The sequence below is a fragment of the Athalia rosae genome, chromosome 2 (assembly GCF_917208135.1).
Source record: "Athalia rosae chromosome 2, iyAthRosa1.1, whole genome shotgun sequence".
NCBI classification, from domain to species: Eukaryota; Metazoa; Arthropoda; class Insecta; order Hymenoptera; family Athaliidae; genus Athalia; species Athalia rosae.
Genome location: NC_064027.1, coordinates 14143631 through 14646990, shown reverse-complemented (window position 1 = coordinate 14646990; position 503360 = coordinate 14143631). Strand labels below are relative to the sequence as shown.

Genomic DNA, 503360 nt, shown 5'->3' with positions numbered 1-503360 from the left:
GATCTCGAATTATCATATTGAGAACGTCGAAGACCACAGTCTTTGGTGTTTATTGACTTTGGGATCTCAGAAAATCACATAGGAACGTCGAAGACTATAGTATTTGGTGTTTTTCGAATTAAGGATCTCAAATTATCGCATCAATAACGTCAAAGACTATAGTCTTCGGAGTTTTTCGGATTCGGGATCTCAGAGAATCACATGGGAACGTCAAAAACTATGGATTTTGGTGTTTTTTGACTCTGGAATCTCAAATAATTGCATCAATAACGTTGAAGGCTATAGTCTTTGGTGTTTTCCGACTTTGGGATCTCAGAGAATCACATAGGAACGTCAAAGACTATAGTATTTGGTGTTTTTCGAATTTGGGATCTCAAATTATCGCATCAATAACGTCAAAGACTATAGTCTTCGGTGTTTTCCGACTTTGGGATCTCAGAAAATCACATGGGAACGTCGAAGACTATAGAATTTTGTGTTTTTTGACTTCGGGATCTCGGAAAATCGCATCAATAACGTCAAAGACTACAGTTTCCATTTTTTTCCGACTTTGGGATCTCAGAAAATCACATAGGAACGTCAAAGGCTATAGTATTTGGTGTTTTTCGGATTCGGGATCTCGAATTATCGCATCAATAACGTCAAAGACTATAATCTTCGGTGTTTTCCGACTTTGGGATCTCAGAAAATCACATGGGAACGTCAGAGACTATAGAATTTGGTGTTTTTCGAATTTGGGATCTCAAATTATCGCATCAACAACGTCAAAGACTATAGTCTTCGGTGTTTTCCGAATTTGGGATCTCAGAGAATCACATGGGAACGTCAAAGACTATAGAATTTGGTGTTTGTCGAATCTGGGATCTCAAATAATCGCATCAAAAACGTCAAAGACTATAATGTTCGGTGTTTTTCGACTCTGGGATCTCAGAAAATCACATGGGAACGTCGAAGACTATAGAATTTGGTGTTTTTTGACTTCGGGATCTCGGAAAATCGCATCAATAACTTCAAAGACCATAGTCTTCGTTGTTTTTCGACTATGGGATTTCGGATAATCATATTAAGAACGTAAAAGACTATAGTCTTTGGTGTTTATTGACTCTGGGATTTCGGATAATCATATTAAGAACGTCAAAGACTATAGTCTTCGTTGTTTTTCGACTCTGGGATCTCGGATAATCATATGAAGAACGTCAAAGACCATAGTCCTTGATGTTTTTCGACCTTGGAATTTCGAATAATCGTATTAGAAATGTCAAAGACTACAGTTTTCGGTTTTTTCCGACTTTGGGATCTCAGAAAATCACATAGGAACGTCAAAGACTATAGTATGTGGTGTTTTCCGAATTTGAGATCTCAAATAATCGAATCAATAACGTCAAAGACTATAAAATTCGGTTTTTTTCGACTTTGGGATCTCGGAAAATCACTTAAAAACGTCAAAGACTATGGTTCCTGGTGTTTGTCGACTCTGGGATCTCAAATAATCGCATCAATAACGTCAAAGACTATAGTCTTCGGTGTTTCCCGACTTTGAGATCTCAGAGAATCACATAGGAATGTCAAAGACTATAGTATTTGGTGTTTTTCGAATTTGGGATCTCAAATTATCGCATCAATAACGTCAAAGACTATAGTCTTCGGTGTTTTCCGAATTTGGGATCTCAGAGAATCACATGGGAACGTCAAAGACTATAGAATTTGGTGTTTGTCGACTCTGGGATCTCAAATAGTCGCATCAAAAACGTCAAAGACTATAATGTTCGGTGTTTTTCGACTCTGGGATCTCAGAAAATCACATGGGAACGTCGATGACTATAGAATTTGGTGTTTTTCGACTTTGGGATCTCAGAGAATCACATAGGAACGTCAAAGACTATAGTATTTGGTGTTTTTCGAATCTGGGATCTCAAATTATCGCATCAATAACGTCAAAGACTATAGTTCCTGGTGTTTTCCGACTTTGGAATCTCAAATAATTGCATCAATAACGTCAAAGACTATAAAATTCGGTTTTTCTCGACTTCGGGATCTCAAATAATCGCATCAATAACTTCAAAGACCATAGACTTCAATGTTTTTCGATTCTGAGGTCTCGAATAATCGCATCAATAACTTCAAAGACTATAGTCTTTGGTGTTTATTGACTCTGGGATCTCGAATTATCATATTGAGAACGTCAAAGACCACAGTCTTTGGTGTTTATTGACTTTGGAATTTCAGAAAATCACATAGGAACGTCGAAGACTATAGTATTTGGTGTTTTTCAGATTAAGGATCTCAAATTATTGCATCAATAACGTCAAAGACTATAGTCTTCGGTGTTTCTCGGATTTGGGATCTCAGAGAATCACATGGGAACGTCAAAGACTATAGATTTCGGTGTTTTTTGACTCTGGAATCTCAAATAATCGCATCAATAACGTTGAAGGCTATAGTCTTTGGTGTTTTCCGACTTTGGGATCTCAGAGAATCACATAGGAACGTCAAAGACTATAGTATTTGGTGATTTTCGAATTTGGGATCTCAAATTATCGCATCAATAACGTCAAAGACTATAGTCTTCGGTGTTTTCCGACTTTGGGATCTCAGAAAATCACATGGGAACGTCGAAGACTATAGTATTTGGTGTTTTCCAAATTTGAGATCTCAAATGATTGCATCAATAACGTCAAAGACTATAAAATTCGGTTTTTTTCGACTTTGGGATCTCGGAAAATCACTTAAAAACGTCTAAGACTATGGTTCCTGGTGTTCGTCGACTCTAGGATCTCAAATTATCGCATCAATAACGTCAAAGACTATAGTCTTCGTTGTTTTCCGACTTTGGGATCTGAGAGAATCACATAGGAACGTCAAAGACTATAGTATTTGGTGTTTTTCAAATCTGGGATCTCAAATTATCGCATCAATAACGTCAAAGACTATAGTTTCTGGTGTTTTCCGACTTTGGGATCTCAAATAATTGCATCAATAACGTCAAAGATTATAAAATTCGATTTTTTTAGACTTTGGGATCTCGAATAATCGCATCAATAACTTCAAAGATCATAGACTTCAATGTTTTTTGATTCTGAGATCTCGAATAATCGCATCAATAACTTCAAAGACTATAGTCTTTGGTGTTTATCGACTCTGGGATCTCGAATTATCATATTGAGAACGTCGAAGACCACAGTCTTTGGTGTTTATTGACTTTGGGATCTCAGAAAATAGAATAGGAACGTCGAAGACTATAGTATTTGGTGTTTTTCGAATTAAGGATCTCAAATTATCGCATCAATAACGTCAAAGACTATAGTCTTCGGAGTTTTTCGGATTCGGGATCTCAGAGAATCACATGGGAACGTCAAAAACTATGGATTTTGGTGTTTTTTGACTCTGGAATCTCAAATAATTGCATCAATAACGTTGAAGGCTATAGTCTTTGGTGTTTTCCGACTTTGGGATCTCAGAGAATCACATAGGAACGTCAAAGACTATAGTATTTGGTGTTTTTCGAATTTGGGATCTCAAATTATCGCATCAATAACGTCAAAGACTATAGTCTTCGGTGTTTTCCGACTTTGGGATCTCAGAAAATCACATGGGAACGTCGAAGACTATAGAATTTTGTGTTTTTTGACTTCGAGATCTCGGAAAATCGCATCAATAACGTCAAAGACTACAGTTTCCATTTTTTTCCGACTTTGGGATCTCAGAAAATCACATAGGAACGTCAAAGGCTATAGTATTTGGTGTTTTTCGGATTCGGGATCTCGAATTATCGCATCAATAACGTCAAAGACTATAATCTTCGGTGTTTTCCGACTTTGGGATCTCAGAAAATCACATGGGAACGTCAGAGACTATAGAATTTGGTGTTTTTCGAATTTGGGATCTCAAATTATCGCATCAACAACGTCAAAGACTATAGTCTTCGGTGTTTTCCGAATTTGGGATCTCAGAGAATCACATGGGAACGTCAAAGACTATAGAATTTGGTGTTTGTCGACTCTGGGATCTCAAATAATCGCATCAAAAACGTCAAAGACTATAATGTTCGGTGTTTTTCGACTCTGGGATCTCAGAAAATCACATGGGAACGTCGAAGACTATAGAATTTGGTGTTTTTTGACTTCGGGATCTCGGAAAATCGCATCAATAACTTCAAAGACCATAGTCTTCGTTGTTTTTCGACTATGGGATTTCGGATAATCATATTAAGAACGTAAAAGACTATAGTCTTTGGTGTTTATTGACTCTGGGATTTCGGATAATCATATTAAGAACGTCAAAGACTATAGTCTTCGTTGTTTTTCGACTCTGGGATCTCGGATAATCATATGAAGAACGTCAAAGACCATAGTCCTTGATGTTTTTCGACCTTGGAATTTCGAATAATCGTATTAGAAATGTCAAAGACTACAGTTTTCGGTTTTTTCCGACTTTGGGATCTCAGAAAATCACATAGGAACGTCAAAGACTATAGTATGTGGTGTTTTCCGAATTTGAGATCTCAAATAATTAAATCAATAACGTCAAAGACTATAAAATTCGGTTTTTTTCGACTTTGGGATCTCGGAAAATCACTTAAAAACGTCAAAGACTATGGTTCCTGGTGTTTGTCGACTCTGGGATCTCAAATAATCGCATCAATAACGTCAAAGACTATAGTCTTTGGTGTTTCCCGACTTTGAGATCTCAGAGAATCACATAGGAACGTCAAAGACTATAGTATTTGGTGTTTTTCGAATTTGGGATCTCAAATTATCGCATCAATAACGTCAAAGACTATAGTCTTCGGTGTTTTCCGAATTTGGGATCTCAGAGAATCACATGGGAACGTCAAAGACTATAGAATTTGGTGTTTGTCGACTCTGGGATCTCAAATAGTCGCATCAAAAACGTCAAAGACTATAATGTTCGGTGTTTTTCGACTCTGGGATCTCAGAAAATCACATGGGAACGTCGAAGACTATAGAATTTGGTGTTTTTCGACTTTGGGATCTCAGAGAATCACATAGGAACGTCAAAGACTATAGTATTTGGTGTTTTTCGAATCTGGGATCTCAAATTATCGCATCAATAACGTCAAAGACTATAGTTCCTGGTGTTTTCCGACTTTGGAATCTCAAATAATTGCATCAATAACGTCAAAGACTATAAAATTCGGTTTTTTTCGACTTCGGGATCTCAAATAATCGCATCAATAACTTCAAAGACCATAGACTTCAATGTTTTTCGATTTTGAGGTCTCGAATAATCGCATCAATAACTTCAAAGACTATAGTCTCTGGTGTTTATTGACTCTGGGATCTCGAATTATCATATTGAGAACGTCAAAGACCACAGTCTTTGGTGTTTATTGACTTTGGAATTTCAGAAAATCACATAGGAACGTCGAAGACTATAGTATTTGGTGTTTTTCAGATTAAGAATCTCAAATTATTGCATCAATAACGTCAAAGACTATAGTCTTCGGTGTTTCTCGGATTTGGGATCTCAGAGAATCACATGGGAACGTCAAAGACTATAGATTTCGGTGTTTTTTGACTCTGGAATCTCAAATAATCGCATCAATAACGTTGAAGGCTATAGTCTTTGGTGTTTTCCGACTTTGGGATCTCAGAGAATCACATAGGAACGTCAAAGACTATAGTATTTGGTGATTTTCGAATTTGGGATCTCAAATTATCGCATCAATAACGTCAAAAACTATAGTCTTCGGTGTTTTCCGACTTTGGGATCTCAGAAAATCACATGGGAACGTCGAAGACTATAGTATTTGGTGTTTTCCAAATTTGAGATCCCAAATGATTGCATCAATAACGTCAAAGACTATAAAATTCGGTTTTTTTCGACTTTGGGATCTCGGAAAATCACTTAAAAACGTCTAGGACAATGGTTCCTGGTGTTCGTCGACTCTGGGATCTCAAATTATCGCATCAATAACGTCAAAGACTATAGTCTTCGGTGTTTTCCGACTTTGGGATCTCAGAGAATCACATAGGAACGTCAAAGACTATAGTATTTGGTGTTTTTCAAATCTGGGATCTCAAATTATCGCATCAATAACGTCAAAGACTATAGTTCCTGGTGTTTTCCGACTTTGGGATCTCAAATAATTGCATCAATAACGTCAAAGATTATAAAATTCGATTTTTTTAGACTTTGGGATCTCGAATAATCGCATCAATAACTTCAAAGATCATAGACTTCAATGTTTTTCGATTCTGAGATCTCGAATAATCGCATCAATAACTTCAAAGACTATAGTCTTTGGTGTTTATCGACTCTGGGATCTCGAATTATCATATTGAGAACGTCGAAGACCACAGTCTTTGGTGTTTATTGACTTTGGGATCTCAGAAAATCACATAGGAACGTCGAAGACTATAGTATTCGGTGTTTTTCGAATTAAGGATCTCAAATTATCGCATCAATAACGTCAAAGACTATAGTCTTCGGTGTTTTTCGGATTCGGGATCTCAGAGAATCACATGGGAACGTCAAAAACTATGGATTTTGGTGTTTTTTGACTCTGGAATCTCAAATAATCGCATCAATAACGTTGAAGGCTATAGTCTTTGGTGTTTTCCGACTTTGGGATCTCAGAGAATCACATAGGAACGTCAAAGACTATAGTATTTGGTGTTTTTCGAATTTGGGATCTTAAATAATCGCATAAATAACGTCAAAGACTATAGTCTTCGGTGTTTTCCGACTTTGGGATCTCAGAAAATCACATGGGAACGTCGAAGACTATAGAATTTTGTTCTTTTTGACTTCGGGATCTCGGAAAATCGCATCAATAACGTCAAAGACTACAGTCTTAGGTGTTTTCCGACTTTGGGATCTCAGAAAATCACATGGGAACGTCGAAGACTATAGTATTTGGTGTTTTCCAAATTTGAGATCTCAAATGATTGCATCAATAACGTCAAAGACTATAAAATTCGGTTTTTTTCGACTTTGGGATCTCGGAAAATCACTTAAAAACGTCTAAGACTATGGTTCCTGGTGTTCGTCGACTCTGGGATCTCAAATTATCGCATCAATAACGTCAAAGACTATAGTCATCGGTGTTTTCCGACTTTGGGATCTCAGAGAATCACATAGGAACGTCAAAGACTATAGTATTTGGTGTTTTTCAAATCTGGGATCTCAAATTATCGCATCAATAACGTCAAAGACTATAGTTCCTGGTGTTTTCCGACTTTGGGATCTCAAATAATTGCATCAATAACGTCGAAGATTATAAAATTCGATTTTTTTAGACTTTGGGATCTCGAATAATCGCATCAATAACTTCAAAGATCATAGACTTCAATGTTTTTCGATTCTGAGATCTCGAATAATCGCATCAATAACTTCAAAGACTATAGTCTTTGGTGTTTATCGACTCTGGGATCTCGAATTATCATATTGAGAACGTCGAAGACCACAGTCTTTGGTGTTTATTGACTTTGGGATCTCAGAAAATCACATAGGAACGTCGAAGACTATAGTATTTGGTGTTTTTCGAATTAAGGATCTCAAATTATCGCATCAATAACGTCAAAGACTATAGTCTTCGGTGTTTTTCGGATTCGGGATCTCAGAGAATCACATGGGAACGTCAAAAACTATGGATTTTGGTGTTTTTTGACTCTGGAATCTCAAATAATCGCATCAATAACGTTGAAGGCTATAGTCTTTGGTGTTTTCCGACTTTGGGATCTCAGAGAATCACATAGGAACGTCAAAGACTATAGTATTTGGTGTTTTTCGAATTCGGGATCTCAAATTATCGCATCAATAACGTCAAAAACTATAGTCTTCGGTGTTTTCCGACTTTGGGATCTCAGAAAATCACATGGGAACGTCGAAGACTATAGAATTTGTGTTTTTTGACTTCGGGATCTCGGAAAATCGCATCAATAACGTCAAAGACTACAGTTTCCAGTTTTTTTCGACTTTGGGATCTCAGAAAATCACATAGGAACGTCAAAGGCTATAGTATTTGGTGTTTTTCGGATTCGGGATCTCGAATTATCGCATCAATAACGTCAAAGACTATAATCTTCGGTGTTTTCCGACTTTGGGATCTCAGAAAATCACATGGGAACGTCAGAGACTATAGAATTTGGTGTTTTTCGAATTTGAGATCTCAAATAATTGCATCAATAACGTCAAAGACTATAAAATTCGGTTTTTTTCGACTTTGGGATCTCGAAAAATCACTTAAAAACGTCAAAGACTATAGTTCCTGGTGTTTGTCGACTCTGGGATCTCAAATAATCGCATCAAAAACGTAAAAGACTATGATGTTTGATGTTTTTCGACTTCGGGATCTCGAATAATCGCATCAATAACTTCAAAGACCATAGACTTCAATGTTTTCCGATTTCGAGATCTCGAATCATCGCATCAATAACTTCGAAGACTATAGTCTTTGGTGTTTATTGACTCTGGGATCTTGAATTATCATATTAAGAACGTCGAAGACCACAGTCTTCGGTGTTCATTGACTTTGAGATCTCAGAAAATCACATGGGAACGTCAGAGACTATAGAATTCGGTGTTTTTTGACTTTGGGATCTTAAATAATCGCATAAATAACGTCAAAGACTACAGTCTTAGGTGTTTTCCGACTTTGGGATCTCAGAGAATCACATAAGAACGTCGAATACTATAGTATTTGGTGTTTTTCGAATTTGGGATCTTAAATTATCGCATCAATAACGTCAAAGACTATAGTCTTTGGTGTTTCCCGACCTTGAGATCTCAAAGAATCACATAGGATTGTCAAGGACTATAGTATTTGGTGTTTTTCGAATTTGGGATCTCAAATTATCGCATCAATAACGTCAAAGACTATAGTCTTTGGTGTTTTCCGACTTTGGGATCTCAGAGAATCACAAAGAAACGTCAAAGACTATAGTATTTGGTGTTTTTCGAATCTGGAATCTTGAATTATCGCATCAATAACGTCAAAGACTATAGTTCCCGGTAATTTCCGACTTTGGGATCTCAAATAATTACATCAATAACGTCAAAGACTATAAAATGCGGTTTTTTTTGACTTTGAGATCTCGAATAATCGAATCAATAACTTCAAAGACTATAGTCTGTGGTGTTCATTGACTCTGGGATCTCGAATTATCATATTAAGAACGTCGAAGACTAAAGTATTTGGTGTTTTTCGGATTCGGGATCTCAAATTATCGCATCAATAACGTCAAAGACTATAGTCTTCGGTGTTTTCCGGATTTGGGATCTCAGAGAATCACATGGGAACGTCAAAGACTATAGATTTTGGTGTTCTTCGAATTTGGAATCTCAAATTATCGCATCAATAACGTCAATGACTATAGTCTTTGGTGTTTTCCGACTTTGGGATCTCAGAGAATCACATAGGAACGTCAAAGACTATAGTATTTGGTGTTTTTTGACTTCGGAATCTCGAATAATCGCATCAATAACGTCAAAGACTATAGTTTTTGTTGTTTTTCGACTTTGGGATCTCAGAGAATCACATGGGAACGTCAAAGACTATGGTATTTGGTGTTTTTCGAATTTGGGATCTCGAATTATCGCATCAATAACGTCAAAGACTATAGTCTTTGGTGTTTTCCGAATTTGGGATCTCAGAGAATCACATGGAAACGTCAAAGACTATAGAATTTAGTGTTTGTCGACCCTGGGATCACAAATAATCGCATCAAAAACGTCAAAGACCATAGTCTTCGTTGTTTTCCGACTCTGGGATTTCGGATAATCATATTAAGAACGTCAAAGACTATAGTCCCTGATGTTTTTCGACCTTGGGATTTCGAATGATCGTATCAGAATTGCAAAGACTATAGTATTTGGTGTTTTTCGAATTTGGGATCTCGAATTATCGCATTAATAACGTCAAAGACTATAGTCTTTGGTGTTTTCCGAATTTAGGATCTCAGAGAATCACATGGAAACGTCAAAGACTATAGAATTTAGTGTTTGTCGACCCTGGGATCTCGAATAATCGCATCAATAACTTCAAAGATCATAGACTTCAATGTTTTTCGATTCTGAGATCTCGAATAATCGCATCAATAACTTCGAAGACTATAGTCTTTGGTGTTTATCGACTCTGGGATCTCGAATTATCATATTGAGAACGTCGAAGACCACAGTCTTTGGTGTTTATTGACTTTGGGATCTCAGAAAATCACATAGGAACGTCGAAGACTATAGTATTTGGTGTTTTTCGAATTAAGGATCTCAAATTATCGCATCAATAACGTCAAAGACTATAGTCTTCGGTGTTTTTCGGATTCGGGATCTCAGAGAATCACATGGGAACGTCAAAAACTATGGATTTTGGTGTTTTTTGACTCTGGAATCTCGAATAATCGCATCAATAACGTTGAAGGCTATAGTCTTTGGTGTTTTCCGAATTTGGGATCTCAGAGAATCACATGGAAACGTCAAAGACTATAGAATTTAGTGTTTGTCGACCCTGGGATCACAAATAATCGCATCAAAAACGTCAAAGACCAAAGTCTTCGTTGTTTTCCGACTCTGGGATTTCGGATAATCATATTAAGAACGTCAAAGACTATAGTCCCTGATGTTTTCCGACCTTGGGATTTCGAATGATCGTATCAGAATTGCAAAGACTATAGTATTTGGTGTTTTTCGAATTTGGGATCTCGAATTATCGCATCAATAACGTCAAAGACTATAGTCTTTGGTGTTTTCCGAATTTGGGATCTCAGAGAATCACATGGAAACGTCAAAGACTATAGAATTTAGTGTTTGTCGACCCTGGGATCACAAATAATCGCATCAAAAACGTCAAAGACCATAGTCTTCGTTGTTTTCCGACTCTGGGATTTCGGATAATCATATTAAGAACGTCAAAGACTATAGTCCCTGATGTTTTTCGACCTTGGGATTTCGAATGATCGTATCAGAAATGCAAAGACTATAGCATTTGGTGTTTTTCGAATTTGGGATCTCAAATTATCGCATCAATAACGTGAAAGACTAAAGACTTCGGTGTTTTTCGACTTTGGGATCTCAAATTATCGCCTCAATAACGTCAAAGACTATGCAATTCGGTGTTTTCCGAATTGAGGATCTCAGAGAATCACATGGGAACGTCAAAGACTATAGAATTTGGTGTTTTTTGACTTTGGAATCTCGAATACTCGCATCAATAACGTCAAAGACTATAGTCTTTGGTGTTTCCCGACTTTGAGATCTCAGAGAATCACATAGGAACGTCAAAGACTATAGTTTCCGGTGTTTTCCGGATTTGGGATCTCAGAGAATCACATGGAAACGTTGAAGACTATAGATTCTGGTGTTTTTTGACTCTGGAATCTCGAATTATCACATCAAAAACGTCAAAGACTATAGTCTTCGGTGTTTTCCGACTTTGAGATCTCAGAGAATCACATAGGAACGTCAAAGACTATAAAATTTCGTGTTTTTCGAATTCGGGATCTCAAATTAGCGCATCAATAACGTCAAAGACTATAATTTTCGGTGTTTTCCGATTCTGGGATCTCAGAAAATCACATGGAACGTTAAAGACTATAGAATTTGGTGTTTTTTGACTTTGGGATCTCAAATAATCGCATCAATAACGTCAAAGACTATAGTTTTTGATGTTCTTCGACTCCAGGATCTCGGAAAATCTCATAGGAATGCCACTGACGATAGTTTCTGGTGTTCTTTGACTTCAAGATCTCAAATAATTGCATCAATAACGTCAAAGACTATAGTTTTCGTTGTTTTCCGACTCTAGGATCTCGGATAATCATATTTAGATCGTCAAAGACTATAGTCCTGGATGTTTTTCGACTTCGGGATTTCGAATAATCGTATTAGAAACGTCAAAGACTACAGTTTTCGGTCTTTTCCGAATTTGGGATCTCAGAAAATCACATAGGAACATCAAAGACTATAGTATTTGGTGTTTTTCGAATTTGGAATCTCAAATTATCGCATCAATAACGTCAAAGACTATAGTCTTCGGTGTTTTCCGATTTCGGGATCTCGGAAAATCACATAAAAACGTCAAAGACTATGGTTCCTGGTGTTCTTCGACTTTGGGATCTCAAATAATTGCATCAATAACGTCAAAGACTATAGACTTCGGTGTTTTTCGACTTTGGGATCACAAATAATTGCATTAATAACGTCAAAGACTATGAAATTCGGTGTTTTCCGACTTTAGGATCCCGGATTATTACATTTAGAACGTCAAAGACTATCATTTCCAATGTTTTTCGACTTTGGGATCTCAGAAAATCACATGAAAACGTCAAAGACTATGGTTTCTCGTGTTTGTCGACTCTGGAATCTCAAATAATCGCATCAAAAACGTCAAAGACTATAATGTTCGATGTTTTTCGATTTTGGGATCTCGAATAATCGCATCAATAACTTCAAAGACTATGGTATTTGGTGTTTATTGACTCTGGGATCTCGGATTATCATATTAAGAACGCCAAAGACCACAGTCTTTGGTGTTTATTGACTTTGAGATCTCAGAAAATCACATGGGAACTTTAGAGACCGTAGTTAATGGTGTCAATCGACTCTGTGATCTCGAATTATCACATCAAAAACGTCAAACACTATATTCTTTGATATTTTTCAACTTCGGAATTTCAGATGATCACGTAAAACGTAGTAGACTATGTTGATCGGTGTTTTTTGACCTCAGGATCTTAGTTAATCGCATCAATAACTACAAAGACTATAGTATTTGGTGTTTTCCGACTTTGGTATCTCAGAGAATCACATAGGAACGTCAAAGACTATAGTATTTGGTGTTTTTCGAATTTGGGATCTGGAATAATCGCATTAATAACGTCAAAGACTATAGTCTTTGGTGTTTTCCGACTTTGGTATCTCAGAGAATCACAAAGCAACGTCAAAGACTACGGTTCCTGGTGTTTGTCGACTCTGGAATATCGAATAATCGCATCAAAAACGTCAAAGACTATAGTCTTCGATGTTTTTCGACTCCGGGATCTCGGAAAATCCCAAAGAAATGCCACTGACGATAGTTTCTGGTGTTCTTCGACTTCGGGATCTCAAATAATTGCATCAATAACGTCAAAGACTATAGTATTAGGTGTTTTTCGACTCTTGGATCTCGGATTATCATATTAGGAACGTCGAAGACCATAGTCTTTGATGTTTTCGACTTCAGTCTTACTTGTTTTTCCAACTTTTGGATCTCAAATAGTCGCATGACAAATTCTGAAGACAGTCTCCGGTGTTTTTCAACCCTGGGATTCTAAAAATTGCATAGAGAATTTCGAAGACTATGATCTTCGGTGTTTTTCTGAGCCTTGGATCTGGATAATTGCATGAAAAATGTCAAAGATTATAATCTTTGGTGTTTTCCTAACATTTGGATTTCAAATAATCGCATGAGAAATGTCGAAGACTATAGTCTCTAGTGTTTTCGAACCCCGGGATCCTTTATAATCGCATAGAGAATGTCAAAGACTATGATCTCTGGTGTTTTTCTAACCTTTGTATACTCAATAATCGCATGGAAAATTTTAAAGACTATATTCCTTAGTGTTTTCGAATCCTGGGATCCTCAATAATCGCATAAGAAATGTCGAAGACTATGATCTTTGGTGTTTTTTTGAGCTTTGGATCTCGAATAATCGCACGGAGAATGTCAAAGACTATAGTCTTTGGTGTTATTTGACCATTTGGATCTCAAATAATCGCATGGAAAATGTCAAAGACTATAGTCTTCGGCTTTTTCCAACCCTAGAATCCTAAATACTCGCATGGAAAATGTCAAAGCCTATAGTCTTTGGTGTCTTCCAACTTTGGGATCTCAAATAATCGCATCCAAAACACCAAAGACCATAGTTTTTTACATTTTTCCTGCGAATTTTCGAGATCTCAAGGTTGGGAAAACACCCAAAGACGATAGTCTTTGACATTTTTTATGCGATTATTCGATTGCCTACGTTTGGAAAACACCAAAGACTGTAGTCTACGATATTTTTCATGCGATTATCTTCAGGTCCTCAGGTTGAAAAACACGAAAGACTATAGTCTTTTCACATTCCGTGGTGTGAAATACACCAAAGACTGCTCATGATGGATGAAGCGTTTCATACCGTTTGTTGCAGTTGCAGCCGTGAAAGCAGGTCGCACGGATGTCTGCAGTTGTTACATAAAAAGTTTTTTTATCGACGGTAACTAACACAAACATTAACAACGGTCGGCTACCGCATGGCGGTCTACTTTTGAAACTATTGATAGATACCGTTTGTTTCATCGTCAGTTGCAGCTGTGAAAGCAGGTCGCACGGGTGTCTGCCGTTGTTGCATAAATAGTTTTTTCATCGACAGTAACTAACATAAACATTAACAACGGTCGGCTACCGCACGGCGATATACTCTTGAAACTAGCAGGGGTACACCAAATGCAAGGAGTCTTTAACATGCTTTACAAGAATTTGTCTTCATATTGCAATGTACCAGATCTGTACAATCTAAACATGGGAGATGGCTTCTCCCTCGGCTTTGACGTAATATGAATTGGAATGACAATAAAAACGTCTTGTTTTTACCGGGGATAGCAGCTAGAATTCATACGTATTACAAGACACGAATCCTCGCTGGACGTCAATGATAGAATGAATTTCGTGTGAATTTGAATAAAATAAATTCAATTCATAAATAAATATTGTTCAGTTCGATTGCGAATCACGTATACCTGACTGCTACTTGAAATTGAATCGGAAGTTATGATCTGACCCGCTCACGTCTTGTATCTGGTAGCATAACGTGATTGTTCCGCTATAATTGCGTCTATCAATTATGTCGCCTACGTGCAGTGCAAACTACACTCCATACCTATCTTAGATTGTTTAATTTATTGGGTCGCACATGTATGCACGTAGGATACATACACTTATATGTGTGTATAAAATACTCAGGTACTTGCAAAGGCTACACTATGCAGGAGTAACCGACCTTATTGATCGTACGCAACAACCCGCTATCGTGCGTTGCTATATTGACAATCGTTCTACCTGCAGATATTAACAATCTACGCATTACCATATATTATGTACGTACCAGGTCTCCGTAACTATGCGGAATATCGCGTTCAAATTCACCATTAAGTGCGGAAGAGTGACCCGTTAATTTCTTCTTTATCAATATCATCTATGGGTGTTGTACGGTGTAATTTATGTGTTGAAATATGATAAATTATCCCGCGTGCTCGTAATGAGCATCGAATTAAAGAGGATTCGAAAACGTATAATGTAGTTTTTTTCCTTCTTTTTTTGTGAATTCGTTTTAATCTCTTCAATTGCGAGAAAAATCGATTTGGAACACAGAAGTCCGGTGAAAGTACGTAAGACGATCCGTTATGAGTCGGAGACCATAATTTCCAAATAACAAACCATATCGAAGGCACCGGAGCGCGAAATAGTTAAAAATCAACCATTTATCAGGCTCGTCAGACTCGATCGCAGAATAAAAGTGGATAATTTTTCGCCGCGGCGATTCTGTTATCTTAATTTCAAATATAGTTATAACTTTCGAGTGACACAAAGAGGTATTCTTTCATAGAAGATCCGCGGTTTTTTCTCATTGTCTAGCCATCTAACTATTTACACTCAGATTTTATGGGAACAAGAGACAAGAGAACTCACACGACGTAGATTCTCAAGCTAAAATATGAGCCGCATATTTTCTCTTAATTAAAAATTTCGCCTCTGCATGCCTCTGTAACGAGGTACGCATACGTTGTATGTTCACATAGGTGTTTATATATAATATAGATGAAAAAGATCGAAACAACATCCCACGCAATCGCAAATGATCGGTAAAATTCGTCAACGTCGCGTAGCCGCTGCGATGATTTTTTATTCTTAGTCAAATGAAAAATACCTCCTCATATCATAGATATTTCATACGTATTATACACGTGCAAATAATCTCGTTGGGTTTCCCGCCGTAAAGCTGCGTACAGAGACAGAAGTTTTCCATTAATTAACATGAGAGCGAGTATTCTGTTCTGTGGACCCTGAAATGCTATCCCCATGGATACTATACCTTCGCTCATATCGGTGCACCTAATCCCAGGTGCATATGTATTACGTGTGTGTTGTGGAGAGCGTTTTGTGAAGTTATACGAAATAATTTTATTTCCGATGTACGTCGATTCATCGGTTCAAACACGTGTGTTTTACAAATGGCGAGTGGGACACGTGTATTTCGTAGAAACATGGATAATGGTATAGAAATATGAAATGAGCGATTGTTTCTAGTACGTGGGACGACACCTAACATCGACGTGTTCTTTCGATGAAATGTAACGCGATATTCAATGTTCTGGTTGAAAATACCGTCTCGAAGTTCGGGTGCCGATAGAAAGGGATAAATGCCAATCACACGTTTATTCGAACGTCTGCAGCGGCGGCACGGTGATTCTTTTTTTCTTTTGGCGTCTAATCGCTTGGCGTTTAATAACGAGAATCGGACGAGGCATGAAAGCTGAATTAATAAATTTTTTACGGTAGGTACAACCGGTAACAAATAATTTGTTAAATTTGCTGTATTTCACAGGGGGAATTTAAACACGCGATCGTACTTGTGACTGCAGGTGGTACGAGGATATCTAATATGAGTCACACTCTCCTCGTCTTTTATCTTTATTTTATTTTATTTAGTACGCCTTAACAAGTGGACCCCACTAAACGCACCGAGCACGCATCGGGCGAAGGGAAAACTTGTAAATTCTGACCAATGTTTGATGCTCTTCGTGTCATGCATGGCAACTAACTGACTCCGTACCTAATTGGCAGTGAAATCGTTCCGATTCACTTTTTTCTAATTTGTTTTTTGAGTATACTTTTCTCTATTTCGCCTTTTCCTAACGTTAAATTGCGCTCAGTTTTTTTACTGTTTAGTTTTTATTTCTCATGAACCGACGTGCGTAAACAACGCTGTCGTACATGTATTCACAGTTGATTGTACTACCAGGTAAAAAGGTGTAAGAAATTATCTCAGATGAAACCCATGTGGGAAAATCGGAACTTCATCCGTGCAGCCATGTCGATTAACCATATCCGTTCTATTCCGTTGAATCAGTGAAGGGACCGAATTGGACGGTTTGTATCGTTAGCGTGTTTCAACTTTTAAGGCTCCATTATTTGTTTGATTAAGCTTTGTAGTCCAGTCATCGTTCGTTATTCTAACCAATTAGCTTATGCCGGAATAAGGAATCGGAAGACCGACTGGAACGCGAGTCTTTGTCTCTTCACTTCCACCACGTTTCAAACTTTATTTATGCTACATCAAATCGTACCAAAAACTGTCTGGTCGGAAGTTATTTTCTTGGCGTGTGCAGATTCTTCCAGGACCAAGATGATATGATGATGAGTTGACCAGAGTTACGAAATGAAATCTTCTGGTTTTTTGACCCTGTGGAAGCATCCGAAGTTTCAGTAGCGGCTTTGGATTCCTAGAATTTCAGAAGATTTATAAAATGCCTCGACAAAAAGGCGGCTTTGTCGTTGAGCCATGGTATCCGAATTGTAATACGTACACCATATTCAAATTGGAATGGTCAAACCAAGGGGAATTTGGAAGGGACACGGTGATTTGGCAATTTTATATTCTTATATTTCTATGGCACACAATTTTTGACAGATTCTTCGGAATTGTGACCTGCCGTGTTGCAGTGACGTTATAGCGCGGGTAATCCAAGTTCCGTGTAATCTTTTAGACAGTTGAGATTTTATTCGTTTCGATGTGTCTTACTATTATTACATGAATTTAGTGTAACGGAAAACTAAAATTGTCCGTATTCATTTGCGGACCTACATCAATTAGCTCTTGATATTGGAACAAATTGGGCTGAAACGGGAGCAAGAAACGCTGAAAATCCGGTTTTGAAGATGATCCATGTGATTTCCATAAAACCAGCAGTATTTCGGTATAAGACCAGGAGAACCTCCACCGAATGGATTCCTGGAAAACGATAATGTTATTATGCTAATCGATTTAGCCTATGGTACACGATGAAGGAAACGAGGCGGATCGAAGGAGCGAAATATATCGACTTAAAGGGTATGCAGAAATACCTCTATAGGTAAATATATAACGTTCGTCGCTTGAAATACACGAACCAATAAAAACGTGAATAAACAAATGAATGAATACATTGCCAAATAAATTAATAAATGAATAAAAGAGTTGGGGATTCGAATTCAGGACGTAGATATATGAACGCTATGTACAGTCGAAAAATCATCAAAATTACCGCGGAGTGTGTCCAATTAGGACATTCACGGTATGCTTAGAAGATTGTAGAGCTGAAAAAATGCTTTTTAAATTACATAATCGTCAAGATATTAAACTAAATACTTGACAACGGTGAAATTATTTTCATACAATCACCTAAGGGTAATTATTGATGGATCGATCCGAGTGTCTACGGGATATCGGTGTGTATAAACTCACAATTTACCGTAAGAAATGGAAATCATTGAAACGTAACGGGTCCCGAAAGTCCGCAAGGATAACGCTCGGGCAAAAATCTCCTGTCGTCTGGTGTTTGCGGAGTTGGTATCGGACCGTTTCGCACAAACACATAATAATTTTGCCTCGGCTTCAAGAAAGCTAATTTGTAACGACGACGCGGGCTTATAATCTGCAATAAAAAATTACGTCTAAAGGCTACTCATATACTCCTCGAATACACGCATAGTTAATCTTTGGCGATTCAATTTTCTATTTAATTTTCTAACGTAATTATCCCGATCGAACATCGAACGTCCGATTTTCAAATCGTCGGCCTGATGGTTTGGAAGAAAAATATTATAAAATAAAAAATAAAATCGAATAAAAAATATTGTCGAAAACCGGTTGGAGTCCAGTGCGCAGGTAAGCAAGCACGCTCGACGTTTCGCCGTGAAAAAGTGTATGGGTACACCTCACCTATAAACTCACGAGTATAGCTGCCGGCCTACAATACATGATACAGGTAGGTATATACCTATCCAGGTGAGCACATTGGTCTTCTATTCAGCGTATTTTCTGATAGTTCGAAAGACCACCACAAGGGAGGGTTTCAGCTGAGGCGGGTTCTTCAGTTAAGCGGTGGACACGACGCCGTGAGCATGTTAAAGTGCGGGACGTAGCTGGGCGAAAATCCGCGTTAATTGAGTAAACGTTGCATAAAATGGAACGAAAATTACCCGAGAACGGTGCATGCCCGTTTAAAAATTACCGCGCAAGTGCGTGTTGAAAGTCAGGTATTTAACCGTTAACTACAAAGTTCGATATACGTTTACTGTTCCTTTTCTTTTAGTTTTTATCTTCGTTATTCTCATCGTGTCTTTCTATTATCTCCGATACTGTGATATAGTATTACGTGTTTTTTACCATCGCAATTTTGTTAATTAGCTAAAAAGAAAAACAAAGTTATCTCTATCGAATTTTTAATGCACAGTGAACCACGATTCGAATACAACGGATTATAATCCGTACTCTATATGAAATTTGTGATACTCTTCAATCAACCAATTTAACTCGATTAATCACTCTCCCTTTCAAATTTAAGTGGTTTCACTTTCCTCGTCGACTTCCTCATTATTGCGCTATTAAAATTAAACTCTGACAGAAGAGCTACAAAATCATTTGTGCGCCAGAATTCGAAGTGAAAAGTCGACCGTCATTTTTATTTTCACTGACAATGAAAACCAATCGTTGACAGTGAGAGTGTTAACGTTTGTAGATTGTTTTTTAAAGTCCAATCAGTGAACGGCGCGGGAAGCTTGGAATAAATTTGAAAAAAAAAGAACGAAAAGAAGCACAGTTCAAGACATTTATCGAGCAAACAAGTTCCGAAAAAAGTTTCTTCAAGGTATCGATTGTATTCAGCGGCAAAAGCGGCGACAGACGATCGTTTTTAAAGTTCTCGTATTCCGGGATAGATGTAATGAGGGGAAAACAATGGCCGAATATCTATGACAGTTTTACATAATTTTTTCTCTATGGGTCACACGTGCCTCGTTGCGTAACCCGTAATTACCGAATGTTATCATCGTGAATATATGCAACGTTAATGTTTGCATCTTTATGTACGCCCGAAGGCTCCATCGGAGTAACAGGACTTTGAGTCTCTGTGCGTCTCTGAGAGAGAACGGGACCTACGGCTTATAAGAGAACGCCAAACCGACGTCTTATAGTATCTCCTCACTGCTGAGAAAATTATTATATTCTCCGCAGAGCACTTGATTTTTTCAGTCAACGCGTAAACGCGATATCCCGGAATTCAACACCTGCGCAGCGACGAAGGGAAGTCGGGGAAAGAATAAGAACAAGAAGAGGATCTTCGTTGCTCTAATTCGCGGGAACGTTTTACCTCTGGAAATCTCAAACACACCGCAGCGTGGCCTAACGCGAAAACGAAGACCAAGAAGAAGAAGAAAAGGATGGAGTAGGAGTAGCAGTATAATACCTTTGTAAAAAGATCATATTCTTTCGTTTTTCCGAATCCCCACTACTTCCACCTCCCCTTAAAAGTATCATAAGGCCTCCTTTGATAAATTATCCTTGATAAAAACAAGTGATGCGTTAATTGATCGTGAGTGATGGTTTTCCAGCGGAAACACCAGCGATATAATCGTCACAGTTTTTGGTACAGCACATGAAATCTGTGTAACGATCAAACGGGGCTCTGGTAATCAATTTTTCGAAAAGACAGGACGAAAAAAAATGTGGACATTCATGTGGAACGAACTTTTCCATTATCCTATCGAACGAATTTTAAACGTCTGATTTTGGAGGGTGAAAACGTTCACCGTTTTGAGAAAAAAAATTTTCTATTTTATACTCGTTGATTTAGATTCCGTTAGTGCGTACGCGATGAAATCATTTCGCTGATAATGTTTTCCGATATTGACTATCGAGATTACGTTGTAGAGGTGACTCTGTAATTTTGGATATAGAGACGAACCGTTGGATTATAACGATATGTAAAAGTGTTTCGCTCGATATATCAAATCGTGCGAATTCTGGTGGAGCATTTGTCATTAAATAGTGAGTGTCATGGGATCGAGTGTATGAAAGGTGTATTGCCGGTCCGTTTTCGTTTTTTTGTTTTTCGTATCTGAAATACACACGTCGATATACCTTACATGTTATATTTATTTTATTTTATACACGAACATAAACGCTGTATATTATTATCGGAGAGTTAGTTAATTAATGCTGTTATTCTTATAATCCACCTATAGTTATTCGGTTTTTTCGCCGTGTGATTTTTATCGTTTTATCGGATCGATGGATAAACATTGAGAAGTTGTTTGGCAGCTCATGCAGAGATGAAGACCACGCACAGAGCTCTCAGGTAAAATTCATACATTCTTGTTCTTCTATGATCGTATAAATCGCAAAATTCACGTATTACACACCTACGTGAGTGACCAGGGTAAGTTTTTTTCAAGCCTTACTAACAAATTTCTCGATGCTGAAGATGTTTCCGGAGTATTTTTGAGACAAAAGTTGCAAGATCGACGATGCCACGGATGCGGTGGTGGGATCGCGCATGAGGTTTTTCAAGGGGTGACTTTTCCCTTCAAAGGAAACTTGGGACTTTCATTTTTCAAGCAAAAACTAGAGCTGCTAAAGAAATTTTGCAACGGCGCTCTCAATCGTCGCTGCATGATATTCCGTGTCAAGATAATCGAAGATCTTATCGGGAGAATTTATATCTAATCGATTGGAATCGCCCGGTCGATGTTTACAACAACGAGAAAGTAATTACTGGTGTAAAGTAGGCGAATCGTTCGTTTACGGAATAACAATTATCACCTGCTGTTGAAAACTTTCGATCGCTCCTGAGTCATGATTCAATTATAATCGAGCAGCTGTATGGTTGCAATGTGCAACTATCGATTAAAATGAAATACAAACCTATTCGTATTAATGTATTTTCGAAATATTGTAAACTAGATCAGAGGACACTATATATTCATATTAATTATTCGCTGACGAAGGTGCATTTTATGCATGCGTACCAACCAAACGATCCTATATAGTTCACGTGCACAGCCCACAAAAGCGGAGGTCTGTTTGTGCGCTTGTATGCGTGACACATGCACACCTATTCATACACAAAGGTAATATGAGAGCTGCCTAAATTATATGGTCTGTTCGCAAGCAGGTTTATATTCTTTGCTGCGCACCTGTAGCGAATTCAAATTCAAATGTAAATTTAAACAGGACACAATTGCAGCTAGATACCTATGTAACTTCTAGTTCCATACACAACGAGAATTCTTCGCTACTTATTCAATAAAGCGGGTGTAGCGTATATACGATGGGTTCAAAAAAAGTTATGTGTTATATTTATACCATTCCTTACACAAATGTTTTTCGATGCTAATTAAATGCGTTGTTTTCGGAGGGGGCGTGGAGGTATCTACGTATATATATGAGGCATTTCTTGCCAATTCGAGTGATTAGCTTTCCTCAATAATTCGAAAACTCATTCATGACCAGTTTGAACGAAACAGTTTTTAGACAGCAGGAGTAAAAAATAAAAAATGTAGAAGGCAGATTTCGGAAGGATTTTGCTCATGTGTGGTATGAAATACGAGATCAATTTGCTAACTGTCCTCTCGGCTTTGCTGTGCGAATTTTCTTGACAATTTCTCTAATTTAAATATTGTGCAACATTATACATTTCTATAGAATAGTCTTTCCATTTTGTTTTTGTTAATGTTATTCTCTTCTCTATAATCACGATCAAACAATAATGCCGCTACATGGGAAACGAGGATGAGTCTGTGCAGACCTAATAGTCGAAAATTCCCACGCGACGAGAAATTCATTGAAATGAAAAAGAAAAAATAAGATGGCAAATGTATCAGGTATACAAGGAAGGAAATCATCTCGAAAAACGTATTGTCGTTGAAATGAGTTGAGAAAGCAAAGTCAACATTGAATGCGAATAACCTATATCCCTCGCCGTATTCTATACATCGTACGTCTGAAGTGAAGTTTAATTTTCACGGTTAGTCGGCATTTTTAAGAAATTAACTTTAATTAGCCGAAAGCGGACACTGGTATATATACGTATGTTTTACACAAATTCAATGCTGTACCTAACAGCAGAATGAAAAATAGCTGAGGATGAGGAGAAAGAGATCACTAAACGAAAAGTAAATTGAATGGATAAAATAAAACACAACCGCGGCCAGATAGGTTTCTGTATACCTATGAGGGGATTCCATTTATTTCCGCCATGGAGAACCATATTATGTAGGCGTACATGAGTATAAATTAAGTCCATCTAGACAATTAACTGTGGAATCAGCCCGTCGTTAACGGCTTCGCAATGAAAACCGTGTACTAGAAAAAAAACAAAGATGAACGACCACTTCTGAGTGCTTCAAGGGGGAACGTGATGCTAGCGAAATTTGGAAGGAAGTCGTTTTTGGTTTTTTCGTTTATCAAAGCGTCAAATATTGGAGTCTCATATAACCAGATGCCAACATAAAATCTGGCGGTGATCGGATATCGTCCTTTTCATGCTTATAAAAATAGAAAAATCTCATTTTTCACCGCGAAATCTTCGTCTGCCTTCGAAACGCGAGTCGCATTTCACTCGTGAAAAAACAGCTAATCGGCTGATAAAAATACAATGTCCCGCGTGAGGTCTCGCGATAGCTGTCCGTATGTACAGAAATTTGGGAAAAGAGCTTATCTGCAAGGCCTACGATCACGGCGAACCACGTCCTCGCGGAAAATATCGTAGATTACGGTCTACGGGGGAAGAACTTTGTCTCTTTGTATTTCAGATAAGAATAAACGTATGGAAAATAAAGTTTTTTTTCTTGTTTCCTTCGTCAGCATAATTTCGCGATTCTTCTCGATGCGCACTTATCCGTGTCGTTTATTTACTGTGCTTAACTAATTCAAACAGTGGCATAGCTCGCTTATATTTTCCCATGCCTAAGTAGGTCAGTTAAATCAACAGTTAATCCGAATCCTTGCACCACCGGATTCGGGCGCGTTGTAGAGCCCCTAACATTGATCTTTCTCCGCCGTACGATCAGGGTCGGATCACCCCATTAATGTACAAAGTTTGCACAGTCGTCGTAACGATATGTAAGTATTATTGTTTATTGTAATAACGAAGGTTCGGTTACACGCAAAATTTAGATACGTTCATTGGCTTTTGTCGTGTACTCCCGGCAATGTTGAAACTGTAAAAACGTTGAGTCTAGAGACCAACATCATCGATGATGCTGACGCTTCTCACCGCCGACGGTTGGCACTGTTTTGCTCTAATAATCACGAGCTATTCTCATCGTATTGTCTAGAGAACGTTCTGTGTACGGGTATTTTATGTATGCACGAACTACTGCAGCTAACAAGATTAACCTTAAAGTGTAATTTAGTTGTACCAACCCACCGAGTACATAGCTATGTACCCGAAGGTGCTTGATTAACTTCAGCTATTGGGAAAACCGGAGGCTTTCTTTTCCGCGCAAAAAAACGTTATTGAGTTTCGCTGCAAATTGATATTTCATTTTCCTTATCATCGAAACTATCCCGAAATGGTGGGATTCTGATTCCTCTCAACAGAATCATTGAAATAAAGTATAATGTCGCATCGTGAGTCGTGAGCGAAATCAATTTGGATTGAGATATCTGGCGGGCAGGTAAATGAAATCGAGTAATTTCCATCCATTGGTGATTTGACTACACCGCGTGTGCCTGCGATATGAACATTTATTACGCGTACAAGATAGGCATACCTGTAGAGCTAAGCGAGCGATTTAATCGATGCGGAAACGCGTGCACCGAACGTAACAAAGCATTAATACTTGCAATAACGAAATGTGGCAGGTCTTTGGACTTGGCTTAACTGCTGCAGAAGTTACACAACAATCCCCGTCATAAATAACACGTTAACAAGCCGTTAGCAATTGATACAGAATAGCTGGCTTTGGCGGTCCTTTACAGCAGGCGAACGCTTTTTGCCATTTGATTTACTGCAATCTCGATATTATATTTATACACGGAGTACAGTACTGGGGAATCACGAGCCAACTCCTTCCAGATAAAGTCAAATTGCACGACCGACCGAACAACGAATGATGCGCTTTGAGAAGAGAAAAATAACAAAAATTAATTCCATCTCTTCATTTCCACAATTATAAAACATCGTCGCAGCCTCTGTATAGCTGCTGAATTCAAACAATAAATCATCACGAATCGGATGATCGGCCCGTTAAATATGCACGCGGACGACGAGTCGATGCTGCCTCAGAAATTTACTATACATACGAATTGTAATATATCTTGTCAAAATTTAATCTATGAATCATGTCATCGGACACTTATCCTCCTCCTCCCCCCAAATCCCCCGACGCCTCTGTACTCGTACAAAAGTGAGCCCTGCAGGTGATAAAAAATGAGGCACGATGATCGATCGTATCGATTAAAATTTGCATACCGTTTCGGACGGGCGCAGGTGTTAATGAATTTCACATGTATCTACTATACCTACTTATACGCCGCGTTTCACAGCTATGTTTGCTTTTCTTTCGAATAGTTGTACGCATAGTTCGTATACATGGATATATCGATGTGTGATATGGATATCAGGTAATTTCCCACGTCCGTTGCGAAGGTGATGGGTTCAAAGTTTTTTAAAGTTAAACTAGTCTGCGGAGTAAAATGGATTTCCGGCGGAGGATTCCGTAACAACGGCAGCTTTCGGCTTCCTGTATTTATAACCAGGTGATAATAGGTCCATTTTAGGCATCCCCACACCTGGGATTATGATAGTATTATATCGGAACGAGTAAACGTATTTCAGTTTTCTTGGGAACAACGAATTTCTTTCATGAAATTAGCGTGTCAGCATTTATTCAATGCGTCGATGGCGGAGATGAAGAGTCAAATCGATAAAAAAAAAGATGAATTTTTGCGAAACGAGTTTTCAAAATTAAGTCGCGCGCTGCTGGGGATGGTCGAAACTTTCCGCGTGTCGCGCCCTTCTGTTTCTTAGCTCTGAAGATGAGTTGATTAGTGGAATGAGAGGAGATCCCACTCAGTCGTTTAGATATTTTATGCATGACCCAGTGGTGCGAACGTGATTAAGTCCCTGCTGCACCCGACAAGAGGATTCCGCGGCCCCCGCCGGCCACTCAACTTTTCATAACTTAACGGCATATTATCAGCCTGAGCGCGAGACAAAAAGTATCCAACGCGAGCCAGCTCTCGCCATCTTTTCTTTGAATTATTAAAAGCCATTCTCCCGTAAGAAATACACCTCAAGTTTTTAAATACTTCAAAGTTTCGCATGCGACAGTTGCGTCGCTGTCAATGAGTCAGGCGAATTTTTTCCATTATTCAACGAGTGACTATTGCTAGGGATAAATTTTTACAAATTATTGGCAGGATATTTTTTTCTTCATTCCATAAATCGGATTTCGTTTTTGTAATTTGTTTGTTTACTTATTTGCCTAAGATTTTTGAAAACCCGTTTGAAGAGCGAGATTCTTTTCATTGATTGCTTGCGAACTTTTGAGCTTTTAGGAGCATCAAAATTCGGAGGTATCCAGAATAATAAATCGTCGCCGACGAGGATTGCACCCGCTGCGACTTTACCTCGCAGCATTGTCGCGATCAATTTCAATTAATGAAAACCACTCGGTAGAAATTGCAGTGTCCGCGGAGATAACGGAGCTCTACATTCGTACGTGGTACAATGGGTGGAAATTTTCCGTAATCCTTCACCCCGCAAACACGTTGCGGAGTGCATTTTGAAGTAGGTCGGTGCATGTGATCGGCGGCTTCCAAATACACTACGCACAAAAATTAGCGGACCACCCTATTTTCGCTCCGAAAAACGTCCGATTTCTAAGCGTCATAACTGCTCGAGAAATTGAGGTAGGAAGTTGCAAAAAAAAGCATTTTAAGTCGACAAAAAGCCTCTGAAAGGTGAAGCTTCAAGCTTTAAAATGCTCACTTTTGCAACTTTCTACCTCAATTTCTTGAGCAGTTATGAGGCTTCGAAATCGGACGTTTTTCGGAGCGAAAATAGCATGGCCCACTAATTTTTGTGCGTAGTGTATTTCGTTATCTCCTTATATCTTGTCATATCTACGAGTCTCCTCATTCAACCTTCGTTCGGACATCGCGCGCCAATATAATTGTTCATCTTCTTCATTTTTGGCAACAAAATCTCGTATATTTGCGAAGTGATATATTCCTTCGATCTCCGCTCATCGGAGCGACAAACGATTATCATCTGGCTCTGCAGCTGCTGATAAGACACTCTATGGGTACATTTCGCTAATTTAATTTTCGCTGAGCCATCGAAATTCTGTCAAATCACGAGTAGGTACCCCGCTACGTCGTCACTTCAGGGGCCTAGATATATCCGGGAGGACTCTAACAGATCGGCTTTCAGTCACCATTTTTTATATCTTTTCATTTTTCTTTTTCACCAACTTTTTTCGATTCTTTTACTCTATTTCCGGTCGTTCCCTTATGTTTACCTACACGTCGTCAGTGTAAGACTGCAAAGAAAAAAGAATAAAGAGGAAAGAAATGAAAATTTCAACCGATTATAAGTTCGGTATAATCACGAAATTATTATCGAATAATTGGGGATGGAGGAAGTCGTTCGTAATTAGGTATATCGATCTCCTATATCGTCGCGAACAAACCGGGGGTTGGATTTGTCAACTTTTTCATCCCCCTCGCGTCACACCGCCCACCTACCGCGAGTAATAAATTAACTTACCTAACAATAATTCTACGTATTCTAGCATGCAAACGTGACACGTGTCTTCCACGATAATTTCACCTCTAATTTCCCCGGATCGATTGCGACGTGTTTCATTATTATAAACATTAAATTGATTCCGCGTGCACGAATTACCCTGAGTCTGCAATAAAAAAATTTCTTTTTCAAATCAGCGCATCTCGACTGCTCGTTCCGAACAGAATCATCGATGATTTTTCACTTTTATTTTCTCGTTCAGATCGCCCAACGATTTGGGCGCGAAATGTTCGACTGGAAAGTTTTAACAAACGAGGCACCGCGTATAATATCGTCTCCCGCACGTATGTGTACATGAATACATACGAACGGTGTGGGTGAAATTTGTCTGCAGTACAAGCTCGAGCAACCTTTATACGTCCAACCTAATATCCGAGCTAACCCAAAGTCGTCTATTGCAGAGCGAACAAAACTGTACAGACTCTAGAATGGTTGTTTCGATCGCGTTTTATGTTGGACGGTTTCTGCTCGCCATAGCGTTTCCCTCGTACACTCTCTTCAAAAGTAAACTTTGGGGTATAATTTTTATCGTTGACTGTACCCGACTGACTCAGTTATCCGCAGGTGCTGCATCATTTAGTATAGGGCTTCTTAGGGCGACGTTTAAATAGTTTATTTCGGATTTCCTGCGCCTCTGTTACTGCAGGAATCACACTTTTTTTTTTCCTATTTACTCTTTTTTCGTTCTTATCTTCCACCCTTATACTTTTATTCGTTCGATTTTTCTCTTTCTTCGCTCTGCCCCCCTTCGTAAATAATTTTTTCCTCCATTTTTTTCATCTTGTACTACTCAAATTGTTATACGTGTAAATAATTTTTTAGCAAGTTCCTTCAGCTTCGTCTTATTTTTAATTCAAAACTTCGAACGACTGGCATATAAAGCGTGCAGCGGAATTTTCCTACGCTATATACCACTGAAATCTTATAATTTGAGTCATGAATATTCAAACTCCTTTGTATAATCGTCACGTCGTCTTTTTTTCGAACTCGTTGAAACTCGGTAAAAATTTTCGATCAATTTTTTTTTCAAGTTTTCTTTCGACCGTTTCAGGATATCGTCTGAAAAAAAACCTGCAACTGGGTCCGCTAATTTGAAATACGAGAAAAATCTTGCGAGCGCCCCAAAATTTACTTCGATTCGAACTTTTTACGCACACCTGGTTTCAGCTGCCTAGCAAATCAACTGTTCTCCTTATGGGAATTGAATTCAAATCTGTATATAGTTTGTGTATCCAATACGTAGGTATATACCTGTTATAAACTGTAATATACATGTTTCACGAGTACAGGATTCACCGTCGTGTATAATTTCTATGGTTAATCGGAACGTCCTGCCAATTTGTTCAGTCATTCGTGCAGAAGTATAAATTGCACGAGTGCACCGTGCGGTTGCTCGCGCGCTTGTCAGTCACAGATAAATTGTAGAGGTCTATGAATTCAGAGTGGAATAACAGAACCTAAATATTATACCACTCAATTTACGTTTAGTTCGAGTGGAATGTAAAAATTTTTATTTTTTATTCCAACGGAGAAGAGACGCACCGTATATCCATCTATCGATCGCTGCTTCAATCGTGATCCCAATGAAATGTTTTCATTCATTTCATTTCATTCAACTAGCACGTCATTGCGGAAGGGCAATTCGGATGACGGTATCGGTGCGGTGTTTGATTTGTTTTTGTTTACACTCGGTACGTCAATTCGATATTTCTACATCCGGGTGTTGTATACATGAACCCAGTTGGTTTGATAATCGCACTCGTTCAGCCTGCACAAAATGTTGAAGTTTAAATGTCACGAAGATGCATCGTATAATACCTATGCGGGTTCAGATAAGAGTTTCAGCTCCGTAGCTGCGTGCGCAACTTTACAGATAAGTCGAACGAGTTTTCTCGCACCCGCAACCTGCACGGGCTATAACGCGTAAACTTGAAAGACTCCATCGCGCCTGCAAAGGTCACGATGGCCGGGGGACACCTGCGCGGTCGGAACTCTGCTGCGATCTTTTCTTTTCTCCTTTTTTACGTATTCTTATTCTCATTTTTTTTTTTTTTTTTTTTCTTCAACAGCTTCCTTCTATTTGTTCTTCCATTTTTCTCGCCTCTTGCCTTCGGCACTTTCCTCCGACCGTGAGTGTAACGATGAGCTTAAACGGAACCAAAGTACCCCTGCGACGTACCCGGGTTTCCTAAGATCACGTGACAGTAGCCATGTGTCGCACGGTTGACTATTTTGGATAACAACTTGGGTGACTCTTTGAACTCGAGACATGCAGAATTGATCTGAACGATTCTTCGAGCTTACAGCTCCCTACAGCCGTGGGGTGGAGGTCGATTGTTTGGCTTTCAAACGCTTCCTTTTTCAAAACTGTCGTACATATTGGGCAAAAATGGACCCGAAGAAATCGGCTAGGCGCAACGAGTTGAGTTTATATTAACGAGTGAAATTACGTGTAACGATTAGCATGAAACGTTGTGGAAGAAATGACGACACGGCCACCATGACTGCGAAATAAATAACGATGAGATGTCGCCGTGATCACGTAGTATAGGAAAGTATATTATGAGAATACATTCCGGTATGCAACGGGCAACATCACCCCCTATGGCTAACGTATATATCCCGTGTATATGCGGTTCCGTGAGCATGTAAACAGGTGTTAAAAATTTCCTGGAGAAAATTCTTCTTCGATTTTTCAATCCACGAGATTTTTTTTCCTATCATCTCACGCCTGAAATGTTACGTAACAGCCAGCTTGCTTATTAATAGACGATCTTCAACATTCCCCGATACACTTGGTGCTTATATTGCTCTGATTGGTCGATTTGGGGGCTTCTAGAGCTTTGTGATACCATCGCCGTATTTCGGATCGGAGCCTTCTCGCTGCGTTCTCCCTTTTTTTTTTCTTCCTTTTTTGATCCTTCTATTTCGCTCAGCGATGGCGTCCATGAATATCGTATCAACATATATATTCCTGTATATACGCATATGTAGATGTATCCCAAGTGAAATTATGTAACTTGACTAGCCCACGGCTCATATGCATACGACGTGCAGGCTGCGTATCCTGTCATGAAATGCGAAAAATCCATCGATTTATTACACTGGAAGGAATTCAATTTTATACACATATCTTTACATCGCCCCCTCCCCATCTCACTGCCCCTTTTTCCTTCTCGGCCCCCATATGGGCTATTTATAAACCTGCGGTACAAACACATAAGTTACAGATCCAGCATCCGCGTGTAGATATCGGCGCTTCTCTCACGTGCCGCGGAGGTACGTAATATCTGTAGTCTTTCTATATGATTTTTAATAAACTTGCAATTCTCGAAAAGAATTTTTGTCTCTTTTGTTTCATGAATGACCTAGAAGAAAGGGCAATTGATTAAGAGTTTGAGAAAGATGAATTTCGTATTTCGTTTAAATGACTTATCATCATTACAATGAGAACGTCGACCATACGAAATGGATGGTATTGAGCAATGAGGTCTCAATGAATAATTTTTGAAAAAATCGTGCAACCGGCATATTTTTATGGCGTGGGTAGCGCCAATTAAGACTGCGCCTCAAGCAATGGCTTGAAAAGAATCTTTTTTTTCTCGGTCAAGACGTTTTTGCTTATCGCCGTCGAAATATCGATAGAACGAACGGCGAGCTTCCGCAAAACTTGTCGGTGTTGCGAGAACACGTGTCTAGTGCAGTGTCTGGAATATCTGACGTAATCGTTAGCCAACTTCACGGTTAATTAACGACGATGCTGCAGCGCCTTTATGCAGTAGATGTTAACTTCGCGGTGAGGATGAGTTTTTGTTCTCTCATTAAAATCTCCGTTCGTAATTAGAAAAATGTCATGAAATAGAAAAGAAGAAAAAGAAAAGAGAGGAGAAACCTATCGAAACGAGTTTGCAGAAGTACCCGCAGCGCGGAGGCGGTTGGAGTCGGGAAGATTTTTTTCAGGGACACGTCTTTAAGGGACGCACCGCGAATCGCGCCAGGTTTTGTACTTGTATACTTTTAGGTTTCGAGTGGTTTAAGTCGAAGGTCGATTTTAATGGCGACTCCGCGGTATATAAGAATGTTTTATTGCCAAGGGGGCATTATTTTTAATTGCAACTGCCAACTGACGCCGTAGTGTGGTATACGTACAAGGAGGTACGTGCCGTGGTCGATCGGATTCTATTCCTTCTGCCGCTAGCTGATCCTGCTCCGCTGCATTCGTTCCTCCCGCGTGGTACGCGCCAATTAAGATTGTCCAAAGCGAAGAAGGCGGTCCTCGTAAAAAGGAAAAATATATTTCATATAAAGGCATACGCACCCAGATACTTCTTTACACCGCTTTTTTCAAAGCTCTTTGCCCACCTAATCCCCGGCTCGTGTCGTCAAAAACGTTCAGACGTATTTTTTTTTTTTTTCTTTGTTTTGTTCTTTCAAGTGATTCTCTGCACCTGAAACTTTGGCTTACCTATATACCGTTTCCAGTAAATCGCAAAACTCATGACGAGAATTTGAATTTGCACGAATAATTTCTACGTATTTATCGATTATCATACATGAATATTTCCACGACACTGTATACATGTAGTTACAGGTGTACTACATGGATGTGAGCGTGGAAGATATGTTCGCCTTAGGATACTGTGACTGGTCACTAGGTCGAAGCTCGAATGCCGGAGGAATGTAAAATAGGGCACAGGATTTTTTCGCCTTCGGTTTTTTTCTTTTCTTTTTTTTTCTCTCTGTACGAAACTAGCGCAAAATTGGAACGGCGTACATCCATGTACAGGTATACCGCACTAGCAGTAGAAAAATACATTGTAGATTTATTTGTATCGGCAGCGTTAAAGGTTTAAACTCGGAACCGGGCTTCCATGAATAAGGCGGGATAAAAATGGAAAAAAAAACGACACAGGTCCTGCTCTGGTCACACGGTCGGATGTTCGAGCGGTATGGATTTTCAGTTTTTCAACAAATGCACGTCGTGACGAAAAGAAAGATTGATCAGTTTTGGGTTGCTCGAATGACTGGAAAGGATATGATCGAAAAATACTTTTTACAAAATTTTCACCATGTTGGAAAACTAACTTGTGAAAAAATAATTGAAATCGACCTCGATCAAATTGGATCTGATGAACGAGCTTTTCGCAGTTTTACCAAAGAATGGGATCATCCCGCTGACTCGGTTGAATTATACTCTGAAAATATACTTATAGACTAACGAGAGAAAAAAAAACTAGAAAATTGAATTGGTTGATGATTAATTTTGGGAATACATTTTCCGCACGCACAGTGCTGTAAGTGTACAAGAACCTTGAAAATTGATACTTCATTCGACTCGACGGAATTATCGTGACAATATTCGTTCGAAAAACTCAATCCGCAACTGAACTCTAAAATCAATTCAACTTCGGGCGTGAACATCGTGTAACTATGTCCATACGGCATATGAGATTAAGGTGGAAATTGACTCGGAGCGGCGTCGACGGCTCGGCTGACCAATGGACTGGTCAACCGGTTTTTAGGCTGACCTGAACTAACACCCAAATGATGCGCGGCACTCGGCCGCAAAGTCTCAGAAGCTCACTTCGTACGTACGCAACTTCCAAGTCCGGAGTCCTATTTCTGTACATACACGGACGCACGTATGTCAATGTATACCGCAGGACCACCAGGACGTTCCGTGCAACCTACACCCCTCTTGGGATCACTGTAGACCAAATTTTTTGCTCGTGTAAATTCAGTCAAAAGATAATTCATCGCTCGAATCTCATACGATCCTGTGACCGGCAGTAGCGTGGATTACTTTTTTGAACTCGAGGTCATAAAAATCGTTGAGAATTCAAGGGTCGTAATTAAAAAAAAAATCTTGAGTTTTGTCTTCAGCGGGTCATTAATCAGACGAGCTATAAAATTTTCTCAACGTTCCATCCGATTCTGACAATGAGCGAAACTTATATTTAAAATTATACAGCAGACTAGGATAATTAGTCGAAATTCCTGAACGGCGTTTTTTATTTCAGAAAGAACAACTAATCAAATAATTCGAATAATTTCACGAAGCGGTATTGTTCAGATTTCAAATTAAGGATCGCAGCTTCTTCTTTTTTTGTTTCTCATTTGGCTCTTGTGTAGAGAGTATACCTAATTTTCTTTCCTCGTTTATGGCCTTCTTCTTCTTTCGCTTCTTCTGTTTCTTCGCACTTCCGGCACTCGGGTGTTGATTAAATTTACTGAAACTCTGAGGCAACGGGTAAAATACTTTTGATATTGCTTTCGCTGGGATATCTTACAAACGCATAATTCGTTCGCCTCGAAGTATTTAACAGTAGAGGATCTATTAATTCTGGCGCAATGATCAATTATTAAAAAAAATTTCGCTTTCATGGTACACCTTACAATTTTGAAGAAATATACAGGAAGTCAACGCTCTAGAAGATCGAAGAAATCTAAAAAAATAGGACAAAATTCAAAAAGTTCTGAAATTGAGAACTCGAAGACAAAAACAAAAAAATTTGTAGAACATTGGAAAAGTGTACTTAACCAAGGACAAGGTCACTTTTTTGACTTGTTGAAATGACGTGGAATTCCCCACATGCACATATATGCTCTCACTATACCGTAGTTCAAACGTCCTTCACCTTTTTCATCGTTCTTGAGACGATTGTGACAATTTACTATAATTTCTTTCCTTTGCCGAAAATCCAGCAAGGATCGTCGCGGCACCCGCGATTATACGATCCTCCAAAACTGTTTATTTTAATCGCCTCCGACCTGCTCCACTAAGGTGGCCATCTCGCGAAATATATCCTCTTTAATTGACTCTATAATCGTTATCCGATCCATAGACTGCAAAATTTAACGGCCTATTACTCTTTAATGGGAATGATGACACCCCATTTTTTTTTTTTTTTCTAATTTGCGAAATATGGGAGAGAAGTTGAACCGCGTCTTGACCTACTTGAGAATGAAAATAACACATTGATTTGATTGTTAATTCGGTTCTTAATAATTCTGATGTGATTGAATTTGATCAAACTACAAATCACGGTTATATCGCAACGGCGAATGTATGGAAAATAGACACTTTTTTTTTTTTTCGTCAAAGAAGTTCTCGTTGCAATTTTTTTTGTTTTTTTTCCGCGATGATGAAGCATTCGAATTACCTAAGAACATAATGTGATATAACGATGGAAGCTATGATTTTCCGCAAAGATCTGCACGCCCTCGTAAAAAACTTATAAATCACTTTCAGTATCTCGGAGACTCGGTAAACGCGGATATAAGCATATCGACAGACCGTATAACCATGTAGGTTTTTTTAAAAAAGTGAACTTGTTTAGAAAGCTAATAAGTTAACTAACGAGCACAACTTGTGGGTTTCATGTATATATAGCAATGTAATGTACACATTACCACGTATATAAAATAACGGCCGAACCGATGGAGTATCCAAATTGAATTTACACCTTCTCTTTGTTTATTCATTCTTATTGCGATGCATTTGTAAATTATTCTTGTAATTTGTACATAATTTTTTTTTTTTTTCGTGTAACATGTGTAATTATAATAATAACCAAATCGAGGACCGTTCAAATCATTGATTCATCGATCTGGGAGAAATGGAGTTATGGAAAAAATCCTCTCTCCTTGGTGCAACAGTGGAATTCTTTGCTTGATTGATTTTTTTTTTTTTTGTTTTCGTTTTCACCTACAATTGCAATAATCATCGATCTATGCCTATGCAGTGCCCAAGGAAATGACAAAAGAGAGATAGCCGTGGTGGCGCGATAAATAAATTGCGAAATGTTAAGTGGTTTTCAAATTTCCAACTTCGACGCGTGAACGCCACTTTTTCAAGATAGAATTCGGGCGCACGTGAAATTCCAATAAAACTGGCTGCATGAGTTAGGGGGAGTACCCACGTACGTACGCACAATAGATGCCTCACAGTTTGAATACGTACTTGTTACGAAAAGTAGGTCAGTTTATATCGAAGGTTGGGTTACAGTTAGATATACGTGCTCCGTGTAGTCACTGCAGGGGCTATTTCGAAAATTAGTTAGTATTTAGTGGTCTGCACTCACCCAAATTTGCTACAGCTCGTCGAAACCCCCTGCAACGTAACGAGAGGATCTATACGATATTCAATATCCAAATCATTTCTATCCAATTATCATTCTATCTGTTGGGAAAAAAATAGCGTAATTGGTGTGCGCTTTTTTGGTAAAATTTTTTTTTTTTTTTTCCATCTCGAATTTGACAGGCTATGTTTTCCCTCATTGTCCTGATAGTTCGACCGCGATTGTGAAAATAAAAGAATGAAAAAAAGAAAGAAATCTTCACGATTAATCGAGGTACAGATCGAGGAGCGTTGAGGAGAATATTTTTGCAGCCCCAAATGCTTCTCAACCTAATAGTTAGGTATCTACCAGGTATTAGGGATCCGGACTACGGCGTGCAGACCGAATGTAAGCCCCAATCGCGTGTTCGCGTTCGATGAGAGAGTGAGTCTCACTTACCACAATACTCCGAATCTTATGGTCTACCGAATTTTAATGTTCGATGTATCCCTACGGGGCATATCGGAGAAGAGCTTCAATATTGCCCTTGCTTTTATTTCAGGTGCCTCGCCGCCGTTACGACCGGGGCATTTTATATTCGTTCTCATTGTGAAAGCTCCGCTGTTTGGTGCGGCGCAGGTAAACGAGATGTGAAAAAAAATTAAACTTACCGCAGCTGCGAGTTATGGTCCGAAAAAGGATTTGAAAGAATATAACAGAAAACATCTTATAGCCAACTCCGGTATTTAATCGAGCTCAACTTTTTGCCGTTTTCAGTCTCGAACTTATTGTGTCTTTCTTCTGCCTCCCCATCTCTCTCTCTCTCTTTTTTCCCCACAAGTCAGGAGCATTATTTCATTCTTCATTTTCCTTGTTTCATTCTCTAGCCTTTCTTTCTACCCCCGTGTGTGCATGCGTAAATGCAATATATACGCCTATAAAAAGATTAATAGTGGTTAATATGGTACCTACGTTCACGGTGCGTGAATAATCCGGGTAACTTGATTTCTGTAATTTCATAGAGGCCTTGGGCATTTATCATACGGAATGTGTATATGTATAACAGGTATACAAGCGCACTGTGAACACACGTGCGTGTACACCTACTGATGTTTCATGGTTTTACGATATATTAACGCGAATCCAAAATTATAATTTTCATTTTCCTGTAATTATTTCAACCGCGGAGGATAATCCTGCTCGCATACGTGAAACACCGGCGATTTTTATCTCGAGAGCCCGCGCTGCTTGCCATCCTACCTCTAGTTACCGATTTCAAGCAATAATGCCAAAAAAAACTCATCAATTGAGAATCGTCGTCAAAATGGCGAAGTCAAGCTGCACCGAACAGACGCACCTGTTCATAGCCGCGTATCATATGTAGTCACAAAACTCACCTCGTTGACTGTTGATATTAATCTAGGAGCAGATGGAGATCGCGATATGAATTCTTACGGGTATTTCCCTGAGTATTTCGCATCGCTTAATCACGCTCTTGTAGAAGGATTCCGCGTTCATTGTATATCCTCGAATTAGGTGCACGCGGGGGAGAGCCAATTACCCGTTTCGAAACCAGCTCTGCAGTAAAACGAGAGAACTGAGAGTAATGAGGAGCCAACTGCGGACGGGAATGGGCGATCCAATCGTTATATCGCATCTGCATATCTCACGAGATTTCCATCCAAATAATTCCTAAATAATATGGAGGTATACGCGTGTATGACCTGTGGCGTAGGTATATGTATGTGAAAAATTCTTCGCCAATTCGACCGGTCTCGGTGACCCTGACCATTTTTTTTTTTTGCCGAATAGTTGCTCTGTTTTTTTTTTTACTCAATTTCGAAAGCGCTGAAATTATCTTGATGAATTTTCGAAAATAGCACATTTCAGCGTTCGCGTTACTGAATTTGTGATGAGCACATGCATATTATGATGATTTTGAGCTTTGAAACCAGGTCAATTTGTCCGGAGTCGATGCTGATTTTCAATGCATGTTATAGCAGCGTGATTTTTGCCAAATTTATCAGAGAAATTGAACAACGAAAACGGAAAACTATTCAACGGCACATGAATGTTCGGAGATCGCCATCTTATATTTTGCCCCTACGCATGAAATACGATCGTGGAGGTAAACGCAAAAAGGGTGTAAGAAACAAACGAAAAATTTTTTTAATTTCCTTTCTTTTTATTTCTGCGGAAAATTGAAATTAATTTTCCCCCGAATTTCCGACCCTGCACGTGTAACCTTTTCATCAAGGTTGTATCTACTGTACATAATTATTAAAGCACCGTGTGAGCAAGTGATCGTTATTAAAAAACTTATTGCGCCTCTACGGTTTCGCAGGGTTATAAATTATTACGCCTGCAAACTTTGTACATACATACTGCGTACGACTGGAGGAGAGAATTTGGCTTGTGTACGTATATAAAATGTACGACGAAGATGTATAATTGTGTCTACACGCGTATCGCACAGTTTGCATACAAAGGTGTATCGAGATAATGCGAAAATTCTAAAATTTACTTCGAACGCTTTGGATTCGCTAAAAATTCTGCCGAAAATTTTGGACCCGGTACCATCGCTGATTTGAATTTTCGATGTTCGAAATGGCTAGAATAAAAGAACAAAAACCAGCGACAGCTTTCGAGCGCGATGAACATTATTTTCTCAAAAAATTCGAGTCGTTTTCTACAAAAAAGAAATTTCCTGTGACAAATGCAATTGGCAGACTTTCCAGCGACGTTCGACGGTGAATTTCAAACAATTACCCATAACTTGTAACTCAACATTATAGCTCAATTAACCTCACGTTCACTATACACATGCACAACCTCTTAATTATGCATGAAATTTTTCGAATTGGACACGCATTTTTTCCATTTTAATGGTATCGTATTTCCATATCTGAATGTCGTAATACTACAGCAGCCGTGTATGATCCATATAATTGATGAGACATAAAGTGAGTCATTATAAAGTTGAAAAAAAGAAGAAACCATGTTATTAGACGGTGATAAACCATCGTTCAAGGTTTAAATGTCGGTGTTATTATATAATAAAGAATCCACTTCGAATCGTGGCAGCTCTTGATATTTCAATGAATTCGTCAGCGATTTATAGTTCGTCGTGTTATACTCGTGTTATGCTAATACGATTCCAAATCGCGAATCAGATAACGCGACATCCGCGTAGAGAGGATTATAAGTCTTCTTTTTTTTTTTTCACCAGAAATCAAAGTCGGTCCGGTCATAGAACGTCGTGGGTTCTCGCACTTTTTGAGAACGCCTTTTTCACAACGACCACCGCATGCGGGGGCAAGACAAGCGATGACATTTCCTCGGGTTGTTTGCCAGTTTTTGGAAAAAAACATTTGCATACCCGATAACGACGTGAGATGAATCTGCGTTCGAAAAGTTTTGAATTTTCGTAGCACCAACCCAGCGCATTGCGTATGCATACCCGAGCCTAAATTCTGATAATCCATTCACCGAGGCTCGGATATAAGCGACATTATTCAACTCGTCGTCGCTTCAAATTCGCAAAATCTCCAGTGGAATCGTTGAAAAAGCTGCGGACGGTTGTTGCCTCGGAGTTGTTTTCTGCGGCAGGTACGAAAGGTGGAGGTTGACGAGGTTTTACGGTCGCTTAATTCCGAAGCCAGCAAACTCAAAATATTACCTCGCCACTTTCGGTCTCGTTCATTCGCTTGGGACGTGCTTGATATATTGGGTAGAAATAAATGAGTGCTCATAGTTAAGAATAACAGATTTTTCAACCGACTTTTGAATCGAAAGAAGAGGCGTTCGTTTCCGCGCGTCGGTGGACGGGGATCAAAAAAACTATAGGGCGTAAAAAGGGCCTTGAAATTCAACTCGAACTTGCGCGATACCCGATAGAATTAACTCGGTATTTCTGATACGCTGAACCAAGAAACGTCGAGCCGTGGCGGTCAGCTGACCAGAGGTGATAAATTTGTCTGAAACTTATCAAGAGCGTGAGATCTGTAACTCGTTATTCCGGCAGTCGCTGTGTGACGACAGTGCGCCGTTCAACGAAAACAGAAAAGGAGTGAAAAAAAACTGAAAAAAAAATCAACGAAGAAAAAAGAGTATCCTTGCGTTTCATGCATACGTACGTACGTACGCTACCGCGGCTCTCCTCCCGCACATTACGCCTTGTTCCGATTATGTGAATGCAGGAGAAAACGTTGGTGGTGGTGTGTGTCCGCGACGACGATACCACGCGGTGAAAAATTAAGGCTGTGACACACTGACCTAGAAAATAACGCCCCACGTTCTAGATATCAATGCAAAACTAGATCTGCCAATATAAAAACCACCCGCCGTGTATTTCTTTGCGTAAAGTTACGCACCTAGGGATGGACCCTATGGTAGCGTTAGTGTCAAAATTTAAGTGGACGAAGACCAGAAAAGTACAGCATAAGGTCAAGGCATTTTTTGTCGAAACGCGATCTGTGAAATAACTGCAGATAATCTTGGAACAAATGAGAACGAGGGTAAGCAATGACGCGCTTTTTTGCGCGTGGTCTTAGGTGGGCGGCCAGGTGTGCGAGCGTAAAAAAGAAGTAGGAAGATTTTCGACATTTCTCCGCAGTATCTCCCCATTCGCTATTATTATTCAGGTCCAGGGTCAGGCGAATCATTGGACGTTCAGCTCACGATGTGGGGTGTACGACGGAGAACGTAGTCGTAGTCGTCGTCGTCGTCGTCGTCGTCGTCCGGGAGTCAAGGGCGGCAGACTCGGAGGCGCCGCTATTTCACGTGCAACCCCCGACGCTCGAACCCCCACCCTTCCTCGCCGCCCTCATATCATCGCGGACTTTGGCGAAGACTTAGAATCGATATAGCGATCCGCTGACAAAGTTAGCGCAAACCAGAAGCCACAGCGGTGGGCATCTGCTGCCGCTTATGCCACCTAGATACTATTTTTACATCCTCGTGTACGTTCCGTCTACGGCCGTGCGTTGTATTTTTCCAGGGCTCCCAAAGGGCCCTCGTAGGACGTGCTAAAAATTTCAACACTAGCTTTTCTTTCCACCCACATCTCGCACCGAGTAATTCGAAGATACATCGGGCGCAAAACGTGAACGACTGAACAATCTGGATAGCAAATACAGATTTTGTTTTTCACAATTGTTTCAACACTCTGCTGGTTTTTGAGGGATGTCAGACATTGAAATTCTCCCTTCCAGGACTTCCTAATTCTATGTGTACTATAGGTATATGACAAGGGCTTCCTCTTTTCAGGGGCTTTGTACCTTCGCTCGGTATTGAACGTGAAGATATCCCTTACGCCCGATTAATCGGATATGTGTACTGGCTGCTTTCTTTTCATGGCAACGCGTGTGTGTCCAGTCTGTGTTTTTCATTTTGGTTTTTTTTACTTTCATTTCAAAACGACCAAGCGGTTGTTTCATGTGGTATGCGTCCACGTAAGACTCGGAGGAAGAACGGCACTTTGCAGTAATAATCGAAGTTGATCAGTTTCTGTATCGAAAGATTAAGAATACCGGAGTTCCTGTACAATATTATAAGGGGTGCATTTCAGCGGTAGGGCGGACGAGGATCGAGGCAATAGCTCCTGGGCACGGTGTTGAGAGAAAAGAAGCGCCGCAGTCGCGGTTGTAATTTTCGTGTTCAGTCTCAAAGGAAGCAAAAAGGTGGAAACTGAGACGGAAGATAGATCGGGAAAGAGAATAAAAAAAAAAAAAACTAAAAAAGATGAAAAGAAGATACCTAAGAGTAAAAATGTCGCGGGGAATCGACGTTGAGCAACTCGAGCTGCATCAGGAGTAGACTTTTTCTCAGTTCACGTCGCGAGGCAGACTTTGAAATTTGATTGGCATTGGATAATTGAGTTGCTACACTTCCAGTAGATAGCTGGTTCTTTTGTTACAAAAGTGACGTTCACTCGTACATGACGTTCATTGCATAAACGTTATTTTAGTTGAAGCGAATACGGGCGTCGAAATTCTTCGTTCGGGTAGCGGAGAAAAATTGGATTTTTTCAAACTACGTGGGAGCCGTTCGTCAAAAGGGCGTGCCCCTGAGTAATGAAAACGATCCGTATACGAACTTTTCGTATAAATTTCCTTCGAGGTAACTTATTTTTCATATTTCTTCAATTTTCTTCACTTTTCGGCGGATTAGGCAAGCGCGAATAACGGCAGCGTCACCACTTCTCCGTGAGTTACACCCTCCGTTGTATACATGTATACGTATGCCTCGAAACGTATGTTTACAAGTTGTTTAACTTTGGAACAACCACTTCACAATTATCTTACCGTATCCCGAAAGATAAACAACAGCTCGATCGTTCCGCTTCGTAAATCACAAGATTTCAGCAGGTAATTATATAATAACGAAATGGAAAAAAAAATATATTGTACAACGTCGCAGGATAAAATAACGAAACAGCAGACGACGAATATGATGGATGAAGAAAAAAACTGCTCAGCCGAGAATTATCGTCAAAAGTGATGTATAATCAAAATTGGTCGTGGCGGAGAACATGAAAGAAAAAAGAACGAATTTCAAAAAATTACCAAAGTCCCCCAAAGTTCTTATCAAATCTTTGGATGGAACTGGGAGTCCCCTCATCGGATGATTCTCGAGTTCAAGTCGATTCATCTCAGAGAAATCTTCTGAAACAACTTTTTCATTTTTCAGTTTTCCATTTAATTTTATTCGATGTACGTTCTATTCCAGTCTCCTCCATGCAGGTGCGAGGTGACATGTGCTCGGTGAACCAATCGATTTGGATTCTCTTTACCCCCATTATGAACGCATTTGTTTCTTTCATATCAAAGATGATATTTGGGTTGCGATTATTTTGGAGCGTTCGATGTGCCCGGTGAATTTTTGTTTTTTTTTGCACCGCCGCTGCCTTTTGGGGGGATAGGATAGTTTTACGCAACGAGCTGCGCCGATGCCGAGTGTTGCACCGTGGGTTTATTATTAACCAAGCTCTTAGTAAAAGTGAAGGTTGTCTGGTATAACCTTTGCGCCACTCGCGGAGTCCAGGCCATAGTGAATTCTCCACTAAACCTCACCTTACCTTATATATTATTTTGCCTCTCCTCGCATACACACACGGCAGAGATACCATTCTCAACAGCCAATTCGTATCCTGCTCAAGTGATTCCATTATCAAGTAACAATGGATCGTTAACTTAAATTGTTAACCCGGAATTATTGTTATCATTATTATTATCACATCTCCCTGAACAATAACTTACAGTCTTAACATGTACAACGTACAAATAGGTATCCGTATAATGGTCGGTATTTTTTGGTACTTCGAATCCCGGCCACCCTCTTCTCTTTTGTTCCAGATGAAATCGGTAGTGAAAATTTTTTTTCACCTATTACAATTTTCAGTATGAACTAATTTGTTTTGACGAGGTAAAAAAATCGTATCGATCAGAGAGAAAAAGAAATAATCAAAAGTTGCCTAAGAGTGAATTTATTTGATAACGTGTGAGAAATTGTTTAAAAAATTTGAGCGTTGACGATGAGGTTTATTTTACGTGCAGAGGAGAGCGAATAACACGTATTCGGATGTTTAGAAAGGCGTGAGAAAACGCGGTGCGAGTTTCGTAGGAGATGCGATCGATATAATCGTTGCTCTGTGGCGAAGATGTCTGTAACTTATTCAAACCACGTACAATATGGTCTGAGGTTATAAATGATACGTAGACTGCCGTGCGGTGTGTGTATTAAGAGGCGGGAGTCACATCAGAGGCAAAAGTAAGCACCACCTGAGATAAGTTAGCTGCTGTTTTCTATGGTTACGTGAATGCGTGTGACCGCATTAATATTATATCTGATAAGATTCAGTGTTGAAAATGAGAGAAATTTAACAGAAATATGATACCACCAGAGGTACCGTCATTTCAAGAATCACAGAAACGGAAATAATGAAATTTTTTTATTCATTTGAAAAGCTCCGCGATATCAAAATGAATTATCCTAGTTCAAACGGATGGGACGAACAATGAGATTCACAACGAATCAGACAGATTCGAATTCAACATTTTTTCTTCCATATAAAACCCAGACTTCCGCGCAGTGCAGTTTTCCAGCTAGGTGAAAGTCAGTATATCGCTTGCCTGGTACTCGCACGTGCAAATCTAGCCGCAACACAGGTATAAAATGCATGTACGGTATAGAGGCTGAAACAAATCCCCTGAAATCGTTCAATGACAAACATAAATCAAACAATCGAAGGTTGACAAGATCTGTCCAAATAATCCAGCTTTCACGATGTCATCATTTCAAATTCAGCGCGGGGTCCCTTTTTTTCTCTCTCGCAATCAGATCGGCGGTGAACAATTCATTTGTTCAACGGTGTAGAGTTTCCTTCTCAGATGCGATAAAATTATCAGGATCTGGGCCATCTCGTAATGAGGTATAATCCATCTACGACCATTACACATATCTTCCAGGCATGCAGCAATATTTTCACGCCGCTGACTGAAAATTATCAGAGTAAAACAAAGTTGTGCGGGGATTATGTGTAGTCGCTTTTACGCGATGAGAAAGATCAGTGAAAGTTAATAATCGACTGGAATAATAATCCTCGCCTTCATTGTCGGTCTAACGTAATCAATCAACCGTTGCGAGTTACGAAGATTCAATATCAAACGATTTTTAAAGACGGAGCTTCGGCTGAAAACGCCGTGCGTTCCTCGGGAACAAAGATGATTCTTCAGCCACAGATCGACCCTAAAATTGTACGCGAATCATACGAAAATCTCGCAATTTGAAAACTACGACGACGCCTCGACGAGGAGTTGACGCTGGTGCGGTTACTGTAGTTATAAATCACCCAGATAATAGTCTATATTGCGAAGTATCTAATATAATTGCTGCGGTAATCAGAGATCGAAAAGGTAGTCTCCTTTCCGAGCAGCTGACCGGGGGGACCGCTTTGTACCGAGTCCGCGTTCGTGCGCGTTACATGGATGTGTGCTACGTGGCGTCTTACGGGCGAGAAAATGAATCGCCATAAGCTCGAGGCCAAGGCAAGGCGACGACTATATTTTTCACAGCGAGGCACACCCACGTTAGGGTACATAATATACGCGGTGTACGCGTAAAATAAGATCTCGAGCTCGGTACGCCTCGCGTCGCGTTGTATCGGTGCGGGTATGTGCACGTATCACGGCTCACACCTTCGCCTGCAAGAGATATACGATCTCGGCGGTATACGGTGTCTACATAGAAACGCGCGAGGGATGCTGCGGCGGAGAAGATGTTGGCCAATAGATAGCGGAACACACCGAACTCGCTAACAGATTTTCAGAGATCTCGAACCGACGATACAACTCGATCGCCGGGACTCGTCGGCATGCGGATCGCGGTCTATCCCCTGCGAAGACGTCAGATTCCACGCTGTTAGTTTCCGTCGCGTTAAATATGCCTCATAGTTTTTTTTTCTCTCCTATTTCGGGGGGATGTCAGGGCGGGAAAACTTCGAATGTTTTAGGGGTGTGTTTGCGGGGGAGACGTCCCTTTTTGTATCGATCGTAACTACGGCGATACACCGCAGTGTTCTCGAAACACTTTTGTCCAACAATTTCGACAGGCTTCTGCTCGTATCTCGTGGAGAAATACCTACCTGTTTCAGCGTGTAACAACGAAACTCCGGAGGATGACATTCTCGTAAACAGTCGATATCGCGATAACCTTTGCGAGGCTGCTTCCGTTACGCGCCTCGGAAACGCGTATCACTTTTATCGCTATTATAAAATTATCTATCGCCCGCGCCTTGTCAATTGTCAGCTAAGAGGGGTCATGGCGGATGTCACAGCCGTGGGAAATCGGAGTACTGGAAACCGAATTATTGCAGCCTTTTCAGTCAGCGGTTGACCCTGGTTTTCGCGAACCCCTTCCTCCTTCTCTCGCCGCCGGTGCGAATTTGGGTCCGCTTCCTCGATGCCCAAACATAGTCCCGATTGCCCAAGGATAGACGAAGACATGCGAGCGTTACCAAGAATACCCGAGGATTTCTGAAGATCCTGAACCAAATCCGGGACTCCTCAGGTCCGCCATGGGAAGGATTTTCATAAACTTGGTAGAAACTCGAAAGAAGGCTATAAACTTCAATGAAACCCTCGCGGAATTCTGACGAAAACGTGAATGGAAAGCGAGAAATCGACTCATGCATGTTTCACGGACATACGGATTCGTGTTCCATAGAAACCTTACAATCGGAAAAATCAATGAATACGACGAGGTAACTCCGCGTCTCGTAGAAAAATCATCGACCGCCAGAACCGAAAGAAGTAAAATTATAAAATGCTTACCACGTTTTTCTCATCACTCTGCTTTCGTCTTTCTGCAGCCTGGATAAGGAAGAAGCAAATTATATCCCTCGTCAAACTCCTTATCCAACATTTTCTCAACACGTAACGGTTGAATCATCTCGTCAGCGGTCTTCTCCGGCAACCTTGATCGGCCGAGCTCGGGTCGAGTTGGATAAGGTCATGGCTGAATTATTCGCCGTTGAATTGCTTAAGCTCGCAAATGAATAAGATCGCGAGTGATAATTTTTTTTGATTTTCGAACGAGTCGTACCGGAATTCTTTCCCTCCTGCGGCTAGTCCGTTCGTTTCTCGTTAAGTTACAACACGTTTTAAATGGGACTCAAATCTCACAGACGATCCATACACTCGACCCTCTTCATCGTCATTCGCTCACGATCGCGGATGATTGTCTTCGGTATACGGTGCGGTGCTCCCGCGCTGCAATCTGTTTTCTCGCGTAGTGCACGCTTATAAATTTATAGGGTTCCACAGTGTGTACATTACACGTATGGCATAGGCGCGGGTGTCTGTATGTTATGCATGCTATATTTACAATAATCTAGCAGCTTGTAGTCGGAGGTAAACTTGCATCTGTCTCACAGTTTCGTACCTCCACTTTCCGTACCGCGGCCATTAACCAGCGATTTATGAAATTGCCAACTCGCGGATTCTTCTATCGCCATTCTTATAAAACACGCGTACATGTGTTCGTACATTATTATGTATCTAGGTATATAAAGTAAGCCTAGATATCGCGGGCTATACATACGAGAACAACAAAAGACCGTACGACGACAACCTTGTTTTGCTTGTAACAAAAAATAAAAAAAAAATAAAAAAAAATATATTGAAATTGAAAAAAAAAAAAAAAAATTAAGACAAAAAAAATCACGCCGGTTAACGTCGCGTTGCCTCCCACACCGGCGGAAAAGTGAAAGCTAGTATACGTATACCGACGTAAACTATATCTTGTTTTAACCAATATAGATAATACATATATATATACATGGGTATGTAAATATACAGGCATGTGTAGAACGTTCGAAGACTTTTAGTCGGTGTTCCGAAGTTGCCATGTATACCCTATATACCTTATGTATTATTATACCTCGCAGACGATATTCCTGCGCACTATTGAACTATCGAATCTAGACCATGAAATATGTCGCAACTTTTTTCCACCGTTTCTCGTAACAAATCTTTCGATTCGATGCAACACGTTGTATTCCGATTAAGTTTACGTGTAATTTTTCGACCGTGTAGTACACCGTGCGGATCGACACCTCCGCCGCCGATTCTCACGCGTTTTACGCCGGACAAAATTCCTGTGAGGGGAAAAAAAAAGGTCAGGATTTCTGATTTTCGTAGGTGTACGAACGAGCGAGGGATTTGAAAAAATTGGAATTGGAAGATACAAAATGCCCGGGATATCGCCACCTCGTGCATACCGGGTGGCAGGTGCAATATTTTCTATGTCCTTCGAACGTAGGTGGAATTTTTCCGCGATCGTGGATATCCCGGCATCATCATCCGTGCCCGTTCAGGCGCTCGTTATCTGCGGTATATCCTCGAGCTTTTGTTGCACGGATCCTTTCTATGCGACCATAGAATATCTCCGGTAGTGTATACCGAGATCGTGCGGCGTGGCGAGAAGCTATAACTGCATAAATTCGCTCGGGACCAGCTGGCTCTGTGTGTGCGCTACGCTTGGTTTGTTGCTGCGATACATCACGATTCCGCGCACATAGCTTTCCTACCGCACAAAGGACTCGCGCTGCAAAGTAGCGGAGATTTCAGAAGCACACAAAGTACCGAGCGACGCGGTTGCATCCGCACATGCCCGAGGTAAACGTGTCAAGGGCTCGCAACTGGAAAGACGCAACCCGCGAAAAGGGGCGGAGGTATCGCGCCTCGGGGGGCATGAAAATTTGAAAAAAATTTTACCGGAACCTGCGCCCTGCGATACGGAAAAGTGGATCGCTGGCCGCGGCTCGGTTACAATTAAGTAATTGCAAAGTCACCTGCGCGAAAATTTTACTCACCACCGGCGGTTAAGAACAATGCCGAACAGACGGAAGTGAGATTGCGTGACGCTAATGTTGCGTGTCGTAACCCTGTCTCTTAACTATCTGTGTGGATATACAAGATACGTTTACCCGAGATGGGCGTGGCGTGGACACCCGTTATATGTATATAAAAGTGAAAACAATGTAATATACCGAATAAATGGTGGAAAGATGACGATGAAGTTTGACGTGAACACGACCCGCTCGGTCTTTAATCTTGATCGCGGGATCCTTCGAAGCATCTGGCAGGGTTTGAGCATATCGATTTTTCAAGAAAATCGTCACGCCGATCCGACCTGGGTGGAATTGAGTAATTAGGGGGAGAAAAACTGCACAGTGAATGTGATCCGGTAGAAGGCGATTCTGTTGACGTAAGGTCGTTCGAATTTTTTTCACCGTCATTCGCTGTGTAGAAATTTTTCTACTCGAATCTTGGGAGTTGTACGGAGATTCGCTCCGTTTCGGAGTTTAAAACGGAAGTCTATAACACAATCGTATTATGACGATGGTAACGAATCTCTCTTTCTCTCGAGTTTTCAGTACACCGCCAGTCCACATTTCTAGCTTATCTTCAAAGCGACGCATTCAGCAAGTGGCGACCGTCGCGCCCGACTGGACGGCAGGTATAAAGGGACTGCTGGAGGTATAAATACGGTGTGGGTGGATAGGAGCCGTGGTATCAATTTCATCTAGAGAAAATGGTCGCTATTTTGTATTTCAGTAATCGCCGAGATAGCCATAGAAGTGCCGCTCGTGTAAATCAATGTTGTGAAACACCCGGCTGATTCGTCGGATACCTGCACGTGGCACGTGTGGGTACGATTTGTGCGCTGGAATGGCCCAACAAAATATAGTAAAAAATAGAAAATCACCGCTCCAATCTTCTCTAAATTTCGGGAGTCTTGAAAATCGAGACTAACACTCTTCGACATCGCCTTCTTCCAATTAAAAATTTTTATTTTCAAATAATAGTCGAACTACTTCACACTTCGTTCTCACCTCATAATGAACTTTCATTCGCATCTCGAAACTAGATTTTTCCCCCTTCTTCGGTCACCCGGTATACATTCAGTTGTATGCTTAGGTTTGTTGATCTATCCAAAAACCTGTGTTACCGGAACCTCGTCTCACGGCCTTCCGCCTCTTGGATAACCTCGAGTTACATTTTATTGTGTGACTTTTATAATATGAATACTTTACGTAACAACCTGACCAAATGCCATCTTATCAGGCCATTACGTCCATTACACACATGGGGCCTTCCGCGTCAAACTGGCCACTTTTTCCATGATATTTTTTCGACGTCTCCCAAATATGTTGCGATTAGTATCATTTTTGCATCTATGCATCTACGTGTGTACAAATGAGTGAAATTTTTCACCTACAATGAATTTGGAAACGCTGGTGCGAGAGCGAGAGCGAATTATAGTCCCGACGGTGCACTGCGAATCGTCCTGTGCTAATTACCTTACGAGCACAAACCGCCACTTATAAATATTGCCGGCAATTCGGAGCACACCGTATTACGGGTAGCGTTTTACCTTATTAATTAGCCATGCGATGAGTGCGATTAACCACGCGAGTATACAATATAATCGTCCTAGAAGTAATTATACGAAATTGCGATCGTTACGTACACACCGCGTTCGAAAGGATATGATTCAATCGAATCGTTCGATTCACTTTTTTCCCGGATCCGAAATTTGTTTTCAATCGATGACCGAAGTAGGAAGCAAACGAACGAGTAAAAAATTAAATTTTCGAAGACCGCAACGCGTGCGATCGCTCGAAGACAAGCACGGTGGTCGATCGCTGCTGATGTTCTGAAACAGGTCTGCGTGCCGTTTTTTAGCACGAGGATTTGATACTTGTCGGTTACGGGCCGAGAAAGGACGCTTAAATTCGAGAAAGGGTCGACGTACCATCGTGGGAATGTCCCTTTTGAGGAAGAGGTTCCTGTCTTGCGGAGCGACCGCCTATGGAAGCCGTCGACTTTTTGAATATTTCTTCCCCGCGATCTCCTTCTCCCTTATACCGTACTTTCGTTTATTTATTTTTTTCATTGTTTTTTTTCATCCGTCGTTTTAACCTCCCGTCTTTCGTTTTTCTTACTCGCTCTTTATTCGCTGAATTCCAATGGGTCCTTTGTCCTTCCTTTCGTTTTCCTGGTCGAACGTACATATCCCGATGCGCTACGTCGACGGATTCTCGAATCTCCGGCGTAACACGATATTACTTCGAACCGCTACCGATGTATCTACTCGCGATCGCAGTCGAGTTATCGTTATTTTCAACGCTTCCCGATCACCCGTCATTCGTAATAACTGTGTTTACTCGTTTTAATAACAATTCATCTGAATAATAATTGAAACCCCTGAGTCGTTCATCTTTCGCACGCGCCTTTCGTACCGCTTACCGTACCCACTGACGCTGTACGCGTGCTACGGGATCACCTCAAAATGTGCAGATAATCGATGCAGAGATTAGCCCCGGCACAAAAGGGCAGAGTCATCAATCAGCCAAGTCTAACGATCCGGTCAAATATTGGCCCCGCACGTCCTCGTCGCCTACCTTCTGATCCTTTATTAGGAATGTTAACGTTTTTCCTTCCAATCTGGACCGTCAAACGACACCCCATCCAATTTGCGGGCTAATTGTCATCCGATCGACCGCGTTATCGTCACCGAGAGTTCACCGGACGATTTTCACTCAAGAACGAGACCTTCGGAAACTGCAGAAATGTAAGAAAATTTTTCTGCTACAGGTAGAATGTCGACTATTATCGCTTGATCTGAAGTTTTCTATTTCCTCGATAAAGTACGTTTTAAAATGACTCGGAGGTATCCTTCGGAACTCGTACAGAAGCAGCAGGTGTTTTATTCACTAATCATTCGAATAACTCATACGGGAGCAATTCAACGTTCGTTGGAACCGATTTCATGTAACATGAAGCGCGCGCAAAGATCCAACGCGGACGATGATTATCCGTGATAAATGTGTTTCACCGTCGCGTGCAGCGGAACGAGGTTCACAATGCTTCTCAGGTGTTCGTCTTCTCGCGCCAATATACCTCGGTATATCCCGTCGCGAGCTGAAACTGCATCTCGATATGTACCGATACCCGTATCGCGTCGGATACGTCGAAGGCGCGGATGCGCGTCCTTCGAAACTACGGCGATTAAAAAAAAAAGAGTAACAAGGGAAGTAAAACACAATGAAAAACGGAATCAATCGTCATCGCACTCTCGGTACCATAATTTTACGTGGACACGTACATAAATTATTCCTAGATACTTATCTAGGTGTTCAAACTGCCGCGGGGGTTTCACGTAGACGCGGATACCTACGTAGCTAGTGCGCTTAGATGCGCACGAGAACGTTGCAGGGGACTGCAAGACCAAAAAAGGTATCGAGATGACTTTGCGACGCGAGATGCGTACATGTTCCGCAAGAGAGTAACGGGCGAGGACGACGAATATCTCGTCGTCCTCGGGGTTCGAGGATCGTCGCGACACGATTCAGTGGGCATTGTCCGGATTCGCCGTTCTCGCGAAACACGATGCAGTTGGCGATAATTCGTCAAAGAGAATTAACCGGGTCGGTCGGAAAACTCAACGGCGATGACGAGGCCCCGGATTGCAGTGGAATGAAAAACGAAACGCGGTTCAACGATTCCGCGAGACGCTTCACACGGAACGGTCAAAACGATGTGGGAAAAGCTGAAAAATCGGACTTGCAAAGGACTCGGGTATACATACATATATGAGTAAAATTCAAATGAACTGTGAACCGAATTCACCGACTGTATAATAATATACATCGTGCAGCGGCAATCGTCCTCTTCGTTTATTCATTTTGTAATCTCGTGAATTCGAAAATTCATTTTTTCATTCCTCGCACAACGGATAACGGATGAAAAAAAAAAACGGTTTGATCGAACCGGGAACCAGAAAATATATACTTTCCCGGTGATGTATTTGACTTCTCGATTTTCGCTGCGGTTTTTTTAGAAAGCCAGAGTTTTGAGAAAATGCTTTCGGAGTCGATTATAGATTTTGGGCCTTGCGAGGCGCTTCGAAATTGCGAGAGGTTCTTCTTTGGGTGCCGCGTGGCCGATTGCGAGCTGACACAATCTCGAAGATCAAAGGCGCAGGAATCCGATCGCTTCTCATCACCTTCTTCGATGTGGAGTGTAACGATGATCGCACGTAATACGGAGGAACGACGACTTTTGAAGTGAATAACTGGCCTTTATACGTGTGATAATTTTCGGCAGTCTCGAGAAATGAAAAAGATAAGGTATACAAAACGGAGGCGAGAAAATATCGTTTTATTCTTTAGATATCGGAATCGTATGTGACTAGGATGTATAAACAGATCATTGGAAGAGATATACATGTACTCGCATACGTATAAATATCAAACTACCTCGGGGAGTGCTGAGAGTACGCGAGAGAAGCTACGACATGTAACCCTGGCAACAGCTCTAAAAGCAGATATGGCGAGTAAATAATGGTTGGCAAAGGAGGAACTACCTTGGCTACCAGTCCCGGTCATAATCACCGGGTAATATTTTATGGAGGAGAGATAATATTGCTAAATGCAAATCGCCTTATATATACAGCTCGTACTAAATTCAAATTCGCTCGCGCAGCTAACCAGAGATTACACACTTTCGTGCGGTGCGGCGCGGTGTGGTTTTTTTTTTTTTCCTCTCATTCATTTGCCTTCTTTCTGTTTTTTATTTTCTAATCTTTTCTCACTTTTCACTCGGCCGCTTCCTTATTAGATCGTATTTGTATAGAAGGGTGCAAAATTCCCGCGGTTCAAAGAGCACCCGCTACATATGCCACGTATTAACGTGTGCGGTGTAATATAATTTTGCAGCGTTATAAATATTTGATAATATCGTGCACGCCATCGCCCTCCATTGTCGATGAGTGCGGGGAGTTGAATGGCGTAATGAATTTCGTACTCTCTATTATATCGAGAATATTTTATGGTGATGCTTTGTAAGTCTATATGCCTCGTAAACTAGCCCATTAAACGTTAATACCAACTTACTTACTTACTATTACTTTATACTTACTTACTTACTCGCTCCTGTACTTATACTTCGATTATATTGCAACTTCTGTTACATGCAGAATTTCTGGAATAGCCACACGTTATATATGCGGTCTCTATAAACATCCGCTCTTTTTACAGGCTTATCAGTTTACATCACGTGTGCGACGTTGAAAAAAAAAAAAAATCAGGTAGATTCTGAAGAATAATTTTTTCAGCGAGCCGTGATTAACGACACCGAAAATAAAACGATACGCCGGTCAAGAAATGCGAAGAAAATAAGACGATGACCGAAACACAAGATGAAGATGGAAAAAAAAAGAAATGTAGAATTGCAGTTCATTCGGCGATCCTCCATCAGCTTTTCTCGCACATCCGAGGCATAATTCACACGGGATTTCAAAGAAATGGGAGAAAGAAGTGGCAAATAGAAGGGACAAGTTCGAACCGTCGGAAATTTGCATAAAGATCATGCGGGTTAGACGCAAACTGCAGCTCAAAGAAAACGAGCGGAGAAAAGGTGGAAATATTTATCGTCGGAATTCCGCGGACGGCGCGGTATTCTAATAACGTTAAAATGCGCATAAACCAAAGTTTTTTTTTTTACCTCACAAAATTCAGATGCGTTTCAGTTATTGTGGTCCTCGGCCTCGAGCTCCGCAGTTCGCTTCGGACCTTTGTAACGTATATCAAGTCTCCGTGTGAGATGACCAAAAAGAGATTGTGAGAAAGTAAGTTAAATACCCGCTTGTCGTACGATATAACTTTGCAAACCTTTTGAATGCAACCGGTGATAACTCACTCCGTCGTTCTACATGTCTTACATTAATTCAACGTCGCACGATGGGTCCTGCAGGATCCGAATAATTTCTTCGTCACTCCGGACAACCTCAAACTTCCACTTGATTCGAGAATCTGAATCATACCTCCGAAGATGAGAAAAAATGAACGGTCTAATTTCAGATCCGGTTCATCGTCGTCGAGACGTGAAAACTCCGCTTTTTGTAGCCCGAATTCATTTCGGGGAATCTTTTTTTTTTTTCAACAACCAAATATTGAGATCGGCGGCAAGGAGAATCGGATAATAATTATACTCTATGGAATATTAGAAAGCCCTTTTCAATGAACCAGTTATTACACTGATTCGAAGGTAGCATACTTCTGAGAAGAAAATTGAAAATCAAAAGCGCATACAAGAGCGCATAGGTATCCCGATATCCGTGGATCGGATGCGTTATAGACACCTACGTAGAGATACGTATTGTATATCGTACGTGTAGCTACGTACGTACGTCGCGTTACTTCATTATTCACAAGGGAGTACCGGACGGGCTGTACCGATGGCTATTTATATAAAACCAGATCCCGCACAATGGCAACTTTCTACACCCACACAAACGTAAACGGACGCGTGCGGTGCCCTAACGCGGACGCCGCGCTGACCGCATCCGGTGCACGAAAACAACAACCAGTTCTTTCGCTCTCGCCTGATCTGATCTAATTCCGGGAAAGGGTGCTGCTCTTGCTGCTGCCTCATTGACACGACCTGATGTACGCAGATATTATCGTCGGCTGATGCCCCCCCTCGTTCTCGATCACGGGAATCACGAATCTCCATCACCTAAAAACAATCGTCAACGGAACGCTCTTTCGAAGATAGTAAAAATCGGTGATATGTGGTAAATTATTGTATATTAAATTTCATCCTCTTTTAACCGACGCGTTTCTGACGTTTTAATGATCAGAAAATTATGCAAATCGTTCAATTTCGATCCGTGACCGGATACGAGCAAGGATAACAGCGAACGTCGACCCGGAAGTGCACCTCGTGAACTACGAAACACGTATGGTTGAATTATGCTTAAAATATGCCTATCCTGTCCGTACATTATACGTGCAATCGGTTTACCCAATCGAAGGTGAAAAGCTCGATGATTTCACGCACGCCTCTAAACGGAACCATTCTCCAAGGTCCGTTTTGTTAAAATTGGGAGCTATAATGATTTGAATTTAAAGTTGACTCTCTAATTCGTCCGGATACGGGAACAAATACAATCGACTAGCGTTGGTCATTATTTGGACAGAAGGGGGACGGGGGGAAAAGTTGAATTGGGAAGAAACTTGTCGAATATAATTCGGGTTTCGTTGTTTGACCGTTCCCTTGCATTCCTTCTACCCACCACTCGTATTTTTGTTTGTCCGTTCATTGAGAAGAGACAGTCCACCACCTCTCGAAGTATATTTCTTCTCCGGGTAAATATGCTCCATCCAAATGAATTCGATGAACATTGAAAATAACGAAATTCCAGGAAGGATGCCGCAGACGTGAAAACTTTTCTCAATGACTCAAAGCTCCGCGTGCAAGTTCAAGGTTTATCGCTCTTTTTCGAAGGGATAAAAGTCGCGTGGCCGAATCCGTTGCGAGTTTTCACTCGCACTTGCGGTTTATCGGGAGAGCGATGATAAAAATCCAGGAAACGTAACGAGGACGCGAACGCACGTGGATATGTCGAGAGACGGGAAATCCTCGCGGTATATGTACAATAGTCGGCGCGAATTTTCATCAATTTTTTTTCACCATGAAAGTTTTAGGTGACGAGCTTTTTTCACCGCGCGTAAAGTAATCGACTTTATACGGCTACAGGATCCACTTAACGGAACGGAAATTGGAGAAAGCCAACCCTCCGATAATACGCCAGCGAAGAGGTGGTACGGAATTACACCGACGCGATGTTGTTGGCCCCGACGTTTCCAGGAAACGTTGCGAACTTTAATCAAATGTTCGCAATTTTTATAGAAAGAAAAAAATAAAAGAAAACTTCAACGACTTGCACCGCGGCAGAAGAGATACGGAAACGCATCGCGCGCGCGCGCACGTGGTGTCTAAACCGGTGTATAGGGTCATCGATGAGTACCTCGATCGATTATTGTATAATCGGACCGTCGCCGCATCCAAGCCCCGGTTTCGACTTGACTTGCATTTTTCTTTTCCTTTTTTTTTTCTTTTATCGCGTGAAATTCTGACACCGGCGAATTCTAAGCGGCTTACACGCAACCCCATTATCGGCTTAGCGCTACACATCCGACAAAAGGATTCGAATGATTTCGGATTCGGTAGGAGAAGAAAAAAAACACTCGAACTTCAGAGGCCGTCCGGATTTCAGTACCTCGTGAAAAAATAAAATAAAAGCTTAAGCCCGGAGGATTTGGCCTGCCGGAGACATTCATTTTTCAAATGGCGCGACGTGTCGCGTATAATTGAAAGGTCGAACTCGTTAATAAAGCCCGTTGTCGAAACTGAATCCGAAGTACGACAAAAATTGAGCTCTGCAAAACATTCGTCCGATCGTTAGTCTTTTTTTCCCCCGCAACAAAAGTCCGACGCGGCAACAGCTGCTCAATGCGGTAGGACATTTTTCGCGATAGCGAATCTACAAGGTACTTGAATTACGAACGATGGTGCCTAAAAGAAAGGCGCGAGAAGGGTGAAAAACAATCTATTCACGCGGTCGTCCGTTCGTGTGCGAAGCTCACGGGATTGGTAAGATGAGTGCATCTGGTATACCATGGATCTGGTACGTCAATACCTCATTAATGTTCCTTCTGCTGCTGCAGGATGTAACAACATCTCCGAAGTCTACACCGGTGTTCATTACGTAGGAGTAACTATGCAAGGTGCTTGCAGTATCCGAAGAGTATAACAATGGGTGCTACACACAGCGATGTACTTATACCTCGGGCTACAACATCCGCGTCATATAGTCTGGCTGGGAGTACTTCTATACCATAGTATAGCTTTCATGGTGAATCCCTTCCGAGATGGAAACGATCTCATAAGGTTTGCCCGCGCGGCGTCGTATTCGTAAAAGACTTTTACTGCAGACGCAACTCGACTCGCGCTCGAAAACTTTCGAAGAAGATGACTTTTACACTCCGCGGACGATCCGACGCGTTCAAAGACACGCGAGATGGGCGTCTTCTTCGGATCTTCGCTCGACGATATCATTTTTCTACCGAATGCTCGTAGAAAGAAATTGAAGAAATCGAGCACCTGACTTCCATATAAACGCTGAATTTGGTTGAAAATAATTGAGTAGCCGCATCCGGTGAGATGTGAAAAAAATCCATCGAGATGTACCGTTGCGGAACTAATGAAAGTGAACTTTGTTCTGGATATAAAAATAGTTCGGACATTGCGCTGTCGGCGCTATCGGCCGGGATGGTTTTTAGTCCAGAGTTGAATACTTGACTGATTGTGAATTGCCTATTCCGTACTCGTGGCACGAAGTTACGGTGAAGAGAGCTCGATCGAGTTTCGAGTATTGTCGGTACCTGCATAGGCCGTTTACGTTAGCCTATAAATCAACTCTAGCTGCAGCCGAGCTTGCCTCTCCGCTGCCAGTCACAATTTATTTTTACCATTCACACGGTATGTAATAGATGAACCGCGAGGCGAACCGTAACTTCAATATTCCCGGTCTCATTTCTCAGCGGGTTTTATTGCTCGTGTTTATAGCGTTGTCAGAAATATATCGTTACTTTTCTCTTCGTACTCTCCCCGAATTCGCCGGCCAGATTGACCCGGCCGATCCTTGGATCCGATGGTCCTGTGGAAGAAAATTATGAAACACACTTCGAACATCGTTCAGCCGAGTCTTGCGAAATATGGATCTTGTTTTTTCGACGACTATACACGTCTTGCACATTAGGATGGATGTATTTTGTCAACAGAAAAAAGAAAACAAACAAAAAAAAATACCAAAACATCTTCACGTAGCATATCTGGATGTTTTTGTTCCTTTTTCTTTTCGTTTCACGTTTGTATTTAAAGCAGTTTTTATACAACGAAAAAAAAAAGAGGTCATATTTTCCGGCTTACCGCCCCTATGCGTTTTCATGCATCCATGAACAACGTTATAACGCAACGGTTATAATAGCGCACTTTTCAACTCCGGCAACGATGAATTTCTTATAGCAGTAAAAATTTTTACCCCGCGTACACCCATTCGTCGTTTCGCGGAAAGTAAAAGATGTTTATTGCGAAAATTAATAAGATACCACAGTGTCGAATAAAGCGAAGTTGTGCCCGTAACGTAATCGTGTTTGTTCCTTCGTCGAGTCGATGGAAAGTTCCAATTACCCAGTGGTCTTTCAGATCCCTTCTCTGACCGCTGGTGATGCTGACTGTGACTATCTATTTTTAGACCTTCCTTCGGTACTTTCGATGCGATGCAAAGTCAATGCTTTTGTGGTTTGATGCGCGTGTACACGTGTACTTTTTAAACCGCAAGTATGGATCCTAGGCGGACTCGTATTCGCCGAGAGCAGTAAACATCATCGCAGTCGCTGCGTGCAGTAGACGCTGGTATAAGATTATCGCTGGAGAACTTCATCTTCGCAAAACTCCCACGATTAAAATCACTCTCCGCAACGGCATGGCGTATAGAGGCTGAAAGCGCAAACGCGCACAAAATTCACGTCCTCAGGCTCCGTGGCTGAAATTGCGGCAAATTATTAAATCCGGCCGATTCTCGGGCCAGCGAGACCATCGAACGGAAAAAGAATAATAATCACGCGGACGACAAAGCGAAGAAAAGAACGTCATCCAAAAAAGCATTTCGGGTCGCTGTCCGGGCGTCGATGCGAACGTAATATCTCCGAATACGGATAGACTCGGGGGACCGGCTAACCGAAGAGTGAATAGGAAATGACGGGGGTAAAAAATTGATGAAACAAGACCAAAAAATGGCGACACTCGTGTCTTAGGAATCCCGCTTGGCAAGGCCAAGGAACGGCCTAGCCGCCGGCTATGTAAAACCGCGTTCGTCTTTCTTCTTGCTGCAGCACGTCCGCGTCAGTTGCGGCTATTCTACAACATATCTGTACGTATTTCACGACACCGACACATCCCGCGTATGGACTCCTCCGTACCGTACGATAATGTAGGGCATTCCGTGCGAAATTAGCTAAAAATCTTCAAGTTTTTTTGTCGAACAATTTTGCCAAACTATCGAGTTCTTTACAATCCTCGAAATGAGTATGATCGTTTTCATTCGGGAACCTATGAATCGCGCGTGTAACGCGTCGAAGAATTTTAATGTCAAAACCGAAACGGTGTTGGATTTCACTTTTTTTACGAACTATAATTATTCCCCTGACTTCTGATGTGCGGAATTGAGCAAAAAAAAATGGAAATGAAAATTTATAACATAACAGAACATCGCGATGCGGCGCGCGCGTGCGATCCCAGGTATCTACGTAAATTATACGTGCAGTACATTTTGTAAATGCGTACCTTGCACGACAGCCTCGGCTATTTCAATTTATTTTATTTTCTTTTATTTTCTATAGACAGTTATGTGCCTAACATAGACTTGCAGCTACTGCGTTACCGGTCTCCCATCACGCTGCGAGAACCGTATGGCGTCATATGGGTATATGGTTATTATATGTAATATATAGGTATAGGATGTGCGCCGAATAACCGGTGCACTTGCATCGCAGCACGGAATGAAATGGTTGCTAGGTAGTCGAGCCTGGCATTGGTGATATTATTGCCTACGTTCTGGTTTAAAGGGCGGACCTTCAACTAGCGTAATTACTATAGACGCGAAGAGAAAATGAGAGAAAAAGAAAAATCAAGAGGAGAGGATAGGTGTACGGCGAAAACGTACAAAAGGTTCAATGGTCCGGTGCAATTTCTAAATTGACCTCTACCGGAATTCGTGAATCTCTTGACTTTCTCCCCAAGAAGATTTGGGGGGGAGGGAGGGAAGTACCCTCCGCGGGTTTACAGCCGCTAAGATTTTCCTCCTTTTTGAGAACGACAAGTTAACTTCGCGGAGCTTTGGGCGAACTGTATGCCGACGGAAGTGCAGTCTTCGACGTATTTTTCCCTTCCAACTTTGCTCGATTCCTCAGCGCCAAATATACCGTTACAATTTTTATTCAATGATAATATGCAGAAAGGAGAGTCCATTAACTCCTGTATCATACGTATACGAAACGAGAGAAGATTATTGGAAGCCTTTGAATAAAATTGCACGGCATCCCAGTGGGTCGATGCAAAGGTCAACTAGTTTTTTCTTTCTCTCTCTTTGCCCCTCGCTCTCCCTCTTCCGCTGGCGCTTTTTATACTGCACTGATAGAGAAGTTTGCGTGCTATTCGAAACTGTGCAGAGCTTATGAGAGGTCCCGTTACACGTTAATATGCTATATGTTTTATCATTTCACACAAAAAAAGTCAAAATACACGTACGATATGTTACTTTTTTTCAACTCAGACGAAACAAAAAGTCGCACAGTTGGCAAAAAAAAAATTCACGTCTCGAAAGTCCCGGACAAATTTCACGACCCTGACGAATTTTTCCCTCAACTTCACCCTTCGAAATTCGTTGTCGTCGATTAAAATAAAAAAATTACAAAAGCTGCCTCGCAAAGATTTTGGAGCGTGTTTTGGTCGCGCTGTTCTCATCATTTCGTTGCATATTCCGTGAGCTACCTGTAGAATATTGTCATCGTACGTAACGTATAGGATATCTCATTTGTACGCAGGCAGCTGGAGATCCGACCCCAGCGTTTCCTCTCTGTTATAACTATATGCATGTGTACAAATTGGTATCCGATTATGTAGAGCACACGACAAGCTGCTGCTGGTTGCGATTACAGGAAAGCTTCCGTACAAGCTGCCTAAGCGCAGTTATCTAATACAAAGAGGAGTACATGTACGGATGTATGCACATCAACCACACGGTATATAACTACAATTTTGATTGTCTCATTTTACCTAAGACGTGAAATTTCAGGAAGATGAGACTGTCGAGAGCAGCAGTTACGAACGGTTTTGACGTTATGAGAACGTGGAAACGAGAAGCTTTTTTTACATCACACTGTTAAAACCAATAAACCGTAGTATGACAAATACCAGCTGTAGCTTTTTGGTAATTTTTATCCTCTGTCGCTGTCATGATTCTTCGACGTTTTCTTTTTTAGGTACATGACTCTGATTTTTAGCCAACGACTCTTGAGGCATCATTTTCCTTCCTACGGTCGCAGCTATCAATCACAACTGAATATCCGCGTGAAATTTATCTTCGATTTTCGCGGGTCATCAATTGCGGATCAATTGCCTTTCACAGATGAAAATTGAGAGTCCCTGTGTATTCCTTTCACCGGTAATTTGTCTGATTTCACATCAAGGAATCGAAAATTTTGGGCTTCAATTTTTTCATGCATAATGTATACATACTACAGAAGTGATGTTCATTCGATTACTGCCGGTAATGAGGTTTCAGATTTTTTAATCATTGACTTTTTTATCTCCCTAGGCTTGATGAATGGAGTATTATTGTGTCGAGGAATAGGAGGTGAATAATTAGTTGTGATCAAACGACGATTCGTAATTCGAGTTTTTGAAAATACGTCGTTTTTCTCATGAGAAATGATAAAGTCTTGCGGTATTTGGGTAACGGGATGTTTGGTTTGATCTGTAAAAAGTAACTTTCTTCTATTTGACATAAATCGCGAGATGTAAAAGCGAAGACCATTCCGATACATCCGATTAGGAGTAATTTTAAAACCTGTTACAGGATAATCTCAGTCATTAAGGAATCACTATGTGGGCATCCTTTAAAAAAGTTAAAAAAAAAATGTTCGCAATTTGTAAGTATATAGTACGATGGAAATGAGGCTAAACCGGATGCCCAATTGGACCCAACCTTCGACCTCAAAAATCGAATGGTATGTCATTAAAAGTTCTACTAGATCGTGACCTCGGCACAGTAAACTCTTTTTATAACGCTCGAATAAGTTCATATACACCGAGTTCCCTGCATTACATTGCTGCAGTTTCTATACACGGAGTGTTTCGTTACAACTTGTGGTTAAGAATAACTCAGAAAAATGAGGTTTTAAAGTATGGATATCTTTGCTACAGAAGTTGTAGATATTTCGAAGAATGAAAAAATCGACATTAATTGCTTCATCGTTGTCAGAAAATTGAAATCTACATCCGACCAAAATGTGGATGGTTTTCGAACCGAAGAAATGTTCAAATTTTAAAATTGCATTTCATAATGTCGTGAATGAATCTGTACAGGGTGAACCGTTCTAAACTCCGAAAATGGGAGGAGCTTCCTGCGGGTTTCTCACCCAATCAGCGTGCCATGCATGAGGAAAATGAAAAGAACGTAGATCGATCAAAAGATACAGCAAGTCGAGTCGAGGTCGAGTGCATATATTCCAAATCAAGCTCCCCCCTGTCTCGGACGTTTGGAAAAACTCACCCTGTATAATAAATATACATATAATAGGTCTGCGTTACCGGAGCAAATCGTGCAACTGTGTCATGGTCATCGGATCAGTTTGAGATCATCGCACGTAGCTGACTTCTCCGCGGGTGTTGAATATCTGGCATTATAAATTTGTAGTAAAAAAAATCTCTCCCGATTAAAGAAACATTTAGAAACAAAAGAGAATATACAAACGAGACGATTGAAATGATTCGTACTACGTGAACGAAAGTGCGGAAGAGAAATAGAAGCCACGGAAAAATTCTTTAACATTTGTGCAAGTATGCAGAAAGTGTATATGCATTTGTATACATGTACCAGTACTATACGTATAATATGCTAGAGCACGAGTCGCATGTCCGGGAGTCTAGACTCGTTGAGAGGGACCATATAACTGATACGTGATGCGTCGATACGTACGTTCCGCAATTCAGGGAGGCTGGATTGCCATCTTAATTGCACTGTAAATGGATTTCAAGTCCCTGTGCAGCCTCCGTTTTATGGAGAAGCGTCTCTCCCCTTCGCGGCTCGCGAGCTAATCGTAGCTGTAAACACCGTCATTTTTTTGTTCTTTTTGCCTTTTTTCTTTTTGTGCTCGCGCCAATAGCCAGTGCGTCAGCTTTTTCATTTTATATACTGCCTAAATACGCTACTTTTCATATCTAAGCGAGCAATTAGCGAGCGATGTTAAACACGCTGCAATTTTTTTTTTCTCCTCTTTTTTCGTCTACACCTCGTGATGTGCATGTTATATGTACGTAACATTGTTACATGCCTAGACGTAACGTGGTTTGATTTTTTTTCATTGTTTTATTTCCTCGCGGTGAAAATCGTAAAGTTTGGGTTTTACTTTACATCTCTACTTCAGTACGGAATCCATGAAGGACATAGAAACTTTTAGTAGAAATATTGAGAACTTTTACGATTTTTGAAATAAAGTTTGGAACAAACGCGGGCAGAACGTCCGTATCGTGCAAAAATTTTTGCCCAAAAATTTCACCAACGTCTCGACTTGGTGGAGAGCTATTCAGGATTTTTGACAAACGAGAATTTTCGGAAAGCTTCAGCGAGCTCCAAAACTTTTTTCTTTCGCTAGAATTGTGACCAGGGTTGTTTGTCCTTAACCGTATAGACCGGTAGATTGATGATTTCAGGGGTGAGACTTGAAAGTCAAGAGTGGGGCTCACATTTTTATACCATTCCTACACAGCTGTCTAGGTAGCCGAGGGTCATTTTTCAACCGCAAATTTCAACTAATTCGACTAAGGTTTGACGTACGATTATTCAACGGTTGGAACTTGGAACAAAAACCTTTCCTACTTTGCCAGAACTCGCCATACGATGCATCGTCGAACCGGAAACGGGGTGGCACTAGTCCGAATCAGCTGTCACTCCGGAAGTACCGATGCGCTCAATGCCTTACTTCCTGTTACCACAAGCGGCAAACCTACGAGTCCGGAGCATACCCTGCGTGCTCATTGGTGCGTAAGATCAAAGTCTGTACGGCATACCCACAAGGTTGACAAAAATGAATCGGACCATTCCCGAAAACATGAAAAACTTTTATACAATTTTTCTATGAGGTTTTCCAGTTGTGCGAATACGTAAAGTTATGAGGATATGTAATTGCAGTCGGGCTGAAAGTGAATGTTTCTAATAATATGCTCGGCAATTTTCCTTCGGATATGCAGGGGAAAATTTCCGGCCTAGACGAGTTATTTATTACCCACCTCTACGAGACGTATTCTCGTGTATACAACGTATTAAACATTAAGCAATCCGCCACATAACAAACCAGAAATTTCAGGCTCATGCCCCGCAGAGAAGCCTTGGACAATGCGGTACCGTAGGCACGGTTGTGGCTAATGTAACAAGCGTAAAGGTGATTTTAGATTTTCCACGTACGCCGGGAATGCGACGCTCGTAGGTAATCATCGTACCGCGACTTGATCGCTTTACACGAGTAAAAAGTTACGCATTATTCACACTGTGACATAAAAAATGTTGAAGACGAAGATCTGCGGTTGCTCAACTCGCGTTGAATTCAATATAAATTGTCATCGCGCTCAATTATTTTCCTTGCGACAACGAACGCCCGGATTCGACGGTCGGTTTGGTAACCCGATGCGAAGGATTCTCGTGAATTTCGTACAGTTTACTAGTCAAATATAACGTAATTTAATTACTGTTTGCTAGCTTCGCCGACCGGACACACGCGTGTACGTACATAGCGAATGACACGTACTCAATAGTTTCGAATTTTCGACAGCGCGAATATTGAATTAATATACGTTGATATGATTTGTAGAATCGAATAGCGGCTTCATCAAATTCCAGATATTTATCAAATGAAACTCGATTCGAAAAGGATTAATACGAGGATTAAACGTATACGCCGACGCGACGTCTGTAAAATGGAAATTATTTCGCGGTGGAATTCTGGATGAAAACTGGCATTATATTCCAAATCCTGTATGTATAATTCAGAGGGAATTACGAAAATCAACGAAATAACAAATTTTTCATATCTCTCAATTTTATCCATTTTCGGAGTAATCACGTTTCCCCTGTAATAGACTCATTCGACAACTTCAATTCGGCTTTGGCTCAACGATCTCGATTAATAAACCAGTCTCTCCGGTACCTCCGACATCGATAGGTATATAAAGCTAGGTAGTTTCGGGATGTTCGTTAATTACTGACCCTTATATAAATAATCAGACAACTCCCGTGTCCTAATTCCGGAACTTTGCGGAATACTTGACACATTAAACGAAGGTATATTTGCAGCTCGTTTCTCGATAAACAAGACTTTCCTTTCAAATTAACTGATAAAAATAAATGTCTATTTGTGTCTGAGAAAAAAGATGGTCATCGTCGAAGCGTCGCCAAAGTATTCTCAGCACAAATAAATTATCCACAATGTACAACTTGATAAGCACAAGTCTATTGAACCGAATTTTTCGGCAGCTCGGAGAATTATCCGTCGTATAACGTATCATATTGTTATGTATTCAAATAAAACTTTTTTCGCGTCATACGCTAAATATATGTGTACCTAATGTTCACGTATTTGAGAGAAAATGTGAAAATGAGGTCAGCCACGTGCGCAAAATGACTAATTGTAAGCTGACTCCTGGTGCATTACTATCGCTTCACATGAAGCTGCGCTCACGACGCGCGACGTCCGGTGTATATCAGAAATCAAAGCGGGTTCGCTTAGGGTTCGACCTCTGAAGCTCCCAAAACATATACGTCGCCTGGTACCTCCTGTTATACCTTCCTTCCTCGTAATTCTAAACCGGGAAGGCCACAACAGGAACTGTACCATTTTTTTATTAATTTCTGACGAACCTCTTCCTGCAGTCTAACCTGCAGACGATTTCCGGGATGTACATCTATTGCTAGATTATTTATTCAACTGCCAATCGGAAGTGGAATATTACGAACGTACATGCACCCTGATACCTTTAACTGTGCTGAGTTTAGTTTCCATCGGTAATATGTTTTAGCTGCAATTGCGAGATGCAAAGGCAGAGCCAGTTTGTTGGAAAAGAATAAAAATTCGCCACAAAATGTAAAAGTCACGAGCTCGTTGACTTGGCATTGAATACCCTATACATACATATCAACGAATATGCATATCTCGTTCCGTCGTCACCTGACCGTAGATCCTATGCGATGGGGAAACTTGGGTCTGCGTTTTTCCCGACAATAAACCAAGTGACGTACCGGTACCAAAATGGCAATGCGTATAAGTTAAAAGTATAGCCAAACAAATAATCACCGCTGCCAAACAAATGGTCAAAATCATTCGCAAAGCTGGATTAAAGTAATCCACAAGGATTTGTATGCACTGGAATGATTCATATGCGGTTATTACGACCGCTCAATACATAGGCATTGAAAAGTGACTAATTTTACCATTGGAATTGGTTTAATGAAAGACCAATATATCTATGGAAAGACTGTAATTGTACATAAGTACTCAATTTGTTCCTGCATACGGTAATGAAAGTTTATACGATTATGATTCTTATGAATTGTAATGGTGTGAAATGTTACATTGCCTGCACAGGTACTACATCGATATGCTGTAGAAGACATTCAATATCACCATAATTACACAACGAACGTATACACCTATTCACCACAGTTTTTAAATCCTTGGAGTGCTGATTACGTTTCATATAATATACCCATAATATATTAAATTTAACCTCAATTGACAGGTAGATCCACTTTCGCAAGATTAATACATCATATAACACCTCCTATATGGATGTGATATAATTATATTGAATCGAAAATATTCAAATAATTTGCGCAAGATTTTCGGTGCTCGATGAAAGGCCTGAAAATGTGCTAAAATACAAATCACCCTGCGTATATAGTTGATCCTCGAATATCGTTCGAGAATTATTAACAATCGTTCTTTACAAGAAAGAATTTCCCGCTAGAAACAATCAAGCTGATCGATCATGTGTATCTGTAAATGAATTTGTCAATAACAATTTCTAGATGTTTGTATTTTCTCTTTTCAGTTTCGATGAGACGTCGATGGACAGCGGAACTCCTTTGACAACGCTCACGGAGGGTTTCGTTAGCAGTTCAAAGGGCGATGTGGTGCAGTGCAAGATATCCGCCGACGCGGTCACTTCCCTGGACGAAGCTAAATCGGTTATCAAGGCTCTCATGGCAAGACAACGGGCGCAGGCGCACCAGATGCTGGACTGGCGAAGGGCTCTCAAATTACAGGTATAAAGAGGCAACCGTCTAATGTACGAATGGTGCAAGATGTTCGTCTCAGCAATTTTACAACCTGTTTCTGGATATCCATGAAATATATTTCGCGTCTCTAACGGTATGCACCGTATAATGCGATTCAAAAATGCGATTTTGAAAGTACGATATGGTATATCACGTTTGTTTCGCAACGGCATTAACTGCAAAACTACCCTAAACGCTTAGGGTGATTATTTTTCAAATCTCATAAATTTTTACGCCGTAAGGAAACCGAATTTGATATAGAGTCCGCACGTACGTTCGAATTAACTCGGGGTAATGATTATTGATGGATTGGTTGAATATATGAATGAATAAAATCCTTCATTGTGCAGGATGTAATTTCCGGTTGCGAGACACACCTTATAATAATGTTTTGCATGAGTTGCCATCTCCGCTACCGCACGCGTATAATACGTATAAGCGATATGTATAGTATACATATATAGCTCGCAAGGAGGCGATTATTATGAATGAGAGAAGGCATTGTCATTCGTAGATGGTCATCTGGGAAAGCCAAATTGTTTGTATGATAAGGTATGCTCGTTCAGTCCCATCAATAAAAGCACCGCGTCGAATGACGTTCGGCCATATATTGTAATTGTAGATTTACGTTCAGAGTCATCTCGACTTCACGTTTTTCGGAGGTCAGCGGACTCCCGATACCCGATAACTGTTGAATAAAATGTGAGCAGTTTCGATACAAGATTCTTCGAAATTAATTCTCTTTGAATTTATGGGTCTCCGATCTGATAGATGAATAAATCAGTTTGTGCACTATAATTTTTATTATTTCTATCAAAAATCAAATTTATTACAACTGCAGCGTGGTCATAGCGTAGGTTGTTGGCGATAAATATAGAAAACGAAGGGGGCAGACGTATAAATGTAAATTTTTAATGTAAAATACTGGGGAGCGTACGCTCGTATCGTAAATCTGTAATTTGAACCGATATCCCTAAGCAACGTAATCTAGCATACATCAGCTATGGAAGAATGCGATGAAAGGATTTTTGTAACTTTTTGATCACCGCGTTGACGATATGGCATCGATTCCTACTAGCGCGTGGACGAGAATACCTGTATTGAATATACGCGAGAGTGAGATGTACGAATAAAAACATTGAACAAATTTTTAGGAGGATCTGGTGGCTAGATTGACAGTCGAGAAGGCGGAACAACTGTTCGCATTGTCTTCTCAGTTGTTGTTGTTCGAGTCGAAACTCTCGAGAAAGCAGAAGGAGATTGAAGCTGGTCTTGCTCAGAGAGAAACCATTATTTTACGTCAGCAACAAGTTATCAGAGAACTTCAGACTAGACTCGCTGATAAAACTACCGGTCAGAGGGATTCCCCACCTTGCGATGCTCTCGACAGACTCGACAGTCTTGGTGACAGCGACAGCGCCGTAGTTTTAGAGGAAACTGCCGATGATCCTGCACCGCCAAGGTCAGATTCGTGCACGTGCATATCTTACACCATATTCACATCCTTACCAATCACAAAATTTGATGTCATTTCACCCCTGCGATCATTACAATTGAAATTCATGTATAAACGTGGTCGTAGAGAACGTTGCATGTGAATCCTCAATTTCATTCGAATCTTAATGAAGCGGGTTCTTGCCTAATAGCTGCTTTCTCTTCGATTCAGATTTCGATCGAATATCACCGACGTCACGGTGATCAGATCGGTATCCGACGCCGTCGAACCGTCGAATAAGTACACGTCTTTACGACGCTGCAACGGGTACCTGCGAAGACCGGAAGTTCTAGAGACTGTATATTCGGTTGAGGAAGACGGCGATAGTGAGAACAATCAGGAGCCATCCGAGTCTACGGACATCTCCAAATACGAAGATAGAAGATCGAAGAGCCTGGGAAGCGGAAAGGTACGACTTCGAGATCTGTACGGAAGCTTTGAAAGGCTGGCCCAGGACGCAGATTCACCGCCCAGCGAACGACCTAGAGAAGAAACTGTACAAGCTCAGGTATCCCATTGCATTAATTTGTCTTTTCGCTGGTGAAAAATCTTGCTTATGTTTATTTTCGGTGATAAATCATAGCTATGAGTCATATTTACGGAAGAAGTAAATCCGTCAGCTCGTTTGTGGCACGTTTGCTTGTTGAACGACTCGCGAATTTTGACGTGTCTTTTATTTGGATATTTCAGGTGAGATACAACAGGGTAATGAGTAATCATAGATCGGTGACGAAACCTAAGGACGTTAAATACAAAAGGATAAACAAAGCAAAGTCCAAGAGTCTAGAGGAACTACGAGGGTGTCTCAGGAACTGGATGGAAAGAGGTAACAAAATCGCTATATCGCTCGATCAATCGTACGCCTGAAAGTATTAAATTAATTTTTAAACGAGAGTAAAGAATATTGTAATTTATAAATTATACTGTATTATGTATATATACACATATAAAAGTACTATTAAATTTAAGCGATGTATAGCGATCATTTTTAATCAATATTATTAAATAGTTGGCAGCAGTGCAAATTCTGTAAAACTGAGGTAAGCCAAAATAACATACCCATATAATCGGACGGCATACGCGATTCTGAATTCTTCGACTAAATTTACAAATTGAATCGAAAATCACGTTTTTCAAAATTTCCTTCCCTCATTCCACGTCTTGTGCAACTGAGAGTGTACCACTTACTTACAAAAGATATTTACACATATTATACATTAAACCTAAGAACTATCTAAATCGCGCATTTTCTTATCGTGCAGGTATAATAAACCTTTCAATTTCCGATATTGCAATCGAAAAATTCAGATCAATTACAAAATGTCAAATCCAACCCAAATGGCCAATGCAAGACGCGAGTTCCAGTTACTTACTTTTGTCATTTTGTATATTGTATTTTAATTTTTTGATCGTCCACCTGCATTGATCGCAGTTCGAAACTCGTGAAAGTTATTAATCCTTGACGTGTGAAATCCTGTAAGTTGAGTGTTAGAAATAATTTTTGGACGTTCTCTAGAGGCGCTCTTATTCGCAAATTTATAATTGCTACAAAATACTAGTAATATTGAAAATGATTATTATTATGATAGGTATAAAGTTATTGTAAAAATATAGAACGCTATTGCAGAAACAGTAACAATAATTCAAAGTAAATTGGAAAAAAAACAACACGACAACAAGAAAAACCAAAATAATTATAATGATGATACTAATATAATAGCGATAATAGTAATCCCTTTTGTCAATTAATATATTCAATCGGTAAACTTGAGAGATTGGAAATTTTAAACCGACAATGATATGATAGGCCTAATCTTAAATTCATCGCTTTTACTCGAGTGAAATAAATTCTAATAGCCAATATAGAGATTGGATGACGCGTTTCCTTCATTGATATTATCCATTCCTAATCTCCTTGTAACCTTGAAAACCAATTGTTTCAATATACTCCAGAACCAGTCTGAAATGCTTTAAGAATCCCCATTGATTATAGAACTGATAATTTTGTTCATCTCCATTACAACTTCACCCTTTTTAATCCGCAAACCGATTCAGACGCCCGCGTTGAAAAAGGAAGCAATGATGCGATTAACGATTAATCGTACATCACGGGGCGGAAAAAACCGAAATCTTTTATAATCTGAAAATCATAATTCAGACATCGCTTTGGTAATATTTTTCGAATTATCATTCTCTCTGTGCTTTAACTTAATTGTGCACATTAGAACAATTTATAGTAACAGTAATATATACCTATATCTAAATATACGTGTGATTCAACGGCTTAAAAAATGTATTACAACCTGTTGTGAGATCGGATAGTAAAGTATTCATTGTTACGAAAAGTGATAATTACATGTATTTCATTAAATTTCCGTTTTTTTATTTGTTTTTTTTTCTACTTCCAATATAAGATGAGCTATACCGACAATCTAAATTTTTGATATCGGGAAAGGAGGGTTCTACTCTTTGAGGATACGAAATTTCAAAAGACAAATGATGAAATAAACAAATTTATTACTTAGGTTAAATGAAACGATACAGAATAATAATAATTATAATTATTATAATTCCTACAGGATTATTTAGATAGAATAACAATGAATAACAAATTTCAATCACCAATAAATTATCATGTTCCTGTGAGCTGAAACTATAGCAGCCAATTAGCGATCTCTTTCATATAATATCTTCATAAACAAAACGTCGTGTAGAGAACTATTTAAACGAAGAAAAGGATATGATATTACATATTCAATACGCCTAAATATTTGCGTAAATACATACGTATTATACCTTTAATACCAATAATATTTGAGAAAAGCGTATATCGCTATTGAGATTTGTTATAATATCGGGAATCATTACAAATATACCGCTATAACGAATCAATACAGCTGCATTGTCCCAGAAGCGAAACTATAATTATATAGTGTATATCATTAATGTAATTCATATTAAAATGAAAAGAAATAAAGAAAAATCGCATAATACCGTGTATACACATGTATGTACCAATCATTGCTTTCGTAGCAAATTTGTAGACTGCTATTGAATATTGTTAATTTTAGCACAATTATAGTGAATATTATTGATGATATTATAATTATGTACACTATCACGATAATTAATTTTACTGTATAGCAGCTATTTATGCAGCAGTCGGCTCTTACATGATTTCCAATACTATTTCACGTAATTACAGCAGTAATTATTGTTATGATTATTATTATTATTATTATTGAAATTATTATAATTATTATTCGTTTTATTATTATATTGTTAATACTATTACTGTAATTAAAAAATAATAAGTTATAATATTATAGTAAATGAAATGCCATATTTGTGATTTCTAATGTCTATATCCATGTATGACCCGTATCATATTTCTAGTAAAATTCTAAATATCTGTTTTTACACGTCAATTTGTATACCAAATGCCATAAATTGGATCGATTTCCTAGAATTCAAATCCATTCGTGAATTTGAATTAATTGACACTTGAATTGGATTCACCGTAATCTCAGTTCGAAAATCAGTAATACTTTGAAGTGATGAGGAATTTTTAAGAGTATACATTACAATAAAATGAAAGAGCGTAAAAACTTGTTACAGAATTCGGAAACTGATTCACAGTATATGAAACATCGCTACACATTACCTTTCAAATAGGAATTACCAAGTTCAATATATCTATGATGACACGTACAGATACGGATCAGATTTCGGGCCGGTGATTGCAACCGCAACGCTGTAGGACTGAGGATAACTATAGAAATTGTTGTAAATTTCGATACACATGTACCCTTTAAATACCCCGGAAGAAAATCATTCTGAAATTTCAAGTACAAACGAAAATTGCAACTAAATGTTAAATTTGAACTTCGTACATGAAACAAAATCGAAAATAAAAATAGTAGGTATCTGCACTTATCATCTGCGCTGAAATCGGTCAAATTTTGATGGTAATTCAGGGATCTTCTACAACGTCCAATCCGTAAGCAATGTTCAGTTAACGCATGTCAAGCTTCTAGCCGTTGACTAAAGATTTCAGTCAACGCTGGCGCTGTTCTCCGAATAACGAGGTTCATGAATGGCCAGTTCAAACCATCGCAGTCCAACCAGCATATTCTCTGTCAGCCGCTTATAGGCGCGAACAACGAATTTAGGCGAAGTAACAAAAACAACATGTCTGCGAAAATTGTAAGACGACATCCAAGTGCTGTTGAGTTGAGATGTTTTTGGTGTAAGATATTGCGACAATAATTGTTCTGAAATGATAATTATACTGTTCCACGCATTGTATCTATTGGGAAAATATGTATACGAAAACTTTCACGGTGCTAACAATGATACAGAGGACATGGCATCTCAAAAACAGATATTAATGAACGTCAGCGAAGCAGACTATTCGAGCTTCGGTGAATCTGCTGAGCACGTTGCAGATGTCAAAGTCAAATTCTTCCCACCCGTGTACGTTCAGAGATACACAACCGTGCAGAATGTCATTGCTAGTGCTCAGTATCGAGGGAGAATAAAAAAGGTATCAGGTTATTCTCATCTTGTTTTATCTGATATTTCATAAATTCATCTCCCAGTCTCATGATAGAATATTTTGCAAATAAATCTGCATAATTTCTTGTTCATTTAATATGCCACGATAATTTGAATTACCAAGATGCGATGCACAGTAGATTTTTCCATTAATGATAGTACGACAAATTTCAAGGAATTAACTCGTTGCAGCTGAAAATTTTCTTCTGTCACTTAAAAAATTGACACTGGCTTTTATGATACTAACCAGGTGGTGAAAATTTAAAACATGCGTTTTATCGCTGATACGTTCGCTCGTCTATTCTAGGTGATTGATTTTGGCTGCGCAGAGCTTGGTTTTGCAATACACTTAAAAAATACTGAAGGCATCGAAGAAATTATTTGCGTAGATATCGACAGATCTTTGTTGGAAAATTTTCAGTCAAAAGTTGCTCCTCTACATTGTGACTATCTTTCCCTCAGAACCGAACCTCTTACAATCCATCTTTGTGAAGGTAGTATTGCGCACAACGATAACAGATTTGCCAATGCCGATGCTGTTATTTGTATAGAATTGTAAGTTTTAGTTTGTTACTCATTTTTATTACAGTTTTCAATTCAGATACTTTAGTCCAAATATTTATTATGATATCATAGTTACCAATAATATATTTTGTTAGTATCGATGATTGAGGTGATACACCCAATAATTCGCAGTCTGCAAATATACCCTCAATTTTGAATACTGAATTTCATATTTCAATTCAGTCAGTTTAGAATGAATAATCGTTTATCTTCCATCTTTCTTCAGAATCGAGCATTTGTATCCCAATGACTTGGAAGCATTTCCATACAATGTATTTGGATTCATCAAACCACTGGTGGTTATTGTTACTACGCCTAATGCTGATTTCAATGTTTTATTCAAGTTGAATGGATTCCGACACCATGATCATAAATTTGAATGGACAAGGGAACAGTTTCAGGATTGGTAGGTTGCCTGTTCAATAACATTAACAGTTCCGAAAATTCGGATGTTTTATTCTGTTGTAATCTACTCTGAGATTAATAATCATTAGCAAGTCCCGCTGCTAGTGAAATGTATAGTACGATACTGCCATTTTGTTACAGGGCAAATAATATCGTATTGCGATATCCAGACTATGAAGTAACATTTCACGGTATAGGTGCTGGACCATTGGGTACAGAAAATCTGGGCTCATGTTCTCAAATGGCTGTTTTTCATCGTTACGATCAGCTATACAATGATAAAGTACCAGGTGTTGATGGTCTGTTGAAAACGGTTGTATCGCACGAATATCCGTATCGAGCGGATAATCGGTCAGATGAAGAAAAAATACTTGAAGACTCCGTTTATTATATAAGACTGTACTCTGCACGTGATGAAGAGCTGTCCGAAGAATTGCCGTTAACAACATTACAGTTTTTAATCGATAAATATCATATATCGGTCGACATTCTCAGAAATATTTTAGAGGAAGCTCACTGGGCAATTGTAGATCGCGAAGATGGTCCAGTAGTATTAATTCCACCACAAAGCACCTTCTATTCTAACAGTGAGGTGGATATTGACGATTTTCTGGAAGCTGACTATCGTGTTGGCGATGGCGAAGATGGGTGGGATACCGTCGGCCCAGGTGCACCTTCAGATTATTTATTTGATAGTTATATGGAAAGAGACACACATGAGCATGAAGAAGAAAATTGGGACGACGAAGTACTCGATACCCGACAAAGTAATATCTCAAATGTGAACAGTGAGAATCTGGCTCATTCCGAATTACAGGAATCAGGAAATTTAGATCATACCTCTGATAGCCAGTGGACCATGGAAGACTTGAATAATGACGATCTGTTAGATGTTTCACAAAATCAACCAACTACAACATTTGACTTGGCGACTGATTTAGATTCTGATTGGATTATTTCTCACAGTTTTGTAACCGAAATGGAGTTGCCTAGTAGTTCATTTTCGAATGAATCAAACCGCGTAGAAGTAGACTACTCCAATACCTCTAGTGATACTGTCAATTCATCTAATCAAGATTTAGGTTGGCCAGCAGCTCTGTCTGCTTCACTAGATGCATCAAGACCCTTAGGTGCTGTTAGCATTCATTCATTGTCTACCGACAAAAGACTCACTTCATCTAATGATAAAGTGGAAAAGTTGTCACAAACTGGGGAAATTAATACAAGCACGTGCATGACAAGTGACGGAAGTTCGAACTTTGAAAGTTTCACTAATAGCTCCAATGAACATTTTTCAAAGCCTTCTTTATCTAAAGATGGTACCAATTTAGTCGAGTATAAAGATGATGCGATGAAAGAACAATATCATATCAAACTTGAGACTGATGCCAATCATCCCGAGACAGGATACAGCAATCTAAACCATTTCCAAAATACTGAGACAAATATTGCTTCTAATAGCTGCAATAACCCAGAATATACAAATTCGCGATTATTTACCCAAAATTCACCAAATTGTCCACAATCTGAAGCAGAAAATAGCATTAATTTTCGTTTGGCGAATAAGAATACGTCTTCTATTTTGACTGAGGAAGCAACTTTGCTAATATCTTACGAGCAAAATGAGAATGAGTCACCAAAGGCTCAAGAACCATCAGGAGATGAACTGTTTCCTAATAGTAACAGAAAACGTTTGAAACAATGTGTCAGTGAAACTGTAAGAATTCCTGGCATAGAAGCATTATCAATTAATCAATCTTTATTGTGGGAAAATCCATCTTCTTCACAGCCTTGTTCTATTAACCATAGTTCTCTTGATACTACAGATGAAGTTGCTAACCAAAATAGCACAGGATCTGCTCTTAGTATACATGAAAGTAATGGAAACTTGAATTTTTTGTATGATACTATGGATCATGAGCAACAAAAATGTAAAACTGCTTTAATTGATAAACACAAGTTTGAACTAGGTGTAATAAAAAGTCGAGATGATAGCATATCATTTAAAAGTATCAGCAATTGCAGTTTGGATCTTCAACCAAAGTACACGAGTTCTCCTCAAGTTGCCAAGGAATCCCATCTGATTCAGTCAGAAACGCAGGTTGAAAACGAAAGTTTATCAAATGAACAAAGTTTAAATATTGATGAGTCTGATTATACGATTCCAAGAGTTTGGCAAAATATACCGAGTTCTATTACTGCAGAAATGAGCACTATGAATATGAAACAATCAAATGATTCGTTTCATGAAAACAAAGTACTTCAAATAAATATTCCAACACGAGATAAAGGTACTTTGTGTAAAAGAACCACCTCAGAAGGTACGAGCAATAACTAAAGAAGTTCTTTTTCTGAATGCATTTCATTTGGAATGTGATGCATTAGAAATCATCCGACAGATAAAACATTAATGTATGAAATTCTTGCAGGTGGTAAAGACAATGAAAAAAAGTCATTCTTATATTGGTCAGATTTAAAAAGTACTGAAAATATATCACCGAAGACAAGCCAATTATCTTTGTACAGCAACAGTGACATCAGTTTGTCTACTACCACAAGTAATGAAAGCAGTAACATGGATAAATGGTATGCGGCGGAAACGAATCCCATGTACCAACGGGATATTGTTTTATTAAGAGGTGGAAATGATACAGCTGACAATCCAAATGAAGAAACGATATCTGATAATGACACAATGTTTTTTAGCAACGACATTCGCGAAGAACCCAATTCTTCCGGAATAAAGGATAATGAACTTGAAGCAAATCACTGTCATGGGTTTGAAAAAACTAATAAATCACAGGACACTAAGGACGACTCAAATCAAATGGATAATTTTTCTAACTTGGAAATTGTGATTTCATCTAAAGTTGACTTGCTACTGGCTAATGAAAACGATAAATTACCTTCTGAGTATTCTTTGCCAAATCATGGTATGAACAATGTTGAGATCAAATCTTCACAGAACAGAATAGCAAAAGATAGCATGCCACTGCAGACAGATCACAAAAATGGTGTTTTACAAGAAGAGAAGACAGTACTCAATTTAGAGAGTATTTCATCTTCGAATGCATCAGGCAGCAGTGCGAAGAAGATAAAAGCAAATACTGGACAAAGAGGTAACGCCGAAAAGGAACGTATTGAGCCCACTTCTTCAAAGACTATCATTCATGGAGAGAATTCAGAACATGATGTAAACAAGGTCACTACAACCCCAACAGAATTGACTGAAAAAATATTTGACCAGGTTGCAGAGACCAAATCTAAATTAGAATCTACTTTAGAAACGGCGGAGAAAATGCCAAATATTACATCACTGGGTGACGTAGATATTAGAAGATGCATAAACCAACATACAAACGAAGTTATTGAAAATGATGTAAAAGCACACACGAATACAGTCAATCTATCATTAGCAAATTCTCAACAGACAAGTGGTTCAAAGTCATTCGGATCTTTAAATGTTATCGAAGAACACAGTCTTCCAGTCATCAATAAATTGGGAAGTAGAACCAGCCAAAAGAATAAATTGCAGTTCAACTTGAACTCAACTATGAGCGGAGAAGTTTCGACCTCCTACCATCTAAGTAGCGTCGCACAGGAACGCAGTCAATTGAAATGCGAGCTAGAGCCATCAAGAGCATCAGAAAATGTAGATTCCCAAATATTTTCCCCAGGATCATTAGATACACCTCCCGATAGTTGGTCTCCAGAAATAATGGATTCTGGTTACCCAAATTCAGCTTCTGTACACGATATAACACCCGAATATGAGCTGTCCAGCATTGCAAATGATAGAATATCCGATTCAGATTCAGCTAGTATTGGGGAAGTACCAATGCCAGGGTTTTATGAATTCATAGAAGTTGAAAATGGTGACTTAGCAAATAATAACAGAGACGATGAAGGGAACAATGTCATCCCATTTGAAGCAGATGATTTGGATGACCTGCAACCATTAATCGATGTACTTGAGCATGATTTAGAGAATGAAAATGACATTTATGCTCTCCAAAATGGTTTTCCCATGTGGCTACTGAGGATACTGGAGATGGCTAATCCCATAGATCTTGAAGGGATGGGAGGTCCACCGGCGCAATTATATCCTGCTCTACCGGAACAAGCAGGTGATAACTACTACTTTATTTCAAATTTTTTCATTTCACTACATCAAATGTTCTAATATTGTTATAGGAGGAGATGCGCAAATTTTGAATGTAGATAATGATGAGGGATTCGACAGCAGCTCTTCGGATGATGAAAGCGACATGGGGGATGACGAGGCTGGTGATGCTACCACTATTTCAAGTGATGAAACGGACGATCACAGCGCCGAGAATATCAGTAGAGATTGGAGAGCAGGGGGTGATCCGTAGGTGATCGAAGTAAACCAAAGATTCCTGACTGTGATGGTGAGTTGCAAAAATGTTTTGTAAGTTATTAAATCGGTCTACCCAGATTCAAATATCATTAAACGAATCTCTTTGGTCCAACTACTGATTCGCGTCATAATGTATGTGTGGTGTTTTTTTTTTAGTTCTCACATAGATGAGTAAACAATGCTTAAATCAATTAGTACCTAGCATTCGAGAAAGAGTTTTTGCGAGAATGGAATTCACTTCCACTTGTTATACGAATTACACTAGACTTCATGAAAAAATCCTGTATTTTTCATTTGAAAAATTAAAGTTATGTTTTTGAATATTCTAGTTTATCAAAGTTGATCATGTTCTTGGTACTCATCTATTCGTCGAATCTACGTTCATATTTTCAAATAATATTATATTATTACCACAACTTTCATCTGTGTAAGGAAGTGAATCAAAATGATGACTCGATTAATAAGCGTACAAAGTCCTCTTTAATAATTCGATTAAGTGCGGAATGTTTCATATCGAAATAAATTCAATACTGAAATTTTTGAACTCTTCTTCATTTTTGCGTTTAGCAATTCTACATAGAGTCGATGTATTCCAAAAGACTGCCATAAATAGATATTGGATATTATCATATTGTTGAACTTGAATTAAAACAATGAATACGGTACTAGCAATTTCAAATTCCTCAAAAATCATTAAGTTTGCTCATATATTTATTGATTTGAATATATTGTTATTACTTATTTATTATTATCTTTGAAACAAGAATTTATTGGACCATTGAAAGTCTCGAACTGAATATTATTAAACTTTGATAGCAAAAAATAAATATTCTATTCTAAGTAATCATTTGAGGCGCAATTACTATTCAGGAAAGCAATGAATCTATGCACAAACGCTGGTATAAAAAATTGTCGACTTCTGTGTTTGGTGGCAACTTGAGCACAGCTTATAGAAATTGACCTTCTGTCTATGTGGGGCTGCTGTGGTTGTGTTGTACTTTTTTCCAGCACTATAATCTTATGGTATTGTGAAAAAAAAACTATGTCATGAAATAATTGCATACGTTTTCATTTCTATTAAAACATAAAATACGGCGATGTATTAATCGATGATCCAACGAACTCAAATATTTTATATATTTTCACACAGTTACCAAATATGTGGTGGACTAATTGTTTTCGAACTCCACATTGTTCGATTTTCTTTTATCCATATATTCTTACTAAACCGAGGTTTAATATTTGTTACGTTTAGAGCCTAAGTACTGTTATACTCAATCATTTGACTTTGAGAGGAAAAAATAGAAAACAAAACTCCTGAAAAATTTTATGTAGTTGTTGATCGTATTGCAAGTAGTATAAGGTTTTGTAACAATGTTAGAAAGATACTAAATCACACACGTTCACGGACGATTCATTTTGTTTCGAATCTATTTTACTTTTGAAAAGCTATCACTTTTCTAGTTTTTCCCATAAAAGTCAATGTCAGACAACAGGGTTTAACATGATGGTCATCTCATGATGCATTCTAGAAATCAATATGTGTTAGATATTCTAAGACTGAATTCGCATATCATTGTATTCCTGGAATGATATGAGAACATTGGACTAATAAAATGCGATATGACCGCAAATGACTAAAATATTTTCACAACCTATAATATATCGTGTCTTGAAAATTTATGGTGATGATGAAGTAAGTGAAGCACAGAAAATTAGCTATTTTACTCAGTCGTATTGTTTATTTCAATAGCGGTGGAATAAAATTACAAGGTATACAAGGTAACATGTATCAACGTCATCATTATAGTTTTTGAATGATTAGTTGATTTCTTTTTATATTAATATATACAGTTCGTCTGAGTTGTAATTGGTTCAAGTGACTCATAATGCTATCGGTTGAATGATCATATCGGTGTGTCTGTGTGTGTGCCACGTGTACATTTTCAAAGAAAATTCTCACTGTATGAAACACGTTAAGCTTTACAGAAAAATGCTACAGAATATTTAATAACCAAGCAATGTGAACTGGAATCATTAAACAAGGTATTCAGATCAATTTTCCATTTCTATCCAGTCCCAGAGATGCAATCGCACTTTTCAAACCCTACTGTAACGCATTGTCTATCATACATAAGTACACGATAATCTCTCCAATTCTGCACATCAACCAATCTCAATTAGCGATTGCAGATGATTCTAATATCAATTTTCTTCTTTCTTTGTAAATACGACCACCTCTACAAAACTCGTTAGAACTAATGAAAATCAATGATATAGTTAGAACTGGTTTTTCAAAATATTTTTTTAAGTCCCTATCAAACAACTCCATCTCAAGAAATACTGTCTAAATCATCCGCGTCTCATCTCGCCACTTGTTTGCTTCGTTTCTTAATTGAATAAAAAATTGAAAGCACAACTTAAAACATAAAATTTTTTTTCTATGTATGACAGTACAAAAAATAAAGAAATGACCAAATCTACTTTAGCTAGATTTAAAGAAAAGGTGCGATTTGCATAGAATATATTTAGTAATTCAATATTGGGGAGAAAGTGTTTCCTCACTAATTGTAAGCTGTACTAGGAATCACGTGGTTGAAATATTTTGTCATGACGTATTTGATACATTGTAAAAAATAATGCATAAAAAAGGCCCTTATATAACGCCGATAATTAAATATTGAGAAACGTAGATTGATATCTGAAACTTAAATTAGCGTTTTCATGGGTTGCTCTTGTTTACACCTATGCATGTCCATACCAAATGAAGAACCATCTCGTAATATTCCCTCAGAATAGTGGATGTATTTTTACCACAGAAGTATCAGAAATAATTCCTGGATATGAGTGTTATTTCTTATCAGTTCATAGGTTGTACACAAGGAATTATTTTTTTGTTAGATACAGTCAAGAATGTTGAAACTAATTTTTTTGTTTTGTTTTTTGTTATAAAACACGTATAACGCTACTCCCTAATGTCTTGGATGTTTTCTATGTGTTACATTTCTTATGAGAATATATTTTAAATGTGCAAAATGATAAATTTAGTAACAAAAATGAGTAATTGAGATTACTTATTCACAAATTAATAATCTACTATGGCAACTACAAGATGATTGATTTCCCGGAACAATATATATTGAATTGTTTTTTAGAATCAACCTAATGGTAGCGTATTAATGAAAAATGATTGGTTTCATTATTATAACTTATAACTTTCCCTAGCAATAATGTCTTTGTGTTGATTTATAACGTATCATGTGGAATCCTGCATGTGTACATATTATATATTTTTAGTTAGCTTATCAGTTAACTACTTTGATATACAGAGTTCTAGCCACATGTGCTTTGCACAGCATTTTGTTTCTGGACTTGGAACTCCTTCCGGTCATATGCTGAAATGAGAATATGAAGTTATTTATGTTAATGAGAACTTGAAACCGCTAGTGTGTGAGCTTTTGTAGAAAATATCTCACTATTCATTTTACATTACACCCACCGATTCACACAACTTCTTTAAGATTGTCACGACTTTGAGAATGTATCGTGTGTCGTATATCACCTCCCGGCGCACTGTCGCGCCTTAAAATTCCTGGAGCGACTGCTTCTCGTTTATTAGCTGCTTCTTTTATGCTAGACAAAGTTTTACTCAGCCATGGCCAACTGTTTCTCGCAGCTTGAAGCTCTGAAGCTGCAGCATGCAGTTGATGTGTCAGATCCTGTGCCAAAATCAATGCTTATAGAAACCAGGAAATTTATGTGAATGTCTACTGTGGAGCTGTGTTTTGTTATAAAAACCGTGTGACACAGACCTGATTTCTACATTCAGCCTCAACCTGAGCTAGCTTCGTCTGCGCTAATTCCAATTCAAGCTCACGTACTCTCTCCTGAGCTCTGTATAACATTGGATCGATACGATTCTCCAAGTGATTTGAGGAATCTGGTAGAATTTTGAGAGGTTGTGCGATGCTGCTACTACACTGCTCACACTTAGATACCTTGGACTGTAACAATTTGAGTCTTGAAATACCAATCGGGAATCGTTTAGACTATCGTGCACACAGCATTCATGAAACACATACAAGGCCGGCTTGGTTCATGCACCTCATAATGCTTTTTATACTTACATGTAACTCATTTAAAGCCAATTTTGCAGCATTGTGATCTTCTTCCAATCGTTGACAAATCTATAAAAAATACACGTTTGAATACATCGTTTAATGAAATTCACCATGAATATTGATCAATCCCTAAACAGTTGCCTTTTGTGGCGAATAGAATAAAATACTAATTTTTATACATGGTAATCTTGTACGTATTACCTGTTTGTATTCAGCAATAATTACACCACTTCGACGACTTTCCGTGCAAGCTTTAGCTACCTCTCTTTGTAGCATTTCCTTCACCTGTCCCAGTTCAGTTTCAAGTCGTTGCTTTTCTTCTTCACTTCTCGCCACAGTTCCTCGCAATTGCTCGACTTCATTACTGTATTCATCTGCATTTTCTTGTGCTTCTGCACCAAAGGTATGCATTATTAGAGTGTTTTTAACTAATAGGTTTTATATATCAAACAGCATGAATTAGTAATGATATTGGAGTTTGCCTGGGTGCTTTGACATTGCGATGAACAATAACAATCTACGCTGTGCTATCTGTGCTTTGCTTGCTAAACAACGCCTTCAAACCACATCCTGTGTTGGAAACTCTCGTAATAATGTTAGTCAACCAAGTGGTTCGTATCCCATGCCTGATTTATTGAAATAAACTGCATGCACATCCAGAGTAACAGCCGTTTTATAATTTGCAAATCGTAATTATGATTCGAAATCAAGCTGACGTTAAAAATAAACGAGCAATATGGTCAGTCAGCAGATAACATTATACCCAACTTATGTTTCTAGTTTATCAATATTAATCACTAAAGTGTTATGAAATATAGGAATGCTTAGTGTGACTAGACTCATATTAACGCTTGAAAACTGTGTTTACGATTGTCAATCGAAACTGTGGGCTTAATACATATGCTATAGTATTACTGCACACCTAGCACAGACTACGAATAGCAAATATGAAAAACTCCTAATTAGCATCTAGTTTTTTCATTACTCGAGAGTCAATATTATCGTCCAAACTTGGTGCACTTTGAAAAGAATATGCAATTTTTATATGCACCTTCAGTTCTTTGAATGCAAGTAATATTGCACCCGCTGTACAATCTAGCAAGTTGGCTTATACCTACTTTGAGTGACAATGAGATGAGTTGATTCAACTGTGTGTTTGATTTTTTATTAGATTGAGTTGCTGTTGGCACTACAGTATGTAAGAGTACAGAAAATGCCATTGTCGTGTTACATTCAATCCAATGAATATTTTTCAGAAAATTTTTGTGGCTATCATGTGAAATAATCATATATTCAGAAACGTAAACAAGTTTAAATGGCGCATCATATCATTGAATTGCTGCGGCCGAAAGCTTAATCGTTCATTGAACTATACTTAAACGTAATTACCAAACTTTAGTCCATGAAAAATTCTAGCACAGCAGCATTTCTGACTACGAGCAACAGTCCTATTATAGTTACTCCGTCGATCAATAAAAGATATCAAATAAGCTAGTATGAAACTCACTATTGAATTCAGAAACATGACTGACGAACATGGGCTGATCGGCTAAGGTCACTACGGCTTATCAGTGTACATACACTTTTAACGACCTTCTCCTTAGATTGTACTCTACGTGAGTATATTGGTATTTACCTTATAGAAATCAAGCCCACACTATTGACAGAAATTAACAGGAACCACATGAATATATGTACGGTTGCTCCTGATCGGATAAATTTGACTACATCAGAGAGTTATTATAATTGTAAATATGACGATAATACCGTTTAGGTCATTTATCTTTTCAAAACCATTATCGATTCAAAACATTGATGGTCATAGCCGTCACAATACTTAATTTATCTAAAATGAGGTGGCAGGTAGGGTTCACAAGCCAACTAGCAGCTCTTTCAACCATATATATCCTAGTAACCCATACATGGGATTCAGTTAGTGTCATTAACATTCTATGGTCTATTTTCTAAAATTAAGTATAAAGCAGCATTCTCGTGAAAGTTGTTTCGATAAAACATGCGAAACAATGGGAGATAAAATTAGTGTGGGATGTATCAACAGACTCAAACCCCATCGTCCAAAATGCACCATGCACTCCCAAACTCTGAATAAATGATTTGCCTTTGTGGAACAAAAAACCTGCACAGGATGGGATTGAAGGAATAATTCACAGAATACTCCATACTAACGAGGCTATTTATTTTCAACAAATAGTAATAAATAACATAAACAAAGAAAGAACAAGTTTTGTCGAATATGCAGGTGATCCTCATGAACAGGAAGAATTGTATATTCACGTAAGCAAAATGTTAATCATTGCTAGACATTGCAAGGTAGGTTTTCATGAATGACTAAAAATGTGCGATGTAACGCATATGCTGATACTCTTAGAGTCCCCTTTTTTGGAAAGCATTTCTACCATTAGAATTTGTCATGAAAAAAAATTAAAAACAAAAAAAAAAATTAAATGGAAGCCTATGATTATCCAGGCCTTTTTCGAAACATTAACTTTATAGTATATCACGTTTGGCTCTTACATACTAATGCCTTGTGGAAATGAATCCAAAATGTTTTTCAAGTCTTTTAAAGAGTGAAATGAGTTAGCATCTCATGGACTATGTTGTGATATTCATCTATTCAAATACATTAAATTTAAACTCAGGTAATTCAGTAAATATACAACGGAAATAAACTAATAGCACAGCAGTACTTGCAAAATGAGAGCCTTTTCAAGAAATTTTAATTTGTCAAATCTTTAGGAGTTCAGATTCGTCCGTATTTGCAAATTTTTGATTGAAAAAGTTAGACAATTGGGTTCCGTACTTTTCAATTTTATATAATGGCGTTTTAATCAAATCTCTTGCTTTTGCTATATCTTCATTTCGCAAAGAATCTCTGGCATCTGAGTCAGGATTTCGTTCTGGAATATAATTTCATTTTTTTGAAAAAAGATTTTATTGTTATGTTTTTGCTATTTCTGTGCCACTGTTGAAACCACCACCTGTGCGAAAGACTGGAAGATAAAAAAGTAATAAAGTCTGTCCAGCATGACTAAATACCTAGAGCACCAATATTACAGGCTATTGTCGTGACAACCCAATATCACACGTGTTCTAGAAATATGAGCTTCATTGGAGTTCATTGTCGTATATTTGGTTTTTCATACTACGCTTAGGATTAGGACGTTCAGTACTACAAAAATATACACAAGCGGTAAACCCTTTGCCATGCACGCACTACAAACTAATTACCTACTAAAGAAAGACTAGATCAATTAATAATTATTAACTCTTACAAGTATCCTACCAATATTACTATATCACGATTGATTATGCTCTAAATAATTTCATCAATAAGTCATTTTCCAAGAGTATGGAAGGAAGTGTACAGAAAGTTCTTGTGTGCGTGTTGCATGAGATGACAAAAAGTATGTCAGTGTGAATCGAGCATATGCAAAATCTTTGGAATTGTTGTGGACACAGTCATGGACGAGAATCGAGTATTTCTTTGTATGCTCACAACCAATTGATATAAGCAATAGGGAGAAAAAGGGCTTACTAATACAAAGGAGATAGCGTTACATCCATTTATAAGAATGAGATGAAGATAACGCAACTCAAACGTAGAAAATGCAATTACCTTTGAGTGTCATGAATTCTGCTTCATATTTCTTCAGCTTCTTCAATGTCACCGAACAAGCTAGTTTCATAACGTATCGTGAAACTTCTTCGTTGCGACAACGCTTTGGCAAGTGAACTCTGAAGAATTTTAATATACTTTCAAAGTCTAATTGCAGCAACTCTTTTTTGCACAGCTGAAATGAGAATATATAGTGTCAACATTTTTTGAAATCGAGCAGTGAAACAGAAAATTTAATCTCTAATTCAATATTTTTTGTCAATAATCAACCTCAATGCAGGGCAAGAAAAGTAAATAGTCACAACGAATAAAATCTTACCATTAAGAGTGCAAGAGCCACTTGGAACAAAGTGTCTAAACCTTGGAGCAAAAACACATCCAAAATGTGAAAGACTAGATACAACGGAAATCTAGCTGTGAATAGTGTTAGAAACCACTGGGCTGCGAACATATGAGTCTCCACACCACGATCACAGAAGTGTTTATAAAGTTCCGGCAATTGATCCTGCAATAACATATATTTACTTTTAGAGAGATCTTACTGATTAAATAGGGATGCTCTATATGCAATCGGATCACCATACAAAACATAATATCCAAAGCAATAAACTAGTAGCGCAATTGTTAAAATTTTCGGAAGTCGTTTTTTTTCAGTAAAAAACAAGTGTAGCATAAAAGTTTCATGCGTATTCAATTTAGGACATTTCAATAAAAATTTAACCTCCATAAGTCGATTTAACTGGTAGAACCGCATGTGAAGATTGTCAAATCTATCCTTATATAAATCTCGAAGGCCGTAGTCGTACATCAACTTAACCAAGACACAAAAGGCTTGTTCCTCTGGCATCTAAAGAGAATTCAATGGAATTATCAAGCAGACCCTTACAATTGCATGATCATCAATACAAAATACACTCTCGTTTGAAATCTCAAATAACCTTGTAGATGTTACTCACATGCAATAGTAAACTGGCAACGAGAAAACTGAGACCTTGGCAGTATCCGACTTCTTTGTCGTGAACCGCATATGCTTTGCTTATTCTATAAAGTGAGTCTTGTCCCAAACCACCCGTTTCCTTAAAGAAATCATGAGCTGGGAATGTTCTATTAATGTCTCGTAATATGACACCCTCACAGCTGCTTTCCTAGGAAGCAAATGTACATGTTAGAAGATAATTTGTAAAATTAAACTATAACTGTGAAAACGACAAATTGCGACACATACTTTCGTGATCAACATTCGATACTTGTCCATCATCTCCTGCGAGTTGTCACAATTGCTCAATCTTTGCCAGACCTCTGCTCTGAGTGCTTCGGGGATTCCCAACTTAGTTAGTTTTATCAGAAGCTTAGGCCGTTGCTCGTTTACTTGCCACGTGTCTAAAACCTCTGCCCAATTCGCCAGCTCATCAGCAGAACAATCTTTAGATACTTCACCTGTACCACTCAACATTGGTTCATCCCCATCTGCGGATTACAAAAAAGTTACCCTGAATCAAACACTTGTATCAGTTATGAAAAAACGAACAGTATGCGCACATAATGAGTATTTGGTGAAAATAGTTGATTGTAATGTTGATTTTCTTTTATAGTTAGTGAATATACCTGAATCGATTTCTTCTTTAGGAGTCAAAGTGTCTATGCTTGTGATAGACGGTGAGCGGATTAAAGATGCTAAGTTTAAAGCTAGATTCAAACGATTTCTGTCCAACTCTCCGGACGTTTCTATACTTTGAACTTCGTAATGTACATCAGATCCATCAGCAGGTATAATCTGTAACATGAAAAGGTTGAGTGTTAACTTTTGAAGTGGTGATTACACGGAAAATGATAACAGTGGTCTTCAATGAATCGCTTTACCTCTTTTGAATTGAGAAAAAACTGTTGTACCAAATTTCGCTTATTAAAGTACCAGAATCTCTCATTTTGTGGATAAATTTTTACAGGTGTTTCAATTACGAAACGCACCGGTTCTCGTATCCCCCGAATTACAAGATCAACAGCAACTGTCATGAAAATTTCACCCTCCTTTGGTATTTCAACATTTAAACTTTGTAATGCTGGATCTTCTGGATCCCAAAGACCATAGATATTATAGCACTGTTTATCATGTCCAATAGGACCCATGTTGGCCTGCTAATATAAAAATCAGTATTATTTTTGAACCGTGTCGCATGTTTATTTCGTTTTGTCTCGATTCTTATTTCACAATAACAATAGTTCTTACCATTTCCAGCAAACGCATGTCACTGTGCTTTACGTTACGACCAGGACTGACTAGTACTCCAAAACACCTTTCAACTTCAAGAGTAATTCCTCCTTCTTTGCTTGAGACTTGCTGGATGCTGAAACAAACTTGCTTAGCTACATTGCATCTGAATTTGAAGCAATTCCTATCCTTTGGCACCGTGCTAAATCCTCCTTTGCCATCCTCTTCTTTCACTTCCATTGTGACTTCGAAAATGAAGACACGAGAATTGCTCTTTTCACTACCAGCATTGAATCCATTGAAGTCACTGCCTGTCAATGAACTTGTCATTGAACGAGGGATTCTTTGAAATGCTTTAGCAAAACATGCAGATACTTGACCAACCTGTAAAATTCATTCCATCAATGAATTAAATTATAGCACATATGTTAAAGTTATTGAAAAACAGATATTCCTCTATTCTCATCACCATTAAACTCTAAAAGTGGGAAAGTTGAAAACTTCCAACTATGGATTCAAACTTGGAAATAAGTATTGGCTGTTAAAAATTATAGATTGAAGACAATTTCGGGGATTTTTATTCAGGATAAATATGATACGTGAGAGTGGGTATTTTCAATGCAAAGTGTTTTGGACTCAACAATCAAGTAACTCACAGCTTCTGGTATATCGCAACGGAAGACGTGGCACTGGAAAATAGCGGATTCTAAGGTATCACCATGAGACCACGTAAAAGCAAAACACGCTGCACATAAGCCAGTGGCCTCACCACGTGCATAAAATAATATACGCTGGACTTCATAGTGGACCATTGCTTGTTGTGTAGCAGCATCATATAGGCTGTACAAAAACATTTGTTTAAATCCTAATGTTTCTTTGAAACAAGCGATTCTAAAGATCACTTACACAACGCTGCCTTGTGAACAACTCGGTATAGAGATGGACACTTTTATTGCCAAATTGGGTGCTTGCTCAGCATATAATATTGCCATATTCCTTTGAATTTCTCCCTCAGATTTAGGTGCATTGATAGCAGCAGAACCCAGGTAAGTAACACCATTAAACATCGTGCACTCCTGTTGGACGTTTGATACTGGAAAAACTTCTGTAACAAGAAAATAATCATTTTTGCAATTGAATTGGACAGAATACTGCCATATAAAATTGATCATTTCCATCATTGTCATTTATGTTTTTCTTTTTCGTTTGTATATTGCCTAAATGAATAGTGGTGCTTGGAACCAACCTTCTTCGACATAATCATCTGGCTTCATGGGATCTTGTTTTTCTGGAGCTACCATGTTTGGAGTAGTTTCGTAAAATTTACTATGCCCAACATATTTAATTTTCTCATCATTTTGTTGCCTGACCGTTAAAGGTGTAATTTGAACTTCATTCTCCATTTTAGAGTCCTCTGTAAGCACCTGGAATGGAACCGATGTACTTCTTTTAATAGATGTTTATAATATAGGTATGTAATATGAGAATAAATTTACAGAATGAACAACTGATTTCCGCCACAATCTATGCTTCAAATATTTGATAAATGAAACCATTTTTTCGTGCATGAAATATTTATCACACTATATTAACACCAGCTGGAGAAGTAGTGCAAGTGGTGTTTCCAATACCATAATTGATGGTAACGGCTAGGATTGTGAAGAGGTAATGAGTAATAAACTTAGCAACAGTGCAACTGAATGATGTTATTGCAACAAGAATAGCCTACTGGGATTACATAGTCATTTCCACATAAGAGGAGTGGGAAAAGGGTATTGCCCAGAGATAATTTCCTCATCAATTATAACAGTACAAAGATATCAGATATCACCAAAAGGAATGCATTCGAACAATAGATATGTTCATAGGCAGTAACTTAAGCCTTGTCAGTTGTGTTGTCAAATGTTCAATCTTTTGATTGGTTTCAAAAACTCAATTTTTGTAATCATCATGTATTAGTAATCAACACAATTAGGTATTGATACAAAAGTATCTTGCAATTTACAATGGGATATTTGACAAATGATTGCCTAAAAACTAATAGTGCTAAGTGGTTCAAACTAGGGCAAAATCTGCACACATATTCAATCCCAAAATTCAAATGCTGAGTCATGATAAGAAATATGTAAGAAATAACTGCTGTGCTCTGTCCTCAGTACATATATTTTAATACGGTTCAAAGCAGAAGCATTAGTTCTAAGGCCGGTTTGAACATTTAAATATTTCACAGCACAAAATTTATGGATAGTCTGTATTTGTTTGCTAGTAGACTAATAATGAATTTAAATATCTGCCACTTACCTCCCGCAGGTTATTTTGTAGGTCTTCTAAGTTGCCGTTGTTGGCAATGTTAAGAGTAGGCGGCTCTATTGTTTGCTGTTGTTTAATTGTACCTTTTTCGTTCACAAATTCATACTCGTCGCTTGTTGTCACTGATTCCATCGACTTCACGCTCGTACTATCCTCCATAACTATACCTGGACAAGGAACATATCATCTTGTACAAAGAATCTATCGAGTGTAATTTCCTAATGTTTTTATCTATACCGCTCGATGTTTCAGTTAAAAAGTCTAGATTTGTTCAACTATATCATATTATAAGTAAAATTTGGCATCAGGTATGGTAATTTCATTGAGATCTTAGAAGCAATAGTAGCAAATTAATCACTACCAACAAAAATGTTTCTTTGAACTCTGTTTTCACTACATTATTATAGCACTCTGCGATGCCTATACTGGATGTAACATTCAATAGATGTTGTAGATCCAAAGAGGTCCATCGAACGCAAGCATGTAGCATTCAAAAATGTTTTTTCTAAAAATTCACTAATGGTATTTTCATTTATCTAATCTGTTTGAAGTTATTTTATAATCCAATGCACGAAGGTGATCTGAGAAATAACCATAACATCGAGAATATGACATTTAGAGTTTGTGCGATAATTTTACGAATGATACAAACTCACCTAATATATTTAAAGGGAAGTAAGTCCAATCATTTGAAACTCATTATACCACGCGATTCCAGAAGCGTGGCAATGATTTTTACTCGAGTATGAACAGACGATTCTACACGCGACGAGAAACGTCAAAAACTTCCAAGGCCCAATGAATGATAACTCGCAGAATTTATTTTATCGTTATGTGCCTGCACGTATAACGATCAAACTCTAGTTTTGCTTCCATGGCATAATTATGCTCCCGTTTAACATCACATAACTCTCTAATGTACATAACAGCGCATATTATCTTATACTAAAAAACAAAAACAATCAGAATGACAGAAATGGTCGTATCGCCATTCGGTCTATTGCTGGTTCCCTGGGGCTATCGTGTTCGTTTCTCGCACTCACCGTGCCGGAAGTCAGGGGTTAATGAAGGAAACGTCTTTAGCGATACGAATTTTAAATAATTTTGTTCAGGGTCGTGGCCCATTTCAACAAATTCAAACACCCTTCAGATATTTTTACCCATTAGTTACGGATTTACCCTCGAGACTCGATGACAGCTGTCAAACAATCCCGTATTTACCTAACCATTTCATCATTGTAATTCAATCTTATATGTATTTATTTTTTTCTTATTTTCAGCAAATATAATCCTCGCGGATCATGTTCCAAGAATAAAAAGTTGGCTCCGAGTAATATCGAAAATTTGGAATATGAATTTCAAAATGATAAAAAGGTATGGCCGATCTGACGTGAATCGCTCTTGTCAGCCGTTACCATTTAATCATCATTTCATATTGGTATACGCATACGAAAATATCGATAAGAAGGAATTCACAAAAAAAAAAATAATGGGGAAAAAAGATCGGAATCCATGTTGGAGCGTTTGGAGTACAAACGTCATCGCCCATCGGCACCCATCGGCAGCATCAGAAAGTTAAGACAAATTCCGGTTGAGGCTCTGAAGTAGCGAGTGGCCATAACGGCGCCGCAGTTCACAGACGGCCTCCGATCTGTCCAATGTGACTAAGTTTAGTGGTTGTGGATTTACGGAGTGAAAAAAAATAATATTTCACAGTGAAATTTATTGAATTTTTACCTAGCTTTGAAAATACAGTGATAATGAGGGATGTTGTCAAGTGCGAGATCGGCTAATCGGTGAATACAGTGCAAAAAGGAATTGAATTGTAAAAGGAAAAAACGGTGAGAAACAACTCTACTCCTTGGTTCCTCTAGAGTCGAGGCAGCGTCAAGAATTTGTCAATATTTCAGATTATAAGGCAAAAAGCTTTTTTTTTCTATTCAATTCTGCTCAATCCTCCGCGACCTACTAGATGAAGTTCTCGTAATGAATATAATCTTAGAGAATCCAAAGGCAATCGGCTGGTCAATGTCTGTCAATAATAGACTCAGTTGCAGCAGCTAAATAAGAGGTTATAAATTATAACATAACGTGCACTGATTTTCACACGCATACCGCAATGTCCAGACGTCAACTAAAAGCACAGCTGTTCGCCTACGCTCTTTTCATCATTGATATTCGAGTTGGATCGGTTGCCTTTTATTATATTTTCGCTTCATTTGAGAAAAGAATAAGGTCATCGAAGCTCCAATTTCCGAGGACAACAGCATTTCCATTGTGTATCTGATTTTGGTTTCGATGAACCTCAAAGTCCTAGAAATAGATTTGAAAATAACACCCTACTTTTTATACCCACTGTTAGAGTACCGGCTATAATAGAACCGATAATTACACTTACTGGAAATCGTTTCTAAACGACCACCGTCATCGTCGTTACATCGTAACAACAGTATAAATTTTCCATCAAATAATTTTTGTCTGCAATAAAAGACTCGCATCTTCGAATGCAGTTCACCCCCCATTGTCGTTGTCATGATCCCTTCGTTCACGTTCGCGCCCCCAAGATGAAATTTGCCAGGAATTTTATTGGTGTCTACTTCATTTCATACATCTGTATCTCTATTAGTTATTACTAACCCAACGTTCACATTCGCGCTCAGTCATTCATTAAAATTATTTCTTCTTCTTTTTCCATTTTCTTATTATTTTTTCAAATTTTGTCTCTACACACGCAATGCGCTTAAACACTCGTGAATATAATGCGAGCTATTATTAATTTAAGTTACATAATTGTCAGAGGCGGGAAACTGCGGTGGTCGCGTTCTACTCTACCTGGAATCATCATCACTCTTCTCTTATCGTAATTCAAGTTTTGAATCTCTTGCCTTCTGGTTTAAAAAACAAAAAGATTTGAGTTTTTACTGACAAAATCAAAAAGTCGAACCAAATTCCGTTAGTCTTCGCTTGATGCATAATAATGTTCGTCACTAGCACCTAATAAAAAAAACTTGCTAAACCGAATGTTGTTAGAGATTATCAATGTGTGGGTATTGGCTCGACGGTGATTTTTCCGGTTGAATTCGATTGCGAAGCAATTCCTAGGTATTCGTAATACGAAATCGCAGCGTTGTGCAGGTCATAATTTTTGTTGACGATATTTTGAACACGAGTGATTCACACTTCTCGTTTTAGAATAGATTAACTTCACAGCCTTTAGAAGTTATCGCGTGCTCTATTTGCCCGGTGTAAATTTCAAAGTTATCGGTTACCTTTAACTTTCAACCGATCTTACGACGGCGTTATTATTATCTTATCTATTTTTTTGGCATTAAAATTCCTTTTTTCTTCTGTTCTTCAGTCGAAGTACGCGAATGACTCAATGATTACAGGTAACTTGAAGTATGATTTTTTTTCCTGCTTTATTTCTGTCATTAATCGAGCACATCGTTGCTATCCGGAAAAATCAAAGGTTAATTAGTCGCTGGTTGTCTGTGCCCACGATCGTCGATAAGACGGCATGCGTAAAAATAAATAGCGAAAAGAAAAAGGGAAAAACAAGCAAACAAATAACAAGAATTTTCATAGATATCTATCAGGATTGCCTTATCTATAGGCAGTTATTCTTAATAATAACGGAGTGACAAAAGCAGGGTGCGAAATATTGTGCTCTGTACATCATGTACACCGTAATTACAAGCTATTATGCTTACGATACAACAATTATTGCAGACTCAAACGCGCGTTAAAATTTGTCGCGGAATTTGTAAATTCCGGTCACGTTAGGTTTCTCCTTTTCATTTCATGAAAAGTTTACCGCGTAAATATCGTCGATGTCGTACGAGTAAGTAATGCGCGAAGTTGACTGGCTAACCAAATAAATTTCAATTGATCCGCCTAAATTCCCTATACTGTACATCCATTCCAGGAACGATCCGACTTAGTTATCGATTCTGATAATGGTTCTCCGGAAATGATAACAAAAAAACTATAGCATACACTGCATAACTTGCGCTTCATTAGGTTTTGCATAAAACGCGCTATTCAGTGTCTACAATATTTCATATCTTTCAAGCTTCTGTACATTTTTCACATCTCTCCCCCTCTTTGAAATCCGTACAAAAGTTTTACACCTACCCGTCGTCGACGCGAAACGGATCCCCGATGGCCGACCCAAAGGCGATCCGTACGTATTGCTCGAATACTGGAAAATTCTGACTGTGAGCGATCTCTGATGAAGCGCATTCTTCTATAAAAACCAAAAATCCTCTTCACAATCCTCTTCATTGATTAATATAACATTCTAAGGCAATTTCAGAGCCAAGAAACGAGTTAAACAAACCCTTTTTTCACGTGAAAAAAACCAAAAAAACAAATATATATATCTCTTTGTCCATCGCCAATTCCTGCTGCACCATGAACAATTTTTATCAAAATTTATTTTCACATATATGACAGAAAACCGCATATGCAAATGTTGAGGAAAAATGAAAATTACCTTATACGTCTTCGAGAAACAGCTAGAATTGTATTATACATTCGCCAGAGATATTTGGTTTTTAAAAAGATTCCTCGGATCGCGGTTAGTTGACCTACTTCCGGTCGCGTGGGCTATATTATCAGCAATCCTTGATTACGTACGGTACTTCCGCAGGAAAAACGAGTAGGACGTAAAGTTACGTGCATATTAATCATCGACTACTTGTTCCACGTAAGCAACAATCGACGTCATTGCCCGAACATATCGCAATAAAAATATCCGCGTCTTTTACCGCACCGCGTAAGAAAAGCGCCCTGGATTTCATTTATTCCGGTAAGACTCGTCCGGTCCAAAAGTCACAGCGATGAATGTCCTTTGGTTTCACTGCAATAGCATTTTCTAAGATTCGCTAGAGTAGCTCGAGAAAGTCGTATTTTGCAATTTGCCGCATCATTAATGTGTCATGTTCCATTTACTTGGGTCGCACATCACCGTATCTGTTTCGAATATGATGTTTCTTTATGATTCCAATCAATAACTTTGAATGTTTTTTTTTGTATTTTCAGTTTTACTTATTTTCTTTCTCCTCAAACATGAGGTCGCTAAAGGGCTGCTGCAGTGTACCGTAGCAAGGAAGTCATTGCACGTCGCTTGTACACTCGATTAACGAAGATAGGAAACCGAGTTTCAAAATATGACGTATAATCGACAAACGTATGATTCTAACGTACGATGTTTACAAAGGAATCAACATTAACCGTAAAGTACAAGACCTGAACCTGCTGTGTTCCAAATAAAATCTCGTTCCCAACTGCACGTGCGTAAACGCACTACATCGACATTCAACAAGAGAAAAGCAACGAGTTGGATTACAGACACATGAACTGTTTGAAATAACGTTGTTCAAAAATAAAAATTTTCAACTCACGGACTGAACGAAAGTTAAATAAATAAAATAAACGATCAACGCCGTAAATTTTTGATGATCACGCAAGTGTGTAGACGTAACGATTACATAATTACAGGTACAATTAGTAGGAAAAAAACAAATAAGAAATTGACAATAAAATATCACTGCTGTACGATAGTATAATATGGTATAATATTGAAAATTAATAACAGAAAATAATCAAATCCACTATAATTTAACCGGTGTTTTACTTCCGGATCTCTATAATATTACAGACATATCGTGCGAACAGGTAACTTCATCAAAAGCAGTACCAGCAATCGGTCCAAAAAGGTTGTGAAAAAATAAAATAATTTGAAGAAAAAAAAAAAGCGAAACTGTAGTGAGGTGTGAAGATACTGAGATCAAAGTAAGGTGTTCGGTGAGAAGTGACATGGCCTTCATGATGAAGAAGAAGAAGTATAAATTCTCCGTTGAAGTGGGCCTGGAAGAATTGACCGCGGTGCCTTTTGTCAGCGCGGTACTTTTCGCCAAACTTCGTCTACTCGACGGTGGTTCATTCGTCGATCATTCAACGAGGTGAGTTAAAATTCAAATTCAATCGCACAAACCAAGGAAAATCTATTTTTCCGCAAACTTTCTTCCCTCTATTCCTGATCGATCTTTTCCTCGTTGATTTATTCATTTTTTACAATGCTCCTATTGCTTCCAGTTGCCTTGTGAAAAAAAAATAAGTAAATGAGAATGTTTCAATTATAATGATGTTGAAGTGTTAACGCGTTAACGACTTTACACCGCAAAAATTATGATTGATTAAATGAAAACCGCAAGTTTAATTTTCTGCGAAGTAATGGGAAGATAAAAAGGGGGGTGAAAAAAAACAAACTTCTCAAATTATTTCTGTCAAAGTGCAGTGTAGAGTTTCATACGGTATGTACTCAATTATACATATGTGAAAAGCGGTTTGCAATGATCTTTGAACTCCTCGGATCACCACCCTGCAAACGGGACGCGTAATATTCCGCGATGATACTTTTTTTTCGCAAATATTTTTCAGGATGTGTACGAATAACAAGGCAGACATTTATACTATATTAGTATTATGCAGGTTCATAGAAATTTCTGAATCTATAGCTATTCTTTCAAATGGTCTATTACGCTAATAGTCTTCCTCTGCAGTATAATAACTCGCTATTTACCAATCCTAAGTGTTCTCGTACTCCTGTATATTATATACACGAATACAGTTATACATATGTGTGTGTACGTATAATTCTGCCATTAGGACGAAAAAAAACTCTTAATTCTCTTACTCGTTTAATTACACTCTTACAAACCAAGTTCATGTGTATATATATTAAATATACCTAATGAGGTTTAATATACATACTAACATATGCTCGCCATACATTCGCCTGTATATATAACCACATATTGTATGTATAATCGTTTACCTACCTGTTGTGTGCATGGTACAAAACTCTAACACTGTATATAACTTTATGAATAATTAGGCGAAAAATTGCAGGATTTTCTTGTGCTAGTTTCGTCATATACTAAAGCTACCTAATACATGGTATATGTACTTTTTTACCCACTACAGGATCTATTATTGAATGTGGATTCATAAATTTTACACACACGTCTACTTCCTGCAGATTTTTTGGATACGTACGTGTATCTCGTATCATGTAAAATTCAGCATACGGTTTTATCTATTCATTTACTCTTGCTTCTTCCATATTCCTGTTCGAACCTTACCAGACTCTTTCGATTTTCGCACAAGTGAATTAACGGTGGAGGGCCAAAGATAGAAAAGCGAAACTAATTGCAAGTTTTTGATGATAATTACGTCCGTAGTGTTGTAATTATCGTGGTATATTTACGGACTTGATCACTGTAGCATAGTTCGCATTTTCTCTCGGTTTAATTTAATTGAGTTTTTTCACCTCTGCATCGTACAAGACGCGATCCAAGGTCGATGATGTAATTATATCGCGGTGAACAGCTACGAGCCGAAGGATTATCTTCTGCTCTCTGGCGACGATCCCCTTCGAAATTCGCCGAGCTAATGGCTCATTCCCAATTAAACTATTTTCTGATGCTGCGATAGCGTGTACTCTCAATTTAATATGTAATTGGTTATCGTCAAACGATGAAAAGCAACGCAAAACCTTCTTTTTTTGTTCCCCTGAATCGGTTTCGAGGATTATATATACCTATAGCTGCTGTTGTACATTCGTACATCTGTGGTACTGCGGGCGAGTGACAAAAGGTAACTATTTTCGACGACGTGAAACTTAATACATGTAAAGTATTTATCTTAGAGCTAATCTGTAAACACTAGAATCAAGTGAATGAGAGAGTTCGTGCGGAGCGGAGGTACGACGAGATGGTAAATGAAAAAAAATCAAATGAAGAAAAAAATTGAGGAGTTAGTTCCTCTCCAAACGAGACGAATTGGTGATTAAGCACGTGGCGTGACGTTGAAGCCGCAAGTTTATTCCGACTGACATGACGCGACCGATCAACGCGCTGTTGAGTCAAAAAAAGTCTACTCAAATTTTTTTCATCAACGGTTTTTACTCCGTTATATATCTGCTAAAAATCAACGTTATGTTCGAACACACCGATTCACACGTGGAGGGCGAAAATTTTACTTTCGACGAAATATAGTCGGGCTCAGTTGTACATTCGAAAAAACTTGGAGCTTCCCGATCGCAAACCGATGAAGAAGTAGCTTCGCTTTGGCCTCGTGCCACGTAGTCGTAACACGATTTGTTGTTTGTACACTGCGGATATCACCGCCTCTAAATTCCATACGTAGTTGAAAAAAAATCGTTCAACTTGCATCGGTTAGAAAATAGTTGTAATCTCCGATAGACGCCGAATGAGGATTACAATTCGAACGGCGCAACGGTATCGAAAAAGGAATGAACGGAGCGCGATTCTCCGAATTTCAGCCGGTACTTGACGCAATCTTTTCTTCGTTTTTTTATCGTCACCCCCTGCTCTTCTGTTAGGGATTTTTGCCGAGTACTTTGCGGGTCGAAAGAAGTTCTTTATATTTGCGGTAATCGTATATTTGCACTTATTCTCGACGCGCTTATACCGCGAGAGTGAAAGTCAAACTCGGCATCGTATTGAAAAAGAGACCCCGCGTCGGTGTCCGTTGTTAGGAGCGTTAAAAAGCAGAGTTGTATGCACAAGATAATGAACAATGTCCTGTCCTGTCCAGTCTGGTCGGTCGTCCCTGCGTACAGTCCGAACCGGTCAACGGAGGATCTGACACCACTTCACATATGATGATGAGGAAACGCCTGATTTGCTTCATATTATTAGTTAGGTTGTTCAGCCGAAGGGAGGGTGGTTACAATATTCACATTATACCGACCGTACGAACTGTTATAATCATTATGCAATGGGCTAATTCATAAATAATTATCACACGACCTACGCCGTGCGCTCCACATGTATATTATCATATAACATCGTCATCACGCCATCGCGCGAGAGAATAAATTTTCAATTTCCCTCGTTTTCCTGCAGGTAAAAAACGAGGAACCTACTTATATGTATAATACAAAAATCGATTGAACGTGACGCTGTTGCGGCTACGAAAAAATATCAACGTCGTACGATCTGATAGATTGCGATAATATGAAAAGCATCGACGGATTTTTCCAAAATGAGAAAGGTTATCGAATGAATAAAAAATGTTGAATAAAAGATTTTCTTTCTTTCAAATTCACGTGTGCGATGGACAAAGTAAACTATACATATTCAACTCAACCTTGCGGTTTAACATACGCCATTGGGCGAAGGGACGAATACTTTGCAATGACCGGTCGTGTCGTCCACTCCTGAAATTGTCCCAGTTTTGAGGCGCCTTACGTAATATACATGTCCGTAGTACAATATACGTCTAGAACGCGACTGATCCTCACGGTACCGCCACAAGGGATCTAATAGCACCCCACTGAGTCCCATTGCTTCGAGTAAATAGCCCATCGATATCAAGGGCGTCCAGGTGCCCTTGGAAAGCGAAGGAAATTCGTGACGTCGGATCCAACAACAACGTTCGCGCTGCGCCTTAGCTAGACACACACCTCGTAGCTACGATTTGCGTGTCTACCCTACCTACCCGCGAAGTGTACAAGGTGCGTACGTATACGTACGACCTATTCAACCTTAATTCGTATGTGCAAGACGTGGCGGTTGGTCGGTTCGTTGGTTCTCCCGGCTTTTCTCTACCTTGGAGGGTTTAGTGGAGTACGTGTATAGAGAGGAGACTTTGATTAAAATTTTAATGAATATTCATGGGGGTTTAGAGACAACGTGCGGAGCGAAGATAGAGCTGATTGAACCGGTGTATATGAACATGCCCAAATTTTACACTATCAACGACGTTGAGGACACCGAGCGCATTATATGCCAGCTGATCCCATCGCGCGGCCTCCATTAGAGACGCCACTCTACGTACACACGCGTGGGACCCTGATGATTGTCCGTACGCGTAACTTCGAATCCACGACGGTCGCGACCGACACCTCGTTGACTCAATTTTTCTAGTTTCGATAACATCTCTTGCGGAGAGCGCCGCCCGCGCTTTGCAAATCGGTCGTTAAAATTGTTTAAAAAATTTCAGAAGATTATCACGCCGCGATTACTCACGGTTAAACGGATACGCTGCGGTAGGTCATCGAATTAGTACAACGAGGAAGGAAACGAGAAACCACCGACCGCGGCGGTTGTAATTGTGAGGTAGAGCGATATGCAAGTTTTCCGCATACCGGTAGTGTACGTTGCACAGGGTGCAGACATTTTCGCAAAACAAAAATTCAAGCAATAACCCGAAATGCGACGAGGAAAAAAAAGCACTTGTACGGTTTTTGTCAGGTTGATGTCGCGAATTGAGAATTTACAATTGAAATCACCTTTCAAAATTGACTGAAACGTATATTTTATTTTTCATTCTCTGTTTTTTTCACACCCCGTACACATACGGTGTAACAGATATACTTACGTTTCGTAACACCGAAGTTTTGAACCTGAACGTACCGCACGAGTCGTAAATGTGCACATGCGATGATATGGTGATACATTATATACTTCCTGAATTACCTAGCGTGCACGTTACATACGTACACTATACAGATGTGCGTGGTATACCTTTGCAGTTACACGTGATGAACGTTACATTATTTATACTTACACACTATGTGTCGTCGTATCAACCTACGAAGGAACACACGTAACACTCGTGCACAATCCGCGGGGTGTATATAGCTGGACCGCACAATGATACACGCCGCGTCGTAAATAATTCATTCGTTTTAACTGTACTTTTAGCACGTGTCAAATGCTTCCTTTCAAGGGTCACCATATTAGGGAGAAACGACGAGTACACTGCACAGGATAAGAATCGCCTGTACCTGCGTAATGCGGTGCACGATTAATACCCCATCGATTATAACGAGCGCAGCTGCACTCGATCGCTTTATTCGGTCGACGGTGTTGCGTGATTCTGGGGTTCGGAATGAACGGAAAGCAGTCGCTTGATTTTTTTTAGGAATATTTGATCTTCGCGGTCTCGTTGGAAAATCGCAAAAATTCCTCGACGATGTATATCGTTTGATCATTGCTGATTTTTACCCTCCGTCGCAGCTACGGAGTTTATTTCCATTCGTGTAGAGCTGTTTATTTTTCATTGGCGAAAATTGTATTTCATCGCATAATACTCCTCGCTGACATTGTTCGATGCGGAAACGATTTCCGGTATCGTCGCACTGCGGTGTGGAATTACGGTCTGGATTATATACCCTTTTTCCTGTATATCACGACCTCGCGGCAATGTCAAGGAAACATTAACTGCAGCAAAAATTTCTCATTGTACGATCTAAAAATAATCAAACGCCGTGCTATTTATACGTACGTTTATTAATTACCCTACCTGCCGCAATCGAGTCACGCGCGTTATTATACGGCTTCAAATCGAATCAGAACTTCATCCACGAATTACGTCGTCGATTCGACGACGATCTAATCGCGAAAATATGATTTTCCTCAATTTAAATTAGGAGTGCGGGGAAATTTTTCCAGCCGACTTATTATAACGTCAGAATCCCATTTTAGAACGAGGGCAAAAATTCTCCGTATAATACGGGAATCGAGAACCGAGAATCGCATACCAGAGCAGGTCGCTCTAAATATATGCGTAATTTTTTTTTCTCCGTTTCTTTTTAACGCCTACTCCGATGTGATCCTTATTCGCGGAGTGGGTACCTCGTGCAATTGAACCAATCTTCACGTTTCATGAATTCAAGGTCGATAGGTGTGGCTTCGTAACCGTTGCGATGCATGGATACCTAACTAATATTTCGATGTTTGTTCTGCTCGCTTGATTTATTCCCTCATTGCTTCACCGCGACCGGTTCGCTCGCTCGATATCTGCCGGCTGAATATTTTCTAAGTATCGCAAGCTCATATCGCTGGAAATGCGCATTGTATTCGAGACGGAGGGAAAATGTTTCAGCTGAAAATTCCTGGCCGCGTTTAAGCGATGGAAGTTTCGAGCAGCTGTACCAATATCCCATACCTATTTTCAGCGGAACACATCTCGTAGGTTGTACTGTGTAATTTTTAAAACGAGCTAGAAAATTCCTTTCTTCTCGTGAATGAAAAGAGACCTACGGAGAACAAATTTCTACGACACTTGATCCAGTAGACATGCGTTCTTCGAGTCGGAAACATGAACTGTTTTTATTTTGTCGGATACGTATCTCGAAGCGAAGTCAATGAGGAGTGTGTATGAATTTGAGGAATTCCGCAGTCGAAGGTGACATTGAAATCTCCTTGGCGCTTCCGACAACATTTGTTCCTCTCCAGTGTAGTTCGGATCGGACGTTAAACTTTGGCAATCACTCATAACCGAGCCGATAACGAATTTGTAACGTGGAAAAAAAGAATGAAAAGAAAAACCATCGAAGTTAACTTCGCTCAATGTCGCGGGTTCGGACTATGTTACTTCTCTGATACGTAATGTAGGGTGCATGGGTGTCTGCATGGGTATACAGATGTGTGCGCGCTCGTATAAATTGGATAATTGTATGGATTAATTTCATGTGGTCAAACTCCGGAATGAACTTGAATCAATTTTGAATTGTTACGGCACTCGATGCAATAACAAATCGATCAAGTACCGCCCCTTTATTTGAAGTGTCGCCGTTGATTTGCGACGAGCTGAAATTTCTTTTACGAGCTTTGCTACCATAACCCAACCGAAATGGATAAGTTTTAACGGACCTCGTGTAATGTCATGTCCGACAGCATCTGATATCGTTTATATTCCAAGCTTACGTTGTGACGGACAGTTTTCACGGTTTGTGAAAGTCGAGCGAAAGAGAAGAGGAAATAACGCAATCGAGAAAATATATGAATAGGATCGATCTGATGTCTCGCTCGTAGAAGTGCCCACCATTCCCCGATTTCGAGCTTTTCCCTAAGCCCAGGTACCCACTGTACTGTATAGACTCGTGATTTTTTCGCCACGTTATACTCAAGTCTGGAGAATTGAAAAATGCAAAAGTTAAAAAAAAACGTATTACGAGCATACTTTCGGTGAGATTCCTCCGCTTATTACATACCTCCCCCGTTCTTTCTTCATTTTCTTTTGTTTGAAGTGAAAGTATGACGAAGAACTTTGGTTTAACGGTTCAATTGTGTTACGTTTTTTCTCTCGTACTTCTATACCTAACGTACTTGCGTATTTCTTTTTCTCTTTCTCCATGATAATATTCTGATTCGTGGGAGTCGGATATTTTTCTAAAATAAAATAACCGACGCAGTTCTCCGCAGACTCGAGATCGTTGACGATGGTGTTATACCGGGAATAGGTGGCCACCATCAAATCAAATCCAACGATGCGTGTCGAAATTTGTTTGTTCTCAGTTAGTCTAGGATGATGAAAGAAAAAAAAAAAAAAACGTATTGTACTGTGCAAAATTTATAGCCCTGCATAAATACATTTATGATTTTCTTATTTTCCGATTAAAGACATCGTTGAAGTTTCTATCCATTTAGTCTGATTCTCCGGTATAATATCCATTGGATCCGGCGAAATCGGCGCACGCGTCTTTCCATAGAAAAATATGAAGACCGAATGAAAATGAATAAGGAGCTTTCTTTGCGTAAAACTTTTGACATCTACGTGTATATGTCAATATCACTCATGTATTGTTGTTTCCGTTGCTTTGCCAAGCTGGTTTTGCGGCCTCGCATTTCGCTTCTATAAAAATAAATAAAACCATAAACATCGTACGAAGCTCTGGACCGTTGCCAAAAACTACCAACCAAACAAAGGCGAAATCATTTTTTCGTTTAGCTTGCAAAAATACACACGCGTAGACCCGCATTTACAAGAGCTGCGTGTCTCTATACCGGTATACGTATGCGGGGTAAATAAATGGACGTATGACTGTGAAATTGTGAGAAGCTAGAGTTTCATTTTTACTATAATAAAATTAATATTACACAAAAAGTACTCGGCGTGAACGTGTTCCGCATCTTCTTCGCATCTGGCGTTCGTCGATTGCACAACAAACAGCTGAAAATTGACCGAGTGAAAATAAATTAGTACCAAGATACACAAACTTGAAAGGTTTTTTTTTCTTCTCTCTCGATGATTTACTGCGGCCACGATGATTTTGGTATCTGCACCGTAGTGTAAACGACAGTGAAAAGTATAACATCCCATTTTCGAACGTACGGAGATTCGACGATATCTGGTTGTACTCCAACGTATGTTTGTACATTTTAATGGGCGTATTGAACTCTGAGCAAAAACGTTCTCCTTCGGAAATCGTTCGGTTGCTGTTGGTAAAAAAGTAGAAAGAAGCTCATCGGGTCCGTTGTGTGTTTAGTGAGAGTTATTCGCAAGTTCAATATACACATTGTCAGTTTTCTTTTTCCAGTGTTGGGTATTCTCAATTTTTTCTACAGCGTTATCTACGCGGAACACATGATCCGATATAATTCTATACTTCGGCGCTCTGCAATCATCTTCCTCTTTTTATACATCGCAATTTTTTTTTTTTATCTATCTTTACCTTGTCCCATATACGCGTTACTTATTTTCTCGTAATTACCTTGCGTACAATCTTCTGATAACAGAGCATAAGTGTGGCAGACGCGCAATATACAATATCCATTTGGAAGACGCCGATGAGGACCCCGCGCGCCCTGTAATAACTTTACTTTCATTTCGTCATCGCTTGTATAGGTATATTCGCAAGTCCTCACTGACCATCGACCGTCCACTGCACCGATAAAAATACCGCTTCTTTTGCTACGGTCATTGCCTGGTCGAACAACTTCTGCCATTCGGCTGTTCTGGAGTGTCGAAATTTTCACGGTAATATTACACGTACATCCCACCAGTCTCTTTTTGCCGTACGTATAGAAGAACTGCTCACCGTACCACCATTACTCGGTGGTCGGCCGCCGATTCTTACGTAAGCCAATTATAGCTTCGTGTCGTCGTGAATCGGTAGAACGGTTTACAACTTCACAAGTATATCGCCGCTGCTGGTCAAAACACTTTTAAATCGGCTACCCGATTTCACTTCTCAAATTCACCTGCGATCGAAAAATCGCGATCGCGATCTGCCCCCAATCGAGAAAGTATTCACTGATGCAATTATTCCAGTTGAGATGAAATAAACGCGAAATTCAAATTGTTTTTAAACTTCTTCTTTCTTTCTGTTTTTTTTTTTAGCTTGAACCGAAATAACGTGCATCGACTCGAAGAAAATTAAATAACCTGTTTTTCGGTACTCGTAATTATTCTTCGCGCAATGTGGCGATAGTCTAATTCGATGAGGGGAGAGTCGGTGTTGGTATACGATCGCCATTCGAGCTCCTCTTACGTGCGCGGTATATCTGAACGGTATATCTATAAACCACGACGGACAACAATGTACCATATTACGCGGATATAGATGAAGTGTGTATCGAGTATCTGACTCCTCGTGCAATTTGGACTAATTAATACAGCAAGGAAGGTCGGTTGTATCGGAATAATTACGAAGATTGAAGTAGCCGTGCGATTCTCCCTCGAACCTGTCGCTAAATTATCGTTAATCATTGTCCGTATAGTGCATCATTATCGCGCTGTCCTTGACATTGTTTCTAGGTCAAAATATCCTTGGCATTGCATTTCATACGTTGCGTACAACGTCGTGTACCTATATAAAAACCGACATTGACCGCGGCAACTGCATAACAAGTACATATAACTAGCAATAATGTTGCGTAAACAATTATCGTGTTATTATACTGCATTATATGCCTGTTCAATTCGCGCGACAATAATCACGCGGATTGTGTATTTTGAACGACGTTTTGTCGATGACTCGTAACAAACAACGTCGCACCTCGGGATACGCTTCGAGAGTACATCGTTACGCCGCCGTCGAGTATGAGACGTGCGTTTTCCGTATGCAGTCGCGTTTCTCGAAGCAGCGCGTTTTCGACGAACAAAGAGGATCCGCGCGATTAGACGCTTACGATCGGCATTCGTATCTGTCCGGATCGACCATCGAACGTACGGTGTGTTTTTGCGTTTGGACGATACACGATATACCTATTGTACACACAGGTGGTACCTGTGCACAGCGTATATCGACTGTGTGTATTGAACGTCCACGTAATATCCCTATAATCCGATTCAATCGATATCGATTCGTTCTGAATCCGATTACAAACAGACCGAGCTCATCGTCAGCTCGGACTGAATGGCGATGGCTAATGGACTCCTAATTATTTTGTCTATTTCAGAAAAAAGATAAAATCGCTTCGAGCATCGGCGAATCGATGATTCCTCGACATCCCAACTCGACGGCGGATCCATCCATCCATTCATCCGTCGCCCTATTTATCTTCACGTTGCCGTAACGCATAATATCGCCTGTGCATCGAATTTGAATATTTCTCTTACTGCGATTTGTTTATTTTTATCCGTCGGTCATTCGGATCGAGATATCGTTGCGTGCGGGTTATCTCAACGATCGGTGCATATACCGATCTTATCTTGGTTATCAATAAAATGACGAAATCAGTCGGCTTTCTGTACACGTATAATATAAATATGTGTACAAGTATGTACGTGTCATACGTGTACGCGCGTGCACAAGTATTGCGAATGTAATTTGATTAAGTACCGATCGATATGACGAAATGGTGAGTTTTCATTTCACCAAACCAGCCGCGTGTCTGACTCACGGAGCATTTATCTATTACCCTGGATCTGATAAAGCCAATAAAACTACCACATCCGCGTTATGCACGTGTACCACGATACGTGTAATTTGCGGATTTTTTCTTTTCTTTTTTTCTCTTCTCTCGTTCGTAAAAATAAACATCCACACAGACATGGTATATCGGAACGAACTGCGGTGAACAATCCGTGATAGCACCTCGCGTCGTATAACGTTGGATAAGATCATCGGAACGTTGTGGCTTATATTGTGTCATGGTATAGGAGGTCGGTCATCGCGTTGAAAATACGATATTCTGACCAATTGTAAGAATAGCGCGTTGTTCTTTACTTATCGTTAGCCTGATATACCTGTACGGGTTTCCTCAATGCCGGGAATATGAGCGACGACCACGTTATTCGTGGGCAGCGTAATAATAATAGGTCTGTAACCAAGTTGGGGTACACATGATCGTGACGCGGTATACTTGCAATAATAATTAATTCAAAAATTAATTATCTTCGCGTGGTGATTCCCTCAACTTTGTACGAGAGCTTAATGATTCAATTCGGTGTTGAATACACCTTCCGAGTACGTAGATAGTTATACGCGATAAATCGTCGAATCACCTGTTGGTTTCGATTACATCTGCGACTGAAGAGCGACTTAAAAATTTTATCAAACAGATTGACGGCCGTAATTACGGCTACTCGAGAAAAAGTCGTTTCAAAAGTGAGTAAAATCGCGGTTCAATAATTCACCTAGAACTTGATGTGCAGCTTTCGGTGCTTTTTGAGCCGATGAACGAACCTCCTACGCGACATGGGCTGTTACAATATTCCTCGAACGCCCACGTGTGTTTCGCACAATAAACGTAGTTTAATATGCAACGATAAATTCCGACAATGAAAACGAAATTTCGTGCGATATTAGTTCTTCGATGCGCGTTGCTTATAAATAGTATTATTCTCGAGCAACGCGAACAACAATTGTGTACACTGTCTGTGACGACGATCGTGCGGATACTTTAGATCACAATCGTGCGTACATACGTATGTACCGTTTACGAAATTTATTAACAAATCATGCAGATGTGTACTTGGCGATGAGGATGACCTCTAACTGACAATATAAGTATATATTCTCGCCAAATGACGCCACGATCCGCGGTATTAATTCGCGTTTAAGAGCGCCGTAATTGTACGCTCGGCGAGATTGATCGCGAACTACGCGCTCCCCTCCGTCGCCGGACAGGAGTGAATTCGGACAGATTATTCGACACGCGGTTTACTATAGCGTGAAAAAAAAAATTTGTCCAGCTGCACTCTCGGTCATCGGGAATCGAGGGGAGGCACCCGATCGATCTCAACAGACGTACCGAGTCCGCACAACGCGTTTCATTATACTTATATTGTATCTATACGTTGCACGGTAGATCCGATGCAACGTGGTGAATTCCAGCGCGATTGTGTCAAGTCCGTAAACAACGCTCGCGCTCGCGTCAATAACTCCATCGTTCATCTTATTGGCTAGAATAAAACTGAACGCATATACGCTATCGATATGTCTGCCTACCCACTCGGTACGAAGCTACAATTATTCTCGTTGTTCTACGAATCAAAGAGGTCTCGTCGATGTAACCACATTACCCACGGTGCAATTGGGTGGCTTCTTTTTATCGCTAATTTTTTTTTTTTTTGCTTCGCTTTTTCTTTTCTGAGTTTTTTTTCGGCCTCGAGAGATCTGGATAAGTCGTATCGTCATTTTTCCGAGTTCTGAAGTGGAATTCGAATATCTGGATTGCTATAGTTCAGGAACATATATAGACCTCGCGATTTTACAACGCGTCTATACATATAATATGGTCAGACGTTTGTGCATAAGTATAGGCATACAACGTACATAGGAAGTTCGTCGATGACGTATATAATCCAATCTGGTTTTCCGGATTTCAAAGAAACGGTTTAATATAGTTCAACGTTGTGCAATGGAGCACCATTTGCAGTGGGGTCTCATTCGTTCTATAAATACGCGTGACTGCGCGATATAATTTTTTTATTTTACATAAAAATGGTTTACACCAAGAAATAGTATTATAACAGAAATTAAAAACTACACAATTTCCTCGATCTTGATAACGGCTCATTTGTCGTGTCATGAATAATTGTTTAACAATGAATTATATGCGGAGTCGTCTCATAGATTAAAAAAAAGTTACGACATGATTGTAAAATAAATTCTTTAGTTTTTACCGTGTAGAGGCAAGAAAAAAAAATTTGGAATTTTTGTACGCCTATAGACGTGATGATCTTTTTTTTTTTTAATTTTATTTTCTTCTTTTTCGTTACTGCTGATTTTACTTCACGTAAAGAAGAGATTTGAAAGCTTATCGTATTATACGTGTGTCTTATACGTGTGTACGATGTGCCGCGCCTATGTAATCTAAATTTAGAGCTAATCTGAACACGCGGTTTTGGTAAAAAAAAAAAGGAAGAAAAAAAAAAATAAAATAAATTGTGTACGTATAGCCGCAGGCAAATATCACTGTACAGGAATTGTGGTATATCCGGTCGCGTAACTCCTGATGGAACGCTCTCGGAGGAACATTTTTCCAGAATTTCACCCAAAAGCTGGTTCAATTTATTACGTAGTATTTCGCATCTTACCTACTATATATATACTTATGATTAGTAAAATCATTCGAAAACTCAAACTTATCCATGACTCGAATTTTTTCACCGCTCTTTAAATCATTTCTGAATTTTCTACGCAGCCGCCACGTTTTTCAAGCCTAGCTGGCCTAGATATTTTCGAGAAAAACAAATATGACCGTGTTGCGAGTGATGTGCTGTGGTAGCTCGCAGCGACCTTATTTTTCGCAATACGTAAATTCAATTGACTTGAAAAACGAAAAAATAAGAAAAAGAAAAGAGAAGAAAAAATCTTACGTGAATCGTGGAGTACAATAGATCACTTCCAATGGCATGTATGCAGGGTACCCTCGTTTCGTCATTTTTTTAACACCCACGGTGCGGATATTTATTCATAATTTACTTCGTCTTTTTTACGGTATCGTGTTCGATAACTGATCGTATATCCCTGTGAAACTTGCACACAAGGCACGAGCGATTCTTTGTATATTTTTTTTGATTCAATTTTTTATTTTCTGATTCGATGAAAACTTTTTTTTCATTTGTCATACCGCACGTTTCGCATTCGCTGAATAATATATGCGTGTGTCGTTTACATTGCTTACCGAGTCTATACTGATGAGACGAGCAGAATTTTCAGACCGTCGCACCGTAATTCTTCGTGAAACGAAAAAAACAAAAAAAAATATATAGAAAATAAAACAACGTGAAACAAAACGAAAAAAATGTTACAATATGTGTGCACACATAAAACAGACGACGAGTGTTTGATTTTTCTCTTCGACACGACACGAACGGACTCGGTCTAAACGAGTGGCGATGATGATAATCGCACCAGATCACATGACGTATCGAGTTTCTATATCAATCCACGTGAAACGATTTCCGTTAGTTATTTACTCAAACATAATAAATGTTTAACGATAGGCTATATACACGCGTACGGTATAATCGTGCGCGATGTCGTACGTACGAGATTAAAATAATGTTTTCATTTCAACCTTCAATTTTTTTTAAAATTTTATCTATGCTTTGTTCTCAAATAATTTATGGCATATCTACCTATATGAACATATGGTATTTGTTTTCTTTCTTCATATTAGGTATGTCCACATGTCTGGGCCATGTACGTACATGATGAAATATATATTACATGTATATTTTCTTTTTTACCATCGCCCTTGTTTTTATAATGAATTTATTACTGTATCGCTACCCCTTTTTTTGCTGGGTCAACTGGAACCATGATAAATTGAGATACGAAAAACAAAGTTTCTCCCACTAATTACCCGACGTAGTATAAATGAATAGGATAAAACTTTGTATACAACGGTGCACTGGATTATTCCTGAACGATTCGCAGTAGATACAGTGCACCCTTTTGTGGAAGTATACGGATTTATTATGCTGCGCGGGGTCGAAATTTCAAATTCAGTTGGCAGAGCTGGAGAGATGCACGAATACTCCAGTCCCGACGCATTTATTTTTGCGCATAGATTCTTCTTCGCTGACAAAAATGCGCATTGAAAAATGAAAATGAGGATCTGAGATCGCGCGAAATTTTATCTTCGTATCGTTTGGAAGAGTTCGATATCTCGGGAGGGCACGCCATCTCGCAATTTGCGGGTAAGCCATCGCCACTTCTTTATTCTTCTTGAGCTTCGGAAATGATATTCCGAACATCGCTTTTCACTATACAACGACGCTATATTGATTATCGTCCGACGAAGAACACCGCGGTGAGCTCGTTCGAAATAACGAGTTTCATATCAGCTACACCTCATGAAGTATAGAAATTCATATACATCTAACGTACGTACGTATGTACAGCGGTGCGGAATCGTTCGTGGTATAAGAAAACCAGAAATTATATAGCTCGATAAATTGGCGCGACAAAAAAAAAAACGAAAAACCAAAAATAATAAAGTTGAAGTTCGTTTTATTTTTTCTTCTTTGGTTTTTTTTTTTTTTTTTCAACCGTATCCGCTCCGAACGGTAGATCATATTTTCTAAATGGAGAAACATCAGTAATGCGAAGCCAGATGTCATACAGCAGCGGTTATGCAACTTCGTGACATTTGCCTGCGTCGCGACTAAGAATAACGCCAAATATAACTTGTCCTATCGTATAATTATACGTGAAAAAAACATCGGCAGTTAAAAGTTTGTTATATTTTTTTTTTGTTTCATTAATTGTTCCTTCTTTTTCTTCTGCACTTGCAGTATTGTTTGTACAAGGAGTATACGTTTTCGAAGAACACCTGATATGTCTCGTAATTTATGTGCAAAACATTCGGTAAAATGTTACACATGTTAAATGTATACGTAAGTTACGTAACGTGGATCGTTTCGTATCCGCAATTCGATCGAATTTTCGCTCCACTTGTAGCGCAGTGTAATCGAACAATTGGAATCTCTGGTGAGAAGAAAAATACCTGCATCGAAATTATTTAATTCTGGCTAAAATGAAGCTTTCAGAAATTTTGTCGTTTGAATTTGTGAAGTGCTTTCAGAGGCCTCGTTTAGCACAAATGTGGCCGGTTTACAATTCCGAGCAAAAAACGTATATATGTATATATACGTGTACTCCAGATGTATCTAACCGCGCGGACTATGATGTCATTCCGCAATGACGTCGTTTCGAATTTCTCCATTTTCTTTTTCATTTTCTGTACAATGTATACGTAGCACGTACGTACGGTACGTACGCGCGAACTTCTACCGCAGACCGTATCGAAATGCGTATCGATTTTTGTTCAAGGCTGACATGACGAGTTTCGTCGCAGCAACCTAGAACTCTCGTAGTAAACACGTAACATCTTGCGATATAGTTACCTATTGCATTGCACACTCGTCCAACGTGGGTCGGTCGCGTTCGTTTACGGAGAAAGATCGGATCCAGATTAACCCTCGACGCGACGCAGGTAAACTCGCAGGAACACGGGGTCACGTCATTCTGTAGGCTGCAGGAGTTTTTTTTTTTTTTTTTCGAAACGGAGAAAATTTCTCTCTTTTTTTTTTTTTCCTTTGAAAGTTAAACTGCGGTGCAGATACGAATAATGGCTTATCATCAGGAGCATCCCCGGGACGGGCGAAGGTTAAATCTGGCTACGTATATCGGTGTATTTCACATTAAAGGGAATCTGCCGATGTGCAACGAGTTTCGCGAGGGACTCGTAAAATCTGGTTGACTTCGCGTGGGACCTTCAACTTCAGAAATAGTGCTGATTTATCTCGGTCGAAAGCTCTTCTAGAAGTTTCTCAAGTATTTCTGCGAACGCATTGAATTATTTTTACGCGATAATTCAGGGTGAAAGACTCGGGTGATCTAGCGGACGCAGTTGCTGCAACTGTGTTACGGAATCCGAAAATACGGTTGAATCTTGCGACGTAATTTGAAGCATTGTCCTCGCGTCGCGGAAAGCTCGGGAACCGGACCGACCGCTTCGCGAACTTACATATAGGTCAACGACTACTGGTCTACATCCCTTGACTGCTGAGATGACGCTTTTTCAAAAAAATCCTGCGCAGCTCCCGAGGGAGATTTTGAGACAAATTGCCGGGTGAAAAAGTATCCCCTGTATACGTAAATAGGAAATTTTCCCGAAGGACACCTTCGAGAACCCCCGTGATTCAGGTGCGGGGATATATTGTACTACCTTGTTGATCCTATATAAGTTTTGGCGTTTCGCCACGTACCTTTCGGTTTCTTTTTTCCCTCTTTTTCTGTTTTTTTTTTTTTTTCTTTTCTTTTTGGTTTTTCTTCACGGCACGAGAACCGGTGGCGAGCGTTCCCGCGGCGCTCCTGCTCCTCCGTGCGCTTGATATGCTGCAGAGCTTTTGTCAAGTTGCTTGCTTTTACTTCATGCGCTCATAATTTCTAGGGCTTTTGTGCATTCTTTACCAGGGTGAATGAAACTGAAGTATCTGGAACAGTTCTTTTGTACGTGGTGAAATACAGGTATATGTACAACGTTATAAAAAGAAGATATATCTACCTCTTACGTACATAGGCTACCTATTACCGAACGAAGCTCAAATTTTCTACCGGAAATTTTCGTTTTTTTTTTTTTTTTCCTTTCCATTACTCTCGTATAGAATTTAGTTTCCTTCATTCGAAAATTTCAAATGCTGCTCTCGGACACTTTCCATTTTATCGTGGGATAATATGTATATTTTTTACGAGCCTTTGAGCGCATTCGATGCGGGGTGAAAGGGAGGAGATACTTTTTTTAGTTCTGTATACTTGATTAAAAAGGTCATCTCAACACAACGCGATTCGTACACGAAAAAAAAACTCGAAATACGAGAGTTTCTAACGGGCGAAACTACTGGCCAAGTTCTTTCCCTGAGAACATCTTTGGCATATAACGTATATCGTAAGATATCTGTTTGCCGGCTACGGAGGTTGCGGTAAAACTTTTTACGCTCGCGTAATCTTGGTTGGTCGAGTTAAAGAAATTCTCAAATGTTAATTAGCGAGTACAAACAAGCGCGGGGAGATCTGGGTGTGCTTTCGGTACGCGTTACTAAACATGTGTACGTGGTTGGCAAATTTTTAAGTCAATTATAACGCGGATGGCATGGGTGTGTATAACGTACATACAAGGGGGAACTTTTTCTCATTCTATGTGTTTTATTTCAGCTCAATTTATACTTTTACTTAGGTACGTGTGTATGCTATTAACGACTACCTACATCGCAGCAATGAGAATTTAGGAAGTTGTTAGTAGGCAAATTGTGGTTATAATCATAAGTTTTTCAATTTCATTTCCGTTCTCTCGTTATTTTTCGTATGATGTACAGCGTAACTGCGCGCGATGCGGTGAATAAAAGTGAATGCAGCAAGAACAATTTTTGTCAGTTTCTATTTTTTCATCGAGCATCCGAGCCTTTCATTTCGTCGAAACTCGAAGCGTATCGATTTGTCGCTGGATTTTTTTTTTTCAACATCGAAAAGAAAAAGGAATGAAAAAAATGCGATCATCCAGATCTGCACGCTCCGCACAACTCTAATTGTGCACCATATCCGGAAGATCATGATCACCTCGCTCGGCGTTGTTATTCTAGAATTTTATCAGACACCTGTTTCGATTATACTGACTCAAGAAATCTTTGCACAGAGTTTAACTAAGATGGAAACTGAATTGCCAATAAGGCTTTGGTAGTTTCCATGTAGTTTTCTGGGTCTCTCCCCGTTTTACTGCTGCAGAAACTCTCGCGAAGTTTTATTCTCAAAGTATAGGTACAGGCGCGTAGTACGGTATACGAGTCAGTAGGTATATGGCTAGAATTAACTGTGGAAAGTCTGCGAAATCTCCGTCAGACGCTATACGTAGGTGCACAATATAGTGTTGTGCAGGCTTTTATCGAATAATTCACTTTATCGATCCGATGCAGTCGATCGAAAAGGCTTTCTTTCCATTATTCAATTCGCGCGGCGCAACTCCGTGCCGAAAATGATATCCTCACTTCTCGTTTTCGAATATTCGAACTAAAATCCGTTTCTCGTCACATCGAAGAAACCGCGCTCGATTTTCATACAAACGATGTGCGTATAGTTTCTAAGTTTGGTTTTCTTGAACTACATCGCACTAATTGTGATTGATAACGTTATTGTTCCGTTGCTTGTGAGTTCGTGTATCGCTCTATCTTCGGATATCGTGAATTGCGTATTTATTTATTCATTTTTTCCGCTATAGCGCAGACAATCGTACCTATGCGCGTTCGTAGTATGATAACATTACCTATATCTCCTATTCGCCGAAGTGAATATACGAGCGAAATCATCGTAGAATTATATACTTTTCATAAACGTGTGTTAGTTTCTCTTTATTCACCTGTACGCCGACTACCTGCTGAACTTATATTCATGCAACTACAACGCCATACAGATACAGTTGAATAAATATTTTTAAAACAAACATCTGATACGCTTATAACGCTCGCTTAATTAACATATACTTTCATTATCTGTATGTACGCCTACTAGTCTCTGACCTAGTCATTCCTAGTTATGTACACATTGGTTAATTTAGCGATGGTTCTTTTCCGTTTTTTTTCTTCATTTTTCTTTTTAATTTATCGATCATTCATGTCGTTGTTGTTGTTGTTGTTGAGATTTTATGTCACGTTTTTCATATACACGGTGTTAAAAATTGAACGCTCTACTTTTCACTGTACTATGACTGGAAAATGAATCGAAAAGAATATTCTTCTACAAAGTGAGAAACAGATGTGCTATGCTGTGCGTATATTAATTGACGACGACCCTCGGTACGATGATACGTTTATTATCTCTGTCAGTCTATACATGCGGCGATGGAGGAAAAGAAATGAGAATCAGCATCTCGAAGTAATTTTTATTTCTGTAACGTTATACATATATAACATAAGGAAGCGATTGAAAATTGTATTTTACTTTGGGTCCATGGAACAATTTGAGGTCTTACATGGAATTTCATATTTTCTTCTTTGTCAGGAATTTTTTTAACTGTCGATTCCCCAAAGCCTTAATATTCGGAATCGAACCCACGTGATCATAGGAAAGTCAAAAACACAAAGTCAGCGCGACGGACAAGAAAAATTTCGGGGTAGTTTTTTCGGTGTAACGACCGTGAATCTGAAGCGTACGAGTTTGAGAGGATCGAATAAGGTTCTTATGAATTCCAGATGGGACACGGTAAAACGTTTACAGTTAGCCGTATTGTCCGCCTTATCTTACGGGAGAGACATCGCGTTCTGTTCGGAACATGAGCGTGACGAGATCACATGGCAGTATCGTCGTATGTGCTATATTATTAACACGACGCTTATTTACATCGTTTATGTCCACACGCGTACCAGACGCGATTAAGAATCGCCTCCGGTAAATTTGACGGTGCTAAACAGAGTGAATCGATCTTGTAACATGGGCGATAATTAAAAACTCCACAGCCGGACGATCGTCAATCGCTAATCAGCTACATTTTAATTATCTCGGTACGCGTCTCACGTGTCGCATGTGGTACACGTACCGGTACACAACATATATACACATCGCGTTTGACAATTCCAGCGTATAAAATTTTATAACCGATAAATTATCGCGCGTCTAAGATTTCCAACGTTTAGTCTAGTTTCGAACTACCTATCAGCAGCTACTTCTCGATCGAATAAGGTTCGCTCATTTTTAGAAAGTATCATACACAGGTATACCCACCATACAGACGTATACTTACCGGCCTACTGCTTCGATGTCTTCGCCACAGATTTATGTACCCGTAAGGCGTCTGGCTGTCCGATACTTACGCAGAATTTTAATGCCATTATCGAAAATAACGTTACAAAACTAACGACTCTCAGGTACCAATGCGTATAAAAAACTGTACAACCTTGAGGATAGCCTTGCCTCGGGCGTTGCACACATTATACGAAAAGAAAACTAATCGAGCAAACTTGTTAGATACGAACGCTGTAACATTATTATCAACCATTCGTACAACGCGTTCGACTTGTAGGTTTGCGGCACCCCGCGCGCCAGTCGTCGTGGGTCAAGTTGTACATATTCAACAAAGTTTTTATGTAGCGTATCAGCTGCGCCCCTAAATCACGAGATGTGTACCTACTTTACATATATTCCTGTGTGTGTCTCTTGATCGCCGATTAGACTCGGTAATCTTACGCGAAGTATACATATAATTGCACGCTGCGCTCCTTAACTTTACATGCGATCGACGCCATTTTAGAAATCCGCGCGCCAACCTACCTACGGCCTAGAAAATCTACGAGGTTTTCGAAATTCCGTATACTCACCAACTGATGGCTTGAAGTATCCATGTAATTGCTGTTGATCGTTTCCAACAGAAATTGGCATTTGAATTTAGCTATAGATTATGTCAGAATTTCATTCGCGCGGGAATGGAATTCGTATCCCATCAACGGTGGACGCCATTCCGGACTGAAACTCGAGGGGAAAAAAAAAAACCGTGGCGTGTTCGTTGGAATAAATTAAACGTCCGATCGTAGAACATTGTTTCGATTTTGAAATACTCGGGCTCGTTGAGTGGAACCTAATTTCTATCTAATTGCCGTTGAGACATCAACCGAAGTTCCGAAAGATTACAACAAATTTATTTTACCAGGGTTCTAAGAGTGATTCGTCACGTGTAGTAATTAAATACCTGAAAGGAAGAAAAAACGGTGCAATTATTCCTGGTTTCTTGATCGAGTTGAAATTCTCGTTTAACGAGAGGAGTAGGTAATCGGATCGCACCTGATTCGTTGCGACCATCTAATGATAGAGGTATTTAAAAGCACCTGCGAACTTGCGATCTCACGTCTAACGAAGGATGATAATTAAAAAAATATATATATATACATAGATGGAATGACCGTTACGTTGAGAGATACACTATCTAATCTGCGATAAATTATTATTTTTTTTTTTTTTTCGTTTGATTCATATACAGCCACTTAATATCGCGACATTCCTGAAATCAAAGAACAGCTTCTTTCGATTCTTGTTTTATTTTTTATTCATTCTTTTCAGTAACTTTATCCGTATATGATGTCATTACCAGATTGGTAATGCCTCCTTACTTATATTGCGATGTGTTTTTTTCTCCGCCATCGGGGGAATCAAGTTTACTTTCTATAAACCAACAGGCTTAAAATTTATCAACTTTACAACAGCCGATGTAATAACGTAAGGGATTCTTCTTTTGCGGGAATTAATCGTAACTGGATTCTACGCGTCAGGAGAGATCGTTTAAAAACATCTAACAAAATTATCGGTATTAAATTCACGTGTAACCGTTGAGTGAATCGAAAGATTACATCGCACCACGTGACGATTACGATTCAATAAATAGAGGTGCATATCGTACGGGTCATTCCGACCTTGGACAGTCGGTAATATAAAAATTCGTATTTTGGCTCTCGCCTCCACCATATTACGCTCGTAGTCACGGAGCAAAGTCATACCAAGGTTGTTCCTTGACCCGAGTGCGATTCCGATCCACGTGTAATCTGGTACTAGAGTACAGCTCGCGGTGATACTCTCGTCTATCCGCATCTTTGGAAACTATTCACACCCTAAAAAAAACAATTCGGTGTAACGTGTAGCGGTGACGAGGTGTCGCCGATCGCGAGTACAATTTACATATTTCCATTCTGTTTCATACACGGAATAAAGAGACGAAAAATACGGCTACGTCGCGATGACGAAATAACGAATGAAACATGTCCTCTGCTTACACAGGAGACACACTCGTATACCCCGACCGTTGCAGTGCCACAGCGCGGTTTCTTTTCTCCGTAATACATCTCTACTCTTCTTTTCCCAGCTGGTATGCGCACGTACTCACGTGTTTATGTCTCTCTGTGTGTACAGTGTGCCTACCGTGTATAGAGATGTGTTCCACTGCTCCAAATATGTCAACAGTTGCCAAGCCTGGCACATGGCAGTATATATATATACGTGTAGATATAACGCTAGGAGCCTCTTCCCACGTATCTCGATTGGAAACACTACCACGTTAACATTCTGGCTACGGGTCAATTGATCCGTCTCTCTTCCTATCATACGTTGCGTACGTATACGCGGGGTGAATTTTTCAAACTGTGTTGCGCTCCGTCTGACGTCTCCGGAGGAGGCGTAAAAGAATGATTAGAATGACCGTGAAAAGGTGAATGTCAAATAAAATTACCATCAAAAACCGTGAGGCGGATTCGGAGTAGTAAAAGTAAAGTTGCGGTAATCCGGGATCACCTAATTGGCGGAAAGTGCCGAGGAGACTGTTTCGAACTGAATCTCGAAGTTTTTATCGTGCCCAGACTCTCGGCCATAACTTCGAGACAAGAGGTTGAAAAAATGAGACGTAAGAAAACCGCACAGGACGCATAATCCTTCAAAGTCGGCGCGTATACCGCCGCAACGTAGAGACCGATACCGTCGCGTTATGTCCAAAAAATCTGCGGCTGTATATCTTTTTTTTTTGTTTAGCCCCGAAGTCTACGCGTTGCGTTCTTTTACCACGCTGCAAAAAGATTTCCGAACAACCACACCCCTCTTATTTTTTTTTTTATTCCATTTCATTCCGTTCGGATCCTTCTTCCCTTCTCCTTCTCCTTTTTTTTTTTTTTGCTCTTCCAGTGGCTCGAGCTCCAGATTTTCTCGAGGGTACACGAAAATTGGAAAATATATGAAAACAAGGGGGAAGGGAAAAGGGATCAACCGAAACAATCTGAAAAATCGAAGTTTTTAACGGACACACCCTTACGCCGGCACAATGGCCCACGCCCGAAAAACGAAAAAAAAAGGACGCGTCGTGAGCCCTCCTAGTTCTTAACCCTCGATTAATGCGTACAGCTATACAGGCATACGGAAATCGATTTTCGGACGTTTTTGAGGGAGGTACACCTATCGGCAAAGCGTCTAGGTGCGCGCCTCAGCGTTTGCTTTGTTTTCATTCAACGAGAATATCCGGATATCTTTTCCTGAGGATAACAAATTCAGAGAGAAAAAATCTCTTCGCCGTGCATACGTTCCACGCGGACGAACCCAAGTACTGTACGCGAACTGTATTGGGATAAGTCATTGAAATCAATAAGAAGCAATCAGTCGTCAACCAATCTCAGCTGTACAGTGCTGGTATTGGTGCTAGTCAAAGCTCCTTATACATACGCGTACCGATATTCGAAAGTGCGTTAAATTTGAAACGCTTGAAACCACTCGTGCTTCGGTTTACCCTACTCGTCAACGACCTGCCTCTGTAAAGCCCGAGAAGAACTCCTCGACGTCACTCCGATTATACTCATTTCTGTGGGGAAAAAAAAAAAAAAAAAAAAACGATAGCTTTTTAGTGGCTAATTATATTTGATGCTTGTGAACCTATAGATGTTTTAACTTCATCTCTATAGAAACGACATTCGTCTCATTTCGCATCTCATTTCATTTCGTCTCGTTTTTTTCTTCGAGTTACCGCGGAATAGCGCGCCGAATTTCTCTTTCTCTTTTTGTTCCGTTAATGAAATCCCGCGGGGAAATTACCCTACCGCCTTGCGAATGACGTGACATGATATGTATGACATGTGAAATGTGAAAACACCAGATAACAGGTGCTTTTCATACATATATAGTGTGCGATATTATCGAATTGCAGTTTCAGTCCAATGTACGTACGTATGTACACGCGCGATATGTGATTCTAGAATTTACTGAAATCCGGCGTTAATGTCGATATTTTTCCCCTATATACGTATATAGAAGCACAGTAAATTTAATTGAATTCCGCGGTTGTGTGAAAATGTTTAGGCAGGGAACCTTATAAATATACCGTAAGCAACGTGCGTTGTTCTAGATAGACTTTCAGCCTTGATTAGGCTTGGCTTTAACAATATTTTGGCTTCTGTATAGATAAAACCACGTCACGCGAGTATATAGTGCTGTTCCCGTCTCTAAAAACACCCTCGTGAGCTCAAACTGAACCTTGGCCTCGTCCCGTTACTTCCCTAATTTTTTTTTTTTTTTGCTACTTTCTACGAAACTTTGGTTTACTCTCATTTTTGCCCTCTATAGATTTGGCGCAGCCCGCGCCAGGGGGGCTTCTAATTTTTTATATACTTATGAGTCGATACGTGGTATATTGCAGTGAAGACGTACAATATGGGGGGGCAAGAGAGGAAAAATGCCGTTGAAAGTCGAACTAAAACTTGGGTTTTGATTTTTATTTTTCCCTCCCCAGTTGACTTTATAATAGGTCATTTAATAACTGGTTGAATTGCGTGTGAAGTTGTATAATCGTATTTTATAAAATCCGACCTGCGTACGCAATACGTATATTACATAGTGTAAAGAAGTCGAGTAATCGTCGAATCAACCCTTGAATAATATATCAACTTTATGTTGTATATATATATATTTCGTGCGCGTCGCCTCGCATGTTTCTGCGGAACAGGGATGAAAAGTTACTAAAAATAGATCTGGGCCAAGTGATAAGGGGATAAAATTTTGGTATTACTTTCATTGAGTCACGTGTCGTCGCCCTTGAGCATCTCGTACGCATTATACAGCACAGGTATAAGTATGTCCCAGGATGACTAGTAAATAACCAAAAATAAATCAATCGATGCGAAAAAGATATGTAAACCTAGATAACTGTTTTTTCTCACCATGTACATACCGTACCGGAGACCTGTGAAAAAATAACCATCTTACGCTGGCTCGAAATAGATCCAAGCAATTTTTGTCTTCCTCTTTACCGTAATAATTCTGGCGTCGAAAAATTCATCGCTACGCGTATGATGGGTACCTTGGTTGTATACCGAATTTCACCAAGGTCAATTACGACAATGTTATGTAGATAACATGCAGGTTCGTTTTTGATACTGTGGGGTACACCTCCACATATGCTTCTGTCAGCTATCCTAACATAGGTGCGCATGTACACACACATACATATTACATACACACACATACACATTACATTCTCACACATATACTTGCAAACACCAAACATGATTGTATATACTCACTTTGGTCAAGCTTTTCAAATTGTAAATAATTTCTATTTTCCTGTACATTTCTATTATTTTCGCTAGGTCTTGAATTTTCACTATTTCGCTACCCGTTCCCGGTTTCCTTCTCTGGTACCTGGACTGGGGACCGGCGACCCGCAGGCCCGCGAGGGCAATATAAAATCTGGCAGCCAGAAGTCGCGGCTTCCAACGCAGTCGCTGGGACTTTTCTATACTCCTTTTGTTTCCGTCACTTTTACTAGCTTTTGCACGTACCCAGCTCTCTCCTTAGTTTTTAGGCATTCTTTTCCCCGGCCATGTGTTCTAGAGTATGTACCTAGCCGGCGCCCAAATCCTAGCCTAGCAAGACAGGCAGTGAGTCTCACCCTCTTGACCGAAGAACACGCGCATCTCACCAGCACTGATTCCAATAAAGAACATATTTTATTTAAACTTACTACAAGCGCAAAACTCATTCTGTTCCATACACTCCACCCACAAATTGGTGACCCCGACGTGATGTCAACCGCAATCGTGAGTGAGCTGTGGAGTGAATATTGAGTGACTCACGGAATTTTGAACAATATCTTTGATTTTTTTTTTCGCATACAGTAAGTGCAGTCGGTGCGCGCAAATTACCGAACATCAACTCTCATTCGCTAGTGCAACACGCGTAGTGCAGTGATTCTTGTATAAATACTAAATAGAACAATAATCCGCGTTTAACGATGGCAAACGGAAACGTCACCGACGCGAATGGTTTCGTAGACGCGCTCGAGAACGCACTCTCGATCAACCGAGTAGCAGTAAGGATTCCACCATTCAACGCTACGGATCCAGAGCTATGGTTTTCCATGGTGGAGACCAGTTTCGGAGCAGCAGGCGTAACAACGGACAGCACCAAGTTCGGGTACGTCGTAGGCGCGATGGATCCGAAATTTGCTCAAGAGGTGCGTGAGATCATCGTCAACCCTCCGCCTCACAACGCGTACACTACGCTCAAGACAGAGCTCATCAAGAGGCTCAGCTCGACACAGGAGCAGAAAACTCGACGGCTGCTGGAGAGCGAGGATATCGGGGATAGGAAGCCATCCCAATTCCTTCGACACCTACGCTCTTTGGCAGGGACCGCGGTACCTGATAGCGTACCTCGACCCTTATGGCTAGGACGGCTGCCTGTTAACATGCAGGTGATCCTCGCGACACAGCGTGACGCTGAGCTGGACAAAGCAGCGGAACTCGCGGATGCGGTCGCGGAAACGTCTAACCCGCGCGTGAGTATCTCGGAGGCAGCGGTAACTTCGCCGACAAATACGATTGTGGAACAGATGCAGCAAATGATGCAGATGTTCCAACAACAGATCGTGAACCTGCGGCTCGACATTTCCGAATTAAAAACATCGTCCGGTGGAAGCATAAACAGGCGAGAACAACGCACGCGGTGGCGCTCGCGTTCACGTTCACAATCTCGCGGTCACGGGAGAAACGGACTATGTTGGTACCATTGGAGGTACAGTGCCGACGCAAAGAAGTGTGAACAACCGTGCAACTTTACCTCGGGAAACGCGGGGGGCAGTCGTTAATGGCAACTGACGACACCTGCCCCATAATCTCACGCCGTATATTCATTTCCGATGCAGCTTCGAAGGTGCAGTTTTTGGTCGACACAGGAGCCGACCTCTGTGTCTTTCCCCGGACGCTTCTACGGGGACCGCGAGAGAAGTCCACTTACGAACTTTTCGCGGCGAATGATTCACCCATCGCAACTTACGGCACGATAACTATGACCCTCAATCTAGGGCTCAGGCGAGATTTCACTTGGAGATTCGTCGTCGCGGATGTCTCAAAACCGATCCTAGGGGTTGATTTTCTAGACCACTACGGACTGCTGGTGGACATACGCAACCGACGGCTATGGGACATGAACACTCTTCTCACGGCACAAGGCAAGTTGGTTGAGGGTGATGTTCCAAGTATCAGAACGATTGCAGGTACGTCAGTAGCATCAAAATATCACGAGCTACTACAGCGGTTTCCGGAAATCACACGACCTAATGGAGCTCTCCAACCAATCAAACACTCAACCAAGCACCATATCAAGACTCAACCAGGACCACCAGTAGCGCAGAGACCACGACGCCTCGCGCCTGATAAACTCAAAGTAGCCAAAAAGGAATTCGACGCAATGCTCAAGCTAGGGATCGCTCGTCCATCGCAGAGCTGTTGGGCATCACCTTTACACCTAGTTCCAAAGAAAGATGACGAGTGGAGGCCCTGTGGAGATTACCGGGGATTAAACGAAAGAACAGTGCCGGATCTCTATCCGATACGGCACATCGAGGATTTCGCGCAGACTCTCCAAGGCAAGAAAATCTTCTCTTCGGTCGATCTGGTCCGCGCATTCAACCAAATTCCGGTGGCCGAAGAAGATATACCGAAGACAGCCATCACCACACCTTTTGGGCTCTACGAGTTCAAGTTCATGACCTTCGGGCTGCGCAACGCGGCGCAGACGTTCCAGCGATTCATGGACGAGGTACTCCGTGGACTGGATTTCTGCTACGTCTACATCGACGACATCCTAGTGGCATCGTCTACCGCGGAGGAACACCTGAAGCATCTGGAAATCCTATACCAACGTCTGCGGGATTACGGAGTGGTCATCAATCCAGCCAAGTGCGTCTTCGGTCAACCACAGATAAAATTCCTTGGTTACCTGGTTTCCGGGGAAGGCACGCGCCCCTTACCAGAAAAGGTGGAAGTCATCCGCAGCTACGTAAAACCAGACACAGCAAAGAAGCTTCGGCAGTTTCTGGGTATGCTGAACTTCTACAGGAGGTTCGTACCTAGGGCTGCACAGTTACAAGCGCCGCTGAATAATCTTCTTCAGGGAAACATCAAAGGAAAGGCACCGATCAACTGGACAGCAGAGACAACAGCAGCATTCGAGACCTGTAGAGAGAGCATTGCACAGGCAGCGTTGTTAGCACACCCCAAACCAGATGCACCGCTCGCTATCTTCTGCGATGCTTCCGACTTCACTGTGGGGGCTGCGCTGAATCAACGTATCAACAACGACTGGGAACCATTAGCGTTTTTCTCGAAGAAACTCTCACCGACCGAAGTTAAGTATAGTGCGTTCGACAGAGAACTTCTAGCAATCTATCTGGCTATCAAACACTTTCGTCACATGGTCGAGGGTCGGGAATTTGTGGTCTTCACAGATCACAAACCCATTACTTATGCCTTTCACAAAACAAACGAAAAAAACAGCACACCGAGACGATCTAGACATCTAGACTACATCAGCCAGTTCACCACCGACATTCGGCACATCGCTGGCAAGGATAACGTGATAGCGGACGCTTTATCACGAATCGAAGAAGTTGAAAACGGCATAGATTTCGAGAAACTCGCAGCGTGTCAGCAAACCGACGAAGAGCTGAAGACATGTCTACAGGAAGGGTCTGCGCTGCAACTCAAGCAGGTGCGGATACCTGGAACGACTGTGGCTGTTTTCTGTGACATTTCTACGAACGCGGTGAGACCTTTCATCACGAGACCTTTCCGGAGAGCAGCATTCAACGCGGTCCATAACCTTTCGCACCCTGGTATCAACGCGACGGTGAAACTCATGGCTCAACGGTACGTATGGCCGTCGATGAAGTCCGACTGTAGGCAATGGGCTCGAAGTTGTATTCAATGCCAGAAATCGAAAGTAACAAGACACGTCTCATCACCGCGCGGATCTTTTGTGGCACCATCATCGAGGTTCGAGCACGTACATCTCGACATTGTGGTCATGCCGGTTTCGGAGGGATTTAGATATTGCCTTACTTGCGTCGACCGATTCTCACGCTGGCCAGAAGCTATACCGATGGAGGACCAAGAGGCTACGACAGTGGCTCGCGCTTTCTACAACAACTGGATCGCAAGGTTCGGCATTCCTCTCCGCATCACAACCGATCAGGGAAGGCAATTTGAATCGCACTTGTTCAAGCACCTAAATCGCCTGACAGGTACGACTCACCTGCACACAACTGCCTACCACCCTGCAGCCAACGGCATGGTCGAACGTCTTCATCGCCAACTGAAAGCTGCGATAAAATGCCATCAAAACGTCCGGTGGACCGAAGTGCTTCCCACAGTACTGCTAGGCATTCGCTGTGCCTGGAAAGAAGACCTGCAGGCAACTACAGCTGAGCTTTTATACGGAGAACCACTCCGTCTGCCAGGTGAATTTCTGACTCCACTAGCATCACACCATGATGCGGACAATGTTGCAGATTTCGTCAAGGAATTACGTCAACACCTGCAGAATTTACGTCCATCGAATGTCTCTCATCACGGTGAACACAAAATCTTTGTATTCAAGGATCTCGCAACAACTGATCAGGTTTTCATCCGCCACGATGGCCCGAAAGGACCATTGCAGCAACCGTACGATGGACCCTTTAAAGTGGTAAAGCGAAACGACAAGACATTCGTCGTGCACATCAGAGGTCGCGACGTCACGGTAACCATCGACCGATTGAAACCAGCCTACGTAATGACTGGCAGCACCAGCGAGAACGAACCGATAGACAACTCCGCCGAAGCCGGCGAAAAAGATGATTTCGCGTCACCAACAGAGCCTACTCAAGGAACATCCAGCAACCTGGAGAAGCATTGTACCCGTTCAGGAAGGCGTGTTCGCTTCACGGACCGCTTTCAAGCAGGATTTTCGTGATTCTTAATCACTGGCAGGGGGGTACTGTGGGGTACACCTCCACATATGCTTCTGTCAGCTATCCTAACATAGGTGCGCATGTACACACACATACATATTACATACACACACATACACATTACATTCTCACACATATACTTGCAAACACCAAACATGATTGTATATACTCACTTTGGTCAAGCTTTTCAAATTGTAAATAATTTCTATTTTCCTGTACATTTCTATTATTTTCGCTAGGTCTTGAATTTTCACTATTTCGCTACCCGTTCCCGGTTTCCTTCTCTGGTACCTGGACTGGGGACCGGCGACCCGCAGGCCCGCGAGGGCAATATAAAATCTGGCAGCCAGAAGTCGCGGCTTCCAACGCAGTCGCTGGGACTTTTCTATACTCCTTTTGTTTCCGTCACTTTTACTAGCTTTTGCACGTACCCAGCTCTCTCCTTAGTTTTTAGGCATTCTTTTCCCCGGCCATGTGTTCTAGAGTATGTACCTAGCCGGCGCCCAAATCCTAGCCTAGCAAGACAGGCAGTGAGTCTCACCCTCTTGACCGAAGAACACGCGCATCTCACCAGCACTGATTCCAATAAAGAACATATTTTATTTAAACTTACTACAAGCGCAAAACTCATTCTGTTCCATACACTCCACCCACAATACCAAAGTATTTCGCCCATTCTGAGTGGAATTTTTCAATCGGACATCAACCTTACGCTCCTGCTTGATTTATTTTTCTCTCAATCTTTTTTGTTAGCCCTAATTTCGTTAGCATATGTAACAAACGCATGGATTCGTACGGAGCCTGGAAACATTGTGAAAATATTGACCGACTCAACGAACCAATTACCGCGGTAGGACCATAAGAATTATGGGCTAGTAGAAAAGGGCGAAAGAACGAACGCCAAGGGTGTGTCGAGTCGAGGAATCTCGCGTATATATATATATTCGTGCAATCGAGTCTTTCATTTTCCCCTAGAGGACTCGCGCGCCTGGGTCGTATAAACGGAGAGGAGAAATTGAGGCTCGGAAGATTTAAGGGCCCGTCCCTTTCGAGCGTTGACTATAACAATCTAAGGGTTGGTGATAAGCAAGAGTTAGACTGATGCTGATTAATATCAATGCGTATATTATATACCGTCCGGGCGGACGTTAAATGCGGGTTATCAGAGGCGGCCTTCATTCTCGGCAGCTTCCGGTCTCAATTCCCGATAAACATATGCAACTGATAATACGTATAGGTAGGATAAATATACATGTACAATATGCAATGCTCCTGCAATGTTCGAGGTCGCCGTTACTGCACACGACCGCAGTGATTTCACTTGGCAATCTCGCAAATTATTTGAAAATTTCATAATACGATCAATGTATACAGAATTCCACTCTATTGATAACAGAGTTAGACTGTATGGATAATGATATCAACGAAAATGATGTGTCCAAAATTATATCAGCAATGGGAGAGGTAACGGCCAATTATTTTTTATTTATACATCTACTATCATGCCTGTCTGGATAGGTCTACTTATTTGCCATTAAATTGGCCATAATTCGCATATTGACTATTATATCTGCGGATTTTCAAAGTTTATTTTCTAGTCGGTTTTCTATTCTACTGTAAGTGGCGGTTTGTATAGAATTTTTATAAGTACATCAACTTACTTTTACTTTAATATTTTATCATCTTATTTCAAGTAAAAAAAACTATTCCATCTATTCTACCGCTCGTAAAACAATTTTTTTCCCCCGTTCTTCATAAAACTACATGTTTTATAGACAGAATAAGTTCGCTTTTGGATTCGGATTTGTAAGCTCGAAACACATCACGATAGTGCCATACAACCAATTCCAATTTTAAGTAAAGAATCGAATAAAATCAAAAGCCACAGCCTTCGAATAATCTCAATGTAACGTCACAAGCAACGATAATAATTAATCTAAGATTTGTTATAGTCACTCTGTATACATTCATAGGAAAATCTTATCTGCTGTGATTTTCCCTACAGAGTTGAATTTCCTGGCGCATTTATTTCACTGTCTGCAGCTCTACTTTACATTAATCATATAAGTTCACGTATGGCAATTGAACATTCGGTCAGCAGTCATCTTTAATCATTTTCTTCGTCGTTACGTCACGTCTCCTTTTCTCACAGAGGTGCAAAGCCTCGTACAAATGTACATAGGTGAGCCATTTAAGTCATTTTATATGTGTCCCGACACGTCGATTCTTTTTATCCGTTTATTTATTTTCTTCATTTATTCAGTTGTACTTGTATAACTTTTTACCCACGTCATACTATTTGCATACGTCGATCGCACCTCAGACATAATGGTTGGAAAAAGTCATTCTCTGACAACGTTCCAGAAAAAACTTTAGAATTGTAACATACGTCGATCGAAATCGTAGATGCGAAATTTTTGATCGACAAGTTGAAGATCAAATGTATAACGCAGCTAATAATTCACGTAAAGTTTCAACTTTTCGTCATTTATTTGGCCTCTTGATGAAGTATATCCAACTGCTGATATATTGGTGTAGACGCTCTCGATCATATAGGTCATATTTATCAAATTATAGTTGTATGTACGCAAAGTTCATACGTATACATTTCTGGCATGAAATATGTACCCGATAAATCAGCAGAATCCGAATAAAAAACTGATGCGATTTAATCCTCATAGACTTGATTTATTCAGCTGACTAGAAGGTATGAGGCAGTCGTGTAATCCCGTAAAAATTCAGATTGCACCGCCTATAAAGTTCCGAAATTCAATGCGGGGGAAAAATTGAGGGCCACATCGATTATCAAAAATAAAAGAAACGTGCGTTGCGTTATTAGTTTTCAAAAATTTTAATTAGATTAGACTTTGAAACAGGATATCTGACTATTCTATCTACCTATAATATGAAATTTTATCAATTCAGTTGGATGAACTATTCCTTACGTTGTACAAAAAATTCCGTAACCCCTTCACAATGAATATGAACAAAAATCTGGCGTTAATTGAGATCGATCTCTTCACTAGAATAGAATGATCGAATAGTTTCATACTAGTTAATACGTGATTGTTTAATCCCATTGTTTACAAATTAGCGTATAAACGAAATTGGTTGAGTATTTTATCATAAGTTGTGAAAATAGTTGAGTCAATATGGGCGAAATAGATAATGTAACCTGATGTACGTACTCTTATCTATGACGACCTTGATGCCTTCTTAACGGATAACGATCGTATATACCTAGCAACGTCTATCAGTCTATGCATCAGCGGCCCTTCTCATTGAAGTTCTTATCGCGTAATTACGGGAGCGTCTATATCCATCCTTCCTATCTAACTTCGTTTGTTTGCTTATCGGCTTATTGCACTTCCTCTCTGAAACCGACTTTACATTTTGGTTCAGTTGCATATTAGATTACGAAAGAACAACAGCGAGAATGAATCTTAAAGAGAGAAAAGGAACAAAAACACCGTACACATTTTATCATCTTCGCGGTAATAAATTTATGGAAAATACATGGAAAAACTAGAAATGATTTACAAAGTTGTCAATTAACACTTTTTATCCGGGCTTCGGATAATTATCGGATTATTTCTACTTTTTTCTTGATGATGATTTACGAAGCGCGCTGTTTGCTTATTTGGTTTGTGCAGCTGTTTTTTATTTCCCTCTGCAGTTATTCTTCTATTCTCCTTTGTCTTTCAATAATGTCGGAGTTACATATGGTAAACGGCGTGTGTTGTTAATGGCTGCACTACGTAACATCAATTAAAATATAAATTTTTTTTAATATTTTCATGTACACTGTTTTTCATTATTCAGACGAATATGTTTACTCCATAGCTAATGATCATTATATCATGATGTCGTTGTTCGAAGAAAATATACATGGTAATGTCATGGACAATTTTACTAGAGACTACTATGGCGGTCTGAATCGATTCTATGAGACCGAGTATAGCTCTATTCGCGTAAAATTTCATCAGTTTTCCACTTCTTAGGTTCCATTTTGTACCTATATTTTCGTGTACACTATATTATACGATATAACAAAGTTAGTTGCGTGTTGTAATATATCTCCACAGTCCTCCCTATAAATGTAAACGAAACAGCCATCCTAAAATTGCTGCCAGGGAGAACTACTGGTAGCTAACTAAACCGTTAATATCCCTTTAACACGCGATGGTAGTGACATTTAAGCTCATTCACGAATATACGTTTTCGGATTGACTCCGATGGGCCCGAATTTCATTTCCAATAATCCTAATGGCATTGATTTCTAACTTGGTCAAACTGATTTTTGTCAGTTTCGTTAAAAAATACTCATCATTATTGAACGTGTAGTTCGATCTTGGAAGTACTTTTATTTTCTATTTTTCGCTCTATAGGGATACATATATCTTGACGTAGTAATCTTGTACCACGCATCAAGAACGTAAAACTCAAATTTGTGATGATGTGTGGATGTGTAATGGCTCATTCTGCAATTAGTAAGATGCCTATAAAGTATAGATGATAAAAATGTTGTCGAACAACTAATTATTCCGCTTTTGAATCAATACATATCTAATCAATGTTACTTTATTTCTTATTTTTAACTTTTTTTTGCGTATTTTAGCTCGCGTTTCTTCGTATTATCTTCCCTTTTTTTCTCGTTTCAACATAGAATGACACGTGTTGGTATATATTTGCATGGATTTTACGTAGGCTTGGTACTATTTTTTTATTTTCTTTTCTCTTCAACAATCTAAAGTATGTCGCCATCGTAATAATAAAACTTTATACAATCAACGTCTTATTCAAAAATATTCTTTTTATTTGCATTTGCAGAGAGGAGGTCCAAGAGCACACTGTACAATGGAATGCTAAGTTTGAATTCCTCTGCAAAATGAGTGCCAATGCCTCGACAGGTGTTCTCGATCCGTGTATTCTGAGGATATCTGTAAGAAAGGTAATTACCGTATGAAAATGTAGTATGTATGACGTGATATTAAACTCTGACTTGAATTTCGAATATTTAAATCACTATCAACATTTACTCAGACCGACTTTAAAGCGAATAAATTTACAGCCGAGTCGATAAAAGAACTAAGATTTGATTTTCGTATTTGAATTTCATTATTGAACTTATACTCCATCGTTCCTATCATAATGCACGCTAAACAATTGATCAAATATTAAAAATCGTATAAAAATTTGTTAAGATCATTGGATCAAAACGTCATAAACCTCGAATTTTTCTCACTCAATTTATAAAGCTATTTTTTTTTTATTTAGGAGGTCAAGGGAGGCAGGTCCTTCCAGAAGCTTGGGTTCACAGACTTAAACTTGGCGGAGTTTGCCGGCGCTGGTCAATCTAGACGGAGATGTTTATTAGAAGGATATGACGCCAGACATAGACAAGATAATTCTATGCTTAGAGTAGCTATCCGGATGAATATGTTGTCCGGTGATATATTATTCAAAGTGTAAGTTATTTTTCTTTTTCAAACTCGCTCATGCTCAGAAAACTGGAAATACTTGATACGGGTAAAATAAACTAATTGAACATTCATACTTTACTTAGACCTTCTCCGTCATTGAAGCAAACACAGTTAGCAGTACCGGGTGTCCCTGGTATTCCGGGAGTTGGAGCTGACGAAAGTAGTGGCCCAGAGAGATGTGGCAGCCGAGAAGATTATGTTTCCAGTGGATCATTAGCAGGTAGCATAGCTAGTGCGAGTAGTGGATTTGGAAGTCTTCCGAAGAAAAGACCACCTTTGTTCGCTTCTGGTAACTTAGATTCCGGCTTTGTTTATTTTAACATATAGTAGCAAAGTGCGGATGTACAAAGTATCTTTATATTCTTGAATCCTTTAAAGCAACCGACGAATAATGTATTATAACAACTGTTTAGCCTCTGCAATTCACGCAGAATGTCTGACCCACCGTACGTTATTTTAATATAACATCTGAGAAAGCACAGAGGTAATTTGGGGGCCGATAGTACTTTTTATTATCTGTCGATGTTATTTTTCAACTCAAAGCATTGTGAAGATCAATAACTTTGCTGCAATCTCAAAGCTGGCCTGATAAACAATTTGTTTCATGGGGTTCCTGAATGCTATTGCGGCAAAGGTGGTGATTGAACAAACAATGACTGGATTAACGTGAGAGTTTGTGGTCATCGTAATTTTCTTGGCAATTTTAGTGACTCGACAATGTCCATTTAGTTTTCTCAACGTTATATTTAGTTTGCAGGATACATGTATATATGTATATCTATGGGACTTACTTTGCAATTTTACTTTGATAGAACTGTTGAGCGGTGCAGAAACCTACGATCCAATGACATTGAGTGAAGTTATACCATCAGCGATACCTATTGAAACGTTAACGGAGGCGCATACTGAATCTGGGCACTCAAGGAATAGCAGCAATACGAGTCAGCTTAGTAAAGGTTCAGGATATGGATCGCTCAACTCACACAGCCAACATAGCAGGCAAAGCAGCAGTGGTGATAGTGGACATATTAGGTGAGTAAGCCCTTTTTCATAGAAGTGAAATTTTGGAGTACGCTAAAATACAATAGAAGTCTCTGGCAAGCAGATATGTAAGAGCATTAAGAGAAAAGAGCTCAGAGTATTTTTTTAACATCTGGCATTATTTTTCAACATTTGACATTTATAGTTATTAATTTGTTGTCACCATAATGGCACTGATCATGGATATATTATGCAGGCTATCAAAAACATTGAGTATTTCTAGTACCCTTGATAAACAAAGTTTTCTAGGATATTTATTCGTGTACCCTCAAAGACGGAATCATCATCGCTATCAAATTTTGCTTCAATAAAAATCTCCACGATTTAAGCTATTTTCGGATAATCTTTGAATTTTAGTTCTTATTCCTCTAATTGTAACTGACAAGTAATATTCTCTGATTGATTAACAAATGGTAGTCTGGACTAACTTTTGGCGTATGTTTGACAATCTCCATTCACGGTTTTATCGATTAATATATTTGAAGAATAAACTGGTATGAGGTTTTAGAAGCCCAAAAAAATGTCAGGGCTTACGAACGAAGACGTGAATGTTGACATTGTTCGTAATCCACATCAATGTGTACATACATAGATAGATTAGTCTTCTACATGTTTTACGTTACTAATATCGTGCACTAACTACAGCAAAAAAGACACTAACAATTTTAATACCGATGTATCTTTTAAAATTATGGTACCATATATTTTTATAGTTTCTTTCTCTCGACATTCTCACTCGTTAATTCATTATGCGACAAATTCACAGAACGATATCATTCAAATCATTTCGCAGACTTAAACAATTTGAATAATGTATAAATTAGAGAGACAAAATATCCATTCTTTATTCAGCATGATGTTTTCACTATTTTTAAATTTATCTGCCAACAATTATTGAAGCTTGAGCATATTCATAAACAATTTATCGAAATTCAGTGTGGCTAAATAATCTTCTTTTTTATCATTGAGCTTTATTTCGAATGATCTGCAGTGCTTTCTCCCCTTGTAACTTGCTGCACAAATTTAACTTTTTTTTATTTGTAAGAGTGATCCTAGAAAGTCAAATCATTGCAAAATTGAAGAATCATAATCAAATCTTACAATTAGTAATCGTATGTATGAATAGTGAAATCTCAGATTTCGTAGTCTCCAGTGGATGCTACGCACCTCTGGCTCTTTTGCAATTCACCAGATTCGTTAGTTGATGATCGAATTAAACACATTGCTATTATGACCTATTATTAGTAAGATACTTGACATCATCACGGGTAAACCCATTTTTTATTATGATATTTGAATAGAATTATGAATTTATAAGTAATTGAATTTTTATGTTTTCATAATGGAAGACGATACATATGTCTATTCGTTGTTTATTATTTTGCATGCCTGAAGATTTGTGTTGTGATATTTGTAGGTCACCTTCTTGGCCAGTATGGGCGCCACGCCTTCCAACTGTTCCTCAAAATCAAAATTCCAACCATATCGAATCATCTCATAATCCGATATCACCCCCTTCCCCTATCTTAACGCTAATGGACCCTCGTTTTAATACGTTTTGGTCTGAGAGAAGCCCAGTTTCATCTAGAAATACAGATATCGGGAGTATGCATATCACCGAAAATCCTGCTGCAATTAACAAAAACGTCCGGGCTTCCAGTGACAAATCTTTCGACATACCAAACGGGGTGGGTCTCAATTCGGCAAAGAACAACAACAATGATGTAAAGAATAACAATCCATTGAGTAACTTTCAATCATCATACTTCAAAGTCCCAATGATGATGCGCAAGAATTTGAGAAATACTTCTAAAAAAAACAGTTCAAATAAATCAACATTAAATGAACTTGACGATAATTCATCACAAACAACATCTGGTAGTCTTATTCAGCGAGGTAGTTCAAAGACTTGTGATTGCATAGAAAAGAATCGAGTTAGTCCAGTTTTAGGTCTTGCTAATCAGGCCAGGGCTGTATCCTCTCCCGATCCTCTTCATAGACCTGACACTCCCAGAGCGTCTTTACTCTCTACGACAGCATCTCAAAGGCTCAGGTAGGTTTGATTTGCGATTTCAAAATTCATTTTCTTACAATCATTTGGGTTTATTGTTTGCCGTTGCTGTTCAGTTATTTTGATTTTTTTTTTTTTTTTTTGATTTTTCAAAAAGTATTTATGACAATTTGTATTGCTCCAAAATACCTGCCTCAATGTGACAGCCTGCTAATTACTGGTTGTCTACATTAGGTATACATTCGTGCGTACACTACATTACTCAATTAGGCAGTCATATGTATTTCATTTATCATCGTGGGTATGTCGTTTGTTCCTGGTTTTTGGTTTTTGTTATTTGTTACCATTCAGACCGAGCAATTTTAAAGTTGTGACACATTTTCCACGAATGATCACTCAAACACAAACGACACACAAATAAAATTTTTCAAAACTTGAATGTACATACGCATCTTTGTTGGACTCAGGTGGACTTTATTTGACTACTTGACTAGGTAACTTATTGTTAGTGTAGACATTGTCTGATGGGTTTGAATGGAGGTCATACCACTGGTGAATCTATTATACTATAGATCTGATGCAGCACGCATGTGTCTCAATGTTTGATAAATATGTATTTGCTATGGTGAGTTAAATTGGTTCTAGTGAATAACTGAATACGTCAAACGCTGCTCGCTTATTACCAGATTTATGTGATGGGGAAGAACTCAAAGTTTTTAACTGTCTTGACTACTGATTGCCATTTATTGTTCTTTTCTTCTGTGGAGTTATCTAACAATTGAATTAGCAATACTAATTAACAAAGTTCAGATTCTACTCTCTATATACTAAATCTTATGTTACTAACATGAAAAGAAATGTAATAATCATTTCGATATTCCCATAATATTCACACTCCTTAAAACATCGAAGAAATTTGGTCCCCTCTTGTTGTTAGCAACAAATCCAAGGGTACATATTATATCGACGTTTTATACTCCTGATATTATTTTATTATATCTGCCAGTCGTTACATTATCATGTCCTGATTTAAACGATTAGCCCATTTTATTAGTCCAACATATTTGAGAGGATCTATATGTAACAATGAATGTAAGGTATTTTGAGATAGTCACGTGCATAATGACTCGACAGTTGAACTGTCTACTGTGGTATGAAATTTTTCAATTTGTCAAAATTTTGGTGTGTCAAATCTTAATACTATCTAAAATGAGGGATCAGGCGGTAGCTTTTAGTTAGGACGCATTGAATCCTTGCAGGGGTATCGGAGGTGGTCATAGAAAATTGCTGGATGGGGCTGGTGGAAAACTAGCTACGGTAGCAACTAGCCCGGATTCCGAGGAGCCCTCCGAAATACTAGAGGCTACAGCTACCACTAAGCAGCGACGAAACAGCGTCACCCCACCGTCAGTCCATGCCCTTGTGTATATATGGTTTCTATTCTAGTGAATGTGTGTGGTGCTTGATTGACTCTTTTATTTAGTAAACATAACTGTTTTCATATTCGTAAAAAATAATCACATTTGCAATCCTGATCGTCAATCAACATTTATCACCCATCATATTTGTGCACGGACTAAAAATGCACTATCACCTCTTGTGTGATACTAGATTCGGTGTATTTTTGTTTGACGTATCATCTGTTACTTGCTGTTCTGAGCTTTTCCTGTTTCAATGAAATGCTTCCAAACTTATGACTCATCCAATAATCGTAGCAACTATTTGAATGCTTATTTTACTTGCAATTTTTTGCTTGATATTGTCTTTTTTATCTATAGTAATATCGCAAATCGATTTTTTGCTGCATATTTTAATCATTTGCGTCATATGAAAAGCTTCTTCAAACGCCCGATATCTCAAATGTTACTGTTCAAATCCCAAAAGCTTTTAATTCAAAATCTCTTTTGTTGAAATGTGACGCTCATATAGTATTTCAGTCTTTTGAGAGTAGACTTCATTTAGCCATAGACGTAGCTTTCATAAACCATGGTAATTTGGCATGTGTTGCAAACAGGCAAATAGTCAAAATAAGTGTACTTTGTTGGAATAATTTTTCATAATTACAATTATAACTATATTTTAGAAATCCTTCCGGTGGATCAGGACTGAGTGAAACTGGCTCATTGGATCGAGCTAAAGCTGCACTTGAACGCAGAAAAAAGGCTGAAGATGGCAACATCAATTCCATTCTGTGCCGAGTTGAAGTGACAAGGCCGAATGCTAATTCTCTAGTTAATGAACTTTTCAAAGCAACAAATCTAGAACAGTCAGATCTCGATAGTGCCGAAAGTAAGTATAATAATTAAGCAGTTTACAAGTATCTGGAGAAACTTGGTAAACTACTGATACTGTCATAATCCCTGTAATGATACGATTGTTCTAATTGCTGTTTTGAGTAATGATCAAAATTTGCAGCATTGATAATATTACTTGTATTATAATCCATGCATTCCGTGCTTTCAGCATCTGGCTTACAGTTATTCATAGCTAAGGATGGTACTACAGCACTGGGTAGTCATGAGGTGAAAAGTCAAATGCCAGCAGGTGTGTTTAAACAAGTAGTTATGGAAGATAACAACAGGTAACACGAAATCAACTTGACACGTCGTCAACACTCGCGCCACGTCACAACTACATTTTCACTTGCACTGGTGCCAGAGTTGGTCTACGAAGCCTATGAGCCCAGGTAGTGATAAGACTAAAATAGCCACTCAACTAAATGCTGATTTAACTTATACTCTGGTCCAGGGTGATGAATACTCAGAAATTATTGATATAGAAAATATTTTCAAATCGATAACTTATTTGCAGCGTTCATTCGAGGCAATGAAATAGCATCATCTCAATAACTAGTAGTAAATGTCGATAATTTTATTCGTGGTTGATAATACGGTTATCCATAGTGGAATGAAAACGAAATGATTTCTCTAGAATTCATCGTCCTTAAACCGTCTTTTTTTAAGTTACTTGTTATCTTGAAGGAAATTTTGGAGAGAATATATTGCATTATGATTTGATTTTCACAAAAGACTGCATCCGTACTGCAATGTATGGTATTTTTTCAGTACCCAATAATTGGGTATGAGAGTATCTGCTTCCCCCATAGACTTTGAAGAAACAGACAATGATTGGGTTTTTTGTTTTCAATTTTGATTTGAAACTGGAACTTTAGAATCCTAAATATGCAAATATTCTCTTCTCAAGACCTACCTTAGCAGTATCATTTGTTTTATTGACAATTGGAGGAAGTAGTGATGTCTGAAATGGCTTATGTATAATATATCAGACCAAGGCTCCTAAATTTAAGCAGCCTTCATGATTCGAGCAATGCATAGCTGCAGAAAGCAATGTTGATTTACTCCGAAATTGAAAAGCAAAAATGTGCTTAAACAATAAAATAAATATTTTCTTCCATAAACATGAAGCACAAGACGCCTCTGTGTTTCAAAGTGGAACGTTAGTCAATATTTAGCAAGATATTCACATTTAATAAACATTAATAGTTGTATAATGATGCAACTTGGACAGATGTGACAACTAATGAATGTTGAAGTATTAATTGATATGGAAGCTGTGTATGCACCAACACGTCTGTCAGATTTTCAACAATAATAAATCAAGAATTGTATAGTTCATAATTAATGTGACGTCAGTTTATTTCAACCATCCAGATAGTAATATACGTGAACATTATTCTAAGATTTGATGTGACTGAAAAAATCGAATGTGATTGAGTGTTGAAGGGTGTTCAATAAAATTTTACCGACAAATAAATACATGTATTGTATATATGATTAAAGCAAAAACAACCTAGCAACCTTGATTACACGTAATCAAACTGAAGTATCTCTAGTTACGACTTTTATTCAGAAAAATTTTTACTCGTCACAAAATTCAGACATTGTATTCTTATATAATGATATATTTTTAAATTCAAAATATATGGACTGTTGATAATTGGTTTCAGTATTAACTGAAATTTTAAGCGTTGGTGCAACCAGCTTTATGATAGCGATTTGTATATAAATAGAGTAGTAATTGTTATGTAGCTAAATGGCAGGTGTTATACATTCTCTGTATTTAAAACTATATATAAATATACATAATTATTAGTATGATATTTAAATTGGCTCACGTGTGTCAGTGTGTGAAATTCGAACGTGTGTGTGGAGTAGTAATCAGTTTCCGTATTTTCAGTCTGAATTATACATTCGCAAACTCAATATATCATACGATATTATCATTTATATGATGAAAAACATGTGAAATCGTAGAAACATTGTTCACATCTGCTATTCGCAAGGTAATCGCGTTATTCATCAACAATGATTGTTGTCAGTGAACGACAGGAGTAGATCGGTTAGTTAACTGTTAGAGTCTCATGATTTTTGACATGAAGGTGAAATATCCACAAGTTGCAACGCATAAATTTAGTTCTATTAGTTTTCTAAATTTCATGCATTTATTGCAACAATATACCTACTCATGATATAAATTTCAACAACGATTACTGTGGCGATTCATGTCGCTCATTATTTTTGCTATGAATCATCAAGCTCCAATTATTAATGTGACAATGTTGAAACGTTGATACCAGTGTTACAGCTCGAGAATAATTATTTATTAAACCGTATACTTAGATAATAAATAATGATTAATGTCGAAGGATAGATATAATTTTTCTCTTGTATATAATAAATATAATTGATATAATTTTTTTTTTTTGTTACTCAACGCCAAGGTCCAGGCCACACTACAGAGTGTTTCAAACAAAAATGCATCTCTACTGATTTGAACACTAACTCATCAAAAATCACATTGGTGATTTGTATTACCTTATGAACACTGCTGAGAATGTACATGAAAATTAAAAAACAAAAAATTGATAAAAAAACATTTTTCTTACAATTATATAATTACGTTTGACTTGTGAAACAAATGTTAAGTGTTGTGATATTTTACATGATTGTAATAATTATGATTACTGGTATTATTATTGTATTACAATATTATTTTTAAAGCTCTGGCCCGAATATTTTGCAAAGAGAATGATTCTCCACACAAATTTTTCGATTATTTTCTATTATTTACTGCTGTTGACACTTCATGTATCTAATTCTGCCGGAGAAAGAGAACTTCCATGTGCTGATAATAAGATAACACGCTGAAAACCAGAAGAGTGACTTCATTTTCGTCCCTTTTAATTAATACAATCTATTTCTCTTATCAAAAAATGAAAATAGTGAATGCTAGTTCAATGCAATCCATTTATAGATAAATCATCGTGAGGCTTCTGCGAGACCGTGGTCATCGCAGAGAATCCTTCTGGAATCAGTTCAATGAATAGGTCAGACTTGAGACGACATCTCGCAGGTTACAAGTGCAACGCGCCTCTAGATTTTATAAGCTTTTTATCGACGGTAAGTTGTAGCGTATTAAAAATCAGCTGCTCAAAATCTGAAATCCTGCGTGTGCGCGAGCGCAATGAATCAGTCTGCACCAGTATCGTGTATTCCGAATTCGAGGATGTCAAAAGCAAAGAAAGTGATCGATGAGGCCCGAGAAAGTCAAAATCCTGAATTGGATTTGGCGGATAAGGGCATTTCCACCTTTGACGAAATGCCCGGATTGCGTGAGTACCATTGGCTTACGATGTTCCCTCTGTCCATTGCCAAATTAGGCAACTTGTCAAGATCACTTTTTTGCACCAACAAAACGAGTTCACAGTGCCATTGGGGCCACTGATGGGCGTGGACAATCCTAGAAATAAAATGATTTCTAATGATTTTTAGGTTTTTGCCACAAATTAATCGTTCAATCATTCTTTCAAATAATAAATTTTAAAACTTTATTTCTTGAACGATTACATCAACTGTCCTTTTTGAAATTCGACTGCAGAAAAACTTCTTTCTCTGTGTTTATGTCCTATACTTAGCTTACGCCCCACAGTAGACATGAAGATTAATTATACAATATTAAAACTGTATTATGGTAGTTGCTTGACGCAAAATTTATATATTTCCAGTAAATATGCTGAACATCACCAGACTGACACTCAGTCATAATAAACTCCAAGGTACCCTGAATCATCATTCTCTAAACGTTCGTCAGCAATCAAACAATTTATACAATCTTTAAACTGTTGATACTTTTTCAGTTGTTCCACCTGGTTTGGCAAATCTAGTCAATTTAGAAATTTTGAACTTGTTCAACAATTGGATCACGGAACTTCCAATTTCCTTATCACAAATGCCTCAGTTGCGAATTCTTAACGTTGGGTACGCCAATATGTTTGTTCCCTTGAAAAATTTCGAGCAGTCGGCTTGTGCCAAGTGCCAAAATCTAAGTGGTTTTATCATATCATTTTTCAGAATGAACCGTTTGGGCTCTCTTCCCCGAGGTTTTGGTGCCTTTCCAGCCCTTGAGGTTCTAGATCTCACATATAACAATCTCAGTGAAGAGAATTTACCTGGAAATTTTTTTATGATGGGTTAGCTGAATTATTTTCATTTCGTATTTATGATTAGCAGATGGTTACAACTGCATATGAAGATTTTCACATCTCTAGACCTATCACTAAACTATTTTAATAAACTTTCAGAAACACTGAGAGCATTATATTTGGCTGATAATGACTTTGAATACCTACCCCCGGAGATTGGTCACCTAAAGAACCTCCAAATCGTAAGAGCATAATCACCAATTTGATAAATTTTAATGTCTACAGAACTTGACTCAAACTCTGAATATTGACTGTAGAGTCTAATCCAACCTAATGAACAGAAAATGGGCGTAGCATATCAGAGCACACATTAATTTAAACATATTTGCTCGCAGCTTGTTCTGAGAGAGAATGACTTGATCGAGTTGCCAAAAGAAATTGGAGAACTTACTCGTCTCCGAGAACTTCATATTCAAGGCAATCGTCTCACAGTTTTACCACCAGAAATAGGTAAATGGAAATGGAAGTATTATTTATCGTGAAAGTTCAATGTATGATAATGACTCGATGATGATATGATTTTCAAAAATGACCAACAGAAATGCAACATTTATTATCTTAACATTAATCTGGCAGGTAACTTGGACCTAGTGAGTAACAAAGCAGTTTTTAAGATGGAATTTAACCCATGGGTAACTCCTATTGGAGATCAACTACAGGTTGGAATTTCGCACGTGATCGACTATCTTCGATCAGAAACTTACAGATAGTGAGTAAAGTAATACACTGAGTGGGCTTGAAAATTCCAAAACTGGTTTAAAAAAATACTTGTCTTCTTTACAGTCTTTATAATCGTCACCTTAGCGCAAAGGGACCTCCACCACCAATCGAAAATGATAAAAGCAAGAAAATCTCTCGCGTTCGTTGAACGAAATATCGTAATATGATTAATTTATATAATTCTAATTTTGATGCCAATGACTAATCATCTCCCCTCTAAATCTTATTTTACTCATCAACTCTTTTTACAATTAGATCGATAAGACCAAATGGTGCCTTACTTAAAGTAACTTGCCTTAAAACTTTTAATCGTTACATTCATGAATATTTTTTATCGCTGTTATGCTTATATTTTTATAACAATTTTAGAATCGAATCATACATACATATGTATCTGTATTTATGAGGCTTTTTACGCTGGGTACTCGATGTATCTCGTGATGTAATGAGCTTACATCAAGAGAACGTATTTATTCATTACTAGAGGTACCTAACAGAGGTATAGTTATCTTCAGTGCAATATAAACGACCCCCCTGAAAAATTAGATCACTGCGACGTCTTTGAATCGATTTACGATATTACTGCATCGTACAAATCTGAAATACATTCTGTATTCGACCAAATGAATCTCCATCACGAACGATTTGCTTTTTTTAGAAATAATTTTGTGTTCTTTGTTCATATTACTTATTAAGCTGTAATTACATACTTTATAGTTTTCATTCTTACACTTGTGCAACACCAAATTTTTCTATAGTTCTGGAAAACCAAAACAATTTTTATAAGCCTATGCAAAACTGACATAAATGTATAAATAAACAATTTCACATCAATATCAAGGAAAAATATTCAGCTTTTTATAGATTTTAACCAATACAAACGTGAAATCATTTGTATCACGCGCAGTGTAGAAATGTAATAAGATAGCCAGTTCATTTCAGATATGACGCAGAAAAGTGTAATGAAGTCGTTTATTGCCGTAGAGAACAAGTAAGTGCATTTTCTTACTTGTCTTTGAATTTCATCTATGAAATAATATGTCAGTTTTGACATTTGATTCATGTGCACTTATTATCATTGAATGCATACAGGATGGCAAGATTAAAACAAAAAACTTTAAAACTCGCCAGAGAAGAATTTCTCAAAAATCAAATGGATGAAGGTATGTGGATTGGAATTGTAAGAGTTTAATCATAATCAAAAATCAATTGTAGTTCAACCAAAATCCTTATGTTGTGCTGCACCTGCTAATGCCATACATATGCATAAGTAGATTAATAAATATCCAATCATTGTTACACTGCCAAGCTAGATGAGTCCCAAGAGCAAACAGGAAGAGTAGGTTGCCCCAAATGCAGAGGAGATGGTAATGAAACTTCTGCAACACACATTCAAGATCTGTGTCCTGCAGATCGAAAGAAAATCACACAACTCATTTCTGAACTTGCAAGGTGAAAGAATAACAGTTTTAGTATCTTGCATCCTCTGAGTTATTATACTGGAAGATTCAAGCTTTAGTATTTCTCTAAACTGCACCTCTCAAATTTATCTCTTCTTGATTCAGATGCACGCAAGAAAAACATAGAGTAGCAGCTGACCTTGCAGTCAGTACGGCGGAGAATGAAGCCTTACGGAATCAGTACCAACTATTGAACAATCAGTACGAAGATGATAAAAACAAGTTAAGATCGCAGGTACTGTTTCAGAAACAAGCCAATTTTTCTTATTAGTGATCGGCGTCTGCATTCAAAGTTTGCTAATGTGATTTGGCATTTAATTATTTTAATGTTTCACAATAAATTTGCAGCTATCACATAAAATGACTGAAATGAGCAAGCTTAAACTACAGACGTCCCATTCGTTAAAACTTCTAACAGAACAAATAATGGCGTTGGAAAATCAGTCCACGAGATTAATTGAAACTGTCAAAGATTTGCTCAATGACAAGATATTCCTGGAAGATGCATTAGTCAAGCAACAAATGAAAACACAAATCCTTGAAGCTAAAATAGATAAAATAAAAAAAAGCGATGATATAGAGAAGCTACTGTTCGAGAATCAGCTAATGAAAAATCAATGTCCTCAAAAGTGCGATAGAGACTGTCAAACTGAAAAGGCACATTTGTAAGCACCATGAAAAGAATCGATCAAGGGGAAGCCTTTTTTTGATGATCATTCAAATCTTTTGCGTTATGTAGATGAATAGGGAATGCTTCATAATAGAATGACATGTATACATACAGTTCTTACTTATTTTAGACATGCTACAGAAGCAGGACCCAGATTGAACATGTTTGATGTAAATTCAGAGTCACTTGGACCTTTGAGAAATACCCAGGTGAAAAGCAAACATGATTTAGATGAACCTACCTTAGAAGGGATACTATTACGAGAACTCTTTTTCAAACATCCAAGCATAGACGAAAACGAAGGATTGGTTCTGTTTCCGAGATTGCCAAGGCACTGAATATGTTGGAATCATAGATAAATTTCGAATAGAAATTCATTTTATTAGAACCATGAATTGACAATAAATATTAAATTACGAGTGTATTTCTAAGTCACAACACGATGTTAAGTATTTTTAAGACTGTTTGGCAAATCAGAGTTAGTCAATCGAATTAAAAACTGAGGTCACGAAAGAATGGTTTTCCTAACGCCTCTGCTTGGAATATTATCGGAAATTTAATGACCTATCTCAATATGAGTATCATGTATGGAAGAATCCATTTTTTTCTATTAATATAATTATCATATTATTCCAAAGGTGTAAAATCAATAACATATGTTGAGCGACAAAAAGGAACTATGTACTAATATTTACATTTTTTGAACACTGTGAATTTGGTGATCTCCGTAGTAGTTGAGAAAATATTTTATCTCTCTTGCGATTAAAAGTTAGCATATAATTTAGACCCGGTGCAGCTGCTTGAAGTTTCATTCAGGAACGATGCGTTTGATTCACGACTTTTTTGGCATTGAGCTTCATTTCTAATCGGTCAGTTGTAGATAGTCTTCATCGTCAGTATACTCACATTCTTCCTGCGAGTATGTAGTTTCAGTTTCGTACTGCAGTACTTCGTTGTCTGCAAGATGTGAATTACCTTCCATAAAGTTAGCGAACCTATAATCAAAAGAAAAGAAAACCGGTTTAAGGTACCAATTGGAAATATGACTAATTTAAGATGATAAAGCTATGAGAGGGCAATTTCAGTCAGATATGTATCACGGCATCACCATTAGTACACCAAACTAAGTTCACAGGTGTAAAGTTCAGTAATTTCTAGTTTGCTTCTGCACTTCTGAAAAGATGAAAATTGAAATTTTGAATCAATTAATCTAATTGAGATCAAATGGATTACTAGCCTTATGGATGTCGTCTTCTTACTCATCTGGGTTACGTACTAACAAAAATTAACGAAAAAAAAACCTGATGGGGTCATTGAGCCTCAAGACGGTCTTCCACTGGTTGCATTCAGGACTTGAGCAATATTCTCTCAAATTGCTCAATGCATGCTCAGTTTCCCGCATACCCTCTTCATGATATTCGTCTTCTGTCAGCAACTTTCGCCGTTGCGGAAACTTCGCTTTCCTGCCAGACAAGAAATTGCAAGGAAAAAAAATATATATTGAGCTCTTCAGACTTTTTCTAGTTAATAACATTTACTAGACTGTAACAAAACTTTGTTGGTGCAGTTAAATGAAGTGTAAGTAAAATGTTTTATTTTCATATCCCGTTTTATTAAAAAATGTACAAAATTGCATCTTAACAATAATTCTCTAGTCATTATAACCGTGATATGTTTCATGAATCCAATCAGAATAAGCTCGTTCTAAAACAAAACAATAAAAAGCCAAAGACAAAAAAAAACAGAACATGCTAAATTACACATCATATAAAAAAACATGTACTTCAGTATTGTCATAGTGCTTGAGTTTAAAAATATGATGAAAACGGTCACGACAGTAAACGAAATATTCTTTTGAGAAGCAAGACGTAACTAATGCATAATTTATCGCAACTCACCAATAAGATTTTCCCTTACGTACGAAAGAATGTGGAAAGTTGTACCCAATGACCAACAATATACAAATTCCAACAGCAGCTTCATCGAAGTGACTGCTGCAGTATATCATTACAAAACTTGAGGCCTGAAATTTTGAAATAAACCGATGTACCGCTAAAAAAGCATCCGATTGAAAAACAAGAACTGGCAATAAGACGTGAACGCACATCACGAAACAGTACAGTTTCATGAATAAAATTTATCTTTTACCTCTCTATTTCTGTTACTCACCTGAAGGAACCACTGTATAATAGTTTTGGTGCGTTTGTTTGTAACTGGGCCGAACCGATAACAAACCACAAAGCTTATTAACGACGTGATAATTATATACCAAATTACATATTCTCGATACTGCACAGCAATCATTTGAGCATTTTCCCAGATCAATTGTCCAAGATAAAGGCTTACTGTCCAACCACCAGCTGCTAGTAGATACATGGTTTTACCCTATATGAGATATATGGGAATGGAATATATTCTAGTAATGAATGAAAGTTTAAAATATAAAAGATATACTCACTTTGGGAAGCAATTTGCTGATGAGGTATATCAGTATCAATAGAGACGTTGTAACACCAAGCGTGATCCCACATATATAATAAAATATTGGATCATAGCTCAATTTTTTTGCAAACAAAAATACTATGATTCCCAGAATCAATAAAGTTACTTTCCAAAAGTCAATTCCTAATGAAATAGAGATTCTGTAGTTAAATTGAGTTGTACGACATTTCTGGGTCTAATACTTGGTCAAGTACAAATATGCATTCTTACTGACCTATAGATTTTAGAGTTATACGGTAAACATGACTGGTCTCAATTCCGATGCAAGTTTGCTGGAATGGATTAAGTTTGATTTCTTTTTTTTTTGTGTTGAACAAATTTAAGCTCCAGGATGTCCGAAGTTCTTCATATTTTTGTGCTACTTCAGCAGCTGATTTTCCATCATACTGCCCGTATGATTCACCATCTACGTCAAGGTTCATCTGAAATTATGAAATAATTCTAAACAAAAATGCAATTTATGAAATCTGATGTCACTACTACTGATGATCGATCTATGAGGTAAGCTTTTCTGTTGATTCAAAACCAAATTTTAGCTATATTTATCTCACCAGTACGGTTTGCCATATATGAAAGAGGTACTTCATCTTTCCCTTATAGCAATAAATATGGAGTCCTGATATTTGCTTCTCTATGTGGAAACCATCTTCCATGTAAGTTACTGAAAGTGCATGTGGTAGTCGATTAATGAATGAGCTAACAATAAGTTCAAGTTTGTAAATAAAAGTAGAGGTTAGTAGTCCATAAATTTACCTGTGCCCCGAGGTTGTATGTATGATGCAGAAGATGCACATGCATAGTGTATTATTAAAACAGGGACTATTATGAGGATTTTCATTTTTAATATAAATTTTCTACTTTTAGGTATTATTTAGCACTATCCTCGTCACGATTCACATCAACTCCACAAAGCGTCCATATAAACGCAAAGAACGTTGCTTCTTGCAATGCGACATAAGCGTGTTTGAATCTTCGAGTGACGATATATCAACCGGAACAATCGCAGCGACCCTCGACCAACTCGATACTTTTTCGTGGGTTCGAACGCAGTGTTCTTTTTCTCAATATATCGAAAAAACAAACGAATAATGTTCAAATGCATATTGTCGATCTATAATAAATTCATTGAGTGCTTCTACTTGGAGTTATACAGCACCAAAAGGGACTGATCTGCGGAATCTCGGAAGGGAATCCAACTGACTGAGTGTCGGCGTTCCCTACTGCATAAGCGCCGATATACCTCCATGGATATACATCATCGGCGTTATAGGTAATGCAGAGCATCTTTGATTATCATATAGTGGGGACCCATTAGCGTTAACTAAAGATTGGTATTAGGGACACCTCACAGAACGCTGGCGCTTACCGCCATTTGCTTGTCGTACTTCAAATCGCCGGTCGACAATTTGGTTGATCTCCACATACCTTGTGAATTGAACCCTACCCAATACTAACGAAATCTAGACCTTGTGATGTTCAAAAAATCCTAGCTTTTATTAACGTGTATGCGTCGTATCAAAGTCAGTAATTGTCGAGGGGTACAGCGCGCCTCGACGCGACTCCTGATTATTCCGCTCGCAATCAGTGGAAATTGAATATCCATTGAATTTGATTCTACCTCAGATAAACGGATTCTGAATCTTGTAAGGATCAATCGAAGGATGCTGGCTAATTTACGTGGATGAAGTCGCTGAATGGAATGCATCGAAAATGAAGATACATATCGGTAGTGGCGATACTGGACGCAACAAGTTGGAGCCGGTAGCCATTGTGTATAATTTTTGGATTCTTGCCGCAACTCGAGCAACTTCACGGTCGATTCGAAGTGCATAATTGATGGATACAAATATCTAGGAGCATTCGTGTCGAAACTCCGCTCTTCCTACCACGTAAATTCGTAAGTTTCGATTTTATTAATTCTTTCTCAATTTCTCTGTAGCGAAATTTTGTGCCGGTAGAGGTCGGGCGTCTTCCGCTTGCTTAGGGAATCCCAAGCTCGACTCGTTCACTTGTTCAAACGGCTTCGCATCAAAAACTACCGCGTTACGTTAATAGTTCCATTTGGAATTAACATTCTTTTTCATCTGAACGTTGATTTTCGTATTTGTTGGCCTTTGTGGTGCAATTGTTCATACTTATTCGAAATTCACTGCGCATTAGAGAACCGAATGGAAGTGAAAATATTATGTCTACCTCGGTTGCTTCAAAGTTGGGTTAGGGCCGCGGTACATGCGATTTTTATTCTATTATCCATTTGATTTAGAACCGCGATTTTTATACATATTCTTCTATGCCTTACAGAACTCAGAGCCTGCAGCACAAAGTTGAGAAGGATCTTGAAGCGGATCCCTGATCACTCGACTTAGGGGAACAAATGGTGAGTGTGAAATTCGATCGTTTTTCGACTGATTCTTTCCGAATTCCTTGGTTCGTGATGCTTGTGTATACAAAAATCATTACAATAAAAGTTTTGAAATCTTGTTGTAGATAATAATGTTCTTGCTGGGTGATCGTCGACTGTCAATGCCAAGTGGAAAATCTCTAAATCGAATTTTCCGAAAGATTTCGATAGCTACTCCAACCAAATCTCTAATATTTGTCAGACTCAAAATAAATTGGTAAGTGTGAAGTTTGAGTATCTATTATTTCATTTCTTACAAATTTTGGAATTCTTTAAACAAATTTTAGAAATTCTTCTTCACAGACAATGGTTCTTGCTGCATCCAATAGAGTTACCTCGTCAATAATTGATCATCAACCACGCACATAAAGTGGAAGATGTAGGTAATTTAAATTTTCTACAACAATTTATTTCCTTTCATTCACAAATTTCCATTATTCGTAGTTTTTTTCTTGCCATTTTTATAGCATCGTTCTTCGTGGGAACATCTCATCGACTTCTCATCATATAACCCTGACTACATTCAACCCTCTACACTCAACCCACAACGGTTCAAACTACTACACAGCTATAGTCATCAGGGAGGCAGAGACATCCGGGTAAAATCCGGGACCCCCGAACTCGGGAACCAGATCGGGTCCGGTCTTGGTACCGGCAGCGGTGGGTGAGTCCCAGCAGTTGGATTTCCTCGATTTCTTTGCCAGCTCACACGATGGTGAACGCTGGCATCGGGGTCGTTGTACGTATTTAGTTTTTAGTAACCCACTCCCTATCCTCATCTCCCGTGGCGTGGCGGTACTTTTAGATTTTAAATTCATTTTATTAGCTCAGGTAATCGTAGGTTTGGTTGCCGTTCAGCATAGCGCACCTGCACTTTGTAGAGTCACTAATATTGAATTATCTCAGAAATGATCTTTCTGCAGTCAGCCAATCGAGTAGTTAGTCAGTTAACGAATAGTTTATGAATTATAAACTATTTGAACAAAAAAACGATCATCGATCAACCTTGTAAGCGAGAGTGTGCGGCTCATAGGCAACGGTAGAGACCATCGTTCGATCGGCACGCGCAATCTCTTGATTTTAAAATAAATTTTAGTGGTTGATTTCGTTTGCATCGATCACTCAACGGTAGAAAAAATTTAGTCGTTCGAACGGTGTTTTTTTACCATAGCATCAATTTCTATATGAGGATCAGGTATGAAGCTTAGCAACCTCAATCAATTAAGAAATTTGCAATTCTATTGCGAAACTTACAGAGATGACCAATTTATTGTTTATCAATTCTATTTCACTTGAACGAATCAACTGTAACTTATGAACAGGAAAACCTAGTTTTCAACATCCCTTTTTTCTTCCTGATTCTCTGCTAACTTTAACTATCCGATTAAGCTTCAAGCAACTGCCGCGGACATCATGTATAGCTTAAGAATAAAAATAAGATTACGATTAAGTCTTGATGAATAATTTGAAATTTCCGAAATTGTCAACTATACAAACGATATGCTTGGGCAACGTTTTCTCTTCTGCTTCTGAAATCATCAGAATTCCAAGGATTCGACGGACTTACATTTACGATTGGGTTCGATTCCCGTACAAACGAGGATATTACTTTACTACATATTGTATTTTTATTTAACTTTAAGAAAAGAAGGAAATTACATACTGATAAGGAACCTTAATAGATGGTTAGGTAATGGATATTACTTCATTACATATTGTATTTTTCGACGTTTTCTCGTCTGCTTCTGAAATCATCAGAATTCCAAGGATTCGACGGACTTACATTTACGATTGGGTTCGATTCCCGTACAAACGAGGATATTACTTTACTACATATTGTATTTTTATTTAACTTTAAGAAAAGAAGGAAATTACATACTTATAAGGAACCTTAATGGATGGTTAGGTAATGGATATTACTTCATTACATATTGTATTTTTCAACGTTTTCTCGTCTGCTTCTGAAATCATCAGAATTCCAAGGATTCGACGGACTTACATTTACGATCGGGTTCGATTCCCGTACAAACAAGGATATTACTTTACTACATATTGTATTTTTATTTAACTTTAAGAAAAGAAGGAACCTTAATGGATGGTTAGGTAATGGATATTACTTCATTACATATTGTATTTTTCTTAACATTAGGAAAAAATGAAATTACTGATGAAGAATCCAAATGCAAAGCTAGGTAATGGAACAATTACCTTCCGAATCATCGTCAAGTTTTAATGGGTCAAGACTGCTTGTAGTAAATTAGGAAACTTTATGTATGGAGATTAACGAGATCTAGGATGTTTAATCATATAAGAATCTTACTTCCTTATCACAAATCTTTCGAACCCTAATTTTTTTTTAATGAGTACACAAATAGATATGAGATGAATTAGACATTCCTTTTTCTGTAGTGAAATTCATTTCCCAAAGATTCTATTAGAATCATATTTTAGAAAATCATTCCGCACTCAGTCAATGTGCTCGACGTACGTTTACGATCAAAAAATGAATGATGATAATCATCATAATTATCGCGATGGTGGTAATAATCTGTATCCATGGAAATTTATGTGTACATACATAATCGTATGTATGTGTGTAGAGTCATTTGGGTAGCTGAACTGTACACTTAGTACAGTCACACCCGATGACCATGTATGTGGAGTCATTTTGGGTAGCTGAACTGTACGCTTAGTACAGTCACACCCGATGACCATGTATGTGGGGTCATTTTGGGTAGCTGAACTGTACACTTAGTACAGTCACACCCGATGACATGTATGTGGAGTCATTTTGGGTAGCTGAACTGTACGCTTAGTACAGTCACACCCGATGACTATGTATGTGTGTGGAGTCATTTTGGGTAGCTGAACTGTACGCTTAGTACAGTCACACCCGATGACCATGTATGTGGGGTCATTTTGGGTAGCTGAACTGTACACTTAGTACAGTCACACCCGATGACCATGTATGTGGAGTCATTTTGGGTAGCTGAACTGTACGCTTAGTACAGTCACACCCGATGACTATGTATGTGTGTGGGGTCATTTTGGGTAGCTGAACTGTACGCTTAGTACAGTCACACCCGATGACCCCGTATGTGTTTATTTGTGTATGTGGGTATGCATGTATATGTTTATTGATATGGATGTAGATTGTTATCATCGTCATGTCCACGATTTATATAGTATCATTCAATTTTTCATAATAAATCAATTTCACCAGAGAGTATGAATAAATGTACATAGGTACAAGTACAATTTGCGATTTTATTACGAAACTTGCATCAATTATCAATTCAGTTATTCTGAATTCTTCTTCACTTGAACTAATTAACTGGCACTCATAAATAGACAAAAATATCTTTCAACTTCTCTTTTTTCTCCCTGATTCTATGTTTACTTCAAATATCCGATTAAGCTTCAAGCAACTACCGCGGACATCATATAGATTAAGAATAAAAATAAGATTATCATCAAATGTCGATGAATAAAATAAGATTTCCAAAATTGTTAACTATGATAAGAATATTCTTTGGCAATGTTCGCTCTTCTGAAATTGGTACAATTCGAAGGAATATGCCTGAGTACCATTCATGATCGGGTTCGATTCCCGTTCAAAGAAAAATATTAGTTCACCACATATTGTATTTTTGGTGAGCATTAAGACAAAACAGAATAACTGTCAGGAATCTCAATCCATAGTTAAGAAATGTAAAAATTAACTTAAGAATTTTCGTTAAGTTTTTATTAATTAAGACTGCTTGTAGTACATTAAGAAACTATACGTATGTAGATTAACGAGATTTAGGATGTCTAATCATACAAGAATTTTTCTTCCCTTACACAAATCCTTCAGCCCTTAACTTTTTCATTGAGTACACAAATAGATACGAGATGAATTAAAGTTATTCCTTTTTTTCTAATGACATTCATTTTTCAAAGATTCTTGCGAAATCAAGGTATTAAAAGTCATGCGGAGATTATAAATGTTGAATGAGATTTGGCTAGTAAAAACACACACTCTTTCAAAATTTAGTAAATTATGGCTTTGGCCGGGGCATGGGCAGCCCATTTTTATTTTTACACATAACAGGTTGACGGTAAGTCTTTGAACGAGATACCACGGCAATGAATGTGAGATGTGAGTGAGATGGAATGATTTTGTTGCGCCGGCGCAAGTATGATTTGGGGTTTTCGTCAGTAAAATCATTTCTTGGATAAATATAGGTGAAAGGCAGGTATAGGTAAATTCATGCATCGCGACGGGTTTTTATTGTATGTGCAGTGTGTATGCGAGTGTGCAAGTCACCATAGTTTTAACCGTTGGGTGGGATGTGGGCTGACCTAAGTGGGTAGGCAAGAAATCGGAAGTGCATCTTTTCTTTCCACAGCAATTCCAAGTGATCAATTGAGTAGAGTTTATCGATTTGCATTATTCAATTTCGTACAATATTTTATTTCATGTTTTTCCAATGATTCTTTTCACCTAGTCTTTCAGATCTTTTTGCTGAGATCTAATAGATCCGTTTCATTCCCCAAACAACGTTCACAAACCCCACTAGACATATCAAATAAAATTGAGTTTTTTGCTTCCCTGTAATATTTCTGGTCACTTGGAATGGGCAAAATACGTCCGCATTGCTCTCCGTACCAGCCGTGGTGCATGGAAGTGAGGTGTACGTTGAGCTCGAAGACTTCGCGTCGAAGAGGATCGCCGACCGCCACGCCACAAATCCTTTCTAAACCTTCCTCCCTTCCATGCCTCTATGCTAATTGGAATAGTAGAATGCGATTAAAAATTGCATTTTTTCGATTCCGATTAGCAACAATATTCCAAATCTGACGCTGCTCGCGCGGGTATATAGCGCGAGGACGAGGAATTGCATGTTGTTGTGTTTGCATGTTTCACAGGAATTATAAACGATAACCAGCGTGACTTGCCATCTTGCAAGGCGCTTCAAACACTTGAAATAAAAATCCAAGCTCCGTCGCTGCTGCTCGTATGCGCGCGGGCTTGGCGCTTAAAACATCCTTGGCAACGCTTCATGCGTTTTAAACCCAAAAACCGCAACAATTGTAAGGAATCAAGTACTTTCGCAATTTTTTGTGCGTGGTACTTGACTTCCACGCGATTATTCGTAAGATACTAATCGAAATTCTACATTTCAGACTATCGATATCGATAAAGCTTTCTTACAGATCCTAATCAATCTTTCGTATTTTCAGTTTTCATTTACTAATTTAAATTTTTTTACAGATGTTAGGGTTTAGATATTTAGTTTTATTGCTAATCAGATGTTGTTCACAGGCTGTCCCTGGCTACTAATATCCAGTTTGCTTTCTGATTTCAGGAATTCAAACTCTCGAAGAACTCTCAAGATTCTTCCAGATTTCCCTCGGTTTTAATACTAATCAGATGTTGTTCGCAGGCTGTCTCTGGCAACTCATCCGGTTTGCTTTCTGTTTTCAGGAACCAGCGCTTCGTATACCTTGTACTTCAATATGCAAATTTGGGAATTCGGACGGTTCCTCGCCGTCTTTTTCATAACCCAATTGAAAATTTGAGTCATTTTTCGAATTTCTCTTTCAGGAATCAGAAAAATACGTCTCTCATTGCGGAGGTCGTGGCACATCATGACATGGACATTTTGGCAGCTAAAATTCTTTTACTAAACAAACAACGGTTATTCCTTTGCAGAAAATTTCACCTAATACAATAATAACAAGTCTTTTAAACTTGTTTGTATGTTCGAGGTTTCATAGTTTACAAATTAATTAACAATTGTGTCATTACTTTGCAGGAATCTAATGTGAAATTTAAACCTATTATAACAATGACATGTTTATCACTAGGTCGTATGTTTCAGGTGTCGTGTTTCATCAATTAATTGACAAATGCTTTTTCTCTTTTCAGAAATTGTACTGTTGCGACTCATATTTTTCACTGTTTTATTCTATTGATTATTTTTCGATAATGATGTTTTAGTTATAAAATGATTGAAAAAAATCATGATTATCTATTGGCTTGTTCTGTTTCGTGTTTTATGTTTTTTATGTAGTGTTTCATGTACATGTTTTGTGTGTAACTATGTGTAATTGTCCCTTGTAATTTCTAATTGTCCATATATATGCATACGATTTTTATTTATGTAATGCTCATTTATTTGTCTAATTCATAATGTAAATGCCATGTCTCAATTCAAGACCACCTTGTATTACTCTTTATCGTGTCACAGATATCTTTTATATTAGTTTTTTTCCCATCTGTATGTTCCAGATTCTATTTTTCCGGACTTGGGATGCTGAGCTGCTAGTGGTTTGCATAGGGCTCTCGGCACAGTATGTAGAATATATAATATATTACATATTCTACAAATTGTACTTCCGGCGATCGTTCCACTTGGGAAAAAAATCGAAACGAGCCGAGGGCGCTACCTCATTTAAGGTGGTTTGGAAACGCGTCATTTCAGGTGGTTCTTATTGTAGATGCTACGACTTATTAGAGAAATAAATTGTGTTACTTATAGATGTAACTGAACAAGGTATATTCAAACTTAACAAAATTGAATTATCATTTAGGTTTGTTGAACGTGAAGCAGAAAAACACCAATTGATTTATGCAACTTCGACTCTTATAGAAGGATTGTACGAAAAAACGATGCTCCATTCTTGTGTCTAAAAGATCTCGTCTTTAACATTGATTGCCTATGAACGTGAAACTTGTTTTGAATTATCTGTGAAAACTTTCCTGTTATTTCAGAAGTGGAGTCAATCATTTATTATCTACATATTTAAAACAATCCTATATATTTTCCCCGCTTTCCAGAAGTTAAATGCGGAAATGATTTTCCTGGTTGTGACCGGTTGATTTATCGATTATCACATTGACTGCGGTCGGTATGCACCCCAAATCCGAGAAGGGTTTCAGGGGTTGCTAGTTCAAAAAAGTGGTTGGCGGTCCCGTGAGAGGGCGTAAGCTCGCGGGATCTTGCTACGGAAGCCCAATGGGGACATCCACTGACTCTGTGCGACAGAAACGCGGCCATGTTCGAGAGCGAGTTCGAATTATCCAATCATAAAGTAGACGGGTATTCGCCAGACTCTTTATTCTAGGTGTTGACTGAAAATACTAATCTTCAGTCAACGTTCTAGGGACTCTAGCATGAACCTTTCACTTGCGATGCTCGTTGATACATACGGCACGAAGCCGCAATTGAATTACGACATTAAAACCAATGTAATTTATATTACTCCGATAGCCGTGATCGTCTAGTGGTTAGGACCCTACGTTGTGGCCGTAGTAACCCAGGTTCGAATCCTGGTCACGGCAATGTACAATGCGTACATTGTCACGGTGGAGTTCCTTTTTTACACGATAAATTAATTTTCATTATGGGCAACCTTGTCGTATCCTTTATGCTCCTCAATTACCAGGGATCAGGTGAAATCACCGTAAATGCTGTCTTTGCAGAACTTGAAATGATTCCATTTGAGTTCAAAACGCTTTACGTCACTTTTCTCAACTTCGGATCAAGTATTTTCTCAAGACTTTACTGGACCTCATGTGAATTGATTTGACTTCAAAAGATTTCAGATCACTATACGCGAATCTTCAAATTACTTTACTTGACTCAGAGTGATTTTGTTCACTTTATACATCTTCACTTGACTCTGCATTGCGTGACTTCAGAAAATTTCAGAAGACTAAAAGACTTCACGTGATTTCACGTAATTTTCATAACTCTGTATGACCGTGCTAATTAATGGTTGGTAGATGAATGCAAATATGTGACTCAATCCGGGATGCGTACTTGATAAGCAGAAGTCGCAACTCATTGGGAGAAAACTTACTCTTCATTTGAAATATCAGATACGCTTCAGAGCACAAATTAATTTCTGAATTAATTTATTGGCTGTTCTTCATTATTTCGGCGGAGTGAAGATTGATTAGTATTTTTTACTTTTGGTTTGACGGTAAAAATATCATGAGTGTATCTTCTTAAATCTATTCTTAGAAAAAAATTGACAAAGACTAGAGTTCCTTGTAAATTCTTTTTTCATTCAGAATCGGTTCAAGCGGTCGTAATTATCTTAGCAAGAATTCATCTACTATCGAGACTTTCGTTAATCCCTTTAGTTTTTATAAGACGATATTTAAAGTTTTAACATTGCTCATATCTCTCATGTCTATAGAATGCTGCCCTCTACCGTTGAATTTTATACATAAATGATGAATTTGTTGGAACGATAGTGGGAGTGAAGCGGCTAGGGTTCTCCAATTCAGAAGCACCAGTTTTCCGTGGTCGGTAGTGCCGGTGGTTGATATAAGAAGCCCTCCAAGGATACGTCAAGGAATTTGTTACAACAGATTTGAATAATAATTCGGTGAAAAACGGTGTACGGAGATATAATTGCGATGTGTTACAAGTGGTTGTGAATTCGTGGAGTGGATTTCATCAAAATAGAGGCAAATAATAAATCAGTTTCGCATTTGAAATGCGGGTGCTTGCTGTGGTGGCAGGTGAGTTGTACCTACCTACCTACCTATACCTACCTGCATCGCTTCAAAACATACCTGAAACCACCTGACGACTACCTCGCTTATAAATTACAGCCTCGCAAAGTTTAAGTTCAAGTTTTATTTACGCCTTATTTTACTTTATGCAACTGCCTGAGCTTTTTGAAGCAAACGAATTATCGAATTGATTCAGATAATTGTCATGAGAATCCGACAAACAATCGCCAAGACAAAAATTCCATACCAACGGATTATTCAAATGCAACTCTGATCACCGACACACTGCTTGACAGGTGGCAAAATTACACGTACCTGAATTATACAGTTATATTCGACCCTTCCCAAATTTTGAATACACAACTGTATGTATAGCGTAAACTAATTTCTTCAGTAACTAGAGAGTTAAATAATTTCGCCATTCGCATATCTCGTGACTATGATCAACGTCACGATACTGTAGGTATGATATGAAAATGTGGACATTCATCAGTTCTTGAAAAGAATGATTGGAATCATTCATTTCGATGAATATTTTTCAACACCGTACAGGGCTTTATAATCGTAGGAAGAAATGAGAACACGCAGAGAATTCCGACCGTTTTACTTTCTTTCATGAACCATCATGTAATATTTGGAGAGGGATCACATCTCACCTGTGATCGCCGTATATGCGCTTCTTAAAGATTTCACCGAGTTGGAATAGTCAAGAATTGTAGGAAAATCATCACCAGCCTACGCAAGTATTACGTGTGTATATTTCGACTCGTCGGAAAGAAGAATATAATTAATAATACGCTGTACTACCCAATGAAAGTCGTTTAATTTTGTAAATCCCGAAAAGATGGCTATTTCTCATTCACGACGAAGTAGAATGGGATGAGTTCGACGAGAACGTTGTGAAATTACAATTAGAGAGAAAACTGATATGACGTATGCGATTACCTTGTATCAAAACATGTGTAACGCACTATTAGAAATTTTCATAAGATTTAAATGACGAACAAAAAAAATATCTTGAATAACGTTCCCTTGCGTTAAACGTCATGAACTTCAACCGCATCATTCACCGGCGATCGTTACCTTTTCTTTACCAATCTTGTGTATCTCATTAATCGAACAATATTTTGCGCTAAAGATGATTTGTACTTAATGTTTTCTCGTTTTACATTATTTATCGCTGCGAATTCAATGAGGTATAATATACGAGTTAAATCCGAAATATCTCTTCCTCTGTTATACGCCTTTTTCAACGGACATGCTTTCTGAATCTCAACTCCGTTTAATTCAGCCAAATAATTAACTCCGCTTGGGTTAACTTGTAAAGCAACAGTATTTCGACGAGATTCATGTACGTATTTGCCGCGAATCAAATACTAAATTATTAATAAAATATATAGCAACGACGTTGACGGTCGTCAATCGTAAGCCACGTAATCAACAGTTACATACGTATAGTTCTGAATTATTCAAAATGTCTAGTTGATTAAGAATTTTTACCTCCTTTTAATTTATTCTATTTTTTCTTACTCCGAAATATTCAATGATTTACAAGGTGTAGACGACCGGATTATTTGCATATGGTTGGAACATTACGGGTTCGAATTAAAATTTAAATTCTTATCCTAGACTTATGCATACACCGCAAGAATATTAAGTTTACCCGTATAACAGGTGGAATAATTAGAAGATCATTTGTGCGATTTTCAAAGAATTTTCATAAAAATTCGTAACACACAGTCCGAAGTTTTTCCCACCTATAACCAAACGTCTGCGTGCATCACTTCAGGCTAGAATATGTCTGCGGACTATAAAGTTCAAGTGCTTTTTAAAGTATCGCGTTACTGCAATGTGCCTCAGGGAAATATCTGTTTATCATCAAGCTATACGCATGGGAACTGGTATTTCAAGAGGCACGGATGCATGCATGCGTGCGTTTCGTACCGGTTGTTTCCGTCGAATGTTTTCTCTCTCAAGAAATTAAACACCTACATATACCTACGACCAACTTGCAGCGCGCGCTTTTTGCACCAGGTCCACGTGGTACGCGCAAGGCGCTTTTACGCGTTGTCGATATGTCGACGAAAATCGCCCTTCATTTTTGCTGAAATAAATTCGTTAATTGTTATTGTAAAACCGCGATAATTGTACCTCACGTACCTCACGTACCTACGTCCCTCTTCGCGGGGGAAAAAATGGAATTTTCACACCTATATTCCACTCAAAAAATTCATTCGACTTTTGCAGATGTTCGAAGACCAAGAGAATATTATTCACCGCTAGTGTTTGACCTAGTGATCGTTGAAAACGCTACAGAGTTTTTACGCCGGTTACTGGCAACGTATAACGCGGGTATCGTCATTTTAGCTAACCGGAAATATCAGACTTGATACGCTTGCATGACTGGTGTAATTCTATACCGGTCCCTGGATTCAATCATATTTTTACTAAATTATATATATACGGTGATCGTGAAAATTTCGACGATAAGTTTATTATCGGCTGTACTTGTGTACGGTAGAAGAAGAATCGATTGTTTTTGGACTGGATTTTTTTTTCTACCCCGAATAAACGTATTAAATATTCAAATATTCCGTGCTGCACGTGTGCAGATAAGAACCATATAGAGCTCCGGTGAGATACCGACAGCACTACTTTTCAGTGAGTCAGAACCTTCAAAACCGCGGTGAGATAAAGATAGGTATGAAAAAAAGAAGAAAAAACTCGAATGTAGAAAGTATAAGATAAGCCAAACAGCTGCTGAGATCACGTAATGTTACAGCTGAAAATTACTAACGAATGATTCATTGAAACATAGGTGTAAGTATGAACGTAATCTATCGTTATTATCCTTTGCTTTATACGCCTCAAATATGCGTGGGTGTTATAATACTTACATTTATCCCCCCGTCCAACTACACAAGTTTATATATTGTAAATACTGTAACTAAACACATATGTATACAGTCGTGTAAATTTTGCTTCGATTGCAGTTTATCAAACCCCATACCGCCTGCAGTGGAAACGTAACTCTGTCGGTGCACAGTTTTAATCTATGGTGCAACATTCCAGATCGATTTGACCTGCACTGCAGACTCTGACCTCTGAATTTTTCTTTGGTTGAAGTTTTTTTTAGGGTGATAGTGTAATCGTAATCGGACTACTTCAATTTTTTTCTTCTAACTATATTAATCAAACACCTGTGAGCGTCGGTAAAAGGTTGGATAAAAATTGAAAATGGTGGACGTCGAGTATAGTGTACCTATATTGACCCAATTTTTTCTCATCAAAATTTTGACAATTCTTATCAATCGGAAGGGCGTTGAAAGATGCGTGAATCATTGTGTACAGTTGTATACGGCACGCGTGTCAGGTGGGCATATATTTATTCATGTACAAAAGTATCTCGTGTCCACAACAGCGGCATGGGTAGTATACCGCGTGCAGGCCATAACTGCATTCCGGAACGATCGATATATCAATAAAGTAGCAATTGAGCCCAAGAGGTAAAAGAACTATAATATGAGTAATGCAACTGATCCTCCTCATGACGGCACTTCCGCAATATCACTGTTATATTATTTCCGTGCGTTTTGCGAAATTGAAAGTGGCTGTTATTAGCCGATTGAAAAACCGGATTCATAAATTACCCATGACCTATCATCTATCGATCGATCATCGAGTTGGAAAATAAATAATTGCATAATGAGGTGTACCTGTACATTATATGCATAAAGATATTTGAAATGTCGTATTATAACGTTCTCGAAAAGTTGAGGAACGCCGTTCCTTCTTTTCCTTTAACAGACCAAGTGCAGTGCTGCGGTCGAAGAATATCCCATGTATAATTATTTTTCGTCTGTTTAATCCCGCGGTAACATATATACCATAGGTGTACGTACGTACGTACATTAGAGATAGTTGGTCGCACAATGGCAGGCGTGGTCGTTGCATAATTTAATATCTGAGCAGATGAGACTAAGAACTTGACAATTCTTATTTCTATATTCAAATATGCACCCAGGTATAGTTGGATGACGCGTCAAAGAAAAAGAGGACGTCTGATATTAGACATACATATATGCACCCGACAATGCACGCGTAGGATACCCAACAGTATGTAACAAAGATAGTCACGTGAACCCCGGAGAATATAAACTGTAAACTTTTATCTTCACATAATTATATTACACATACAGGTATGTGCATGTGCATTCTATATACACGTTTAATTCAGGGCCATAGAATTTTTCTCATCAATTTCTTAAGGGTTTATCTGTTCTTCTTTCTTTCAACTTTGGTTTGTGGATGGAAACAAGTTTTTGATGATATGATCTCTGTACGGAGATATGTAGACTGGCATTCACATAAACCTATATACCTACTCATTCATATTTACATTGATTTAAGTTGGGTGAAAGACAATCTTTGGGTTACATATTCGAATCCTCAAACTTCGAGTATACTTGATATACCTATACGCGCATCTTACCAAGCTGAATGCGATTTTTCACCTCGTTATGGGCCGTCCGTCGTCGTCGCGGTTGATCGGTCAGTGATCCGGAGTCTTTTATCTACGCTGTGGTAGTGGTAAGATTTTGCAGGAAGAACCGTTAGAAAAAAACAATCCTTTTTTCTTTCAATTTTTGTTTAAATTTCTTTTTTCTCCATTACAGCAGGAATAACACGTTGAGGACGACGATAGATAGCATATACCGTGCATTGCAGCATTTTTAATGAAGAAAGTATATATGTCTGTGTCATTCATTGAAATTAAAGATCAAAAACTGTTGAGATATAGTAGCAATATTTTTCAGTACGTGCGATTTTTGAAGGCTAATTACATTTCGCCAAATATTCATATATTCGGAGTAATTTCGCTCGAAGTTGCCAAAGTCTCAGAGAAAATTCTATAAACCGTGGCTTGAGCTGTTGAAAATATACGTAAACATATATATAACGGAGCGTAAAATGTATAATAAAAGTACGCTATAACAGTATTCGTATAGGTATACAGGGGGACTTTACACACAACGATCGTCTAATTAGATAAAAATTACGGTTGACCTTCTTATGCCCGGCTCAAAAATAGCATAATGGCGGATTTTCTTCGTCGTCTCTACACCGTCGCAAATATTATATCTTACCTTTGCTCTTCTAGCCGACCTACCGAGTGCCACGTCCGATCTTTAGGTCGTTGGTAAAAAATCGTTATTCGCATCACTTATATTTCAACCTATCATATCTGATGAATATTGAGTGATGAATTTTCATTCTCTTTCCAGGTTACCACCTACACATCTCTTCATTTTACTTTTCCTTCTCTCGCGATTCTTTGATAAATTTTTTTCCGGGGCCATTTGTGTTATTAACAAAAGGTGCCTTTTTGAATTTTTAGAATTCTACCTGCGCTCGGGTTACGTATAATCCCTGGACGAGGGACCTGGTCCTATACTCGAAACATAATTGCCTTAACACAATATATAACGCCGACGTGTACGTCCTGCAGCTATATGTATACATACTGTGTAGGTATGCGTGTATGGCATATAGTTCCTTTTTGCAATCTGGAAAATGCATTCCAATCGGATTACGGTACCGACACATTTATAACTGCCGGGTCCCCTATGTCAGTAGGATTTACCGGATCGGAGAATGGGATATTCATTCATCGCAACGTCGTATAATGGCTGCTGCTGCCGCCGCCGCCGCCGCAGTTGTGCCTCGATCGGTGAATTTTTAACGGTCATTCGAAACGAACGATACGGAAGTTACGGACGGTAACGGTGGTAACATTCATAATTACTCCCTACTGCAGTTCTATATTCTTCATCCACCTTTCAAGTTGAGAACCACCGACGAATCGTTATGTGCATATGTATACATAAATGTAACACACATATATAGATACCGCAAAGCGGCTATGTACGCTCAGCAATGATAATTTTTGGCTCCATTATTACGGCTCGGTGCAAGACTAAAATGAACGAGTTCAGGTCTCTTTGATGTACTGCACATTATGCTGTGTATACTTATAGTTTCACATTGAACGGTGTAATTATATTTACCACAAATTGCGAAGAGCGGAAATGAAGTCGGAAGACGTGTTACCGTGAAAAATATACATCTCGAAATAATTTACCGCGGTGTTCAAATCAGCGAATCCTGCAATTCAAGTATTCCAGGACCTTGAGCCTTATTGCCAATAGAAAGCTCTAGATACTGGGCTGCATGCACACTGCAATATCCTTGATTTTGTTGCCCTGGATGTATACCGTAAAGATTTTATTTTTATCACGCAATGATTCCAAATATTAATTATATCCGATGAGGAAATTATATGCATGTTGTAGGTATACTATAATACATAACAGTTATTTGTACAATGAACTGCACAACTCATATGGTAAAAGCGTATTATGTTACTGCATCCGATTCGCAGGTATGAGTAATGATAGAGTAAATCCGATTTTACTGTCGTTCTGATGTAGATGTCGAATGAGGGGCGATTCAAAGATTACATCGATCGTAGTTTCGTATACTACAAAAATCTTATACGGTCATATATAATTTACATAATAGTACAGATCGATCGCATGTGGGTGAGTAGGTTTCTCTTGGGAATTATTTTTAGTTACCATTCTGGATATCGGCTGAGTATTTTTTTTTTTTGGTATATACTTGTATGTATCGTTTAAACTTTTGTGTGAATAACGTGTATAAAAAAACACACGAGCTTTTAATACACGAAATCGTGATTACGGCATGCTTCGTGACTCCTTATCTCATTTACACTTTGTTTTTATTTTACTATAATAACGTGCGGTGCAGGTATAATGTATATATACCTCAGGTAGCTGAGAAACTGTTATCTGAAGTTCTCCGTAATGTAGGTGTAACAAACGTTTTCCCTGCAAAGCGAATCAATCTCATGTATACAATTTACTGGTTGTAAAATGATTTTCAATACTAATAATGATAATTATGAACATTTCGAAATAGCGTTGGTGTAAATTGTATTGAACTTAAGCGTAGATCGTATAGAATTCTAAGATCGCAACTAGAAAGAAATAAACGCCTATTAACCTGCAATTGAAACACTGCACCATGAGCGAATATACTCCACATTTTCCCTGTATTCCGTAGATATTGTAGGCATGCCTGTATGCCTCATACGTACGTACGTACGTGGATGGACGGTACGTACGAAACATTTCCAAGGCTTCTGGCGGTAGAAGCGAAGGTCTCCCGCATCTTGTTTACACTTAGTTAACCTAATCTCTCCTCAGACCTTTTCTGCTTCCTCTAAGATATTCTATTAACTTCGTACGTATAACGTACCTGTACTCGCTGTACTGCAACGACGATGATTAACTCGTCCCATTTCCCAGAGGAGATTAATACCGCTTACAAAATATGTTTCAACTCTCGCGAACGGATATTTTGATGACTATACAGTTTCGCGACACGTCATCGCCGGATCTGAAGAATCGATCTTCTCGGAAGTATGGTACGACCGTTTTTACCTGACGCAGACGTGACCCTGAGGCCCAAAAATTCTTTGGCCCAAAAAATGTGACGTCAGATAAGACGGGGGAAAACCACCAGATCCTCATATCGCGACGCCCAAAATTATTCGCGTCGTAACGAGAGCACGAAATGTCATTGAGTGCAGGGTTGAATTCTGCAGTCTAAGAAGAAATATTGTTGAGACAGATCAGCGCTATAAAGAGAATGAAAAAAACTGTAAAAGTCAGAAGCTGTGCCGAGGCTGAGGTCATTTTCCCAGACCTTTGGGATGACCCGTGAAATGCGGAACCACCCCTATCGCGAGACCTTTCGCTCGATTATGTCTGCACGTATTTACGATACGATATAGTATAATAAAACTTATAGACGATTTAATTACGAGTCACCTAAAAGTGTACAAGTTACGCGTCGAAACTATCGATCATCGGCCAGCTATTACGTCATTTTACTCGTGTTACACCTGACACATGAATTTGGGGTGTTTCATTGATTGGCTTGCCCTTATTTATTATACGCGGTCTTCATTTGACGTTTCGACGTCACGAATGATGGAACTATCGAGGTCTATCAACGGCCGGAAAGGCGTAATCCAAAAGAAAGTCAGAATTACGAACATATACTTCAAAGATATCCGCTCGCAGATTTTTTAATTCTCTTATTGCGGTCCGCGACCGAATCCTTATAGTTGATCTTGTCTTATTTTACTTGTTAAAAAAATTCAAAACGGTTTTTACGGAGTCAAGGAACTCCAATTCTGTAACTCTATATATGTATATATCTTGGTAAACTTGCTGTTATTTCCACGCTCGAGTATATAATCCTTTATGATACCCTCCAAAGTTTCTCTATGTCTGCGCAGTTTTATAATAAAAAGCGGCCGCAGCTGCACTTCAGCTTAACGCGTTTCGTAATTGTTTCTATACTTCCGGTTTTTGAAAATCTTGCAATAAAAGTTTCTTATACCTACATAAGTAAAATGTGTACAATTTTATGTACCTGTACACCAGTCTGTACGTTTATAATTATATAATTTTTTATGTAAAAAACACGCGCGCGGTGCAGTTCTGAAGACGTTTTCTAACGCGTATATTTCACCCAGTCTGCACAGGAATTTATATATTTTATTCATTGTTTTGCTCGTATCTTGTATTCAATCTAATTGTAAGTACAATTAAGTGCAGCATAACGATCAACGATTAGCGTAGCAGTTTATTATTTGTAATTATATATCGTGTTATATAAATTGAGATATAAATATAAATTAATATACGAAAGAGTCAGTGACGTTAATTAATTATCTATAGACTTTTACTTGCGGGGAAATTTCGCTCACCTACATACATCCAATGTAGACATATTTTATTGTATATGTGCCATATGTAATCTGAACTCTCTTGAAATAGAAAAAGAAGAAAAAAATTAGCTTAAAAAATAATCATAGAGTTCATCTTCGGTGCAGCTGGTTTTTTTTTTTTTCAATAAGCACAGGTATGTAATAAACATAAATTCAGACATCATTGTGACTTGAATGAGCTTTTGCTGATCGATTTCATTACGCATATAGCTTATAGATCCGAATACATTACGGGAGCTCGCAACAAACGTAAGATCGAGGTCAATGCCCAGCTGACTACGTTATACGTACGATATGCATAATGCAATTAATAGTTTTTTATTGACGAAATTTTTTGTTAACCCAAGAAACGCGTTCCGTTTGATGCAACGTCTGCTGTGCCATGCACTTTTAGTATAAACCTCCTACGTATAATATTATATGTTTTAAGCCGTTGTGGGCGGATACACGCATACGCTTACGTTCTCTACGTATTCGTGTTCGTATTGTACACACGTATACACATATTGACGACCGAGAGAGACTCCGTGTCGTCCGGTGTCCCTAGCTGCTAGCCGTACAGTGCAGGTTCTGCGTTGGCATTATATCTATAGAGAAACCGCCTCGGAACCCGCGCGCGACGGCGTCTGCGTGAGAAGTCAGAAAACGGGTTCGGAGACTTCAATGCTTGTTCGGGTGCGTAGAACGCGTCATACCTATAACAACAAGAATATACAAACTTATATAAAACGTCACCGCTCATGCCCCTGGTCCCTGTATCTAGAAGTGTTGGTATTAATCATTAATTATTATATGAAAGAATGAAGATAAACCGCATATACGGTATAAGGAATTCATTTTCCGTATGAGAAATTACTCGACAAATACATCTTATTCCTTATACCGTACAGCAGTTATTAATTATCAATAGCGTGCCAATGATATGTATTATATCTCGCATTATGTACATTACAATATTAAATTCTATAAAATTATATCTGACTCTTGTACATATGTATACACTGATTATCAGAACGACCGAATGATGGAATTAGAGTACCTACGTAGACAATGAAATTTCGAATATTGAAAGTGAATGAATATTGTGGATCACGCCAAGGACCCTACTGACAAAAAAATACAAATATATATGACAATGCAAGTTGTCTTGCAGTAAAACGTGAAATTAGCACGCATCGTTGCGGATCGTTGTGTGCCAACTGTTGTTTTCTTAATATGGATATATAGGTATATACTACCTGAAGAAATGTGACGTCAGTTCCGGTATGGACGAGCTCTCGACACAGTCCGGTGTCTCGGTTTTTTAACTTCTCCTACTATTTTTCCCTTACAGGTATACCTGATACGTGTAGCGCATTGTTTTAGCTGTGTTGCGTTTGTACATAATGCCCAAGTCTTATCTCACGATCTATGTATACTCGATGGTCATGTTCAGATAAAACGTCGCAGACCCACACCGAAGCTATCTTCGTGTGTAATGACATATGTGCAGCCCGTTGGTATAGGTGTATAAAGGTGAATAGGTGAATCCTCCAGTTTCCCCGTGTAATATATACCTATCGTTTATCGAACGATTCCGCGTCGATGGACATCCTCAAGATTAACGGAGCCCAGAAACCGTTCGCCTCCCGAAAATTGGCGTAACTTCTCTCCTGGATCAGTGAACAAACGGAAATTTTTCGATGGTCTATACAAAGCGAACTATGCAAACTAGATAAAATCATGTGAAAATTTGAAAATTTACTGTTCAACGTGTTGAGGGTACCAGGTTCACGTATAGATTTGAAAGCCCTACTAGGTATATATAAAGTCGGTAGACTCTACATATACCCTAGGTAATTCTATAATTTCGTTCTAACAATCGATTTTTGATATGTAATACGTTGGCTGAAGAGGCTTTCGTATACATATATAGGCAAACTATATACATACATGTATAATGCAGCAGACTTAATTAGAAATGAACAAATCGTAAGGTTTCAGGAATAATGTGACTATTAAAAATGTTGGTCGAATGTAATAGATTGACGTAGGGGTGGCCCGGAGTATTTTTAGACGCGTTTTTTGTTTATTAATTATTTTATATCATGCATGTATTATGTGAACTCGTAGATACCTACGTATGATCAATGTGATTCCATACAGCATATGTAGGTACGTACATATTATATAGCTGTGTATAACTATGACCATAGGTAATACAATACTCTACGAATTATACATCCAAGGTATACTATACGTCTTGATGTTCCAACGACGATATTAAAGTTCCGTTAGTTTCGTGACTGTCGCCTGATGCATAATTTGTACAAAACTAACCGAGGAGTTGAGTATTGTACAGCGGGTGAAAAAGGGACGCGCGAGAATTCGTGATTTTATTAAACTCTCTTTTCTTTTTTTTGCTGTATGTGCGTCAGCAAATTTTGCTGCAGAAACGGAAATCTATGTATTTCCTATAATTCCGTTTAGTTTCAATTTTTTTTATAAGAGTGTTTTAATGTACGGTATATACAGCTTATAGCATACGAAACGTATATACCTGTAATACCTTCAGTTCATCCTTGAATCGTTATAGAGAAAATTGCGAGATCGCTATCTCTGGAATCCAAAGTACCTGCATAACGTTATACGTGTTTCCATATAAACTACTAGATCACTTTGAGTCAGATAAGGAAACCATTGCATATACCTACATGAGTAGCTGCACAATAAACATGCATATATACGTAACGTAGGTAAACATCGATCACATATAGGTATACATGCGGGTATTATATGAATTTCATATATTTGATTGCTGCAGTTCAGTGTTTCCGAACAATTCTAGTTTTGCTGATGCAGGTAGATCTTTCGTTGAATTATCAAAATTCTGATTTTTGTTAAATTTGGCGAACCGATCACAGTCCTTTCTCTGTTTTTATCGGTTATCTTTCCACTTCGTTGTTGCGCTCATCCGGTCGTATGAGGTGTATAATGTAGTTATGTGGTTTTCCTTGTTTTTAATTTTTTGTCTTTCTCCAGCTTTACGGCTCCATACACATCATGTTCCAGTCAGTGAGATCGAACTTTAGTTATTTCGCAACTACCACAATTAATGGCGGGACGAATATATTAGCTAGAGAATACATATCTTATTATTGCAATCATCACTTTTCTTGAATACCATACCTCGTTATGTTATTCAAGAATTTCTCCGTTTTTTTTTTTTATGTAAACCTACGTCTCAGTCATTCTATTACGTAATATAGAATACCCTTTGTGAAATCAGTTTTCATTTGAAATTTTTTCTTAGAAATAATTTTATAATTTCAAATTAGCCATATAACGTACGAAGACTAATGTGTTTTAACGAAGACCCGCGAATTATAGGCGCGACGATTTTATTTATATATATAAATGTATGCTTTAGAATTTTCGGTGAATATATTATATACATCGAAAAGCAAGACAAGATAATCTCGTCACCGTCCACTAATTTGGAAAATAATGTATAATTAGCCGCTTAATTATTTAGTCGATTTGCCAACTTTCTCTATAGACCTACGTCAATTAGATTTCGATCATGCAGCTGACTATCTGCTCATATTTCTATAAGAATCAATTGACATAATACCTAATCACGACCTGCGCCGCCGGATATAAATTATGATTGTTAGCTGTAAATGTTAACATCAATGGACATGAAGGTTGAGTTCTCATCGTATATCCTTACTTGGTCACATACCTATGTTCGTATCTTCTGATGGAACTTATACGATTGGACATGTGTATATCTATGATATAAAGATTCTGCACACGTTCGAATTGTATGAGTCGTGAATTAGTGAACATCAATTTTATATATGTATGTAGGTATTCGTATGCGTGCAGTATTTTGTACGTATTGTTGATACGTAGAAATAAAGAGGAAGACGCATGCACAAAGCACACGTTATCATAAATTGAGATGCGTATGAATATACCTACTCGCAGAGCTGCTCCGGTGCTCACGAAGCAATAAGTTATGAATGCTCACGTACCTACTCAACTGAAGGCAGTCGCATTCGAAACACACATATGACGTTGTTAACGTAAACTGAAACAATAAATTTTTCTCACTTTATTTCCCATCGGATTTATCAGTTTTTCATATGATGAGCCAGCACTACCCCACGTCTTATAGTTGCCCTCACTTTATTATCAACGATAGGAACTGAAAGAATGTAATTAGGTGTATGAATCAATGTGGCGCAAACAGAATTCGTGATGTCTCTTCGCATTTTCTAATTTATTTTTAAATCTTACAGTTTTTACTGCTTTGGTGACAACCACTCACGAGGCACCCCAAGACGTTATTGGATACGACACAAATGACAACACTCGTGAAGCATATTTTAATGGCTCTGCTTTTCTGAGGCTTGCATCAACTATTTCTGTACACCGGCACAGTGGGCTGAGTTTTAGAACGTGCGATGGTGGAAAATTGTTCACACAACATTTTGGTTCGGACTTCATAAGCCTGGAAGTCACTTCGGAGGGATTGTTGTTCCTGGCTTCTATCAATCAGCAACGATACGAGGCGAAACTGAACGCCAAACTATTGAATAATGCTTGGTATAACGTGAATCTGTTATTCAGGTTGGGCAATTTCACCCTCAGTGCTGCTGGGCATACACAGGTAAATTATTTGACCTTCGAGACTCATGTCCCGATCAAAGCGTTCATCTTCTCGTCTAACTCTGTACATTCAACCATGCAATTATTGTTATTTTCAGGTGATTGCCAATGCCACGTATAACTCAGCTGTCTTGATGCTACCAGAATACGACGAGAACGGACCTCTTATAATTGGCGAAGGCTTCAAAGGATGTATCTTACAAGGACCTGGTATTTTATTCCGACGAAACGAGACTATCAATAGCGGAGCTATTTTCGGAGCATGTCCTTTGGAATCCAAAGGCTGTAAGTTTTCCATTTAATTCTGATCACAAGGTTCAAGAGTACATCATAATATGTTTTGTTACTTTTGTTTGATCTACTGTACACAGTTCACATGCTCACGTAGACCACACTTTGCCTTAAGGCGTTACGAAATGAACTTACATTCATCTTGGTGCGTATATGAAATAAATGCGCCTTGATAAATATCGACTAGTAATTTTAGTGTATCAGTGACAATTCCGCAGTTATACAAAAAAACAACACGATTCATCTCAATCTATCACAGTTGATGTGGTAACGAAAAATAGTATTTTATGACCCTAATTATCACTATGGTAACCCTTGGCGCCGTTAATCCTTTCGACAATCATGAATTAATTCATTCTCAAGTCATCTTCATGGCTTTGTCAATGTTATGTACCTACCCTGAGGTGAAGAGTCGAGCGATGTCATGCTATATTTGCTCTGTTCTACTTGTAAATGATTATTGTTTTTGTGATATTATAAATGCAAATTTGTCCTAAAATGTGTGAATAGGAGCAGATTTATCGGATGAAAACTTATAAAAATTACAACTCTAATATCGATGAGAATCTCTCCTACAGTTAATAATTAGTCCGTCAAGTCTCGGATAAAACACCGAGCAATGCGATGTGAGTTCAGTTTCATGATATTCAAGTTTATCAACCTATTAAAGTAGAAATTTTCAACTACTTATTATCAGTGAAAACTCAAAACACAGTATGCGTATTAAAAATCATTATTGCAGAAAATTCAGATAACTTTGGACTGCTGAATAGATTTTAGTGAATTTTAGGCTCGTCGTAAATAAGATTTACAGCTGACCTATGAGAATGACAAATGGATGACCCTACCGATGATATCATCAGAAATTTTGTTTTTGGAGTTTGAAGACACTTAGTTAGTACCACTTGAACACCTTTGACATCGAAATGCGTGCAGGCTAGCACTCATTTTGTTTTTTAGACTCGAATACCTACCTATTCAATTCCATTAACGAATAGTCATTGAAATTTCCAAGCTACTCGATGTAGGCTAGTTGTGTGGTGTGTGCATGGCATTGCATTATATTACAGGTGGTCCACATAGCGCCGGTGGCCTAGCGGCATCAACTGTTTCCTCATCAGACTTCTGCCATCACGAACCATGCATGATGCATGGAACCTGCGTCTCTCGACAGGATCGCTATGAGTGCCATTGTTACGCCCGGTACTCGGGCAACAACTGTCAAATCGATAATGGTAGAGTTTGCTGACGATCTTTTATTTGTTTTTTGCTCTGTTGTTTGGAGATAGTTTCTCTCATTTTAGCATCATCCGTCTTTTTATGAAATATAATTTGCTCGATTGAATGTTGTGTTGCGGTCCTCAAAAGCCTCAAGTTATAGGAACAAACTTGAGAAGATTGCAAATGTTAATGATCGAATATTCAATTGTCTGACTAGTTGTTCTTTGTCAGGCAGCTGTGTTCAAATTTTTATTTCACCAAAGATCGCTAATATCTTCACGATATAGATATTCATGTGCTGTCTCCAAGTTCAGATAGATTATAGGTGGGCCTATGGATTTGAGCATTCCAAAATCACATTAGGGTTGCGGAATGTGAATATAACTGCATTGATAATCTGTATTTATTGCATATTGTCTGAATATCGATACCGCAATACCACTGCTTATTACGTTGCTTAAAAATCCTTCGCTACACTAACAACAAATATGCATGTTATTCTAAAGTATTTTGAGATACTAATTTTATTTCCTTTGCTGTTCATGGCTCAAGATAAACATTATGAGTTCTATGTACATAAAGTACACTAAACCATGAAATCTTGAACCTTTCATAAAATTTGGGGTCATCGTATGTATTGAAAAAAAAAAATATATATCACTCTTTCAAATATGGGGCATTCCACGCCACCTTTTCCAAAATATTTTTTGAACGTGATGAAACTTTTTCGACGACAATCAGTTCATTTCCTCTAATTTAACCCCTGTGAAGTTTTGAGAACTTTGCAAAATTCTAAACATGGAGAGTTTTAAGAAAAATGAAATTGAAATCTTCAAGACGCGTGATCGTGGTCATGTATCTTGTTTATAACAAAATGGATCATTTCGCGTCAAAGTACGAAAGAAATTCTATCGTATATGTAGTTTTAGCAATTTTTTACTCCGGTTCCACCGGGGTAGAATTATTGAAAATTCGCCATTCTTACCATGGATCGTAGTTTTTGGAAATTTTGACTTTTTGCGTTAATAAGTGGTCTGAACATAATTTCTGAGACCCTCAAGAAATCGAAAAAGTTTCATTAAGTTCAAAAAACATTTCAAATAAAGTGGCCCAGTTGACGTCGATTTTCCCATATATAGGCTGAAATTCTTCCAGGCTTATTCAGCTTGTCATGTAGAATATTGTTCATTATTTCAGGTCCTCCGTGTCTCAGTAGTCCTTGTCGAAACGGTGGGATATGCTCTGAAGATTCAGATGGCAATTATAGCTGTAGCTGCACTCCAGGATTCACTGGAACGTTTTGTGAATCGCAGCTAGGAGTCAGTTTGTGTGAACTCAATCCATGCAAAAATGACGGAGTGTGCTTCGCTTTGGCAGATAGTGAATACAGATGTGAGTGTAACCCTGGATGGTCGGGCAAAAATTGCGAAGTCAATATCAATGAATGTGCATCAAATCCTTGTAAGCATGGAGGTACATGCATTGATGGTATAAATAATTATACCTGTCGTTGCGACAGGACAGGGTGAGTAATATTATTATTTTCAGAGAATCAAAACTTGGTCACGTGAAATTTGGCATACACTTTTTTGATTGATTTTCTCGATAATCATCATTCTTGATCATCGATCAACTATATAATCTCATCAACTTGATGCATTAAAAAAAAATCAAATTGGCTCTGTAAATTTTTGTCATATCAATGACATATTTGATTATCCAAAGACTAAATCCAGTGCTATTTTCATTCAGGTATCGAGGTTTCAACTGTGAGCTAAATATCGACGAGTGTTTGCATAATCCATGCTTGAATAATGGCGAATGCTTTGACAATTATGGAGGATACATTTGCCGGTGTCCTTTGGGCCTTGAAGGTCAGAATTGTGAACTAAACTTGAATGAATGCTTATCCAGCCCTTGTCTTAATGGAGGAAGTTGCATTGACGAGGTTGGCAGTTATCACTGTAATTGTTTGCCTGGTTTTACGGGTCCGCACTGTGAATTACACGGGCTTTGTGAAAATGCTGCTTGCCCAGCCACTAGCATTTGTATCGAAGATATCCACGGAGCTCAGTGTGTATGCAAACCTGGATTCATGGGAATTCCACCAAATTGTACAGTCAATTTTTGTGCCAGCAATCCATGTACAAACGGAGGTACCTGTTCAAGTAATAAAGATGGATTTAACTGCACATGCCCCTCAGAGTGGAGAGGTGAGTTTATCATTGGGTATTTTTACATCAGTTTCTCATTGAAAGACACAAAAATGCTCCATTCTTCAGTTCCGCTTCATTTCAAAATTGCTTGATTTTATTGTCTTGTTACACGAAATCTCGGTATGTATCGTCCATCATGTTTGTGTCTTCATTTTGGTTTTTAAAGACACTCATCATTTCGTACTGAGATTACTTCATTATTTTCAATGTTACCCCTTTTCTATATGTATAACTGTCTACATCTTGCATGTAGTGTTTGTCTATTGCATATTTGTGACTTGCGTGTTCTGTGTTGTGTTGTATTGTGCGGACGTTAGGATCAACATGCACTGCACCTGCTTCTGATTGGTGCTCGGCATGTCTGAATGGGGGTACCTGCATTGAAACCATCCGTGGTATCATGTGTCAGTGCCCTAGATTTTGGACAGGACCTCAATGTGAACAACAAACCACCTGTAGAGACATGCCTTGCAAGCAAGCATCTGCTTGCCATGATTATGTAAGTAATTGAGGCTCTCTGAGCTACTGACAATCCAATTTCATCCTGATGCAACGACCGATTTGTTTTTCACTCCAATATTCACAGTATCAAGTTCATTGATCATTGAATTCGGATTTGATAATTGGTCAACGGCTATTAATATGTTAACAAATACACTTATTGTTATTTTCAATTTTTGTCATCGGATTATTAGTTCGAACTTGATAAATACACGTGATTGCTGTTAGTATAGAAAATATTGAACTGGTTCGTCTGTCAAGCATGAAATATGGTGTAGAGTATTTTTAAAGTACTACGCATACTTCTTCTCACAATCCATTGTTGTTATGCACCAATCAGCCAGGCGGCTATTATTGCAATTGTGACCCTGGATGGACTGGACCAGAATGCTCGATTGATTTGGACGAATGTGCAAGTGATCCTTGTCGAAACGGTGCCACTTGCATCGACGAAATGAATAGTTACTACTGCCAGTGTCTGCCTGGCTATACTGGTAAATGAAATATTTCGTGTCCTTTTTTTCTGTGAATGGCTGACATACTTATCTCCATTTGAAGTTAGTCTCTGTTAGTAAAACGATGTTGATTAATCAACATAATATTCAACAATTCTGATGCATGATACGCAGCTGAAATCAAATTTGAAAATGGACAAATGTCGGAATAATGAATAACTCCTAATTTTTCCAAAAAGCATGTGTGGCTTACTATACCTAACATTCTTCTAAGAACACTATGTCTGTTTCTTCCAATACTTTGGCATGAATGGATTTTGACTTTGTACTCATTGTTAGTTCATACTTGGTTCACTACTTTTTGATGTTAAATGTTATTTTTCTAATGTTTTGTGTATGTTGCATTTCAATTGCTCATGGCCTCATGGAGTTGACTAGTTCATCTAGTTGACTATTCTCATGAAACTATAATCATTTGTAAGAAGTTCTTTTGTAAAAATTTACCATAAAATGATACGAAATTATACTTTCCATCAGGGAAAAACTGTCAGATTAACATTGACGAATGCCTTTCGCAACCTTGCCAAAACGGAGGAATATGCATCGACCAAATCAATGGATATTTTTGTAATTGTACCCGTGATTTTATGGGGGACTATTGTGAACAAGAGTACGACGCTTGTGGTATCAACCCCTGTATGAACAATGGTACCTGCACTCTTGTGGCCAGATCAAGAAGAGATTACGTTTGCGAGTGTCTTCCAGGATTCGAAGGAAAGATTTGTGATATCGATCTTGATGACTGTGTCGATGCCAAATGTCCGGATGACCAGATTTGTATTGACGGAATTGCTGGTTACGAATGTAAATGTAGAGATGGATACATTGGTCCAAATTGCACTTTAATTGTTGATCATTGTGCAACGAAACCATGTAACAATGGTACCTGCACTGATCTAGGTGATAAATTCAAATGCGATTGCAACGATGGATATACTGGTAAAGATAATTCATTACATTTGCAGAACATCAATTTCGTCATGAGGTTTTCACCAACTACATATATGCTGCAGTCGGCAATCGTTAATTTGACTGTTTATTTTTTCTAGGAGTGCTTTGTGATAAAGACATAGACGAATGCGAAATACTGGGGAGTTCCTTGTGTAATAACGGTATCTGCATTAATAAAGATGGTGGATACAATTGCTTTTGCCGACCCGGGTTCTCGGGAGATCATTGCGATATGGATATTGACGAGTGTTTATGTAATCCTTGCAAGAATAATGCAACCTGCGTTGACAGAATAAACTCCTTCGAATGTCGATGTCCATTGGGATATTCCGGAAAAACATGCGACATAGATGTGGACGAATGCGAAAGCAATCCGTGTTTGAATGGTGCAACCTGCGTGGATAACGTTGCAGCGTACATTTGCGTATGTTCGATTGGTTTCACAGGATACAATTGTGAAACAAATATTGATGATTGCAAGTCATCGCCATGCCTGAATTATGGTGAATGCATCGATGGAATAAATAATTATACTTGCAATTGCGCTAATACTGGGTTTGAGGGCTTTCACTGTGAATCCAATATCAACGATTGCCTATCAGCACCCTGTATGAACGGTGCCACATGCACGGATGATATAAAGACTTATAAGTGCGAATGTTATACCGGATACACGGGCCCGAATTGCGAAGTAGACATCAATGAATGTGAGAGTTCTCCCTGCCAGTTCAATGGTACCTGTCTAGAAAGATCAAACAGAGAATTGTACAAAAGTGACGCTTTAACATTGCCAGCAATATTCACGCAAAACTTTAGTTATGCAGATGCTAGTGGGTAAGTATTATGATTCAACAACTGGTGATTTCTGATTACAATATCATGTAATTTCTATGAATGAATTTTCAGGTATGAATGCATTTGCGTACAAGGTGTAATGGGTCGAAATTGCGAAACTAATATCGATGAATGTCAGAGTAATCCATGTTTGTCTGGAACATGCATGGATAGAATTGGTGGATACAAGTGCGAATGTGATGAAGGCTTTGAAGGAGATCATTGTCAAAGCGACATCGATGAGTGCAAAAGGTATTCACCATGCGAACATGGTATATGCACAGATGGGAGAGCAGATTACTTTTGCACATGTGAGCCTGAGTTCGGTGGGAAGAATTGTTCAGTGCCATTAATCGGTTGCCAAGGCAATGCCTGTCATAACGGTGGTACTTGTTGGCCATACCTGATTGACGAAACTGAGCATAGGTTCAACTGTACCTGCCCCAATGGATTTCATGGAGAGATATGTGATAATGTAAGTATAATATATGTTTAAGCTTTCATGGATATTCATATCATACTAAATTTACCATTTTTTGTTCATTTTTCAACGACCTAAGGAATTGGTAAATACCAAAATGAATCATAATTATAGACACCGCGCTGATATATCATAAATTACAACCAATATCGTGTTTGGCAGATGTAAATACGTAGAGTTTAATTCATTTGTTGTAGTACTCGTACATAAAGTGCTATGTATTTTTGTACTTCTTATTATTTCAACAATTTTATTAGATTATTTTAACAACTAAGGTAACAAATGTCATTTTTCCTCCTCTCCGTCAGATAACGACTATGTCACTGCGAGGCAGTTCTTATGTTATGGTGAACACAACTCGAGATGAAGGGTACGACATACAGTTTCGATTTCGAACGACTCTTCCTAACGGTCTGATAGCGATGGGCAAAGGCTCCACATTTTATATCCTGGAACTAGTCAATGGGAAGCTAAATCTGCATTCCAGTATCTTGAACAGATGGGAAGGCGTATTCATTGGCAGTGGTCTAAGCGACTCTAATTGGCATAAAGTGTTTGTTGCCATAAACACAACCCACTTAGTTCTATCTGCTAATGAAGAGCAAACAATTTATCCTATTAATCTAAATGAAGGAAACGCTAGTCACACATCTTTTCCAACTACTTTCATTGGTGGTACAATAAGTTATCTTAGCGGATTGGCACATGGCCCACCATTCTTTGTTGGCTGCACTGAAGATGTTGTCATCAATAGCGAATGGGTAAACATTCAACTCCATTGCATTTTTCTCATATGAAGAATAAGATACCCTTTCAGTTATGAATATGTTTTATGTAAAATTTTGTTTCAGATATATACTGGACTAACGTCCAAAACGGTTTTCATGGAAGACGTAGAACCAGGCTGCCCCCGTGAAGAACAATGTGCGCCAAATCCTTGTAAAAACGGCGGTCATTGCACGGACAGATGGAGAGATTTCTCCTGCAGATGTGAGCGTCCGTATCTTGGCCATACATGCCAATACAACATGACAGCTGCCACTTTTGGATATCAAAATATTACCGATGGTTATGTGACAGTGAAAGTAACTGATATGGCAAGGCGTGCCATCAGGTCCATTGTAGATATATCAATGTTTATCAGGACCCGACAGGACACAGGCGATATCTTTTATTTGGGATCTGAATCTAGTACACAGTTTGATGGAAAACAAGAAAAACCTTACATTCGTGCCCTTCTTGAACACGGAGAGTTGTTAGTGAAAATACAGTTCAATGGATCAGAGGCATACGCTGTCGGCGGTGTGAAATTAAATGAAGGAAATTATCACTTGATTCAAGTTGTTAGAAACGTGACTCTGGTGCAAGTTAAAATAAATGGAACTGAATATTTCCGAAAGACAATTGGAGCTACAGGGCAATCGAATGTGACGGTTTTGTATTTAGGAGGTTTGCCTCAGACTTCCAGATACAGTAGACAAGCCGATAGTCGCCAAATGGAGGTGCAACAATCACCTCAAGTCAATTTTAAAGGCATAATACAAGATGTGCAAATATCAAACGGATCCAAAACCATGGTAGTTGAGTTCTATCCACTGACTGCAAAAGATATACCCACACCAATTGAATTTGGATCAGTCTCATTCGACAGGACAAAAGTTTTGGAGGGTGTAGTTTCTGATCCTGTTTGTACTAGTAACCCGTGTTATCATAACGGTACGTGTCATGTGACATGGAACGACTTCTGGTGCAAGTGTCCAAGAGGATACACAGGAAAAATGTGTCAAGAAATGGAGTTTTGCCAACTGCAAGATTGTCCGACTGGATCTAAATGCCAAAATTTAGATGATGGATATGAATGTGTGGCTAATGCTACTTTCAATGGAATTAATGATATGTTCACTTACTCATACAGACAGTCTGAAGAGCAGAATATGACAGAAACGATGATCGACAGTATTGAAATCACATACCGTTCAAATACTGGTGGTGTATTGATGCATATAGCCCCCAAAGAAGGTGGTCAAAGTTTTGCAGTATCTGTGTTCAGAGATAACATAACGATATCGTGGAATTTAGATACCAGTAATTACGGGACATTGTCATTTGGGAAAAACGATCCAGATGGGAATTGGACGTCAATTGTGATTAAATTAAACAATGATTCTATCGAATCAGGATATGCGAACTCGAATGAAGAAACAATACCACATTATAGTCCAAACTTTAGTTTTTCCTTATGGTATGAACTATTGTCCAGTGGGACAGTAAGTTTGGGCGGTCTTGCTGGTGAAATGTCGGACATCAATAGTTATGTAACACTTGGAACAGAAAATATCTATGCAAGTGGAGTTACCATCGATGGAAATTCAGTTGATTTTCCCCATCCTATGCTGACAACTGCAATCCCACTCCAAAGCATGATCTCAGGTAAATTATTTCAAAAAATGTACGTGAAAAGCTAGTTTTGATTGAATCCAATATTTTTCAACTAGACTATGACCCACAATTCGAACAAAGCACATATTTTGTATTGGTTTCCGAAATTTAAGCTAATTGTTACAGGAAACAGTGCTAACTTCCCAATTTTCTTTTTAGGAGATGCCTTCAAAGGTTGTCTAGGTGAAGTTAGAATCGGTTCGATGCTGTTGCATTATTTCAGTTACGATGAAGTGTATCGTAACGCTAATTTCACACCATCAGAATATCTTGCCTTACAAGTAGCAGATAATGCGTCAAGCTATGAAAATATTGGCTGTCGATTATGTTTTGACAATGATTGTCAGAATGGAGGTCACTGTTTGGATAAATCTAATAGTTATATATGTGATTGTTTACCTGGTTATGCAGAGGATAATTGTTCTGTGGATATAGACGAATGTGCCGATAACAGGTGTAAGAATGGAGCAACCTGCGTGGATGCTGTGGCAAATTACAGTTGCGAATGTAACAATGGATGGCAGGGTTGGCAGTAAGTAATAGAGGCTGCTCGTTATTCTATAGCCAACATGAATTAATGTGTTAAAATGAATTCAAATACCTGACTCTGCGCATATTTTTCAGTTGCGATGAAGATATCGATGAATGCATCGGCGTAAATCCTTGTCAACACGATGGTAATTGTGTGAATCTTCCTGGTTCATTCTATTGCGAATGCTCAGAGCAATTCACAGGTGATTTGTGTGAAAGCTTTAAGCTGATTACATGTGAAAATCAACCTTGCAAGAATGGTTCCACTTGCACTGATGTAGTAAACACAAAGACTGGGAAGAACTTTACATGCAATTGCATGTCAGGCTACGAAGGATTGTACTGTGACACTCCATATTGTTTTGGTAATAAGTGTCAGCATGGTGGAAGTTGCGATTTTCTCTACCAGGTAATGAATTAGCAGAATTCAAATCACATTTCAACTGCTATCACATAACATATCAGCTTCATCGATTATATTTTCTTTGAACAGACTCCTCGGTGTACCTGTCCTGCTGGTTACATTGGCGAGTATTGTGAAACGGATAAAGACGACTGTGCGGCAGATGAAAATGGCAATTTGCCTTGCAAGAATGGAGGCAAATGCACCGATCTTGTAAACGGTTACACATGCGATTGCTTGGGAACAGGGTTTTATGGTTCTGACTGTTCAATAGATGTTGATGAATGTACAGAATCAGATCACCCTGTAGATTGCGGGAATGAAAAAGGGCAGTGCCATAACTTGCCTGGAAGCTACGAGTGTATCTGTCAGATCGGATATTGCGGTCATAACTGTGGGGTTTTGGATCCATGTATTGAAGTAAGTATATCAAATTTTATTGATTTCGTTTTTGCACTCCATTTCAAGTACTAAAATGTTGAATTCTGTTTCAGGAACCTTGCCAGAACGAAGGGACGTGCACTTGCCTGGGTGATTCTGGTTACACCTGTCACTGTACTTCTGATTATACCGGACACAATTGTACAGAGGTGAGTTGCGATACTGTGATAACAAGAAAGATGATCGAAACAATTACTTGATAACAACATGATTGAACTTTATTTTCTTCAGCGTGAGCATTTTCTGGGTAGTCAAGCACTGGATATCGCTGTGATAGTTGGTCCCATTGTGGGATGCTTGCTTTTGATAGGTGCAGGGTCTTTGATAGCACTTTTTATGATGGCTCGGAAAAAACGTGCAACACGTGGAACGTATAGCCCGAGTGCGCAGGAGTTCAGTAATCCTAGAGTAGAGATGGACAATGTAATGAAACCTCCACCGGAAGAAAGATTGATCTAGGATCTAGTGTATCCAAAATTCAACGTCAGTTAAACCTAGTCCCCTGAATAAGTTATTAACTGTATTACTCCACAGCCACAAAGAGATTTTGTAAGCATTGCTGTTATCGTGAGATCGAGTGAAAGTTGAGATGACTTCCAAAAGCTTAACTGAGTCGCAAACAATTTCACTTGGTGAAATGAACAGAATACATTCCGTGATTGTAAATTTATGTGTACATAAAGTAGACAGGCATTCTTTTCATCAGAACTCATGCAACTAAGAAACTGGGTTAAGACGAAAAATTTCTACATTGCATTCTTCATTGAATCACATTTTCACTTCCTCACCAGGCAAATGTAAGGAAGTTGTGGATTTCCAGTTAGCTAGAATAGGAATATTATAGGATGTTCAGAACAACTGATGGAACGCATATCTTTCAGTCTTCAGAACATTTATACGTCTAACACCAGTTGACTGTGAGGCTGACTGAAGATGTGCAACGACCAGCTGATCTTGGCTAAAAATATGAGCCCATTCTGTGAACCCAAGTGAGCTTGGAAACAATTTTGCCGTTTACGATAAACTGCATCCATAATTGCAGGAAATTGAAACTTTCTCCTACCTTCACCTCCGCTCGACTAGCGCAGCAAAGCTCATAAGGCTGGCTAACTTGTATCAAGTTCACGTATTTTTTTACTATCATTATCATGTGCTGCGGAATGAAATCTCGATATATCAGGTATGAAATATAGATATCTTTTTTATTATTTCTGAATTTGAACATGGCTCGTTATAAAAATGCAAATTTTCTATGATTGGCAAAAATGACAATAATAACATAGATCAATTTTTGTGAACTAGTATTATGAAAAAGCAATGGCAATGGTATGCATCGATATAATTGTGAGTGCACTTTTTGGTTGGTTCGTATGTGTGCTTAGTATGAAATCAACAGTAATACCCAAACTCAAGAAATCCATTCAAAGTGTACTTAAACAATGATAAGTGTCCTTAATATCGAATAGTTTATTCAATATCATTAAGAAAAGCCTCTAAGTATAATGTGACCCGTCCAATTAGTGCCTAATGTATTTAGAAACATTCTATGAAGCCTCTGTAATATACATATATTATGTGGAGAAAAATTATTTTAATCATTCCCGACAATTGACTCAATTAGAAGATCTCTGAAGCATAATTTGGTGGCTTGACCTAAATGTGAGCAATAAAAGCAAATATATAAGTGAAGAATTAGGAATACTAATATCATCAACAATAACAACAATAGTAGTAGTAATAACAATATCAATAAGTATAATCTATTTATAAATGGTATGAAAGTACTCAAATCATATAAATGCATTTTATTTTGTCTGACGGGCCTGAGACGTGTTTTGAAACGGCATTTTGTTAATTTTTGTAAATATTGTAGATTATAAGTTATGAATATAGTGATTTTTTTATTGATAAGGTTTCTACGTGTATGTAGTATTCGACATTGAATGTATCATTTGGTATGTAAAATTTACCATGACGACCAAAGTAATTGTAGTGAAATCTTTTGTTAACTTGAGCTAATTTTTCTAGTGCAACAAACTATAAATTAAGTGAAATGTATATGATTTAGGTAATGAGTGTCATCGTTGTTATACAAACATAACTAACGAAATTTGTTCTGACCAGTTCTACTGCAACCAGGTATAGCATTTTTTTAATAACTTGGAACTATTGCAAGTACAGAAAAAAATCAATTATACTTTTCTGATCCACGTAGTTTATTTTAACTCCAAGTTACGGCATTCTTTTCTTTGAGATCTGATATGATTGATGGACATCAAGCTGACTGAAAACTGTATATTTCTACTCAAATGAGAACAGGTGACACTGTAAAAGTCGAGGTAAAAGAGTAGATAATTATCTCCACAAGTTAGACAGATTCATCTCTTCTTTTGGAGGCATGTAAAACCGCAATTAGATGTAACAAAATAAAATTGTATACTCATTTACACGCAAATGACTTTGTCACCACTTTAGTTTTTGCTTGAATGTTGATGGTGCAAAATTACAGATGCAATAACTGATGTGAGAGGTACGCAAAAATAAATGAAATGAACATGTAAAAATATTTATTTTTCATTTGAAATATTATCCAATATTCACATGAAAGTGAAACTAGAAAATAAATTAGAAGTTTTCTAACTTTTTTCAAATTTGTATGAAGCCAGATAAGACGAAAATTTTCAAGCCTACTTCACTTCGGTTTGAAATTGCTTTTAAATAAACTTTTTCACGTGCCATCACTTGAGTGATGGTAAAAGTTCAAAAATGATAAATACTTTAGCTATCTAGAAGGTATTATTTCAGTATTTACATTGCACTTAAAATGAATTCAACATATTAGTCTAGTCAAATAAGATAAAATATAGCTATAATGAATTTGATTTCTACATTAATTGAACGTTACACCCATCCAACACGCTTGCCATTAACTTTGGCTAGCTTGTTGCGTGATATTTTATCAAAGAATAAAAGGCCAGCTGCACGTTCGATACTTTCTGGAGGCACCTGTGAAAGAGAGCTATCCCTGAATATACGTTTCAAAAATGATAACGAGATTCATTAATTTGTTACAGACCTGAAAATTGGTGAGAGGTGTGGAGTCGTCAATTGGAACATTTGGCATTACAAAGGCCTCCATTTCTAATTTTGAATCTTTAGTCTCTCCAACAATTATTTTGTAGAAGTGCGTGGGTACAGCAACATGGTTTGTACCAATTACTTCATATCTAACATATTTTTTTCCATCTGCCTCTTTTCTGGCAGTATAATATTGGGTTGAAATTCAAGATCTTGACCACATTTCTTGTGACAAATCATGTCAGAATTTTACTCACTTGGGAAGATATAACGGTCCAGTGCAAACATACACATCAGTGTAAACATCGGTCATTTTTCGCACATACCGTTCTAGCCTATTCCAAGCATTTCTATTAAAACCAACACCAACTTGTGGTGCAATATTTGATAGATAAAATGTTTGTTCTACATGTTTTTGATGCGCTTTGTGATTTCCAGCTGCTGCTAAGTGACCACGATCATAACCACTGCGTTTGTAATCTGCATTGTCCGATCTCAATTTTTTTGGTAAGAATATTAATTTTTATCATTATTGAAACAGAACTCAGAAATTTGGACATCTCTCATATATCATGATTTCAAACCATGAAAAAGTACTTACAACTGAGGTCTACTTTACCTAAAGTATGGATGTATACTTTCATCAGGTAGAAACTCGCACTTGGATCTATCTACACCCTCATTGTACTTTACATTATCTTTGGAAAGATGCTCGAACACCCAGTGAGCAACTCTGTTGCGTCTATCGTACGATAGTACAAAATCATCGAATGATCTTACATGATCGAGACCAGGGAAACCAAATTTCATAATCTGTGAGATGATCAAGATAAGTTACAATTTTCTCTACTCTATTAGTACGAATGAGAATATGGACGTCTATCCCTCTTTTAAATAGGAATGTTGATGAATGATAATGATAAGTAACATGCCTGTGAGACTCTGGATGCAGTTGCTGAAAGGCTTGGTGTTACTGGTCCGACATTATTTTCCGGGGGAAGCATGGGAGTTGCAGCTGAAACTGTTCCGAAAATTGGAAGTCCGGGCATGTTTTTGATGCTTATTTCTGAGAGAAGACTAGTCTGGCTGTCTCGGTTTTGTCTGACGTGTTTCCATTTCTCGAAAAGTTGACCCGCGAACCAACCACCCAAACCCACACTCGTTAGTGCGGTTATCTTTAATACCATACCCGACGAAGTAGCCATTTCTTGAATTAGTTTATTTGCGAGATACTAATAGTGACAACTCCACACTCGGCACTAACCCTTCACCCTAAATTCAAAGCACTAGTGGCACCTGAATTCGTTGAGTAGCACGCTAGCAGACAACCGATGCATTGACTTTACTGATTCTTGGTTGGTGTAAAAATTGCGCAAATGCACATCTTACTGCATTGTTGAGAATAGAAGCCGGAATATCATTGGCTAGAACGTAGCAGCCACCATTGCGCGGCTGAATGTGCGTTGCTAGTATGAATTTGAAAGTTTTCGAAGCTGGCGCATTTACCATTTGCTTGTTGATGGCTTGGTAAAGTTATGGTAGTTCAGAAATATTTCATCTCGCATTCTTTGAATACTGTGCTTAAGTTTCCTTGGTCCAGAATTGATACGCGTTTTTTGTACGTACACGTAAATATTGTACATACGATTATAAAGGGTGTATGAGTGCAACAATGCATCATCGGCAATACAGAGTAAATTGTTTGAAACACTGATCTGGTTGTAGGAAGTTTCAAGTACCAGTCCTCAAGATTCTATCAAGCGAATCATAAGTTTTATGTGCACATATGTAAGCAGGGACACAAACTAACATTCATTTGCAACCATAAAGTTCAGTTTCATAACTCGTGCTCAGACCCTACAAAACTGCCATGGCAATCTAAGGAATTTGCTCTTGATCTTCCATGCAAATCCCAGACACAAGTTACTGTGCACGTCAAGCTTGCAGCTTTCAATAAAAAATCGATGCTTTCTAGAATAGCTGGAAATTCTAGGACGATGTTTTGGTTGACTGCAGTACTATTATTTTATATACTCCCAACAATATAGTTCCCTAATGGTAGAACTCAACACATTTCTCATGAGAATTGTTTCGTAATCTCGTACTATCATTCGCTCCTTTACACCCATACTGCATAGACATGTTTTCAAACTATTGATACCTTTGATTTTGAAGTATTATTCTTGAACATGAATGTGAAATGGTATACACTGTGATATAATTGATAAAATTATTGTTGTAAATTATGTATTTATTCAATCATAATTGTCTACGCCATAATCTCGATCTATGATGTATGATAAAGAGAATAATTAGACATTTCTGTAGTGGAATGTATTTCTTTATCTTGAATGAAGAACTTTAATGCATATGTATTTCAATGAGTTATTATACATGTGTATATTCTAGATATCTGTAAGTGATGAACGTTTAGATTTATACTTGAAATGTCTCTTGTGTTAGGTCAGCTGAGGCCTATTAGTGTAGTGATATACAGACAAATCAAACAACAAGATGACCACCAGACAAGCTGGTGGGATGAGTGTGAGTGATATTGTTGTGATAAACTGGGAGTTTTTTGTACTGTATTATTCACTGGAACAATATCAACAGATTTTAAGCTGTGAGGTCGGCTCGAACAAGGGAATGGTTACGTTCATCAGTATCAAAATGGATTCAAACACTGTTCAGAAGAGTCCAGATGAATTGTTCACATCTGATGAAAATGATGAAACGGATAAAACTTTCGAATTCCGAAATACACCGGGGAAAGAAAAGAAACATCGAAAGTTATCTGTAATACAGAGTGGAAAAAAAAAAATTGGATCAGTGCCGATAGTTATGGAGAACTCACGTGAAGCAAAAGAAGAAATAATCGAAAACTCGAATCGTAACACTGAATACATGCAGTCAGTTAACATAAGTGTGGATACTAATGATACTACTTCCTCTGCTGATGCTAACGAATCTAATCATGCTAGAAATGAGGGTGTGCAGAATGCTAAAAATTTGATGTTAAAACGTAAATTACCCCAATCTGAAGATCATTACGAGACAAAGAATGATAATTTTGAGAAAACAGATAATGCTGATGATATATTTCTTACGAGCAAGGTGAAACGTATAAAAAAAAATGGTACTCGTAACTCTGTCGCTCATAGCAAAAAATATCAATTACGAAAGAATAGTGGAGTAAATTATTTGGAAACAGAAAGTTCAGATAATGCTGAGGAAAAGGAATCAGAATTCAACGGTGATGTTAAACGCAAAATTGTGTGGACGTCCAATGATCAAGCTAAACATAATAATCGAATTCTAAGTATACTAAACAACGGTTCGCTTGGAGATCTGAAGAACTTAGCACGTGTTGGACCGAAAGCTGCTGAAATGCTTCTCCATTTCAGGTGAGAAGTTTAAATTCAGGTTTGTTATCATTTTCAATTGAAAGTAGATGGATAGAGTCGCATGGTAGATTGTTGTGACATAGAGGTACATGATATCCACTACATGGTGCTATAGGTAGTCTGCAAAAAAATAATTTTACCCACAAGAATTGAACATTTGTAGAAGGGCTCATGGACCTCTGAACTCTCTCAGAGACTTGGAAAAGATGTCTGGGTGGACTGCAAAGGTCTTCCAGCAATTCTTGGGAGTGAGTTGTTAATTGGCTGGTTATTCTTAAGGGTGAACGATTCATCACTGTAATGAATGATATCTGTTTCAGTCCAACGGCATTGTTCTCGACTGATTGATCTGCTTTGTATGTACGTTTGTTGCATAGCGCAATGCGTGCACATTTTTGTACCGTATTTTGATCAGTGGGCACTAATTGGATATTCGAGATGGAAGTCTACGAATATCAACAGCATATTCGAAGTGAATTCTTGAGTGTTTACTATATTATTACATTGATAATACTATATATACTTTCTATTTAAATTGTTATTTTGATGTTTAGTTTTTGGTACGACGTACCATGCAATACAATGTTATACATTCATAAAGATATACAAAGAATAAAGGGTGTTGATATCTACTTTTACTTAACTTGAGCTTCACACTTAAAACTGGATTTGTTTGTTTAAAAATGTTTAGCAAATATTTTTATTTATAAATTACATATAATTTCCATTATTGTTACATCACTCGCTATCATCTGTATCTTCAACTAAGACAACGTCATGCCCAGGAAGCATTCTTGGATCAAATGTTGTTTGAAAGCATTTTTTGAAGATTACCCTTGCTGTGTTAGTAGGATGTTTCGGTGGCGAATTCGGCACAATATCTTCGTTGACAGGTAATACCGGAGGGTTAGTATTTGATTTGTTTGTAATTGTTGAAAATACTGAGTTCACTGTAGCCTTAGAAACTGAAACTGTGCTTGCGTTGCTGGAAAATATATTCTGCTTTTTCGAATAACTGGGCTTACCTATACTACTTGTTTCAGAATTTTTGTCGGGATAATTTATGTTATTATCACCCAATATATTATCAGCATTTGTTACAACCAAACCATTATCGTTCGAATCAACAGCCATTGGTTCTTCTTGGTGGATGCTATCGCTGTTTCTGCTCTGATCGAGGTTGGTGACTGCCATTGGCTTACTTGTATTTGTATTTGTCATTCTCTCGAATTTCCCTGATATTTTTTTTGTTCTACGATTGACAGGCTGAGTCGTTTTCTTAGCTGCGCGCTTGTTGGCCGCTGATTTTTTAACTAGAGTTCGTTCTAGTGCACGGACGGATGATATCTCGGACTGAGAATCTGTTTCCGAATTCAATGTGGACATAACAATGTTTGCTTCAAACGTTTGACTTTCGATCACGAATATCACAGGTCTGTAATTGAAATCACTCACAAGTCAATGGTATTTGAGATTGGATATGTAATATTGCTTTTACAGAATATGCAATAGATGCAGGTGTACTCACTTTCCTCCTTTTTCAAAGTGAATCGAAATTGGTGAAGAAACGGCTTCCGCAAAATTGAGTACAGCTTTGAATTCTTTTACACAAAACGTTATTGAGGTATCGGTTCTGATTTTGTATTGCTCGAATTCTCCGACTCCGAGTGCCAACTGCGTTCTCGTTACTTTCGACAAATCTATCATAAATTTTCAGTTGATGAGTGAAAACTTTTGGTCTCTTGAAATTCACCATTTATTTGAGACGGCAGTGAAGCAAATAATTCTTTTAATAATGAGGCAAATTGGCATAAATGTCACCTGAAGTATCATCAATGTAGTTTCTCAACAATAATCTTTGTGGAGTTACTTCTAATGTTATTTCAATAAGATTGGGCTGGAAATTTTGCATTACACCTGTCAAAACCTTGTGTAGTGCCGACAGTTTGTTGGGAGAATCCTGCTTCGAAAATACTGCCTGGATAAATGTCAGTTAGTTGTACATAAGTTTCTGAGATCGGGGAAAGTCTAATATAGGAATCAGAGATCCAGTTAGACCACAACACTTTGTGAATAAAAACCAAAAAATGATGTGGCAAGGATTAAATACTCAAAAGTTGATCAGTAATTGTTTCTCCTCTTACCTGTAAAACTTGGCAATCCAGAATTGGTAAAAAATGCGTTTTAGTAATGCCATTTTTATATTTTAAATTAAAAACCAGCCTGCAGCTTTTAGTTTCCAATTCTATATGACAGGTTTCTAGTTGCTTATCCAACATGTGTGCTGATTTGAAAACAGCCATCGCCGACTGTGGAGAAGTAAGCTCAATTATTTATAAATGATATACTGATTTATTTTATCGAATTAAGAAACTCACTCGCATGGCTATTTTGCATTTGAGAGCATCTTCTTGTTCCAAATCCCCAAAAGTATAGAATGAAAAATATTTGTCATAGAACATGAAACTGGCATAAGCTGATTTAGCCATATTGACTGTCCTGAATGATAGTCCATTATCTTGGGGTTCCACGTACATCTCATCCCCAATTTTTGCCAATGATTGGATGGCCTTTGCCAGAACTGAAAAAAAATATCAAGAATTAACGCTACAGAATTGGTAAATTCGAAAGACCCGGATATATCTCATAGGCTAAAATACTATGAATCTGAATTTGTGTCCAACAATCAGTCAGCCCATAATTTCAGGTTTAACCGTAAATAAGATAAACGTCAACGTACTCTTGATATTGGCACCTGGCACAACGCATTTCATGATGACTTTAGATTTAATTGCCGGTCAGATCCGATCTACTAATTACTAGCTGACAATTACCATCCATAAATTTAGTATGATTAAATAATAAATGAAATTACGCCTACGAATAAACGAGGGTTATTTTCAAACGTCAGTCAGACCGGCATAATCGAACCATTGAATCCATTCGACGCAATTTTCGGTATACTAGCACCACGTGGTGGTATTTGACAGAACTTAGCGCTGTCAATTGCATATTGTCAGTGTCAAACTGTCAATTGGCTTGTCACTCGTTTCACTCCTACTTCCGAAATCTAATATAACCCTGTATACTCAAATCATAATCTGAAATTGTAGGATTGTTATTACTTAATTGTGACTTATACAAGTATCACAGAGCCGTGAATTTATCGCGTACCTAACCATGGTGAGTAACTCAATTATACCAGTAAGAACTCACTTCTCTGAGATAGGGGTTCTCTTCCAGGGATCTTAACCTATAACAACAGTAAATTATTATCTTTTTGTAATAATCAATAATTTGTTTTTTAGCTCGTTTTAGTTTTGGGAGATCTTCATATACCGCACAGATGCAGTAGCCTGCCCAGTAAATTTAAGAAGCTTCTGGTACCAGGAAGAATACAACATATATTATGCACGGGTAATCTGTGTACAAAGGAGTCTTATGATTATCTTAAAACGTTGGCGAGCGATGTACATGTAGTTCGAGGAGATTTTGATGAGGTACATTGTGGCCCATAGTTGCTTGAAACTTTTAGACATTTCAAAGAAGGCTTTACATCAAATGAATGTTGGTGTTCTTAGTTTTGTTTAGTCGGTCAAATGACTACTAAACTGAAGGTTTGATGAATTGTCTTGTATAGGTGTCGCAGTTTCAATTGGAAGAGGAATTTTAATTTTTTCAGAACCTCAATTATCCTGAACAAAAAGTGGTAACTGTCGGTCAATTTAGAATCGGCTTGTCTCACGGACATCAAGTTGTGCCATGGGGTGATCCTGAATCATTGGCCCTTATTCAAAGACAGTTGGATGTTGATATCTTGATATCTGGTCATACGCATAAGTTTGAAGCTTATGAGCATGAAAACAAGTTCTATATTAATCCAGGATCTGCTACTGGGGCCTACAATCCCTTAGATACGTGAGTCAAATGTGGTACACTGAAGCAGTGTGTTAGACACCTCAAAAGACCTTATTAAATTTTTTATGATCTTTTCAGATCTGTTATTCCATCATTTGTTCTGATGGATATTCAAAGTTCAACAGTCGTCACCTATGTTTATCAACTAGTGGGAGATGAAGTTAAAGTTGAGAGAATTGAGTATAAGAAAAGTTAAGATCTGGAGTAGATTTCAAATTTATGAATAAATACCGTCTATTTCGAATGACAAAGACTCATGAATAATATGCTACGATGTAGCAAATACAAGACGTAAGAAATTGTACATTTACTTGAAAAGTGGTTTATGAAAATCATTTCAGAATTTTTGAGCTATCTCAAAACAAAAAATATATAGGCATGCATATTATCGTGCGAGAATGTAATTTTTATGCATTTGTTTGTAATTACATGAAAGAGCACCAGTTTTATACTAGGAGCCCCCTTTTGGCAGATTGCTATGTATAGAAAAAACTATCATGTATGTTATAATTTTCTCAATAATAATTGATATTGTATTGTGTTAAAACACCATATGGGTCTCAATATTTGCCTTCCTCCAAAGTGTGCATTTACTATTTGAGTGCATGAGTATGTATGGTCATCAAATACAGTATCTCATTAGTTGTAATTTTATTCAGTAAACTTTTGTGTCGTACCTATTGATAAGTAACAAATGTCGAATCAACGCGAAAAAGAGGTAAGTTAAAAGGCAAAGGTAAACTCAAGATCTGTCTGTACTTGGCCAAAACTGCAAAACGTTCTATCCGAATAATGTTTCAAGTAGGTCATGATCTAGATCTTTCGATTTTATTCCGAATTCACAGTTTCATGTGAAAATCGAAAAATTTGAAACAGGAGATATAAATGAAAAATTGGAACATGTTCCCGAAATTACTGCATATCACGACTGCTCGAATTTGTCATATCAAAGAAGGCATCGTGAAATCTGAAATTACGACAGGGTGACTCCAATGAATCATATTATACAATCAAAGAAACAGTACGTGTGTTATTCGACGTACTCAATTCATATTTAATATGATCGTGCATACATTATTCTTGTTTGTTTACTATAATGTTGACTTCATCCTCGATGTTATACGATCAATGCTAAAACTAGTACAGCATGCCGCTAAGCACGTAGCACCGTGACGATGGTAAACAACTCGTGTCTCGATGCGTGTCTGCGTCTCCCTTTTTCGATAACATTGTTTACGTTTCTTTGATGACCAATATGTAATTTCTAAATAGTATTTAGGCTTCTAGTTACCTATTCATGAAACATACATTACTATTTCTTGTTGGAAAAATTTACAGTACAATCCAGAATCAAAATTGTCAGCGTAAAAGTGATAATCAAGGGCATTTTATCTCAGGTAAAAAAATAAAAAGCAAAGTCCGCTACGGGCCCATTCTGTGATTGTATACAAATAAAACTATCGAGAGAAAGGAACGCCACGACTACGTTCCATGATCTATAACGCATGCGCTGAAGGGGGGTGATTTGAGTCCCTACAAAAAGGGGCATAGCGTCGAGTTTAAGTTTAGTCTCAAGCAACTGATCAGTTTAAAAAGCTAGCTGTAACGTTTTATATTTTATGAAACTTGAAACAAATAATTTTGTTTGATAACAATTGTTCCTAATTATTCATTACAATGGCAAATTTGTTCTGGAGAACCAGCCTGCGACTTGCCATCGCAAGGGGTGCTCGGGAAACCACCTCATCACCGGTGATTTCCAGCGTACTTATGGGACTCCATAGGCCTTTGTCAAATTCCATCCACCAAACGCAGGTTTGTCAGATCTTGGATATTTATTAGCTCTCCCTTTTTTTCAGGGCTTCTCTGAGCTCTTTATTTCCATTCCATAAAAAATGTTGAATGCATTTTCTTTTACCTGTGTCTGTAGATTGTGCAAGGTACTTTTAGTGGCATGAAATAAATTAATTAAAATGTCCCATGAATATTGTACTTGAAACAAACGGTTGAGCAGACTATATTATTGCCATGCATATCATCAAGTTGACCGGATTCTTGCTTATCACTTTTTCACCAGAAAGATTGCTCTCCACAGAGCTATCTTTCTGGAGCAAAGATGTCATTAAATCCAAAAAATAATATTGCCGATCAAATTTAACTCGCGGAATTGCCTACAGATGAATATAGAAAATATACGAAGGGACGAATAAATTCATTTCATAATTCTATTCCTTTTCACGGTGAGCTCGTAAAAATAAGAATATCATGAGTTGCATTGCCACTGCATTTAAAAAAATGCATATATGTCCTATCGGTGGGTCGCATAATTGTATTTTGTTTCCTCAATTAAAATTCACCATTCTTCCCATTCATTGCTTAAATTTCGTTCTTTGGCTGCAAGAGACTCATTCCGAATATTTAACAATTCGCTTAGCGCCTCGCTTCGGTCTTAAGAATTCACTTGATCGTGTGGCCTGTGCAGTTTCTAGACATAAAAGAAAGGTAGGAAAAACAACAATGGACACCTGCAGGTAAATGACCGCCATTACGACGGCGCCTGCAGACGTATATTCAAATTCGTGTGAGAAGCGCACGTGCAGCTTGTTTGTTGATGGATTTGACGTCATAGAGTTCCCTCATCTTGGCATTATTGGCAATGCCTACGTGAAAAGTGGGCCGCACACCATGGGCCTTGTTTACATCACGTTTCCACATTCAAGGACCGCAGTATATCAGAAGCCAGGAAACACAACACACCTGAGCCTATCTATCCATAACGAACATGCATCGAATTTATTCATTTGTTGCCACATTATGTAGTCCGACTGAACCACATGCACGTTTCGTATTTCAGCGATTGATTCAAATTCATTGGAATAATTAGGCACATAGAATAAGCCAAGGCTTATACTTTTACTGCTGGTCAGATGCTAAAGAAGTGCAAGTCGTCTTATATGTTCTCTAGAATCTAGATAGTACAGACTTGTAAAATACATCTCAGTGCATAGGTTCTTCGAAAAACCCTAAAATAATCGCTAAATGGGTACCATCACTGGTGGTAACGTAGATATAGATCAAATTGATCAGACTGTTTTCGTCCGAAATCGAAGTGCTTTCACTTTGCGTTTCACTATCCATTTGCGTTAGAAAAAGATTTACCGCATCATGCAAATGCACGATTCTAATTGTTTGATCATCTTTCTTAGTACATCTAGTGGGTTAACGAACCGTCGTGAACTCGACGCGAAGTTGTTGAAGCATGCGATGTACGCATATGTTGTTGCAGGCTGCATGCAGCTGCACGTACCACGACCTATCGCTTGTTATTATGCCGTTGCAATATTACGGTTTGCGAATGTAATGTGATATTAGCTGTACTGCAGGTCGCCCTCTTTTTTCTACTATGTATTATCTGAACCCCTATAGTATTGGATATTTGAAATGTATCTTGCAACACTGCTGCAGGACTGCAATATCGGTGATTTTCCCATGAATTTGTTGAATATAGGTATAATACATTAAGCTGTAAGGAAAATGGTTGTTTTTTTGAGGATTAAGACTGAAACGGTTGGGTTCGAAGTATGTTATAATGTAGCTCTAAAACTTCATCGAAGGCGACGCTTTCACTCGGTATCTGCATCAGAGGGGAAGAAGACCGGTTATCATGAACCTGAAACTCTTCGAACCTAACTTGGAGTCGTTGCAGTATTCTTTTTTATATATTGTATACGTAGACGCGGTTGCATAACGCGGGTAATCAATGACAAAATTATTATCAAAATGTATTTTCTCTCTGTTTTCAGTTTGTGCAGATCCAAAGGCGGCTATACAGCAAGACGCGACATATGAACACTTCGACATCGCTGGATTATGAAAGCGATAGCGATTCTGATAGCGATTCGGATACTGAACGTGATCGGGTAAAACGTTTTTCGTTTCGCTTAATTTTAATATTTTGATAGGTGCCAAATCAATTTTGAATATCGATACACTACTTCATATGCTTCTGTTCTTGCAAATATATATTTGGAATAGAATATTTCGTAACTGAACACACCTCGGAAGAATATGATATGATATAAGATATCAGGAGCAGCTGCAGCCCTCGCGATCCTGATCGTTACCAATCACAATTTTTGCATTTGCTTATCTGTCGAGCTAGTATTGTTATCGCAATTGGTGATCTGGTTACAAGTTGCGGAGTCTCTCAATTTTTGGACGTCAGCACATTCGAAATACTAAAAACTGTGCCTTTATGTCGATAACATGAGAAATTATAGTGTTAATTTGAGGTGATAGGCGTGTTGTTCACGAAAAAAAATTTCTCAATCAAAATATCAGCTGGCTCGATTGACGTATTTTTCGATTCCAACAGGTTTCTAATCCGTTAGCCGGTTCGAGACTTCTATGCTTTAATTTTCGCGATCTACCGAACCTATTATCTGTACATACAGAACGTGACTGCAGGGTATAATAATTTATTATCTCAAATGATCCATGCAAAGTGATCCACGGACAAAAACTTAGTATTAGATTATTTTGCCATAAAGCAAAAGTTATTTTCGATCGAGGTTATCAACAAAAGTTTACAGTTTATCGGTAATACGAGGCCACATGCTTCATGATATAACGTTGACAACAAACTTGAATGGCCTTCACCTATAAATCGTATGGCATCCAAAATTCGCAGAAGCGAAGATCGTTCTGAGGATCAGAAATGACATTGGCAAATAAAGTTTTATTGCATGCGATGCGAAACAGGTTTGCAAGTCACTGAATATGCAGGTTTTATTCTTATTATATATTATAGGGCGAATCCGCATTTTGGCGAAGAAAAATGCGCACTCTTCACAGTCACCTTGACGTCAACAAGGACGGTGTGATCAGCTACGACGATTTCATGCTTTTGGGCGAAAGATTCGCAGACTTGGGACATCTCAGCGAAGACGCCAAAAAAGAATTCCAAAAAGTGTTAAGCGTAAGTAACTATTGCATTTCATGCACCGAATGCATTGTACTCAAGTACACACAGTGAGATATCCTAGTTCGAGACAAATTATCAAATAAATTTCGATTCGATCATTAAGAATAGAGAAGGATAAAGATCCCGTAAAAAGGGTCCCTTATGGGGATAACTGTGTGGACTGTGGCCCATAAGAAGTAATAGCAAACAACGCAGCGATTGAACAATAATTTTTGTATATCGGCCTGATTCACGTCTTCCGCATGTTCGGGATTCTTTTTTAAATTATTCAGGAAATGAAATGTTTGTCTTTAACAACACAACACGTTGCCGGCACCATTTCAGTAAAGCTATCTTTTTGCAAAAGATGCATGAAATTATCTCAATTATTTTTCTCACATAGTTGGAATATGGCGAGAATCTTTTTCATGGTCACCTTATTCGTTATTTGAATGACTATTAAAATACTACAGACATTTTTATTATGTGCTCGAACGTCTGATTCTGATAACAAGCTGATCTGAGTTTGTTTTAAGTTTTGAGTCTATTGGCCGTCAATGTCTAGAATAAACTTTATTTGAAGTGATAAATGTTTCACATCATCAATATTCGTATGTCGACAATGAATAAGAGTTTTTAACATTGGATTCAAATGTTTATAGGAAATGTGGCAAGAACAATGGGGTGAAATAAGCCCCTACAATCTCGTGGGCGTTGAGAAGTACTTAGAAGAGATGCATCACGTACTCAACGACAAGTCACTTAAACGCAAGTGCCATAATTTCTTGCCTTTTCTATTTAAGGTGAGTTCATATTTTTCTTATATTTATTCTGCACTTCATGGAAATTTTATGCTAGAAATTGGCAATGATATAGTTATTGCTGAAAAATTTGATGTTCGATTGATGAGCATTCTATTTATTATTTTTAGGCGGTAGATAAGGACAAAAGCGGCGAAATTTCGGTACAGGAGTTCAAGCTCTTCTTCCAGTGCCTGGGACTCACCACGGAGGTAACCATTTTTATTCGTTATTCCTGAGGATTTCACCGAATAATCATGAGAACAAGAAATCCCTATACATTTCACACTCAAAATCTAACGTGAAGTTTGATTTTTTTATGTCTCATTTCGCAGCACGCCGCAATTACCTTTAGTTACATTGATACAAACGAAGATGGAAAAATTAGTCGCAAAGAGTTTGTATCGCTTGGAAGAGATTTTTTCCTTACTGAAGACCAAACAAGACCGAGCAAGCACTTTTGGGGCCCATTGGTTGACTGAGAGCGCTGAGAAACAGTGCTCAACTCGTAATCACTATTTGTTTAAATTTTATCACGAAAGAGACATTTTGTAACTTCATCATTTAAATGAATAGGATAAGTCATTCATGTAAATATACATATTAGTTTTGTAAGAATGATGACGTAGAATAAAGACGCTCGATTTGAAGGGAAATTAACGATTTCTAGATGCACCTATCATTTACAGTGGTCAGTTCAAATTACTCACAATCAGATGGACTTGAGTACTTATTGTTATCACAGGTAATTTCTTTACCAGACTGAGCGACGTTTGCAAGCGTTATTATCCCCAGTCAATTATCACTGGATGTTGAAAATATCGGTAACGCGATTTACGAAAAGATCTGCGACGGAACTAATGCTGAAACGAGTTACGAAAAAAGGAAATAAAGAAACATCTAGCAGAAATCTGTAATGAACTTTCAATGTTACGATCTTTATATGCAAGGCGAATAGGCCATATCTTTATTAGTTTATTGTTACGAAATCATAGGTACACTTTTAGACTGAAACATCATGTATGACATTAACAAGAACAAAAAAATATGGAAGTACGTGATCTGACGTGACATTTACAATACTTCTTCTGCCAATAATTTTACCGTTGATACCAAATCGGCGATATCTGCTGACCTGCAAATAGAATGAAATTCGAATACATAAATGAAGGATCTGCGTTATGCTGGATTGACGAAAAATACGAGGACATGAAAAAAAAATATTCACATGATTCCGAGTTGAGTCTTGATCGTATCTTCTTGTGATTTCCTCATAACCAAATCCTTTTTCTTTTCTTTCTTCTCCCAGTTAACCAACTGCTCGGATTGATACTTGGCTTTATTCTTGAGTTTTTCGAGCTGCTGAGATAGCTCACGCGCCTTATTATTCATACTCTTCAATTCGTTTGCTTCCTCCTTTTCAATCGGCGACATTGAAGGCTGTCGTTCGTTTATCAATCTCAGAACATCCTGAGCCCTAACGAGATAATTGTGTTGAGAAATATAACGATTAACATTCAATGGGATTTTCGAACATCAATTCTATACCTCCGAACAAGCTCCTCTTGCTTATCCTTTATATCCTCGTAACGTTCAGCGAGACGTTCTGCAGATTCCTGAAGTTGTTTCCTTGTTTGTGCAAAGGACTCTAATTCTTTGAGTCGGTGAATCTTCAGAGCTCGTAGAGTCCGAGTTCGCTTAGCAATTTCTGCTCGGACTTTGTCTTGACGAGCAAAGTGTTCGCTCCGATATACAGTCGTGGCTCTCAGTAATAGCTGAAAAGGACAGGTATGTCACCAAGGTTTCTATGCAAAATACGAATGTTCAAGCTGTGTAAGATATTCCTGTTAACTCAGTTCCTACCTCCAAGATTTCTTGGGGCGACGATTCCGCATTAGGTGCCAGCTTCAAAATAGGCTGAGACACATCGTGTTTCAAAAGGTTTTTTATGTATACATCGAACGGTTCTTTAACGACCTATAATGTACAAAGAACATGTTAGTAGAAGTATGAGTCATTCGGAATGAACTCACTTATACACACCTTTTTGCCAGGACTTATGACAGGTTCTATCGGTTCGATTTTTGGTAAGTAGTGGAGATCGAAAACGGACAGACTGACGGCAACTCCTGTGTGAAGTAGCGCAACCAAGATACACGGTTCTTGGAGTAGTCCGAATCCCAGAATGGGGGCTGGTTCTTGCGTACTTTTTGTCCTCGTGCAGACTAGATATTGTGAACTTGACTGATGCGACAATGCTGGGAGAAAAAGATCTGCCTCTTCTGCAATAAAACATCAATAATTTATCTCGCGAAAAAAATGTGAAGACTTTAGCGATTTAGTTTATCGAACAATATCTGGGAATGCCTCACCGTCCTTAATTTGGATGTAATTCTCCAATTGCGAGACCATAGGCAAATTTACAAGATGAATCCCAGCATTATGTGAGCAAAAGTATCTGTAAATTGTAGGAATAAATTTGATGACTATCATTGAAGTAAAAATCAAATCATGAACCAGTGTGGACCAATGTGGTTTTACCTTGAGCTGTTTCCTCTATCCACGTGGAGATGTACGGGGCATGAATATTTTTTTTCGTCTCTGTTTGTGCTGAGACCCAACTCCATTTCGACACACTCGTAAACAAAAAGAGCGTCTTCTGGCGTCTGAAGACTAATGTTAGATCTGTACTGAGTCCAGGACTGAAATTACAAGTCATAATTTCGGTTAGAATTTACTAGCTATATTTGATATCAGGAAACCAAAGTCTGCAGTCCTCTCAGGGGATCTAACAGAAACTACTAATTTTACAACTATATCACTTCGACCTACATCTTTTTCGTCATCCTCAAGCTCCTCCCGAAGCAAAATACTGTGGTAGACCTTCCCATTGCTTGTGGCAATTACAACGAGGGGTGGAGTTGTTTGTAAGCACATTATCGAACACGAGTCAATGCCATAGTTGTCGTGTGCTCTTGGGTACATGGATAAGGGTCCAGTTACGACTGGTTTCTCCGCTCTGTAATAATTCTTATCATCAAGCTTGGTTCGGAACACGAAAGCACAGAAGGTGCCATATTATAGCAGTGTATACCGTAGCAACATACTTGGGAGGTAATGCGTTGCCGCGAACCATGTAGACATCTCCATTGCCTTTTAAAACCAAAATCGGCCATTCTATGTTGTTCCACTCCACATTATTGATCTACAATTATTCGTAATTTAATCAGTTAGAACTGAAGTATGTGACGTTAAGGTGTAATTATACATGAGGGTAGATGGTGATACGGAAAAATTGTAATGTAGAGTAAGGAATTCAAAAAATTATATTTTCGTTGTTCCAAGATACATGAAACCATGTTGTAATGTATAACGAGGAATTTCAAGAAATGACATTCTTTGCAGAGACGTACTTCGATATTTTTCGCATCAATTTCGGGCTTTAGAGTCGGCGTGACAAAATCAAAGTCCACAGCATCTTCGCCCACAGAGGCCGAGCTAGGAATTTTCGACGGCGAACAAGGCGCCTGGCCCACATTCCAGGTTCGTATCAATGATTGAGACCCATTTATTCCGCATTCGTATAAACTGAAATACGATGAATAAATTTTCTTACAATTTATCCCAATTCAGCCTTATTGTTAGTTTTATTTCATAAGACTTCGAAACACTTACTGAAATGTATTTTCCGAGGTAAGTACCAGGAGATGACAATCTCTGGTGGAACCTGGATGCCAGCGAGCACGTCGTACTTCGGTCACACCAGAGCAATTAAATAATCGCTCGTCAAGACTTTGGCCTCTGGTAGACAAAGTTCAAAGAATGTTATTAATTAATAGGAAACGACGATTGTGCGTCAGACGTTGCATTTCAAGAAAAAATAAGCGTGCGGTGAGAATTCTCGAAATCGTATAAAGCGAATGAATTAATTCCGAGATTGGAATGCTGATTGTGAGAGGGATGGTCAGATGCAAGGAGGAAAATTGAAAACGATTTTTTGCCCCTTTTCTGAACTTCTACCCTCTACTATACCCTGATGATGCAGAGCGTATACAGAGATCGTCGAGATACGCGTATAAGTTGAAAATAATAATTATTTTGAAACACAGCGCGCATACGTTGTCCTCGGGCCTCAATTACGTGTGTTTTATTTAAAATTCTGGACGAGTTCTGATTATCTCTCCACCATACTGCGATGCCGAGTGGAATTCTAATATTTACTTATTCACCACGCTTAGCTGGCTCCTTCTCGTCAGTCCTTACAATTTATAGGAATAACCGCGCTGCTATGGCCTGCAGGAAATCTAAATCTCCGGCAGATTTAAAATTGGAAAAGTAACGATGTCAGGAGATACAGTCCTAATTTAATCCTCCGACATATGTACCCACACCACAATATGGGTACACGCGTATAGTTCGGAGAGAATATTCTGAATCCTCTTTTATATTGCATGTAATATAAAAACAGAATGAGAAAATCTGGCGCAGTGAATACGAAAAATGGTATATATGTATGTTGTATACATGATATAGGAGTGGATTAATAATTGCAGACGGGTAAAGAATCGCTGAGGTACCCCGTATACACGGACATGTCGCGGCACTGATCCTATTTTTTAACATTACACTCATGCCGGGTGTTATTAATGTTCATAATATTGTACTCTGGATACCAGCACTCAGTGGCTACCCGAGTTCTTAATAATTGATAAAAATGAATGCGCGCATGAAGGGGCGACGCGATTTGTTTGTACTTTTTATTCGAGCACGAGAACCTGCCGCCGCGCCGCTGTCGCTGTAGAGGGTCGCGGATTATACAGAGAACGTGTTTTCCTTCGATCCGTCACAATTTCGGAATTATAAATATTTATGCGTTGACCCACGCTTACGTATTACGCATCTCTGTGCAACGTATTCTCTGTAAAACGCCGAAAAGAATTCATTTACCTATTTATGTATATATGTATATATGTATTAGCTTTTTCTTTTTTGTCAAACTACTATTCCGCTACTCTCTGTATGTATATACGATGTGTCATCTGTATCAGCTCGCCTATAATATTTCCATGAATTTCTATAAGCGGAGTTTTCCGTTCGGAAACGATTCATATTAATTCTATGGTTTGCGCTTTTCACATGTACCGTAGATACGTACGTAGAATTTAGGCGAGAGAAGCAAAGAGACATCCGGAGTTGAATTTATCGCAATTTGTAGCGGCGTAATAAATTATAAATTAGACAAAGGCTGAACCAGCCCACTCGCCTCGCACACGGGGCTTTCTGCATATACATATTATACATATACACGTATACATCGGTGCTCCCATCTCTTTGCCCTGCACGTATTTAGAAACCGGAGCTTTCGTTAGCATACGTAGCCCGCATTTCAGGTCGTGCAGGAGCTCCAGTCAACGCTTTGTAAGGAGAATTAAAGAAATTAGTAATCCAAGTGCATATGTATAACCCCGCTGAACCGAGGGGCATTGTGCATCGGTCCGCACCACAGAAAAAAGGGTTTTAATAATTACGAGAAAACGTGAGCGAAAGTTAAGAACGGACCTTCTTGCGCGTAGCCACATTGATTTAAACGGATAAACTGCAACTACCCCCGCAGTTTGAGTTCACGCAGAAGCCCGGCCGGGCCGGAAAATTAATGAATCGTTACATGAGATGAAAATTTATTTTCTCCGGAGCGAATATTGCATTCGTTTCACATTTGATACGTTGATATGGGTAATCTGTGAAGGGTATATAGAATCTAGAGCACAAAATTTAATTAAAATTGCCAATTTCGCGTGGTGTAACGATTGAACGGATATTATGTTAGTTCAAACCCGTTCCTACTCATGACATAAAGTCTATAGTCTGTATAACATTTCGTAAAAAAATGGAAGAAACACACCAGGAGCTCAAATCTAATTAAAAAATTCTAACACAGTCGTGTCGCGCAGCCCCTAGAAATAAAAAATAATTTACTCTGACAAATATACATATAATACCTATATACTATAACTTGAGAAAGGGCTTTGTGTCGTACTTTTCAAATAATGAATGAAATTTGTATAAAAAAAAAAAGATATGAATAAAAAATTGTCGCGTGGCTGCAGCGGCAATTTCTAGGAACAGTCAAATGAACTCTGGTTGATGAAGCGCTAAGTGAAGTATTAAATTTTAAGTCGAAGAATCTCGTTAACTAATGTCTGAAATTATGAAATCACGGAAACGGTTCGGATCTTGGACCGTTTCAAGCTCTAGTGATTCAGTCAAATTACAAATTATACGACTGATTAGTAATCACAATTTTCCTTGAAAGTATTCGCTGCAGATTAAAATAATTTTTAAGTTTCATCAACAAAATCATTTATGCAGAACCTACGATCATATTGGAGAATCATTGCTCGAAATTACACGAAGATTGCTCCGCAGAGACGAAATTGTTTTTTTTTTTTCGCTTCTTTTTCACGTATCTTGCAGGGGTGGTAAAAATTCCGGTAATACCCCTGCAGCAACATCGCCGTAGAGAGGAATCGTTTTTTAAAAACGTCGCTACTAGCTAATGACCAGTGTCCTCCGCGAAAAGCGTATCATTTACGACGAGACGTCGGTATCCATGTAGAAATATTATACCGCTCGCCTTTTTCTCATATGAGTATTATGGTATAGGTGTATGTGCATGATATTAACATACGTATACGGAAATCTAATGTAGAAGTGTGTCCGTGTACGTATGGATACATACATATACGTACATAGAGTTGAGTAAAAGGGGCAGGGATTAGGGATTTGAACGAAGTGGGAAATCGCTGGGGTGTGTGTCGGGGGATGAAAGGGGGAAAGGGGGGTTTTGGGGGTTGGTTGTGAGGCGGCGAACAGTTAAGCATTAATGGATTTATAATCTAATGAATTTTTAGGTTAGCTCCCGAGTCCCGCGGGTGGACTCCGGTATTTTCGCGGGGATTTATTGCCGTGCGAGAAAATCGTTTATCTCGAGTCTCCGAGTCTCCGGCATCGTCGACTCCTCCCTACTCTCTTCTCTCATCTCTCATCTCTCTTATTCTCTTTTTCTCCTTTTTTCCTACCCCTCAGCGACAAACCTCATGCCGCCCACTCGCCTACACGCCAGAGTGCCCACCGCTCTTATTCCCACGGAAATCATTTTCCATATCAACGAAAATATCAAATCTCCACAGAGCTATTTTCTCCGGACTTTCTTCGTAGCTCTATCGTTACGATACGTTACGAGGGAACTTCGTGTTCGAATAAGAAATTTTATAGGGTATCCACTTCCAAAAAAGATAATGGAAAATAGAAATAATTCATTCGGGATTTCAGGTGTAAGATCGAGGATCAGGGGGTGAAGCATTCTCTGATTGGAAGGACTTGCAAAGATTAGAGAGAATAAGAAGCGAGAAAAAAAAAACGTTGAAAATGTCTGAGTATTCCATGAAGCAGCTTCAGACGCGGTTGGGGGGCAGCAATTCTTCAGCTGAAGGGGAAGAGAGTAACTGTGACTTGAACAAAGTTGAATTAAGTAACCAGTAGCGAAAAAGCGATGGTAGGATGAGGGTGCGGAGTAGAAAGAGACGAAGGCAAAGTTAACAATTGAATAACTTTATAATTTTTGGTTTTCTTTAATTCCCGCGATAATTCTGGTCGGCTTCATAATAATTCCCGTCTAACCAACGGTCACCTTCTCTCCTCCCTGTCCGCCTTTCCCTACCGCTCATCCCCTCGTTCATGTCGCCATCGCCGTTCTCGTCCCTCTTTTTCCACTCACCGGCATCTACAAGGTGGGCTTTATACATCTAGAACGGTGAAATTTTGCCGCCATTTGCCTCTCCCCAATGATTTTTCTTTACCTAAGATTTCTCTAAAGGTGTCTGACTAGATATTTTCTAACTGGGAAATTCAACGTATAAAAAGACTAGTTAGACACTTTTAGCCCTAAAAGCGACTTGCGATTACGGACTATCGCATGTATATACATATCATTCGTTTTCATTTTTTTTGCACCCCCTCAGATTTTTATTATTATATTCCAGGCACCGTGAAGCTCGGCAGAGTCGGTTCTTTTTGTCATTTTTTTGGTCAGGGACGGGGGGAGAATCACCGTCGGAAAGTAATTAGAAATATGGCTCGCCGGAGGTAAATGGGCCGTGATGCCTAGGATAACCTCGACGCCCGTTCCCATCCTCCATCCTCATCGTCGCTCCCGGGTCATCCAGTTCCGACCATCCGCGAGGTGCATCTTTGCAGGATTCGAATCATGTTATGCATTAATTTTAAATATTCACCGATTCACATCTACCACGCCGTTTCTTGTGCATATCAAAGATCGTACATAGGAATCAGGGAATTAAGCCACGGGCTCCAAGTTTGAAAGTTGAAAGGAAACGTGCATGCTAGTCGTTCATGCGTGTGCATTTCGGAATTCTACAACTTGCGGAAAGTAAGACGCGTTCGAATGTCTTCTGGGTTCAGTTAGATGTGTATCGTAGTTTGAAATTTAATTAAAGCAAAAACAAGACGTAACAACAATTGGTCCTGCGGACCCGGGCTACGGGGTGATATACGTACGTACAACGGAATAGGTGGAATTCGTATATTTGCCGTGTGACATTCGCCGAGTATCATCCGCCCGTTGGTCTCGTCCGCAACGCAATCGGTGGCAGGGAACCTCTGATATTGCTTTCAATTTGTCCGGTCCGAGGTTGCATAGTGTCGTTTCAGTATCACCGGGGTTTAGGGACGTTGACATGGCGCGAGGTTCTTATTGTATAAAGCAGCTACGCGGGGCTGAAGCATTCGGAGAGCTACGTAGCGGCGAACAGCTGGATGGATATGGAAGCGCTAATATCTTGGCAGCGGGTATTATCTGCGGATGAAAATACCATAGTCCAGAGTAATAATACCGCGAATTAAATTTAATGATCTTTACTTCCGTTGTAATTGCGTCCTCCGTACAAACCTCGAAGAGGATAAGGTTAACACCGTTGCCTTTGCGGGGGGCGGGGGCGGGGGGGTTAAATCCTCGAAATACGTTAAATATTTCGGTTCAAGCGATAACTCTTGCGCTATCCCATATGGGTACGCGTGATACATACAAGTCCTACGTGCACGCGCATATCTCGTATACGGTGTATACATATGCGAAACACGCGTGAGCGTGCCGCGTTCTTCCGTGTTCGGTAGTGTCTGGCCTACTCCTATTTTGCAAGCCACCGCAATCATGATAATACAAGAACAATAAGAGAGCCCTGGAAGAAGCGAGAGCAACGGCAAAAGCGAAAGACAGGGAGAACGACGACAACAACGGCAACAAACAGCAGGCGCGGGCAACGTAAGATATTAGCGGGGGTTGTTGGTACGCTAGAGTTAAAATATACGCAAGGTTTATAATACACACATATTACAATTATGATATTAGGGGCCGGTACACACGTTAGAACTCTCTAGCTCGTGCCAACGGGATATATAATTGCGGTTTCTAACAATTACGCCACGTTTTCGCTAAATTTAATTATATGTGAATGCTACTCCCGCGCTTTGTTTGCTACTACACCAACCCCCAGTCTTCCACATCTTTAACATATCATACTTATACCTGATGCAAATACCCGCAAACTAGTATGGAGTCTGCTAATAAAATACAACTTTTCTCTAGTTCACACCGCCACTTCTCCGAAGTAAAATTTATAAATTGATGCATCGCTCGGACAAGATTTTCGTTTATTGAAAGCCCAAAAAAAAAAAATAAAAACAAACTCTTCGTCAATAAAAATTTTTTGCCGCGTCGACGCCTCGTGAAATAAAATAAAATTTCATCATAAAATTTGACGCATTTGCAGGAAAGTTATTCGTGAAGAGTATTTTACACTACGCACAAAAATGAGCGGGCCACCCTATTTTCGCTCCGAAAAACGTCCGATTTCGAAGCCTCATAACTGCTCGAGAAATTGAGATAGAAAGTTGCAAAAAAAAGCATTTTGAAGCTTGAAGCTTCATCTTTCAGGTGCTTTTTGTCGATTTGAATTGCGTTTCTTTGTCCACTGGTTACTCTCTCCTGATTCAAGTCACGTCGAAAACGTGAAGTAAACTCTCAACTTTGAGAAGGTGTATCGGATGCCTCAGTCATTGGATTTGAATTTTTCTGATGTCATTTTGAAGGTTGAAGTATTCCCTTCAAAACGTGTTTCTTTAATTTTTCGTACGATTTTTTTTGCACGAGTTGTGAGATTCTAAAGCAATTATTGTCCATGAATCTTTGATCGAATACCCTGACCGACCCAGTCATCGTATCGAAGTTTTTTAAAAACGATTTTGAAGCTCAAAACTTCGACTTTACGGGACCCTATTGCAGTATTCTTTTATCTAAATTTCCGAAGCTCGGTTACCTTTCGAATGCACCCCTTCGCTCCTTGGTATGGAAACTTGAACTCATTAATAAGGGTAAACCGGTACGTTGATGCCAAAAAGGGGTTGGCTTGTCCGAACGAAAATTATGGTTCGCAACTATTTTCTCAGTTCTTTCATGCGACGAAACAATCGCGGTATAGAATTATGAAATTTCAGCGTTGTTTTTTTTTTTTTTTGTTCAACTAAATTTCTCTTTCGAACGTCTATAATTTTGAACTTGAGTATCCGCACGTGGTGTACCAACCCAATATTACTCCGTAACAATATTACATAAATATAAAATAAAATATTAACTTTCTTGTGAAGTTTGAGCATAAACCCGCGGAGTGGCTAAGCACTTTCTTTGCGGGCGATTCTTAACTTTGTCACCTCTTCCGGCGGGGCTAAAGAAAGGGGAATGTTTTGTCCGTTTTATAAGGGTTAGCCGTAATGTCTGTCGAGGTAAGTTGAGTCGCCGCCGGCTCCGGATCTTTATGTACTCGCAATGCCCGTGAAATTAAACGGAGGCTACGTAGATCCGCACGTGAGAAACAGAAGGAGGGGGCGAATTTAGGATGACGAAGGTACAGAAGAGATACGCATTACTAGAATCGTACCTACGGAAACGATAAAACTGGACAATACAATTCCAGGTAACTGCAACGGCTCAGTCGAAACGGTGTGAGGGCTGTTTTAAGGCGTAATTTAACATAAATTTGGTAAGCAGAGGAAAAAGGGGGCACGACGTCGGGTCGGGTATGGGGATGGCCAAGTAGATCACACTGTGTATCTTTGTACTGGGTGCGACTCGGTGGGCCCTGCAGCGGCTACAGGCGCTCGCCCACCAAAACTTTTTGATTGTATTACCAACGCCGAGCCACCGCGGTGTTTAATGTGTTTGCTTTTTCGGTGAAAAACTTTTAATGCATTGTAAGCGGTAAATAATAAAGTTTCGTTCATCTTCGGACGAAGAGCGTGTTCCGCTCAGTTCTTACAGGCAGATCTATACAGCCGATCCAATAGAGATTTCTAACGACGGATCCCGGTGATCCTTGCTCTCACTTCTGCAGTTTTATAAGTTGAAATAAATTTTCGAACGGACGATCGAATCGTACGTTGCAGTTATCGAGTTTTCCGCCGAAGCGTGAAGATTCGAGAGACGGCGTTCAGACGTCGTTCGCAGGTGGTCTAATGAGTTATGTCTAATCTATGCATCGGATTATCATAATGGCTCTTTCTCATTATATGACTACCCTCCCTTTCCCTTCCCTTCCTCCTCACCCGCCGCTCATCTTCCACGATTTCAGTATGATATAATATATTCTAAATAAGGTGATATTACGTTAGGCGTGCGAGGCAAAGTTGAGTTCGGCAACTGTTGTCTCCGAGAAGGTTATACGGGGCGCCTAAGTAATCGCAAAGAGTAAAAACCACATAAAGTACAGGTGGCGGTCTTTTCCCTTTCTCTCTTCCATTTCATCCGGCTCAGTTTCACCAACACCCCCCAAGGGGATATCGCGTACGTGCCGAAGAGTGTTGTATGTTAACAAATATGAAATTTACATCCCCTCGCTAATCGGTAAAACAAAAGGGGAAGGAATTCGAAGAATAAATGTTGTTCGCGCAACGTTACAGCGGTAGCCGAACGTCCTTCGATTTTCCAAAATCGTTAGAAATACCATCCCGTTCGTACGATGGCCGTTTAATAACCGAGCTGCAGTTCGTTGTTTTATGGATTACCGGGGGGGTATAACGCGTTACGCGGTGGCATCCATTACGTACGTCCAGTTAATTAGTAAGTTGCGAATAAGTTCTTAGCTACGACATTTTCGTATTCACGACGGCGTGTCCTCGCAAGTTTGCATCGTGACCATAAAATCAGGATGTTGCACAAAATATAACAGTTGCCCTCAAGTTAAGTCCTGTTCCCTGAGTTCGCTATAATTTATCCGCGTGTGCCCGCGTCCTGTGACTCTCGCGCGTCGGCGGGTTTCGCCACCTTCTCCTGCGACGTCCCCGTCGGCACCGTCGGCAACTATGCCCGTTAATCCTGCCTAGCGTCTCCGGCCCCTATTTGCAAAGTCCCAGCGGTCCTTGTTGCCCCACCCCCTTCACTTTTGCCGCCCCCTGAAATACCGCGTATAACCCGTGTATCTGCTGAAAGAGATGCGCTTCTAATGATCATTTTACGTGTACGTGGTGAGTCTAGGAAAATTTTCCGTCCAACCGAACGCTCGAAGAAAAAAATTTCATCGTCGAGAGAGAGATACTTTATTCGATTCGCCGGCACTTCTCCAAGAGTGAGACGTAATGCGTTTGCAAATGTCTCTCAACTATTCAGGATTTATTGTCAGATAGAAATCGTGAGAAAACAACGGGGCGTAGAGTACGTATGAATTGTGATAGCTGTGAAAAGAGTCCGCGAAACCTTTACGTCTGCCGTATATTATCACCTTGTAATTTGAGAATAGGAGGCTAGAAAAGGGGTTCGCTGCAGGTAGAAACGGTGGAGTATATTTCAGCTTGTAGTGGCGCTCCGGTATGATGCAGGGCATAGGGGTTCCATGGGGAAGTTTGAGTGCGATAGAAATTGAGATAAAAGAATAAAGGTATAAAGGATGCCCCTTTGCATTCGGGGCGTACGGATCGCACGTAGGACGCGCGCGGTAATTAAAAGAACCGACAGCTGTCTCTTTCGTCCTGGTTGGCAGGCGTACTGCAGGTTTGCTTTTATTTCGCTACGTGCGAGGCATGTCGCGTATTTAAATTTTACCCTGTTTCTCTGCGGATTCTTTGATTAGAAAAGGCCGCCGGAGGTAGCGACGAACATGCGTATAATATATGCACGGATACACGTGTGTGTGTGTACGTATTTATTATATTAATACATACGCCGAGGTGCACGTCCGGTTACACACGTATGCGTTATATATACGTATACACATCGTGTACGCACACGAACGATCTCTTGTATCTTTTGTACACCGGAAAACCTATATTATACTTTTGTATTCTTCCGGCGTTCGCGAAATCTACACGCTGCTGAAATTCCCGCTCTCCACTTACGTACACGCACGTGTTGGTCAACTCCACGTATACCACGTGGTCTGTACAGATATAATTGGAATCCGAATCGCACACGCGTCGAACCTAGTCGCGATTTTCCGCGCGTTCGATCGAAGCGTGATTCAAATTTCCCGAGTCGGTGTTAGTCGTCGGATATGCAGCAGGCTCGGGATGTTAAAGCCTCAGCCGTCGGTAGTCGGGGGATCCCCGGAAGATGAAGTGGCTGATTAGCTCGTAAAACTTGCGATTCTTAACCGCGCCGAGTAGATACTGGAAAAAAGAAAGCTTAGGTACCGCGGCGTCTCCTCTTCCCCCTTTAATCCCCCTCTAGAATCTACGTACATCGCATAGCCGCGGTATGCATTTACTGCCAGTTTCTCTTCCCCAAATTTGACACCCTACTTCATTCTATACTCCAATCTCTCTCCCCGGAATCCACGAATTTTATTATATTTCATGTAATAAACGTGAAACTTTTTTCTTCCACTCCATCCACCGCTCGTAAAGCTCCGGCTTGGTTCCATCTCTCTTTTTGGAATACATGTATATAAAATCTGCGGGATCAGCTCTCGGTCTCGTATTTAAAAATACATCGATATTCGTACTACGAATTCAATTTTCATCCTCGTTAGGGATCTCGTTCGTCGGAAAACTCCCAGACAATGAGTTGAAAATTATCGAGCTAAATAATTTCGGCTGATAAAAATTCACGTATGAGCACGTTTCGAAATAACAGCAAAACTTCTGAAAGCGTCGTCGTAATTCCGTTTCCTTTGATCCTCGCGGACTGCACGTTACTCCGAAATAGACGACGACGGCATCTCCTCTCTTCGAAGTATGCGCGGCGAAGGGGGGTGGGTGTTGAAACTCGTTTTATTAGGTTGTTCAAAGTGTTTTCATTCCCATCAGAGAGAGAGAGAGGCTGCTGCATCCGGACCTCTAGACTAGACCATAGTTAAGGGCGTAAGAACGTCGGGGTTTCAGGGAGGCTCCGCTACTTGACCACGTGGTACGAGTTAATTTCGCCAAGGTCGTAAAGAGTGTCGAATTGGGCATCTCCGTAGGTCGTATAGCAGCATCAGCTCCTCCTGCTGCTACGGGTGGTTTACAAGGAGATACGGCCCAATCACCGTTCTCCAACATACCGCACCGTGCTCTCTCCCGACGTCCAACAACGCCACTCCATGTCTACCTACGACTCTCGCTTTATTTATTCATTAATTAATTTGCGAAAGGATACCGTCGTCTCACCTTATCGTCTCCTTTTCCCATCTCTCACCATCTCGTCGTCTTTAGTGCGCCACGCGAGTACAGCGGGGGGGCGAAGAAAATTTTTTAACTGCTCTTAACATACCGCAGAAACAAAAAAAAGTATGGTTTCACTTACGCCATGGATGGTAAAACTCCGCATACATTTTCGAGGGTAAGAACAAGAAGCAGAGGGAAGTGACCCTCAAAATAATGGAAACGATTACAGGTGTATCATGTAGATGAAGAAATTTTTCGATCGTCTCAGGCTGAAGACTCGTCGTTAATCGCAGGGTGGTTTGGTGTACCCGTATTTACTGGGAACGGATATTCCGCAGTTATATTTTAAGAGATCCTGCAGGTTAGCTACAATTTACTTCATAACGTGTTTATTTAAAAAATGATTTAACCTAACGGTTTTACATATGTAATCTAACGTAAACCTGGGCTAATCTCGGTGAACCACACGCCGTTGCCTCGTATATTCCCTCTGATAATCCATACCCAAGCGTTCCGACCACCCCATGCTGCAGTCGGCGTTGCCACAAACCCCTTTCGCCCTGCCCCCCCCCCCGTTCACCCGCTCCCTTTTTCAACCACTATCTGAACTTTTACCGCATTTTTTCGATGAGCAAGCAGAGAGTAAAAATCGTCCTGCTGGGTCATTGTTTTGGGTTGTTTGCACACCGTGACTGACACACCACCCTGCGAGCCCCGCGAATCCAAACCTCCCTCTGTCTCTCTCTCTTTCCCTTTTTCTATTCCCGGACGCTCCCCAAGAGTGGTGTGATCCCGTCCAGTGGTTTATGCCACGCGCGATACACGATGTGATTTAGTGTCGTCGAATGAATTTTGTTCACAAGGGGGAGGGGGTGCCTCGCCAAATGTGTGTCAATGTACCAGGCAAAGAGCAAATCCTTGTTTATTTTTCTCTCTTCTTCATTGAGATTTATACTCTGCAAATTGACCTGCACTGACGGACCTTCCAGGATCATCAAATCATGCGATGCTGCGGGAGAAAATATTTTATCGCGGGACACCACAAAAAACGTGCGGTGGTTCATCGTTATATCACAGCTATTTTTATCCAGTTGCAACAAAACCACATCATATATTCCTTCGATATATACCTTATCGATTATCGATAAGATTGAATTCATTTTTTCCTGCAGTCCAAAGAAAAAAGAAGACTACATGAAGAATTGTACTTCATTAAGAAGAACAGTAAATTTCTTTGTTTTCAGATCTGAGCATGCATATATAAATGAGGGACAAATCGGAAAGGTGGAGGTACTGCAGGTACAGCTGCTTTTTATCGGCAAATTCACACCGTTGAGGACTTTTGGTGTTTGTTTTTTTTTTTTTCCGTTGCAGCAAGCCAAGGTTTGTTTGTGGGACGTGCAAAATGATACAAACCGAATATAAGAGCATGAAATATCGGCGCAAGGTGGACTATCTTGATCTCCCCCGCGAATAGCTCGATCGGACAGTGGCGTGTATGAGGGGACGAATATATGTGTAGGAGTTTCTGGACAACTCTGCAGCATTTCGGATTTAAAAATTTGTGTCCCGTAACTGCAGGAGAGACCTCATCCCTCGTATATACATAATTTTCCATACGAGGAAGCAGCTGTGACACGAAAGCGTTTTATATGACCAATGATAAAAATCCGATTCGGGTACGATACGTACAACCTGCGGACCACGCGCGCTCCGGGTGCATTCCAGATTTTATACCGATATTTTGAAATCACGAATGATTTTGAACGTGCTAACGTGGCGTATCGCGGATTTCATGCATTGCAATTTTTGCTTTATTTATTCAGCCGTCAATTCGAATGCAGTAACCCGCATGGCACGTAGTCAGGGGATAATCCAATTAAAGTTGAGTAATCCGGTATCGTTATTCGAGAAAATTTACTACGAGGAGAAAATGATCGTGTTTGTTATCCTGAGAGGTCGATTGCGAAAGATGTTATCATTAGAAAATGGGCGTATATGATATGAGCGTGAAACGTTCTTTATCATCTACCGTTTAGCATCAGTCGGAGCAGAATAGCGACTGTGTGTTTTCCTGAATCAGCCTTACAAGATACGTTTTAAATATACCGAATGGCTTTTGCTGACCATATTTTAGATATGTTTTTTTTTTTTTTTTTTGTTCCACAATGTACGTCATTAGCACGTTATTATTTTTATCTTCGAAACACAGTCCTAGGCTCCGTCGAGTGTAATGTAAAGTAAAACTCGGGTTCTCACCTCACGTCACAGCCCGTCCTGATATGTAAAATATAATATGCCTGTATTGTGTATGCAATACGTACATAACATACGCACGAAAATTCGTGGGCAATCTTTTTTTTTTTTCACAATTAATTCGACCACAATATGTATCGCTTCCGTATTTACACGGGGTATTTTTAGCTAGGCTTTTACGAGTATTCAGTTAAACTTGGGGGTTGTAATCAGTAGAAACTCCAAAGCATGGTACGTGGTTTTTGCTCTGTGCATGGAATCATCGTATTTCCTTCAATTTTTTGGCGTCTAGTATGTAGGAACAGGTATAACCGAGCGGTTATAATGAGGTAATTTGCAATGCAGATCTAACTTCTAGGCGAACTGTATAACAGCCTACCCTTCCTAGCTTCCTTACAAACCAGCAGCTCCTGCAACCGCCTACGTAGCTATATATACATATATCCTATACCGAGTGTATAACCTAGGAAATGAAATCTCTCGCGACTAAACCCTACCGCTCTCCCCCTAACCTGGACCATTTCTACCTACCGCCGTCTTACCCCGTAGCCCTTCAAGATATTCCGCTAATCTTTTAATGGTCTCAGAAGTAGAAATTTAGCTCGACGCAGCCTCAACATTACGCGATATGAATCGCTAATTCATAACGATAAAAATTATATGCATGCACGTTTTTTCACTCGGTTTTAATGCATGAATTCGGATCGGATTCGAAAACACTGACTGAGAACATGATCGATCGATTAAAATGTAATTAACTCGTATTCGAAGTGACGTTACAGCTGTAACAGGGATGTCACTTGGTTAACGATTTTTGAGAAAGAATCAGACGGGGCGTCATTCCCCCGGCAGTTCTTCTGGCTCATAAACGTAGAGATGAAAAAATAAAACGACGCCATCGAGAGAGCGGCATGCATAAATGAAGCGGGACCCCCGCTCGGTCTCTTTCCGTCCACAGTCCATCCGCTTTCCCGAGTCGAAATATATATACTTTTCACATTTTATTTTTTTTTCAGACTCACCTTTTTTTTTTTTCCTTCGTTCGGCATTATTGTGACTTAGAATGCGTGGAGCGGGCATTACGGTTTACGAGGCGAACTTTCGGGGGTTAGGAGAAGCGCGAATTATTCATAAATGGCGTAGCTGGAGAGGTGAAGGTGGCTTTGCCTTGCTATACTCACTGAATGCTACCGAATATTACGCCGAGCGTCCTCGCATAATAAACACATAACAGTAATCCTTAAAACAATAATTAGCTTCAACCTCCTACCGACCCACCAACCAAGAGAACCGTTACTATATCCAACTGGCAAAGGGAGAAACGAAGAGCAACGGATGAGGGATCAGAAAATACCCGCGGCAGATTCTAGCCGAAAGGTGATCTCCTGTTAAAAACTCATCAATTCGTTGATATTGTAATTCGACGATCCCCAATTCGTAGAATATTATTTTTCATCGTGATATTTCGCGCTGATCGATCCGATCGGCAGTTATTCGGAGACATAAGTTTCATACCTGGAGTGGATGAAACTGAACCGTTTTCAGTTATACGTATAAATTGCAGAGAATAACTGAATACCGTGAAATGTTTTTAATTTTTTTTTATTTTATTTTCTTTCTTATCTCAACACAGAAGCAAGCCGTGATGAATATCCGTGGAGAAAAATGAGGTTTTCTTACCTCCGCTGAAGCGGAGGGATATTAAACTTTGACTCGTTTGTCGAGCGTAAAACGTGGAAGGAAGTTCTTAAGAAGAGTACACCGAGCGGAGGGATGAGGAGGTAATAGTTTTAATCCAGTGTCTTGCGAGTCCGCGGATTCTGGGAGTGGTAGTTAGCGGCTGGCAAGTCGCGCACTCACTTGCGGGTGCTGATATCATAAGCCGAATAATTGCCATTATTGCAACCATTCTGCTAATCCGCAACGGCGAGAACCGGGATAGGTATCCTCGGCAGCAGCTCCCGCTGCTGCTGCTGCTGCTGCTGCTGCTGCTGCTGCTGCTGCTGCTGCAATCCGACCAAACAATCCTGCCGCTCTTCACCGCCGCTCTCTAGTCGAAACTAATGCTTCAAGGTTTAAGTATGTTTATCCGACCCCCTTAGCGATGAGAGGCAGGGAAAGACGGTGCGGATAGCCCAGAGTTTTGTTGTAGTTTACGACTGTCACGCTGCTGAACTGTTCATATTTCTGCTGAGCCAGTTTACTGGAAATGATTGCGTCACATAATTCTGCACCGGGTGGTGACAGCTTATCCAAGATGGACTCCATACTGTTTCCAATCGGTGGATCACGTGAGATGGAAAATCAATTTGCATCGACGTTCACAAAAATTTATCGACGTTCGAATCGCTAATTGGCATGGATCAATCTAACAGCGCCGATGACCATCTACGCGAAATTTGCGATATATATTAGACTTCATTGAAATATCTAAGTGGAAGATGGTCCATTGCAGTTGACTAGTGCAGGATTTTAAGCGGCGTTATTCCCCCGCACTACGTTGTAGTGATTGTAAAAGTGTGCTCTTTGGTTAAACTGCCGGAGCTCTAGGGACTGGGCCCTTAAATCCCCGAGATTTGTTCTAATGGCCGCAACTTGGTTACAAACTGTTCGTGTTCCACTCTCCGCTTTTGTGTTTCGCATGTCACAAGGTGTATATTTACCTAGAATCTGCAAGCGGACACAAATGCACCCCCTGCCGCAGCACGGCTCCCCCGTCCTTGGTACGGTGCTACATGTATAGCGTTCTACGTATAAAGATACCGGAGTTGGAGGATATTCTACGTCCGATTGTGTAAATTTTTCCCCAACTACTTATACAAGGGGTACGGGTATGCCCATATACATGCATACCTATAGGTATAGAAACCCTACCGTAAAAGAGGAGAGCTGCATATGCATAAGATTACCAGCAAAAGTTTCATCTCGGAAATCTCGTGGCTCGTATCTAGTTATTTTTTCTTTTGTTAATTCATCTAGACATTTTTAATTCGCATTATAACGATAAAGTTATGGTACCCATACCCATAGTATCGGTATTCGGGCACGAGTGCAAAGCGAATGTCTGGAAATGCGTAGGGCTATCGGTGACCGAATGAGTACATGTCTATCCACGTTACGCCTGCTCTGTGCGATACGAGTACATTTCAAGAGCATAAAACGTGTCGTATCAGTTGGTGACAGCTGAATGTCGTCAGCTTGATTGGCAGAAGATTGGATACCGACTGGAGGATCGCAAGTTACGGGTGGTTATCTCTAATATGGCCGCTAATTACGTGACATTATAATTGCCCGAAAGATTAGATCCTTGGGGGGTTGCGGGTGGGCGGCATGTGTTGTTGATGAGGCGGTTAGTATTCAGGGCTGTGCCTTGCGCAGGACTTTTCAAAACTAACTAAGTAAAGCCCCGTTAATTCCATAAGAGGCGGCCTTATACCTTATATACCTTACACCTTACACCTCGTACCTTATACCTTACGCTCTGGCAAGCAAACTGGCGCTGGCAGGGCTAGAAGGAAAGGAAGGAAGGAAGGAAGGAAGGAAGGAAAGGCGGGAGGCGCGGGTTTAAGTATTATTATAACACCCTCATAATTGCTAGATATTAGAACGCATCGCGAGGCGCCACGAGAAACGATGCTGTCTCCAATTACGCTTTGCGTTGATAACGCGCCCGCGAGTCACTGACGTTGGAATTTCGTATCACATTTTCTTTCTATGCGTCCCAACCAACGCGTCCTAGGGTTTAAATTTCCCCACCTTGCTTGAAATATTTGCGGATACAGGAGTATCCGTTTTTTTTCTACGAGCATAATGAGGATATAAGTAAGAATCCAACACTCTGAGATACGCTAAGGGGGGTGATTACGACGTACAGGTGATCTGGACTTGAAAAACAAGACACTCATTGGAAAAAGATTCTTTTTCGAACAATGAAGTGTTACCTGGATTTGTAAAAACTTTACTCACCGACACGAAATCACATCCTTGCCACCTTGAAATGCCGCATCTTTTCCCCATCGTTTCGGTAATTCCACCACAGCGATACCACAGTTTCCCCAGATCGCCAGTTGCGTTGCTGTTTCATTTATCTGCAAGTTCGTCACGGTGAACGTCGGCGGATCCGTCAGTAACAGCGTCTGGAAAATTAAATTCAAAATTAAGTACCAGTTTCATATTTCATGATATGTAATTATATATAATTTTTCAATATACATGTTTCAAAATTATATACATCAGCGATACAGGCAGATATAGGGGGGTGAGGGGGGGGGGGATCGATACGATTGTCTTCACAATATCATCCCTCCGTATATCTATACGGCTGTTGTTAAAAAAAAAAAAAAAAAAAAAAACCGATGGTAACTCGGAGAGAGAGCTCGTAAAATATAACGCTCCGACTTTTAATCGACGTCTTGTATAATCACGTATGCACTTCGAATCTCTCAATTATTCAAGCAGATTCCGCGTGTATAAGCTCCGTATACCATGTATACACATTCGAGAAGAAAGGAGACAAAAAACGTCAATTAAGTGATAAAATATGCAGGTGAGTTTTCAGAGCGTATTTCTAAGCTGGGAAATGGATATGCCGTATTTTCTCAAAGTCGGTTAACTGCTGAAGGAGAGGTGTATATGTATACGGTATACATACTTATACATATCTTGCCTAGCGACGGGCGTAACTCACAAAATATCTTGTCAATTATTCACTCTTAGGGGCGGGAACCGCCTTCATTTTAAGACGAAGTGCACTGCAGTGTGTGTGTGTGTGTCTCCTTTCACTGGAAATCATATTAGGATAAATATAATGTACGTTACGCCTCGAGAGATATACGCTGAGCTTTGTGGTTATTACGACTGAATTTTTTTCACGTATAGAAGTGGTATATTTGTACGATAATGTATGCGCGTTGCGCACTGGTGTGTACGTACATTTTATACTTGAACACGTACGTCTCGCGTTAATTTTAAATTCATCGTTTCCACGGTCAGAACATTCGACATAATTCCGTCGATGATTCGAGACGACCGAATTCTGCAAAGGGACATTTTTCTGCTGGGACTAAATTATTGCCGGGTTACCAGGATTCTGGGTAGAGAATGTTATTTCGGATATTCCGAAGCTCAAACTTCACCAATCGAGCGAAGAGATTCTGGGAATCCGAGGCCAAACTCCCAGGTGGTTATTGATTAAAAAACTTTATAATACGATCTCATCCCTCATATTCATTTTGTATTTTGATTTTTCTATCGTCGTGTAGGGGCGTACAGCCGGCGTATAAAGATATTCAATTTCGCGAGAATTTCAACAACGAGTTTCAAAGTTTATGGGAAGAGACAAAACTGAATCCATAAAGCCACCGCGATCGCTTTTTCAACAACCCTCCAGCACTTTTTTTTCTTTCCGCTTTTTCGTTACCATTTCGTCGTTGCATTAAAAGAATCCGACTCATATTATATTGATTTCGATGGTATTTATGATTAGATTTCGTAAGAATAGATCGCTTGGCTTCAATAATCCATGTCGTTCTGGATATTAATAACGTGCGAAAAGGAAAAAAAACTGCGACAAAGAGTAGGACTGATGTGGCACGTATACATGGGGTGTGTAATAAGTCGCCGGGGATGAGGTTGTTATTGCTATTATTTCGTATTATACTTCGCACCGTCCGTAACGGTGATTGAAAATTGAAAAGAAAATCTGATAGGCTGGAGGGGAAGCTTTCGCCACCACACCGTGAAATTATTAATATTTCGCCAAAGCTCTCCTGAGACGGTCCAACGTGATACCCATACCTAGCTATCGTAAAAAAAATCAGAGGTTATACGTTAAATTATCTCGCTAAGATATAAACGGCCGTAAGACAGGGAAACGACAGTCTGGAGGGATGAGCAGCCAATTACCGACTGCGAAATGCCCTTGCACCTTATATACTCGCCAGCGAAGAACATTTTTTCTCTTTCTAATTTTTTTTTTTTACTTCACCTTATTATAATAAATTGACAATCTACATTTCACAAAATTCAGCTTCAACGGCAGTTTTTGGAACGCCTACAGATTGCCTGATAAATTAAAATTATAACTGGATTGAACAGCAATATCGCCCTCTCATCGATTCCAGAATGTGCAGTTAGGCGAAAATCAATCAATTTTCAAACCGATCACACGATCGTTGGTAAAATATTTCGCCTCCGGCCAAATTTTGTTACCAAACGATATGATTTTGATTAGATGATTACCAATCAACTAACTAATCTGGTACGAAAATAGTAATTATTCTCGTTTACGGTGCAACCTACACATGCTGGAATATGCAGATTAGGCGATGTATATAGGAGGCGTGTATTCTCGCTTTGGAAAATTCAAGGGTAGATCTTTCGATCGATAGTTTTTTCTAGAATTTGGAGTGTTTCTTTTGTCCGAAAAAATGCAGGTAGACGGGGTAAAGCGCGAGATGTAATATAATTATGCGATATTCGCAGTGCTCGGTGGGTCTTATTTTGGGGTTTGTCATTGCCACGGTCGTTGTTTGGCTGTTTTAGGCATCGCCAAATAAAGTTTGCATTCTTAAAAGAGCTTTCCTCGTTAAAGCAAATTCCCAAGGGCCAAAGAGCGAAGAGGAGAGCGTACGACGCAGTACTAAGTACCGACCTTCTCGCAGGGCGACGAACACATTTATTAACAGCTTCTACCCTCTATATCTACTTTTGTAGCTGTCTACTGTCTTGTCCGGGGTTGAAGAGAGAAAAAAAGACATCACATTGTCGACGCCTTATTAATCCGGAAGCGAGGATGGAAAATGGGAGAGGGCGAGCTTTGAAGAAATTAAAAGAACAGAGCGTATAATGCGAATACATCCATCCTCTCCCTCCGACGATCGTACCCTTAACTATTTTTACTCCACCCCACCCGACTATGAGGCAGATAGACATCTTGAGCCTTGTCAAGGTTTAAATGTGATGTGCCCCGCGCATATTCCAAGCTGCTGCAAAATGATTCGATTATTTCTTTCCTCATCCGCGGCCCTCAAGAACCTCAATTCTTGCAGCATTTTCTTGATGTAATGATATAAAAAGTGGCACCGTTAGAACGTATTTTTCAAGTACGATTTGTTCGTTCAGGCCCTGGAGTTCAATTCGATTGAGATGGTTTAGCATCAGAATTTGAAAATCTTAAAAATTTTGAAACGGTATTTTTGATCGCGGGTTGTCTGTATAAAATACACTTTCCTCTGTCCGGACATTGATCGTTCCGGTCAAGTCTAATGAGGACTTAGCGTTAACTTTTTTTCTACATATTCGGTAATAGACATTCTAGAGTATATCTAAAGCAGCGTACTTTTATCGTTTCAAATAATTTATTACATCTTACGTTTACATATTATTTTCGACAATTTTAATTTCAACACCCCGTGGAATTTTCAAGCCAATAAATCCCATCATCGTTCGGTGATATCACGTTTATCGAAGGTAGTTGCAACGTGTGATTTATAGGATACAGAAATAATCAACTACGCAGGACGGCGACGTTATCAGGCTTGGGCGGCGACGAGGTCTTGAAGCAAGTATGAAATAATATCAACCACGTCAGCTAGCGCGTCGTACGCCCTTTGAGAACCACCAGCTATTTCCGTATATTTTGTATCCGATTCAGTTCCAATCTTATCGTATTCTTCAGGTTCCAGAGAAGCTGTGTCCGCCAGAACTTTCGCGCTTTCAAAAATAGCGGTGATAAATTCCATACCTCGTTCACTTGTTTGCGAGTGAATATCTTCAGATACCGAAGCCATGTAAGCCTTCACTTTGGAAGAACCCACCTTCTGTATGCCTTTTTCAATTGCCTTAACATTGTCCGAAATAATGAATACCGCCAGGGAAACCGCTTCGGTCTGCAGTTTTTCAACTTTAGAAATATCTTGTTTATTAGCGGCTTCGATTCCTGCATCGATCAATGTAACCAATTTCTCGACCTTGGGATCAGTTACTTTCTTAGCGGCGTCAAGGATGGACGAAGTTCCAGGCCAGGTGGAAGCGACAGCCGCGAAAATTGCATCGGTTGGAACTTTCAGATGTTTAGTCACATCGGGCACGATATTTTCCGGTTTCCGTGTTTCTTGATTCCCATCGTTAATAACATCAGCCGGATAGCGAGCATAATAGAGGTTTAACATTTTGTTGTAAACGTCAGCAACTACTCTATCAATTGCATTTAGACTATCATCCGTAGCGATTTGTATCGCAGGAGCGTCACCATCACTTCTGGTTTTGCTTTCGGAAGAGGCTGCAGCCAACACCATGGAAAAAGATCCATGTAAAATAGTTGCGAACAACACCAAAACAACGGACTTACTAATTGCTTCCATTTTGCTGTAATGATTTTTTCGAAATTTACGCGACTTATATACTTGAATCTGTCTCCTATTATTACAGCTGTGGCAATTATTATATTGACATAAAACGCGTTTGCGTAAACGATACGTAATGTTGAACGCATAACTTCAACGAATATCTATAACTACGATTTTTATAACGCATGCATGAAACATTCGCTTCATTGTGGCTGCACAACGGGCATAATGTGGTACCTTTATGACGTTTATCGGTATTGACATGTAACTTATATACGTCGTTATGAGTCCGTATAATGCGATCTTTCATCGAATGCAGGTAAAGCTTTAATAAGAAGCGAAGTAATCGTAAAGAAACGGCAACTTTGAAGGATTGCTATACCCAAACAAAAAAATAGGATGTTTATTAAAACGATCACATCTATAATGAACTTGTTGTTACTTATGCAAAGAATTCGGTAGGAATCTAAAGGGAGTTATTCATGATTTTATTCATGCAAAATGAAGGAAGTAGATATTTCCAGGATTTCAATCAATTGCAACGCAGAGAATCTCGCAAAATAATATAATTTCCAACATCAATAGGATAATGAATTTTCCGTTTATTCAAGAAGACCAAAATTTTTTCAAAGCGATAATTAGACAACTGATACAACGTATGTGTAATAGCGATTTACGTGTATACATATAAATTCGTATTCATGGTAATATAATTATATCTTCTATTACCTCAGCTGCTACTGAAAATAACGTCTGTGTAAATTGTAATGCTTAATTCCGTGATTCCGTGTTAACAGCTTATAATATTTCATTACTGATTAGTTGTAATAATTAATCAGTTTCAACATAATATGGCAATATCGATTCAAGCTAAAATTAGAACAGAAATAATTTAGTCATACATACGAAATCATGTTCGGTATGTTCAAATTAACTGCACTGATCATTATTGATAAAGCTGTAGATAATTTTAATGCTGCATAATGTATCACAAATAATTTAGCACGTGTTCCAAAATCAATACTGGATGAAAAATACAACTAAAAAAAGTATGTACTGACATCAGATATTACAGAATAGATTATTGGGATAATTTTCATATTTGAAAGGGTTACTATAATCATCTTTTAAGAAGGTATGCCCCATATACCTATATTTTCTTTTTCTTTACTCCAAAGGACTATGTTGGTATCAAGAATATCAATTGGTAGGTATTCAAGGAATCATTTTTGTATTTCGATACTTTTACTCTGCTTTGTGTTTTACTATTCTGCCTGCATTTGTGCAATTATATCGTGCATTAATGTGACGGATTCAAAAATTGAGTTAATTGAGTTAATCACTCATTATTATCATCTAGCAGGACCACAACTATGAACATAGCATTTTTGGAAGTTTGAAATCCAAAGTTTTGATTGCTATTCTAATCGCCAAAAAATATTCATTTACTTGACGATTGCTAGATATCAACTAATTGTGAGCAATAGATTATAAATTTGTTGAAGAAATTATTTTTTGTCTCTGGGAAAACTCATGGGCAATCATTTTGCTTGAATGAAAGTGCATCGCACTTAGGCAGGCGGATACGTGATTTGTATCCGGCTGATAGTCGATGGTGCCTCTGGTAGATGTAGAGCGAGGAATCGGAAAGTTTGGTGGAGCCCGGGGAATGTCAAGGGAATGGCAGGGGTCCGTAAAGCGTGTTTGTTGAGGCAGATATCTGTCGTGGTTTTTTGGCTTATGGTAGAGATGAGTATTCCAGCGCAAAGTTGTTACATTTGTAGTGAGGATGAATCATTACCATCAATTTATCTACCGAACGAAACGACAACGTTTGTCGGCAGAAGTGTAGCATCACAAATAACTGATATAAAATGTTCCAAGCAGCAAGGTTAGTTTCCTTCTTCGATGAGTTTAACCTAATACATATGACAGACTTTCACTTTAAGGACACAAAGACATGCGAAATAATTTTTCTTTTTTAAATCTGTTGCGAGTATTTGATTTATTATTGAATTTACTGATGAATTCTGTTCGTTAATCGAGTGAAAACCGTCTTTCAATCTATTGTCTACATTACTTTTAGGTCAGGTTTCTGTCGCATTTTCTACCATGTATTGATCGATCTTCCCCCACGTCTTACTGTTTTTATTTTGGTTAACAATAGTTTTATTTCATTAGTATTACTATACGCAAGTTATGCAGAGCATCAAGTCTTTGTGAAACAAGTTGGCTCTCAGGCATCTGGCTTCAACGGCTTCAAAACTCGAAAAAATGTGAAATTTGTAGCCAAGCATGGAGATTGCATAGAAATGCTCTACAATAAATACCGGTATCGCATTGAGTTTAATCCCCCACCAGAGCAAAAAGTTGAGACGCCAAGTTTCAAGAAAAGAGCTCTGCAATCGAGTCCCGAGAGTGAGGAAGCAGTTTCGAAGGGAGATACATTTACAAAGAAATCTAAGACAGAAGATTTAAAAGATGACAGACAGCTGACATCCGACATAGAATTAGATAAGCGTGAAGAGAATATCGAGGTGTCAGAGCCGATAGAACAGGGACTATGGGAAGATATTAATAGACAGCTTTTGATATACACAAGCAAGGGTGTCGTTGGATGCTCCAAAGTTAGTGGTATCTTCTATTTCAAATTTCAGTCAATGAGTCTAGCGAATCGACATATCTTTAGTGTTGACGTTAGTTAGTAACTATCAATTTTGGTTCAAAGATAGCTGCATACGATATGGATGGTACTCTGATAAAAACAAGATCGGGACATGTTTTTCCCAAAGATCATAGTGACTGGCAGTTGCTGTATTCTGAAGTACCAGGAAAATTAAAGCAATTACATAAGAATGGGTACAAAATAGTAATTTTCACAAATCAAGGGTTCCTTAGTCTTGGAAAATGGAAGCCTAATGACTTTAAGGAAAAAATAGAGAGAATAGTTACTAGAATTGGAATTCCCATGCAGGTGGGATAAGTTTCTTTTAAATTTATGATGGGCTACGGGCATTTATAATCATTGTAAATAATTGTTTGCCAATTTTGCAATTGAAGGTATTCATAGCAACGGGCAAGAGCTTGTATAGAAAACCGATGACAGGGATGTGGGATACCTTGGTTAATGATGTATGTGATTCAGATTTTCAAACTTTCTATGATTCACAAATAAATATCAAAGCAGTCATCGATGAAGCTGCAGAGTAATATTAATGTAGTACTAATCCTTAGAAAAATGATGGTGTCCATGTAGACAAGGAGTCATCTTTCTTTGTTGGTGACGCAGCGGGGAGGCAGAAAGATTGGGCTCCAAAAAAAAAAAAAGATCACTCAAGCGCTGATAGATTATTGGCTTTGAATTTGGGAATCAAATTTGAAACACCTGAGGAACATTTTCTAGGGCATAAGCCCGTTCAATGGATACCACCAAAGTTTAATCCGAAAAAGTTCGATGAAAATATTAGCATAACAGATCCTTCAGCAGCTAAACTCACATCGGAAGAGCAAGAGGTACTGTAAAAATATTGTAAAAATTATTGTTTCATTATTTCCTGGTGTGATTGGGAGTTGTGAATCATAAGAGGATTCTCGCTGTGAGTAGGTAATAATTATGGTCGGCAGCCCTGGTTCGGGTAAATCACACTTTGCTCATACACATTTACCCACTTATCGTTGGATAAACCGAGACAAGTTGGGAAGTTGGCAAAAATGTGTTGCTTCATTGGAACAAACTTTATCTGACGGCAAAAGTGCCGTCGTAGATAATACTAATCCAGACCCAACTGTTAGGCAGAAATATATCGACGTTGCCAAAGCCCATCGAGTTCCAGTCAGATGTTTTGTAATGGCAGCAGATCTCGAACAAGTGAAGCATAATAACAAGGTGCATGTTATTCTATATTGGTGAAATAACTGAATATATGTTTTTTGATCAATCCTTTCTATGTTGTAGACAATTTTATCCCACTATTTTTGTTTGATATAGATTCATTGTTACGTCTTGTTTCAAAGTGTTAAAATAATACTGCTAGTATTCAAATTTTTAGATGTATTTCAGGATAAATGTGTCTCATGTTTACAGTTTCGGCAGTTAACGGACAACTCACATGATACAATAAGTGATGCAATCATACATGCCTACATGTAAGTCAAAGATTCTTTGATTTCATTGCTTGTGGTGGCAGCTTGTCAAAATAAAATTTAACAAATGCTTTTAGCAAAAATGAAACAACGTCATTTCTGAGCTGTGTTTAATGATGAATCAATTATGTAATATTATATTTAATATTATGTAAATTTACTATGTAACGTCCTTTGTATTACTAGTGACACAAAGTCGCAGATATTATGGCGCTGTATCAGATTTGTGAAGCTGCTGCTGCTGTTGATCTTACGTATCTACGCATACTTCGTCATCTGTGATGCACCTTACAGAAAGAATTTCAAACCACCGACTCTGGAAGAAGGCTACACTGAAATTGTCAAGATAAATTTTGTGCCAAAGTTCAAAAACGACAAGGATAAGAAACTTTACCAAATGTACCTGCTTGAACGATAATCCATACATCATTCACATCGCAAAGCCCGAGCCAATGGACGCTAAAACTACGGAATATCTGTTTACCTCACTGTATATCCAAATTTTTCAGCAAATATTCTGGGATTACCAGTAGTTCATTATCTCAAATAAATATCTCTCATTTACGTGTCATATTTCTGTGTATTTTTTATAGCTGTGATTGTTTTTTTGTTTTTTTTTGAAAAGTAGATGATAGAAATGGTCACATCCTTAGATACGACAAAGACAACAAATGAAAAAAGTAACGTCAAACAGCATTTACCCAAATTATTGGTTTATTAATGTGATGTTGTATATGTATTTGTTATGTCGAATAAAGTATTTTTTTAAAAAATGATGACCGAATTTATAGCCTGATTATATTTTGTAGATTAACTTCTAGTTATAACGGGTGAAAAATGCAATAGTCCATTGATTTTTCTCAACGAGTTCTTCAAATTGTACAAAGAGTAGGTATATGTATTGAAAAGAAAGACCAACTCTCCCGCAATACCAGAGTTGAGTTAAGACCTTCGGGGTACTTCTGACGTTGAATTCATGTCGTATTCATGCTAATCAGGGTTAAGTCTGCAGCACGATAATGGAAAGAAACATTATAAAAATACTGGGCGGCCGGCTTCAGTCTTGATATAAGCAGGCGATGCTTCGGCGGCGAAATAACTGGAAAAACGCTGGAAATACAGGAATTACGTTGAGCCTGGTAATTATTTTTCGTGCCCTTGGGTATAGGGAAATAGACAGGAGTTTTTCTCTCTCACTCCCTCTCATTCTCCGCTACCTCCAACCTCCGCGAACGCGGATAACGACGTAGCAAAGAATTATAAAAAGGGAAGGGCCGAACGGGGCGGCGGTATGGAGATGGGGATGATATTAATGCATCAGGATTTAACCTCCACCCTCAGCTGGAGCATGAATGTTTATTAGTGCCAACATTTTGGCCCGAGGGACTTTTTTTCGCATTTTTCCTACAGCCGAATTGGAAGGCGGTTCAATTGTCTCGTCACAATTCTTAAAACCGGGTAGGTCGATATTCGAATATCACGTACAACAAAATCGCCTCGAAATTTTGGACCATTGTATAACTACGTTCTACTGAAAACTGTGGCGTTCAATTTAGATTAGATAATCAAAGCTACGGCATTCGGAAAATTATAATCGTTTTTTGTCACCCGGACCGGCCTCTTTATCATGCGGGAATGTGACTAATAATAAGTCTGTATCTCGATCTGTATGGTGCAGTAGTCGAGTCCGATTCTACAGCATAAAATTTACGAATGAGCATATATCACCCCCTAAAACGCACACAGCGTGCATGAGGGCGAATGTATGTACATACGTGCATAGACAGATTATAGCATGATCTGAGAATTTCTTCCTGTATAATGCAGATCCCTCGTCATATCCTTTTACCCCGCGATCCTGCCTGGTTCATGGTTACTGAGGGGTGAGCGCATAATGTACGTAAGGATAGCAAATGAGGATGTTAGGCAAATAATGTAAGGTAAACGCGCCCTGAGATATGGTCCGGCATTTGTCCATATTAAGGCGTTCTCAGCCTCGCACTTGGTTCCGCGGATGGACGAAAATGTAGGGGAAAGACGTGGCGATGGGGTCGAAAATTATATTGCTACCATGTCACCTGATATTAGTCACTCTCACATACCTACTATGACTATGTGTATTTTGAGCATCCCTCGTATCGCTATATACTGGACATATTTCTCTGTTGGAAGACAAATTCGAACCCTGCACGTTGTAATTTTGAACATGCAGCGGTAATTATGACACTCGGTCTTAGAAAACAATAGGAAATAAAAGAGCCGCGGGTTTGCGATTGTAATAAAAATTACAGAGCTGTTATACAATGTGTTTGTTCATCGGTATTCGTTTTTGCGGAACTATTTAAAGGTATACGAACTGTTCAACATGCGGCGTAATTGTATTGTACTATAGGGAATGACGGTAATTGATCAGTTGCTTCGTGTAAGATCGATGAGATACCTTAAATATTTGGGCATGAAAAGAATTTGAATGAATCCGAATAGTTTGTTCGTCGCATTCAGCAGGTTGAGTCAGATTCTTTGGTAATTTAAAAGCGTCACTGAATGGTGATGGTTCCGTTTAACAGTTCCCATTTTTTGAGGCATTGTTCAGTTTGAAAGTCGTGGGGATGGTAAGTTTAGATATGAACGATTCCAGCGTTACACGAAAAAGGAATACCAACATTAGAAGGCGTAGCGGTGCTAATAAATCAAAAGCTAATCACGTAATGCCCTAATGCCGAAAAGTTGACGGAAGGCGGTTCCGATGTGACATCCGATAAAAATGGTGCCGCTGTTATTATTTTAATTTTCCAGATCCACATTCTACTCGAAAACGCATTTACACGATGTGCGTGCGACTTGCCAAAATATTTTCTCTGATAGGGTCACAAGTAGATTGGCGATAAATGCTCTTCAAATTTCATATCCAAAACAGCCCAATTTACTTTATGTCCCAGTTCATCATGAAAACTTAACAAACCACCAGCACAGGCCTGATTCTTTTCATTCAATTTCTTTTAAATTTGAAGCTAATCTAGTTACAAACGTTCAGCGGCTATCACGCTCAGGTTCATCGAAATCTGTTCATTATTTATTCAATAATCCAGGTACCAACTCCACGCCAACGCCATTTCACCACGCCATAAATGAGTAATAATTTTCAAATGAAAAAGGTGAAGGCGCATATCGTGTTTGTGTTTAATTCCATCTAGCATAAAATATGCCGCGCATAACAACCTGATACCCGAACTAACGGCACAATGTTAAAGCAGATAGCTGCTCTAGTGATAATTCCGTTGGCACGTGGGAAAATTTGTAGAAACGTTGTATTCTAAGTCTAATGGTATGAATATGAACTGCAAAAATTGTTTGGACGTCAAATAATATCACTGTGCCCATTCTAATATACCAAACTCTGGTCATTTTCTACACTTGTGCAAAATGTCATTGACGATGAGAGCCCTTGAGTTTTCTTCTTTCTTCTTTGCATTCTTAACTTGGACAGGCGTATATTTATCTCCGCGTCAATGCATTTGTACGTGGGTATGATTAGATAGGTAAATTATGGGACGCTGTTGAAGTGAGCCATCAGAAGAATTGACAGAATGAATTATGATCTCTCGCCATATTTACGATAGCTAATAAAAACTGCAGTCGACGTAAAATATGCGGACTAAGATAGTCGAGTCAGCTTTAGTTCTTTCCTGAGTTAGAGTGGAGTATTGTGTTTACATAAATCAGGTTACCTTGGCTCCAAAACATAGGTATACTTCGATTCATACTTGGTGAACTTTTTTGAGTATAGTGATGCAGAAGGCGAGGCATGGTGTATGTAGGCTGCATAGCTCTAATGCAACAGGTTGTGATTTGGCTTCTATAAAGTTTCAGACTTTCGAGAGTACTGCAGACGTGAAGCTGCAAGAAAAACGGGTGAAAAATCCCCCAAATGGGACCGGTGGGCTGCTAAGAGCAGAGCTAGATAACAGAGCTAGACGCTAGTGAAAAAAGCACGGGAATAAATCTATCGGATTGAGTCTGCGATTCGCAAAATGACTCGATTATTTGCAGTTCCTTGATTTTCTTGGAATTTTCTTTTCCAACTGCTCGAGGATTACACTTACTCGAACTTCAGTATACTTAAAGTTTCGTAAAAGCATTACGGAAGTCGCATCGCAGCCATCACATCTACTAATGCTTTTCCTTAATCAGTACCGTCCATGACTAGGAGGAACATGAAACGAACGGATCCTCTTGGATACGGTGAAATGGAACGGAGGCCTTTGAAACAGTCACGATCACCCAGAGAGCCGCGCGATGCTTCGGAAGTTCTGACGTGAGTCAGTCTAATGGTCGCCAAGGTAGCAATTCTTCCACGTGACCAGGGAAATATTCGTGCAGTAAAAATCATCAACGGCCGTTGCAGGGCGTAAGAGGGTTCGCACATTCGGAGCTGGTTTGTTTTCAGGGTCGGGTCAAAGGGGAAACTGGAGTAACGACAAATGGGGTCGGGATAAGCTGTGCCACGGGAACAAGTTCAAGTTTACGAACATCGTGGGATTATGTACGTCGTCGCAACGCAAGCGATGACCCCCTCAATTTTGAAAACCATTAGCCATCTTCAAATTCACATATATGTATCTATTACAGTTTTACTATAAAAAATAAAAGAATAATATAAAGTAGTTAAAGAACACTAGTTTTTTTTTTTCTTGATGATAAACGGAAGAGTTATCGATTTTGCGGGAGGAGGGTACTAATTTTTCTTCATAAAATTACGAATGTTCATCAGATCCGTAATGACTCGACTGTTTATCGTGACGAGAACCGTTAAAGCTGTGGGATGACTTTGCGGAGCAGATGTCGCTCATTGCTCTATTAGGAAGTTGCACTCTCAACTCCTTTAAAAACGTAAAGAAAGTAGCTGGGTGTACTTAATATTTTTATATCGCGCAATTTTGAAACGGTTTATGTTGGAATTACGTTAAGTTGCAGTTTACAACACTTTCTGACAGTAAGTCATAACACTCATCGCTGAGGCACTTTCAATCAACCGCCAGGACCAAAGAAATTGATCGATACTCCGAATAGTTAAGATGTAAACTTGGAAGATTATTTTCGTATGAACATATACGCGAGACAAACGAATTTTTCCTATTACTTGACCACCCGCTACCACACGCAGGGTGAACATGGGAGATCTTTCTGCTGCCATTCAAATCCTGTGGCAATAACCCGGGCATTCTTTTAATGCGCGAAAGGCCTTTGTACATTTTCCACATTACTGAAAAAATTTAAACGAATATTTTTCGGCCAAGGTCCGACCGTAATAAAAAAAGAGAAGCATCAGACGGAAAAATGTTTCTCAGGTCACTTACCCGCTCACATAACCGTGTAAGGGTGCAGTGCAAAATTTTTTGACTCACCTCGAACGAGAAAATATTAGGAAAACTATTATCGGCAGAAAATTTGTTAAACAAATGAAAGAGATTTCCTAATCACTTCATAGAATAACACAGAGGTGTGTTGCAGAGGTAAAAACGAAGTTCACGTTGTACTTTTTCCCAACACCTATAGTGCGTGTTTTTCAGGCATAGAGGTGCACGGGGATGGCATAAATTTGCATTGAACGAAATGGGGCGCTTTGGGGCATTCCTGGCCAGAGTTAATAGCTTCACAACGATTAACTGTTGCTCTCTCTGTCTCCCCATTCATTCCCTCGTCCTCGTCTTTCTCTGCCTATATCTTCCGCTCTCTCTCTTCCTCTCGTGTTCCAACAATACCATCCTTTAGTAATGTATGGTCTAAAGGATGTGAAATTATTGACCCGTTCGCCAATGAGCTCAGAATTTCGTTACCGAGTAATCCGCGGTATGAAAAACCTCAGAATGAAGGTCTCATTTCTTCGTATTCATAGGGCGAGAACGGCGGAAATGGTCGGCGATAATTTTTGATGATATTAATTTCACTCCGGTGAACCACTCGGGTGATATATCAGCCAATAGTTTCTAGGCCGGAAAAGGCGTTATAGGGGTTATAGAGAATAATTTAGTGGACAGTTTGATATACAAACAATCTTTAATGAAATTCTTGGTGTTCATTAATATCGCATTACAGCCGCTCGCCGCGGCACCACTGCCGTTCGTACCCTCGAACCTCGTCCCTCCTCCCTCTCACTTTGCCATCGTTTTCACCCCTTTAACGTAGAGGACCTCCCGCATCCCGCCACCCATGTGTTGACAGCGTGCAATGATCACCCGAAATTCCTGAACACCACCAAAGCCCATATTCCTCGGTACCATACCGAAACTAGAGCCGCGACGCCACCGACGTACACAAGGCCGTGTTACATCGTGTATCGTTTGAGCCCTGCGTCGACGCTCGAGTTATTAACTTGCTACATATTTTGTAATTAATACGCTAGGAGTACGCGCTCCGAATCATGTGGATTTAAAAAAAAGGGGAACGAGTGAATTCATGTTTCGTAAAAATAGAAAAAAAGAAAAAAGAAAAATTCTACTTAATTCTTCTCAAAACTACCTTTGCATCTTTACAATCTTCGCCGGAAGTTGGATACCCACGTAAAATGCGAAGTAGCCAGTCTGATGTTTATTCATATGCGCGGGTACACAACTCTAAAATATGCAAAAATTCGTTTCGCGGCTCGTTACGGCTTACGAACCTTCCGGATTCTTCGGTGTCCTTTTAAATCTACGCAAGACTTCTGATTCCGAAGCACTCACGATCTAACGAATCTCCGCAACAATCGCGTGATCTGTACAGTTCTATGACGGATGATTGAAAATTTCGTATCGTTTTTTTTTTCTGTAAAAAAAGACCGTCGTATTATTTTTTTTCACACAGGGGAAGGTGGGGCGAAAGGGGGTAGCGAGACAAAAGCGGGTACCCCAAAAGTTTGGTAAAATTTGTTTCAAGAATGATCGAAGAGCACTTCAGACATCATTATCTAGGAATTATCTTTGGACGTCTGGAATTTTATCACGAAATGTCCGAAGATCACGAATTATGAAACTCCGGCAATAAGAGGCATAAGGTAGCACGTGGAGTGACCACGTGGCCGCTTGGAAAGGCAGGGCAGAGTATAAATCGATGACGTCACTACGCTAACACGTGGGGCTCTTCACGACCCTCCGTCTCCGAAAATCTATCAATGAACGGCCTCCCTGGTTGAATGGATGTTCAAATCGAAGCGTGCGGGCCGTAGTTCGTCCATTGAAAGCTTGTCCATGCGATACCATATACCACGTAGCTTCGATGAGTTGTGTTTCCACAGAATATTACCGACGCATTTGTCGTAGTATGGTGAGATATTTAATTTCATGGCAAATTTTAGTTTTTAAAATTGAGAAAATAGAAATGAATTCAAAGAAAAAAAAAAAAACCTCAAATAATTAGCAAATTATTAATAAAGTCGTAGGTATATCTAGACGAGTCATATACCGAACGAGTTCATTATGAAATTAGACCAGTAATCTTATGGGAGCGTTTTCATATTATCATAATTTTTTTTCTCCTGACGTGTTATAAAATAGTGTAATAAAAATATGTGCAGGGCATAGCCTCGCGTCGCTTCGTGCCGTGGAATCACTGTACAAGCATTTATCACTGATGGTATACATAGATTCTAGAGCTGGAGCACGCTGCTTAATTATTTAATTAATTATATAATTATGCCGGTAAAGCCTAGAAGCATGCGGGGGTTTGCCCGTAAATTTACCCACCCGCTACCCTCACGCAAATTTTATCGGCTGTGAAACTCTGCAGATACTCTGAGGCCTTATAGAACATGCCAGACAGACAGACAACTGCGTCGCGCCACGCCCGATGTGATCGCACCTTTTTTTTCACGCCAAATGATGGAAAATGCGAAGCAACGTATTACGAGTTATGATTGTACGATAGGAGTTTCGCTGCCAAATTTAGGTTGAATTGGTCGTATTAATCGGACGATGTTCTTTGGCAAATACGAGCATGTCACACAAATATAGATCAAGTGTCATATTTCGAAGATGTATGGAAATTGATGCTGCAGTTTTCGGTCATTTTGCGATGATTTCACTTTTCTTTTTTAAATGCAATCAAGGGTTCTTCGGGTTGCGAGAATTATAGGATCCTGCGTACATCGTCGGAATGATTTTATCAGCTGTAATGTAAAATGGAAACAGCAACCGCAGCAAACCGACCCGTAATGCATTTGGCCATATGAATTAGTCCTGCCGGCCTTTTATTCTGAACCAGGCCACGGGGGATTAATAAAGTAGCCGTGAAATATCGTGGCAAAGTAAGTTACGTCGTTTAGTATGATTTGAGCTCGGCTAATATGCTTTAATAATGTATTTTATGTTTCGGGACGCCATTGCCACTGCCGCCACGCAGAGACTGTAAATAGGGATAAGGGAGGAGTTGAAAACTGATATATTCAGATAGAATCGTCGGTGTAAGTAGCCGAATTTTTGAATTCTCAAAAACTTGAACTTGGTAAATGAATAAAAGAGGTTTCCTACGTGTCTTCGTGGGATCGAGATCGTCTAGGTCTAGGAGTTGATCCGAAAGTCTTACCGTTTCGTCGATCGTCCATCGATTCTCGAACACAATTAACTCTGAAATCATCTAAACAAATCCGAGGCTCGCGGATGGCAGAGATTTTTTTTGTTCAATTATAGATTGTGGTAACAGGACAAAAGTGCAAACGGGGCTGGTCCATGCGTGTAGCTGCAACAGGGATACATTCCAGCCGCCAACAATTATCGTAAATTACTCTCATTTTATTATAACGGCGCACCCCATTGTTGTTGAATCTGCCTTTTTGATGTTTCTAAAACCGCACGGGCGCGTTCCGCCATATAAACTACCTCTCCTAAAGCCCCCTTGCCACTTTTTCGTATTCACTTCTAGGCAGGAGCGCATGATACTAGCTGATTCTTTATTTTCTATTGCAATTTAATTGCGTTCACGTCACCCGTTTCTTTGGTTCAGTTTTTTCGCTGCTGAAATCTCTCTGAATTTCATCTAGCCTATGATCGTTTATTTTACGAACTGAGAACTTTAGATATCCGGAAAAGGATGGATGAATCACTAGGAAATAACAAAGATGCTCGGAAATTGATTTGTACAATTTATTCAATCGCTTCTTATTCGCATAGATATACATAAGTGTAATTGGAAGTTTTTTATTCCTATAGAATACAAAAGGATTTGTCAAACGAATGTCGCTATATGATACTCTGTAAGTTGTACGGAACTTTTTCAATACGAGGTCTCATGTGCGGAAAAGTCCAAGTGAGTTGGTCAGCCCGGATATGCGGGGAAGAGTGCTGACGAGACCCAACATAGAGTGGAGATGATTAACGACAGCTTCATGGGCCTCATTACCTTTACGTTGATGGTATTTTATCATATCGCGGCGTGCGTTGTAATTTCTTTGTTTACCGTCGGGTGTATCGGAAACTTGAAGGTTGAGTATTTTGAGAGCTTCGATGACGTGAACATTGTAATTTGCGGACGAGCTGAACGATTGTGAGAATATTTGTTGCACTTGATGCGTAATATCGGAAAGAATTGGCAAATTACCCAGACGGTTGTTCAATACAACCGTAATTAACTTGCTCGCCTCTCGATACCAACCATTGAAACCAGCATCCATACGGGTTTTGATGATAGCGATATCGGTCAAGAAATTCGGATCGTTTGGTACCAACGCACGAGTAAAGGCGGCATTGAAATGTGTCGCCCACTCCACCACTTGAGCGTATAGTTTTGGTCGCGCAGTTTCAACCGCTTGTCGGGACTCGGGTGACACGAGTACAACTTGATCCAGATACGCCTCGATAGCCTCGACGTACTTTTGGTAGGCAGCTCTCGCGAATCCGTCAACTTCGGGGGCCTCGGCGACCGGAGTTTCCGTCGCAGTCGGAAGGAGCCTGATGATCTCGTTGTACACAATATTCGCAGATTCGATAGCCGCGATACTGTTTCTCTCTCGATTGATCTGAGTCTGGGTGGGTGCGGTGGGTTTTCCAAGTAAATTAAGACCCAGCAACTGCGGCTCGGCAAGGGAGCTGATTACAACGGTGGCAATCGCAACGAGGGTGAACTTAGCTTTCATTTTGGCAAACTGTGTTAATGCCGAATCACGTTTTATTTAAATACTGAGCAGACTGGCGGTGGGTAACGCCCCGGATTCTAAAAGTGACCGGACAGAGAGCTTCTCAATTATCATGCAATTTATTTAGCCAATGAGAAACCTTTAATTAGTTAACACGTTCTTCGAACGTTGATAATGCATTCGATTGTTTGTACAGTTCACAATATTGTTGTGCAGGTTGAAATTTAGATACCTGGTAATCTATATAAGTGGCTACTACGGGGCTATACCGTCGAAATGACCACCAAACACAAGTGTAACTCACGTCACCCTGCTCAATATCGAGAATAATTAATTCGCAATCACCAATAGTATAGTTTTTGTTTCACTCAACTTTAAATCAAATAGTACCAGACAGAGTCGAAATATAAGCGTGAGACGTGTTAGTCGTGTAACAATCCAGTCAGCACGTACTCGGCGAATTAGACAATAAATGCCGGAAGTTCACGCAAAGAGTGAAATTCGCACGGAAGTTAAAGATCATCCACAAGAAGAAGTTCACTGCATAACCGAACAATGCACACTGGCAATGCAGAGAAAGAAATGACTGTCTTACACGATATTTGTTGTTTTCGAAGCTATGGTCGAAGCTTCAAGTTGGACGTGCTGGCATTAACGATGACACGACTGATACGATATCTGTATAGGATGTCGCCCCTTCTTTCGTAAATTGTTAGAGAAAGAAGCAAGTAAAAGCGAACGATATTTCTCGTTTTTCAGAGCGAAAATGTTTATTGCGGTCATTCGTCCATGTACATGGAAGCGATATCTTTCTTCTATCATATTATTTCTTGTTTTCGAAGCTGCGTGAAGAACAGAAAAATTCGTCCTTAATAAGTAGTGTTTTCTTCGAAGTAATATCAACTCACTTCAATGACGCTTGAGAGTTTTTAGTTTTGACTTCGTTAAAAGCGCTCAGTACGATATGGTATCTGGAACTCCTCGGGCGTGCAAGAGGATCGATGAAAATTTGAAGAATATAGTATAACGATGAAGCGGCCCGTTGCATTATGTTGCTCTATATTTGCGCAGATTTTACCTGAATGTACGAATTTTCAGCGAAACTCCTTTCCTTTCCTCGATTTATTCGCTACTGAAACTTATCTGCATCATAATTGGACGTATCGGTATTCTTGTATGTAATCTTCTGACTTAAAAGTTGTTTGGAAATGAGTAACCGAAAAAAGGTATTGCAAAATAAAAAACTAGTACGAAGAAAAGTAAGTCCGAAATCAGTAGAGTAGAGAGTAGAGAGGTGAATTTTCGATTGTATAACACTTTTTTAAGATCCCATGAATAACGATAGGAACTAGATGAAATTAGATAGGGGGGGGGATTGCCACGAATTCCAATCATACGAGAGTTTTTCTTCAAAACTGAGAATTGAAAACAGAAGTCTAGGATGATTGAGGAAGGCAGGTAAGACTACTCACGAGAATTAACGATAAATGTGCGATCGCAACGATGACGATGACATTAGTTTCAATTTTGGCGAAATGTATCAGTCGCAGTTGATGCTCGCCGCACGCATACAAAGAACCATATTTGGCAATCATTTAAAATGCTGAATTTAATCATGTGAAAGAGATGTGGATGATATTACGTAATAACGTCCCAATCAACATATTTTGAAAAAAAAAATAAACGATTTACCATGATAAACGTATCCGGTGGATGATAAAATGGGAAAAAACCTTGACATCTGAAAATTTTATTTTTGTTGGATGAAACGTTATCACCTAATACCACCCATACAGTATAGCTATTCGATTAGCAACGCAAATTTATCTTGCTATTGATAACCTTTCATTTTTCGGATGTAAGAAATCAACGAATGATACATTTTGTTGATTTAACATTGATCCTAAATACACTATGTAGGTAATACTGTCATGGAAGTCAAGATTCAGCTATCTAACAGGCAAACGCGATTGATAACCGTCTGCACACTTGGCAGCGGAGATGATCTATTTATAAAATTATGCGATATCTTTTCGATTCTATTTTCATAATTTGAAATCTCTCGTTGTTACCTCCAGGTTTCAAACGTCGCTAAATTATATTGCCCCTACATTTAACTCATTGACGAATAGTCTGATGAAAATTCTTGAGCAGCCATTGGCTTCGGATATCATCGGCACTTGATGTCAAAAAAAAGGATAGCATACATGAAAAATCTAAAGCTTGCCAGAAAGAGTTCTGGCTTTTTAAAATTTTGGTTGTCACTTGATGATGTCGTAATAAGAATCTTTTTTCACTTTCATTTGCATTATAATTCGGGTCATGGACGAAAAAATAGATCAAATCATTCGAAAGTTGAAATAGCATCAGATGTTTCAGGGCAATGTCAGGGCCCCCTAGGGCAATATTTTTGTCACGGATCGATACTCAGCTTGAGATGATTCAGAAAAAAAAAGATTGGTTTCTGTGAATCATTCGGTGGGTCATCAATTTCGACGTAGATCCGTAAGACTTTTAGGTTCGGAAAAAGGGGATATTGGTTCTCAAAATGATGAAATATAGGAAAAATTGACGAACAATAATTATAGGGTAAAACATGAAATTTCATTTGACCTTTCTGTACCCATGAGTGAATTCCTTTACGAAATCAAAAGTCAATAATGGGAGTTACCTTCTAAAATTTGGGCATGTAGGGTAAATTTTTGATGGTCTCCAACAAAATATACAGATTATTAATGAGTAACGTATCAGCGGCAGTCGATTTTTCGTGCAATAGTTGGATAGCGCTGTAACGGGCAGTATACAGCGTTCCCTTAGTAACGGCCGTATCAGTTAGGTGTTGGTGGAGCACTTTGAGAGCTTCGATAATTTCAGTATTATGCTGTGAAGCGTGTGTCGATGCTTCTTGCAGGAGGCTTCGCAGCTGTTCAAGAACATTCGAAACACCGGGCGAACCGCCAAAACGTTTGTTTAGCACTGCGGTGAGCAATCCAGTGGCTTCCGTGAACCAATCGGTGAATCCATTATCCATTTTCGTTTTATAGGTGTCAATATCGGCGAGAAAAGTTTCATCGTTTGGATTCCGCGTGTAAGCAATGGCATCGTTAGCATTCTTCGCCCACACCGCAAAGCCATTCAGTAGTATCGGTCTCGAAGTTGAAACTTCAGCTTGAGATTCAGGCGAGACGGCTAAGATCTCGTTGAGATAGGCCTCGTTAGCCTCGTTGTACTTTTGATATACATCGTTTTGGAATGTGTCGGCTCCGTCAGCCTCAGCAACGGGGGTTTCCGCTCCGTTCTGTAAGTAACTAAGTATTTTGCCGTATGTCAAATTTTCAGCCTCACGAACTGCTTGAATGTTCTTTTGGTAATTGACTCCAGTCTTGTATGTTCCGCCAGGGACTGGCACTGTTGGCAAATTAAGATTTAATAACGTGCCGGCGTCGGAGCTACCCACCACGGCGGCAATCACCGCGAAGATGATAAACTTTACGTGCATTTCGGCAGACTGTATCAATCGCAGTTAACGCTTCGCTTTTATATAAGCACGCTTTCATTCCCCCCAAGTGCCCAAAGTGAGGATCCTCCTAAAGTGAACGGAGGAACGAAATCAGCAGTTTGCCGATTGGCTGTGTTAATTCGTACACCCAATCAGGATCATTCGTTCAATTCACAAGTTCGTGTGAATAAGAAATAAAAAATTCGTGATGTTCATCGGGTCGTTCTAACAGTGGTGATAATTTTATGCAACAGGTATTCACACATGGCCTAACAGGTGAGTGCGAGTTAAGGTTCTCGACTTGACTTGGTAGTAGTTGTATATCATAAACTCCAAAAAACCAAAAGCAAGAACGATTATTACATTCGTAATCGTCAATTTTCGAATCGTTATAGCTGAGAAGCTTGATAGTAGGATGGAAGCTCATTTCTATGAATACAGGAACCTGTTGCTCCCAAGCAGGGCACCGTAATTTCGAATCGTAGTACCAGTGAAGTTGTATTATCAAATCAGATAATTTATGTCATGTGAGCACAAAAGGCATCATCATTTGATTGAATCAAGACGATTCCGAAGAAAAATGAATCACATAGATTTCGAAACAGATCCGTAAAATTCTCAGGAAGTCGGAAAGGTATATCGATCTGTTGATAGAAAATGATGGGAGAAATTAAAGAACAATAATCATATAGTTTGAAACATAAAATTTTATTTGATCTCTCTGTACGCGTACCCATAGGTAAAAAAGGTAAATGTATCATCTGTTCCTCACATTGGAAAGATAGATCAACTTTTCACCTGAAAACTTTTTTCTACGATGCCGAAAGCCCAAAAAGAGAACTCGCTCTGTTGAGTAATGTAATGCGGGGTAAGAGGCTAACCCTTCCCAACATAGTATGCAGATGATTGACAAGTTTCGTTTCAGCAGCCATTGATTTCTCTCTGTGCTGTATGATAGCGATGTGACGGATAGTGTACTGAATACTCTTACCCTCGGGTGTGTCGCAAACTTGATCGTGGAGCACTTGAATTGCATTTATAATGTTCGAATTATGCGTTGTAGCTTGGGCTGACGCTAATCCGAACAAGTCTTCTAGTTCAGTCAAAATCATGGAAAAAGCAGATGTACCACCGAGGCGGTTATTCAGCACAACGGTGATCAGATGTCTTGCCTCTTTGAACCAATCTCCGAATGCTGTTTCCATTTCGGAACGACGCGTTGCAAGATTGGCTTGAAAATTCGAATCTTTTGATAGCGCAAGTTCTAAGGCATTACCGAAACTCGTTGTCCACGCCAAGAATTTGTTGAGTAATTTTGATTCAGCTTCTTCAACGAAACTCCTGGATTCAGGTGAGGCTGATATAACTTGACTGAGGTACGCGTCGTTGGCCTCAACGTACTTTTGATATATGGCGTTCGTCAATTCACTTTTGCGCGTAGCTTCTAGGACGGGAGTGTCCGTTGCGGTTGGGAGAAGTCGTATAATTTCATTGTACAATAACAATTCACTGTCGATAATTGCGTTTTGGTTTTTATTTAGGTTTTCTTGAGCCGTAGATCTCCCAACACCCAGTATACCCAACAACGGATTGGCGACCGAGCTTCCCACAACGGCAGCAATCACGAAGAAGATGGTGCACTTTTTGTCCATTTCAACGGTTTGTACGAATCGTTATTTACGCTGTGCTTATATACCGGTATCAGTATTCAATAATTCAGCACCTTCCCGAGCTCCAAAATTTATCGTAGAAACAAAACACAGCCGTTTGATTGGCAATACGAATTAAACCACCCAATCAGAAACTCTCATTTTGTTCGTCCATTTTGAAAACGTGGGAAACGAATAATGAATCTGATTGTTTTAACAGTAGTAGCATTTCCATTGTATTCGGCATTGATGTGATCCTACTGATCTCGTGAAATAATCGAATCAAAACTACGTATCATCGGCTTCCGCCCTCCCTCGAATCGCGCTTTGAGTGTCAATCACTTACTTTTGATTCAGTAGACTTTGGATCAAATCTGAACGAAGAACATTCGGTAGATTTAGATTCGATAATTGGTTGGTAGCGGAGTCTTCTACTACGATGACAATGGCAACGAAGATGATAAACTTTGCTTGCATTTTGATAGTTTCGAGGAAGTTTCATCATGAGACTCGGTAGAATCTCGCGCTAGGTACATTTAAAAGAACGAAACCTTAGCTGGTATCTTTACTGCGACGATCATTCGGAGGCAGATTGGGAATTCGCGTTTTATAGCTCCCGCATGAATAATACATATTACAACAAATTTGGAATCACTTTTGCTGTATAATCGGGGACGAGATTTCGATTGAGCCTCATTTGAAAAATAAAATCGTGATCGGGGAGCTGAGTTCCGATGATCTCTGATTACGAATTTTACGAATTTGCTCAGTAAGTCCGCCAAGGACCGAGGACGACTACTTCATTTAAGACTAGTGCGGTTGATGAAAGGAAAAAAGTAGAAAAATCAATTATATCATTGAGGTAGATCTCTTCGTCTTAATAGCATTCCATAAGATTAATTATACTATTACCTCAACATCAAGTCGCGGGAATATTAACATCACAGTGGCTGTATCATAAAGTTGAACTACGGATATTTATTCGAATCACCGTTTCGGTGTTCTATATGTAAAACACCCGATCGAAATCTGGTGTCGAAGAACCTTAAACGACCGATGTCTTAAATTTTTACAGTATTTCACTAATTTTGGAATAATTGCCGCGTTGGAGCGGAACGGATGGCAGAAATCATAAGGTATAAAGATTTCATCAGAAAACAAGATATAAAGATCAGACCTATCGGTAAGTTTCATTATTTTCAGTTGGTATACGAGGTAGCAACATTGTATATTTTGTATATTTTTGACGGTTTCGTTGCCATTCGTAGAGCAATGGATGCGGTTTATGTATATCATCTGTATGTGAATGGAATGTTGTTATTGTGTTACCACACACACATGCTGGAGACCGTTTGAAATAACGATCCATTATTTTTCCATTAAGACATGCGTACTGGCTATTATTATCAGTTCGTTTAGGTAGTGACATGCAGACGAATGCACGGTAATTTTGTGGGAAAAGAAACAAAAACACCACGTAAATTGCTAGTGCGTCGAAACAGCATTTATAAGAATCCACCCCCGTAAGTAATAATCGCTTACTGTAGAATCCGCAATTATTCTGAAAATGATTGCTTCTTTTCGCAGGTTCCTACTCATTCTCAGTTTTTCGATTCTTCACTTTGCTGTGCTTATCCCTTGCTTAGATATATCTCTTCAAGTGTTAGAGAATTAGCAAAATTTTAGCATTTTGAAGTGATCTATCGACATGATGGAAGCGAATGTCTGGCCTGGGGCTTTACCCGCGGAATATCAATTAATGGCGTATTTCAGATACTTTGATACTGTATGGTGTAAACGGAATGTTGTGTTCACGTATTAGTTTTACATCATTATAAAAACCATTAATCCCGAGTCGGCGCCGCACGATTCCACGTCCTACCGATTTTCTGGAATCTACAATTCGTACAACCATTAAGAATTGAGAAAGATGAATCGATGTAAGAACGAACAGAGATCCATGAGAATACGTAACGAAGGGTTAATAGTGTAAATATTATGTAAAATAATATAAATTGGATTGATTTGATAACTTCATTGTCGGTTCAACTTCTGTAGGAGGTGGAGTAGTCGACCACACGGTATCCGAGGTCATTCCAAGAGTTACGGGATAAGATTATACATATGTCGTATCATTTGGAATTATCCCAAAGTTGATAATTCGCAACAATTTCTGTTCAATATATCATGTGTGCATGATCAAAAACCAAATAACGTAAGAAATCGCGATGACTTCGGTCACGAAAATATTTCTATTCCCATAGGACATTGCACGCTGATTTCTACGTATCTCCTTTACACATTTACTGTGTGTCATGTTACCGATACGGGTAAGAAATGAATCGACTGTTAAGGTCCGCCTGTGCACATGATATTGTAAAACCCCCCGTAGGATCAGCTTCTGTCCAGTTCTAAGTTTGAAGGATTAAAGGGCAAGGCGACAACCATCGCATGACGTTCGAATAATGGTAGTTCGTTAGCCAGGTCTTCAGTTTAGCTAATGAACCGACAGGACCTCGTATGGATGGTCAGTCAGTCAGTCAGCCGGATAGTGCTGGACACCCGGAGGAGGTGAAAGGACGGCTGAACGTCCACACGGAATGACAATCAAGTTTTATATTAATGCTTGTTTGGGCTGCGCCCATACGTGTGGTGATGATTATTCATTTAATCAAACCTTGGATAGACTCTAACCTGATTACTTATTGCACATTTGCGTTACCGACTCCTCCACACGTCTGGGACATGATTCAACAATTCCCAAATGTAATCGCATTATGAAAGCGGAAGTTATGTCAAAGTTACGCGGGCGGGGCGATATTAAAATCAATTGTTTAGAATTCAACCGTGTCATACCGAACGAATCCATATATTACGAATGTCAAATTGTAGTCGGCGAAGACACCGCTGAAATAAAGAATTCTTTCGTTTCAGATCATAGTTTCCCACATGTATTCTGGTATTACATGATGATGTCTTTCTGATCACGTATTGCTCTTCAAATGATATGGATACAATTCATAGCTCTAAATATAGTATAGATACGTCAATGACCAACGAGTAAGTTTTCGGAGAGGTTTGGAAAACTCTAGCAAATATGTGGATTATTTTCGAGTTTATATTCAAATACGTCTTTTATTCTCACAATCAGTTCAGATCCATTCATATCTTATATAGGACATTTGGAAGTGTGGGATGCTGAAATAAAAAGATTCGCGGCAAAAATGTGGAAGAAAAAAACCATATATTTGCAGATTGATATGCGTAATACGAGAGTTGGTTGACGATTGGCACGGTCACATTCATCCCGTGAATTATTAATATAGTCTTTTGGTTCGCAATGAGCGAAAAACTAGAATTCTATGGAAATCGAATGAGTTTTGCGTGCCTGCTCGAGCCTCAAATGGCGAAATGAGTTCGTTATATCCACAATGCCGGGTGGAGGCTGTATATTATTATTTTATTAAGCTATAATATAGAGAGGCGACCGAGATATTAGAATGCCCGGGTAGCAGCTATGGTAATACGAGCTTTCCGTTCCATGGACTCCCATACTTTACCAGCTGGAGCATGGGGGTTCACATAGCGCCACGCAATTCCATGAAGTATGCAGATCTAAGAATTTAAATGGCCGCCTATACCACCCGTAAAATGGTGGACAATCGCGCTCGTAAACTACTATATTAAAATTGTATATCATGGTCAGGGGCCAAGCGAACAACAACCGAGCCCCTCGTACGTGGTAGCTGATGTACAAAGTACACGAGTTATATCTCCTCTATACATTTACGCAAGGTTGACCAGGTACCATCCGTCCAGAGATACGCGAGGAAAAACGATCTATAACTCGCCGCCTCGTGCTTCGAACTGAAAAGTCCATTCGCTCAAACGACGAATATGGAACTGCAAGGACTATAATTCGTCACAATCTCGATAGCGTGATTGATTCCCACCAAAGTCAGGTTCAATAAGTACACAGTGTAGATGAATGTATGAAAAATCGACGGGGTATTGTGCAGTTTCTGAGACGATAAGAGGTAGAAAGGAAGGGTGGCTATAGTCTATATAGGAACCTTTGTGTGGAGCAGGTTGGATTATATGAAATGGAGGATTAGTTTGTAGAAACAACGCGGCGAGTAAGTTGCTGCTGCTGCTAGCGAAAGGCTCAATGTTTAGCATACTAATGCGAATCAGCGCTATTAACGATTTTATAACGTTTGAACTAACCAAGTATTTTAGGAGGTGCCACGCTGCCGTCATTATGGCAACGCTCTATATAGTTGATTAACATATTAATTAGCGTTATCATCGCGCCCAGTCCTCAGCAACCAAAAATTCGGCAATCGTCTTACCGTCAAGCAAAGGTCCAGCCTATGGCATAATTCGGAATCATCGAATGTTGATGTTCCGTTATCATCTGTCTTTGCTGATGAATTTTTTAGTTTTCATCGCAATCTTAAACCCTGTCAACGCGATGGATTGCTTGTTCGAGAATTGTATTTTATTGATCTGGATTCGACTTGCGCCATAGTGAAATATACATTAACACGAAGGGTATCTATAGGTAAGTATACGCAATATTACAGTGACGGTAACGCACTACTTGTCTGGTAATGGGCGCAGGCCCATAGAGTAGACTGACTTAACTTGGCTGGCAATAATAAAATGATATAGGAGGCGGAATATGCATTTAAATTATCGCCCCGCGATAATAATTTGCATACCTCTACCATACCTACCCCCGTTCGTTTCATCCCCCTGTCCACTCCCCTTTCCCTCTGTTCATCCTACCGCCCATACCTCTCCTCTTCGATGCTTCGTTCGCTTAGTTTAGCTCCGTTTAATTTAAATAATACTTCTCCGCTCGGAGCGCGGCAAGATATACATAAAATAGCCATAACATTGTAAATTATAACTGATACGGCTTATATCGCGTTTATGCATTTGCGCAAACGATTACCGACTCCTACCTATACAGCTATAGCTTCAGGGGCGCTGATTCTCTCCCTTTCTTCGTTCACTCGATCGTTTCGAAGAGGACAAATTGGGGACAGAGATAGTTCGAGACCAAAACGAGTCTGATAATTGAGACGAGATATTCCAAGAATCTACTGCAATTCATAATTGACAGGAATCGGAACGACTGTAAAGAAGAAATGAGAAAAAATTAAACTTACTCATTCTATGGCCAAACCAAAAAGCGTATCGTCTGATCTACTGAAAAAGATGGCCCCAGCTATCGTTCCGACGAATTAGTAGGACGTTTCCATTCGAGGTATGCCGGAGTTCGCCGTATGCGTGAAAGGGTTGCAGGAATTTCAAGTCCAGGGAAGTGGGATTCGGTCCAGGAACTGAATAAAGAAGGGTTAAAACCTGCAGGTAGTATTTTAATGCTCGACCGTTATCGCCACGGGTTCGGGTCAGTAACGAAAGATACATGTAAGTTGACCCTGCCTTTGGACCTCACTGGTCGCTTATGAATATTAATTTTTCGTCGGTACCGACGGGGGTGGCCGAGACCGACCACTACTACGCTCGAGAACCCCGACAAGAACAAATTAGATCTTCCTTCCATATATTACCCTTTTATTACGACCGTTCTCTCGAAATCTGAAAACCAACCCTCGACCACACGTCCATTTCTTATTTTCGTGTGAGCCAATGTTAACGCTCTCTTTTCTTTTTTCGGTATTTTCACTGGAATCATTGCCATTTGTTCAGCAGCAGACGATGAGAAACCAACTGGGGTGAGAAGATCGCGGTCAGTTATTACCGGAAAATATTTTTGCGTTACTTTTACCTTCACTTCGAACGGTATCGCGATCCCTCAAAATACAAAATACATCTAGGTGTACTCAAACACTTGTGTACGTATGATAATATGACGAAGGGAACGGACGAGTTTTGAATAAAAAAAAAAAAGGATATGATAAAAAATAAAAAAGGGAAAAAGCAAAAAAAAAGCAAAAAACTTATTAAATCCGTTCCAAGTTTCCAGGAAAAGCATACAAACGGAACGGCATTCGTGTATGGAAGTTGCTACCACCCTGCGGGTGGAGGGTAGAGGTACTTGTTTCAGGGATGAGATTTAGTTTGGTAATAAGGTTCCCCTTGCCTCAGAAGAGAATGGGAACTGTTGGGGCTTCTAAGATACGACATTCGTGCTGTGGTTTTAACTCCTGCTTATATCTGTAGTTATGAAACTGCTGGATTCGCGCGAAAGTGGAGATGTGTTGGTGCACGCGTGAGCGCGTAGAAATCGCTGGTGGTGGTACCGCGTTCTTGACTCGCGCTACGCTTTTCCACGCGGTGAGTTGTATGGAAATATGTATCGTACACGGATATACGTACACATGGATATCCGTACAACTCTGAACAGGGACCCTCAATTTTCATACCCCAAAACCCCAGGGCTCTAAGGTTTCGTGAATGAACTCACCGCAGCTCATAGCCGGCAAGTCCTCGCGATAATTGATTCCGTTGTGCCCCTCAGTTTATTATTATTATTACGTCGTTATAAGTTTTGTTATTTATTTGTTTTGTTTTTTTTTCAAATTGAAAATCGATTGACCGATGAAAAGTATATGGTATATGCGTTACAGAAGTTCTCGATTTGAAATTCCGATTGTACTTTAATTTTGTCGTGTATTTTTAAGCTTGTGACAAAACATCAATGAATAAATAAATAAATAAATAAATAGGTATACGGAAGTAACTAAAAATGGTATTTCATTTCAGCCGAATTTGAGAACCTTACAAGATTTACTTAGCAAACGAAGTAGGCAGATACGCGGAGAACTAGTGTACGCAATAATCATCAAGGTTTCCTTTCCTAGCCCGGGTTACCCCGCGATGGGAGTCTCAGCCCCGAGTAACTAAAGGGGGTTACTCTTCACTTATAACTCTTAACTCCGGAGGCTAACACGCCCTTGTTTTCTCTCTCTCTTTATCCTCCACTCGTTACCTTATTCCTCTACGAGTCGTTCCTCGCACGCGTAATGTTGAGAGGAGCTCATGGTCTTAATGGATTTCACTATAATTGTAAAATACTGTTTAACTTTGTCGCAAAGTCACAAGTTGACTCGGCAGCCTGCGGCTCGGTTTTCGTTCATGTTCAAAAAAAAATCGCCCGAATTATTTATCGCCTATACGCGACGTACCTGTAACAAGCTAATTAGCCTATCCACGCCCGTCATCGAAGGATCTCGCAAGTCACACACCATTAGGGTACATTGATTTTAGGTAATGTCCGTATGACAGATGTGACTCTGATCTTTTTTACCATCGCGCCACTGTGGGCCACCGATTTTACAAGTTTTGGCGTGCGTACAGAACTCGGGAGCGCGAATAACGAGTGCGGCGGTGCGATAACGCCTCGTTTGACAACCGACAAATAGTTCTACATTTAAGTACACACCCTCATGCCCTTTCGACCCCCGGGACCTCAACCCTCCATCATTACTGACTGAGCAGCTCGCCCGCTATTCAATTTGCCGGGGAATTTTTCAACCCGGACGCCATATTTATGGTTACGTATTTTGCGTGGACATTTTTCAGTCGCATATTCGCCGAATGTATACATTGTTTTGTTATTATTACTTTTTTCTTCTCTCTCGTTGCCTATCCTGTAGATAGATTTTTATTTTCATATATTTATTTATTCGGGGTGGGGCGGTACTCTCCCCGTTCCACTAGGTCCGAAGCGGAGTAGGAAATAGATGGGGTGCAAATACTATTAAATGTGAAATAGAAAATTTTATTTCGGGGATGGAAACACCCGAACGCCTGTTATCTGGCAGCTCATTACGTCACGTCCGATTACATCTGTAGCGTAGTTTGCCCGTTTTTGGTTCAACATTCTCCCAAAAATCGCACGACGTCATTTTCTTCTATGGACGATGAATATTAATTAGTGCGTTACACTTTGTTAATATCGGTTCGAAACTTTTGTTGCGGAAGCAAAATATCCCCGAAGCGAAGAGTGTTCTTGCGACGTATACCTACACGTACCTGGGTAAAAATGTTCAAGCGAACAGTCCAAGAGAATAAATTTCGTCGAATTTATACGTTTCTCTAGACGGTAGGTACGTAAGAGGGAGTAGCTGGTAGAAACGGTACGAGGGAGGGAAGTGACGTCACGCGTTTGCCGTAATGCCCCGACAGGAATGCTCCTCCATCAGCCACCATAAAGTGGCTATTTGTTAAATTATTACGCGTGTTTGATACATCGTACCGCACCACGCCGTACTACAAACGTGCTTCGTAGTCCGCCATTTGAATTTCTGTAAATGCGTGCGAACGCCTGCTGAAGCACGCACGTGCTTAGAGAGCTCTCGGCACCGAACATGTGTTCCTAACGCGAGTCGATTTAAAATATAAATTTTATGCGATATATTACAACCTCTCTAGCTACGACGTTCTTTAGAATTCGAAATCGCAAGAGCTCATGCGACCAGATATTTATACAACGAAAATAAAAAGAAAAACTATACGAAATTTCAACCCCCTTCGATATATGTGCGGAAGTCTCGTTGCAGCTGTTTTTCTGCGGAGGGAACGGATCCGCGTCGTTGATACCACCGCTACACCATCAAACATAAAAATTCGGTCGATCGTTCTTTTTTTTTTCTTTTAAAAACTACGTACATTTTTGGGGGTTGAACGGGACCGATTAACTTCTTTTAAAAATGGTTGAATCGCGGTGTGAAATCCATACCGCACGAGGTTCCGATATTATGAGCACGTTTGCACTTCATATAATACATTCCTCTGTGTACTGATATAATATACGTGCAGGAGAGGGTACGATGTTCGCGGCAGCCCTTCCCCAGCTCGTATGTCAAGCTGTCGTGGATGAGCTCCTCAAACAAATAGTCAGGCAATCGGAAAAACGCCGGTGAAATACCGAATCGGATTGTAGGCTCACATTATCATATTCACAATTTACTCAGAAACGCGTATACCACCGGCGCTTGGCGAATGTGGAGAATATATGGGCATGTAGCCGAAGCAATGTATCACAGCGAACAGGCAATACTAGATATCTGTCTAAAGCCCCGTCTTATATAAATGGCACTCTTGGAGCCAGTGCGGCGTTAGTCAAAATCTGAGTACGCGGTATACCTCTCCCCAAGAAATGGGAAAAGGTGTTGTCACTCCTAACAATTAGCTGACCTTGACAAGGTTGTCCATTCGGAAACAAGAAAAACTAGAATCGCAACACCCGCTATAAGCTTGAAATGTTATTCTATTTGTTATGTAATCTTAGAAATCGTGAGACAATAATCGCAGCTTCGGTTGTCGATCTCTCTGTATCGCATCCCCTAATAACAAAGGTTAAAAAACCATTGTGGAAAGATTTGACACAATGGATACAAAATTGCCGGAAGCAGAGGGATAACGGAATACCGTTGACAAACGACCCTCCGACGGTGGATATAGATAGAGAATTGCAACGTAGACGACGGACCAATCAAACCTCTCAGATACACTCGGGCGCACCCTGGTAAGAAATATCGCCGTTTGTCAACTATGGGTAATTTATAACCGATGGCAAAAACTTCTGGCATCGGGAACTAACTGTGGGGTCGAATAGTTAGCTACGAATACGAATGGCTCCTATATATTATCTCTAATGATCTTTCATTCGCCATTGTTTAACGTGTACAGGTACTTGGTACGCATCGCCATTCTGATCGATGGGATGTGATACATGTGACACTGAGAGAAAATCCAACGAGACTGTATTGCTAAGATAGGATTTTGATCCTTCTTGAAAATAACGTGATATTCATGTGTCACCCCTGAAAATCATTGTGAATTTTTTGGTACCATCCACGAGATATTTTAAGTATAATAATATATTTGCTTAGCCTGAAATAACGGAAATACAAACAGTTGACAATGTGTCACATGACGATTGGCAAAATTGATAAAACGAGAACTTAAACTATTCCAAAGCTAAAAGGCGTAATGTTCTGAGAAGAGAACTCGCTTTCTTTACGTTGGCACGGCGTTGCTGATCTCCAGTAATAAATACCAGAGATCGATATTTGGATCGACGTAACTATTTCCGGTCTCCATGTTATGTTTGATAATGTTACAACGTGTGTGGTACTCTATCTGTCTGCCAACAGGTCCGTCGAGAACTTGGTCATGAAGCATTTCGATGGAATCGATGATGACTTGATCGTATAACTTCACGTTGGTCAACGCTTGTTCGGCGATTGTTAGTACCTGTTGTTCAGTGTCGGACAATTGAGATTCTTCAAGGCCGGTACGGGCGATCAATAAAGTCAAAACCAAATCGCTCACGTCCTCGAAAAGCTTCAATACATGAGAATCCATGTTGGCCTTTGCAGTTGCTAAATCAGCATCGAAGTTTTCAGCGTTTGGATCCAGGGCAAGGCGAATCGTAGAAACTATAATCTTGAACCATTCCGTAAATCTTGAATTCATGCGTTGATGAGAGACTTCGATGGAACTATCAGCTTGAGGGGCGAGCTTATGAGCTTGGTCCAAAAACGCGTTCATAAAAGTCATGTACTTTTCATTAGCGGCGTTCGAGAACTCGGAAATTCCACGATCCTGTGATGTACAAGTATTCGTGGTGGTCGGCAGGCATCTGATGATCTCGTTGAATATTATTGCCGCTGCATCCCGACAGTACGCTTTGCCTTCCGCGGCGTTAGGATTCGAGGAAGATCCAAGTAGCATGGATACATTGGCTGGTAGTAATAGAGAATCGCAACTTTCCGGTAATGGCTCGGCAAACGAGCTTTGCAGTACAGCGACGCTCACAAGAAGGAAAATATTCGTGGCTTCCATTTCGATGAACTGAACCGATGATATCCGACACGATGCTTTTATTACAGTTATTGTTAACAAGATTGGATAATTCGAGACTTGTTCTGTCTGTCAAGGCTCAGAAACGTGCAAGGAAAAACTGAGATTCGACGAATAGAAGCGATATATGAACCGATGCGTTCATCAAATTGATATATTGAGGTATTTAGACTTGGGTCTGTTGCAGCACAAAAATCGTTGATATTTTATCGACACGTTTTCACAACATGCGAGCAAACGATAAAATGAACAATGTTTTGACAATCGACGCAAGTGTTTGCGCATTGGTATTGAATAATTTCGCATTATCTGCTACTATCGTGAACTAAGTGTGACACTCGATAAGACGAGTGCGGTGGGAAATATTACATTCCATTCAAGGGTAGAACGTGGGACGTTTCGGAACAAGTGTGAAACATATACATTAAATAATTGCCGTCTGTCCGGAGTACATGCGCTTTTTTTCCTTATCGCACCGTTGTAAGTGACATGTTATTTCTCGTCAGTTCAGTGACAGCTTATGAAGTATGAGAAAGTGAACTTGTCAAAGTATCCGTAACTAAATAATATATTAATAAATATACAACTGAGATCGTTTAATTAAACTAAGTTCGTTACAAAGTAATTGATCACTAATAATAGGCTAATTTTTATCGAAAATGAAAGTTCCCCAAAACTAACATTTATGCAAAAAATATTTTCATTTCGGCATACCTATGTTAGCCCCATGAAAAATTTATTCAGATCATAGATATATCGATCTTTGGATATTCAGTCATCGTAGGTTAGTTCAGCTTCAAATAATTATGGAACCATTTCTTATCTAATTTACTTCAAACTTTTATTTTTCTTCATTCACGATCGCAAAGTCGTTGACGTAATTGTTAGTTGTAGGAGGTTATTTGTATTCGGTGTATTGCATAAGCCTGTAATTGCAAGTTACATCATAATATTCCGAAAATGTCTCGACGATAGCCTCAAAGGTCTTCTACAATGCGTGTTCACATGAGACTGTATGTTAAACGTGAAAAAAGAAGATAGCTCCGGGATACAGTTGACCTGTTGCAACATATATTGCCAAATTATTTGAAGTCGCCAGGGGATGGCAAAAATTTGTCGACGTATGGATAATAATCTGGATAGATAAAATAAATAGAACAATCAGAATATAGAAGATGACATTCATTTATTCTCTTCCGTCTTACACATTTGACAGTAGAACGAAACATAACGAATTACCAAAGTAGACTTAGACAGCACGAGTGTTTGGTTACAATGAAAAGTCAGAAAAGTAATTAACAATTACCTATTGTTCGAAAATATGTATAATTATTCAACAAGTCATTGAAGATTGAAACTCGACGAAGCGATCATTGTGGAATATTTGGATACATTTGTGGAATAAGGGAGTCGGGCATGAAATGGTATCACGACTCGAAAGTGTGGCTACCGCCATATTGATCATCGTTTCATCTCAAATTCAACTTAGTTTTAGTGACTGACAAATGTATCGGTGTGAAACTTATTGGACATCGACGAAGTACACTCTGAATTATTTGAAGTTGATATGAAATTTAAATCATGACCTTTAGAGTTCATGAATTCGGTGAGAACTGAAACTTGCTGAACATAAAACAAAAGAAAAATCTGTCCTCTTACATGCGTAATTGTCTTAATTGCGGTACTTGGATCGGTAATCTCGATGAAATTTAAACTGAAACCATCGTTGCCACCTAGAGGAGAGACATCAATCCATCTACGACTTCGCCAACTCTGGGGACACTGTTGGAGAGATCCAGTAAAAAGAAGCCAAGATTGTTAATGTCAGTGATCAGAGTACTGTAAGATTCCTGTTTCTGTCTAATAGCGTTCTGTCGTGTGACGTATTGCGCCTGTCTGTCGACAGGTCCATCGCAAATTTGGTCGTGAAGTATTTGGATAGATTCAACGGCACTCTTGTGCAACTTGGCACCTTTGGCAATTGCTTGGGTAATAGTTGTACCGATAATTGTTTGTATCTGTGTTCTAAGACCGGAGAGAAGAGATTGGCCACCAATACGGTTAAGAAGTACAGTTACAATCAGATCGTTTATCTCGGTAAAAACAAGCGTTGATTCAGCGGTCAATTTGGATTCTATGATCGCAATATCGGCAGAAAAATTCGTATTATTTGGGTTCGTGGCGCCGAGAATTCCATCATTGATTAACCACAAAATTCTTTGAAATCTTTCATCCGAACTGCGATGAGCGTTCGCAATGGCATCATAAGAATCAATGGCGACGGTACGAACTTGATCGAAATAAGCGTTGAGAAATGACTTATGCTTTTGAAATACGGTGGTCGGGAATCCTGTGGTTCCAGGAGCCTCGGGTGATGATGTATCGACTCCAGTCGGGAGAAGCCTGATGATCTCGTCGAAGATCATTGCTGCCGCTTCGTGGGCTGCATCGTTGGCCCTCTTGTGATTAGTATTTGCAGCGGGTGGATCAAAGAGCACAGGTAACCCGATTGGCAAAGGTTCACCGAGTGTATCCAGTAGTGGTTCGGCAAACGAACTCTGCACTACAGCGGCGATCACAATGAAAAAAACAAGCTTGGCTTCCATTTCGGCAGACTGATTTATTGCTTTCTCATATGCTGCTTTTATAACGATTCTTTCTTGCAATATCGGACGAATTCACATCTGTTTCACATCATGGGATCCAAATCGAAGAATATGGAATTTTGATTGGCAAACAAACGTCGCAGCAGATAAATCCCACCAATGAAAATATTGTGACATTTGGCATTCGGACCATCGGACCGTGGTATCTTATCGACGTGTTACCAGTGGGTAGGAACAAACTTGAACTTTTCGACGTCACGTGTCAGCTCTACGAACTTTACTATTAGTAAACAAAGATCGTCGAGTCAAATCTTGGAGGTTTTGTTTGATTAGTACCAGTCAATGCGCATTCATGTTATCTTACTGATGTAATGAATATAAACATCTTGGGGTCAGTGCATGATCCTATTGGGTGTATTCCGTTTCTTCATATGATACGCGATCTGCATGAACTGTGAGGTGTAAGGGGAAACTGGAGCAAGGCACAGAGTAACTGATATCTGAGTCCGATGGCGTGAGAAAGAGCATTTGTCAATGTTGAAGAAAATATTCAAATCGCTGAAATCCAGTTCAAAGTGTCTCTAATTGGTAAAACCATCCAGGCACATTGCCCATTACCATATATTATAACAAAGTCATTTATTCGCATTCTCGAATTTAATTTGGTTATGATGGAGCTAATGAAAAATAAAGTAACTTCCTCTGCAAAATAACATTTTTCAACCAAGGGATTTCAAGTTTCAAAGGATTTTAATCTCTTGCAAATATTTTCATCTCTTTATTCTTTAACAATCGAAGGTTTCGATCTGATTTTCAGCGTCAACGCGATTATATCGGCAAGTTTTCAGTGGTAAGTGAACAAATGAAAGTTAATTTAAACGGTTCGAGGCTAGAATGCGATTAATTTATTACGCCAGTTCTTGTCGAAATATTCAAAGACACCAGAGGGTGGAATGGGTCTATCAGTGTATTGATATAATCTAATATGTAAATAAATCACCATACGTGATGTATTAAATTTGTCCGATCTTGAAGTCATGGAATAATTGAGTCGGATGATCCGTAAGAAAAGAATTATAATCAGCGCGATCTAAAGAACGGCGGATGTCAGATTGTTTACCACTGCGCCAACTCGAGGGATGGCGTTGATTACATTCAGTAGAACAAAACCAAGATCGATGGTTTCAGTGATAACAGTACGTCCAGAATTCTGTTTCTGTTTGATTGTATTATAACGTAGGGTGTACTGCGCCTGTCTGCCAGCGGGTCCATCGCGAACTTGGTCGTGGAGTACTCGGATGGAATCAAAGACATCTTGATTGAATATTAGAGCTTTGGAAACTGCTTGCGAAATAACTGTTTGCACATGTGTTCTCAGGCCATCTAGAATAATTAGATTGCCGCCAATATGCTTCAGCAGTATAGTTACCATGAGATTGTTCACATCCGCGAAAACACTCGAACTTATGGAATCCGATCTGGCTTTCAAAATCGTAATTTGTGCATCAAAAGTCGTATCGTCCGGCTGGAGGGCAAGAAGAAGAGCATCATTGGTAGCGTTCAACCATTCGCCAAAGAAGAAGATCAACTTTTCACGGCTGGCTAAAATTTCATCACGGCTGTCAGGCGAGACGATATGAGCCTGATCGGTGAACGCGTGGATGAAAGTCTTGTACTTTTCAAACGAGGTGTTCGGGAATCCTGTGGCTCCGGGAAGCTCGGGTGTTGATGTATCGACTCCAGTCGGAAGAAGCCTGATCAACTCGTTGAATATAATTTGATCGGCCTCGCGGGCTGCGTTCTGTCCCTTGTTATGGTTAGAATTCGGCGAATTTGCAGTAGATAAAGATGTTTGAGAGAGCACGGGTAGAGCGCCCGACAGAATATTCAGTAGAGGCTCGGCACACGAGCTCTGCACCACAGCGGCGACCAAAAAGCAGACGATCACCTTGGCTCCCATTTTGAACGACTGAATCACTGCTGGATTACACTGCGCTTTTACATCAGTGGGAATTGTGCGGCCAGACGACTCGATATCAGTCCAAAAACAGCGAGGCGTGAAACAAATAGTGGAGGGTCGGCGCGCACGAAAAATACGGAATTTTGATAGGCGGTACGAATTAATCGCCAGAGTATAAATTCAGCCAATCAAGATACTGTAGTATTTGGTACTCCGAACATCGGATAACGAGAGATTTTGTAATATCAGTTGACACGTCTTTATAGCGTGTGAAGAAACGATAAGTTTTATCAAAAGATTCGGTAGCGTCTCGCGTCAAATACATTCAAAACTAACGGGATGACAACGAGTATCTTTACAGTCAACTTGGCACCTCATTAAATTTGAAAAATTAGCAAGCTAACTCTGCAATATAGCGGTGATTGGGACGAAAATTTACTCGGAAGCTTTCATCCTGGCAAACCGCATCTTTGCCGAATCACGTCCTGCTTGTACTATACCGATCCAAAGCTCAGAAACTGATGATTGGCACGTCCTTACGATTGCCTGCTGTCTCTTGATTATTCGTACGTAACCGTGAAGCCAATGAAAATTCTGCCCTCAGTACCCAATCTTTTAGCGCATGATAAATCGACGTAATAATTTAGAGTCAGAGGGTCAGAAGAACGAAGCTGAAAACTTATTCTGTCCGAAGTTTTTTTTCTTATTAATTTTTCGTTTGCAAAAAGATACGCTTATTTTAGAAATGGAATCAGAGTTTCTCCACATAGGTGAAATGTGTATAAAATGTAGAACAATTGTATTTTCAAGTGTTAGAAAAAAAATAATCAAAATTGAATTTGAAGAGTGTCGGACTGAATGCAAGTCTACACATTAATTTTTCGTTTTCCGAATTTTTGAGCATTTGTTTATATTCTTGATTTTGTTGGTAGAACGAGTGACTTGAGTTGAATTATCCAATAAAGACGAAGTATAAATCCGAATGAGGTCAGGTCACGAAATGCCTTTTTTAAAAATCGAGCAGAGCACCACTCTACTCCTTCTCCTTCCTTTTTCCCGTCTTTCTCGCTCACTACTTACGGTTTACTCACTTTTCCCTGACAAATCCTGCATCGCGCAAGAACCTCTTTGAGCATTTTTAACCTGCTGAAGCTATATCTGAGGTATGATTTTATTCGTTCGTAGAAAATAAAAACTTAGAAAAAAATGTAGTTCGATTTTCCATTCCACTTAACCGCAGATGACTGAGAGACGGTTTTTGATCAATGCGCGGTGGATTGCGAGGAAGGTTGATATGAAATCTTACAGAACACCTCACATTGCTTGCTGACCTGGCTATGTGAAGAAATTAAAAAACAATTAAACGAGCCTACAAATTTTTATTTCACCCTGTAACTTCTACTTAAAGACATTGGAAACTTGAATCTAGTGTCGTACATATCATACCGTCGTTAAAATAACTATGACGAGGAGAAAATTTTAAAATCTTCGACATATCTGTAGGGGGTGTCTGAGGCAACTTGTTTAAAGTCTCCCTTCTCCCTTTGCACTCTTCGGTTTTCCTCTGTGTATTTTCCCTTCAGCCGCAATGGCGTATCATTTAAATAAGAAACGTATCCTTATAGCTCCGAAATTCTCGGTCGAAGCGCAGCTGCCTCAACTGACATGTTTTTAGAATATTAAGTTGCGTTATCAATTACCGAAGCTCCGCGTACATCTGTATTTGTTTTATATTATTATCGTGTTGTCTTTAAATCTCGGATCAAATAATTGATGCCGTACGGCGATGAAACACGAACATCAACCGCCACTTCAACGTTATTTTATACTCGAGATACACCTCGGAGTCTGACTTGGAAATTCACGAAATTCGTGTCAGCTACGAGGAGATGGCCAAAGATCGTGAGCTCGTGAGACAAGTTCAAAACGAATCCTCGAATAAATCTTGCGCAAAGTTTGATTAAATCTTCGCGATACCGAAACTTCCAAGTTCTAATTTCTAATTCCTCCCAACACTAAATAGTTCAAGTTACGGATCAACCGTCGTCGGATATTACGAAGCATAAGTTATCTTAGGATTGGTAATTCCAGAGGTGATTGAGCGTAATATATCAATAAATCACCAAGCGGAATGGATTTATTCAAGATTTGAATATTTATTGTTTTCAGTAAGGTTGAGTTCCTTACAAGAAACCGAAGTAATGGTATCCATTTGAATTTTACGACGTACGCGAAGCGTTATCGAGTGTAGGCAATTCAAATTATATCTGTACATAATTTATACCCTTGTTTTCTCGTGGCACCCTATATTAGTGTAAGATATTCCAAGAGACTAGCCGCGGTGGCAGACATGCCCGTGAACCTACGGGAGCCCCAGCGCCGCGGAGGAATTGATATATCAATTTAAATTATCCTGAATAATTCTCGCAATATCCGATCTTTATGGGACGGAAAATGCCGCCGTCTTTCGGCTGCCTAATGGCGATTTCCGCGCGTAATGGACTTTTTAAAATGGTAAACTACAACCGCAATGAATTATTGCCCCGTAAAAGCTGAGAAAAAAAAGTCATTATAGGTGCGTCTTATCAGCTGAACCGGTTTGAATCTGGGGATGAAATAATTTCAATGAGATTCTCACCTCAATCTCAACGTTACTTCATCAAATTCCAGATAAGAGAAATCTCACGAAAGTTAGGTACAATGCAACATGAAAACTAACCATTATTACAGGTACATTAATAAAGATTATAACAGTATTACGCGTGTATTCGAAGCTATAATCTTTCGGTATACGGAGCAGTGGTGCAATTTTTCATTACGGGGAGATTCGCGCACGTGCAGGGGCCGAGTTAGTTGCGGATCGCGGCCAAACGGAATATTTGAGGACGTCGGTGGCGGTGTCGCGCTAGGTGACGAAGGGGGAGAGTATACGGACGTCACGGAGGACGTGAGGCAGGGAGGTGAGCGCCCGTATCGAATGACTGACACCTCATCCTAACGAAGGGTGACTCCTGTCACCTGCGATCTACCCACTTCACTTTGATATCATTTACCGTTAGCCAGAACCGTTGGTGCTCCTCGCTCCCACGTGAAGTGACTCGGAGATAAGGTGTATATCCTTCTCCTTCACGTGTCGGAATCTAGAAGACCGTTACGCGTGCCACCGTTTAAGATCGTTTGAAATCCGTAAGCATTCGTTGATAAAAATTCAGCGAATATCCCACCCTTCTGCTTTAAGATTCGACGAGAGAGGCGATTGCGTTCAAGATGCTTGAAATTTTTATCGATGTGAATAACCGACATTGGGAGTTAGCTTTAAAAAAGAAATGTAACAATCGATATGGTCAGCGTTCGTCACCCTTTGGAGCGACTGATCTATACACCGGCAATAATTAGGTGAAGAAAACCATAAACGTTCCGTGCGATAATGACGATGCTTTTATATCAATTTCAACCTTTCGCGGGGATATACCGTAAGAATGTCGTCGTATGGTGGCAAAGTAAATAATTGATGATTCTGGGAAGGCGGGCCGACCATTATCGAGTTGGAAAAATAGAGTGAGGGGATTAGGAGCGTATATTATATATAAATATATAGATATATACAAGAGAGTCGGATGTGCGGTGTATGGTATAGCTGTGGCATATAAAAAGTAGACAACGGTATCGCGATATATCCTCGTAAGAGTCCAATATTGGAGTTGATGTATGACCGGGCGACGTTGTACGGGGTGGAGACGATGGTCCGGGTTTAGGGGTGAAGATGTCCCCCGAAGTAACGCAATACGATCCACTTCGCCCTCTTCTCACCGCTCGCTTCGTGCACGGTATATTGATGCAGGCTGATCTGTGGCCTCGACGAATCTGCTGTGGTTCTGCGTTTGAGCTACTGCATTTATCTCGCGCCATTTATACCTTATACTACGTTCGTATACGAAGACCACTTGAAATTCCGAAGACGTAAGTTTGTTTCTTTTTATTTTATACGTACAACTTTTGTCTGCCTTTACTTGATGTGCAGTAACGCTGTTACAGAGAGTTACTGTCGCGGAGTTCGCAGGATCATGTAATCATTCAGTAAGAAAGAAATTAATTTTTCCGATTGATTTTTTTCGGTTTCTTATTATTTTAGACGCGCGAATTTCAGTGCGGGGTCACCATCTAAAGGTCGTCTACCGGAGTTGACACCGTAAAATATTTGAGGAAATGATTAATTTCAGAATAATTAAATTTCCCACATTTGAAATAATTCGTCGTGTGAATGAATGTAAATGCAATAGATTATGTTCCTAATTTTTATTTATTTTGTCAAACCGACTAAAATGGACCACCCTGTATGGAACATTATTCGGCCGGGAGGGCGGTATATCAACGGTTGATGTATAGCTCTGAGGTGTGCGGGGGATGTGTGAGCCACTTACGAGCTTATACTTATTTATGATTGGCTCTCCCGTAAACTTTAACCATCCAAGTGGGTCGTAATGGTTTTTTTCAAGATACAAGTCCTCTCGGTTACAAACATCTTATCGAAATCATATTTCAGTAAACTCCGCGGATATAAAACTTTTCTCTATCGTCCTTTTCTTTTTCTTTTTTTTTCCGTACTCATCGAATTTTTTTTATCGCAAATACTCACAGTTTCCATGCTAAAACTCTATTCTCGAATAAGTTTTTCACGCGGTACAAATTTTCTCAGTGCACGGGGTTAAAATTCTGTTGACCTATTTCTGAATGGAGGATGTGCGAAGTGGGGAAACTGGCAGAGTTGAGAAATTGAGAAAGGATCTGGAAATCCTGCAAGAGCGTAACGGAAGATTGTCAAGTTCAATAGCGGACGATGGGACACACGGGGATTCGGGTGTCAGGAAGAAGGCGTGACTGTCATCCCTCGTACGCGTTGTGATATTATAACGTAACGTAACCCACCCCGGGCTCGATTCGATCGCAGCGTAAACGGTTGATTCTTGTCGACGGAAAAAGTGACACGACCAACAAATCCGTCGTAAATTGTTATTGAAAAGCTGGATGACGATGTTTACACTGTGCATGTAATATATCGAACCCTGACGACAGTACATGGTACCTTATGTAATACTCATTGACTTCAGTCCCATCCAATAGCAGCGTTGAAGATCAAAAGCTTATTTCGAAACGCAGGACATTATCGCAGGATAATCTATCAATCACCTCAAGAGATGGTTTTATAGGTCACGGGAATCGATATATTGAGGTTACGCAAATATCAGATAATTAAAAGCAATAAAACTGCGACCCTTAAACTATCGTTATATCCATTAATCAATTGTGTTTTGACGGTGAATAACACTGAAAAAAGAATCACCGGAGGCTACGCACAATCTACCTATATACCGGGCATATATATACATTTACTAGTTTTGGATGAACTGGAAGTGGACGAGATCGATGAGCTTGTTTACTCTTTCAAGATCATTCAATGTCGGTCGAATCCGAGTACAATATCGATGCGTGACTTTTCGATTCTTCAATTAGGGGAAAAAAGGAATTGATACATCCCAAGGTTAATTCAAATTTAGATGTAGATTTGTTCGTGACCAGGCTACGGAAATTTCTGCTAAATATTCCGGTGGCGTTCTAGTCATTTGGTCGTTCTTTTTTCGGCGGTTCGATTTTCCATCGCATCGGGTTCGAGGGCCTTATATAACTTCTGTCGAAACCGCCCACCCCTGAGATTTCTTTCAGCCCTTGCCGAACAGGCGAGCCCCGATGCTAATGGCTTAATTGAATTTCGATTATCCAAAGATGTTACTGACTGCGGTCGTCGCGATGGCAGTTAACTCGGGCGACTGAACTAACAGCGCGTGCACGATGGGGATTCCGACTGAACTATGAATCAAAAACAGCGAGGTCTGCGGCTGACGTAATTATTGAGAGTTGCAGATTTCAATTTCGTACCGAAGACGTATCCGTACGTACCTGGGGTAAGAAGTTTGAAAATATTAATGGTTTAAAAATCAAACCATCAATCTGGGGCAGTTTTTGCGTAACCAAATTATCCGGGATATGAAATTTTTTCTCCCGTCACACTGTAATTGAAGGAAAAATATCATCAGATGGTGGTGACTCGACGAGCGTTGGCGGTTTACTATTGATTTCGGGTATAAAATGAAGCGAGAAACGTTGCCGCGGTTGAAGTGTAATCAGCTTGAAAATAAGGAGGTAGGGGAAAATCGGGGGGGGAGGTAGGAATCAGTCTTTCGTTCGGCTGGTTTCTCTCTCCTTCTCTAGTAACAATTTCTCAATTTCACCCTCATTTCCTGGTAACAATAATCTTTCAAAGAACCACCACCCTGGACTCCACCCTGGTGTCTCCATTTGGCCCACCCTTCACTTTTCATGGCCCCGAACCCGAGCCAAAGGTTTGATTCGGCGGCGTTCATCAGTCCACGTCAGAAACAGAAACAACCCTTTGACTTTGCGGGACAATCAAACGATTTGAATTAAAGATGAAAATAATAACCGCGAGAAATGTGAGGGCGGCGGTATCGTTCGCCACCGCTTTCTACTCTCCTCTTTCTACGCGTTCTTCCAGCTTCGGGGTTCAAGGGAATTGGGAATGGGTAGGGGAAGGGGAAGGGAAAGAGATAAGCCTTTCGGTTCACTGCTCAGCGGTTTGATTTATATTTATATTGCACGAGAGACATCAGAGAGGGACAAAGGGGGACTTATTTCGGAGCACGCGGAGTCCAGCAATCTTGATTGAAAGCTGATCCAGGCATCAAATTCAACTCGAAACAAAAGACAACGAATAATTAATCAACTACAAAAGCGATCGATTGTCGGTTCCGACTACACATTCTCTGATAAATGATCGAAGTCGAAAGAGTGTAGAGTATGAGAAACGAGGAAAAGAATAACGCCGAGTATTTTCTTCAAAGATCCTAATAACTGCGAGCGATGAAGTAGGGTGCACAACATTACGGACAGATGCAACGTGTACGTGCATCGTTGCAGCCTCGTTCATGTCGTTGCGTAAGTAAATGTACATTACGTGTATAGGTGTGTATGTGTAGGTGAAGCTTAGATGCAGCGACGAGTTTAACGGGGAATATTGTGCCCCGCAGGGTAGAAGTCACGCATAAGAATTGTGCTCAGCTAACGTAATCAAGTTTTAATCAGGCTCTGTGCAGCGTAAGACGTTGGCGAGCACGGCGACGATCTGTAATGCGATTAACGCTACGAGATTATCTCGTTCCTTATAGTGTTAATACTTACTCTTATACCACAGCGAATGATTGTGCGAATGTGGGTTACGTTACAGTTGAGTGGAAATTATTCATTGCCCGTCAGTGAGAGAGAATTGAAGAAAGAACATAGGCGAGGAACGTCATCCGATCCCACAGGATCAAAGCAGATGGTTGTAAAGAATAAGATGTTGAAAATGAAGGATCGGGGGGTGGACTCGACACTTTTCACTTGGGGTACACCTGAAGCTGACCGCGGTATTTGATTTGCCGAGTGAAAAACTTGTCGACTACCGCGCCGAGGGATTGACGCCTGGATTTTGGTATTCCGGGAGAATTTCGACCCCCGAGTAAGAAAAAAAAAAGCCAGTTGTCGAGTCGAAGCAATGTTCAAAGCTGCGTCCCACAAAATAAGTGGTTTCTTTCGCATAAATGTAATCAATTCTCGTTGTCTTCTTTATACTCGGTAACTTCCGGTGGACGTTTTTTGGGGAAGAAACCCCCGCACGTGCGGTGAGAAGAATCGCCAATTCGATTCGGTGTCTAAGACCGTTGGATCAAAACTTTCGACCGTATGGGTCTCGAAGAAAAAAGTTCCTCAAACTTTCTAAGTCTATCTGGAGATTTGCTGTCTCCAAAATTCATGATCCTATTGCGGGCGCTACGAATTCCGGATGAAGAAGTGATTTCCCTCAAAGTGCCCCCGCGTTTACGCGATCGTCAAAAAAGTCCAGGACCTGTGATGTTTGGAAATGAAGAAACGCGTCGGAACATTCGAGTTCGTTTGTCGAGTGGCAACTCAACGAACATCCGACATACATACTTCTTTAATAAGATCGACTCATGACATTGTTCAAACGAAAGTATAACCCGCAATACTTTCCACGTATTTCTCTATTGGTGGAATTAGTTCGGCATGGTATGGTATAAATGTCCGATATTACGGGAAAGGGATCACCTGTTGCTGTGCCAGGGAATGGGGTATAGGGACAGGGTAGGGTAGAGGTTAGAGTTCGAAGGCTATTCGCAGGCTATTCAAGCATTCGGGGTGCCGGGGAGAAGCTCGGGGGAATTTCGAGTCACCGTCCTACCTACCCCTGTCACTGTTCGGCTGCGGAGCGGTCAGGGAGTGGAGTTTCCTCTACATAGTTAGTAGAGAGTGTATAGTATGTATTCCGACATTCAGCGGCGTTCGTGCTGCAGTTTAGTCGGCCCTTCAAAGTCCCTGCTTCTTCAGTGCCCTTGCGGCGTTTCAAAGAAAAAAAAAAAAGGCGATCGCGCCCTCACGGCGGAAGTCTGTCGGTGACCCGAGGGGTGTGAAATCAATTCGACGGATTTACATTGGTGATGCTTCACTTATTGAGAAAAAAATCTATAAAAGTCCTCTCTCAAACGCGCATTATAAGTATACTGTACTCGATCCCGTTCTTAGATGATAAGAAGGAAAAGAGGTACGAGCTTTAGGGTAGAAAAACCCATGAGTAATGTGTTCGAGAAAAAGAAAGTAACAGCAGAGGTTGAGTCCTGTGGGAACCATGAGAATGAGACTGGAATGCTTTATGAGAACTGAGGGGAGTTCTCTGAGTTTTCGGTAGCGATGCAACTATTTTTCTGCGCAATGTGAACGATATAGCCTGCAGCGGGAGACCGTCAAAGATAATTCAATCCCAACAACGTAACATAAGACAACCGAGTTTCGGACCACGTAACTTGACGTAAAACAGAACCACGTATTACAGATGTCCTCAAGCTTCCCATCCAAGCAATGAATATATTTTTCAATCGTCGTTCTTCAGCTGTAGGGAAAGAAAGAAAGACCACAACACAATTTTTCTTGACCGAGGAATCATGTGCATCTAGGGGTGTATCAATTCATCGTTCGTCTCACTTTAATCGCGATATCGCTACGGGATGAATTATGCGCTTTGCGAACTGGCTACCCACTCGGATTCGCCGGATTATCGGGGATTTACGCGGTGTCCGTTCGACGCGTCGTGTTTCTCCCGCATGTGTACTCGGTGAGGGCGTATTTTTTTTATTTTTTTACACCTTTTCGTTGTCCCGCGTTCACGCGTTCCGATCAATGCATGTACCCGTCATCGGATAAATTGTATTACAAAAATTGAGGGTTACACCGCCGTAAACGTCGGGCAAATCACAAGGCACGCAAGACGATCGTTAAGCAAGCGAGGAAAGCGTAGCGAACGAAGCCGCTAGGTGTTCAAACGTATGTACGATTACCATTGGAAATTAATGATATTTACTGACATCAGATCGTCAATATGCGAGTAGGTGGTGATAAAGTCCTGAACTGTGTTCACACATTTGGGGGCGTACGCTGTATTTACGTTTCGCTTACATTGATCCACCTCAAACCAGGCTCGCCCCAACGTTAACCGGCAAATCTACCCACCCGTTCGCTCTTCGCACCACGTATACCCCCTATACCCGCTACACGGTGATCCACCTGTTGGTCGCCGATAATGGCCAACGGTATGGATTAAAAAAAAGTAAAATAAAATAACAAATGCATAAAACCGACGAGATCGTGTCCGTTACGGTAGAGCGAAAAAAATGATAAACGGTACACGCCCTGCAATATTCAGCGAATGAATTTGGGCGATGTATTTCTTGTGGTACGGCAAATAGAAAACAGACTCAGCGGGCGCTTTTCGGTGATCCTTTGGTACAAGAAAACAACATTGTGATTCCGGTCGCTCGCTAGCTGCTAATGATTAACTAGCGTTGGGTCTCTCCTCGACTTCTTAGCCAATACCTACCCGCCCACCCTAGGTACCCCCACAATTAGCTTATCCTGTTAAGCTCCAAGGCTGACTGCAGACTCTTGTCGCTTGGTTAAGCTCGTTAGAATTAGTCGCCGCAATGTCGTTCGGCCACAGACAATTTTGTAATAACTTTTTCTTCTCTACGGAAGATCTTTTTGCGACCGTCGCAGAGGTACAATGTATTCCCCGACTTACGAACCGCACGAGTTTCATTTAAAAGACTCAAGAGCGTACCCGAGGAGCTTGATTAGCGAGGAATTTTTCCTACCGCTGCACCTCTACGTTTTCGTTTCGTGATTCTTCGTTAAAACTTTCCGTCGAATTTCAAAAAATTTTCTCCAGCACCGTGGTATCCTTACACTGTGGAAATGAAAAGCGGAGATTATCGATAAGCCAGATAAACGTTGGCTTCCGGCGTGCTCCCAACGGTCGATAACTCATAGCCAGAGAATGTCTAACCGAATCTCCTCAAAAAGCCTATATAGAGTGCCCAGATTCCTGGGATAGGGCGGGTACTAGCCGAACAGATCCTCGCGCTGAGCTTTATAGAGCGTTGGCTTGATTGCACGTATACATCTATACAGGGTTGAAAGAGCTTCATCCAAAATTTTGTAGAACGTTGGTGAAAAAAAAACATTTTTCATAAACTTCTAAAACACGTGTTGATCGATATGATACGAGAGCAGGGTTTTTTCTGGTGACTTTATTGACATGGCGCGATAACATGTTGAGAGAAGCATTACAATGACGGTAGGTAGAATTAATCTTCGACGCTGATACGGTTCCGGGTGTATTTCGTCGCTTCGAATACCGTGAAGCTTTACGCTAAGTACCCGCGGATCATCCCACCCCCCCACCCCCCCTATAACCATTTCGTGTAGAAAAGAGAAAAGTATAGCTTTCCGGCTGTCATCCACTCGTGAGGTCAAACGAACGCGTGTCCGTCCGAGCGAATGTATGTATATTGGGTACGAACCAACCGAGCGTTATATGACTCAAGCTACTCTAATGAGCGGTGGCTCGCCCAGCTATTATTTTATTACCCGAATGATAAATTGCTATGCGATATAGACACCGTGTACACTTCGTCAACTGTCAACGTCTGCATGAGTGTTCCCGCCTTTCAACGAACCCCGTTTTTGACATATGTACAGACCATACGTGCCCGATCTTTATCTCGTTTCAACTTATTTTATCCACACACACCTGATCATCGGCTGGTCTCCTGTGCGTTCTATTTTGTGTTGCTTACATTTTTGGGACTGTACTGATTCTTCGGAATTTTGAGTACCTCAGTCTTCGTCGTTCCCCACGAGAGAACCGAAATCTCGCCGTTAAAGTCACCCTCGATTTTTTTTTTCTTTTGTTCCTCTCAGTTATTTCACGAAGTCGTTTTCTGTACCAACATCTCGTTTTTCCTCTCTGTTTTTTTTTTTTATTTTTTTATTTTCCTTTTCCTTACCGTTTCTGATTCTCTCCATCGTTCGCTCGAAACGTCGCTTTATTTCTGAGGCTTAGATTAAGTCCGCGAAGAAAAATCTATCCGCACCCCGAAAAGAAAGAAACTCTGTAACGGTGCAAGCAGTAGCAATATGGGTGTTGTCCTTCCTCGGATCTCTTTCCTACGCGAGTATCCTTGGGGGCGCTCCAAGCCCTAACTCAATTTAGATCGAGTGGCAAACATTTGTTACCAAGTCGCGCGCACCTCCTCCCCGGGGCCACCCGGAGCTACTTTATCCGCTGGAGGATCCACTTTTTTTTTTATTTCCTATTATTTATCCAGATAAATAAGTCACTCTACTCGCTCGCCCGTACGCTCTTTTCTTTATTATTGACCACCGACCAACTGTAATGGAGACTTATGACGAAGTTATCCGGATTGATTCCTTCGATTATGAGTGACCGAAACTTTCGCGCGTTCATCCATTCCATCGATATTCCGGCAAGTGAAGTATGAAAATTTAGGGCGGAAATAGGCAATGAGTCAGAGAGCCAAAAGGTGTAAAACTCAGATCTCGGGGAAAAAAGTATCCGAATTACAATTCCGCCCTGGAATTTGTATTCCCGTACGAGTGAGATTCGGGGGGTGAGAAATCCTTTCGTAAGTTCAGAGTATAGATATAACGGACAGAGAATTTTTACGATCAGAAGCCACGAGTATATATCCAGAGCTGAGAGATTAGGAAGGTTCCGAAAAGTCGGCCCGAGATGTCCAAAGAAAAGCTCTCTTACGGGGGATCATCGGTAAGTAGATCTCTCGGTCATCCTAGTCATCCTCTACTCTGCCCTCTCGGTCATCCGTAAGAGCAGCTGCAAGGGGCCTGCAAATGGCCGGCTATTAACACTGTCCTACAATGGAACGTGCCTGTAATTGCTTCGGATCACACGCCCCTGTCAGTCCGCACATTACCGAGGACTACCGATAAAAAAGACGAGAAAATTCTCGGCGAAAGCTCTACCAGGACTTCTGTCGCTCGATCAAGATGAATTTTTTTCTCTCCAATCATTTTCGCCTACACGGAAACTGACCAGACGTTTCGTTCGATCGCATGAAGAATATACATAGGTATACATTCGGGATTCGGCGAAGAAGTGCACCGAGTAAGTATTGTCCGAAATAATTGAAAATCCTTGGAAATGAAAGTCCTTTGGAATGTGTACGATGGCGAAAGTAACAAATGCGATGTCTATTAGAGCGGTCCGTCGGTCTCCGAACGTCTGGACTGTGTCCACTTCGGGTTGGATATTGCTTGGATAGTAAATGGTCGGTAACCTCACCTCACTTCTTCGACATTGCCCGCGACGTTCCGTCTTCGGTAGGCTTTATTAGACAATAGGTTATTTATCAAAGTGAACGTCCGACGACGATATCATTAGCCAGACCGGATCCACCGCAGGTGATGATGATGATGATGGTGATGATGATGACGATGTGATACTTCCCACACTGTTTCTTAGCTGAAATTTATTTCATTCGCTACCGAAGAAATAATTTTCGGAGACATTTGATATGGCTTTAAGGTATTCTTGACCTCAAACGAGATATCTGTGAGCTTTTTCGGATGTGTCCGGTCGTCGCCGAGTTCGATTTCCGAAAGCGGGGGGGGGGGGGGGGGGGGGGGCGGACGCTTTAATTCTCCGAGCGCAAAAAGCACCGAGAGAGCATAAACTGTCGGCATCAGACAATCACAGGATCTAATGAAAATAAATAAAATCTGAGTATATTGTTTGCTCCTCGCCATTTCCAGTGAGTAGTGCCTTGGGATCGGTGTAACGGCATCCGTAAAGCTTCCGCTTGGTCCATACGGTACAACAAAATCTCAGCTCAAGTTTTATTGCTGATTGTTTGCAGGATCATTCGAGGCTAGTTGGCAATTAAGTCAACGTTTCCTCGCGCGAATTCTGTTCAGAATAAAACTACGAAACGATCAACGATTCAAACAAAGCCTTCGGATTTGGATGACAAGTAACTCGCACGTTACAATTATATTCTTAAAAATGATCGGAAGCGTTAGGAAAATTCTGGAGAACCTTCATTCGCTGCATTCGAGATGAATTTCTTTCCATGAAGTTCAATTCCTATTTTTGCGGAAACATTGTTTCGGACAAAATTACGGAATGGCCAGGTCGGTGAAACAAAATTACATCTCATGTGAATCTGACGTTGAACGTTTCTCTACGTCGCTAATTTTCAATTTCCGAACTCCTTATTACGACGGAAACGTTGAAAGTGTCCTTCGATCAGCTGAAATGCCGTCAGTAACGGTGTGGAGTTTGCGATATTTTTCCACAGGGATTCCGTAAGGATCGTACGAAGTGGCAAGAGTTTCGCTCGCCTCAATTTGAAGGAGGTGAGCCGTTTCCTTTGAGAATATGCGCTAGTCCAGCCTCGTCGCTAATACGAGACATCACGTGGATTTATGGGCTCCCCATTATCCTGGATTCCTGGAGATAATGAATGAGTTTCGTAGTCCTCGTAGTGTCATAGGTGGTGCGCGGTAGCCGTGTACGGGAGGATGTGTCGCGGGGTGGTATCCTTGCCGAGGCGTGATCGCCGACAATACCAGGTTGACAACTTGTAGCATTGTTCGTCCTGAAGGACTGTTTATCACCCCGGGGTTATGGACATTGTCCAAGTAAAGGAGGTCGGGGTTCTGTAACGGCTCTGTGTCGTGACACCGAGGCATAATACTCAAGGGTCACGTAAATTGGGTGTGGGATACGGGCTAGCGAATTATGGCAATATTAAAAACAGGACAGATTTCGTTGCCTCTTGTGTCACCGAGATCCTTTCTACACGCGTAATGTCTCCTATAATTTAAGAGGGTCACCGTTCGAAATCGCTCCTCCATCTTCCGTACGACGTTTCCGTTATTCTTCAGGGGAGTCCGAGGTCCATGTGGCCCCGTAGCTGCGTTCTGATTACGTGCAGCCATTGTGAACGGAGCGAACGAGAGTAGGGTAATTCAATGGTCGAAATTTTTCCACTTCCCACCGCTAAGTACAGAGCTCACGACATTCGTGATACCGGGGCCGAAGGCTGAAGATTAATTGCCAAAGAATTAAGTAACGCCGAACAAAAAGGTGGCACTCGACTTTCACGGGTGAGTGATAAATACGTAAGAGTGTCCGGTATCAGGTAAAGAAACGGATGTTCGATTCGAATCCCGTTTCCAGTACCCGTAATGGGGCGAAACCCCTGTTTTCTTCGTAACGGCACAATGCAAATTTTACGAGTATTCTTGACATGCAATTGAAAGAATTCAAGCGGAAACGGAAAGTACCTATACGAGAGAACCGGTGCAGTTCTGGAGCGGAGACTTCCGCGTTCAAGTCGACCGCCACCCCCATTGTTAGGGGGGGGGACGAACGAAACGACGATGGCATAATTACCGCAAAATAATTAATAACAATTAATCTCTCGTATATAGAACGTGGCTGTAGTAATTATGGTTGGATTATAAAGGTCGAGCTTGAGTCCTGAAGGGCTATTCAGTTCAACAGTTGAACAGTTGAACTGTTCACTTGGAATTTCCATGCGGGCGCGAATCGTTCCTCGTGCCCGTTCCCGTTTACAATAGAAACAATAGTGGCGCTCTTTTAGCCTTTTCGCCGGAGTTTCTCCGCCCCTCTTCCTACCCACCCCTCCACCTCCACCCCCCCAGCCCGGTCCCGACGGTTCTCGCGAAGTTTTGAACATCGTGAGGATTCCGCGTCCTTTGCGATTATTCCTTCTTTTCATTTTTCATTGAAATTCAATTTTCCCAAATATAAAAAAAAAAAAAAAAAAAAAAACAAAAAGAATACAACCGTTGAAAAAGAAATCAAGTCCCGGATTTGCACTCGAAATTTTAGCGCCAGCTTGAGGGTCTTTTTTCATTCCTATAAAAACCGAGAAGCCACGAGACCGTGCAATACATCGGTATACGCACGTGTATAACTATGAAGCGCACGTCGTTGGTGTAAAGCCGTGACAAATTTTGCAGATGGAATCTACGGAGCACCTGCAGGGTCGAATTTCGAGTGTCGTTGAGATCAGTACTTAATCGTGGAAGGTCCCTCCGAGGGCGACGGTTCTAATTGCTGGGATTGTTACGATAACGGGGGTCAGCGGGTATAGCGTTGTTGGTTTCAGATGGGCATTGCTTTCGGTAGGGAATAACGGGGGGGAAAGGGAAGTCGTAGGTTTGCTTTGCGAGTAAACAGGGTGTCGTATCCTTCCCGCGAACGTCGTATGTGAAAGACGATTACCGTAATGTTCCAACGAGTGGGTTTCGTCGTCCTAAAGGGAAATCGGCTGACAGGTTTAGGAGGACTGAGGGTATCGTATAAACATTTTGTTGGAACAGGCTCCGCGAGCGACGACTAACCGTACGCGCTCTTACTCCGAATTTATGAAGAATTTTCGCTATTTTTACAACAACGACGATTCGACGAATATTCGCAACATCCCGAATTATGATTTCAAAGCAGATAAAATTTCGTCTGCGTAGACGCGCAAAATTTTGACCACTGTTTTCACAAAAGGTGCGATCGAGGGCGTACACTCGCTAAGGGTCATCGTCTTTTTCCATATCCCGAGGGACGAGAGAGGGAGAGGGAGAGGGAGAGGGGGGAGGGGGAGGGGTTGACGGGATTCGCGGGAGCAGCGAGGTCCTCGGAGACTGTCATTGTGTTACGGTCGGAGTTCCATCGGGATGTACGGTAGGTGGTGAGCGGAGTACACCGGTACACCGCCCCGCCGGGTATAGGTATAGGGGCGTACGTACGTACGTAGGAACATCGGCGTGTGCACGAGTATGGGACGCCGTACGAGAGAAATTTGTGCGGCAGAATGAGAGTAGAGGCTACCCGCAATTAAAATAATTCCCTTTCCGCCGTCAGCCGAGCGGAAAGAACTTACCAACGCCCTCGCAATGCCTCCCCGTATAGCGGGGGCCACCCTGACCGTGGTAAGCATTGCTATTTTAATTGTATCATCAGCAGCTGGGCGAGCGGTCAGACTACCGTGAGCGTGTTACGTTGTGCCGCATGTGTGCCGGTAACCTCGTCGGGCTTATGCCGAGCTCGTCTTTCATGCGAGACGTTTCGTTCTCTCGGGGCATCCAGCTGGGACAGAATTCTTGAGTTTTACTTCCCAGCGAATTGCTGAGCTGATTGCGTCACCGACTGGAATTCAGTCTGTCAACGTTAAGAAATTTGAGTAATGGCTTGCCGGCAACTAACGCCGGAGAAGATATGCGCGGCGAATACTCCACACCCACCCCCGGACCCCGTCATAACAAACTTAGAAATTCGAACTTCTAGTCTTGGAAAATAGGTTTTAGAGAGACAATATAAATGTGATACCTCCTCGCGCGGAAGCTACGACACCGCCGCTTTGGAAATACAAACGCCTCCTGTATCCTGAGGCTTCAGTGAGCCTCGGCAGCCTTTCGAATTTTAGTCACGCTTGCCGAGGGAGGGAAAAAACCTCAAATTCAAAATTTTCGGGATCATCCGATCGGTGACGATAAATTTTCTCCTTGTTATTTCATCGCTGGACCAACGTCGTCCGTGAGGATACAATTTTTATGCCTTCGGGTCGCGGTACCTCGCGCAGCAATTTTCCGGGTTAACTCGCGTCGGAAAATTTTTCGATCGTTTGTTCTCATGAATAAAGTGCGAGCGGTAAGGACGGCGGGACAAATTGAAAGAGTCTTTCTTAGCTCGTTAAACGTCAAAGGATCTTTTACGGCGAGTGCAATACGGAGATACCGAGCGCCACATTTTTTTTTATTTCTTCCCTTTTGTTTTACATCGTCTTTCGTTCGTCGAGGTGCACGGGGTGAGAGGGTACGACACGCGGAATACTTCAATGCAAAGGCGGATACACGCCTCTATCAACGCGAATATCGAGAACGGAGGCACGTATCCACGGTAGGCACCTGAATCACCGGCACTCGCATACAAACTGCAAACTGCATCAGGCCACAGAAGGATGAGCATTCGTGTTCGGTGAGTCTCGCGACTTTCTCGCATTACATATATTACACGGCATTCAGTGGCTCTTTCGTTTGAAAAGCTTTTGCAGGGATTTCGGCTGAACAATTTCTCTCTAAGCGAACATCAACCACCGCCGTTGCCGTCACCACCGCAGCGGCATCATCGTTCCTCGTTTCTCGTTTCTCCTCCTTCCACCTCGCTACTCTGCGATGAGACATTACGGGACTCCGCGCACTCTTAAAGCCGTGCCAACGCGATGTTAATATAATGGGCGGCGTCTTACGCACCTCGCTAAAAGCTGGCGCATAGTCACAGATGTTGTGCGTTCAAAGCGGTTAGGCCTCGACATTTAACGGGTGACTCGAATTAAAAAAAAAGATATATAAAAATGCCCGCGTCGAGGATCCCACATTCCACACCGTCGTACCCTGCATCGCCGTGACGTCGTTTACCGCTTTCAGCCCTGGCGTCCATCTCAACGAATCGAATCCAATTGTTCTCTAGTTCGCCTCATGAACAACAAAATAGTTAGCCTCGAATTCGATTTTCGATTCTTATGGTCCGTTGAGCGACGTGTTTGATTTTCTTTCGTTCGAGTGCTCGGCGATACGCCGTTTGAGATATGATATGTATAATGACGACGCATGATGCGCCGTAAGTGCCGCACACTTAAACACGTGTCGTCGAGATTTTGATTATATAATGACAAATAATAATTACTGGGGTTTTTGAGTTTCGTACCGAATTAGTCGAACCCTCGGTAGTGGAGCCCCATAAGAAATGCACACGCGTACATTACGACCCCTTGGAAGTTTGTCGTCTGTATACGTGTACATGTTTTACGTACGTACGTACATATCCCATGTACGGATATGTAGTACATGTAAAATATATTCAAATTGCATAACGACGTTCAGGAGATGAAAGCAAAGCTCGGTGTCAACATTCCCCAAGACTTTTAGGTTTTGCTTTCTCAAGATGAATTTCGGAAGAAGGGAGTGGGAGGTATCATCGCTTCCCTCGCTTCTACTCCACCCCTCAGCATTCTCGGTTTCACAATGACGACGATGCGTGTGTATAGCTATTAGAGTCAGCCATGGACGGACGTGTTGCGGTATTTATAACAAGAAGACATGGGAACCGTTGCGCTGATGCGTTGACTGTACGTACGTACGTACGTACGTACATTACCGTTCTTGCATCGGTACGGGGCGGCGGTGGCGTAGCGGCGAAGCCCAACCGCCACGGTTAGGCACCAATTAAAAGAGCGCGCGCGGGCTGCCAAAGATATTAGACTCATCCAAGCACCTCACCCTCACCACCACGCAAAAATAAGTAATTAAAAATACCGCATGGATAATATATGACGTAATTACGGTTGAAAGAGAGCCATCTAGCTCCTAGCATCGGAGGTATAGCACTCGCGGAGGTGGAGCCTCACCCAGATGCGGATTCATAATTAAACACGCCCTTAAAACAAAATCATTACGGCTGTGTCGGATGGGGGGGTGGGAATGGGTAAGGGTGACGGCGAGGACCAGGGGGAGGGTTCGCTCTGGACTCGCGGAATACAGCGAGGCGCGGAGAGAAGTGCGGCTTCCTCCCTGCGAGGGTGGAAGGGGGTGGAAGGGGGTGGAAGGGGGGTGGGGATGAGACGTGCAACCGGCATGGGGTACCCTCCTCCCTATGTATTCATGCATTCAAGTCGGTACAAATGTGAGTCCGCTGTTCACCGGGGTAGCAAAGAGAATGGAGGGTGCGGGGTCGTGTACACGGGGATGAGGATCGAGGTAAGGGTGAGTATGGCAAGAGCGAACGTGTACGCTAGGTGGGTAGGTACGTACCTATATAGGTAGACGGGGAGAACGTAGGCGCCCGGTGCGAACATACATCAAGCTTGCCGCCGACTTGGTGGCAAGGGATGGTGTACGGGACCACTTCTAGATTATGCCCCTAATTCGGCGAATACCTGACTAGAATCTCATTTTTATTTAACCTATACCTACCAACTTTAGATATACGCCACTCTGCTCGCTAGGTATTATGGAAAGTAACTGCAGAGATCATCGTCCGATGCGCGTACCTTCGAATGTACGTACACATGTGTATATCTATATACCTGCGACGGTATGAGTAATAGCTCACCGCCGGGGTGTGAGTTGCTGCTCTTTGAATGAGAATAGTTATCTATGGTTTTAATACATTTGAAGACGAGTAATTACGACACTAATCCATAAGAATCAAGGTATTAGTAGTTTAGAGGATATTGCTCAACGGTCCCGCGAAATACCACCATTTCGTTACGAGCGGCAAAACCGTGGAGAGTTGAATATTGGAAGATATCGATGCCTGATAGGAAAGTGCTTTTCGACAGCGAGGCGCGCGCGCGCCTTGTTGCTCCTCGCCATGTACGCACTACGTTATGAGAATAGTTTTGCGGGTAGTGAAATGTAACCATGGAAAATTTACTACAAGAGAGTCGATGACCGTTGTATCATTGGCTGCACCTGGCAGTAGCAAAATCAACGTCAACAGCTCACCCCTAAGACTCGAACTGTCTACATACGATGACAACGTCCTCTCGAATGTTGTGCAGCTGCACATGCGGAATAGATTTAGCGACGAATGCTGATTCAGAAGAAGTATTGTCCCAGGATATTCCTCATTTTTTCAATATACTTTTGCGTTTTTTTTTTGTGTTTTCTTGTTGAATTCGTTTCGATCAATTCAGCGATCGATCGAAGTCGATTACGAGTCTAAACTTCCAAATAATTATTTACGGCTGATAATTTCTCAACTAACAATAAAGTGCATCGAACCAAATAACCGGAGAAAACAGTGTCCGGACGACGAGAGATAGAATCGTCCAAGTTGGAGAAAATTTCGGAAGCAGAATTGTATCATATCGCCGGATGAAAACGATACCTCCGTTCCTTGTCCCCCCTCGTCTAGTGACGGGGGGAGGGGGGAGGTGGGTAACGTGCGGTCGTGAGAATTAAAGCGTACAGGGATGTCTAACGCTATAGTTCAGACTGGGGGGTTGGATGAACGGGGTTGGACAGCGGACGTCGGAACGTCGGGACGTCGGGACGCGAACCCAAGACCCTCCCATAGCGAGTACCGCGCCGGTCCGTAGCCGCCGAACGCCCCGCGACTCTAGCTCAGAGTCGAAGCATTCGAAGCTTCGTTTCCACCACCTACGCGAAGCGACCAACCTCCTCCAGAAGAGGAGGCTACCGATGAAATTCTGGCCATCGAATCGTACGGAGAAATACCGGGGATGCGGGGGGGGCGGGAAGGACGCTATAAATCCTCATACGAAGCTCGCACTAGTTACACTTGTCACCCTTGCAGAATTTCACCTTGGACCCACCTGTCTCGGCTTTGAAATTCAAATTCGAGCGTCTGCACGTCTCGCACTCGCATGTGCAAATCCCATCATATTCCTCGATCTCATCGTCAAATAAGGCGCGCATGAAGTTTTTTTCAGAAATTGGGATCACGTGTCGCATGGCTACGATACATTTTTTATACCCGCGAATCGGTCACCGCAATCTGATGGATCTGATCTGAATTTGCATTCACGATAAAGCAGGGCACCATACAGATCGTGCATGAATTTATTTCGCGCGTCGATGTAGAATTTGTCTAACGACCATAAATGAAAGTTGCGACGACACGAATGTGTAAAAGGACCGTGCAGACGATGAGCTACAGAGTGAAGAAGGATGACTCGTAAAAGTATAAAGAAAAACGGAATAAAATAAAATGGTTTACAAACAAGTCACGATTTTCTAATTAGGCGGCTAAATACCGGCGACGTTTTTTTGCCGTTGCAATATTATCATATTTAGTATGCATACTTAGAAAGGCAGCTTAATAATAACCGGAGCGGAGACGCGGGAACCCGCGGAACGAAAGTTGCGAGCTTGTAATAAGTTCTACTTCTGGCCATGCGACTGCGAAGGTTATTTCTTTGCTCTCGGAATAATACTTTCTGGCTTGAGATCAACCCTTGCGAAAAATTTTCACCTACCCGAAATACGAACGATATAATCCACCGAAAAAAAAACCGAAAGAAAATTATGAAAATTGTTTATGCGAATGGCAGAAACGAAGGGTTGAATTGAAAATGAGAACATGTGTGACGCCCATGATTAAAAAGGTAAAATTAATTGAAGCGTGCGAGGAGACGTGTGTAGGTGAATTAGAAGGTGGTCGAGTAAAAGTTTGGAACGTGTAAAATGGGACTCGAGCTATGAGTGGTTCTAATTTAGCGCAAGACGGTAGACTTTGTGTCTGAGGCAGTGCTAACTGCTAATTTAAGGGTTAATTCCTTGGAAGACAAGTTGGCAGAATTATTGCGAAAATATTCATGGCATTATGCATATATTTAACGTGGCATTCCTAATAAAAATTAAAAAGTCTAATTACAAAACGGTTCGGCTTCCTCCGGAAAAAAAAAGGACAAAGACATAAAAAGAAGGAACGAACTAAAGGAGTGCTGAAACCCAGGTAGAAAGTTATCTTGGCAGAATAAGTTTCAGCCTAGCCGCTAGCCTCATTTAATATTGGCTTGCGAGGTTCGCACTGCGACATTGGCTTTAGGTTGCTGCTAGGTACAATTGCAGTTCAGGATTTCGAGATATGTTGCTTGGTTATTACCTTTGCATTGTACCTAGCCGCGACCTAAGTATACGTGATAGCTTTACTTTTGCGAAAAGTGGGGTTAGGCTTACAGTGACATATATGTATATGTTTAAAATGTTCAGTACACACGTGGTTCATCGATAAAAGTAGTATACGTACGCATCTCACGTATTTATCTTTTTCAATTTTATTTTATATGATTCGATTTATAAAGGTATATGGATGATACTAAGCAATAACGTCTTAGCCAACATTTTGAAAAAAATCGAATTATTATATGATGAACGTATCCAGTGAATGTTAAAATGATAAAATAACGTTAAAGACTCAAATTTGTATTTTTGTTGGTTAGGACGGTATTGGTTAATACCGTCATACACGTATAGATCTTCTATATGAACCATACAATTATATCGCAATTATAAATTTTCCATTGTTATATACGGTGTGTATCTATGCTATGCTAATTTGCGCGAAGCGAATGCGCAAGCGATGGGTATGTTACGCACGTTTTCTGTGTTTGTTTACTTCATATTCATATTTATATTGTGGATATTCTTCGTTGAACGTGATTAACGACCAAATTTAAACTGGTAAGTAAAAATAATATTCACTCTGTTATAATTACTAGTGGAGAAAAGTTTGATAGTTCATTATTCTTGACTTGTAATTCGTAACAATAATTTAGAGGTTAAGTTCAATGATTTCCGACCGGTCTGATTCATTTTTCCATGTGGTTCTTTCTTAAATGTTTTTGTAATTATTGTAATATTTTCATTTTTACAAAGTAACTGTAATTGATACAACTTCTGCGTTATGTCTTTTCTTTAGATATTTCGCTTTTGAAAGTGTCTATAAACTTTAAACAATTTTACTTTGACCTGCAGAAACTTTAACATCCCGGATAAATGCAGTCGAATCGAAAGTCTATGCCGCACTAGGAACAGTCTTTACCAATTCAAAAGATTGGGAAGGTTACAGAATAAATCGGACCAGAAAAGAGAAGATTGACGAAAAAAGTGATATAAGCGAATAAGACATTTTCTTCACAGTTTAAAAGTTTATTGCAGTTATATAATACCCATAATTTATTACTTGTTACTCCACCATAATATTCTTCAGTATATTTTGATAATAAACGTTAATAACATAAATGATAACTGTATAGTGGATTGTTAATACTGCAATTTATTTCACGTTTACCTCTAAAAATCCCGAAGCCTGCTACAACCTGAATTGATCATATTGGTACTAGCTAAATTACGAAGGTTGGCCCAAGATAAGTAATTCAACCTGCTGCTAGCTAAAATGAGCGTTACAAACCGAGCTTGCAGCAGTATAGTTAAGCTATGCCGCACCAAGATAAGAACTAGCATAACTAGATCGCGGTTAGCTTCTGCCAAGATTAAATTTCTACCTGGGAAGTTGTGAAATAATTTTCATACGCATCTCTCCTCATTAATTTTCTCTTAACAAAAAAAAAAAAAAAAAAAATGTCCCAATTTTTTTATAAACGCACGCTTCAGATCCTCTGATAAGGATACGCTTTACACGCGTCGTCGTTGCAACGAGTTCAAAGTTTCTTACGATATCGTATGCGTAGCGAATGTCGCGAAAGGTGTGCTTTTCAATTTTCTTTGATTTACTGATATTTCACAGACAACATTGAATCCGGCGTACAGGTATAGGTGTATATATAACGGACATAAAGACGACGTCTGGAGGGGTATAATACAAAAGAAAATAACTCCAAAGGGGTTGGAATAGTACGCTTGGGTGGCGTTACCGTAAAATACAACGGAAGGTTCGTTTTCCCTTGGATTTTTCAACGCGTATCGAGAATTACTACGAGAAGAGATGCCGAAGCCCCGGGTGAACGATATCGGTTTTCAAGAAGAGTTTCTGCTTTTCAAATACAATAATTCAGATAATCGTTTAAAACTCCTCGGGGTAAAGTGAGAGAAGCAAGTGAAGCCTCGAGGCTGTTTTATTTTAACACTGACTGAAAGACTAAGTGATGTCATTTACACTTTGTAACTTTCTCCAGGGAAACAAAAGCCTGTGGCGATGGGTATGTCTGCAAAGAGTGTATATAAGGAGAGGGCAGAGGCTGACGTAAGACTGACAACCAGATTTGTACTTTTTAAGTGCGTTCTCCCCTTATTTCTTTTTCACCACCCCTCTATAAAAACGAGACTTTTTTCGGCTCGTTCTACAAGTGAAGCTAAAAAACATTCCATATTTTCTCTTCTCGTATTCCTTTTTTTGTCTTCTAATCCAGTTACGCGTAAATTTTTCACACACTAATGTAACATAAGAGTAAAATAAAATGCAAGTGTCATATTTTGGGCCACAGTGTAACCGTGATTTCGAGGGATCGCCACGAATCGCGAACTTTTAATTTTTCGATCGAGCCCTACCTCGACTGTTCGAAAAATAAAAAAACGCGAGTATAAAAAAAAAAAAGGTAATATAGGCGCGTATATACGACCGCGAGAAGCCGACAAACGCAGCGAAGAACTCTAATTCTGACACCCACTTAACGAAGTCCGGACTGTCATCGTTAAAGCGTACATCAATTCACCCTCGGCCTTTCTCCCTTTTTACCTCTCGCCTACCCTCCAGGGCCGAAGAAAACGCGCGGAATAAAAATAAAGAGAATTTATTTGCGTAATTTGAGCGGGTGCCGCTTCAGGAGGGTTGAGCGGAGGAGGTAGGAGGTACAGTGGGTGGCGAGTGGGGTGTGGATTGCGACCGTATGTTCAAAGCCGGTGGCCGCTAGGTAATCATCCCTTGGTCGCGCAAGCCGAGTGGCAATATAGTTTCCCTAATGGTGCTTAAAAAATCTTAAAAAGACGATATTAAGAATGTGACTCCGCGCCCGGGAGGAACTGAAGGAACTCTGTGAGACCGTGAGAGGTAAAGGGGAATGGGAGAAATTGTTGTCGGGCGGAGAACATTGGGGGGGAAGGGGGCGGCAGCAAGGGAGAGGATAGGATGAGGACACCGTCTGGTTAATCGCCGTAAGACAAGCGGAGAAATGAGCGGAAGCCGAGGGTGATATTTAAAGGAGTGTCAAGTGCCGTAAAAAGAGAAGGGAAGAAGAATAAAAAAAATAGTAGCGAAAAAAGAGGAAAAGGCGAGAGAAAAAAAGTAAAAGAGTAGGAAGAAAAAAAAAAAAAGAAACAGAAACACGGAGAAATTAAAGATGAACCTACTTCGGTAAAGCGAGAATTCAAATTTTTCCTCCGGTTCGCGGGTGGCACACGATTCTCACTCGCCGCCAGACTGCTATAGCGGTTTTTGGATTAAATAAGTCCGCGACCTCCTTAGGGATGAAACAATTTACTTACACCCCGAAACACAGCGGGGCCCCGAACGAACTCGCGTTGGGGTTCCTACCTCAGGTATATAGGTATGCACGCGGTAAAAAAAAAGTAAACGCGTGAAAGAAATGAACTTGAAACAAAAAATTCGAGTCAAGGGTTAATGATGCATAAAATTTTTTGTGAGAAATATATTTGGACGAATCAAAGTCGGCTGTTTTTTCAATTAATTTTTAATTTCATTATCAGGAAAGGAAGACTTTTTTTATTGGGTGAAACGGAAGATGGAGTTTATCGTGTTATCGAAAACCGAACACAGCTCATTTGAAGTATAATTTTTCTTCGTGATATTTCAAAGCTGGGTTCGGAATAGTCGTTACGGCCGATCGACTTCCGAAGCCCCTTCCGTCCACTCCTGTCTCCTCATACTTTTGGCCGCCCTCTTACCGACCGTAATCAAGACAATGAATATATTTGCGCTAGCTCCCGTAATTACCGAGTATTTTTCACGCTCCTCCCCAAAAGCTGATTGATATTTTGTATTCAGGGCACCGTCGACTCTTGAGACCGGGGGGGGATCGGGGGGTCGGATGGCTGCGGAAGGTCGTCGCGTCGGGGACACGGAAGATGGGGGCAACTTCTGTCTGACACGGGTGTCTAAGGTCGACGAGGGGTAGTGAGGTGGAAAAGAATTAAGTGATTGGAGCCGCGCGAGGGCGGCGGGCGTCCTTCCGAAGCTGTGCTTATGTAATTAGAGTTTGTACTTGAAAAGAACGCTTGTTTTTCTTCCTTTATCTCGGTTTTTTTTTTTTTTTCTCTCCTCAGGATTGAATTCGATGGGTGCAGACTCTCCGGAAGAGATCTCATGTCAACTACATCCTTGACAGTTAACGCTTACGGGGATTTTCTCAACGCCTGAACTAATCCCGGAGGAACGTGCCGCTATCCTTATGGACGTTGATTTAATCAATGTGCTTTCTTCCTTTACTTGCCAAAGATACTCGTAATTCGACAGAGAAAGCTTTGGGGGGAAAACCAAATCAATATTCGCGAGTTTTAACATCGTCTTCGCCTCACGTGCACATCCCCCCCCTCTCCCATCCCCTTCCTTTTCCCAATACCTTCGATTTCCCAAAATACAGGATTGTGTCGTTCCTTTTTTCACGTATTGTACCCACAGTGAAAAGATAGGTAAAAAAAAAAAAGAAGATTTGTGAGATAAGTTCTACCTGTAGAAATGTGAGGCTTGAATAGTGTAGGAATTAATCAAAACCAAGGAAGATTCACAAATCCCGGCACAATGAATCCTTTTTTTTTCACCCCTACTTCCGGTCGCCTTCCACGAATACATAGGAATCCGCGGGTCGGTATCTGAGGGGTAAAAAAGTGGAGAGGCGAAACGAATCCCCGTGGATATTAAAAAGAAGAGCGTTTTTTTATTTTCCGAGTTCGTACCTGGGTAATTACGAAATTCAAATTAACTAGAAAAATAGCTGCCAACCATTTTTAAGAATCTTTTTTTTTAAGGAGGAAGACGTGACCTATTCTTCTTTGTTACTCTCAACGTTTCTCCTCGTTTAATTGGTACAGGGCTAAAATAATAATGAAATTTAACGTTTTTAATTTCGACATAGATGAGCCTCTTAATAGATAGGGCGAGAAAAGAATAAGGAGGTATAATTAACAAGCGGACGAATTATCTTTTGATATCGTGGAATGAAATCAGACAAAACATCTTCTGGGTATGGTTGAATGTGACGAATGTAAAATAGCGGAAAAATATCTGCAACAAACCCCTGAAACCACAATCATATGTTTGCGCTATATTCGAAAATGAAACAAAATTCATCCCTGCACTGGACAGCCAACGTTAGTTATTTGGATAGTCAGGATTCTTTTGCTTCAGTACAGAAGCAGATGGTAAAAAATTCGTTACATCCAGGACTGGAGATACGGTAGGTATTCGTTTCATATAAATTCATACCCTCGTGTATCCCTATTGCGGCCGTATCTATACGACTCGAACGCGGATACTACCAAAATACGGCGTTTGGATGTATGTATCACATTATGAGCGACATAAAAAGTTATAGTTACATTATAATAAGCCGCATAAAGTTTGAAGCCAGCTCCACTGTGAGAACGGCTTTACATTAAAGTCACTGTGAATATAAACGCGAGAAGCTGCTCCGTATAGGTAAAGCAGAAAAAAAGAAAACCGAATACTCGCGCGGCGTATAAGTTTATCACCGTTTAAAATTTAAATTCTCGATTATTGGCCCGTTTAGTGGGCCAGATGGTTCGATTCGCAGCCCCTACGGAATACCGGATACTAAGCGTTATATGTGTCGTATAAAAATTCGGTGGTAAACCCGCCCGATTCCCACTTCGTGCGTGCGGCTACGAAAATGAACGTGAAAACGAACGAGCCGATTATGTAACGCGTAGCGACGAATTATTGTTTCCTATAAGAGTTCGAATGCGTGAGAATAATCGAGGCTGGATATACCTATAGTCCAATTGTAGACTTCAAGTTTCAATTTTCAGGTTATTCCTATTTGGAAAATTCGAGTTCAGGAATATATGTATATGTACCGATATAAATTATTATTCAGCTATCCGAATTAGGCGCGAAATAAGCTGTTGAAAAATGTGAAACGCGAGAAGCAAAAGCCCAGGGGCTACGTTACAGAGGATAATATACTGTGAATTTTTATATTTATATTTATTTTTATTTTTACCTATAATATTTCCCATTTAGAGACGAAGTTGGAATAAACGGAAATTACTGGGGCCATCTTGCAATTATACGGCTAATAGGAACGCAATTTAGTGGCTCGAACTCGAGTTACCAGCAACGAAGAGCCCGGCCGAGCGGCGAACCAGTTTCTGCGGAAAATTAAAATAATAAACGGCATCGTTAGGATTCATCATCTGATTTTCATTTCCATTTCAAAATGATTGCACATTATCTCTGCTCCCGTAGCCGCGCAGAAATTAACCGCGTCGTAATCTTGTCCTTCACTTTTAAAGTCCTTCGCAGTTCGATAAATGTTTCGTCCGTAGAAGCCACGAACACTTACAGGCGGCTACATTTCGATAGATTTCGTTGGTCGTTGAAATTTCGCAGTCGCGGCCACTGTACGGAGCAAATAAAATAACATAAGGCGGTAAAACACGCGCTGTTCGGTGTTACGCTTTCCGCGGTAACAAGTGCGTGGTAGGAGTGGGATAAGGTCGTAAACGGTCTTTACATCGGCAGCTTATACACGAACCAAGTTGTTCCGGAGTTCGCCGGTCTGCCTTCCAGCCATTTTATCGGTTGGGGGACGACCCGGTAGCTTTTATTGACAACCGCGACACTGGCTTTTATTAGAAATCTGAAAAAAGCTGCAGGCTAAACTTTTTCAATACCATTTGAAAACCGCGGATCGCGATGGTTCCGCGACGACCGTACGGCGTACGACCATTGAACAATTTTCGAACTTTTGACCAAATGGTCTCCATGTGTGTACTATTTTTACCTGCGAAACACCAATCTGTCGACTAAATTCAGCTACTACCAAAATCAATCGAGATAGCCCAATTTTTCTACTCCGAAAAGCGAGAAATTGGCGTCAACAGCTCTATCAGGTTCACAGATGGATCAATTTGGCGTACAGATTCGGATTCCTGAGATTAAGATACCCTAGAAATCCTAATTAGAAGAAATGTTGACTTTTCACCTAATGCAAAAACGACACACTCAACTTGTACCAAGTATTTTTACGATCCTCGGAGTGGAAAATTGAACATCGTTTGAATCCTTCGAGCGACAGTTTTCTAATGTTCGGATCTCAACGAGGCGACGCAGCGTGTGCAATGCTATAATAAAATCAATATGCAGATAGTCATGATTCCAATTGCAGTTGGCGTGACCGTGAGTTGGCGATGTGTACGTTTTTGGCCATAAACTTTATCGCCTTTGCTTCAATTGTCGTTCGCACAGGTTGCACGATACGCTGTGGCGGGCGCTGGTATTATCTGTGCGATTGCAGAGCCGAATTTTGTGGGATACGCGAGTCTTCGAGCATAATAGACCTGCTGAACTGTGGATTTTTATATTTTGACGTTGAACTCCCCCTTCGTTCGGAGATGAATCGGGAGGGAGGTGTGCAAAAATGTGTATTCTGAATATGTAGATCCGGAGGTGGGAAGGCAATGTTACGATGGAATTTATTTACACTCATAACGTGGCTATACAGAGGTCATGAAAAAAACTGACACCTCTTAAAATGGTGGTTGACTTATAATTTCTGCCGAGCTTATATGACTTCTAGTTATTACTACAGCTGTACGCGGTACGTTGGAGTGCAGTGCGATAAAATTAGACTTTCCTGTCTATGCACAAACAACTGCGCTGGACTCCATTGTTTCGACCTTACACACTTTTCATTTTCAACTTTTCGTTTTTCATTCTTTTTGCCACATAGGGTACGTACCAGCGGCTGTTTTTAAGTAGTTAATCATGGGCAACGCGAGCGAACGAGAATACTAAACACAACCTGCACCTGAGCAACTTTATCGACGACCTTTCTAATTTATCGTTAGCATACCAACGATGTTGAAATTTCAATCTATGCACTTTTTTTTTTATCCATCGATAGATCAACTCAATGACATTAATTTTCTCTTCGTTTTCTCCAAAGGTATACTCGTATATGTATAACGTAGCGTGCACCGAGAAGTGACTTTCCGTTGAAACTGAAGTGACAAACTCTCGACTCTAGCCAAAGAGTGATTATTCATTTCTCCTAGAGCTTAGACGTCCTTAAAAAGCCGGAATATCCGCAGACCTAAGCTCTAAGAGTGTGAGCAATAATAAGCGACCTCAAGAAAGTTGGAAATACCATAGCAAGGTGTATGGTTATACATCGCGGCACCCGTAGCGGTAGCAGCAGAGTCTGATTGTCTTCTAGTATGTACGTGTATATTGTAAGTGGCTAATTAACATTACAACTACCCGCTAGAATCTCTCTAGTTGTACGGAGGGGTAATTTAAGTGTGCCACCGAAGACGCCGTTTCAGCGAACCACTACGTATTATCATGGTAATTTGTTAGAAACAAACATTATAATTCTGGCCACGGGGCGACGACTACGTTGGTAGAACGAGGATGGAAAGAAGGAGAAGAGCAGAAGACGGTTGGGGGCCAAAGGGGCCAGGAGCCAGAGGACAGGGAGCGACTTGGTACCCAACTTAAAGGCGTAAGATCTGCACTGTTTTGGACAGTGTCCATTGTCTCGAGGATATTTATTAGAGACGGCGTCGCTCGGTACCACCATCCGACGCTAAGATGGCGGTTATAACATAATAGTGGATTTATTGCCCCCCCCCAACAAGACACCATTATACACCGGGACCTATGGGAACTAAGCGGATCTTAGGAGTTGGAACCTCCGGGACCCTGAGGTCACCTTTATGGCTCTATGCATACACCTATATAGCCGTGTATTGTACGCTCGCACGGTACCATCGCCACCGAACTTTCAATGGACCAAAAAAACACCCTCTGAAACGCGCGCTGCCCGAATTTCTTCAAGTTCGATCGTTCGCAAGGTACCACGTGCGATTATCCTTTTTGTCCACGGAGCGAGAATCATACCCAGACAGACGCGATACGTGGATACGTAGGTACACCACACGATGCAGCGGTGAAAGAAAATTGGTTTTGGCTATTCACCGCGATGTCGTTAATAATCGTATACAACCCATGGCCCCGTTCCACCTTCGCTGACCTTCCATGACTAATGCAGTAATACTCGTAGGTCAGAGCGGGCAGTACAGTGCCAACGTACGGTGGTACCAACCATTTTAGTCCTTCATGGATTATGCAACTTGGATGTTCGCCAATTTATTAGTATATACATACACGTACTTCCTGCCCCGTCAAGTCTACATACTACAGTTCTCCATCTCGTACAACCCCTTCGTCTCTTGTTATTGTCTTTTGATTCTTCGAGGGTGGAAAATATCGCCGAATCACGAACCGACCATTTCCGTAGACTTGCACCCTTGAGGAACAACCCATACGCATCATCGCGATCGAGTTATAATATTAATGAGAACAATTACATCGGTCGATATAATTCCGAAGACACAGACGAATATACGTCATGGTGTCGTCGTTTAATGACGACAATGATTAATGACGGATCAACGATTTCTGTGATCCACGATCTTCGTGGGTGTGAAATGTTAAATTTGCGGTGGTTCCATGGACGTAAATATCAAATTTAGCTACTCATTGCTTGGATGTACGCATACCTACAACGGGTCCGGGAACGACTTGAACCAACTGAAATCCATGCTTCCTGTTGGAGTTGTGAAACCAGCTCGGTATTATTAGATATGCAACTGCGGTGAACTGCCTTCTACCGGTGTTATTAAACTTAGTTATGAATGCCCATTAAAACTGTAAAGGAAATGCATTAGCCCACCAGGCGAGCAGCCACCCCGACCTTTGACTTGACAATGCTCTCCTATGGACTAAGAGCCATCTACCACTCCCGCAGCAGCATCCGCCGGATGGACCGCTCGGATTTCACTCCCCTTGATTCATTGCTCAGTCTTCGATATTCGTATTCGAAATTTTTTCTTTCCTCTCCATAACCCGGGACGGCGTTGCGTCGATTGTTTTTCTAAACATAGTCGTGAAGGTCGACGGAGATTCTTCTGTTGATCGAAAATATGTTTGTTTTTTTTTGCTACGTCACAGGTGAAATGGTCAGGCAACTCAGCACCTTGCGGTAAGGTCGCAGATATTTATAGAAATTTCCGTACACAAAAGTTTTAAAAATAAAACCGACGACAGACCTATGTGTTTTTCCTCCCGAATGAACCAAATACCTGTAGATGTTTTCAGAATTTCTATTTATCCTTATGACCGGTACCTACCCCAACATATATATCTAGACCGGTATCCGAGAAAAGCCTACTTTTGACGCTCGATTTTTCGAGTGTTTTCCAGTACACTAAATTCAACTAAACGACAGGTGATTAACTCTACTTCGAAGAACATCGCGGCGATAATGAAGTTGTAAATTGGTAGTAAAACTCCTTGAGAAATATGCTCGAGGGGTTATTAGCTCAAAATTATTATCACTTCGAGTGTAGAGTTGTGTACAACCCTTTCTCGCTGCTTATAGGCTATACCCCGGTAATAACGAAGGAGCAGGCGTAATACATTGAGTCAGTGGGTGGTACTGGGAATCGGGTGGTTCGTAAGGTGGGATGCCGGGGGGAAAGACAAGGAAGCCGTAAGGGTGTCCCCGTATTTTAATGACCAGGTTTGACAATAGGCAGCATTGTTGTATCCAGTGTCTTGAGAGATAAAGGCGCCATCCCCTATCTTCCAGGTAGGGAACACACCGTGCCAGCGTAGACGCTGTATTGTGTGCCCCGAGTCTTACACGGTCGCCCCCCTTCCCACCCCTTCCCACCCCTTCCCCCCCCCCCCCGCACTTTCCCGACTCTCACACCCCCGACTGTATTTCTTGAGAGATACGGCGAGCGAGTCCAATTCGCGCACCAGGACTTTATGACCGTCCCGCGGATCCGCAAGATGTTAATTTCTAATCGTCTTTGAGGGAGTTACTAACCGGGACTCCGAGACGTACGAGTTTCACATTGTCGTTATTATCACGGTGTAACTCGTATCTACCGTCCATAAATTACATCTGACCTACTTTGATTTTTTTTCAAAAAATATTTCGAGTCTTTTTTTTTTGTTCTTCAATACCGCCATTGAAATCAACGCACGCAATTGTCGCAGAATATATACATATACTCGTCATATAGCGGTGGCAAAAAATTTTGAAGAAAAATGCGAGCGGTTGAGCGTAGGTACCGCACGGTGAATTTATATTATACATATATATACAACCATGGGTGCAGAATCAAAGGACGTGACTATATAACACTTTATTCTTACTAATTTAAAAATTTACGAGCACAGTTTCCGACTTGTACCGGGAATATTCCCCTCCGGATTCTTTTTTTTTACTTCTTTTTTTTTCGCAGATTTTCATCCAATACAATACCTTTGGGTAGAACCCCAGGCTATCAGCGAAGAACCGATTCATTTTCGTTGATGGTATTTTTTTCGCGATTGCGTATCACTCGTCCCAGCTTGATATCCGTAGACAATTACAAAGTTGGATGCGAAAAAAAAAAAAAAGAAAAAAGAAGAAAATTTCGATTCCCTTTTTTATGGCAATAAAAAAGTAGATGGAATAATATAACTTGTTTCTGGCTATATAAGCGAAACGCCTACACGTGCATATCTTTACGGGGTTTAACGGGATTTCACGTTCCGCAACGTCGCCCCGCAGGAGCAGCACCAACGTCCGGATAGAACTGAAAATATGGAAGTTGAGGAACGAAAGGATGGGCTCAGCAATGTGGCACGGGTTATTGAACACCGTAGCGCTGGCAGTTTTATTGCAAAGTACGTCACACTTCACACCGTATCGAAGGGATAATAGGAGATGGCGGGATGCGGAAAGGATCGTTTGATATCGGACCACCAATTCTCGCAACCATTTCGCACCCCCTTTACGAGCCCACCGACTGCAAAGCCGCCTCGAATATACAGACTCTTCGAAGATTATTATCGGGCGAATAATAAACGAGTTCGAATGCAAATTTCGAAACCTGATGAGAATATTTTCTCGCGACCTGTACACGGTGACCTTTCTCTGTGCGATACGTCACCGTAGCGTTGATCGATTGTAGTATTCGGTCCGATGAGAATTGAAAAATTGTGAAAAACTTTTTACTGGGTGATGACGAAAAAGTGATTGCACGTTAAAATTTCCTACTGAGGCGAAAATGGGTCGATCTTTTCGACTCTTGGCGACCTCCGGGGGTGGGGGTGGTCAAGCCGGGGTATAGGATGCGGTGTACGTACTATAGGTATGTGAAGGTACGAGAACGAATGCGCGAACAATAAAATCCACGGAAGTGTTTTACATTGAAGTCGCGGGGGTGAAGTCGAGGGGGCCCAGCCAGCCCGTGAATTCACTAAGTGGCAGACAATGGCTTTTGTGGTAGACGTTGCCACTGGAGTTATTCCCATTTCGTATTTCATGTTTCGCATTTCTCATGCGGGAACGCTAAATTTTAACTGCCCCATTACCGGGCGGTCGACGGTATGCAAAGTGCGTAAGGGGTCGTGCATTCCGTTCGATCATCGGAACATCTATCGAACCTCTGAGATCATCCTTGGCGTACCGCGTCGGGCGAACGTAACATTCAAAGTCGCTGTTTCGAAGCAAATGAAAAATCCTCGGAATGGAATCGCAAGTATAGCTATAAGGTGTACGATAATTTTTCACGAAACCAGACTATCTGGTGTCCATCGATCACCTGTTGACGTATCGACACTATGCGAGTATAATCGTTAGCGTAGTTAGCTGAACTATGCAGAAACATAAAGTTAAGAAAATCCGGAGCGCAAGGTGGGATCGGAGTACGGATGGTTGGTGTACTGCAAGGTCGTGGTAGAGGTTTCCCTCGGCACTGCGTTAAAATGACTGAAATATTAGTCATAAATAATAAAAGTTGCTCGGCTTTCCCGCGGCGAAGTTGAAACCGGAAGATAGGTATCACAGCGTGTCGGTGGTGCTGCAAAAGTCAGGGGAGGTGGAGGGGTTCGGTAGCGGAGTCGGTGACGAGAGAGGCGGGAGGGGGTTTTGGCGAAAATGGGGAGACGGAGGGAAGAGAAGCGAAGGGAGGAGACACAAAGACGCCCCATTGTCACCCGCGCCGCCATCGGAACCGCCGCAGCGACCGCGGGAAACTTTGAATCATTTTTATTGCATCGAGTTATCTTTGTTATCTTTGTTATCTTTCTTTATTACCGGGCGAACGTCTAAGCGCCGGCGCCTCTCCTTTTCTTTTTCGGCGAGATAATACGAAAACGTTCACACCCCTTTGACTCCCCAAATGGGATAACTTCTTTAATTCGGAAATTTAGTGGTCTAAAAAGAAGTAATTATACCGAGATTCAAAGCACACTACCGCACTCGTGATATGCGCCTCAAGTTTGGTAAACGAAAAACTCTGGAAAATTCACGAACCTTCGAGAAATCTAAAAAAATTGGAAAGCGAGATTACTTATAACGTTCCAAGCAGTCACGCAATCGGTAGCGAAAAATAGCCGAATATACCTTTTGTCAGGTGGTGGCCGAAACGTGTGATACGTCGCGAGTCGAAGAGAATTAGAAAGCATGTACGTTGTATGGTACGCCGAGCATTGGTCGGCCAGAATTTCCCTCCCTTCGAAGCGCGGTGCAGGAGGTAACGGGGAGCAACCGCAAGGCAGAACCGGGTGAAACGTTGTACACGTATACTACACGTGGAGGTAGGAAAAGGGTCTGAATTTGCATTTTATTTGCCGTAGTGGAGGTTCGCCTTTTCGCTCACGACATTTATTTTAATTAAATTACTTCTGAGCGTCGAACAACCCATTTCCTATAAATTATCCCTCTTACAACTTTGCATACAGAGGTTTTAATGTACTTGGCGTTTCACCCCCGAGGTATCTGTATTGTATAAATTGAAATCGAATGAAAATTATATCAGGTGGTATAAAGGGCGATGCATCCAACTCTAAAATATCCATTTCAGTTTTCTCGCTTTTGTAATAAGTTGGGGACGCCGCGTTTCAATCATGCATGCGTGCAGCGATATAAAAAAGTTCGTTGATTTCACACGTGAAAAATAAATCGTCGTCATTGGTCCCCATAGAAGTTTCTTCGATTCCACGTTATTTATTCAAATTTTCTTCGACGCCTCCGCCTTTTCACGGACCCCACGTCTCGAGAGATATAGGCATACGAGAAAACATATCGGAGTTTGATACAGTGTGGAACACAGAGGCGATAAATAAGGGAAATAGTCCATTCGGTGCGCCCCGCTGGGCCATCCCCGTGAATTTGCGTATTGAAAAACTCACATGGGGCGTCTCGGCTTTGAATCCCATACTACGTAGGTACGGAAAATACACGAGTCTTTGTCTGTCGTGCGAACGGGATCCACGATTGCGGGTCCAAGGGTTGAAAGACAATGGGCATGCGATTGGCGAGCCGAAACAACATCCAATAACTAAATGAAATTTTCCAACGCAGTAAAAAATCGCAGGCAATTCATTTTCCTTTCGATATATTACACAGCAGGCTGAAATATTTTCAACTCATTCCTCGCTGATAATTTTAAACAGGTAGTATTTCTTTATTGGGTGCACTGCCTCGTGTTACGTGGTAAGAAACGGGGTAAGAAATACAGAAAAACGGAGAAAAAAAAAGGATTAATACGCTGCGAGTATTGCGACGTAGAGAGAATTTTCTATGCGCGCCAATTTCCACCCTCCAATAAATGAAAATCTAATAAAAGATGCGTCAGGGTGTAAATCAAAGCATAAATTATGATTTAACGTTTCCGTGTAGCAGATATGTAATATTCAGAATATTTCGAATAGAGGCAATTTCAATGGGGAGATTTCATATTAGGTATATATATATACCCATGTACATGGTGGCAATTTATCACATTCTTCAAGAAAAATAAAAATAAATCATCCACCTTTAAATTGCAGAAGCTATGGAATAGCTGTTATTCCTTTATGAGAAGTATTTCATAAAATCTTACAGTAAAATATAAAAAGAATATCACACGTGTACATGTTTTGAATTTATTATATTATACACACTATCTTTCATATGACTCACTCCATAATATAGGTCAGTCAATATTTCATCTATCAAAAAATCTTGATACAAGCTGAAAACTGATGCATGTTTATCATAGGTCATATATTTTGATTAAGGTAGCGTTTTTTTACAGAGCACACATTCAGTTTGACATGGCTTTTGTAGATTCGCAGGATCAAAAGAGTTGTCCAATGATCAACTAACATTTGTTAGATTTCAGTTGCCGTTACAGTATTAGCAAAGGGTGAATGAAACGGAGAGTACACCAAGGAGAGACTGCAGCGAAGGAGGTGAAGAAACATGGGAGTATAGGGCACATGGAGTAAAACAGTGATGCTTCAACATTCAGTTTCGTAGCGTCGAGCGCAGCCTCCAGTCTTCCATACCTTAGCCACTACTTCACACAAAACAGTTACATGGTCGATACTAACAACACACACAATTCTAGATACATATTACGAATAAAGACATCATTGAATACGAGAATAAATTGACATGGAATTAAATTCCCACATCAGCATGGTAGAAAGTAAGGTTAGATAGGTTAGAAACAGCTTGGAACATTGAATTTTTTGCTGTTTTGGCTCGTTGAAGTTACAATTATTTGGCCGATTAACAATACGAATTATTCATGTAAAAATCAAGGTCATCATTGGTTATTAAACATTAATTTACCTGATAAGCAACGTCATCGCCGGTCTTCCCGCGCGTAGCTCCAATATTCAGAGTCAGAATAGAACTCTCATCGGCATTCCAGGCGTAAAGTACATCGTCGCGAATTTCGATGATATTATGCGTCTCCTGCCCGTTTTTGGGTACACTTTCTTTCAATATTTTAAACAATTTCTTTTCATTTAAACACAATGTGTCCGTACGCAATGCCATGATTGAAACTTGTATACAACACACAGTACACACACAACGTCGTATCTACAGCTGCGCCGACAGCTGACCGTTTGTTGGTGTCAGGTCTGCCACCTAAAAAGCAAGGAGGCAGACAGCACGTGAGAATTGGTTGACGTTTGGATGTTAATATCTGTCGTCTTTTCTACCGACAGATGTTGAGGAATTTTGTTTCTTTGTAGATGCTTGATGTTACGACTAATTTAACATTGTTAAATATGGGAATTGCTTCAAAAAAATGAACCGTTAGTACCGTGCAAGGTTCACAGCTCAGGCCCCGGGGGGATTCGAACCCCCGATCTCCTGTTTACTAGACAGGCGCTTTAACCAACTAAGCCACGGCGCCGTTGTTACGATTGCATCACGTGTAGCACAAAAAGCAAATAATGTATTTTCATAAGAAATGGGAGGGGGGATTGTGAACCCAGACGAGGATTGACGAAGCAAAAAGAATTGATCACCTGTAATGGTAATCGTAACGGTGATAAAAATGGTCAAAGAGATTCATTTGAGAAGCTATCGGCATATGTATAGCCCTTTCGATCAATTCCTAGACAATCACAGCTTATTTTTGCCCGCCATCTGAACGACGCAGTTCTACCAAAGAATGCTTGATCTAGGGGTGGTTTCGATTCTGCACAGGGGTAAAAAGTAAACCGCCCCCGGGTGGGCTCGAACCACCAACCTCTCGGTTAACAGCCGAACGCGCTAGCCAATTGCGCCACGGAGGCCGATGTGCCATGGCAATTTGACGAATTTGATAAGAAACACGATAAAAAAATCGCCAAATTGATAGCAATTCCCTACTCCTTCGTCATTGAACTTTGTCTGCCATTGACCGATTAGATTCAAAGGTATCGGCATACTATTTTGTCAATGATTCCCATCATCGCCAATTGCCGAATTATTGGTATCTGCAGGTCTAGAAAAATCCACACAACTCTGGGGGTGTTTGAAGGCATCTATTACACTCCGTGTCCTATTTCTCGATGCTTATCAGTTTTCACATACGTTTGCACGCGGGCACTCAAATGAGCTGATACTAGGACACACTGTGCGATAGGGAAATTCGGGGTGTTGTCTGAGGCGTGCAAGACGCCGGCAATGCCCCCAAAGAAGGCCTCGGGTTCGAGCACACCTACGTTAACGGGGTGTTTAAATTGTGTGTTTAATTACAAGTAGGAGACAGTTGCGGTGAAATTTATTGGTCAGTGTTTTCTGCCTCTGCTATATCCTTTATAGACCCGGTGTGCCTTCGGCAAGATATAGGTAGGTAGGTACGTACACCTTCCTTCCCAAGTATCAAGACGATGTTTACCGTCTTAGCAGCTGCCATGACCTCTTCCACGAGTGGTGAACAATTTCTGAACAACATATTAAACCAACTGAATAATTTATGTCTCGATAACACGCGTGCAGCAGGTCTGTCCAATCTGCACCATCCCCTCAAATTCTGCAGTGCAATGCGTTCCCGATAATCAGATCATCGATCGTTTTTCACGATGCCATATTGGTCAAAATCGGGACGGCGTGGTATCTGCATTACGTGAGAATACGAGTTACAGCAAATGCGATTAGGGGTGGTTCGCACATGTTAGGCGAATCGCAGTAATTAATAGGATACAAGGGTAAATTCATCTCACTATGGCTAGGCATGCCAAATATGTGCATTATTACACGGGACATAATAACAAGCGGGAGGTCATTATTGTTATCATTATCATCAGCGTGATCACCGTGCATGTAGTATACGTATACCTCGCAATGTTCGCGGAAGGTGAAGACGAAGTATGGGGTTGTAGTAGTGGTAACCGGTAAAGGTCTACTAGGAACGGTGATGGTGTCGGAGGTGGTGGAGGTAGTTGGGTACCTCGAGCTGCTCCGTTTACTTCTTATTAGGTCGAAATTTATGGCCATAAATCTACGCGGGGCGCTGAGAGGATGAATCTTGGCCGGCGAAGTTTACTTCGCTTAGGTCGAACCAGGCGTCTTACAAGGTTTACGTTACATACACACATCCGCACACCTACGGCCCAATGCCAGTTATATCTACGTACCAAACTTCCGTCCAAATACTCAACTAAACCCTAACGAAAATCACGTAACGGGTGTTCCCGCGGTCGTCACTCGCTCGAAGGCATTATTTGAAAAATACACCCTCGCACGAAACCCCGTGTATCGTATCCTGTGTCTGGAAAAGAAATTTGATTCATTTATTTCGGCGATTTGGCAGATGTACTTTACCACCGAAGATTCCGTAACCATCAAGTGATCGATTTGCCGTAATTATGCGGAGGGAAGATTTTCAGATGGAGCGCGTGTTTGGGAGACACTGCTTAAAGGACCTGTTGTAAGGTACATAGGTCATTGCGGTGTTGAAAGGGACTAACTTATTGGAGCATTGGGAATTACTATAGTTTATTATTAGGGAGATACCGCGCGGCTGTTCCAGATCAAGGGTTTCTGTATTTCTCCTCACACTTTACTCCCCAGAGTAAACGATCCGTGGCCTTAAGATTTCCTCACCTTATCCTCCTTCGTTCGCGCGCGATATCCCCCTCATCCCTAATTCGTACTCGCGTCCAATTTGCCGTTTCCTATTTTCACCCGCCGTGTACGTCCAATTAATTTATTTATCAATCCTTTTAAACGTTCGTGAGATTCGATGTATACCACGCTCCACTATTACGTGGAAAAGAACACCGGGCGAACCTTGAAGTGGGTAGATGGAATCGATAAATAAATCGAGTAGACGAAAAGCAGAGCAATCTGCGGCCTGCCAGGTCGGCGGGGATGGTAGGTCTTCATTTATAACTGGGAAAGGATGGAAGGATTGGCGAAAGATGTTGCTGCGTAGGAAGACGAATCGACAACATACCATACCATCCCTCTCCTGGCATCTTCCATACATCAAACCGTTGCCCATTACGTACGGTGTGGTTAGACGTGGCGCGCCGACCATATGACGACGGAGGGGTGCATTCCACGGTTAATTTGGAACGACCTCACTATTGCTGTGATAAAAAATTCATCGATTAAGTATCATTTATAATTTTCACGAAAGATCGAAAGCGCTAATCGTCGCATCGATCGCGACAAGGTAGTCGAAACGGTTCAGCTTGGTACGAAAGAATTTTATTGGCATTCATTACGAAGCGACTACGTCTGATATTAATTGGGCCTTATGTATTTGCGGTAATCTAAAGTGCAGATATTGTTGAAAAATGGGTGTGCCTTATGGCGAAGAAATATCGTTTATCAATGAAAAGGCTTTTAGCAGGCGCGTCGGCCGTCCGCAGGTAGAAAGTAATCAGTATCAATTAATGTTGAAAGTGTGAATAATTACAGGGGATACATCAGGCGTCACTTACGACAGTGTACGTTGTATATGAAATGTGTTTTTACCGAGGTTTTGTACGGTTACGTGTAAAACACAGTGCGGGGGTAACGTTGTATTTTTATAGTTGACGAAGAAATTTGAGAAGATCGATAATAATATCGCTGACAACGACAGGATCGGCGATATCTACAGATGCGTGACTCAATCGATTTTCCAATTGGGACATTTTTCAATCAAGCGAAACGAGGATGTCCGCATAATCGTCTATGGATTGCAAGCAATACGCGTCGCGTGAACGACCAACGCCAGAAACTATTTATTCATTAATATTCTAGGGGTTAATGGATCCTTTGAAAGGTCCATTACATTGGCAGACTTTGAAAATCTCCTTCCCACATTACAGCGCTCATTGCCTCAAATTGTTCCTCAGACATCAACTGTATCGAGTCATTATCTGTCAATAAGATGAGCGAAGTTTTGTCTCAAGTCTTTCCAATTCAATTTGGAGCTTTATTTCCTTAGCAGGCCCATTTCGCCTGCTCTGTTTCTACATATTTTCCAACACGCTTGTGAATAAAATCGACATAAAATTATTAATAACTCAAGCACCTATAGTAATTTCTTTTCTGCGTGTTTTCGAAACACGAGATGAGTCCAACGGGGCCCTAACAACGTCGATAAATCAAGGAAGTTAATGAAAATGTAGGACTTGACGACCGACGAACCGTGGAGTACACCGCGAGAAAGCCATATCATATCCTATACGTAAAAAAACGTATATATCCGTATTATGTGCTTGCGTTTCGTGTACGTCGGAGTCCAACTGCGCATTTAAATGTAATGAAAAAAAAGATATGAAATAAAAACAAGGCGAAAAAAGAATGAGAGAAAATAAAGAAAATAAGAGAAAGGAGAAAAAAAAATAAATAATACCTTGCCGGAAAATACGCTCGTAAAAATATCAAGATAAGGGTGAGGGACGCGAAGATACGAGAATTTTGAGGTAGTCCGCAGCAGCAGGGGGAACACACGGGGATATCATCACTCCGAAAAAACTAGGTAATTAGAGAAATACAAACGGACTCGAACCGACTCGACTCAAATTTATAAGGTAGCGATGCACGGGATCATGTAATGCCGAGGGTAATATAAACCCTGTATATCTCCTGTTCCGCATCGAAATAAAACCCTAGAGATACCGATCTTGGAAATGTCACTTTTTTGAATACGCGTTACATTTAAGTATCAACGCATGCCTCATTACGATGCAACGACCATACGACACGCTGTTGTGTGCACGTCCTACATAATCTATAGCCTATATCCATAACGTCGAGACTTTTTCTGATTAAAGAGCATTGTGCGCCGAATGTGACATTAACCAATTAAAAAGCTCTACATCCTTTCTGGTGTAATTCGACGAAACTGTCTCATTCATACCGAACGAATCTGTAAGGTTCCCGTAAACTTTGATATTCCTCCGGAGTGATTGAAACACTCGAAGGAGGATTTCTGAAGATTCTTCCTCCGGATATCTCGGGAATCACCGTCCAGAGATGTAGCATTGTGTTATTCACGTTTCGGTGACGATGTCGAGCGGAAAAAAATTATAAATCTTCTGACGGTTTTTTCAACGTCTCAAAAATATAATTGAACATACTGCGTTAGATTACCTGCTCGAAAATTATACCCATGTCCATAATATTGGACGAAGATATCAGCCCAATTTAATTGGTTACGGGGTGATTATAGCTGCAGTTTGATATCATGAGAACGATAAAAAAGAGCAATCTCAATAAACGAAAAGCTGAGGAACGGAATTGAATTGAGCGTAATTGAGTCGAAAGATTCGATACGGTGTACGTGCACGTGTAAACAATTTCGACACGCCGTTTTTCCGGTAATTGTTTAGGCGTGTACGGGTCCCTTGATGCGGCGAAAGAGTTAAACCTCCCTAATCGGAGGTGTTCACAAAATACAGACATTAAATGAAAAGGGTTTGCGACAAGAGCGTTATCTGTTCAGGAGCGAATAAAAGGAACATCGAACGAGGCGCGTTGACCATATGGCAAAGGGATGTTCGTGTCAAATCTTCCCTTTACCTAATAGATAGTGGTAAATCCCATTCAGTCTATAACTTCATAATACCAACAACGGGAGGGGTAGTGAAACTAGGAAGGAACGATATCCCGCGATCTAATTACTCGTGAGTGGTTTTGCAAAATCACCGAGACAATCAGCAGGTAATCATCAATTGTGCCCAACACCTGAACACCGCTGTCATAGACGTAGGCGTAATTCTCGTTTTGGGGATGGTGCGTAATTAGTTTATTGCGAATACATCACCCGAATAGCGGGTGGAGATAGCGAAAGGTCGGTGAAATATGTAAACTAGTAACGAATACCCGTAACACGTCGTCTACATTGCGTATGTTTTATACCATAGGTATAACCTACAGCGTACATGACGTACCTACGTACGAGTAATGGTAATTACAATGGGGTCGAAAAGTAGCGTGTGGGCATCGCGGTGTTATAACCCGTTATCTCAATAAGTTTAGGAACTCGATTGCCTCGGGCTAACGAAATCGTTCAATTATTTGAACAGGAAAAAATTTCCGTGTAATCTCCAGGCGATACACGATTCACAATCTTGATACGGGTTAAGGAAACAAACGTATCTACACCGAACTGTCCGCTCGTCGTTTTACAAGTCTGTAAAACACTGATCGCGATTCTATGATTTCAGGAGAGCTACTTCTGGCTTCGTTACGATGCTTTTGAATGGAAATTGAACGACAATTGTGTAACGACACGAGAAACGAAATACGTCGTACTTCGATTGATCGATTTTTTTTTTTCTTCGAATTACCGAGAAGCGAATGCTTGTGATTATCCTCAATCCTGTTCAACGCGTCAAATTCAGGTGAAATGAAAAGTTTCACGAGTGCAGGATTATCGGAGTGAGATTTTTCCAGTTGATCGGGTGTACCCATTGTTTTGTAATTAATTAGGGTAAAAGAGCGTCCAACTGATAATGAGACGCACACATGGTTCTGATATACCCCGTAAGATATAATTTTTATAGTTCATTATTCTTCCATCATCATATCGTAACGCGTGGCGAAGTCACGGCAGGACTTCGTGCTGAGCTACTTTTAATTAAATTTTTCATACTTGTTCGAGGTACGATTTCGATAGACGAGAGGCGATGGAAATGATTCGGCTCTTTTTTTCTATTTTCTCAGTATTTTGATAAAGTAATAATCGTATCCAGGGCAAAAAAACAAAAACAAAAAAAATGTAAAAATATAAATCTCGTGACACGGGGATGGGTCGGGGGTAGCGCGAGTACTTGAATATTTTTAATTTTTGAAAATAATTTTCGAACGATAAATAAGGTCCGTTAAATTACGTAGCGGGCGTCACTTCGGGCGATTAGGAAATGCCAACGGCGTCCATTTCATTCCGTTTCATTCCGTATCATAAATTCCAAGCTCTGACCCAAAGTCATTCGTTTGATGAGACACATGAACAATTCTTTAAGCGGAAAATAAATAACATCCAGGGTTGGGCGCAGCGAGCATGCCACCCAACAGAAGCCAACCAACCTACCCTACGACACCCCTGCCACCGTAACGCTAACAAGAAAAAACCGAGGGGGAGACATTTTAATGTCAACAATTAAAAATATTACACATACATTACTCCCCCCCCCCGGCCACCCGGCTACCACCTACACTCACCCCCACCCCCACCCCCACCCCCGCCATCGCCCGGCCAACCTCCTTCCACCAACACCCATCTTTCTCTGACAAGTATATACATGCTCTCACGTGATATGATAATGATACCGAAAGCTCTATATTACCTACTCACCCCCACTTTCACCCCTATACTCTTCGTCTCCACCACCCGCGGCATACATTCAACGTCCTCCTATATGCCCACTCACAACTTGGATATACTATTTTTATTTCCCCCTCGTGTTTTGAGGGTGTGTTACATTAGGCCTCGGGGCTAACCCTTTCTTATTACCGGTCGTCATGTCACTGGAGCTTTGCTGTCACGTGGAAATTATGCTACGCGATGGTCGCAATGACCGTAGGTACGTACAGGTTACGGAGGTAAGTAGATATAAGGTCGGTTCGCTTTCGACTTTTGTTTGCAACCGACACGGAGGTCATGGCGTATTCCTTAATAGAGCAGCGGTAGGTGTTGACCAGGGAAAGAGGATAACGGAGGGAAAACTTGTAGATTTTTTTTGTCCGAAAAAACGCCCAAGTATTATGCGAATATAAATCAATAAGAAGAAGAAGAAGAAGAAGCATACGAGTGGGTTAGGGGCGAGTGGACCTGAGGGGCGGAGGGGTGGAGGGAGCGTATCTAGGTGGAAACGTATCTATTAATGCTTTGTATTCCACGTAAGATGTAAGATGTGCCCCGAAGGACCGGATTCATTTATTTATCAGGCTCGCGTGTCTGGCGTGCCGATACTCAATCAAGCCCAGAACCATTTGTCACGTGTCAAGTTCCGGATCTGCGGCAGATTCGTCTGTGCGGCGAATTCCAATCGTCACGGGATACGACGTCATCGTTACGACGTTCTGCTGCCAGGAGTTTGCCTCCCCCCCCCCCACGAGCGAACGTCGTACGCGATCGAATACGAGCCGCTGGATTATCCTTCGGATGTTATGCGCCGTTTTTTGTTCATTCTCGGCGAGGCTCGCTTACTTTTCAGTTTTTGGAACGATTACACCGTTTGACGTACATACATGCGATATATTCATCCGGGAATACTGCTGGGTCGAATTGACATTTACATATGCTTGAGCGTCGCAGCAGTCGTCGTAAGAAGTAATATCCTAGGGAAAGAACACATATCCTCCTCCCTTCCGACGTATATGCAAAACTCTCGGCGTGAGTGACAGGACGTATAAGGAATATATTTTCCCTCTAAACCGTTGTGTATTTTTCTATAGAAGCAAATAAATATGCGAATACGCGCATATAGCGGGGGAGATAGACAGACAGGCAGTCAGACGGCGGAAGTAGTACGAGGCAGCTTCCGATGGCCCGCATTGTGCTCAAATCGCATGCAAAACGAACGAACGAACGAACGAACGAACCGACGAACGAACGAACGAATGCGAACATAATACGGCTTTTCATACTTCACATTCAATCGAAAAGTTTACCCGAGGCTTGGATATGTCACGAACTTTAAAAACCAACGTTAAAAAGACCAAGGAAATTCACCTCATTGTCGGATCGGCCGTTTCTCAATTTTTAGGGGTTCCCCGTGCGCGACCGAACGAGTTCTCCTTCATTTTTTATCGATCAGGGAGGTCGATGGCGTAGGGAAGCGGATTTTCTCGCGCCTTTTTTCACACCGGTTTTTGGTCGGGATCAATTTTATTTCCGTGTCTTTTTTTTTTTGTTAAGTTTTCCCGCGTATCATTTCAACGGTTATTGTATACCGTTATATATTTACACGAGTTGATAATACAGCGTCGCGTTTAACCGGAGTACCTTCGGAACGGAGGGAACTATAAATTTCAGGGCTTAATCTTTATTATATTATACGATATACATAGGCGAAAGTAAGAGGAGAGGAGAGAAAGAAAAAAAAAAAAGAAAATTTATATCGATACGAGATACCCGCGTAGGTAAGTATAAATTTTCCATCACAGGGGCATAAAACAACGCGTGTAAACGCGAAATAACAGGGTAGTATATTTGCATAATGATTGCAATTATATTGCTATACCCACTTGTAATCTATAACGTAGTTCAAACGATAACGTCCAATGCAACGGAGACACGACAAGCGACCGTTAAAATTCTCTCGCAAAACCTTCGTTCTCCTACGCCAGAAAACTTGCGACCCGAAAGGGGTGAGTTCAACCCTTACGGCTCACGGTCGGTACTGCAGAATTGTTAGAGGAACGCGCGGACCCGTGGACTCCCTTATCGACGTGGGTGGTTCTGGACACCTTACAAAGTTCCCGATAGAAAGGGGTAGCTGTAAACCGTACCGTAGGGGACACTTTCGAACCATCTTCAAAGAACCAGATTCGGGATATCCGCACCGAATATCGCCAAGGAACGTTCCGAGATACGAAATGCACGATCATTCTTCGAGCAAAACTAGCCAACTGTGATTCTCGAATTTTGGCGAACGGATTTCGATATGTGAATAATCGAGTGTTGTCGCATTTTTAAAAGCGGAGGTAAGCTCGCGCAGGTGAAAGTTATACGGTGTAAACTTCGCTGGTATGTATTGTATAGATTTTTATGCAAATTCCATTGATATCTGATCGCGGTAACGATAGTGCAGCGAACATGCACATAGTGGCGAATACGGTGCGCTCGGAATTCCACTCTTTTATGCCCTCGATAGGGAGGTTCCGATTGGCCGGTCGAAGTCCAAAGCTCTTTTTCCATTGGCCGTGTTCGACGTGCGGGGTAACGAAGGCTTTAACGAGACCGAGTTGAATCGCGATTATAGCGAGCAGCTAGCGTCTGACTAGCGAGGGGGTTGTTTAATTAAATATATGTGTTTTGGAAATTATGGGTACCAGTCGGGAAGTGGGTAGATCGGGTTTATGAGAAATCCATACTTCCATACATACCGTACTCGCTATGCACGTTATAAAACTGTCAGAGCTATACCCGAGCGCAGATAATACCCGAAGCAAAAATCGAGCCAGGTATTCCAGTTAATTTGCAAGCTCTACTCGGCTCAACAACTCCTACGGTATTCCTGGAATTTTTATCAAAGCAGGACCTACCCCTTCGCCTTACTCGAACCTCCTTATCGTCGATGCTCGTAGAGTCTCGTAGATTTTCAAAGTTTTCAGCTAGACGTCTCCCGGAGTAGAAGTAGTCACGATCGCAAATCGCGTTCGTGCGTAGCGTACGTAGTCTTCCCTTTATTTTTCCCCGTTTCTTTTTTGCAGAGGTGTGCACGGTTGAAATGACCGCGAATACGACGGAAGGGGTACGCGGAGATTTTCATCTGGTCGATCGTTTCCGACTAGCCAGATATACGCGAGTTTGTAACGGTTGACGCGAGATTAGCGGTCGCGGTAAGTCGGTTTCCCAAAACCTTCGAGATCCGTCTTCAGCCGCAACTAACCACGGCGTTTGAGCACGATGGGAATTGTGTGCGAGATCTAAGACGTTGTCTCAAGCTGCAGAATCCCACGCACTTAAACACGGGCCTAATTAAATGCCTACCCACAACGGAACGCTCCGAACAATGTTTACTTTAGCCTACTTATACGTTAACAAGGACGAGAAGTTCCGGGAGAGCCGCCGAGGTTTCGCTTGCAAAACGTAAGAGGAGAAAGGGGGCTTGGGTTCTGCTCGCTAACTTTCCGAATAAAACTCCTTCGGGGTAGACGAGCCGCGGAGGGGTTGAAAAAAGGAGAAGAAAGACAATGTATATATATGTATATATACGCTCACAGTCCGACACCGCCGACACCACTCGCGCTACAAACTTTAATTTGTTGCATGGATTGCGTCAGATTCGTCGGATTCTCGGCATTGAACTTGCATTCCGACATTTTGATTCGAAATTACCTTTTACCACGTGAAACAATAAGAGTGAAAGAGTATAGGGTGAGTGAGGGATATACGCGAGTTGTCGCATCGCGCTATACGCATAACATGCATGCATAAGCTTGATAGAACGAAAAAATGTGAGCAATATCTGCTCCGTGGGCATTAAAAATTGAAAAAGCAATTGCGTCTTATAGCTATTACATATGCCTTATGCGGGATAGTGGCTTTTCCGAACGGATGAATGTGACGGGACGTCGCATCTTTTTATACCGGAGGTCCCTATATACCTACTTTCAAATGGAAAATACTACCCTTCTGACTTATCACGTGTCATTTATACTTTTCTCTCTGCCGCTGCCGCGTCTGCCTTCTGCCTGCTCGCTTTAAAATTGAATGTGTCTCAATTTCGCGTGTGTCAACACGTATTGGGAAGAAAATGGATGTTTGAAAGGGGAGTTCTAGTAAATATTATACGAACCGATTCCGGTGAGAATCGACGTTCTACTTTTTTTCTTCATTTTTTACAATTTTCCGAGGAAGAGGGGTGGAAAGAGGACAATCATTTTTTACACCCCCCCCCCCCCCCCCGCGTGCAGATATTATGGATATATATATATACATCCGTGTATACGTATATCGTACGAAATGAGGATTGAAATTTCGACGAGATTTCCGCAGTTCAATCACTTACAATTTATACATTTTTGCTTCCGCGACGATCAAAGGGTTTGAAACTCGCAAAAAAAAAAAAACAAAAAATAAGAAGAAATGTGGGGGAAAAAAAAGTAAAACGGTTGGACGTAGGGATCTAAGGCAGTATTGCCCAGCTGGCTCAATACCTCGATACAAAATTCTTTTCACAGGACTTGAATGGCTATAGGAAATATGTGAAAAGCTGAATTCAGACTCTGTATGCTCAAGCCTTTCTGAATGTACGAAATAGGTAGTGGAGCGCTTGCAAAGCGCCTATAAGCTTCCCCGTAATGAAACATTAATTATTCAATCGAAAGCCTCCTCCCGACCCCCTTTCAACTGCTCCGACAATTTCTCGTCGAGTGTTTTTGCCGAACCTGGATTTCAACTTATTAGCCCACGCGGTTCTCAGCTTTACACAGTGGAACAAACGCTCGGGCTGTATATAATTCACCCTTGATTTCTCATTAATTTATCACGTCTCTGTTTCGTGAGATTTTCAATTCCTGATGTTACATATTAGCTGGATTAATTTCCCATAATGTAGCACGTCCGTGATAATCTCCAATTTCGATGCAGCGGAATGAACGGTTCGATATATGTGACACCGAATGAAACGTATCACGATCGCAGCGGAACGAGGCGCGAACAACGTGTCCTTTGATTTCGGTCCACCTTGTAGATCAACCGCTGGAAAGAACGAGGAAAATAGGAAAATAGAGAAGAAAAGAAGAAAACGTAAACATTTTCGAAACGTATTTTGTGTTTCGTTCAATGAACGCGGGAATATCGTGAAAACTTGATATTTTTTTCGATCCATAATTCTCAGTCGATAGGCCAATTATATCCGATCTGCAACGTATAGGCGGAGAGTGACTGTGGCGTATTGTATAACAGTGGAACAAAATAACAAGTTGGAGGAAGCGGGCTAACATGTAACCACGCGGTAAAGGGTTTAGATGGCGATAAAACTTGCAGGACTTTTGTTTCGAGTTAATAATTTACTGAAACAATTGCGCAGTTTTATCGGGATCGCGTGCTGGCGTTTTACCTTCATAGAGTAGGTATAACGGAACAGTGTTCGATCAATTCTGATGGTTTCAACGCAATTTCGACTCGTTTTTGTCCCCCTAGCTAGGTATACCTCGCTGCGCTCACCGCCGCTCACCCTCTTCCACGACACCGTGGGGACGAACGCGTGACTCGCAGGCCCTCAGTCGTTAGAGCTTGGAAATCGTCGAAAATCTAAATGGTACAGAAAAGCGCGATTCGTGTGACACTCTGTAAACGAGCTAGCGCCTACGGACTATCTAAAAATAAAATAAACAAATTAATTTCCATCCTGTAACGGCTCCACATCGACATTTAACCGACAGATTTGTCGTTACGATTTTTCCTCGAAAATACATTTCACGCACAAAGTCAAACGACCGATTTCGCTTGACGTACCCATGCGTACTTTTATCCTTGTATATAATGATCATAAGTGTGACGATCAATCGGAGGATTTGAGGTTTTCATTCGCTGCCATCGACGCGATAAATATTCGCATGTGAGCCAATACTTTTCGTGCGGATGCAGTCGTTTTTTTTTTTATTTTATTTTTTTCTTTTTCTTCTTTTTACTCAGATGCGATAAATAGCGAAAAATATGGAGGCAATATGGTATACGTGCTGAAAACACGGTACGACGTTATATACCGAAGTCGACATCATTTTAATATCCGGCATTTTATGTCTTATGTTCAGCTATGGTATAATATTGCGAATAGTTATATATACGTAATACATATATAAACTTATACGATCGCACCATATATTGGAATACAGAGAAAATTTATCCTTGTGTCGGAATTCTACTGCGAGTTATATCGTAGACGTACGGGGTGTCCCGTACTACGCGAAAACCATGAGATTCAGCTGTCGAGGTATTTCGGGTGTCCAGGCGAACGGGACACCCTGTACATTCGATACAAGTTATTATATACGAGCGAATAGGAGGGTTGCGATAGAGCGTGTGTTCAATACCGATAATCAATATTAATAATAACAACATAAATAACACGAATCGTGCATGTCCCGTAGCCTTCGGATCTCGCGTGATAAATCATTGGGACAAGTAAAAAGATCCGCGATCCTTGTCCCTGCCTCGCTAGGTCAGGTTTGTATATGTATTCCGTGTAATTTTCCAAATTCAATTTCAGCTATTGTGGAATTTGATTAGTCTCAAGTTTGTAACGGAATGCCTTGATTTCAATCCGATACGGAGGAGGTCTCCGGATAGCACGAAAGAATGGAAGTAAAATGAAAAACGAGGCGGGAGACAATCCGTAATCACCGTAAATCAATGATCGAATCTATATGAATTCCGAAGCGAGCGAGAAAATTGACGTCGCGATTTTTTATCGATTTCCAGACCCAACGCAACGTGACACGAAATTTCGAAAGTAGGTTTGAGGAAAAAAATTACCCAACCACGTATAGTTCCGTCTTTTTCTTTCCGTCCACAACTTTTTGCCACCCCATTCGATTTGTCTTCTTTTTTTTTCCGTGCAACTGGTAACGGATAAATCGGAAGACGAGAAAAGTTTCAGACGACAGTTGCAAAGGATAAACGGAAGTCGTTGGTAATATCGATCATGCGATATTATATTAGCGTGTACGATGTGATTGCCGATGTGGTGGAATCTTAGGGGGGTGGGGGGGGGGGTAAAAGTTATCCCATTTCGATGAATAACCGGAAATGAATGACAGATGCCAACTGCAGGAATTCGCCGAGGATGAATACGAGTCTTGCGGAAGTACTGAAATATTATACCCGTCGTACGGACGCGTATACGAAGCGAAATACGCTGACGAAATCGAATGAAGGAAAAAACTTTGATAAACCGTGCGTACAGCGGTTTCGTTGAAAGTGGCATATCACATGATTTTTATTACGAATTTATCATCGTTTCACTACGATATTAACCCACGAAGCGTTAATAACTGTAATTTTTCACTTAATTCAGAGATTGCGTGTTTGACGAGAGGTAGGCAGATGTTTGATGCAAGGATCCCTGATGATCGGAACATCTGACACCGCGTCATTAAATACTCTCGCGAGGAGATCTCCTCGTTCTACGCGATATACTGAATGTACGTACGTACGTACGTACGTTGCAGGGTGTACGTAGGTACTATAATGCGAGAAAGTGATCAGCTCAGACACGCGACCCAAGAACAGTGATAAATTCGTTTCGCGGAAAAGCCGACAGTGACACAATGCACAAAATAGTGACTCGAGAACTAATTACTGCGACAACGTCTACCGGTCGCTTACGTAGGTATAGGTGCACGCGCCCACGTATTGCGCGATGATACGAGTATAATTTTATGAATTCGCTGCGACGATATGCAGTTCCGTAAATAAACGCGAACTTTCTTCCTCGTACGGTCATCGGCTGAAAAATGAAAATTCATCTCGCGATCGGCGAAAATGAAAAGAAAACGCTGGACTAGCGAATGAGCGATCGATGATCGTTATTAATTTTGTCGTTCCTTCCGCAGGACATTTCGCTTCGAGCGCTGTACGGGAGAAAATAATGCGGGGTAATCAATGACTCGTTCCTTATCGTAGCATCGATGAATTTTAAGCAGCGATTACGAGAAAAAATGATTGTCCTTAGGGTTTCGCTCCGCAGGGGTGAGACGCGAATATTTCTTCGGTAGGTCGGTTATAAAGGTGTATAAAGGTGCGCGTTCATTATTGACGAAATTTCTATTTCGAGGCATAGACACGCAGCTGCGATAATAATACAAACGCGATCAAGGTTCAAGCTGTAATCATGCGCCTTTCACGACTTTCACGACACGCCAAAACTGTCACCGATGGCGCCCCGTTAACAATGGGGAATCGCCGGCCCCCTCCCCCCCCCCCCGATGTAGGCTCTGGTTTATTGCTTATCGTCTTCCGCTTCCGGTCACCCGATTTAAAACTTTGATTATCCTTCCGAACTTAAAAATAAGAAACAGAACTAAAATATATACGTGTAATCCGGAGTCGCCCAACCCGATCGAATAATAAGCACACTGATCGTCGTAGAAATTTTTCTAGCTTCAGCATATATGGGTCAAATCGGGTCAATCGTCTTCAAATTAATTACACGCACTTTGAAAAATCTAAAAAACTTCACAGTCCAATCCCGATTGTTTCGGGATCGGTTCAAGATGAAATTTGATATTAGAAATTTCGAAAACAGTCGAGTGAATAAAAAAATGCAAATAGCGTTCGAACCGGAATGCAACGTGGAAAATGGCGTAGAGTGTTCGCATTTCGCTCATTCATTCGGCGATAATGATTGGAATCGATTACGAGAGTTTGATTGATCACGACGTCGGCTGTATAATAAGGCGGGGCAGGGAGCGACGCGGTTAGATGTATATATTTTATACAGTAGAGCTTCCCCGGATCGGATAAGAAGTTGTAATTATTAATCATACAGGAATTGCATAACTATCGGTCTTTTTCTTATCTGGACGGTCGAGTGATGTATGCGTACGAGCGAACCTTCGCAAAACCGTGAGCCCGAGGACGGCGGCATCGCGCGCCAGGCATATTATATGTATACGTATAACTTGTAGTTATATCAGGGTAATACTTCATCGAGATAACAACTAATAATCAATAGTAACTTAACAAGTCCACGTACGTTCCGTATACGCTACAGATAAAACTCACGGTTACACCTCACCTACCCATACACCTGCGAATTCGCGCCGACGAGGATATGCCCTATTCTCTGTACCTTATACCCACTTCCGCCGTACGATACACCCCCGTACACGGCCAACTTTCTACTCAGCTCCAGAGTGCACGCGAGAAGACCGTAGGTCAAAGGTCGTTGTTTAACCGACTGATAAGTTATTGTCAAAGACGTAATATCGACTGTGTGGGTGCTTTTCATTTTTTTTGCACTTTTAGATATAATAACGTAGGCGTTTTCTAGACGGAACTTGTTCGAAATCATATGAGAAACTTATGTATCGTCGGACTCTATAAATACCGATTCTGTCATTGATATTTTCACGGGGGTGTGTGAATACGAATGTTAATGTACATTTGCGTTTTTAACTCCGTGACAAGTGATTTTTTAATTACAACTCTCAGGGTTGTATATTACATATTTTTCCACGTCCACTACCTCGACATGTACGTACGTAATACGGTGCATGTATTTCCTTAGTATGTTTATACCCATGTCATTATCTAAATATGATTACATCGTTGCAGATGGTATCGCATATGGTTTTTCAACGGAACCGACACGTGACTTCTCCTCTAATTCATGGTTTTCCAAACAAGTAATTAATCGTCCTCGTGGCCGGGTCTCCGTCGTTGCGAGGATATTCGGTACACGTTGAGCGAAAAACCGACAGATCTGTGCGATATTACAGCTACTTGGTATCGAGTGAAAACTAAATAATTAAATACGGCGAATGTGGTATTAATTCGTTCGTACGCCGGGTCGTTCCGACACTCTGATTGGAAATGAGCCGCCGTCGGGCACCCGTGTAAGGACACGAAAAAAGTCGTCGTAAGAACGGAACGTTTTTGATCCAGGCGTTCCGTCGCGTGTACGGTTTTTGTACGCGCCCATGTTATACTTACGTGCGCCGCAGGTCGCGGGGTAGGTGTACGGGTATAACGTTGAAAAAAAAAGAGAGAAAAAAGAGAGAAAAAAGAAAAGAAGAAAAAAGGAGGAAGAAAAAAAGTCAAGGTATAAGGAAGGTGTGGTGCGGTGTACGCGCGGCATCGGACTCGTACATATCGCAGGTAGTACGTACAACCCGGGCGGGGGTGATCGAACGATAGAGTGCGAATGTAAAATACGATAGGGAGGGGTGAAGGTAGGGGTGAAATAATGTATTACAATCGAACGCACGCAATTACGCCGGCTATCGCCGTCTGTTGATCGGCTATAAAATGTAAAATTTAAAACAATAATTATCACGTGCCGTGTATCTAGGCGACCCTCCTTCTCCGTCTATCCTGCAACTCTGAAATGAAACCCGCTGGCTCCCGACGCCACCCCGTTCAATAATTAATATATCGACTTCTCTATCGTTGCTAAGCAATTATAGAGTATAAACAAATGTACTATCGGTCACCAAAGTGCTACCCCACATTCAATGCTCCGACGATCGGAACTATTTCACATAACTGAGGAGTTCGCTCATCACCGGATCCGAGGCTCCGGATGATCCACTCCTTCGACAACCTGTCGGCGCAGTATAGATTCTTCGTGAAAAACGGACGAACCAGTCGGATTGCCCACACTTCGAATCCGTCGGTTTCTCGCATCTTCGATTTACCCCCGATGGGGGGTGGGGGGGGGGGGGGAGAAAAAGGTGTTTGATCCGAACGATCTCCCCCATACCCCGAAAAAACCGAGTTCGCGGATGTAAATAAAATACAGGCCGGTAGTACGACGTACGTGAGATGGCACGCGCACGGATATCACAAGTCTTATTTCCCAGTCGGCGTGGGTACGACGAGGTATACCGGAATATGCTTCGGATGTCGTTGAACGGTCTGCATTCCAGGGATATGAGCGGTATAATGGCACGGGCAAAATTCCAATAATATATACCTGAGACGTTGTTACGTTTAACGTACAAAATGCGAGGTCCAATATGACAATATTATTCAATTTGGTACGTACGGTTACAACGTGAGCATTCGCATGCGGCGTACGCGCTGCTACGTACACGTGTGTTCGTGTGCGTGTGCGTGCGCGTGCGGATGTAAATTCTGCCGCGAACGCGAGTACGTGTTGCTTGCAAATATTTTTGTACGTCGCGTAGACGTATCTCTCTTTTCAAGTAACGCGATCCCACTTCTCTTTTGTGAGACGGCCGATGGAATGTTACCGTCGTTTCAATATTCCTTCATACCTCGGATTCCTTACGCACTACCCGAATTCTGCATTTTAAGAACGACTATAAATTCAATATCCAAACCGTCGGGGTTTCACTAAAGCATTCGAAAACATTCGGATTACATGGTACATACTTCGCATATGGCGTACCCCGACAACACATACTGCACGGCTGTAATACCTGGGCGCATTTCTCGCGAACGGGAGGCACGTTAAAACAAATAATCCGATTCAACTGTTTTTTTTTCTCAACATTTTTGCTTTTTCACCTGCTACGTTGTGCCAGCTACTGTGAAGATCGCGTGGCCAGATGTCTGGCCGGGACAAACGTGGGTGGCTTCGCTATGGAAAAATCGAAGGATACGCCTAATATATATCCATACTCCGTATGCTCGAATTCCTAGGAATCTATACCACTGAAGTTACAACTCATCGTTAGGTAGAGGAGTGGCGACTTTTCCCGACATCTCGACGATGAGTCAAAGTCGCCACCGACACATTTTCGAAATGATTGAAAAACCATCTCCGACACGGAGACCGGCGGCCATAATTTTCCCTTCCAAAGTTCCGTTGTTTCCCATTCGGAGGTGTCTGCAGTTTGAGCTGCGGTCGTATACTTTCGGGAGAAACGGACCTAATCCTCGGCAGCCTTTTGTACCGTTGACGAAGATCCTTTGACGTCGGTTGAAACAGATGCAGGAATCAGAGGATCCCTGCAGTCGTACAAGTTTCACCAAAGTCATCGAAGTTTTAGGAAAGTAATCAATCGATCTTTCGCCCCTCCCGCGGGATGCTGCGGCTCCGGCGGGTATAGGGGCACCGCGTATAGCCGCTCGCTGCCGGAGCCCGTATTTGATTGTTTAATTAGTAAGATGACCTCCCCGTCCCCCCGGTCCCCGGGGACCATCGGCGAAGCGAGCGACCGGCGCTCGCCCGTTCGCCCGTTCGTTCGCCGGTTCGCCCGTCTCGGCGTCGTCCGCTGGCGAGTCGTTCGCAAGGCGAAGAGATAGAGGAGACGGGCGAAGACGGGGACGTGGAAGGGGAGCGGTAAAAGGGAGAGGCGAGGTATCTCTTACCGGGGATAGACTACAACTTCGAAGACTACTAGCTACTGCAGATTCCGCGCGTATAGGGGTATTAATCCACGCCCTCAATTACCCTTTGTCTTGAGCCCGGCGTCGTCCACTTGTTAAGATACCGCTACTGTTTGTCTTGAAACGAAGGGGAACGGGATATTTCGGGTGTTTCGGGTGTTTGGGCTGTTTCGGTGGCCGCTTTGCATACGTACGTTTGCCCGTTTGCAGTCGGAGACGAACTGCTTCGGGCTCGCTACTGATTGCCGCGGTCGGAGTTCCGGATTTCCAACGCGTCAAACGGATCTGCCGACCGCTACTATTTTACGTCGCTATACCCGGCTACGCGAACCTATGAGATTTTTACGCTCTGGGGCTCCGTGTTAATTAATCCACGGTATGAAGTCTCTGAGCTGCAGCTCTGCACCACCGGCTCGGTTTGCTTGATGAAAAAGTTACCTTACCGGTTGCTCTACGTGTAGGTAGGATATTATACGCGTTAAAACCACTGCCCCCCCTCCCCCCCCGCCCCTCCCCCCGACTATTTTTAAAAATGAATACACCCATTTTCTTTTCTTTTGGAGGATTTCTTTTATTTTTATTTCTATTATTCATTCATTTTCGCGGGTCTTGCCTTTCAGTCCCGACGTTACAGATATCAGATATAGAGAAAAAGGTAATGTTTCGCATATTTACTGCAGCCGGTACGAAAGCAGCGTCTATAAAAGCCGCGGAACGAAAATCGTATATATATTTTATATTCTGATATACGTACGCGAAAGACGGATTAAAACCTGTAGGTACTGTGGAGTCAAACTTTAGAATACGTATGCGCGGGGTGAAGGAATATTGCTTATTTGCGTGCCACCGAAAGTTTTCAGGGTACGTTGCATGTTCCCCCGATTAATAATTGCTTTACAACTGATTTTATTTTATTTTCTGCCAGCTTATACCGTACATAGCTGGGACTGCCGTTGGGCGGGAAGGGGGGAAGGGGGGGGGGGGGGGGGTTCTATACTGCAGGGGTCGAAAATGGCCGAATGGGGTGAGTTGTATGACCGAAAGCAGAACTGCCTTATTACCACCGCGACTACCTATGTACCCGCAGAAGTATATTAGCATAATTAACCTACGGCGTCGATAAATCTTAACTCCTGATTGTCTTTTTTTCAACAGTATTTTGTACAGCGAAACGGGCGCTCGTGTCGATCGCCGTTAGTCTCACGTTTAATATACCGACGAAAAGTTTTTGGTGTTTTAAACCGCTCCGGGGTGTAAAGTATATACATATATACAACGCACGACAGGAAGCTCGCACTCCTCAATCACCCGAGTTTCCGATGAAAATTTATCGATCGTTCGTCCATCCCGTTCATTTCATCCGACGACAAAGACGACAAAGGTACGGATCGACGTGACGGTTACGCGCTCACCTGTGATCCGTCGATCGAGTGAATATCTCGAACAAGCCCGCTCCAGCGCTACAGCAGCGAGAGAGAAGAAGCGCGCGACGCGAGTCGAAAACTTTGGCGAAACTGTAACAACACCTCGGAGAGCAAAAGGCGTACTCTTCACCTCAGTTCCGACCCTAGCGGAATGATAATACAAAACGCCGTAACTATCGCCCTAATCATACTTTATTTTAACGCGGCCCTTATAACGAGGTCGCGAAGTCCTTTGTGTCGACTGTATACGCCCTGCCTGCGGATAAGCGGGGGATGAATCTAAATTCTAAATTACAAAATATACAAGTGGGTATGAGAGGAGCACGTCGCGACGCGCTCTCCTTACGCATCCACCGCCTCCCTTCTCCCTTCGCCCTTCGCCCTTCTCTCTCCCTCCCTCGTTTTCCATCTCTCACGTCCCTCCTCCGTCTCGCTCTTCTTTATCACTCGTAAACCTAATGAGATACCCCCGGCGAACCGCCACCGCCACCGCCACGTAGCTAGACCGTGGTCACGATAACAACTTGTCGAGCTAGGCCACCGGTTTATAGAAATTTAACAAATTATTGAACTCGAATACACACGCGCGTACCTACACGCAATTCATGCCCAAGTAAGAACCCTTACGCTGAGGAATTTTCGCCGGCATATCTGGTGAGATTGAAACGATATCGGGGCCGATTCGAACGGAAGCAGTTCCATCGAACCTCCGCTCCGCAGACGAGGACGTCCTTCAGGCGTCTCGCTCGAATCCTCGGAACTCTACATCCGCAACATGTTATGTATGGGGTAGGTATGTGTTTAATGATACTCTAGCAAGTCTTCGGAGTAGAATAAGGTTTTGAAGAATACACGCGTTCCGAGTCATTGTACTTGCAAGTATACCTATACACGGTTCCCGCGAAGGTTTCACGAGTGCGAAGTAGCCGTGAGCACATAATTACAGCGAACGATAGGTACGTGTACGCGTCACGCCGCACGTGAGGAAATAAACGATCGGTGTACAACCGGGACTATTTTATAGAGTGGAAAAAAGTGAGATTTAACCGGGGAAGTTTGGAATATTTCATAGCCAGGTTCTCAGTGATGCCCCTTGAGGATCCGGGAGAGGGAAGGGGGGAGGGGGAGGGGGGTAGAAGGAGATACGGGAATTACGATACTTTGCGAATTACCACACCCAGGGGTAAAGATTTCTTGGCTTTTCGTTCGTATTTGTTCGATACCGTTGAGGGGTGAAATCCGTTTCTTTGCACAGCGAAGAATATCAATTGTTAGAAATACAAAGGGTGAGTGCCAAAGGGAGGTTGAGAAGGGGGTGAGTTGGGGGGGCGGGGGGGGTGGGAGAGTGAAAGGAAGCACCCCCGGCACAAACCAAATTCTTAAGAGAATTTAGCCGTTTGAATAGCTCGCGAAATCCATTGCAAATGTTTACACGAGATTTATACAATATCCCTTAGGTATTCTAGCAACTCGAATATATACATATATAATAATAAACTCTATATACTTTAACAATATACATATAGGTACATAGGTATGTACCTATATATATACAAACGACGTCGTTCGACTTCTTCTCTTCGGTTTTCGCTGCAGTCTCACTCGAGACGTTGAATACTCTCCTTTTAAACGATTCTCGGATGACGTTGAGCGGCGGAGAATCGGAATTTTAATTATCGGCGTCGGTGAGGATTTTCGCGTCCCGCCGAACGAACGAAGGAAGTTACGATAATTCACGACGTCGTATCGAGACGTCAAAAAAAAAAAAAACAGGAATTCACCGGGCGTGAAAAAATAACACCCGGACAATTAGCTGAGAAAACCGAACAATTTATACCGTATAATTCCAGACTCTGCGGGAACCACTTGGCACTGGTAGGAAGGTGGCGGGTGCACCGCTAAGGGGGATAGCAGCGCCCCTTAGATATGGGGTTTATGCGTTTGTGGTCTAACCTCCGACATATTACTCTCTTGGTGGATCGTCGTCAATCTTATCCCGTAGCATCGGGACGTTAGCGTAACCGAGTATAGATATATACCACATCCTATTCCGCACCTGATTCAACCCGCTGCAAGACCATGAGCATGAATTTTCCCTCCCTCTCTCTATATAATAATAGTCCTAGACTTTGAATTCATCTACCTTGTTATTGTACTCGCACATTTGACTTACGACTACCCATACGCTGCGAAAATGAAAATCTCCTTTTTTTTTTCCGATACAGTTTCGGATGATCACTTATTCCCCATTTCACACATTTCACATACGTACACGCAGACGCAAGATCTGCACAAGTAATACGTAAGATACGGTAATCGATACGAACAGCGGTTGTGAAGAAAATATCGTGATTTTAACGTACCAAGAAGTTTATAACCGTGCCCCACGTACCGGTGCCGTTGGTTGCGTGTCGGTTTATAAAGCAGGCGTACAATTAACGACACACAATCAATGATCTAAGGATACTGTACGTACAGCTGTGCGAAGGGTATGTGAAAAGAAGAAAGAAAAAAAAAAACAATTGATAACAATAAAAACGAATGAAAAAACCATAAGCCAACGTTGTTCCAGCTACTTCCGCGTGCCCGCTGGTCTACGTAACATTACCAAAGTAACGATAGGATTTATCTCGGATACGATCGAAGAGAGTCCTACGAATTCCGTCGCTGTTACGAATAATCCGAGTGATTCCCCGAACTCGTCGATCCGTAAGATCGATCGGACGATCGAGATCGATCGACTTCTTCGATGATTCATGGGCGAAGGAGCGCCACTCGTGAGTCGATGGGCATCACGTGACGAGTAGAGGAAGAGAAAGTGAAAGCGGTGTGGGGCGGTGGTGTGAACGCGAATCGTGTGGGGTATTATGCCTCGGGTATAGGAGAGAATTGATAGGGCCGAGGGAGGGGGGGGAGTGGAAGGGGGTGGGGTGGGGAAACGATAATCGAGGTTCGAGATGCGGGGGTGGAATGAAAGCCGAACAACCGGAAGTAGAATAAATCAGGTATTTTTTGTTGTTGCTCGAGTATTGCCGAATATCGTGACCTGCCAATCACGGTTTAATCTGATGATGTAATCACCCCCTTCGCGCAGGCCGCGCTGTGTTGGCTCAAATCCACCCTCCTCCCGTTATCGAGGCCGCGTTGCGGTACGGGGGATGAGAGGTATTTCCACGGGGTGGAAGGGGAGGGGGGGGCCGCTTCCGCGGGGATCGGATCACGCTATCCGAGGATCAGCGTTCAAAAATCGCCGATATCTTCCATTGGCGCCCGATTCACGCCCCTCATTTCATCATTTTCCTTCAATTTTTGCTTTATATTCCGTAAGATTGATCGGGCTAAGCGGAGTTTTTTTTCTTCTTCTCCGCTTTTTGTTCTCCCGTGTTTTTTTTTTTTTTCTTTTCTTCTTCTTCTACTTCTACTTCTCCATTCTTATTCTTGTTTTCCTCCGACGTCAACTGAAAATTTATTTCCTGCCGAGATGGATAAGTTGAAAATAACGCTCCATTAGTCGATTTTCCACGTACTTCTTAGCTCAATCTGGGTTGAAGGTTGATACCGCGCGTACACGTGTATACCTCCAACTGTGTGTAGAAGAACACGCAAGTTTCCTTCCGATAACGGCTGTTGGCGCAGGTATCTATGCCCTGACAATAATAGGTTATCACAACACCTTACCAACTCCATCCTGTAATCAATCCCTTTTATCTATTCCCGCGCCTATATTTGCCAGTGTAGCGCAATACAGTGTAGCTATTTCGGCCACGAATTAGAATCACTTTGGAAAATAAAGCAACGAACGATATTGCTACGGGCATCGGTATTAGGATTAGGAATCAAGCGCATTTCGCGGAATACAGCTGCCGTGACTGGTGGTAGCGATCGTATAAGGTATATTCGATCCGGAAACTAAACCAACGTCGATCTCACGAAATGATTGAATGGCATGCAGATAATTGGCGCAGAGCGATATAACCGACTACGACCAAAGTGATCGAACGATTCTCTGGACGGAAATGAAGACGAAATTAATCACACGTATACTACGTACACCGGCGTCCTTCGCACGTGGTCGATTCGAACCATTCGCCCGTTGCATCTCCTTCTCCGATCGAAAGAATTAAAACGGTGCAACGGCAAAACTGCGTCATTCGATTACCTTTCCGTTCGCGTCTCGAGTTTATTATACTTCGAACGATAAACGAAGGAGAGAAGGAGAATTAAAGATGGGATATCTGAAATCACGTGCGCGGCTCGCGGTACACGGTACTCCATAGAATCGTTTTATAGGTACGTGATAATTACAACTTAAACTCGACAGTTGAACTCTGCAATGTACGTTATACTACGTACATATAACATAATATTATACGAATGCATTACAACAGGGCCATATCGCACGATACAGTTATTATCGACATGAAGTTTTTATAACTGCCATAGTTAGTAACTAATTCTGCCGCTACTGTACGTGCGGTAAAATGATCGTGAAATATATAAATATCACATTTATTCTTCTCTCCTACTTTCCATATTTTTTTTCTTCTCGACGGCGTTTCAAAGTCCGATACCGATCGCCGCGATACCGTTTTTGGTTCGCACTAGCAAATTGAATCGAATCTTCGCCGGGGATAGCGGAGTTGAGAGGAAGGGGTATTTTAACAGAGCCGACGATACCCCTGGACAAGAATCGCGCGGTCGCGTTATGCCACCGCTTCAAAACCCTGCAGACTTTTATATATCCACATTATACATATATCTATATAACAATAATGATAACAACAATAACGGTTAACGCGGAACCATTCGGCTAAGTGCGTCTCTAATCGAGCGTTCAGTGATGAGAACGGGGTGAGCTTTCAACGTTGAAGCTCGTGACAACACAGGCGGTAAAATCGAAGTCACCGTCCGCCCGTACAATAGGGTGGGCACCGTCTAGGTGCTGATGAAAAAAAAAGAAAAGAGAAGTGAATAAATAAATGAAAAATTGAAAGGACGAAAAATGAAACGGAACACTCGACGGATTTCGCTCGGGGATGGAAAGTGAGGAACGTTTCGCCGTCCGGTGGCGTCGCGGGGCGGCGGAATTGCGAAATATTTTCTGGGGGTGAGCTACGGCGGCGGTTGGACTGGCGGGGGTTAGATAGGAGGAATGGGACAGAAGAGAGGGCAGAGCGCTCCAGCACTTTGCGATACGTCGAATGACTAATACGCTGAAACAATAGACCGTCGTTAGTACGGGGGATGGGAATGCCAATGCCGCACTACTTAACCATTTCTGTATTCGTCGTTGCTGCTTTCGAAAGCGAATAACTGCACAATACGCACTATAGACGCGCTTGCACAATATAGCTTTTATCGAGCAATCTTTCTTCACACTTGTAGTGCACGGACGATTATAATGGTGAAATTACTAATTATTACGCGATAATTACGATTCGCGATATACTACACATCTCACGAATACCAGATGGATCGTTTACCTGGAGATCATCGTCGATTTACCTTCGCCCTTATAATTGGCGAATTTCGACGAATCCTTCCACTTCTCGTCGCACTCGATTGGCGGGGAATGAACGCGGAGGCGAAAAAAAAAAAAAAAACAATACCGACGACTTTGATGGGTGAAAAAAGTGCGGTATGAAATTCGCGCTAGAAATCTATGCAGTCGCTCGGAAGTAACGTCGGTACGTACGGATTTTCCCGTATAATAATGTCCGTGTAATAACTCGCAAGTCCTTTTCAAAAATTGCAGACGTTGTGAAGTCGAGTTGAATTTGTCCGTGTTAAGTTTAGCTCGTATACCGCGTACGGGGAAAGGCTGCTTCGGAGAACCACCCTGGCGAGCCCCGGTCAGCCCCATCGTTGATTACCATTTCCCCTGACCGCCTTAAAATTGACGTCATATTCGTTATCCGTTCAACCCTTCTTCCGTCTTCTCGTTCGCCGCTGTGGGTAACGCCGCAGCGCCGAGCACCGCAACGTTACACTACTATACGTACACACGTATACCACGAGGCAGAAGAGCTACAGCCATTTCTGAATATATCTCTTTCTCTATGCATATGAGCCGCTCTTCCCTTCATCCCCTCATCTTTTCGAGGGGTGAACGAGGGGGGCCACACCCTGTCCCTGCGCGTATATGGGTATATTTCCAGCGTACGCGTTACGTGCACCCCAGGCGAGCACCCGCAACGAATTTCTCTTTTTATTCCTTCAATTATTTTCAGTTCCATTTCCTTTTTTACTGACCACTTTGCCTAAGACAGTCTACCTACCGTACCTCGGCTAGTGTTCAAATTCAATTTTACATTCCAACGAAACACCGCACCGCCGCGTATATTCGTACGACGGCTCCGGGCTATGTATACCGTCATCGTATATCGCGCGATAACTGTAACGCCTTCGCCGCTAACATTGAAGCTTTGTACGAGGAATCGACGGCTGAATTGAAATTTGAAGAGAAATCATTCATCCCGTCTCACGTGTGATTTCATAGTTGCGAGATAGTTGGTGATTTATTGCACCCCGTAAATCATCCGTTCATTATCGCCGGGCAGTAGTCATTCGGGTAAAAATGACACCGGAGGGACTTAGCCCGACTCGGTTGTGGTCAATTCTCGATCGCGGCCATCGTTGATACGGTAGCTTTGACGTGGCCGGGGGTAGAAAAAGGGGGAGAAAGAGGCAAGGGTGTACAAGGGGGTGGTGTGGGGTATTTTCCCCTCCTTGCCGCCGCGGCAAACCGCCCTCCGAAAGAGCTTCCATCCCGGGAGAGAGCTTTCATTACTAATCCATGCAAAAACCGGAATATCTTTATCCCTCCACGTGCTGGAGACGTATTTCCGGAATAAATTCTGTAATTTACCGCTTCTATAGCGACCGTAATCACGTTTGGGTCACTACCAATAATTGCTCGATTTTATACGACTCGCCTATCTCCGACCTATACCTAACTAGAATTTGTTTGAAAAATTTCCCTGTACTCTTACCTCACGCGACTCCCGATCGTAATCTAAATTCCTTATACAAAGAATGTTTTTTCTCTTCAAAAATCAAATGGGATCCCCCAAAAATCAGTAGAGATCAACAAGATCTCATTTCTCTCAAATATGACGACGTTGCGGCGCGATAACAATGAGTTCTCAAAAATTATGAAAAGGTACATCGCGTTGAATCGTATACAGGGGAGGAATTTTGTTTTGGAAATGCGTGCATCGTCCGAGCAGTGGGCAAGAGGCAGTTCCGCAGGGGGGCCGCGATGGGGGCAAAGGGGAACACCCTCAGGTGGGGAAGTAGAATACGAATATGAGAATTAGAGCCGCCGAAGGAATTAAAGCGTACAGCCGCGGCATGGCGGATCTCTGAGCTCTGTCTGCTACGCCGTGTGTCTGTAGTCTCTCTGTGCGACTGCTACCGTGCGGATATTGAGGTTCAGATCTGCGATCCTCTCCCTCAGCGCTCCGTCCTCCCTTACCCCCCCCCCCCCCCGTTTCCCACACTTCCCTCCATCCGAGCCATGCGAAGCTTTAACCCCCACAAGAGAGCCCGCGGCTTTTCATATTTTATTAAGGTGGTAGACGCGCGGGCATTTGTATTTGCATGTAAAATATCCAAGGTTCCAATGACTTTCGCCGTTATACCCTTATCTTTCACGTTCGATCCGGAGTCTGCGCTCCTCTTCTTTTTATCCTTCTTTCCATTCCGGTTTCAACAAATACAGATTTATTTATTTTTCACTCATTTTTTCGCCAAAACTTGCAACTCGCTTATTTTATCTTCTGAATACCACGAATTTCATTGAGATTATTTCATATGTACAATACATCGTACCGTACACGTAATTGTAAGTTGCGTACCTACACGTACACCCTATCGGTGGTGCAGACCCAGCTGCAGACGTCAGCAGCAACGGCCGGCATCCCTAAACTCGGGCATAATCGCGTCTCTATATCAATCACAGCGTTGGGTTAACTCCGCATGGTTTCGGTTCAGTTTCGGTTCCAACTCTCCCGGCTTTTCACCCTTGGCGTTCTCCTCCCTCCGACCCTCTCTTCCCTCCTTCGCACCGCGATCGCAACTGTCTCTGTGTCCCGTCTATGCGTCAGCTCGGCAGGAACGGTCATGCCGCAAACCGATGCTCGGATTGATATAATTTATGCCCGTTAATTATTGCGCATAGTTTATCTCCCCGGTTGAGAAACTGATCTCGTTTTATCTGAAAAAAAATAAAAAAATCATTTCGCAAAATGTGACGTCTGGATTCGGAAATTCGATGACGTTCTCACCTGGCGGCGATAGATTTTCGGTTGGATTTACACCAGTTGTAACGGAATTTCGGTACGGGAAGATAAAGTCAACGACGAATTTTGGTTGTAGGTATGCGTTTCGCGTTCGTTCGCGTATATAGTTGAGCGTGTGTTGGTACGACGCGAATTAATTGAACCGAATATATTTATTAATTATGATTTTTCGCTTCGATCCATGCAGGTGATGGCAGCCACCGGGATGCATTCATTTATAGGAAATGGGGTTGCGTCATTAAGCCAAGCATTGTTCATTGCGAGCTGATTGTCTTGGTTTCTCGCTCGGCTCGTAGTCAGGAGACAATTGTTCAATATTCCCATTGATTTCCGAGGCGCGTTTATAGCCCTCAGGCGTTGCCATCGCGGTCCTTTTGTCAATATCTCTATTTTAATGATATGAAACTTCTTTGTCACGCTTCAACCTAGGCGTTGTTATTTTCTTGGTGTATTTTCAAAAAATGAGAAGAAAAACAAATATATATATATATATACATATATATATGATAGATGTACATAAATACGTACGACAGCGGGAAACTCGTCGTGCGTTTGCATACGCTCTCTACATTTTACATAACGCGTCAAAATATACTTCCGCTAAAAACTTCTCGAATGGACGCCCCGTACCGATGTCACATACTCGACATTTGACTCCGTACGCGACCGTGACGGATCATTATTTTTCCCACGTTTCCGGAAAAGAAATAATTAAATTGAAACGGAATTACAAAAATACCAGAGAAAAAAAAAAAAAATAAATAAGAGCAACCGCGCGTCGTATAATTCGGGGGGAAAAAAATGGATAATAACGAAGAACTGCAGGGAATCATCTGTAACGCGTACACAACCGGTACCCAAGTCCTCATCTGGTTGGTCGCCTATCGGAGTACGAAACTCTTAATTTCTTGCGTTTTTTTCCTTTTGGATCTTGGGTTGGACCTTTCTTGATGTGGAAGGAATCACGACTCGCACGGGCTGTTTATCGAACGTGATAGTACGACGCTACTGTGGTACGGAACCTGCAGCACCTGTACGCAATCTCTGCGGCACGAAGTCGATTCGTTTCGTTCTCCTTATTCTTGGCGGTAATGGCATTGGCAGACTGGTTTATAGGGATCAATAATTTATGTAAATGTGTACACGACGAGGGCGCTACCGTGTGCGGGTGAGTTAGAGGACTGGAAACGCGGATGGCTGTAAAGGCGGATGTGGGGTGATTCGGGGGGAGCGGGAAGATCACGACACCAAGGCTCGGGGGTTTGATGTCCAACCCTCAACCCTTTCATCGATTCTATTTTGGCTCCCTTTTATCCCTCTTTCCACCCCCTCCCCTCCCCCCGTTCGCCCCCGTCATATCCCTTTCCTCCCACCAATTTTACCGTCGGGGGCAGAACCGGTTGTCTCCCTGATGCCTACAGCCTTAAAACCCCCGCGGTACTCAACATTGACTAATGCTTGATAATGTTCCTCATTTGTTTTCGGATATTCGTTAATTCTAAAAGGTCGGCTTATAACACGCCTCGACGACTAATGCATCGACGCTTTACCGTTCGCTCGTGACAATCCCGCGGATATGGATGGATAATCTTATTTTATTGGATATTCCGTAGCAAAAATTTATTCCTATTATAATACGTGGCGTATACAAAGTATTCGCCGAGTTTTGTATCGGGTACGACCGGGACCAACGGAGGTTACCACGTGACGCCTCGGCGATAGGGATATTCGCACAGGATACGTTCGGCGGTTAAATTGATTAGAAGTTTCAATCGGTGCTAGTTTAATTGGAGCACGAAATAACCGACGTTGCAGAGTCCGATCGACGGTTTCGTTACACGGCGAACAATTCAGTTATGGAATAATCGATAAATCGATACCAGATTACTTCCGAATATATCGCGAGGGTTGTATATTTTCTGAAGTGTAACGTCGTCGTCACTTTTTCTTTAATTTCGTTAAACCGCAGGGTATGCGATTACCGGAGTATCGTACGCCGGTTTGTAATAATTTTTTCGAACAATGTATTCTCAAGGATTTCGCTTTCATCGCTGCGGCGCAAAAATTCGAGAAGCACCGCGTACGATCGCGTTCACGAGAGACGGTCGTTCGGACGAACGGAGAGGGAATATTTTAGGTGATTGGTATCGTCGAAGGTTCGGAGTAGATGCGAAGTCGTTGGGTTTCCGTTGTATCCGAATGGGGTGGCCATTAGAGTTATGTTAGAATATATTGATTATTGGGGGGATCAAAGGGTAGGGGATGACGCCACCGCCACCGAGAGCAGAAGGGGGAAAATATGGAGGAAATATGGAGGGTTGAACAACCGATATCTCATTCTGTAATCCCGTCGTTCCACGGCCACCTCAGACCGAGAACCGAGTTCTCTTGTTTTTAGCGAGCATCCAGCTTGAAAGCTTCCCCGAATTACAATCCCATCAAGTGAATGAAAATTTGCGTGAAAATCATGAGAGAGTGAAAAAAAAAAAGAAAAAAAATGAGAGCCGTGATTTGTTTTCAAACGCGACGATATCGCCGAATTTTAATCTGCGTTTAACATCAAATGCAATTAAAAATAGGTGGAAATCCTCGAGTATACTATACACCGAGTCCCTCGGTTACTCCGCCCCGAGCCGTGTATTGCATTTATAAATCCTCCGGCTGTACCTACACACCTGTGAATTCGTATACGTGCACCTCGAAGGTTGCATATTTCGCTGCTTGAGTAGGTAGCTCTAGCTACTGCAGCACTCTCCGGCCACTCTTCGTGCCATCTCACATCTCTCGCCGTACCGTATAGAAAATCCGGAGGCATTTGCGCCCTATGGAAGCTATTCTGAATTTCTTGTTCCTGTTATCTCCTGCTAACTTAAAGCGCAGGATTTCTCGCGTATAATAAATACATCCGGGCGCTATCCTCGCCGGCGAAACAAAACGGACTAACAAACGAACGGAAGGGCATTCGGTTAGCTCTTTTCTCTTCGAGCCAATAATTCGTGAAGAGAGAAGTCGGAGCTGCAGCAACCGGCGAGGAGCGGCTGAGAGGCTTGGCGCTCGAGTAGCCGGATCAAAACGTCTAAAGTGAATGTCTAATCCACCGGGTATGGCGTTAATTTAGCCACCGCCATCGCGCCGCTTTCGTTGAATTTATTTTGTCCCCTGTCTCGGAGTCGCCCAACCGAGTCGCCGGTCGACGCCAGGCGTCTCCACGCTTTTTCTGAAACGATCTCTACGTAGATTTATTCGTTATCAAGCGATGACGATAAACGGAACATTTTTATTGTCCGAGTTTCTTTTTTCAAATCCATCGCATGACGCCCATCGATCGAGATATCTCCATTTTTCCGCTCCAAAAGCTGAAAAATTTGCGATCACTCGATCCATTTTTTAGACAGATTAATTTGGCTTTGAAAAAATGTTGTTTCTTGACCCCGAAATTGAAAAGGATCCAATGTCTACCTCTCGGGATTTTTTTCGATTTTGGAATCAAAATGTTGATCTGTATGCTCGGCCGTTTTTCGGTACTACGTGACGGTAGTCTGAGTTCGAACTCAAGTCAGACAACCCTCTGGATAAGGGTTGGATGTTGCGCGCTTCTCGTCGAAGGCAGGCATGTTATAGGTATACGAAGCATTGATGGATTAATATGCGATCCATTGACAAGCGTGTCCCGCATCCCCCCCCCCCCCCCCCCATATCTCTTTTCGAAGAGTAATAGCTCCGCGCGATACATAATTCCGCGACGTACAGGCACACACATTATCGACAGCATTAGCGGTACGGTAAAGGGTGTATTGAGTGTTCGCGAGGGTTTTGATCGACCTGACTGGGACGGGGGTTGGGGGTGGGGGGTGGGTCTTATCGGGTGAGTATTGGTGCGATTAATGTATTTCATCATACTGTACGTTCAATACCGTCACTTTCATCCCCCGGTATAATATGTCGCTGTAGCGGCGTATACTGGCAGCCGCTCTCTCATGGGCCAGGAAAGGCTAGAAACTAAAAGGGTGAAAACCTTACAACTGCAGCGGCGGTATAATGCGCGTTCCAAAGTTACAACCCTCGCTACATGCAACCTGAAAATGAAATCACTTCACTGTCGTCGTGGATCGACTTTCAAGTTCACGTGCATTCGACGAAAAGCGAATTGATCAAGATCACATCTCTGATTTCGATGGGAAAAATGTCGATCGAGGATCTTCGTCTCACGACGGATCGAAAAGTACAGTAAAGTCGAACGTCTCCGCTGATTTGGATAAGTGGGTGGGTTGGCAATAGACTGTACGTACTATACATTATAATACCGAGGGCTAATAAATCAATTTCTCGTTGTGAGATGAGTTAGGAGGGTTACGTGCGGCGCGATTCGGTTTTCAAGGTTGGTTTTTGGTTTCGAATGCATTCAATCCGAAAATAAGGATTTACATATTCATGCAAGGATCTCACTAGAGAATCGGAGGCGAATGTGGTGGTGGTGGTGGTACTCATCGTGGGAAGATTATGGGGTGGAGAATTCAACGCCGTATCAAGAAGCGAAGGAGCCCGGAAGCGAAGAAAAATTACTTCTGAAACGAAGCAAAAATTGCGACAGATTCATTCTCAACTGGTGGCTATTTTCTCTCCTTTCTGTATAATTTCCAACGTTGCGCAGGACGGATTTTTTCAACACAAAATGCTACGAGTTTGATCTGGATCAATTTGTCCGAAGAATCAGTTTACAGAAAACGATTTTTTCTTTTTCATGAAATTGATTTGTCGTCTTTTTCTTTTTGGCGAATCGTTTCTACACCACTGGATATAGGGTACGGCGGACTTTGATACTTGTAATGGGATTTCGTCGCGGCGCCAAGTCGAATTTATATATCGGCGCATGTACATTGGGCAAATATATTTATACAGATGTATATAATAATATCGCATATATGTGTACGAAGTAGTGTATATTGGATTAAGAACTTTTTATATCCCCCTTATCCGAGTGAAGTTGGGAGGTGCCATCCCAACGTTTTCTCCTCTTTTTTCCCCATCCACATTTTCGCGATGAGGAAATTGAGAGTTACTATTATCATGATTATTATTATCAGCTACGTCATTGTATGGAGATTTGTTGCAAACTTTCCGCATCTCTAACAAGGTCTGATAAAAGTCGGTAAATTTAAATGGATTCTACCGCGTTGATCTGCCGGAGACAATTCAACGCGATACGCGTGGTAGGGGAATGGAATTTTTTCTGCAAGAATCGAGTCGAGGGGTAAAAAAGTCAAACGCACTTCAAGTTTATCGAACAGCGAGTAACACGAACCTCACGAGTCTCGACTCCAGTTGCGAATCCCGATTCGAGCGAGCGACTCCAATTGCCGCGGGATATCGCAGTCGGCTTAATGAATTTAATTTCTCATTTCGATAGCCTTAGCGAGCGTCGATTATTTAATTTTGGTACATGAAGGTATCGGACGAACAAATACGATTACGTTGTACGACCTCAGAGAACAAAAATGGAAGGTATAAGGTAACCGCTGCGAGTAAGAAACTGGGGAAACTGCAATATAAGAAGAATTCTAGAGGGACCTAGTTTTTCTCGAAAAGCGTTTCAGATCCGTACAAAAGTCGATCCCGAGTCGAGCCACGTACAATTTATTTAAAGTTTTCTTTTATTGTAGCGCTCCCGATTACCTATACTCTTTGGTAAGTTCAGTGGTTACTACGATACCCCCGTACGTATACGTGTATCTTGTATCTGTGTGAAATCCCATTCCATTTCGTTCCTCCCTGCTACTTTTACTCGCAGCCAATAGCAGCTGCAGGTTATATACTATACGATTCCCCTATATCTATGTCGGAGACGTTGTAAAAAGAATGACAATTCCAAAAGTGGTGGCGGTGCGGCGGTAGCTTTGGAGGCTGCGGCTTTACTGATGGCGTGGTGGTGGAATGAAAAGAACCACAAGATGCGGATGACGACGCAATGTACTGGCGGCGGTGGAGGAGGTATCAGATAAAAAAAAAAAAACGAAAAAAAATAACAACAACAAAAAAAAACATGCCAAAAAAGCAGTTGCATCCGCCTTCGTTTTATATAGTGCAACTTTAATGCGCGGGCAAAAAAACTTTGCCGATATTTTACCGGTGGATGTCTTTACGCGAACCGAAATTCACTTTGTTTCTCGCTCGGGTAATCCTTTTTTTTTTTTTTGTTTTCTTCGCCCGATGAATTGAAAAAGAAAACAGAAAATACGCCAGCCATGTTGGTCCGCTTTTTACGCATGTAGTTTTAAGTGGCGCCTGTACATCGGTGAAGTATCCCTTGTATACTTTCCCTACGGTTTTCATCCCATCCCATCGGAGCAACATGGTTATCCGGTAATATATCGATGCAGAGCAGAGAGCGATTCCCACGTCGGATCTACCGAGCCAATCTTTCGGAAACTAACCCCCAAGTCCGAGGAGGCAGCCGATATTTATGGGGAGGATTTAAAGCATAAAATCTTCGGTAAGAGAGCGAGGGTGCATTGTTTTTTCTTTGTTTTTCCTTCTCTTCTCTTCCTTCTCTTCATTTTCTTTCGCTCTCTCGTTCGAAGACGACGCGAATTTCGCAACAAATTTTACAGACAACTGGTAGGTGCGTCGCTTCTCGAAATTTTTCTCCGTTGTTAGATCGGCAAATTTTTTACCCATCTAAGATTTCCGCGAGAAGAGAAAGCGAGCGGGTGCCGGTTGGTCGAAACTATAGCTTCAATTTCATCTGCAACAAATCCTATACAACTGAAGAGCAGATATAGACGAACCCCCACGGCTGCTACCGCAGAAGTAGGACGAGGAATATTCCGAAACCAAGTTGGCAGCAATCGAAGATAGAATGCTAAACAGTCGAAAGGGTTGAACACCAAATACTGTCGTCGGTTCGCCCGTTCCGAGCTGGTAGCGAACGCTCCTCCACCCCCTTCCAATCCGCACCCCTTTTCTCGCCCCATTCCTCGCCCCATCCAAGCAACCCCCGTCCCCGTCCTCTCAACCGCCGCGCCAAGCGCTGCGCGCATTTAGATAAGTTAAACTATAAATTAGACGGATCACTGGTACCTACTCGAGGAAATGTTGTCAGCGCCTGAATATGCATGATTTATACAAGGCTCACGGTTGCTTCGTTGTAATTCCTGCCAAGATGCCCATACGTCGGCCGTCCAGGTGATTGAAAAAAAAAAAAACAAAAACAAAATCAAATCAGAAAAATTAGTTCCGCTCGTCTTGCGTCGAACAAAACTGTCCGCTGATTTCGAGCAAACCCATTTTTGCCTGATAAAACTGACGATCAATTGATATATAAATGGAAGAATTCTACCCGGCGGCGGCTGGGGGGACTTTACCGGAGGTATGCAACGAAAAAGCGAAGAATTGAAAGGTATGCATGTATGTGGGAGGGATGTGGTTGTTCTGGAAACTGGAAGAGAAATTGGAAGTGGAATTGGTAGAAGTGAAACAAGCAGCGGTAGCAGCGGCAGCAGCAGCAGCAGCAGTCAGGCAGGCATGAGGCAAAGACACGCGAGTTGGTTTAGGATTTGGAGTTGCGATTGAGCGAGCGAATGCTCGAACGGAATACTAATCAAAGATACACAAATTCAGAGGCTAATACTTGAATCCCCTTCAGCCAGGATCCCGAAATTAAATTATTGGATTAGATGGCAGCGTCGCCAACCCTTCTATACTCGTGGAACTCAACTCAGCACGAAATAGATAGCCTGCTTTTAGACAGTGGATCACCGCCTTACAACGTAAACTAAATTCTACGATATTTTATAGCCGTATTATTGAGGGCCAAAACTTCGAGTGAGTTCGGATTACTCTCAACCCCCGTGAGTAACTCGACGCCGCGACGTCGTCACCTCTGTATTCGTAACTATACCGTGTCCGACGATGTTTTCCATATTTTCAACAACCTTTCATTTACGGGTACAGCTCACGTTGTTCGATCTTCGTTCAAGGGCGAGAACTCGGGAGGGCGTAGGCGACAAAATATGGAGATACTCCGGTAAAATTCGTGGAAATTGAAGTAAACGGGCCTAGGCCTTGAAAATCGAAAAGACTGCATTTTGCTTTTCTACTCATCGGGTATTCCAACGTGAAAATCAGTGAGGTAGGTCATGATGTACGGTCCAAAAGTTTCGCGATAAGAATACAAACGAAAAAATATTGGGAACATTCTGTTGCGGCACAGCGTTAAGACGATCGAAGTTACGGAAGAGAAGAATTTCTTTTTCTTGAAAAATTCCGAGGAAACCCGGAACTCTGGATATACCGGGATATATACGAATATAATAATACCTAACCAGTCCTGTACCTCTCGCGGGCGCTCTATATTTTCATATCAATGGTTTTATGAGCGCGTCGCGCTCCCCTCGTCGCGGCAACCCAAGGAAATCTATATTTTATTGCGCGTGAAATTTTTGCTATTTATTCGCGTATAAGAATTTAAATGTTTCCAAAATATACGCATCCGACAACCTTTCCCTCCCCCTTTCCATCGGTAATCCTTATATGATTTAAGGACGGGGGTTGTTTAGGGAAAGGACTGGAAGGTGGGGTCGGAGGGGGTTGTTTTTAAAAAAAAATAAAAAATAAAACGACAACTAAAAAAAAAGCTAACGGAGCGGGAAGCTGGGTTAGGACAAAGCACCGCGTAGATTAAGTTCGATTCGCCGGCATATTCTTGGTATACGCTACCGCGCAAAAATATGATCGCGGTATTTTAAAATAACGACGCCATTAGCGAAACTCGTACAAGATGAATGAAGTAATGCCTCATTTTTGTATAGCCTGCGGCCGCTTAAAAAGGAAATTTGTTTTTGATATTATACTTACGTTGTTTCCATTACGCTTTTCTTATTCTTCATTAAATTTTACAGATTTATCTTTAATTTGGCAATTTCAACCAGTCCATGGTACTTAAAAATTCAATTATGTGTTTGTCTCTACCCCTCCCGCACTATACCTCCCCTCAATTTGAATACTTCAAAAAATTCATCCCCCGCAGGTACAACGTCATCCGGCCGATCGAAAAAATCCGATCCAGTCCGTCGGAAGTTCTCCACCTATGAGAATAATCCGCTAGACAGACGCGAAGTTTCGAAGAATCATTTGGTCGTAATTTGCATAAGCCACCACTAATTATAGCGTGTATTAAATGTGTTGTAGGTGGAGAATATGGGTCAGATGACGGGTACGTTGCAAACATCGTTCGATAGATGGCGCCAGTCGGTCCACACTAAGGGTGCAATTTACCCTCCTCCCTTCGGTGACACCAATAACGACTCGTCCCACCCCCTCCTACGTTGCAACTACTCGTGCCCACGTGTACACGAACCATACCCTCAGGCTATAAACTTTGAGTTTACAGCGCGAAATGGAGTGGAAAGCAAAAAAATAAAAAAACATTCCACGAGGATGAACTTTAATTGGAATATGGATTCGTTCCACTGTGCTCTGATTCACCAATAAATTACGACATTTTCCTGCACCATTATACCCCACCCCCGCCTTTCAAAATAGATTACATTGAAATTATGGCTACTTTTTGTTTCAATTTTTTTATATTCTTTTAATCACATTTCGTATTTTATCATCGTTATTTTTATTTGTTTTTTTTTTTTTTGTTCGTGCGAAAATTAATTCCACTCGCTTAATTGGTTATTATTTCGTCGTGTTGTTAATTTTTTAACTTTAAGTTATCGCGTCGACAAATCGACGATCGTAATTGATTTTTCAATCAACGATTCAGGGGGGGTAGCAATCCAGCGGATTATTCTTTGAGCTATCGATCCAACGAAGGAGAGCGATGATCGGAGATCGAAAAAAATTGATAACATGTATACTTCTCGTATCGTTGTATGATACCTATGGGTGCGCGCATGCAAATATCAGATGCTACACTTTTTGCAAAAACATCCTACACCGCACTTAATATCAAAGTATTTGCATTTCCTTTATGAAAATTCTATAGTTTATGGGGCTATTTGTATGTATTATCGTATTAGCATATTCCAGAAGACAGCAATCTCAATATTGGATACCACGTTCCACTTCCTCTTCTTTTTCATCTGCCGCTTCGGCTTCGGCCTGTACCCTGTTTGTTTGCCATCTCGCATCTTTATGTCATTCGTCTATTACCCGCCTCCAATAAATTCGAATACTTCCGAATGTTTGCGACGCGTCCCGCGAGTCCCGATCGCGACGACGGATCGTTCCGACATTTTTGCCGGTTAAACGCGACCTGCATTCACGGGGCGATTATGTGAAAAATAAAGCGATTCGGGCAAAAACCGGTGCGAAAGAGATGGAAATAGAGAAATATGTCGGGGAGGGCGGGGGGGGGGGGGATGATCGCTGCCCACGGGGGAGAAATGACGCGCAACGACCTGCATCCCGAAATATAGGGCATTGATACCTATGAAGCGAAAAAAAGGCCCGGGCATACGCAAAAAAAAAAGGGGGGAAAAAAAAAAACGAAAAAGAAAACGAAAAAGCTCGGATAATGGAATTACTCGCACCAGTGCGGCCGTAAACGAATTCCCTTGGCCGATCGTCATTTTTCTCGGTCAAGGGGCGCAGTGGCCAAACCACGCACGCATTCATTCGAAGACGGATCGCACAATAACCCGGGGTATTACCCCCGTGCATCGCACCTATTTACAATACCATAAAAAGCGGATAATTTTTTGCTGCAAAAATCACGCTCCGACGAACATCGTTGAAACGAAAGTTTTAAAATTTTTCGGAAACGCGCGGATCTCGATATGAGAAGCGAAAGAGGAGCGCGGCGTTCGGTGACCCGAGGATCCGGGTATCTTTCCGTATTGCGGGTCGGTCGGACGACGCCGCGGACCTGCGGATCCTTTGGAGAGAAATGCCGGACGTTAGCTTTCGGATGGCGGGCAATGACGGAAGTTGATACGCGCCGATGCGCAGGGAGTCCCAGACCGCCCGAGTTGTGATCTATTGTGGGTGTATACGGAGACTGTTGGGGAAGGGGTATTCCCGGCGGGAGCACCGTGACGTATGTGGCTATCTGACGAGAGAAAACAATCTTCGGGAATATATCGCTTTTACCTGCCGCGAGAGCTGCCATCCGCGTCTCAGAGGACGAGGACCAACGGTCTCGGGAAGAAATTGGAATTGGGATAGGAATAGAAATAGAAACGGCCGAGAGAAATAAGAGAACGAAAGTACGAACACCACGATCTGCATCGAATTAGTTTAGAAAATTGCCTCGAGTTCGGATCGGTGATTTACAGAGAATACCACCCTCGCGAAATCATCTGGTGTCTGAACTTTCCATACACCTGTACCGAACTTCAAATTTATGCGAAAATTTCCGAGATGATTTGTTTTCGGAAATTGAATTTCTCAGAGACGATTGTACTGCAGTCTGTACTTTTTGCGAGAGCTTTTCTCCCCCGTACTATAAACTTCTTGAATCTCAATGGGTGACAAAATCTTGAGTATGAGCATTATTCGAGGAAACCCGCATCATTTTTCCATGTACAGGGAATAAAGCGGATAGTTGTGAAATTGAAAAAGCTCTTCAAAATTTCAACTCAAAGTCTGCCGGATAACACGGTGATAACGTCGAGGATATGGGGGAGGAGTGGGAACAGATGGAGTGCTGATTGGGGGTGGAGGTGGCGGAGGTGGAGGTGGAGGTGGAGGTGGGTGGAGTTCGCGGAGTAAGGGACGTGTTACGCTTCCAACTACGCCGTATGAAAGCCCCGAGGCCGATGTTATCGAGTTAGCGGATTGAAAGACGGTATTTACATATCACCGCAAACGTGCTCTCGCGATCAGTTCTCTCGCCGCGGAAACGAGAGCGTTGCAGAGAATTATCGGCGAAAGCGCCCCCGCTCTTTATCCTAACAACAACAAACCGCACCTCCACACTTTTCCGGCGTTCAGAGGGCGAAAGAATCATCGAAGTCGTCGTTCGACGGGCTTCTGTCCTAGAAACAATAAAAAGTGTAACGAACTATTTCCAAATTTTGCTTCGCAAGATCTGGTCGGAAAATAACCAGAATCAAACGCTACACCTGATGAATATATTTTTTTTTTTTTTATTTTTTCTCTCATGAGAAGTGTAATTATTCGGGCTTCGGGGATTATTGAGCAATTAGGGTAACGACATGCCAACAAAGGGTAGGTAAGTACGTTTGTGAGGAAAACGGGAAAAAAATAAAAAATAAATAAATGAAAATTTTTTTTCTGCCTTTTTTTTTCATTTCTTTTTTTTTTTTGGGCGTGTGATACATACAAGTGGAAGGTTTTCTGTGCTTTGACTGAAATTTTCCATCGCGTTGGGAATACGAAGGCGTCCAGTGTTTTATTTGCATGAGAAATGTTCCTCGCCCTTTACAAATATGTATAGACATACATACCCTTATAACCGCGTAGGTATACGGGGGCGGGGGGGGGGGGGGGTATATACGTGTAAACCACGCGTGTGTTGCCAAGCAACGCTGTCGGGGGACTCATCTCGTACGTAAAGTCCGCAGGGGTTTTAGCTACTTTACTCATTTAGCTAATTATTCATCTCTGAAGAATGATAGGAAATCAATATGTATGCCCCCGACCGAGCGGAGGGAAGAATATAATAATACGAGGCTGTAGCCAGCGGAGTTTCCGTTAACACGTTTCGCCGTCTACCCTCAAAAGTCCGGACGAACTACGTGCGCTTGGAAAATAAATCGATCCCTCGGAATTTTCGACTCCGGTCTTACGTTCGACCAGGTGAGAGAGGAAAACTCGCGCTCCTCGCGACACTCTCGGACAGGTAAACGCATCTATTAGTCGGCTTATGAGGTAATTTAGCGGGGAAATTATACCGCAGCTTCTGATACACTAAAGCATTTAATCCGGACTAGTTGCTAACGACCTGACCAACACACACTATACATTCCCGATAAGCAACAACTCGAAACAAGAAACATTCTCCAATATACAGGGGGGGGTTGGTCTCCGGTCGCCGCCGCTGCCTTCGAAGCGTTAAAGGGGTGGCGCTTCGCCGTTTGCTCCGTCCACTTCGACTACATTCACCCTATATACGTAACCAGACGCGACACCCGTGCATTCGCGGGGGTTGTAGCGGTGTGCGACGTTCGTTGAACTGTATCTCTAAGCGTTACTCGTCCCATAAACAGGGTTGTATTCTCCAGTCGATGATCTTCGGATACGATAGTTTCGGGAACTACCGTACATACATACACACAGCGTCCCCCCCGTAAGGAGAGCGAAGGAAGGAACGAAGGTTAGCCGGCAGGGGCATGCGAGCCGTACCTACCCGAGGTAGACGAGGCAGAGAGTCGAGCCAATTCAATTTAAAGTTTACAGAGCGCACGCGCCTTCGACATTAAATCGCCTGAAATTAATGCGAGTTATTAGTTCGCCGTTTGGCCCAATAATTAGAAGCAATTGCATGGAAAGCCAGTGCAGCAAAGGATTAGTTTATACGGCACGTTGTGCTTCGCGACATATCAAGACGGTTGAGTCTACCGTTTCATTAACGCTGCTCCAGAAAATTTATAATTATTTCGCAAGCGTTTATCCATCGGAACGTTTGTCGTATTATCGAAAGTTCTTCCAGTCGATCTACGTTACACAAAAATCGAAACCCTGAGACTTTAGCTTCGGAAGATCATCGACTTTTCTTTGGCGAGTTTTTAGTAACGCCAATTTTTCGTCACTTTTCGCACTGCTGCAGTCGATACAGATATTAAATGTCACGTACGATAATACGCACGTATATTCTACGAACGAGTGAGTCCGTTAACTCTAGACTCCAGTGTATCGAGCCGGGGATTCCGGAGGATATTAATAATGATAAAGAAAATAAAATGAAAGAAGAAAAAAAAAAAAAGAGGAGAACGAGGAGTTCCGTGGGGAGGATTCGGGGCGAAGGCGTACCCCATTTTTCGAAGACATGCCGAGTCGACGTATGATTTGTGGTAGCTGAATGTCATTCCGAGATACTGGGCACATTTTTTCTTCTGGCATTCGTATATTTGTATATCACATATATATATGCATACTTATTATGTACGCGTGTATGTACATCCAATGTTGGGAGACGGTATCAACGACGGCGTTCTCTTCACCCCAATTTCATATACACAGGCGATTCCCTCGGAGTGTTATTATTATAACAATTTTTTACATGTTGTACGGTACAAAAAAAAGTTGAAGTCGTACGAAATGCTGCACGTGATTTAATGAAAACCATTATTAATGAGGGAGCGGCGAACACGTTCGCGAGTCTCGAGTGTCGAGCTGTTGAAAAAATTCCATTTTATTTTCATCTAAGATTAGTTCGGAAATGACGAGTTCCAAATATGATATTTGTCGCGGATACGAGAAACCTTTTCCTAGGACATCCGTGATGTCTATTCCTCTCCGAGGCTGAATTCCAAGGGATGCGTTCGAGGGACGATAAATAATGTTATAGGTATATCGTTTCGTCGATATCCGGAGCTAGTCGATTCCAACTATGGCATATCTGACATATTTTCTTTGGGATGTGGCGTGCCTCCCGTATACCTTCGGTACTACCATTTCTTGGTTCCCATTCGCTCTGCTTTATGTCAGTTTCTGCTTATAATTCAGATAATACATCCTTTTTATAGGAATTCTTCGCTTCCTCGCAACGCAAAGCTTATCTCAACCTCGGCTCTCGATTGCTCCGTTTTTATGAAAAAAATCATTATTCGTTACCGTCGACTTTACCCCGTATCGCGCAACGTTTGTTCGGCTCTTCCCCTTATATTCCCTCCGAACGCATCATCTGGGCCCCGAATGACCAGAGTCGGAGGAAAACGGGTGCATGTGAAAACGCGCCCATTTTTTCAGCCCCAAAAATTTCTTTCCAACTTCCGAACGAACCTCGGGATCTTCGGATGTACTCGGAATCGCGTACATTTATGCGGGGATGAATCACGGGCGACGTAATATCGACTGAAAAAATGAGCGTTTCGCAAAGTCTGTCGAAGACAGAAATAAATTGTATAATACGAAGCCTCCGGAGTGGGAGTGGGGACATTAAAAGGTGGTTGAATTATCGATGTATACGAGCGGGATGTGTACATCGACGCGTAGCACACAGTACTTTGAATCCCCACACCGCCGAGTTCAGAAGCTCACTCAGTCTTATTACAATGGCGGTTTGATGAATACCGATAAATCAGACTGCGATATGAATAACACCGCGAGAGCCAGGAGTAGAGCTGAGCCTTCTGAGAGAACGTAGAAGGAGAAAGAGAGGCGACGAGACGAAAAGAGAGGAGAGTGTAGGAGACGAGAGAGCGTACAAGGTATGGGTATACGGCGCAAGAGTAAAGGAGAGGCTGGAATCATCCCCTGAGAACCAAACCCCACAGCCAAATGGCTCTCTCACCCCGACTCATTAAATACCATACCCTTATGTAGACGAGGGAATCGGGGTGGGCTTCGAACGGAGGGGGTAGAAATAAGGGGGGAGGGGGGGAGGGGGGGTGCGGGGACCGCGAGGTATATGCAGATATGTATTTTAAAACATCAATATCGCCTATACGCTGACGCTTTGTTATGCATGGCGTATATTGTGTTACTTCGAAGCTCACAATGGCCGCCTTTATTGCCGCAGAGATTCGCGTGATTCAACCCCCTGATGAAAGCAATGATTCATTCGAATGTATTGTAATCAATAACCAAGTGCGATCTCGAAAGCGATATTGTAGAAGTAGCTCTCGTTCGTTTCAACGCGGTATACGGCGTACACAACGAATTACGAAAAACCGCAAAAAACATCACGCGACGCACGGCATTCCGAATGATTTCGGAAAAACGGTTTCATCTCCGAAAATGTTCTAGGTACAGTTTCAATCGAATCGAATCGTTACCAACCTTTTGTAACCTGATCGATGAATTTTCAACGTTGAAATTCATAAGTAAGTGATACGAAAAACTGACGTATAGTTCCGACGGTGATTTTGCCTTGGAGATTCACACACCGGATGGAGGAAAATCAGCGATTCTCGTTCGTTCGAAAATCGTTGAATAAAGGACGAATTCGGGTTTGGTCGCAATCGCATTCGTTAATTTTGTCGAAAGAACGACAAAATCAGCAGAAATGTGCCTATCCACCGAGTCGTAGCGGCGGCAGCTCTGTATCTCTCCCCTTTGACCTCTCAACTTTGAACGAACACATCCCTCGCACGCGGTCGCATATATTATGCACTTCCGCACGAAACATATTCAAATAAGCAATAACGCATTATGATTTATTTACCGATACATTATGCCGCGAGTCCTTCGCGTTCGTTGGTTCGTTCGTTCGTTCGTTCGTTCGTTGGGTTCGCTCTGGTTGTATGGGTAGATGCGTGCTTCATGGCGTATGAATATTAACGCAACCCACGTGCCCGCGCCACCCCGCCTCGCGCGAAATGCGTACACGCATGCAAATATCAAACAGCTAAGTGTATTGCAGTTGGAAAATCCTCCGCCACCGCGTACGGTGGCTGGTAAGTATTTTTTTCCCCGCGATGTGGCCTGACTCCGCAACAAAAACGGGGCCAATATTCAAAATACCTAATATTCTTTTGTATTCCCAGAGGGTCGGGGAGACCCGACTGAGTGTATTGGCAGTGTAGGAATATCCCGAAAAGATGTACAAACAACGTGCGTTTCTTTTTTTCTCCTCTTTTTCCATGGATATTCTAATTTTCATTCCGTTATTTGTTTTTTTTTTCTTGGTTTATTAACAAAAAAATTCAAACTCGACATTTTTGCGAACTGTACGTTTTCGATCGCTGATGATTGATTATTTTTTTTGAAAAAGAAAAACAGTGACGCGCGATGGACTAGAGAAATCAATCGGAATAACATGTAGACCGTTTTACCGGTGTGACGTTTTCCGGCGAATGCAATGAACTGCGTTATTAGCGGTGATATTCGTTATACCTCAGAGTAGGCTGCGCACACTTATATTTCACGCGTACAGACGTATGTATAACACGTTGAAAGATGGTGGCGTATCCGAAGTAAGCTGTGCGCTTCGACCGTTTCCAGGGCAACGTGAAGAAATGTTGTGCTTTACCAAGAGAGATGCCGGGAGGGAGGGAGGGGATTTCGGAAGAGGATTGAGTGGGTGGCAGCCGCGATATAGGTGGCTGCTGGGGTGGGCAGCGCGAGAGGTGAAAATGTTAGAGATAAAGCCAATCCATCCATAAAAGGGTTAACTCGCTTCCAGCGGAGGAATCCTCTACACCGTCCTCACCCCCTTACCGGGCGCGCTTATAGCAGTCCGCGGATAAGCCGGGAGTCATTTCATTTGCATCGATAATTTCCAAGGAAATTTCTCAACAACCTCGCGTTACGTCGACTTTCCACGACGTCTTCGTAGCGCGGGAGCGCTTCGCGCTCCAAACTCGCTCTACCTATCGGGGTGGAACCGTATCGACGAATGCGTCGGACGATCAACGGATCCACCCCCTTGGCTTCCGAGATCTCCATCTCCGAGAGAATTCGTTCGTTATCGTTTCGACTTCGGCAGTTCAGACTTCGCGGGGGGGGGGGGCCTCCCTAGCGTCGGTTCCGTCGGACGCGAGGAGGATTGTGCGCGGGCGAGAAATTAACATCGGTCAACGGGTCGTCGAGCGAGTAGCTTTGTATTAATGACACCGAACCACTTAGAAATGCAATTCAAGAGTAATAGAATTTTTAATCGAACCTCGTCCAGCCATTCGTACCGCCATTCATCGCTATTCACTGCAATGGAAAACGAGGACCGAGAAATAATCCTTCTGCGTTGGCTCCGCGGTAGGTATGGATAGGTGTGTGTGTGCGTGTGTGTGTGTGTGTACCCGGCTGCTGCAATTTCCGAACGTGGCTTTCTTTATTTTTGAGCGAGTCGTCGCGGCGTCGCGCGTCGGTTTTGGCTCTTTCGTTCGCCGACGGGTAAGGGACGAAGCGAGATGAGACCCGAGTACGGAGGGGGGGTGGGGTGAAAGTGGAGATGGGACTCGCAGAGAGTTATTATTTATACCCCTTTTCTGACCAGCTCCCGGAGCCCCGAGTCCCGAGTCCCCGGGTCAGGAGCTACCGGACGACGGCCAGATTACATTTATGTCACACTCGGGCATATTTTTTGCCCCGTCAAAGCGCCCTCCCGTCTCAAAGTAGAATTATTTCAGTTGAATTAAAAATGTATCTCGGTCTCTAAGGTCACTAGACTCACGTTGGCTACGGACGACTGAGATAAAATCGCTGGAATTACGGCGACTCGTGTGATTCAAGATTTACTTCATCCATATTTTTCTAATGCCCCTATTCCTTATGCAACGCCGCGGATTCCCTCTGGTTATACCACGCCGAAGACCTCTGCGTCGTGAACGAGAAATTAAACGTTAAATTCGCTCGGTCGATTCCGAATAGTTTTTCTTCGTAAGTTCATCGCAGAGAGTTGGAAACAATATTGTTGCGATGTATGCCGATAAGATTAATCTGCCTTCTGGAAAATTTCATCGCTATAATATTCGCATCGGAAAGGAGCCATCTGCCAATCTTCGAGGAACAGACGCGATGGCGCGGAGGGTCGGTGGAGGATGGAAACTTGATCAAGTGAAGTCTCGGAGTAGACTTCGTAAACAATAAATTAAATGCTGGGGATCAAACTAATTCTGCTTCAACCAAGTCCTGAGGAATCTGCGAATAAATTATTCGTTCGCTGTGACGAGGATCGCCCGATGAGCGTGGAGCCTAAGAACGGGGGGGGGGGGGGGGGGGGAGGGGGGAAATTCAGAGAAACGAAGGTGGAAGGGGGTGAAAGAGAATCAAGAGGAGATGACGTCGAACGTCAGAAACCGGAGACGTCGGGCGTCGTATTAGAATCCAAATGATCCCATTACGAAAACAACAATAAAACTAACAAAGATAAAGGGAGAAGTAGTATTCGCCGGAGCAGTAGCCGGAAAGTTGGAATTGAAGGGAGCTGCGAAAACCCCGGCGAAAAGTGAGAACCAGAGAGTGTTGATGGTTTTAGGATTCCCGACTTTCGTCTTCGAGTATTTTTTCCTTTCTCGTCGAAATTTTCTTCCAATTACGTTCGCGCGATCTCCACCGTAGTCGCGTTTATTCATCCCCGATATTATCAGAGAAGAGAGACGAAAGCTCCGGTGTAACGATTGACCTCAGATTCGCTATCGGCTGAATCGAGTTTGCCTCCGCATCGGGCATAGCAAAGATTCGACGAGGCGATTCGAGGCAACTTCCGTACCTGACGAGCGGCGTTACCGTCTAATGACGTATGGTATAATTAAAAAATTAACTTTGTACTTAGGAAAGGTAACAGTTAACAGAAAGTTGAAGTGAAAATTCATGTTTTTGAGGTCGACGGAAGTGGATTATTACGCGGCGCGCTATCCTCGTACGACTGTAGCACAAAGCTGATGAAGTGGCAAAAAGGTCTAAATGCCCTTCCGTACACCAGGGTCTCGTTCTCAGGCAGACACTGCGGAGAATGAGATTTTCTACGTTTCAACCAGTTACCTAGTACGCTACGCGCTCTCACACTCGCCCAACCTACGCCGCAATGTCCTTCGTTAAGCAAGCATTTCCGATGTAACAGCAACGCGCCTACTTACACCCGAGACCGGAATCCGTCGGCTTTTTCATACGAGCGCATCCAAAATGAAACACCTCAGGATTAGATTCGCTAAAGCCTGCCGTTCTCGTTACGGTACACGTCCACCGCGATATCCATCCTTGATTAACCGACCTTCCGTTCCCTTTTGCAATTTGGAAACGTTTCAACGTCTGCGAGTGAAAAAGTAGTGAATCGAAAAAGTTTGCTCTTCGTCGGGGTAATTAGGGAACGACGACGCTCTATTTTTTCCCCATATAAATGCCGCGTTGTCGTTTCTAAAACGAAATTCTAACTGACACGGAATCATTATCGGTGACGTGTGACTCGCGAGTCTCGCGCTCTGCACCCTGACGAGGAAACGTTTAGCTCGCGAGAGGGGCTTGATGTCACGGTGGTCGGCGTCGAGAAAACTGACGCGCCCACTTGAGGAACACTGGTAAGAGTGGTATGAGGAGGAGCAGAGGTACCGACTCGACGTCGGACGTGGCAGCAACTTGTTATATTTGTTTAAATTAGAGAGCTGGTGGCCTACCGTACGTCGTCACCCTTTCATAACGTTGTTTCATGTTTACGCCAGCGTCTCGCCGTAGTCGGCTTCACCGTACACCTCCTCAACCCCCATCCCACCGTTTCCACACCTACGCTATCCTGAAGGATATGCCCCTTATCCGGGATGCGGAGTTAACTGCGGCACATGGAACACGGCGTACAGAAAGCGAAGTATATTTCGCAGTCAACGTGGCACACGGTCGCCGGAATCAGATGAGGATACGAGAGAAAAAAATAGGGTGGGGGAAGGGGAATAGAAAAAAGCAAGATAGTTCGCTCTTACGTGACACTGACGATTCCGGGGGAATAGGGGGAGGGGGGGGGGGGGAGAACGTTTTCCACCGGAAGCAAAAAGGAGTTGCGTTAAATGGGACCGTTTAGACGACCACGCCGTCTGCAGTATGCGACTGTATTATACACGTGTGGGTACGTACGTGTAGGTACACTAGAATGAGACGACGAGGCTGGTGATCACTGAGGGGAAACCGGAGGGGTGAAGAAGGGGTGAAATTGCGCGGGACGTTTGCGGTATTGAAAGCGGGGTAGACACACGTCACATTACCCCTAAATGCATTTATGCACCGTATGTTTACCTACCTATCTTCCTTCCATTCCGCCCGCAGACTCTGCCGGGTGATTATATACCGCGAATAGCCGAAGAAAGACGTAGAAATCCTCACCCCGCGACCTCCGGCGACGACGGCTTGCTTCACAATTAAATCCGGTGGTTAAACGTGTGGGATCATATTTAATAGCCGTCATTTTTTTTTTTTTTTTTTCTTTTTTCACGCGCCGAAAGGCTCACAATGAACGAAGAACCGTGGTGGAGGAATTTTTTTTTTCCCCGCGCCATTCAATCTTTCGCACTCCATCATTTTCGCCGAATCTTTGAAGAGTTGGTGGGAGTCGGCGGCCTTATTGACGAAAGGACGTGTACGGGGTCGTTTGGGAGAAATGTCAGGGCGAAGACCGGGCGGGCGGGGGGGTGGCGGTTGTAACCGAGAAAATGGATAACCCGGCACGTTTCTTTGGCGAGTGGCGTAAATCTTGAAGTACCGGTTGAGGCGTGGAAGATGACGAGATACGAGACGGGGGCAGGTGTCGCGGTAAACTCCGTTAATTAGACAAGAACCAACCACCACTACCACCACCCCCAGGCTTGTTAATAACGCTTAATTACCATTATACGTGGCGATACACTCTTCCAACGTAGCGAGCACACCCAACCCAACCTTATAAGATAAGATGACACCTTATTATACGCGTGCTCGGTAACGCCTGATATCGTAAACATACGAAACTCGGAAACTGGATTCTTGAAGATACCAGAAACCGTTCCGAAGAGGATCCCACGAGTCGGCTCCCTGCGAATCAGAACAATCCCGTTGTAATCAAAACCTGCGCTGATACGCTTTCGAAATCGAGCTCAAATAAATAAAGATTCGACACATGTGGATAAACATCACCCAGAGCAACCGTATCATAGGAAACGTATCGATGGGGTGGTCCAGGGGCGCGTTTTCAGCCGACCAGAGTTGGTTCATTTTTTTCATTTCCCCTGACCGCGGAGAGTGGCGTGATTTCTTTGAAACTGGTTGCCCGACCGGGTCGTCCTTGTGCGGCGTGCAGAGGTATACATATAAGTATATTTTCAATTCAGCTAAGAATAAAAGTTTTCAAACATCGCGTAACCATACGCGGTGCTGCGGTGGAACGTTACAGTAGCATCTGCAGCGTCAAGAATAGTATAGAGAGTTTGAAATGCACGAAAGAGTTTTGTGTTTCTGACTCAAGTTTTGCGAGCACTTGTGTACATACCAACATTTGCTCTCATCCAGTTCTGAATACGGTGTATAGGCACATGTATACCGTAAAGAGTATGCATATTGTTACTTACGTGGATACGTGTCGAGTGTTATACGCGTACGGGTGGCTACGTGTACGCGCAATAGACAGCGGAGCACGGTGATGTAAGAATAGCGAGTAGAGGGGGGAGGCAAAAATTAAATTACAAACGAAATAACTTTCTTTTTAAAGTCTTCTTTACCTTTTTCCCGCCTACTTCAGAAAAATTACTTGAATGAGTATAGAGAGAAGTGGTGGGTATTTTTGTAAATCTTCGCTGAAAGGATTTCAGCGAATAGAGGAGAGTATCCGTCAAAAAAGTATAATTTCGTTACTCTCCTCGATTCTTATCAATTGTTTGATTTCAAAAAAAAAAAAAAAACTCACAGAGTGCTTGTGCACCGTTGAAAAAAAAAAGTAGAAGAAAAAAAAATACCGAATTCTCGATATTTCTAAAAAGAACAAATCGATCTTACGTAAGGTTTCTGTAAAATTATATTCATGAAAATTTGTTGTGCAATGCTCACCGTTCCCCGAGTTTATATAATATTACAATTATTATGAAATTAAAATGAACGGCCGGACGAGACTGGTCATATTTTAATTTTACAGACAACTCGCGGTGCCCCGACCCCCTCCCTCCCCTCCCCGCCCCTCCGCCCCTCGCCGCCTTCCTCTTACCCCGTGGTCCCTTTACCTCTCGGCAACTCAACGACCAACCCCTTCTTCACCTCCGCCCCGACCCCTCGCCGGCACCCTCATTCACGGTCCTTGTCGCGTTCTTCTTCCTTCCGCTGTTCGTCCTCAGCGCCACGTTGACATTATAGCGCATAATATTTAATAATTATTTTGATTAAAGTTGTAATAAAGTTTAGAATACTTTATTAATTTATAGAGAAAGGTACAAGTTAAAGGGTTGCTTCCCTGCACCGACGACTGCCTCGAGAAGTTACCATTCGTATTAATTATTATCACAGCGCCGGATCAAAAAAATCCTTGCCTCCGTTAAATACTTTCAATTTGCGACACGTAATTTTTTCATTATTAAATAAACTCCGTTGACTCGATTAAGGTTACACTTTAATCACAAACACTCGCCGGCTGCATCCCGTCTTCCAAATGAAACGAAAAAAAAAAAGAATCAAAAAATGATGGAAGTAAAATGAAAACATCTAATCCCGAAAGTTTCAACTGTCCAACGCTTTCGCGCGATCATTTCTCTTCCCACGGTTTCGCATCTCGTTTCAGAGGATAAAAGATTATCGGGGGACATGAAAACCTCCGCGTTCGCGGCGCGGATAGCGCAAGATACGGAATTGCAAGACGTCATCGTAGTGTGAAAATAAGGGCGTTTGTCTTCATCGGAGATGAGAATTATAAAACGGTGATTTATGGATGAATATAGGAGTTCGAGAGTGGGCGACGCGAGTTCTCCGGACGTTAACTTAATTATGGCACAATGAAAGAATGGTCGCGGAAATGTAAAATAAAGAGGTCCGTGTGTTTTTTCACCCTTCCCCGCGGTCGCCGCCTCCGCCTACTAGCCTGTCGTCCCTAACCACTTCTCGTTCCTCCTTCTCATTCCATTTTCTCGTCTCCTTCTTTGCCACCTTCCGCAGCCGTACCCGTCTCCAGAGGCAAGCCTGAGGTCCACCCCACCATTGTCAGTCTCAAAGGGCGACCGCAACCCTCTTGAAAAAAGGGTTAACTTTCCACAATTAATAGTGACTAATGTTCATTAAAAACTAATTCTTTTATTTATACGACGGTCCAACCCTTTGAATCCTCTCTTGTCTCCGATCCAACCTCTTCCCGGTCTCTGCCTCACCCTCGCTCACCTCCCCCGCCCCCCTATCGCCGAATCCTGCGTCCTCCGCATCTTCTTTCGCGACAAAACGAGGCTTTTTTATTTACTTTATACCACTGGCGAGGAATTGTAACGAAACAGAAGTTTTTCTACGGTCCAAATGATGGATTAAAATTGGAAAAGTTTTTGTGACTACAATATTTTTGGCCGGAAAAATAACGAAGGCTCGAAATGTGGGCATATCATACACAGCGGCGAAAATAATCCTCCTATCTACTAAAATAAATTGCGAGTCAGAAATGGGAATTTAGTCGGTTTTTTAGTTGTTCCTTTTTTTTTTCTTTTTTTCTCTCCGCGCAGGACCAGAAATTGAACTTTCATTTTACAAAAAAAAAAAAAACTTTTCGATCGTTAACTCGGCAATCACGTATCTCGTTGTTATTTTATCAATTTTTTTCTTCTGCGCTGTATCAAATTAAAACTTGCGAATCGCTTTCAGCGAAATGTAACGTGAATCAGTGTTCGTGTAAGGGGAGAATCCGCCATACCCCAAGACCCGTGACAGTAAACTGTGAAACTGAACCATTTCATAGTTCGTACATGTCAACGTTTCCGCCTGTAAGGCCAGGGCAGTAAGGGGTAAGAGTTTACGCGACTTCACCTTATTACAATTAGGTTCCTTATATATCTAATTAGTCAGATTCCGCGCGCTCGCGCGGGGGGCGCGCCCGCTACTCTTACGGGGTGAAACGAGACGCGGAAACGTGGAAGGGGCTGTGAAACGCAGAGGCGCGAAATGCCACTCGTTCTACTACTTGCCAAATATCTTCGGTCAAGTTTCATTCGCCTCCCATGCCAATGGAATGTGCTCGTCGAGGATCGACCGATCGCGAGTACACGCTCTGTGATCTCGAGTTCATTCACGAGTTTCGTAAAACTGATTACGACAATTTTTTTATCTAACGATCATTTGGATATCGATTTCACTTAGAGCGCGAGATCAGGGACGCGACGGATCGTTTCGAATTCTTCGAAAAGCTTACTTGGCAGACCAATGGCTTGATTTTTCGATTTTACGTATGCGAAAACGTAGGTGCGAACCTTCCGATGCAAATGATCGTCCCTCTTTGGTAATTGAAGAACATCGGCCAAATTGTTTAACGTTCGAGTTATACGTAATCAGTGAACCAAATGATGGTATATGTACACACCATATACCCACCGTACGTACGTACGTACGTACGTACGTCTCCAAATGTCAAACGGTATTTGGCTGGAAAACAGTGGAGGCAGAGTTATCGGGGCCGTAGAATTAATTAAACAAGGATTGTTTGACGTGTAAGCAGTACAACAAACCCCCGACCCTCCGTCGTCTTTCCCTTTACCAATCTTATTCCTCCTTCTGTCTTCCCTTATACGTGGAGTCACAAATATATAGGTGGTTGAGCATCGCGCGTAGCGAAGGAGGCGAGTTACTCGCGAGCAGTTTCACGCCCCTTTTTTATCGAAGCGTCGTTTTTCGGGGGACCGAAATAATTCCAGCTGCTGACGATCGACACCTACGGGTAGCGAATCGCTCCGCTGATTTTCCAACTCTGTTTTCCTCGGAGATAAATATTTATATGAAACAGCGAAATCAGCTCCGGCGATATCGTCGGTTCGTCTTCGTCGCTGTAACGAAGTGAAGACGTGCGGTTCTCGCGCTAAGCGAGACGTGTGCGAGTCCCGCGGATGCGTAGTAGTTGTAACGAGAAGCGAGTAATTTAACCCTTCTTAGAGTCTCGCCTTGTCTTCGGCTTCTTCCCCGCTTTTACTTTCATCTCCCCCACCGAACCTCGACCACCACCACCACCCCCCACCGGCGGGGTGTTTCGCTAGCGCGTCGCTCTCCGTGTATAACGCTAAAATCTGCGACCCCCATCGTTCAACGTTGGTTTATTTAGACGCTGCCGCGGTGATCCCTTGATTAAATACTTCTGCTTCATCGCACAACTTTCCCGGGTAGGTATATACGGCGTAACCCCGTCCTACCGCGTCCTATCCGCGCGGCTCTCCGTGAAGCTCGCTGCCTGCCGCGCTATGCCCCCCTCCCCGTTACACGTATATATACATATATTGATATTATGTGTGCGAATCCGTCGACGCGTTGCTTTTTATCACATCAAGCGGGTAAGCAGCCCCGCTCAGGCCTGTCCGCACGTTTGTTGCGTTTCCGACGAGTCTCAACATCTATTTGAAATGACGCCAAAGTGGCTAATTATTCCGTTTATTTGAGGCGACGTTCAACGTACGTCGCACACCGCGTGCAGTTCGTAAGTTGGCGAAGAAAACGAGCGTCAAGGGTGTAATTGAAAGACGATTAATCTTCTCTTTGTTGGCTCAGATAACATCGTAGCGTTAAAGACGTTGGCTCGAACTCCCGCTCGGCGATCCGCGCACAAGCGTTGTTACGGGGCGTTTATTTGGAGGGAAATTTTTCATCGCCGTTTCGAGGGTGTGAAATATTTTTTTCCGAAAATATTCTCCAGGACTTGTTACACACCCGTCGGAGAAGAGGGATAAAAAAACAGCGAAACAATCGTGGCTCCCGTCTATAATCGCGCTTCCTCAAAGCTCGGACTCGCTCGGTATACGTAGATTTTTATGTCGTAAGTTTGGGCAAACAGACGTAAAGTATAACTGACTGTGGGCCGAAGAGTACGAGAGTCGGTCGTTGGGGGAAGGTAGGTAATGCAATGCCGGAATATGTCACAAATTAAGCAGGAGAGACCGAAGTGCTCTCCGAGCGTCGTCGCTTTTATTAGAATTATCTTTGTCACTTTCCCAAGTTTATATTTACCTCTCCTGTGGACCTCTTAAAGCCTCCCCTCTACCACCCCCCTTCTAAGCCCCGTGCCCTTCACCCTCGATCCCCCTCTCCCCCTCTCCCCCACCCTCACCCCCCACCCTCCGTAGACCGTATAGCATGGCGGGAGGCAGGAGGAGCAGCCACCACTTGCTTATTATCTTTACGACTGGGAAGATGGAATTAAACTGAGTGTGCCCGAAATGTAATAATATTCATTACTATGCTAATGTCTCTCGGTTCGCGCGTTCGCTGGTTATGGCGAAAACTTGCTTCATATTTTTCTTATCTGGGACACCTGAGCCTACTTAGATCAGACAGAAGCGCGGATTTCAGGGTCTTACCCGGTTCGCTCGTTTCAGAAATACTATATAGAGATTTTGAACGACGCCCACCGTTCGTGTGTACCACGTGCGTGGCGAAGAAATTGAATACTCCGTATATATTATCTACGCACGTAACATAATACGAAATCTAGACAATTTCGCACGCGTTATAAATCTGACCACCGAACACTACGTATAGTCACTTCATTTCCCCTGCCCCTCGGCTCTCCCGGGGTACGGGGTAATTAATCACTCCGGTAGCGAGTCGCAAACCGAAAATACTCGCTACCGAGTGCTTCGCGTTCCTATAACGCGTTATGATTTTTATTTATCACCTGAGCTTTCGCCGCAAAAATTTATAACTATGTTTTGCCCACCTCTGCACTTGACCGGATTTTCGGCGAACCATGCGATGAGTTCGTCGGAACTTGTTTCGCTCGGTGGACGGAGTCGGGCCTTTGCAAGAGGAAACGGCGGAGAGTCACTCACTTCTTCCAGGAAATCGCAGCTCGGAAAATCATGCTTCTTGCTCGAGCGATACCAACCCCTCTCGCTTTAGAGCTCGCGCTTATCTGAGTCGTCAAAATTATAAGCTTCATAGAGAAACTCATACCTTCAGAAAGAGGGGGTTGTAAATTTTCCTGCTTTTCTCGAGGAACAATTACTTAGCATAAACTATGTACAATTGGAGAAATAACTCTGTCTTTTCTACACATTTGTTCGAGATAACAAAAGGTGCGCGAAAACTGAAGAGAGAGGAAAAAAGAAAATCAATAGAACAACCGTTCTTTGTCTTTTGTATAAAACGTCATTCGATTAAAATTCTAAAACAAGAGCAGATTTGATTGGACATTCCTTGTTTTTTCTCCCCCCCAATAAAGTTCTCCTGTGACAGATGCAGTCTGAGAGAACTCAAAAAAAAAAATATTGAAGATAGCGACGCGATGGAAATTGACGCTTCTAAAACTTTGAGAAAACAATATTCTCAGAATGCCGTCGGCGAAACCGATCACTTTGAAAAAAAATTTATTATTCGTAAAAATAAAAGAATGTTATCAAACATTTCCAAAAAGATTGACGGTACAATTCAATTTAATTCAAAAGATTCGAAAATCGAAGGAAAAGGGTGAGATCCTGTTAGAGTCGATACGGAATGCCCCGTATACAGATACCCGTGTATACGTTTACGTAACGCGTGGAGGCGTACGATGAAGCGGATGAGTTTCTCGCGGCTCTACCATACGTAGACATACTTTTGGCGAACAAGTATGCACGTACGTACATTCATCCGCATTCTATACACGTACGTGACTGATGTTTGTTACTCACACGAAGTCGTAGAGATGGACAGACGGATGGACCGCAGGTGGTAACAGTTGAGCCACGTCGACTGTGCCGGCAAATGAGATGCGGGGGCTGAATTCCCACCTTACCAATCCTATTATTAACAATTAGCTCCAAACTACTCTTTGCATATAAAATGATCCTCCTCTCTCGCCTCGTAAAATGGAATGGAAGTATACATACTGAATGTCTATCCGTTCGTACCGTCGGTTTGCCGCTCTCGTCAGGAAAATGCAAACGTCGTTCGTTTGCCTTTCGCACAGACGATTTCGAGGCTACGGTATTCGAGCCGCTTCTCTCGCGAGAAAAGTGGCGTTCGCGTGTAGCGACGAAGTCGACAAGATTTTTGGCGAAATCGTAACCGGGGGTACGCCCGCCGATCCTTGACGAACTTTTTTTTATTATACGCCGTATTGAAATTAAGGGGGTCGAACGCGTTCGCACGGATCGCTGATTTCGAACCCCAAGCTTTGACCATGACTGCAGGCATGGGAATGAGTTTAAAGTTTTCAGCTAGAGTGTAAACCATGAAATCTATATAGGGTGCGACGGTAGCGCAACATTGTTAAATGTAGCGCTCACTTCGTCCCGTTGGATACGTTGGATCGTAGCTGAAGTTAATATATTCCATGGCAGGCCGTTGCCAATACTAATAAACATATTAATTGTTTGATTATTCTGATGAGGCATTATAGATACTGCTGTTTTATGTTTTACGCCTCAACTGGTGCTCATCTTCCACACCCCTCCTATATTACTTGCCGCTCAAGTTTCATAAACTTATTGTTCGCACCCGTAATGTGGCAAATTCAACGGTAGGTAGGGGGGGAGGAAATCGTTGGCCGCTGCGGAAGCGCGGATCAATATATTTTTCAGTTTCTCCATCAACCGGAATACTTATTATTCAACAAATGTCGAGTCACGTTTGGAAGAAACTCCGGAGGCGCGATGATCAAAGCAGCTACTATATGTATACGGACCGTTGGCATATGTGCTTTTCCGGCGATACGTATGATACAGAGATTGAAATATTATTCGGGTATCATCCGGCTAATACGGAGTGATCGACGTGCCCATTGGGCAACGATTTTCCGGCCACTCCGAAACTCCAGTCATTTTGGCGCCCCCGAAATATACGCTGAATCCCCCACAGATCGTCCCTGTAACGCAATACTTGGCTTTTGGGTAAATTTTTCGCTTTGATGCCGATTCACGTCCGCGTTTTCGTTCGGCTCGTATTTGTAGGGAAATCACTTCGACGTACGGGAAACGCGCGCGCCAATCGCAGCCAGCGAATAAGGAAAAAGTATATAAAAGATGAAAACGAAAAAAAGAAAAAAAAGCAAACAAACAAAATCTATATCACAATGAATCCTCGGGGCATCTACATATCGCTTTCGCTACGCGCGTCCTGCCGACTGTTCGAACCCAAAAAAATATACGGAGAAGGGGACGATATTCAAAGTATCAATAGATCGCTATCTTTATGAGGCAAAGCTCCGTCGCTCACTCGAGGAAGAGCATCATAAAGCCATTTGTCACGTATCAAACGATGCAAGAGCCCCCCCATGTATTCCTCTTACAGTTTGCTTTTTTGTTCCTCGTTCCTTTTTTTCATTTTTTTATTCCTCCTTTCTCCCGACGTCAAAAAGACGGCACCGCCCAACGCGTTCCGTGCATCGCGTCATCGGTTTCGCGTGCTACGTCGAGGAAGTAGTAAACAGGGACGGCGGACGAATCGAAGCTGTAAAAGAAAGAAAAGATTGAGGGTAACCCGTGGGAAATAATTCATGAACTATAATCGTCGACGAAGATCGTAAAAATCCTGAGAGAGAGAGAGACGTCGGTTGGTCCGAATGTGTGGCGAATGTATATAAGTAACTCTAAAATTCATGAGTATTTGAAGTGAGAATGAATTAAGCGAACGATACCAAAAATTGAAGGTTATTCGAAGGAAAAATAATATTCAAACGGTATAAGCATACATGAATTTTAAATTGGGGGGAAAACAACGAGGCTATTCAGAAGCGTCACCGGCGGCATCGAAGCCACGGAAATAAAATCTAAAACCCTTTTATGTGGGAGGAATTGAGACTGTTCCGTCGACTACGCATACATAAAATATTTTTCTATATAAAATCACGATATATGAGGTGAAATCCTTTTCCCCTCACGGTATTAGCCTATAAAATCTCGAGTTTTGTTCCAGTTTTATCGTCGACGCTCGCGTAAAGGCAAACCTCCCGCACAGAAGCATCCCCCACCGCGCGAATATATATATATATATATATATATCCGCGTATGCGTCCGTACGAAACACTTGTACACACGCTCGCACACACACACACACACACACGTTATCGCCGTGTATCGGTACATATGTACATCCACGCGAAATGAATCCATGAATCGATCTTACTCGTTACTATTTTTTTTTTTCACCCGTACCCGTCACGAATTCGATCTACGAGATGTCCGAAGACAAGGTCGAACGCACCTACCTGAACTCAGAACACGAGAGAAAACAATGGAGAAACAACATCCTTCCATTTCAATCATCCAGAATTGTTCGTAAGCATAAGTGGTACAAGTTGATCGCGGAAACGTTACCCCGATAGCTATTACAGTTGGAAGTTGGAGCATCTTCGAGGAATTGAAACAATCGGTTAAGTGACAGAGTATACAAGAGAGGTAGGTAACTTCGCACCTAGACACCCCCTCGGGCCCTTTCTTAGGTTGGTTCATTAAGCATTGTGTACAGTACCCTAAGCCTAACGAGCCTCTTACCCGCGACTAATTTATATTTATATCTAGCAGTATATATATAATACATTTTTATAATGTGTCCTCCGGGCGAAGGGTGGTTTTACGACGCCAGGGGCCTAGAAGGGTTGTCTTCACTCTCCCTCGTACCCCGTACCCAACACCCAACACTCAACGCTCTCCGCACCTCTCGCCTTCCTTTTACCCATTATAACTGTAATTAGATACGTGATGCGTAGGCGAGGGTTGGGCGGGACGCTTGACAATGTGTTCCACAAAGCTTTCCACCACTGTCTTTGAAAACATCGTCCGTAATGCCTACGTAACCGTCCACACATGCGGTACGTACAAACCCCACTCCACAGCCATACGCTTCGCTGATTCAAGGTTGACTCCAATAGTGGAAAAACCGAATCGATTCGATCTTGGATTATCGCTCTATCTGATTTTTTTTCGAAAAAATTTGTGCTGTGGTAGTTTTTAGAAGATCCTCGTCGATCGTTATCGTTATCACAATCGGTTGAACACTTCAGATCACACGCATCGCAGGCAAACAAGTTTTCCAAAAAATGTAGAAATCGGTTTTGGATTTCTTCGCTGTTATTTTTTGTGTGACATTGAAAACGGTGAAAGTTACAGCTAGGGATTCGTCGGACGTGTGTACCGCAATTCGACTTATCGGCTATTTTTCCTGTAGGCGAAAAACGGCTGTAAATGAAATAGGCAAAGTCGTTCCAGTCGGCAGGGGGTAGAGAATACGCGGGTAGAGCGCAGAGTAGCGGAGAGGGAATACATCAGACAAAATATGGCGGCCGATGCGATTCTCCATGGAGCAACTTTACTACAGCCCACCCTTCCATCTACCGCGCTCGAAGCTCGCTTGCGACTCATCGGCATGAATATTCATTATTCGATGATATTTCTCAACCACTACCGACACATACCGGTAGATCCTGGTGGTCCTACGTATTACGGAGGGGGGGTGGGGGAGGGCCGTTAATTTGTAACTGCGATTGGCAGCCATAGCTCGGTTTCTGCTGGCGTCGTAACGTCGATACTTCGCGGGATACGCGAGTAAGACACTCGTAAACCGAGCGAGGCCGATAATCGCGATCCGAATCGCGGTCGAGTGACCTTGAAAAATGTAAATTCACGCACTCCCGATGGTACATCCGAGGGGATTTTCGACGGACGAAAACTGCAGCCGGTCCCGTCGATGTACGCAAACTCCTTGGTCGATACGGTATGATCCTTTATCTCGTTTTGCTTTCGAAAGTACCTCTGGGGAGTGCCGGATTTACGAGGCCGCCGACAAACGGGTTGGTATTAGAAAATTAACAGGGAAATAGCATTTGAAATATGAATCAGCTTATTTATAGTTTGGTCGGTGGGGGGTGGAGGGGGGTGGGGGGGGGGGGTTAATAGGCAGCGTAAGAAGGGTAGCTTTAATGCGCGGGCACGTTGAAATATTCAAGTCTAAGGTCTCCCCTTTCTCTCTCTCTTAGCGATTCGCCGCGATCTCTTCCTCCTTCTATCCACCGGCTCGTTCACTTTCTCCCGCCCACCCTACCGGCTCACGTACCACTCTCTCTCTCTCTCTCTCTCTCTCCCTCTCTCTCTCTTTACCACCCCCGCATACGGAATCTGCAGCAATGTGGTGTACAGTAGGTATCCGACTATAGTGCCGAGTATATTACAATTTATAATATATACAGTCAGGGAGGAGAGGAGATAGGGTTACCGGATTAATGAAAGTCAATCCACGCGAAGCAACCCTCTCCGAACTAGCTACTCCTCCACCCGACAACACAACGCGTTATAAACAAGCTGCCTCAATCTGGATCAGTAATGTGTCTTTAGTCTGTCACTGTCGACAGCTGATACTCTAGCGTACGCTCTTGTTCATCGACGTATGGTTAATCCACTCGAACCCCCTCCCCCCCTCCCACCCCATGTCTCGAGGATATTCCCGTACGGTGGAAAATCTTCCGTTCTTCGAAGGACGCCCAACCGAAATCTGCCGATGCACGAGGAGATTAGGATGAAACGTTCGTAACTCGAAATGTAAGCGCGCTTTCCAACGTCGGTTCGGACTTAATATCCGCGGAGGACTTTTTAATCGCTGAAAGGATAAATTTGAGGACGCGACGTTCCGAATGCTCGAGTGCCGGTTTTTGTTGATTCAAAGCGTACGAGTCGAAATGGCAAGATAGTGAAATATAGAGGGAGGTATAGGGGGAGAGGGGGGGTGTACGCGGAGTAGTAGAGGTGGTTGGCAGCGAACTCTGGTTTGTTAGGAGAGATCATTAATCCCGTGGTTAAGTAGCCAGAAAATATTCACCCATCGGTAAACTCGGGCGCGTAGCGAAGCGCCGGCGGTATAGAGGAGCATCGGGATACTTCATCGTATCTGTACGGAGTAACCCATACAGATATATACCTGCATAAACCGTCAACGGATGAATTTGAATCTCAAAAAAGGGCATCGTTCGCGTTTAGCATATCGTAAAAGTGTTGCGTTGCGTTGCGTATCACACCATAAAGATTACTACTGCACAGGCTCTACTTTATTGTCACGTGTTATAAATGACACAGCTACGACGTACCCGATGTATTCAAATGATATTTTTATCCAAGACTCCGCTCGCCTGGAAGAAAATAGACTACGACGCTAATGCTGCGATATTGGCGAGGCCATTATAATATGCGTACACACATATACACCTCTATACACGCCGACTCTCCTCGCACAACCGACGAATTCCGCGTCAAAGAAAATATTCATAACAGGAATATATAAGCTATCATTTCGGGCTCTCTGATTTCCTGCGAAATTATCATCGCCGAAAAATAACCATGTTCGCACAAAGCGAAGATTCTTCCAAATACTCCAGCGTCAATGAATTTCATCCCTTCGCTCTTCTCGTGATAATGAAAAGAAGAAAAAAAATAGACAAACTCGCGAATCAGCGGTGATATTCTCCAACTGGCTCATCGATTCGAGAAATTTGGTAGGCGAATAAATCTCAACTCGATGTCTGCGTTGGATAGTGTTCGGAGGATTCGTTGACGTCAATTTTTCAGCCCCGCCGCAGCAAGCGCTCGGGTGTAGTGTAATAACAGCCGTGCAGCGATACGAAAGTCGGTCGATTTTTCATCCGATTAAGTATCCACGATATTTAATATTGCTATAATAATAACAATAATGTGACATCGACGACAACAACGACAACAATAGGGGCAATGATGACGGAAACGATAATAACAATAATGATACAATAATAACATCAACGGGGACTCTAGACGTCGACGTAGCTGATGATAATAACATGCGAGGCAGAGAGGAGCAGCGCGAATCCGGCGATACAAATTACACCTCATTTTTATGCCGTTTTAATATCGTTACACAACATTAGATAAGTTCAGCTTCAACCGAAACCTCGACGGGAACGATGGAAAAAATTCGTACCGAACGAATCGAAGATTTGGATTTTTATTCATCTCAAATCTTGTTGTTGGTAAAATTTGCGACGCGAACCAAAAGTCGATTTTACAAAAAACTTTTGTACAACCGAATCGGAACATACGATTCGTGCAACACCGTAGCGAGAACATCGGTCTGTTTTCGAAAAGAAGTGAAAAGGAAAGGAGAAAAAAATCTAAAATGAAAAAAAAAAAAATTCGAGTCTTGCTTTGGAAAACAAGGGTAAGTGGCTGGTGGGACTTTTTCTATATTATTCTTCGTGAATAACGGAGCCACTCAGTCATTCCTTCCAATTTCAGTGTAACGAGGCGCACCGATACATTTCTTCTTATTCTTTCATCCCCTTTCACACCCCCCGGGTCCCCCTCTCCCGCCCCTCTTACCTCAACATAATCCCATACAATCCAGATATTTTTCACCATTACAGCTCGCGGCTGTGATGGCGGGCAAATAATTAATTTCTCACGGAGCTAACGAGCAGCACTTTTTCAAGCAAGCACCGCGCTACGGTATGGACAATACGCGATGACATCTGAAATATAAAAAACCCACGAACCATGGCTACAAGGAAGACGACCGGAATGGCAAGAGCGAGCAACGCGGCGTTCGGGCGTTCGGGGTTTCGGGTCGCGGGGGAGGGTGAGGGTGAGGGGGAGGTTGAGGGGGTCGGAATAGAGGCGCCGAGATAAATAGCGGAGCCACGACTGATGATTATTGCGTGTCAAATGTAATCGCGATATTAAAAAATATCACAAAGGACCGCATCACCCTCTTATTCAAAACGATGGGCGAAATGTCAACTATTGTGGTTTTAAGCTCCGATCATTTTCGATGTTGAAATGAAAACGGTACTCACCTCGATTTCCAACTTTCTTGTTATTTATTGCACCACCTAGAAACCACCGCAAATCTCATGTACGAATTCGTCACGAGCAAAAAAAAAAAAAAAATGAAAGATACAGTATTTCCCTTGCAACCGTCACGATCGAGCGTTCGTGAGAAATGCCCGATGTGTTCGGATTCTCTTAATTCGATCCATAACTCAGAATACGTATCATCAGTGTCTCGAAGCGTCTCACCAATTTGCCGAGCAAAAGTTACACGGGCAATCCCAAAGCTATTCGGAAGCCATCAACATAGTTTAAACTTGGAAGTAAAGTGCGAGAAACGGTTGCAGCTACGGATTCGTCGGACGGCGTCCAGCAGGTTGGCGGATGTTTGGGGGAGGGGGGAGGGGAGGGTGGGAAGGCCCGTCGGGTGATAGTTGGGCGATCTATGACCGGAGTTACCCGCAAGAGGGGATGGGAAAAGACGAGCGGCGAGAAAGAGGGAAGGACGGGAACGGGGGGAGGGGGGGTCGTCGTCTCCGAACCGTCCAAGTAGGTGGAGGGGCGAAGGAAGAGATTAGGGATTTACTGGTCGGCCGCGCGTTCACACCACACAAATCCAAGTGACCGTGCCTCCACCCCGGCAAGAGTCCTTTACCGACGCCCCGCTACCGAACCCCCGTCCCTCCCGCCCCATTTCATCCCACTCGACTCCCACTCGACTCCCACCCACCCCCCGGGACAACTTACGACGTTCAAACTATTTCCCTATCAGAGGACAACGCGGTTGTTCCTCGGGCATTAATGGCCTACCTTTTGATAATGTACCGGATGCTGCTGCGCGTCTAGGAGCAACGATACCCGGAGTTTCCAAGATTGATGATTCGCTATTCGGATCTGGTTCGCCGGGAATTTCGTTTGATACGGATTCGTCGAAAACTGGGAAATCACTCGGACCTGTGAAACACGTTAGACGGCGTGATATTTTCGCTCTGGCGTAGCTTCGTCGGGCGAAACGAGGAGAAAAAAAAGTACGTTCGGAGAGTATGTGAAAAAAGAATGAGAGGGAACGCATCGCGGTATAAATGCGGGTTATGAATACGTTAGATGCAGCTTCCCGTCTCCGCGCAGCTATCATCTCCGAGTCACGTCGTCGTTTCTGCCTTCTGTGCGCGGGGAAATTAACATAACTTTAAATACAATACGGGCATAAAAGTGTGGGTTATACTGGTACTAAAATCGTTGCTGATATCAGCTATAATATGAAACTTTCTGGTGCATGAAAATGGCATTTTTGTTTTGTTTTTTTTTTTTTTCTTCACATCAACGTGTAGAAATATACAATATCGCGTGTTACACCCGAATGCGTGCATGAAAGTTTCCAATTAATCTATTCATAATTCAAATAAACGAATGCGGACGTTTTAATCTCACACTAGTTTATGGGATAAGGAGTCTTAGCGCGCTAAAGGTTGCTCTTCTATTGGCTCCGGTGGAAGAGAGTAGTAGCTTGATAGGTTTATGTACGGGACAGAGGGTGCGGAGAACGCCGATGGTGGTCAGGGGATGCTTGATCTCCTCTATCCAATTACCCCCCCCCCCCCCCCCCAACTTCTCCGACCCCGTCGGGAACTTCCGGCGACAATACTCTTGGCTTGGCTTGACCCACTGCCTGCCTCTTTCGCCGAATATCACGGCGAGTGGTTCTCATTCAAATTCTGCCGCGAATCTTAAGAAAAAGAGGAAACTGGAAACTCGGGAAATTCCATAGAGACGCCAAATTCAAACCCACAATCTCGCTTGCAACTACAATTCATTATCCAACGCTCATTTACCGATCGCGATGCGCCGGACGTACAACCGGGGAGAAAACATGCTCCATGAAATTTGGCACACATCACTCGACGTTTCGATGATTAATAAATTGTTTTACCATAATGACGGGGACTCGATGACGGCGCGAACGAGGCCGCGAAACTGATCGAGCGATTGAATACCCAATGGAATGGGGGGAGTGAGAATCACTGAGTCGAAGGGCGGGCGAGCGGACGGCCGCAAGAATTTCGGTGGTCAGAGCTGGTTTATCAATCCATCCCACCCCTTTCGGGGGGGGGGGGGGGGGGGGGACGACGAGTCGGTAGCGAAGCTTAAGCTCAAGGGTGGTCGGCACTTGATCTTACAGGCAACCACTGCTGCGGGCAGCAAGAACTCCGCAACCCCCAGCGGTTTCAGTCGCGCACAAGGGGCGTCCAGCAACGATAGGGCTAAACGCCGTTTAATAGATGACGTAACGTCATCCACTAATTCCCAACAATATAGGAGCGCCGTTTAAATTCGCCTCTGGTCAAAGTCGCATTCGTCGATATCTTTGCATTTTTTTTTCATCTCATGATTGTCGCGATTTCGTACCACATTTTTCGGTCCATCCACGTTGCCACTGTTGTCGGATAATCCGGGGAGACGTATGAGCGAATGATCGCATCCGCCGGGTTGTTGAACGTACGACCGCGCGCTCGCTATGCGGTCCTTTCGCGACGTTGAGGTGAGACGAAGGAGGGCGCGAGATGGCTCCCCGGGGATCCGAGTTCGAATCCCATTACCGGACGCGCGCCCGTTAAATAGGTCTCGCATCGTCAACCAGAAAATATACACCCCCTCAACCTCTCGCCTCTCACCACCCCTTTAACCCGACAACAACCCCCTTGAATCTCCCCCCCCCCGTTCTTAGCACATGTGCCGCCCCGTTGCTACCCTGTTCCCTACCGTAATGTATATCGATGTCTTCCATTAAGATGCAGGGATTGCATTGTTACTCCAAGATTAACTTTAGCTGCGGTTCGTATAGCCGACGTTCGTGCTCCTCGCGATACACATTCCAACCTTAGCCAATGACAACGGTACAACGTAATGCGGTACGTATATCAAACGAAAAAATCTCGAAAGAATGAGGTCGGAGATGAAAACTAATTTTCGTGCGATCGGTGAGAAAAAAAGTTCACGCGCCGGAGATCGTGTGTACGTACGTACAACGCGTTATTATAGTCCGGTGGTAAACCGGCAGTTACGAAATTTCAGCGGGATAATTTATCGGGGCAGCAATTAATTGGTGTTTAGCAATAACTTAGCGGTCAAAAGCGGAAGGTTTAATTCCAAATCGGCGAATGATTGTTACTCGCGTGCGAACGTTCGTTGTTAAGTGGCAAGTGATTGTGTATCTTTCGTGTAATTTCGATAACGCGAATTCAAGAGTTGTACCACGTGCCCGGAATGTCCGAACGTTATAATTCTGATAACTTAATCGAAACAGCGTGTACTGGGGTTTCAATTTTCCGTAGCACGGGAGAAGAAATTTTCGAATCCCCTTAGCGCGAAGATATTTCGTACGTCGCGCCATTCGTACGAAATGAATTTCGAAAGGTCGAAAAGAATTCCGGACTACGATAACGAGGGTCGTTGATCGCCCCGCGATTGGTCATTAATGTTCTTGTCCTTCTGACGCGTACACGCGAAATAATTGAAATATCTGCCAAAGCATTTTGCGGGATGAAGAATTAGTTTTCGTCTATAGGGTAATACCGGGTGCGGTCGCAAGGCAGACTAATGCCGGACCTGCGGTTATATAAGATACACAAAACCATATCTAGCGTTCAAATATAGACGTGGCCTCTCGTTCAAAGGGTTCGAGGTCTTTGGTTTGCGGTCGTTCAATGGTAGGAGGAAAAGGAGGACGCCCGGACCTTTTCCACGTTACCATTGACGTCCTCGCAAAGTACAATATCACCGAACACGCTCCCGCTAGGTACCGGATCTCCTGCGTTCGGTCGTACGGATCGAGACGCGTGTTTTCGTTCCCGTAGCTCGTTCGAGACAATTAAAAAAATTGATATCTCTTTCCTCCCACGTTGGTAGGAGGACGAGAGGGAGGCGAACGGTTCTGTTCGCTGACCCGGGTGATCCGGGGTTTAAAACGACGCCCAGCCGCGTCGCGTCGCGTCGCTGTCCTTTCCTTTTCCGCGGCCCCTCTGCCGCCGGTTGCTTTACCGAAATTGGCAGAGACATCTCGTGATTGCGAGCAAAGAGACGAGAGAGACGAGCGAGCGAGGGGGGGAGAGGAAAAAAAGAACACAACGGGGAGAGGAAACTAACAAGAAAAAATAACTTTCTCCGTTACACGAGGCATGTATATTTTGAGACCATCGTTGGTCGAGCCATCGCGAACCCATCGTCGACTCGCAGTTCACTCGTTCACTTGGGGCGACGTCTTATATTCCTCGCTCTTTTTCCGTCGTCTCTCTGTCGACGATCTCTTCGGCGTACGAAACGAAACGAAACGAAACGAAACGAACGTAAAATGTAAGTGGAAATTTATCGCCCCGGGCGATAGGAGACGTTTCCGTACTTTTAAATATTTTATAAACTTTTCTTCTTGCCTGCCTCGAAAGACCCTCGCCAATTCTTCCTGCGGGAACCGTATTCCGTCTCTCGCTTCGCGCAGTTTCTGTCGATTTTTTTCCCTCGAGATATATTGTAATGTTATTAAAACTTCTAAATGGCTATGGATTGCTCCTCGAGTTATAACATTATCCAACTCTTCCAAGTATTTTCCTTCCATAACACGCCTACGTTTCTGGCAATAAGAATTATTCCGGAGGGTCCGCGAATAAGACCGCGCGCACGCTGAGAGATCATCGGAAGATCAAAAAACATCCCCGTTACTTATTCATCTCCGTTCTTCCCTCGTTTCTAATTTCACCGTACGACGCTATCGACGCAAAGATGGTCGTATGACGAATAATCGTTGCGCACCTACCAGCGTTACCGAGCGGATTCGAGAATCAATTATCGTTATGCATTAATGTATGGAAAAGTTGGGCCTATATAATGGGTGGTAACATCCCCGTGGAACGTCTGCTCGATCAGCCGATAACCCGTGAACACGCGACAGCAGTTTCGTTCACGGGGTGAGAGCGACGAATCGACGTGCAAAGCCTTTTACGAAAAAGTTGGATTCAGCCGCTACATAAGACTATTTATTCTTCCCGTACAAACAAAAATCCAGATACACGTTTTCAAAGGCCACGGAATTCGGTTGGCGAGGATTGAAAAACAGCCTCGGATTATTCGTTGGCGGAGCGTAACGGTTCGTCCTTTTTTCACCACCCGGTATAGGCGGATGATAATGTCGTGTAATAGAGGCAGGCGGGTCGCTCGTTGAAAGTCGTGAATAGTTGATGCCAGGCTATCAGCACCTTTCAATATGGTTGCTCCAATATTGACAGCAGCGTCCCACACGCGGGGACGAAAACCCCAAAGAATACCTCTGGGCAGAATTCGGCGCGTTGGGATAAAGGTTCGCAATAGGAAGGTCGGCGCGGGAGGAGGGGGGAGGGGAAAGTAATAAGTTTTTTATCGCTCTTCCGAACTAATAAGGCGCCTCAGGAAAACCACTGAATCATTTATTCGATCGACGTGAGCCGTCGCGAACCACCCGCGTCACCCGCGACTCCCGATTTCGCGTAATCGCCTGTGGACATTTTGAATTCCAATTTTCAAAAAAAAAAAAAAAAAAGAATACAGATCACGACAGCACGGCGAAAAAGGAGGCGTTTGTATTCCGTACCGCTGGTGCATCTCGACGGATCCATCCGAAGCGTAGTATAATTTTCATCGGAGGGATAATTTCGTACCCGCAGGAATCCTTGGTAATACACGCGAAGAGACTGTACTATATCACTACGTCGTGTAGCTAGGAGGTATAAATTCCCATAGCCGAAACTAATGTAGTGGTAATAGAGTATAAATGGGGGTCACGGGACGAGGTCAGCTGTCTTACGCCCTAAACTGTCGCGTTTCCGCCACCTTCGCCCTTTCCAAAGACCGGGCAGGACCTGGCCGTTTGCGAGGCAGGACTTCAAACTCATATCGGACCCAACCAATTAAAACGCTTCTATGATAGTGTATCGCAATTTCGGACGGCAGTTATCCCAATCAAGAACCGGGAGAGACGATTCGAGGAGTTTCGTGATAAATTACGTTCTACATATATATGTACTATACAAGTTAAATACGTTGCAGTGTGTGTACGTGTAACGACAAAAATATATTATACACACGCAAATACCATTCTCGTAAATTTCTCCTCCTCCCTTCCCCCCTGCACATATTTCCGCCGGCTAAGTGCAAAGTTTGTTTTTCCGTGCTTCTTTTATAACCCTTGGTTTAGCCAAACACGTAATAACAGTTCGTTATGTCGCAGTATCTAAGTCAGATCTTTCGACGGTCTCACCGCAAATCAATAAAGTTTTAACGGGTCGGTTTCCCTTTCCCTCCACAGGACGTTCAACTGTAACATGACTTAGTTTTAGGCACGCGTGTTACTTCACCTCTTATTGTTAGACCAAGAACGAGTAATTCGTCGCTTTTTGACGTGAATAATCGTAAAAAAGAAACAATCGTACGATTCCGAAAGGATTTTTTCGACCGTTCGAACGGAATAGGATTTCATTGAACGAGAGATGACGCGAACCCCCGTATCTTTCGTTGCACAGCGTCACCCCCGTCGGGCACTTACGGGGCGTCTCGAGAGCGTTCCCGCGTCATCTCTCAGTCCCGCAGAAAATGCCCGTGCAGTAATCTTTAATTATCGTTATCTGCCTCTTGGTGGTAAAATATTTCTCGCGGTTGAAGTTCGCTCCGGAATCAGAAGCCGATGTAAATTACTGGGCACGGCCGCGCGAACCGGCGAAACTTCGAGCTTTATCTTTTTTTATTTTTTATCTTCAAGTATTTTAGTGGTTATTTTTTCCGGTTTTCCCCCGACCGTTCGGCGGGCCCCTCTCTTCGCCGTCGCCCTCGTAACGCGAATCGCCTCGAGGCGATGCAGAAACAAAATTAGCTACTTTAAACGAGAAAATTTTTAATTATTTCTTATCGGAAAGTAATCTTCTTCGTTCTCCTCGGTTCGTAGGGATTCACTTCCCTCCTTTAAAAAAAAAAAAAAAAAGAAAAACGGGGCTACGATCTTCCACTTGTATTTCACACTATGCTTTTGGTGTTGTAGTCGAAGTGCATCATCACCTTTGTTTCCGAAGCGGAACAAATTTGTTGTAAACTGATGACCTGAAAAGTTAAGAAAAAGGAACTTTTCGGACATTCGTCATACGAATCGCGATACCGAATCGCCGTTGATTTCTCGGTACGTGTGATTTGTTTTCAAAAGGTTTTTCTTCTCTGTGCATCGCAGAGCTTTGGATCGCATAGACGGAAGCTGGATACAGCTGCCACCGCGTGGTCTTCGGTCGAACTACTCGCGAGACAAAACTTTCCAAGCGACTGCAAGACTTCTGTTAGTCACGACTGAAATTCTGATTCATTCCTTTTTTCTGGATATGGCGAGCAAATTTTCCGAGCAATGAGTATACCAGATGAAGTTGAACAGCAACTTCGGTTACTTTTGCATAGAAAAAAAAAATTTTCGTGACCAATCCTAGTACGGCATTCCAATCACCTGCAGTTCACCACCTTCAAACTCTGTAACTCCGCTGAAATTTTTCGAAAATTTCTTTCTTCCATCCAACAGACTTGGGATACACAAAATACTTCCACAGAGAAATATATCGCTTGGGTACGCAGAGAAATATATGGCGGTAGCACAGTTTACGCGTAGGTGCGGATAGTTTAGACAGAATAGAATTGAATAGGCCTAGAGTATAGGGTAGTGTATAGGGAGGTAGGGTGGGAAGCCCGTCAACCGTATCTTTGAGTGGTCAACGGATAGTGGGCAGCGGGCAGTGACCGTCAGTCACTGTTACTCTATACTCAGCACGCTTTTCGCTCCATATAACCCGACTGCAAAGGAGAAATAGCGAAAGGGGTACGATATGTCTATTGTCCCGGGACTTTGGGGTAACTTTGCGCGAAAGGGTTACCGTAACTTTACTCCCATTGTTTGATACGTTTGTGCCACAGGCTATAGCGGATTTCCGACTTTTCATTACGACTTCGCGATCAAATATCGAGATTCGATTAATTATCGGTCGCTTTCACGGAGGGGAAGGAAAAACAGGTGTACCCTATTCCAACCGTACTGAAAATATTACTATCGAAGAATAATTGTGCTAAGACGTTACCTTTGATGTCGAGATTGAATAGAAACTAGAATCCGGAAATCAAATAGAAAATTCTGAACATGCAGGTAGTTGGGAAATTCAAAAAGTCAAGCAATCTTCGAGGTCAGCCCGAAGCAGTAAGTTACCGAACAAACATGTACTGACCGGACGAAAAATGCGATAACATTGATGTAAATCGACGGAAAAAAAACTCTCAACATACGCGTGCAATGCTTTTTTCTCCAAATTTGAGAAGAAGCAACTACAAGGTGTGATACGAATCACCGGACTGATCAAATCACATTTGCATTATAACGCGTACCCGTATCGAAGTTGGCAAAAAATAACGATGATATTTTTTGAGCTCGGTAGCGGTGATTTAAAGCGTGGAATGACCCTCTGTTGGTAAAGGTTAATCATGCGGAAGGGGGTATACCCGCGTTGTTTCGTTTCGAAGGAAGGATTAACAGGGTTGCAGTCGTACGACGAGTAGTACCATTCGATTCGATGCGGCCTGCTTTCTTTCGCGACTGCTGTTCCCGCGGCATTAGGCTCCTTATTTATGGGTTTTCATTAAGATAAAGGCAAGGGTTGCGACGCCCGGCGTCGCCACCGAGGAGCCAATTATTTCCGTTACCATCCGTTCGCGACGTCGATCCGCGGTCCGCGATACCTAACTGCGTAAGGATCCGGGAGCCAACCGATGCAAATAAAACGTCAAATAAATTTCGATACCGATCTTTCGCTGCCAAGAAGAAAAGGGTTCGACCCCTTCTCTCGGGATACATCCATACCGTTCCGGGTATCGCAAGGGCCTATGTGATCTCCGATTTTTCTCGCGCTGCAAAGATGACCGATCGTTCGTTCGGTCATTCGTTTCCATAGTCGCAATGTTATTTTGTACCCATCGTGGCGTACTCGCGATTCAAACTCGATATCCGAACATAAGGGGACTAATTTTCTGATAACGTCGGACGAAGAGTTTACGACCCAGACGTAGGCGACTGACGTTGCCGTGTAATTATAGCGCAGTTGGCCGATCGCCAGAGAGAATAGTTGTTGATATTACGGTACTGCAAGTCCGGCTGGATGTTAGAGGTCATATCGATTGTGTCGTATTAAGATTCGTAAACAGAAATTCAGGGAATTCGCGGTTGACCTTCCCCATTCGATTCGTTGGCGAGAGAAGAAAAAAAAAGAGCGAGAAAAATGTAGTGTTTGGTGCAAGAGGGATATGAAGCGAAAAAAATTTACGCCTTTTGAAATCTGAAGTTAGTCGAAGAGTTTGAAACTCCGGGGAGTGTTGTAGGTGGTGGGGGAATGGAAAAGGGGATGAAAAAGAATAAAATAGGTTGGGGTAGGGAGCAAAAAACTGGGAGGGTCGAGGTGTAATAAAAGGGTTGCGGCTACATCTGTAAAAATACGCCAATAACTCATTGACAAGAATCTCATCGGGTGGATATAATGGGAGCCATTTTCTTGTAAGAAACCGGTGCAGGCATGCCCGCGCCGTTTCGTCTTTGATTAAGAATCCAGTTTAAAAAATAATTATTTTTAATTTGTGGTTGTGATAAGGATTTTATTGTCTTCGGCGCGGAGGGCCACCGACTAAATGGAGTGGCGTAGCTATAATATTTCATGCTAATTTTATTGGGGTTCTTTGGTATTCTTTATCTTTAATAATTAGTATTTTAATTGTATTTTGTGATGCTGTTTAGTTTTAATTAGCATCACCGACTAATGTTGTTAATTTCCTGCTCGCAAGCGATGCCTACATCGTCCACATGGATCATTCTAGCAACAATGTTCGCCCAAGCGACGTGTAATTCAACAATAATCGGGCTAATCACTCAACGCCTTGATCCCGTGATCCATTCGGTTCGTGTTGAAGATTCCCATGTTCGAAACAGTTATGGTTTCAAGTTCTGGCTGCCGAAAATACGAAAGCCTTTCAACTCTTTCTCTCTTTCCTGCTCGTTCTCTTCGCGCACATGCAGTTTCACAAGCCTCCGGCGCAGCAATAATTTCGATTAATAAACGAATCGTGACGAGAGAATGTTTCAAAAAACCAACCGGCTATCGAAGGGTTGCACGCGCGCTCTTCGAAAGCGTGGCTAATATCATAAAGTAGCACTTCGGAATCGTCCGTCGTTCGACCCTCCGAACGTTAGTTCATACATGCCCCTTCGCCCTTGTCCATTCGAGTAACATGAATCTTCATTAAACTTTTTTTTCCTCTAATTTCTTTCGTTCTTTCTGTCATTATTATTCTCCATTTCGAAGCGGGGAGATACACGCGCTCAAATAGTTCAATGGGTCGTAATTCATAGGCAAATGAAGGACCCCCGGTTTTTGTTTTTATTTGCTAATGAAATTTAGTTACACATGTAGCGCGGCACGTATCGAATTAAAGAATAACAGTTCCGCAGCGAGTAGGTACCCCTCGGAGATCGACCCTCGACTCGCGACCCTGAGAATAAGACGATTCCGGCGGTTGGGGTGCCTTTCGCCCGGATCTGTAGCCCGCGTTTAACTTGCGAACGACATTGTCCGTCGTTTCGAACAATTCACGGTCTGCGAATATTCGTACACGGTTTATTGTACAAAGTTTAAGAGTTTCCTTCGGGTTTCTGAATTGAATGACGCATATACACACATATACGAGGCGTGCTTTCCAGCTGGTGTGGTGTGTGGTTAATTAAATCTACGGAGGTGGGTTGTTTCCTTTGAATGTTTCATCGGAAAGTTGCACGCGTGACGTTGAAGTGGTCAACGGTAGTAGCTTTCGTCAGTTCGGTCAGTTCGGTAGCGGCGTTACAGCTCGTCTACTTTTCGAAGTTCCTACCAGAAGCAGATGTGTTATACGTACGCGTAGGTAGGTATAGGGGTACACCGTGGAGAATGTGCCTCCTCGTGAATGCCGTAGGGCTGGCACTTGCCCCCGAGCGACGCCTGACGTTATCGCTATTGAAACAGCAAGTGAAATACACGAAATAAATCTTGCAAGACCCCATTCAACGGAGACAATACGGCGTCCAGTCCGACTACGGTCGAGTCCAGTCGAGCCCCAGTCCCCGGTCTATGGACGCTGTCGAGAGGGTAGGTACCGCGCGCATTGTGTCCTCGCGAAGGAGAGCAAAGCGGGCGGGGGCGGAGGGGGTCGGAGAGGGGCAGGGGGGGAGGGGTACGCGGACGCGAGTGTGTTGGTAAATGGAAGACAGCCGTGTTTGTGCGAACGATCTTTGCATGGGGTGGCCGCAAAGAATGGTCGCATTCACAGTCCGCCACCCTTTGCTTCGCCCTCCACCTTCCACCCTCCACCCTCCACCCTCCGCCCTGGTCTCGGTCGGCGCGTCCTTCTCTCCGCGGAGGCGACCGCGCTGCAAAGTTTCCGAAGCGAAGCGAGCCCGCGATACAACGCGACGGTTCCAGGAACCGGCACCGTGAACGAATACCGCTCGTACGCCGCCCCAGTTCGCACACCCGGGATGTCGCCGGTACGGCAACGACTCACCTGTTCCGTGTCCCCCGTTACATTCAATCAATTGATTTGCGTTAATTTCACCGAGTATGCGTAACGTCGGCTAAGTCATTCCTGATACCGAGCTACGGCTCGTAAACAGATCAATATGTATAGGCGTACCGGGTCGAATACCGGGGTGCAAATTGTTACTAATTCGCATCTTAATAATAGACGACGTCAGAGACGTCATCGTATCTCAGAACCTGGCAAATTAGCCGGTGACAAATGACAGTCGCGGAACACGTGCGACTCGAACCTCCTCGTAATGCCAAAGTCGCACACTGTAACGACGAACATTGGACCCCGTCTCGCGACACGTTCGTTAACGCGGTGTTGGTACGGACCTGTACATACAATCGCTCGTGCACATCCGTATTCGCGTATCGGGGCGATCGGCCCCACAGTACACGATCGCGTCCTCCAGCTGTATTTGAATCTGAACTGCAAGGGCATGGAGATTCCCCGCACATATGTATCCACGTATATTGGGTGTATCGGATACATACCGCAGCCCGGGAGCGATACCCGCCTGTCTATTCAACATGTGCAACCGTCATCGGTACCAGATACGATCAATCAAATCAATTAATGATTCAATTGTCTAATCGCATTGCAACACTCTAGGATTGTATTGAATTATGGTATCTATAGCCGCCCAACTTTACCACTACCGCAGCTCCGTCGATTCCGCTGACATTCCGACGACGACGTCGGACCATCTCTACCTAAAAATACGTTACGTATCGGACGTTAGACGAGTTCGTCGCTGATCGACCGAACGATGTGTCGTTCGATGAAAAATTCACTTCGGATCGGGAGCGATCGGGCGACGGACTCGGCGGTCGCTCCGCGATTCAAAGGCGGAAGACGGATTCTCTTGGGATCCGATTTGGTTTCGTCCTGTCTTACCGCAGCGACTAGATGCGGTCGAATACCGCGATGGAATGACAGAATCTGTGAGTGACGTTCAATATGATGGCGCAGGCGATGGTGGTAGTGCGTGTGGTGGACAACGGCTATACGTTGCATCAGAGATACAGTTGGAAATCTCGATAATTGTACCTGTCTTCTGTGGCAATCCATTCATCAAGCCACCATGTTGAGCACATGTTACGGTTCACCGCGGTCCAGAGCCTGCAGCTATCGCGGAACCGGCCACAGATCCATTCCGCCACGAAAATCGAGCTATACCCATCCCCGCAAAAGTTCCTCCGCTCGCCCTGTTTTTTTTCTCTTCTTTTTTTCCTCCCCCCCACGAATTCGTTTCAAAGTGCGCGGAAAATTTATCATAGGTTTCTCAGAGCTAGAGTGGAGACTAAAAAAAAGAGGAAGATCAAGCTCACTACAAATATGTATGCTCTGTTTTACCACCAACTTAGAAATCAAAGGATGACAATTTTAAATCCTGATGACATGATTCCGCGGATGAAGAATGATTCGCCTTGATATCGATTATACCAAACTTTTTCCAAAGATGACGTCGGTGATTTCGGTCGGTTCGGGGGATGATCCGGGTTCAGATAAACCGGATGATCGGCTACGCGGTTTGACAGTCCTCTCAGGAAACGGGCATCCGCAAGGTTATAGTATCTGTCGGCTAGGTATGTAGGAACCGCACGCGGGGTTGAAAGCTATCTATGCAGATGCGTCGTCTATACCGTGCGTATCGCGGTGGCATTGTGTGACGTCATAATTTGCATACGACGCATTGGCGTTCTGGCGTGACCTCCGAACCTCCGCGGTGTCTCGCTGCAGGGGTTTTAGGAGGTGGTCACCCCGTCTCGTACCACCTTTCGCTCACCCTCCGCGACCCTCCGCACCCGCACCCGCACCCCCGACAACCCGGACACCGGTCGCCGTATCTGTCTAATTATTGCAGCGACGCGCGGCCCATCCCTCCCTCGCTATGGTGATATACCGCATGCTAATATGCGACTAAAGACCCAATGCCACCCATAAATCGTAACCTGGCTAATCCTACTTTACTGAGGGGGCGCGTCGATTTCCCATCAAAATTCCAATTTCACCGATTCCTTTTCAATAGTCAGAAACGAAGAGTTCGTTCGTCATTCGCGAATTGCCGGGATATTTTATCCTGGCTATCCTGACTGTCGATTTTTCATTATTCAATAACTGGATTCGTCGATTTAGGAATTTCAAAAATGACGATCACCCACCGATCTTCACATTTTCTTCCATAAAGAAATAAATAATGATGCATATTTATTTTTACTCACACAGATACACCGTGACGTGATTAGCACGCGTGCAGTATTTCTGTTTTTTCTCCATTTATCGATGTTCGTCTTTTTTTTTTTTCAAATTTTTCATACGAAGAGCTGCGAACTCGATCAACATATTCCCTCAACCCCTTTTCTCCTTCGTTCTCTCCACCGTGTCAATTCGACCCTTTCGTTCGCATGCGGAGAGTGCGGGAGTGGCTGTACTCTGTCCCCTGCACGTGATGCAACACTGACCACACATCAATTCACTGCAAATGGACATCAATACCCGGTAATTAATACATCGCGCCTCCCGTTCTCCCTACTCTCTCCGTCTCTCATCCTCGCTTCTCCCCCGTTCCGCCGCGGTCTCGGTCACCCCTGCAACTCTCTCGATTTTCCCCCGCTCCGGATTCAACCGTGAATTTGCATGTGAGCGATGCGCGTGTGTGTGGCGTGTCCGATCGAAGGTAAACATCGCTTCATCTTTAACCGACGAGTCGAACCGATACGATGCGGAAATTCGAACAAAAGCAGCGGTGCACCGTTACGCTGGATCGGTAATAGATCCGCGCAACAAGTGACGTAACAGAGGTATTCGATTACTGCACAGGTATACCTCATTATGCGAACTTCGTTTCGTTCGCATCGTTACACGGAGAGACCGAGGTAATTTTATCGCCGCACACGAAGCTACGACAAAGGTGACAAAGAGGGCAAACTCGAGTCTCCGATTAATAATTGCGATGCGGGAGGAGCGTTGAGCAATTTCATTGTCATCGAATAAGTCACACCCTATGGGTGAACCTGCTATGTTTTTTTCAGATACGTTTTCGTGAGAAACGATTTTTAGCGACAGATGAAAAACTTTTATCCGAAGATATTTTCGAGGGAAGCGATACAGGCGATGTGGGGAATATCGTAAAAAATACAATTCCCCGTCAGGATATAATATCGGTGGGGAACGATTTTCCCGTACATACATACATGTTTCAAGAATTAGAAACGTATTCGTCGCTTCGAATAAAAAATGCCGTTCGCCCCTATTTTTTGGGAGAGGAACGCGGAGTGCAATCAGCTGCGGAGGTCTCTCACCTCCGATACGTACGGAGAAAATTGGCACACGTAACAATTCCATTTTTATATCGGAGAGAAAACAACGTGGAGTGGAAACCGGATGAGGGGGGGGGGAAAAAGATATAGTGAGAAATTGGCGAAATCCTCGAAATGCAATTTATCCGAATATGATTTAGCACGTACAGAGGGAAAGCTTATAGGCCAGGCGCAAATGAAGCAGGTGTATCAACGCGGCGAGATGCGAGGTGATAAATAAAAATAAATCAACCGCTGTATATGATACCTACATCGGTACACGCGAATCGCGGATCGTATCTGCAAACAAATGTAACGGGTGATTTCAGGTACAAATTAAAACGCTACTTTACAACCCGATAAAATTCTTTCAAAAGGTTCCTTTTTTTCCCTCAACTCCCTCGTACGCGCAGATTCGGGTGGAGTTCGCGTTCGTTTGTGCGTGTGCGTCTGTGCGTGTGTAAAAATGAAAAAGTAAATACGGTCAATTGAATAATATCGCGAAATATTCTAGCGACACCACCAATCGAAGCTAATTAAACTTTTTTTCCCCGTGTGTACAGACATCCACTTAAACGACCAGCCAGTCAATTATACGATACGTTATATATACCCCCGGTACGAAGCGGTATATATAAGGGTGGGTGAAAACCTGTGTAAAAAGTGAAAAAATCGGAAATCCCACTCCGTACGTGATCCCCGAGTGGCGGCGGTGGTGGTGTTAGAACGCGGGTAGAATCGAGAAAGGGGGTGAGTGCGATGCACAAATTGGTTATCAAAGGGCCATTGCAGCGCGGCGCGCCGCGCCACCGATATTCACTCGATTTGACGCGTTGACGCTATTCCACTCCAGCCCGAAGAGGCAGAGAAAATATTTGCGCACACCTCGCGCTGCGATTTTATCGGTTTTCTTCTTTTTTTTCAATTCCCTCTCTCTTTATTTTTTATCGCACGGTTTTTTATTTATTTGTTCGTGTTTTTTCCTTTTTTATTCAACTTTTCGCTACCTCTCTTCCGCGGCTTTTCAGTTTTTCTATAAAATTGATTCACCATTCGATATTTGTTGCGGTTTTAATAACAGCTCGTGTGTACGAATTTGCATATCAGAGATGGAAATTCTTCACGGTGTATGTACCGGCGGCCCCGGTACGAAATGTCGATAAACAGAAGTGTTCGCAATTTGTATACCAACAGGTATAAATGCAACCAGCCGATGTACCCTCAAACGTATAATCAATGAGTAATCGACGTTACGTTTTCAACTCGTGCATAGTATATACATATAAATCTGAAACATACGCGTTCGAAAATTGGACGTATATAAATTCATACGTAACATCCATATATGAGCGCATTATCGAGCAAACGCGCTATACGGTACACGCTGTGCAGCGCTAGCTGCGATAATCAATGATCAGGAATAGGCTAATTGAGTGGGATTGATTGCATCGATGATATCGTAATATATAATGCACCCCCGGGAGTTGCTCCGTATATGCATTAGCAGTGGATAGTGACAAATGACAAGCGGAGTTGCGGGTCAGTTTTCCGAAATTGCTACGTACGGCCGAGTTACAAATGACCGTGTTACCCGTCAATCGATCGACAACACGGTCACCTCGGTTTTACGAACAGCGACGAAATCCACCGTATTGAAATGAAAATTTGTCCATATCGCTCGGAGTAAAATCGAGTAAAGTATATCGGGACCGCAATTTATCGAATTACATCACCGCGGCAATCTATACGGTGGATAGAAAGGAACAACGATCGCGATCACCCATCGCGACCTGTGGACCACGGGTATTTCCTGTGCCTTTTTTTTAACAAGGTGCAACGGAATACTCAGGATGTGGGATAAAGTCGGAAAAGAGGAAATCGAGTAATGTAATAAGATTTACGATACCTACGGAGGAGTATAGGTACGCCGTCACAGTCGGGCGAACGAGTACGAGGAGGTAAAGGAGAGAGATCGGTTACCGGTTCTTCTGCAAACCGTCTGTCATGCAGTATAATTTTACTTTCGATTGTTTCATTAGTATAAAACTCGTTGCTACCAATCCGCTTTGTCAGATAGTCGCGGAGGCTCACCTTTCGTTTTATTATTGTAAATTATACATATGACTGAGGCGTTGCAGGCTGTGGTGTACCGGCGCCTTAAGTAACACTTCCGTTTTGACTTTACATTCTTCGGTCGAGCGTCGGATTTCAGTATTCCGCATCTGCCGTTCGTTCGATTTCGTTTGTTACACTCGACGCCCAACCTTCGTTCGAACTCTGAAAATGACGATTAACGCGTGAAAAAAAAAAAAAATAAAGAGGATCGTATCAACTACCTGTCATACCAACACCGGGAATTGTCTAACAATTAAACGTGATTTAGAACCGCGTAGGATTGCGCCATTTCGTACATATTGTATATAGTCCCGTGGCGGTCCGCGTCACGTGACATCTCTAATTATAATTAAACCGGCGGTGAGACACACGGGCCCAGTCGTAGCGTCCGCAACGTTAACAATAATGGTTATTGCAACGCGATTCGGACTCAGCGGGGAAATGGTAAAGCGCGAATTGTGGATTGATCATTAGCGAAAATGGCCCATCTGGGAGGGATAATTTTTTCAACGTTCAAAAAAAAAAAAAACTCGTACACGACCCGCTGCAGGGTTGCCGTATATCGACGCGGGAACACGAGCTCCGTTCCGCTCGACAACCACTCCAACTACACGTCGTTTAATTTCGTTCGCCGTTCATCGCCGCCGCCGCACGCCGCCTCTTCATTTCGCGCGAATCAATGTTATTCCGTTTCGATAAATCCGCCAACCGAATGACAGATATCCTTCGGATCCGCCGCGCACCGCGCACAACGGATCGGTATATTTCGAGGAGGGATCGTTTCCTGTTTCGGCGAAACGGTCACCCGTGGGTGTTCCAATTGATGGCTAGCGTCACGGGTCACCACGCTGGATAAATGTTCGGGTCGGTGACGACCGAGATTCGACCAATCATCGTGAAAACCTATTCTATCATCTGGCATCGACTGTCGCCGGGAGTCGATGACTTTTGCGTCGGGTCAGCATTTCGCGGACCTGTGCGAAACGTCGAAAGTTTTTGAGCGATCGACGCCCTCCCCGCCCTCCCCCCCTCGAAAGCGTCGCGTAATTTCGCACGCCCGATACACGAGCTCCGCCGAATGCCATCCGGCGCACGGGATCTTTGATCCCGTCCCCCGTACGCGTAGACGGCTAAATGCTCGCAGTCGGAAGATGAAGGTGAACATAATTACGTAATATTATGCAGAGGTTATTTGGGTACAGCATAATCCGAGCGCATGTACTGAGTGTTGATTTATCGTTGTCTTCATTATTAGGAATGCAGGCGCTACCGAGCCATTATACGGAGTCCGTCCGTTGGTCAGTCTCTCCTCTCCACAATACGCCGTGACTCCACGGACAATAGAATGTCGAGCGTAGCGGGATAGATGAGGGGGGCCCCCCCCCCCCCCCCATACGGGTTCCTACCGAGCTGCACGGCCGTAGTTGCGAGGCATTGAGACACGCGCCACCTCTGCCATACACGGATATATAGATAGACAATTAGCTACGTCACCGTCCGTAATTCTGCCAGATTAGTGGCCAGCATCCTGTAGGAATATCTCATGTGTTCCAGGGATAGATACAACCGAAACCCTGAAATCCGCACCGCGCCGCTGCTGCGAGGGGACCACCTCCAGGAATCGCCCACCCCCCCTCGCACGATCCCGCATCAATAATTCTCTTACTACTGCGTTATCACCGTCATCTCGATTGACGATTCCTAACAGGCCCGCCCTGATACACATTCAATGTGTCTTTGAGTTCGGAGCTATCGGAATCCTCGGTGACAAGGAGGGCTTGCGCTTTCGGGGCCCCAAAACAGTAAAAAGTTAGAATTCTTACCTGGTGTCGGGACCACGTACCAGGTGAAGAAGAGAGGAAATATTCCGTATGAATTTTCGTTTCTCTGATCCTGATTCCACGTATCAATAAACGATCGGCCCGCCCATCGGTTATATTAGGGTGATATCGCGGTTTGTGTATATTTCAGCCGAGGCAGGTCGAGGGGAGATAGAAAAAGAAGTAATATAGAGTAAAGCGTCGAGCCGAGATTTATCCCCGGGAGTCTTCGGCGAGCGGACCCTCTCCCGGGATCAGACCATAGTCGGTATTGACCCTTTGTACATCTATTTGTTATGCCGTGCCCCTTATACAGTATGGATGCTTGCTCCCCAGGCTGTATTTGACCAGTATTATAAAAATCAACCGACCGATTTCCTTCGTAAAATATTGCCTCAAAGCTCCCTTGAATATTTTATCAGAGTCCACGTATTTCCACCCCATCGTTTGGGTAGTTTCTTATTGAATAAGGGAACGGAGGATCAATGGCCCTTCGGAGACTCTGCAACGCGAACCTTTGAATCCGACTGGATACTCTTAACCCGCTTGCGACGTGTAGCGATCCCGACTTATCCCGGACGAACCCCTTACAGCTCTGGGAATTAATCTCTGCAGGTGCTGAAAAAAAAAGAAAAAAATTCAAAAAGATTTAAAAGAAAAGAAAAAAAAGGAATCGCGCCATGGAGTTAAACGTGAAAAATTCGAGCTACGTTGTTCCACGTCCGCGTGATAATATTCCAGGCAATTTGAAAAAGCAATATGCAATAATATTAAAATTAAAAGGATGAACTTGAAAAGAGAGAACAAAAAAAGAGAAATTAGAAAAATAAAAAAAAATAAAAACAAAACAAAAAACAAACTATAGCCCGGTATTTTGACGTGACAAAACCCCACTCCGGCGAAGGTGTGTTATAATCCACGCTACGTTTACGCGGGGGCGAGTCGAGTGGTGGATATAATATAATACCTGTTGTATTCACGGTCAGTAATATAGAATCACCGGAGAACAGACCAACGGACAAACAGGGAAATGGACAGACGTACTGTACGGTTGAACGAACAAACGGGAGAACGGACGCGATATAGAGTGGCACAGAAACGTTGGAGTGCCCGCGGGACGAGCCACGCGCGCCGCCTGTAATAATCTCCACTAATTTAGCTTCTGGAATACCGTAACGGTATTGTTAATATTCTGAAGCGAGTGAATTATTGATGTTGATGCCCCATTCGAGCCGATGAGATTTTAGGGGGCTTCGAGGCCGAAGAGGACTACTCGGTGTGTGCCACGGACTCCGGGGGTGCAGAGGGACATCCGAGGGGCGGGAGGGGGAGCGGCGAACGAGAGGCGGGGAGGCGGGGGGCCTGCAACAATCGTTTATAAATATTAGATACCTTCGGTTCACGTCCTCGGCGAACCGGTATATTTCAAGAGCGGAACTCCAACTGTTGCGAAGAACAACCATTCTCTCTCTCCGAGCACTCGCTGCACCCGACATTTTCCACAGTCTTTCACGGTGCACACGGACGCTGCGATACGCTGTTTCTGCGCTATGTACTCGAGATTCGATCCGCCGTTTTATTGTCCGTCGAGAAATTGAATCAGGTAAATATCCGAGTCCGGCGGAATCGCTCAATTTTAATAAATATCCACCGTTATTTGGCCGCTCCGACAAAACCGACCCAGAGATACTGGAGAAATGCTGAGCCTTTGAATCCCTGGAGTTCTTGGAATTTGTGGTGAGACTCATCGGTCTATATGACGAAGAGTGGGCCGATGTGTTACCCGCTCCGTTATCAACGTTACATTTCATTAAAATTATAGAAAGCTCTCGGAGCGCGGGAATGAAATTGTAACCACACGAAGTCGGTATATACTCCGACAAACAGATAGAGAGAGTTACTCACCTCTGCGAATGCGTACGTTCGTCGGAAATTTTATTACCCGTTTGTTACACGATTGACGGTATCGCGAGAAATCGGTGAAAAAATTGCCAGTCGAACGGGGGGCGCGCGGAATCCGCTGACGTTTCGGTAGGATGAGACGGAATCGGTCGGGGGCCGCGTGTTCTGTTTGCACTTACGGCACGCGTAATTCACGTCCCACGCGATTCTCCGTGTGTCTGACTTGGTGTATCCCGCGTCAAATCAAGCTCGGTCGGTCTGATTTTCGCCGATTCTTTCACGGGAATTTGGCCCAGGGCTGAATCTATCGTCGTACGACGTGGCATCAAACGCGCCTTCAATCCCTCAGGCATCGGGAGTCGGCGCTGGTGGCCGAATGATTCGATTAGCGGAAGCGCTTTGGCTGGAGCACCTCTTTTTTTGAATGTTTTTCACCCCGGAATTTGAATTGACTTTGACGTGGATCGAGTCAAGCGTTTGAAAAAAAAGGAAAAATAAAAGAAAAAAAGAGGAAAGATACACAAGAGTGCGCGTATGTGCGCGCTCTCGCCGTAAGGTCTGATTCTTTTGGGGATATAAAAGTAGAAAATTGTTTACGTCACGTTGCGGCGATGATTTCGTTATTTCTTGTGTGAGGGAAAAAATTACGTAAGAATAATGGAAAAGCTGATGTGCCTCAACGACGTTATTAATACAGATGTATACGTGTGTATATGTGCGTATACCGGGGAAATTCGAAGCGTACTAATTAACTCGGGGGCAATGAAAACACAATGCAATTATGATAAACCAAATGCCTAGTTGATTCGTAGAGGGAAGAAGGAAGGCCATTCAATAATAAAACACATACGGTGGCTCGAACCGCTCGAGCCACTGGAACCAAGAGAATTAATTTCTCGAGAGCCTTTATGTAGACCGACTGACCAAACAGAGGTGCGCACACCCACCGACACACGCGATAATATACACACATGCATTTCAGCGAACGAACGAGCGAGCGAGCTTGCGGGGGTAGACGTTACAACGCGTGAAAATTCAAAATACACTTATAGCAAGTGTGTGGCTGGGGAGCAATATAACACAATGATCAAACAGGACCCCGCTGCCGCCTAAGGTTTGTACTCTCGAACGCGGTGAAATTCTCCATTTATGAAAATTCGTACCTCGTTTCAAGATGCATACTTCGTTCGGCTGTATCCACACGGTGTACACCCGACGAATTGGACGCCGTCCGTTACGTACACGTATCGCATATACACACCGGTCGCCGAACGCGCGTACCGTCCGAATGTCGAAAATTACGCGACACGGTCACCGTGTATAACGAGGACGAAATATTCGGACGCGACACGAGTCGTAGAAAAATCGTTTTCACGTTTGTTCGTAATTAACGAGCTCGCGAGTCACAAAGTGAAAAGCTCATCGACCGTTTTTTTTTTTTTCTTTTCCCTCCCTTTTTGCAACTCTTGGTGCAAAGGTTTGAAAAAAGTTTGCACGCACACACACACACGTGTATTTCGCGCGATAAATATCACACACATTCGTTACATTCGTACGTACGAGAGAAGGACCTATGCCCTCCCCCCTACACCCCCCTGCCGATGCAGCAGTCAGCGGAGCGTGGCAAGGCGCGGTTTTCCCTCGTAAATGGTGAAATTGTAAAATTAATTAAGAGGACCGACAAATAATTAATTTTTCTAATCATTCTTGCTGCGTTGTTATTTTCCATACCGCACCCAGAGGGGTGTAGCAATTTCGTAAGGGTGGTCCGAGAACCGTGCGGTAGTTGTACGTTTGCGAAAATATACATTCCCTTATTCTATAGGGTTCCGCTGCTTTCTCTTCCTCGTTCACTTTCTCCTCCTCCTCCTCCTCCTCCTCCTCTTCCCGGTTCTCGGGTACCCTCAACGACGGCTACGTCTACCTCTGACCACGCTTGACCGCAACAAAGGCCCCCGAGCGATGCTTAAGCTCTGGTGTCGCTAGTCTTGTTTATAAACTAGGTTCAACCGATCAAAAGCTAGACTTTACGCAAGGATATTACTCAGCTATGCCAGTCACGCCGAAATCAAAGCCTCAACTATGTTTTATCCGCCCACGCTACATTCTCCCTCCACCAAATTCGCTCGTAATTATTCTAATGAGCTATGTGTGTACTCCGTTTTAATAGATCATCCGATTCCTAGAATACATCGTAACCGGACAATGAGATTAACACCGTAATACCGTATCCAGCTGTGCGAGTAATACTGAGATCCTCACGGGTTAACGCCGAGCAACACGTTCTGTTATCGGAGTTAGTTTTCGACGAGTTTAAATACTCACAAGCGTCCTTTCCGGGCGTGTCTCGACGTTGATTGGTCGGCAATGAGCTACGAACGCGTGGCTGACCGGTTAAAAAGTAATTTGGTACTGCCGGTGGTAGAGGTGTCGTATATCCGTCACCGTGCCATTCAGTTTTCGGATAAAACTTGATCAAAGTGAATTAATGAAAATTTACGGATTTATCGAAAGTAGGGGAGGGGGGGCGGTGTCGATTTCCAAGACAAATTGAACCGTGTACCGCGTACGAGCGTTCGCCGTTTAGCAGCGGCTCACTTCCCATGTAGTGAATGATTCATTTCACGGGCAAGCGAACAGCGAGTGGTGCTACAGGTATACACGTGAGTATTGGCTTGATTGATTCCTCCCCGTGACGGTGCTATTAAAACGTCCGTCAAAACAACCCGGCTTCGCCATTCAACGACGGCTTTATGACTACAAAGATCGACTTTTATACATTATAAACCCATCAATCTTAAACCCCCCCCCACCCCCTCCCGAAGAGACTAACGCGAGCCTTTCAATCGGTACTTTGCTTTGAAAATTTCCCCCCCGTCTAATACCGATCAATTTCACTTGTTTTTTCGGACGAAATATCCGAGATCCCCGGTAGCTTGTATCGACACAACGGATGACAACGTTGACGCGCGGTAACTTTGATTATTAAATTGGAAAAAAGGGCCGAGACATCAGATAAATTTGTCGAGGTTGAGATGCACTGGGTGAGCCACGTGTGCACCGCGAGTAAAATTTGACAGATGGATACGATCGTAGAATCGAAATCAGAAATCCGAGAGACGTGATGCAGGGGATGATAGGGATGATACGGAATATAAGCTACATGCCCTATAACCGTGATTTTGCGGGACAGCTTCCGCATTCGGTGGATCGACAGGATGGAAGGTATATGGCGGAGATGTGGAATGATATGCGGGTATCTGCCCTGTGCCATGTTGCTGATTAACATATTCATCCGTTCGCTGAAATGCAAACACGTCATACCGACATCTATATTCCCGAATCAAACGGCATATTGAAGACGATTTCATCCGTTATATCACGGGAAGGACTAGGTGCTCTTCATTGATCATGTATAGGGTCGGTATTGATTGCGCGGTGTGTTTGTCTGTACGTATTACAAATATAATATTCAGCGGTGCATTAACTTATGGTATATATGTATGTACACACATAGTTCGGGTGCATTTTGAAAAGTTCTTTTACCGCGGATACGTATACATGAGTCAGTCGATATATCCCGGAGGATGTAGAGAGCGTTGACTTTACGACGGTATTCGTTTAATGACTGAGGTATTTTCATCCTCCCCGCAAATCATTCACTTCAATAAATCCAAATTGAATTCGAATAAGAAATCTATAAAGCAGCATCCTTTGCCGACGAGCGTTTCTTTGATCGTTGAGGCGTGGCAAGTGGCGCTTCGTCTCTTTTTTTTTTTGTTTTTTTTTTTTTTTCTGTATTTGTCAAAGAGAGTACACCAAAGTTCAATGGAAAACGAAAATTATAAGCGAAATCTCAAGCCCCAAATCGTTCATTTGCAAGGAATTCGTCGATTCTTTATCGGCGATGCCTGCGGGAGAGGTGTCGCGTCACCTCTCTCGCCCTTTGCCCGCGACGTCGCGCTCCAATGGTGAAATTAAAAATCGATAACCCGCTGCGGGAAGCGGAGTAAGAACGAGCAATCGGTGAGCCCTCAACAAAGCCACCGATAACATTCAACTTCCTCGATCCCCCGGTTTCTAAATGTCGATTGACGGTCGGATGGATGGTGTCGGTGCTCGGCATAAGGTTAGGTGAAAGGTTGAACGACGTCTGAAGCGCGAGGAAGGAGCGAGAGGTAATAAAAAGAGGACGAAAGGAGGAAAGGGGGTGGCGATCGAGTGTGCCGTCACGGCTCAAAACAGATTTCACGGCTCATTTCGCGCTCCGTCCGCGCCTTGCCGCCTTGTGACGTGCCGCCAGACACGGTGCGGGGCTTTGTGCATTTTGCACACTTCTCGATTGATCCTTTATACATGTATATAGTATATACCTACTCACTCAGCGCCAGGGTTATTTGTGACGCTAATGTAGACCACCCGTGCGACCGACTTCCCGTTAACAGACCTTGCCCGCGCAATCGGACAATCGAGTCGACTGACGAGGGAATTCCGTCCGCTCGATAGCTGCGTCAACAAAATGTAACCATTGTTTTTCCAAATCCATCGCCGAATCTCGTTGAAAACCGTAATTAACAGAATAGACATATACCGTACAGCTGAATGAAAGAAGTGGGTATCGGCTATCGCCAACGTGTAGACTTTGAAGATTATATTTTCAAAAAGAGACGATGGACTAAAGACCGGTCTTTGATCTCGAAGCAACGCGTATACGTACCCGCGTATACTCGTGCGAGAAAGTGAGGTCGGGTTTTATTCGCTCCGATTGATTCCGCGGTGTCGACGAGACGGTTTGATCCAGAAATCCAGGGAAATCGTTTCTTCGGGATCCGATCTATCTCCGCGGCGGCGTGGAAGAGATTTTGCGACGTGGGTCCGGCGTGAACGGTTGCGCCGGTGTTAGCGAGTCGAGTGTTCGGGTTGTTTCGTCCGTTTGATTCCCCGCGATAGAGTCCAGCCTCAATTGATATAAAAGAGTTCCCTGAACGGGCTGCTACCCGGGAGTCCCTACAGCCCAGTAAATCACCCGCGCGAGGGCTCGCGCGGAGCCAGGAGATTTGTGCGCTGGTAAAAGGAGCCCCAGATCCATCGCGAACGATTGGGTGGGATAAAAGGAAAACCGAAGAGATTTGCAGTCTCGTTGCTTATCCGTTTCGATGGCGGAAGATAACTCCGTACTCGCGGACTTTTCACCGAATTTCGACCGTTTTTTTTCCATACCGCCCGACGCCAATTATTCATCGTACATTTCGATTGAAGCCCCGTTGAATCCGTAACGAGTTGCGGATTTCGGACCGCCCGGATTCATCTGCTCTCTCGGATATCACGACGGAGTTTAATATGCAAAGACGCGTTTCACGCTGCATATCGTATCGGTTTGAAATAGGGAAATTGGAAAGCCATGCGTGTATAATGTACCGGCAACACATTATGAGAGAGTAAAGCAAATTCCGCAGGAGTAGCGTACAGTCTTGATGTATCTTCGGTTGTACGAGCCTGCCGAGACCGATGATTTAGTAGGTACGTATTATTTCCCTCGACACTTCAAAATGAACTTTATGATAGAATTGCCGCCGCAAGGTGTACGAAATCTCCGTTGGAACTAACGGGGTGAAAGCTCTCCGCGCGACCTCGGTATAAATTCTTGTTCGGAAATGATCGAGAAAATCTTCTTTTTTTTTTTTTTGTGTTCCACGCAAAGGATCGTTTCAGGGGTCAACCCGGCTATCGCTATATCCGACAAGAGGATGATTCATTGATGCGAGTCAATGCCCCGAACGAGGCGTCGAGAGGAAAAATGACGGCAATAAATGTAACGACCGCAATGATTGAGGTATTATGTCAGATTGGATTCCGCCAGATGTGGCTCTTGACCTCACGGGACTTTCGGATTCACCGTTTTGATCACTACCCATCGTGGAAAGTGGATTTTTTTCTCCTCCCGTTTTGCAGATATTCCCGACGCGCTCACCCCGATCTTGATGTGAATAAAATAACGGGAGCAACGAGAAACAAATAAAAATTGTTTACCTTCGTCGTTCGAAACCTCGCGGACAAACATCGACGCTGACTTATCCAACTATCGGTCGTAAATCTGATTGGTCCAGAATCTGACTTAGCTATAGTATCGACGGATACATGCGAGTCTGCTCCGCCTCAGTGTTCGTAGATTTAATTTTCTTTCGTCGTTCTTTTCCCCGTTTGATTGAACTCCAGTTGCTGAGTCCTGAACTGTTTCTCTTTTAGCGCGAGTGATTTTACGAATCCCAATATAACCGCAAGTAGGAGAGACGACGTTATACCGAACCTCCACCGCCACCGAATTCCACCTCCGCGCCGTCCTTTATATGGATTTGATCCCTTGGACACGGTATTATATATCGCACAATGGTGACGGTTATATTTTGTCCGAGAAAACAGCGTGGTTAATGGTAAATATCGGCAGTTGATATCCAGCTGGCTTATCCTTCGCCAAACGCGACATATAAACATCAATTCAATATATGAAATATATATACGAGACACGTCAAGAGAAGCCTCCTTGCTCGGAAGCTTGTCATTTTTCTTCTCGTACCATACGTGATCTCCCTATAAAATATCGTTCCTCTGTTATTGCCGGTTTCGTCATTATCTTTACCATAGCCGTGACGCGTGTCTCTGCCACGTCTCTTGTTTTAGATTTTCCATGTCGGCGTAAAAACAACCGAATTCAACTTGGCACTCAAAACGTACGTCACTCCTCATATTTCTTATTGGGTGACCCCGCGCGACGCGACGTCGCTAGGTGTTTGAGTACACTCCACAAAATTTTCACACTTCTCCATAGAAAGGTGTAGGTGTAGGTGTAGGTGTACGTACCTCCGTATACCCATGCACGTATAATATACCTATAATCACACGCAGCCTCTGTTTGTTTTCTATAACTCCGTTGGTGGTTCGTCTTGTTAGTAATACCACCATTCCGCGTTTTCTTACCGACTCCTGCATCTTCTATTAGCACCTTATGGATCTTTTTTTGGGATGGATGTGATGGGAGACATCAATATTAATAGGGCAAACAGGTTATCCGGAATATGGGATGTCAATTTTTCTAATAACCGTTATAATGAAAGATAAAACACTCGCTCGTATGAAAAGTTGAAAAAAAAAAAGAAAAAACTACACTCACCAAACCATCTGAGTGTAGATCCGAATATTAATTTTCTTTTTTTTTCGTCGTCATTTTCGTTGTTCAGATTCCCCGATCTAGATCTAAATAAAGTCCATGGAAGTGAGACACGTCACACTTTGGTGGATAGGCATATATCCGAGCACATGAAAATAATAGCATAGTAAAAAGTGTTGAACTTTTTCAAAATAGTTATTAAATCTACAGTTTTCGCAGCGGAGCATGTCGTGAGAATGATTAAGAGAAGCCACTGTGCGTATCTTCGGAATAAAATCTGTTGCATGCCAGCGAATATGAATTTACTCGAGTAATGCACACGCATCTGTCACACATGAAGTGACAATATACCACTTCGTTTTTCTTTTAATTGTTGATCTTTTTTTCTAAAACATCATCTTTCTACTTTATTTATTAATTCCCCCCCCCCCCCACTCTTTTATTTTTCTTTTACTCGGAAGCTCGTGGATGGCAATTATAGCTAATTAATTATAATTACCAAGGACTATATCGCCACTACGTTCGCCTCGTATTTTACCGTAGTATCATCAAGAAGTGTTTCCGTATCTATATGTATACGCGAAGCGTTTGAGTCGCGTTCATTAGGGCAGTTTCCGGTCTGCATTCAATGTCCCAGAGTATAATCAACGCGTAACATTGCCGGTCGTGGCGATCTGTCCGTTCGTACGTCGTTTTTACCATGATGGGAAATCTTCGTTGTGGAAAATAATTATTTCTGGCTATAAATTAACTGTCTCTCGGTGCACCTCCTAACGAGTCAAATAACGTTCAGGCGTAATAGGTGGTGGCCTCGTAAGAGTCACGTTGCGAGAGAATCGGGGAATTGAAGCGCTGTTCAATTTTGAAAATTCGCCGAAGCTGCGGTGGAAAATACGTATGGACGTATATCGGCCGTGACGTGCTTTATACCTGACGAAAAGCTCGCAGCCGTGTCCGGTGATGAAGCGACGATCTTCGAGAAATTATTCTCGCACGAATTCATATGGAATTATTTCTCACGGAATTTCATAAATTATTTCTCGCAGAGTTTGGCGAAGACTCGCGGTACGGGGTGACGAAATCTGCATAAAATGGAGTTACAGCAGCCCGCAGCGGTATAACTTTGGAATCAATCAGTGCAGAAACATATTCGGGAGAATTAATATAACTGTCGACTATACCTCGGCTCTCCCGGCGTAATCGTATCAAACCCCTCCTCATTTCCTTGAATTCGAATCCGCTTCTGCACATATATATATATACATAGAGTATAACGAGGTGGGTAGGTACCGCACCGGCTGCAACTGCACTGGGTGAATAATTCATCGGATACAATCCTTCGAAGTTTTAATAAAATTGGCAAATTTTCTGCTCGTTATCAAATGATAATTAACGCCGATGTTCCAACGAAACAACGCAACCCCCCCCCTGATATCCTCCGAACTCCGCGAGTTCTCGGTATTACTTAGGATCAGAAAGTGTTCGATGAATCGTTTCAAATTTTTATAATCGACTTGAGGGATGCGCGTTTTCTTTCAAACTGAACAATCAATAGGTGAAGGTCATCGCTTACACAAAAAAATAAACTCCCAAATGTTTATGGTTCCAACAAATTTTCTATCGAGGAATTCGGTGATGATTCGATCCAGCTGACGAAGATGCCACGGATAGGCCTCGCGAAAAGCGTCGGGAGTTCTTGCTGCATTTGAAAAGTACGTCACTTTAATCTGTATTCATTAACACAGTATAGCTGCCACCGTATCTGCAAAGTTTATCTCGGTACTCGTGCTAAATAATGAATTTATTATAGGGTGTCATCGATCCTTCCTCGATGCCTGCGAAACTGTACAAATGGTAAATTCCGGCGAACGAAGATGGCCTGACCAATAACCCTTACGAGCGTGCACGAAGTTCGTCCTTGACAAAACCCTTGGTCGCACAATGATATCGGGCATCGGTCATTAAACTGGTCTGCAGAGCGAGGAATTTTATAGTATTTTTATAGTCGTTCGGGAGCAATAACCACTTAACACATCAGTAAAATCAATTAGAGCCGCCTCTCTAACTAACATAGTGGAAGAACATCGCGACTTTTCGTTGCCGTCCTCAGGTTGCTTTATTTTATTGTACCCCTCCCCGTATTACCGCGTCCACGAATAGGGTATTCCGCTCTCGTTCGCCGCCCCTCGAACACCATCACCTGATTGCGATTTATAGATCAGTTTATTGCTTTATAATACAACAGGGCTCGCTCTATTCCGTATTCCCAACGAGTGATTCTTCCTCCTCGTGTAAATGTATGTCTTCCAGCATACCTTGTGCAACTTCTTCAAAAATAAGCTCTTCGAATAATTCAACTTCGTATATTTCGAAACAAAATATGCGAAACTCGAATTGTATTCTTTTCCGAAACAAACTTGATCGTATTCGCCTTTGCACTGCAAAGATATTGGGCATGAAAATCGTGCGGGTTGAGATTCGAATTAATTTTCCCCCCTGGGGGTTATTAATGATGATGATTCTCATCAAAAACCATGTTATTCTTATTCACACGTGTTTGTAATACCATATTAATTTTATACTTGCCGCAAGTGTTATTTCCAGGTTATTGAACGTTGACGTTCCCTAGTATCATACAGAATCATGTATCGCTGGATGATATTTATACCGCTGGATTTGATTTGATTTGATTCGCGAAACAAAGTATTCATTCTCGTCCGATAGTTGAATAACAAGATAGCTCGTAACTCGGAGACTATTTTGATCTGTTTGAGCGTTTTACGTTCCATAATTGAGGAAACAGTTTCATTGTCGGATGTTTTATGTTACTCCATTCTATAGATTCTGCATACCGGAGACTCTTGAAAATACGTGCAAGAAGCCAATAATAGCTATCGATCAATCAGATAACTCCTATTTTATCGATGACGTGAAAATAAAAATGGCAAACGATTAAATAGAACCTTAAGAATCGAGAGAAGTTGAAAGGAATCTCTTTTTCTTTTTCTTTAATAATAATCATATTGTTTTTTCAGTATACACCGAAGCTTAACGACTCCCATCAAAGAATAAACCATTCGGGAACCGATAAATCTAATGCGATTCTTTAAGGTTAATATAATAATACGACGGTATTCGGGGTCAAAAATTAAAGTTTTTCTTAATGGTTTTCTTGATTATTTTGATCTCAGGAATCCGAATCTGAAATCCAAATCGATCCATCTGTAAAATTGATCGAGTTATCGCCAATTTTTCGATCCAAAAGTGAAAAATCAAGGATAAATCAAGGATTACGTGATTCTGAATGGGATTAATCTGTAGCTCAATTTTGTCGACGGAGTCTTGGCCGCCAAAATTTCGACTTTGGACGATAAAAAGTTTCATGAGTCTTTAAAGATATTTCGGAAAAAGTGGCCCTTCAAACTTGGAATGCCCTATATACAAGTGTATAAATCTTAAGAGGCAGCGGAAACGAAACTTTACCTGAATCTTGAGACGCATTGAACCGATAAGACACGGTGTAGAACGGTGAAGGGTTGCGCAGGTGCATTCAAAATGCGGTTGAACACCTACCCATAGAAGGCATATTGTAAGTATGGTATATACAGCGCGCGTAACATTTGGGGGCCCCATAAACCACGGGACTTCATGTTAGTATAATTTCTTTTAAAAATCGTATAGCTGTGGGAATTTCGTTGTGTTTGATCAGCGTTCAGCGAGGGAATGGCCAAACAGTCGAGTAGAAGAACGTGAAAGAGAAGAGAGAAAAAAAAAAAAAAAAAAAAGTGAGGCTCTACCTCGGTGAAACAGTAAGGCGGGCAAAGAACTAAACAGGTGCAGAGATGACCGAAATGCTGCTGCTGCTGCTGCTGCTTCTCCTCAGGCGGGCCCTCCCCATCCCAAAAGTGTTTGCTTAGGGCCGTTATGATATTAATATTGTGTGAAAACATTCTTTCGAGCGGGTACCACCTCGCGATAACTGGCCTTAATTATATAAAATATTTCAACCGCTTACACGTGTTAATTAAAAGGGTTCGAAGAATCATTCAGACCCGCGCCATACGCGCTCGTGGTAAATTGAAACAAAGCACACTGCGGTCCTAACAAATATAATTTTATACCGGTTAACGCTATGGGGATGATATTTTTTGCGGTAATAAGACATTTCGCTCGTAATTCGAAACACATCAAAGTATCGGAGGCCTTTGATCGAGCGGGCGATCGCGAGGAGTTTACGACAGTGAAAATAAAGAGTTTACAATGCTGAAATGACGTTCTCCCGTCTGTGTTTTTTTTTTTTTCCTTTTCCATTTCCTTCTAGCTTTGAAACGGTATTAAACTGGTCAGGCTGGTATTTCAGTTAAAGCAAACATAATGTTGTTATTGGTGGCTCCCAAACAGTGAATCGTATCTCCGGGGTGTCCGACACCCGCGGCGAGGAGCACCCGCCATCTTAAAATTTATCGGTCGGATCCGTATCTGGTTGATCTGTCCCCCGAATAAATTGCTCATAATTTTTAATTTTATAGTTCGGGGAACAATGGAAAGGGGCATTGTCGTGACATTTGACTACGAGCACTTTGTGAGATGGCCCTAAAGAATTGAATGGATTGATTTGCATGAGAGTGTGGTGGCGCCGTCGCCGTCCGCTACGGTATTCCGGCATCTTCTTCGTCCGTGGCGTCAGACTGTCCATATTTTCCCTCAGAGTTTATATCAACGCGGCTACTACGGTTATGATATCGAAACGCACCGTACGACGTCATTTTCCCGTCGTTCCATCTCAACATTCGCCACTCTTCGTCACAATGCGATTATGTTGCATCAATCAAAAAAAAAACTTATCAGAAAGTAGAATCAGTCGGTACGAGGATTCGTTCGATCGGGTTTTTTGATTTTTTGTGATCGGAGGTTGAGAGAGGCGGGGGCGTCGTCACCCTCTCCTGGATGGATGGATCTTTCGGGTCTTCGAGAGGTTACGAGGAGAAGGGGTCGCGTGTATAGATGGGTTGTCGGTGATTACACTTCAATCAGAAGTCGCTTGTTAGAAACTCTTATTTCACCCGAGGATAGAGACGTGAAGAAAGGTCGTCGATTGGCAACGGGAGGTCCCCTATCGCGTGCGTCCGCGTATGTCCGTTATACAGTCTCTGCACGGTATACACAACCGCGTTGGTCTAAACCCGTACTTACAGAGCTCGCATAAATCCGCTGTGTTACCCTACCATCCGTCTTTCGCCCGGCTCATTTTTCTCACTCTCTTTATCTCGAGTTGAATCATCGCTAATATACACCATTCATTGCTCACAGTCTTTGAAGAGAAATCAACATCTTGACTGCACCGACAGGTAATGAGAATAATCAGGAGATATACGTACGCGAATTTAAACAGTATAACAAGTTGTACGTACGAGGAAGCCTAAATCATCTCGCAATTGCCCCACTTATTATTAGCGAAATTGATAGATGATGTACGTACGTTACACACGTACGGATGATTTGTATCGCGCGGATCGGGTATATGATAATGATAATATCTCATTGCGATCCGGGGGATTGTGATAAATTGGCGTTGTACGAAAATTGAAATTTTGTTTATGCCCAATCGCGTTTCAGCAGGTCCCCGAACGCGTTACCGTTATAGAGCGTGTTAATTTTCTGGGTCTAATTTTCAGATCTAGTCTCGCTCTACTGTATGGTAAATTGCTTAGGAAAATAATTAAATTAATACCTAATAAGAAGGGTCGCGATTTATGTAGTGTTAAATATGTGGCCAGCAATACGCCGACCCTCATATACGATCTTTGCTTAATTGGGGAACCTTGGGTTTCCGAACAGTTAAACTAGACTGCGTAGTAGCATATCGCCCTACCATCGCGATACAGCTTTTCTCTTTGATACGACAGTGGCTAACATCGCAAATTCTAACTCGACCTGCTACAGGTCCGACAGTCTCGATAAATTCGATAAAAGTTCGACGAATCCCATATCAAAAAATAAGAACTCTCCACAGTGCTTTCTCTGAGTAAATTAACTGCATGTTTTTTTATCACTCACCGGATGTCTTTTCGAAAATAAAAAATCCGACGATATCCACTTGAAAGGTTGATATCTTTCCTCAGCACCAAACGTTAGATATTTTCGGTATTTCGTTCCACCAAATCTGCCGAAACATTTTCGAATTTCCGGTTTGAGAACCGCTAGGAGACTAGGAATGGTCCGGTCATCTAGGGGCAGTAAATGTCCCGAAGGTTGTATTAGGATGCGCAACGATATCCGGCTAACTGAACGATACGAACCTATTGGCCGAGGATCTCTATTAGCTGTTACCACTAGATTGGTTGATTGGCCGAGCCTCGTTTCACCCCGGGCAGTCGAACCGGCGTTAATTTCATTCTCTAAAACGAGGTGGTCCTCGCGTCGCGCCGCTGCAAGGGTCGAATGTCATTTGCTTTAACGTTTGTTCGCCGTTGTTCAAAATCGTCCAAGTATACGGCCGCGATCAGCCCCCAATTTCGATTCGAGAGCGAAAATTTCGCGAGGGAGTACAAAAGGACGGTGAAAATTCGAAGGCAGGGCGTAAGGAGCTGTTCGGCGGACTGTGGATACACACGGGCAGAAATAGAGTCGACTGGGAAAAGAAAACCATAAAAGTAAGTGGTATAGATTTGTTGCCGCGCGGATGGCCACCGGGGCCGTTAAGACCGTTGCGTTCAATTAACGCAGTTGCGTGGTTCGGCTTGGTCTGCAGCAACCCGGTCCCGGAGTCTGGGGTAGTTAATGCCGTAGGTACACGTACGCTGCAGCCCCGCCGTTCAGTTTCTTTTATGGTCATCGCGGTCTCTAGTTCGTTCCTCGCTAATTGGTATCGAACTATTATTTTCCCTCATCGACAACGAAACGCTCGAGGAACAGCGAAACAAGTGCACCGCGTAGCGTTCCTTTCGGGTCCTTGTACGACCGTCGTAGATTTCGGTATATGTAGTCGTAAAAAAGCAGAACGTAAGAAAAAAGAAGGCCATCAAGAGAAGCGAGGCGAGGAAGAGAAACAATCGAAACCTATGGAATCTCCGCGTTGATTGACGAAGTCTGCGAAATGATCGAGGTATATTTAGGAGGGGATGCGAAAGTCGGCTTACACGGCGTGCGTCTGTATACATATGTATATACGAAGGTGGTGGAAGAAATGTGGGGTCGTGCAGTTTACCCGGTTGTAGGAGAAAATATACTTCGATGGAAAAATGAGAAAGATATACTGTGGAAAAATGCGAAAATTATTGATATTGCCTAGGTCACATATCATTGTCCCGCGATATAGACATCGCCTTTGCCTCACACTCCGTATAACTCTCTCTGGTTTCACCCGACCTGTCCCGAGTGCTACGGCGCAACCCCGTGCGGAGCTCCAACGAAGCAGTGTAGTGAGCATCGGGTAGGGCGCGTCGACGGGTCTGATATATTCTTGTAATATTTTTCGATCATCGCGTGCCTAGAAGATTTATTCGTATGAACGTTCGGCTAGGTGAGGCGGGAAGGCACCTGATCACGTATGGTATTTCATATAACTCACGCGTTACCGAGCCAACGCTATTATATTATGGATAAAAAAAAAACACACATATATATATATATATCTATGTATATATAAAAAAATAGAAAATGTGCGCGATAACCAGTCGCACGTATCGGTCAGTCATTCATATCCCTATTTCTCAATTTACGCGCGGTCCATCTGGTCAATAAAAATAAACTATGGGATTTTAATAGGTCAATGTATAAAGGGTCCGCGGTCTCCCTTTCGTACCGTCGAGGTACCGTACATAGCGTTATCCGCAAAAAGCACTGATTCTTATCAGCCCCCCCCCCCCCCATACGCATTAGCAGGGACTCAATTTAGGAAGAGCAGATTCCGAGGATGGTCGGGCATAACCTACGCCGAGGCGAATGATTACGGAATCTGTTTAATACTCCATCATTTTACAAATATTTGGGAGCAGATACCGGGCGAGATTGGCTCCGTTTTTGTTACCCAGTCGGACCGTGTACACCCGCTGCAGCCACGCCGAGCTATAAGCGCGAAGGGCGAGTGGTCGACCGAAGTAAGAGAAAGTTGGCTCCGGTTACAGGGTAGTAGTAGGGGGTGGGTTAGATTGGACGTACGAAAGATTGGGGGGGAGGGGGGGGTCGGTAGCACAGGTATAGCCTCGCATGGATTGTCGTGGGCGTTATTAGCGTGTTGTGGCAACCACTCGCGCCCGTTCCGTGTAATTTTCGGATCAAATGTTTTATTGTAGCTGTATAGGTATGTAGGAACGTCCGGGCTCAGGTTGGTTCCTCCCTGCTGATATCCGCAGGTCTCTCCGTCCACCGGGGATCTGGAATTGACCGGCGGTATTCGGTGCCCTCTTTCCGTAATATCAGCCTCAGGATTTTATAGCTTGTTTCATCGTCCACAGCAGTGGCTCTCAATTAATACCGACGACGGACGAACGGCAGCTCCGATACTCGATGACAAACCGGATATCGCCGGGGTTAAAAAGTAAAACTTGATGGATTTCTCAATCCTCGTCGAGAGAGTTGGGTCCTCTTTGAAATTCGTTGATCTCTTTTGGAGAGAATCGTTATCAGGTTTCCAAATAGCTCCGACCTGACCTGATACGAGAGCAATACAATGACGTGTTGAACTTCGACGCCGAGCGTCCAAAGCGTTGAATTAATAAAATTGATTCGATTTCTGACGTCGACTTCGGGCTTTGTTCGGTATAACTCGACCCTCGAAAGCCTCTCGGAAAAGATGCGGCAATTATGGTCGGCAATTATCCACAGGAGAGTTAATTGAATTAGAATTTAGCCGGGTCCGAGCGCGCGGTTCCACCACCCCGTTGTAGTACGTACCGGCTATCCTTATACGTATATACAGCGAGCGAAACGGACAAAACGGACGAAACGGGGGAAAACGGGTAGTTTCGCCGATTATAAAATCAACTAAAGCCATACGTGACAAAAAGGAGAATGGCTGGGCCAAAAAGGTGGGCGGTACCCAGCCCCTTGGAATTAATTTAATCAGAATAAAACAGAGACCAACCCGTAATACCGTTAGCTGCTGGCTACGCGCGCAGGTACACATACGTATGACATATACATATATATACAGATGAGTATATATAAGGTATGGATAGGGACAGCTATTCGCGATACTCGCTTAGATATTACGCCGGGACGGAGGAGCGCGAAGAGGGGGGAAAAAGGGGATTAGAACGCGAGCGAGGGGGATCCCCGGGTATCCGCGTACCGCGAAAGTAAGCGTTGTCGTTTCGCGAAACTACTCAAAATGACACAAAGGAGCGCGAGGGGGTAGCAGATGGCCCGATGACCTCACGGCGAGTCGAAACGATCCCGCGGTCGGTCACCCTTGTAACGTTCGCGAAAAAAACACCGCAAATTGGCCATCGAGGTGACCAGCCTTATAACTCGGCGTCTATGTGTATACCTGGCGGAACACCGTGAGAAACGGTTGTCCTTTAACATCCGAATTGACCATATCGCGAAACACGATGTTTTCATACCGCAAACGCTAATGTATATATACGTATTATTCCTGCGGAAGACATTGAAGGAAAAAGGAAAAAGCGAATACCAAACAATGTCGACAATTATCGACGGAACGAATCGGAAGCAGAAAGAAAACCGGTTCGCCTGAAATCCTTGTTCGGATGTTGAGCTTCGAGAATGCATAACACTCTCAATTTGGGATTCAGCGAAACTCGAGATCGAAAGTACATTTTACATATTTCTGATTGCTAATGAATTCGATGCTATTTGTCGAATCTGGATGACCCCGATCCCGTGTGGCTTTTCGTACGCAATAAGTTGACTCAGCGTTGCAACTCGACCTACTCGGCTTTTTCGTATAAATCTTTCCGTTCGCATAAATCAATGCGTGTCGCCAGCGAGCTGTGTGACGCTGAGGATGGTCCGATGCACGGGCTCTTCGATTCCACTTACGGCTCCGTCTTCTACCACCACCTCTGGACGGATATCCGTACGAGATTTACCGAGGGATACATTTTCACTGTATCCCCCTGATTCTCCTATATTTATTCTTTCATAATATCAGGATCTGTACCACCCGAGTAGAACGTCCTACCGTCGAAATTTTTATGACTAAGAAATTGAAATACGCGTACAAACGGCATTTGATTCTTTTTCGCTTGATAAAAACTGTCTGTGGTCTCGGTAATTGAATTTGAGAATCGTTTGTTTCGATACAGCGGTAGTGTAGAGATGAGGGTTTCGGAAGGATGAAAAAGAAAAAAAAAGGCGAAAGCAAAAAATGATAAAAAGACGAATAGGTTTAGACCGGGATGACCCAGCGACAGATATATTTCTCTTCGGCGTGGTTCTGGAGTGTGCGAAGAGGTCGAGGGGTCGAGGGGTCGAAATAGCGAGAGATAAAGAAGAAGAACCCTCTCGAGGCGAAAAGAGTGGAGCAGCGTTGGTCTATTGCGAGACCTCCTTTTCTTCTTTGGTTTGGTCCGTTCAGTTCGCGGAGCAACCGACCACTCGATGTTATTTACGGCGACTGATTTATCGGATGAAAGGAACTACCAGCTTAGCAGGCTGTCCAATCCCCAGCGACAATAAGAAATATCTTTCTCTTCTACAACTCCCAGCTTTTTTTTTTTCTTCTTCTTCTTCTTCTTCTTCTTTTTTTCTCTTTTCTGCAGGCCTACACTAGAATTCCTCACGTTTTGTTGTCGCTTACCGAGCTATTGCAGCAACGAAGGCGATAATGAAATATCACCGCCCCGACTGCTGGCAAAATACCTTTCGATGTGTGAAAATAAAATCACTTTCCCATGAGTTATTCGAACGCCATAACGTACGAAAATACAATTTCTTTTGAAAACTGGATTAGCATCGAAAAAAATATATTCACCGACAGTTAGTGCTGGTAATTGCATTATAGCCAGTCGTCCGTGTCCGTCTATTAGGGCCGGTAACTTTTTACGAGGACGAAACTTCAGGACGCCCACATACATTTGAATGCCAGGTACCCACGTATACGTTGGTGTACGGTCGCGGAAATAAAGAGATATTTGTTCGTATATACGATATGTAGAATTAGTAGCGGAGTTCACCGGTTTTCCTGGTGAAATGAAACGGTAAATATGTACATCTACACTTGTTAATAAAATTGAGTGAGTTGAATTTTTGATCGAATCTCCGAATAAAAAGTTTACGTAACAATAAGTATACACGCCTCTCGTAGCGTACACGTATATGTATAACGTAACGACCATGGGAGGGTTTATTATCTCCGCGTATCGGTGCTGCAGCGTTCGTATCTTTGTTTTAAAAATTGGATTGGTCTGCCTAATAGCGCTACGCGGCAGCGAAGGCCGCCGTAGGCGCGTTCCCAACGAAGAAAAAGCCGCTGGGCTTGATATCGTTGCCGTCCTTTGTCGGCGGGAAGTTAAAATAATTTAAAAACCACAGAAACTGATATATGACTGGAAAGAAAAAAGACGAGAATAAAATAAAAAGGAACAACAAACGCGTCGCTATGGCTATACGCACACGACGAAAGATGAGCGAGAGAGAGCGAGAGAGAGAGAGAGAGAGAGAGAGGCGGAATTATGACGAAGAGAAACGGGGGGAGAAAAAAGGAAAAGGAGATGAGGAGCGCAGATACATGTGTATACTGGTTGTAGCCGTAAAGTCAACGCAGCAGAATCGCGGTATTATCGAGCCAAAGTTTTGTAACGTTTTTTTTGCAGCATCATCTTGATCAGGTAAGGAAAATTGTCACAGATGAGTATAGCGAGAATTTGGGGGCACTGCTCTCTGCGAAAAAGATCTATCACAAACAATCGAGATGCAGAAACTTTGAAATCGGTTTTGAGGTCAGGAGGAGTCTGCAGTTGTGAAAACGAAATGGCATTTTCTTCATTCCGACGATGCTATCACGTTTCCTTCGAATATGAAGAAAATCGACGACCTTGCGACAACCCTCAAGTTCGTTTGGTTTTTTCAAAATTGATTTCACCGACAATCAGAGACAGCGTAGGTACCATAATTATTAATAAAAACATACTCCGTGCAGAAGACGGGTGAGACACACAATACGGGGGTCTTGAAACCGTGCAGAGTTCATCATAGCATCGTATAATTTACCGAGTCCGCAAAACCAAAGAAGTTTTCAGCGCGGTCACGTGATTAACTGCGAGGCCTTGACTGAAGCAATCAGCACGCAGAGATCGGAGATCGCGGTGTGTAGGAACAGGTAAAACCGTATAGTAGGGTACCGAAGAATTGTGGAGCCCCCGGTACCGTGGAACCTGTAGGGTATAGAAACGGACGAAGAGTTGGGAAGGGCAAAGGGGGCGATAAGCTGGAAGGCGGGGAAGAGACTTGTGTATCGTATTTGTTCTTCGGGGTTATCACCGCTCATCTCTGTACGTGACGGGGGATATAACAACGATACTACGCGGGCTTTCATAACTGGTTTCTACGTTTTCTGCGAAAATCATTCACGAGGTAGTCACCTGGAAATTTAAATCTAAACGGAACATCTTTTTTATCTCTCGTTCTAGAGAATATTATACGGCCAATTAATTACGGTGATATATGCGAGCGGCATACCGAGCTCGTATAATCTAATCAAAATTACTACGAGGCGACACACTCGGTCTATTTGAATTTCCGAATTGTCGCCCCCGGCAATTCTTACGGTAAGATGTAACGACGGAAATGAAATCTTTTCGCAGGATGTTCGAATCGCGAATATCAGCCTTTGTTTTTCTGGAGAGCGAAGAGTTTACACGTCGATGGACCGTTCGAGCCAACTGCGCGTTTGTCGCTAACTTCGGCACACGTGAGCGACGGAGATCCGAGAATAAAGAAGAAACAATAACACGGGCCGGTGATATTTTTGAGCGTCACCGGTGTCCGCTTGATAAATTATCAGAGATATCCGTTCAATGGAAATCATTCTTCAAGCCCGCGAAAACGGTGTTTCGTTTAATGGCATCGATAACTTTTCAACTCGAACCTATATCGGAATCACTCATTTCCCGATAACGGGGGGTTATTAACACCATCGTGACAAATTAGTTGACGGTATTTACGCCCGAGTCCCGACCACTCTTTATCTCAACCATTGTACACCTATTAGTCACAAAGAAACACCGGGCTTGTCTTGTCGCTTGACAAATTAACCGATAAATTCGTCATTAATGGCATTTCTCACGTGCCTTATCGTTCGCCCGACGCGATATCGACGCTCGGAAGCTTCGCATTTCTCGAATGTCATTAACGAAAACAACGCAACCAACGGATCGAGTCGCTTCCTCTCACGTGTGCCGACCACGTCATTACCGTTTACTCGAAACCTCTAGCAGTATTTTTTTGACGAACATCGCGCGCTTTCCGCTCAGTTTTTTTTCCCTCCATGTGCGACAGGCGAATCCGCAGGTTGTTCCATATCGTCCTTTGGAAATCGTTCGAGTATCGACGTAGGGTGTGAAAGCGTGAAACGGGTTCGCCGAGCGTTGATAAATCGCCGTAGTATTCGGGCGGGGAAGAGGTGGGGTATATCGTACGCGGAGGTAGCCGAGAGAGCTAGTTGCAGGACGAAACCGCGGAGTGTTATTCCCTAACTGCGAACAGCGAACGAGCGAAGAGCGATGGAGTCCCTCGATCCCATTAATATTAGCGGGCAGCATAGGCAGGATCTTTATCGCCTTCAGCTCGTTCAATTCGCATAATAAACAATTCCCGGCGTGGCCGCGTCGCAAAGAAACCGGAACATATCTTCGCGAGTCGCGAGCAGGCGACAAATAAACCATTATCGCCGCGGACAAGTCCCCTCGCGCCGGTCCGCGCGGGCGCACACGCAGACGAGAACGAAATGCTCACGGACGACCGTGTAAATGTACGTTACCAGGGGGGATCGGACGCATGGAAGAATCAAACGCGAACACATCCGAGAATACCAACAAACGTCCGAACATAGCAATGCTTTATGGTGGTCCCGAGCTGAACCTGATTTATAAGTGCATTACTATACCTCGGAGAGCAACAGCGCACCTTCCTATCTATATCCTATTGGCCAGGGACAGCTCGTCTTCGCACCTTGGAACCCAAAGGGCGCCAGCTTGTTTCCACGACTGCGGACCGCTGAGCCGCGAGAGTGCGAAGACGACGACGACGACGACGAGTCGTTGCGTCAGGTGGATCAAAAATGTCGTTGGGTCTTTACGCGTGGACGGATCGACGGTTGAGATAACGGGTGACCATTTTCCTTCTCTCTTTTTCGTTTCGTTTCGACTTTTGTTGTTTTCCAGGAGAGGATAGGATCAGAGAGAAAGTTATCGAGATAACGAATTTTCGTTTGAAGAAGAAGAAGACGAGTAGGAGGAGGAGGAGGACTTGAGTCCAAATGATTCCGCGATGATATTCGACTGTCCGTGTATGCAGGTATAAAACGTGGATCTGGTATCAGTCGTATTATCGCACCCAACATTACCGGCCTTTGACTAATGCCCTCGAATGAATGGCTACGCATCGCCGATTTATTATGCCGGGAAACGAGATGTGGACAAACATCGTGCGCATATATTTCAGATTATAGCTAAGCCAGCCCCGTCGAATGACAAACTCTCGTATGGAATTCTCTCTTCATTTAGCGAAGTAACCACCCGTTCCAACCCACCTACCCGGAGTAACTTTCAACGAACGAATCCTGCGGGCGTCCAGTCCTTTCATATGATATAAAATATATAGCCGCGATATAAACCGGCAACCCTCGCAGTCGATATCACCACCTCCTAAGCACCGAGGTGAAAAATTTCAAACGGAACTTGAAATCCGTACTCTTTAGCCGACTCGAACCTTCTAGGAATTGCACTGTACCGAACCTCATTTGGCGTAACGCCTCTACTTCCAATTTGCGATTAGCGTCGGATGTGACCTCAGATTCGCCAAGATCCATCCGGTCGTAACTTAGCTGTGCGTCCGCGTGTTTCGAAACGGTATCCAAAAAATCGAATCGGAGTGAAGAGCGGAACTCAATTTCTGTTACTTCTGTACCGTTCGCATGGGTTCAATCATTTTTTTTACACTATTCTCAAACCCGGTGACCCATAGCGACCGGGGCTGCGCCCGACACCTTCCGATGCAATCGGTCGAGCCGTCCGAAAACGGACGGACATCTCGGGGATGTTCCATTAATTTTCCTGAGTCGAATTTAACATCTGTTCTACCCCAATCTACGTGTCAGCGAACGGGATACGAATTCGCGGCAAAATTTGGTTGAGAGACAAGAAAAAAAAAAACAAAAAAAAAAAGAATTCAGGGCGTTCGCGATCGTCTCGATAGGAGTACACGTTCGTACAGTAGGTAGGTAATGCACAAGCACGATATACGAATGTACGGAATGGGTGTGTAGGCGGTGTACAGTAATGTAAATCCATCGTTGGAAATAGGAAGTAGGTCACGTGGCATCGTATGTCGAGGCTCAGATCTCGCAAACTAACGTTTCCCGTCATCCGGTGAATTCGTAAAATAAAGATCCCGAAGGAAGTGGAGGGCGATGAGGAGCGGAACGCGCTCTCGGTATACTGGCTGGTGTATAGCCGGCGAAGGAAGGGGGGTGGCCTCTACGACGGGGGTATGTGTCCCAAACGACGTATGCAAGCCGAGACACGTAAACGATATTTCAGGGGGTTAGCCGCTGGGGACGAACCGACCTGGACTATCTTTCTTGCTCACACACACGAGGACGCCACGACGACCTGTACCTGGCGCATAGGTGTATATATATGCGCGCGCGTGTGTGTGTGTGTGTGTGTAATATTCACATGCCCGGACGTGATACAGCGTGTATAGAGATGCGCGCGAGCGGATATACAGACGTCGGTATACACGCTCTTGTGAGCTGTAAATGTATTAACGTTTGATGACCGAGTAGGGACTCCCGGGCTCGGGACCCGGGGCTACGGAGAGGGTGAAGAGATCCAACGTCCGTATAGCGTAGCGCGACACCATGCTTATTTCATTTGAGAGACGGGAACCGTAGCCCGTGTACAGCTTCGAAAGATCGGCGAACCGTCTCTAGCGAATTCCGGTAGAACCGCGACTTTTATTCCTTTCGAATAGCTTCGCGTGTTTTCCCAAATTCATCCGCTCACGAGAAAACTACTCACTACGCGCGGGGGAGACTCGGGATGTCACGTTATCCGACGCGTTCGGGACTTCGGTAGCTTCCGCCTCCTTTTTCCAGGTCTCGATCTCCGCTTCGCTAATCAGCGGATGACACGCGATCGGTAAATCTATATTTATACCGACGTCTGTACGGAAACCATCCGATACGTACGTACGTACAAGAGGTGGAAACGGAAGGGAAAATTTGCGTAGGAGATAAAATTAAGAAGAGCAAAGCTATCTGTTGAGACCGACGACTCGCCGGTATCGCGGTTCAGAATTATAGTCGGTAATAAGAATGCCGGCGGTTCTAAAATTTGTAAAACATCGCCGCAAAACTGGAATAACCTGAGAAATACGAGAGGGCCAGGCGTGTACTGTTATGTATGCAATTTATCACACAGATATTATTATTGTGGCAGACGTGTATACATATATGTGCGCGCTACGTAATACGGCTACGAAGAAGCGAACACTTTCTCGTACCTTCCTTTTTACCGGGGGCGCATTTCGTATACCTTAGGCGATATAATATAGGGATGTAATAATACAAATGTGGACGCCAGGCCCCTCCGAACCCCGTCCGCAATACGACGTACACGCGAAGGGTAGTCCGTAGATGCAAATCTACCATCTGTCCTCAGCCGATGAAATAACGCGCCAGCGAATACCGGGGGCGTGATTATATTTCTCGATAATTTTCAACGATTTCGAGGTATCGGTCGGTTTTCTTTTATGCTCCTCTCGCAACTTCTTCTGGTTTAGTTGGCAACAATTTTGAGGCAGGTCGGAGGATTCGAGTTGAGATATAATCTGGACGTTTTATGCGGAATCCGGGGCACGTAGATTTACAATTTGAAACATGGTCCGCGGGCCCATTCCCCGGCAATAGTAACGGAATATGAAAACGGGTGAGTATGGAATGACGACACACGTACGTAAAACGCATACAAGCGAAACAGTCGGTTTCTTCGTCGGTGATAAATAGGAAAAGATTTGCAAAATATATCGCCGAGGTAATGCGCGAGTTGCGCGCTCTGAGATGGTCCCACGCATACGAACGAAGGGTTGTGCGTCTGCATACGTAACAAATCGCACATGTGACGATATTCCACCCATTCCTTCCGTCCCTGCTTCGCGGTGTTTATACCTCGCCACACTCCGGACTCACCACCCTTATCCCTACGCGCACGCACACGGCGAAAGAAATACTCCTGAGATATGGCGGGAACACGTGACCAAGATTACAGCTTCCATTGCCCGGACCCCGTCTCTCCGTAGAGCAGAAGAAACGTTTTGTTCTCTCGTGGCTTTATACCGTACTATCAAAAGAAGGACATCGGTAAAATGTTGTTTGTATAATGTGGTGAGATGAAATACATACTAGCTGCGGACGTACGCCGGTAGCGGATACGCGACGCAGCTATAGGTAAGGTACGTACATTCGATGCACGTGTACGGCTGCCGTAAAGAACGCGGCGAGCGAGTGTAGGAAAAAAATCGCGAAAGCATTTCGATCGGAGAATCTATGAAAATGGGGCGAGGGAGGGAGAAGAAGCTGACGCCGATACATTTTTCCACACCTGCGGTAATAACAATCCCAAATATCCAGAGATGGCGGTTTTAATTTTTCAGTCAGCGCGCGGCATGTTTCGAGGATTAAAAAAAATACCATGTATAAATAACGAAATGTCAGCCGATGTATCACCGGAAGGTTTCAGTCCCATTATTATTCAACTCGGGTCTTGTACGGTGCGTACGGCATGTTACCTTATCCCTCGGGGCGTGGGACACAGCTTCGGGCCTTCGATTAATATTGGGCGGTGGTACGTTTACGCGACAATCAACAACCATTCCTCATTTTCATACCTCCTCGCCCGCCTCCTTCCCATCCGAACCGCCAAAATCAGCCGTCCTTTGTCTAGCGCGATAACGACGTCAACGATAACGATCGACGAGTCGTCGTCGCACCGAACGTCGAGATATCCCTGAGCGCGCGAAGAGATCGGCTCGTTTCTAGGTGTTCGTGTACAGTACACCGGTTCATAAGTCGTTCGAGAACGCTGGTGTAAAGGGGAACAATTGAACCGGAGTCGTGGATAGAGCGTGTGTCGGTTCGCAACGGAACAGTCGTAGCCGCACGGAGGATTGAATTGGTATGCTCGAAGGATCCTCGACCGTCCGACAATACGATGATTTATATAGATTTGGAAAATCTTTCCCTGTCTCTTCGAATCCAGTCCCAAGTTTTACCTTCCAGCGCTTTCAATAGTCCCCGCTTGCGGTCCGCGCAGCCAAGGTTTATCCCGTATTCAGCGGAGCTGCCTGCACCTCCTTCCACTCTCATGGATGGATCGGGAATCCTCTTTACTCGTCCACCTCCACCTCCGACTCCGACTCCGACTCCGCGCATCCCCGTCCTCGTTCTCTCATTCAATGGCAGATTACGTCGCGGCGACGTGTGATCTGTGTGAGTTACGCGGCGCTTATATATATATATACCAATCTACGATTTATACGGAGAGCTTGAAAAACGATAACGAAAATGAGAGGGAGAGAGATCGGGAAATAATTATGAACAATCGTCGGAGCGGCGGTCAGCCTTCTGCACCGGTCTTTGAAATATTTAATATCTAGAGCTACCGAGATTTTTACTCCGATGAATACCTCCATTCGTTCCACCGTCGCGGCTATATTTGAATGAAAAATTATTCGGAGATACTGCAGTCATATACGTGTTTAGCTTTCATGCATTCGAGGCGATCGCAAAATATATCTCTCCATCCCAACACTCGCGCGGGCGAAACACACGGACGCGCGAATAATCTTGCTTCGACTTCTTCTCGCCTCTTTTTTTGCTTAAATATATTTTTTATTTATTTTCATTTTTATTTTTTTATTTTTTTTCTCTCTATTCCAATTCAGGAGGTCCGAATGAGACATGCAGTGCGAATCGTTCGTGGTTTCGATACGGGGAAGAGCGGTGGAGAGGCTTTGAGAGCGGATGAAATATGCCGTGGCGAGCCGTTTCTGAAGCTGAACTTCATCTCCCCCGAGACCCTCTGGATTCCCGAGCTCCGCCGTTCGCCCTCCTGCACCCCCGTGTCCTCCTGCGCCGTGGCTGCAGTCAAAATACTTCGCGACGTGCGAGAGGTACCGATAAATTATTATCTTCTGAAGATTAGCCCCGATGTCGCGACCCTCATAAATATCGGTATATTTTCGTCGGTAAGCCGATTTTCTTTCTGCCAATGCCTGCGAGATATGCCAACTGCCAAACGCTGCTCCTCCGTTCCACACCCCGTACGCGAACCACGCCGCTCTGCACCCCTCGATTCTTCGCTGGTTTTTATAGACCCGGAGATTAAAGGCAGCTTCGATCCCTCTCTCACCTTTCGTTTTATAAATACATACATACGTACAGTACTCAACTTTCTTGCCATTCTTTCGACGCCGTACCGTCTCGACGATCGAGTCTGCCGAAAATCAACAGCCTCGCCGCCGTACGTACCACTACGCTCCCGAGTGCCAAAAAAAGCTGTTATTATAAAAAACTCTTCACGATAAATAAAAAAAATATCCGACTAACCGAACCGAAGCGATTATTTATCGGAAGATTATTTTGCCCGCCTGTCCGTTGAAGGTCGGTTGAACAGCGGAGTTGGCCGGAATCCAGCTTATTTCGTTCGTTAACATGTGTAACTCCGTGGGCATTATCGCGAATTGATCGTATGCGGAAATTGATGGATTTGGGATTTGAAAATTTTTGATGAATTGTCGAGCTTCGCGAAGGTATTCTGCGTCGGGCGATCGATTATTAATCGTTTCGATGAACTTTCAGAAATGAAAGGACGCGCGCGACGTCTACGAAATTTCCTTCCAACGATCGCTCGTTATTTAAAACGTGTTTTATACTTTTATTCGACGATAGATACGCCGGTTACAGGACCCAAAAGTGCACTTTTCCAGTCTGTAACGATTTTGTAAACTGCTGTTCTATGCTAATATTGATAAGATAGATACTGCGGGGAGTACGAGCGTCTGGGGAATTTTTGGAACGTATCGAAAAACGTTATTTTTCTCCCTTCTCTTTTCCCCTTTCACGGTACCCTCGATCCACCCGACAATGTATTCAACGGCTATGAATAATCCAATCAGACGGCGGAAGGATTACGAAAAATATCGCCCAATCGATGCGAACGATACTCCGGAAAAAATACACGCCACGAATATTGATATCGTCGGCGATAAACGAGAGAACGCTAATGATGAAAACTGAAAATCACAAGCGCACTAAAAATTTCGTAAATATGCGATCGGATCATTGGGGTTGAGAACCTGCGGCACCCAGCCTCTGATATCTGACGAGAGATGGTGCTACCTGTACTTACAGTTGTACGAAGATGAATCTTCGCCGGACCAAAGAATGCAAGTTCAACGCGTTGAGATACGATTAAAACATCCGATCGGATCGAAGCATCCCGACCGATCTGATTCGATTTTATTTCGGTTCGAACGAAATCTGTCGCAAAATCGATGCGTTATCCGAGATAAGGGCGAGAAGGGCGTATCGACGTAGATCCTTTTTATCGTGACGCGTTATCGAGGCGAATCTTCGTCCAGAGATAAGAGGAGAGCCAGAGGAAAGATTTATAAAAATTCTCGTACGCTTTCGAAGGGTAGCAGACAGTGTTATGTTTATTTACGGACGGCGTATGTGTACGTCGAGGGTTGACTGGGGTTGTAGCTGGTATAGCGGCTAACAAGAGGATACGTTCAGCCGGGATCCGGCCGCAGGAAATGACCAGTGAAATGTTTCCAGCCGCAACAGTCCGCCCCGGTATTCACCCTCCTAAGATAAAACAACAGAGCCCGACAAGCCAACCCCCGAAGCCCACGCAGATTTAAAAAGTTACGCCAACCCCATTTAGCAAGTTTCCTCGATGCAAGAATAATACGTTTCACACTCCGCTGCGAATCGTTTACCTCTCAATCGATCTATGGGAAAAACCAGATCGCAATTTTTTTTGTTTTTTTTCTATCCTCTCTTCGAGTGTCTGAAAGAAGAGCCAAGATCCGCGCGATGGGATGTACGTGCGTGCGTTCACGCGACGGTTGATTTTTTTTCCTCCCGCTCGTTATTTCTCTTTTCGTATCCTCTCCGGTCGTTCTTCGTCCTCGTCGTTCTACCGAAGAAAGAAGGGGAGCGTTTGTTGCCTGACAAAGAGCGTGTCGACGATCCGGTGGCATCACCTTCGCCGAGGTGCGAACAAATAATCCTGTCAATTGAACAGGATAGAACCGCGTGCTCGAGTTATTGATGACTGACATTTAGCAACTGATTGTTTCAACGGTATAAAAAGAGGTGGTTTTGTGAGCGAGCGCACGTGCCCATCTCACCACCCCGAACGTGAGCTGACTAGAGATCAAACCGCTTCCCGAGGCTTTCAAGGATTCTCATCTGATCCTTATTGATGGCGTTCGCGCGTAAAAAAAGAGAATTCATCTTTTCGCCAAAAATATACCCCCGTGTTCCCCCGGCATCGCGATAAAAAATTTCAACCTTTTCGGTTCGTCATCGAACGTGCGTGAACGACGCATTCAAATTTTCGAAATTATCTCGCGTTTGATGACGCAACGGAACAACGCGGTGGCGCGGTACATACGTTGAAAAGTGCAAGGCTCGAGGATTTATGCAGGGGGTAGGTTCGCGCGATCCACGTGTGACAATTTATCTCAGTTGACCGGTAATGCAAGGACCGTTTTACTAGCGAGTCCTTGTAATAATTCAGGATGCAACGGGGTGCAATCACTGTAGCAGATCGGCAGTAACTCGCCGGACCGATATTTATGATATTTATAGTCCCCGTGAAACAATGGATTGATATTATTTTCTGATTGGGATGGCATTGTACGTTAGTAGCGCTTTATGTTACTCCGAACCGCGCTCGCTCGCTCTCTCTCTCTCTCTCTCTCTCTCTCTCTCTCGCGCTGCAACGACGATCTCTCCACCGCTTAGCGTACCTACTGTACGTACGTGCGCCTTCCACGTGTACGCAGCGCACCTATATAATATGCGTAACATATTACGCACAGAGCGCAGCATGTTCGTGATCCTTACGCGCATAAATAATATTTAATATGACAACGATCACGGGCAGCGGTAGCGGTGTACTTTGTGCGATATATTTGGTATAGAAATGTCATCGCGGTATACCGATACCGCATCTTACTTTCCGCGTACGTATAGCGCGGGCGCCACGGATTTCGTCGGAGATCTCATCGCGAGATCCCTTCCATTGTCCCCGCGAAGAAAACTAGAGGAAATTATATATCCGGAGATCAATTTGTCTCCTCGCTTCCCGGACCCCCTCCCACCCCTAGCGCGCTCGTATCAAAGTATTCGCGTGTATCGAGTGGGTATTGCGGGTATATTGAAAAATTGTTGGAGAACAAAAGATATCCCATTTGAATATCAAATTGATACCGACTGGATCCGCCGTGGTTATCCATAATCGTATTTAAATGAAGATCGCATAAGGTATGGGGGTTTAGCGAAGGTTATGGTCCTCGGATATAGGTATACGTGCATATCCCTCGTAACGTATACCTATACGCGTATAGACACGTCGAGGTTCCCGGTTCCGTACCTACTCCCTGCCGAACAATAACGATAAACATAAACCATATAATGGTTCTGCGACAAATATACGCCGCCCGGAGCTCCGTATATGCATACAATTGATACAGATATACTATCGTCGAGTCTCTCGCATTATGCCCGGTATAACATCGGATCGCGTTCAAGGCGCATCTTCTCCTACGAAACCTCCTCGCTTACACGCGGAGCTACGGAGAACGAACGAACGAACGAACGAAGGAGCGAACGAAGGAACGAAGGAACGAAGCCGGCTGGATGTTCCACCGGGGTGCTTGGGGTAGGTATAAGGTAGGCAAATGGACGGAAGGCACCGGCTTATATGGCGCCTCCGCAACAAACTAGACCCAACAAAGGCTTGTAGACATCTGTTCTTGTCATAACCAGGATTTACCGCTGACCAAACCATCCTCGCAATTTATATGCTCTCGTTTTCCTGGACCTATTACCTGCAGCCTACCTTCCCGACTACCTATACCTACGGTGGTGCCTTGTAACCACCGACTCACCGGTCGCTCCTCTCGAACGGAATTCATCCTCACCGGATTCGAATATATTTATTACCTGTAACGCACGTAACGTCCATCGGGAAATCTGTGGGGATTAAAACCGATCCCTCTGATCACCGGTAATCGATCTCGATCGATTCCACTCCACTCCTAGCGGTGGATCTGCCAGAGATCATGTTCCTATCCTTTACAGTGAGATTTTGCAGCTCGCGAAGAATTCTTTCGACGGATAAGTTGGTTCGATGTAATTTGAGAAAAGAAAAATGATTGAAAAAATTCGAAATGAACTTTTTCGTCATTCCCGGTGCTGCATTGTCGAATCGTATCGAGAACGAATGAGCGTTGAAAATCACGAGCGGTGAAGCGATCGCGTTTACGTCAGATTTCGTGGGTCGAACGGAAAACTGGTTCTGGTAGCCATATAACTCAGGCGTCAAGTCTGTCCCGACTCCTGACTCATGTAGTGCAGTGGAACTCGGGAGACGGTCGGAGTAGTAAAGGTGTAAAGGTATATACATATATATACATATCTATATACGAGAGGTATACACGGTATACATAATAACTAAACTTTCGTCCACGGACTTGTGTATCTTTCGAGCGTGTTAAGAGTATACCGTGGAAACTTGATCGTGGCACGGTATATAGCAGCTGCCGGCAGTATCCAAGATTTGTGGCTATTTCTGGTTGATCTTTGTGAGATAATAGGTGGCAATGGGCTCGTTTGTATAAATCCCAGTTGCCGAGTTGAAAAGACTCAAGTTGCGGAGCGTTGCCCCGCGACGTGTCGTTAACGCGGCACAAGCGATGTCATTCCGGTTGGTGACTTCGTCATCGAGGGTCAACCACGCGCTATAGCTCGCTCACTCGCTACGCCGAGCCTAATCACTCCGGCTCCTTACCTACGACTCGTGAGAAATAATTTTCTAAAACTAGTCCTCGGAGACCGATGGGAATACCCGCTACCGAAAATCCTCTCGGCGGCGTATTTATCGAGAGAGAAAAACAAGAGAAAAAAAAAAAAACGGCGAACGATTCGTCGGATCTTTGGGGATTTCGATCGGCGGATGATGTACGAATACCGCGCGACGATCGATCGTATTCGCGAGAAGCATTCGCTAGACGGCTACCCGAGATGCCGAAGAGAGAGAAAGGGATCCGAGAAGAACGTGCGCATCTCATGCATAATTATACGAGGAGTAGTTGCGGTGTACGCGCGTAGACGTGTTCCGCGTGCCCGGTTGCGTTTTGTCTACGCTTGTGTACGTCCGTGACTCGAAGCGAACGCTCCGAGCGTAGGCTTTCGTCGCTGTGAGTCAGCGCGATCCTGGCCTCTTTACCTTGACTTCCATGTCCCGCGAGAGACGACGCCCCGACTGGCTACTGTGAATTTATCATAACATGTTAATTACCGCGTGGTTATCGCATAGACTCCGTGCAACGGCGAGAGTGAATCTTCGGATAAAAAAATTGGTATTCATGTATACCAACTATAGCGGATATAGCGGATCATCCAATTTTCCCGTGTAAATAGATAAGGTCAATTGGTTTTCGGGAAATCATTCGGAAAACTGCCCCCTTCTTATCCTTCTGCACAGAACGTTAAGACCGTTCGCGGTACCAATACGGGGGATCCCGGATCGGTACGACTGTAGTCTCAAGTTTGAGCACTGGGCAGTGACCGGCGTGTATATCAGCGTCTCGGTGACGTGCGTCGGCGAGAGGAGTAAATCCGAGCGAGGGGGGGTGAGGGGCGAGGTGTGGGAAGAAATGAGAGGAGATACGAGAGGAGGGAAAGGTGAGGTCGATGCATTGTTGCAGGTCCATTGTTGGGGCTAAGGTAGGCCTGGCTTCGGAGGGACCGCCTCCTGCACTGACCCTGGGCGAGGATGACCGGAGATCTTTCCGTCCCACCAGGGTACACGGGGGGGCTGAAGAACCGGAGATCTCCGCGAGATCCGAGGCTACCGCGCTGTCGGACACCGGGATCGACGCGGAGCACGTTTGAACATCACCCGTCGACTGACAGCCATCCTTGGAAACGGACGGGCGTCATGCCCGTATACGTTGTCGCGAAGCGTACCAGCCACGGGTTCGAACGGAGGATCGTTTCTTGAAAATTTTCAAAAGGGTCGCCGACTTTGGGCACTATTCTCGATTCGGTCAAAGGTCAGCCCGCGATGCGGAGGGTGCATCGCATCGAGACCGAGCATCGATTCGTGCAGGTTTCCAGCGAGAGATCGGAAAATGCAAAGATCTAGAATTACACGAGGTATGAGTAGCAATTGCGGAAACAAGACACGTCCCGGGACCGCCCCGACCGATGATGGAAAAGTCCGATGACTACCGTAACGCGGGCTTCTATGTATACGGCCGGTGGTACTACACGTCGTTCCTATCTGTCGGGCATGGATCTGAAATTCTTTCGCATGAATATATACGTTATCGAGTCGGGAATCAGCGTGCTTTCGAACGGGCATTTGCCGAGTCTGCTGCGATGCGATGATTTAAAATCTCTCGGTAGCGAGCTTGAGACTCGAGCGAGCGTATTATATCTTTTCAGCGCAACTCGCGGCGAGGGGAAGGCCAAGGTTGCACGAGCATCATCTTGATTCACGTCCTGCCCGCCGTTCAGATTTTATATTCAACCTTTATTCGAGAAAACTTGTCGTTGGGCGAGTTTCGTCAAATGTAGAAAACCCGCGGACGCGAGGTATAAGTAATCAAGATATTCGGCTGATTGAAGTAAATTCTCGGTTTTCGTTCATCCTGTTCGGATCGACTCACGCTTTCCGTTTCCACGCGATATACCGAGAATCGGAACGAGCTTTCGATCCAGCTTTCGGACGAACGTGAACCTCGGAGATCGCGCGCTGCGAGGTGTATGAGATATTACGTGTATATATACCTATACAATGGTAAGATGATCAGATCCGAGATTCTTACCGGTGCAGCAACAATGGCTAACGAAAAAGACATATTAGGGACATCATAATGCCAGGGCGAAGCTGTGTTCTAATTTATAACGGGCTGATATCGCGATACGGTTTCAGGTTCGTGGCTTTGTATTCCCTACAGTTTGTTTCGTTTCTTATAACAGCATCGACTCCTTGGGTGGGGCTCTCGACTCCTTGGTGGCCGGCAAGGATATCCTTTTGATATCCTGTTAACTAATGCGCGCTATTTGTTACAATGCCTCAAGTCCGTTGCTCATACGCTTATACTCATATTGTGCGTACACCTATGTAAAACAACCGTGAATTATGTATAACCGCGGAATAGAGTGTATGTGTCCAAAAATTATATGTATGTTGAAACGCGCGCCGCGTGTTGTGATATGCGGGTTTATCATCGCTCGCTAATTAACGCCGATTAGTCGATTAAATTTATTTTTAACATTTATTCTTCCAAGGTCTCAACTTTTTCAAATACTTTGCCAATATGTTTTTTTTTTTTTTTTTTCAAATCATATCGCTGTTTAGGTTTTCAAGAATACATATTTGATAGCGGGATTGTATTCGGTAGCGAGAAATAATTATTGAAAAAACCCGCTCCGAGACTCGAATTTAACCGAAATAAATGAAGAGTAGCTTCCTTCTGGGATATCCTGTGGGTTGAGTGGTCCGGAGTTCTCATCCCCTTTCAACCCCCCGCATCTTCTATCTTCCTCGGTGAACCGCGGAGCTCCGTCGCAGTCGTTGGGATGTTTAACATAACACTGGCGATCATTTATCCGTGGCGAGTCGGCCGGCGACCCCGTCGTTTAAAAGTATAGTGGGCAGAACTGCAGTAAGAATACTGGCGGAACTAGCCCTCGTTCGTTATACGTGGTGTGTGTGCGTATACGTGTATAGGTATATGTATGTATATGTATACATCGGCGACTCGAGAGTTCAAACTTTGAAATACTTTCCCTCTTAAAGAGCCGGAAATTTAATTCAGTTTTCTTTCCATCCCCCGCAGCTTTTCTACTCCCGTCCCTCGGGTGTCCGGAAAACTTCTGCGATCTTTGGTCACGGAATATTGTCGCTTGGTAAATTCTTCGCGAAAACATCAGGAGACGACAAACTTTGTCACGGCGGGCGTACCGTATTTCTTCGTTTCTTATACATACGTATATACGTAGAGAAGCGGCCGGATAAAAATCACGGAATATTCGATAAAACTCGAATATATATATCCGCGTAACTTCAACCGAAATAAGCGCATCGAAAGATTCTACACGAACGTAGCGTCCGAAGCGGCGGAGGTTCCGAATATTATAAATATATACACGAATCGAGATGAAATATCGACTGGGTAATTTTTCTCAATTTTATTTCGGGTCACGAGGTATATCGAGGGTGCTTATACGCGCGTAAGTATAGGCTCGGTCGGGGACCCCCCACAGCGGGATAAAGGTGGCCCCGGCGACGGTAGCCATGTACGCATGGGTTAAACAATGCAGGGCACATTAATACACTTCATATTAGCCCGCTTTAATGCCGCTTTAACGCATGTTCACCGGCCATTGTGAATGAGCGACACTGTTTATCAAAAGACCCCACTCCCCGCCCCCCCCTCGCCCCCCCCGGCATCAACTCCTTGGAAGTCCGGCATCCGTCTTGAGGATAGCGATTGTACGGGGATAAGAGCGCGAAGCATTCATTTTCATTGCTCGGGACTGAAAATATTATCAATAAAACTTATACGTATATTATATTAGTGGGTATTACAAAGACGACGTTACCCCGGGAGGTGGAACCACGTAGGGTCGAATAAACTTAACCGTACCTATAACGTCGTCCTCGGGAAAATCTCGACGCCTCTGACGAATTAGTTCATTAATAATTGCGTGAAAGCCAAAGGGGATTTGGTTACTAGAAATGGATACTGCACCAGCCACAAACATTTTTTTGGGGGAAGGTGGTCCTTTTTTTTTTTTTGTTTTTTACTCATTCTTTTTTCACTCGAGGGTGTACACGGCTCTCTAAGCTCGTGAGAGATGTACGGCCGCCGAGGAATTACAATATTCTTGTACCGCGTCGTTTTGGAGTAGATTCGGATTTATTCTCACCCGATCGGATCAACGCGGTGAGTGTTGGGCTCGGGTAAGGGAAACTTCGGAGTCGTTTTAAAAATAACGAAAACGGTGCAAACCTCGTTCGAGAATGTTCGCGGGTCTCGATACACGGTCGATGAATCAGAACGTTAACCGCGAGTGATTGTCACGGGGACGCCTGCAGCGGTAAATATAGTAGTAGTTGGCCGATCATCTCGAAACTTAGAAATACCACCCGCGCTTTTACTAATATTATTTCTGGCATCGACTCCGCCAAGTGTACAAGAGACATACACGCGGTATTCTGACTCATATTTCTCGAAATAATTCACGCTCGTTCGACACGCGATCGTAGATATAATGTCAACCGTCTCAGCGTTTACTTCGATACTTGGAAACGATCGTTTTTCGAACCCACGTCGCCGTCAGATTTAATGTGATCGATTTCTGATTCGTGACAAATTTTTATCGATTGTAAAACGTTGATGGATTTTGATATTTTCGCGTGTCTCTGTACGACCGAAGAGAAGATTTGTTTTGTAAACGACTCGGTTCGGCACGAGATTCGAAATTGAAACAGACGTCGTGTGTCAAAGCATTTCTTGTTCACGTTCGCCGTTGGTGGTTTATGCGCGAGAAAATTATGTCGTAAATAACGCCGCCGATGCTCCTTAATTTTCAACGGGCATTGATTAATTTCGGAACACCCTCGCGTTCGGAGGCTATTTTCAAGATTTCAAAACAATGTCGTTGAAATTCGAGGGAGCAAATCACTTCTCGAATACATCGCCACCGGTATACATATATGTATAATGTATCTCGACTATGCAGTTCTCCCCGTGTTTTGGTAGCTGTCCGTATAATATGATGATCTAGAAACAGATTCGCAGGCGCGCGTTCATAGGAATCATCATCAGAACTTGCCAAGCCTTGGGAAAGTATAGCACGAATTGTTTCAGCGAAATATAACGAGCGTACCTATCTTTCGGGGGAACGGGGACGGTGACAAATCCGAGCGAAAGTTGTAAATAATAAAAACAACGATGATCAAATGAATGAAATAAAAAAAATGACGAAATCTGGTATTGACTCAGCTACAGAGAAATTCAGGTTAAGTGGTACCGACATTCGGGGCATCGCTTTGTCCCTTTGCGTTCGTTGCTTTGTTTCGCGTGCGTGACACGATGAAATAATGCGACGAGTTCAATTCCGAGAATGTAATAATCATCACCACCTGTTGTATAATAAAAATTTGATCGGGTGTACGTTACGTACGGATGATGTTCGAATTTTTAAACATGAGAATAGGATGTAATTTTTGTTGTAAATTTTGGCGGGATAACCGACAAAGCCCCGCGGCAGGATCGTAGAGGAAATAAAGAAGAGTTTGAACTCGTGGTGGGTGAAATAACAAAGCCGATGACAGAGGTGATTTCCGAAAAAAACCTGGAAAGAGAACGAACGGGCTCCGCACGTACGGATAACTTCAATCGCGGAATTCTGCGGTTAATCGTATAATGTAATATAAGATAATAACAATTTGAAGGAAAAATTTGCAAGACAAAGCGGACCGACGTACGTGTATATGGTTGAAGCGATGCCAGAATATTAAATACATAACGTTGACCGTAAATATAAATTGCCATAGCCGAGTGTCTGTCACCGAGCCAATGTCTCGTTGTTTGTATTATATTTCGCAATCTACAACCACTCGCTGGATTTATTGGTAACCACGTGACGTGGGATTACCTCGATGGCCACCGCTCGCGTTATTAATTTCATTTCTGTCTCACGTTAGAAACCCGAGGTTATTATGAAGCTGCACAAGGATCAGGTATACGTACACGTGTACGTGCCGCTGAATTATTATTTCGCATCTCTTCGAAAATCTCGTCAAAATTTTCAGCGTTCGGAATCGATCGTTTTTTTTTTTCAAGAAACAACGCGTCACGGTACGGGCACCTACGTATTTATCGTACGAGCGCAAACTCCGTCGTCTGCAGCTGTAAAACTTGAGCATCGTATCGCATCTTTGGGTTAATTTAATTCCTAAAGGAGTTCATATTTCGTCTGGCTGTCGGGGTGCTCCGCATCTCTTCGTTTGCCGGTACAAACCTACGCAATAGTCTCGATATGGGATCGGTGGGATGGGGGAGGGGGGGTCGCGTTGCGTTGTATTCACTCGTGAATCGTGCAGAAACGGCAGCATCGTATTCCCTTCTCCCCGAGTACATCACAATGGTCAAGTATGGAAGAAGCTTTATTTATACTTTGTTGTTGACAAAGAAACGTCGTTACGACTCGCTCTATGCACGGAGGCATGAATACCCTGTCGTTAAGTAGTTCAACGCGTATAACGTATAGGTACATACATGGCAAACGTGTACTCGTTCTTACCGTCGTATACCCGATATCAGAATGCGCGAAGCCCGCATTCGACTCTTACAATCCCCGATGATTTCTTAGCGCAGGGATTTTTCATCCCTCTAAAAAGCCCACAGCTTGCAACGTACATACGAGCGTCTTCTTCATTTTTCGCGATGGCTTTTCACCCCTTCTCCGAATACATATACAGGTACATACATCGCATCGGATGAAAATTTCCCAGCTAGAATTGAGTTCGATCGAACCGTACGATATGGGAAATCGTGTAATAACCTCCCGTTGTATATCCTTCCCACGCGGTGTATTTCAGTTTGTAAGACAGCAAATCCTTTATCTGAAAGTAGCTGTGGATAATTTGGTAGTGTAGACATGGCAAATATCTATACAAGAGATCAGAATAAGGGTTGTAAAGGGGTTCGGTGTATCCAAGGACTGTAAGGACTATATGGGCTATAGGGCGCGGAATCACTAATACAGGAGATGTTTGCGGACCTGTTAATAATGCCGGGTTTGCTCGCCGGGTTATTAGCGATGGCAAACACTTAAATTGTTCTGACATGGATTATAATACTCAGCTGCAAAATTTTCCTACCAGTAGCCAGCCCATTTCCGGTGAACGATGGCCCGACCGATTTACTTCGACAATTTTTTCCACGGGACTCAAACCCCAGCCGCATCTCCGTTGGATCGTGTGCGATTTGTTTTCATCGGCCCTCACCGTGGGGCACGCGAAATCCGATGAACTTGTCCGCTATTTTTGAAATCGAGAACTTACGGACTCGGATACCCGGTTAGAAGACAATGACTACCGTTAATCCCCCCTGCGTCCCCGTCATCACGCGCTGCGACCGGGGGAGATGCGATTGAAATTGGCGGTAAAGCTTGCGAAATTCTTTGGAGCCGGGGTATGTTTGTAGAGTAAAAGATACGATCTGAGTTGAGAACACCCAACAAGAAGCTAGAGGAACCCCCTCCGTTATATTCTATAAGGATATTCCGTGAACATATCTAGTGAAAACTTAACTGGTTTAGCTTTAAGCACGTTAGAACCCCTTTAATAGCTTATAGGTAAACAATATTAACATATCTTAACAGCGTTAAGAATTTCCCGTTCCCTTTACCTCCTCCTCTCGGCTAAGGCATAAGTTGGTTAGGTAGCGTTGAGCGGAAACCCGAGCAGCTATCTAGTACCTCGCCCGGACCCCTGGAGAGGAGGAGTTCTCATTTTTGCCCGTCGTTCGTTATCGGATCTGATCTTTATGCATATATCCATGTAGGATATATACAACGACGTACACCGGGGTATATCGGAATAACCGCTTCGAATTGTTCCGATCCAACGATTGCATCATCGGGAGTCCGAATCGTTCCGAAAGTGCGCCGTGAGCGAATTCGGTCACGGTCGACGAATCGTCGACGGATTTTCGAATTGAGGGATGCGGAGCTAGTTCTCGTCTCGTATGAATCTGCTCTCCACAGTTTATTACAGCAGGCAATGATAGTCGGCAGTCGTGCTTCGATTCGAGCTTCGGATCCTCTTAAATCATTCCGATATAATCTGGCGTAGGTACGTCAAAGAGCTTTCTTTCTAAAAATAGAACGAGATGAAGATCGAGAGGGGGAAGAAGGGTGGAGCGAGAAAGGCGGTCGAGAATAGTGAAAATAAGAGGATGATACGTGAAATAAGATAAAATAAGAAATTAATAAAAGGACATATAGGACGTGCGCGTAACATAATTTTGACAAGTTAAATTTGGACAGGTTTCGCCAGAATAACACGAGATGAATAACCAAGTAGATCGAATCTCCTCGTAGAAGGAAGGTGGGGTTGCTCACCGTCGAAGACCTACGTCCGCTACTCGGGTCACCAGATACAATGCTCCCCCGCTGAGGTAGCCCATTTTATCCCACTATTGCCAGTCTCTCGAAACTATAAAATCCAACTTTACTGACTATTCGCCCAACCAGCCATGGGAAGGAATACTAATTTCCTTATTTTTACGTAGTCGCGGATACCGAATGCCGTGTGCATGTATTTTTTTCAAACCGGGTCTCAAACTCTCGACTCTCCTTCGTTTTACAGATGTCACAGAAGCGACTCAGCGTGATCACCCTCCCAACTGCGTGGGGATAATAAAACGAGGTCCGAGGAAATTAAAATTAATCAGCGTATTGAATGTCCACGAAAAAGATGATCGAGGTATTTCTGTTATTTTCCCCGCTGCAACGAGAGCGCCATTTCATTTCAGATCACATACGTTAGATTTATCGCGACCATAAATGGAAAATAAGTGAATAATTCAAGAGACAGAGGCTACTTAAGACCGAATGATATTGGTCCAGCGGTCACGAGAAGCTGGTAGAGTTCGACGTTTTGTGGTAAAAGATATCGACGGGGGTGAAACGGAAGGTCGAGAAGACACGTTTATCGTTTAGGGAAACGTAAGATTCTGGCATTCACCTTCTGGCAAGAAGTATTCTGCCGTCGGGAGTCAGGACGAAGAATGTCTGATTTACATATTTATTCCACGAATGAGATCTTTCCGGATAGACGCGAGACGTCGTGACACTCTATCGGGTCTCACTGGGCAGGTAGACGATCCCCCCCCCAGGACTTTATTACAATCATGTAGGAGCTCCGGGACTATGAGAGTCCGCTACGTATTTTATCTGCTTTCGGTAATCGATGTTTTATTCTTACCTCTGAGAAAACTCCGAGGAGAAACACGGAATTTCCGCGAAACCAGAAACCCGATAAGCCCGGCGAAATCTTATGAATAAAAAAAAAAGTCAAAGTTCAAGCTTCGATTGCTGTCATTTTTACCAAAACTTGTACTGAATCGTTCGAGGAATACCTGTCCTATGACACTCTGCTTTCGGTTACCTCATATTTTGACGCTTGAATAAATAGTGAAACGCGTTGACCCGCTATGCAATGTAAATGAGGTAATCAAAATTGGACAACCTATACTATGCCCGCGTCATTCCGGTATTCGGAATTTGGAATAATTTAGGTCTTCGGGAAATGTTAATAACACGTTAGCCGTATATAGTGTACATGTCAATCCCGTCGCTGTCAGGGGCTGCGGATATAACGCTACGAGGATCGACTAATCACTGGCACAAAACGGTCAGCGATTCGTTCTCAGCATCCTCAGAAGCAGCTGATCTTTGATTAACGGTTTGTTGTTGCTTTGATTGGCGTTTCACTCTTTCCTACCGGTGCACGGTGGATGGGATATACCGTGATCATTTGGCTAAATACTATGCCATCGATTTCGACTTTTCTCTTTCACGTATCACGGCGTTTCCTCCAGTCGAATCAACCTTATGATCATTTTTAACTAGTCCACTATACCACCGAACGTACTTTTCACGATGTAATTTAAGCACTGGTTCCCGATGGCAATTAACGATATTGTATCCGAAAGACCTGCGGGGTCCCGTACAGGTGGGCTATATTCTACGACACGTATATAGGTATACCCCAGGCGAAACCCAGCGGCGTAGCTTCAAAGTCGAACCTGTCAAACTGACAACCAGCCTGACGTGACCCGCCTCCGTAACATCAGCGGTGCTCAATGGGCATAAGAATCACCGGATATGGTCGCTTTTTTATCGGGACATCGCAACGTCGATGTATCTCAATCCGAAAGGGTCTGTAACGAAACTACCGTTACGCACGCCTGGACATAAATTTTCCTCATTTGCGATGGATTTGCAATAATTTCGGTTCGCTGAAAAATTTTGCCGTGACAGCGACGTTTGACGTACGGCGAGCCGTTGACTGTCACAATTTGCAGAACGCGAATGAGAATCGCTGATTTGTTTTTTTTCAAGTATCATAGACAGTTTGACAACAACGCGATGATGTCGAGCTTCGAGCGTAGCGCATTATACCGACGTCAGTCGAGAGATCATACGAAACCCTAATCTCGAGGTATAGTTGATAATTATGGCCTTTCCGATTAGAAATTATATCTGGAATAAAAAATATTATATTCACTCCGGAATGAAATGGATCTGCGGGCGTAGAAATTTAATTGAAAATACACATTCAACCGGCGTACGACGTGCGCGCCTACGCGATGCTGTGCAGATCGAACATTTTTTACTTTCAAATCGTACGTGAGACGTTCGCGGCGAAAAAAAATTCTCGACAAGTTTTTATCCGACGTTTTTTTTTTCTCCTGGCTTTGACACGCGCGAATCTTCGACGTGGTCGTTACGGTACGTACAAAGTTTATGGTTTCCAATCCACCGCGGCGCGACAAAACAAAATCTCAACCGTCATAAATCGAGGTACAATTTTTGAATCGATCTTCCTTTTACTCGGCATTGAGAATCCGATCCGCTAATTAACCGTTCGTCTCACAGAGACGCCGAAACCGCGCGTTGAATTTTATAGGTGATTAATTTCTAAGCAATTTATTAAAATATATGAGACGTACGCGGTTATTCACTCGTCAGATAAAATCGTACGGATGAGGTGAATAAAGTTTTGAAAAGGTGATGACAAGTCCGAAAGGTATAAGTTCCACTCGAGCTCCGAAAATTATCGTCACATATCCAAATCCACGCTAACGAGTAGTAGTGGATATCATCGGAATCGACTGTTACGAGTTAATTCCCATCAACTCTCGTAGCATATTTGACAAATTTATGTAAACCGCCTTATTACGGCGACACCGTATACGCTATAAAACGTGAATGATTCTTCTCAGTTACAAAGTCGAGACGTATGATATTACGCACCGTTCAAACTCCCCGGGATGAAGTTGGCTTTCGGTTCATGCAACGGACGACTACACGGCGCGAAGAACAAGCGACACGTCTACGCGTATTCGTAATGTACGTGCACACGTGTTGCGTACACGTGCGTATCTAACGCACTCGTAAGTGCGACACAAACGCGAAGGAAACGGAGTTAACGCCACACGCGTGATCTCGAGGTGACGGCGAGCGCGCGAGATCTAGCGAATGTACAAGAAATGTACGTAGATACGGTACAGGTATGTTTCCCGTAGCCAGATATCTTCTCATTGCCCGTTCACGAGTCTAATGACCAGCTATCGCTGCGTCATCGTTGGCGTATGAAGCGAACAACAGCCGGACTTGTAATCTGGACAATTAGGGCGAGCGTGGTTTGCGCGGAGATTATATTCTCGTAAAATGGCAAATTTTTTCGTAACGGAAAATCGACAGGAGGCGGAGAACCTTTGGACGGAAAAATATGTAACGTCGCAGCTCGACCGTGGTCGGGATATTTAACGGAACGAGATTAATTTATTCGAGTTTCGATTATCTCTTGTACCTATAATATAATATGCATCCTTGACGAGGACCACCTAGTGGGGCCGTACCGTAACTTACCCCGAAGTTGAGGAAGGCAAAGGGATAGAATTAGAAAGGAGAAGGGGCCAAACTAAGGGTGGCCTCCACGCAGCGATGGCCAAATAATAGAAATACTGGAATCTCTCTCCGCCACACCCCTTTCCATGGTTATTTTATTGGATTTCTTTCGAACGTCGAGTCCGCATTTTCCGTAGGTATACAAGTATAATTTTTAACTGGCCCTGTGCCCGTTCTTTGAACCCATAGGAATAAGGGAATAAATTGCAATTTTTCGACGACTCCGGTATGGAGAGTTTGGACTCCCGAGGCGGGAGTCTAGACTCTTGGACGAAGAAAGGCGTTATCTATATTATCTGTTCGGGTCTTTGGGTAGATCGTAAAATCTAATGACCACATAAAACGAAGGATACATGGAAAAAGCTTCGTTATAGAAAACGTCTAAGGCTGTATTATTAATACTTTATGTTAATTACTGTTTCCTTTTATTTTATTTTCCCCTTATTTCCACGGGCATACCAGGTCCGCGGAGTGGTCAACCTTAAATCGAGCCGGTGAATAGCCACCTTTGATCGTAAATAAATTTAACCCACCGCGATTCGATTAAAATCTGTTTTATGCCGATAATATTTTAGCTGCCGATGCCGAGACGAGCTCGGAGCATCTTCATCGAAAACCGAAAATAAATATCTCGGAAATAACAATGAGATTTAATCTCAGACACATGAGTCTACCTCGTCTCTGGATACCTCACAAATGAAAATGATCCTTTTTCTACTCCGAAATCGTATGGTGCTATACGAATCATTCGCAGCTTCGGATCTCCTCTCATCATTTCTCGGGTCACCCTGGACCCCGGGGGCCCGCGAGCTAGCGCCATCTGAAATCGCGTGTGCGTTCGTTCGTCGAAACCGAGGCCCGGTCGACTTGAAACAAAACGATGAAATTGCGCGGTAGCCGTTGAACAAGTTTTCGCATCTTAAATTTTTTCATGCCTAAAACGCACAGCTGCGAGGCAGCGGGTGATCATTGCCAAAAGATCCCGGCCGCAATTTCATTCCCGTTGAAAAAGTAAAAGTTCGCCGCACGTCGGATCGTCGCACCTAGACGGTGGGGGGTCTGCCGGTTGAGAACCGGCATCAGCGTCAAGTTAGCGAGGATAATTTCACAGTCAATTAGGTCGCCCTAGAGCTGCCGAACCCGCGATAATATCGACTGGTAAGCGTTATTTTGTTGAATTCGCTTTGTCCCTTTTCAACCGTCCCTCAGCGGCGTATCTGCTGTCTCATTTTAGCCGGTGAAGCTCCGTAATTGTTTGATTACTCAGCACCCGCTCGGTGCGCTATGCTGAGCTACCGCTAAACTCCAACTAAGGTCGAAGACTGCCGCCACCACCGCTGCCGCCGCCGTACGATTCCTACGTTCCTCGGACTGGTGTGGTAGGATCTGTTCGCGTAGGTATACGTAGAGGTACGTACATGCATATAGACGTACAAACGCAACGCGGAACCAACACAAACGAGTGGGTAACACCGGGCGGGCCCCCAGGGCTAATTAGTGATCATTAGTTAATTGATTGCGTTCCCTCAATAATCGCTTTGTCACTGACTGTAGAAGCTTTGGTAAAGCTACCTGCTGACGCGCCTTTGCCGCGTGCGATCGCGGCGTTTGGAATAGGTACGCGAATGTTGAATTTTCCGCTCACAGATCACGCGAAGGTAACAATCCTAAGCTTACCCTACTAATGGATTGAAGATTATCTGTGAAACTGCAACGCGGTTCGTCGACGCTCCGATACCGCCGCAGAGACACCGAAGCTTTTTATAAATTCAAGAAGATTACCAGCTCGACGAACACTTGCGAGTCCGCGGCGGTTCATCCGCTTCCGAATGTCGGACGATGTTCTTTTGCCCTCTCGCGTCCTCGTCGAGGCGATATCTTTCGTTAAATTGTTTCGGTTCGGCTCCTTTGATACAGCGAACTAGGCGAAATTGAAATATGTTTCCCGCGTTATGGGAATCCGTGGAGTTTGCGAGTATATTCGTCTACACCTATATCAAGTCAGAGGTATGCCAGATGTGAATAAAGCCGCCACACAGCTTACGGCAATGCAGTTTTTTGCCAGACATCAATATGATGCCGGACTATTCCGGGGTATGCCGTAGTATAATGACATAGCTTCAGCTCGTTGAGTGAGCGAGGACGGACGTACTATAATGGTAATGTTGATCGTAATGGTAATGGTGATATGAAACTTGTACCAGTATCACATCTATGAGGTAGGTATGGGTCGAGGGACTTCAGACTGTAATTAACGGAGACAATGATCTGCTCGTTATGATGTACGCGGTTGGTATTCCCAACGTAATCGAAGATGTCAAAATCTGTGGGAAGTTTCGGAGTTCTGGTACACGTCTCTAAGACGATCGAAATCGTTCGAGATTATTTGAAGAAAACGATTTTTCTTTCGAATGATCATTTGAACTTTTTGGGAGAAGCGTAATCCTCACGTGGGAAGGAGAACCAGAGGCTGTATATAGGAGAACGTTGAAAGTGGCAACAAAGCAAAGCTGATCTCCTATTGGGCGCTTATGGAAAAACAGCTGAGATTTCCCAGGGACGTTCCCGCTACGTTTATCGGAGATCGTTCGCTGGAAGATTAGTTTTTTAGAGAATATAGAAAAAAAAGTTATTACGAGTCCTGATTTTTCTACGAGGGTGGCTTAACCGGGATAGGAAAATTGGGGATCGGACGCATCTGTACATAATCGACGTTGCTTTTCACCTCGGCGTTCGAGACTTTGATTCCAACGTCGTACAAAATTTTCAAAGCTTTTCCAACTTTTTGCTGTCTCACTTTTAATTTTTGACACCACAGACGTTCTGGTAAATAAAACGAGCGAACGGGTGGCGCGTGGTGTCTTTTCAATTATCGGACCGGTTCGCTGCACGGTCTCTTTAATATTTCATACGGAGCTTGAATTATAATACACACGCTGGTTTCGAGATCACCTGTCGCCTTGGCCGGCCAAGTCACTCAACTCGATAAGATACGTTGCATTGTGAAGACCTCCGGCCATATATTGGACCTTTTGTCAGAAACTTATATTTATTCATTAATAATTACGAACGGTTATACGATAGGTAGAATTCAATCCTTCGCGATGATCTCAGATAACCACCGCCCCATAAACACCACTCTGCAGCTCCCAAATCTCAAGACGTAGCGCGGGTTGAATCCTTTTTATTATTTTTTTTTCTTCAATTATTTCGGTCCGCTGCAGGTTTCGAATAAATCGAGGAAAATAATCCGAATCTAAGAAAAATCCTCAGCCGATGATTAACCTGGTGGGGGTATAATACGTTCATCCCGTGCAAAATCTCTGCGTATATCAACGGAAAATGGTTCGAGTCAATGTCACGTATACGTGGAAACGGTTTAGGGATTTTCGAGACGCACCTCATGTGGTGCGAATCGTTCGCATAGTGGGATATATAAAGTCGGTCAAGTAAATCAAGATCGTCGAAGATGCGTACAAAAGTTCTTTCCGCCCGACAGATCCGGAATGAAATCCGTACAAAGGACGTCGTTATAGCTGACGGCTGCGCGTAAGATGCTTATCCTGTAAAAAAGAGTAACAAAGAAAAGGAGGAAAAAAATCATAAAATCAAACAAAAAAAACAAAAAAAAAAAATAAAAAAAAAAAACGGGTTCGATGTTTCGCGTGGGAGATCGGAGTGGTGCAACGGGGCCGACGCATACGCGGCGCAGAATGTGACAATTGACAATGCCGTGACGAAGTCGTGACAAAACCGTGCGAGTCGTTTTTTGCCGATGTGTCAACGCGGGCCGGCCGTACGAGCGCGACGGATCCTTGAAAATATCTACCTGCTGCGGGGACTATACGAGAACCGAGGGAGCAGGGTTCCAAGTGACGCGCGAGTTCTACCTGATCTTCTCAGTCGTGAAAAAGGACGGATGCAAGGATTTGAGGGAGCTCGAAAGAAGGAGAACGAACGAAGCTAAGAGAAATTTTTTTTTCTTTTTTTTCCTATTGTCGAGGATTGCATCGTCGCCTGTATCATTGTGATTGAACTTTGCGGAGAGTGGTTCCGCGCGAACGAAGCTTTATGGTTAGATGGAACCGAATCGAGCGGAACGAACAAATGCGACAACCCTTTTTCGTTGATTTCAGCATCCCAAGTTCGGGTGACCGTCTCATTACAGACTCTGACTTCGCTTTTAAGAATCAGGAACAATATTGCATAACGGTCGATCGGTGCGGCATATTTTCCGTCAGGTGTCGATTGATGAGCCAAAGGAACTCATCTGCCCGACATTCAGATCCCGAACATGTTTTGCAGTAGCATAAGACGGCAGTGAAAAAACTTCTAATTTGGAGTAGAAACCGGGTGAATTATTTATAACGTGGGTACTCTGTTTTTTTTCTATTTGTAAAGCGGCTCGGTCTTCTTTTTTAACTTTTAGCTCGATCGTGTGCGTGTACAGATAATATAGTATAATCCCATCCGCAGTACTGCAGGTTCATTGTATATTTATGGCGCGTCAAAATATTGGACCATCGCTTCACTTGCGTTTTCTTGTCTCCGTCCGTTCCGTTCAACGTTTGGATCCCGACGTTCAACGTCGTTCAACACCAAACCCTCCCACAGCCCAGGGCTCATAGACATTAATACGAGGTGGATTCCAAACTGACGCACGTATAATTAGTATATCCACATCTTATAACGGGTGGACATACGTATCACCGTATATATACTCCTCTAAAAATTTCCCAATCCTTTCATCTCCTCGGGTATTCGGTTGAAACACGTTCGAGAAGTAACGATTAAAAATCGCTCGCGGAAGGAACTACTTCCAAGACAGTATGTTTTCAACGTGATGCCCTCCACATCCGATTCAGAAAATCGTCGTCAATGAATTCGGTGACTAATATTTTAACGAGTAGGTGAAATGACGGAGGTGAAGTTCGGCGGGAATTTTCGTTGCGCGAGAATGGTATTTCGATCGGCCATCGAAGCGGGCCGTCAGACCGGTCAATGCATCATCTGCAGGTCTCTAATCATGCTTTTTATTTTTTGTTCGAAGCGTCGGATCGGGGCAGTGATTGGTCAAGGCAGCGGGGGGCCCGAGGCTCCATCCGACAGGGCCCGTCCTACCAGGACGGCGCGATGCGCGATGCCTTTGCCTTTGACGATCAAAAAGGAACAAGTCCAAGATCAGACTCATAACAGGCACCGGAGTCTATCAGATGGTAATTATATGTATAGCTGATACGACCAGAAACACCTACTCGGATCTGTTTTATATACAAGGTGCCTTCTTTTCCGAGAAAAGTGACAGACGACCTGTCGTTCATCAGAGGAATCTACCTTTTCTCGATCGAAACCGATTTCCGAACACATCCTTTTGCGTTTCTTCACTCAGGAATTTTTCAGAGCTCATTTGCCGATCGAACAATATGAACATCAAAGAATCTCCCGCAAATGATCTACGGTCGATAATTCGGCTGATGAATAAAAATCAACGCATTTCGTCGATCGTTTGTTGAAAATTTTGAACGACTTCCTCGAATTGTACATTCCATTCGCAGGGTCAGTTCGAGGATGTTGATTTCGATCACCCGTTACATGAAATACGTTCGAGACGCCATGTTAGCAACTGGCATGATGAGTGACGTAGGGTAAGGAGGGTATGAAGGGTACGGAGGGCCACGAAGATACGGAGAAGGCGAGGAAGAGGTACGCCAGTCTATAATACATAATAAAAATGCATCTACCACGAACTCGATGAGTTGATTGTCTGCTTGTCGGACTGCCAAAAGATTTCAAGTCCCGAGATCGTATTAACCCCGTGGATTCAATGGCGCTACACATACTCGGTCACAATGATGGCTACGTACTTCGGAACCTGTATATTCGGATCGGATAATTTACGCTCTGGATACGGCAAAAAAGAGTTACGTCCAATTGAATGAAAAAATCTACAAGGAAATCGCACGATGAGGTCACAATTCGTCGCGAACTTTATCAGAATGTTTAACACGGTGGTTGATATTGTGTCTAAACGTGTTGATTATAATACTTTAAAATTGTTTCATACGCAGAGTGGATAATATGTGGCAACTGTAACGTACTTAGATGGATGCGAAGTGGTTGCTCTTACACAAATAAAATGGCACTTAGTTGAAGTACTTTAGCTCTATAACAAACAGACAATGGGAATATGACATGTGCCCGGAGAGTAGGTGAACGCAGACTCGTAAGCAAATTTACGTTAGTATGCACTTCGCGAGTCTTTGATTATAATATAATACCCGGAGACTAGTGCGAAGCTTCCTGGAATTTTCTACCTAGAATGAATTTAATTATCGGGCAAAAATATCTTACGCCAGTTCTTCGCGCGGCGCATATTTCAACGGTAGAATCCAGAAGCGGATGATTCGCAGTTATCGTTACGGACGCGCGGCGGGGGTGAGCCCGGTTAAAAGAGGATGCGTTTGTGCGCGTGCATCGAAACCTAGTGAGATCGCGTTATAGCTGCATCGGCGGTGGGTAGGAAGGCGAGTAGCCTCCTGCAGGTTCGGAGGCGAGTTCTCGAAAGACGAAAGGGTGAATTAGGCTAAGCAATCGAGCCCGCTGGGCCAAGAGAGCCCGAAATTGTCCAAACTCGAGTGAGCCCCAGCTGGCGAAGGTGCATCTGCCACAAGATGAAACGGTTGCATGCTAAGATGGCTAGGGTTTAGTCGGGGGTGTATTTGTGTAATATTCCGTTTGTCTTGTCTTCAGAAGCTCCGCTAATGTACACAACACCAACGGAACGGGACGCCGGTAGCTTCTAGCTACTAGGATTGTTATTGTACAATTTGCTAAGACTCGGGACGTGTACCGTTGAGTGTGGGAAGCACCTTTGGACATCAGTCGAGTATCACACAAGAACGTCTCCGTTCCGCGAACGAAGATATATTGCCCCGCCGTAATACGACTTCGTTCCGTACTTCCGTTTTCAATTAAACTCGCCGACGTTTTAAACGTTTGTCACGCCGACGGTCCACCGTAATTGGCAACTCCCGATCCGCGCCGAATAAAATTTCTTTCCACCGGGCGACAGCTCGACGGCGAAACGAGAATATATCTGGTCAGAAATTCTGCAGTTCGTAGAGATCAAAGGTAGTACGGGCACTCAGAGATCTGCAGGGTGTGTAGCTACATACGAGGTAGTTACTTTGCCGTCTGTCGCGACAACGAAGACACTTGAATACAATAATATCCATCGCTATATACCACCACCTACCGACTCCTGCAAAGGTGATGATCCCAGCGTGGGGTACATTAGCCGACGACCTTGATTGAAATTCGCGATGAAAATTCCGCTTCGAAGTTTCAATCGTTATCTTCGAGAGAAATGGTTTTTCCCCTCGACCAACTTTCGCGGATTTGACCGATCGGGTCACTCCGACGCGTGTACCGCACGATTATGCGAACGCGTTAGGGGTTCGGCAGCGCGCATCTCGGTCGCGAACCGCTGACATAATCGAGCTTAATTACAACTCTCGATTCGGGTTGAAGTATCAAATGTATTTTCTGCCGCAATGATATGCGACGATTCGCAATTACTTTACGCGGAGATAATCACGGTCAGAAGTTAACGGACGGACGGACGGACGGACGGACGGATGGATGGACTGACGAAGGGAGTAGATACAGGCATCCGCACATATATTATATTGGTTGGAATACTAAGAAGTGGCGATTACAACGTCATTACGTTCCTCAGCATCTGAACTTGGAACTCGAGGTCCAGCTCCCGCTGCCTGGGGCCGAATCGAATCAAAATCTCATTCGCGAGCACCACTAAAAACTGCCCGCTATTAATATTAATACGGACAAAAAATCTTTTTAATGCCCGCTTCGCAGCGGTTGTCATGCCACCTGATCGAATACCTACGAATCGTCGTTTCGCCGGTTTTCATCGACGAACGACATGAGCACCGTCGTTTTAACGAAAATTTTTTACTTACATTATACGTGTATTTGCAGTTCATTGAAGTGTCATTGGCTTGTGACTTGCTGTTGGTTTTATTGATATTAACGATCATCGATTTACTTTCGAATTGAGAGGTGAAAGGAATGTGGACTATAATTAAAACGACGAGTGCAGACTCGGGTAGAGATGAGTCGAATGAAGAACATGCGATTGACCAAAAAATAAAGTAAAAAAAAAAAACGAGTAAAACTTTTCGATAAAGTAAATACGATTTTTGAAAAAAGAGTTGATACGTTATAACGTGAATCCCGCGCCGTATATAGTATTATTAAATAATTAAAATGAAATTTCGTAGCGATGCGGCACATCGCGGCAGCAGCAAACACTGCTATTGAATATATTCACCATTTAAATTTGGCTCTCGGTGTTCGGCTGTGGCTCGTCGTAATCGACAATAGAGAGAATTTTAGAAGGCAAACGCTAGTCTGGCCATTGGCCATCCCTCGTAATTTAAGTCACTTATATTCTCATTACTGCAGCAAGAAACGAACCACACTGCATAGCATAAAGGCAGCTCTCTACTTATTATGTATTAATACATTTCTCTGAATTCCGTATCCCGGACAGACGAGGGCTCGCTGCCCAGGGCGTCCCGCGGGACACTGATGCCGGCTGACGAGAAAAATTACCAGAAATAAAAGGACCTCGCAGAGAAGCTAGTATTATACGAAACGTGCTTTGCGCCTTCCACACAGCACCACCACCACCAACATCGGCATAATATACACTTTCTATCGAGATGTATTAAAATTCTCTTTGATGATAAAAACTCCTTCGAACCGACTACGCATCCTATACCTCCGAGTCTTATTATATTTATTCGCCATACCGGTAGCGAAGGTCCTTTGGTTTCGCTTCGATAATGTATCCAGATATAACTAATAGTTATGAAAATTTTATCTTCGAAAATTGAAGTATAACGAGGTTCAAGGTGGGCGTTGTCGGAGATATTGGTATATAGCTCGGCGAACGAATAATAATTTTTGATAAACTAAAGTTTTGTACATCGTGTCCCACCGTTCCATTACACTGGACAACTTGTTTAATGGAAAATGTGATAACACGGTAGAGTAATAGGGGAGAAAAAAACACGCGCTTTTGCTCCCGTTCCCGTTACCGTTCCCGTTCCCGTTCCCCTTATCCCGTTCCCGTTCCCTCGTCACGCGTCTCGTCTCCACTTTTCCTGAATATTGAAACATCAATTTATAAACTTTGATCGGGTTTTAATTTGTTTTCGCGAACGCCGAGTAAATCGAATATCAACTCCATCGCGCGTACACCCTACGACGTCGGAGTCAACTGGAACCAGCTTTGGGCCAACGAGTGCAAATATATCCACTCCGCTCGACTAACATAAATAAAACTTGATAAAACTCAGCGGAGATAGTCGTCTGCTGCTGCGTGTGGATTGAAACCGACCATCTCAGACCTCGTGGTTTCCGTTCGAGCGAGGCGAAGACGGCCTTCGCTCGAACGAAGGATCAAAATCCGTGTGCCGAAGGGTGATCAATTATCGAGAACAAAACTGAAAGGATGAGATCCGATCGTCCGCTATCGGCGGTTGGGTGGTAATAAAATCGGCATCTGGCAGGACGCGCGTTGCAACCGACAAAGTTCTATAAGATGACGCAAGTGATTTCGGAAGCTCAAATAGGATTGTCCGCACCATCGGCTAGAAATCCCATCAGCCGACGTTCTCTCCGAGAAGTCTATAGCTAGTTAGAGTTTATAATAAGGTTTGACGATGTGTAACGTGCTACGGAGCCCTGTCTATCTATTGGGTGAAAATGTCTTCCGCTCAAATCCCCGTGAAATACCTCCGAGCCCCCCCCCCCCCCGTGTCAGACATTGTTGATCGTCTAGACCGATCTGCCCCGAGACGTTCATCTTCTGCATCGACAAATTTCTTTCATCGGTTCGCCCTTCAAATTCATAAACGCGGCTTACCATAGATATGATTCGCTAATAATTCGATCATTGGAATTCAGAATCAGTCGCATGACAAAGTCGCAATAACGTTACACGTTACCCACGAAGATTTTTTCCCCTCAACCCGACAACAAACGTACACCTTGTTCGTAGAGGAGAAAGACGACGTTTCGGAGAAGAGAAAAATCTATCGTCCGCGTTGGTTTGTGGGTTGAAAACCGACGAATTAACTTTTGTCATTCCCTCTTGGCGCCAACCATCGAAAATTACGATAGTTAAGAAGGAAAAATAAATCGAAGGACCAACTGAATGCAACGGAACGGTGGTCTCGAAAGTACAAGTCATCGTTGACGAGAGGAGACTTTATCACCTTTACAAAGATCAATTCACCCGCGTTGAAATAATTCTCGCATTGAACTCGGGGGGTGAACTGCAGCTTCGATAGGGAAATTGAATTTATGATTGCTTTTAGGTTGCGGATCGAAAATATCGAATGAACGCGTAAACGAAACAATTTTACATTGTCGGTTGAATCGGCGTCGCGAATGGAAAGGGGCGAGGGGGCGAGGGGGGTGCATAACGAGCATGGAAAAATCGCGAGTTCCTAGGGAAAAAATGAAATTCAAGTATTTCTTATAGCGTGATGGAAGGCTTATTTACAACACACAGGTATTATTCCGTAATTTAATTCTGAAACCCACTGAGGAGGTTAAAGGTTCATCCACCTGGAAATTAAAAATGTCGTACAATGAGCACTCAGTGCTCGTACCACGGAACGCAGTCTCGGCTCGAAAGTGCTTTCAACTAAAAGTTCGTAATTTCATAAAACTGATTATTATTATCGTACATAGGTTGGAGAAAAAAAAAAGTATTTCCACAGTGGAATTCCAAAAAGTTTTTAAAACGACGGTAGGTAATTCTTTGGAATAATCGCGCTGCGCAGTCTCCGTCTCGAATCCGAAGAGGATGAAAAAATAAAAATCTTTTTTCACTTTATTTATTTATTTATTTCTCATTTTTTGCCTCTATTACTTCTAAACTCCGGAGCGCGACTCAAACGACCCTCGCAAATATTATTCGTTTAATGGTATACGCGAACAATCATAATTAAGTGGACCTTTTTGACGATTTTTTTTTTTTTTTTTTTTACCTTATTTCGTTCGTTTGTTTTGTACTTGTTTTCCTTTTTTTTTTTTTTTCAACAGGGTTCACTTCCAGCAGCACTACTTCCGATGATTAAAAGACCTTATGGACGCAGAGTCATAGATGCGCTGGTGACATTCTTTTAGCGTGTCAGCACTTCCCAAAGACCGTGCAAATCAGCTGTGCAGGTCGTTACAGACGGTGACTCGCTAGGACCTGATTGTCCCTTGTTAACTTCAACGTCAGCTTGACGTATCCGTACTCAACGGTGTAACAACCACTTACGGGTTTTAGTGGAAATTCTTCAATGACTTCAAAGGCTTGATTTGTGTTACACGAAGATACGAATGAACCGGTAGACTTCGTATTGAAAAAAACATTGGAAAAAATGCGCTTTGAAAATAGAAAAACAAAAAAAAAAAAATAGTATCGGCAGATTTATCTGTAACAGTTCGAACGCTCATAGTTTGATAAATTCATTTCGTAAACGTATATGTATACATATATGTGCGCCGAATGAATAAAAACGGCTTTCTCGTATCAGTTATCCGAGTTAACGATTTCCTGTGGCGATCCGAATAACGATATTATATACATCGGGTACGTGGTATTAATATCGTGTACCAGATACACCGATGGTTGTGCACCCAACCATCTACGCTCTATACGCAACCCCCGAAAATATCCTCAGTTTTCTCATGCGTCTGACGTTATTATTTATGGGTTCCCATACACCATAACCCTTTGATGAGTATCAGCTACTGCTTGCATTATACTCCATTCTATTGGTTTGGGCGGTATGGGACTGGTAAAACATGTGTGCCCATACGTCTTCGGGACTACCGGACACCTGCGAGTCTTGAAAGGGATGTGGGAGCGAGGAGGGCGGAGGAGAGCCCGAGACGGCGATGGGGGGGAAGGGAGGAGGCGATATTCAAATAAGACTTTCGTGCCGATCGGCCTTAGATCTGCTCGCATTCAAATCGTACCGTCGATTCGGTCGAATATACGGCTCTCCACGTCCTACCGTTGCCATGAATACTTCCGACGTCCGATGTCCCGAGGATTGTTCGATGACGCGGGCGAACAACACAGGTAGACCTACATCGCCGGATCAACCTGAGACCCGGTCAAACCCCTAAAATATGTAGAGCGCACACGGCCGACCCCATACACGGCGAACACAAAAACCAACAGCGGCTCCGCGCTCGAACTGATGAGCACGTTTTTTTCATCCGACCAACATCGACCGAATGTTCTATGATTTATTACTCGAACGATTCACGAGGTTTTTTTCTTTGGCCTCCGTGCACAGAAAGAGCAGGGGGGGGAGTCATCCTCGCGAAATTGTTCGTTGCACAATACTATTGTTTGGTCGAAAACTTCGTTGACCCACGATACTCTTCCGAATACCTCGCCCCTTTTTTTGGTCCAGTTTTGATATCCGTTGACGATCGAACAAAACTGCCGTTCATACGAAGGAACGTAAACGGACGAAAAGTAACGGGAAATTCTTGGACTACCACATTTTTCCTCCTGGACGGCAAAAGATAAATCATGGATAATCCGGTCAAGGTGACTTACCAGACGTACAGATTGGGTGTGAAAATAGAAAAAACGCGCGTACCGTGATGTGGGTCTGGGTGATTTTTGTACGCGTCTTCTAAACGGCGGTCGTCCACGAGACGTGCGTAATGGATCCTTGGATCTGTGACACACACACTCAACGTACGTACGTGTGCATCATACAAGGAGAAAAAAGGTAGGAGGAACATTATTTCAAAAGTTCAACGACCACTTCGGTGAGTGAGTTCGTGCTACCGACAGTGGATACGTGAAGGGACAAGACGGTCGGGTGTTTTGAAGGGGGTTGAACGACGTTATGCACCTATACTCACAATTCACTATTTTCGTATATAATTCAAATACGTGCGTGGATAAAGGTGTGCGTACGGTTGGCTCTCTCTTCAAGGTCTTCCTCGGAGGCTCATCTTGAATACGCCCACAAATTTATCATTGAGTATTATTCGTTGAAGTGTCAATGGACCATTTGAATATGAAAGGAACGAACCGAATGAATGCCCTATTGAAATAAAAATAAATAACCCGAACCGAGTAGATGGTTGGATTCGATTATTTAATCGATTCAGAATATGCAGACAAGGGGGATAAAACCGCGGTAGCTACGTCTATAAGACGACATCCTTTTTGTTTAACTTCCTGCCGATTTTTAACGTTTTATTCACAGACGTAGGTATTACTCGTTGCGCCCCGCTGCAGCAACCCCATCATTTAACCTCCATCCCTTTACCTACGTCTTACGTAACACCTTGCGACCTGACATGGGTCACGTTATAAAATACCGATCAATGCTCGCGCTCCAAAAATCTACGTACAATACACGCTCTCCTTTCATACGAATTACATCACGAATATCGTTATATACCTTCGAGCTTGTCACGTTTTCAGGTGAGTAGAAAGTTGCCGGTGGAAGCTGTCTGTCTAATCGCGGACGTAATTCAATCTTATATCCGTAAAGTGAATGAGGCGCATGTGACCTGAGATCGTATGGAAACGCACGTGGATCATCGATCGTGCCGTACCGGAAATAAAACGAACCGAAATTTAAGTACGAGAATAAAATGTCGTTATCGAGCACCAGGTTTTCATTGGTCTCGGAAAAAATTCTAGTCTTCGAATCGATGGATAAAACGAAAAGAAAAAAATCCGTTCGGACGAATACATTCTTATCGTTTGAAATTGGGGTTCAAGACTTCCGGGTGAAATTAACCGAAGGTCGAATCGTGGATGTAAACTCTTCTATCTGCAGCTCAATAAGGACCTACAATCATCAGCGCGTATGTTGTGCTAGATGTTTATTGAATTAATAAATAAAAAGGTCAAGGCATCAAAGAAGGGTCACTACGTCCGTTAATTAACTGTTGCCCGTGTTGTAAAAGATGGTTGAACTGACGACGCGTTGACCATGAAAAATGTCAGGACGCTTCCTTGCCTCATTATATTCTGATTGGACTATTTGTAACGAAAAATTATTTTTATCCCGTCATCGGCGGAAACGATGACGAATTTTGTTTTTATATCTCTACATTTTTTTCTTCACATCGAGCTACTCAACATCGTTCCATCGATGTTTCACTTCACTGTCCACCGACTTCGTTTCAATTGTTAATTTACAGAAGACATATGGGACGTAATATCTGAGATACGTATCGTTGATTTCCAACGGGAAGTAAGTATACCCGAATATCATGCCTAAAATTACATACAGGTGCTGAGAAAAAAGAAAATAGACAAAGAGAAGAAAAGAAGACCGATGTCGACGAACAGCTGGACATACTTTACGTCGGTTTTCCTCAACACGTTGACAAATGAAATACCGGCGAGATTTGATAAACCTTCTGCAGCGGTGAGATGAACCGTAAGTGACGTTCGAAAATCACCAACGAGAATAAGCTCGTCAATATTTTACTTGACGACCGTACGAAACGTAATTATCACTATACGTGTGTGCAGTGTCGTTCAACTTCCGTAGATGGAAATTCCAGCGGAGGCGCGTTATAAAGCGGGCGCAAGACTTGAAGGTGAAAATTAGATTTTCGATTGACGTCTGTGAAGTTGAGATAGGTTCGGAGTGTGGGTAGGTAGGATGGTATAACCTACAGCAATATTGACTAGCGAGCGACATACAACGCTGGCAGGCCTTGTGTACATGTATAGTGTATACGACAGTAATTACCTTTACCCCTAATTATCTATCCAATTAGCCTGAGGCTATTATGATTAAACCTACACTGCAAGTTTATAATAACAATTGGTTAATATCGGCCAACTAGTGGTATGTATACCCAAATTCGGAAATGGCAAACTTGATCCTGCAGGCTTAACATACGAACTCGATATCGCCATAATAAACCGATTCAACGATATTCGGGAACGTTCGGACGTACGCGTGTCGAAGAAAAATAATTTCCGACAATTTCGGCGACGGATCTCGAATAAACTGGCGACGATGTCAATTGTTGTTAACCGGTGATATCGTCGCGTTGGGGTACCGTGGTTTGGGACCCACTGCACGAAATGGGATATAGTCACTCTCGAGTATTTCGTTATTAGGTAGGTAGGTTGCATAATATCACGCTGCAATGCACCCTCAGGTAACTAAACACCGCTAACTCAATGAATCTGCAATTAATGTTATCAGCTGCGCGTCACCCCACCACGCATAGTGATTGTCTTCCATTTCACAGTAATGGCATAACAGATGCCGCAATTTGATGCTTTGCCATCCTGCCGAGGTACATGAAATTTTTAAAGAACACACAAACCCTCCCTACGAATTTGATTCTCTCGAAAGATAGCGCCTTTTTTCCTTCTTCTATGTCTCCTTACTATCGTTATCATCATTAAATTTTTTTTTTTCTACCAAAACCCTTAGGCAACGTGTCATTTTCAACCAAAAATTCAAACCCAACGACGAAAGCTGTCATTATGCAGATGTAGAAAAAAACCACCAGGTCGTAACGTCTTCATTTCTTACATCGGACAGATGTGCGAATTTTCAAAATTCGATCACAAAGGACACGAGTAAAAGTATAGCCACTCAAGTACCGCATCGAAATGAAAAATCATCGAACTCTATTGTCCGAAAGTCTCGTCAAAGACTCGATTAAACCAAAATTCGGCATGCTCGAGCTACGACCGTACGTTATTCTTTTGCCAGAAAAGAAAAAAAAGAGAAAATGAAACAGATGAATACGTACAGGTGAGGGGCGATCCATCCCGCGTAACTTGAGTTACTGATATACTTGTATATCAAAAGTATCAGAGAGTTTCGAATGAGAGAATGAACGGGGGGGATATGTGGTGTCGGGTGAAAGGGGATTTGGTAATGACGGTTATTGTTACAGCTTAATGGTCCGCGCAATCGTTAGATTCACATTAGTTAGAGTCAAAGTTTAGCCTGAGTTTCTATTACGTTTCGTTTTTATAAAGCCTGTTCCGTATCGGTCGTAACGGTTACGGGATCTGTCGACGCGACAATGCTGTACCAAGCATTGGAAACGCGACTCGCGTGGACCGAGGACGAGAATTATCGCTTGTATCCTAGAAATGGGATCCACGATGTTCTCTTCTGTAGCGGTCAAAAACGCTAATCGTCTCGTCGCAGAGGACGATTCCGAAGAAAAGAATTCCTCGCTGACTGTTATATGTGAGCATACGGGATCAGTCGCAAAACGGCATTTAAAAATAATTTAAAGCCAATTATAAGAATACCTATACAGCTGGGGACACGATATTTGAAGAATTATTGTGAAAATCCCAATCTTAGATTTTTGTTGTTTTGTCGTGATTTATAATCTTCTCGATTCGCGAGCTAGCGAACAATCCAAGAAATAATCCAACGGTTATAGAGTCACACGACGATATGGCTGCGATAATCGATGGAAAAATTGTCGGGGGCAAGGACCGCTGCCGTAAGATTGTACCAGTGTTTTTTGTTCAAATTTTTTTTTTTTCATCGAACCTTACTTTGTTTAATCTTATTTCATTTTTGTCGCATCAGCACCATCTGCCGATCGAAAGTACATCTTTGTGTTATTAACTTCCGACGTGAAGCGAGACGTGGTATATAATGTGTATAATAAATGGAATGAATTTATTGTTCGCATTGTAAGACACCAGCTTTTGTTCTCCTTGGATATTGTCTCTTCGATAATTATTGCGAGATGTTTCCCGTTAGAGGAGATACTCATCAGAAAATGAACAACATCTGGATGGACGGATGCGACGTGTAATTAATTTTTCAGAGGTTCGTAAAATCCAACCATTATTAATATTTATATACATCGAGCCTATTTACACAAGTTTACGCACATTTGTTACAAGTGCGTGTGTGTGTGTGTGTACAATACCTGCTGCAGTGTGCAGTGACTAAATTTTTCATAGAATTATGCTAAAAAAAAGGTAGTTAGACGTTTTTGTTTTTGTTTTTTTTTTTTAGTTACTTCCCCACTCGAATAACGAAGACCTTGCGGCGAAAAAATTAACTCTCAGCTGCTCTACGAGTAGGTAACTGCCGTCTGAGATAAAGAAAAAAGTATATAATATTCTACGTCACATAATTGACCGGTCCACTTCACGCTCGAACAAAGTTGAAACATTTTCTACCGAGCGTGTATTTATTTTTATATATGTATTTACCCGTCTGCAGTGACTTCACTTTGGAACCGAGGTATTAATTATACGGGGGAATAAAAAAAATGAAAGAAAAAAAAATAAATAAATAAATGAAAGTATTAAATACCTGACTAAGTCTCATAATAATGTTATTAGTCGGAGAACTTCTGATCTAGATAAACATGGAAGTTATATTAATGAACTTTTAGTTGGTTATACTTTTTTTATGTGTATACTTATGCGATTGGTGTAAAAGTATTCGCGTCGACAAGGGTGTACGCATTTCCTTGATTCGACCAACTCGAAATCAACGATGTAACAAACTGTGCTACTGATTGATGTTTCATTAGTCTGCTACAACTTCGAACAATAAATGAGGAATCGATCGATTGCCACGAAGAAAATTCCACGAAGCTACCTACCCCTTGATTCTTCGGGTTGTTTGTAACAACGAAGAATTCGCTCGCAATTACAAAGACGAAATGGCAAATGAGGGATGGCTGCTCGGAGGGACGTTCGTGAAGTGACATCGTTAACTGCCAATCACTGCCATTCACCGATCGACGCAATGAAAGTGGGGGGTTGGAAAGTAAAAGAGAAACAGCAAAATGAAAAACACGCGCGAGGAAGAAGTTCTAATTTTTTACGGAGACGACCAGACGACCCGACGCGTCGAAATACCCCCAAAGTTTCCGTTCGACATGCGGCGAATTGCGATCCACTTGCCACGAATGACAATTCACAAAATAAATAATCATTATATATTTTAACTGCTCACCGGAACAACACTTTTGTAGATGCTGAGGCTCCAGTTTTTTGACAGCTCGTTACAGGGTTGGTTCACCTGTGTCACTTCATTGACCACAATCACAAACCACTGAAATCTTTTCACAGTAACAGGACTAATCGTCGATACGAAAGAGAGACAGACCACTCTTGGGCGGACGTCTCACGCGAGACTGATTGTGGAAATCAGATCAACGCACGAGAAATACATATTATCGTTACGATTTCGAAAATTCGACAAGCAGCGCTCGCTTTACAAGTATGAGGAAACACTCTCATGATTACCACGAATCATCGGGAGTCATGTGAACTCGATAGCAGGTCGATCTGATCGGCTGAGTAACTTCGCGGATAGGACACCGGTCACCTGCGTGAGCCTCGACCAAAATTTCGAAATTACGTATTAGAAAAAATTCATTGAAATGATCTCTGTGACTCGAGAGATCACGTTTGGTTGGGAGGCAAAAATGCAAGGCTCCGTGCGACTCGAATACCCTTCAAACCTTCGGACTTTGGATTTCTCAAGTTTTCCAAGTTTCGTCTTTTGATGTGCTACGGTGTTGTTTATGCTGTCAATTTTGAATTACGAAAGCGTTTAACCGATTCCTTACAGACAGCGTAAGACAAAGGCAGACAGGCCGTCTCCGGGTCTCTTGTTCCGCGTACTGGCTGGCACTACCTGGTTGTATTTGCTTACTCTTACCCAGGGGTTCTCAAGCGCCGTTCAATTTCCCTGACTCCGTATAGAAAATCCGTTAGCGAACAACCCCCGTGTGGATTATACGGTTATTTTTTAATGCGGTTAACAAACTTGCGTCAAACTTGAAGGAGTGACGGAAAAATTGCTCCCATTCGAACGAGGTCGTTATAAATCGTTCCTATATGTACTGCGGATTTGAAATATCCTTATCGTGCAAAACGTTAAGGGTTGGGATTGACAGCTGCTGGTTGTTTCGTTAATGGCGTTGCGGTGCAGTCTCCACGTTTAGCGGTATAGCGGTTGAGAATAGTTGAAGTTTAATAGCGTGTATTATAGATTATAATATTGCATGATCGGTACAATCATGTCACGGGGTATCCATCAATGCGCCGCATGCGATAGCCCCTGTCACCTCGAACTTTCTCATGCAGTTTACGTACCCCTGGTATATTGTACACGCGGTTCCATCTTCGTTGCTCACTCTACGCCAGATGTGAGACATCGAAAAAACACCGATACTCTGCTTACGTACGCGAAGCGATTCGAGGGGGTGAATATTGCATAAAGCTGTATGACGCGATCGCTACATTGTTGGAAAACTGTTTAACCTTTGATGTCAGGGTGACTGGTGGCGGGTGTCGAGATCGAGGGGGAGGAGGAGGAGGAGGGGGAGGGGGAGGGAGAGGGGGAGGAGTGCGCGACCCGAGTCTTATATATTGTTTTCCTCTTGGAATATCTGTCGTCAACTAAAAGGTACGTTCGAGCCCCTCAATACCAATGAGAGGAGGAGCTGTGCATAAAAAGCTTTAAAGTCGAGCGTTCGCCGGTATCGCGCACCGGTCCCACTAATGGGCACCGAACCTTCATATATAGAGAGAGTAATGCGAACGCGCGTAAAAGAAGACAGAGAGAAAGACACAGAGAATATAAACTACAAAGGGCTTCGGAGTCTCTTCTTTTATATCGGCGAGCAGCTCTTGCAGTCGTCGTCGAAAGAACAGCGGCAATAGCGACGGCAACGGCGATGTATTCGACGGAATCCAACGTCAGCGTCAGAATCCAGTGTATAGCGGAACGAACGTCACCAGTCTCTGTCCCACTCGCGGTGTCATTTCTGTATTTCTTTTTCTTTGCCCGTTCGTCTGTTCGAAACAACGGATCAGAACCATTATTTATCACTCCCGCCTCGCGTCGTCGGTTCGCGTCGGTGGTGCTGCAGCAACGGCATCAGCGGGTACAGTAGCATCGCATCAACGATGGAAGTAAAACGCGAGAAGGGAGCAGCGGGGATGCCGCGGAAATGTAGAGTACGGCATCAGCTACTGGGGGATCCGCAGTACGTGACAACTGCCAAAGATATTCGGCCGCGAAGGAGTAGATATAAGCTTAATCCCACGACGACAGCGGCAGAAATATGGGACCATATTGTCTCCATATATCATCTCGTTTTCTTTGATATATTTCTTTACTCTCCGTCTTATACTTATATCTATATATACCCTGTATCGGCAAAGAATTGTCCCCCAACTTATACTGCGGAAAAAGGGGGCTTTCCAAGCGTCGATGTAATTGCACGTATATATATATAACCACCTTCTTTTTCTCCCCTCTCCTACCCCTCGTTCGCTCTCTTTCCTTTATCCGATTCTATTCTCCTGTTTTCTTCCGCGGCGCGACCCTCGCTGTATGGGTGCGCAGGTAGCCGGCCTCGTAGGAAACAATACTCGTCGAGTGTACGGAGGTTCGCGCGAGCGGGATCGAATGAACGGGGAGATCGGGGCGACAAAGAGTTGAAAAAAAAAAAATATGAGGTTGACGGTGGTTGGTCCGCGGTGCTGATGCCGTCGGTTTGATTCGGCGAAAAATGGCAAGAATCGCCGGCTGCTAACGATGTACCGCCGTAAACCGGTTAAATTATGTTTGCATTGCTTATTACGCCGTTTACATTGAATGAATCTTAATTATTTGCAATTTTACGGAACGGTAGAATGTAATTATGATATGGCAAAGGTTTTAGCGCCGTAGGGTTGCGTGATGACTGCGGTAGCGGGTACCGTTGGTGGCGGTAACGGCACCCACCCACCTCCCCCGCCCCCTCTCCTTACTAACCCAACGTCGCCACCCCCGCGCCGCTTGCCACGAGCATTTCATCAGAAGCGCCGCCGAGTTCCACAGACCACTTAACTCATAAATGAGGGATTATTTCATGATGTAATCGTGTATGGACCAAAAAGCATTACAATTAACGCTAACCAACTCGGCTGCGACTCGAGCGATGTAAATGAAAACGCCCCGAGCTTGTCGTTGAATGTTGCTGCGCCGCTTTTGTCGCTCGCTTCTCTTCGCCTCTCTTCTCTCGCTCGTTGCCGCTCTCGGTGGCCAGTCATTTCGCGTTAGGATTACTCGACTACTTCTCTGTTGTATTTTCATTCTTCGCGACGCGTCACCGAAATATTTGAGCTCGGCGGGAACCGATTGAAACGTTTACCTTTCCTCCGGGCCCGAATCGGGAAAAATGGACCTCCTCGTCGACTTCGATCGGCGTTTCGCAAACCGTTCGGTTAATTTGTTGTCGAAGAGACAGGGCGGGGCGGGGGGCGTTCGACAAACATTGTTAGATTAATGTAGGCTGGTTCCTCAAGGGGCGGGTTCCCCATCGGCGGTAGGTATAGCTCTAGCCGAGATTTGCATACTATCACACCCTCGGGAGCTCGCCAAGCTACCGACTGCGCTGGTATTTTTACAATCTGTACCGCCAAGATAAAGGGTTACGAAAACACCCCGCACGATGGAAGAATAATAAGATCACCGTGATGGCGATTTTGTATTTGAATAATTTCAATCACCCCGGCCCCAAAACTCGACGCCGTAATACTCGTCTCGCCCACTTTTCAACCGACCTTATTATACCGCTCGGCTGCAGCAGGTGCGAAGGAAAAACCGAGGTCAAAAAAATCGTCGTCTCGGTTAATTGAGAATAAACAAATTAACCCGTTGCTCGTAAATCTTCGACATTTCGCGAGGTGCAATCGCGAGCTCGGAATTGTTGTAACGAGCTCACGATACCTCGAACAACGTTTCGCGTACACAGTTCGCAAAATATGTGAAAACGGACGATGGAATGGATATATGTATATGAAACTGCAGGGGCACGTAGGTAAGCAAGAAATGCGATAGTAGTTGATAATGTTAAAAGTTATAACGAGTTTGAGTGATCGCGGTCGACAAGACCGCAACAATAACAACCCCGTTTCGCATCGTACCGAGCATAGAGCATGACTCCCTCAAGAATACATCAGCGCTTATTGAGGCAGGGGGGGGGGGGAGGAGGGGGGAGAAAAAAAAAATTATCCCCGGATCAACCCGTGCATAGAATACTTCGATTTCGTCGAAACATCTACAAAAACGCGTTTCAATGGAAAATCGTGCGATCGCCGGATGATCGAATTTACCGCAATAAATGGCGTGGTCAAGGTTCATCCTGCAAGAGGGACGCGATGCCAGACAAACGAGCAAGATTCATCGCCGAGTAAAATCCCACGTGATTGATATAAAGTAGCGATAATATTCTTCCCTTGTTGCAATCAATCTCAACCCTTTCTCTTTTCCGAAGCAATAAACCTCGTGGAAGTTAATATCGTGCCGGCAACATCGGCGTCGGCGTCGACGTAGTAGAACTGCGGGCGTCGAACGGTAAAACCGATACATCACCCCCACCTAGTTCGTCCGTCCGTTCGTCCGTCCGCCCGTCCGTCCGTCCGTCCGTCCGTTCAGCAGACCCGCCAAAACAGCAATTACCTCCAAGGAATCAAATGAAATAAAATTGCATTATCTGGCATGCCAAGACACGATCAATCATACGCAGAGGCGGCTGCCACTGGTGTAGCAGTTCGTTTCGTTTGCTGCTGGCTTCGGCTTCTACAATTGCTTTTGCTCCTGCAGCAGCATCACCAGCAGCAGCAGCAGCAGCAGCAGCTATGACCTCAGAACGTTGAGCAGAAATGTTAACGGCTAACGGATACGTGAGATTCCACCGATCGTCCGGCGCACCGCCCTTGCAGCGGCCTCCTAGCGATAACTCGAAAAGAGGAGAGATAGATAGATAGATACCTATAATACTAGTCGACGAATTTATTTTCTTGGCCGAGAATTCCCAACCATCGGTCACGGGGTGCTGACGTCCGGAAACGACGAGCGGCCCAAGTTATTTGATTAATTTCCTTGTCTCGAGATAACGTTGTATGAATCAGCTGGCGTCCAGTTCGCTCGAGAATCCTTTCGGCGATATTAAATAATGGCCAAGAATTATAATTGATCAAGCGGCGCGTTGTTTCCTACACGGAAAAAAAGAGGCGTTTCGCTCGAAACTTCTATCGACGGAAGCAGCGACTGATTTCTCGCGAAATCGTCGCGAGCGAAGTAAGGCGTTTTCGCGGAGTGAAATATGAATGTTTTTCAGGTAGTTACAGACCGGAGTCTAGCTCGCATACGTGCCACTTTGTATTGACTTACCGCATCCGTAGCAGTGAGCGTTAAGCGCTAGGGCTGGGATATAAAATTTAGAGTTTGCTGCGAGCGGTTGGCGTGCAACAGCTAGAGAATATCTAGGAATATGAAATTAATCACACCACCTCGGCTGACTCGAGAAAAATAATACAAAGCGAAGTAAAAAAGAAACGGTGAAAAAATAAAAATAGAAGTGCCGAGTAAAAGAATAGAAAAAAAGTAACGTATAAAAAGAAGAAGAAGAAAAAAGATGATAAAATAAAAGAGAGACGGCGGTAGCGAGAAAACGAAAAGTACCGAGCGAGGGAGGAACGGAGATGGAGATATAGGGTAGCCGGGCGTAGGAAGTTGGAAGAACGAAGAGCAAAGACCAAAGTGCGCGGAATGTATGGAGATGGGAGTCATGCGATTCAACTATAAAACTCGGAGAATTTTGCAGCTGGCGAGGCGTCGTTCCCCTTCCAACCCCCTGCCCCTGCCCCTCCCCCCAGCCCCCTCGCCGCCCTGCGTCGCTCCTTTCCGCCATTCTCCAGTTATTTACGGTTTGATTCACCTTATCTGCACCCCCAACCCCTTCGACGCGAGCTCCAAACCGTCCAGAGATAGCTGAACTCCGAACGGCGCGAACCTTGGCTCGGAGCAGACCCATCGAGCCACTCTTTATTCTTTACTTTATTCCAGTTCGTTTCCGGGCGGCCCGACACATCGCTCTTCTTGATTATGGATCCCAGATTGGCTGATTTATCGCTTCAATTATGACCACTTGCGCCCATTTCCAAGTACCGCCGAGGGATCTGTTGGTTTTGTTCCCCAAAAACACCGACGCGGCGCTATTTTTACGAAAGAACTCGTACGTCTTTCATTACCCTTCGGTAAATTTTGGCCGCGCGGTTGTACGAGGTATATGCGGTTGTGCTCCAACGTTCGGAAACTCGAAAGGGTTCACGTCAGCATCAGCTGCAGCTAGGTGGTACAACGAGGCGACGGCCTCGGTGTCGTCAGACGTTGCACCTCGCGTCTGGGTTCGCGTGTAAATACCGAGGCCTCTTATTATGCTAACGACGCATGCAGATTTTAAACTAATATGCGCACCGACTCGAGTCGCTCGAGTCTCGCGGCTTGAGAGTCAAACTTGACAAAATAGCATTTTCGTGGGATATCTACGTTTGAAAACCTATACGTAACGAGCGAATCCCAAATGTAAATAGTTGCGTCTCGTTAAGTCAACGGTATCCAAATATTCGCCGGCTGACTCCACCCTGCTAACCACAGATCGACGAATACCACCAGCTATCGGCGTTATCCTCGCCAAGGATTGTATCCCATCGGAGCGAAAAATATCAGCAAAATTTGCACACGAATCGCGCACGTAACCAAAAGACCGTCGACCTTATTCGAGTGCATGATTCCGTACAGTTCCCATAAAAATTTAACGGATATTGACGTAGGTTTCCGGTTCAGTCCGACCTTGGATCGTTGAAATTTTGAGGTCTCTCTATTCCTGTGCCATTGAATTATCGCGTTTATTTGTGATTTACAGTCAAACTGCATCGGAGTGGCGTAATTAGCAGTGGCGGGATGGAGGCGACGTCGGACTCGTTGGTGGATGATGAATGGATATGACCAGGCGACCCGCATGATCTTAAGCTATTGAGGAGATATCCTTATGGCCCCTTGACGTCTCAGGTCTCTTCTTCTTGCTACAGATCTTGACCGGACGGAATTTTGAACCGACGTCGCGTCGAGCTTTGAAGTCGGTAATATACCTCGGGGGTTCACCGAGCAACCGGAACTTGGGGCTGCCGCCAGGCGGACGTGAAACGGAAACTGAGATCACAGATCGTCGGAGTAACCGTCGCGTGCATTCGAATTCGTAACTGTTTTTCAGAACTGTCGATTTCTCTTGAGCTCCGGTGCGGGAAGCGGATGATCGAATACTTCTTGAAACGTGAAGAAACTTGGCGATTCGATGAAATTCAAAACGACGTGAACGAACGACAATATTTGACAAGGGCGTGAAATTCGTCCGTTGATAGTGATCTTCGTGATCAATGATCGGCATAATTTCCATAGCATAACAGAACGAACGATAGGGGTGGGGGGGGGGGGGGGGGGGGGAGGCTCACCGAGTCAGCCTGGCCCTGTCTGGTAGTTCGAGACTCAAAAGCACTCCTTTGCGCGTTGTCTTACCAATGTTATAGAGAACATTAGAGCGAGGAATACGCCGGGCGACATCTATTCTGTAAATCTTGGTTCTTGGATCTGTAATTCGGGTGAGCGTGTGCGCGAGGTATACACGCGGTTAGTCGAAGTCGTCGTCGTCGGCGGAGGCAGGGGGTAAAGGGTGCGGAGGGGGGTATGGGGTAAGACACTCCATGCTCGGCAGTAGCGGAGGATCTCTCATTCAATACGGGCGTATTGTTCGCGTCTTATCATAATATCTCGTAATTAATATCTCCGCATTGTGGTATGGATGGATAGGCAGCCCCGCTGCCACATCCACTGATAGCAAAGATGGTCCCCCGTTCTCTCTAATACCGAGCGGAATGGGTGGGTATGCCCGCGCCCACCCCTTATTTCAACTCTGTTTAAACATCTTTGCCTCCCATGAGCTCGAGGTGATCTTAACTTCTGATCGTACTAGGATTCCCTTTACGCTTCCCTTGTTCACTTCGGCATCTCGTATATAGCGGCGGTGGTACCTACCTCCGTAAGTCTATCCGCGATCGGAATCTTATAATATTTCCCATTGCGATTTCTGCCGCGTAGGTTTCCCCGGGAATCACCCACACGTCAGTTTCATACGCGACTGCGAGAAACTCGACTAACGGTTGAGGAGGTAAGCAACGAGTGGGAAAGAAGATCAACGGCCTTTCAGAAGATGCTTGATCGCTATTAAGGGAGAATATTCAACGATTGAATATCCTCGAGCAAAGTTGATCCAATTAACTCTGCGTCCTCACCTTGAACTCCATATTCTTAGTTTTCCCTACGGTAAGGCGTTGGCGTACGCCGTCCTTTATTCGGCTCGTTTTCAACCGGGATCGCGTTGCGACTCGCGACGCCAAGTGGGGAACAGAACACCGAAGAGATGCGAAAATTACGCGTGTGACGGAGCACAGAACAACAGACTGAATACGAATAAAGAGATACAGCGATTCCGTTCGGGGTATTTCGGCTTGTCTGCAACTGCTCTCGTTCGCGTCATCTCCGTCTTCTTTAGTCATCTTCGCTCACTTGTACCCTTCACACACACGAATTGGTCGGAAGGTGTCTGATGATGTCTGGGGGCGTCTAGTTTATTTGTTATCAGCGATCGCGCGGGATTCGCTTGGATCATTCCGGATTCCGTCACTAGGTAGGAAGGGATGTTGCCTACTCCTTCAAGGGTGGAGAAACTCGAGTCGACCTAGAGACGGAGTTTTGACTCTCTGCTCTCCCTCTCGTTGAGAGCAAACCACGTGGTAAAGGGGATCGTCCTATCCGAGACAATAATAGGGCGACGGATAGTCAGACCGAATTGTTGGAGCTCAAATTTATTCGAACGCGTTGTTCGATTAATTCGAAACTGCAGCGTCTATATGAATAGGCATGTTTCCGATCAAGACCGTAACTATCTGAAAACATTTTTTTTTTTTTTTTTTTTCTTCAGTCGAGAGACAGGTTTCTCGAAGTCCATGAATTTATTTAACGGATTAATTCATAATTTACTTTCCATAGCATCGGTAGTCGAACGACCAGGTGACTGGGGGTGAATCCATCAATTTCCAACCCCTCCGCTCGTCAAAAGCCTTTGTCTTGTACCAGGCTATAAGACAACGTTTCGTGCCGCCCCTCCTTCATCTTAAAGGGGGTTGCGGGGTGCGCCGTGACTATCGCCTTTGGAGGGAAGACTCGTCACGTCAATCTCTAATAACCCGCCAAGGTGATCACGTGCTATCGATGAATTTAATTAACAACTCTCTCCCATCGTCCTTCGAATATATATATATATATATATGTATATATGTATTACACCACCACCACCACCGTCGACGTCACCACCGGTGGCGTGTTCGTGTCTTTGAACAAGAGGACGGAATAAGGATATTAGATATTGAATTTCAGACTCGTCGACGGTATTCATTCGATCCGTGACGTGATAATAGAGGTTATCAGACAAAAATGGATTATGGTCTTCACGCGAGCTACAACTGTCGAGTTCATTGGTTTTCTTGCTCTCGATTTTTTCTCGTACGAAAGCGAAAGGAATCAAGTTTAGATTCGACGCCACGTTGTTTGCCCGTGTCTCATAAACGGATAGGTATTGGACCTGCGTCAAACCGGTATTTCAATAGTGTCCACCAAGAATCTGAGCAGCGGTCAAGAGAATTTGAATTTTCGACTGAAATAACGCAGTAGAGTTCTCTTGGCTCGGCTTCTCTCGCTGGATTCCGGAATGGAACTCGGCGGGGGCTAACGGTTGGATAAGGAACTGCGGAGAGATGTCTTCGGAATTTCTCCGGTCCCTGCAGTGGCAAGTCTTGAGAAAATAGAATTCGATTGAGAACGACGAGACAAGCACCGCCACTCGGCCCTCTCGCCCTCGTCCTCAACCCTCCAAGAATGTCGAGCATCCGAAGTAAGCAAATACTGAATTTGATCCGATCCTTGTGACGGATTCAATCTAACAAGCGACGTGATACGTGATTTTCGAGGATGGTCCTCGTAGCCGTCGTGTATTTGTTGGTGAAATGAAATAAGAATCTCGTCTACCATTGATCAATGAATCGGGCATTTTCTCGAGAAATAATTCAATTCATCGCGAAAACTTTTTCATCAACTATAGCAGCTTAACCTACGGGAAGTGAGCTATGGCTCGGCACTTTGCCGTTTATAATTTTTGGCAAATTGGTCATCAGCGGCGACTTAACCGCCTAAACGGTGGTTGTTAATAATTGAGCATTAAAAACCGGGGGTGCCTTTCAGCATAATTATTTCTCTCTAGTTATGTTCCGTGCGGCTTAACTCGCGAATTAGGGGCTGACGAGGGCAGGTGAGGACGAAGTGGATGGTATCACTTTTCAGGATATACGATATCCTCCAATCCAAGGTGCCGGAACGATCGGTTACTCAATTTTTTCGAAACTCAAAAACCTGTGGGATGATCGACTCCTGGATCGCATTTCGTTGAAGCAAATGAATCTGAGAGTATAGGTACACAATACCTAGCTGCCATCCTTGTATTTGAATAACATAAAACCCAAAAGGAGTGATGACGAATTTGTTCAAAGAATAATAAAATATCAAAGCACATTATCGTACACGTTGTAATTACCCGGATTATTACCTTCACTTCTCCATATCCTCTGCTATCTCGCAGATACGCAGTCACATTGACAACAAAATAAATGGCGTCTGCCGCCAATGTATACCGTTGAATCAAAAGCAGTCAAATCTGCTATTGTTATTGCATATTGTATATACATTGTGTTAATCGTAACTGCGCGTGTCTACGATCCCCGTAGTTACGCATACCGTCGTGCAGGGTAGCTCGGAAATCGGTATATGTGCGGAGAAATCTAGAGCGACGGACCTGGTCCAAACAATAGGTATTTGATTGCACAAGATTTTGTGTCGGTTTATGATCGACGAATTCAAAGGCAAGAGGATCGGAAAATATCGCTCACCGAGCTCAACAGTTAGTCGAGCTTAACAGAGTCTTGTACGAGATGTAAAATCGACCTTTTGACAATTAGAGAACGAATCCGCTTTCTCACCTCGAATCCCGTTATCTCGAACAAATTGTTATTCAAAGAGACAAATTGAATATAAAAGCTGGGTAATTCGAATTGCTGGTGGTGCTGTTTCGTAGCTACCGGTATCGTTGGTAGCGCTGCCACCGGTGCAACGTACCAACGGAATAACGACGAAGTCGACGATATACATATACAACGGGCGAGAGGCTGCAAGATAGACGAAACAAGAAGTGAACGCAAGAAGGATTTACCCATGCGGGAAACAGCAATCTTCGAAGTCAACCCAGCCAGCCGCCTTCCTTTATGCCAACCTCTACGATAAATGTAGCGTGTGTCTCGTTGTGAATTACGTCTGGTAATGACAACTCGTCTCTGTCCTTCTATTTCTCTTACTCTCTCGTGCTTTCTCTCGCCATTACCTCCTCTAAATCAGCCGCACATTGTTCACAAATAAATTATTATCGCTCGAGTAAGCGAAGGTAGTAATAGCGAGACGCGAGCTTCGCAGCTTGCCGAAAGTTCGCTAAACCCGTTCGCGTCGTGCATCCGAAGCAAGGAGGATTCCCTCTCGATTCTCGGCCTCGGTGCTACCGGCTTCTTCCTTCACCGCGATCCGTACCAGTTGCCTCGACGTGACCTTGATTAATTATTTTTAATCACGGGTCAAATGGCCCCCAATTATACTCCTTTAACGGCAATTACTCTTCTGTTTTGTCCTTTGTCGTAGCCGGCGGCACGATCAAAGAAAAATTCGAGACCACCTCAAAGTTTTTTTTTTTTTCAACGATCGATCGAACAACACCCCGTGCACACGGCTACTGTCGAACGAACAAAAGAATCAACGAACGAACGAACGAACGAACGCGGGGAGGCTTCGGGCGTGCGAGTTTATAATATTATTCGCGGTATGCCGTCTGGCTCGGAGGCACGCGTTGTAAACTATCCCCAATGCATCGGTATATCAAGCACACGTACGCTTACCAAACCCTCCCCTCCCCCCGACTTCCACCCTAAACATCCGGTGGATCGTACATCACCGGGTCTATTTCGTTGTTTATCGGATTAGGGGGTCGCTCGTCATTTCTTGACGGGTTTGCATGCCCCTGCAGTTATTGGTTTTATATCGTTTACGCTCGTTCACGGTGAAAGGTTCGTGCCATTTAATAATCAATTTTGCTACCGTGACGTTTGGCGCGGTAATATTCTTACCGATATCCGAGACGGCACGTCAACTCGCCACGAATCGTCAAAATAGCCGTAACCGGTGGAAATACAATGGGAGAGAAAGTGCTAGGATATGTTGTTGAGGCAAAATGTAATTCCCGAACTTCGCATAAGGATCTAATTCACGTCGGCTCGGAACCGGGGGAGGGGGGGTGGTGGTGGTGGTTATACACCGCGATGATACTTATCTGCATCAGGTCTCGTGAGCGGTGGAAATCAATCGTTTCAAGGGGTTTACTGAACCGGGATTGAACGGCTCGTGGAACATTATCATACTGCATGAATTCCGTGCATTTGAAATCCTCGCCTTGGGAGCGTGATTTATTCACATGTGACTTACTTCACAAAAGCATATCAGCAATTATGAAGTGAAGTTAATAGGAGAAATTATTCAGCGTCAAAGCAACCTTGTGGCTCGCGTCACCGAGCACAAATTACAACCCCCCGGCCTAGAGGGGCCCGAGGAACGGGGGGAGAGGGGATAGGGTAGAGGGTGGAGGGTGGAGGGTGGAGGGCGAAGAGCGGGAGGTAACCACCTCGGCAAATGCCAGCCGCCGCCATTACCGAGCAATTTAGAATCATCCGCGACATCAGAAGAACCGAAAATATACTTAGCCAAGTATGAATAAACATAATCAGGCGGACTTAACCACTTCAAAATATCGCTGAATTCCTCTACTCTTGCGTTAAAAGTCTTGCTTCCCGGGAATTATTCGTTCGTGTCACGATAGCGATAAAATTCAACTCTGGCCACGCGTGAAAAACCTCCTCAACGAATAATCGTATATCTAAACTATATTGTACATGCGAGTGCAACGAGATTATACCGAGGCCGTCTACCGAATGCAACGAGTAAAATTGAACGGGACTCGTTCTAATTATTTGCCTAAATTTCCACGAACCAACGGCACTTTCGTAGAAGAGCGAGAGGATGACCCGAGGGTCAATCGCCGATCCAAGGAACGATCTCGAAGGGGGGGTGGGGGGGTGGGGGCGCCGATCGTTACGACTACGGTAATGAAAAAATTAGCAGACGATCCTCATCGAAGTTTCGGAGAACGCGGTGGCTCGCGTCGAAGCGGTAAGCGTGTAACGTGAATTCTATATGCGGGGGTCGGGGGGGTTCTTTTTCCACGAAAGGTAGGTACACGGATATGGATATAACCGGCGTTGTACGGGTATTGCCTAGGTATACGCGAGCTGGGAGCATAAAGAAACACTGGTAGGCATTAATATTTAGCATCCCTGAGCTACCAAGCTCGCATTGAAGTTACGTCGGATTCCCTTTAACCCATGGTACTCTTCTTTACCGTAAAATATGTAAATCTAACCAATATTTCTAAAGATACAGCCGCGCATACAGGCGGGGCTCTTTTATGACGGAGCGGAGTACCGCGAGACCATCGGCTTGCCTCGGCACAGCTTCACAGCTCGGTTTGGTTTCGTTTGGTTTCGTTTCGTTCATGGCGTGGTGTCGGCAATGTTTCCACCCGCGACGGGGGTGTGTATTTGAATAGGGCTGAATATCATCCATGAATATTTTGCAACTTTCTACTTAAAAGAGCGCGCACGGTGTACGGTAAGATACGATACTACCGGATGCGGGTTTTTCGCGGATGTGATACGATGCGATGCGATGCGATGCGATGCAATGTGATGCGATGCTGGGGTGCCGGTGAATGCCGGAGATCGATAATAAGCTCGCGCGCGCTGGAAATGCCAAGGCCTTTCGCGGAATCTCAGGTCGGTAGGTATACAGAGGGTAGTCTATACGTACGTATGTACGTACGTACGTTCGTTTGCTCCGACGCTCACCGTTCGACGCATTCGCGAGAATCATAAAGCGCGTCGGGTGTATAAAGTATATATGTTGTAACGTGGCGTTTTCAGCCCCGTTACTACGGCACCCAAATCTCCCGGAATTTCCTCCCGTTTTTCGTTAATAATCTAGAAAACTGCAGCACACCGAAACGAATCACCAAGGCTAAATTGAAATAAGAGATATTCCGTATGTTAAGCTAATTTTCGTTGTTGTTCCGAATATTCTCTTATGTGACCTGGGAAAATACCGACGAGTTGAGCCAGGACGACCTACGAGGACCTCCCGGGCCCTTTCCTCCAAGGGTACAACTCTGACGTCATCCGTGCCAATCAGACTACCGATGTGCACTCTCCCGTGGTGGACCGGACCACCAGCTGAAGACAGCATCGCAAACATCTCCCGCCTCCCGATCTACCGAATCGCTACCGGCGTATAGGACCGCAAGACGACTCGTCTACGATCTCCCGCTAGACGATAGGTGCGTAAGACGCTCTGCTATCGACGAATGGATGCTACGGAAGGCGGCGTATAGGGTGGCATGAACTGAGTAGTGTCACCTCCCGTCCCGTAACTTACTGGCCAGGAGCCAGACCAAAATAACATCTACCGTTCCGGAACTGATCCCGTCACCGGGTAAAACTTGGTAACCTCCCGAGATGACGTTCTGCCTAGGAAGACATGTAGGGGCCGAGGCACAAGTGAGCCCAGGACTACATTCCGACTCCCGAGACGACATAGGATAGAGATGTTGCTCTTAGGATGAGGACTCCAAGTGCCTGAGTCGACGCAGCCTTGGATGGCCTTCTGAACGCAGACAGCCAGCCGGTCAGTACTCAAAAGCGAGCGCGGCCGATGAGGAAGCATGGATGATGACGTCAGAGGAGAGGAGAGGCGCCGAATAGGCAAATTCAATTGTCACCCAAAGAATTGCGCCCTACACCTGTGGCCTAATTAGGAGAGGGAATCGCCAATCCGGACGATTTCCGAGTAAGAAGATCCTGGACACCGGCGCTCAACTCGTCCTACTCTGCGAGATACCGTCCAACAGACAGGACGTTTTGGTTAGATCCTTCCTCACCTAGTCAGATCTTCCTTTGCCGTTTTCCCAAATCTACCGTCTACCGCTACCGTTTTCACCCAACACTACCGCTACCGTTGTTCTTTAGATTCACTCCCATCCGCCCCTTAGCTACAGTATAATTAAATCTAGAATCCGTTAAACAATTGTATTAAAGTTAGAGTCAGTGGGTGCCGAACTCCTTCCGTTAAGGTAAGGTTTTCCACCTTCAGAGAGAGGCACGAAGTAGCCACGTGGGGGATTGCAAATTGCCTAGAATATTTCGTATTTTGTTTTATTGTCAGAGTGTAAGTCAGTGGTTAAAGGCCCACTGCATCCGTTATTTAGAGTGTAAGTCAGTGGTGAAAGACCCACTGCATCCGTTATTTAGAGTGTAAGTCAGTGGTGAAAGACCCACTGCATCCAGTTTATTTAAGAGTGTAAGTCGGTGGTTAAAGGCCCACTGCATCCAGTATTTGATAAGTCGGTGGGAACGCGCCCCACCGCAATTTGGTACGGTCCGGTCCGTTACGTTTTTCGGTTTTTGGGCAATTTTGTAATTCCTCCCGGTTTACCTCGTGGCTGAATTTCGTTACCGTACGTTTTGTATTTTCGCTCTCGGAGCATTTATCTGGTCTTCTACCGTTTCTCCCGTGCATTTGCTGCACGGGGTATCATTCAGTACGTTGAGTTATTAAGAAAAATTTAAGTAATACGTTAAGGAAAGCCTTGGTGATATTTGGTGATGCTGTATGGTATTTTGTTATAATTTATGTAATATTTTCTCCCGTATTTAATTTGTCATTTTTTGGGTAATCTGTTACCCCTACGGTAAATCTTGCGTTACGTTACGGTCCCGTTCTATTTGGAAAATCTATCGTCTGTTACCGTAGAGTAGCCACGGAAAAGCGCTCCGTGTAAAACCGCGCCTTTTCTCCCGTTCGTAATTATCGCTCATTCGGATAATTTGTAAAAGAATCAGCAAAACTCCCGTAGGCCTTTCGAATATCGAAATTATAATTCTGTACTCCCGTAAATAATCTCCCGCTACCGTTAAACGAATTATATTTTGTTACTCTCGACCTATTGTAAATCTACCGATTCTGTATTTCCTCCCGAATTTGTTAAAATACAGTCTCCCGAAATTACGTTACGTTATCGTTTTTATTTGTGCCCGAATTGTTGTTGTGGATCCACGCCACTCTACCATTTATTTCGCTGTTGAACAGCCTGTGCCTAGCCAGCCACTCCGCCGGATCTGTATTCGTTATTCCGTAAGTTTTTGTTATTTCGTTAAGTGACGCGACACGCGTCTGGCGCCCAACAATCTTTCCGTTCCGTTTTCCGTTTTCCGTTCCGTTTTCCGTTTTCAGTTTCGTACAGATCGCGCCGAAGGCACGTGGGTTTTTCCCGGGTCCAACCCGCCTGGGGGAAAATAGAAAACCTTCTACGTCGCAAGTGGTGCCCAATGTGGGGCCGCTAAAAAGGGTGATCTGTTTCAAAAAGCCACGTCGCAATGTATAGATATATAGATGTCCATACCTCCCGTACCTGCACGCAACTGAAAATCAGTTGAGGTAACGAGCAAAGCAACCGTGCAGCCAAACGACACGAGCCAACTGACGTAACTCAAATCAAGAGCCTTGTCCTTTATTCTCTTTTCTCTTCTAATTTATTTATTTATTTATTTATTTTTCTATTCCTTTTCAAAATTCACGGTTCAACCGAGGAGTGATCGCCAACTTTAACTCCTTTGTCGAATCATTATTTTCCCGCCCGAGCTATTCTTTTGAACCTACAATTCTCGCCCTGTGGAAAAATGATTATAATATAAACATAATTGTGGAAGAAAAGTAAGTGCAATTCTTCCAAACCATAACCTACTCTAACATCGTACGATTATTTCAGCAAGTGGACTCCGAGACACCAGCAGCGGGGGCAACGTGAACGTTCGTCGATTATCAGACCGGGCTGCGTCGATCGATGTTTCCCCGATGATTTTCAATCGTGACCTTAGACGTGAGCCGAGAACGCTAGTCGGTATAACGAGGATAACAGTTGACTCGCATGTTCCTTGGAATATTCAGGTTGATTGCATCGTACGGGTGCAGTGCTAGGCACCGTATCTGATATATGCGAGATACACCCATCGCCGGTTCCTTACCAAGGGAACAGACGTGTGTGCCAATTTCCATGGACTGTCTATAGTGGAGCGTATTATATGCTTTATGGTAGCACATCTGATTCTTGACAACTGATAACTCAATACGCGTTCGTGCGAGTTCCCGTAGCCCGAAGGATGTACGTACGGTAGAGGTACGAGAATGCGAATGATTCCACGAAAGGATTCCTCGGGACGAAAGATCGAGGTCGGGAAAATTTTTGGCTCTCGACGGAGTGCGAGTAAGGAATCGGATTAAACGATATCCCGGCGTTGAAAATATTCCGAGAGTAAATGAAGCCGAGGTTTTTTGATAATTGTACTCAGAGCTAACGATTTCTGGCAAAAAGGCAAAGACGTTCTTCAATCTAATGGACGACTTGTTGAACCGATCGTTGAGGTTGAATCGATTTTTTTATTCCTTTTTCCTACGGTCGTCAACGTTAATCAGTTGGTTCCTTCGTTCGACTGTAAGAGCTGTTGCAACGCAGCTATACCACCCCCCTCCCCCCCCCCCCCCCTCCCAAAGAGAAGACCGTGTCGAACGGCGGCACCACGATTCAATTAATAAAATTCATTCGAATGCTTCCATTAATTTTTTTCTCCTCGCTTGGTAAAGGGTTTGAAGTCACTCCTGCCGTTTATGAGGGGATGGGGGAGAAACAGGGGTTGGGGCAGGGTGTAAATAAGGCCGGTCTCGAGCCAAGTGCTCAGATCTCGAGTCGTCGGTATATAAATAAAAGAAAAAACAAAAAAAAAAAAAAGACGAAAGAATAAATATCCAACCGGGAGCGAGAAGGTCGAGTAAGCCAGAGACGGGGTTATTTTGCAGAGAGCCCGAGAAAAGAAGAGAGAGAGAGAAGGAGAGGGAGGTGGAGGCCACGTAGGGCGTGCGACGAAGAAAGGGCGCTACCGCAAAAGAACATTTTAATTAATATTATTCACTTCTTAACTAACGATCAAAGTCTGCTTGTGTGTCGGGCCGCGGAGGCTAGAAAGTGGCGAGTGAGTTTCGAAAGAGGGAACGCCGGGTAGTTAGCGAAACTTGAAAAATACACCCTCCATTGGACATACCTACACCGCCGTACAGGAGTTCGCGTACACTTGCCGACAGATGTGCAATCGTCGTAGGAAATTTTCGTTACTTTCTTGCTCGAGTTTTCGATTTTGTGAAACTTGATACGAGCAAGAATTCATCAAAGATGAGGAGTGATTCGAACGAGCGAGTTATTTTTGTGCGGCTGCGAAAGTTTCGAAAAGCGAAATCACGGACGAGCCGGGTGTAACTTTGTTCGCATCTTTTATCAAATTTCGTAGAAAAGGTTCGTTGCGAACCGGTGAAAAAGCCCAAAGTACATTTGATTCCATTTTAATTAAACTTTATTGAGAGCTTGTCAATAGCGATGTCTTTAATTGCCTCTAGATGACGTTTTACTTTTCAGAGTTAGCTATTTAACTGATTGCGAGAGCTCTTACAATTAGTTTACTTCTCAGGGTTCGAGGTATGAGTCGAAGTAAGATCAATCGGATTTCAATTATTTCGGACGATCTATGATTTTCGGTTGTGATTTTGAATCCGATGCACCAGCGACGTTTGTATCGTCGAAAAAACTTCTGGATAAAATCATTCCGCTTCACATTGTAGAACGTTGCCGTAAATTAGCACGCGACAGTGAGACGCACGTTAATTTTGGCGCCCGTTTCAAGAGGGTGAATCGGCAAAGCTGATAACTTTTAGGAAAACTCTTTTCTCTCGGAGGTCTGCCATTCATCCCGTACGGAAGGGGTCGACTGATCAGCCAGATCTCATTTCTTTATCTTAATTATTCAGAAAAGTTAATTAGTTTTTTCCTCTCGCCTTAGAGTTCCTTTGAATGTTTCTGCTGCAGGATCTGACATGGTCTGTGTTAAAAGAGATTCGCGAGTGAAAATAACGTCCAATCAGACCTCGATACGATAGGGTCGTTCTTGATGGGCGTTTTTTTTATTTGTTTTGTTGTTTTTTTTTTTCTAATATCGGACGAACGAAAATGTAATTTCGAATGAGAATCGGGCGCGTTATCGTTTCTATGAATTCACTCGCGGGGGCCGGGAGATCCCGCGACGAGAAAATGAATAGTTTCGCGGGAAAATGGCCGCTGAAACAGTTCCATCTGACTGCCGCGGCGATCTTACGACATTTCGTTTACACCGCGCAAGAGAGCGCGAGAGCTTTGTCTCCTTCCTATCTGATTCTTTCATTTTACTGCCTCGCCTCTCCCGGAGCGTATGATTATTTTCTTTTTGTTTTCATTTAATTACAGATGTCAAGGGGTTGTACACCCGACCGTCACCCTGCTCTTGCTCTCTATTATTTCTTTATTTATTTCAATTATCTACACGACGTGAATTTGTCATTGCTCTTAATTTTTCCTCCCTTTGAATCAGGGTGAATTTCTTTGAATACCGCGCTGAAGGCTGTTCTTTTCATAAACGACGACTCCAGCCAAACGAGTACCCCGCGTAATATACTCAAGCAAATACATATATATATATGTATCGCCATAAATTCACCTCCGCGGAGATTTTTTTAATCATGAAAAAAACACACAATTTGAAATCACTTCCCTAGGTCAGAAAACGGATGAGAAAAAATTTCAATATTTGCCAATCAACACCAGGGGTCACTCGAAAGTCATCTTCATTCAAACAGAGCTGTTTTTGTTCGATGACGCGGTGAAAAACAAGAACGAAAGTGAGTCTACGAATCGAGGATTCGCCGCGAGGAACGTCCTTGACAAGTATGGATGAATTTTTCCCGCGGAATCCGAGAAAAAGTCAAATATTCAAAGTACCTCGGGCTTCTTCGGTATTGGCAATTCCCATTTGGGGAATTGCGTCTGAACGTTCACGGGGATCGTTCGAGTTGGAAAGTGGGAACTGGGAAGGGCTCGTCACCGCCGCTAACCTCTTTTATTGTCGAACTACACATTCGGCGGTCGCGGGACAGGGTGTCGGGGTCTCGGTATAGCATCGCTATGCATATTCACTAATACGAAAAACCGCGATTGATGTCGAGTCAGTAGAAAAAAAAAAAAAGGGGGCGGTGATACGCGTAGGTCGAAGGGATACGGAGAAAAGAACGCCTCCTCCATTTACAGATATTGAAAATATTGATTTGTTCTAAGTAATGGAAATATAAGCCGATGTCACTATACGACCGTATTTTACCGGCATGGGTACCACCTTCCACCCCTGTGATCCTTGTCTCCCTGTCTCCCTCCACCGTGACATCTGTGATGCTGCGATTGCGTGTCAGAGGTGCTTCGTTTCGCGGTGTTTATTTTTCGGCTGATTCCAATGAATTTGAATTCATTGAAACGCGTAATCGATCCAAAAAAAAAAATTAAAAATAAACTACAATTAACATCAAATGAGAACATTGAAAAAAGAGAGAATAATTCGCACTCATTTATTGGTGAGATTTACGGTAGGCGAGTCGGTTCGATTCGTGATTGCCGTTCTCACCCATGGATCGTATTTCGAAGACTTTTAGTAAAAGTAAATGCGAATGAATATTTGGAACGTTGACGTTATAGGTACGGTGTATCGGTTGAGCACCATTCTTCAAGGCACGCGATTGTCAATGCCAATATCTGTAATGGATATTGTGCTTCTGTCTTTTCAAACCAACACATTCCCAGAGTTTCATCCCGTGTCCCTTGCGCGAGAAGCGTAGTCACCTCGCGAATGCAAAATAACTCGTCGTACGGATACGCACACTCGATGAACGCGAACGGGTTCGAGGATACGCGGATCCGGGGGTGACGTATGAATGTACACGAGACCCACAGAAGTGTACGTTCCTCAATTGCGCGAGTGTATCCATGTACGTACGTCAGAGGGAAGAAAAACGTACAAATAATACACCGGGTATGCACACAAACATAAGAAAGTACATACGCACAGCTTAGTTACCGAGGGTAGAAAAGTGTCGTGGCCCTGCACGGGTCGCGTTGAAAGAAACTGTAATTAAGCCAGGACAATGCCAAAGCACATCGTTCACCAGCTGGTTGGCTGGCTGCAGGCTGGCTGGCTGGCTGGCTGGCTGGCTGGCTGGCTGGCTGGCTCGCTGGTTTGCTCTTGCGTACGGTTGCGGAGACCGGGAAGACGGTGAGGGGCGGCGTCGCGGGGCGTCAAAAAGTAACGGGGTACGGTGTATCCGTTGGTTTTAAAATAATGAAAAATTAATAGCGATGGATATATACACGTATAATGAGAGTGCTGGAATCCAACGAGCGTACGGCGAAACGCGAGATTCGCCAGACTTACGGCTTCGGCTCCTCTCCGGCTACAAGTTCCAGTCACAGTCGGTCCCAGTCATTTTCTACCTTGATAACGCAAGCACGCCTTTGCCAACGCGATGACAAAGGGGTTTTTTAAAATATTGATATTGAATGCTGTACTTTGAACACGCGACTCTACGAACCTAACGCCAGGCGAACATCTGCGGGCCCTACTTTGTTTTTTTTTTCTTCATTTTATCTCGTCAAAACAAACGAAAAAAACAAAGAAAACAAAGAAAAACAAAAATAGTCTCTCGCCACGGTTTTCAGTCGGGCGTACACAGTTCGTCCGAACGTAAACAAATTTCCACCTCCCTTCGACGCTTCTTGGTCATGATTTTACAACAAGAACTCGAAAGCCGTGTTTCGACCGATGAAATAACGTCGGATTTATGTTCGTAAAATTTTGAGGGCGTTTTAATTATATCGACTGTATGGAATCTCAAGTTTTTTCATCTGGCACGCGATCCTCCATCATCGATGAAACAACCGGTCGGATGAGCGAAATATATTCAAAGAGTTTTCACGTGTAATACGGTATTCATGTCGAGGCAAAGTGTTCGAAGGCATTATCTTCTTACATAATGCACCGTAGGTACGTAGCAGCAATAGCACAGCAGAAGCCTTCCTCCCTCTCTTAAGGATGACGTATCCTGAGCCCTCGCGAGTATTTTGCGTTATTTTATTGTGATCCGACTCAATAGCGGCTCCCCTCTCTCTGCCACATATATATACACGTATATATATACCTACATGGAGAAGCTTCGTTGGCCGCGTTACATATGCCCACGCCACTCTTATACGGTTATACCCAATTCACCGCGTGTGCGTACATACCTACCTACCCACCTACCCACCTACCTATCCACCTTCCAACCTACCGCGAGGGTGGGTGAATGCAGATACAGCGAGTACTTAGCATTAAGTATTCAACACAAGGGAATCACGTATTATCGCTGGCTCCCTGCTCGTCGCACGTATATTTATCACTCTCTGTTACAGATATTCAGTGTTTGGTATTTAGTATTTAGTATGTAGTATCCGGAACCTGGAATAACGTTGGACAATCTTTTTTTTTTTCGTTCATCGCTTATTTATGACTCGTCAATAATCAGAGTTACACTTATAAGCGCCAAAACTGAAGATCGAAGAACCCATCATAACGAGATGTATTCATATCCCTCGATCGATCGGTTCGCGGAGTTCAAAAGGAATGTCGGTTTTCAAACGATCGGTAAATCGCGACTTGTCAGTAACATCGTAGATATCGAAGAGCCTGATCATTAAATTTGTACAAACACCCGGGTCATTTGCACGGTCTGAAGTGATTCTCTTGTCTGATTTTTAGCGACGATTTGTTTGACCAGCAATAAATAGTCGTTGAAATGATCAAAGCGATTCGGCGAGACGAGCCTACGGCCGTCGCTGCTTTCAATCTTCAAAGCGCGCGATATGGCACATAAAAAAATAATGAATACTATCCGTTAAACGGGTTCGCGAGGAACACGCGTTCAGGAATTCAGAGTCCAATCAAGATCGTGTTTACGGAATTTGTGCAGCGGGTGCATATAGCGTTTCGCTAAAATCGACGGTGCTATCTTCGCGTCGAGTACTTCTTACGAAGACCAGGGGTAAAAGTTTCGCCGAGAACGTCACTCGCGTTCGTATCGTAAAACTTGAGATTAAAGAAAAAGTGGTGGTGGTGGTCGAAAGGTGTTCGTTCGGTCTTGACAACTCCTGGGAAAAAAAACTTCGCTTCCGTTGCGTCGGTTGTACGCAAATCCGTCGACGCGTTCAACTTACTTATACGAACTATAAGAAGGGCAAAGCGAGGCTAAAGCGAGTCGATATACAGTAGAGAGACTAACCTAAATTCTGAATGAAACCGGGGGCTGCATAAAAGATCAGGGCGTGATGAAAAACAAACAGCAGTTTAGGTTGCCGTTTGATCTTCGGACCGCCATTCACAACTCCAGTTGGAGGTAGTATCTATTGACTGCGTATCACGTTCATAATACCTACCGTGGCTGCTTTCCTTTCAGCTGTAAGGGATGGTTGCGGCATTTGGGAATAGCTTTCGTGCCGCGTTCTACTACTTGACGGCGTCCACCTTTCATCTATACCCCGTTATAGTTCGCGGTACGCGGTTTACAAAGCTACACACGCGCTAATGCGCAACTGGAAGTGCAGCTTTTTCCGACAAAGCGACGCATCTACGTAGCGGGGACGCGCCGTGTCCTGTCCAAGAAAGTGTTCATCGTAACGATTCGTTGGTACCGAGCATATAAAATTGGATCAGCGAGCGAGACATCCATCTCGAACGAGGAGGGGTATGGGTACGAAAGTGTGAGGGTAAAGAGAGAAGCGGGTTGTAATTATTTCAACTTGACTCACGTCGAGAACCGCGGGAGAAGAGGTGAGGCGGGCGGAAGAGAATATGAGGGAGTAACGGAAGTGGAGGACTGACATCGATGCTCTTGAAGAACTCTACTCGACTACCATGCACGCATGACTTTGCAAGCGACTGTCTTTTTACGAACGGCTTCTGTCTTCGGTCCCTTTTTCCCTCATTTCCCTAGTCCCTCTTCTCTAACGAACGATCTTCGAGACGACCCCGTACACATCCCCTACTCGACTTCGTGCGTATTAATTCTTCGCGAGATTATTCAAGGATATTTCTATAGCCGCACGACGCGACGGGTTCGCTGGGAAATACGGATACCGAGAAATCCGAGCGTACGTTATACATATATATTTTCTCATTCAATAAATTTCGCGCTCCCACTTATCGCACTCCCGGCATCGGATAAAACTTGTAAACCGTGTGAGTACACATAATGCAAGTGATACACGTCTGTATGGGAGAATACGTGTTCGGGTTGTACGCCGGCAATATGATTTCGTAGATCTGTGATTTTGATCGACAACGAATATCGCATTGAATGCGATCACTTGCATCGCGCGGCGAAGGCGGAGGAAAGATCCTTTCATGGTGGTTCAACTGATTTTCCACTTGCGGGATATTCAATAAGGCAACATTGAAAGGAAGGATAAAGGAAGCTGTAGCTACGGGGGGGCGATGACGGGGTTGCGGATGGAAGGGGTGCCGAGGAGAGTGGGAAGTGTATACATCGGGAAGGAAACCAGAAATCAACGTCGTGTATCCATCCATCCATCCATCCATCCATCCATCCGTCCCTCATCGAGTGAAGGAGTCGGCGTGTTCGTGGCTCCCGGCGAATCAAGGGAGCTCGCGGGCACTTGCGAACGACAGGGGCCGAGCATCGCGATAGTCTTGTCCAAACGAATCCGCCGTCTGCCTCGTAAATCTTCCAAAGAATCTCCAGATTTATACCGATTTTCGCGGCGCATCGGTCGAGCGTGAGGTTTAGCTCGGGTGTTCGTAGGTGAGAAAAACGCTATCTCCTCGTCGCTGGTTTGATTTGAATCGAAAAAAAAGGGGCGGTGGCGTGATCGCCGCCGAGATTACGTTGCGCCAATAGTTTTCCGTCAAATTATATTTCCCATTGCCCCAATATCGCGACATCTTTTCACGTTTTCTGTCGCTTCGAGTGGGTCGATGCTCTCTTATATTCTCGTATTGAGAGAGAAAAAATTCCCCAACGGCAGATGAATCCGAGATCGAGTACTTCCGCGAGTTTTATAATTACCGATGCCGGCGTATACGCGACGGATCTAAGTTCGGGGTGAATTTGAATTCGCTGATCGATAGACGGGATGCTCTTTTCTCACCGAAACACTCGACTCTTTCGAGGAGGGGGTCCCGAGTGTTCGCTGCAAACCTCGAACATTCCCCCCGACGATATTCCTTGGTAAGATCGCGTGCACGGGTCACCGGGTGAACGCGGAGCTCCGGGTGCGATCCGATTCGACGTACGCCGGATTTTTTTTATCTCCCGGCTGTTCGCGGCTTCGCCAGTAAAGAGGGTGGTACAAAAAAGTTGCGGCTCTGTCTTATTATCGGGGAATATCAGCGGATGGCTACAATGCGGGAGCCGCAGGTAAAACCTTGCGATTCGAATCTAACGGTGCGGCTGGGGGATCGGAAGAGGGTGCACTTAGGGAATACGACACAATACGAATCGCGGTTTCTCTCTCTCTCTCTCTCCGGCGGCGGTGGTGACGGTACCTAGTCTGTTTACTCGGATAACGATGCTCCGCAGATGACTGTGAATCGACTCCCCGAGTCCCAGGCGCTCGACTACCCGACTGTACGACTAGGTGGTTGGGTATTGTTCGACGATAAAAATGTCAGCCACGAATCTATAGTTGGATATGCACAAAGAATACAATGCGACGTATAACACGAAGACAACCGGATAGGCAGGTAGAGGTACTACGTTACCGTGCCGTTTCAATGAATCCGTACTCTTCGTTTAAATGCGGTAACGGTCCATTGTTTCGAATTATTAGTACGTTTAATTTTTAAATCACAGCAGAAGACGATTACGTATTATACATATAACATGTATATTCGTACGTCACCGTAGAATAAACTTCTCGATCGGTGCGCTCAAGGGAGAGGGATGTCAACAGCCGCGCTAGATTACTTCGAGGAAATATTCCGGGTAATCAGTTTTCCGGAAGAGCTAAAGAGGAGGAGATTTCGTTCGTAGAAATTTTCCTACCAAACGTCTCGAGCGACGTAGAAATGTTGATTTGTGACGCAGTACGTTCAGATTCAACGGAATCGATCCCGCGATGGCGACAAATAGGGATGACAAAAAAAAAAAACTGAACCGAAATAAAATAAAGTTAAAATACAGGTGATACCGGTCCGCCGAGAGTTCCAGGTTACATGCACAGAGTAATCCGTAAGCCGTGGAATTTGTCAGTCGCAGAAGATGTCATTAAGGTTCAACGGCGCATTCGTCCTCGTTATTACAACGACGCACCCACGCCGAGTGTAGACGCAGTCTGTTAATGATTATTTACACTTCATACATTTTCTATTTACTGCGAACGCTACGTCGCCGGTTCTCCGATACCTCTCGGTGGCTGCTCCGGTAGTCGCGTAGCCTGGCTCGTGGCGCAGCGTCGTCGCGTGGGCCCTCACCGAGCCAGCGGCGGATGGGCGGGATAACTCTATCATGATCTCGTCATTACTGCTTTGCTCGGCTGATGCCACGCCGTTTGTCGTCTAGACGTATTCGAATAATTTCTCTATTTATCGCGAGCGTTGCCTCTCGCTTATGAATCTCGTCTCACGTAGTTTCGTACGCGGCTGTGCCGTCACTTCGTTCGAAAAATTTGCGATCCGAAACCGTGGCACGCGATCCCTTGTCTATGTACATGTACATGCGCAACGTTTACCGAACTCTAAAGTCGTAAGTCTGTCGGATTTTATCGCTTCGTAGGTAGGAGGGGAGGAGGAATCTAATTCAACGTTATTATTACCCAGTTTTCGATCAAAATGGCATAATAAGAGTAAGGGAATATTTATGTATCGAGGGAAGATAAATGGTCCCGCACGAATTTACGCAGACAGCAGTAACGATAACATCTCGATACTCGAACGTCGAGTTTTATTTGTTATCTAACGATTTCCAATATAGCCGTTTTGTACGGCTGTAACGCGCGACCGTGAGAATTGCAGCGATCTTATCGCGAAACGAACGTGAAACAAGCAATTTCCAAAGTGGTTGAAATTTATTCAAACAGCCACACCGTACAACGCGTGCAAAGAAACCTCGCTACGACGCGCAATTTACACAAGATGGTGTCTATTTGATAAATGATTGAATTTTCCCATATAAAGAGATATCCGAGGTGTAGCCGCGATAGGGAGTACAGAGCGGAGGGAAAGGAAACCCCAATGTCCCTCCGCCCTCCGCCCCTCGCCCCTTTTCACATCCGACGAACCTCCCTTCGAAGAAACTCTCGCAAAATCCCTACGACAGCTGTACGCGTGTTATACCTATACTTGTACCTATACACGATATCCTCGGCGCACGCATTTGAATATATTTATGCGATATCGCGAGCGTTTCATATTCGAGGTGATATTAGTGACGCTGGTAATGGAAAGCGACGCTTGATCTATGGAGACGTCAAATGTTATATCTATTGTGTTTCGTACGGCGCGTCGTTTGACGAATATATTTTTCTTTGGTGGGTATTTTAAATGACACGTGAAAATTTCGTCTGCCAAAAATCTTTCCCCGTGGATACATGTATGTATATATTCCGTTCGTCGCGTCGTAAACGTATACGACACCCGGATGAGAATCCACCACCGCGCGAAGTTGTCGGCCCGGCAAACGAACGCGTTAACCGAGTCGATCGGTGTGTGATATGAAAATCCGTCCGTTCGTTCCTTAGCTGTTGCATTATTTTTTCAGCAACTCTGTCTTCAACGGAGGTACAGACACGTAACGTTCGCCTGCCTCGCGTTAAACGTGGAGATAAATCGACTTATTAGGATGAAAAATGGGGTCCGAGCATACGTGTGGAGAGTGCCTCGGTGTTAGCCAATCAAAAAGCCAATCACCGACATTGATTGGAGGCTGGTGGCGCCAATGATCTTTCGCCACGATATGGAGGAGTGAATAGAGATTGCGCATCAATATGAAATAAAGCGCGGAGGCGAGTTTTTTTAATCAAGACATGGCGATGGTAGAGGTCCTCTGTTTCCACTCTCTCCTTCGACTCTTGTCAACCCTTCGCCAGCGGGGTCACGGGGTAATCGCTCGAAATCGGGTGTCTGATAATTAACCGCAAGATTTTTTATTATTTCCTAATGTTCGGGGTGAAATATTAATAACACAAACGTTCAGCTGGTTTTAATTGACACGGCTTTTTATGAATCCAGCGCGATACGCTCGTAGAGAAAGAGAGACGGAAATAAGTTGTACACGTATACCGAAGCCGTGAGTAAAAATGCGCGTTCTCGTTAATGACCAGCCATTCCTATTAATTTACAAAATACCTTAAGCGTAATTATTTCTCGGGATTCGCTCGAATTATCCTCGAGCAGCAATGGCAACAGCGGCAGGAGCAGCGGCGGCGGCGGCGGCGGCATCGGCGGCGGTGGCGGTACGACGCGCGGGTTGCTGCCTGAGGACAGTAAAACGTTGAAATTTACGTCTGCGCGGAAGCGATGCTTTGATTTTGCTAATTGGAAGTGTCAACGGCCCGCACCGCACCGAGAAAGCCGAGATCAAAATGTGCCCATCTGTCATTGACTCAAATTCTAAATCACACTTATAATTACTTGAAACCGACTCCGACGCTATTAACTTCCGTGTTCCCGCGAACCGCGCGCGCTAATTGTACACGCATCCATAATCCGCCTCTCGCGGTAATCCGTAATCCGGAGGAGCCGCCTTTCAAAATTCAAACTTCTCATTTCCCACGTCTCTATTAGTTATTATACGCACAACACTCACCAGCGGTTCTACCTGACGATATCCGTTTATTAATTAATTTTTCATCGATGGAATGATTGCGGGAGGCGGTGCACGCTCGCGTATACCTCTATACACGGGCCGGTGTAATTGTCACACTTTCCGACTCCGTAAACAAGTAATTGAAACGGGTACTATAAATTCACGGCGTACAATATAACGCCCGAGGTTACCCGCCGCCGCCGCCGCCGCGCGCGATACCTTCGAATCCAACGACTAGCTATTTTTTCTCTCACCTATTTCCCCGCGAACATCTCTCATTAAAAACAAGGGGTCGATTGCTCGCTCCTCGCGTTATTATAGAACGTTACGAGAGGGCAAGCGCGTTATACACACGGAGGTACACAATATTCACGAACGCCCGTTCGCCCCCCCGAGTACCGCGAGAGAGGAACAGAGATGGTGAAAAAAGAATATGAAAAAAAAAGAGGAATACGAAAAAGGAAAAAAGCGGAAAAAACAGAGAGGAGGGTCGAGAGTTCGGTGCGAGTCATCGCGAGGTGTGACAACGTGGTATATTCGTTTGTATCGCCCTCGGTACTTACGTATACTCCGTTGTAACGTCAGTCGCGCTATACATTTTACGCGTAGGTCGCATTGAAGGGCAGAGTCCACGAATAATCGAGGTATGCCGCGGATCGTGAACCCGCTTACATTTAACGCCCGACACCCGCTCGCATTCGTATTTGACGGATACGCGTATTGTCGGTGTGCCTACCTGCCTTCGCGTCGTCAACAAAATGTTGTCTATACGTTGTACGTACACCGGCCGCCGATGCATCTCTCTCACTCCGCTCGTACACAGGCGTACCTACGTCGGTTGATCGTTGGCCGTTGTTACGTAAACCTGGGAAGTTCGGTATCGCGAACGAAACAAAAAAAAAAAAAACAGAAATTTCTTTTTAACGAAAGCATGAATTAACGAGCTCGCTGATTGTGAGCATCGCTCCAGCTTTAGGGCACTTACACACGTGCGAAAACTTTAACCGATTCACAACCTGCGCATGTGTATACGTATGTATATGTATACAGTATATATACGCGTCCCGTACGACTCCAATTGGGATTGCACCGCGATCCGAAGGTGGAATTAGCGTCTGTGTAACACGTTAGTACACACCGTCTACAATCGCTCGAGCAGATTTCGTCGCGGGATAATACCGGATGGATCATCTCTCCTCGTAACTCCTTTGGCGCGATGCGCGATCGCGTATGAATGACGCGGAGCCGAAGGGTTGTGGAGAGACAGAGCGGAGGATAGATGGTTAGATGTAGCCGAACGCGATACGTTGCCTGCAAGAACGCACAACGCGGCTTTTCGATTGAATATATGAATATCACGCCGTTGCGCGCGATAACCGAGACGACGCATATTATTGAACGTCTGCACGCCGTGTTCTGTCTTCCTACCGGTGTTCCAAATTCTCAAAGACACCCCCCCCCCTCCCATGTCTTACTTTGCCCGTGATTGCTACCGGAGTGATTCGGTCGGGGAAATCGAGGGTGGATACACCAGCGGCGGGGGGCGTTTAGCCGCCCCTCTGCCGCTGGGTTGCGACGATCCCTCGATCGGTCGGAGCGAATTTTTCCTATCGGTAAAAAAAAAAAAAGAGTGAGAAGAATCACTCGGAGTACGAATAAAAATAGCGGTAATTCAGGAGGCGGGCGTGTCTTCAAAGACTTTGCGGTCAACGCGCGTAGTGTACGGGCATATTAAAGCTTCCGTGAAAAGCTGCTCCTCTCGGGGTGGGCGATGAAAAGGTCGGAGAGAACTGGAGGAAGAGAAAACTGCGGGGGGTGGAAACTCGAGAAATAACTCAAACCCTCGAAGACGGGTATCGAGCAACAGATACAAATGGTTCGGAACGGAATTACCGAGAGAAAAAAACTTTATCCCCGCTCCGTAGCGGAGGGTTCGTGGGGTTTCGGGGGATGAGGCTCGCCGCGATCCGGACCAAAGGGAGAGACGAAAGGCGCGTGTTCGGTTAACGTAACGACGAACGATTCGATAAGTATCTTACTCTATCGAGGATCAACGTGCTCGCAAAAACCGGGGGAAACTACCGGAACATATGCGTTAGCCACCTACAGACGCCCACGGAGCACCCCTTCGCCCCGGCGAACTCCCGTTGTTTCCGATGATAGATGACAGCCGCTAGTTTCCGAAGATAGTCGTGATATAATGATCGCTCCTCGTTTCTCCTACTGCAGCCGCAGTATTATTTACCGTTCCTACGTTCGTATCTCGCATCTCGTATATAATATCCGATTGGAAAGGACGAATTATCGAAAAACTTGCTCACACGCAACTCGTACCGCGTTTATTTCCGATTTCGCGGATACCGCGTGTAAAAAATTTTCTCACTCGTAACGAAGGATACGGAGTGTCGTTGAGTGTTTCATCTTCTCTCGAGTCCTCATTGTTAATCCTCGGCCTCGAAATATCTTGGAGAAAGTAAAAATGAGTGAAAAAAAAAAGAAAAAAAAAGAAGAAGAAGAAGAAGAAGAGAAAATACCGGAATTTGAAAGGTTTCGTAACTCGGCACGTCACACGAAGAAGAGAACAACGTCCGATTAGGAGCGATTCTTTAGCGGAGGCACACGCTCCGGTGAGCCGAAAGCCGCGCGTTCTCGAGAGAGCTTCGGTTGTTTCGCAAACAGTTAGGAAACAGCTAGTGCCAAGGATAAAGTAGTATCGGAACGAAGCGATCGTCGAACAGATGCGAGGCCATAAAACAACCGCTTCCTCTTTTCCAACAACCCTCCTTATTGCCACCCCGGTGGGAGGCTGAGGGGGAAGGGGGCAGAAGCAAGCCAACTAGCATTCCTCCTAATGGCCCAAGACAAACTGCGCGGAGTTTAGTGTTTAGTGTTTCGGGTTCGGAGTCACTCGAACAACTTCCCTTCTCCCGATAGCCATTCCCTGCTACTTCGTCTCGGGGAAACCTTTGTACAACCGTCTTTTCACCGGCGAACGCGAGCTCCGATCCGCGTACTTATCCATAGACACCGATATTTTCACCAACTGCCTCACCTCCAAAATATACGTACAACGTTATCTCATTTTCATTCGAGTTTTAGCGCTACGTCACGCGTGCGGAAATCGATCTCCGATTTTTATTTCATTTATTTTTTTTCCATTCTCCGAAACACCCTCGCGAATTGAGAGCCTCTGCATTCATCCCCTATACGCGGCTATTATCCCGCGTCCCTCGCGCCATCGGAAAGCAATAGCAAAGACATCACAAAACGATCTGCGAGGTTCGGGCGACGCGAGCAATATGCCATCAAATGGCACTAACCATCAATATATCTCAGGTCCCGCGCGCGGATAAAACGTCGTATTACGGTAGCCGCGCTACCCGCCGCGCCAAACCCGCTGAAATGTTTTACATTGTAAAATCAATGGCGCGCTGTCGGCCCTCGCATTTCCACTAAATCACGCAATTATTGAAAATGCATTTTGATATCGGGGGTAACATCAGCTACGCCGAGTGAGACACGCGATACCGAAACAGACCCAAGTCCGATCTCGTCTTTCTCAACGGAGGAGGGAACCCAGTCGTTACTTTGGTCTCCCGAAACGGAGCGCGGCCGCTACGATTTTAAGCGAATGGAAATTATTGGCCGTGGAGCGACCCCTGCACAACGAGTCTCTCCCCCCCTTCGACGTTACATGAGGAGAACGCGGACCTCCTACTCCTTCTGTTTCGCTGGATAAAAAATCTCTTAAAAATTAATCGGAAAAAACGAGACCCTCGCGATCTCCCGCGTCATTACCACCGAGTCGCAGTCAATCACGGGGGGGGGGGGGGGGCAATCAGCTCTTTTTAAATACACCCGAGCAACCGGCTCCTCTCAGCTGGCTTCGGGATTCGAGAGTACTAATAAAAACTCACTTCGTGGATTGGGTAATAAAGCGCCAATCAACGGCTTAATTATTCGATTACTTCAAGAGCAGCCCTCCGAGCACAGAGACTTAAGAAATCGAAGATAATTAGAAATAAATAGCGCCGTTTTTGCACCAGCCCAATGATCTTATTGTTTTAATTAAACGGGGTGGATTTAGGGGGGCGGAGAGGGGGGGAGGGGGCGGAACGGAGGCGACGTTGTAGGTTAGGGGCGGGGGTGGAAGCGAAAGGAATTCTTCTTCTCCGGCTGATAGGATTGAGACGTTGCTCGAGCGTTAACTGGAAACAACAACGAAACCGGCGCTACGTCTCGCGATTAAGATGAACATTTTATACTTGCCGTTTATCAATCCAGCTTCTCGAAATTTCACTCCAAACTCTAGTTTCTCACAACGGTTCCAAATTTTCCTTCTCACGATTATCGTCAGACGGATATATTCAGTCGTTCGATCATGCGATGAAAGATTGTCTGGCAAATTTTTCCGTTACATCGTAAGAATCATTGAGAGTACGGTATTATTTTCCTACGTCGAAACGATCGTGTCCCCGTATATCAGCCGATAGCTCAACCGGTGAAATATGGATTTCAATAAAGGCCCCGCCAATATCCACACCCTTATTTAACATTGGCGTGAAATTTTATGTTGTATTAAAGCCACCAATATGTCTCGAAATGTGAGCATAAAAATCGTTGTATGTATTAACACTGTGCCTTACCGTTCGCAGCATCGACCCCCCTCATCCTGCAGCCGGGAAATATACGTCACGCGGTTTAATAAAAGTCGTTTGTAAATTCCGACGAATCCACTTTATGTATTATTTGGTAGAGATCTATTATACATATATACCTTCGCCACATATTCCCAACCATCGTACCTGCAGGACAAATAAACCGCGCTGAAAACGTCTTCCGCAATATCTTTCGCAATGCGACACTCGCAAATGTGATAACGTGACGAGAAAAAAAAAAAAACCTGAATTAAAGAAAATACTTCAAAAGGTATATACCTACGAATTATTTACGTCGCAAGATAATCGATAAACTTGAAGCTCGAGAGTTTTACCGGAGCGATTTTAATCGCGGAACGAGGAGAATATCTAGACGAAGTTTTAAACTTTCATTTCTGCTCCTACTGCAGTCACTTTGCACAAAGCGAGCGTGTAATTGTATAGGGAGAGGAGGGTCGGGGTGGCCGATGCCTGATTCCTCCCTTCGTCAAAGAACGTGCCTACCCACCCACCTACCACCCTCCCATCTACATAGCTAGAAATGCGAGCCGTGGATACCGCCGCGTCGTCGTCTCGCTCCTCGCACATATTCAAAACCGGATAAGTCTGCCGTGAGAGGGACGCGTAAAGAATGTTCTAATGGATTGTGCGCTCGTTTTGGTACAAACTGCATGACAACCAACGTCTGATGTCTGCCGAATGCGGAGACGACGTTCCGAATCGAATGCATTAAGATAATTAATTATAAAATCCGAGACGAACGTGGTAAAGAGGGAGAGAGGGGCTGCGGGACCGTTACGAGAGAGACTGCATTGAAATCGCGGAGGGGTGCGAGCGGACGGTAGAGAGAGAGCGCGGGCGACACGCGACTCTCGCGCCCGCGAAGCGAAAATGCGAAAGCAAATCGAGCAGAGCGGCGAACCTTATTCGTCCACTCCGTCTTTCTCGCTCTCTTTGATAGCCACGACCGCGTATACGTATACCTACTTCGAGCTTCGTTCGCCGGTTTCTTCATTTACCCAGTCCAGCTCTGGCGAGCCGCGAATCCCGGAGTCATAAATTTGAATTAAAATGTAGATTTTGCAAAATATTTTCCTTCAACAATTCGAAGTAGGGAAGAGAATTACGCGGACAAGGGAAGGGGGGGGGGGGGAACAGTTGCGAAACGAGGAATATGGACCGTGACTGGATCTTTGATTTATGCCCGGGAAAATATTGAAGTAAATCTTCCGAATTTAATTATTGCCACTGTAATACAAAGATGTCCGACATCGGGGCTGCTATCTCCGGTGAATTAATACGACGGGAAATCGGGGGGATAAAAATGAACACGAGATATTTCGTAATTCTTGCGTTGGAGAGAAAAAAAAATTATCGAGCCAGATCGGTTTTTATAGTTGTGCAATAGAGCGAGCTGGTGTGGCTAAATAAAATCGACGATTCAGACGAACACGTGATCCTGCAACGGTTAGAACTGAATTAGTTATGGTACGGTATCAGAATATCGACAGAAATAGCGATGATGACTAAGCTCGACAACGCGTTACCAATCATTGGCTCGACCGCGTGAATGTCCATAGAATCATGTAGGCAGGCGGGTTTTACTACATCAACAAAGTGGGTTGTATTAATAACCGGGCATTGCGAAGGCGCCGCGAACGGACAGTTATTAATTTATACAATTCGTGACACATAGGAGAAGTTTAGAACTGATAATAATACGAGAGAACGGTAGGCGCCTACGTTGTCAACACAGAGTACTTTAAGGTCCTACGTAGACTACTCGTCTTGCGAGACTTCTGTTTATACGGCGTTAGACACCGACGCGCGCGTTTACTAAATAAGGAATAATTAAGTAATGGAATAATCCGAACAGATGATACGTGAGGAAGAGACACGAGCCACATAGAACCGACTCCGGAGTACGTTGAAAACCCTCCGTAGGAGAGGCGGTTTCGTAATAATCTCTAATTTAAAATTTTTAAACACCGGAAAAATGAATTAGTCGACACTTCTGACTCTCGAATGATTCGACGGATCCTTGGTACACCGATCCCTGACTGAAAAGTAAGAGAGAATGACGTTTTTTCAAGATCGCTGGTCCTCGTAGGAGATTTCAGGTGAAATCTTTTCATCTCTAACACTAATGAAAAATCGATCGATCGGCGTTTCACCGAACATTTCAATTTCCAGCGAACGACAACGCGTTACTTTCGACACGGTGTCAACGGTCAACGGTCGGCGATGCACGGCGATGACGCAACGCACGAGTCATTCATAAATAGATCCTCGGACTCGAACGCCTTCCATACGTATACATACATATATCTTTGGCGCGTGCCATAATTGACATGGCGTGGATGAATAACAACAAAGGCCCTACCGGGTCAATTACTGCGGGCAATTACGACTAGATATGTACCGACGTATCCATGGCATCGTTGTACTTTGTCGCCTGAGGTGAATCGTTCGATCGATAGAAAAATCGGCGAGTCGACAACCGATTCTGGTTCGAAATTATCGTTCGGAGTAATCGGTGAAGTCGGTGAAGATACGAGGGGGACGATGATTCGATGACGGAAAAAGTTTCACGTTGCCTGGATTCGAGTTGGCTATAGATTGACGTTGGTTAGTTAGAAATGAGACGTTGGTTAATATCAAGTGCCGATTCGTCGACTTTGTATCGCGGTCTTACCACATACGTTGATAAAATATTGATTATGGTTTAATTGTAAATATGCAGGAAGGCAGTCACTCGGCTTTGTAGGAAGTTTGAAAACTCCCGAGTGGATTAATATCGCGGAGTTCTCGCTACTCGTTGTTGATTTTGTCTGTCTCCTACCCCGCTAACCAACGAACCACCGCCATCACCGCCATCCACAAAACCCGGCAGCTCGAATGTCTCTAATGAACCAGCTTGTGTGCTTATATATTACGCAACTCCGCTAGTTTTACATGTACCATGTATCCACGATATGCAAATTAATAATGCGATACAAATAAAACTTACTATTTGCTGGGGCAGCTGAAAATGTTACGAAATTCGAACGTAACGCGAGTAACTCGTTTCCTCGGTTCCTCACGTCCGCGACCCGGCGTAAAATTTTCACGAATTCTGCATATGGTCGTAACGTACCGATCGCAGCGATCGGCGAACACCGTTTCCGAATTAGACCGAATTGAAAATGAAGGCTATAACTTCGGAGGGTGGAATGAAAGAAAATTTTCGAATACAGAACACAGCGGGACGGGTGGAAATTGCGTTATGAGTTATTCTCACACAGTCCATTATCTCCGGGCTCGCGTGGCGCGTCATAAAACGTTGCAGCCGGAGTAAAATTTTTGCACAAAGGAAAAATCTTCAACGTGGTTGGTATCTTTTATATTGCAATCTAATATAGGAACAGGTGAATATTACATCTATCTCGAAGTAATATTGCTCGGTGCGCACTCGGTGATATATTCGGAGTTGATACGAAACGGTGGCACTGTATCAAAGTATTTCGATCCGCGGAATCTCGGATCCTTTCGCGCACCTTTGGAGCAGCTGCGCCACGAGAATGACGAATCGCGCGATCGACTCGGAAGTTTGTCACCGGTTAAATCCCGAAGCAATGAGCAAAGGGTATACGTCCTCTGATTACAATCCTCCTCGGTCGCGGTTTAAGGGGTTGACCAGCCGATCCAATAAAACAATCGAAATCCTCATCTGGTCAGCTAATCTTGGAGATACGCTGGCGCCGAACCATTTTACCTCGGCAGTGCGATTTCAGATACTCTGAGATACGAGGGAAAGCGATTCTAACCCGACCCACCACAAATCCTGGTTACATCCCCTAATAATACTCAATTCCGATGTGGATTAATACTGGTTTATTTCCTTCTCAGTCGCGGTAACTACTTTCCACCCTCTTCCGCAGCCTTGCCGACCGACCCGAGTATTCTCCTAGAAGACTAGGTATACCTATTATCGCTCGTCTGATTAGCCCAGAATCAGTGGCACCTCTTTCTTTCGTTTCTCCGCGCGCTGCGAAAGTTTTCATTTCGATCCGAAGCCGGATGATCAACAATTAAACGATGATACATTTTTTAATGAAACTCAATTACGAAGTTTTCATTATTTATTTGTTAATTTACTTCTCTTTGAAAATATGGCCGTCGCCTCTATTCGGCTCACAACAGGTAACAATATAACTTCGAAGAAGTTTTCTGAATTTTTATTATTAAATATGAAAATTAAATATGTACGTCAGGGAGCGGCCCGGTTTCTTGGGCGACTAAGCAACTATTCACCATTGTCGTGAGCAAAAAAATGCCGCCTTCTGTCTAATTTAATTTTTAATTTGAGGCGATATTTAATTAAGAAATATCACAGAACCAGCTCAGTGCTTATGTACGATATATACCTACACCGGAGTTGGTATACTGAGGTGGTACAAGCCAAGTGTAAATTAAAAAACCCACGGCCAATTTGTGCGGGACAATCCCTCTTTGAGGAGAGGGAGAGATGAGTCGGACTCAAACTCAGGCTCGCGGACTCGCCGAGTCAAAGTGAAGGCTCACTTCGCCGTGGTAGGAAACTCGAGAGTTGAATGAAAGTAAAAAAAAAAAAAAAAAAAAAAAAAAAAACAACCAGAAGAATCAGAAAAATGGAAGTAATTTTTCAGGACCTTCGTTTCTACTCGTCCATCTCCGCGACTCGCTCACACCGACTGAACGGTATCGAAATGCGTCCAAATCCAACGACGTCCAACTTCCAGATATAATTTGAGCTTCGCGCGGTTCGATGATTTTCAAATTTTCGTCTCGGAATTTCGAACCACCTTCGATGGTTTCGGTCTAGAGCGGTACGTCTGATCTCCGTCAGACTTTCGAAGGGCGAATTTAACACATAAAGTAAATTCAAAGATATTTTGTCGAAGTTGAACGTCGTGCAGGGTGCTGAATCTCTCGGAATTAATCAGAATTTCAATGCCTTTTGTTTTTTTTTTTTTTTTATAACGTGGAGATATTTTCGTCTGAAAAGTTGCTCATTCTGAACATTGAGATTCAACTGCGAGAATATCATACCCTTCGTAAAAAAATATTCAACGTGCCTTTCTTGGCGCCCCGATACGTCGAAATTCGCCACGTTGTACGCTCCCGACAACCGTTCGACGTCGGATGACGAAATATTTAATCAGCAGAAGGCAAAAACAATGTTTCCGCCGCGGAACGAGTGCAGTTCAACAAATTGTTTTGATAAGTCGCGGAGACAATACGTCGTTAAGACGTCAGGGGGAATAGCGGTTGGTTCGAAGGTTTTGGGGGGAGGTTGAGGGTGGAACCGGCGGTGGAGGGTGGGGTGAAGATGGGCGCTCTTCGAAGTTTAGATTAAACCCGCCGCGAATAAATATTCGTAATGGAGCGCCTGGGTGCCATAAATTAGCATGCGGCCCTCGCCCGCTCTCTCGCCCACTTTCTACCGCCCCTAGCCGATGCCCAAAGCTTCGCGTTTTGCCCCGAGAATGAGAACGCTGTCTGTAGTATAAGTCGCTCGAAACTTTCCTCGTCGAAGATCTCGTCCGCTGTCATCGAGACGTTCCAAGATCGCCCATCGGCGTATCAGCCTTCGTTCTCACCCCGGTATCCTTCATGTACCTTACTTTATAACCCGGTAGTCGTTCGTGCGCTTCGGTATAGACTCTCCGAGCTCAAATGACTCCGGAGGTCTTCCCGTGCAGGCGAAGGTCCCGACGGATCGGTTGTCGATCTCAATACGTCTTGGCGCTTTCGCGGAGCTTCGTTCGCACGACGCTCCCACAGCCTCGATAAAATGTGATATATACCAACTTCAATACCCGCGAGAGTTCGTGCGCCGAAGATTGGAGTGGATTAATTGGTTGAACACTCGCGAGGGTCGGCGGGCGCGCAACCCCTCCCCCCCTCCCTCCCTCACTCCCTCCCTCCCTCTTCTCCCTTCCCCTTACCTCTGCGTCGTTCCGACGTCGTTCAATTTTTCTGATCTTTGCCGCAAACTCGCGGCTCCCCGAGCAGCTTGCGGTAATTGATTCCGTTACCCTTCACGGGAGACAATCTAATCTCGACTGAAATTCCGACATTGAATTTCGCTTGTACCGATCGCAACGTTGAAAATATGTCGAGATCCTATGCAATCAATGATATCCGAATGCTCCGAGTTTTGGAAAGGAATATTTTTGGTGCGCGGTTAGAACGATAACGCACGAATTGGATAAGTGAACGTGAAATGCCGTGGGAAAGAGTTGAACAAAGTTTATGATTCGTCGTAGACGACGAGATATATCAACGTCGCGCTAACAATAAGCAGAAGATACGTCTCTTGCAGGATTACATCCTGCATCGAACGAGGAAACGAACGATAAAAATTTATACGGGGGCATTTGGTTCAGTCAGATAGTGAATTCAAACAGGCGTGTAATTGGCAGTATCGTAAAAAGAATCAGCGGGGGGAGAGAGAGGAGGTGGCGGGAAGCGAAGGAGAAAAGATCCAAGGGAAAGTCGTAAGGGAGGAAAGGGGGTGGCGCGGGCTCGGGTTTCGGGGATGGGGGATGTGGGGATGGGGGATATCCATAATTTTTTATCGTAAAAACCGCTTCATCCCTTCGAAGAGCGATATTGTTAATATGCAAAAAAGCATTGGAAAATAGGGTGGCGGGAAATAAGGAAGAACGGTGGGTTCCGAGAGGGTGAGAGGAGGGGAGGGGCGGGGCGGGGGACGAGGCGAAATTGCGGCCTCGTTCGAAGATTATCTTGTCCCGTAAATATTACGGGAATATCACTTCCGATGTAAAACCGCTGTAAGCGGGTTGTTTGATAAACAAAATCATCGACCTGCTAACGGGGATAAAATGTCGCGGCTACGTTCGACTCGTCGGACGTGTTACCCACGTGGGTATACATATAGGTAGGTATTCATCGTATCGCCCGACAACGCCGATTCACCGATTTCGGATCAAGCGATTCTCATCACACCTCGAACGTGTGCGTACGCGTATAACACACCCGATACATACCTTATAACTTTACACGGTAATAGGGTGTTAAACCTACCCAACAACCGAGTCCTCCGAGACTAAACATATTAGAACACCATCGAGTTTCCCGCTAAATCATGCCGCGTATAGTTTCGCACCTACCCCCGTTTCCCATATCATCGGCTCTGACGAGGGCTCGGCGAACTTCATACGCGCGCCACACTATACCTATATACATTCGATGTATGTAGGTCTGTGCCAACTCAAACAGGATTTGCGTTCTAGGTAAAGGGCCGTAGCCCGAACGGGCGTACGCTGTATATCCTCGCTAATCCATGTGCATCAGTCGAATTGTCAATTACTTGCTCGTGCGAGAGGTGTGAGACACATATGCCGTTAGCCGAATTCTGGAGTTTCAGTTATCCGCGGCGGAGGGGGGGGAGGTGATCGCTGCGGCGGTTATTTAATTACCGCAATCTATCACGGGGTGTCAACGACGAGTCTATAACGCAAGATCGATCGCCGAACAGACCCTTTCGACCGTGTGCGCCACGACGACGTACTTATAAATTTACCGGCGGGGGGGGGGGGAGTGTAAGATTTTCGGATATAAGTGCAGGCTATACCCGCGGAAAGGTGAGGTGAGACTATGTTACGGCGAATGAATCGAGGGGGTTGATGAAATTTATTTTGGTCGGAATATCGGATGATTATATAATGCGTCGGTTTGTATTCACCCTGTCATTGGGATGGCGTTATGGTAATAGGTGCTGGTTTTATGGCGAACCTGGGGGGTTTTCTCGCGTAGCGAGAGTGAGGAGAGATTGTCGGGGGCGTAGGGGGTAAAATTGAAAATGAGCATAAAAAGCATAAAAACGAGGCGCAGGCAGATTGCCGTGGAATATTCTTCGGCAAAGGGGCAATTCATTTTCGTATCCTATATCAATTTCTTGCTTCGCCTCTCCTGCTTACGCCTCCCCCCCGACCCCGACTCTCGATCTATAGTCTTTTATCCCTTAAAACCGTTAACTCCGCCAGACATCAAGGGGAATACGAATTAGCCGCCATTTCTACCGCGGATACGCCGATGAAAAAAATTACCGAAATAAGATGCCGCTTTTTAAAAGAATTATCGAACGGCGGGTACGGATAATTCGATCCGCGGGATACTTCGATCGTAATTTCACTTCAATCGAATAATTAACCTCCGCGGACGCAACGGGAATATTTCCCCCGCCCTCCCCTGCAAACGACGGTGAATAGGAAATTCTTGTAACGGGTAAAGATAACCGACGTTACGTAACGCGCGAGCCAAGTGTAGCTATACTAGTCGTCGAACCGTCGAAGTGCACACGAGTAGGTGTCCCTCATACGCGTCGAGCATACGCGTCTCTCGACCCTTGTATTTTCCATTGAAATTAAAGAGTCCGATAGAGAGATAAACGATCAGGTATAACGAGCAGATCCAATTCGCTCCGACGCGATATTGTGTAAGGGGATCGAGCACGCATGCTGTCAATGTTAATCAACAAATGGAAATAGGTGCGTTGAATAACTGGCGATGGAATCGTGCCTCGCTATCGGTAGACCTTATACCGGGAATTATGCGCTGTTGGAGTAATGAAAATACCTTCTACACCGATAATCACCTTGTTTCCGCCTCCTCGAGTTCGAACGCCTGTTAAGAAAATTAGAGCATCGATTCGCATCGGCGTTCTGCATCGATCGAAATATTTCATCGCGCGAGGTGAGGAAGAAAAATCCATTGGCCGGCTGCTCGCCTCGGTTCGTTTGAAAATTCGGGGCTCGGGGAGGGAATTAACTGGCGAGCTGCGGTATCGGAAATGTCCCTGGGAATATAAAGAAATATTTTGGATTAATAAGAGAGCCGAGCAAAGCGAGTGAAATAGGGATTATGGTTTGGTAAAGGAAGACAAGGGGACTGGAAGAGCGGAAAAGGGCTTTGTGGCGCTGTCATGCTTAAAGGTTGAATGGGAAATGAATTCCAATAATCTATATTAAACCTCCCGTTGTCCAGGCGGAGAAAACGGAAGAGGACGGGACCAGGGTAACGTTTCAAAGAGAGAACGAAGGGGGGCTTATTTTCACTCCTCAACTTTTTAATGAATATTCTTCAGCTAATTTGAATAAATTATAACCGATGGTGTTTGACGGCTTTTATAATCGCGTTGAATCCAGAGCCGGGCGTATTGATAGCCCTCGGTCGGGAGGCGTAAGGTGGCAAGAGGGGTAGCCGGCGGAGCTTCCATTAATTCTTTTGTCTTTAACCCGGGAGTGATTTTAAGGACTTTTTTTACACAGTCCATTAAAATATCAATTAAGCCCCCCCCCCCCCGGGGCAGTTTTCTAATCAATGCTTTTATTTCTCTGATTATAAAACGACCCGTATATACATTATACTTACATCCACCGACCTCCGCATCTCGCATACCATCTCACCCGCCCCGTTCCCACCAACCACCACCACCACCGCCACCACCACCCATAATTATTTCTGGTATTTCGGAATTCCATTGTTTCGGCAAAAAACAAAGGACAATTTACTATGCTGAACAAGACGCCCTTATTTTAAAAACTCCTGAACCGGGAACAATACTTTTTCACGCTTGGTAAGGACACTTATAACTCGCCTTCCTACGGGAGCTGCCTGACGTCGCGTGTAGAAACGGTTCAGAGACGGGGAATTCCCTACCGAAGTTACGAGATGGGCTCCCGTGATTTTTGAAGAAAAACTGAAGCTTTGCGATTATTACTCATTTTCAAAGTGGTCATTCATCCTTCTCCAACATTCGAACGGTCCGTAGCCACTGCGATCTACCGAATAGAGGAGCGGAAGGTAAAAAATATGCGGAATTCAAGTTCGCGACACACCAATTAAAATTCTACCCTATTGAGTAAACCACCCTTCGTTAGATCTAAAGCTACGAAAACGAACGTCTGTTTCGTCCCGCGATGTTCGATGGCAAAGGCGTCGCCCGGAATTATATGTACAGGGTATACCTATACGCGGAGCTCATTCGTTCCGAGCAAACACCGTTCGCATCCGTACAAGTCGGAATCGGATTGAGATATTCTGGAATCCTCGTAATCGCTCCGCTAGCTTATTTGTCGTTTACAAATGGAACGCGCGGGGTTCGGGATTCGAATGGGATGTGCAGGGGCCGCTCGTTCGATCCCGACAAATAACATCGCGACCGCAGTCAGCTTTCGCCTGGAAGCCTCGGAGCCCGGAGCCCCTCCTAACGGATCTACCCTTGTTCAGCGGCGGTGGCAGTCGGGCGTTCGATTTGACTCGCGTTTATTTCGTCAATTTGCGTTTCCCGAGAGTAAAGAAGAGACGCGCACGTGGTAACTTTCACTCGGTACCGGTCGAAAATTAACCCTTATTCTCGAACAGCGCGTAGACCGAAACGCGCTTATACTTCATGAAAAAATGCATAAAAAAGAATATCCGTTGAATCGCGTGCAGCTGAAATCTCGACGGTTGAGTCTAGTAGCTGTAAGCTCGTAACGGGCCATTCGTTATGATTTAATACTAACGCGGTGGTAATGTCATCACGGAGTCTCCTCCGCATAAATAATTCGCGTGTCCGGGACGCGGGTGGGCCGTGGGGACGGGGTCAGGTTTTTTAATGCGACATCTCCTGGGGGCGGCGAGGATTACTCGCCGAGGCTAAAAAGGAAGTTTTTAATAATTTTTCATTTTCTCTATATTTATTATTGTACACTTCCTAACCGGGGTTAGGCGCGGGAACAATGGACGTTCACGTACTCACCCCCCCCCCCCCCCCCCCCCCCCTCGAGTCCAGATACGGTCGTCCCCGAGAAACTCTGGACCCGATCGTCAGTCGCTACGTGAAATTTTAATTTCTCCCTTCTTCCGGTTTCGTCGAATACGAAGCTCGACAACAAACGCGTGTACTTCGCTACGCGTGGAGGGATAAATGAGCGTAAAAAATATCTTCCTTCTCCAGAAAAATACGCACCATCGGATTCGACCGTTGTCGCCAAATATCAACGACATTCGTTTCGAATCAAGAGAATTTTAATTTAATTTCATCGATTTACTCTGCGTTTTCTCTGTTAACCGAACAGACGATGGAATGATTTTTCACTACTTTGCTCTCTGGTTTTCGATACCTCGGAAATTCCCTCAACGTCGAACGATAGGTCCGACGAAGAATACACCGAGACGGAGATCGAGGATAGCCGAGGGGGAGATGTGGGTAAATATGGGAGAAAAGGTGCGGTGGGTACGCGGCCGCAACAACAAATCTCGTTCTCTTCGGAATGGATAATTTCATTTTCAAGTTTATGAAAGAATACAGCGGTAGTGAGGTTATAGCGTAGCGGAGGGCTAGGAAGCCGGAATATACGATCGCCTGTATTCAGAATTGCAAATTCTTTAATTCTCAAGCAGAGGTGCTGCTTGGCAGCAAAATACCTTCATCTGACCTATACAAACATCGCAGGCGAGGATGTGTATTCAAAAATTTGCATAGGTACATTCTGATTAAAACGTCCTAGAAAGTAAATTTAATAGAGGCGTGTAGAGCGTCGGAGGTGGAAGCGGAAGCGGCAGTACGGAGAGAAAGAAAAAGACAAAGATAAAGTGAGAAAGCGAATGGAGACGACGGCGCAAAGGGACAAACGAACGAATATGAGGAATACGATTTTACGTTTAATTGTCTACTGATTAGATTAATTGTTAATCACCGTCCGTAATGAGAGGGACGATAAAAGCGTCACGATACAAAAACATTATTCAAATCTTCGGTCAGTTTCGAGTAAAGGGTGCGCGTGTTCGAGGCAAAAAAAAATCCAACTACAATTATTATTATTATAATTGTTCGTTCTCACCGATTCTCTGCTAATGGGTATCCTTGCATCTTGGTTATAATTTTAAAGGACCACAAAGGATTGCAGTGTGGAAAGAGAACAAAAATATGAGGCAAAACAACCGAGGAAAAAAAAAAAAAGAAAAAAAAAAGAAGGAAAAATGGAAAACACAAGTGTATCCTTGGCGCTGCTGCGGTGTTCGAGTACACAATCTATGCACACACACGCGTGTGTAGCGTGGTAGAAAAATGTGCAGGCGCGTCCTTAGAACAGGACCCCTACTACCCATTGCCAGGGTCCTCCTACCTCTCCGTTCATACGTGTACATACCTACGTACGAGGGCAAGCAGGCACAAGGGCTGAATTTTAATTATTTTCTCTTTGGTATAATATTTCAATGCTCGCCAGCTCGCCAGCTCGCCAGCTCTACCCTTGTCAAGTAATGTTATTATAATTATACGTGTGTGCGCTCGGGTGCTCATTTCTTGCGCGCGTCTATTTCTGTATTCTCCGCTGTTTCCGTATTTCTGTATTCTTCTTTATTCCCTCTATATCCCTCTGTACTCCCGTATTGTGTAATTAAAATGTCACAATTATATGTGTGAGAAAATTCGTCTCAAATTCGTATAGTTAACCGAGTTTCACCGCTTCTCCGCGTCCTCGTTCAAAGGCCCGTTGCAACGATTTACCGCATACGTTCCTCGACGAGGACCAAATCGCCCGCGGCTAAATTCATAATTTTTATTAATAAAACTAAATTTGGCGCGGGATCGGCGCGCACGCTGCAAACTTGAGCGACGTACTCTTGGCGTCGCGTCGAAACTCCGCGTACCTCCTACCACTCCCGCAACGCACCCGGGTTTCCTTTCAATCGTGTCCCCGGAAACGAAGATCCTCCTCCTCCTCCGGCGATGCGGAATTGCACCGCGCCGCGGGTGACGACTATCGACATCGAGCTTATCCGGGAGCTAATAACGCTACGGGTAGCAATATTTCGTGATAAATTAATTCGAGGCACGAATCCGCGCGACGACATTATCGGGAAAATTTTCCGTCAAATCTAATAAAACATAATATAGACGTATTAATCAGGGCCGAAGTAGAGCGCGTGGAAAGGTGGGGAGGGGGATCGGGTACCGGCGCTCTTTATGAGTCCTGAAATATGACGAAGGGGCGAAGACATCAATGTCAATAATAATTCATTGATTACTTAATTCACAGTTGCCCTGGCAACCGTCTCACTTCTCACTCCTGCCAACTCCGACTCTCGGCTGCTCTGTTTTTCTCGCTTTAAAGACGACGCAAATATCTTAGGCTCCGTTCACACTAGATCGACAACGACCGGATGCGAATCGAAAATTCTCGACTCGATTCTGACATTCTTACCGTGAACTTCAAAGCACCAAAATACATCTGCCACCTGTTCGAAATTGGCTGATTTCAATTCGCGAGTTTGCGAAATCCCGTTCTGTGATATATCGTCGATTTTTCACAAAAATTTTCTTGACTCTTTTTCACTCACATTTCGCACATGACTCGGGGTTTTAAGAAATCGCGAACAACGAGCAATAATAAATGGTCGGTGAGCGAAAGGGTGTGAACGTAGCTTTAAACTTGCTTACGAAAGGCAAGCAGGCAAGGAGAAACACGAAATGAATATTCAGAAGTTATTAGTCTGTAGTGAAATGTGACGGAGTTCACCCTCCTCTCGAAGCATCCTGCCATGCTTTCCTACAGCCCCCGTACCAACCCGCAACGGTTATAGATTTTGCGATAGATTTTACCCGAAGTCTTGCGAGCAAATGGGACGAAAGGAGAAACTGGCAAGGGTGAAAGGAGATTGACTGCCGGAAAGGTACTTGCTTACGCCTCGTGCGCAAAAAGCGGTACCCCGGCGGTACGTTGGAACATAGACGAGGAGAGCGAGTCGAAGGGCATTCCCGGTGCGTTTTCCGAGATCAGGACCGCCTTGTTGCGTACACGAAATAAGGGGTGAGTTCTCGGGGAAAAAAATGACTTGCAACGTCGATCCGACCCCACGTTCGCGTCGGTGTAAAGATACCAATTCCGAGCGATAGTTATCCGGAGATAAGGATAGCAAAGTATCGGCGTTTATTTTTACCCCATTGTAGAAAAACTGGCTGCGGAGTTGGCACGATTCGTCTTGCGTAAAACAGCGATGGGAGGAGATTGTATTGAAGCGATTGAGTTGGGCAGATAGTGATCTGTGCCGAGCTGCGAAACGGTAATTTCGCAGCGGAGGCGGCGCATGGCAGTAGGTCGCAGCGATATTCAAATGGCATCAATTTCTGTGGAATAGCTTCTTGTATCCGCCACACGGAGAATCCAACGGGGAAAAGCATATTGGCAGATCGCTGCGCCATCGTTTTACAACCCCTTATCGGGTACAGGGCTGGAGCTACGGCGCTCCGAGTTGTCTCAAGGGTGTGTCTTCGATTTCCATGGAAATTCGACAAATGCCGGAATAGCTGTTGCTTGTACGTCTGCAACGTTATTCGAGACTATTAGGGAAATACTCATTAAGGAGTTCACGTTTAGACATTCGTCTGGATGCCCCAGCCTCATCGTTTGCCCTTACGCAGCGAAGCGAACGCGAGTAATCCTCGCTTTATCCGTACAAAAACAACGCGTCGCGCTAGGCGGGCGGATCCGGAGGATCAAAAATATCGAGCGCGGCGCTAACAAAGTATAGTTACTCACTCAGTAAATGAGATCGGTGAAAATTTCAACCCATACGCGCGCCAAAAGCGGTAGACGTTGTATCGTCTAGCCGACAAAAGCCGAAGTATATTTCGCTCGAGGGTGTGTAACTCGATACCCCTGCGGTGATAAAAAGGGTTTCGAACAGCCCGGACGTCAGCTCGATGTTTTTCAAACGCTTTCGCTCGCGCGTTTGCTGACCTTCTAAAATTTTTATCTCTACGTTTGAATATAAATAGATGCGCGTGCCTGTACTTCGGACGAGAAATGGAATGCATGAAAACAACGCTATTATCTAGGCGTGTATCAATTTTCTTCCCGGAAAATGCCTACTCTGAACTACGCCACGTGTGTCGTATATCGGTGTTACACGTATTCGAGGCAACGCCGAGGATAACACCGCCGTTGCGGCTTTCGCTCTGCGAAGAAACGCGAACTTTCCGTACAACCATAGGGCAATAGCGATGCGGGATCACCATAAATAAGCTGTACGTAGGTATTCTGGGGATCGAATTTTCCTTCGCTCAAACACCCGGGGTGGATAAACTTCTGAACCTCGACCGAATAATCTTGCGCGTACGTATCAACTGCAACTCGTTCGGAGGAACCTATTTTTTTCTCAGCTGACGCGTGCGATTAACGTCCGAACGGTCGACGAATGAAATCTCGAAGGAGAAATCCTGCGAGACTCGACCGCGGGTGTGAAAATTCGCAATATGTGACTCGGGTGATATGCTTGTAGTTTTTATCCCATGGATTCGCGATTCCACGGTGGATGTTACGCGCGCGGCTCCGCGGTATATTGCATTTATATATTATGTGGAAAAGCTGGATATCGAAGTTGTAGCTGATCTTATCCACCGTCCTCCTTCCCGGCACCCCTCGGTAGCTCCGCTTCTTCTCTCCCGCGAGTTCGGAAGCCCCCCCCCCCCCCTCTATATTCCCGGTCCCGTCTTCCTCCCCGTCAACGCGGCACACGACCATACATCACGCCTTCGTCTTTATTAAACCCATATTTTTCAGGAAGCCTCACTTTCATGATCTAAAGCACGCCTCCCCGCTCACTCAAAAATCAGCCGGGGTAAGGTTTGCGAGGCTATGGCTACCGTATACCGGAGGTTCACTACGGGCTACGGCCCGGAGCTCCTCATCGGCCACAAAACGCATAAAAGTGAAAATGAAAGCCAGGATTTTGCGTAGCCCTGAAATACCCGAAGGAGGTATACCTCTACGTACGTACGGCTTTCCGTCTGGCGGCGCCTTTTCGTTCAATAAAGAGCAGACTTATAGGCCGAAAGATACACCATCTCCGAAATATTATAGCGCGCCTATAAGATATCTCAATATGAATATTAAACCGGTGTGTCTGATATACGGTCGGTTTCCAGGTCGAACGTGATCCGGTATGAATTCATTTCCAGGGGATTTACTTTTTCCGTTTAATCAGGAAAAAACTCGAGTGAGGAAGAATTGAAGATCCTAGAAATTTGATGGGAATAATTACGTCCTCGAACTTCACTTTAGAATGCTGCTAAAAGAGGGAAACGACGAAACGCCAAAACAACGAAACCCCGAAAACCGCGGTAGAGATATAAAGCATTCCTTCAGTTTATTAGTCAGCCCTACGGTAGGCTTCTCTTTATATTAAACATGTGCATTATTAATGCTCAAGTATAACCGTAAAATGCTGATGAAAAAAAAGTTAGCGGCCCTCATTCCCGGTGGAAAAAAACGGAAAGTGCTGCAGAAGCGGGAGCCGAGACTGACTTATTTGACGCCCATAGTCAATATTAATGGCTAATTAAAGCTTAATTAAGCACGAAACTGAAGTTCTCGCGGGGGATCGGGATAAAATAAATCAAACGGAAAATCATTCCGTTGTTGTTGTTTCGATGCCGATCGATCAACCACCTCGAATCACCGCTGATTTTGAAATTCTCGGATTTTCGCAAGTTTGTTTTAGAAAAATAGTGCGGGAGGGTAGAGAGGGTGTGCGAATTCACGCGAATAGCGCGTCATACTGACCGGGGAAGGGACGAGGACGGAGAGAAATGAGATCAAAAAATATCCGCTCCATGTACAGTAATAATTAAGTATCCAATTTTGGGAAAAAAATAAAAATGTCGGATGATGTTTGAGCGATGTAACCCGCGCCCCTCGGACCCTCCCCCCCCCCGTTAACGGAATGAGAGAAGAGTCAGGGTTAAACGAGGCGGGGGTGCCAGGAGTAGGTTTCTAATTGTACCTCACCCGATACAACCCCACGACGACATTTGCAGTTTGTCCGTCACCAATAGTCACTGTCATCGTGGTCGTGGTCGGGGTCTCGTCTTCGTGGTAGTACGGAGTATTGTCGTACCTTTCTTTATTTCCCCAGTGGCTGAATGAGGTTATACATTTTTTCCACTAAGGCAATACCTCCGTCTTCTTATTAGCAAAGCTAATTGGAAATACAAATGGTTATTCACGGTAAGGGAATGGCAGCGGGTTGAAAAGTGAGGGGGGGCTACGGAGGGGTTCGGGGGTCGGAAAGGGAAGGGAAGGGAGAGGTACACTTCTGTGTATTAAGGTCGTATTTGCCCCGGATAATTAGGACTTTTTTCCCGGCCAATTTGGATGAATAATTGATTTTGCCCTCCCCTCTGCGCTCCTCTCTCTCTCTCTCTCGCTCTCTATCTTTTGGCTCGAACGGCCGCCGAAGTTACAACTCTTCGAATGACAATCGTAGTGAGGTTGAACAGCGCCGAGAAGTGAGTAACTTTTGGGTGCGAGTATTACAGAAGATGATAAAAAATAAGGCCTGTTAAGCGACCCGTTAATTGCCGGTAATACGGGCGAAGCAAGACAAAGGTCTTGATTGTTTGACCTCTTGTTGACATAAGCTTCGAACTTTTCGTATACCTTCGAGACCGCTTCACCTTTCACGTACCCGTGACTATGAAGAGCCTATACTTGCCGAATAAAATTATTACTCCGAATTTTTAATCCACGAATAATGGAAGCGAGTTTCGCGATTCTTGTACTTGTTGTTTAGATATTTTAATGTGTTTTTATTTTCATTTTGTCAATGAAAAAATTATTCTCCGACAAAATTTGGTGCTCTTTCGTTCTTCTTTTTATCACGTCGCGAGAGGTACGATCCAAAAAAACATCATCACGATTTATTGGAAGAAAATTTGAAGTATCTCCGTTGCGTTTTTGTAGGTTGCCAGTAATGATGAGATTTGAATCTGGATTACGCGCGGTTCGTTATTTTAACGCTGGAGATAGCGGGCACTCCAATGCGAAATGATGTACATAGATCGTGGTAGTTTGTCCTTCAAATTTGAAAATCCAATACCACAAATGAGACTGACCACTCGAAATCGGTGTGTTGTCAAACGTTGCGTTTTGGCGACACCGCCGTTGTCTTAGGTATCCGCATTACGTGAAACAAGGACGCTTCAATATCATCAGGTTTGAGCTACCGGCCTACAATGTTATTTCATATGGCATTCGAAATAAGACTCCGCGTTAGACGGACGTGCCTCAAAGGATCGAAAGGTATTCAAAGTATGTACTAATTTTCATCGGAGTTCAACAAATTGATATCCATTCGCGTTCGAGGTGAGTCTTCTTGCTTCGTTCCGATAATTAATCAACCTAAAAAAAACGCACGAATTTTTTATGTAATATAAAATTAAAGATTGAATATCAGATTGCGAATCGGAATAGATACACTTCTGTACGGCATCGGATAGTATTGTGTGAAATTTTCACTTGAAAATCCCAGGTCAAAATGAGACTGAAAACTATGCCAAGACAGAGAAGATCGAACTGTTGTTACGTCCCTTTCAACGAGACTCAACGCCACAAGCATATTTCTACTTCCACGCTGGATGTGCAAAATAAGGAAATCCTGAACACGGAAAAATGCTCCCCGGCATCTGAGGGTCAAAAGGTGAGCGTCAGAATCCGAATATTTCTAACGGAAGATTATTCTGCCGCGTTAGTTTTCTTTTGTTACGCATAACGACGATCGATTCAGTGATAATTATTCTCTGTAGTATCAGTTACGTACCCATACTGCTATGTGTGTCGTGTTTTCGATGTCAATGACTCCGTCCGAGATATTCTGACAAATATTGAATGATGGAGACAAATATTACACTACATGCGACCTTGATTCGTTCCAAAATATTCTATAGCTCGGAAAATACGATTTCGTATCGCACACGGAAACTTAGCCCACTGCTGATATTCTTCCGAGAATCTAATACTCGTGTGTTTTCGCAGAAGAACGCTGGTATGAAAATCGGGACGTTCCCGAATGTCCAGGTAACGGAGTCCTCGGTCCGGACTGGCACAGTGCGAACCGACGAGATAAAATTTCTCCAAGAAACACACGGTGCTTTCGGTTTCGAAAACTTTATCGAAGACACATTTGGCGCTGTGAATCTGAGCATAAAAGATAACGCTGAATTCGACGCGGTCAGGCAAACGAGTAACGCATTACCAGAGCCGAATCGCAAAGGCGTAAGCGACAAGTTTGCCGGTAGCGCGTTGTACCAGATAATGACGGACCCGAAATTCGTCGAAAATATTCAGAACAGCAGAGAGGTCAAAAAGTTGACCTGTAAATTCTGCGCGAAACAATTTCAAAAGCGAGAGGAGCTACTGGATCACACGGAGACGCCTGTAAACGAGCACAATGAGATCACGTGCTGTGCTTGTGGCAAGACGTTTTCCCAAAAACGATGCTTGCGCTATCATCGACGGTGTCACGCTAATAAAAATAAATTCAATTGCGGCATTTGTCCGAAAAAATATTCGAGGATAGACAACCTCACCCGGCACAGGGCTATCCACACCAACCCGAACAGGCATCAATGCCAGATTTGCAAGAAAGCATTCTCGAGAAAAGATCTCATGACCAGACACGTCAGGTGTCACGAACAAAAGACGATCAGACTCGCCTGCGATCTCTGCGGCGAGGCATTCGTCAATTCCAACGCGACGAGAACTTAAAAGTTCGAACTTTACGACGACTGTGGACGATGAAAGACAGAGAGAGTGATATTGTCGCAAAATGTTATTTTCTTATTTCGATGTTACTTAGCGATCCGCAAAAAAGCTGTTTATGCATTTATTTTCCGTACAATTGAAGTTGGATTGAATTCTTCTCATCCAACTGAATGAAGTTTACAATTTATGGTTTCGTTTGCTATTTGTAATCAAGTATGAATCATTTAATTTTTTCCGAATAACTCTTCATACTTTGTATTGAGTTTCTACGTCCAATATTGAAGAGATGCGGATGATTATTCAACAACTCCACATTGTAGTGTTGAGCACTGCTGCTGTGAAACAGTCAATAAACCTATGTTACAATGAACGATTGCGCAACACCCGAATTGATGATTGTTTTTTCCCTCGCACATCCGACTGTCCATCTTCAGTTAGGTAATCACTTGTGAAAGAGATAGCTGCTGATTACTACCTTGCAGATATATTCTTGATAATGCACAGCCTGCAACCCAGTTCCCGTGAAAGCGAATCTATATTCAGCCTGCACAGATATTGTTTCTCCGACAGATCGACAATAAACCTCTTTCACAATAAAATCTCATTCGCGAGTTGAATGGTTTCAATCAATGCGAGCTTACGACAAAAGAAAATGCATAATTCACGTGCATCGTCGCCTCGAGATGGTATCTAGCTGTTATTTCATTACACGTCGATAACCTAAATCGGTATTCCACGTGCAGAGAAGCATGGCATGGGACGTTATCAAAAGTATTCACCCGTTAAAAGTTGGTCAGTTTTGGGTACATGCAAGAATTTGGCGTATGCAAAGACTTGGGAAAAAAATGTAACGAAGTTGAGGACGATGGGTTTTCGTTGGGGGTGAGAAAGAAGAATCAGAGATTCTGCGGTCTCTTTGGGGAGCGTCAAACCTGCTTCCTGGAACGCCTTTCGCTTCTCTATGTGGATGAAAAATCCGAGCAAAAGTATAATCCGTGAGCGTGTTGAAAATTTGTTGGTAGAGCAGGAAACGGATGAATACACGTGTGTGTGTGTATGCGTGCTCAACTGCAAAAGGGATTACGCGAACTCTTAGCTGGCAGCGAGAAAAAAATATAATGAAAATAAAAGTAAAAATGAATCGGAAAAGAAAATGGAAAAAAAATAAAGGAATAAGTGAAAAAAATAAAAATACGGCAAATGCCACTGCTCATTTTTTATGTTTGTTTAAGCGCGTACAATATCATTACGGTGTCCACGCCCACGTCAACCGCATGTCGGATTAATACGTACGTGCGTTCCAACAACTGAAAGGCGAAGTAGTGTGTGTGTGTTGTGTGCTAAACGGGCGCAATACTACAGCTGCGTTTCCGCAGTTTCCATCCACCTGCACTTTCGAAGTTATTCCAGCTAGGTTTTACACAGTTGACTACGAGCCGCTGCCACTCGTGGAAAAAACGAAGCCTTATGTCATTTACGGTTCGTTTTTATTCCCTCGTTTGACCCGGTGAAAGAAATTTCTGAAAAAAGTACCAGAGTCGACTTTTGAGAGAAAAAAAAATGTTCCAGTCACCGAGCCATTGGTTTCGCTCATTTCTTGACGCGCGAATTTTCTTCGCGTTTCGTTGTTACGTCTGTTTTTCAACTTCCAAAGTTCAAAATTTCCAAATACTTCGGCAATATACTTGAGATAAGCATGCATTTTTTAAGCATCCGGAGTCTGTGACGTTACTAGTCGTTCCTCACACTCCGCACCAGTTGGGTACACCCGTTCGAATACACACACACACACACACACACATATGGTGGGCGATGTACGACGGCGATTAGGTGTCGGGGATGGAGACAGAAATTACGGGAATGGGTATCCGCTCGTAGCGGACGAGATGGCGTCCATCGGAGGAAAACGTAAAGGTATATGGATATCGTAACGGAGAGTGAGAAGGAAGAGGGGAGGAAGAGATATAGGTTCGCCATCCCTTTGATACGGCATTGATATAATATTAATCTAAGCAAGCAAAACTCAAAGGATAACCACCACCCGTCCATCCCCGGAGCGCACACTTTCACGTCAGCCCCGTATACGTTAACGAACACGTCCGCCGCCGCGCTCTATTCGTGACGTACACCGAGGCAATAGCCCAAGGACGGATCGCTCAAAAGCGTATTAATTTCTTCATTATGCGCTAGGCTGACCATCCGCCGTTATTGCTCGTCTGCCACTACCGTCATCACCGTCACCCCGTAGCCACCCTATTTTCTCTCCTCGCGTCCTTATATTCGAAATTTATTAAAATCTCACGGGGTCCGGCCGCTAGAGAAAACTGATACGACGCTGCACCGATAGAATATCATTCCGTCGACCGCGTCGGTGTAGCGTACGGGACAAAGGGAAGTTCACGGTGACGAGCGAGCCCTTGTTTCGACGGAGAGTCCGTTGCAATCGACGTGCAATATTTGATGCGAAGTTGCGAACTTTTTTTTTTTTCAACTCATCGGCAAATAAAGTGACATTTTCAATAAAGAATCGGAAGGCAATATCACCGCGACTCGTGTACGACGAGGTTCTGCCGTTGAGTGATAATGGTGAAAAACGAGAATTTTCAGTTATGAGAAAAATACGCTACCGGTGGATATCAGTAGCGAGCGAATATTTGATCAACTGCGAATCGCGGGAAATTGCGATTAATTCCATTCTACGAAATCGAAGGATAATTTCGAACGTACCTACGGCAGTCACGGAACGCAGACGATTGTTATTACTATTATCAAGGATCATGAGCCGAGTGGAAACATACAGGTGTGTTCCCGTGTTATAATACACGGTGGATTCGTTACACCGCCATAGGGTTTGCTGGAACGTAAAATTTAGTGAAATAACGGTGAAAAAAAAAAAACAAAAAGAAAAAAAACTGAGAATAACAGCCGGGCTGCAGAGCAATCCGCAACTCTTTTCCGTACGTGCGGCGTGTATAACTTCGTTTCGCGGTGTGGTACGAATTAAACAAATAAACGACGATAATCGAAAATAGGAAAATGAAGTTGAGCAAACTCGTAGCAGGGAAACCATACGAAATCGAACATTTCGTTGCAGCGTGCACTCTCAGGTTTAATTAATATAAAAATCACAAGTCCATGGATCGGAGTCAAGCCCGACCGCAGGACTCGGCACAACGGGCAGACCGAGCGCACGCCCGCCTCCCCCGTCCCCGTCCCCGTCCCTTTTTTTTCCGGTATCGGCGTGGCAATATTTAATCAAACACTCGGTGTGTAAGTCACGTTGAAACTCACTGACGCCCTTCGCTCCATACCTCCACCTCCACCTCCACCTCCACCTCCACCTCCACCTCCACCTCCACCTCCCTCTTCCCATCGGCTATCGGAGAGCCGCTCGCACGAGGCAGCCTCATGCAATATTTTCAAATTGCCAGGCGAATGATTTTTATCAAACAAAGCATTCTTTGCTCGGTCATATTTTAATCAATATACGTAACTCTCGCTACGATGGTGTAATTCGCCCGCTCTCTCACTCCTCCTCCCGCTTATGCTTTTCGCCTCTGCTTTTCCCTTCGCTCCGTACAGCTTCGATATAAAAATTAACATTAGAACTCGTGTTTCTTCGTACAGAAAATATTCGTTCCCCCGTACCTCCGATATATGAGTTTCCTACGACGCGGTGGCGTAATGTCGCTTTATTGGTTCGTCGATCGAATATAATGATTATTTTTCGGTTCGCTCGCGTGTGCGTTGTACGCCCTCCTCATCGATACTCGATCCAATTCGGATATTCGACCGTGTGCGGCGGGCGAAATTCTCCCGAATTTGACGAGAAAATTTATCGCTTTTCGTTTGCGTGCGGCGATCGAGCGATTGAGAAGAAAATTCGACAGCATCGCGAATCATTCGGCGTGAGCCGTTGACAACGAGTCGATTTTCACATCTGAGATATTTCGCGGTAAGGATCGGCGTGAGTTGCCTCGTACCGCGGAAATAAAGAAAAATCGGTGCCTCCCCAGAGTTTGTAAAAAGCGTTTAGCAAAGGGCGAGCGGGACAAAGCTTCAAATTACATGCAATAAAAATGGCGCGTTATACACCTTGTTCACTGTTCAATTTTATAACACTCGTATTTTCCACTTAAAAATGCCCTCTGCCATCGCGTAAGGGGTGACACGGGTGGCGGAAAGGGGGGGGGGGGCGTAGCGTTTCTTTTTGATCTCGCTAAAGAATTCATCAAGTTTGCGGCTGCGGCAAAGTATTAAAACGGGCCACGGAATTGCCCGCGAATTTCATACAACCTTGCCTCTAGCTTTGATGCGACGCGAAGGGGGGCTCCTCGTTCTCGCGACACCGCGTCCTGGGCATTCGCAGGTGAGTGTGGTTATATATATGTACGTATAATACACATCCTGTATCGCGTACGCACGCCCTATCGGTGAATTCAATTTTTTTCTCCTTTATTTATTTCAATTAATATTCGTTAAGCTTGAATTTCCCCCGGGATTTCGAGACTGTTGATTTTATTGTCGGTAAATCCGACGAGTGTTCGAATCTGACTTTGATAACAATAATGACGGGGATATTATTGCCGTATTATTTGTGCGTACGTATCTAACGAGCATGCGATGCCCCGAGTTGGTCGCTCCGAATTTAATCGGTCGTGCATCGAGTATATAGTTGCGGGTGTTATAATTAGGGTATCGATTTTCGCGTTTGCGCTCCGAACACTCACCGTGTAAAAAGTGTAATTATAGGCTCGGTGAAAATGAACATTTCTTGCGGCATAAAAAATCTGTGTAATCAATTATTGAACCTTTTATCTCATATTTTACGGCCAATGAGTTCATCCCCCTACCTCCCTCACTTTTTCAGATACGCTTCTTCGTCGGGGTTGGACGGGGCTGGCTTTGTTTGGGATATCAAATATTTATCTTCTTAAATAACGGGGGAGCGCATTTTTCCCCTTAATAAATTATCAGCGATTATTGGCTCCGCTTTCCTTGTTTACCGGAGAGTTTCGCCAAGTTTTTTTCAATTTTCTTTCTCTTTTCTCTCTCTCTCTCTCTCTCTCTCTCTCATTTCAATTTTTATTTTTATTCTTTCACTCCACGTGCCTGGTTTTTTATTTGCGACAAGCCGAGTCCTTCGAAGGTAGGGTGAGTTCAAAGAAAATCAAATGAGCTTTGAAATTGCATTCCTTCGGCTGCGTTTTAATTTCATCGAATCGATCAGCTGGATTACACCGCTGTAGGTATAAGACGTGCCGCGATACCCAGTAAGCCAAGAACTTTGCGAAAAGTATTGCAACGATAACAACAATAACAAGAACAATCACAATAATACAAATAACCAAAGTCCTATGAAATCTCTTCGATTACGGGTCGTATACTCATCGGTTGTGGAGGTGGTTTAACGAGCACGTGTGTGTCATCGGAGGAAAGATAACCGCCGCGGGTACCTACGTCGGTTAGGATACCTAGA

General features: G+C 42.3%; 16 protein-coding genes and 3 non-coding genes across 34 annotated transcripts; 12 read left to right on the top strand and 7 right to left on the bottom strand.

Annotated features, from left to right (window-relative positions):
- The first annotated feature begins 19101 nt into the window (after positions 1-19101).
- On the top strand, positions 19102-72329 carry LOC105684869. The gene is made up of 5 exons (XM_012398560.3): positions 19102-21375; positions 67193-67406; positions 68573-68880; positions 69085-69421; positions 69604-72329. The coding sequence occupies exons 1-5, from the start codon at positions 21350-21352 to the stop codon at positions 69778-69780; spliced, it is 1062 nt and encodes a 353-aa protein (XP_012253983.1). The 5' UTR covers positions 19102-21349; the 3' UTR covers positions 69781-72329.
- Positions 72330-73015: 686 nt separating this feature from the next.
- On the top strand, positions 73016-80454 carry LOC105684815. Of its 3 annotated transcripts, none has more exons than XM_020851717.2 (7): positions 73016-73459; positions 73778-74025; positions 74261-74440; positions 74581-76760; positions 76869-77025; positions 77146-78566; positions 78634-80454. In XM_020851717.2, exons 1-7 carry the CDS (start codon positions 73193-73195, stop codon positions 78813-78815), a joined length of 4635 nt encoding a protein of 1544 aa, XP_020707376.2. In that variant the 5' UTR covers positions 73016-73192; the 3' UTR covers positions 78816-80454. The 3 variants fall into 3 exon arrangements, with proteins under 3 accessions (XP_020707376.2, XP_048505734.1, XP_012253883.2); XM_048649777.1 differs by having other exon boundaries at positions 76869-78566; positions 78634-78851; positions 78977-80454; XM_012398460.3 differs by having other exon boundaries at positions 76869-78566.
- An 86-nt stretch (positions 80455-80540) lies between these two features.
- Positions 80541-111317, bottom strand: LOC105684816 (rab GTPase-activating protein 1-like). Of its 5 annotated transcripts, none has more exons than XM_048649779.1 (18): positions 110688-111317; positions 91089-91264; positions 90034-90211; positions 89694-89892; positions 89444-89627; positions 88806-89171; positions 88439-88714; positions 88184-88352; positions 87804-88045; positions 87535-87723; positions 87300-87425; positions 86898-87083; positions 86579-86753; positions 83143-83333; positions 82948-83007; positions 82633-82824; positions 82320-82539; positions 80541-82215 (listed from the first exon to the last, which is right to left on the bottom strand). In XM_048649779.1, exons 2-17 carry the CDS (start codon positions 91254-91256, stop codon positions 82324-82326), a joined length of 3117 nt encoding a protein of 1038 aa, XP_048505736.1. In that variant the 5' UTR covers positions 91257-91264; positions 110688-111317; the 3' UTR covers positions 80541-82215; positions 82320-82323. The 5 variants fall into 5 exon arrangements, with proteins under 5 accessions (XP_048505736.1, XP_012253884.2, XP_020707378.2 ...); XM_012398461.3 differs by lacking the exon at positions 110688-111317 and adding an exon at positions 91754-92089; XM_020851719.2 differs by lacking the exon at positions 110688-111317 and adding an exon at positions 91754-92089 and having other exon boundaries at positions 83143-83330.
- LOC105684841 (protein FAM102B) lies at positions 92266-141324 on the top strand. Of its 5 annotated transcripts, none has more exons than XM_048649783.1 (10): positions 92266-92938; positions 96141-97063; positions 132446-132566; positions 132893-133083; positions 133182-133318; positions 133911-134130; positions 135557-136192; positions 137410-137574; positions 138234-138439; positions 138614-141324. In XM_048649783.1, the coding sequence occupies exons 2-10, from the start codon at positions 96918-96920 to the stop codon at positions 138733-138735; spliced, it is 1944 nt and encodes a 647-aa protein (XP_048505740.1). In that variant the 5' UTR covers positions 92266-92938; positions 96141-96917; the 3' UTR covers positions 138736-141324. The 5 variants fall into 5 exon arrangements, with proteins under 5 accessions (XP_048505740.1, XP_048505739.1, XP_048505738.1 ...); XM_048649782.1 differs by having other exon boundaries at positions 133182-133387; positions 137410-137556; XM_048649781.1 differs by having other exon boundaries at positions 133182-133387.
- A 255-nt stretch (positions 141325-141579) lies between these two features.
- Positions 141580-144206, top strand: LOC105684764 (ras suppressor protein 1). Its single transcript, XM_012398389.3, has 8 exons — positions 141580-141782; positions 142176-142226; positions 142308-142428; positions 142522-142640; positions 142752-142834; positions 142988-143102; positions 143229-143361; positions 143436-144206. Exons 1-8 carry the CDS (start codon positions 141635-141637, stop codon positions 143518-143520), a joined length of 855 nt encoding a protein of 284 aa, XP_012253812.1. The 5' UTR covers positions 141580-141634; the 3' UTR covers positions 143521-144206.
- A 322-nt stretch (positions 144207-144528) lies between these two features.
- On the top strand, positions 144529-145840 carry LOC105684748. Its single transcript, XM_048649788.1, has 4 exons — positions 144529-144824; positions 144938-145067; positions 145181-145497; positions 145633-145840. Exons 3-4 carry the CDS (start codon positions 145193-145195, stop codon positions 145838-145840), a joined length of 513 nt encoding a protein of 170 aa, XP_048505745.1. The 5' UTR covers positions 144529-144824; positions 144938-145067; positions 145181-145192.
- Positions 145841-145862: 22 nt separating this feature from the next.
- Positions 145863-149085, bottom strand: LOC105684775 (nuclear envelope integral membrane protein 1). 2 transcript variants are annotated; one of them, XM_012398404.3, is made up of 8 exons: positions 148758-149082; positions 148556-148665; positions 148219-148426; positions 147961-148127; positions 147672-147887; positions 147401-147525; positions 146804-146965; positions 145863-146497 (listed from the first exon to the last, which is right to left on the bottom strand). In XM_012398404.3, the coding sequence occupies exons 1-8, from the start codon at positions 148840-148842 to the stop codon at positions 146365-146367; spliced, it is 1206 nt and encodes a 401-aa protein (XP_012253827.2). In that variant the 5' UTR covers positions 148843-149082; the 3' UTR covers positions 145863-146364. The 2 variants fall into 2 exon arrangements, with proteins under 2 accessions (XP_012253827.2, XP_020707365.2); XM_020851706.2 differs by having other exon boundaries at positions 146364-146497; positions 146740-146965; positions 148758-149085.
- Positions 149086-157663: 8578 nt separating this feature from the next.
- On the top strand, positions 157664-157735 carry Trnah-gug. The gene has a single exon. It is a non-coding gene; the product is annotated as a tRNA-His (tRNA).
- Positions 157736-158682: 947 nt separating this feature from the next.
- Positions 158683-185848, top strand: LOC105684835 (protein crumbs). 3 transcript variants are annotated; one of them, XM_012398492.3, is made up of 18 exons: positions 158683-158926; positions 172091-172461; positions 172559-172745; positions 173822-173986; positions 175170-175497; positions 175725-176185; positions 176506-176687; positions 177030-177183; positions 177682-178143; positions 178254-178989; positions 179062-179464; positions 179779-180231; positions 180322-181900; positions 182069-182441; positions 182534-182849; positions 182934-183263; positions 183338-183433; positions 183516-185848. In XM_012398492.3, the coding sequence occupies exons 1-18, from the start codon at positions 158902-158904 to the stop codon at positions 183741-183743; spliced, it is 6849 nt and encodes a 2282-aa protein (XP_012253915.2). In that variant the 5' UTR covers positions 158683-158901; the 3' UTR covers positions 183744-185848. The 3 variants fall into 3 exon arrangements, with proteins under 3 accessions (XP_012253915.2, XP_012253916.2, XP_012253917.2); XM_012398493.3 differs by lacking the exon at positions 173822-173986; XM_012398494.3 differs by lacking the exons at positions 176506-176687; positions 177030-177183.
- LOC105684770 (endonuclease G, mitochondrial) lies at positions 185837-187697 on the bottom strand. Its single transcript, XM_012398397.3, has 5 exons — positions 187295-187697; positions 186982-187175; positions 186620-186856; positions 186361-186541; positions 185837-186290 (listed from the first exon to the last, which is right to left on the bottom strand). The coding sequence occupies exons 1-5, from the start codon at positions 187565-187567 to the stop codon at positions 186186-186188; spliced, it is 990 nt and encodes a 329-aa protein (XP_012253820.2). The 5' UTR covers positions 187568-187697; the 3' UTR covers positions 185837-186185.
- Positions 187698-187895: 198 nt separating this feature from the next.
- Positions 187896-190433, top strand: LOC105684762. 2 transcript variants are annotated; one of them, XM_048649787.1, is made up of 4 exons: positions 187896-188906; positions 188976-189766; positions 189930-190014; positions 190087-190433. In XM_048649787.1, the coding sequence occupies exons 1-4, from the start codon at positions 188877-188879 to the stop codon at positions 190108-190110; spliced, it is 930 nt and encodes a 309-aa protein (XP_048505744.1). In that variant the 5' UTR covers positions 187896-188876; the 3' UTR covers positions 190111-190433. The 2 variants fall into 2 exon arrangements, with proteins under 2 accessions (XP_048505744.1, XP_012253810.2); XM_012398387.3 differs by having other exon boundaries at positions 187896-189766.
- Positions 190434-190450: 17 nt separating this feature from the next.
- LOC105684761 (cell cycle checkpoint control protein RAD9A) lies at positions 190451-192718 on the bottom strand. Its single transcript, XM_012398386.3, has 6 exons — positions 192507-192718; positions 192145-192347; positions 191911-192075; positions 191588-191744; positions 191295-191466; positions 190451-191201 (listed from the first exon to the last, which is right to left on the bottom strand). Exons 1-6 carry the CDS (start codon positions 192538-192540, stop codon positions 190505-190507), a joined length of 1428 nt encoding a protein of 475 aa, XP_012253809.2. The 5' UTR covers positions 192541-192718; the 3' UTR covers positions 190451-190504.
- Positions 192719-192756: 38 nt separating this feature from the next.
- Positions 192757-194236, top strand: LOC105684780 (vacuolar protein sorting-associated protein 29). The gene is made up of 4 exons (XM_012398409.3): positions 192757-192949; positions 193075-193266; positions 193449-193684; positions 193763-194236. Exons 1-4 carry the CDS (start codon positions 192947-192949, stop codon positions 193878-193880), a joined length of 549 nt encoding a protein of 182 aa, XP_012253832.1. The 5' UTR covers positions 192757-192946; the 3' UTR covers positions 193881-194236.
- A 1008-nt stretch (positions 194237-195244) lies between these two features.
- LOC105684768 (sarcoplasmic calcium-binding protein) lies at positions 195245-200103 on the top strand. Its single transcript, XM_012398392.3, has 6 exons — positions 195245-195499; positions 197488-197604; positions 198495-198662; positions 199310-199450; positions 199579-199659; positions 199783-200103. Exons 1-6 carry the CDS (start codon positions 195362-195364, stop codon positions 199927-199929), a joined length of 792 nt encoding a protein of 263 aa, XP_012253815.2. The 5' UTR covers positions 195245-195361; the 3' UTR covers positions 199930-200103.
- A 279-nt stretch (positions 200104-200382) lies between these two features.
- LOC105684839 (nuclear pore complex protein Nup88) lies at positions 200383-297755 on the bottom strand. The gene is made up of 13 exons (XM_012398500.3): positions 297466-297755; positions 220379-220548; positions 203123-203248; positions 202861-203035; positions 202555-202652; positions 202280-202466; positions 201989-202149; positions 201820-201905; positions 201491-201729; positions 201311-201424; positions 200996-201222; positions 200676-200924; positions 200383-200582 (listed from the first exon to the last, which is right to left on the bottom strand). The coding sequence occupies exons 1-13, from the start codon at positions 297673-297675 to the stop codon at positions 200522-200524; spliced, it is 2103 nt and encodes a 700-aa protein (XP_012253923.2). The 5' UTR covers positions 297676-297755; the 3' UTR covers positions 200383-200521.
- On the top strand, positions 226400-229679 carry LOC105684840 (uncharacterized protein F21D5.5). Of its 2 annotated transcripts, none has more exons than XM_012398502.4 (8): positions 226400-226651; positions 226942-227387; positions 227489-227734; positions 227821-227892; positions 227995-228273; positions 228365-228646; positions 228845-228906; positions 229198-229679. In XM_012398502.4, exons 1-8 carry the CDS (start codon positions 226441-226443, stop codon positions 229319-229321), a joined length of 1722 nt encoding a protein of 573 aa, XP_012253925.2. In that variant the 5' UTR covers positions 226400-226440; the 3' UTR covers positions 229322-229679. The 2 variants fall into 2 exon arrangements, with proteins under 2 accessions (XP_012253925.2, XP_012253924.2); XM_012398501.4 differs by having other exon boundaries at positions 229090-229679.
- A 210-nt stretch (positions 297756-297965) lies between the features above and the next one.
- On the bottom strand, positions 297966-298039 carry Trnat-agu. Its single transcript has one exon. It is a non-coding gene; the product is annotated as a tRNA-Thr (tRNA).
- Positions 298040-298350: 311 nt separating this feature from the next.
- Trnan-guu lies at positions 298351-298424 on the bottom strand. The gene has a single exon. It is a non-coding gene; the product is annotated as a tRNA-Asn (tRNA).
- A 198230-nt stretch (positions 298425-496654) lies between these two features.
- LOC105684784 (zinc finger protein 468-like) lies at positions 496655-498211 on the top strand. Its single transcript, XM_012398411.2, has 2 exons — positions 496655-496817; positions 497153-498211. Exons 1-2 carry the CDS (start codon positions 496656-496658, stop codon positions 497882-497884), a joined length of 894 nt encoding a protein of 297 aa, XP_012253834.2. The 5' UTR covers position 496655; the 3' UTR covers positions 497885-498211.
- Positions 498212-503360: the final 5149 nt, after the last annotated feature.

Coding starts and splice junctions, on each gene's coding strand:
- LOC105684869 (XM_012398560.3), top strand. CDS start 21,350: ATGAAGACCACGCACAGAGCTCTCAG. Junction 68,881..69,084: donor GATGATCCTGCACCGCCAAG/GTCAGATTCGTG, acceptor TCTTCGATTCAG/ATTTCGATCGAATATCACCG. Junction 69,422..69,603: donor AAGAAACTGTACAAGCTCAG/GTATCCCATTGC, acceptor TGGATATTTCAG/GTGAGATACAACAGGGTAAT.
- LOC105684815 (XM_048649777.1), top strand. CDS start 73,193: ATGATAATTATACTGTTCCACGCATTGTATCTATTGGGAAAATATGTA. Junction 73,460..73,777: donor ATCGAGGGAGAATAAAAAAG/GTATCAGGTTAT, acceptor CGTCTATTCTAG/GTGATTGATTTTGGCTGCGC. Junction 74,026..74,260: donor GCTGTTATTTGTATAGAATT/GTAAGTTTTAGT, acceptor ATCTTTCTTCAG/AATCGAGCATTTGTATCCCA.
- LOC105684816 (XM_048649779.1), bottom strand. CDS start 91,256: ATGGAGGATAGTACGAGCGTGAAGTCGATGGAATCAGTGACAACAAGC. Junction 89,628..89,693: donor TGTTCACAAGGCAGCGTTGT/GTAAGTGATCTT, acceptor GTTTTTGTACAG/CCTATATGATGCTGCTACAC. Junction 83,334..86,578: donor AGAATTCATGACACTCAAAG/GTAATTGCATTT, acceptor CCTTTGGTGCAG/AAGCACAAGAAAATGCAGAT.
- LOC105684841 (XM_048649781.1), top strand. CDS start 96,918: ATGGCCTTCATGATGAAGAAGAAGAAGTATAAATTCTCCGTTGAAGTG. Junction 133,084..133,181: donor GGTGATATATTATTCAAAGT/GTAAGTTATTTT, acceptor TACTTTACTTAG/ACCTTCTCCGTCATTGAAGC. Junction 138,440..138,613: donor AGATCTCGATAGTGCCGAAA/GTAAGTATAATA, acceptor CCGTGCTTTCAG/CATCTGGCTTACAGTTATTC.
- LOC105684764 (XM_012398389.3), top strand. CDS start 141,635: ATGAATCAGTCTGCACCAGTATCGTGTATTCCGAATTCGAGGATGTCA. Junction 142,227..142,307: donor CAGTCATAATAAACTCCAAG/GTACCCTGAATC, acceptor ATACTTTTTCAG/TTGTTCCACCTGGTTTGGCA. Junction 142,641..142,751: donor TGGAAATTTTTTTATGATGG/GTTAGCTGAATT, acceptor ATAAACTTTCAG/AAACACTGAGAGCATTATAT.
- LOC105684748 (XM_048649788.1), top strand. CDS start 145,193: ATGACTGAAATGAGCAAGCTTAAACTACAGACGTCCCATTCGTTAAAA. Junction 145,498..145,632: donor CAAACTGAAAAGGCACATTT/GTAAGCACCATG, acceptor TACTTATTTTAG/ACATGCTACAGAAGCAGGAC.
- LOC105684775 (XM_012398404.3), bottom strand. CDS start 148,842: ATGAAAATCCTCATAATAGTCCCTGTTTTAATAATACACTATGCATGT. Junction 148,427..148,555: donor ATATATGGCAAACCGTACTG/GTGAGATAAATA, acceptor TCATAATTTCAG/ATGAACCTTGACGTAGATGG. Junction 146,498..146,803: donor AGGCTCAATGACCCCATCAG/GTTTTTTTTTCG, acceptor TTTTGATTATAG/GTTCGCTAACTTTATGGAAG.
- LOC105684835 (XM_012398492.3), top strand. CDS start 158,902: ATGCGGGTGCTTGCTGTGGTGGCAG. Junction 173,987..175,169: donor CAACTGTCAAATCGATAATG/GTAGAGTTTGCT, acceptor TCATTATTTCAG/GTCCTCCGTGTCTCAGTAGT. Junction 177,184..177,681: donor GTGTCTGCCTGGCTATACTG/GTAAATGAAATA, acceptor ACTTTCCATCAG/GGAAAAACTGTCAGATTAAC.
- LOC105684770 (XM_012398397.3), bottom strand. CDS start 187,567: ATGGCTACTTCGTCGGGTATGGTATTAAAGATAACCGCACTAACGAGT. Junction 187,176..187,294: donor CTGCATCCAGAGTCTCACAG/GCATGTTACTTA, acceptor ATCATCTCACAG/ATTATGAAATTTGGTTTCCC. Junction 186,542..186,619: donor GGACCGTTATATCTTCCCAA/GTGAGTAAAATT, acceptor TTATACTGCCAG/AAAAGAGGCAGATGGAAAAA.
- LOC105684762 (XM_012398387.3), top strand. CDS start 188,877: ATGACCACCAGACAAGCTGGTGGGATGAGTGTGAGTGATATTGTTGTG. Junction 189,767..189,929: donor GAAATGCTTCTCCATTTCAG/GTGAGAAGTTTA, acceptor GAACATTTGTAG/AAGGGCTCATGGACCTCTGA. Junction 190,015..190,086: donor TCTTCCAGCAATTCTTGGGA/GTGAGTTGTTAA, acceptor TATCTGTTTCAG/TCCAACGGCATTGTTCTCGA.
- LOC105684761 (XM_012398386.3), bottom strand. CDS start 192,540: ATGAAATGCGTTGTGCCAGGTGCCAATATCAAGA. Junction 192,348..192,506: donor GCCAGGTGCCAATATCAAGA/GTACGTTGACGT, acceptor ATTTTTTTTCAG/TTCTGGCAAAGGCCATCCAA. Junction 192,076..192,144: donor AATGCAAAATAGCCATGCGA/GTGAGTTTCTTA, acceptor ACTTCTCCACAG/TCGGCGATGGCTGTTTTCAA.
- LOC105684780 (XM_012398409.3), top strand. Junction 193,267..193,448: donor TTCGAGGAGATTTTGATGAG/GTACATTGTGGC, acceptor TAATTTTTTCAG/AACCTCAATTATCCTGAACA. Junction 193,685..193,762: donor GCCTACAATCCCTTAGATAC/GTGAGTCAAATG, acceptor TGATCTTTTCAG/ATCTGTTATTCCATCATTTG.
- LOC105684768 (XM_012398392.3), top strand. CDS start 195,362: ATGGCAAATTTGTTCTGGAGAACCAGCCTGCGACTTGCCATCGCAAGG. Junction 198,663..199,309: donor AATTCCAAAAAGTGTTAAGC/GTAAGTAACTAT, acceptor AAATGTTTATAG/GAAATGTGGCAAGAACAATG. Junction 199,451..199,578: donor TCTTGCCTTTTCTATTTAAG/GTGAGTTCATAT, acceptor TATTATTTTTAG/GCGGTAGATAAGGACAAAAG.
- LOC105684840 (XM_012398501.4), top strand. CDS start 226,441: ATGGCAGGGGTCCGTAAAGCGTGTTTGTTGAGGCAGATATCTGTCGTG. Junction 226,652..226,941: donor AAAATGTTCCAAGCAGCAAG/GTTAGTTTCCTT, acceptor TTATTTCATTAG/TATTACTATACGCAAGTTAT. Junction 228,647..228,844: donor AAGTGAAGCATAATAACAAG/GTGCATGTTATT, acceptor TCATGTTTACAG/TTTCGGCAGTTAACGGACAA.
- LOC105684839 (XM_012398500.3), bottom strand. CDS start 297,675: ATGGCATTGCGTACGGACACATTGTGTTTAAATGAAAAGAAATTGTTT. Junction 220,549..297,465: donor GCGATGACGTTGCTTATCAG/GTAAATTAATGT, acceptor TTAATTTTCCAG/ACGCTGTTACTGACGGATCC. Junction 202,653..202,860: donor TTGATGCGAAAAATATCGAA/GTACGTCTCTGC, acceptor GAATAATTGTAG/ATCAATAATGTGGAGTGGAA.
- LOC105684784 (XM_012398411.2), top strand. CDS start 496,656: ATGAGACTGAAAACTATGCCAAGACAGAGAAGATCGAACTGTTGTTAC. Junction 496,818..497,152: donor CGGCATCTGAGGGTCAAAAG/GTGAGCGTCAGA, acceptor GTGTTTTCGCAG/AAGAACGCTGGTATGAAAAT.